At 48.2% G+C, this 576,716-nt stretch overlaps 1 protein-coding gene, 2 long non-coding RNA genes, 1 other non-coding gene and 1 pseudogene across 20 annotated transcripts; 3 read left to right on the top strand and 2 right to left on the bottom strand.

Moving 5' to 3' along the window:
• The first annotated feature begins 64,655 nt into the window (after positions 1 to 64,655).
• LOC144329651 (uncharacterized) lies at positions 64,656 to 66,669 on the top strand. The gene is made up of 2 exons (XR_013395260.1): positions 64,656 to 65,144; positions 65,473 to 66,669. It is a non-coding gene; the product is annotated as an uncharacterized LOC144329651 (long non-coding RNA).
• A 73,479-nt stretch (positions 66,670 to 140,148) lies between these two features.
• Positions 140,149 to 440,197, bottom strand: LOC698792 (small ribosomal subunit protein uS2 pseudogene; annotated as a pseudogene). The gene is made up of 2 exons (XR_013395347.1): positions 440,188 to 440,197; positions 140,149 to 141,178 (listed from the first exon to the last, which is right to left on the bottom strand). The product of XR_013395347.1 is annotated as a small ribosomal subunit protein uS2 pseudogene (transcript).
• On the bottom strand, positions 357,112 to 357,217 carry LOC114679794 (U6 spliceosomal RNA). The gene has a single exon (XR_003731898.2). It is a non-coding gene; the product is annotated as a U6 spliceosomal RNA (small nuclear RNA).
• Positions 416,858 to 420,393, top strand: LOC144329650 (uncharacterized). Its single transcript, XR_013395259.1, has 3 exons — positions 416,858 to 417,248; positions 419,441 to 419,551; positions 419,768 to 420,393. It is a non-coding gene; the product is annotated as an uncharacterized LOC144329650 (long non-coding RNA).
• A 10,674-nt stretch (positions 440,198 to 450,871) lies between the features above and the next one.
• On the top strand, positions 450,872 to 501,482 carry TLE3 (TLE family member 3, transcriptional corepressor). Of its 16 annotated transcripts, none has more exons than XM_015142581.3 (20): positions 450,872 to 452,009; positions 452,525 to 452,625; positions 453,145 to 453,208; positions 454,219 to 454,263; positions 472,611 to 472,673; positions 474,171 to 474,245; positions 483,177 to 483,378; positions 484,883 to 484,899; positions 488,711 to 488,830; positions 489,892 to 489,942; positions 490,542 to 490,694; positions 491,067 to 491,199; positions 491,707 to 491,891; positions 492,999 to 493,075; positions 494,073 to 494,322; positions 494,685 to 494,932; positions 495,954 to 496,101; positions 496,809 to 496,959; positions 497,864 to 497,940; positions 499,105 to 501,482. In XM_015142581.3, exons 1-20 carry the CDS (start codon positions 451,986 to 451,988, stop codon positions 499,210 to 499,212), a joined length of 2,292 nt encoding a protein of 763 aa, XP_014998067.1. In that variant the 5' UTR covers positions 450,872 to 451,985; the 3' UTR covers positions 499,213 to 501,482. The 16 variants fall into 16 exon arrangements, with proteins under 16 accessions (XP_014998067.1, XP_077794862.1, XP_014998059.1 ...); XM_077938736.1 differs by having other exon boundaries at positions 491,067 to 491,208; XM_015142573.3 differs by having other exon boundaries at positions 491,067 to 491,208; positions 491,707 to 491,906.
• The last annotated feature ends 75,234 nt before the right edge of the window (positions 501,483 to 576,716 follow it).

Raw genomic sequence — 576,716 nt, 5'->3', positions numbered from 1 at the left:
TTGGGGAGATACTTTGAGAGTATGCTAATATCCTGTTTATCTTCAAACTTACATCTACTGATTTTAATATCCATCAGTGGATCTTGTCTTTAATAATTATTACTGTGGTGTTTCCCTAATTGTGAGTTAGCATTTCTCTCATTCTTTCTACATTTATTAGTTGGAATTATTCTGTATACCAGTACGGACTCATGGATATTCTCTTTATTCTAAGGGTTATAATCCAATATGGGTATTATCGTTATTTGTCTGTTGCTCATACTGTCCCAGCTCTGGCCACTGGGAACTCTTTTTTGTTGGCGTGTCCTTTCTGACATGCTCCATCCTTTTTCAAGCACTTCTTCCTTCTCTGGCATCATAAGATGTTCCAGGGTTATCTTGCATTTTCCCTGTCACAGTCCTAGAATCAGTCTCTTCTCCAAGGAGCCCTGTTGTTTTGTTTTTGATTAGAGAATGGTATTGAGAATCTGTATTAGTCCATTCCCACATTGCTATAAAGAACTGCCTGAGACTGGGTAATTTATAAAGGGAAGAGGTTTAATTGGCTCACAGCTCTGCATGGCTGGGAAGGCCTCAGGAAACTTACAATCATGGCGGAAGGGGAAGCAAACACTTCCTTCTTTACATGGTGGCAGCAAGAAGTGCTGAGCAAAAGGGGGAAAAGCCCCTTATAAAACCGTTAGGTCTCTGAGAACTCACTCACTATCAAGAGAAAAGCATGAGGGTAACCACCCCCATGATTAAATTACCTCCCATGAGGTCCCTGCCATGACAGGTGGAGATTATGGGAACTACAATTCAAGGTGAGATTTGAGTGGGGACACAAAGCCAAACCATACCAGAATCCAAGATCTGGGTGCTGGCTGTGCTCATTGCTACTGGTGAGGTGGAGGAGGAACTCCCTTTTCTGTACTCTGCTATTATTTGCCTGGTCACTTTTCCAGTATTTTCAAAGTTAGACTATGTAATATTTTGGCAGTCATTCAGATAATCCTTAGGTCCCTTTTCTAGTGTTCTTCTCTACTTCCTATTTATTTTCTCCATGTGCTCTTTCTTCCCACAGAGCCTTACAACTATAAGGGGGTGGAATGGCAGCATGAGAGATCAGATGCTAGAATTGGGAGATTTTTCTGTTTTTACTCATGGTTATCTTGCAGTTTAAACATTCTTTGTCTTCCAGCTATGCTGATGGTGTGGTTTGTGTAATACAATGTAGAGACCCTGACTACTCCAAGCTCATCATTGTGGACCTATCTGTGTATTTTCATTTCAGATGCTATATTTGTCACTTCTAGAAATTTTTCTTTTTGTCTTTTCTTAAGGTTTGGGGAAGATAGTTTGGGAGATACTTAGCTTATCTTTTCCATCTAATGTCATTTTCCTTTTGCCTGAAGAACTTCCTTTAGTACTTCTTGAGCCCAGAGCAGCTGGCAACAAATTCTTTTATTTCTGTCGTTTAACAAAGTAGTAATTTTGCCTTCACTTTTGAAAGATATTTTTGCTGATTATAGAATTCTATGTTGACTGTTTTTTTCCCCCTTTCAGTTATTTAAAGATGTTGCTCCATCGTCTTCTGGCTTGCATGATTTCTGACAAGGATTCTTTTGTCACCTTTTCTTTGCTTCTCTGTATGCAGTGGGCCTTTTTTTGTTACCTGACTGCTTCTAAGATATTTCTGTTTATCACTAGTTTGAAGTAATTTGGCTATGATGTGTCGTGTGGTTTTATTCATGTTTCTTTTTCTTGGAATTCATTACGATTCTTAGATTTGTAATATTATAGTTTTTAAACCAAATTTGGAAAATAGCAGGCCATTATTTCCTGAAATATTTTTGTTTTCGTCTTCTCTCCTTATGAGGCTCTGATTACATATATGTTAGACTGTTTAATATTGTTCCACTAGTCACTGATGCTCTGTTCATCTTTTTCAGTCTCTTTTCTCTGTGTTTCATTTTGTGTAGTTTTTATTATGTCTTCAAGTTCAATTATCTTTTCTTCTACAATGTCAAATCTGCCCTTCCATCTGTGTGTGTGTGTGTGTGTGTGTGTGTGTGTGTGGCAATAGCTGTGAATGGATTTGTTGTTTTAGAAGAGCATTCCTCATTGCCCCCTTACATATCCATCTCAGTCCCATGCCTGTTCTCATACCCCCTCCCACTCCTTCTCATAGGGGTTGCTATTGACTCTTCTGAGAAGCCACCCTGGAGCTGGCTACCCACAGCCCCTGACCAGTTGTGGCTTGTGTATTCCCTATAACCACACCAACGTGACTATCTAAGGGAAGCTCATGGATCACACCTTCTTCCAAGAGGACAGGTGGACAACATGCCCTTAGATTCCCAAAGGGAAAAGTCCCCAGATGGGTTCCTATCACCCTCAGGCCTACCTAGAAAGCAATGTCTACCCAGTGCTAGTGGGGAATGGGCACTGGGCCCAAGCAGAATCTCTGGGTCCACAACCAGATGCTTTTTGGTCATATGTACAGGCACTTTAATGAAGCAATACAATGTAGAGACCCTGGCTACTCCAAGCTCATCAGTGTAGACTGTGTATTTTTATTTCAGATGCTATATTTGTCACTTCTAGAAATTTAATTTGGTTCTCTCATATGTCTTTCACCTTTTTCTGCATGATGTCCATGCTCCTCTGTACCTTCTTGAACATACGGAGTATAATTATAATAAGTATTTTAATGTCTTTGTCTGCTAATTCAATCATCAGTGTCATTTTGGGGTATATTTCTATTGATTGATTTTTCCCCCGGTTGTGGGTCATATTTTTCTGTTTCACTGCATGCCTAGTGATTTTTTGTGCATTATATGAGTTTCAATATAATTTACATGCCATCAAATCTTACATAACATAAAATTCATCATTTAAAAATGTACAATCTAGTGGATTTTAATATGTATATTCACAGAGTTGTGCAATCATTACTACTATTCAACTTAGAGCATTTTCATCACACTAAAAAGAAACTCTGTACTTGATAGCAGTACTCCCAATTTCCCCCTCCTTTTATGCCCTAGCGACCACTAATCTACCTTTTGTCTCTGTAAATTTGTCTAGTTTGGACATTTCATATAAATGGAATTATACAATACATAGTCTTTGGTGTCTGGTTTCTTTAACTTAGCATATTGCTTTCCAGGTTCATCCATGTTGTGGTATGTATTAGTACTTCTTTCCTTATTATCATATTCCATTGTATGGTGAATCATGTTCCATTGTATGGTGATACCACATTTTTAAAAATCCATGCGTCATTTGATTAACATTTGAGCTGTTTCCACTTTTTGGCTATTATAAATAATGCTGATATGAACATTTGTCTATAAATTTTTGTGTGAACATATGTTTTTAGTTCCTTTGGGTATATACCTAGGAGTAGAATTGCTGGAGTCATATGGTAAGTCTATATTTAACATTTTGAGGAAATACTGCTAGACTATTTTCTGAAGAAACTGAACTATTCTAGATTCCCAGCAGCAATGTGTAAGGGTTCCACTTTCTCCGCATCTTCACCAACACTTGTCATTGTTTGTCGTTTTGATGTGGCCATTCTGGTGGATATGAAATGGTATCTCATCGTGGTTTTGATTTGCATTTTCCCTAACAACTAATGAGGTTGAGCATCTTTATGTGTGCTTATTGGCCATTGGTGTATCTTCTTTAGAGAAATGTCTATTCATATCCTTTGACCAATTTTTAATCGAGTTGTCTTTTTTGTTGATTTGTAAAAGTTATTTATATTTTCTGGATACTAGATCCTTATCAGATATATAACATGCAAATAATTTATCCCATTCTATGTGTTGTCTTTTCACTTTTTAACAGTGTCCTTTGACTCAAAAACAATTTTAATTTTGAGAAGCTCAATTTATCTATTCTTTGATTTGTTGATTATACTTTAGGTGTCACATCTAAGCAACTATTGCCTAGTCAAGATCACAAAAATTTACACCTATGTATTTTATAGTTATAGCTCTCACATTTAGGTGTTTGATCCATTTTGGGTTAATTTTTGTGTATGGTGTAAAGTAGAGGTTCAAATTCATTGTTTTGTGTGTGGATATCCATGTGTCCTAGCTTCATGTGTGGAAATGAGCATTCCTTCTTTATTGAATTGTCCTGGAATCCTTGCTGAAATCAGTTGACCATAGATGTATGGATTTATTTCTGGACTCTGAATTTTATTCCACTGATCTATATATGTCCATCCTTATGTCAGCACCACACTGTCCTAATTACTATAACTTTGTAGTAAGTTTTGAAATCAGGAAATCAACTTTGTTTTCCTTTTTAAAGTTTGTTTTGGCTATTCTGGGTCCCTTGCATTTCCATATGAATTTTAGAATCAGCTTGTCCAGTTCTGCAAAAAAAAAAAAAAAAAAGTAGTTGGAATTTTGATAGGGACTGTACTAAATTTGTAATCCATTTGGGTAGTACAGGTTGAGTATCACTTATCTGAAATGCTTGGGACCAGAAGTGTTTCAGATTTCAGATTCTTTGGGATTTTGGAATATTTGCATATACATAATGAGATATCTCAGAGATGGGACCTAAGTCTAAACATGAAATTTATTTATGTTCCATATAAACATTACATACAGCCTGAAGGTATTCTTATACAATATTTTAAAATAAGATTGTACATGAAACAAAGTTTGTGTACATTGAACCATAAGAAAGCAAAGGTGTCACCATCTCAGCCACTCATGTGGACAATCTGTGGTTGTTTGGCATTACCATCATGCTGTGTGCAGAAAAGATCTATCACTGCTGAAGGAAGCTGAGGGATCTTTTTCCCTTGGTGACACTGAATAAACTGTGTATTCTGTGTCTGCATTTTGACTATGACCCATCACATAAGGACAGGTAAGGAATTTTCCACTTGTGACATAATGTCAATGCTCAAAAAGTTTCAGATTTTGGAGCATTTCAGATTTTGGATTTTTGAATTAGAGATATTCAGCCTGTATTGCCATCTTAAACTATTAAGACTCCAGTTCCTGAACACAAGACGTTTTGCCACCTATTTAGATCTTCTTTAATTTTTTTCAACAATGTTTTCTAGTTTTCAGTGTACAAGTCTTGCACTTCTTTGGTTATATTTAAGTATTTTATTCTTTTTGACGCTATTGCAAATGAAATTGCTTTCTTAATTTCATGTTATAGTTGTTTATTACTACATTTTTACATAAATTTTGTATATTGTTGGTGTGTCCTGCAACTTTACTGAGCTTATTTATTACCTCTAACAGTATATTTTTTGTAGATTCCTTAGGGTTTTCTATATATAATAGCACACTATCTGTAAATAGAGATACTTTTACTTCTTCCTTTATGATCTGGATGCCTTTTGTTTCTTTTGCTTGCCTAATATACTTGCCAGAATCTCTAGTACAATGTTAAATAGGAGAGGAAACAGTAGATGTGCCTGGAAATTTTTGACTGTGTACTGAACGTTTTGGATTTTACTGTGTTGGATGTTGGATTTTGCTGCATTCCTTTAAATAGTGTTGGGCTTTTTTGGGGGGGATTCGGTTAGGTTGCTTGAAATCAGTTTGATCCCTTTAAAACTTGTTTTTACACTTTGTTGACATGGGTTGACAGTCTTTGGTCTAGGGCTAATTTCACCCCACTATTAAGGCAATAGTTTTCTGAGGATTTTACTTGATGCCTTGTGTATACGGAGGTCCATTTCACTCTGGAAGCTGGGATTAAAAATTATGGCAGGCTCTGTGTGAGCTCTGGGGATTGTTTGACCTACTCCTTGCCCAGTCATGGGCAGTTTCCTCACATGCATGTTAGGGTAAATGCTCAAAGATTGGAGTTGAAGTCTTCCTAATCTTATTCTAGCCTTAGGAAATAGAGATCTCAGCTATGCTTGTTACTCCTCTCCATTTTCTACAGGTGCTTGAACTAAAGTCAAGCTGATGTGAACATGCTCTCCTGCCCTTCACTTCTTGGGTAGAGGTAATTAGGGTGATTAGGGTAATCACCGGGTAACAGGGGTGTTTGCAAGCTTCTGCCTGCAAAGAAAGCCACGGTAGGGGAGTAGTGGAAATGGTGGATGAGGCTGGTGTGGTCTTCAGACAATCAGGCATGTCCATCAGGCTTGAAGAGCAAGACAACCTTCCTCATTACCCCATACTGGGCAATGCTTCTCCTACTTACCTGCTGAGAACAAGAAAGAACCAGAGCAGGCCAGGACACACAGGAGGTTACAAATTCCTGGAATCCCTGGCTGCTGCCTGTGGCTACAGCAGTGGGCTGCAGCTTCCTCATCTCTAAAATTCATAGAGCCGGACCAGAGGTACTCTAGACCTGGCCTCACTCTGGTAGTCTGGGGTTGTGAGTTTCCGAGCCCCTGGCCTCTATTCTCACTCTGAAACTGTAGGTGCAGGGCAGTGTCATTTGTCCCTAACCCAGTGAACATGCAGCTTAGCCCCAAGGGGCCCTTAAAGCCACATAAGAATGTTAATAAGCAGCGTGGTATTTCTGCTTGTTCTCATCACAGATGGAACATGAAAGAAACTAATGCTGATAGAAATGTCTGATCTTTTTTAGAAAATTAACTGTTCTGGATAAATTATTGACTCTGTTTCAGGAGTGGTGAGGTGACAAGGAGTGGCTCATTTGCATGATCTCTGGCTGCAGTGGCAACCACACTCAAGTGGGAGTCCTGACTCTTCCACTGACTGCCTGTGTTACCTTGGGGAAGGTACTTAGCCTCTCTGAATTGCTGGATTCTCATCTCTAAAACTGGATTTTAAAAAATCTACTATCAACCTCGCCTATGCTGGATAGAAAAAGGCAGTGATTTTCAAACTTAGAAGAAATCTTATGTAGAATTTAAGCACATAGAAACATGCAGACATTTATAGGTTAAAAAAAAAAAAAAGAGGGAAAATACGGTGATAAAGAAATTGGGTTGAAGGATCAGCCCAAAGGTGGTCCTTACAGTGAGAGATGATTATACATGGCCCTGCTGGAATGTGGCAGGAGCTTGGCTGGAATGTGGCCAGGGGAGCCATTTCCACTGCCCCTGAGGGTGGGGCAGGATGAGCGAGAGAGGCTGAGTAAGGGTGGAAGAGAAGAACCCTTGGAGGCTGGGGAGAAACACCCACCGTGTGGCAGGAACTAAGAGGCTTTTTAACCTGCCGGCAATAAGGTGTGGATGTGGTCTCCTTTCAGGACCTCAGAGTTTTCAGTAAGTTCAGTTGTTGGTATGACAGACCAGGCAAGTGTGTGTGATTATTTATTGGCTTATTTCTTTATTTATTACATGGAAAGTGGAAAGGGGGAGTTTCCATCGACTCAATGTGAGGTGGTGACGGCCCCAGGAGCCCACCGCAGGGGAAACTCTGGGAATTCCCAGAACCTGGAAGGAGCTGCTGGCTTCACCAAGCTGTGCAGCTGGGGGCTTGAGACACCTCAGCTGGATGTCTTGGAAAGGGTGTTGCTCCCCCTGGCCATGGGCAGATGGGGTTCGTGAGCTCCCCGGGATGCCGTCTGTCACTTTCTCCAGCAACCTCGGCTTCTTTGGAGCCGACAGCTGGCCTGGCTGCCTCTGTGGCATGGCAAACTCTCCTGTGCCTGAGGCCAAGTCCCTCTCATTGCCATCCCTGCTTGGATAGATTCCTGTGGCTGCAGTGGGAGGGGGTGCAGGATGGCTAACGAGACCATGGAGAACTCCTGTCCTCTGCATGGAGGGACAGGCCTCTCTACACAGACCTCGGGGCCTGGAAGTGAGACCTGGGAGGCCAGAGGTCCCAGCTGGAGTGTGCAGGTGTCGGCATGCGCATGACCTGAATCTCCTGGGGAGTCAGTTGAGAATTACAGGTGTCCCTCTTTCAAGAAGTTCAGTTTCCTCATCCTCTCCTCTGAATCCCTTAGGGACAGAGAAAATACCCGGTCTCCTTTCCTGGTGCTGGAATTCTTTCCCACACAGGGCTTCCTAGATCTGGTCCCCAGATGCCTCTGGGAATATCTTAGTGGGAAAATATATGATAAATGTCCCCAGGCCTGGAAGAACTGTGGAGCCTCAGAGCCACAGGTGAGAGGCAGCCTGATTCTGAGATAGGCCATAGGCTTCAGAAGCATCCCGCCCAGGGGTCAGTCCCAGCTCCAACTCTCACTTGCTCTGTGACCTTGGGCATGTCACTTAATGTCGCTCGGCTCCTGTTTCCTCCTCTGTAAAAACCTGATAGGTTGTGATGACGAAATTAACACATGACAAAATGCCCTGTGAATCGCAGGTCCTGAAATGCTGGTTTTGTATATGTTGCAGGTTAGGTTCTCAGGGAAGTAAATCTGAGATAGAGTTTAACACTCTGGTAGAGTTAATTAGGGAGCACCCTTGGGGTCAACAGCAGTGAGAAGGAGGGAAGGAGGCTGCTGCAGTGGGCAGAAGGGGAGGTTACCTGTGAGGCAGGCCCAATCACAGCCTTGTTTGATCCCCAGGGAGCTCTGGAGCCAAAATGGTCTTTTGCACCCTGTGCTGGAACTCCTCATGACAACTCCTGGGTTCAGTGATTAGCTTAGAGGACTCACAGGACTCAACATACAGTGGCATTCATGGCCATGACTTGTTACAGTCAGAGGATACAAAACAAAGTCAGCAAAGGGAAAAGGCACAAGAGAAGTCCAGAGGAAACCAGGCACTAACTCCCGGGAGTGCTCTCCCAGTGGAGTCACGCAGGAAAGCATCATTCCTCCAGCAACAAACTGTGCCCGCATGTGTTGAATTTGCCGGTTCACTAGGGACTCGGGGCTCAGGGCTTTTGTCAGGACAGTGAAGGAAGGAACACAGGCACCCTCCGCCTGCCACGTACCTAAATTCCAGGCTCCCAGAAGGAAAGCAGGTGCTCAGCATACGTGGTATTGTCTGGACAGTATAGGCACAGTGAGACATTCTCATCAGGGAATGGTGGGAAACCTCCCCAAATCCAGGTTCCCAGATGCCAGCCAAGAGCCAACCTGGCCTGCAGGCCTTTCTAAGGAGAGCAGTCTCATGTGGCTTTGCTAATGCGTTTCTGCACACTCCTCCACCTTAATCATTGGTCACTGGATGTGGTCCTCCTCAGGGAGAGGTGTGACCTTGGGTGTGGCTGCCCTGTACAGCTGAGGTCATCCCTGCAGGGGCTGACCACAAAGCTGCCTGCTCCCAGCTCTCCCAGCAAGATCTTCCTCTAAGGGGGTCTCTGCATTGAAGTCTGCAGCCCAGGCAGAGATGAATATGGCTGTAGAGTGGGAAGGATCCCTGCTGTTGGAAATCTGGCCACTCTAGGCCGTATCACCTCATGTGGACGATGAAAAACTAAGCCACAAGGAAGCCACCTGAGAGGGGAGGGAATCCCTGACATTGTTCATCCATGAATCGTTTATAGAATGTGCATAGGGAAGAGAGCTTGGCGTTCAGAGTGGGCAGTGAGATACTGCTAGGGAGACAGCCTGTCGGTAAACACAGATAATTGTAGTGGAGGATAATAGACTGAGAGGGAAGACATATTTGCTGAATTGAATTGATCCCACTGACCGCCTTCCCCACTCTGAGTGCTGTGGGTTTAGAACCACAAATGGGGCTTGATTTTTTACTCTTGGGTGCTCACTGGGCAGGCGGGGAGGGTGAGCTGTAATCAGAAAGATGTGATGATTGGAAAAAGTCAAGCAGGGAGCAGGAGGTGGGGAGGGCCTGGGAGACCCCATGTCTAGTAGGAATGGACTGAGAGTTAACCAAGTGGACAAGGAGAGAAAGGGGATTTCAGAAATGGCCAACACAGCAGACCTTCGGTAACTTGAAACCCATGGAGCCTGTGATCCCCGGTGTCGCTCTTTTAGGTAGTTTCTTCTAGATTAGGAACATTTCCTGGAGTCATAGAACCTCAAATTAGAAACTTAAAAGACCCCTTAGCCGAGTGTGCAAGTCATTGGAAAGTATCTGCTTTCACCACTCTGATGACAGGGAGCTCACTACCTACTGAGACCATGCATTTGTGTGGGTCACTCAACATGTTAGCAAAGTCTTCTGCAGAGCTGGAATCGATTTCCTCACTTCTCCCACTCGTCAATCTGATTTTATTCTTTGGATTCACCAAGAACAAGGGTAACTTTTTATGGAATCCAGAGGGTCTGTAGGTTTCCTATTGTTGTTCTCTAAGCAGCTAGTCTTTCTGTCCAGCCTCATGAAGCAAGGCAGAGGCTGAGCTGTTCTGCAGGGAGATTCTATGATACAATGAAGAGATGCAGAGTGAGACTCTGGAGCCAGATTGCCCGCAGTGGAGTCTCACCCATGCCCCTTACTGTATGACCTTGGCAGGTAACCTCTCTGTGCCTCAGTTTCTTCATGGGCACAATGAGGGTAAGCATGGTAACCTACCTGATTGGGTGATGGTGAGGATTAATTGACTTAATACTTGTGAAGTGCTCAGAACAGTGCCAGCATATAGCTGGTACTCAGCAATGTAAGAGCTTCAGTTACTGTTAAAAAAACAACTTTAATTGCCTCCAGGCAAGTGCCACAGACCTTCTACCTAAAATGAGATGGAAATGGCCTACATGGATGGATGAGGATGGGGCTTTTGCCTGTGAATCAAAGCTGCCAACCTCATTCACACATACTGTCTCCACTATTATCCCTGCTTTTGTAACCTGCATGTCAGCCACTTGGCTGTCCCCAAGCTCTCCTGTCATGGAGTCACCCTTTCCTATTTAATAAAAGTGCTGCACGTCCCCATTTCATGAATAATGGGAAACCTACAGCCTGATACCCTCTACCCCTGAGTCCCTAAAGCAACCACAGCTTCACGCTGTCGCATGTTCTGCCGATGACAGGTGGATCATGGAGTGTATATTCGTGTTATGTCATGGCACAGGGAACTTCAAATTAAATGTCACTCATTGGTCCCTAAAGATCCTGGCCATGCCTTCCTTGGGAAAATTTCCCCCAGGCCTCTGGATCTCCCAGCTCCTTATTCTCCCTGGACCCCACATTTCTCCCTTTCTTTGTTTTCTCGGCCCTTCTAACGCTCTCCCATGGGCTACCCTCTGGAAGCTCAGGTTTCCTTCGCTTTCTTAAGCAAAGCAGCTTTAACTCTCCACATCTACTACTTGGGCTGGGACCTATTTTTGTACATGAGAATCACAGACTGGACCCAGCAGAGGCCTGACATGCCAATCTTCCCTTTACAATGGTCAGTTTCTCCAGTGCAGCCACCCTCCCCCACCAGACTCTGCCAGTGAAAGGCATCCGGGCCACGATGTAGTCTTTCTCTGACATAAATTATTCCACATCCCTGCCTCCTTCAAAGGCAGATGGAGTTACTGTGTTTTACTTTTTAAAGCAATTTAAAATGTTGCCTGCTAAGCCTGGAAGGTCTTTCCTTCTCCCTGGCTCCTCCAATTCAGCCTGTCTCCCTCTGGGAATGAGCTCAGAATCTTCCTCCTCTAGGCAGCTTCCCTGATGGAGTGTCTTTGAATCTTGTGGCAAGGCCCCCATTTGGCCATGACCTACCTACCACCTGGAGTAAATATCATTGCCAAGCCTTGTTACCCCAATTATTATAGAATGCCCTTTCCTGGAAGTCTCAGGAGACTTAAAGTTCGCTGGAGGGTGGCCTGGGCACAGGAGGAGCAAGGCATCAGAGAAGCCTGCATTTATTCCTGCCTTCCCCGTCTGCTGGCTGTGTGGCCCTCCCCCAGTTATCTAACTTCTCAGAACTCAGTGGTTCCATCTGGCAAAGGGGGACAGAATGCCTGCATCACCCCATTGCTGTGAGAATTAAAAGAGGTCAAGTATGTCAAATGCCCCACAGAGTCTGGTACATGGGAGGGGCTTGATTAATGTTGAATTCTTTCCTTCCTCTAGAAGAACCCACAGGATAAAAGGGCAGGGAGAACAGGCAACTGGTTCAGATGGTGCCCTACGGAGACTAAAAAGTGAAGGGAAGATGTGCTTACTGAAAAAATGGGGTGGTTGGGTAAATGGGTGAGAATGACACACTGATCCAGAAGGCCACCTGACAAAGCCTCTGGGGCCCCTGCAGGGAGCTGAATGCAGCAGAAATGACCACAGCTGTCTTCCTTTCTCCTTTGTGGCCCAAACCAATTGAAGAGGACTCTGGATTCCTCTGATGAGTTCTGCTCCCTAGAGCTGCCGATGCTGCCGATGCTGCAGATGCTGCTCCGAGAGTCCTGGGGCTTGACCCCAGCCAGCGGGAAAGAGAGATCAAGACTGTGCTCAGCTTGGTGGACTTGAGACACCAATGAGCCTTCTGAAAGGATGGCCTGAGGCTTGGAGCGTCAGAGGAAGTCTGGGGCCAACTCTGCCTCTCTGAGCTTCAGTTTCCTGTTCTCTGCAACAAGAGCATTGGGCTGTATAATCCCTAGAAGGGGACCCTTCTGCTCAGTAAGCTCAGTTTAGCTCTGTGTGCGTGCGTGTGTCTGTGTGTGTGCGTGTGTGCGTGTGTGTGTCCTTTGAGGTCTCTGAGCACTCAAATGTAGCTAATTCAGACTCCATTGATTCTGAACGTGTAATTTTTTTGACTTGGACTAGGCTGAAGGCTACTTTTGCATAATTCACACACAAAAAAACTTGATACGCTCATGAATAGTGTTGCTGTGATGATGGAAGAATCATTTCCATGACACCGGGCTGCCTCTCATCAAATGCCTTTCAGATTCAAGCAACAAAGACGGAGCTCCCTCTTCCTGCCAGGCACCCCCTCGGCCCTACAACCCCTAGACTCTCTCGGGCCTTTCCCTTTGTGTCCTAGGAGACTTTCCTGAGCTCCACAGTCCAACTCACTAATTGGATCTTCACTGTGCTCATTCCGTTATTCAGTCTGTCCATTATGATTTTAATTCTAATAAGCATATTTTAAAGTTCGAGAATCATGGCTTTGCATTGGAACTTGTGATTCTTTATTTGTGTATCATCATCGTGAATCTTTCTGAGAATATTCATTATTATTTTAACTTCATTGTCTGTTTCCTCTGTTGATGCTCTTCCCTTGGGTGTTCATCCTTTGTGTGAGCTCAGGGATTACGTTGCTGGTTTTTCTAATGTTTGGTGATTCTTCATCGTCTGTTCACATTTTTCAATTTGTACTTGAGAATCCCTGTTTGTTCCTCCTGCAACTCCTCATATCTTAGGGCTATGATTTTTCTCTGCTTTTGTTCCTCTGTCAGTTCAGTTCCTACTGCTTTCTATCTTCCAGGAATTCCTCAACATTTCTGGTCTGCTTAGCTCCACTTCCTCTCCCTCCCTGCCCCTTGTTCCCTCCCCACCGCCCCTGTCCCTGCTTCCTTCCTCTTTGCAGTGCTGGCAACAGACAGTTTCTTTTCTTTCTTTCTTTTTTTCTTCCTTCCTTCCTTCCCTCCCTCCCTTCCTCCCGCCCTTCCTTCCTTCCTTTTCTTTTTTCCTTCTTTCTTTTTTCTTTATTTCTTTCCCTCTTCCTCCTCCTCCGTTTTCTTTTTCTCCTCCTCCTCCTTCTTCTTCTTTTCTTCTTCTTCTCCTCCTCCTCCTCCTTTTCTTTCCTCTTCTTCTTCCCCGTCCCCCTCCCCTTCACCTTCCTCTTCTTCTCCTCTTCCTCTTCTTTCTCCTCCTCCTTCCCCTCCTCTTCTTCCTCCTGTTGTTTTTCCTCCTCATCCTTCAAAATGCATGATTTCAGCAGTTGCAGGACTTTGGCCGGAGGAGGAAGACATGGCCATGCTCATTCCGAATCTCTCTGGCTAAGCTCTTTTGTGTCTCTTTTCACAGTCCTTAGAATAATCCACAAGAAGGTTATCATTTCCTGCTTTTTATGGATAAAGAAACAGAGAGTTTGGATGACTTCCTTGGAAGGTGACAATGAGTAAGCAACAGCTTGGAATCAGCTCCTCAGGATCTCTGTTGAGTCTTTTTTTCCCCTTCTTCCACCTTTCTGAAATCCCAGACATCTTTTAACCTGCTCCCAATGGTAGGAGAGCCTGGTTGGAATCAGTGGTTGGTCAGTGTGCATTTGGGTGCAAAAGAGCAACAGGACGCCATGTGCTCTCTGTGGAAGCTGCCCAGGAAGATCCTGCTGTGCTGTTTTGGTAGCAGAGAGATGGCTCAGGTTTGCATCTGCTACAAATCTACTTTTACTTAGAACTAGGCCAAGGTTTAGATCATTCAACAACTTGTACAGACTTTATCCCCCAAACAACTTTAACTCCTGATGATTGGACTAAATTGTCTGGCTTATTAAACTAATTATTGATTCTTTCCAGGCAGTAGTTCTTAATAAAGTACATTCCTAATTAAGTAAAAAATCCTGCCTGTAATCCCAGCACTTTGGGAGGCCGAGGCGGGCGGATCACAAGGTCAGGAGATCGAGACCATCCTGGCTAACACGGTGAAACCCCGTCTCTATTAAAAATACAAAAAAAATTAGCCGGGCGCGATGGCGGGAGGCTGAGGCAGGAGAATGGCGGGATCCCGGGAGGCGGAGCTTGCAGTGAGCCGAGATCGCACCATTGCACTCCAGCCTGGGGGACAGAGCGAGATTCCGTCTCAAAAAAAAAAAAAAAAAAAAGGCGTGTAGCCAAGATGTGGGGTACAACCTGGAAACCACTTTTCAGAAATGTTGGGGCACAGGAGCAGCCATTTCTACTCTGGAACTGAGACTTTCAAACAAATGAGGGGAGTTAGAATATGTCCAGGGGCCCAGGAGGCAGTGACTGGGACTCCTGAAGGCTGGGACCTGAGAAGTAGGAGAGAATCAACTCCCTGACGCCCTGGGTTGTGCTCAGTTTAGGTTTCTGACCAGTCAGTGAGTACATTTCTCAAAGGGCACTTTGAGCCTTGTGTGAGGCCCTTGTCCTAAGTTCCTAGGAAAGTGGCCTGGGGAGCAGTACACAGGCCCTGGAAATAAACCGTAGTCACCTGGAAGCAGCTGGTCCAAGGGTGGTGGAAAGAGGCACAGCTGCCTGGGAGGATGATAGCAGAGGGGCTGGGAAGAGCGTGAGCTGGAGAAATAGATTTCTGTCATATTGTGGTGGCAACAGGGCCCTGGCCTCCAGGAAGGGTGGGACCTGGGACCTAGAGCCCAGGAAGGGAGCTGGGTGGGGTACAAATCCAGAAACCTGTGGTTCACAGACAAGTCACTGCTGATGCTGTGGCTGGTAGGGTCTGGGAATCTGGCATCATGAGAGACAGAAGTGTGAAGGAGCAGAAGCCTACTCCATTTGTCCCCTTGGTGTCTCCCCAGCATCTGCCCTGTGGCTCCTGAGCAGAGGGCTGGGTGCCGTCTCCATGGTTGTCTGTGGGGAAACTGATCACGGTCCCTCCTCTCCTGGACTCACCAGCAACCAGGGCTGCTTGTCTGGGATAAGAGGGTTGTTGTGTCGGGCCTGGATATGAAGCCCCAGTGTCCTGCCCTCCAGAGACTGGCTTTTCTGTGGACCCACACACAAAGTCTTCATGGGCTGGACTGAATCAGGTGCCAGGTACAGGCAGAGGCGTATAGGCAACAGATGTGCTCTGAGCTGGGTTACAAAGTTCAAAGAAAATCATCACTATTCTTCGCCATTCAAAAAAGGAATGATGCCAGGGCAAGGTGCTGTAGGGCAGATGTACACATGTGTGGGCACCACCTCCTGGGATCTAACTCCATACTGGAGTGGGGACTCCAGGGATGATATTGTCCCATGAGGTCAAGGGCCAGCCCCTGCCCCACCATAGCAAGGACTCTATCCTCTCTGTCAGTCTGGAGGGTCCCCAAGGGCAGGTGCTGTCTGTCTCCCCTCCCTCCATCCGGCAGACAGGTTAGGCTTTTCCAAGGGCACAATGTCTTCTCCACCAGACTGGGAGCTTCGGAAGGTCATATGTCTTCAACAAATTGGAGAGCTTCCCAAGGGTGGGAAGTGCTCTCTTCCCTGGGAGTTTTCCCTAAATAAGGACAATGTCTTCCCAACAAAGCAGGTGCCACTAAGTCCCGGCGCCATATTTCTCACTGTTTCCTGCTGTCCAGGACTGATCCCTGCACACAGCAGATCCTCAGCGCTTACTGCCGACTGTCTGGGACCCCTACAGGGGGCTTGGTGCTGAACTGGAGATGTTCCTGCCTTTTGGTCACCTGATGCAGGTGCTTTCCTCAGATCTACCTCCCTCAATAACCTTGACCTTCCACCTCCATGGGTTCTTCATACTGCAAATGTTCTCAGGAAAAAGGACAGCGCTCAAAGCTTGTCAAGAGCATCATACATATGGTTTTAACCTAATCTTTGAATGAAAGTGTGTGTTCCAGGACCTTACCTTAGCCCTGGGAATTACTAAGCAGCCATTATATAATTCATTAGTTTGCTAACAACCTCTCAAGAGCTCCCCACCTGTGATGCTGGGACTGATGCTCTGACAAGTCACCCCAGAGCCTATTTAATTTATTCTGAAAGGCTGTGTGCATGTGTGTGTGTGTGTGTGTGTGTGTGTGTGTGTGGTCTTCAAGGTAACGACAGACACAGGCAGTGGAAGGGAGGCAGGAATAACTGAGTGCCAGGAAGCAGGATTCTAGTCCCATTAGTTGTGTGATCTTGGACAAGTCACTTGGTCCATTTGGGCGCCAGTGAGTTTACAGCCTGGAAACAAACCAACCAGCCTTCTGATCAGCCTTTGTTTTAACAGACTTTTCCTCACCTTTACCTTAATCAGAGAAAATGGAAAGCAAAAATAACTGTTGTCCTCCCTCCCTACCTCCCTCCCTCCCTTCCTTCCTTCTTTCCTTCTTCCCTCCCTCCCTCCCTTCCTTTTTTCCTTTCCTTTCCCTTTCCTTCCTTCCTTCCTTCCTTCCTTCCTTCCTTCCTTCCTTCCTTCCTTCCTTCCTTCCTTCCTTCCTCTCTCCCTCCCTCCCGCCCTCCTTCCTTCCTCCCTCCTTTCTTTTTGGAGGAGGGAGAGGAAATTAAGCTCTCCAGGTCTTGGTCCCTAATTTTCCTCTGATAAAAAGCAGAGGGGAAGATGTTTGAGATGAGAAAGCCAAGGCAAGTGTCTGGTGCAGGTCCTCATGGCAACGCTGGCACTCAAGCCTGGATAAAGTTGCTTATTCCATTCGGGCCAGATCACACAAGGTCCAGGGAGTGAGGGCCACCTTCTTCGAGGTCCAGTGTTGACCACACATTGAATCTGAAAGACAGACTCTGAGTCCCGGGACAAGGTGGAAGCACAGCGTTTCCTGTCCTGTTTTGTCTCATCACTGATTGAGCTCCCCAAGGTCCGCCCATCTCTCCCAAGCTCTGCTTCAGTGTCCATGGCTCACCGTGCCGGTCAGTGCCTCACACGGGGAGGTCAGTGCCCACTGGCTGAGGGAATAGGCAGACTTGAGTTTGAATCTCAGCTCTGCATTTAGTGTTTGACCCTTTACTATTTATTCAAGCTTTCTGAGCCACAGTTTCCTCACCTATTTATCACTAGGTGTCCAGTGGGGACTGAATGGAAACTTTAAGCTGGAAGAACTATCATTTTAGAGACACTAAGTCATCTGCCTCCTAGAGTGGGCACTGTGCGGGCTGCTTTAAGCCAGGGACATCGGCACTCACAATCACAGGGTGCTTCCAGCTGGCATTAAGTTTTCTTTTCTGTATCCCCCTTGGCGTGGAGCTGCTGTCCCATGGAGTTAAAGAAAAGCATGCCCCTCTAAATTTGAGGAAGTGTGTTCCCTACCTGGAAGTCAGTATTTATCTTAGGGACGTGTTTGGTGGTGTTTGGGTGTATGTATGGAGCATGTGTGTGTGTGTGTGTGTGTAGGTGACTGTGTGTGTCCGTTCATGTGTGTGTCCGTTCATGTGTGTGTGTCTGTGAGTCTGTGTGTGTCTCTGTGTGTGTGTGTATATGTGACTGTGTGTGTGTCTGAGTGTGTGTGTCTGTGCCTGTGAGTGTATCTGTGTGTGTGTGTCTGTGTGTGTCTATGTGACTGTGTGTCTGTGTGCGTGTCCGTGTGTGTCTGTGTGTGTCATGTATCTGTGTCTGTGTGTTGTGTGTCCGTGTGTCTATGTGTGTGTGTGTGTGGTATGTCTGTGTGAGTGTGTCTGTGTGAGTGTGTCTCTGTGTGTGTCTGAGTGTGACTGTGTGTGTTTGTGTGAGTGTGTATGTGTCTGTGTGAGTGTGTATTTGTGTTTTGCTCCCAGGAAATGGGAGGTGAAGACCTCACTAAAGTAGGAAGGGCGTGTGGGCCGGGCTTTGGCCCTTTGTGCTGAAAGTGGTGGAGAGGGATGGCCTGGCTTGGCACAGTTCCGCCTTGCCTGTGCTGCCAGCCTCTTGTGAGAGATGCCATGGGGAAAGGATTTGGGAAAATGCACAGTGCACTCTTCTGAGTGCTTTGTCTGGGCTAAAACTCTACAGGGTGTAGCTGTGGCTCTGAAACAAATAGAGGCTGGCCCTGTCAATTGTTTTGGGGCAAAGTTAATCCGGGGTAAGAGTCAGAGGCAGCCTAGAAGGCAGGGTGAAAACTAGCCAGATGAAGGCCTTGCCTGGGAGTTGAGTTTATACCTCTGGGCTTAAGGAGTAGCCACTGCTAACAACAGTTGTACTTTTTCCTCTGAGTTGCAATTCCCTTCTCATGCCTCCAAGCCTCTACTCAGGTAACCTGGCGGTGGGGAAATTGAGAGGCACAGTGTCCACGCACTAATGCTGAAGATGAGATGTGGATGCGTGGAGCACATTTTGAAAAGCCCTGGCCTTTTATAAGGATCTGGGCCTTCTAGTATTTTCCTTGCCACCTCTCCACCTGCTAACACATGCTGTGCACATAGTAGGCGCCCAGAAAATGTGTGTTACTTGAATGGAACTGAGAAACCATTCTAGCCCAAACCATGAGGCCCCCTGGCTCGCCCCCTCCTGCCATGCCCATCTAGTTTTCAATGCCAAGCTCTCATGTCAGGGTTTTTCATCTCCATCTTCCTCTGCATTCCTGTTGTTCACTTTAGGGGAAGGGTCCTGCTTGGACTATTGCAGTAGCCTCCAAGTAGCCTGAACTCTGCTCAGACTCTCCCATCCCCCATCTGCTCAGCAGACTGTTGATTCTCTGCAGTTTGCTGCTTTGACGATGTCCCTCTCCAGCTCCAAATCGTTACTGGCTCTCCATTGACTACAGGTAAAATGCAGACTTCTCAGCCTGATCTTCCACAATCTGACGTCAGCCTACCTCCTCATCCTGCCTGGGCCTGGCGGCACGCCAGCCAATTCAGACCACTTGCCATTTTTCTTTTTCTCCCCTGAATCTGGAATTGCTGTCAGTGAAACCTTCTCTTTCCTTCAAGGAGCACCTTGAATGCTGGCTCCTCCACATCACCTTCCTGACCCTCTCAGCTCAGAGAGGTTTCTCTGCATCTGAACTCCATGTGTTCCAGTCTCTGGGTCCTTGCCATGCACTGCTGAGGCATGCTGTGTGCCCGCTGCCGTCCCTCCTCAGGCTCAGAAGCAGAGCCTATGACTTAGTCACTTTGGTTTCCCCAGCGCCCAGAGCAGATATTTGCACAGAAGAGGAGCTCAATAAATGTTTGTTTAATGAACAAATATATAATTATGACCAAATGCCCTGCTTTCTTACAGTGATATTCAAGTCATCCTAGACAAAAAAAAAAAAAAAAAAAAAAAAACCTATTTACCTTCCAAAATTACCTCTCATAATGGTCAAAATTAAAATAAACACTGTGCGGATTAAGACCTGGCCTGTCATATTGTATCTGACATCATTAAGAACCAAGGTTGGGATGCCTCACAGTTGACTTCCACTGATCTAAGATGTCAACAACGTCATCTGCCTGATAGGGTGACATCTGAGCTCCAAGGCATGCACTCCTGTCCTTTGGGTGCTCACCCCTGGTTTCATACACCCTACGACCTGGGTCACTGCCCGCCTCTCTGACTCAAGCCTTCTCCTGGACAACTGCACCTTTGATCTTGGATTATGTTCCTGTTTTGCTTTCACTTTCCAGTTCTTATCTGCTAGGGTGCTTTAGGTGTAAGCAACAGGAAGTCCTGTGGCTAATGTAGGCGTTAAAGAGCTTATTGGAAGCATGTAGCAGAGCCCCTGGAACTGAATGGAGGGCAGAGAACCAACTCAGAGCAATTAGAATTGGGCTCACAAACAGGATGGGGTGTGGGTGTCAGAAACAGGAGCTACTGATAAAAGAACTGGCCTTTTCATTTTTGTTTTTATTTATTTATTTTTTTTGAGACAGTCTTGTTCTGTTGCTCAGGCTGGAGTGCAGTGGCGTGATCTCAGCTCACTGCAACCTCTGCCTTCCAGGTTCAAGCAATTCTCATGCCTCAGCCTCCTGAGTAGCTGGGATTACAGGTGCACGCCACCACACCAGGCTAATTTTTGTATTTTTAGTAGAGATGGGGAGCTTTACCATGTTGGCCAGGCTGGTCTCAATCTCTTGGCCTCACGTGATCCGCTTGCCTCGGCCTCCCAAAGTGCTCGGGAGGCTGAGGCAGGAGAATGGCGTGAACCCGGAAAGTGGAGTTTGCAGTGAGCCGAGATCGCTCCACTGCACTCCAACCTGGGTGAGAGAGCAAGACTCCATCTCAAAAAAACAAAAACAAAAACGCTGGGATTACAGGTGTGAGGCACTGCACCTGGCCTGAAAGGACAACAGGTTCTTAAGGGGTTGCCATTGCTGCTCCTACTGTCAGGGCTAATGAGTGTCGACCATTTTGCCTTTTTGTCACTCTGCTCAGATTCAAACTCCAGGGAGAATCCAAGTGGGCCTAGCATGTGCTTCTGTTCCATGGTCTGCTGCTCTATCTCCGTTTTTGCCCATCTCTCACAGTTCCATCTATCACTGGATACCCACCCAGACATGCATAGAGCACCCCACAAGGCGTTTCCAGGGTCACCTCCAGCAGGGTGCTGGATTTCTGCCTAGCCCAGGTAACACAGCCTTCCGAGCAGTGATACAAGCAGCAGCAAGACAATTAGCCACCGAGGGAATTGTCCTCTGCTTACCCATCATTGTAGAAAGTAAGCGTTTCCCTTGCTTAGCCGAGATTACAGGTCTTTAGTGACCAATACATAAAGCAAATTTGGGTTAGGATTCAATGAGTGACTTTAAATCACAAACGTTGTGTTTTCTTTCCCGTGGCATGAAATGCATAGGTCAATTCTGAAAACTCAGTGACTGGTTCTTATACTAGAAATGCAAACTTGAGGACGATTTACTCATTAGCTAATTACTCGTCCTTCCCGGGCATTAGCAATGGGATCTTCAGGCACAATAGACATATTCACATTGTTGATCCTGGTTGTTCCAAGACCAACATAAGCTTCCTGGGAAACGAATCTGAGCAGAAGTCAAAAACACAGTGTTCTTCATTTCTACCCATTGGACTTTGGATTCACTTAATGCTAGCTTTCTCCCTAATGAAAGGCAAGGGAAATATCAACGAGAAATTTCATAATCAGAGTGTTTGCCTCATTTGCTATTTTTAAGCACCACAGACTTTGAAACTAAGAATGTGCATTAGTCTGGCCAATGCTGCTGGTGGATGTGGACTGAAGCTCGTGTCTGCAAAGGTACAATTGAGAGGACAAAGAGCGGACATAAATAATGGATTAAGAGTGGCTCCGATGAGAGCCTATTCGTCCAGCAGCCTCAAAATGAAAGCACGCAGCCGATGACTCATTGGATAATAGTAAATATGATGGGCTCATAAAACCACTGGTTCCCACGGGGGCTGTTCGGCAGCCTGTGTCTGGTCTTGAGCTTGTTATGTGCGGAAGCTACCAATGTAAGCTGCCCTTCCCCCAGCAAAAACGTGGCTCCTGGGCAGAGAGTTATTTGGGTGATTTGCAAAGTGTGGGTGGCACAGGGAGAGGCGGATTGTCCCCCAAGGGATGTTCCTCTGCTCCCCTGCATGTGCCCTGGCCTGATGCCAGTTCTAGGCAGGTCCCCATCTGGGAGATCCGGATGCTATATGGACTTCATTAAGGGGAAGGCAGAGACCTCGGCTCCAGGGAGCCAGAAATGGAAAGGAGACATGGCCTTATGTAAAGCAAGGGTTCTGACTCCAACCTGGGAGACGAATAAAGAACATAAACATGTCTTTCCTCCATCACGCTAAGCAGTTCAAGCCAGAGTAGGACTGATAATAACAACAGAAAGAACCTACATTCTGTAGGGATATTGTTGCAGTGAAAGTGTTTGTCTTCAAACAGGGGGAGGCCATGTGGGCAGAGGCATTGAACTGGTTCTCCGAGGTCTCTTGGCACCTCGCTAGGACCCACGAGGAGAAGGCAGAAGCAGAATGAGTTGGGAACATTTTCTCAACGTTAATGTTATCCAAAAATATCACAGAGTTTCCTATCACTGGAGATGTGTGGGAATATACTTGTTCATTCACTGTGTAATTTTCCAGCCATCTAACATCCCTTGATGCCCCAGGCATAGATTCGACATCAACCTGTGATAAGAAATAGAGGCACAGGGTGCTGACTTCTCCTTGCAATTGGGTTGGATGCCATAAGAGGTAAGTTCTTAACTCAAATACCTCAAGTGCAGGAATAACTGATAAAGAGGGAATTAGCCTCAGCTCCGCCTGCAGACTGCACAGGCAAAGGGAAGGAGGTGTGAAGATTAGAATGCATTGAGTTTATGAGGTATTGCAGGTATTGGGCTCAACACTTATTATAAGAACTCTGGACTGGGAGTTAGGGATTCAGTGACTGTGTTACCTTGGGTGAGTCACTTACCCTCTCTGGTCTTCAGTTTCCTTAGCAGTCAAAGTGTTACTGGTGAAGGGTGTCCAGGTTCTTGGCATCTTGAACAAAGAATTGGACAAAATACATGAACAAAGTAAGGAAAGAATGAAGTGACGAAAGCAGAGATTTATTGAAAATGAAAGCACACTCCACAGTGTGGGAGTAGGCCTGAGCACAGGGGCTCAAGGGCCCCATGACAGAATTTTTTGGGGTTTTAAATATCCTGTAGAGGTTTCCATTGGTTATTTCACGTACACCCTATGTAAATGGAGAGGATGAAGTAAAGTAACAAAGTCATTTACTGGGTGAATGCCCTATGTAAATGGAGAGGATATTTCCTGTCACAGATGAAGTGTGAATCAGTCTTATGTTCCCTGCCTCCAGACCCTATTTTCCTGCCTCAAAATAGCAATAACCCTTACTCTCTCCAAAGGGCTGCGATGAAATGATGAATCAATGAATTAACTAAGTAAGTAATTCATATATCCATCCAACAAACACTTTTCCATGGCCCCTTGGTGGCAGGCATCATGCTCAGTGCTGATGAAAAGAAGACAACTGGGATCACTTTTGAGTGGCCTGCAGCTTCACGTGGGAGGAATGTGCAAATAGGACAGTGTGGCAGGTGACATCCACTAAAGTGGAATGAGCAAGGACTCAGAGGACTTAAGGCAGGGCGTGCTTCTGATGGAAGATGGGAGAGGGTAGGAGATGCGCTGCAGCTTTCTATGTCTGGGGGAAGTTGAAGAAAACAGTAACTTTTAACATTATTGTCATAAGGACAGACTACAGAATGCAAAAGACCCCTGTAAATAGGAGAGATATGTCCTGAATCTGTGCAAAGCCCCAGAGTCACGAATATCACCACAGCACTGACAAGGGCCCTTTTTCCTGGGTCATTTTCCAAAAGGAAACAAACTCTGGATCGCTTTCCAATTGTCATTGCAACTGATGAGGAGAGAACAAGAAATGGGAACTGAGAGGCACCTGAACCAGGCTCTTGCTCACGCCTGCTCGATGGTCTCTTCCCCCACAGCAGCTTTTCAGGGCCTAGGATTTAAATGCAGAGCTGCAACTGATTACAGACCTTGGGATCTGGGGGTTGCTAGCAAACAGTCAAAACCAAAAATAGTAAATCTGCAAATAACAAGGGTCAATTACCCTCTAGGGATGCATCTGCCTATGCCACACACAATATTTATGTTGTAAATTCCTAGGGGGCTGGGTGGAGAGTTTTTTTTTTCTTTTCCCCCATCTGGCTCCGGCCCATTGAACCTATGCACTGTGGATACTTTGGAAATACAGATGATGTGACAAAGCAATGGTTTTTTTCTTTGTAAACAGACACCTAACTGGATAATTTTGTGGTCAATGACACTGGGGACTCTGGAGGTCAGCAAACCTGGGTAAAAATCCTAGTTCTGCACCTGACTAGCTGTGTGAACTTGGGCAAGAAATATAAGCTCTTCATGTCTCAGTTTGTTCATCTGCAAAATAAGTGTAACAACAACACTAACCTCATAGGTAAGGAATGAATGAGATAGTGCATGCACCCTGAGCCAACAGTGAGAGCTCAATAAACGGTTACCGGTAGCAGCGTCTTATTATTGTCTCCATCTTCGTCTTCACCTTCTTGACTCCTGAAGGCCGGGAGTAGAGGGGAGGATGGCCGAGGTCCCCATAGGGTCTTCTGCATAGCTCCTCAGCTCCTGGACTCTCACCCCAGTACAGACACTGGCCCTAGAACCAGTTTACCTGTTAGTTCAGTGCCTCACAAACTTGAGTGTGCAGCAGAATCAACAGAAGCACTTGTTTAAACACAGGCGCTGCCCCACTTGCTGGGTTTCTGGTTCAGTAGGTCTGGGGTGGCTCTTGTCTGATCATTTGCATTTCAAAAGAGTCCTCAGGTGATGCTGCTGCTGCTCATCCAAGAATTATAGTTTGAGAACCACTGCCCTAGTTTAGTCCCGGGGCCCTGCCCAAGTGTATCCAATCATCAGCTCCTCTGAATGCCATTTGCCCAATAGCTGAACTGGCTCTCAAAAGCTGGCTGTTCTTACCAATAGGGAAAAGCCAATTATCCCATGCATGTGGTCACTTCTGAAAATTTTCCTTTTTACCTAATGTTATTAATCCAAATTCTTGAGCTCCCAAAACACTAAGTGATATGGTTTTGCTGGGTCCCCACCCAAATCTTATCTTGAATTGAAATTCCCATAATCCTCATATATAGAGGGAGGGACCTGGTAGGAGGTGATTGGATCACGGGAGCGGCCTCCTCCATGCTGTTCTCTTGATAGTGAGTGGGTTCTCATGAGGTTTTATAAACAGCAGTTTCCCCTGGGCTTTCCTTTCTCCTTCCTGCCGCCTTGTGAAGAAGGTACTTGCTGCCTCTTCACCTTCTACCATGATTGTAAGTTTCCTGAGGCCTCCCCAGCCATATGGAACTGTGAGTCAATTAAACCTCTTTCTTTTACAAATGACCCAGTCTCTCGGGTAGTATCTTTATAGCAGTGTGAAAATGGACTAACACACTAAATAAGAGGTAGCCCAGTCTTCCTGGGTGATAAGGCCCATGAGGGCAGGGACTGGTGTGCCTGCTTCTTCACTGCCTCTCCAGGACACAGGGCATTTTTATCAAGTGAAATAAATTGTGGCGGCAGGTGCCTCAGCCAGAAGGGTTTGCTCGTGGTTGATGCCCATGTCTCTGATACCAGAGGAGGCCTAAGGTACTTTATGGTGGAGTTGGTACACTTCCCTTTGCTTGGTACCCTAGTGGATAGTCCAGCCCTGAAAGCTCTTCTAATATTTAATGCACTGGAAACTGCATGAGCAACTTTTTATATCTGGAGCCTGTGCATGGTGCTGAGTGTCCCATGGTGAGTCCTACCATGAACATTACCCCATTGTCACCTCCTTCAGGAAGTCTTCCCTGAATGTCCCTCCGCTGTTGGGCATGGTGCTCTTTCTCAGTGCTTCATCAAGAGCCTGTGTGTCCTCCTTCACCATCCCACTTATCCCATTGTGTTACATGTTATCCTGTTTGCTTCACAGTCTCTCTTCTGAGAGTTTTTGAGGACAGGAACTGTGTTTTATTGGCATTCGATGACTGTTTGTTGAATGACTGACTGAATGAATGAACATGGAATCATCTGAAGTTACATGACCAATAAGCACATATTCAACAAATGCTGCTAAAGATCGCAAACATCTCCTTATCCTCTTCCTGCCTGCAGCTCCCTCAGCCCCCCTGGGATCCCCACAGGTGGCTCCTGTATGTAAGAGCTGTGAGCTCAGAGAGTGAAGGAGCCTTAAGAAGGCGGTGTTCTCATGACTCTAAAACCTGCTCCCTTTCCACAAGTGAAGCTTTGCCCCACTCACTCCCTCCAGGCTCCAGCCTCCAGGTCTGGCACGCTACTGGCTGGTAGGTTGGGGTGAGGTCTTGAAGGAGCCCTCCATGGTAACTGGGGGCTGGCCCTGACCTTGTGCCTGGGACGGGGAGTGATGAGAAGCAGTGGTCTGAAATATATCCCCTCCTTCTCACACTAAGGGCTGCTTACCTACCTCTCTGAGTCCTAGCTTCTCCTCTGTAAGATGGGAATAATAAAAGTACCAGCCCTGTAACATTGCTGTGAAGATTAAATGAGATATTTGTATAGTGCTTGAGATGCTGTCTGGCATATAAAAAGTGTTCCACAGGTAACATTAGCTATTCTGTTGATGATGACCACGACGATGAAACGCAGGACACTGTGTTACTCCCTTGTGTCCTGTCAACCTGTTTGGAACCTGAACTCTTCTGAGACCAGGGTTTGCCTGGCTCTGGAGACCTCCCCTGCAGGGATCGCATCCAGGCCCACACCTGCTGTTTCACCTCCACTATGCTGTCTTCTGGGATGTTAGCGTCCTACCTGCTCCCGGTACCCCTGCCTGCTGGGACACTGCCCTAGCACCTACCTCCCTGACTCGACTGTGTATGTGTGACAAGCCGCTGCCACCTGCTGCCACTCCAAATCAGGGTTCCACTTGCCTGGTTCACTGCCCCTTGTTATCAACATCTGATTTCATTCCTTAGCACTTACCCCTGGCTGACCTTGCCTCCACATCCCTTCCCAGACAAGAAACCTAACCAAATGTGGTATGCTGCTGCATTTTACTCCCCCAGACTTTATTTTGTCTTGGGAGGAGCTTCCAGGAGACCCTCCACACCCATACCCATCCTTACCTTCTCCTGGAAAGTGCCACATGGAGTCCCTGACCTCCAGTGATGCTGGATTGTTTGGTTCTTGTTCGTAGCATGTACATTGCTATACCACAGTGAACACTGGAGAAGAGATGTAAATCCATCACTTTCTGGGTCCATCTAGGATCCCGTTCCACCAAATCCAGGGAAGAAGGGAGTCTGCAGAAAGTTTGATCCTAATCAATGGTTTTACAAAGCTCACCTCCAACTCCCACAGTGCTGGTTCAAAGACTATATGCCATGAGGCTGAGTTTGGGGAGCAGAGAAATACATTGTTGCTATTATGGATGAAGCAATTATTGCAAATCTATTTTTAATCTTTTCTTCCTTTTAAAATAATCAAGGCTGTCTTTTCATAAGAGGAAGAATCCAGGCTTTGATATGAGGAAAGGTGCAAAAAGCTCCCCTTCTTTTAACTGAAAATGCTAATAGAGCAGCCACTTATTTTTTTAACCTTCATTAACTGCATTAGCCTGCATTAACACCTTTTAAAACCTCTTTTAAATTGTGTTCAATTCACTTTCTTTAATCTCTGCTTTTCCAAGTGTGTGGAATCATTTTGATCCTCATCTTCATCTTTTCTTTGATGACAACTTTGGGTTTAATTTGTATCTGGGAATTGAAATGCAAATTTGCAATTACCCACCATCCCCTTCTCCTCATGCTCTGCTGCAGTGCTAGGAGGCACATGAATGCAGATGCTGTGTGTCCCTGGCCAGAGCACCCTTTCAGCCCTTCCCAGGTCCCGTGGGTGGTTGGGGGAACAGTTTTCTCTGCTCCTGTAGGTTCTGGGCACTTGACACAAGTTGTATAAAGTGTTCAGTGCTCTGTCTATACATTACAAGCCTTCACCTAGGGGTAGAAACTGTTTGCTTTTCAAAAATTTTTGAGGAGATTCTCTTTTGTCTCCTGGACATTGTATTTCTTTGTCCTTTGCCAGACTGTCTTACAATAGTGGGGGAATGTTGTGTACATTTTCAAAAGAAGAAATATATAAAACTATATTGGTTGCTCATTAAGTTAAACATAGAGCTACCATATGACCCAGGAATCCACTCCCGGTGTATACTCAAAAGAATTGAAAGCAGGTGTTCAAAAATACCCTGTGCATGCTGTGCATAGCAGTGCTATTCCCAACGGCCAAAAGGTGGAAACAGCCCAAATGTCTATCAACTGATGAATGGATAAACAAATGTGGAATCTTCATGCAATAGAATACTATTCAGGCTTCAAAAGAATGAAGTACTGGTACACACTGTAACACGAACAAACCTCGAAAACATTATTCTAAAGAAAGAAGCCAGGCATGAAAGTCCACGTGTTATGTGATTCCATTTGTATGAAATGCCTAGAGTGAGCAAATTCACAGAGACAGAAGGCAGATTAATTGTGTTCTACCTCCAGCTGGTGAGACTTCACTCTGCCCCTGCTATCGCCTGACAACCTTGTGTTTTCCTTTTTAATCTACTAGGGAAGAGAGTCTGAGTGGCCCAGATTTGTGTGTGTGTGTGTGTGTGTGTGTTTGTGTGTGTGTGTGTGATCCTTACCCAGGGCAGGGCTTGGGGCATCTTCACAATTCTTGGCCCCGGCCCAGTATCCATCAAGGACTGTTCCCAGAGAATGGGAGTCCAGGAGTAGTCACTCCACTGGTGCCCACGACACTGTTCCTCAGTGGCTGGTGCCAGACAGGGATGAAATGAACCAGGACATGCAGAGGAGTGAGGGAGCAGCCCTGGAACCAAGCCTGACCATCCCCTGGCCAGCATCACCTTCTCTTCCTCTCCTCTGACTGGAAGCTGCATCTTGAGAGTGCGGCACCTCAGCCCACCTGGTTCTCCTTTCACTTTTCGCCTCAGGCTAAGACTGACAAAACTTCTCACGCCCCGGTGTGTGATGTTCCCCTTACTGAGTCCAAGTGTTCTCATTGTCCAATTCCCACCTATGAGTCAGAACAGGCGGTGTTTGGTTTTCTGTTCTTGTGATAGTTTGCTGAGAATGATGGTTTCCAGCTGCATCCATGTCCCTACAAAGGACACAAATTCATCCTTTTTTATGGCTGCATAGTATTCCATGGTGTATATGTGCCACATTTTCTTAATCCAGTCTGTCACTGATGGACATTTGAGTTGATTCCAAGTCTTTGCTAATGTGAATAGTGCCACAATAAACATACGTGTGCATGTGTCTTTATAACAGCATGATTTATATTCCTTTGGGTATATCCCCAGTAATGGGATGGCTGGGTCATATGGTATTTCTAGTATTATGGGGAGGAGGGAGGGGGGAGGGATGTCATTGGGAGTTATACCTGATGTAAATGACAAGTTTATGGGTGCTGATGAGTTGATGGGTGCAGCACACCAACATGGCACAGGTATACATATGTAACAAACCTGCACGTTGTGCACATGTACCCTAGAACTTAAAGTATAATTAAAAAAAAAAACAAAAACCTTCTCATGCACAGTTCTAATCTCACCTCATCCTTGAAGCCTTCCTTGGTTAGCCCCAACCCGAACTAACTTTTATGTCCCTCCTCTGTATTTCTCTTTCCCTATATCATGCACATGACTCTGAGCACAGATTCCCAATTGATGCCTCTGGAGTGTAACTTCTCACGGTATGTGTGTATGTGTGTTCTCTGCAATCGTGCTGTGTGGGCCACTCATTTGCAGCCTTTCTAGCATCAGCACAGTGCTTAGTGGTGTGGAGGGGTGATTAGGAGTCCATGGTGGCAACTCCCTAAAGGTCACAGGCGAGATCTGGATGGAAAGTGGATGGAAAAAGACTCTGCTGCCCAATGAGTCCCCATCTGACCTGGCCAGGGCCACAGAAAGCGGGTTGCCCTGCAGAGCTGTAGGCCTAGGCCACTGGGGATCTATGCGCGTGAAGACTAGAAGGACCTCATGGGAAGATCTCATTCTAAGAGGAAAAAAGTGAGGGGGTGGGGAGGCGGGGGGGGGGTGGGGAGGCGGCGGGGGGGGTGGGGAGGCGGCAGGGGTGGGGGGGTGGGGAGGCGGCGGGGGTGGGGGCTGTGGGGCATGCACAAGCGTGACCCTTCTCAGAGCACAGGGGCAACTGTAAGTGTACTGCACGCTGTTCACTGCTCAGACTCAAAAAGAAAAGCCGCTCCTTGACTCCACTGAGTTTAGGGTCCTCACTGGAGAGATAAGACTTCCATGAGGCAGCTTAACTGTGTTTGAATCTCAGATGTCCCATTGACTGGCTGAGAGCAAGCCTTTTAACCTAAGTTTTCTATTCAGCAAAATGGGCATGAAAATGCCTATTTTGCAGGGTAGTTGAGATGATGAAAGAGAATGGATTCAAAGCACTTCACCGCACAGCAGATACTGACTGCTCAGTGAGTAGAAGTGACTGATATGACTTAGGGCTAGAGGGCGTGGTCAGGAACTCCTGGAGTTTAGAGGAGTCTGGAGGAGCCCATGAGTAACTGGGAAGGCCTTGGGGCTCCAGGGCCCTGCCTGGCAGCTGGTGTCTGTTGGCTCCTTGAAGTGTGGTGAACATCTCCCACGAAGCAGAGGGAGCCCAAAAACCCTGTTTGCTCTGAGGTGGTGGCACAGAGACGCATTTGCAGAAGGCAGCCTCCCCTGTGTCCTGCCTGGCTGGTCTGACCAGGCTTGAATAGAGGCTGGCAAGCGAGGAAAGGCAAACCTTCTCAGCAAGGGGACCTCTCCTGCTTGTGTTCATCAGTTGTCTGCTCCTATTCCGACCTGAGAAATGACAAAGACTCAGCCAGGCATGGTGGCTCGCACCTATAATCCTGGCACTTTGGGAGGTCAAGGCAGAATGCTCATTTGAGGTCAGGAGTTCGAGACTAGCCTGGCCAACATGGTGAAACCCTGTCTTTACCAAAAACTTAGCTGGACATGGTGGCGGGCACCTGCCATCCCAGCTACTGGAGAGGCTGTGGCAAGAGAATTGCTTGAACCTGGGAGGCAGAGGCTACAGTGAGCCAAGATCATGCCACTGCACTCTAGCCTGGGTGACAGAGCGAGACTCTGTCTAAAAAAAAAATAAAAAAAGAGGGAAAGAAAAATAAATGATAAAGACCCATGGTTGTTAAGATGCTTGTGGCTGGGGGCATGTCATCCTTGGGTGACCCCCCGACCCTCAGTACTCTTGAACCTCAGCAGTGGAGGGACAGGTAGAGTGTTTTCTCCTGGAGACTTTGAGGGGTGCAGAAGGGTTGGAAGTCAAGTGCACTGATTACAACTCTTGCAGACCTTTTAGCAGGAATGAGCGAACTGCAGGGACCTCGTGTAAGGAACTCACATTCAGCGAAAGACACTAGGCTTAGAAAGGACTGGTTTAAGGTGCTAATTGGGGGTCTGGGGGTAGGGGGAGAAAGACAGACTGGAGTAAAAGTCCCTCGGAAGCTGTGAGGGAGGAGAGAAGTCTGTGTTGGAGAAAGGCTTGGGAGGGGTTGCCTGACCAGGAATGGAGGACGCATTCTCATTTTCATGCTTGCTCTGTTTTTGTCTCCTCTTCTCTGCCTCTTTTCATCATCTCCTAGAGAAACTCCTCTATGAACCTGAAGTCATCAGCTCCTCCGTGTGTGCCCCTGCCTGGGGCAGACTCCCTGGGCAGGGCTGGGGGAAAGGGGTTTGCTGGTAAAGCTGGTTCCCAGTTAGGGCAGTGCTGCAGACCAGACTTTCCAGGAAGCCTCTCCCGGCTGGCATGTGTACACAGGCAAAAGTGCATGCTATGTGCCTGTGGGCACGCAGGGTGGGGTGGCAGGAGCGGGCACAGGTAGAAGCGTCTGGGTGGGAATCTGGATATGTTCCTGTGCTCATGCATTTGTGGGTGTGTGTGTACACGCATGACTGTCCCCGAGTGCGTCTTTGTGAGTATGGGCATGTGCACAGGTGCACACCACAGGACAGTTGGAATTCGGTATGTTTTTCACAAATATGGCCAGGGACTTGGCCTTATTGCTCCAAGTCACACAGCCTGAATTGTTTTGCTGCTTCAGTTGTGTATGGCATCTCCTCTTTTTCAACTTATGGATGGAGAAGTTGCTGCCCGAGAGAAGACTAGACATAGCAGGGAGTCCTCAGAGCATTCCACAGATCCTTGGTGCAGGCCACCTGCTGGCAATGGAGCCTCTGCAGCTCTTGGCCTTTGGTGGCTTCCCTTGTCCTCCTCCTGCTCCCACTTCCAGCCTGAGCTCACTGTAGGTGCTCTGAGGGTGGCCAAGAGAGTCTAGCTTTGGAGAAGACTGTGAGGGGCCGGGGGTAAACAGAGTCGGAACCAAGAGAACTGCGTGGAGTTTATCCAGTGCGGAAATTCAAGCTGTTTCAGTTGAACAGAGGGCAGCTGTTAAAGGACACAGCATATTATTTTCCAGGTGAGGCTCACCAAAGCCTCAACAAATGTGCACACTGCATGACCAGCAACCAACACATTGCTTTACTGACCACTTACCACTGAGCTGCAAATATGTGACTGGGGGCTGGATGAGTCCCACATTTTTTGGAGGGGTCAGCACATTTTAAAATTGTTGAATTCATTGCCTACTTTTGAAAATTCCATGTAAAACCCATATTTCTGGCTTCTCTTGAAAATGGAAAGATTTAGCAGCATTGGTCCTGCGCCCTTCTCATAAGGCAATAATTGGTCAAAACTGAGTGGAGAACCCTCTTTATTTATTTATATTTATTTATTTTTGGAGACAGAGTCTCGCTTTGTCACCCAGGCTGGAGTGCAGTGGCATGATCTCAGCTCACTGCAACCTCCACCTCTCAGGCTTAAGTGATCCTCCCACCTCAGTCTCCTAAGTAGCTGAGACTACAGGCTACAGGCACGCACCACCATGCCCAGCATATATATATATATATATATATATATATTTTTTTTTTTTTTGTAGAGATGGGGTTTTGCCATGTTGCCCAAGCTGGTCTTGAACTCCTGGGCTCAAGTGATCCAACTGCCTTGGCCTCCCAAAGTGCTGGGATTATAAGTGTGAGTCACCATGCCTGGCCTGTTTGAGTTCTTTATATGAACTTATATTTTTAAAATAAAATTTATACAATGATTATTTTTTTCTGTTTGTTTGTTGTAAAGTTGAAAACCCTGAAAACAACTATACCAAGGAGTTAACAGTGTTTAATTCTGGGTCTTGGGAATAGGATTCTTTCCTTTTTAAAAAATTTTTATATTGCCGTTAAACACACTAGATATTTTTCAAGGCGGTTTTTCTGCATTTTTCAAATGTTTAGAAATGAAAGCTTATAAATGTAATAAGATGATATAAATAAAGGGGAAGCAGCAGGCATTTTGCAGGAGGAACACTTAGAAGGGAAACAAGCTATCTTAATTCTTGGTGTTGACCGAGTCTTTGGAAGTGCTAGGAACAGAGCCGGACAGCGATGTAGAGTCCACTGGGCGAGACTCGGAATTTAAAGTCTAACCTGCGAGCCGTCACAGACAGAGCCTGAGAATCCTTTGATGCAGAACGGTGACCATTTCAGCAAAGATTAGCATGGGATTATATAGGAATAGTGTATTAGTCTGTCTTCACACTGCTGATAAAGGAGTATCTGAGACTGGGTAATTTATAATGAAAAAGAGGTTTAATGGGCTCACAGTTCCACGTGGGTGGGGAGGCCTCACAATCATGGTGGAAGGCAAAAGGCACATCTTACATGACGGCAGGCAAGACAGAATGAGAATCAAGCGAAAGGAGAACTCCTTTATAAAATCATCAGATCTTGTAAGACTTATTCACTACCACAAGAAACCACAAGATAATGATTCAATTATCTCCCACTGGGTCCTTCCCACACCACGTCAGAATTATGGAAGCTACAGTTCAAGAAGAGATTTGGGTGGGGACATAGCCAAACCATATCAGATAGATATAGATGATAGATAGGTAGATATAGATGATAGATAGACATATATACACAGATAGAGATGATTAGGTAGATATAGATGACAGGTAAGATACATAGATAAAGAGAAGGAAGGCAGATGGATAGACAGAATGCGATCCAGAGGCAGATCCTGGATGAAAAGGAGCCAGATGAAGAACAGGAGCGTGGACTTCAGCCATTCTTCCCCTGGATACATCTGACAAAGGGGTTCTCAATTTTCCATGCATTTAATGGAGTATCTGATAAGACACTGGATTATAAAATCAAGTTGGAGCTGGAAAACTGCCCTGGGGACCTGCAAACATTTGCAGCAATCTTGGATGGGGATTGGAATTCATCATTTTGGCAGTCCCACTTGGTGAGGTCTTTAAGTCGAGGCAGTAGATACCTGCCCATTTTTCTTGAGGAATCTTTGAAACGTCAGTGACGTGCCCTGGAAGCAGAGGCTACAGCCTGCGGTATTCAGTGTCTGTTTAGACTGTACCTAGTGTGTTAGCAGAGACTGATCTTGTGGCATCGGAGTCCTGCTTACTTCCAACATCTAGATTCACAATAGTCCATGTTGGAAAATTACTGTCTGTACGCTAGGCTGTTTTCATCCTCCTTTCCTGAATTTTCTCTGGGAGATCTGAAGCCAAGACTGAACTGGGCCAAAAGAGGTGAGCGAAGCTGCATTCTCTCTTCCTCTCAGATGACTGTGCATGGGACTGGGCTTAGGCGGCCCCTGAACTTCCCTTATTCAATTGGGTGACTCCTAAAAACAGGAGTCATTTTGATCGTCAGGTCTGGGTCCAGGTGGTCAGACTACACCTTGTGGAGGCCTAGGAATTCTCCTGAAGGAAAGGGACGTCCTGGGGCATGGAAGGAGACAGCTTGCAATGGGGAGGGGAGGCTTTTCTTTTCCCTCTGGGGCCAAAAGAGTGGACTGTGGGGGTGCTCCTGGAGACAGAGCTGCTCCCCTCCATATGGAGCCTGCTGGGAGCTGGGCAAACATTCTGAGGTCAGGTTTTTCGATGATGAGCTCTAAGACTAGTAACTTCTAGCAGAAGTTGTAAATTAACCTCCATGTTGTACATAAATCACGCCTAAACCTGCAGTAAAATTGTGTTAACATACTGGCTCTGTCTTAGCTGAGTTTGAGGGTGGAGACACTGGCTCGCATCCAGGACTGAGATGAAACAGTCAGGGAGCGATGCATGCGGTGGCCTGGAGAATCAAGTTATGAGATGGCAGGAGGTGCCCCTCATACAGTGCAGATGCAGCCTGGGACCAAACAGCCAGGGGTGGAGGTAATAGGGAACAATCAGTGTCCTGTTGGTCCTATTGAACGTGTTCGGAGCCCACGAGGAGGCCCAGAAATCCCAGGGAACATTGACCTCCCTGCTGCCATATGAGATGGCTGCTTGGATGGCAGTGATTTGGTTATTAGAGGAAAGGTGACCCTTGAAATCCAATGGGCTGGAGGCATTTGGGTTGCTTGTATGAGCACTTAGGTAGAGAATGTATCTGTCAGTTCTCATTTCACAGGGAGTGCTCAGCCCTTCGTACTTGATCACTTGGGGGGCACTCTAAAACTCTGCATTTAAAGGCACTTTCTGTCATTGCTAGAGGGAGGGCCCTGTGCCAACTGCAGCCAATGACAAGGGCAGCCAAGGTTGCCGAGCAGGGGCTGGGTAGTGAGGATCCCTTAGAGCATAGGGTTGGGTGAAGTGTGCGCCCGCTTGCTCACGCAGGACCCGGCCAGGCTGCTCTCCCACTGCTGTTCGCACTTCTCTGCCCCAATTAGACTTTCCTAGGTCAACCTTATTTTTTGGACAAAGTAGACAGGAATTGTTCTGGAAACTAATTTTCCCATTCTCCACTTTGTGCCCTGGAATGTAGTTTGTGGAAAATCGATTTTTTTCCCTCATTCTTTGCCCCACCTCTCCCCACTCTGTACCTCTGTCGTTTTTGTTTTTCTGTAAAAAAAAAGTGATCGTGTTTCTTTTTCTAGCATAACTAATATATGCCCACTTATCCCTTTTAATTTGGGGGAGTACAAGCTTGCATTAGCCTGCTAGGTATCACAATTGAACTGCTTTGTCTTTGTGTGGCCCAACAAAGGACCTGGGCTGCTGTGTCCAGGAAAATTCTTCACAGTGCTGGAGCCACCATACTGTGTGTGCCATTCACTTGGGGCCAGCAGAGTAGGGGTGTGGCCACTGGGGAGCGCTCAAGTCTCTGGGCTGCACTGACAGTGGTAGTGTCCTGACTTGGCAGGAAGAGGGTGCTGTGGAGCCAAGCATGGAGTACATAATTTTGGATAGGGCCAGCCCTACCTTCAAGGATTCACCTGGGACGACACCCTGGTTTGCTGCCAACTCCCAAGGGCGCCCCACCAGCGAATTCTTTTTTTTAAATTTCAGCTATTATTTTGAATCCAGGGGTTACGTGTGCAGATTTGTTACCCGAGTATATTGCATGTTGCCAAGGTTTGGGATATGAATGACTCTGTCACCCAGGTAATAAGCATAGTATCCAACAGGTAGTTTTTCAGCCCCTGCCCTTCTTTCTCTCTCCCAACTCTGGTGGTCCCCAGTGTCTGTTGTTCTCATCTTTATGTCCATGTGTTTATGGACATGTGTTTATATGTCCATGTTTAGCTCTCATTTATAAATGAGAACATGCAGTGTTTGGTTTTTTATTTCTGCATTAATTTGCTTAAGATGATGGCCTTTGGCTGCATCCATGTTGCTGCAAAGGACATGATTTCATTCTTTTTTATGGCTGCATAGTATTCCATGGTGTATATGTACCACATTTTCTTTATCCAATCCACTGCTGATGGGCACCTGGGTTGATTTCATATCTTAGCTATTGTGAACAGTGCTGTGAGGAATATACAAGTGCATGTGTCTTTTTGGCAGAACAATTTATATTCCTTTGGGTATATACCCACTAATGAGCTTGCTGGGTTGAATGATTGTTCTATTTTCAGTTCTTTGAGAAATCTCCAAACTGCTTTTCACAGTGGCTGAACTAATTTACATTTCTACCAACAGTGTATAAGTGTTCCTTTCTCTCCACAGCTTTGCCAGCATCTGTTACTTTTTGACTTTTAAATAATAGCCATTCTGACTGGTGTGAAATGGTGTCTTATTGTGGTTTTGATTTGCATTTCTTGGATGATTAGTGATATTGAACATTTTTTCATACATTTGTTGGACACTTGTATGTCTTCTTTTGAGAAGTGTCTGTTCATGTCCTTTGCCCACTTTTTAATGAGGTTATTTGTTTTTTTGCTTGTTGAATTGTTAATAGATTCTGGATATTAGACCTTTGTTGGATGCATAGTTTGTGAATATTTTCTCCCATTCTGTAGGTTGTCTGTTTACCCTGTTGATAGTTTCTTTTGCTGTGCAGAAGCTCCTTAATTATGTCCCATTTGTCAATTTTTTGTTGTTGTTGTAATTGCTTTTGAGGACTTAGTCATAAATTCTTTGCCAAGGCTGACGTCCAGAATGGTATTCCCCAGGTTTTCTTCCAAGATTTTTATAGTTTTAGGTCTTACATTTAAGTATTTAATCCATCTTGAGTTAAGTTTTGTATATGGTGAAAGGTAGGGGTCCAGTTTAATTCTTCTGCATATGGCTAACCAGTTATCCCAGCCCCAAATATTTATTGAATAGGGATTTCTTTTTCTATCACTTATTTTTGTTGACTTTGTCAAAGATCAAATGGTTGTAAGTGTTCCATATGAATTTTTTTCTAATTCTGTGGAAAATGATGTTGGTAGTTTGATCAGAATAGTATTAAGTCTGTACATTGCTTTGGGCAGTAATGACCATTATAACAGTATTGATTCTTCCAATCCACAAGCATGGAACATTTTTCCATTTGTTTGTGTTATCTATGATTTATTTCAATAGTGTTTTGTAGTGTCCTGTTTAGAGATCTTTCACTTTCTTGGTTGGATGTATTCCTAGGTATTTTTTTTTTAGTGTGGCTATTGTAAATGGGATTGAGTTCTTCATGTGGCTCTCAGCTTGAATATTATTGGTTTATAAAAATGCTGCTGGTTTTTGTGTATTGACTTTGTATCCTGAAACTTTACTGAAGTTGTTTATCAGTTATAAGAGCCTTTTGGCAGAGTCTTTAGGGCTTTCTAGGTATAGAATCATATCATCAGTGAAGTGAGATAATTTGACTTATTTTCCTATTTGAAAGTTTTTTATTTCTTTGTTTTGCCTAATTGCTCTCACTAGGACTTCCAGTACTATGTTGAATAGGAGTGGTGGGAGTGGGCATCTTTGTCTTATTCCTGTTCTTAAGGGGAATGCTTCCAGCTTTTGCCCATTCTGTATATTAGTTGTGGGTTTGTTGTAGATGGCTCTTATTCTTTTGAAGTATGTTCCTTTGATACCTAGTTTGTTAAGGGTTTTTATCACAAAGGATGTTGGATTTTATTGAAAGCTTTTTCTGCATCTATTGACATGATCATATGATTTTTGCTTTTAAGTTTTTTATGAGGGGTGAATAACATTTGTTGATTTGTGTGTGTTAAACCAACCTTGCATTCCAGGAATAAAGTCTGCTCGATGGTGGCGAATTGACTTTTTGTGTGCTGTTGGATTTGGTTTGCCAGTATTTTGTTGAAGATTTTTGCATCTATGTTCATCAAGGATATTGGCCTATAGTTTTCTTTTTTCACTGTGTCTTTGCCAGATTTTAGTATCAGGATGATGCTGACTTCATAGAATGAGTTATGGAAGAGTCCTCCTTGATTTTTTTCAACCAGCAAATTCTACCATCTCTTGGACTCTCATTATGAGCAGGTCACTGAGCAGGACACTGGGTAGGGTGCCTTAAAAGCAGGATCACATTATATCTTCACATTAACCCTACAAGAGGGATGTTATTATTCCTATTATACAGGTGAGAGCAAACTGAAGCTTAGGAGGGATAAGGAACTTGTTCAAGGTCAAGATTATCTAGCTATTAAGGAGGAGTGGAGTTGAGAATCTCAGCTCACACAACTAATCCCAAGGCCCAAGCCACAGACCGCTCCTCTGTGCTGCTCCCAGAGCTGGGCTGGGGAAGCACCACACTTCCCACGGGGGAGGAGAGGGAAGGTTTAGTCACAGAAGCTGGAAGCTCCCCAGCCCTGTCCACGTGTGGGTTGCTCAGGGACCTGTTATTTCACAGTGTCACTCTGGTTCTGTCTGAGAGGCACGTGACTGGCCAGGATGTGGAGACTTATCTTCAGGTAACACCTTGCTGGGGATGCTGGTGTGCAGAGTATAGTGTGAAGCCTGTGGGGTACGACTGCTCACACTGGACGTTCCTGGGCCTAAGCCAGTGACACTAGGGCTGTGAGTGCTGCTTGCTTACTCAGGGCTGCTCTAGGCATGGGTACTCCTGGCTTGTCTGCCAGGAGCTGTGCTGAGTCTCCACTGTAGAGGAAGGTGCAGCCTCATGTCCAGGAAGGCTCACTCACATGTACTTGGAGGCTCCTCTGTCCAAAGCGCAGCAACAAGAGACTGATTTGAAATGAAGATGTAGGGTTGGGGCTGCCCTATGAGGAAGGGCAGGTCTTGTCAACCTGAGCTTCTTGGGATACCCCCATGGCTAACAGAACAACTTCTTGGAACTAGAAGTACAGACCAAATGAGCCTAAAGAGGAACTTGTAGATCACTTGGTCTGATGTCCTCATTTTACGGATGAGGAAACTGAGGTTTGAGGGAAGCTGTGACTCATCTAAAGTGACAAAACCAATGAGGGGTGGAGGCGAGCAATCTCCTGACTCCTCGCCATACCTGCAGGCCACACAAGGCCTTCCCTGTAGTGATGAAATCTATTTTCATCTTATTATTAGCTAAGTCCATCCTCCTGTTGGGCTTCCTACACCAGCTCCTCCTGGGCCAAACCAGACAGTCCCTTTCACTGCCCAAACAGTTCGTTCCTCTATCTGGGTGTTTGCCCACATTGTCACTCTCCCTGGACCTGCAGTGGCTGCTCATTTGTCACAGTGACTTGTCTGCTGAACTCCTCCTTATCCTTTACAACTGGGATCAAAGATCTCTTCCAGGAAGCAGCCCTCTCTACTGTCCCCACTGGAAATGGTCCCTTCCTCCTCTTTTTTTCCTGAACCCATTGTTTGGGCTTCTCTGTAGGATGAGTTATCTACTTTCTTTTTATCACAACAGTTTGCAACATGTGCACATGTTCCTCAGGACACTGGAAGGAGAGAGGGATGGAGATTGTAACCTCTGGCTTGGATGTGAGAAATCTGAGACTTAAGAATGTTAGATGACTAATGAGTGGCGGAGCAGACTCAGACACCCAGGCCTCCTGACTCCCACGCCATTTGGACAGGAGCCAGGATGCATCTCTAGGAATGGTTCCCCCAAAGTTGTGTAGTGCACAGCCTGTGAGGCTGTATTTGGCCGTCGCACCTCTGTGCCTGGTCCAGTGCCCTAAATGAGGCAGATGCTCAATAAATGTGGGTGGATTCAGTGGAACCACAATGCAGAGGCAGCTCTCTTTTCTCTTCCTTCCCTTCCTGTTTCCTTCTCAAATCTGTTTTTTTCTCCCCTTTTTAACTCCCTGCATTTTCCACTGAATTTTTCATTGGGAAGAAGCACATTTAGAGATGTGAAGCACACACTTTGCTGGGCTTCAGCTTTGATGAATCTTTGATGCTGACACTGGGGAGGCAGATGCTGCAGCAGATTGGGGGCGGGGAGGGAGGGGTTGAGGAGGGGCCTCCAAGGGCATGATTTCCCCCTCCCCTGCCCCTTCCAGAGGGAGCTCAAAGCTGCCACTTGCCTTGCCCGACTGTGCTCTGCAGCATGAATTGTGTGTGAGTGCTGGGGCATGAGGTGGGTGAGAGTGTGCATGCTGGAAGAGGGAGAGGCCAGATGAGGGGGAGGGCAGTTGCAAGTCAGCACTACCCCTGACACCACCCACTCTAGCCTTAGCTCCCTCAACTTCCCCTCACTTCTCCATGAACGTAGAGGTCATATCAATTTCTAGCTGTGTGACTTGGTGAGGCACTTAACATTTTTGAGTCTTAGCTCCCCAATAGTACATTGGAGACGCTAATACCTTCCTCCTAAGGCCACTGTGAGTAAACAAGACACCCTATTTGCTGTGCCTAACTCACACTACATGCTAAATATTTATTTATTCATTCCATTCACCTGTCCCTCTGTTGAAATTCACCTTAAAGAGCCTGGCGAGGCAAGGTTTGTTCACTGTGAATGGTTATCTGATAGGGTCTGGGTGAGCCCTGCCTTGGAGAACTGACACTCATCTTTTTCTTTTCTTTTCTTATTTTATATATATATATATTTTTGAGACAGGGTCTCATCTTGACACCCAGGCTGGAGTGCAGTGGCACAATCACAGCTCACTGCAACCTCAACCTCCCAGGCTCAATAGACCCTACCACCTCAGCCTCCAAAGTTGCTGGGACTACAGGTGTGTGCCACCATACCCTGCTAATTTTTTGTGTGTGCCTGTATTTTTTGTAGAGGTGGGGTTTCTCCTTGTTGCCCAGGCTGGTCTTGAACTCTGGGGCTCAAGTGATTCACCCACCTTGGCCTCCCAAAGTGTTGGGATTGCAGGCGTGAGCCACTGCGCCTGGTCTGATACTCATCTTTGAACGGTCTACACAACAGTAGTGGATAACGGACAGATGGAGACCCATCCTGGCATGGAGGTTCTGAGCTTCAGTTCTCACTTGACCTCAGGGTTGGACATGTGGCTCCAGTAGCACCTTCTGGGGGAGAGACTCTGCTGGAGTCACACTGGGTACCCCTCGGTGCTGAGCACAGATATCTGGCCCAGAGCACTGCTGGGCAACAGACCAAGGAGGATGGTGCTGGAGGACATTTGGGTGTGGTGAGAGGCTATCCCTTCCCCCCGACTTGCCACTCTGCACCGCCTGTCAGGGTTGTAGGACCCTTACCAGGCAGGCAGAGATGGTGGTTGTTTTGTGATCGTTCCCCTGTAGTTTGCTTAATATCATCTTTGCATGATTTGTAACTGCCCAACAGGTTCATCGTGCCTGCTTTCCAGACAGAGCCAATTTATCAAGATAGGGGAATTGCAATAGAGAAAGAGTTCAATTCACATAGAGCCGGCTGTATGGGAGACTGGAATTTTATTATTACTCAAATCAGTCTCCCTGAGAATTTGGGGATCGGGGTTTTCAAGAATAATTTAGTGGGTAGGAGGCCAGTGAGTCGGGAGTGCTGATTGGTTGACTTGGGGATGAAATCATAAGGTGTCAAAGCTGTCCTCTTATGCTGAGTCAGTTCCTGGGTGGGGGCCATAGAAGTGGTTGGCAGGTCCAGGTGGGGCCATCAGGTTGCCAGACATGCAAAAAACTGAAACTTTATCTCAAAAGGCCAATGTTAGGTTCTACAATAGTGATGTTATCTTCAAGAGTAATTGGAGAAGTTGTAAATCTTATGACCTCCAGAACAATAGCTGATTATATTTAGAATTCAAGCCCCTCTCATCCTAACTTGGTGGCCTTTTATTTGTTTTACAAGAACTGGTTAGCTTTTGGGAAGAGCTGTTATTTAAACTCTAAATGTCTCCCAAAGTTAGCTTGGCCCAAGCTCAGGAATGAGCAAAGACAGCCAACCCGTGAGGCTCCAGACAAGATGGAGTCAGCCCTGTCAGGTTTCTCTCACTGTCATAATTTCCTTAGTTATGATTTTTGCAAAGGTGGTTTCAGATTTGCCTTTTACTAAAACATACAGGCTTGTACTTCATCTTGAGTGAGTGTGTGTTCATCTCTGGCTGGTCCTCCAGAGCTGGGTGCAGCAGGCCAATTCCTGTGCCCCTCTGGAATTTCTCCAAGGCCACCCTGGGCATTTCCAGTAGGATATTGTTGCTCCACATCAGGGCTCCTGCCAGCAGCGTAGCTGTGCTCCACATAGAAGTCCCTCAGCTGGTGACCACAGAGTAATGAATGCCAATCTGGATGTTAGTTTGCACACGTTTGCATACCCCAGGCGTCTGCCTGGCCTGTGAGGTCTTTCTGACTCTGAGCAGCTATGACGCTGTTATTAACCTCACAAATGCCTAATGGATCTTGAGGTCCTTTCCTGGCAGGGATGTTGGGGAACTAATGCAACCCCCTGCCTTTTCTCTTTAGCTACCTTCAGGGCTGATATCATGGGTTGGTCAGCTGCCTGAGATTTCTTCCTGTATCTGGGGTTAGCAAGACACCTAAAAAGTAATCCTCGCCACCTCTCCCCACCCCCATAGTGCTATTAGTCAGCTACACCTGAGTGTGAATTACTTTAGTCAGATTTCTTTCCCATTAATATCCCCAAGGGAAGGGGATTTTAACAGAAGTAGAGTGAGTGCCTAAATTACTCATGGAGCCCTGGGCAGCTTCTGCCTTTCAGCATGACTCATCTTTGTGTGGTCTGCACAAACAGCCAAGTATAAAGGATAAGAAGGGAGCTGCCCCTGGCACCAGAAGCCCTTGTCTGGGCAGATGGAAGAGTTATGGGGAAGGAAAGCCTCAGAAGAATGGGGGAGAGGGGTGTCTCTCAGGGGCTTTGCTCTCACATGGGGTATAGTTGGCCATTCAATCGCCTCTGGTCTGCTGCCCACTGCCTGTCTTGCTGTCTGGATGTCTAAGACAGACCTAAGATACCTGGATGTCAGAGCCTGCGGTGCAAACATCTGGCCGCCAGCAAGGGTCACTGTTCTGGTTTTCAAGGCCAAATCAGAGTGGGTTTTTCTGGGTTTGGGGAGCAGCTGGAGCTAGAAGGTGAAGGGCTGACACCTTGTTAGGGGTGGGTGGTATTTACTCCCACCAGGAATTCTTTTGTAGCCAAATAACAGACAAGCTTCAGGCTTGAATTTGGCCCATAAATCTGAGCCCTCATAATGGAAATGTGGGAGTCCCTAAGCCCCCGTGTTGGGGTGCCCGTGGGGGGTGCCCCTCAGACGCCCCCGTGCCACAGGTGGCAGATGGACCCAGTGAGCTGCTCCCCTCTGCAGTCTCAGCTCATCCCCATGGGTACCTGCAGGGCACCACGTGCAGCTGAAGAGTTGGGGCCTGGGACTGCCTCGCCTGGGGGCGCTGGGCAGCTCACGTCCCCTCCTCTGTGCAGTGGGAGGTTCCCTGAGGAACATTCTGGAGCTGGCGTCTTAGCTCCGCCCCTCCTCACCAGGCAGCACCCCGAGGTTCAGGTGCTGGCGCTGGGGTGGGGAGCTCCTGCAGGCCACAGGGGATGCTGGGCTCTGTTGAGCCCAGAGCATCTCAGGAGCTGGCCAAGTGTGCAGCTGGTGGAGGAAGCTCAGTGCTTCCTGTCTACAGGTGCTCCCCTGACGACTGCCAAGAACCTCGAGGTTAGAGGGTGCTGATTTGGCTTTCAGGAGATCCCCCACCCCCACACTGACCCAGCCCTGGGAAGAAGCAGCACCTCAGCTGCCATCAGTGACACTGGGATTACAAAGAAGACAGGCCCCAGGACACAGCGTGGCATTCATGGAAACAAGACGGGGTAGAGAGGGGAGGCCACCTCAAAGACACGTTCCTCCCTGGTCCTGATGTCCTCCCTCTGCAGGCAGAACTTCCCTGATTCCACCTAGAGCTCACAGTCACCTTGGGGAGGTGTATTGCTGGCATAAGGTTCCTCTCCTGTCTTACAGATGGGAACACTGAGGGAGACTTGTCCAAGATCACAGAGCTGAGACTCAGCAGAGCCAGGACTTGTGGCTGTGAGTAAGGCACAGCTGGGCTCAGGGCCCCAAGTAGGCCCCAGGAGAATTTAGGGGAAGTCTCACAAGTTTTGGCCACTTCAGGGTCAGCCCCTAACCCAGCTGTCTTGGAGGCAGTGTTCCCTGCGGGGGTTCAAGGCTTTAGGGGATGGGCTTTTGGTGTTAAGGAAAGAAACCCTGAGAGCTGCAGGCTGGGCCCAGCTGTGAGGTTTCAGAAATAGAAGTGTTTTCAAAGGTTGACAAGGACAACTCCACCCCGTTTACAGCAGAAGCAACTGCGGCCCAGAAGAGCAAAGGCCCCCGAGCAAGGTCCCCAGCAGGCTGGAGGCATGGTGGAAACTAAGCCCGCTCCCCGGTCTTCCACTGCCTGCTCAAGAGCAGAGCAGCTGCGAGGCCCTGGGGCTGGTCTCTAGGGTGAGCTCGGCTGTGGATACCCGCCGTGGCTTGTCTTCCCCACCCGCAGATAAATGCAACCTTTCTCTTCTATGCTCTCCCTGGGTGGCTGCATTTGTACCCCTCTCTCTATTCTCTGCCCTCCCACTTCACTGCCTGCTTCAGCATTCGTTCCTTCATGCATTCATTCATTCAGCTGTTTATGGGTGTCTCCTTGTGCCAGGCTGTGTGCTGGGCAGAGGAGACCAGGTCCCTTTACACTCTAGAAAAGGGACAGAAGCTTCATTTGGTTAACCCCGCCTATGTAGAATGATGGGCAGTGATTTGTGGCGAGAAGGAAAGGGACAGGGTGTGAGGAAAGGGTGTGACCAAGTCCTGGCCCCAGGCCAGGGAGCCAGGGGACCCTTAGAGGAAGCTTCTTACAGGAAGTGACATTATTCTAACCCCCTCCTTCACACCATCAGCTGCCCTGAGACAGGAGCCTCAGCATCCAGCACTCTGCTGTCGGCAGAGAGCACAGGGGGCGCCCAGTGAGCGCTCTGCACAGCTTGGGGGGCGGTTTGGGGAGTGGAAGCAGCTTAGTTTCTGGCCTGTGATGGTCTCGCTGCATGAAACATGGGGTGACTTCAGTTCTTTAACCTCCTTGGGCCTCAGTTTCTCCATTTGAATACTGAGGATGTAAAGGCCCACTCTGAAAGTGGTGACAAATAAAAGGCCCCTTCTCTCCTTCCATGTGACACTGTGAGAATCAGTGTCTCAAGTTTTCTCGCCTATTACTTTTGACTAGTTTCTTTTTCACCTTGTGATGTAAATATGCAAATGAATGTCAAAAAGACTGACATGGGTAGGGCTGATATGCAGTGGCTGTTATTGTTGGCAAGGGCGCTGGCTTTGGAATCAGAAAACCAGGGTTCAAGTGCTGCTTCTACCCAAGTAGCTGTGTGGACCTGGACAAGTTGTTCTCTGGACCTTATTTTCCTCATCTGTTAAATGGGCCTACGTATCTCTCAGATGCTAGAGATGGCAGGTGCCAGTGCCTGTCATTATTGAGCATTGAGACCTCTCTAGAAGGTTCTTCTGCCCAGAACAAAATGCTAAGTAGAAGAGGCAGTAGGTGGAGGGACTGGTGTGGGCACGGGTGGGATGGGGGTCTGACCAGCTTGCTGCGGGAACCTGGCCAGGCACCCCAGCCCTGGCTATTAGCCGTCAGTGAGGCCTGTGTCTCTTACACTGTGGGTTTCGGCTGAAACTAACAAGCATGGTATGGACGGAGGGGGTGGCAGCTGGAAAGGAGGGCCCAGCTGGTGGCCAAATGCAGCATGGCTACTGTAGGAGGGGACCCAGGGGGTCTCATTACCGGCTCTGTCTCCACTGCTCCAGATCTGGGAAGCACCGTCCTTCCTGCGGGGCCATCAGACATTCGGGGCAGAAGATGGTGGAGCTGCCGGGAGAGAGACAGCACCCCCTCTTGGCGTCCAGGTTGGCCAGCCCCTTGTGAGGCTGGTGTGGGCGCTGGTGCATGGGGACCCTGGAAGCCCCCTCCATTTTCCTTTTCTAGACACCCTCTTTCTTGCTTACCAGTTTTTCTTCTTTTTCCTTTTTCCATGCACTTCCATCAGGACTTGCTCTTCCCAATCAGTGGCCCGCTCTTCCCGTCATTCATTCAGCAACTGAACTGACCACCTCCTCCTGACTCGGCCCAGGGTCTAGGCAGATGTCCAGGGCAGTTGGCGGAGTGGTGATTTTGCAAGAGCTGATTTTGTCTCAAGCGAGAACACCCATGGGGCCCCAATATCACATCAAACAGACTAGAGAGAGTTATGCCGTCTCAGCCTTGCCTTCCTGGGCCCGTGGGTGTGGAGGTGTCACCAAGTAGCACAATTTAAAATCTACAGCTCTGGTCCAACCTTCCTGTTTTATTCAAAGAAGAGCTGGACCCAGAGCAGTGAAGTGGCTCAGACTTGGGGCTGGCGTCCACGGGCCCTAACTCCCAGTCTGGGGCCTCCTTTTCCCGGACTACCCAGGTCCTTTCTGGTGTTCATCATGACTTCTCATACAAGGTCATCTTGGTTTCTGCACAGAGATCTGAGCCTTCTCTGCAGCCAGGAGGCTTGTGCTGGAACATTTCATGGGCTTTCCGCAGGTGAATTGAGGCCAAGAGATGACCTAAGATGCAGGTGGCATTGAGGTGAAATGGACATTGAAGACAGGGTAGCCATGAAAGAGGAAGAAGCCCTTGGAGGGTAGCAACTGTGGGCACTGGGAGAGGAAGTAGAGGGGCAGCCCAACCCCTTCCCCTTGATCAGAAGTGTTAACCACAATAATAGATTCCAGATATTGATCTCAAACAATACCTTAGGCACATTCATTATTATTTAATCCATGTTGACAATGCGTCAGGTGGTTTTATTGTCCCTATTTTACTGAAGAGGAAACTAAGGCTCAGAGAGATTAAGTGACCTGCTTGAGGTCACACAGCTCGTGGCAGAGCTGGGATCTGAAACCAGTCTGGCTCCAGAGCCAGGTTTGGGTGACACCATCACCAGGCCTGAGGAGTCTGTGGGAGCATGACCACTCTGACTGGCCAGTCCAGGTGAGGGGGTGGGTTCTAGGCATGGAGAGCAGGTGTGTGGGTGCCTGGGCATCCTCTCAGCAGGAGACGATGGGTGCCTCTATTTGCCTGTTGCCCCCACACACTGCAACCCTCCTACCCACTCCACCACCCCCACAAGGAACTGTTTCTTACAAGTTTCTATAAAGGGCTGTTTGTCTGATTGTGGAAGTCACATCTACATGAGCAGATTCAGGCTTCTTTTTCTTTGTTTTTTTTTTTTTTTTTTTTTTTTTTTTTTTAAATTTCATTAGAGAGGGTGTCTCGCTGTGTTGCCCAGGCTGGTCTCGAACTCCTAGGCTCAAGTGATCCTCCCACCTCAGCCTCCCAAAGTGCTGGGATTACAGGGGCTGAGCCACTGTGCCCAGGCAGATTCAGGCTTTCTGATGCACATTGTCAAGACATTTGGCCTGATGAACGGTCGCAGGGCCAGTCAGAGGAGGCTGCTGGTGCCTCCGACGTCTGGGGACTCTCCAAGTCTTTATACGCATGTCCATGTCCTTTCCCTTGAAATGGGGATGGCGTCTGCCCCTTTCCTGATAGAATTCCTCTGCACATTTGGCTTTTCATATCCTGGATATTCCTAAAGCCTGGAAGTGCATTTCGGTGTGAGCTCTACTGTAGGATAATTCAAGATATGCCCACCTCCCCGCCTGGCGTCAGTGAAGACAGAGGACTCATCTTTTGCTCCGGTGGGCCTGGGGGTGGTGGGACCAGGGGATATCTGCTTTTCCCACCCACACACCAACCAAAGAGTAGCAGCGAATGTTTTCCTCCTGGGCTGGGTTCATTAAGCCCAGGAACTTGGAGGTGAGAGAGGGAATTTCCTCATTTCATAAAAATGTAAAGTAACGTGCAAAGGCAGCTGGGGCCTACCTGGTTATTTCCTGCCTCCTATTCAGAAATATTTAGTTATCTCCTTTCTTGGTGAGGGAGAGGGGTGCCAAAAAAAATCAGAAGCAGCTGATGGAATGATTCGCTGTGTCTGGGGGGTGTTGCCTTACAGGGAAATCACGTGAGGAACTAGCATTAGCCGAGCACAAGCTACATGCCAGATTCTTCGTGTATTCTTTATCTTATTTAGTTTATATGAGTCTAAAATAAAGAATCTTGTCCAAATATCACAGGTGGGAAGCTGACATTCAGAGAGTTGAAGTTGTTTTTCTTCAGTTACAGAGCTGGGGGCTGGTGGAGCTGGGACACAGGCCTGGGTCCCAGTGGCACTAAGGCTTGGTCTGTGAGCACAGTGCTGTGTGGCTCCTGCAGGAGCAGCAGGCGCTGATGGCCTCTGGGTGACAGGGCCAGGTTTGGAACATGCTGGTTCCTGGCCTCCTGGCTTGGGGATTTCAATTTCCTCCCTTGGATAGGGATGGGAACCTATTTGAGGGTGGGTGGAATGGAGCTTGTCTAGGGAGGAGCTGAGAAACAAGATTCCAGCCCATAAGAACCAGCTCCCTGAATTTGCACTTTGGGAGATGAAAGCATTAGGGCTCTGGAATCAGGCCTGGGGGCTTTGGATCGTGAGTGTTCGCTAACTTGTGGTGGGCCCATGTAACTTACATTCTGTACAGCTCGGTGTCCTCATTTGCAAAATGGAGCGAGTGGCAGCTCCTCCCTGTAAGGATCAGCGTGAGGGTCAGCCAGAAAATAATGTCTGCAAACAGCTTGAGCCCAGGGCCTGGCATGCAGGAGGCTCTCATGACACACACATCATTATCCCCTCTCTATGATTCCCATCCAGAGGACTCTCCCCTGAATTCTCAGCCTCTTGATTTGCTGTAATGATCTTCTGTGCCCACCGCAGCTCTGTGGAAGGGAAGGGGCCTGTCTGCCGTTCTTGGGGCAGGGACAGGGTCTTCCTTGGCCACCATGAGGCCTCTGCTGTGCCCGGAAAGAGCCCATACCACTTTATCAGATGTGTGCATGTCAGCAATGGAAGGGGCCTCCACACCCCGGGGCGCTAATGATTCTGGGGACTCCCTGGCTCAAAGTCTCCGGGGGCTTCCGCTTCCCCTACAAATACTAAAACGAAGATATCCTTCTGCTGAGGGCTGTTTGAATAAGAGATGTCACTAAGAATGTGACCAAGTTGCAGAGGTGTCACTGAGCCCAGTGCAGGTGTATGGAGCTCAGGACCTCTTGGGATCATGCCCTGTGCTCTCCTCCCCTTAGGAAAGACGTGTTTCCGCCTTGGAAGAAGTGATGCATTATCTAAGGGGTGTGCAGAGATAACCTCTGCTCTAACCAGAGCTTTGCAACAACAGGTTGCCCACATCATGGAAGACTGGACCAAAAACCAGTGGAAGACCCCACTAGGAGAGGACATTCAGGCAGATGGATAATCAGTGTTGGGAAAGTCCTCAAGCAAGAGGTGGGACACGGTCATAGCAGGGTGGGGAAGAATTCCCAGGCCCTCTAGAATTGCTTTATCATCTATTTTTCACCCCAACTTTGAGCCAAAGATTATTTCCATCTTACAAGTGGGGAAATAGAGGCCTAGAGAAGACACATTATGACCCAAAGTCACACAGCTAGGAGCCAAACTGTGGAGGAGAATCAAGATCTATCTGGTTTTCCTGCATTATTTCCGCTGCTCCACGGAGTCCTGGGCATGTTGCTGTCCTGGTTGTGCTTGCTAATGGAATTGCCAGTTAGTGTCATCTCTCCATAACGAGCATGGAAAAGCCAAGTGACAGTTCAACAAACCGCAGGCAGACAAAGGCAGCTACCACGTGGCGCTCATGGGAAAAAGAACACCATAGGGGCTGACTTCCCTGAGGTCCCTTTTGGCCTTGGCTGTTCAGGGTTCTCTGGGGCAGAATTTGGGGCTGCATTTCAGACCACAGCATGTCGCTGTGCATGTTCACCTGATCTGCCTGGAGCTCTGCCAGGCTTCCCTGTCCACTCCCCCTGGGGAGCTGGTGCCGGCACCACTGAATCCCTCCTCTTCTCTGGTTCCACCCCCACCCTGACTGCCCTCTGGAACCCAGATGGATGGGTGGCTCCTGTGTTTTCAAGCCAGGCTGTATTGGGCAGGTTAGAATGTTTTATGTATTTGGACAAACAAGCATCCTGGGCCAGACACCACGCATTAGTGAATCAGAACTCTGCAGGAGCTCACCGTCCAGCGCAGGCATGAGGCAAACGATCAGGCCATTGCAGTGGGCCTGTGAATGGACAAAGAAAGGTGCATAGAACCTGGCCTGATAAATCAGAGATTGCTTCCTGGGGCAAGGGACGTTTCAAGCGAGCCAGTTGGAGATAGGAGGCCCTAGTTCCCTGTGGGCAGCAAGGGGGCCAGGATGCCCAAAGCCCCCTTCCCCATACAGTCAGACCTTCAGTGAATCACCGAACTGCCATGTTGCTGACGGCTTCGATGCCAGCGTGGGGATTTCTATGGCTCAGCCACCGTTGATGGCTTCACATCAGAAATGGCTTGTTAAAGCCAGACAGGGCAGGGCTTCAGCCTGGCCCTGCAGAATTGGAATCTGGAGGGTTGGTGGCAAGTCAAGGACTCCGTTTTAAACCAGTGGATTGTCCACAGAGTGCACTTGGTGTCAAGCTACTTTAGCGGGGAGGCACGCTCCCCTAGGACTCAGCCCGTGCCTCACACAATGGAAGCACTCAATAAATAAGCAGCAAGAGCAAGGAAGAAAATAAAATAAAGAAAAAGAAAAGGGAAGATGTATATTTTGTCTTCTTCTGCTGTGAGTTTGTAATCTTTCTAGGTAGATAAATTACCCACACAGAAGTTTCCTGCCCTCGCCCATCCTGAGATAATCCACAAACACTCTGCCCCATTAGGCACCTGTAAACTTTCACTACCCAGATTCGACAGGCAGGGCTGAGGGGACTCCTGGGAGGAGGACTGGGTTGGCATGTGAGGCAGGGGACAGGACAAGAAAGCTCTCTGCACTCAGTCAAATCCAGTTCAGCCAGCATTTTTTGAGTGCCCACAGTGTGCAGGGCTCTGGGCTAGCTGCTGAGGCTATGGGATAAAGAAAAGGCCTTTTCCATCTAGGAAACAACTATGTATAAAGGAAGATAGATATGTACATAATAAATTATAGCTTGGGCCAATAGAGTGAGAGAAGACAGCTGCCACATCACAGCACAATGATTAAAATCTGGGTTCTGGAACTAGACAGGCCAGGTTCAGATCTTGGTCCCATCATGGCCCAGCTAGAGGACCTGGAGCACGTTCTCAACACCATTTAGTGTCATATCCTTATCTGTAAAATGGGCATCAATTTAGAAGGTAATGCAGGGTTATAAGGATGATGCGTGTAATGAACTTGGTGCTAGGCCGGGCCTGGGAACCACTCAGCAATGTTGACTCTGTTGATCGTAATGTACAGAAGAGAAAGTGATGAGCTCTGTCAAGGTAGGGGTTGAGGGCAGTGATGCCAAGACAGCGTTTTGAAGGATGAAATGAGTTCACCAGGCAGGTAAGGGTGGAAAGGCTTTGAAGGCAACAGGAACAAAGGCCACTCCAAAACATGTCCATATTGCCTTTAGGGCTATTATCAGAAAACAGTGAACAGCTGGATGTGGCTGGAGCTTAAAGGGCTATAGAGGTGAGAGGGATGGAGAAGAGGGGGAGATGAAGCTGTGGTGCTGTTGGGGAGGGTCTGAAGTGTCATACCATGGAGCTAACGGGGTGGCTAATAAGCTGCAGTCGTGCCACCACTTTGATGCAACCGAGGAAGGAGACATTGCTAATCAATGATAGAATGTGTCCTTGCCGAGCCAGGATGTGACTTTGGCATCATTCTCAGCAGCCACTACCAACTGATTGGCATTGACATGTAAGTTGAAGGCTATTTGCCCCCTCTGGGTGAGAACTAGACATTGGTTCTTCTTGAAACCAGACATACGTCCTTGCACCCAGCTGGGAGTCCTATCAAACCCTTCCTATCTTTGCCACACTGTGGTCTGGCTTCAGTTGGCTGGCAAGGTATAGTTTTTTGTTTTTCTTATGCTGGCCTTCTCTGGATCCATCCTAACCATGGTCTGGGAGGCAATTGGAGCAGCTTGCCATTTGAGGTTTGGCTGAGCCTGGGCTGTTCCACCCTGCCTTCCCCACAGCAAGGGCAGTGGCACACCCGTTCCTGGCCAGCACTGGACTGCTTGGGTGGGCAGATCCCTCTACAGGAGCAGGTTTGGCGTGGCCCATCCTGGCTTACTCTCCACCTGTAGAAGCTGCAGCTGGGTCTACCACATTAGGTCCAGTGACCACTTTCAAAGCTCTCCCCAAGAAGCTTCCAGTTTGGGCAGAGCCTATGGGCAGGGTGGGGACCATTCCAAGAAGGGCCACTACAATAGTCCAGAGAAACACCACGTACGTAGTACAAGCATGCTCCATTTTAAGCAAACCCTGTATTTGGAGAGGCATAAACTTGAAGTGAAGAGCACAGATTTGGTTTCCAGATGGCCTGGGCTCAAATCCTGGCTCTGCCACTTACCTGCTGTACTACTTATCTTTTTCTGTGTGCCAGTTTTCTCCTCTGTAAAGTGGGAATAATAATGGTCATTCCTCTCCGTTTTGTTGCAAGAGTTAACCGAATGATTCCAAGGGAAGCATTGGCACTTAGCAAACACTAGTTAAAGATTGTTACAAGGAAGGGCAGAATGGGCACACAAGGGCTTGTGAGTAGGAAGGAATGGGTCTGAGCATACCTTCGCATGAAGGCAAAGCTATGTAGAGGGGCTGTGATGTAGTACCCTGGGTTGCTGAAAGCTCAGAGCTTCCCTTCCAGCTATCAGGGCAGACAGGAGGGGCCTGGACCCAGCAATCCCTTCAGCCCCGTCATGATCCCCTGGGGATTCTTGCTTCTCCTCCATTGAAACTGGTCTCCCTGCTCTCCAGAGGCAGAGAACTCCAGTGAACTCCCTGCAGGCGACTCCCTCCAACCTGGTGAGATGAGAAATTAATCTCCCTTTAATCCTATACTTATCGTACAGGATTCCATTCCCCAGCGAGACAATGAAATTAATCTGCCACTAATTTTCTGTTTGCCAACCCTGGGTTGCAGCATTTCTAACTCTGCTTTTCCAACTGTCTTGAGTTGGGGGAAACAAAGACCTAATCTCTTCTCTGGACTTGTTTATTCTGTCTTCAAAAAATGAATCACGCTGGCATTTCGCTCCACTGGTTTGGGGAAGGAGGGTGGAATGAGGTTTCCCTATCTCCCCCGGAGGCCATGGATTCCAGGCCTGTCTCTCTAGCCTCTCCCCAGCTTTCTGGGTGTGAGGGGATTAGGGGCCCCTATGATCTGTCTGCTTACTCTGAGTCTGAATGTATCAGTCACAAGGTGACTAACAGGCCGCCTCCTTGGGAACTGGGCGGGAGGGGGAGGCCCCTAAGTTTGAATGCCAAGTTCTTGAGCGAGGCTAGGTCCTGGGTCCCTTCCTCCCAGGCGGTGTTGTGGGGGCAGGTGCGGGAATCATGACCTGGCCCCATCTGCCTGCCTTTCTAACCTCTATTCCCAGCACCTAAGCCTCCAGCCACACCAACCTCCTGCCACTTCCTGAGCATGGTACCTTCCAAGCCATTCCCTCTGCTTGGCCCCCTTTTCCCCTGCACAGGGTAGGGCTTGACCTCTCTGTGCCTCAGTAAAACAGGAATAATAATATCTGCCACAGGGGTGGAAGTGAGGACTAAATGAGAATCTCCCCTGAAGACCTAGACGTGCATGACATTAGCAAGGGCTCGATAAATGAGAACCAGGATTGTCATCACCTGACTTGCATGTCCCCACCTCTGGGACATCTCAATCCACTCGCAGAAAGATCCTTTCCTCTGGAGGCCCCAAGGCTCCCCCTGAGCCTCTGTGGAATCCTCGTTCTGCTGCTTACAGTGGGGCGAGGGAGCGTAACCTCTCTGCGTTTCATTTTCCTCCCACTGTGGAGTAGAAAGAATGATAGTGATGACCTCATCCCGGGTTGTCAGGAGGATTAAATGAGATGATGCTCATTAAGGGCTTAACATAGGGCACGACCTCAAGCAGTAAATCAGTGTTCTGATGTCTGGTTATGATGGTTAATAATGAATGAGCATGCATTGTGAAGTCTGTCTTTCCCCAGCAGAAACTCCCTGAAGGCAGAGGAGGGCCTCAGTCTTCCGGGGCACTCTTGGTGCCCACCTGTTGGGTGGGAACAAGGCCTGGTTCCTGAGCATGGTGGGTGAGGCTGGCTGGCAGAGGGTGCCCACCTGTCCTGAGCGCAGGCCACTCTCACTGTTCAGCATAGTGTCCTTGGAGCTGCCTCCTGGACCCTGCCTGAGCAAGCTTGGGCCCCAGCCCAGGCCACCACTGGCCTTTTTATCTTCACTGTCACCGATGAGCTGCACCGTGCACCTGGTAATGGTCATGACCACATCCCTCTCACTGTTCCCATCACCCTGAGCCGTGTCACTATCCTGTCAGCACCAAGCCTAGAGTGTCACTGCTGAGGGAGACCTTGGAAACCATCTGCTCCCATATCCCAGACTTATGCTTGAAAACTAAAGACAAGTGAGGTGCTCCAACTGGCTTAACAACACACAGCAAGTTGGAGGCAGTGCCAGGATTGAATCCAAAGCCTCTTGACTCCCACTGCAGGGCTCTTCCCAACACTTTGCTGCCTGTCACTGCTTCACCAGAACCCCTGTCATCGTGCTGCAGAGGAAGGACACTCATTTATTGAGCATCAGCTATGTGCCAGATACAGTGTAGGCTTGTGTCTTAGCTAAGTCACTCCTCCCAACACATCTGGAAGGGGTGATGTTATGTTCCCCATTTTACAGGTGAAGAAACTGAAATCACTTGATCAGGATCACAGTAAGGCAATGATACAGCTGGAGTTGAAACCCAGATCTATCTAACTCTATATCCAGTGCTCTTTCCGTTCTCCTTGAAACTTCCTTTGGAAAGACAGACACAGCTGGGCCCCAGCCCTGGGTGGAGGGTGGGAGCTGCCAGCCCAGCATCTTCATTCCTTGCCCTGCTGTGGACAGACATGGAGGACCTGCGGACAACCAAATTATAGACAGCGACAGGACTGATGAACAGCCAGGCCTGGTTTTCCTGCTGGGGGTTTCCGCTGCCTGGGTGACCCAGCCTGTGGCCTGTCCACCTGGACAGAGTCCTGCCCCACCCCTGCCTGTGGGTGGGTGGGGTGCTAGTGGGCTGGGGCCAGTGGAGCAGCAGAGACTAGGGCCGTGCAGCTGCCGCGAGCCTCAGGCTGGTGGTGCCAGGAACGGGGCAGGAAGTGGTTTGTGGGGAGTGGTGGCAGGGCTTGGGCTGTGCGATGTGGCTCTGCCTGAGGTTTCTGCTCTGGAAACCTGACTCATGTGGACAAAGACCAGGCTGCCCCACTTCCCCAGGGGGCAGTTAGAGCAATGGCAGGCTCTGGCACGGTGAGGCCAGGGGGGTGTGCTCTCAGGGGGAGGCTGAATCGGGACCCAGGAACCCAAGACTGCCCTGGGGGTCAGTGATTTCGCCACTGGCCGGGTGGGTGGAGGGTGTGTGGGAGGACGCATCCACGCAGGCAGGCACTGGGCTGAGCAGCAGGGAGGAAGCCAGCGGCCATGTGCTTGGCCTGTGGGGAGGGTCTCCTGGAGTCTGGAGTTTGGGGCCCGAGCCCCAGCTTGGTTCTCACTTGGGGTTCACAAGCCCCAGCTTGGTTCTGACTTGGGCTTCTTGAGCCCCAGCTTGTGAACTTGGGCAAGGACCTTCCTTTCTCTGAGCCTCACTTTCTTTCTTTATCTCTAAAATGAGGTTTCCACCAGCTCTAAGAAGTAGATGACTTTGCCCTGCCCCCACCCAATCAAAGGAGCCTACAAACCACAAGGGAGCAAAATAACAACACGGAAAACCACAGCCAAGAAGTCATAACTGCTGGAGACAGGCTAGGCCCTGCTCTGAGCCTCTGCATGATTTCCATAGCCTTCCAGCAGCCCTGGTATGCCCCTCTCACAGAGTAGGAAACAGACCAGGGTATTCCTGGGGATCCACGATGGGAGCCCCGTCCTACATATTACAGATCGGGGACCTCTTCCAGGTGTGAACCGAGGATGCTGGCAGGTCCCACCTCCTCCCAGGGGTCCCCCAGGGGCCCCCTGCCCTTACCTGGGTGCTCTGGGGACCTTGTCACCTCCTTCCCATCCTGCCTCTGCCATCATTAGAGTCACGCCAAATGAGCATGGAATTTCCTCTCCTGGTTGTTTTGGAAAACAGGAACTCTGTATCCTGCCCTATAGCAGATACTCTTTTTTTTTTTTTCTAAGTTGTCTCTTACCTTACCAGAACCCCTATGTGTTCCCCACTGCCCTCCTCTGAACCCCTGCCTCCGGTCATACACCAGGAGGACATGACGGAATCAAAGGAGACTTTATAGACCAAACTGGGAGGCTCTGGAGAGTTCTAGGGAGCGTCTTCAGAGAGCAAGGGGCTGGGAGGGTCCAAGTGCCCAACTCTGGAATCCTGGCCGCTCCTCTACCATGCCCATGGGGGTCTGTGTGTTCCGCTTGCAGTTCTATGCCAAGAAAGTGTTGCCCCACAAAACACATTTCAATATCCCTGATTGAGTTCAACGTTCCCATTTATGGAATGGTGAAACTGAGGCCCAGGGAAGGAAATGACCTGCTGAAGACCCTGTAGCTGCTCAATGGCACAGCTGGGACTGGAACTCAGGGGTCCTGATGGCCGACTCTGTGCCTTCCTGAGCTCTGCCCAGGCAGATGGTGGGACTTGGAGTCAGACCGGTTGCTGCCTGCCTTGAGCAGGAAGTGCAGCTCCTCTTGGCTGTCAGAATGTCCAAGAGAGACCTTTTGGATTGTGTGAAGCAGGGCATGGCTACTAAGTCGGGTGAAGCCAGCTCGTGTTTTTCTCTTGGTGAAAGTGGAGCAGTTCTGGCCGGAAACAGCAGATCTTCTAGATGAGATAATGCTAGCAAAGCGTTTAGCAAGAGTTTCTGCATGAAGTAGGTACTTACAACTGTGAACTGAGGCAGAGAAACAGCTGTGGTTGTCTACACAGAATCACCTTCTCACTGTGTGACTCATGGAGCAGTATCTGAGAGGGAGGACTTGGCTTGAGGACAGGAGGGAAGGCCAGAATTTCCTTCAGATGCTGGGTCCACGGTGGCCATTCTCCCCTCCCCTCAACCCAGGGCTGAGTGAATACGTGGGAACATTGGTTTATGGGTGCAAAGATTCCTGAATCCAGACCAGTGGTCCTGGGCCCTATCTTAATGTGTCACCAGGTCTTCCCTCTGGGCCTCACTTTCCTCCTCTGTGACATGGATGCTTTGGGTTGGATGGTCATTCTCAACCCTGGCTGCCTGGAGAATCACGGGGGTGACTTTTAAACAATTCTGAGGCCCAAGCCTCACCTTAGGTCAAGGGAACCTCTGTGGGTGCTTCTGAGCCTCTGTGGTTTTGATTCTGATGCCCAGTGAAGGGCAAGAAGCACTGAACTGGATGGCTCTGGGCTCCCTGATGGTTGGCACAGGACAGCAGCATGGGACCTCACTAGATTGCTGTGAGCTGGGCTGTGCTTCTCTCGGCATGTGTGTGGATGAGCGACAGAGCTGATGGAGTGTCCTGCTCAGCCGGAAGCTGTCTCCCAGCACGGTGGACATTTTTCTCCCATCAGGTCATAGGTGAGGGGCAGAGGCAGGTCCCTGGGTGCTGTAGGAAGGAGGGCACACCAGGGATCGGTCTCCAGGGCTGAGACCACAGAAACCTCATTCTTCTCCCTGCTGGGGAGTCTGGCCCCCACTGATAACAGCATGACCCCCAGGGAGCTCCCAGCTCCGAGGCTGACTCCTCCAGCAGAGGTCAGGCCATCCTCAGCCTTGGGACTCCTGAGCCCTTGGTCCATATCCTGGTGGGCAGCTTGGGCTAAGGATGCAGCAGGAGCCCATGTGGGGCCAGCATCCAAAGCCAGACCCCCAGGATCCAGTTCAGGTTCTGCAACCTCTGGGCCTCAGTGATCTCATCTGTAAAATGGGGTGATAATCCATGCCTAATGTGGTGTTAGGGATTCTGATAGAGAGATCTTCAGAGAGAGGGTCAGTGAGCCCAAGCCTCAGGGATGGTGACAGGAGGGGGCATAGAGGCTCAGGGAGGAGGCGTCAGATGACATGGAGCTGGGAAAGCTGAACTCAAGGAGACTTTATGTAGAGAGCAGAGCATCTCTCAATCTATCTGTGGTTTTCACATGTACACGGGTGAATATTTTCACCAGTGGATCCCTTTAAAAAAGATAATTTTACAAGGGGCCCCGGTTTGTTAAGTATGGATAAGTGGAACTTGGATGGTTGGAGTGGGACCTGTCCCTCAGCTCCTCACCCCTACGGTGGCCTAACTGGGGAACAAATCTGAAACCACTGGCCCAGAGCAGGAGGATGCATATTCTGCATCTCCTTCTGAGGTTCAACCCTGAGGAGATGGGTCTAAAGTGCAGCAGAAACGGGTTGGATAGCAGGGAGCACTTCCCAGCAGTGGGGTTGGTAAGTGCTGAGCATCTGGGGGCGCTGGTATCTTAGTCCTCCCTAGGCAGAAGGGGGTGAGCCATAGCCCCTTGAGGGCCTCAGCCTCCTGCTTCCGGGGACAGCAGGCAGGACCCCCTTCCTGCTCTGGCACTGGGTTCTGGGGAGAAGTGGAGAGAGCTTCTCCCAGGAAAGTGGGACTTGGGCCATGTGGCTGGATCCTCTGAGGGGCATGGAGGCCTTGAGCTGGGGAAAGAAAGAACAAAGCGACTTTCTTTCTCCTTCCCTTTGTTAACTCAGTCAGAGTGCAATGGGGTGAGGAGGACACAAGGGAGAAGAAAGAGAGGGGAAGTCAGAACTGGGGCTGGAAACCCAGCGGGTGTTTGAGGGGCAGAACTGGGAAGGACCAAGGCCAGAAATTCAAAGGGAGCTGCAGAGGAAGGCAGCCCTCTGGCCAGCTCCACCTTCGGGATGGATCCGGAATCCATTCCTTCCCTCCACCTTCGCCAGGCAACTACACACAAACCACCATCCCATAGGCACCCAGGCATCCCTCTCTATTCAGCTGAACCCCCCACGTCCCCATTCCCCCACTCAGCTTATTCCTCACACATTTGTCAGAATAATCCTCAAGAAAACACTCATCCCACTCAAGGCCTGCAGTAACTCCCACCTTCCCATGTGGGTCTCCTGCTTCATCTCCCACCTCTCTCCCCACGTGGTAGGCCTTCAGGCTCTTCCTGCACCCCTCTGGCCCGGCTGCCCCTCTTTCACATTCGTTCCCCAGTTGCATCTGGTCCAGGGTTGGCTGATAAAATAGAGGATCCTCAGTTAAACTTGAACTTCAAGGTAAACCTTACATAAGTGTATCCCAAGTGGTGCAGGCATTACTCACCTGCAATTCACATGTGGCTGAACATCCTGGATGGTCATTTGCTAACCTAGCAGCCCTAGTCTAGTCCATCCCCTCTGGACCTAGTATCTCTCAGGTCAAGGATCCTGTGCTTCCAGGCTGTTGATTGGGAGAAGGAGGAAAGCTGTCTTCCATGTATTTTATTTTAAATAAGTTTATTTATTTTAAGTAGATTTATTTTATTTTGTAAAAATCCACTTGTTTTAAGTGGGGTGTCCTGGGAACCATGTTCCCTCATCTCTTTCTTGCCCCTTAGTGACCAGAGGATGAGGATGTTCGGAAAATTGGAAGGGATGGTATTTTGAGTCAGAAAAGTCTAGCTTTGAGCTTGAGTGTAGCATCTGTCACTGATTCTGTGACATCTCAGAGCGTTGCTTTCACTGCTCTTGTTTCTCTCTAGATGGGGGATAGGACTTCATCTGCCTCCCAGGTGGCTGTGGGATTCATGATGCATGAGTTATGCTTGTGATGGACTCATGTGCTAGCCATGTGATGGGCTAGGTTAATAAGGTCCCATTGCCTGTGGTTCCAGAGTCGCCTGGGCTGAAGGGCAGGTAGATGTGGCCTAATCCTTAAGCTCTGTGCTGGTCAGAAGCTTGCTGGGCAAGTGAATGAGTGCCAGATGTCTTTAATTTCTTGGGCCTGCCTGGTTGGCCATGCAGTTCAAGGTTCTGGTCACCAGGGGTCAGGCTTGCACATGGATGGCTGAGTTTTGTTTTTTATGGTGCTCCAGGGAGCCTCCAGTCTGTGAGCCAGAGGGACAGTGAGGATGGGGGGCGGGGGGGTGGCACATTTTTAAAAATGTGGTTCTTGGAGCTGTAGGTCTGTGACCTGCAGATCTGGGAGGTCAAACGTTATCCTCTCTCATATTTACATCTTGCTTGGCACCTTCTGGAGAGATCCTCATCTCTTTGGCCCTTCACCAGGAGACCCCATGGAGGATTGGGTTAGGTGGCCGGGTTTTGGAAAGAACTCTGGGCAGGGGTTTTGAAGAGCATTTGGGTCTTAGCTCCAAGTCTGCCCCTTACTAGTGTCCTTGTTAGGCTCTATTACCTCCCAGGCCTAAGTTTCTTCTTCAGTGGAATAAGGTAAAAATACCTCCCCTGCAGGGATGTGTCAAGATCGGTGAGTAGAGGTGGCGCAGGGATAACTTCTCGAGGCTAACCCAGCCCCTGTCTAGAATGGCTTATGATGAAAATGCAGAAATAAGAGAGAAACACAGGGAAAGAGCAAGTGTTGTCACGGGGCATCATATAATCCCTTGCTAAGCTGCAGAAGTGAGCAGCAGGGTTCGGAGGAGGGAGGGGGCAGTCCAGAGAGGGGAATTTGCTGACTTGAGCTCACATAGCCAGAGGGACAAGCGCAGGGTCCGCTGGACACCCCACATCCAATGCTGAGCTGGGCGTTGGAAATGAACAGTAGATCAGGCACCCAAGGCAGGTGTGCCCAGCTGATCCAGGCCACAGCATGCAGGCTGCTGGGCCACTGGAATTTCAGATTCAGTTCTGTGTGTCTCCTGGGCACCTGCTCAGGTGGTGGGAGCGCATTCTCTCCAGGCAGCTGCGTGTGCTTCCCATGCAGTGCAGTGAGCAGCAAGGCGGCTTCAGTCTTTGGTCCAGGCACAGACCCAGCACCCAGAGAAAGCGATTTTCCTGCTTGCGGTTGCCTGGCCTCCTCCAAGAACCTCACACGTCCATGTTGCTCAGAGAGAAAGATGGATCACTCTGGGGGTTCCTGGAATAGTTGCTGTCTTTGAACAGGCCCTCTCTTGCCAAGACCCCTGCCTTCCTCCTGGCCACCAGCCTACAGCCTCTCCGCAGGAGGACAGTATGTCCTGGGCCTCTGCTCTCTGGCCTCAGTCATAGTGTGGTTGGGTTGCTCTGGGGACCCTGAGGTTCTCGGTCATGGCCTGTCTCAGGGTAGGTCCCCATGGATTGCCCTCCCAGCCCTGGCCGGGTTGCTGTGGTTTCCCCATCAGTAGAAATGACTCCTCACCCACAATTGCATCAGTCCCTCCACAGACGCAGTGAATCATGTTGCAAGATGTGGTTATGGACTGCGCCCTGTGCTCTGGTTAGGAGCTGGTTGGGCCAGGCCATGGGTGAGGGAAGTGTGGGGGGTTGACCACGTTTTGACATGAACTTGGGAGAGGAAAGAAAAACCCAAGAGAGGGCCTCCAGGGGTGGGATGGGGTAGGTGTGAGTTGACACTGAACTCATCACCCATTGGACAGAAGCAAGTATCCAGCGACCTTAACCGAGACCACATTGGGGAACCTTCTGGCTTACTCACCCCCTGGCCCTACCGCTACCACCAAGAGAAAAAGAAGTGAAGAGAATGAGCTGGTTCATCCTCTAGTGCATTGCAGCGGCGTGGGGGAAACCAGGGAGATGGGTCAGTTTGCTTTCTTCCTCTTTCTCTATTTGAACTCCCTGGCTTGCTTCCCGTCAGCTGACACATGGTGGCCATGGGCTGAGAATGTCCAACCTCAAGATGAATTTCTTCCCTCTCTCCACTTCACAGGCCAGGCTTATAGCTGCCCCTGGGTAGGAACTATCTGCAGGGAGGGGTAAAGACTCCAGCTGCTTGGAGTTCTATGACCCTTCCCAAAGGTAGAGCTACCCATTTTTCAATGGAGAAGATGAGGCCAAAGGGAAGTTGCTGGATACCTTGCTTCCACCCCTCTCTCCCATGCCCTCCTGTGTAGCTGAGCTCATGGCATCAGAATCTCAGGACCCTTCAACACTTTCCAGCTGGGCAAGGTGGGAGTAAGTGGGCTGTGTCTTCCTGTTAATTGTCCATGCCTTTATTTATTTATTTATTTTTAATTTTTAGATTGACATATAATTGTACATATTTATGGGGTACAGTGTGATGTTTTTATACATGTATACATTCTGTAATGATCAAATCAGGGTATTTGGTACATCTATAACCTCATACATTTTCATTTCTTTGTGGTGAGAACATTCACAATCCTCTCTTCTAGCTATTTTAAAATATATGATACAATACTGTCAACCATAGTCACCCTAGTGTGTAATAGAACAGCAGAACTTGTTCCTCCTATCTGATTGTAGCTTGGTACCTATTGACCAACTTCTCACCATGCCCCTTCCCCTTCTCCTCTCCAGTCTCTAGTAACCACCATTCTACTCTCTATTTCTATGAGATCAACTTTTTTAGATTCCGCATGAGTGAGATGGTGTGGTATGTATCTTTCATCCACGTTGCTTCAAATGACAGGATTCCATTGTTTTTTTATGGCTAAATGGAATTCCATTGTGTGTGTATGTGTGTGTGTGTGTGTGTGTATATATGTGTGTGTGTGTATATGTATATGTGTGTGTGTGTGTGTGTGTGTGTGTGTATATATAGGTATCGTGGTATCTTTATCTAATTATCCATTGCAGGACACTTGGGTGGATTCCATACCTCTTCTCTGCAGGGGGCAAGGCTGTGCAATGGCTCAGAGATAGCCCAACAAATGCTCTGTAATGAGACTTGGAGTTTCAACCTCACTGTCTGGAGCAGAAGAGAAATGGGAAATATGACATATGGAGGTGCCACTGAAACAAAACACCCCAAAATCTTGAGTCAACACAGTGGGGCTAGCACTCTGGAGTCCCCACTGGAACTGCAGTGGGTTTGTCTGAATGACAAATACACTTGTGTAAGTCACTGACATGTAGAGGGCTGTTTGTTACTGCAGCATAGTCTACTTACGCTGACTTTGCAATGCCAAGCTAAGGAGATTGGTCTTGGTTCTGAAGGTCATGGGAAGAGATTCAAGTCTTGGGAAAGAATGGCAGGGCCTAGATCCAACACTTGGGTTAAGAAGGTGGTTTTTCTTTCTTTGAGATTGTGAGCTTCCTGGGTACAGCAATATATCTGGGGTTGTTTTTCACCATTAAGTATACCTGGGGCCTAGAATGGTACATGATACATGGCAGATGCTTGTTCAGAATTTGTCTTCTCTCCTTCTGCCTTTAGTTTCCTCCTTCTCAAATTTATTCTTTCTCTCTTTATCTTTCATTATTTAATCCTTCCTTCATGCCTTAATTTCCTCCACAAATATTTAAGAAGTGCCTCCCATGCCTTGGGCACTGTGTTTTATATATGTTATCTCCCTTTTATGCCAATCTTGACAGAGAGGTCCTTACCCTCACTTTACAGAGGAGGAGTGTGGGCCTGCAATCTTTGCCCTCTCCCTGGCATTTTCATCTTGTATTTACTCTCTTCATCTTTATCTGGGACCCACTGGGAGCAGTGCTAGGGAGAGGTAGAGGGATGCATCTAAACACAAAAAGGCATGCTTCTGCCCTCAGGGGACCTCAGGCTGGTGGGAGTCACTGTCACTGCAGTGCAAAGCTGCCATCCAGTGTGGCACTCCACCAGAAATACACATAGGGTGCAATGAGCACATGGAGAACCCTTGAGCTGACACTTAAGCAGGGTCTCCAGGAGTCTGAGGTTGGGCTCAGGGTGGGGAGTGGAATGGGATGGAGAGAGCAACATGAGCAAGGGCAAAGAGGGGTAAGAGAACCTGGTTTAATGACACCTTCTGTCCCCTCTAGCTGGTGGGGCCATGTGACTAGTTCTGGCCCATGAGTTGTAAGCAGGGCAGAACTCATGGAAGTCACTTGCAGACACAGCATTTAATTGCAGGTTCAAGACCCTCCAGGCTCTGTTTTCCTGCTGGTGTGGAGACTGGTGAATGACAGCTCATTCAATGTGACTGGAAGATAAAATAAGCGAGGAAGACCTCTGGGAGTTAAGGTGGGGAGAGCAGATGGGACCTAAATTACAACATTTATAGACATTCAGAAGGCTAAAGATGGCAAAAACATTGTATCTTAAAAGTCAACTGTGTTGGATTGGTGGTGAATGCTTGAAGCACTGTGTTGAGAAAGATTCTGAGGCTGCATCTAGGAAAAAGTGCTGTGATCCATGGGTGATATCTTCCACGGGCCTGGGAGTTGGGAGCGACAGCCTGCATGTCATGCATTTTCCACTTTTGCTTTGCTTTGAAAGCTGCAGAGTCATGGGAAGAATTTAAGCAGGAAAATGATGGGGCCTGGACCACTGATTAGAGAGATCATTCATTCCTTGACCAACATAAAGGAACTAAGTGGAAGAGACCTGATTGGAACCCAGGTCAGTCCGATAACAAAGCCTTCATTTTAAAACTCCCCTGCCTTCTAAGAGAAGTTTTTTCCTTGGCCAGGGAAAGTGTATTTCAGTGTGGAAGCTCCCAGTTCGGCTTGTCAATGATCTTTCTTGCTGCTTCTTCCTTTCTCTTCTTATCAGCTGCTCCTCCCTGGTGCGCCTCCTCCTTTTGTTATATCCCTAGGCCATCTGCTCAAGCAGGGATTCCCAGCCAGAGAGCTGTGGCTCACTCGTGTGCCACGGACGCTTCTCAGCTGTGAGAGGTCAAACCTCAATCAATGGGTAAAGCTTATTTACTTGTTTATTTTTTTTGCAGCTAAGAGGGAGATGTCTGCAGGAAGAACACTGAGCTGGATGTGGGCTACTATAGCAGAACATCAAGGCAGTCCCAAAGCATGAGGCAAGCAGGCTCTGCTCATCACAGTCACTGAGGCTCAGGCTGAGAGAACAGTCACCGCCTTGACCCTCACCAGTCTCCACACCAGAAGGAAAACAGAGCCTAGAGGGTCTCACACCTGCAGTTAAATGCTGGGTCTGCAAGTGGGAACTGCTCTGCTCACAACTCATGGGCCAGAACTAGTCACATGGCCCCACCAGCTAGAGGGGACTAGAAGGTGTGAGTTCACCATGTACCTGGAACGTGGGGAGCCAGAGGATCTGGTGAGCAGCTCTGTCGGGCACCACCATATACCTTGTGCCCAGCAGAGTAGGGGAGGAGCAAATTTTTGATGAAGATGGTGTCAGCCTGAGCATCCTTCCACAACAGCTCTTGCTAAGGCCCCAGTGACCTGCATGTTACTCCACCTGGTAGACACTTTTCGGTCCTCATTTTCCTTAACCTTGCTTGTCACACTGCACTGTCCTTCTTAATACGTGTTTCTTGGCTCAAGCACACATCGTTTAACTGACTTCCTTCCTATCTCTTGCGTTACTGCTTCCTTGGCTCCTTTGCAACTTTTCCCTTCTTCTACCGGCCTTGCATTTTGGAGATTCTCAGGGTGTGGACCTCTTTCCTCAGCAGATATCATCCACTGCCTTGCCTTGAACAATCCCCTTCACCTAGATGACTTGACTTGCTTTGGATCTCCATGTTCATGTGCTGTCTACTTGACATCTTCTCAAGAATATGTCAACACTAGCTCCAATTTATTATGCTTAAAACCAAAGTCATGACCTTTTCCCCTCCACCCCTGGTCCCTTCCAGGGTTCTGCATCTCACTGAATAGCAACACCATCCACCTGGTCATAGGATCCAGAAACCCAAGAGTCATGCTTGATCCTTTCTTCTGTCTGCCACACCCTTCCATTTTAAGTCCCTTACCAACCCCTATTAATTTAGTCTCCAATCCATCGCCATCTTCTCCAGCTCCATCACCATCTCTATCACTGGTCCACGTGGCCACTGTGTCCCACCTGATTGCTGTGAGGGACCCCATGCCCTCCCTCCCTGTTCAGTTACACCCTTTGTTCTTTATGCTGCAGCCAAGGAAATAATGCAAACTTGATCATGCAACCTTCCTTCCCATGATGCTTTAAAGGCTGACAGGCCAGGCGTGGTGGCTCACTCCTGTAATCCTAGCACTTTGGGAGGCCAAGGCGGGTGGATCACCTGAGGTCAGGAGTTCAAGACCAACCTGGCCAACATGGCGAAACCCTGTCTCTACTAAAAATACAAAAATTAGCTGGGCATGGTGGTGGGCACCTGTAATCCCAGCTACTTGGGAGGCTGAGAGGGGAGAATCGGTTGAACCTGGGAGGCAGAGATTGCAATGAGCCGAGATTGCGCCATTGCACTTCAGCCTGGGTGACAAGAGCGCAACTCTGTCTCAAAAAAATATAAAAATAAAAATAAAAAATAAAAAATAAAAAAGCCTGGGCGCGGTGGCTCACGCCTGTAATCCCAGCACTTTGGGAGGCTGAGATGGGCAAATCACCTGAGGCCAGGAGTTCCAGACAGGCCTGGCTAACATGGGGAAACCCTATCTCTACTAAAAATACAAAAATTAGCTGGGCATGGTGGCGGGTGCCTGTAATCCCAGCTACTTGGGAGGCTGAGGCAGAAGAATCGCTTGAACCCGGGAGGCAGAGGTTGCAGTGAGTCGAGATTGCACCATTGCACTCCAGCCTGGGCAACAGGAGCAAAACTCTGTCTCAAAAAAAAAAAAAAAAAAGACCCACTGCTCTTAACAAAGAGAGAACTTCTGCAAAATGTACAAGGCACATGTGGTCAGACCTCTGCTTGCTTCTTTGTCTTACATTCATTGCAGTGCCTGGCACATAGTAGGTGCCTGGTAAATGCTTTTTGAATGAATGAACATATGGTATAAGAGAAATGGCCAATTGGTCAGATTATTTTGACTATTAAAAAGTGGTGGAGCTGGGCACAGTGGCTCATGCCTATAATCCCAGCATTTTGGGAGACCAAGGCGGGCAGATAACCTGAGGCCAGAAGTTCGAGACCAGCCTGGCCAACATGGTGAAACCCCATCTCTACTAAAAATACAAAAATTAGCTGGACATGGTGGCATGTGCCTGTAGCCCCAGCTACTTGGGAGGCTGAGGCAGGAGAATCACTTGAACCAGGGAGACTGAGGTTGCAGTGAGTCGAGATTGCACCACTGCACTCCAGCCTGGTGACAGCAAGACTCCACCTAAAAAAAAAGTAGTGGAGACCGTGGGGAGTGGTGGCTCATGCCTATAATCCCAGCACTTTGGGAGGCTGAAGCAGGCAGAGTGCTTGAAGTCAGGAGTTTGAGACCAGCCTGGCCAACATGGTGAAACCCCGTCTCTACTAAGAATACAAAAATGAGCTGGGCATGATGGTGCATGCCTGTAATCCCAGATTCCTTGGAGGCTGAGGCACAAGAATTGCTTGAACCTAGGAGATGGAGGCTGCAGTGAGCTGAGATAGCGCCACTGCACTTCAGCCTAGGGAACACAGCAAGACTCTGTCTCAAAAAAAAAAAAAAAAAAAAAGTAACAGAGCAGCAGGGATGGCTTCCCTGGATACTGAGGCTGGTTCAGGGCCCCTCAGGAGCTGACGTGGGACTGTTGCTGTGTTCTGAGCAGCAATGCAGGCTCATCAAAGCAGGATGACCCTTTGATAAGCCACTCTCTGGGATTGGAACCCAGGCAGGCTGAGCTGAGAGCCAATTTCTTCATCTCTGTGCTGTTCTGCCCACTCACCCACTCACTGCATTTGTGCACAGCATGTGGCACAGAGGTGGCATCTACATAGAGCTTATTTTTATGACTCTTATTTAGCCTGGGGATGGGACCCAGCAGAAACAGGGAGAAAGGCCACTCGCTGGGGCAGGTGGTCACCTTTACCTTTTCATGGTCACCTTCCTTTCATCCTGGGAGCTCCCTGGGCTGGGGGAAGGTGGGGTGCCCAGAGTTGGCTCAGGGTGGCCTCATTTCCGGGGATCGGGGTGAGTCAGTTGTCTCCCTGTGGTCTGAGGGTAACATCAGGAACTGCAATAGTCATCTCTTTCTTTGTGGCTTTGAGGTCTAGGGGTGGGGAGTGAGGGTTCCTGAGACCCTTGGGGCCCATAGGGGAAAGGCTTCAGCCTGCTGGGCCTAGGAGATACAGGAGGACTCTGCAGAACCCATAAGGGTGGCTGGGGAGCCCTGGCCTTTGGGCCTCTCTGCAGCATTGCCCTCTCCCCACTGGCCGCGTGCTGAGCAGAGGAGTGAAGAATCCAAGTGAACACGGGTCTTAGTTCATCTTTTCAACTCGAGAGGAAGCTGCTCTCATGATCTCTGTTTTACAGATGAGGAAATTGAGACTCAGAGAAATTAAGGGATTGGCCCAAGTTCTCATGACTATTAAATGACACAGCCAGGACTCAATGCTAGTCCTGCCTGATCCACACAGCTGGCCCTCTTTCCCACCAAACCTTGCCCTCTCCACCTCCTCTTTTAGGGCCTAGAGGAAGACGAAGTGAGAGGTAGAGAAGCAAGGCCCTGTCAGGGTCCTGGCAGGGAACGGATCCACTCGGATGGCTCAAATGAGGGGAGTGAATGCAGGGACTTCTTAGCGAGGGGTGGGCAGGGTGGAGGGGGTGAAGGAGAAATGCTGCAGCTTCCAGAGCCTGGTGAGGGTGGAAGCTGCTACCAGTCCTGGCCTGTTATGGAAACCTGGTGACAGTGGGACCCCTGGAGGAGGAGGCGTGGGCACAGAGGATGCAAGGATGCCAGAGACACCCCCTAACCTCCCTCCTCCCTCTTCATCTCCTGCTGGCGCCTCCCTATGGTTAACCCCAACTGAAGCCAGCAGGCAAATGAGCTGGGAAGCTGCACTCCAGAGAGCTCAGTCCACAGGGGCTGGAGAATGGGAGGGAGGGGCAGGCAGAGACTGGCTACACGGAGACTCGAGGCAGGTGGGAGGTTATGCCATCCACCACTGTGGCAACGACTGAGGTGTTGGCCAGACCCTTGGGAGAGGAGTGAATCAGTGAGGACCATGTCTCCTTTTGTTCCTGCCTGTCCTAAATAGGATGGGACCATCAGCGGGCCTGCCATTCTTCCCCAAGTCTCCAAGGCTGCCAGGGAAGATGAATCCTTCCTCACCTGGGAGAGCGCCCCAGCCTGAAGCCATCTTCCTGCTGAAGGGCTGGCTTCTTCTTTCCCTCATCTCGCTTGATCCCCCTCTCTCTCTCCTTCTGTTTCTCTTTTCTCTGTTTCTGCCGCTTTTTCTCGTTTCCTTCTGTTTCTATGTGTGTGTCTCTCTGTTTCTCTCTCTGTTTCTTTTTCTGTCTCCCCCCTCTCCAGTGCAGCCAGCTGAGGCAGGCCCTCTGTGCAGGGGTGACAGCTGTGGGTCCCCTCCTGGTTTCTGTCTGACCGTCCTCTGTCCTTCTCCAGGCCCCTCTCCCTGAGCCTGGGTGTCTGTGGAGGACTGGCTGAATGAGCAGGCCTGGAGGCCATCTTGAGTGCCACCTCCTTGCCCCAAGACACCACCCAGGGCTCAGTCATGAGCATCCTTGGGCCAGATAAAATAAAAACCACCAGGAAGCGAAACCACCTGCTCAGCACTTGGGCAGGCGCCTGGCTGAGGAGTGGGTGGGAAGGCCACCAAGGCGAGGCTGGGCGAGTGGGAGGAGGGTGGCCTGGGAATAGCCAGCCTCCTCTTTCCTGGAGGCGATAAGCCCTGGCTGCTCCACTGTGGGAGGCATTAAACATTTATGAATTAGTGGCATTGTGCTGTTTTCTGAGCAATAAGTTTTCATGATGTGTGTTTGGTGAGTGAGGCGGCCGCTTGCTGGTGCATTAATCCGGCTCACCGTCCCTCCCGCCACGCTCCTGTAAATCATCTTGTCCTAGCCATCGGGAGGTGGAGAGGGCAGGGTGGGCACCCGGAGGGAGAGAGGCCTGCCCTGAGCAGGTGGCTGGCAGCGGCTGGGGTGCTGTGGTGGGAGGGACACTAAGGGAGACGTAAGGGGCAGTGAGTGGGAAGGGCCAGGTGCTCCTGTCTGGAGCTCCAGGAAAGATTGGGAAAAGCCTGAGGCAGGGCCAGAGTAATCAAATCCCAGTTGCTGCACCTCATCAAGCTGATGCCCTCAGTGGTGTTTTGGCTGGGGAGCCTGAATAGGGTGCAGCAGCCCTCCTGGGGCTGATGGATGCTCTGTGGGGTCTCAGGGGCTCACCCTGCAGTCTCCAGGCCCTGGCCCCCATGTGGGCTCTTAGGAGTGGGGTGCTGGGCAGGGAGGCTCGTTTCCATGCCCCGGTTCTCTGCAGGGCTCGTGCTCTGAGGGGCACAGCCCTACCCTGGGCACCAGGTGGCTGATAGGGACAGAGCCTTGTGTCCTTCTTCTCTTCTTCCTTCTCCTCCATCTCTTCCTCCTCCTCCATGATCCGGGAAGCAATAGAACAGGCTCAGCTTCACCTGCTCATTCCCACTTAGCAGGAAAAGAGTTCCTTAGCCCATCTGAGCCTCCTGCAAAATGGAGATTAGAAATTGCAGCAAGATTGTGATGCTCTGAGGATGGTGTTAGGTCAAAAGCTCCAAGGACCCTGGATGCTGCCCTTCCCCAGGAGTTTCCTGAGGGCTCCTCATAGCAATGGTACAGAACAGCCAAAGTGACATGTTAGAGAGGTAGAAGCTTGGCACCCAGCAGTGAACGGCTCTGGGAGCCCCTTCTCCCTAACCCACATGGGGCCCAAATCTCAGTCTGGCTCTGGCCTCTAAGGGGATGGGAGCAGCAGAGGGAGGACAAGACAGAGGGCAGGAGAGGGCATTTGCCCCAAGCCTACTGCCTTGGCCAGGCTGAGGCCTCCTAGACCTGGACAGAGGGTCTTGGGCCCAGCTGCTATGGGGAGGGGTGAAGAGAGGACAGGAGAGGGAGGAGAAAAAGAGAGGGGAGGGAATGGGAAGGGAAGGGAGAGCACGCCAATCAGGCACTGACTGATCCAAAGACCGTCTTGCCAGGAAGCAAAAAGAAAAGAGACCCATTTATAGCTCTGTGACCTCTGTTCTCCTTGAAACCTGCACCCTACAAAATGTGAAATTTGGCCCTTGTGATTGACTCATCCTGGGCAAGAGTAAGGGGTGAGGTGGAGTGGGGTTGGGGTGGGAGTTGGGGGAAGGATCCCTGAGCTCTCGCTGGACTCTGGATCTCCACTTCACACTAAGTCACCAGATGGATAAGACAGTAAATGCACTGCTTGGGGAAGAAACTGCAGGTGCAAAGGCAGGAAGGTGTGAAAGGAGTCACTTTTCAAGTCTGAGGAAATCTGGCTAAGCCATTTCAAAAGCCAACTTGAAGGGTCCACAAGGGATTGCCTAGAAGAATGGCTTTCAATACTGTGAAGCCAGGAGGGAGGAGAGGAAGGGGACATGACTTCTGCAGCCACCACAACCCTGGCCTCAGTGGGAGTTGGGCACATGTACTGGAGCCCTTCCTGGCGCAGCAGAGGTGCTGGTGAGGGGCTGGGGCACAGGACTGAGCGCTGTAAAGAATAGGTGTCATTCACTCGCTGTGAGGCCACAGCCTAGTCACTCTGCTCTTTGGGTGTTGTTTCTGCATTTGTTAGATTATTCCCCCATCATGAGATGACCTTGGTTAGCGGGTAGACTCTTGGGAGCACCTTTGAGGGGAGATGAGGTGGATGGGGAGAGAAGGCCTGGCTGTGCCCAGCAGCGTATGTCTTGAATTAGACCCTAGACCATGAGCCACTAGTATCACTAATCTCTCAGTGACCCTCCCCACAGCCACTCCTGTCACTCTAGTCTGTTGTTCATAAAAGCAACCAAGGGGGTCCGTTTACAAACAGATCTGATCATGCCACTGCTTAGAACTCATCAATGGCTGCCGCTCGCTGTTGGGATAAACCCCTGCAGTCATTTCCTTGGCCTTCAGGGCTCAGGCCAGGTTCTCCACCCACATGGCTCCCTCATCCTGGGCACTTCAGGCTCCCTGACCTCCTGTCTGCTCCCCCACAACACCACATCCATCTTCTCACCCAGGGGTCTTTGCACCAGTGGTTCCCACTTCCAGGAATGCTTTATCCACTGAATTCCTATCATCCCTCACATTTCTTAGGCCTGTGAAGCCAGGCCAAGTTCCCTGCCCTGTGCTGTAACCACTCGATCCTTTTCCTTGAGGGCAAGAACCACAATTGCAATGAAAGGATCAATTGTCTACTTCATCGTTGACTCTGCCTTCCCAGCTAAAATGTCAACCTTGGAGGGGCAAGGACCATGTCAGTCTGAATCACCCCTGTAAGCTCCAGGAACTCACTGCACTCAAAACATTGGATATTTATGGAAAGGTGAGCCTTGGAATGAGATGAATATTGGTAGGATAAGCATTGGAATCAGACAGATCTGGGTTCCAACCCCAACTTTGCCACTTACTAAGCGTGTGACCTGACTATGAATCTTAGCTTCAGAAGCCTTTGTTCCCTCATTTATAAAATGACCCTAAAGCTGTTGCCCTCATTAAGCTCTCGATAGGCTAAAGCAAGCCACACCTGGGTTAGTGCCCTGGGCCATGTCATGTGGTCAATTAATATCAGCTCAATGAACCTCACCTCCCTCCACAGAGGCCCTCTGAAAGCCAGGCACATGCTGGACACCTCATTCAAGCCTGGTTGATGGGCATGTGAATTTGCCGAGAGATGGTGTTGCTGGGAGACCCCGTCACCCACCCAACTCCTCTGGCTGCCCATGGGAATGGAACAGCTTGAAGGGGGAGGTGTGCAGTTTCGCTTTCATAGTTTTCAAACAAGAAGACAAAAAGAGGAAAAATGAAACCACCCGGAAAGCAGCAGGGGCCCATTTTGTCGGCAGCCTGACGTGTTTTGCTCAGCGGGCACTGATGGCCTCCCTCATTTATTTATTTTTTAAGTCCCTGACTCATGAGTCAGTCGGTTGGCTTGGTGGTAAAACGCAACCCACTATCAAGGAAATAGCTGATGAACTACATGGAAGCCGTGCCAACACACCACTCACGACTTCTGAAAATCTCTTGTTTTCTGGCCAGCACGAGCCAACTGGAGCTGTGGTTCCTCGAATTGCTCTCCAAGACCAAATGCCAAGCGCATTTGAGATCCTTCAACAATTGCCTCACAATCGCTGTGCACCGCCAATACATGTTTGCTGTAATTATACAGCGTCCAAAGGAGAGGCACAAAAGACTTGTTGATTTTGGACGGGCTCCGGCCCCAGCGAGGCGAGGGCTGACCTGGGCTCCTGGCAGAGCGTGGGCAGGCAGGCCGCCGGCCACCCCGGTGAGGACGTGACCAGCTGGAGCAAGCGTTGAACCGGGGCCATTGCGGCCAGCACCAGCGCGTTCACCTCGCTCTCCTGCCAGCTGACTCAAGAGCCGGCTTTCTTTGGAGAATAACCCGAAGAGAACAAAATGAGGAACTGGAGTTCCTATAAAAAGAAGCTCGCTCCTTCCTCCAGCCAACAAGTCCCTGAATGATAATCATCTCTGAAGTTGGCCACCCCTCCCTCCCTCCCTCCCTCCCTCTCAAGTCACTAAACATGCTCATTCTCTCTCTCTCTCTCTCCCTCTCTTTCTCTCTCTCTCTCTCTCTCTCTCGTCTTTGCAAGGAAACATCTTGGCTTCAGAGAGGACTTTCCACTGTGGCTGGGGAGCCGCGGCCCATCTGAGCCTCACTTCCTGCCTTCCCCAAACAGGCAGAGCCCAAGAGGTCACCCAGAGTGTGCTGGAGAGGGGGAGAGAGCGTTCACTTGCAGTTACGGATCCTGGTTGCAGCTCAGCTGCCACTGCTAGTGTTTCCTGTGAGGTGGGCTTAACAGTTACCATCATGGGGGCTGAGTTTCTCCCTTTGTTGTTCGAGCTAGGAGGGGTATGTTAGAGCTGTGGTTTCCATGCTCATGCCTTTAAAATTCTTTTAATTTGGGGCAACACTTATTTGCAGGGAAGTTTTGCATGGAACCTCAATGCACCAAACAGAACTGCTTGGTGCAAGTGGAAGTTGGGTCCGACAACCCTGTGCACGCAGCATGTCCAGCCCAAACCCCTCCCAGTGATCCCCCGGGCCCCAAGGAGGAAGACTTGGGTGCTGTGGAACACAATTTGAAAACCACGGTCTCCTTTCACAAAAGTCCCTGCCAGCCTTTGGGTTGGGAGAGGAATCTGTGCCTGCTGAGGGAAATCACCGTGGTTGCCTTTGGATGTCTCAAGTGCACCTGATTCTCCACCCCGGGATGAGGGGATAAATTCAGCAAGGAGAAGATGGCCATCCATAGTAACAACAACAACAGAAATGATTTTGCTCCTGCTGAAGTTTCTTGAGCAACTGGCAGGCCGCCATGAACGTACTTAGGCGGAAAATCACCAGAAAAAAATGATATAATCTGACAGATTTTTCACAGGCTTAAATATTCATGAATTAAAGGAATTGGCAGAATTTTCTACATTATTAGCTTTCATCATGGCTGCAGGAGCAGTTGGTATACTGGCTGCTCTTCAAGATCCATTAATCTCGTCCATCATAAGAGCAGCCATTTTAAAATTAGCTATTTTTACTGAGTGATGGTGTACAGGGGAGATGGGGAAATTGAAATGCGATTCCAGCGTAAAGGTCCTCCCCCTTCTCACTTTAAAAGCAGCAGGAAAAGCCAAGCAGCATCTCAATGGGGAGGGTCAGTGTAACTCCAGAAGAGAGGTCTGTGAAATGCAGGCCTGTGGTGTGTTGTAGGGTCCTTCTGGTCCTTCGGATAGGGAGCACACGTTTGCCTGCTGAGCCCTGAACTCTGGACTGGGGACCAGGAAGGGATTAACATTGATTTTGGTGAGGCAGAGACCAAGAGCCTCAAATAGGGGCTTCTGGGTGAGGAAGACATTTAGACCAAATAGCACAGTCTTTCTACCAGATGGCACTTGGGGTGCGGGATTGCAGAATAGCCGAATAATAATGCTCATTATGACTGTCAGGGAGTGTGTACTCTGTGCTGGAAGCCATGCTATGCCTGCATCTTCTGGTTCTAGCATCAGGGAACTCGGAAGGTAGACATATATATGTGTGTGTCTCCCACCCAGGTTAAGTCAGTTGGCCATGGTCTCATGGCCAGTGAATGGCAGGGCCAGGATTCAGATCCAGGTCTTTCTGTCTCCAAAGGGAGTGAGAAGATGCTGTGTTGATTGCTGGCCTGTGGCACTGCGAAGGTACATTCTCCCAAACACAGCCAAAACTTGGTAGGAGAAAGCTGCTGCTTTTAAACCATGGAGCAAAGTTGTAGTCAGATCATTCCTGTAGAAACTTGAAGCCCAGGTTGATTTCATCCTCCCTTGCTTTCTTCCTTTTATCCATCTGTCTAACCCCCTTTCTTCCTTCCTTCTTTTCTTCTATCCACCTTTCCCCTCCCTTCCTCCCTTCCTCCTTCCCTCTCTGTTTTAAGATGTAGGCTTTATTATCATTCAGGTATGTCACGGCCAATAAATCAGGAGCTGATGCCATGGAAAAGTTTGTAACTCACAGTTCCAGGAGAAGGGAACATGTCACGCCATGCGAGGCCATGTGGAGAAGCACCAGGGGCAGTCAGGAGGCAGGGGGAGAGGGGAAAACATGGGCAGGAGCCTTTATGGTGGTTTCTGTGGGAATGGATGGGCAGGGCAGGGAAAGCAGGTTTAGGATCAGTTAGTTTGAATAATGTCAAGGTTCTGGGACACAGTCCCTAGTTGTTTGGTACCTGGCCCTGGGGTGATTGCGGTAGGGGAATAGGGGCCTGGAGTGTGACAGCACAGTAGAGGAGGTTGGGGGCAGGGATAGTCTCAGGACTGTTTGCATATTGCTATGGTTAGAATGTTTGCATCCTCTCCAAAATTATGTTGAAATTTAATCTCCAATGCAAGCATATTGGGGCGGGGGGGCTTTAGGAGGGCTCCACGCCATGGATGGGATTAGTGCCCTACAAAATGGCCAGAGGGACCTAGCTAGGTTCTTTTGTCATTTTTCTCTTCTGCCCTTCTGCTCTTCTGCCTTATGAGGACACAGTATCATCCCCTCTGGAGCACAGTGTTCAAGGTACCATCTTAGAAGCAGAGACTAGGCCCTCACCTGCCAGACATGGAACCTGCTAGCACCTTGATGTTGGACTTCCAGCTTCCAGAACTGTGAGAAATAAATTTCTGTTCTTTCCATATTACCCAGTCTGTGGTATTTTGTTAGAGCAGCATGACTGCACTCAGACACATAAGCAAGGCACACTCGTAGGTGAGTCCTTCATGATCTGTAGGACTGACTGGACTATCTATAGAGACTGGGGCAGTCTCTCCAGGGTCAGCAAGGCCCCAGATGTCAAAGCATAAGGGCTACAGAAAAAAAGGCGTGGTTAATATGCTTCATCCTCCTACCCATCCATCCATTCACCCACTTACCCTTCCACCCATCCATGTACTTATTGAGCTCCTACACAGCTGGGTGCTGAGCTAGGCCCTGTGTACCTCTGCAGGCCTTGCCCTGATTCATTTTTCAGGATGGTGGTAAAATTTGCATGCTCAGCAAAGCTCACTCTTTGCCTATCTGACTTCACCTAAGAAGCAGAGTTCTGGGAGCTTGACCAGGATTTCCCCAGGTCACTTTCTGCACTCAGGTCGGCCTTGCTGCTCATGAGCCAGGACTCAAGGAATCACAAAGACATTTCTTGTTTAGGCGATATCCAAAATATTTAACAACCTAGACACAGAGGAGCCAAGCTGAAAAGACGCAGGCCATAAGCAGACTGAACAGACAGATGGGATGCATTTGGGTGAATGTCACCTGCCGGGGTGAGACCAGCCTGTGCAGTGCTGCATGGGGACTGGAGGGAGGATAGTGCTCCCTGTTAGGGTGCTTGGGACCAGCTCTCTTTCTGGGTCCCAGACTTTTTCTGCATGGTTGAGGAGTGATGTCTGTCTGCAAACAGATTGAGTTAGGGAGCTGGTGTTTGGGTAGCATTTCTCACGTTTATCATCAATAATAATGATGATTAGTCATCATAATAATTAATAATTATTTACACTTGTATGATGCTTGTTTATGGAGTATCTACTCCATTGCCAAGTGCCTTATAACAGCTTATAATTATAGCCGAAGTTTACTGAGCTCCACTGGGGGCCAGTTACTGCTGTGCTTAGGACTGTCTGGACATCACCTTGTTCAGCCTACACAACATCCCTGAAAGGGAACAATGGAATCTCCCTTTTACAGGTGAGGGAGCTGAGGCGAAGAGAGGTTGTGAAACCCACCCAGGGCCACACAGTGAGTAAGTGGAAGACGTGAGTCTCACAATTCAGTTCTGTCTGACTTCCACCTCAGGTCTCTCCCATGCTCTCTGGCCTGATCCTGGATCCTGTAGATCCCAGTCCCGAGGGAATCCAAGAGTAGGGTCAGAGCCTGGGTTGGGAGACACAGACGCTCAGGCAATGGAGAGTTGGTTCCCTGGCCAGCACCTGGGGCCCCAAAGAAGGAGCTGAGGTGATGGCCTTAGCCTGGCACCGGCTGCATCTGTGTCCCAGCCAGAGGGAAGCGTTAGAAGCACAGGATTTCTGACTCAGGCTCCTGTGAAATCTTGCCTGAAGCCCTTGGGACATAGCCTGACTGAGCCTAAGGCCCCAGCACTGGTACCATAGCCCCAACAGACAAAGCCACCACAATAAAAGTCAGTCTCTCCAGGCTTGGCTATTGAGTATTGGGACTTCTATGGGATTCACAGCTGGCATCAAGAATCTCAGCCACTCCCATCTAGCCTGACTCTGCACACTGCTGGTGCTTGTCACCCTGCTAGGAGACACAGGCAGGTATACACAGAGGAAACCCTGGGGTTTGCTATACCAATGCTAGGGAAACCCACTGGGCCAGTTCTTATTGCACATTTTAATACAGCTGAGGAATCAGCTGGTGGACTCAGCGGCTTTTAACATAGGAGATAGGAATGCTGACTGTTTTCCTGTAGCCACAGGCTTGCCTCCTATAGAAAGATCTCCCTAAAGAGTGCCAGATGAAAAGGTTCCCTTTCAACATGATCTCTTGACTACTAAGGGTGGCAGGTGATGTGGGCCAGTGTGCAGGGAGCCGAGGCTGGGTCCCTACGCATCAGTGACCCTCAGCAGGGGGTGAGGATGCAGGAGCTAAGGGAGGATGGGGGATGCAGAAGGCAGTGTGTCATGCAACAGGGGCTCGCTGAGCACCAGGCCCTGGACATAGCCCTGAGCTCATGCTGTGGGAAAGTGTTGGCCACTCTGCTGCCCATGCACCCTCTGCATCTGCCTGTTGCCCCTAGGAATGAGCCTTGACTCCATGGCGGTGGGGAATGGAGAGAAAGGGACCAGATGCTTCATAAGCTGGCCCCAGGCCACCTCTCTGGCCCTGCCTCTAGGACTCCTGCCACCAGAGCCTTCCATTCTACCCTAGTATGCAGCCTGCATTCCAGCCACCCCAGACCACCTGTTCCCTCTCCTTTGTGCCTTTGCACACTCTGAGCCCCCAGCCCTTGCCAGCTTTGCTGGCCCTTGCTGCTTCCTGTCCTCCCCAGCACTCTGTTCTGTACTCTCTCCTTGTGCCAGGTGAGTTATGATACGTGTTTGTCTCTTGTTACTTGGTGAGCTCTGTAAGGGCAGGGCCATCGAGGAGTTTTCTGTGAGTGGATGATGCTGGGACCACATGGGGTTAAAGTTGATGCAGTGAAGCGCTCAGGCCCCTCTCAGCCTACAGAGGAGCAGGGTTTGGAGCACTGGAGGGATTGGTGGGCAGGTATGCTCATGGGTCCCTGACTGTGTAAGTGAGCAGGCGGCAAGGACCAAGTGAACTGCCGGAAAGACCATGGGAGGGAATGGTGAGAGATGGAGACGATGCAAACACCTTAGCTCCTGTGTCTTATTCGGCTTGGATTTTTGGCTGGAGTGGGATAGGGAGGTAGGAGAGACTTCTGCACCCTCACCCTCATCCTAGGCACTCTGTCCCTTGACTCACCTCCAAGAGCCAGCAGGCCCCTCATCCTGCAGGATGGTGAACTCCTCAGCTAGGGCTCCAATCTCTGCAGGACACTAACTTGCTGGGTGACCCTAAACATGTTGCTTCTCCCTCTAAGCTTAAATTTCCAATCTCTAACCTCCTTCCTGTAGGAGGTTGCACAGCACACATAAGCATGCTCAGGAGGCAATGCATGCTGTAGGTGGTACGGTGAGGTTGATCTAGGGCACAGTTACTCTGATGGAGCCTCATCCTGCATGTTCCTGGACTAGAAGCAGCCTTTCTGCTCTGTTCTTTGGAAGGTGGTAGAATTCTAGGATCAGTAGAGGCCAAGAGTCACGTGCCCTGGGCAGACCCAGGCCAGCCCAGCCTTCTAGTAGCAGCATCAGTGGGGAGAGTTTCAGCCCTGGTGTTCTTCTTTCTCTCTCACTATCTCTCTGCCTTGATCTCTGTCTCTTTGTTTCTGTGTCTCCATCTCTGTCTTTCTTTCTTTCATTCTGTCCGTCTCCCTCTCCTACCCTTCTTAGCCTCAGTCCTTCATCTCCTATTCATTATCCCACTTGCTTACCCATTCCAGATTTGCTGCTAAGCCAGTTCTTCCTCCCCACCCTCACCCTACCCCCACTCCCCGGGATTTTCTCCAGCAGTACTTGCACCTTTGAAACCCCCTACTCCAGTTTTATGGGAGCACAGAAGAAACAAAACGAAATCTGCACCAGCTCCTGGGCTTTCAATTTACCAGCAGAGGTGCCTCTACAGCTCTGGGCAGATGAGGCAGTGATCTGCTGCCATTCCCTGTGGTCTAGGGATGCAGCTTGTTGTGGGCCTGGAGCTGTCAAAGGTACAGTCCTGTACTCCTGAAAGTCGTGGTGCTTACTGGTGCTGTCAGAGGCCAGCTATGGAAATATCCCTTCCAGAGCATGGCTCACTCTGGGAAGGAAGCAAAGGAAGGCCCAGGGACCACTTTCTTTTGGGGAATATGCAATGTTTTCTGCTCCCCGATGCCATTGGTCCTCATGACAATTCTGTGACATGAAGAGGAAAGATGTCAGGGCAGCTGGCATTGGGTGGGATTTACAGATCTCAGTATTCATTTTCTTCTTCTGTAAAATGGGGATAATAATACCGACCTGACGGTTTTTTTGGTGAGGTTTCAAGGAATCAATATATTGTCCAGAACACAGCTTGTTCTACATACATATCGACTGTTGTCGGATTGGTATTTCTATTATTGCCATTGTTATTGCTTTGCATTCCATGTATATTACTAAGTCGCTGTGTGATGTTGGGGTTCCTCCTTTTTAAAGTGGGAATCTGCTACTTGCCCCCTAGCGGATTGGCAGGTAGTTTATGTAAAGCAACTCCCGTAGTGCTTACCTCTTACAGGCTGCAAAGTTAACCACCACTCTTTTTTCCCTCCACCCACTTTCTTCCTCTATGTGAATTATCTACGGAGGGAAAGGGAGGTGGCCACTGAGGCTGGCACAGTGTCCCAGTGGCAAATCTAGAAATAAAACCAGAGCTATGTAGACTTATTCTTTCTCTCCTACTGGACTGGGTACCTCAGCAGACAATGCCCAGCTCTGCGGTGCAGTCTGAATTTCAGCCACAGATTCTAAATCTGTTTGTCACCATGAAGTTGTGGCTCTCTTGATCCCTCACTGATCAGTGTTGATTACATCTATTACTTGGAGGAGAAGAGCCCATCCTAGTCTCAATCAGGGCGACATCTCATAGCTTCATAGATTCCTCCAGCTGCATTACGGTCCAGTCAGTAAAGACCTTCGTGAGCTAGAAAAGAAAGGTAGTATAGAAACACACACAAAATATTCCTTCTGAGAGCAATTTAGGCAGGACTACAGCAGGAGACTGACTCATCTCCAATGTAAGATCTCCCTTGGAGCTCATCTTAATGCCTCCCATTGCTTATGTGCACTTGACTTTAGTGCACCCCTATTTTTTCCTGTGGGATCCAGATTGTCATTGCAGAATAGCCTGGAGGCAAATCTATCCAGGAGACTGAAACTCCTGGGCCTCTGCCCTCACTTGACCACCATGGAGGAGCATACACAGCAGGGATCGGGTCCCCAGCCCTCCTGCTCTGACATCCTCTATTAGAGCTCAAGCGTCCTTGCACATGAGGCCTGCAGGTGGCAGCAGCTCCAGAACCCAGGAAGAAGAGCAGAAGCAGAGCAGAAGCAGGGAGAGCAGGTTGTAGAGGAGGAGGCTGAGCCCAGGCGCAGGCCAGGCCTGGAAGTACTTGGAGGTTAAAGATGGGTCCAAGGAATCAGGCATCAGATGAGCATCTAGAGGGTGCTCCAAGACAGTGTGACAGCATTAGGGAGCTCCAGACAAGGAGGAAAGTGTGTGAGCTTGACTCTAAAGCCAATCTAACTATTGTCAGATTCAAGGATTTGAACTGGATTCAAGGATTTGAACCCAGATTGGTAATAATGGTAATAATAATTGGTAATAATACCAATCTGGGTTCAAATCCTTGCTCGGTCACTTCCTAGCTGTGTGACCAAGAACAAATTCCTTCACAGGTTCCCATCTCTAAAATGGGAAACATGATAGTACCCATATCAAAGCAGTGTTTGAAAATTAAATAAGAAATTACTTGTCAAGGTTAAGTCCTCCCTAGAGATGCATTCTAATTCTAAGCTAGAAGTTCTCTTGGCCAAACAATGAATAACTTTGTGCACTTGACCCATCTGTAGAAAACCACCTGTGATTGCATTGTCTTCTCCAAGCCACAGTTGCCATGGTCACCACCTGGCTGGGGAAGTGGCAGATGGAGCACTGGCAGGAACAATAGGTCTAGAACCCAGGGCCACAGACTGGGTAACAGAACAATCTCCAGGCATCAAGGAGGCCTGTGCATTTGAGGGCTATGGCTCCTTCTTGTCCAAACTGGCAGGGGTTAATCCTCAGGCACTGAGGTCTGGGGGTCTGCAGGGCTGAGCAGGAGCTCCTGACTAAGCAAGAAGGGAGGTAACAGGGAGAGAGCAGCCAGCCGAGGACAAGCTGCCTTCTAGGCAGCTAGCTCTTGACAGCACCTTTTCATTAAATCATCTCTTTTCAAAGGCTCCAGTCCCCAGAGTCATTAAGGATTAGGTTCCCTTCACTGCTGTCTGCTTGTCTTCCAAAGAGCGGCTTTGGTACCTTTCTGAGCCTCCAACAGATTTTCAGAGCAACCATCGTGGAATATTCAGATGTTTCTGGAAGTGAGTGTGAGTTCATCTCCCTCCTGGATACCTGGTGTGCCTCAGGCCTTGGGAGAGGGTAGATTTTATCACAGCTCAGCCTTCTGGGGCTGTAGAGGTGGAGTCTCAGGAATTTCAAGAAGTGAGCAAGCCCTTTTCGCAGAAAGATCTGTTGGGTCATGGAGGCACCCTTCTCCCACCCTGTCTCCTCATTCTTCTCTAATTCCTGCATGCCAATATTGTACTGGCTTTGAACTCATGTGCCCATAAATACCTTCAACAGACAGAAAGCCCTCTATCAAGAAGGCTTTGAGCTCTGTCTTCAAAGTAGTCATGAAGTCCAACCACAGGGCATCAGAGGCTCAGGACGACCCTTGTCCTGTGGATTTTGAAGGCTACAGTTTGAGGCTTCTATTCAATGAATGAATCCCTTTTGCAATCTCCTCTCCAAGTGGTGCTGGCCTCTCCCTTTAACCTACTGATGATGGAAAACTGAGTATCTTTGGAGGAAGTCAGGGTTTTTATGTTTATTGGTCCCCAGAACATGGAGACAAAGCTATCAACTACACCTGTCCAGGGATATTCAAGTTGCACTTTTATTCTCCATTAGGTGTGGGGGTCACATTGAGAGAGCTCAGAAGAAACCCATCTTGAAGCCATTTCTCTGAAGGAATGGGAAGCAGGTTTGGGCAGGAGCATTAGGAGCACAGTGTGAGCAGAGGGTCACAAGTATACCTTACTAGCACCCTGCTGTGCATGGAGGAAAGCTGGTGACACTCTGTCCTCACCCTCTACTCTGTCTGTATATACCCAACCTCATTCTTCAGCACTGCCCTGGAAGCTGGGTCTGATCATCTGCATTTTACAGATGGAAAAATGGATACTCAGGGAGCTGGGAAGCTCCCCTTAGGCTCCAGACACCTGGCCCACTTTGTATCTAGATGTGGGCTTGCCAAGGAAGGATGCTCCACCAGAAGTAGCTTCTGCCACTTTGGTCTTGGGTGATACAATGCTCAGCTACCACCATTTATAGGTGGGTGCTGGTCGTGCATCTGCCCTGGTGTTGGGCAATGGGGTTTTATGTTTATCTGTGGTCGGGGTCCTTTCACCGCCCACTGGCCTTGTCCTTCACCACCACTGGCCTTGCCCTTCACCACCCACTGGCCTTGCTGAGCTGTCTCCCTGAGTCTTTTCGGTATAATCATTGGCTGGTCTTCAGGGATGGGCAACCTCTGGAAACGGCTTTTTTCCAGAGGCATTGCCCTGGGGGTACTGAGAAGTCCCAAGGCCCTTCTAGAGAGCCTTACCCCCATGACTTTATCAAGATGACTCTCTCCCTTCTTTGGAGACTGCCATAGTCTCTGGCAGCTGCTTTGCAGTGGCCTTGCTCTGGGGCTCAGGATTCCAGAGCTTCTTTTCTTAACTTGACCCTTAAGGACTAAAATCTTTGAATGAGGAGTAGTGGTATCAGATGGACACGGATATGAATACCAGCGTTGCCATTCTCTTTTGCTGGGCTGGCTTTTGGATAGGATCTCGCTCTGTCACCCAGGTTGGAGTGCAGCGGCAAGATCATGGCTCACTACAGCCTCCACCTCCCAGGTTCAAGGGATCCTCCCACCCCAGCCTCTGGAGTAGCTGTGACCACAGGCGTGCACCACCATGCCTGGCTCACTGTGTTGCTGTTTTCTAGCTGTGACCTTGTGTGATTTCCTCACTGTAAATTCAGACCCTGTCTGATTTCCTCAGCTGTAAAAGAGGGTAATGATTAAAAAAAATCACAATTAATTAATACTACTATTTTTATTCTCAATGTGTCAGGCATTATTCCAAGTACTTTATATAAATGACCTCATTCAATTGTTGTAATTACCATATGAAATACTTATTATTGTTTAGTTCCTATGTGATAGATGTGTAAACTGAGACCACGCGGATAGCAGAGCAGGGATCCAGGAAGGGCTGTCTCTGCAGCTGCCTTTCACGTATATGTTATGCTGTGTCTTAGGGATGCACATGCAGAGTCTAAAAAAATCATGTATGCATCGCTGCATAAGGAAAAAAATGTGATGATGCTTGTGTGTGCCCAACTTTGAGCTTCGCGCATAATAGATGCTCATGAAATATTGTTTGCCTTATTTTCTCTTGGTCTTTTTCCTTCTACTACCCTATGTGAGCACACACTGTTGTCACAGCAGAACAAAGTGGGGCTGTGACAAGGAGCTGGCAACCGAGTTTGAGGAAGGCTGGTGGATAACATGGGCAGGTGTCTCTCATTCTCTCCGCTCCCTCTGCATCCAGAAGAGCTGACACCCCAGCTCACGAGTAGGTGTGGGTCCGGTCTACCCTGGAGCTGTCATGTAACTCTGACTGTTTCCCAAGGCAAGAGAGTAGGAGGGTGTAGCAATTACTCACTAGAGACTGTCAATGAGCCTAGGGGGTCACAGGGTTCCTCCCACCTGCTCTGTGTTCATTTCCTGATAGAAACACTGGGGGCAAAGGCTTATCTGACCTGGCTTCTGGGCCAGTGGGGGGTTGATAAGGAACAGACCCATCCATTGAGATCTGCTGGGTGGATTCCTGTTGTCTTACACACCATACAGATAACCAAGGCCTCAGGTAGAAGTCATACTTTCCTGACCTCCTTCTCATGGTTTTATCAAGTCCTCAACCAGCTCAACCTCAAGGGACAGCCAGTTACAGTTCCCCACAGACAGACTAAACCCTGTTGGACCTCTGGGGAAGTTTCACGAACCAGTTTGACAGCAAAACCAAGACGCAGGTCTGCTGGGGCCTCTCTGGATGAAGTGGTCATGGGTGGCTGTCAGACAAGGATCCGAATTAGTCACGAGAGGAACAGGAGCCAGGCTAGGGGTGGAAACAAGGCCAGCTCCCCTCCGCTCCAGGGCTTAGGATCGGCTGGGGTGGAAGCAGAGGCTGTGTTGCAATCTCACTGCAAATCAACTGGGTCATCTCTTGTGGGTGACACAGTGCAGGCCTTCCAACCCTTGTGTGTGTGGGTTTTTTTTTTTTTTTTTTTTTTGTAGATGGGGAGATGGTATCTCCCAACTGCCTTTAGCATCTGGCTGTGAGATGAGGCTGGGGGAAGATGGAACGATATGCATTCCTGGCAGAGCCAGTGCCTCCGGAGGTATGGGGTGGAGAGGACACGGTGGAGTCCATGTTTGAACAAGTTGAGAGCAATTGCTGGAAGAATCCTGGGCAGAAGTCCCCTCTCTAGATCAGACTTGGCCCCTACCTTTGTTCTCAGGGAAGTGAAACACTTACCGTCTCCCCACTTTGGACTGTTGCAGGCTGTGACACACAGTAGCCAACGCACTGGCTTGGGGCTGTCCCCTCCCACCTGGGATATTCAGTGTCCTGAAAGGCAGTGAGGTGTGGTGGGAAGAACATTGGTTTTAGAATCTGACCAACTTGAAATTAAATCTCAGTTCTGCCCTGAAGTGCTGGGTAACCTTGAGTAAGTCACTTAACCTCTCCGGACCCCATTTTCCTCATCTCTGAAATGGAGATAGTAACAGCTTCTGGGCAGGGTGGTTAGGAGAAGTAACAATGATAATGTGGGTGAAGGAAGAGCATAAGGCAGGAACAATAGAGGTTAGGCACGTTTCTCCCTCCTCTTAGAGCATGCCCTGTCCTTCAGCCACTGCCAGGCTTGTCTTTACCATCTTGGTGGCTCCTGAAAGGCCTCATTGACTGGCTGTGCCCACCTACAGCAGTGGCCAGCTAGCGTTTTCTGTAAAGGGCCAGAGGATAAATATTATAGGCTTTGCAGGCAATGTGGTCTCTGCCACAACTACTCATCTCTGCTCATGTTGCTCAAAAACAGCCATAGATGATATGTAATGAATGAGTGTGGCTCTGTTTGAATAAAACTTTATTTATAAAAATAGGCAGTGGGCCAGATTTGGCCCTCAGGTTATAGTTGCCAATCCCTGGCCTCGAGTTTCAAGTCCAAAGCCTCTGCTTTTCTCTCAAGGGACTTCCCTAGCCTGGTCTTACCTTCTTCATCCAATGTGGTTTATAATACTCCCTTAAGTGTTCCCCAGTATGACCCAACAGGACTCCTTTTGTCCTTGGCTCAGGAAGCGTTAAGCCTCCACACCTTTGTCCATGCTTTCCTCCCTGCTTAGAACACCATCCCATTTCCTCTTCACCCTTCTAAATTCCATCCCCAGGGAAACTCCTGGGCTGCCCTGTAAAATACAAGGCTCAGACCAAGGTCTCTTGATTCAGTGGTGGACAAGCCCATCCTTCAGGGCTGTGCTCTGGCTCAGTCTTCAAGTTTTCTTTTCATTCTTTCTTTTTTTTTTTTCTTTTTTTTTTTGAGATAGAGCCTCTGTCACCCAGGCTGGAGTACAATGGCACAATCTTGGCTCACTGCAGCCTCTACCTCCCAGGTTCAAGCAATCTCCTGCCTTAGCCTCTGGAGCAGCTAGGATTACAGGTGCATGCCACCATGTCCGGTTACTTTTTGTATTTTTAGTAGAGATGGGGTGTCACCATGTTGGCCAGGCTGGTCTTGAATTCCTGACCTCAGGTGATCTGCCTGCCTTGGCATCCCAAAGTGCTGGGATTACAGGCGTAAGCCACCACACCCAGCCAGTCCTCAACTTTTCTATTAATACATGCAACTCACAACAACCTGCACTTTCATCCTGCCTAGAATCTTTCAGTTTTCCTGCATATGTGGATCTGGAAAGTCTCAGGCATTATCTCTCTGAATGTGGCCTCTTTCCCACTGTCTTTTTACTTTTGTGAGGAGCACAGATTAATCGTAGCTTAACCATTTTCATATTTTCCTTGTCTTTTAACCTCTCTATCAAATTTTCCATTCTTTAACTTCCCTGGTGCATTTGTGGTAATTTCTTCAAATCTCTCTTCTAATTCATTAATTCTTTCTTTATCTGTGTCAAGCATATCCATTTACTTTTAAATTTCAAAGATTTTTTTTTTTATTTCCAGAAGTTCTACTTGATCCTTTATAAACATCTGCCTGTACGTTTTGTAATCTCTTATTCCTTGATCTTTTGTTTCCATTCCATCATTTACTTTTTTAATCATTTCATACCTTGTTATTTTATAACCTATCTGATTATTGTATTATTTGAAGTCTTTGACAATCTAAATTAGTGTTTTTCAACTGGGGGCAGTTTTTTCCTCTAGAGGACATTTGGCAATGTCTAGAGACAATTTTGGTTGTAATGACTGGGGGTGGCAGTGGGGACTGCTACTGGCATCTTGTGGGTAGAGACCAGGGTTGCTGCTAAACATTCCCACAGTAAAGGATTTTGGTCCGAAATGTTTATAGCATTTAGGTTAAGACAGCCTGGTTTCAATCTGTTGCTTGTTGGCTCTGCAGACTCTTGCTCATGGTGACTCATTGCTTGGTCTCGAACTCGTGACCTCGTGATCCGCCCGCCTCCGCCTCCCAAAGTGCTGGGATTACAGGCGTGAGCCACCGCACCCGGCCCTCGAGTGTTTTGTTTGTTTGTTCTCGTTGATAAATCAGACAGAACACTTCTCTCCAGAGAAGAGTTGCATTTGCTTTTATCATTCAGCAGGGGGCACCACCAACCCAGGCCGCCACCCACGTGGGTAGCGTCAACTCAAACCCCCCTCTCGTGTGAAATGTTGCAAAATTTTGCAAAATTTTGCGCATTAGACCCTGATGCCCTAGAGCTGACTTGCATATGCTGACTTTGAATTTCCCCACATCAACGCACAAATGAAGATCGGAGACTGCACACAGTCACTGGCCACGGCTGGTCGGCCGGGAGCCAGGGTTTCAGCGGAGCTCCGGGTTAGTCTATCCTGCACCGCGTGTGTCTGCATGTGACCATGTCATAGTGTGCTTCCTGCATCAGTTCCTGGAAGCGAGACAAAAACAGAAAGAGGCCAAATGCTGGTGATCGGAACTTCCCTCAAATCCTCAAACCAGGTCCCCTGTGGAAATAGGCGGATTGCATCCACCTGGCTGGCAGGGAAGTGCAAATGACCTCTGACCTCGTCTTCCTGCCTAGTCTTCTACTTTGGAGTCCAGGAGCATATGTCAAGCACACACCTTTTCCCATGCTTCTTGTATGTGCAAAACAGACCTCAGGTACCAGGCACTCAGGTGTTTTTAATTTAGGGATTCATCAAGCCAGCCCGATGGGGTTCTTTAAATCCAGGTAGAAGCAGCCAGAGCTGGCTGACAGCAGCGAGTGTATCCATCCCTACAAAAGGCATTTACCTGGCTACCAAAAGCCACGTTTTGCACTCGGCATACACCGACCCTGGTGTGATATCCTTTCCCAAGGTCCCATCTTACCCAGCCCATGCTCTCAATTAGCTTTCCTATTGATAATACAGTTGGTCCAAAGATGGAAATCACTCCACGTGACTAAGGCCAGGCCTCTGGGACAGCAACGCTCTGCTCTCTTAACTTGGGTTCATCCACTGTGTGCTCAACTATGACAGGACAGACCGAAATCAAAGAGCGTTATGTAATCAGAAATGGCTTTTAAAAGGAAAGGTCTAGTGAGGGATCTTGCCCTTATCTATAATTCTGAGATCCCAAGAGCTCTCAAAACCAAAAGTTTATTTCGTCAGTTTGGCACAAACTCATGTGGCAGCAGAACTGGAGCTGAACTGACCTGTGACTATTTGTAATGTTTATATTCAGTAGAAATATTCATGCATTTTGCTGTGGAAATGTTGTGTGTTGATTGCAAGCTGCTTCCCCAGAACGTTAGGAATATTGTGTAACATACAGATTTTGCACAGTGGCACCTACTAACATCATATTTCTGATCTTCAGCACATATCAGCTTCTAGGGTTCTGGATAAGGGGTTAACCCACGTTATTTACTAATTTTAGGAAACGATTCCCTATCCCTGCCACACACATAAGAATGCATTTGAATGGGCAGGGCATAGTGGCTCATGCTCAGGCATGGTGGCTCATGCCTTGGCTTTGGGAAACCAAGACAGGGGGATCGCTTGCAACCAGGAGGTCAAGGCTGCAGTGAGCCATGATTGTACCACTGCTCTCTAGCCTAGGTAACAGAGTGAGACCCTATCCTCATGCACTTAAATGTTTGTCAACTGTTTTCAAGTGCATGATGGATGACAGCAGTGACTGTATGTAGAATGATTCATATCTCATGATCATTGTGAGGTAAATGTACAGGGATTTGAACGGGACCCACTTCTTTAGGTTCCTTTACCCCCTCCCATGATGCTGGACATCTATTAAGGGCTAAACATGTGTTAAATGATTCCTTAACAAATCTTTAGCATTAGAGACTGCTGAAAACCTTTTTTTTTTTTTTTTTTAAATTACACCAAGAATACAGGAACACTTATTTTATTTTATTTTTTTTGAGGCTGGATTTTTGAGGCTGGATTCTCCCTCTGTCATCCAGGCAGGGTGCAGTGGTACAGTTTTGGCTTAATGCAGCCTTGACCTCCTGGGCTCAAGCAATCCTCCCACTTCAGCCTCCTGAGTAGTTGAGACTACAGTGGTGACTCGGGACACCATTCCCAGCTAATTTTTCAGTTTTTTGTAGAGATGGGGTCTTGCCAAGTTGCCCAGGCTGGTCTCAAAGTCCTGGGCTCGAGTGACCTGCCTGCTTCAGCCTCCCAAAGTGCTGGGATTACGGTTGTAAACCCCTGTGCTCAGCTGGAACACTCTTACTGTATTAAACTGGTGCAAATGTAATTGCGATTTTTTCCATTAAAAGTAATACTGTGAGCTCAACTTTTGCTATTAAAAGTAATATTGTGTGCTCAACTCTTGCCATGAAAAGTAATGGCAAAAACTGCAATTACATGTGCACCAACTTAAACAAAGCAATACTAAAAATATACAATACAATATGAGAAACCTCTGCTTTACCAAACACCCTCACATCCCCCCGCCCCCAAAATAACCCTATCAATACCTAAGGTACATTTTTCCTGTGCACTCTCTGAATAGTTATGTAGGTATGTATGTAGTTGTATACACTTAGGTTTTATAATAATATACATGGGATTGTGCTATGCTATATATTATTCTGCATTTTACTTTTGTTCACTTAGTTATAGGTCCTTTTATATTGGTGCATATAGATCCACTTCATTCTGTAAGTTTAAATAACCTTTCTTTTGTATAGGTTTCTAGAAGTCAGATTGCAGTATCAAAGGGCATGCAGTTTTAAATTTTGATAGGCACTGCCAAATTGCCTTTCAATAGCCTCCACCAACTGATGGTACATGAAAGTTATTGTTTCTCTGATTTCTTGTCAGCATTTGATGTTATTAATCTTTTTTAACTTTTGCCCACCTGATAGGTAAAAATAAAAGCTTAATGTTTGAGCATGCGTTTCCCCGCTTACTTGTGAAGCTGAACATCTTTCTTCATTTGTTTGTTGGATGTACATGTTTCGTTATTAATGAGTTGTTTGTTCATAGTCTTTGCACATTTTTCTAGGATACTTATTATCCTCTTCTTATTGATATTTTAGGAGCTCTTTGTACATGTTCTTTTAATTTATTGTCCTTTTAATTGAGATGCACTTTTCACATAGCAAAATATGCAGGTCTCAAGTGTGCAGTTTGAAGAATTCTGACAAATGTATAACTTGTGTAATCATTGCCCTCATCAAGACATAAAACATCTCCATTGCTCCTGAAAGTTCCCTTGGCTTCTTTCCAGTCAATACCCAAGGGCAACCATTATTCTGATTTCTATCACCAGTGATTACATTTGTTTCTTCCTGTACTTCATATAATGGAGTCATACAGGTAAATTCTTTCATGTCTGGCTTCTTTGCTCCACATATATTTTCCTGAGATTCGTGTGTCTTCCGTTGGTCCATTTTAATTGCTGAGTAGTATTTCATTGTATAGACAATCCATGCATTGGTTATTCATTCTCTCATTGATGGACATATGAGTCGTTTCCAGTTTGGGGCTATTGTGAATAAAGTTGCTATGAACATTTTTATACAAGTCTTTGTGTAAACATATGTTCTCATTTCTCTTGAGTTAATACCTAGGAGCTGAATAACTGGGTCACAGGTATATGTTTAAGCTTTATTAGAAACTGCCAAGCAGTTTTTCAAAGTGATTGGGCCTGATGTGTTTTAAATATGTTGCCAACATTTTCACCTTGTCTATTTCTTATGTTTTAACATTGACTACAGTGTCCTTTATCATAGAGATGTTTTACATCGTTATGAAGTCACTTTTTTCTTTTCTTTTTTTTTCTTCTGTAAAGTGAAAGCAAGTTTTTTAAGAAAGCAAAGGAATGGCTACTCCATAGTCAGAGTAGCCAAAATTGCTTTCTACTTGTGAATCCTGGGCTCATGTCTTGTACAGGAAGGTTTAAAATTTTGAAAAAATATTAAAAAATATTCTTCTACTTTGTTTTGCGTATTTTGCTCCTTGTTCTAGAATTTACCTTTTGTACAATGCCAGAAAGATCTTAATCACAGACCAAATCATACAAGGTAAGTGTTTTTATCCCGTTTCACACATAGGGAAACTGAGACTCAGAGGCTGTGTGATTACTTCAAGTCACACAATTAGCAGGGAGTGGAGCTAAGATTCAAAAGCACCTTTGTCTCATTTAAAATTATTTTCCTTCCAGGACTGCAGGTTCCCATCTACACCCTTCACATGAATTCCGAAAGAAAGAAGAGGCAACAATGGTATGTATTTATGTATGTACTCACATGAATAACACACATGTAAAGGAATACAGGAAGAATAAACTGGAAACTAATGGAGGAGGACGAGAGGGACTTGGCATGGGAATGAAATGTCTCCAAATAGGATTTTAAATATAGTTTTGTGTTTTGAATCATTTGCACGTAATTTGTACATGATTTACATGTTCAAAAAATTAAATCAAATTAAATTTAAAAAATAGGAAAAACCCTCCCCAAATTGTGCACAAAGAGAAACAAATAAACCTAATTGTGAATTAGAGAGCTTAACCACAGAGCAAAACAAACAAACAAAAACACCAACACACACACACACACACACACACACACGCACGCACATGACCAAAAACCTATTCAAATAATTTTGAAAAAAATACCCTAACTGTAAATCTGTGGTGGGATATATTTTAAGGACAAATAAAACTACAATGATGTCTTAAGCTTTACCTAGTAGGTTTATGGTAAATAGTAATGATAACATGGTAATTTTGAAGGAAGTTTATGTATATTAAAAAATAAAGAAACTAGTAGATAAGAATATATTAGGAAACAAGATTCTCTATGAAACAGAGACTCAAGTATTACAGTTTTAAGAAAATGAATTAAAAAAAAACCCCCCCGGGATGTTAAATTTGAACAGATTATATAATTATGAGCTCATTTTATTTTTCCTAGCTCTGTCCACTGAAAAAGCCTTGGTGCAGTAACAGCCCAGGAGCAGAGAGACCACCTAGTACCCAGATCTTGATTTCTAAATGCTGTTACCCACCAGAAGGAACTAAAATTTTCTGCAGAAATGGCTGACTCCAGATCCATGGAAATGAAGCTCCATGTTAAGCCTGGGAGGTCTTATGGTCCCAAGAAGGAAAGATATGTTTAAAAACTACTGAGGTCACAAGGAAAGGATGCGGAAGCTGACTTGAGGGATCTGCCTGGCTAAGTTCGGGACTACTGAGCATCAGAAAGAATGAGTGTAAGGGGGCCAGGTGTGGTGGCTCATGCCTGTAATCCCAGCACTTTGGGAGGTCAAGGTGGGCGGATCACGAGGTCAAGAGATCAAGACCTTCCTGGCCAACATGGTGAAACCCCGTCTCTACTAAAAATGCAAAACTTAGCCGGATATGGTGATGGGCCCTCTAGTCCTAGCTGCTTGGGGAGGCGGAGGCAGGAGAATCACTTGAACCCGTGAGGGGGAGTTTGCAGTGAGCCGGTATCGCGCCACTGCACTCCAGCCTGGCGACAGAGTGAGACTCCGTCTCAAAACAAAACAAAACAAAAAAAGAATGACTGTAGTTAATTAAAATACATTAAACAAATAGAACATTCATGAGTTCATTTTGTGTGTGTGTGTGTGTGTGTGTGTGTGTGTGTGTGTTGGTGGGGGTTGGGGGAGAGAAGTAGGCAGGAGGAAAGTTCTTTGCAAAAGAACGCCACCTGATACGTGTAGAAGGAATGAGACAGAAAGCCACCATTTTGCAACCTCCAACGTAACTCTTGATTCAGGCAGGATCATCAATAGATGTTAAATACCACTGGGTGAACGATTATTAAGGAACAGGATATTTGTGCAGCTGCAAAAAATCTTCCCCCAGATTACTTACTAAGTACAAAGGGGAAAATGTACCATTATAATAGGGAAAGATGATGGTCATACGTTTAGCCACATGCTCAGACTTAGTATCCTTTGTTAGTTGCTCAAGCTGACATCTCAGGCCTCCTGATATAAGGTGATGAGAAGACAGTATCACCTATGGAGTATTTTTGCCAAACTGTTTAGCCTGATATAATTAAGGCATTAGTCCCGACTTTCAGATCACAGGATTTACAGGGTATGGAGGAACAAGTTTAATGACAACAAGAAAAAATAATCGGGCTGGACCTGTAATCCCAGTACTTTGGGAGGTTGAGGCTGGAGGATGGCTTGAGGCCAGGAGATTGACACTACCATGGGCAACACAGTAGGACAAAATATTTTTATTAAAAAAAAAGAAGAAAAATTGACAAAAAAGATGACATTCACATAACATACAATTCACCATTTTAAAGTGTGCAATTCAGCGGCATTTAGTGCATTCAAAACACGCACCCACCAAACAAATTTTTATTTTAAAAAACTCTACAAAAGTGTACAAAAAATTTTATTTAAACAAATACAAAAATAATTTATTTTAAAAAAAGAAAAAGAAAACAATAAGGCAAATCCACGGTGTGGGCCATTCTATAAGACTGTAAGTTTTGGACTCTTCAAAAAGTCAATAGTCTGGAGATAAAATTTGAGGATATTTTAGCATAAAAGAGGCCCCAAGTCCACAAATGCTGTGGGAAATGACATAAGACCTGGTGAAAATAATAAACAAGGCCAGACGCAGTGGCTCATGAGTCTGTAATGCCAGCACTTTGGGAGGCCGAGGCAGGCAGATCACTTGAGGTCAGGAGGTCAAGAACAGCCTGGCCAACATTGTGACACCCCATCTCTACCAAAAGTACAAAAATTAGCCAGTCATGTTGGCATGTGCCTATAATCCCAGCTACTTGGGAGGCTGAGGTGGGAGGATCCCTTGAACCAGGGAGGTGGAGGTTGCTGTGAGCTGAGATCGCGCCATTGCACTCCAGCCTGGGCAACAAGAGCAAAACTCCGTCTCATAAATAAATAAATAAATAAATAAATAAATAAATAAATAAAACAAAACAGTCAACCAAACAAAAAACTTATGAAAGACTTATTTGGGAGAATCAGGAAATGTGAATATGGACTGGAGGCAGAGACTATACAGAATTATGGTTGATGTGGTCATGCTTGAGAATGGGTCCATGGCTATGTAGGGGAACATTTTTCTGTTCTTCCACAGAAGAGTAAATAATAAATAGGAACACATTAGGAACAAAGTTTTTTATAAAAAAGAGACTCAAGGAACTGAGGATGAAGCCTTGTGTGCTCTGTAACCTATCTTCAAATGGTTCAGCAAAACAAATGTTCATAGAACTAAATAAAGGCAGGATGGCAACATATGAAAATTGTTGAACAGGGCCTGGGGCTATGTTCAGTTGAACAGGGACTGGGGCTATGTTCAGTTGAACAGGGCCTGGGCTATGTTCAGGCCAGCGAGGTGCCTCAGCTATGGCCTTGCAGGGTCCACCCTGCCCCTTGCAGGCCCCAAGAGTGAGTGCCTCCTTCAATGCAGTGCTGGCGGCACTTTACTGGTCTCACCTTAGTCCTGGCCCCGTGGCTGAATCTGGGTAGTGAGAAAATGAGTGTTCATTATATTATTCTTTAAACTCTTCTGTATGTTTAAAAAAGATAAAATGATCCAAATGTCCATCAGTGAATGAATGGATAGACAAATGTGATAGATCCACATGATGGACTGTTACGCACTTACAAAAAGGAATGAAATACCGATGCATGCTACAAGTAGGTGAACATTGAAAACATCACGCTAAGTGAAGGAAGCTGCTCACAAAAGACTGCATATTGTATGATGATTTCTTTTATACACTATAACCAGAATAAAAGAGGAAAGAAAGAAAGGAAGAGGAAAGAAAGAAAGAAGAAAGAAAAGAAAGAACAAAAAGAAAAGAAAGAAAGAGAGAGAGAGAAAGGAAAGGAAAGGAAACGGAGGGGAGAGGAGGAGAGAGAAGGGGAGAGGAGGGGAGAGGAGGGGAGGGGAGGGGAGAGGAGGGGAGGAGAGGGGAGGGGAGGGGAGGGGAGGGGAGGGGAGGGGCAAATCCAGACAGACAGAAAGCAGATTAGAGGTTATTAGGGGTTTGAGGGAGGGAGAGGGAATGGAGAGTGCTTCCTTAATAGGTATGAGGTGTTTTTATGGGGTGATAAAAAAAAGTTTTGAAACTAGAGAGAGCTGATGATTGCACAACATTTGGAATGCACTAAATGCCACTGAATTGTGCACTTCAAAGTGGTTAATTGTATGTTATGTGAATGTCATCTCATTCAAAAAAATCATCTGAGTAAAAAGTTCAGGAAAAAAATGGTCAGACGTAAGGTATATAAATGATGTCTTTTCACTTTGGGAGGCTGAGGCGGGTGGATCACTTGAGGCCAGGAGTTCAAGACCAGCCTGGTCAATATGGTGACCTGTCTGTATTGAAAATACAAAAATTAGCTGGGCCTGGTGGCATGTTCCTGTAGTCCCAGATACTCAGGAGGCTGAGGCAGGAGGATCCCTTGAGCCCAGGAGGTGGAGGTTGCAGTGAGCTGAGATTTCGCCACTACACTCCAGCCTGGGTGACAGAGCAAGACGCCATCTCAAAAACAAAACAAAACAAAAAGATGCCTTTTTAAGCCAGGGATAGTGGCTCATGCCTGTAATCTCAGCACTTTGAGAGGCTGAGGCAAGAGGATCCCTTGAGCCCAGGAGTTCCACTACCAGCCTGGGCAGCATAGGGAGACCCTGTCTCTGTAAAAAAATAACACAGAAAAATTACCCAGGCATGGTGCTGCACACCCATAGTCCCAGCTGAGGCAGGCTGAGGTTGGGAGGATTGCTTGAGCCTGGGAGGAGGTCAAGGCTGCAGTGAGCCATGATTGTACCACTACACTCCAGCCTGGGCAACAGAATGAGCCCTTGCCTCAAAAAAACAAAAAAAACATGTATATGCCTTTTCAAAAGTGATGAAAATGGCACACGCATGCAAAGGAAGATCCCTCAGAATTCTGGCCTGCAGAAAGGTAGCAAAGCAATGACACAGAATCCTGTGATGTGGCCGAGCACTGGCTGCCCCGTGACCCTGGGACAGTCACTTACCTTCTCTTGAGCAGGTTTCTCCACGCTCTAGCCTTACCCCAGCTGTGGCTGCGCCTGCTCCAAGCGTTTGATCTCCCACCCGGGGCCTCAGCCAGAGACGCTGTGCACCCGCAGCTTGCATCCCCTTTCACCTCGCAGAGCACCTGTGCCCAGGGGGCAGAGCTTCAGGGAAATGTTCTCCTGTTCTGGGAACTCACTCGCAGGCACAGTTTCCTGACCTGACCTAAGGAGCCGGTTCCTGGTGGGTGACACAGTGGTGCCAAGTGTCCCACAGGTGATGTTGATTTGGTCAGGAGGTGTGGTTGATGAAACAGTCTCTGAGGGTTCCTGCGCTGGCAGCCCCTCCACCTGGCTCTTTCAGGGGCCTGGAGGCCAAGGAACTTGTGGCTCCAGAACAAAAGAGGAGAGCCTTGTGCTTGTGATTGGTGTGGAATAAAAATAACGAAAGAACCGCTGGGCGCTTACTCCATGCCGGTTGCTGTGTTAAATGCTATGCTGGCCCCTCATGCAGTCCTCCTACTGGCCCTCGGATGTGGGACTGTCACTGGGTCTCATCGCCAAGAGGAGCTGGAGGGCCAGGCAGGCTGAGTTAGTCGCTAAAGGCACACAAAGCTGGTCAGTGGCGGGGCTGGATTCAAACCTGGATGTCTGACCCCAGAGCCTGAGTTGTCCATGAGGGAGACCCTGAATCCGCACACAGACAAAGAGATCTGTGGCCTGTTGAACCCTTTCCTGCAGCATACCCTCTAAGTTCAGGATTAAACTACCTCACTTACTGCTTACCACCGGAGCCATACAGCAGGCATTCTGGTATCATCTCTATTTACAGGATAGGGACCGGGGGCTCAGAGGAGTTCATTTGCCAGATCACCCAGTGGGGACCCAAGCCAGCTCTGCCTGCAGCCCCATGGCTGACCTGTCTTTATAGGGGGCCTCCCCTGTCATTTGCTTCTCTGAAGAGCATTTCTCTCCATTTTCTAGAATGAGAAGAGCAGGAAGGCCTGTTTCTGTTGGCTCGGGTGGGCCGTGGGGCGGAGGCCTGGCTGTGTCTTTGCAGTGTGGCTGTGATGCTCCCTGGAGGAAGCAGTGTGCGTGGTGGAGGAGATGGAAGCTTCCAGAAGGGAGGACACCTGAGGCAGTCTGACTGCCCATAAGCCAGGGACACAAATAGTTCTCTGAGGGAGGCCAAGGAAAGAACACAGATGTGGACAGAATTCTGGGGTGGGGACAGTCACCAGAGCTCCCTGGTGCTCTGAGGTCCCTCGAGGGAGGGGGCTGGGGACAGGAAGTCTTGGCCTTGTTTTTGAGTGTCTCTTGTGTCTGTGTTGGGCTGTGTCCCTTGAGGAGCCATGGAGTGGGGACTGGCTCTGTTTGTATCTTCAGCAATGGATCCAGCAGAGAAGATGCCCAGGCTTCCAGACACCCTTGGCCACTCCAGGTTCCCAGGTATGAATCCCTTCCTTCCTCCAGTGCTCAGAACCAGACAGAACCAAGCTGGCTAGCTCTGGCTTACACCTGTTCCTGTCAGTCTTTTGCACCTCCTGGCCCCTGCCCATCTACTCTGGCTCATGGCTGGCGTTGCTCTGGTCGGCTGATGCCTGCACGTCTGATGTGAATAATCTTCCTGGGGTTGGGCACTGATGTGATCCCAGTCCTGGGCAGGAAGGGCTTTTAGTGGGGAGATGGAGGGCCTGGAGGATTCCCAGGGAGCACTGACTGAGGCCTGCATGGGGAGTTGTTGCTGGAGCTGACCTGGGGGCAGTTGTCCCACCTTCCATCTCCGGATAGAGCAGGCAGGGCTTGCCAAGGGGAACAGTCTGTAACCTTCTGGTGTATTTCTGAGAAGAAAGTTGGGCTCCCATGACCCCCTGTAGGTATGGGGTCCAACCCACTTCACAGGGATCAAGTACTAACCAGAGATCCAAGGAATGAGATTACAAAGGTGGACAAGGAGAGGACCTTGGCCAGGGCCTCTGATGTCAGAGACAAAGCAGAGGCTTTATGACAGATGGGTGGGGGACTCAGGCCTCCAGCATTGGAGATAGTACAGGTCCTCAGACTACGCCTGAGGGGGTGTGGGGGTTTGGTGGGATTACGAAGATGTTTACCTGCTTGTATCCTTCCTTCGTCCCTCCATCCCTCTATTCACCCATCCCTCAATCTCTCCATCCTTCCATCCCTCTATCCCTCCATCCCTATCCATCCACCCATCCCTTCCTCCATCCCTCTGTCCACTTACCCTTCCATCCCTTTATCCACTCATCCCTCTATCTCTCCATCCATTCATCCATCCCTCCCTCCTTTCACTCTTCTTCCATCCACCCATCTCTCCCTCCATCCTTCTATCCACTCATCCTTTCATCCCACTATTCACTCATCCCCCCATTCCTCTGTCTACCCATTCCTCCATCCACCCATCACTCCATCCACCCACCCCTCCCTCCATCCCTCTATCCACTCATCCTTTCATCTCCCCATCCATCCCTTCCTCCATCCATCCCTCCTTTTCTCCATCCCTCTATCCATCCACTCATCCCTCCATCCACCCATCCCTCTATCCCTCTGCCTATGCCTCTCTCCATCCCTTCATCCCTCCATCCCTCCATCCCTCCACCCAAACATCCCTCTATCCCTCCATCCACCCATCCTTCCCTCCATCCCTCTATCCACCCATCCCTCCATCCCTTTATTCACCCATCCTTCCATCTCCCTATCCATCCATCCATCCATCCATCCATTCATCCATTCTTCCATCCCTCCACCCAAACATCCCTCTATCCCTCCATCCACCCATCTCTCCCTCCATCCCTCTAACCACCCATCCTTCCATCTCCCTATCCATCCACCCATTCATCCAATCCTCCATCCACCTCTCCCTCTCTCCATCCCTCTATCCATCCATCCCTTCCTCCTTCCTTCCCTCCATCCACCCATCCTTCTGTCCCTCTGTCCACCCATCCCTCCATCTCTCTATCCATCCATCCCTACATCCTTCCATCTATTCATCCATCCCTCCCTCCTTCCACCCCTCTATCCATTCACACATCCCTCCATCCATCCCTCCCTCTTTCCATCCCTCTATACATCCCTCCCTCTCTCATCCCTCTATACATCCACTCACCCCTCCATCCATCCCCCATCCCTCCATTCATTCATCCATCCTTCCCTCCCTCCTTCCTTCTATCCATCCACGCAGCCCTCCATCCATCTCTCCATTCCTTCCTCCCTCCATTCCTCCCTCCATTCCTCCATCTCTCCCTCCCTCCATCCCTCCACCCCTCCATCCCTCCCTTCATCCATTCACCCTCCATCCCTCCATCCATTCATCCCTCAATTCCTCCCTCCCTCCTTCTCTCCCTCCCTCCCTCTCTCCCTCTCTCCCTCCCTCCCTGCCTCATCATTTCATCATTGAGTGCCTGCTACATTCCAGACTCTGAGCTAGACTTTGGGAACAAGAGGTAAACAAAGACATAACCCTTTTTCTCAGCACCTAGAAGGGAGTCAGACAGGAAAACAAATGGTTTTGCTGGAGGGGTGTGTAAAGTAGATGGCTGCTGGGGGCGTGTTCTGCAGTTGTTATAAAGCAGTTCAAGCAGTTGTTATAAAGCAGTCCCCATGACAGTCACCAAGAATCAGGAGATCAGAGGAGGAGGAGAAGAAAAATCTGAACTAATTATCTCGTTTCCCTCTCACATAAATTCTTCTCTGTGTGTGTCACACTGGGTTTCTGTCTCTCTCTGGCACACACATTTGCCAGGGGTCAAGGGAAACTTTACAGAAGAGAAACATTTGAGCAGGGTCCGGAAGGACAGGCAGGCAGGAAGGAAAGGGACGAGCGTTACGGCAGAGGAAGCAGTGGTGCAAAGACACTGTGGCATCAGAGCCAGCGTGGGGAGAGGGTGTTGAGAGGGCAGGCTGGCACCAGGGTGGGCAGGACTTGGGTGCATACTAAGGAGTGAAGGCGTCATCCCCTAGCCCTGGGTTATCGGCGGCTCCCAGCCTCCCTGAGTGTGCCTGAAACCACCCACCTGGGCCCCTGTCAGGCTCTCCCTCCCGGGCATCATCCTTGTGCTGTCCGCCCTGGCCTGCTACCCTGGAGGCCGGGGTCACGTCCATCCTGAGATAGCGAGGAGGAGGTGAGGGGACAGCTGCTGGGACGGTCTGGAGCTGACTGTCACTGCAGGCAGCAGGCACATGTGGAATCCCAGGGAGGGCCTGGCCGGGGCTCATCTCTATTCCTGTCACACTCTCACCCCAGCCACGCACAAGTGAGTTCTTCCAAGTGGGTTCATTGTCTCTGCTCGAAAGCTGGGGAGGCATCCTCTGTGTGTGCTCCCTTGCTAGAGGGGGAGCGGCTGGCTCCCCACCTCTGCCAAGCCCTTCTTGTCACTACTGCTGACTTCTTGGCACGGCGGCTCGGCCTTGTTATCATGGGCTTTGTGCTGTCACCTTTTATTATAGAGCCTTCAGAAATTCTCCGAATCGCCTTGTGGCTCACCGGTTATCGCGCTCACCACAGCACGCTCGCTCGCGTGAACCTCTGGGCCTAAACCGCAAGGCAACTCGGGCGCATCAGCGACTTCTGCTCCATCCTGGGGCCCCTTCCCCTCTCCTCCCACAGCCCAGCTGGGCCCACCAAGCTTCTCTTTCCGTCTTTGCTTCTAAATCTTAGAAATGGAAGTGAAGCAGAGCCAGGCGTGGGCGGGCAGGGAGGGCCTGAGGGTCAGAGGAGGCCTGGGGAGCTCTGTCTGGAAGAAAGCTGGGTGTGGGGAGGGGACTGGGGTTGTGACAGGGTTGGGGTGCCTTCCTGAGGCACAGTGGACCTGTTCTTCCAACTGGGTTTCCACTCGCTCCAGCCTGTCCAGAAAGCAGGCCTCGGCCTCAGCCAGAGGGCCTCTCAAGAGAGCAAATGTGTGTGGCAGGGAGAGACAGAAACCCAGTATGACACAGACAGAGAAGAATTTATGTGAGAGGGAAATGAGACAATTAGTTCAGATTTTTCTTATCCTCCTCCTCTGATCTCCCGATTCTTGGTGACTGTCATGGGGACTGCTTTGTAACAACTACTTAGAAAGTATTTATTGAACAAATAAAGAACTCAGCATTTGACATCCTACTACCTGGAGATCTAGTAGGTTCAGCATGGGTGCCAGGGATTCAAGGCCCTGCACTGCTTCCTCCCTGTAGGGTCTGACACGTGAAGCTTCCACACACAGTGAGCACAGTTCAGAGGAGGCAAAGCCTGTATGTTAAAGGCTGGTGGGCACCCGACATCCTTGGAAAAAGAGCACGGCCTCCACGCGAGTGCAGGAAGTGAAAGACGTGTCTCCCCACCCTGAACTGGGCCAGGTCTGGTGGGCTCACAGCTCAGATTAGCAGCTTATCCAGGCGCTCAGTCCCAGCTCATTTCTAAAGCGGGCAGGGGACACCCATACTCTATGAGCAGGGATGCAGCCTGGGGAGAGGAGGAGGAGGCTCCCTCGTCCATGACTGCATCTTTAGAAACACAAGTGCTTCTCCAGTCGAGAGACTTTGGGTATTTTAAGAGAGATGAATACAGTTAGCCAGGTGTGTGCTTATCACTTAATAATAATAATTATGATGATCATGATAAAAGTATGACTGTTTGCAGTTTACAAATCACTTTCACACCCACCACCATGTCTGAGCCTCCCATCAACCCCGTGGAGTAGGTGTGCCCATCCTCGTTTTACAAATGAGGAAACGGAGGGGACTTGCTTAAGGTCACAGAGTATGGTGAGACTGGGATCGGGTCTTGCTAGGCTCAAACTCCACCTATGAGATGAGCTGGACTAATGAGCCCCTGAACTGAGAGAAGGAAAAGGGGCAAGAAGGTTTCGAGCTGGGATCGTGATGTAGGAGTGTGGGCTGAGGGGAGTCACAGCCTGCGTGAGTGGGGGGTCTGGTTCTCACTGTTTTCTGTGTCCCCAGAAAAAAGTATGCGTGGGTTTACAGGCAATTTCAGAGGCTCGAAAGTGCTCACCCATTGGGAGGGAGAGAGCCTCAGAAAGTGAAGGAGGACAGTACCAAAGCTGATGGGTGGCTCAGCACTTCCTGACTTCCAGGTGAATTTTTATTTTTCACTTTTTTGAGACAAGGCCTGGCTCTGTTGCCCAGGCTGGAGTGCGGTGACGTGATCATGGCTCACTGCATCCTCCACCTCCAAGGGGCTTGAACCATCCTCCCACTTCAGTCTCCTGAGTAGCCGGGACTACAGGTATCCGCCATCATGCCTGGCTAATTTTTGTGGTTTTTGTAGAGATGGGGTTTTGCCATGTTTCCCAGGCTGGTCTTGAACTCCTGAGCTACAGTGACCTGCCGGCCTCGACCTCCCAAAGTGCTGGGATTACAGGCGTGAGCCACCACACCCGGCCCCAGGTGAAATTTTTGACCCCACTTATAGTTAAAGCAAGTTCTGAGAAAATGTGATTTTCCCCCTCAAGCTCAACACAAAACATGTGTAATTCAGAAATACCTTGATTCCCTTAACAGTTTGTTCTTAGAAAGTAAGTGGAAGACACTTCTCCAAAAGAGCCATGCAGTGACTGGGGATGATGTTGCCAACAAACGTCCCAATGGTAACTAAATCAAAGCAGTGACCGATAGTTGTGTCATAATGGAGATGGCAGTTGTAGACGTCTATCGTCATGTAAAATATAAAACTGTGCTTCAACTCCTATAGAATGGACGTAAATGTTTACTTCACACTATGATTACAAGAGGGTCCCCGATGCGCAATAAAATCTAAAGATAGACAATAAAATGGACCTCTGCTGTATCATAATTTCAATGTGAACTAATGTACTATCTTTCATAAGGATTAATTAAAATTTTATTTAAGGAGCTTTTTTTTTTTTTTAAACAATTCTGGAAGCATTCTTGAAGGCATGATTGCCAATATTTGAGAAACAAAAACCATGAAAAAATAGTTGCAGCAGGTGCCTCCTTTTTATTTTAGACGTGTTCCCACAGCGAACGTGCCCTTTCTGTTGTACTTTGCTGCCTTTGGGGCTGGGTCCCAGGGGCAAGCGGGGGAAAGAGTGATACCAATGGCAGTGATGGCACGGGGCAGACCTGCTCCAGGAGGTGGCTGACCTTTAAGTCCTGCCTGCCCCGCCTGACCACCTTGGTAGGGACCGTTACCATCTTTGTTTTTCAGGCAGGAACCCAGGGTGCCCAGAGGCACCTGCCCAAGTCCTCCAGGTTTCAAATGCAGGCCTGTGTCACTCCACAGCCAACACTTTCTACTAAGCCAAGGCCTTTCAGATACTGGCAGAAATCATGGATGGAACAGCAAAAGGCAGAGAGAAATGGGATATTGGCATGAATTAATTGCAGTGAAAATGGAAGTTGTTGGAAAAAGGAGCAACTGTGTTTTTGACCCTTTGAAAGGCAGAAAGGTCAAGGTAGGACAGAGGCAGATGCTCAGGTCCTGGAGTGGGCTCCAGCTTGAGAGGCAGCCATGGGGTGGTGCCGATGCCAGCCATCTTGGAGCTGGGCACCTATTCCCCAGGGACTCCTGCTCAGCTGCTCATCTCTGTCCTTCTGTCCCAGCTTGGCTCTGGGAAGGCCCGGGGCCTAGGAAAGGGAACACTTTTTTTGAGAGCCCAATTGAGTACAAGGTGCCCTGTGGCCCTCTTTGATCCTCACACAGTTCTGCAAGTTCAGTGTTACCAGGTCTGTGTGACAGGTGGGGAATTTGCTAAGTGAGAGGCAACAGGGGCTGTCATTCAGGGCATGGCCTCTGGCCGGAGCAGCTAAAATCCCGAATTTTCTGCTCACTACACCGGAGGCAAGGGGACTTCACCTCTCTGCACTGCGGTTCTTTCTCCAACGTCTAATGAAGTCTTTTTCAAGCATCTGGATCTCGGAGCTCCACCCAGTCCCAGGGGTCCTGTATCTTCTCTCTTTCTCCTTTCACCCCTCAAATCAAGTCCCCTACCCCACATTTCCTTTCCTTTCTCCCTTAAGAAACAACAAACATCTAGGCACATCAAGGGATATCAAAGGGCCTGGTAAATGTAGGTGGGGCCATGCTCTGTCCTAACAGCATCTGGCCTCCGTCTCAGCAATGTTTAGATGCCATGTTACACCCCTACAAAAATGCTGTGAGACAGACGTTATAACACACTTTACAGAGCAAGAGACTGAGGCTCTGAGGGGACAAGCTTGGGCCAAAGTCACTCAACCAGTTAGTGGCCAAGTTGGGATTCAGACCCAGGGCTCTTTGGTACCACCCTTTTTCCAGAAGCCAGGCAAGTGTCAGGCAGGGCTGCTGGCAGGGGTCAGCAGGCTCTGGGTCCCTTCCCCAAAACCACGCAGGCATTATTTGATGCTCTCAGACCTACTTTCCAAGTGCATCTGATGGGCATCTCAACCTCAGGTTTAATTATGCCTGCCCCTTGAGGAAGTCAGGCAACAACCCCCTTTACAGAAATGTGAGCTCTGCCAGTCTTCAGGTTCACTTCAAACTGCGCGAGCCCTGAGGTAACTTCGTGTTCTTGTTTCTCAGTAATTAAAGTTGCCTGAGTCTGCGTCTGAAGAAGAACTTTCTCCCACCCTTTCTTTCTACTCGTTCCTCTTTCTTATGTTTTTGAGATTTTAAATGCAAAATGCCCAAGATAGCATACATTCTGTCTCCCTTTTCTTCCCTGCCCTTTGTATCTCCGAATCCTTAAATCATATGCTACACCAGCCCGTTTAGCATAAAAAATTAAATTAATTTTCATGCTCCAACTCCAGATGTAAATGCCTTTATTAATAATTTAAAGCACATTTATTTATGCAGTTTGATATTTTTTCAGGTTCAGGGAAGCAATTAAGTTTTGCTCAAGTTGCTGATCAGCACACAGTGTCACCGATGACTCTTTTTCCCTGTCTGCCCCTCTGAGGTGCTGGGGAAGGGGAAGAGTGCAGGCAGAGACTGACAGGGACGCCTCTCCTCACCCTCCAGGCTGCCTCCACCCCGCTTCTGGGAGACAGGTGCTTGCAAAATTGAAAGAGAGCAAATGTATTTGCTCCAGTCCATCTCAAGAAAGGCCAATTTCTTTCTCCAAATTGCCTTGGAAGATTAAACTGGACCTTCAGAGGTCCTGGCCACTTAAAGTTCTTCCTTAGCTAGATCCTTGGGAGACTGTTGTCATCAGTAAGTCACTTTTAACTTTTAACTCGGCAAGCGATTTCTCATCTATTAAGGGCTTGGCTACCTGTGGGTGAGAGGAGCTGGCTCGACTGCTTAGGAGCTGGTGAGCTGGAGAAATTTGCTGCAGTGCTGTTCATCTCCGTTTCCTTATCTGAGAAATGAAAGAGTGATTTTACCTGAACAGGGCTGTTGTGAAGATCGAACCGCAGGATAATATACACAAAAATCCCTTGTGATCTACCTGCCACCTCCCTGCAGTGGCCTCACGCTTTCCCTATCTCATGCCTTTGCTTGGACTGCACCTGCCCCTGTCATGCTGATCCTTCTCAGCTTCCTAGGCAGCTCCTCCCTGTGCTGTGCAATGAAAATGTTTTACATTCCCCCATGGTTTGGTACTACTTGGAGGGCTTTTGCATAACCTGATACGATTTTCTTCTCAGAAACAATATTTTAAAGAGAGGATTCCCAAGAGGTGTGACTCCCTGGGGACAGATTAGAACTCAGACATGTTCTCTGGATCCCTGGTCAACTATACTAACCCAACACATGCACCACTGGGCCCCTGTGCACCAGGACTGTGTGTGATGCCATGGGGCAACAGGAGTGGGGGCCCACCTGGATGACCAGGGCCATCTGTCTGCCAGGGCCTCTTGGTCTAGGGGGACAAAGAGATAGTGGTTCCCTGCTCTTCTCCGCATGGGCTGTGTGTTGAGAAAGACGCTGAGAAACAGAGCTGGAGTCCAGAATGCAGGATCAAGCCTGGCAGTGAGACCTCAAGCAAGTCTCATCCATGCGGGCTGCAGTTCCCACCTATGTTCGCTGACAGACTAGAACTCGGACTACGCTTAGTCTCCCTCTTCCTCTTCCCCACCTCTCAATTTCACCTCCTGGATTTCACGTCTCTGGAACCAATCGCTTGTCCGTCTCTGACTGTTATCTCCTTGCTCTAAGGCACCATTGTCTCTCCTGGTAACCACTCATAGACCCTGACAGATGTCCTGGGAGATATGCACCCACGTGGCTGCCGGGTCATCTTCTAAAAGCTCAAGCACGTCGAAGAGCTCCAAGGTCTCCTTGTAGCCTCAGGATCGAGGCCCAATGCTTTCCCATGTCTTACAGCCCACCGCCTATGTAGTGGGGCCCTTGCTGACAGCCCCAGTTCCAAGTTCTTCCATCACTCCTCACTGCATCTGCTTCTAAACCCACCCAGCCTTTCCCCAGTTTCTAGAACACACCATGTACCTTCCTACAGGCTGTTCCTTCTGTTGTGTCTCCTCCTCCTTCTAACCCTCCCCTTGCCTGTTCAATGCCAGATCATTGTTCCTTCCTCAGGGACCCTCTGGAATCCAACAGTTCTCCTTTCAAATGCTCTTGTGCCACCCTGTCTTGTCTTCCACAGCCCACAGTGTATGCCCAGTCTGGGATTCCATACTGACTTCTGTGATGGTGGGCCGGATGGCTGTGTTCTCACTGGAGTGTCAGACTGCTTCTTCTTGTTTTTGAGACAGAGTCTTACTCTGTCATCCACACTGGAGTGCAGTGGCATGATTATAGCTCATGGCAACCTCCACCTCCCCAGGCTCAGGTGATCCTCCCACCTCGGCCTCCTGAGTAGCTGGGACTACAGGCATGTACCACCATGCCCAGCTAATATGTTTGTATTTTCTCTAGAGAAGGGGTTTCATCATGTTGTCCAGGCTGGTCTCAAATTCCTGGGTTCAAGTGGTCCTCCTGCCTCGGCCTCCCAAAGTGCTGGGATTACAAGCATGAGCTGTTGTACCCAGTTATGGAATGCCAGGCTTCTGCCTGCCTCATCATATGCCCAGCACCTCACCGAACGAGTGGCACATAGCAGGTGCCGAATGTGTATACACAGCTGGATGGAGAGCACTGCCCACGAAGAAATGACAACTCTGAACGCCTTCCTGTGAGATGGCTCTGTTGGCTGGACTCTCTGGCGCACCTCGGTGAGTGCTTTCGGTCATGGCTGCACATCATGGCCATTTATAGCAGGGGTAGGAGCAGGGAGGCTGTTGCAGGTTAGGGGCTATGCGGGCTGGGAGCAGAAGAAATGGCTATAGCCTCATCTTGAGCATGGGAGGCAGCTTGTGCTTTGGAAACAGCATTGGACCGGATGGGAGTCGGGAGAGCTGGAGTTTGCTTTGGCTTCTACGCCTTTGAGCGGCCTCTCTTACTCTCAGTTTTGTCTTGTCGCACTGGGGAGAATCTCTACTTTCCACAGTCAATATGGAAGTTCCATATAACATCACACTCCAAAGGGCTTGTCCTGGCGTTTTTTTCCTTCCCTGTCTTCCCGGCCCCCTCCTCTTCCCCTCCCATGATTGCTATCCAGGTGAAGTGAGGGGACCTGTGAGGCCCTATGCAGGGCAACAGCCGGAGACAGGCTGGAAAGCTCATTTTGCTTTTGTCACCTTCTTGACACTCAATGCTATGAGAGATTATCTTACTGATTTATTCATTTACTTGCCTCCCCCAAGTAGTGTATCAACTCTGAGAGCAGGGAGCTTGCTCGGCTTAGTCACCTCTATCTCTGGCACTAGCGGAGTCTCTAGCTTGCCCTCAATACTTGCTTTGAAGATGGAAGTGAGAGAGAGGCAACAAGGAGCCCTGGACACAGGAAGGGTGAGGGATAAAGAAAGAAGAGTATGGGAGTTGGAGCTGCCCCAGGCTGAGAAGGGTCCCAGGGCCATGCCCAAGGCAGGCTTGATATTTACTGTGGAGAAGATGGGGGTCCCCAGAGGCCGGGAGAAGAGATAACTCACAGAGCTGCTCCATGCAACTGGAGTCTAGACAATGGCGGCAGAGCATGCAGGGTCTGGTGAAAGTAGGGACTTCGGAGCAGACAGGCCCGGCTGACCTGGATTCCAGCTCTTGCTGTCGCCCTCTGGGTGCCTTTAGGTGAGCCAGCCAGCCTCTTTGAGCTTGAGTTTCCTCCTAGGAGGCATAAGAGAACTAAAGTTGGGTTGGTTTGTCTGTGATCCCTGTCCCCCTCCCTTCTAGAAAAGCCCTCTGAGGGAAGAGCCATGTGGAGGGTTGGGTGGCCTGGTTTCTAAGGCAGGCAAACCTGTTTTTACTGAGCCAATTTTGGGGTGGTCGCCTAATGGGTCTTAAAGCAATTTCCGATGGACCTTTAAAGCTTCCTGGGAGGAAACGAGACGGAGGGCTTTTTCCTGTGGGAGAGATGAGATGGGCGACAGTGGGGGCATGGAGAGGCTTGGTGGGAGGAGCGTGGAGAAGGCATGCGAGGTACGGGGCAGGGGGAGCCACAGCCTCCTAACCTGTCCCTCGAGCTGGGTCCCCAGTGGGGCTGTGTCCCTGGGGAAGGCTGGCCCAAAATCTGAGTCCCAGGTTGGCTCCCCACCAGGGGTTGGTCACATCAGCCTGCCTGCCCCCAACCACCCTGAACCTCATATGAATGGGAACTCCACACAGGCTTCCCAAACTAAACTCTGCTGTCCCAAGTGGACATCCCCACAAGATACTCTAGACACTGGGGAGCCTGGGGAACACCGGGGCCCAGGGCACCTCCAGCTGGGCTAGGAGTGGATGGACCCCGCCATTAACAGGTGAAATGTGGGGTGTTGAGCAAGTGGATGGATGACACCTGCTTTCTAGGTGTCTCAGTCAGTTCAGGCTGCTGTAAAGGAATAACACAAACCAGAAATAAGGTGCTTAGATGACACCTTATTTCTCGCAGCTCTGGAGGCTGGAGATGAGGGTGCCAGCATGGCTGGGCTCTGGTGAGGCCCTCTTCCTGCCCGTGTCCTCACGTGGCTTTCCCTGGTCTGTGCAGGCAGAGAGTGCACCCTTATCTCTTTTTCTTCTTCTAAGGACACTGATCCTATCATGTGGGCTCTACCCTCACGACCTCATCTGAACCCAGCTACTTCCTGGAGTCCTCGCCACCTAACACCATCCCTTTGGGGGTTAGGGTTTCAACATAAGAATCTGGGGAAGACACGAACACGCAGTCCAGAACACTGTGTTTATTGAGAGTGTGGTGTTCAGTAGCTTGCAGTTGTCATCCAGAAAGTTCTGTGCCCTTGAGGACTGAGTGACCTTGGGCAGGACATAGCACCTCACTGAGCTTCTTCTGAAAAATGGGGGCAATGGTATAGTATCTACCTTGTACAGTTATCATAAGAATGAAATGAGACCAAATTGTAAAGTATTTAATAGGCAGAAAACACAGGAAGAAATAGTTCTCTGCTCCCCCACTTTCTCCCCAGCCCCCTAAAGGCTGCGGGGTGAGGGGCAGGGCAGCTTGAGCCCCTTCTGTGTCTTGGCTCCTTTCCCCTGAGGGCTGGCTCTGCAGACTCCACAGGCCCTCTGCCTGCCTCGCCCGCCTGGAATAGCAGCCGCCAAAGTGTTGACGTGCCTCTGACATCCCTCCACTCAAGGAACCGCCAACTGATGGTGGCTGGGGACATGTGCTGAGCTTCCCTCTCATCGCATGACTGTCACACAGTGGCAGGCAATCAGAGAGCTCCCAGCCAGCTGGGTGGGCTCCAGGGAGCAGTCCCTCCCTCTGACAGGGCGAGAGACTGGTTTGCACAGGGCCTGAGCCAGGGAGGCTGGGGCTCCCCAAGCTTTGGCCTGTGCAGACCAGCTGGGTGAGTTAAACCCCTGCAAGCGCCCAGTCTTGCCCTACATTCTTATGTGGGGCACACAGCTAGAAATACCTAGGAACATAAGGTGACAGGGCTGAAGTGGGGAGAGGGTATCACTAAGCCCATAAAGTTTAATAAGTGCCTCATTGTCCATATGGAGAAACCGAGGCCCACAGAGAAAGGCTTTGTCCAAGGTTGCACAGTGCAAAGGCCAGGCCAGAACTCAGATTTATTTCTTCAACAAATGTGATTCAGAATGACCTGCAGACTGGGCATTTTCTGGGACTAGGGATGTCAGAACCCCGATTTCTGGGGTCTGTCTCTGAAGGATGCTGTTCCGCATCTTTCATACAGCTTTAGGGTCACATGTAGATATGGGTTCTGAGGGCCACACGATTTTGTGATGTGAGTGACTTGGATGCATGGTTGTCTGTATCAGTTCTCTGAAGGGCTCCTAGCCCCCTAATTCCACCCTGGCCACGCACAGTCCGGGCCTGCTCCAGGTCGCAGCTGTAAATCTGCGGACTCAGGGACCCAGTCTGAGCTTTGCCAGGGCCTGCCTCTTGTGCTCCTCTGTCACTTGCAATCTCTCTTGAAAAGCACAGACAGTGCTTGAGGGAACTGGATGGGCCCCTCTGACACCACCAGTAAGCTGATGATCAATGCTGCTTGGGATGGTTTAGCAAACCTCTTCGCATTTTCCAAGACCTGAACTCCTTGGCTCATTTACTGAGTCACTTAAGCCTCTCTATTGTGTAAGATTTAGGGATTTGGGATGGCCTGGGGCCATTTTACATCTCCATCATTCCTGTTAAGCCCTGCTTGTTCCCTTTCCAAAAGGTGGGGCCCGACAGCCCGATGTCTCCAGGAAGCCTGCAGGAAACCTGCACCATGGCAGCTCTTATAGCTCCAGCCCAGGGCCACGGGCTGGCTGGCTCCTACAGTGGGGCAAAGACAGTGGGGTCCTGGATTGCCCTTTTGCTTGCAGAAGCTAATTGTCTAGAACTGAGCACAGCACTGTGCTAGGAGCGTGGGGGATGGAGTTTGGAGCTAAATAAGACTGGCCTCCCTGAATTAATTCTGAGTTAATTTTTGAGATGGACCCCTCCCCAAACTGGAGGTGTACTGGCAAATGTTTAACAACTAACTTTCCCTAAGGAAAAAAAAATGTAGTATTTGTCAATTCCCATAGTATAAATATTCTCACCGTGGCTGATTCCAAGACACCAATATGACATCTTGGGAAGGGATGCATAGACTCAGGTCTCAAGAGTGGATGAAAGCCACTGGCTCCAGCATACCACTGACCCAAACTCACCACACTGCAAAATGCACAAAAATCTGGCCTCTAGATAGGAGAGCAATATCTCCTGACTGAGCTTCCTGGAGAGGCTGCAAGGAGCAAGGTGTTTTTGGTTTGGTCCTTGAGGAAGGCACAGTGTTTCCACTGATGGAGCAGTGGAGGGAGGTTCTTCAGCAGGAAAGAGCGCCAGAACCAAGGCAGGAAGCACAGAAACATCTGCATGTCTGAGGACCAGAGTCCTCTGGCAAGAACAGAGAGGCCACATGACAGAAGGGCCTTATAAACTGCCATGGATTTTGTCCTTCATCCGGTCTGTGGTGGGGAAGCCAATGATGCATCTTACGCAGGTGAATGACACTGTGAGATTAGTTTCATTTCTTTAATGCTGACTTTATCATTTTTTAAAGATTTTTTTTCTAAAAAGTTCTGTATGTTCATTACAAAAACAAATCAAGCTATGCATCAAAGTACACAAAGATGCCTTTTCAACAGGTAAACATCTTCCCAGCCTTCCTCTATATATACACACAGACAAAAAGTTAGATGGATATAGTAGAAATAAAATAAATAAAGATTTTAAAAGAGGAAAAAAGACAGAGAAACAAGAATTAACTAGTCTATTGTCTTTCACTGGGTATGGTCAAGGCTGTGTGCAATGCTTGGAGCTCTGGGAGCTGTCTTGTAACCACAAGGAAAGGCAGCCGACAGACTGAGGGTAGCAGAGCAGAAAGATGGAGATAATCTGAGTTTTGGTGATGTAAGGTAGCTGCTGGCCTTCACATACAGACCACCGTGTGATAACTTTGGTTGTCACATGTATGCTTTTCCTACCTACCTAGACTCTAAATTCTCAAGACTCAAAACTGAGTAATAATGAAACCAGTCAGTGGGATATAAGGGCAAGGGCTTGGGCTTTGGAGTTGAACAAAGCTGCCTTTGCATTACAGCTCTGTGAGGGGGAGTTACTTAATCCTTTGATGCCTCATTTTTTAAAATCTCTGAAATGGCAACAATAAACCTGCTTCCAGAGATGTGGTGAGCATTGCATTAGATTGCATATGTAAGGTTTCTACCACAATGCCTAGGACAGGAGGGACTCAGAAAATGACATATACATGATTACATATGGATGGATCTGAGAAAATACGAAGTATGCCACTGAGTGAAAACATGACATGGTACTTTTATTTCTTCAGTCTTTTTAGCACAAACTAGACAGACTATGAGAATTAGAGTTCTAGCTCTGAAACTTATGGGCAGATTAATTTGGGGCAAGTTCTTTTACTTCTCTAAGTTTCAGTTTCTTCAGCTGTTACACTGAGACAAGAATATTTGAAGATTAAATAAGGCCATGCCCAAAGCACTTGCAACACGGTAGGCTCTCAATAGACACTAGTTTCCTTCTTCATGCTCTGCTCCTTCACAACACACAAGACATAAACACATGTTCCATGAACACACGCTCTCTCTCTCTCACACATACACATACCTAGAACACACCCACACAAATCGACATGCACAGACACATGGACCCACACATGTGCAGACACACAGATACACAACTTTCCAGCCCCAGAACCTGCCAGGAGGTTTTAGAAGTAGCTGTTGTTGTGTCTGTCGGCAAGACCTGTTTACAGGGCCATCTTGAACTCTTTTCCCCAAATGCAGGATCTTCAAACAATGAGCACTGTTGCTTAAAGGAAAACTACTCCTGGGGGAAAATACTTTAAATGTAATTATGTCTTAAACGCACATCTAGTAAATAACTAGACATGCACTGCTTTGAATATAAAATGTCACATTTTTGCAGATGGGACAGACAAATTTTGGCAGTCAGAGGAAGTCAGGAGAGAGAAACGAAAGAAGAAACCACACACTTCCTTTTTATTTACCTGGTGTAATTGGGCCTGGCCCCGGGGCATGCGGTTGGGAGGGCCCTGAGGGCTGGCTTTGGCTGAGACACAGGTGCAGGGAAGGTGAGAAGCAGGCTGAGGGGCACAGAGAGGGAGTCTGTGTCTCGATTTCCTTTCATGTTTATGTCTTTTGTGTCCTTTCCCACCGTCGTCATCCTGGCCTCAGTCTTTGTTGAGTCTTCCTTGGGCCGCATCCTCACTAGTTTCCCCCAATTGCATTCTTTCCTCCTCTGACCTGTTCTGTGTAATGTCACTAATCATTTGTTCCCTGAAATGTCACTTTCTCTTGCCACTCTTGCTCAAAAACCTCCCTATTTCTCCCATTTGTGTCTTTGCTTCCTTGGCTTCTCAGTGGAACGAAACAGTCTTTTCACCAGAACTCCCCAGCACGCAATTGGGCAGTGCAGTTTCCATGGTCTCCAGAGAAGCCTGGTCCTAGAAACCATGAAGTCCAGCCTTAAGCCACAAAGCTACAGTCATGTCTCTTTCAAAGCCCGGAAGACCTTGTTCATTGCACGATCTGGACCACTCTCCTGACCTGCCTTGCACTCTTCTTCCCAACCTGTCTCTTCTCTACTGATTTTTCTTTCTGTTTCACCTACCTTGGCTACTGGGACTGGTTCCTCTCCTCTATTTACCCAGCTTTGACCTTTGGTTTTCCTCCTAGCAGGAGGTTTGGATTTTCCCTCTGGCCAGGCTTTCATTCCTTTATCTACTAAGTACTTATACAGGACTTACTGGTGCCAGCCTATATTCATGGAGGCACGAAGAGTGTCTCCTATCTGGAAGAAGAAGTCATTAGACAATTCACTGAGAACTCACTCTGTGTGTGTGTGTGTGTGTGTGTGTCTGTGTGTGTTGAAGGGAAGTGTGTTGGGTTGGTTGGGGGTAGTAAGCTGCACAGAGGAATAAATTGTTGTCCTTGAACTCTGGCAATTAACCAGAGGTCAGCCAATAGTACTTTATACTTAATTGATTTATCAGATTAAGCTTTAATGGAGCAGGGAGGAAGTAGGAGCAAGCCAGGAAGCCATTACAATGGAAGAGATTGTACTCAAGAATTCCATTTGATCTTCAAACAACCCCAAGAAGGAGGGGTTTTCCCCGTTTTCCACCCAGGGAAGCAGGCTCAGAGAGGCCAGCTGACTTTCCTAAGGTCACTCAGTTGGCAGTAGAGGGTCCTGGCAGCCTGATGGCATTGTTGGGTGCACTCCTGAGGCCACACTGATCCCAGGGCAGGGAAGAATGCCAGGCACCCCTGGTCAATGTCGCTTCCTGATCAGCCTTCTAAAGATCATCCAGAGCTGCAAGTCCCTTCCACAGGTTGATTAAAGCTGACTCTTTGCTCTGGAAACCATCCACATTCTCTCACTGGCACATCTTCCTGGCTTCTCTTCACCTTGGCCCTGGGGGCGGAAGGGGAGCAGCTGAGTTGTCATCTGAGCTTGCATCTTCCAGGGCAGCAGAGGAAAAGGACATTGATTTATCTTCAAAAAGGCGAAGGAGGATGCCGTGGGGAGGAAGCTGGTCGGCAGGGGTGGGTGGGCGATAAGAGAGAACTAGAAAGAATAAAAAGAATCCCTAAGCCTTAAAAACAGAGCCTGCCCTCTGATTCCTGGGTAGGCGTGGGCTGAAAATCTTTCATGTAAAACTGAAGTGGAATCACGAATGAGGAGAAATCATCTTGGGGCTTGGGTGTGCCTTACAGGACTGAATTAAATTTAAAATGTATTGATTTCCCCCGCTGATTAACAGGCCTGGCACGCGAGAAGGGCGGCAGCCCAGTAAGCAGCTGGCACCGCTGCCCCAGCCCACCAGCGTCCCCTGCTGCATCCCACGTCACCTCGAGTGCTGGCAATTTTCTAATTAGCCCGATGGGTTATGATTCGAAGCCGGAAGAGCCAATTAGCAGGAGTCTCCTTTGACCTCCAGTTTGGGGTGATATGAGACGAGGTAATGACTTCAGACAGAGGGAGGGAAAAAACAAAACTAAAAATAAAAATAGAAAATATCAAGAGCAAAGACCTAAATCTTTTTGGTTCCCTGATTAATAACCCTGTCATGCCGATCACAAGCTCTAAACAGCAATGCTGGTTGCAGCTGAATTTTTTATACTTTCTATTAATCTTTAATGATAGCTTGGTCACCTAGTCTCTTTTATCTTGTCAGATAAATGTATGGTTAACAGGATAATGAGATTTCTAAAGCCCCATTCCAGCTCCCAGCTATCGAGTGCAGGCGGTGACCTCTGACCCCTGGCAGACAGCAGCACCAGGGCGCTCGTAATTGGTAGGTGTGCTGGGAATGCATTGGAAGCTGACTGATGGTTTAAACTTTGATTTGAGGTCAGCAGGGTCACCGAGCTCTGGAAGACCAGCCTGGTTTTATTACCAGCTGCCTCTGATGGGGATATAATTAGATTTAGCTATCGCTTTATTAATAAGTAATCGCTTCCCCCACCGCTGTGGGTGGGCAAATGTATTCCTTGGATAATTTGAGGACACTAGTCTGGCTTTATTAATAAGAATATATCATGCGTATTTGGCCAGGGGCAGACACCCATCTGGATTTCTGGACTTTGCAGGAACTTTATTATTTTTACTCATTTGCAGTATTGAATACATCAATACATCGGAAGGCTGTGCCTTCCGAAATCTATCCTTGCCTCAGGGACCTCTAACTTTCTGATGTCATAGGGGACCTTTGTTTTGGTCTGTTTCCAATGACTTAAGAGTAAAAAGTATAAAAATAATTTCATCCAGCCATCTACTCATCCATTCACTCATCCGTCTATCCACTCGTCTGTCATCCCTTTATCTACTCAATCATGAGAGCACAGACAGTCCCCAACTAACAATGGTTCGACTTACGATTTTTCAACTTGAGGATGGTGCAAAAGTGATATGTATTCAGTAGAAACTGTACTTTGAGTACCCATACAACCATTCTATTTTTCACTTTTAGTACAAAATTCAGGAAATTACATAAGATATTCAACACTTTATTTTGAAATCTGCTTTCTATTAGGTCATTTTGCCCAACTGTAGGCTAATGTAGGTGTTCTGAGCATGTTTTGGATAGGGTAGGCTAAGTTCTGATGTTTGGTAGGTCAGGTGTGTTAAATGCATTTTCAACTTATGACATTTTCAGCGTACATTGGGTTTATCAGGACATAACCCCATTGTAAGTTGAGGAGCATCTGTACTTGCTAAATGCTAGTTACAACCTTAGATGAAGGGGTTTAACATTCTTAAACCCCTTAGGAGACCCAAAGACCTAACTCCTGCCTTAAGAGATTTACAAGCAGAGAAGTAGCTAAAATTCAAGGCAGGGTGAGTTAAGAGCCATAAAAAGAGGATTCACAAAATTCTAGACTATGAATGGGAAGTGTTGAGCATTGGACCTGATGTTGCCAGTGACTGCTGCTATCACACAGGGTGCAGCAAGGAGGCACGGCTGGGGCTGCACACTCCATGGAGCTGGTGGGAGTCCCGCCCTTTCTGAGTTGCAGTGGGAGCTCCCTGGGTGTAGCTGTGGCCACCCTCCCAGGCGTGGGACCCAGCATCCCTGCAGCCTACACCCTCAGGGACCCAGGAAGGCCCTTCCCTGTCCCTGCAGGCTCAGGGGTATCTGCTTCCACTGCTTGGACTCTCTCCTCTCCTGCTGCCTGCTCTGATCTCGGAGTGGGGCCAAGCCCTGGTACCATGAACGGCCATGGGAAGCAGACAGATTCCTGGGTGGAAGGAGGCAGGTCCCCAGTCAGGCCCTTCCTTCAGGCCAGGGAGGGCCTGAAGGCTGGGGGCTAGGCTGTCAGTCACATTGGAGAGGGGACCTGTGACGCCTCCTGCAGGCCCATCCATGGCTGCCCATGGACCAATTGGCATGCACTTCCTCCCCTCTGAGGTTCGTAAAAGCCCCGGGCTCAGCCAGAGCAGGGCAGAGGATGGAGAGATGGGATGACCAGCTGCAGATAGGAGCTACCCTCTCTGCTGAGAGCTTCAGAGACCTGCAGAGATGTCTGAATGACCTGTCTGCAGAGAGGAGCCAACCCCTCCAGGGCCTCCTCTCTGCTGAAAACTGAACACACCATGAAATGACCTACCTACGGAGAGGAGCTACCCACTGCGGGTCTCCTCTGAGCTGTTCTAACACTAAATAAAGCTCCTCTTCATCTTCACCCTTCACTTGTCTGTGTACCTCATTCTTCCTGGACACAGGATGAGAACTTGGACAAAGGCACCACTGGCCACAGAGGTTTCCAGGAAGAAAATTGACAACTCAAAGAGCCTGTAACTCTGACACATTGAAAATGTTCATATTTTGGCAATAGTTACGAGCTTCAGTAAAGGGCTGGGAAACAGGAAAGTGTACCTGAAGGCTGAGAAGGTTCCTGAAATATTTAAAAATTTGACAGTTTTCCCCAAGCATCCCATGATAGAAAATTAAGAAAGTGCAGTGGGGAAGGAAGAGAAACAAAATTTAAGAGGAAGAGAATTAAAGAAAGATTAGTCATTAGACCTAGACTCTAAAAATAATTAAACAACTATTTATTGAATGTCTACTACATGAAAGGCATGTCCTACCCATTTTCCCATTTACCTAAAGATAGTCCCAATATAAAAACTGCAGTTCCAATGTTCACTACTCCAATATCACATGTATGCTGTGAAATACTGCAATCTTATTTTTTTTTATTAAATACCACCATCTATGTATTTTTCATAAATTTGAAAATTGCTATGCCTGGCCACTCTTCTCCAAGTGGTGACTCAGGGATTTAGCTCCTGCTATTGTAATATGTGCCTAGAGACTTAAACGCCCCATTACAATTTCTAGTTGAATACAGCAATGCTCTTTTTAAAAATGATTCTGGTTGGGCGCAGTGGTTCACGCCTGTAATCCCAGCACTTTAGGAGGCCAAGGTGGGTGGATCACCTGAGGTCAGGAGTTTGCGACCAGCCTGGCCAACATGGTGAAACCCCGTCTCTACTAAAAATACAAAAATTAGCTAGGCATGGTGGTGCGCACCTGTAGTCCCAGCTACTTGGGAAGCTGAGGCAGAAGAATCACTCCACCTGGGAGGTAGAGGCTGCAGTGAGCTGAGATCGTACCATTGCAGTCCAGCCTGGGCAACAAGAGTGAAACTCTGCCTCAAAAAAAAAAAAAAAAAAAAAAAGATTCCAACCACATTTCTACCACATTTTTGTCTAATCTAAGACACTATTATTGTATGTTCCACGAAAAATAAAAAGCACTGCTAATGACACTGTGACATGCTATTGGCTGTAATATACATTCTGATTTCACAATGTCAGATTGTGAAATGTGTCTTACAGTTGATAAGATACAGGAGGTTAAACCTTCCCTGGATATGTTGTTGTAATTCCCATTTCTCAGGATTCCTTGGGAGATGATTAATAAGAACATGTTTTTTTATATCTATTGGCCATTTGTCCTCCAGAGTCTGCTAAGCTTAGATCCACTTCCCAAAGTCTCTGATGGCATCTCCTTCAAAATGAGGATAGAGAGGGTGGTGATGCAGAGATGCGGGACAGAGGAAAGGAAGGTCCCAGGACTGATCCCCTACTCTTGCCTACATGGACCCTGCCCCCCTCTCTTGCTCCCCTCCCCTTTCTTCCTCCAGGGCCACACCCATTCTCCTAGGGCCTGACCCTCTCTCCAGGAATAACTTGTCTTTATGACCTCTCTCAGATGGGATGATGTGTAAGGGGAAACAGTAGAAGAAGGTTTGGTTAAGTTAACAAGCCGTTTTTTTTTGGTTGTTGTAACCACTCTTGGCTATTAATTCTCAGTCCTTTGGTGAATGTCCAGGTGAAGCTGGAAAGGTGTGTATAGACATATACCACAGATCCTATCTGATATTCACCCACAGAAGTGGTTCCATTTTAAGGGCCCTTCTAGTAATTCCATTTATGGAGTACCTGAGAGGCATTGAGTACCATCTTGCCATCTTTGTCAGTCAAGATAGGCTGAGTTGTGCTGCAGTAACAAGCCCCAAATTCCCAGTGACTTAACCTAATGATAGTTCATTTATCACTACTGCAAGGTCCAATGTGGGTACTGCTGTCGGATAGCTCTCCTGGGCACCTTTCCTCCAAGTGGTGACTCAGGGATCTAGTTTCTTTTTACATAGCTTAGGCTCTGCTAACCCTTAGCAGGGCCTCAGTATTTCTAGGGCCTCAGTATTTCCAAATCCTCCTCGAGGTCTTCAGCTGCCCAGTCAATGGGCAAGGTGCATCTAAAAAGGGGAGTTTATTGAGGTTTTAGGGGCAAGGCCTGGAAGTAGCAAATCTCCCTTCCACCACACCACATTTTTTGACCAGAGCTAGTCAAATAATCCCACGTAGAGGCACATGAAATGTTTGGGTGAACATTTAGTGTTATCTCATTCTCATCAAAAAAGCCCTAAACCGGGAAGTGGAATAATGTTGCTAACTCAGAATAATGTTCTTTTACTTATACCATAGGCCTATAATCTGCTGTGGGGACAAAAACAAACAAACAAACAAACAAACAAAATAATGCTGAGAGAAACACACACATACACACACACTCACACAAATAAATAGCTCTGAGATCCCACAATTATTTTTTCTTTGTAACTTTTTAGAGTTATTGATTGCCTTAAAATGTAGATAAAAGATTCATATGGAAGCAAGAGGCACTGGGTTTGAGTCCCATCTTCATCACTGCTAACTTAGGATGGATTTTAGGCAGTCACTTCCCCTCTCTGAACTTCAGGATTCTCCTCAGTGGAACACTATGTAAATAGAGATAGGATTTCCTGACTCTATACTGGGACAGCGACAAATTCAGGTGTATCTATTGAGTCCACGGGACACTTGTTTTGGCATCAGGACTACACTGGAAGATTGGGCTGAATAGCACTGTATGAGTTTCCTATTGCTGCTATAACAAATTACCACCAGTTTCGTGGCTTAAAGCAACACACATTTATTCTCTTAAGTGCTGGAGGTCAGATGTTCAAAATGAGTCTCACAGGGCTAATATCAAGGTGTCAACAGAGGTGCTTCTCTCTGAGGGCTCCAGAGGAGAACCTGTTCCTTGGCTCTTCTACCATCTAAGGTGGCTGGCAGCATTCCTTGGCTCCTGGCCACATCTCTCCAGTGTCTTCTTTTGATGTCACATTGCCATCCTCTGTTCTGCAGTCAAGTCTCTCTCTTTGAAGGATATCTGTGATTACAGGTAGAGTCTTCCTGGATAATTCAGGACAATCACCTGTTCTTGAAATTCTTAATTTGATCACATCTGCAAAGTCCCTTTTGCCATATAAGGCGACACTCGTGAATTCTGGAGATTAGGATGTGGATATCCTTGGGGGCCATTATTCAGCCTACCTCAGGGACAGACTGAGACAGTGAGAGGAAATTTAGACACTTTTTTTGGAGTAGAGGATAAAGGGCAGGAAACCCAGCACAATCTGTCTAATCTGGCCTCACTCTTGAAGCCTTTGAGAGGAGACACAGTAGCGAAAGCCCAAGGGCCTGGGAGAGGATAGGCCTGGATTTGCATTTCTTCTCTGTTAGCTACCAGCTGTGTGGCCTTAGGCAAGTTAGTTTACCTTCCTGAGTCTGTTTTTTAAATCAAGGAAAGTCATACCTAACTTTCATGGCTGCCGTAAAGATGAACAATAACCCATGAAAACTGTTTGGCACAGTGCCTGGCACCTAGCAACACCCGGTGGCTACAAGTATTACCATAAACTCCCTATCCGGTACCTTTGTGAGTGAACGAGAGCATCGATGGGGGAGGTGCTGGCAGAGTGGAGATGCCAGCAGGGACCCTCATCAGCAAGGCGTGGAGGCAGGTCACATCCAGCAATGAGGATGGCTCCATCATTTCTGAGCAGGGAATCCTGTGAAGGGCCTGACTGTAACTGTCCAGAGCTACCGAGGCAGAACCTGTGAACGGGAGGCATTGTCTGCAAAAAACAGGGACAGGAGGAGCTTGAAAGAGGGAGTCTTCTGGAGCAAAGTCCCAGCACCCACTCCCCCACTGGCTCCATTTTTAGGAAACTGCGATCAGGACTGCAGAGCAATGCTGGGGCAAAGACCTAGTGCTGGGCTCAACGTTCATAAACTGTAAAAGTCTCTCATCCACCTCCTGCTGGTGTATTCCTGCCATGCTCTAGACTTCTCTTAGGCTGAGAACAAATCTCCAGCAAAATATTTAAGAGAGTGGGCTCTGGAGCCTGTCTGCTTCCTTTTTTTTTTTGGCTGTTTGTTTTTTTGAGATAGATCTCACTCTGTCACCCAGGCTGGAGTGCAGCGGTGCAATCTCGGCTCAGTGCAACTTCCACCTCCTGGGTTCAAGCAGTTCTGCCTCAGCCTTCCAAGTAGCTGGGATTACAGGCACCCGCCACTATGCCTAGCTAATTTTTGTATTTTTAGTAGAGATGGGGTTTCACCATGTTGGCAGGGCTGGTCTCGAACTCCTGACCTCAAGTGATCCTCCCACTTTGGCCTCCCAAAGTGCTGAGATTACAGGCATGAGTCACCGTGCTCAGCCTATCTGATTACATTTAATTCACAGCTCTGCCATTTACTAGACCTATGACTTGAGAAAGCTACTTAGCCTCTCCATGCCTCAGTTCCCCACCTGTGAATTGTAATGACAGCCATCTCCTAGGATCATTGTGAAGACTCTGAGTATGAACACAGAAAATAGGAGGGGTGTTTCAGGGCCCTGTGACCCCCTAGCTCACAGGCTCCGTACACTCCCCACCCACACCAACGCCCGAGGAGATGAGTGAGTCACATCCAAGTCATCACCTAAATGAACCAACTTCCAGATCATTTTATTATCAAAACACAGTATAAGTGTTGTTTTTATGCTCAATAAACAGTTCCTCAGCTCTGCAAAATGAAATATTCCTTTCATTATGAAACGGAGAAGCCATTTATCCCGTGTCTTAAGTGGTATAGATAGACTGCACAGCAGCCAGCGGAGGGATAATGACACTGTTTATTTTCACTAGCTCAGGAAGGGCTGACACAGTATGTACGCCAGGGAAGCGAGCGCGGCTCCTGGAAGGGGACTCGAAAATCCGTCATTCTCGCCAAGAACAAGGTGCTAGGCATCTGTTTTTGGGCTCCACTTGCCAGGCCTGGGGAAGGCGGAAGAAATGTCGGGATTCCACCTGGCACCTCGAGGAGCCAACGCTGAGCCGAAGCTGGAGACGGAGCCACCTCCGGGGAGTGTGTCGATGGACCCCCGAGGCGGCATGACACTGGCCATGGTGCTGCCGGAGATGGCCAACACGCCACTTGGGCACAAACCTTCACACAACTTTAGAGCTTAAAAGCTGCTCCTCCCCATGTCAGTGTGAGAGGACTCGGTGGAGAGCCTGAGAATCTGGTCCAAGGTCAGGCTCCAGTCCTCTGGAGCTGTGAGATGCTGGGCAAGTCCTCAATACCCTGGTCCTTGGTTGGCTCCTTTTTGTAATGGGGAGAATGGGGCCTGCCTTGCCCACTATGTGATTGAGTGAGAAAGCGTGTGCATAAATATTTTAAGGTATTCAGTTCTGCACAGATATATTTTGTAGAGCTCTGATTTTTTTGGAGAGGAAACAGAATTCCAGAAAGAGTCAATGGCTCATGTGAGATCCCAGGTCAGGCCTGGGTCTATTAAGTCCCTGTCATGAGCTCTTTCTAGCAATGTATTCCTTTGGATTCAACATTGTGTCTGGAAAGGCAGGGCACCGTCTAAATGTGCATTGTACAACTCTAGGTGGATGAGGAGGGCTATTCACGTGGCCCATGCCATGGATGAGACCCACTGGGGTGGTGCAGTGCACAGCCTGCACAGCTGGAGAGAGAGGCCCTGCTGAAGGCCTCAGCTAAGAAACAAATGTGTTTCTAAGGAAGAGAGGACACACTGACCCATGATACTTCAGTATGAATTAGTTTTTCACTTCCTTGGTGGAAAATAGCAATTGACAGAGATAGAATCCAGGACATTGTGTTGTGTTGGGATTCAAGATTGGAAAACTCCAAAATTTGGGACTCAGCCTGAGTTGAGGGCTGTGTGTTGCTGAGGGGCATGTCAACCCTAAGAACACCGGAAATAGGGCAGAGAAGTTGTCAAGAACTGACAGGAGGAAGCGGTGAGTGCTGATGGCAGATGGGAGCTTTTCCCAGAAGACAGCCATGAGCAAATCACTTTGGGGCTCATTTGATGTGGTTAGGACCTGTGTCCCCTCCAAATCTCATGGTAAAATGTGGTCCCCAAGGTTGGAGGTGGGGCCTGGTGGGAGGTGATTCGGTCATGGGGGCGGGTCCCTCATCAATGTCTTGGTGCCATCCTTGTGGTAATGAGTGAGTTCTCATGGTGAGTCCACATGAAATATGGTTGTTTAAAAGAGCCTGGCACCTCCTCCCTCTCTCTCCTGCTCCCTGTCTCACCCTGTGACACACTGGCTTCCCCTTTGCCTTCTGCCATGATTGGGAGAAGCTTCCTGAAACTTCACCACAAACAGATGCCAGCACTATGCTTCCTGGACAGCCTGCAGGACCATGAGCTAAATAAACCTCTTTTCTTCATGAATTATCCAGTCTCAGGTATTCCTGTATAGCAATGCAAATGGACTAACACAGCATTGTTTTTATCTGAACAATGGGCTTAATAATATCTTGCCATTCTGATGAGCAAAAGCTGGACTAGAAGAACTCTGCAGGGCTGATCCAGTCCCAGAGTAACCTCTGAGTTGTGCTGGGCACCCTTCCTCATAGCACAGCCGTTCTCTTTACTGCTTTGTCAAAGGGGTTGGCAGGAAGCTGTATGCATTCTAGGATTCTGTCCTACCAGAGTGGCTGGGAGCACCTGACAGGGGTGGGGAATGAGTGAGCTGAGGATTGCCGGGGCCAAGGCTGGGGCTGGTGGGAGAAAGTGCAGTCACGTGTCACTTAACAACAAGGATATATTCTGAGAAATGCATCAATTTCATCATTGTGTGACCATCATAGAGTGTACTTACTCTAACCTAAGTGGTGTAGCCTACTACACACCTAGGCTGATGGTATAGCTTATTACTCCTAGTCTACAAACCTGTACAGCATGTTGTTCTACCAAATACCACAGAAAACTGGAACACATTGTGCGTTTGTGTATCTAAACATAGCTAAACATGAAAAAGGTACAGTAACAATTTGGCATTATAGTCTTACGGTACCACTATTGTATATGTGGTCCATGGTTGACTGAGATGTTGTTGTGTGGTACCTGACTAATTAGAACAGAAAGGCTGGGTCCTCTTGTGGAGAGGAGGGCCAAGGTCTTGAGTCATTGATCCCAGAAATAAGGTAAACTGAGGCTTGAGTTTGGGTCTGCTCTGAGTGTCGGTCGTGTGGGGGTGCCTAGGTGGCTCTGGCACTTTGGAGGGCCTGAGCTACGGTTCAGTGGAGGATGCACAGGGTAAGTGAGAAATCCTCCAGACATGGGCATCCGTTGTCCATGGCATCTATCTATGCCCAGACAGGAAGACAAGAGCTGCTCTAGATGTTTCAAGCAGATTTAATGAGGAGAATTGGTTACAAGGGGGCTAAAAGAGTCAGAGGGGCAAAAGGAAGAAGAGGGTTCTTACCCCTAGACCAGGAGGAAGCTGCTCCTGTTCTGGGCAATGGGGCCTACAAGCCCCAGCTGCTGGGAGCTCCCTCCTCCTCCCCACTGGGGAGCCTGCAATGGTGACAAAGGGTCTCTGCCGGGAGCAGACAAATGCCTTCTCTCTCCTTCCTGCCTTCTAATCTCCCACCAGTGTCTCCTGTTGGCTGAACCTAACAGGAAGCCAGCAGGCAAGGGATCCTGGGAAATGTAGTTCCCAGGGATAGCCTGGGGGTAGAGAGTGACGACCAGACAGTGCGGATGCTGACGCTAACACGCATTATTGGGCACAGGTACCCCCTACTTTCCAGAATGATCGGCGATGATACATTTTCTTGTTAGAAGGTTAATTTTGAATCTCTCCGACTACCTTGTGAGTGGGGTAGTATCATGATGGTTTTACATATGAGGCTCAGAGAGGTTAACTAAAGTGCCCAGGATCACACAGCTAGCAAGTAACAGAGCTGGAATTTGAGCACTGACCATTTGCTCCTTCACTCTCAGGGGCACTGCTGATCACAAGGTTCGGCTTGGCCAGGTGTTTTGACCAGGGATATGGGCAGAAGCCAGGAAAGCAGATGAGCCCCACTAAGTGGTAGTTAGGGTAGGGAGTGTAGCCCCCAGGAGTTGAGTTCAGCAGGCTACTGGGCAGAGGAGCAGCAGATGTGCCCACTCCCCTCCTGGGGATGGGAAAGCAGGGCTATGCCCTCTTGGTCTGATGTCTCATGCCCAGAGCTGGATTTGGGGAGACGGGGACAGATCGCCTCCCACTTTGGGAGGAAAGCTGTGTGGCCATGGGAGCATGCAGTGATGCAGTCATTCCTCAGTGAAGTGGGGTGTCCCTTCACTGAGGACTGGCTGTCTGCCCCTTTGATGTGGAGGAGCTATGGAGATCCAGGGCCCAATCCCAACTGGATGGAGGGGTGACCTGGTACATCACAGACATCCTGGAGCTCTGGGGCCACAGGGGTCCTATACCAACCATCACTCTGGCTCCTGGGGGCAAGACAATTAGAATGGTAGGGAATGCAGTAGAGCAAAATCCAGAGATACAATGAAGGTGAGCTTTGTCATCTCTTCGCTGAGTGGCCTTAGGCAGAACAAAGTCACTTTTTGTTTTGGGTCTCTGTGATTCTGCTAGGAAAAGATAAGGGGAGGTGACAAATATCACCTTTAAGGAGCACAAAAGACCCCCAGAGGAAGGCAGTGCTGGAGGCTGCATTGAGCCCTCTTTCTTCCTTCTGTCTCCAGCAAATGTTCCTTTGACTGCTCAGGGATCACTGTTGGATTTCCAGCGCTGCATTGCCATGTCTCATCTCTCTGAGTCCCAGCTTGGTCTTCTTTGCTTCCATGTCAGTTGACTTGGTCTTACTGCGTAACCTCCGAAGTCCACACCATGGTTGGCCATGAGGACTGGAGAGGGGCTGGAACTTGCTTCAGGTCCCACCATAGCTGTGGACTGTTGAGTTTTGGAGCCTGAGACTCCTGAATCCCTCTTACAGGGCTTTTTTAACTGGAAGAATTTTGACTCTCAGGAAGACACTCTCATTTTGGAATCAGTGCATTAAACAAACATCAGTGGGGTTACTTGGGAGAAACAATCTTGACATCAGCCTCCTAAGGATTTTCCTCTCCACTCACAACCCCAGACACTTCCAATGTGTCCTCACCTGTAGCCTTACCAGTTATCTATTGCTGGGTGAGAACCCATACCCAAACTCAGTGACTTAAACAGCAGTAGATTCAGCTCACAAGTCTGATGGTTAGTTCTGCTCATTTGCACCTTTTGGCAGGTTGGCTGGGGGCTGGCTGGTCCTAGATAGCCTTGCTCACATACCTGGTGGTTGTCTAGCTATCAACTGGAGTGCCTTGATCTTTCTTCCTGTGCTTCCTCACCCTCCAGCCGGCTTGCTCAGGCCTGTGTATATGGCAACAGTGTTCAACAAGCAGCAAGAGTGGAAGCTGCAAGGCCCCTTGAGGCCTAGCCTCTCTATCACTTTTGCTACATGCTATTAGTCAAAGCAAGTCACAGGCCAGCCCAGATAAAGGGGTGGGGAAATATACTCTACTTTTGGGAGAGGAACAACAATGCACTGTGGCCTTCTTTTTTTTCTTCTTTTCTTTTCTTTTCTTTTTTTTTTTTTTTTACTATACTTTAAGTTCTAGGGTATGTGTGCAGGTTTGTTACATATGTATACATGTGCCATGTTGGTGTGCTGCACCCATTAACTTATCATTTACATTAGGTATATATCCTAATGCTATCCCTCCCCCCTCCTGCAACCCCACAACAGGCCCCGGTGTGTGATGTTCCCCACCCTGTGTCCAAGTGTTATCATTGTTCAATTCCCACCTATGAGTGAGAACATGCGGTGTTTGGTGTTCTGTCCTTGTGATAGTTTGCTCAGAATGATGGTTTCCAGCTTCATCCATGTCCCTACAAAGGACATGAACTCATCCTTTTTTATGGCTGCATAGTATTCCATGTTGTATATGTGCCACATTTTCTTAATCCAGTCTATCATTGATGGACATTTGGGTTGGTTCCAAGTCTTTGATATTGTGAATAGTGGCATTGTGGCCTTCTTTGCAATCTGCCACACCTCCACAAATGGAATTAGTTCCCTGTCCTAGGGTAGATACTACAGTGGCTTACCCCAGTATCCACTCTGCCCTGCTTCCTTAATAATAAAGCCTTGACATTTATCTGGGCTCAGAATCATGACTATATTTCCCAGCCTCCTCTCAAACTAGAAGAGACTATATAATAGGTTCTGTCCAATGAAATGTTAAAAAAACTTAGCATAAGTTCTTTGTTACCTTCTTTCTTCTTGGTGTGTGGATTCTGAAGGTAGTGGCTGGAGCATAAGCAACCATATTAAACCATGAGGCAATGCACTAAAGATGGTGGAGAAGCAAGACAGAAATAACCTAGGTCCCTAGCAACTTAATTTCTTTTATATGAGAGTAAAACAAACTTGTGTCTTCTTTAAGCCATTGTTATTTTGGCACTTCTGTTACTCACAGATGAACTCAATTGTAGTTAATAGACTTTCTTCTGTACGCTGATTGCTTTTCACTCTTTTATTTAGTACAATTGTCCCCATCCTTCAAAGCTTTCCCTGATGACTTTCCCCTCCCTTTTTCTGGAGTCTCAGGACATTTCATGTTTGTATAAGTCCTTGATATCCACCCACCAATCTGGCCTTGGTTTCTAAGTTCTGTTTGTTTTGTTCATCTTGGTATCTTATATGCATTATTGCTTTTATTTTATTATAGAGCTGAGATCTGTAGTCTCCTTTATTGTAGAGCTGGGAGCTATAGTCTCCTTTGTATTTCTCTCAAATTCATTCATTTATTCACTCATTCAGAAATGTTTATGGAGCACTTTCCATGTGTCAGGTACTATGGTAGACTCAGGGGACCTTAAAGTTAACAAAACAGAATTGCAATCTTTGCCCTCATAGTACAGAGGATTTAGTGGAAGTAAACAGGCTTTGAACAAATAAGCCACTTACCAAGTGAGATAAGTGCCAAGATGAAAAGTGCCAGGGACGTCTAGTTTAGATCAGGTGCTCAGGGAAAGCCTCTTTAAAGAGACAGCACTTAAGGTGAAATTGAAAGAGGAGGAGAAAGCAGGCATGTTGTAGAGGAAAGAGTGCTCCTACCGGAAAGATAGCTTGTGCAAAGACCCTGGGGAAAAAAGGAGCTATTTAAGGAGTATTTAAGGAGCTATTTAAGGAGATGAAAGAAGGTCCATGTGAGTGGATAGCAAGTGGGGGAATGGAAGGAGAAGAATCAGAAAAGAAGCCAGGAACCAAATCACACAGGACTATATGAGCCGCAGCAAAGAATTTGGATTTTATTCTGCATGGCATGGGAAGGTTTTATGCACCAAATTGGTTAACTGTTAGGATTAAGTTCTCCTGCCTATAACCAACAATATAAGTAACAGTGGCTTAAGCAAGCCTGGAGGAAGGCAGTCCAGGACTCATGTGGAGGCTCCAGGATGCCATTGGGGTCCAGGCTCTGTTAGTTTTCTGTCCCACATTATCGCATGGCCCTATTCTCAAGTCTTTTCATGACCTGAGATGGCTATTGGAGCTCCAATCACACTCATATACCAGGCATAAAAAGGAGGAGGCAGAGAGGCCTCCCAGCCCACTCAATCCCCTGCAGAGTTTTCCAGGAGCCCTGCTGAGAGGGTTCCATGGACATCTCATTGGCTACCCTTGGCAGCAGGGAAGCTTGGGAAATGTAGTCCTTTAGCTGCACATTTTACTACCTCCTATAAATTGGGATTCTGTTAGCAGGAAGGAAGGGTAAACTGGGTGTTGCTAGAATTGGGTTCACAGGAGGCATTTATTAAAAGCCCATTTGTTCCAAAAGCCACACACAACATGGATGAGTCTCACAGAAAAGGTTGAGCAAAAGAAGCCTTATGGGAAAGATTACTGTGATTCCAGTCAAAACTAATCTATGGTGCCAACAGTCAAAGGAGTTACTTGTGGTGGAGTGGTGTCAGTGACTAGAAGGAGGAGCTTTCTGGAGTGACTAGGGAGCTAGAAAAAGAAATTGTCCTGGACAGATCAAATCCCAAGAGGCTTCCTGGAGGAGCTGGCACTCTGAACCGGGTGTTGAAAGTGAATGGGAATTTGCTACTGGCTGAACATGGTTGGAGAAAGAAGAGGCAGTGGAGAGAAGGGTGGTGTGTGCATGCGCGTCTGAGGGCCGAGTGACTTTGCCTAGGACCGGGGCACAGGCAGTAGCAAGCCCAAGCCATAACATATCTTCCCTCAACATTGGTGTCTGTGTGCCAGGGAGAGAGGGACTGCGCGGGGCTGGGCAGGCTGGCCCACCGGGAAGCCTGCTTCCTCCCCTCCCTCTCCCCTCCTCTCTGCTTCTCACAAAGTGGTCCTGAAATGACACCGAGAGCAGCTGCTTAAGCAATTTTGCCAATTAATGGGTCTCTGAAATTAAACCGCCTACACAGTCTGGATGAGCCTTCTCCAGGAGGGATTGCAGCAATTGTCTTCATGATAATCAGGCTTGACTTGCCTTCACACACATTAATAAAAAAGCAAAGGCGTCGAGAGAGATGCCCTTTCGCGGGGAATATCGACAATATCGTAATGAGGCTCAGGGAGAAGGATGCTGGGGCATGGCGCTGCATGCTCAAAACCATTTCCCTCTGGTGGCAAGAGCCAGCTCTGGCTGGAAGCAGCTGGGCTTACAGTGAAGGAATATCAATGCCCAGTAGCCAGGCGGCTGGACCAGCCTGGAGAAAGCAAAGCACAGGCCAGGACATGCTTAGGAAGAGCAATCAGGAGGGCCTCCTGGAGGAATGATCAGGGTGGGAGGGACAAGCCAGTGAGTGCTGAGCACAGGGAACCTCAGCACAGGAGGGCAAGAACCAAAGCAACCAGGCTGCGGCACTTCAGCCTTCTGCCCCCACACCCTACAAGAGCCAAGGACTTCCCTGCCCTGTTCACACATACCACCTGTTGATCACACATGCCTTCTCCCCAAGCTGGATGTGACCGTGGAATCTTCCTCAACACAATATCCTCAATACAACACCTCCAGTAGCCTCCACCAATTGATTGACATGAGAAGTCAGGGTGAATCTACTTGCCATCCAGGCTGAAAGTAGTTATGAGTTTGCTTTTGATGTCCCCCAGTCTTCCTTACTCTGCACTCTTCACCATGCACAGCCTGCCAGGTTTTCTCCTAACGGACATTGTATTTTCACAGGGATCAAAGACCAAAGATATGAAGTTCCAATGGTGGAGAATCGAGTGGAGCACAGAAGTGGGGCTGCAGAGCTGCCCAGATCCCAGGAAAAACTACACGTGAGAAAAGGGGACTGACAGTTATTTAATATCTGCAAAATCACTACATGGTGCTTCCATCTGTAGTCCCTTCGTTCTCCTGATAGGTATTTCCCCCACTTTGCTCACGGTGAGCCTGAGGCTTAGAGAGGTTACATAACTCGTCCAAAGCTATGATGAGTAAGTGGTAGAGTTGAGATTGGAATCCAGGTCCATGCGAATCCTAAAATTGTATGCTTCCCACCCTATTAGGAGGAGACACATCCCATTCTGGCTCCCACTGGGTTGGTGCCTTCAGGTTAGTGCAGGAGAATTCAGTAGAGCAAAGGATGTTCTCCATATGTGGGGTGTCTTAACTGCCTGGATGCTGGGAGCGGGATGAAAAGGTGAAGGAGGAGGGAGAGAAGAGGGAAGGATGAGGGAGGGAGGGAGAGAACTGGCCTGCAGCATCACTGATCCAATTCAACCATACATTAAGCCTTTACTGTGTGCCCAGCAGTCTCTAGAATATGTAGGCAATTCTCAAGAGCTTAACAGAACATTCCATTCCCTTCGCATCAAGTGGGAACTTCCTGCAGCTTGTGGAAGGTCGACCAGGTGTCAGGCCCTTGAATGTACTCTTTACACAGATTGACTCTGATTCTCACAACTGTTGAGGTCATGCAGTTCTCAAATGACCCAGAGAGGATCAGAAAGCCAGCTCGCACGACACTGAGCCAGGCTCATTTCATGGTGCCATCACCTCCTCATCCCAAGCCCATCATCAAGGAAAGGGGCCATCCAGGAAGGTGACTTTGTCACCTGGTAAAAGAATCAGTGCTTTGCTGGATCATGGCAGAATCCCTTGCTCTCCCCTGGAGCTGTCCCAGCTGTGGTGCCAGCATTGATTCCAGGGACAGGGCTTTTATTTAAATGGCCCGCATAGGTTGCCGTCTCCATCCACGCTGTCGGCTCTTTGGGAGCTGGACAACACATCTCTTATTTTTGTCTCTCTCAAAACTCTTAGCAGGGTAATTATTTTTGGAATTGAAATACTTGCTTAAACCCTCAAATAATGTAAGGCAGTATATGATTGTGCCAAACCTACACTAAATATAGTACATAAGCATCTATGGCTAAAACTGCATCATTTTTTTCTGGAAAAAAAAGTCTATTTATTTGTTTCTCTCTTCTCTCTGTGTGATTGTGTGTACATATTCACTGTCTGAGGGAAGGTGTTTGGTATCAGTTTGTTTTTGCTTGTGTGATTTGAAACCAAGCACACATACACACACAGGTCTACCTTACTGGGCTATGGCCGGGCTCAGATATGAGAACCACAGGCTGGGATTTAAAGATGTCTGCTAGGACAGAGGTCAGACTGCCTCCCTTCCACGTTCACGTTAACTGCCTCTTCCCTGGCTTCACTGGCTCTAAGGCAGACTCCCCTGCCCCAGCCCTCCCCACCTTCCTTAATTAACTTTCACTGTGCAGGTACCACGTGTGGGGGGTGCTAACACGCACCATCCGATTTAAACTGTTTATCAGCCTGAGGGAGTAGGTACTCTTAGTCACTCCATTTTCCAGTTGGAGAAACTGAGGCAGCAAAGGGCATCTTTGTGGAGTCACCATGGTTCTTCCCTGGCAGGTGACAATGGTGCCCTCTCATGGGGCAGATGCCAGGACATGTGGAGGTGGTGGCTACAGCCCACAGCAAAGAGGACCAGCTGTCCACCAGAAATTTACACCTCCCTCAGCCCATATGTGAGGCTACTGCTCAATCATGGGCTACATCTCCCAGGCTCCCCTTCGACATCACAGGTCGTGTCTCCAATTCCCACCAATGGGGTGAGCCAGTCAGGATTCTCAGAAGCCTCTGTACCTTTGGTTGGTCTTCCTCCCTTATCTGCCAGTGGATACAGAGGACTGGGAAGCCTTAGAGGAGGGCAGATCCACAAGACCAGTGGAGCCTGGATCCCAGAATCACTCTGTGGAGGAGAGCGGCCCATCAACCAGAAACATCCTCAGGGAGCAAGACATAAACTTACTTTATGTTAAGCTCTTGATGATTTCAAGTTTATCTGATACAGCATCTAGCATTGGCCTGACAACAACACAACCTATGGCCAATAAAGAGCCCAAAATTCCTGAAGAATTTGTCCTCACCTGCATTTGCCCAAGGTACACCTGGCCGAGGGGAACCTGTCCTCAGCATCTTAGAATCCACTCATGGACTCATAAAACTTCAATGCCTCAAGGGCCTATGTAATCTCCACCTGGTCCCTCATTTTATAGATGCTGAGCTTGAGGCCCAGAGAGAGCAGCACCTCGTCTGTCATCAAGATTCTCTGTCAGGTGCTTGCAAGATAAAAATAGGACCCTCACCCACACGAGCAAGAACAGAAGGGAGAAGATGGCACTTCTATGTATGCATCTGGAGGTCTGTGTCTATTTCCCCCATACAAAAAAAGTCTCCCTTCAAGGATCCCCTGCTGTGCCATTCTCTCCTGACACCTTTGAAGGGAGCCAGAAGGGCCTGAGCCAGGGCTGATGGGAGAAGGGGTCGCCAGGGAATCCAGTTACCAGACCCTGCCCTACACACCTAGGGCCAACCCGGCTCCAGCAGACAAGGTGCTGGGAGAAACCGGGGCTTCAAGACATAAAAGCAGAAAACACAATGTTTTATTAGTGCTTGAGACATTTATTTCCCCAGTTAACAACAATAATAAACTCGTTTACGGCTGTGCGTTTCATTGCCTTCCCCGGTGGGGCTCCCACCTGCTGCCGCCGTTCAGAGCTGTGCGGCTCTGGAGCACGGAGAGGCCAGCCTGGCAGCTGGCGCGGGCGGGTACCGCCTCCTGGCAGCTGGGCGGGCCGGGCGGGAGTCCCCCGGGCACTGTACCAGCAGCATGAATCCTGCCTTGGTGAGGGGAGGGAGACTCGCTCCCCACGGCGGGACCACTGGCAAGGAGGTGTTAGCAGAGGTTTCTGGGCTGTCACCTGGTTATTGTGCAGGTGTCTCCTTCAAATCATGGAAGGAAACAATGGCTCTGACTCAGGTAACTTCTTCGGGGGAAACAAAAATTTTAATGTAAAGTTAGGGCTGACCTTCATGTAGGTTGGGGGCTAGGGTGCAAACTTTTAGAAAGTGTTCACTTGCAGGGCCAGGCAAGGGTCTCCTTAAATGTGCTCCAGGCACTTGCCTGTCACCCTCTAGTCCTGGCCAGGGGAGTCACATACTCCCTCCATTGACAAGCATGTCAGGCCTCGCAGGTGTTTTCTCCCAACCGACCTTGGAAAAGAGGTTCATCTTTCCTTTCCTGGGTCTCACTGTGGCAGCTTGGACCCCATCCCCGCTTCCTCGTGATACCAGGTTGCATGGGCTGGAGAAATGCAGTGGACGCAGCTCACAGTCTTCACATCATCCAGTGGCCCTTCCTGGGACTGGGAACCAAGGCGGGTGGGAGGGAAATTTTATGAATTTATAAAGATATGACTCACCTTATGTTGTTGTTGTTTTTAAAAAATGCACTCAAAATAACTGTCCTCCTGTTGCTGCCAGCTTCCTCCCTGATTCTAATTGCTGCCTTGTGCCTGACCCGCTCAGCTCTCATAGACTTGCTTTGCCTGATATTTCTTTGCACGATATTTCCTCATCATGAGGAAGGGGTGACGGGGTCCAAGCTGCGATGGTGAGGCCCAGAAAAGGAAAGATTAACCACTTTTTCAAGGTAGACTGGAAGAAAACACCTGCAAGGCTTTAAAAAATTCTGAATTTTTCTTTCTTTCTTTCTTTTTTTTTTTTTTTTTTTTGAGATGGAGTCTTGCTCTGTCACCCAGGCTGGAGTGCAGTGGCACCATCTCCGCTCACCACAAGCTCCGCCTCTCGGATTCCCACCATTCTCCTGCCTCAGCCTCCCAAGTAGCTGGGACTACAGGTGCCCACCACCACACCTGCCTAATTTTTGTATTTTTAGTAGAGATGGGGTTTCATCATGTTAGCCAGGATGGTCTCGATCTCCTGACCTTGTGATCTGCCCAACTCGGCCTCCCAAAGTGCTGGGATTACAGGCGTGAGCCACCACAGGCGGCCAAAGTTCTGAAATTTTATCTGGGGGTGGGAGTAGGGGTGGTTGGGAGGTGTGTGAGTATCCTGTTGAACCTCCCTATACCAGGGATCCTCACGCTTGAACAGCATCAATCCCCTGGAGGCATGTGGGTTGCTGGACCCACCCCAATGTGCCTAATTCAGGAGGTCTGGGGAGGGGCTCAAGAACTTGCATTTCCAGTGATGCTGATACTGCTGGTTGAGGGACCACATCTTGAGACCCGCTGCCCTGAGGTGTTCCAGTAGAAGAGCTCTGGGATTAGTCAGAGCTGACTGAGTTCAAATCTAACTTTGCTGTTACCAGCTATGTGACTTAGGGCAAGTCATTCAAAACCCCCCAAATACACAATAATAATAACTCATAAGAATAATAATACTGCCAATGTTTTGATCAAACAGTGTTCAAAACACTGACCTCACTGTGTCATTGTGAGGACTAACAGAGATGCTGCCAATTAAAGAACCAGGCACAAGTCCCAGACACAGCTCTGTTTGAGCAGGGGATCAGGGTCTGTTTCTGACATATGGAGAAGGGAACCGCCCATCACCATGGCTGGACCCGGATTTCCTCCTCATCCATCCAGAGCCCTCAGCAAGGCCAGGGTGTTCTCCCGGTCAGAAGTGTCACCACAGTGTCCCAATGTTTCCAGGTGCCCTTTAGGACTCCCATGAGAGAAACAAGGCCTTTCGCTCCCCTGCTGTGTCCCTGGCAGTTGGCTGGGCCCAACCAGGAAACCTTTTCTAAAGCTTTTCCCATATAGTCAACCCAGCCATTGGAACCAGCCCCCAGGCAAAGACAGAGTCTCATGATTTTTGCATATTGTTTGCTCACTCCACTTTACAAAAATACAATTACCATCATGTTTGCCCTGCAAAGGAAGCATGCTTATGTATACAGTAAGGTGTCCCAGAGTACAACCTCTAAGCAGAGACATAGCGGAGCACACCCAACCCTGGAGCTTGAATGATCTCTCAGAGTGCCTATTTAGGCCATGCTCACCACACTGGATGTGCCCTTGAAAGACTCCCGCCTTTGTGATGCTTTACCTCCTTATGGGAAAGGGGCCAGGGAACATCTAGTCAATAAGCCCTGACTACGGAGCCTACAGAGGTGGCATAGTCATTGTAGATCACTAGTACTTCGCCAATACCTGGATGACAAAGGCTGGAGTGGGGTCTCACAAGGTGAGGTCCTCCTACCCCTAGCATTGGCATTCTTGGAGAGGCTTGTTAAATGCAGATTCCTGGGCCCCACCTGGGGGCTTCCTGGTGATGAAGAGGTCTTATTGCAAAGTGGTTGGCTCCAATGTGCAGAGCCTGGAGTCTGCCTGTTGATCCTGGAGCCAAATCTACCTGCTGGGTGCCATCTCGGGCATGAGCCTCCAGGACCATCCAGCTTTGCTCTTCTACACCACCAGCATTATCACTAAGATGCCACCACCCCCTTCCCAATAATGCTCCCCTTTTAAACCCGTAAGCCTTCTTCACTAACCACCTTGTAAAAGAAGGCCTAAGGGCTGAGTGCACATTCTGCACAAATGGAAGCTATTCAAATACAAGTTCCTGGGTGGCAGGCTGTGTCTTCCATCTCTTCCTCCTGCCCCAGAGGACCCTCGTACAGTGGACATCCAGCTAACACACGGAAGGAGGCAGGCTCACAATCCCTGTAACATGGGGCATGCGTACCTATGTCCCCAGGTCGAGTGACCTGACAGCCATCTGTGATTGGTTTGCTGCTTTTCACGCCATTGCTTTTTACCTCCTAATGGTCTCCATAGCATATATGCCAGCAGGCATTTTTAATCAGAAGAAATTAAAATGAGTTGCTTTGAAAATGTCACTGCCTCTTTGGACACAATGAAGGTCAGGCGGGATGTCACTAACCAGTGGAGAGAATCCTGGCTTCGGTGAAAGAAAGAAAACGCGGCACTGAAGAATGCAAAGTAGAAAGAGGGTTTCTCTAGAAGCACACAGAACCCCGCCTCTCACTGTCTGTGTGACCCTGGGCAAGTCATTTACACCTCTGTCTCCTTGGTTCTGTAAAACAGGGATGAGAATCCAGGACCTCCACCAGTAATTACACAAAGTGATGTGTGGCAGAGCACACGACCTGGAGTAGACGCTCTCAGTGGAGAGAACAGGTCCGTGTAATAATTATCCCTCATATTTGAATAGGACTTTCTAAGCACTTTCTACAAAGCACTTTCTAATATGTTACAGGGCTAACTGAGTGTCAATGATTAACAGATACCTAAGCAGAAAGAGAGACAGTCTTTGGTCCACTTAACAGTGGGGAATGGTTCTGTGGTTCCCCGGGGAACAGGCAGAGCTGTGAGTGTTTGATCTTGGCACAAAATGATTCTGACTGCTACTATTCTTTCTATCAGGAATGGAGATTTAATTAAATACCGATTTGTCTTTAACAACTTTGAAACACCCTTTTCACCATGAGAGCTCCAAGTGATTTGCAAGGGAATAGGAGGTAGCTTACTGGGGCCCAGAGAAAACATTCCAAAGCACAAGTCTGGGTTTCTGTATTTATTTACTCTTTGTGTCTCTGCTTCTCTAGCTCTGTGTCATACACACACACATCCCTATGGATGGCAAGTGAGGAAGACACACTGTTAAAAACACTCAGACATGGTCAAGTCAGAGAAAATGCCACAGCCCTCTAGAACCATATTCTGTATACCAACAATGCCTGAGATGATTTTTTTTCCTGACCTCCAGATGCCCGTTTTACCAGGTTATCAGCAGGTTATCCTAAGGCCCACCCTCTATTAAGGAAGTCAGAGTAGGGGTCCAGGAGTCTGCATTTAACAAGCCTTTCTGGTAATGCGAATGCTAGGAGTAGGAGGACCCCACCTTGCGAGATCCCACTCCAGCATTTGCCATCCACGTGTTGGAGAATATATGGACCAAGCCAGCCTAGTAAATCGTTTCCCCCTCTTCCCCATTTGAATCCCTCAGGATTTACACCTTGGGGGAAGCCGAGCATTTCTCTGACAACAGATGACTAATATAGAAGTCCCTGTGAACAGGCGGAAGACAGGGGTGGACAAGAGAAACAATGTGGACAGGTCTCAAGTTGAAACAACAGGCTCTTGACAGTCTCAGGCACACACACTGACAGGGAGGGGCCCTGGGGCTCAGGCAGGGGAGACACTGCCTAAGGAAGCCCTGTGTTCTGTCGGGAGGGAGGGAGGCCTTAGTGAACTCTTAAGGGCAGGTCAGGTCAAGTCTCACTTTATTTTTGGAGTTTATTTTTGGAATGAAATTTATAGAGAGAGTGTGATCAGAAGGACAATTGGGTACCTGGGGCTAGAAGCTAGCTAGATGTGGGGCCCCCAGAAGGAGGACTTGGCAGGCAGGTAAGTCTAGGGAGAGCTCACCCCTAGCAGGAGCTGGCCCCAGGTTCATGACCTCGTTTCTCAGAAAGTTCTCTGTGGCCACGTGGGTTTGGTCCCTCATGTTCTCTCTCACCACTCCTGTCTAGGGCCTCTGTTCCCACCAGCCTCCAGTCTCTGCCCACGTCTCATGATCCCCTGCCTTCCCTGCAAGTCAGTCGGTCTGTCCAAATTCTGCCCATCTTCCTAAGGCCCAGCTCAGGCCTGACTCTGTGGGGCCTTCCCTGACCATACCAGCAGAATACACTCTCCCTCTCACAGTTCCCATCACCTTATATCTATCATCAGCTGAGCTTTATGCACACACAGGGCAAAGGCTAGAACCTTCTGATGGCCTTTCCTTCAAATGAGGAACAGGAACCTCATGGTGGGACCTAAGTCATGAACTGGATGTTGGATGTTGCTTCGTCAGTTGAGCTTACAGTAGGCACAAAGACCCTCAACCTTGGCTGCGCATCAGAGCCACCTAGAAAGTTTTAAAAAACACTGATGAGGCTGGGCGCAGTGGCTCACGCCTGTAATCCCAGCACTTTGGGTGGCCAAGGTGGGCAGATTACCTGAGGTCAGGAGTTCGAGACCAGGAGTTCGAGGTCAACATGGTGAGACCCTGTCCCTACTAAAAATACAAAAATTAACCGGGCATGGTGGCAGGTGCCTGTAATTCCACTACTTGGGAAGCTGAGGCAGGAGAATCGCTTGAACCTGGGAGGCAGAGGTTGCAGTGAGCCAAGATTGCGCCATTACATTCCAGCCTGGGTGACAAGAGCGAAACTCTGTCTAAAACAAACAAACAAACAAACAGAAAACCAAAACGCATGCCAAAATAATACCGATGCCTATCCTTGCCACAGATCAACTGAAACCAGTTATCTGTGGGTTAACCAAGTCAAAAGCTCCCTGGGCTATTCTTTTTTTTTTTTTTTTTAGAAACTGATGTTTATTTTCTATCAACCATTTTTCCATGTTGCTTAAGAGCCCGTGCAAGAACAGCTTAAGACCATTCAGTGGTTGCTCCTACCCATTCAGTGGCCTGAGCAGTGGGAGCTGCAGACCAGTCTTCCGTGGCAGGCTGAGCACTCCAGTCTTCAGTAGGGAACTGCTGAATAGGCACAGAGGGCACCTGCACACCTTCAGACCAGTCTGCAACCTCAGGCTGAGTAGCAGTGAACTCAGGAGCTGGAGAAGTCAATTCACCCTGAAATTCCTCCTTGGTCACTGCCTTTTCAGCAGCAGCCTGCTCTTCTTTTTCAATCTCTTCAGGATCTCTGTAGAAGTACGGATCAGGCATGACCTCCCATGGGTGTTCACGGGAAATGGTGCCACGCATGCGCAGAACTTCCCGAGCTGGCATCCACCACATCAAACCCACTGAGTGAGCTCCCTTGTTGTTGCATGGGATGGCAATGTCCACATAGCGCAGAGGAGAATCTGTGTTACACAGAGCAATGGTAGGTAGGTTAACATAAGATGCCTCCGTGAGAGGCTGGTGGTCAGCCCTGGGGTCAGTAACCACAAGAAGCCGTGGCTCCCGGAAGGCTGCCTGGATCTGGTTAGTGAAGGTTCCAGGAGTGAAGCGGCCAGCAATTGGAGTGGCTTCAGTGGCAGCAGCAAACTTCAGCACGGCCCTCTGGCCAGTATTCCTGGAGGATATAACACTGACATCAGCAGGGTTTTCAATGGCAACAATGGCACGAGCCGCCAGCAGAAGCTTCTCCCAGGTCCTCTTCAGATTTATGATGTAGATGCCATCACTTTTCCTTTTATAGATGTACTGCTCCATCTGGAAGTCAAGATTGGTGCCATCTAAGTGGGTTCCTGCTGCAAGGAACTTAAGGACATCCTCCTCCTTCATTTGCAGGACATCAAGGGCTCCGGACATTGTGAAAGTTTCCCTTTAAGTTACGACGGGAATCCAGAACAACGCCGTATGGACCCCTCTGTAGGTAGCGCGGAAAGCTGGGCTATTCTGATGCACTGTGGAAGCTGAGAGCCAATACAATAGGCTGATGCTCATTCTTAGCCATGAAAGGGCAATTTGAGAACAAAGCTACTTTCCCTTCATTCTAACACCATGAGAGTTCAACATATGGGGTAGCTACTGTTGTTCTTTTGTTCTTTTTCTGATCTCCACTCCTTTAGAAATGGGGGGAAAAAAACACCAAGACTCGATGTAGGCTTAAAGTAACCAGAGACCAAGGAATGATTGCCAAGGATGGCAAATAGCTATGTAGCCACTCCATTCCATGCCCTTGACAGGCACTGCTAAACAATAGTGGTGCATGTTCTCTCTGAACCAGAAGTGTCCTCACGGTGTTCACTACTCTGTGCTCCAGGTAGATCCAATCAATTAGAGTTGACATCTTAGTTGAATGTATTTGTTACTCCTGCTAGATGAAGCAGAAATAGAAATGCCCTGATTGCTTAGGATTCGATCAAGAAAGTCAGTGGTAATGGTAGTTTTTTCCTAACTATCCTTGGATGTCCTCAGGGCCTAGCTTTAGATGGGAAAGGCGATTCTGAGTTTCTTCAGAGTGAGCCAATGTATTCATCTTTCTAAAGAAATTTAGCATGGTCTCCCATTGGCTCTCTTGGCTGACCCAGGGCAAGGAAGGCTACACAGAGAGGAGTAGGCCATCTGAGAAAGATGGCCAAGTGTGTTTTCAAACCAAGTTGACAACGTTGTCAATTTCCCCACCACTTGAGCATGGTCTAGAAGTAATCAAACCATTCCTTTGTCTCCATGTGTATGGGATTCCTCATGTTCTTTCTTCTCTAAAGGCCTGACTGTGTGCTTGTTAATGGGGTGACCTTAGCTCTACTTTTCCGAACTATATTTCAAGTGTCCTGGATTGTTTTTCTAATCAGGACAGCACACCACCTGACCCCAGCCTACTCTTCCAGCCTGATCTCCCTTTTCACCCTCAGAAGTCCAGGTTCTGGCCACAGCATTGCTGCTTTCTCCTGACTGTGTGTCTCTCCTTCATGCTATTGTCAGCACCTAAAATGTCCTTGCTTCCATTTCTGTCTGCTTTGGTCTTACTCCCACATCAAGATCTACTCAAATTACACTTCTTGCCTAAGGTTCCCCAGCCTCACCCATTATCCTAGATCTCTCCTTCCTCTGGTCTCCCATTGTGCCCATTGTGCCCTTCTATTTTGGCCAAGGGAAGCACACAACTATTTACTAAGCATCTACCAAGTGCCAGTCACTGTCCTAGGTAGTAGTATTAAGAATCTGGTTTTATTTAATCTTATCATCACTTCTATTTCTTAGATCTCGCCATCTGCATCTTATTAATGAGAAAATTGAAAACCTTCACAGTTCAGTGATTTGTCTAAGGTGGCAGAGCCCACATCTCCTGTGCTTTTCCAGGCTCTGTTCTTTCTTCTGTTCTCCTCTGTCTCCAAGGTGGAATTTCCCCTTGTCTGCCTTGTACATAGAAACTGGAGTCAGATAATCTAGGATCAGGGCCCAATCACCTATTTAGTTACTCTGTTGTTTTGGCAGTTTACTTAACTGTTTGGCCTTGTTTCTTCATTTGTCAAAGAGGATTAAAATAATACCCACCCACCTTATCTCATGGAGGAGAGCTCCTCTATTCACAGATTGTGAGCCTCTTGGGATGAGTCCTCATTGCACTCATCTTTGTGTCTTAGTACTGATTGGCGCTGGGCCTAACACAGTAAATGCTCAATAAATCCTTGTAATTAAATTACATGAAATTAAATTGAATGAGTAAACAGGTTAGGGAAAAAACTCGAACACCTCACCTCATTTTTTTGGGTCCAGAATTGATTGTTCCCAACAGCGTCACCTGGAATGGATTTTGGTCACATTCACTTGTAACTGGTTTGCTATTTGCTTTGTTTAGCAAATTCCTTCACAGAAAGACAGAGAGGGAGCCTGGGAAGGCAGGGTAAGGGTGTGGGAAGATGCTGGAATCTGAGAAGGAGCTCAGATTGTTGGTTGAACATATTGCTGTCTGTGTGGAAAATGTTCACAGCAGTTACAACTTTGGATGAATATGCATTAGCGGCGGTGCTGCAATTTGCTCGCGTGTGCCACGCTACACTTGGAGACTTGGCAAGATGGGTAATTATCTCCACATTATGTGCCTTGTCTCTTTCTCTTCTTAATTAAGTAACTAATCTGGTGGAGGAGAGCTCTGTTTGTGTTTGTTTGGCAGGTGCAGCCTCGTGACAGTTGTCTGGAGAAGTTTCTTGGAAATTTATGAGACTTTCAAAAAACAAACTGCTCGGAGCTGAGCCGACCTGCTGGAGCCTGGGAGAATCAGAGTCAGCCCTCTGCTGGAGCACAAGACAGTGTGGCAGTTGCTGCTTCTCCCAGACTGAGTGGCTCCTGCTAGGGGGGCCTGCTGGGGGTGCCGACCTTCCAGAACTGTCCCAGGGCATTGGGAAGCAGGCCTCTCCCAAGGGCAAGCTCTCCTTGTAGGGAGGAGGGAAGTCAGGGGCTGGAATTAGAGTAACAATGGGTTCTTCCTTTTGTTTCCCTCTGGATTTCTGTATTTGGGTAGTTTTTTTCTGTCAGTCCCATGGGACTCTGTAAAGGAATTGATTAAACAAGTTAAGTGCTGAACACTTATTGAATACTGATCACGTGGCTCATGGCTGACATAAGGGTGCTTGGCTGGGCTGGATTGGTTGAATCCAGATGACCCAGGCCAGTGACCCGGGAGATGTTGGGTTCCATGCTGCTGCAGTGTGGTCACTCAGCAGAGGGCATGGGTCATCATCACTCTGATGGGTCTTCCAGGCTGCACAGTGACCAGCACAGGCTGGCCCAGGAGAGTGGAGGATGGTGCAGATTCTTTCAGGGCCATGAGTTAGTTGCAGGAGAGGGGTGGGGAAGAGCCGGGCCAGCTAATGGTAGGATGTCACAAATCCAGGAACGCAAATGAAGGAGTTACTAAGGAAGTGCACGTGACCATGCTGAATCTTGCCGGCACACTTATGTGGGTCACAGATAGTACTGTCAATCATGAGGAGAATCCCCTAAACAAACATAGATGCCCAATGCAGACAGATACAGTTGTGGGCTGCTTAGCTCAGATAGCTGCCCTGGGCCAGGGGGCCCTTGCTTTGAGCCTTGAGTTCTGGTTCTTTATTTGAGGTGATGGTCTTGTCTTCTGCGTGGTTATATATCACCCAATGCACATCCCACTTCAATGACATAAGCTGTCTGACTCCCCAATTAGTGGCCCATGCTGGGGGATGGCAGTATGATGCTGTGGGAGGCAGAACTCTGAGATGATCCCCAAGATTACCCTGGTTCACACACACTTTCCCCTCTTTGTCAAACCCCAATCTTGGTACTGCTGTGAAGGGATTTTGCAGATATAATTAAGGTCCCTAAACAGTTGGCTTAAAAACAAGGAAATTATTGGGTGAGACTGACCTAATCTCATGGGTCCTTTAAAAGCACAGAGTTTTCTCCAGCTGGTTGCAGAAGAGAAAGTTAGAAACTTGAAGTATGGGAATGATTCCATACACCATTTCTAGCTTGAAAATGGAGGAGTCCACGTGGCAAGAAGTTTGGGTGGCCTCTAAAAGCTGAGAATAGTCCTTGAGAAAACAGACCTCAGTCCAACAACCACAAGGAAATGAATTTTACCAACAACAAGAATGAGCTTGAAAGTGGATTTCTCCCTAGTGCCTTCAGTTGAGAACTCAGCCTGGCCACACCTTGATCTCAGTTGTGTCATTATCTGATCAGGGAACAGCAATGCTGTGCTGACTTCTGACCTATAGAGCCATGAGCTGGTAGATGGGTGCTATTTGAAGCCACTGAGTTTGTGCTGATTTGTTCTGCATCAATAGAAAATAAATACAGGTGTTTGGCCTCCCACTTACCTAGGAGAAAAGTTGCTAAAAGATTCTGACATTTCTTTTACAGTCTAGGCACATGTGGACCTGGATTCTAGTCTACGCTTTGCCATTGGCTTGCTTAGTGATCTCAGACAAGTCATGTCCCTTCTCTGGCCCTCAGTTTTCTCTTTAGTAAAAGTAGGAGTTGGACCCAGTGATTTTTAAGGTCCTTCGCAGGATGCTCATTCTAATTGTGGGTATAGACACCAATGTAAAGAAATGCAGGGAGAATGACCACCTGGAAGCTGTAGTTTAATTTGCATAAGATCTCTGGCTTCAAGGTCAGAGTAATCCTCGCATGAGACTATTTCTATATTGCCATATTCTGCTCAAACACCTTTTATGAATCTCCACTGCCTTTAGGAAAATGGAGGGCCTTCCTCTCTCTGCTATTCAGAATCTCTGTAATTTGGGCCTAGTCTCACTCTGGGCCTTGTGCTCCACTTCTTCTCTCTACACTCCTATGCTTCAACCAGATAGATCTCACATACCACCTTCCATGTCCGCGTTCACTCTCCTCCATTTTCTGTGTTGTCCATCCCTGTCACCAGACTAAAAATTGAACACACAAGTTTCCGTCCTAATCACTTTGGGCCTCTGTAATGGAATACCATAGGCTGGGTGGCTTAAACAGCAACAACTTAGTTTCTCACAGCTCTGGAGGTTGAAAGTCTGAGGTCAGGGAGCCAGCATGGTTGGGTTCTTGGTGAGAGTCCTCTTCTTGGTTTACATAAGGCCACTTTCTTGCTGTATCTTCATGTGGTGGAGGGAGATCATGTTTCTTGTGTCTTTTTTAATAGATAGGGTCTCACTCTGTCAGCCAGACTGGAGTGCAGTGGTATGATTATAGCTCACTGTCGCCTCAAACTCCTGGGCTCACATGATCCTACTGCTTCAGCATCCCAAGTAGCTAGGACTACAGGTGCACATTAGCCACCATATCTGGCTAATTTTTAATTATTTTTGTAGAGAAGGGTCTCGCTACATTGCCCAGGCTGATCTTGAATTCCTGGACTCAAGAGATCCTTCTGCCCTGGCCTCCCAAAGTGCTGGGAGTACAGGCATGAGCCATCTGAGCTCAGCCATAATTGTGTTTATAAGGACTCCACTCTCATAACCTAATCACCTCCCAAAGCCCCACTTTCTAATTCTGTTACAGGGGCAGTTAGAATGCCAACATATGAATTCCAAGGGGATGCAAACATTCAGCCCACTGCACTTCTCATCTTCCAAGGTTTAGCTTGAGACACATCTGCTCCAGAAGCTTTCCTGATAGCTCTATATGAGTAAGGCTGTCTTTGGTGGTAACAATAAAAACCTCAACTCAAACTAGGTTGAGAAGAAAAATATGGAAACTAGTGATTCATGTAACTGAGGAGTCTAAGGTTAACCTGAGGCACAGATGGATCCAGGGAACAAATTATGCCATTGGGACTTTGTCTGTCTCTAGCCATCTCTTTTCTTGGCTTCCCTTTGTGAGTCAGTGTCCTTCTCCATGTGAGGTAAGGAGTATGGGCCCTGGTAGCCTGAAGACTGATTCCTTATGGCTTGAAAGTCAAAAGGAAGAAGTTTCCTGTCTCTCCCAGCATCTCTTTTTCCCCCAGCATGTTGGTTTTTAGAGGAAACCTGAGCAGTCCTACTTGGCTCACACAGCCGCCCAGAACCAATCACTACATTCACATAGCCGCCACCTCTCTGATGGCCGGTGGAGGCTATCATCCGCCTGAGCCTTGGTGGGAAGGGGACTGTGACTGATAACCTCACCCTGACCACCTGGCCTGTGGGAGGTGTGTTCTCCAAGGAAGAGCAGATGACTGGAACTGAGAAAGTAGAGCTGGTCAGACAGGAATGAGAAATGCCCACTCTCCCCTCGCCTGGTCTTGCTCTGGGCTTCTGCTGGCCTCCCATCCTTCCATTCATTTGGCCATCATGACACGCTACCTTGCGCAGGAGATATATGTATTCATATATGCAGAGAAAATATAACTGGTTGGTACTTTTCCATAACTAACCAGATCTTCCTCTCAATACTGGTGAGCACGGAAAAAAATCAATTTGAATTTTTTAGTATGACTGAATGTAGTTGGCTCTAATAATTTTGAACAGCCCCACTAGGAAAATTTTTGCTCATTGGAGTAAAAATACTCAACTGTTGCACTTGCTAAGGTGGGGTCCACATACATGGGAAGAGGGACTTATACATCCATATGGTGACAGTGTGGGGGATGAGTCTAAGCCCGTGGATGGTGTGTCCTGTCTTCCCTTGCCCTGTCCACCTGGGTGTTGTTTGCTCTGGGGTCATTTGCTGCTAGAGCCTGAGGCAGGGGAAGACTGTGATGGGTCTCCCTTGGCTTGGCCGTAGTTCAGTGGCACCTTTTGGTTGACTCTGCCTCTTCTCAATGCCCGTAGATGCAGACCTGCTGAGGTCAGCCAGTCCTGTGTCTAGCCCTCTGGCCTGCAGTCCACCCTGGTGGTGGGCTCATCACCCCCTGCTGCAGCCATTTCTATGTTGGGGGAGAGTGAGGGGCTCACACCCATCGTATCCTCCCTCTTTCCACCTCCAACTCTTGGCTGGGCCTTAATGTGTCATTGCTTGACTGGATTGCTTGAGCCTTAATGGCAAACAGGGCCCATGTTTTGCCCACTGAGTAGGAAGAGTGTGAACTATCCCCTGGTCTTGGCAGTTAGCATGCTAGTGGAGAAGATAAAGGAATTTTAAATATCCTTTCTGAGACAATACCTGGGTGCGCCACTAGACTAGTGCTCCCATGCGTAATCCTATTTTGTGTGTCAATAACTGAATATTGCCTCAATCTTTCTTTCTGCATCCCTTTGGAAACAAAGTCTAGTCTCTCCCCAGGCAGATGGTTCCCTGGGATGGACCAAGGTCACCCTCCAAGAAAGCAAGAGAGAAAACACATTAAAGATTAAAAATATCATCATACCTCGTGTGTGCTACTTGCTTCCTCTGCTAAATTGCCTGCCCCTTGAAGGCAGGAGCCATGGAACACCCTATGGAAAGCTACTTACCAAGCAGTTACTCAGTGGGTGTACCCTCGCTGGGTAGAACTATGAGCAAGACTGCATCGCTTTTATTTTGTAAAGGGATTAATTAATTCCTTCAGCAGACAATTACTGGGTACCCAATGTGTGCCAGCTACTGTGCTGGGCACTGCAGGAATACAAGGATGGATTGAAGCTGAAAAGCATGATATTTGCTTAAACACCCACAATTCAGACAACCACCTTAAAGTACAGGAACTATTAGATGATTAAATGGATATTGAAAAGCACCCGGGAATTCCTACGTACCTCCCACACTGCCCTCCACGTCCTCAAGGCTGCTTGAAACATTCTGCAGGTCTCCAGCGCTCCATTTCTTTCATTCCTTCCCTGTTGGTGTCGAGCATGCAAAGACCTGTTTCTTAGAACGTGCTTAATGTGTCGTTGCTTGACCTGATCTATAAATATTGGTGCCCGCAGTGCCAACTCCCTGATACATGATGGGGAGCCACCCTGGAAGTGTGGTTCAGTTGAGCACCTGATTTATTTCTTGGGTTACAGACGAGTGAGAATTCTTAATGGAAGTAGCTTCTTTAGTGACCCAGGGAATGTGGAAAGGGCAGAAGCTCGCTAAATCCTTTCCTCCTTGATATTTTTTTTGGCCATAACTGGCCTGCGTTTCATGATCTCCACTCAAAGACAGGCTTGCATGGGGATTGGGGATTGATTCTGGCTTTTGGGCAACTCACACAAGCTGAGTGTAAATTGCAACCCATTGTAGCTAAAATAAGCACATGAGGCTGCAGTAATTTTAGGACAGCAAATGGATGCTTGCAAAGTGGTGTGGAAAGATGTTGTTTTTGAGGACAAAGGAAGGGCGAAAGTTTGCCAAAGGACTTTGCCAGAGATGACTCAACGGATAAGCCATTTGGGATGGGGAAGCGTTCTCCAGCATAGTGGGATGGAAGGAACATCACACTTGGAGAATGGAATTTAACTCTAGGCCTTGATCTGCCACTGATTAGCTGTGGGACCTTGGGAAAGTCACTTTTCATCTATGGGTTTTGTTTCTTCATTGGCAAAATAAGGCTTCATTCTTAATTTTGGAATTCTCCAAAATTCTTTCCAGGTCTAAGAGGACGTGGTGTCATGGTTCTGCTGAAATGTCCTTGTCTTGGCACATTTGTAGATCTTCATGGTCTTCAAATTGGCTCTTTGTCATGGAAATCACTCAAAACACCATCACTGCCAACCTTCGCACACAAGGGAAATGGCTCAGAAGTAGCTCAGGAGTGAGTGGGGAAGCGAGAGAAGGCTGGCCTTGATACTTGAAAGAGCCTCTTTGTAAAGGCAATCTCTAAAGATGTGATTGGGTTAAAGCATCCTGTCATCGGGGGAGGCGGGGTGGGGGCGGGTGTATGTGGAGAGCTGACCAATCCAGAGGAAAGAGTTGAGGGATTTTGTAACTGAGTCCCTTGTTCTTGCCCTGATGTTCACAAGCTATGTGATCTTGGACAACCTTTTCTGGACTCAGTGTCCCCATCCAGACAATGGGGAGACTCTCTCTAGTATCCTTTCCAGTTCTCGCATGTTAGGGCTCCCTGATGGTATGAGGCAGCACCTCCCTCATCAACACAAACGTAAATCCTTAAACTCTCCAGGGCTAGAAAGGAACAAAGCGTTCTGAAAGAGACTTGAGGATCTCTCTGGGCGGCAGAAATCAAAGTTAATCCTGCAGAGAGGCAGAGCTGAGGGAGAACAGCCGGGAACTCGTCAGCACAGCGGCCTCTTCTCATCAGGAAGCTTCCCTGGTGGGTTCTGGGTTTGGCTTTAATGAGGCCTGCGGTTCCTTACAGAAATGCCTTGGTCAGTCACAGTGTGAGGTATGGGACCAGAGAATGTCAGAAAGATGACTTCATCATGGACTGTGAATCACTTCAGCTTCCTTGAGTTTTCTTGAGCAACTGCTAAGCATCAGCCTCTCTATTGGGCACATTTCACATGTGGTATGTATTAAATAGTAATATTTTTCATTCTTTGGACTGCCAAACCCTAAGTCCTCTCCTAGTGATGAATCTTGGTGGGAGGTAAAGCCCTGCCTTCCACCTTGGAAAGGAAACGGGGCAAGATGCTTCCTCCTTAGTCCCAGGAGTATTTCTGGTGAGGACACCTGGCCTACTTCCTGTAGTTCAGACACTCCCACCTGGACTCTGAATCATGAGCAAATCGTCAAAGGTAAAGAGACCATTAGAGTGGACTCATGACAGAGCCCCGCAGCAGTGGACCTGCTCATTGTGCCACCTACCGCTTGGCTGTCACCAGTTACGTTTGTTTTCTCCATTTTGCAAGCCTTGCTCTTCAGTTCCTTGTTGATTCTGAGGGTCCTTTCTGCTTGTGATAACCACAGCTAGTTTCTGTTGCTTGCAGCCCCGATTCTGGGCTGTTACTCTGCTCTTATCCCATAAAAACCATACAGGGAACTCTATCAGATACTTTATGAAAATCTTGGTCCCTCCTCTTGCTCCAGCCACTCTAATAAGCAGTTCCAAGAAGGTTTTACCCACTATTCTGGGGGCTTTCACTTCCTATCCCGGGGCTTCTCGGATGCCAAAGCATCAAGTGGCTCAGGGACCCCATGGGCAGGAGAGGGAGCCGTGCAGTTGCCCTTAACCAGTGAGGAACAGAAGCCAGCAAGGAATGTTTTCTCCACTCCTCCCTGCTTGGACGTTTCTGTGATGTATTCTCTAGGGTGGCTCAGAAGGTGGCTGTAGCAGTAGCTTACTCAATAATGGATCCTTGTATGAGCTTCCCACCTCCCATGTTCCCCTGGCTGGTCCTTCCTTCTGGATCCTTTCCAAGGTAAATGACCTACAGGTAAGCCTGTTTCTTGGACTCTGCTCTTGAGGGGACTGACGTCCAGATAGGAACTGAGACATTGAGACATTTAGGAACTTGTTCTTAGATCACACAAAGAGCAGAACCAAAGCCTGGACACAGGCCCCTTTGACTCCAAGGTCTCTGGTCTTTTCCCTTGCCACAGGACCTGAGTTAATAGTGAGTAGGGAGTGTGACCGAGTCTGCACTCTGGGGTGGGCTGGGAGGGGACTCTAGTTGGCCCAGGAGAGGGGTAGTCCTGGTGTCCTTAACCTGGTGCCAGCAGCTGTGCACATTAAAGCCTTTCTGACTTCTGAATATTTTTGTTCCGATCTGAAGAACTTTATATCTTTTTCTCGGTTGGCTTCCCCTTCCCCCATCTTTGAGCCTTGCCCTGCTTTGGGAACATACTAGAATGTGAGTTGAGAGACCCAGACTTCAGTCTCAAGCCCACCACCAACTTGCTGTTTGACCATAGAACAAGGGACCTTTCCGGGCCCCCTGGGTCCCTGTCTGGTCAGTGCAGTGGTTCCTAGGTGCCCATATGGCTAGGCCAAGTCAGTCACTTGGGGGAAGGGTGGCGGGGGAGTGGTGCCAAGGGAAGCTTAGTAATTACATCCCCAAATTCCACCTCCAGAGATTCTGATTCAGGACCATCAGGTGGGGTCCAGGCTTCTGTATTTTTAACAGGCTCTTTGAGTTTTAATCAATTTCTCTGCTCTTTCTTGATCTCTCCCTCTCTCAATCCCCTGATTTGGGAGTGATTAGGGAATTCCAAAAAAGCAATTCCACTCCTAAATATCTCCTCTCTCAAATATCTCACCAGATAACTTCATTTCCACCTTCCAGAGCAGGTGCTGCTTTCTGGAGGCCCCTGTGAGATTCCCACAAGCTACCCCGGAGGAATGGTGCAGCCACGCACTGCCGTCCACGGCACCACACAGACTGCTTTACGCTATTAGGTGCAGCCTCCTTCAGAGATCAGGGTCTGAGATGTTGGCATTTTGGCCATTGTCAGCACATTTCAAGACACTAAGGAACCCCAACAGGTATTGTATTTTCTGAACAGTGAGGGGAAAGCCTGTGAGCACTGAAGACCAGAGTCTGGTGCTGAAAGGGAGGTGATAGCATGGAGAGAGGGCAAGGGGAGTGACAATGAGGCTCGCTTAGCTCATACAGGACCCCAGGAAGACTACTGAGGAGGGCTCAGAGGAGGCTGAGGCCCACAGTGTTTTCTCTGCCACTACTGTCTGACCCTGGGTGAGCTGCTGTGCTTCCGTCTGTCTGAGAACACACACATACACTCTCTCTCACACACACACACACCTGCCATGCACAGGGCTACCTTCCCCATAGGCATGGCTGTTCGACATGGTCTCACCCACATAGTTGATTGGACTGGGTAGTCACTACTTAAACAAAGCCACCTGCGGTCTCTCATCTTGAATTTGGAACTTGGCCGAGAGACAAAGTCTGTAGGTAGCTGGAAGTAATATGTCTGCGATGGGTATAGTCGGGCAGATAGCTGTGACAAAAACTAGAGGCAGAGTGAGCTGGTTTTCAGAGAGACACATTAAACAGAGACTCAGAGAGAGGCAGAGGAAAGAATGAGAGAGAAAGAGAGAGAGAGAGAGAAGGGGAGAGAGTCATGGGGCTGTCTGGGCGATAGCATCAGTACTTTCCTGAAGCAGCATCTTGCCTATAGGTTCCAGGAGCCTCCTTGCATCTTTATGGAAAAGAAACAAGCAAATGACTTATGCTTTTTCTTAGTCTAGTCTGATTTCTGCTGCTTGCAATCCAACAGTGTCAACCAAGATACCTCCCCTCACAGCCTGCATCCACTGTCCCAGCAGGCAGCAATGTGGCCAGGCCCCCAGGAGCAGGACAGACACAGCGTGAGGCTGCTCTGCTTACCCCTTGAGAGGCCCTGTGGTCCCAGCCAAAACATTGCAGCAGACCTCCAGCTAGCCACTCTTCACTAAGTAATGTTTTCAAAGCATTTATTACAGAGTCTTACCTTGAAGAAAGATAATGGCCCTTCTCTCTTCACCTCTTTGCTGACGTGCTGAGAGAATTTTCCACCACCCAAACTACACAGTTCAGTGCCTCTCAAACTCTACCTGAGAAAAATGATAAAACACAGATCCAAATTCAGCAGATTGGGACAGGGCCTGAGAACCTGCATTTCTAATGGGCTTCCATGTGAGGCTGCTAGTTCAAGGGCCACACCTGGAGTAGCAAGGGTTTAGACTTGCTCTGTCAGGAATCCCAAACAAATTGCAATTAAAACCCCAGTACCCGTCAGCAGGTTGAAACAAAGTAACTATCGTAAGTAGGACAAAAAAAAAATTCACTAGTTTTAATTAATGAAAAAAAAATCTGAATAGAGCATTCTCGCTAAGAAATCTCATTTTATTCCTTCCAAGAGCACATAGGGAATAGTCGCTTCTCAAGGAAAGAAGAAAATGATAAGCATGTGTTGTAATTAGCATATCAATGACCAATAATTAAAAAGGGGTTTCTAAAGTTCTGGGGGTGGAGGGGTAAACGGTTTTTCTCTCCCTCTCAAATTCTCAAGTACTTCAGATATCACCGTCTTCTTTTGGCTTGCTTATATTTATAATTTGGGCAGAGCCTATTTTCAAAAATAGACAGAGAGATATTAAATTTCAGGGTATCCCTTAACGTAACATTTCCAGATTCCTCAGTAATGCAGCCCCATTGGCGGTGCCAATCTCCTCACCAAAGACATTGCTTTTGTTTTATTTTTCTCTTTCAAAAAACTGACATCTTAGCGCCTCATATCCATCTTAGTTTAAACAAATGTTTTGATTACATCCAAGTGAGAGCCCAACAAAAGCTGTTGGAGCTGAACTGACGCATTCGCTATTAGTTTTAGACAATTTGTTCTAATATTGTCTGGAATCATTCGTTTATACACCCATACAGATTTGATTACTTTACTTGTTTCATTAATCTTTATTTGTTTAATCATCTGTTTAATCTGTTTAATCATTGGTTTAAGTGGAAAGATTACATGAAGATGTTTAGCATTGGCGCGCACAGGCATTCTGACATGGAGCCCGGCGTTCCTTTTTGTCTATTTATTATATTCTTTTATAGGGTTTCATGAGCCACTTTAAAGCTCATAGGATGCTTCAGGGAATTCAATAATTTAGTAGTTCTTCATCACTGAACATGATGTATTTTTTAAATGTTATTTAAATAAGCAATATTTGTGGAATAATTTGACTTCCATTCTGGGCTCGCGGTTCCTCCTCTCCCAACCAAATGCAATATTTAAGTTGGCACTGAGACCATTCTTTAAGAAATTGAGAAGGAGACTGGGAGTGTTCTTTAGGATGAGAGAGCAGTTTCTTCCTTCTAGGTCTGTGTACTCGGAGAGCCCAAGTTTGATGTGGTTTGAAAGTGCGAGGCAGCACCCAAGGTCTGACATCATATTGTAACTGTCAGGAAGGTTATTAACCCCCATCTACCTGCATGCTAGGGGTGTCTATTGCACCCCAGCCTCTACTCAGATGTGGGGGGCTTCAAGAGAGACTTCTGGGTGAACATGAATAACTTCCTCTGCATCCAATACATTTAGTAAAATGGTCACCGTGCATCTATGGTGAGAGCTATAATTATGCTATGCTCTCCAATTTTGCTTGAGGACGGGAGGTGTAATGGAAAAGCGTTGTGCATCATGGTAGGTTCAACAGGTATTACGTCAACAAGAGACAGACTAAACATCTTGGGTGGAGAGGGTAAATTCTTGGGAGAAACAGCAACATTGGAGATGCACTGTGGCAGAGTGCGTCTCCCTCTGCTAATAGAGACCCTCGCTCACAGTGGAGAGGCCCACCCACCTCCAGATCTTGCTTTTATCAGCCCTACCCCCATCCTCCCCATCTTCCAAGGCCCAGCTTAAATTTCACCTTCTCTTACCCCTAAAACAAGTTGGAGCAGAATTAGGACTAGAACTCACTGTTTCTGAAATCCTGTTGAAAAAGAATTCCCTACCTCAACCCGTAACTTTCTGAACTTTTGCTCCTGTCATGAGAAGCTGATCTGAGAGTAAAGATGATGCTGTTCTGCGCTGCTGTTTCCATCCTAATGAAGCGCCGTCGTTACACGCATTCTAAGTACATGGATGTTGTGTCCCTCAAACCTCGCTGGAGGGTAGCTGGATTGTTAACCTGCTCATTTGTCCCCGTGGAGGGAAGGAGTCATGTGGGCTTTACAGCTCCTCCCCCGGGGCCCTTGCAGACAGGGTTCCGGGAGGAGCATGCACCTGACATGCCTGAACACATCTGGGTTCACTCCTTCGCTCCCTGGACACATGACCTTAGACAAATTGTTTAACACTATGAGCCCTGTGTCACATCCAGCAAATGGGGACGATAATGGTCCTCACCCTGCATGTCATCAGGAGCACGAAATGACAAAGCAAGTGTCTGTGCCTGCTCAGCCTGCTGCCCGGTGAGAGTGGGCACCGGGTCCGGCTGGCGTATGGGATCCCAACGCTGCAGGCAGGGCGTGCTTCTGTGGGCACGGGTGCACGTGTCTTCCGGGAGGAGAGTGGGCTTCCAGAGAGAACCACTTTCAAGCAGATACACTTTTGTATCCCCCTGTGTCCTTCTGTCTGTTCCCACCTCATCTGGAGGGTTCGGGTTGTGCTGTTCGTTTCCTGCAGCTGAGTCAGTGCCAGCCCTGCTGCCAGTACCTCCTTCCTTCTCCCAGGAATTCCACCTCCCCCCGAATCCTTCCATTGTGCCTCCAGCCTTAGGCTTCTCTTCAATGGGCCCCAAGCAACCTGGACCCCAGGAGACCCCTGCCTGCACTTCTGAAGGAATCACTTCTTTAAATGAAACCTGGGTGGCATTTGAGAGACATGTGTTCCTTAAAAGCCTTCCTCCTGGGCTTCCGGATTTCAGTGCTCATAAGCCACCAGTTTCTGAAACTGCTTATTCACTCCTGCCTCTGTCTGGAGACTTACTTCATGTTCCCTTTAGCCCTGCTTCTTTGTATTCCCAGGAGAGCATCCCAAACATGCTTGAGAGGGTCTGGGAGAAGTTGGTGGCCCACAGCTCAGGATACCATTCTCAGCTGGGGACTTTCAACTGATGGCTGAGCTGAGAGCAGCACTGCATTGGCATATTTAGTAGATCTGTCCAGTTATGCACAGCGTTTTGTTTTGTTTTGCTTTGTTTTTGAGAGAGCATCTCACTCTGTTGCCTAGGCTGGAGTACAGTGGTGCAATCACAGCTCACTGCAGCCTCAAGGTCTTGGGCTCAAGCAATCCTCCTGCTTCAGTCTCCGAAGTGGCTGGGACAACATGTGAGTACCACTATGCTTGGCTAATTTTTAATTTTTTTTTGTAGAGACAGGGTCTTGCTATGTTGCCCAGCCTGGTCTCAAACTTTCTGGGCTCAAGCAATTCTCCTGTCTCAGCCTCCCAAAGTGCTTTCAGCCTTTTGACTGAGGATGGGTTCTCTGCCCTCTGGAGGGTTTGTCCTCTTCCATTCATCAACCTTTGGGCTCAATGCTCAGGGAGTGATGTGGGAGGCGGGGGCAACTGTCCAGCCAACTAGTTTAGTTGACTAAATCCTGATGCTGAGCAGCATGAGCTGCTGTGCTCAGATAAACCTTGTGTCCATGGAAAATACAGGAGAAAGAAGATTCTTTTTATGCAAAGGTACCATCTCCCACCACCACCATCAGGGGAAACTCATTCTATTAGTCAAAGATGTGCCTGGGTTAAGAACCTCTCTCCTGGAACCCAGATTTGGTAGCAGGCTTTGGAATAGAGAAAAATAAAGTTTTGAAGGTTCCTTGTATTTAAGGAGAACAGGGTGATGCTTCAGTCAAACATCCAGAAGCCCTCTGATGGCTATGAGGGCTGGGAAAATGTCTTCAGAGATGAGAGAAACTCAAGGAAGTTCTGCTTATTTGCTCCAGGTCATCTTGGGTGCTACCTTTGGTGACCTGACCATACTTGGCAGATGGTCAAGGTAGTGTGATCCAATTGTGAGACTACCTATAGCTGAGATTTTTGTTGTCCACAGCCACAAGAGCAAGGACCATGTCTTTAAAACATTTTTATTTATGTATTTATTTATTTTGGCGGAAGTGTCTGGCTTTGTTGCCCAGGCTGGAGTGCAGTGGTGCAATCTTGGCTCACTTCAACCTCCACCTCCCGGGCTTATGCCATCCTTCCACTCCAGCTTGCCCAGTAGCTGGGACTACAGGCATGTGCCACCACACCCAGCTAATTAAAAACAATTTTTTTTGGTAAAGACAGAGTTTTACCATGTTGCCCAGGCTGGTCTCCAACTCCTGGACTCAAGGGATCCACCTGCCTTGGCTTTCCAAAATGTTGGGATTACAGGCATGAGCCACTGCACCTGGCTTGGACCATGTCTTATTTATCTTTGTGTCCCATTCTTTCTCCTTGCTTCTTCATTGAGATAGCACTGTGCACAGAGTAGATACATCACAAAGGGGAGAAGCACTGGGAATTGAGAAATTCCCAGTAGAAGTAGAAGAAAGTGATGGAGGGTATTCAGGTCACTTTCTATTAATATTTATTGGAGCACCCACCATGTGCCAGACATGGTGCTGGGTCCTCAGAGTCCAGTCATGTATTATGCAGACCCAGTGTCGTAGGGCTGCTGTGGAGATTAACTGAGAGAATATGTGTATCAGTAAACACTGCTGAGGCTGTTAAATTGGATCTGAGGCTCGGTGCGGTGGCTAACTCCTGTAATTCCAGCACTTTGGGAGGCTGAGGCAGGTGGATCCTTTGAGGTCAGGGGTTTGAGACCAGCTTGGCCAACATGGTGATACCCCATCTCTACTAAAAATACAAAAATTAGCTGGGCATGGTGGCGGGCACCTGTAATCATCCCACCTACTTGGGAGGCTGAGGCAGGAGAATCGCTTGGACCTTGGAGATGGAGGTTGGAGTGACCCGAGATCACACCACTGCACTCCAGCCTGGGAGACAGAGTGAGACTCTGTCTCAAAAATAGTAATAATGATAATAAATTGGATCTGATCACAGAGGGTTTGACTGCCAAGCTAAGGCCTATGTACTTTCACAAACATTGATGAGTCATGAAGTGGTTTGGGAAAAAAGAGTGGGATGAACTGATTTTGTTTTGAAATTTTTAATTGTAAAAATAAATCACACTTGTAAAAAAATATAGAATTGCTTGAAGAAGAGAGAATAAAGCCCTCACCATGTCCTCATCTCTGCAATCCTAATCCCACCCCCAAGAAAGCCCCTGAACAGTTTGGTGGGTATGCATTTATACTCTTATTTTGCATTTATAAACTTATATATTCACAAAAATAAAATTATATTAAATATGTATTAGCTTACTGTTCTACTTAGTAAATGGGTATTTTTCATATGGATGCATATAAGTTTGTCTTCTTTTTTGTTGTGTATAAGTATAATGTATGGATATAACAGAATTTACTTATTTCCATACTGATGGACATTATTTTGTTTCCTTTCTTTTAAATCTGGCAAGCAAAGCGCCAACATTTTCTTTTAAACCTTTGAGCATACATTCAGTATAGCTGTATGGTAAATTTTCAGCAATGAATTTTTCAGTTGAAAGGGTTTACACACTTTCAGATTTTGCCAGATTGCCCCACAGAAGGCGGTACTAATGTGTACCTCCACCAACAGTGTGGAAGAGTTCCTGCTTCCACAAGTCCTGGAAAACACTGTGCATTCCAAATCATGTTAATATTTGAAAATCTAATGGACAAAAAATGATGTCTGAGTGTTATTTTATGCTTTTAATATAAGCAAATGACCATCTTTTCAAATATTCATTTGTATTCCATTGACTTGTTTTCATTTACTTGTTCACATCCATCACCCATTTATCTATTAAGTTGATGTTTTTAAAAATCCTTAAGATACCTTTATTTTAAGTGAGTTCTTATTATCCACCATATGTACTATTATTGTTATTTGGACTTTAATAAAATTAGAATATGCCTTTATTAAAGTATACTTTTTTAAAAAATTTGATTATTATTTTTTGAGACAGGGTCTCACTCTGCTGCCCAGGTTGGAGTGCATTGGCACAGTCTCAGCTCACTGCAACCTCTCCCTCCCTGGTTCAAGTGATTCTCCTACCACAGCCTCCTGAGTAGCTGGCACACAGGTGTGCACCACCACACCTGGCTAATTTTTGTATTTTTAGTAGAGATGGGTTTTCGCCATGTTGGCCAGGCTGGTCTCAATCTCCTGACCTCAGGTGGTCCACCTGCCTCAGTCTCCCAAAGTTCTGGGATTACAGGCATGAGCCACCACACCTGGCCAAAGTATACTTTCTATACATAAAATTCACAATTCTAAATAGTTGTTGACTTTTGACAAATACATATTCTGTATATATCCATATAACTTTTATGACCACAACCAAGATATAAAACATTTCCATTAACCCCAAAGCTTCCCCGTGCCCCTTTACTATCAATCTCCCTGCACTCCCTACCCCAGGCAAATACTAATGTGGTTTCCATCACTGTAATTAGTTTAATCTGTTCTAAAACTCAATATTTAAAGAGTAATAAAGTATGTATTCTTCTGTAAATGACTTATTTTGCTCAGCATAATGTCTTCTGAGAGTCATCCGTGTTGTTACATTTATCAGGATTTCATTCCTTTTTATTGCTGTTTCATAGATTATATAACTGCCCATATGTTAATGGACAGTTGGGTTCTTTCTAGCTTGGGGTTATTGCAAACAAAGTTGCTATGAAGTTGCTTGTACAAAATCTTTATGTAGACCTATGTTTTCATTTCTCTTGGGTGAATACCAAGTGGTAGAATGGAGTATATGACTGCTGTATATTTAGCTTTATAAGAAACTGCCAGGATGTTTTCCAAAGTGATTGTACCATTTTATCTGCCCACCTACAGTGTATAGAGTTCCACTTGATCCATATCCTTGTCAACACTTGGAATTATCAGTCTTTTAAATTTTAGCCATTCTAGGGGTTGTGGTTTTAATTTGCATTTGCCTATGACTAACAAGTATGAGCATTTCTTCATGCGCTCATTGCGCTTTCATATACCTTTTATGGTAAAGGGTCTGTTCAAATATTTTGCTTATTTTAAATCCAGTTGTCATAAGTGTCCTTTTTATACTCTGGAGACAAACCCTTTGTCAGATATTCATACTGTGAATATTTTCTCCCATTCTGGATCTGCCCTTTTCATTTTTTAAAGGCTGACTTTTGAAGAGCAGAAGCTCTTAATTTTTATAAACTTCATCAATTTTTTCCTTTATGATTTCTGCTTTTGCATCTTAGCTAATAAATTTTTGTTCACTCCTATGTAAGAAAACTTTGCAACGATATTGCAAAGATTTTCTGGTGTGTATATGTGTGTGTGTGTGTCTGTGTGTGTGTATATATATATATTTTTTAACTTTTATAGTTTTAGTTCTTATCTTTAGGTCTATAATCCATTGTTTGTTAACTCTGGTTTGGATGTATCTTTCTTTATTTTAGTTTTATTTTCATAGAGATAAGGTCTCACCATGTTGCCCAGGCTGGTCTTGCGCTCCTGAGCTCAAGCAATCCTCCTGCCTCAGCTTTCCAAAGTGCTGGGATTGTAGGCATGAGCCACCATGCCTGGCCTTTCTTTTCATTATATGTGAATGAAAATTTTGCTGAGTATAAAATTTGGGAGTTACTTCCCCATTCCCAAACTTTAGATATTTTTGCAATTTTTTTGGCATGGAATGTTTCTGTGGAGAATTTTGAGGCCATCCTGATTTTGCGTCTTAAATGTAATTTATATATTTAGCCTGAATAACTGAAAGACCTTTTTTTAATAATTCTTGAAGGTTCAGTTACTTAATCAAGGTATATCAAGATTATTTTATTTGCATTTTTATTAATATAGATTTATTATTTTTAATCTCAGGAAAGTTTTCTTTTAACATTTGTAAAGTATTTTTCTGATTGTTTTTGCTCTTTTTAGTCATCTTTGTTTTTTAATTAATATAGTTTTGGAAGAGATTTTCTGATTGTCCTATCTTCTGTGCCATATTTCCTAAGAGTTTAGGAAAATAATTTAGGGAAATAATAGATTTTTCCCTGGAAGAAAGAAGTTCCTAGAAAAACACAAGTTGGGAATAAAAGTAGGCATATGCACTGTACTTACACAAGCACACACACATGCCTGGAATACATATACTGAGGTGCTAAGTGGCTATGTCACCTCTGCATCCTGCCTATATGCATTTGTGTTTTCTTTCTGGTTTGTGTCCATATGTTTATCTTGCCTGCAATAAGCATGGATTGCTTCAGTGATAACTCCCAACACTCAAGCAGATTTTGGGAGCGGAAAGAATGAGCCTCATTCAATAGCTCATTTACCAAACATTTCCTTAGCATCCACTTCCCTTCAATCAGGAATTTAACACTTTTCCTCCTATTCAGGCTGGAATAGTTATTCCAAAGTGAAAATTAAAAGATGGAGATTGACTGCTGGTGTAAACAATCTCTCCAAAATGGAAGTGTTTCTCACGTATCTCTCGTAGAGTCACTTGACTTGAAGCAGGTCCTGGGCCTCCTCTCTGTGGCTTAAGCAAGGGGGTTGCCAGTGGGCAGATGTGGCCTGCAGGTGCATTTTGACAACACGGTGATTACCATTTTTGTTTGTTTGTTTGTTATTACAACTTTTGAACCTTTAACTGGGGCATGTGCTCTCCAGTTCTCCACAGTCTTCATAGCCCTGCAATGGGGTACCCCTGACCTATCCCACACATTTATGGTACCTGCCTGATCCCTACAGGACTTCTGGTGCAGGAGATGATAGATGGGTGTTCAAGAGGCACCAAAATGAGCTCCTATTTACTTTATTTTTCTTTATTCATATTTATGTACTTATACCCTAGGGCAGAAGAGGGACATGAAGGTGAATATAAACAGTGTAAGTCATAACCCTGTTTGAGGGAAGTGGCTAATTTGGCTCTGAGCTTCCCAGTGGCTAAATCAAAGAAGGCAATCCAATCAGTTTTACAATTTGCATTGTCAATAAGTCTAAAATTGAACAATTTTCTCAAGAGAAACAAGCTTTACTTTGAAAACAAGCTCCTAAGATGAAAACCGCCTTTGCATACTTTCTCTAGACTTGGGAGCTCAGGATTCTAAAATGATCCCAGTAGAAGCTATACAAATACATTAAATGCAAAATGCGTATAGCACAAGCTTGATATCTATATGAGCTAATTGAGAGGAGAAAAGATTTTGAGTTTAGCACATAAGCACTTAGTATATCTTTCTTCCCACATTATAGATAGCACTGCTGTTTTCTAAGTAGAAACTGAAATATTTCATCTATGCATGCAAATTAGTCTGGACTCTGTGCCCAAGGCATAAAACAAATGGAATCATGAATATTTTTAAAGGAATGTATTCTACCTTGTTTTTGTTCCTGTCTAGTTACTGGTGCTGTGTAAATGGAGGGGTCTAGGGAGTGGGATCATATTTAGTTGATGGGAACTGACGGTGGAATTGGGGAGACTCTGCTCTAATGTTGTCACATCTGAGTGTTTCTCAACTTGGCTGGGTGCTCACTGTAAACACCTGGAAATCTTTGAACAATACCGTGCCTGGGTTTTACCCCAGACCAATTGCATCTGAATCTCTGAGGTGGGGCCTAGGAAATTATTACTCTTCAAAAGGTCTTCCAGTGATTCTAGGGTACAGTCAAGGCCTTGAGCTCTGATGTCTCTGGGCCAGTGGTTCTCCATCTGTAGAGCATGAGACTCACCTGCAAGCTGGTTGAAATGCAGATTCCTGGGCCTCATCCCCTTCCTCAATATTCCCATTTATTAAGTCTCTGCGGGTGAGGTCAGTGTTGACAGCAACTGACTTAGTCTTTCTTTCCACCTAGTGTCACAAAGTAGGTGCTATGTCTTCAAATGTAGAAGCAAAAGTAGAATAGAATAATCAGTAAAAAAAGGAAAAGGGCATCAGAAACCAGAAGGAAAAAGACAATCACGCTAGAAACCTACAAGCACAGTCATTATAACTGAACACAACATTTTACTCTGCTTTTCCTGCAACCAGGACCTCCATCTCTGCTGGCCCTGAGGCCTTGTTCTTACTATTTAACATTGCCAGACACAAGTTTCCTCACCTGTAAAATGGGAGTTCTGACACATGATGCACAGAAATGGAGTTTCTCCATAGCCACTGATCGAGTTTCTGGGAAGGGACAGAGGATGAGGACATTTTGAAAAAAGCCCGGGATGAGTGTGGGAGCACCCTGGCTCTTGTGGGTGCTGGTTTCTAAGCCATTGCACCTGCCAAGCCAGGAGCCGAGTTTCTTTTTTTTTTTTTTTGTTTTTGAGACGGAGTCTTGCTCTGTAGCCCGGGCTGGAGTGCAGTGGCCGGATCTCAGCTCACTGCAAGCTCCGCCTCCCGGGTTTACGCCATTCTCCTGCCTCAGCCTCCGGAGTAGCTGGGACTACAGGCGCCCGCCACCTCGCCCGGCTAGTTTTTTGTATTTTTAGTAGAGACGGGGTTTCACGGTGTTAGCCAGGATGGTCTCGATCTCCTGACCTCGTGATCCGCCCGTCTCGGCCTCCCAAAGTGCTGGGATTACAGGCTTGAGCCACCGCGCCCGGCCAGGAGCCGAGTTTCTAGTGGAAACCTCTGACCTGCTTCTTGTTAATGCCTGACAGTCCGTTTCCCATGGGAGGTTAAAGGACATCTCTGTCTCAAGCAGGCATTTCCCGTAATCCAAGAGATAGGGATGAGAAATGTCTGCTGGTGCCACTGGGTATCTTAACAGGCGAGATCTCTGGGATGGCAGGAGCCGCAGTAGACACAATGGTCCCTCCGCATGCCCCTCAGCGCGGCCTGGATGCTCAAGGCCTAGTTGAAGGATGAATTTTCATGCGACGTCTGTGTTTTCACTTGAAGAGACCCGACAGGAGCTGCTGCAATATTTCACCAGCTCTTCTGTTTGTCGGCTCCACTAATCATCAGCCTCAATCACTGGTGCGATATTTTATGAATTAATAAAAATGATCACGGGCAGTCCAGGGGGACCCAGGGAAGAAGTGCGTGCGGTAGAATTTTAATGAGCACCGTGGGGAATTTCAACATTTTCTCGCTTTTTATTTATTTATTTTTTAAAAACATCTTCCCTTCTTCCTTCCACGCCCCCTCTCTGAAATCTTTTTCTTGCCTGAGCCTCTCCCCTTTAGCAAAATCATAGCTAGAGCTGTTCTAAATCACTGTCACACAAATTAGGTGTTTTCTCTCAGCCTGTTGTTTGGCCCACAACAGTGTCGTCCTGTGCTGCAAACGCACCCCGTGCACCTGCTCTCTGTCCTAATTGAGCAGATGATCTGCCGATTTGTCATGCTTAGCCCAGATCCCCTTCCTGGCACCCCCTCCCCAATACTGAAAGCCTTGGCCTGCCTGGAACATTGGGCAGATGTAGAGCTTCCTGTGTGTGTGCTTGTGTGTGTGTGTGTGTGTGTGTGTTATGACAGATCTTGTACTCATTATTGAATAATTCATTGTTGCGTTAATGTCTTCAGATACCATCTCTCACTTCCTCACTGTTTCTCTCTCTCATCTGGCTCGCTTGGGAAAACTTGATTATGCCTGCCGCTCTGACGACAGAGTATACAGATAAAAGATAATTGCTTGGCTTGACTCCTCCATTGATATGAAAATAAGATTTAAATTATTCACTCTGGTTTAAAGGTTAGTTGAAGGTTATTACAGGGGATGAAGGAAAAAAAATTACTCTTCATAACGTTCGGGGTTGAGATAAGACAGATTTGAAAGGGCCTAATTTGCACTGTAGGCAGAAGCACCTTGTTGTGAATAAACTGAGAATCCCTCTAGAGATTTTAATCTAGGAGAAGTCAATTATTTATAAGCAAATTATGGTCGGTTTTTCATATATATAAAACACTCTGTGTCATAAATAAGGACATGGTGGTGTCTGTTCCTTTCTCAGCACCCAGTTTTTCTTGATCTCGAAGCTCTGGCCTTGTCACAACAGGAATTTAATGAGGCGCCTCTGTTAGGAGGGTCAGCTGACTTGGTGGGGGCTCCTTTTAATCGATAATAATAGTAATGATAATAATAATTTGGCTTTGGGGATGGGTCTTTGCCTTTAGGCCTGACTCCTTGCCCGAAGGGAATGACCAGGGAAGCCGGGGGTGGGGGGGCCCATGGGGGAGCTGGCCGCCTGTGATTGGCCCCCTCTTACCCACCCAGTATTGGTGTTCCCAGTGGGTTCTTGCAGATTTACATAGGAAATCATCGCAGAGCTGCTTCTGCCCAGGGAGGCACATCTCCTGACTGAGGATCAATAATTAATGGCCTTCCATGTTTCTGGAAGGTGGGCGCTGCTTCAGAAAGCATCCAGCGGCCTCCTCCTCTATAGTACTCCATGCATTAATCATGGCCAGCCATTTTTATCAAAATGCAGAGCTGCGGAAACTGAGTGTTCTTTTCTCTGGTGGGCCCGCTTTGCAGCCCGTCCCAAGAATGCTCTCGAGGAGCCCCTGGGTGAGTGACGTGGGGCTGAGCCTCATGTTCCCTAGAACTTCCTTTCACTGTACATTCATGGGAACCTTTGCTCCTCCTATTACCTGCAAATAGGGCATCATGCATGCAACCCTGCAATCCCCTGGGATTGATTCAGGAAATAGGTGGTGTCAGAGAGCCAGGCTGGTGGGTCTCCAAGAAGGATCTTGGCCTGGAACCTGATGCTGCCTCTAAGGGGGGAGTCTGGCCAGGCGAGGTTGCCCTCTGTCTGGCTGTGGAAAACTTTCAATCATCTGCTGCCTCTCCAGATAATTACAAAGCCTCCAGGCTGTCAGCCCCAGTTAGTTCTCCACAGGGATCCTGTCTGGAAAGGAGTCTGGCCCCTGGCAGGTTTCAGGGAAGATCTGGAACAGCCTGGGTTTGCCGAGGTGCCTGGCCTGGTGTGGGCGGGCTGACCTGGCCAGCTGGGGGGCATGGTGGTAAGGAAGAGGAGGGGGAAAGGGCAGCTGGCAGTGATGGTGTGTGGGAACAAGAGGCTGCAGATTGGTCAGTGCCGCTTCTGAGCAGCTTGGATTTAGGGGGCTTGCTGGTTATCAGCAAGGTGACATTCCTCCACCCCTCTTGCTTCAGCCTAGAGCCAATGACTCTACAAAAGCTCTGCAAGCTCTCTCTCTCTATATATACATATATATATGTAAAAGCTACACACACACACACACACACAGACTATAAAGCAAAATCCACACTTGAGACCCAGAGAGGTTAAGTGACTTGCCCAAAGTCACACAGCAAATAAAAGGCACACCTTAGATCCAAAACCAGCTCTCCTGATACCTAGATAATAATATTTTAGGTTTTTTCTTTTCCTATCTAGTGTTTGAGATAATTAAATGCTGCTTTTTACTGTACAATCTGGCCCCCCATGGAGGTGTGGGGCTGGGCAGGGCTTAGTTCTTCATCTGTAGGGGATTGAACAGGGGTCTCCTGGGCTCCTTTGAACTCTAAATTCTATGAATACAAATGTAGCAGAATATTCCTCAAGGAATATTTTCAAGGGCAGAGACCCTATCTTAAGTCATTAGATGAAAAGAAACATTTGCTGTACATTTACACTGAACAAGCCCCGCTCCAGGCCCTGCAAGGGGATGTGGATGACAGGATTCTCAAAGGTCTTGTCAGTCTGCAGAAAGCCTAAAGTAGGTAGGTGAGGGGACCTCCAGCTGGTGGGAATCGGTGTGAAGCTGCAGGGTCAGTGCTGCAGGAGTTCCCAGTTGGGGAGAGACCCACAGGAGCCAGAGCTGACAGGGCCAGCTTTTGGGAGGAAGAGAGGCTGAGCAAGATGCTGAGATGGCAGGGTCTGCCAGACAGAGGGAGAGGGAAGGCATGGTGAGTGGGATACTGAGCGCATGCACCAGTCATTCTTGCAGGAGGGGCTGCAGGGTTAGAGCAATTTGCTAAGGCAAGGTCTGAAAGATGAACCAGCTTTCACTTAAGGGAAGCTGGTTGCACCGCACCAAGGAGAATTTTAATTATTTCAAATCTCTGGGTTCTAAGGCCCCATAAGAGGTCTAGGATAGAGACCACTCCGCCAATGGTACACTGAGCATGTGCTGGGTGAGCGGTGGGTTGGGCCAGACTGGGGGATTTACAGAGAGTTGCGATGCTCAATGGAGCCACCGCCTGTCTTGGAGCAGATGGATGATGTGTTGAAAGCAGTGTCCAAGAAAAGACTTACTGGAATGAAGAGGCCAGGGGAAGGAAAGCTACAGAGGAAGCCTTCGGCTGATGTGTTTAGGTGTGGCCTAGGGGTAGGGCTGGGTTAAGTATTTGCAGAGATGAGATGATAGAATCTGCTGGAAGGAAGTACCAAAGTGAGTGCAGAAAGGAAAACGGTGGCTGGGGAGAAGATGGGGAGTTTTGGTTGAGGAAACATGAGGAACTGACTCTGGGGAGTCACGGGGAGAGGGTCTATGAGTCAGTCAGTGACAGAGCTCATGAAGAGAACTAGACCAGGTGGGTCACACGTCTGGGAGGGGACATGACTTGATAACACGATCACTGGCAGTAGAGCAGCCCCGGGGCCCTGGCGCTCCCACCGTGGGCTCAGTACTTCTACCACTAGGCCGCACTGCCTCTTAACAGCACCTGTACTGAGGGCAGAAAAAAGGAAGTGGGAGGTGAGCCCAGCAGTTTGCCTCCTCTACTCACTCTCCCAGGCGGGGCTGTGAGCTTAGGGCTATTCGTTAAGGCAAGGTCTGAAGGAGAATCCGAGTTGCACTTAAGGGGAGCTGGTTGCATCATGCCAGGGAGGATTTTAATTATTTCAAATCTCTGGGTTCTGGAAGGCCCTATAAGAGATCTGGGACGGAGGCCACTCCACAAGTACAAATGATTGATTGCCCACGCAGGACCACTAGGTTAATGAGTCCGAGGTCGCTGCAGGAGATGGGTATCCGTCCAATCGCTGGATATTAAAACCCTCCTAATCATTTTTGCAAGCTGACTCCCTAATGTGATCCGGTGATGTGCCTGGATTTAAGTTCTCATTACCCATTTCCACCCACAGGTAGAAGGTCTCGCTCATTCACCACGGGCAATTTCCTGCCCCATTGCGTGTGAAAATCAGAGAGTGGCTGGGCCTGTTAGGAGAGCTAAGGAGTCCTTTTCCTCCTCTTTTTCAAGTCACAGTAAAGGAGCCCTTTCTGTAAGACTCACGGTTGTGACTCTGAGTGCCAGGCCAGCATGGAGCCCACCAGTGCCTGACATTAGACGGTGCTCTTCAGATGTGGGTGACTGTGCTTATTCACCCTCCCCTCAGTGGCCAGGCTCAGGGGTCAAACCGTCAGGCTTGGAACATTTCCCAGACATTTCCCTTCTTTTAATAACAACCCTTCACATCTGAGCAGAAAGTATGGTCTGCTTTTCAGGGCAACTTCTCCCCCATGGCCTCCCTGACCTCCTCGGAAAGGAATGATAGCAGAGATCATCTGTGCCCTGGCCTTGGAAAAGCTTGTGGTGCTGAAGGTTGGCTCTGACCACACACACCTTATGTTACCATCTCTCCATGTGCTTTTCTGTCCTCTAAATCCAGGTTAAAGAGGGCAGAGACCACATCAGTATTTGTTATCTATTGCTGCGTAACAAATTATCCCTGAATGTCATAGTTTAAACAACAATAAACATTTATATCTCACACAGTTTCTGTGGGTCAGGAGTCCGGACACTCTGTGTTTAATGGAGGTTGGTGCATGAATGAGTGCCTCAGTGTGGAGACATCTGTGTGAAACGCTGTGTTTAACAGTGCGGCGTGTATAGCATTTTCTTCAACGGTAAATGTTGAAACTGTCTAATAGAGCTAGGCATATGAGTTACTGATGATGAGTTACCATCAATAGAGCAGCATTTAGGAATGATTTAGCTGGGGGTTCTGGTTCCAGCCCCTTAAGAAGTGGCAGTCATGATGTCAGCCAGGACTGCAGTCATTGGAAACTTGACTGAGCTGGAAGATTTGTTTCCAAGATGGCTCTCTTACACAGTTGGGAAGGTGATGCTGGCTGTTGGCAGGAGGCCTCAGTTCCTTCTCAAGTGGAACCACACTCAGTAGGGCCGCTTGAGTGTCCTCACAATATGGTGGCTACCTTCCCCCACAGTGAGGGATCCAAGGGAGCAGGAGAAAGTGGCAATGTCTTGTCCCACCTAGGCTCGGAGGCCACATTCCATCTTCTCTGCAAATTCTCTCTCTTAACAAAGGTCAGCCTATTCAGGGTGGAGGAGGCTGCTTAAGGGCATCAGGTCCAGCAGGCACTAGGGACCATCTCGGAGGCTGGCTACATCTGATACCATTCATGGTAGATGCTCTGTAAAGGGAGGGATGATCATTAAACACCTCCTTGGCTTATTTAACCTTTACGACAGCCTTAGGGCAGTTTTTTTCCTTCCCAGATGAAAAAGCAGGCTCGGAAAAGGACTTACTCAAGATGCAGCAGTGCAGAAGCTGCTGAACCAGAATCCGAAACCCAGGCAGTCTCTTTTCTCTCTTTAGAACATGCTCTCTCTACTTCATCAAGCCGCCTACCTTGAGCTAAGGGTTGATTCTTCCCTGATGAGAATTCTGTGTTATAGGCAGGGTGTGTGATATTATGCTTGAGTTAGAGATAAGGAAACTGAGTCCCCAAGCATTCGGTGACTTCACAGCACCTTGTGGCAGAGCTAGAACTGGAACTCAGCACTCCTGTCTTTCAGTCTAAAGCTCCGCTCACCAAAAATGCTGCCTGTCAGTGAAGCGATTTGAGGCTGTTGTCTTCTAAGTCTCTTATTTTATGGAAGAGGAGACTGAAGCCTGGACATCACACATCTTGGGGAATGCAGGGACCCTAACCAAGGACACCTTGAGTCTAGGACTCATTGAGACAGAAAAGAGTTAGGCAGCTGGAGACCAAAATATTTCCACAGCTCTTCTGGAGGTGAATATGAGCCGCTCTTCATCAGAGGAATTTCATTTTGCCTGGGGACCAGGAGGGAAACCTAACTTGTGGTTCTCATCTAAGGCACCACCCAGCTTCCTTGCCTTCCTTCCTCTGGATGCAGTTGAAGCTGGGTGGTAACTGCCATTCACTGAATACTTCCCAGTCCTCAAGGCATTCTCCACATTCACAATCTTGAGGAGGAACTGCAGGGTGGTCACTCTCAGGGCCCTGGAGATAGGCGGCCTGGGTTCCCACTTCCTGGGTGGCCTGGGAAAGGTCTCGCCCTCTCAGGGGTCTAGAGATAAGGAAAGAGGGGCTCCAAGAGTTCAGTGACTTCATGGCACCTGCAGAACTGTGAGTGTGCCTACACCACGGTGGGACTGTTTTTAGGGTTAAATGAAGTACAAAGGAAAGGTATTCAGGTGACACCTAGTAAATGCTTGAGTTAGCTAATGGTTGCATCTTATTTATTCTTCGCCACTTTCTGAGACAAGAAGATGTGTGTACACATGAGGAGGGGAACCTTGGGCTCCCAGTATCTGCCAGCATGTGTGGGATGAGGTGCCTGACACACATCATATGTTCCACCCGCACAGGGACTCCTGTCTAGTCGTTGAGAAAGAAGAAACTCTGAGGAGGAGCTGGCTCCCCAGGAGTCACAAGGTGGGAGATCCCAGCAAGCTCCAGGACCCAAGTCCCTCCTGCTCTGTCTGCTAGAGGGGAGTTGTGGGGAGTCGGTGTCAGATGGGGTGCCTGGGGCTGAGAGGGCTCTGAGCCCAGAAGCCATGTGCTTCCTGAGGCTTGGAGGAGAGTGGAGGGACAGGGCCCAACAAGGAGGCTTCATGATGGCCTGGCTCAGTAGTAACAGGGCCTGGGTCAGTGTGGGGAGGTCGCTGCCCTGAGCCGTGGTCCTGACCCAGACTAACAATTGTTAACATGACCTTTGCCCATTTCATGCCAGTGCCCCCCAAGTCCTCTTTTACCCCCTAGACTTTAAACCCCATAAAGCCCCTTAGACCATAATCATTCCCTAGAAGGAACCTGGGAGGTAGATAAGGTGGGTGGTTTTGTGCCCACATTATAGATGAGGAAATTGAGGCCCAGAAACAGATCTCTTTTCTTGCAGCCTTGTTCACTGAACTGCACCCATGCCTCCCCTGTGCCCCCTCCTGCACTCCCCCTTTCTCTGTTTGATTTTTTATCTGTGACACTCATCACCCCTGATATTCTTTCTATTTTTTTAATTTAATTTGTCCCTATGTCTGATTTCCAACGTCAGTTCCAAGAGGGCAGAGATGTTTGTTTTGTTGGTTCACTGCTGTGTCTGTGCCATGTAGACCGGTACTTAAAAGGCCCTTGATGCAACAACCTCTCTGAATCTTCCTAACCACCCTGGGGTAAGTGTGGCCCTTAATGCCCTCTAAGATGGGCAGATGGGCAGAGGGGCAGAAGGACCACACAACACCTGCGGCTGCGCAGTCAGTGAGGGAAGGGGCTGGAGGATACGTCTTGCCTCCCCGCCAAGCTGCCTCTCTACAGTTGCCTATGTGTGATTCAGAAAGTAGGAGGAAGACTTTCTCTCCACACTACAACAGGAGCGGGGGGCAGGAGCACAGCTGCACCATCCCAGAATCTCGCCACTCCCATCCACCTCTCCATCCACGGCTGCTAGCAAGATTATAGCTCATGCAACCACGTCCCAGGGACCCAGGGACCCTACAGCCCAGTCCCAGAGCATCAAACCTGGGAGGGAGCGTAGGCTTAGAGAGTCCATTCTTCCATTTTATGAATGGGTAAAATGAGGCTAGGGAGGAAAAGAGGGCACTCAGCTTGCTTCTAAACATGGAACATTTCAGAGGACTGGACACTCATTTCTGTACCCATTCCTCTGCTTCCCACAATACCCAGTTATTAATTTGCCCTTCCTTATAGCCACAGGTCCATTTTCCCTCCCAGCATGCTTTGTGGTCCAGCCTCCCCTACCCCCAACCCTGCCACTGTCATGGGAACAAAATCCCACCTCCACACCCACATCTCTGGGTCTGATGCGGGGACTAGCTCTAACTCACTGGCTGATCTTGGGAACTTGTTTCCTCATCTGTTAAGGATTTAAGGTTTGCAAGGCCTGTGGCTCTTTTGCTGTGTGTCTGAGATGCTGGACTCCTGGGTTCACCTATGTAAGCTGGGCCCTCACCCTCTCTGCCCCCAGCCCATGGGCTTGTAGCTAGTTGAAAACAGCTCTGCCTGACTATGGAGGCCAAGAATTACCTTGCCAGGGAGACACCCAGCTAGCCAGGGGGCGAGGGGCCTGCCCAGAGGAGATGGGTGGAGACTAAAGCTGCAAACACTGCTAGTGGGATGTGCTCACCCTCTGGGATATGGCAACTCTTCTCTGAGGTGCTAGGAGGGAAATGGAGTGGCTCCCTCAGCCTCCCCTGGAGCAGGGAGGGGCTGGAGATCTGGGTCCTTGTCTGGGCAGCCAAGGAGATGGCAGGAGCACAGCAGTGAATCACAATAGCTGAGCTGAGTGCATGCTTCCTCTGGCAGGCTCTGCTAAGTGCTTTCTGTGTACCAACCCTTAGCCTAGCCTTCTCGGGGTCATGCTGACATCTCTGTTTTACAGATGAGGCATCTGCGGCCCAGGGAAATTAAACAACTTGCCCTTCTACATGGCAGGACAGGGCCCAGATCCAAGGGTGATCTAGCTCCAAAACCAAGCTGGTGCTTTTCGATGATGCCATGCTCAGGTGGCTGCCAGCTGCAGTTCGCTGTCTCTCTTCTCCATCATCTTGGGGAAAAGGCTCTTAGCTTTTTACCTTTGGTTTCTGCAGCCCAGAATTGTGATTGAACAGCATGATAGGGGAGGCCAGTGAATCTTGCAGGATGGCTGCATTCTAGAGTAATGGGAACACATGCACATACCTGCATGCAAATATATACTCATATGCACACATGTATGCAGTACTCCAGCAGCTACACACACACACACATGTGCACACACACACACACACAGAGCCCTCCATGCTGGCCCCACCGACTGTACATGCATATATGTAAACATATACATGTAGGTGCGGGCACCTGTCCTTGTTTACACTCATGTGTATGAATATGCCCACACACGTGCACACATACACATGCCTTGAGAACGCACATGTGCTCAGGTCCACAGAGGGTTTAATCCCACACGTCTTTCAATGTTCCTTTTGAAAGCCCATTCTGCAGTTGCTAGGAAATACGGAGGCAGAAAGAGTCCCATCCCTTTCCTTTTCCTCTTGGATAGGAATTCCCACAACTCCCAGGCTCTGGCAAGCCCAGTCTTCCAGGCTTTCTCCGCACTCCCCTGCCCCCAGTGACACTCCCTCTCACCGTCTCGGCCCCCACGTCTCGGCCCCCACCGTGCCTGGGGTTCTATTCCTCTGAGTCACCATTAGGCTTCTTCTGTTGGCTTTGAAGGGCAGCAGCAGGGAGGGGAGGTTGGAGGAGGAAGGTGGAGGGAGGGAGCTGGTATTTGGGGCCCACTCAGCTTCTGTGTCCCCGACACTGGCTCTGGCTCAGGCTCTGCCCAGCAGTGTTCTCGTTGGAAACGGCGTTGTTTGACTGTTGCTATTGATTATGGCAAGATTGTGTGTGGCTAAGAGCTCCTCGGAGCCAACTGGTATATTAAGCAATCATTTCTATAGCAGATGACATAACTCCCCCGGCATCAGTTTGTCCTAATGGGCTTGGTATTACTCATGTGCTAATTGATTGGGCACGGAGGGAAGAAAAACTAAATTCACTTGTGAGGCGATTTTACGGCAGAGCTCATAACAGAGGTAATTTGCTGAAAATGTTCAGTCCCGCTTCGGTTATGTAAGATCATCTGTGTTCCTGTGTTTTATCTCCTCCATGCCGGGCAGGAAGCTGGCCTGGCTGGCTGAGCGCGGGCGAGGCAGACTCCCCCAGGAATCGGGCGCTGACAGCTCAGCCCTTTCCTCCTGCCTTGGAACAGGCGGGCTGTCCTTGGGGAGCGTTGACAGTTAGTGCCTTCTGCACAACTTTCTCGCCTCAGGGGTGGCTTTCAAAATATCTCAGCTTCTCCTGTTAAAAAACACCTCTGTCTAAGGGCTAAATAGTTATTTTCGGATCAACCATCTAGTGTTACAAAGCTCTTGTTCAGAAAGGAAAAGGATGAAGTGGGGGAGTTTTTTTTTTTTTTTTTTTTAAGAGAAAGTCTATTTTGCCTTGAAGAGGGAGGGATGGAGAGGCTTGAAGAGGCTTGAAGAGCCTCCTTCCTTCCCTCCCTCTCCTCCCTCCTACCTCCTCCTCTCTGTCTTCCTTCCTCCCACCTTCTCTCTCTTCCTCCTCCCCTCCCTCTCTGATTCTCTTCCCTCCTCCATCCTTCCCTCCTTTTTCCCTCCCTCCTCTTTCCTCTCTTCTTCCCTCCCTTCTCCTCCCTCCCTTCCTGAAGCAGCCTGGCTTACCATTGGCATTGGGAGGAGTCTTGAGCCTGTGCTTGGCATTTTACTCTAGACTGGCAGCACCATCCTGGAGGGGCAGGACAAGTCCTGCTATTTCTCTTTGCCATGGTTGACTCTCCAGATGTGTGTGGCAGGGGTAAGCTCCGCAGGCTAGGGATGCCTACCAAGCCAAACCAGGTTTCTGTGCTTGAGTGTTCTCTTAAGACTCCCAGGGCAGGGAGGCTTCTATGAGCCCTGAATCCTGTTTTCAGAAAGGAGGCTGGGCCGCCCTGGGCCATCCTCAGGGCTTCCCCAGTCCTGGAGTGTGCTGTGATATGAGGATGCTGGGGAGATACTCTTTGTGCCGGCCTTGGTGGAGGGAGAGTTATTGACTGTCACTTCAGCCTGAGTCCATAGTAGTGCTTCTTCCTTTCGATTATGACCTGAGTGTTCCCTAGTGATTTCTGAGTTCCAGTTGGAGCACCCAGGCTGCTGCTATCCCTGTAGTGATGCAAGGAGGAAACCAAGATGCCATGTGATCTTATTTTTCAGATAGGGAAACCGAGGTGACATAGCTAGAAAGGAGCAATGTTGGGATGAAACCCAGGCAGTCTGGCTGCAGGCTGGTGCTCCCAAACCAAGTGATGGCCCGCCTCTCCGCATGGGAGCAAGCACTAAGCAAGCTCTTAGAGGCTTAAGTTCTTGGTAAAGTGTTATAGGGGGTGGTCTCTGTGACATGTTAGATTCAGAGATTCTTATCCCATTGGGGCTTGGGACTCTGTGACGATCTGATGTAAGCTGTGGAGTCTTCCCAGCTAAATGTACAGAAGTGCACAGAGAAACTTTTGCTGACAATTTCAGGGGGTCCTGAAATTAAGTGGTCCATTTTTAGGTGCAGGGATGCCTGGTTAGGAAGTCTTACCTTATCCAATGTTTTCTACAGTCTGAGTTGGAAGGGGGCAAGGTGAGAGGCAGTTTAAGCTCTAGGGGTGAGGGGCGAAGACTTGGCCCATTAGGGTGTCTCAGATCTCCAGAGAGGGCGAAAGGAGGTTTTCCACTGGAGTTGCAGCATGACAATGGCAGCTGGGCAGGCCAGAGCATGACTCAGCCTACTTTTGGGCATTTTGGCACTGGCAGGGGTGCGTCTAGTAGGAGCCGCAACATGGAGATGACAGGGGAACACAGCGTATCCCAGGATTTCAGGGAGAGCGGGAGGGGAATGTGCGGGGAGGTGGAGGAGGGCACTGATTGTATCTGTGTCTGGATTTCCCCATCCCTAATTATCCTGATAATTAATAGGTCTACAACACTGGTCTCGGAGCCAAGCTAGGTGAGCAGTGAATAAGGGAACAGAGGGTTTGATTGCTTCACTGGGGCAGGCAGACGGGGCAGCTTTATGAGACAGCAGAGGAGGCAGCCTCCTGGAGGGGGTGTTGCGGGACCCCTGGGCTGCCCCGTTCCCAAATCAAAGTCATCTGCTCCACTCCCTGTCTGTTTGAAATTCTGCCATCGCAGATGTATTGTCTGGGCCTAGAAAAATATAGTATATGACATGCGAATGGCCATAGGAAGGGCACACCTTCAGCTGTTATCAATGACAAATTCAGTGGGTTTCACTGGACACCACTTGAGGACAAAAGCAGTTCTCATGTAGGGAACGCTCATTCTATTTTATAGGATAAAGAGTTGCCCGATAAAAATAAAAGTTAAACAAAAATTAAACTGAAAAGTAGTTTTCATGGGGGAAAGTCTAGGGACAGAGTATGGGGGAGGCAGCAGAGACAGAGGCCAACAGCAGGCATGTGGGGTGTCTAAGCCTGGCCTTGCTTTTCTCCTATTCTGGGACCTTGGGAAGTTCCCTCGTGCTCTGCGTCCTCTACGGGGAATTAAGTTACAATAACTATACCTGCTGCATTTGGTTGTTGGAGCATTAAAATAGGTAATGCTTCTAGGAGCTGAGCCCAGAGCCTGGCCCATAGGAAGCACTTACCAAATGGTGGCTGCTTTAATTTGGGAACCAAGCGATTTTACGGGATGTTCCTAGAGGCACAAGAAACCCATTTGGCTGACTCCATAGGTGGCCAGCCCTTGCCCCATGACGGTCCTTAGGGACGACTTGGCTAGCAGTGGATGGAGCTCCTCCTGGCTGTCCCCAGGCAGGTGTGGGTGCCAAGGCCAGCTCAGCTCCTGCCGACCAGGGTTCCCCTGTGCACAGCTTCCACTGCTAAGAGAGAGAAAGGTCTGGGGAGAGACCTCAAGGTGGTGGAAGGGATGGAGAGGTGGAGGGCAGGGAATTTAGAGAGGGGACAGAAAGGTTAAAAGCAAAGAGAATCTGGCAGGAGACAGGAGAGAGGGCTGGGGTGGGAACTGCCGGCCACTGCCTTCAAGGCTCCAGAGGTTCTGAAGATGGGTTCTGAACAGAAAGAAGAGGACATAAGAAATCAGTGGCCTGTGGGACTGATTCTAACTGGTAGACAGCATATGACTAGATAGGGTCTCCTTCTTTTTCTTTTTTTTTATATTATACTTTAAGTTCTAGGGTACATGTGCACAACTTGCAGGTTTGTTCCATAGGTATACATGTGCCTTGTTGGTTTGCTGTACCCATAAACTCGACATTTATATTAGGTATTTCTCCTAATACTATCCCTCTCCAAACTCTCCCTCCAACCGACAGGCCCCAGTGTGTGATGTTCCCCGCCCTGTGTCCATGCATTCTCATTGCTCAACTTCCACCTATGAGTGAGAACATGTGGTGTTTGGTTTTCTGTCCTTGTGATAGGTTGCTGAGAATGATAGTTTCCAGCTTCATCCATGTCCATGCAAAGGACATGAACTCATCCTTTTTTATGGCTGCATAGTATTCCATGTGTATATGTGCCACATTTTCTTAATCCAGTCTATCACTGATGGACATTTGGGTTGGTTCCAAGTGTCTGCTATTGTGAATAGTGCTGCAATAAACATACATGTGTATGTGTCTTTATAGTAGCATGATTTATAATCCTTTGGGTATATACCCAGTAATGGGATCACTGGGTCAAATGGTATTTCTAGTTCTAGATCCTTGAGGAATTGCCACACTGTCTTCCACAATGGTTGAACTAATTTACACTCCCATCAACAGTGTAAAAGTGTTCCTATTTCTCCACATCTTCTCCAGCATCTGTTGTTTCCTGACTTTTTAATGATTGCCATTCTAACTGGCATGAGATGGTATCTCATTGTGCTTTTGATTTGCATTTCTCTGATGACCACTGATGATGGGCATTTTTTCAACTGTCTGTTGGCTGCATAAATGTCTTGTTTTGAGAAGTGTCTGTTCATATTCTTTGCCCACTTTTTGATGGGATTGTTTGTTTTTTTCTTGTAAATTTGTTTAAGTTATTTGTAGATTCTGGATATGAGCCCTTTGTCAGATGGGTAGATTGCAAGTATTTTCTCCCATTTCATAGGTTGCCTATTCACTCTTTAGTTTCTTTTGCTGTGAAGAAGTTCTTTAGTTTAATTACATCACATTTGTCCATTTTGACTTTTGTTGCCATTGCTTTTGGTGTTTTAGTCATGATGTCTTTGTCCATGCTTATGTCCTGAATGGTATTGCCTAGGTTTTCTTCTAGGGTTTTTATGGTTTTAGGTCTTATATTTAAGTCTTTAATCCATCTTGATTTAATTTTTGTATAAGGTGTAAGGAAGGGATCCAGTTTCAACTTTTTACAAATGGCTAGCCAGTTTTCCCAGGATCATTTATAAAATAGGGAATCCTTTCCCCATTGCCTGTTTTTGTCAGGTTCGTCAAAGATCTGATGGTTGTAGATGTGTGGTGTTACTTCTGAGGCCTCTGTTCTGTTCCATTGTTCTATGTATCTGTTTTGGTATGAGTACCATGTTGTTTTGATTACTGTAGCCTTATAGCATAGTTTGAAGTCAGGTAGCATGATGCCTCCAGCTTTATTCTTTTAGCTTAGGATTGCCTTGGCCATGCAGGCTCTTTTGTGGTTCCATATGAACTGTAAAGTAGTTTTTTCCAATTCTGTGAAGGAAGTCAGTGGTAGCTTGATGGGGATAGCATTGAATCTATAAATTACCTTGGGCGGTATGGCCATTTTCACAATATTGATTCCTCCTATCCATGAACATGGAATATTATTATTTGTAGTTCTCCTTGAAGAGATCCTTCACATCTCTTGTAAGTTGTACTCCTAGGTATTTTATTCTCTTTGTAGCAATTGTGAATGGGAGTTGACTCATGATTTAGCTCTCTGTTTCTCTGTTATTGATGTAGAGAAATGCTTATGATTTTTGCACGTTGATTTTGTATCCTGAGATTTTGCTGAAGTTGCTTATTAGCTTAAGGAGATTTTGGTCTGAGATGATAGGGTTTTCTAAATATACTATCATGTCATCTGTAAACAGGGACAATTTGACTTCCTCTTTTCCTAATTGAATACATTTTATTCCTTTCTCTTGCCTGATTTCCCTGGCCAGAACTTCCAACACTATGTTGAATAGGAGTGGTGAGAGAGGGCATCCTTGTCTTGTGCTGGTTTTCAAAGGGAATGCTTCCAGTTTTTGCCCATTCAGTATGATTATGGCTGTGGGTTTGTCATAAATAGCTCTTATTATTTTGAGATACATTCCATCAATACCTAGTTTTTTGAGAGTTTTTAGCATGAAAGGTTGTTGAATTTTGTCAAAAACCTTTTGTGCATCTATTGAGATAATCATGTGGTTTCTGTCATTGGTTCTGTTTATGTGATGGATTACGTTTATTGATTTGCATATGTTGAACCAGCCTTGCATCCCAGGGATGAAGCCGACTTGATTGTGGTGGATAAGCTTTTTGATGTGCTGCTGGATTCGGTTTGCCAGTATTTCATTGCGAATTTTTGCATCAATGTTCATCAGGGATATTGGTCTAAAATTCTCTTTTTTTTGCTATGTCTCTGCCAGGCTTTGGTATCAGGATCATCCTGGCCTCATAAAATGAGTTAGGGAGGATTCCCTCTTTTTCTATTGATTGGAATAGGTTCAAAAGGAAAGGTACCAGCTCCTCTTTGTACCTCTGGTAGAATTCAGCTGTGAATCCATCTGGTCCTGGACTTTTTTTGGTTTGTTGGCTATTAATTATTGCCTCAATTTGAGAACCTACTATTGGTCTATTCAGCTTTTCAACTTCTTCCTGATTTAGTCTTGGGAGGGTGTATGTGTCCAGTAATTTATTCATTTATTCTAGATTTTTTAGTTTATTTGTGTAGAGGTGTTTATAGTATTCTTTGACGGTAGTTTGTATTTCTGTGGGATCCGTGGTGATACCCCTTTTGTCATTTTTTATTGTGTCTATTTGATTATTCTCTCTTTTCTTCTTTATTAGTCTTGCTAGCAGTCTATCTATTTTGTTGATCTTTAAAAAAAAATGAGCTCCTGGATTCACTGATTTTTTGAAGGGTTTTTTGTGTCTCTATCTCCTTCATTTCTGCTCTGATCTTAGTTATTTCTTGCCTTCTGTTAGCTTTTGAATTTGTTTGCTCTTGCTTCTCTAGTTCTTTTAATTGTGATGTTAGGGTGTCAATGTTAGATCTTTCCTGATTTCTCTTGTGGGCATTTAGTGCTATAAATTTTCCTCTACACACTGCTTTAAATGTGTCCCAGAGATTCTGGTATGTTGTGTCTTTGTTCTCATTGGTTTCAAAGAACATCTTTATTCTGCCTTCATTTTGTTATTTACCAAGTAGTCATTCAGGAGCAGGTTGTTCAGTTTTCTTGTAGTTGTGTGGTTTTGAGTGAGTTTCTTAATTGTGAGTTCTAATTTGATTGCACTGTGGTCTGAGAGACAGTTTGTTGTGATTTCTGTTCTTTTACATTTGCTGAGGAGTGTTGTACTTCCAATTATGTGGTCAATTTTAGAGTAAGTGTGATGTGATGCAGACAAGAATATATATTCTGTTGATTTGGGGTGGAGAGTTCTGTAGATGTTTATTAGGTCTGCTTGGTGCAAAGCTGAATTCAAGTCCTGGATATCCTTGTTAACCTTCTGTCTCATTGATCTGTCTAATATTGAAAGTGGGGTGTTAAAATCTCCCATTATTATTGTGTGAGAGTCTAAGTCTCTTTGTAGGTCTCTAAGGACTTGCTTCATGAACCCAGGTGCTCCTGTATTGGGTGCATATGTATTTAGTATAGTTAGCTCTTCTTGTTGAATTGATCCCTGTACCATTACGTAATGGCCTTCTTTGTCTCTTTTGATCTTTGTTCGTTTAAAGTCTGTTTCATCAGAGACTAGGATTGCAACTCCTGGTTTTTTTTGTTTTTTTTTTTTTTTTTTTTTTTGGCTTCCATTTGCTTGGTAGATCTTCCTCTGTCCCTTTACTTTGAGCCTGTGTGTGTCTCTGCACATGAGATGGGTCTCCTGAATACAGCACACTAATGGGTCTTGACTCTTTATCCAATTTGCCAGTCTGTGTCTTTTAATTGGGGCATTTAGCCCATTTACATTTAAGGTTAATATTGTTATGAGTGAATTTGACCCTGTCATTATGATGTTTGCTGGTTATTTTGCCCATTAATTGTTGCAGTTTCTTCACAGCATCGATGGTCTTTACAATTTGACATGTTTTTGCAGTGGCTGGTACTGGTTGTTCTTTTCCATGTTTAGTGCTTCCTTCAGGAGCTCTTGTAGGGCAGGCCTGGTGGTGACAAAATCTCCCAGCATTTGCTTGTCTGTAAAGGGTTTTATTTCTCCTTCACTTATGAAACTTAGTTTGACTGGATATGAAATTCTGGGCTGAAAATTCTTTTCTTTAAGAATGTTGAATATTGTCCCCCACTCTCTTCTGGCTTGTAGGGTTTCTCCCAGGGGATCCACTGTTAGTTCTGATGGGCTTCCCTTTGTGGGTAACCCAACCTTCTCTCTGACTGCCCTTAACATTTTTTCCTTCATTTCAACCTTCGTGAATCTGACAGTTATGTGTCTTGGGATTACTCTTCTCGAGGAGTATCTTTGTGGTGTTCTCTGTATTTCCTGAATTTGAATGTTGGCCTGCCTTGCTAGGTTGGGGAAGTTCTCCTGGATACTGTCCTGAAGAATATTTTCTAACTTGGTTCCATTTCCTGGTCACTTTCAGGTACACCAATCAAACGTAGATTTGGTCTTTTCACATAGTCCCATATTTCTTGGAGGCTTTGTTTGTTTCTTTTCACTCTTTTTTCTCTAATCTTGTCTTCTTGCTTTATTTCATTAATTTGATCTTCAATCACTGATACCCTTTCTTCCACTTGATAGAATCAGCTATTGAAGCTTGTGTATGCTTTACAAAGTTCTCGTACTGTGGTTTTCAGCTCCATCAGGTCATTTAAGATCTTCTCTACGCTGTTTGTTCTAGTTAGCCATTCATCTAACCTTTTTCCAAGGTTTCTAGCTTCCTTGAAATGGGTTAGAACATGCTCCTTTAGCTCAGAGAAGTTTGTTATTACCAACCTTCTGAAGCCTACTTCTGTCAACTCGTCAAACTAATTCTCCGTCCAGTTTTGATTTGTTGCTGGTGAGGAGCTGTGATTCTTTGGAGAAGAATAAGTGCTCTGGTTTTTGGAATTTTCAGTTTTTCTGCTCTGGTTTCTCCCCATCTTTGTGGTTTTATCTACCTTTGGTCTTTGAGGTTGGTGACCTACAGATGGGGTTTTGGTGTGGATATCCTTTTTGTTGATGTTGATGCTATTCATTTTTGTTTGTTAGTGTTCCTTCTAACAGTCAGGTCCCTCAGCTGCAGGTCTGCTGCAGTTTGCTGGAGGTCCTCTCCAGACCTTGTTTGCCTGGGTATCACCCGCAGAGGCTGCATAACAGCAAATATTGCAGAACAGCAAATATTGCGGAACAGCAAATATTGCTGCCTGATCCTTCCTCTGGAAGCTTTGTCCCAGAGGGGCACCCACCTGTATGAGGTGTCTGTCGGCCCCTACTGGAAGGTGTCTCCCAGCCAGGCTACACAGGGGTCAGGGACCCACTTGAGGAGGCAGTCTGTTCATTCTCAGAGCTTGAACACTGTGCTGGGAGAACCACTGCTCTCTTCAGAGCTGTCAGACAGGGATGTTTAAGTCTGCAGAAGTTGTCTGCTGCCTTTTGTTCAGCTATGCCCTGCCCACAGAGGTGGAGTCTAGAGAGGCGGTAGGGCCTTGCTGAGCTGTGGTGGGCTCCACCCAGTTCGAGCTTCCCTACCTACTTTGTTTACCTCCTCAAGTCTCAGCAGTGGTGGATGTCCCTCCCCTCACCAGGCTCCTGTGTCACAGGTCAATCTCAGACTTCTGCGCTAGCAGTGAGCAAGGCTCCGTGGGTATGGGACTCCCAAATCAGGCATGGGAGGGAATCTCCTGGCCTGCTGGTTGCTAATACTGTGGGAAAAGCACAGTATTTGGATGGGAGTGTACCATTCCTCCAGGTACAGTCTGTCACAGCTTCCCTTGGCTAGAAAAGGGAAACCCTGACCCCTTGCACTTTCTGGGTAGGTGACGCCCCGCCCTGCTGCAGCTTGCCCTCCATGGGCTGCAGTAGGGTCTCCTTTCTAATTGGCACTCCTTCTGCCAAGAATGTGAGTTCTGTGAGGGCAGAGATGGTGTTTTTCATTGCTGTATTCTGAAAACTTGGAACAAGCTCTGGTGCAAAGTAAGTACTTAAATATTTCTTTTATTATGTTTAATTTTTATTTATAATTGACAAATAATAATCATAAATATTTAAGGAGGACAATGTGGTGTTTCAATGCATGCCTACATATGAAAAAGTTATGGTAATTATCATATCCATCAATTAAAACATCTATCATTTCTTTATGGTGATAACATTCAAAATCTTCTAGCTATCTTGAAATCTACACTACATTGTTATTTGCTGTAATCACTCTTTGGTCCAATAGAACACCAGAACGTATTTGTCCTGTCTAACTGTAACTGTGAACCTGTTGACCAACCTCTCCCAGTCTCGCCACTGGGAGAGGTTTCATAATTTTGAATCTTACATTTAAGTCTTTAATGCATTTAGAGTTGATTTTTGTATATGGTGAGAGATAGGCCTCTAGTTTCATTTTTCTGCTTGTGGATATTTAGTTTTCCCAGCATCATTTATTGAAGAGACCATTTATTGAAGAGACTCTTCAGCCTCTGGTGACCACCATTCTACTCTGCATTTCTATGAAATCAACTTCTTTAGATTCCACATATGATTGAGATTGTGCAGGGTTTGTCTTTCTGTGCTTGACTTTTTTCACTTAACATAATGTCCTCCAGGTTCATCTGTGTTGTCACAAATGATAGGATTTTATTTTGTTTTATGACTGAATAGTATTCTATTAGGTATACATATCACATTTTCTCCATCCATTCATCATTAGATGAACACTTAGGTTGATTCCATATTTTGGCTATTGTGAATAATGCCTCAGTAAACATGAGAGTGCAGGTATCTCTTAGACATATTGATTTTATTTCCTTTGGATATACACCCAGGAATGGGATTACTGGATTCTATTATAGTTTTATTTTTAATTTTTTGAAGAGCCTCCATACTGTTTTTTATAATGATTATACTAATTTACATTCCCACAAACAGAATATAAGAATTCTCTTTTCTTTGCACCCTTGCCAGCATTTTTTATTTTATTTATTTTTGTCTTTTTGATTATAGCCATTCTAGCTGGGGTGAGATAATATTGTACTGCGGTTTCCGTTTACATTTCTCTGATAATTAGTGATGTTGAATATTTTTTTCATGTATTTATTGGCCATTTGTATGTCTTCTTTTGAGAAGGCCATTGCCCATTTTTAATTGGATTATTTGTTTTTCTGCTATTGAGTTGTTTGAGTTATTTATATATGCCAAATATTAACCCATTGTCAGCTGCATAGTTTTCAATAATCTCTCCATTTCTGTGGATTATCTCCTTAGTTTATTGATTGCTTCCTTTGTTGTGCAGAAGCTTTTTAGCTTCATGTAATCTCATTTGTCTATTTTTCCTTTTATGCCTTTTAGGTCTTATTCCAAAAAATCCTTGACCAACCCAGTCTTATGAGGCATTTCTCCCATATTTTCTTCTAGAAGTTTCATAGTTTTGAATCTTACATTTAAGTCTTTAATCAACTTAGAGTTGATTTTAGTATATGGTGAGAGATAGGGCTCTAGTTTCATTCTTCTGCCTGTGGATATCTAGTTTTCCAAGCATCATTTATTGAAGAGACCATCCTTTCCCCAATGTGTATTCTTAGTGTCTTTGTCTAAAATCAGTTGGTTGAAAATGGAGGGATTTATTTCTGAGTTCTTTATTCTGTTCTACTGGTCTATGCATCTGTTTTGATGCCAGTATCATGCTGTTTTGGTTACTATAGCTTTGTAGTATATTTTGAAGTTAGGTAGTGTGATGCCTCCAGTTTTGTCCTTTTTGCTGAAGATTGCTTTGGCAATTTGGGGTCTTTGCCTTTCCATATGAATTTTAAGATTGTTTTTTCGGCTGGGCATGGTGGCTCACACCTGTAATCCCAGCACTTTGGGAGACTGAGGTGGGCAGATCACGAGGTCAAGAGATTGAGACCATCCTGGCCAACATGGTAAAACTCCATCTCTACTAAAAATACAAAAATTAGCTGGGCGTGGTGGCACGCAGCTGTAGTCCCAGCTACTCAGGAGGCTGAGGGAAGAGAATTGCTTGAACCTGGGAGGCGGAGGTTGCAGTGAGCCGAGATCACGCCATTGAACTCCAGCCTGGTGACAGAGTGAGACTCCGTCTAGAAAAAAATAAAAAAGAAAAGATTTTTTTTTTTCTACTTTGGTGAAGAACGTCATTGATATTTTGATAAGAATTGCATTGAATCCATAGATTAGTTTTAGTAATATAGACACTTTAACAATATTAGTTATTCTAATTCATGAATATCTTTCCATTTACTTGTCACTTCAATTTCTTTCATCAATGTTTTAGAGTTTTCATTGTAGAGATCTTTCACCTCCTTGGTTAAGTTGATTCCTAGGTATTTTTTTGTAACTATTGTAAATATATTTCCTTTCCTGATTTCTTTTTCAGATAGCTTGCTATTAGTGTATAGAAATGCTACTGATTTTTGTATGTTAATATTTTTATCCTTAAATTTACTAAGTTAATTTATTAGTTCTAACGTTTTTTTATGGAATCTTTAGGGTTTTCTATATATAATATCATGCCATCTATGAACAGGGACAATTTGACTTCCTCCTTTCCAGTTCGGATGCTTTTTATTTCTTTCTCTTGTCTAATTGCTCTGGCTAGAACTTTCACTACTATGTTGAATAAAAGTGGTGAAAGTAGGCATCCCTTTTTATTCCAGATTTCAGGGGGAAAACTTTCAACTTTTCCCCATTCAGTATAATGTTAACTGTGGATTTGCCATATATGGCCTTCATTGTGGTGAGGTATTATACATTCCTCTATTCCTAGTTTGTTGAGAGTTTCTATCATGAAGGATTTTGAATTTTAATTAATGCTTTTTCAGCATCTATTGAAATAATTATATGGTTTTTGTCCTTGATTCTGTTAATGTGATGTATCAAGTTTATTGATTTGTGTATGTTGAACCATTTTTTGTGTCACTGGAGTGAATCCTACTTGATCATGGTGGATGATCTTTTCAATGTGTTATTAAATTCGATTTACTAGTATTTTGTTGAGGATTTTTGCATAAGTGTTCATGAGGAATATTATCCTGTAGTTTCCTTTTGTTGTTGTTGTATCTTTGTGTGGTTTTGGTATCAGAGTAATGCTGGCCTTGTAGAATAAATGTGAAAGCACTCCCTCCTCTTCATTTTTTCTTTTTCTTTCTTTCTTTCTTTTTTTTTTTGTATAGTGATATGGTTTGGCTGTGTCCCCACCCAAATCTCATCTTGAATTGTAGCTCCCATAATTCCCACGTGTTGTGGGAGGGACCCAGTGGGAGATACTGAATTATGGGTGTGGTTTCCCCCTACTGTTCTCGTGATAGTGAATAAGTCTCACAAGATCTGATGATTTTATAAGGGGTTTCCCCTTTCACTTGGCTCTTATTCTTTCTCACCTGCTGCCATGTAAGATGCGCCTCTCTCCTTCTACCATGATTGTGAGGCCTCCCCAGCCACATGGAACTGTGAGTCCATTAAACCTCTTTTTCTTTATAAATCACCTAGTCTCGGGTATGTTTTTATTTGTGGTGTGAGAATAGACTAATACATACAGTTTGAGTAGAAAAAATGGTATTAACTCTTCTTCATATGTTTAGTAGAATTTAGCAGTGAAGCCATCAGGTCCTTGGCTTTTCTTCGATGGAAGCTTTTTATTACTGCTTCAGTCTCATTACTCATCATTTATTGGTCTGTTCAGGTTTTCTGTTTCTTCATGAATCAATCATGGTAGGTTGTATGTGTGTAGGAATTTATCCATTTTCTTTAGGTTTTTCAATTTGTTGGTGCGTAGTTGTTCATGGTAGTCTGTTGCAACTACTGTGGTAGTCATATTTCGTATTTCTGTGGTATTAGTTGTAATGTCTCCTTTCTCATTTCTGGTTTATTTTGAGTTTTTTTTTTTTTTTTTTTTTTTTAGTCTAGCTAAAGGTTTGTTGACTGTCTTTTTTAAAAATCAGCTTTTTGTTTTGTTGACCTTTTGTATTGTTTTCCTAATCTCTATTTTATTTATTTCTGCCTTGATCTTTATTATTTCTTTCCTTCTATTTATTTTTGGCGTAGGTTGTCTTTGTTTTTCTAGTTTTTTGAGGAATAAGGTAAGGTTGTTATTTGAGATCTTTCTATTTTTTTGACATAGGCATTCATTGCTATAAGCTTCCGTCTTAGGACTGCTTTTGCTGTTGCTCATAGGTTTTGGTAAGTTGTGTTCTCATTTTCATTTGTCTCTAGAAAGCTTTCAATTGATAAATATTTCTTGGATGAATGTGTTTGTGTGAGCATGTGTGGATGCACACACGTGTTCCTATGATGGAGTGAGTCCCACCCCAAGGCAGGGGATGTCCCTAATGTGCATCCAGGCCCCAGCCACTCTATGGTTCCTGCTGAGGCCTGTACACAGGTGTCCTACACCGGTAAGAGGCTGGCTCCCGACGTGGTAGGCCAGGCCTGCTTTTGCCCAGTTGGTGGGCCAGCAGGTGCAGCAGCCCAGTGTGGCCACATGGTGGGGGAAGATTCCCTTCCTCTCCTCCCTCTTCAGGCTGGGAACGCTACGCCCTGGGTCTCCCTGCTGTGCCCACTCTCTCCATCTTGGGCCATCTATGGTCCTTCACTTAAAGACCATAGACCCTGCAGGTGGACCCGCCTCCTTTCCACACCTGCCTTTGAATCTGGACCTGCCTCCTGGGCCTGGTTGGAGCGGAGAGGACCATCCTCAAGCAGAGGATGTCTGGGGCTAATCTTGGGCCCTTTGCCCTTCCTGGGAGGAGGAGCCTCTCACTCCCACCTCTCTCCCCAGCATGCCCGTGTGATTTGAGACGTACCCCACACAGCCACACTGCACCTTCACTGCAGCCTTCCAGCCAAGCCTGGAGGGTCAAAGACCTCAATCCAGGGGGACTGCAGGCAGCCTGATGTGATTGTTTTGGCAGTGTCTACAGCGATAATGCTGTGTAAACAGGCATTTGTTTAATCACTGTATGGACATCATGTTCCCAGAGGCTTCAGGATCTCCTGGCTTCAGGGAGGGCGTATTTACCTGGTGTGCCCTCTGGATGATAGATGGAGAATGCATCTGGGGTCAGGCTCTCCTGGATCAATGTGGCTGCTCCCTGCTGTGGGCATCTCAGAAGGGCAGAGACTCTGGAACTGGAATCTCACCTGGAGCCTGGGATATCAAATCAGCTTGGGGGAAAGCTGGCCAAGTGACTTAGGTGGCCAATACTTGACCCTAAAAGAGACTGACCTGCTTGAGCCCAGTGGCATCCACACCCTTATTCATCTGCACAACTTTGGGACATTTATGGGGAACCCATAGGCTCCCCAGAGGCTACCTCCACCCTGCCTGGAGCGTTCTGCACCTGTCAGGCCCAAGCTTCAGATGGTTCCCCACCCACCTTCCACCACCCAAATCTAGCTGGCATTTGCCCATCTCCCAGAGGCATGAGTTAATGGTGGGAAAGTGCTCTGTAACAGCCAGGCTGCACAGGTGTGTGTATGTGGGGAGTTATTACACCGCAGAAGGCCTAGCAACAAGCACCTGCAGGGGAACTCCCCGCCCCACCCCAACCTTCCTGCTTTAATTCCAGCAGGGGTTGTCATGGCGTCTCAGTAAAAAGTTGCCTCTCATGGTGCCGATGGGTGGGTGAGCCTGCATTTTAGGGGCCTTGCCCAGCAGTGATGGTAGAGGGGAGCCCTGGATGGAAAGACCAGGAATGGAGGGCCAGCCCTGGTTCATCCCCTGACCAACCACGTGGCACTGGAAAGGTCTCTTTCTCTTTCTGGCCTGTGGTTCATGGCAGTGACTGCCACCGCAAGGCTACTCATTCAATAGATAAGAGTCACAAATGGCCTGGTGCGGTGGCTCACACCTGTAATCCCAGCACTCTGGGAGGCCCAGGCAGGTGGATCATGAGGTCAGGAGACCATACTTGCTAACAGGGTGAAATCCTATCTCTGCTACAAATACAAAAAATTACCCAGGTGTGGTGGTGGGTGCCTGTAGTTCCAGCTACTCAGGAGGCTGAGGCAGGAGAATGGCATGAACCTGGGAGGCGAAGCTTGCAGTGAGCCAAGATCAAGCCACTGCACTCCAGCCTGGGCGACAGAGCGAGACTCTCAAAAAAAGAATCACAAACGCCAGCCTTCTGCCCCAGAAGGCTGGGACTCTGGACAAGTCCCTAAACATGCTTTTCCTAAAAGAGGGCCATCCTGAGGAGTGTGGCTGCCTTTGGGGTGAGCAATAGGCTTTGAAGAAGAGAGGCTGCTGGCCCTGAATATCAGGGGGCAGAGGCTTGGGGACAACCACCCTCCAACCCTGGTGTGGGCAAAAGCAGGGGCGCTGAGAAGGTGGATCATTGGAGGATGGGTGCTAACTAGGCATCAGGTTTGTGGGCATGAGTGGAAGGCAGGTGGAAGGGCTGCCATCAGGAGGAGCAAGGTTTCAGAGGCCTTGGCAGCCAAGCAATGGGCGTAATCTTGATTTGCTTTTAGCAGAGTGAGATATAATTTACATGTCATACAACTGACCCACTTGAAGAGTACAATCTGTGTATTCAGAATTGTGGAACCATCACCACAATCAATTTTGGGACCTTTTTATCACGCCCAAAAGAAACCCCACACCCATTAGCACTCACTCTTCATTTCCTTCTAATACTTCTTCCCTGTACACCTCAACCCTAGGCAGCCATAAATCTACTTTCTATCTGTATGGCTTTGCTTATTTTGGACATTACATAGAAGTGGGATCACCCAATATGTGGTCTATTAGTGACTGGCTTCTTTCACTTAGCATAATGTTTTCAACATTTATCCGTGTTGTGGCATGAATCAGCACGTCATTCCTTTTCACTGAGTGGTATTTCATTGTATGGCTATCCCACATTTTGTTAATCCCCTCATTTGTTGATGGACATTTGAGTTGTTCCCACTTTTTGGTTATCATGAATAATGGTGCTCTGCACATTTCTCCTCCAAGCCTTTGTGTGGGCCCATGTTTTCCATTCTCTTGGGTATCTATGCCCAGGGGAGGAATTGCTGCATCCTGTGGTAACTCTGTGTTTAACATCTGTGGCATGGCCAGGCTGTTTTCCAAAAGAGCCCCATCATTTTGATGAAACTGCTGACAGCTCTCCAAACAGGAAGGATGGGTATTAAGGGGCCGGGGTAAGACCTGAGTTTCTTTGTGCATGAGGCCAGGATTTTCCAAGATAAATCCTGCAAGTAAAATGCCTTGACAGGTAAGATCATAGGTAATGAAATGGCCTCTTTTTAATTAAAGGAGGCAACAGGAGGGTCAAATACCAGGAAGGAAGCTTTAAGAGTTTCTCTGTCCAAAGTCTTCCTATCTATGCCTCCAACACCAGAACCCCTGAACTTTGTGTGTCACTGAAGGCACAGGCTCAGGACTGGCCCTGAACAGAAGTGGGAAGACAATGCTCTATAGGGTGTGATTTTAGGGGGAACATGGGGGAGACATCTCCAGACCTTAAAATACTTTGCCAACTCCTGAAATCTCATCTCCAGAGTCACAGCCTTTCAATCCATAATTAGAAATCGTTTAAAATGCAGACTTTTGGGCAGAGAGAATCCATCTGCACTGGTACATGAGCACTAGGAGCTTCCTGGGGTGGGGGGGGCGGGGGTCGCGTGGGGGTGGGAGGGAAAGCGATTAAAAACAGAGGTGGGGTGGGGAGGCAGACCAGGAAGGGAACTTTGCTGGTGTTATCCTTAAGTGGATGGGGTTTTGAAGAAAGCCCTGCAGATAAATTAGGCCTGGCCCTGTACAGCCTGCACCCAGCCAGGCCCACACCACTTCCATGACCCAGAAATTAGCTGTTTTCTTGATTTCTCCCCAATTCCCTTACCTTCTCCCTTTTGGAAAGTAGTGCTGGTGCTTTGGCCAAGCACATTTTTTCTCTAAATACACAAACAAACAGACAAGAAACCTTCATAAACAAACAATCCCCATTCTGCCCCTACTCTGAACACCCCCAACCCCAGTCCACATCTACCAATAAATTATTGAATGAGGCCCTTCCAGAACACAGCTTGGCATCTGACAGGTTAGATGAGAAAGCCAAGCTCTGCCCCTTACAAGCCGTGCACATTCGGAGCCGTGAATTCCCCTCCTGAGCCTCAGGCCCTCACCTCAGCAGTGAGGATGCTCCAGTGGGCCACTGCGGGGGTCGATGAGAAGATTGGTGGCCCAGCCCAGGGCCTGGTACACAGCAACGCTTGGCCATTGTTGTTTTCCTCTACTGTGTGCTCTCCCTCTACTCTGGCTCAGGTTCCACCTTCCCACCCCCCACCCCTACTGCCCTTTTCTCTCTGCATCTGCCCCACCATCTTGGATGGTGATAATTGCTGGATAATTGGCACACAGCTCTTAACACCTGGGGAATCGTGGGCTTCTCTCCTAACTCACACGTATTCATTTCTTCCTCCTTGGAAAAGCTGGTGCTCTCTGCCTGCCTGGCTTTCAGATAGGGCCAGCATCACTCACCTCCAGTGGGGACCAGCATCCCTTCCCTACCTTCCATGATGCCCACTGGCAGGCACAGGGCTGCTCCTCCCGCTCCTGCGTGCTTCACTAATGAATAATGAAGAAGCCCTCAGACCCCGGCCCTCTCCCTCCCGGCTCCCAGCCTCTGATATATTTGATCCTTGGCGGCATAATTTTTCACCTAAATGTGAATGTATTTGTGAATTTATAGAAAATAGTTCTCGCTCTGGTGATATAATATAGGGCTGCCCCATCCTGGCTGCTATTTTGATTGTGACTTAAATGGATGAGGCCATCAATAATTATTTTATTGAACAGGCACATAAAAAATGATGCTAGGCAAAAGCAATTTCCCTGACAAAGCCAGCGAAGGCATTGTGGGCAGCTTACCTTTGCGGCGCTGGTCTTGCTGAGAGGGGCTGTAGGGGCTGTTTCCTCATCCATTTGTCCCCTTCCTGGGGTTTTCCCTCCACCGAATCCCAGGAGCCCCGGGTTGCGGAGTAGAGTGGGCAAGGGTGACCCGCAGGCAGCAGCGGGGAGTGGAGAAATCGGAACCCTCGCCATGCACCCTGGACTTCCCAAAGCATTTCATGCATCATCTCATTCCCCACTCAGCACAAAATGAGCCATGCGATCGTGCTGGCTGGAGGAGGGGAGGTGAAGGGGCTGCATGGAGGCCTCCCAGCCGCTGACTGGACCTCCTGGCTTCTAAGGAGTGAGCTGACCAGAGTGAGCGTGTTTCCCAAGCCTCTTTTTATTTGCAGCTCTGTTGTCTCCAGTTCTGTTTTGAGGGGGAGCAAGATTGTGGTGCCTCCCTAGGAATTCAGCTTTCTGAAATGCACCCCTTGAAAGGGCAGATCGAAGGCTGCCGGAGAAAAGATGTGGACAAAAGCCACATCAACTGCCCCTCACCCCTGGCAGTTGCTCTGCCCCAGAGCAAGTTTGGGGCTCGGGGTGTCCTCTGTGTTTGTGAAAGTCAGTCTCCTTCAGTGTCTCCTAGGCTGAGCCTGTGTTAGGGGCTGGGCAGGGCAGGAGAAGATGGAACAAGGCACAGTGCAGTTGGGGAGACTTACCCTTGTCTGGGACAACAAAGATCTCACCAAACTTCAGCCTTTTGCGTTCCAGCACATTTTTTGAACTTTGTCTATCTACCACCTGTACTATTATTTACTTAATGTATTTCCTTAAATCAACTAACGTTTGACTTAGCTCCATCCTAGGCCATAAATCCATTTAACCACTGTTTGATGTATTCATTTTATTTTTCTCATGCACACTAAAAATAAAAGTATAACTAAAATAAAAACAAATGCATCCAGGTAACAGTGAGAAGCATCTGCAAACACCAGGCATCTTTATGCCTGGGTAAGGCTTTATGTCCCCCACCAGGCAAAGCAGGCGAGCTGGGAGAGGACAAGGCATGGTATCACCACCATCACCTGTCTGCACATTAGCCTGGCCTGGATCAACAGAGCGGGGGCCCTTCGAATGCTCGCCTGCCCAGTGGTGTCTGAGGGTGGTGTGAGCACAGGCCTGGGGTGGGACAGTCTGCGTCCCCAACGTCTGCAGGGGCCCACTCAGCCCAGGGTTGGGTGGCATGAGGACTGCACACATCCCCCCGTGCCTCTCCTCAGTCCCTGATGGCCCCCACACTGACCCCTGCTTTCTTTCTGGGGTTGTAACGAGCTTTCGCACTGAACTAAAGCCATCCCCTCCCCTACAACACAGAATGCAGTCCAGATCTGGGAAGGCAAACACACAAGCCTTTGTGTTTTGAGGCCTTGGATTGCTAATATCTACAGGGAAATGGCCAGAGGGGAACAGGGAGAACAAACTGGGGAGCAGGGTCTCCGAGGGTCACAGATTCCAGAGATCTCAATGTCTTGGCCTCCAGACAGCGCCATCACCTCTTGAGCCAGTCCTGCCTCCCTGGCTTCTGCTGCATCCACCCCACTTTCCCACCCCCTCCTCTGTTCCCCGCAGACCCCACTTTCCCAGAGGCCTCTTCTGAGGGAGCAGGGGGGTGCTCAAACCAGGAGCACAAAGCTGAGCTGGACATCCGCTTGTGTCCCTCATGACTTTTCCAAAGACCAGTGGGCCTATCCGAGGCCATCCGGTTGCTCTAGGAGATGAGTCACAGGCCAGGGTCTGCAGGGTCGGGCGGCTGGGACAGGAGGGAGAGGAGGGGCTGCGACCTACCGGAAGGTGCATCCCGTTCTCAAGGCACTTCAGCTGAATGAAAGAAATGGAACCTGAATAGGAAAAACAAACAAACAAACAACAACAGGAAAAAAACACAAACCACTCTGCAGGCTAGATTCAGCCAGGGAGTGGACTAGAATACATAGGTGTTTTGTAAAGTGCTGCGTGGTGGTGTCCAGGAGGTGCAGGCTGGGCTTTCTCCAGGAGATTAAGCACAGCACCCATGGGAATCCAGGGTTCTGTCAGATCATCAGGCACCTTTGCACAGTTAGAAAACAGGTCCCTCTCCCGGGTGGATGCAGCCTACTCCAGGATGCCTGTTTGGTGAGCAGCCCCCTGAGCCCCTTGGCAGGGGCTCTTGTATATAAACAACTGGGCGGCTGTGCTCCTTGTGCCCTTCTGATGGGCACCCCTGATTCTTGCCATACCTGGGCATTTTCCCCATGACCTGCTGTTGTTCAAATGACACAATCTCTCACTCCACAAACCGCAGGAGGCAAAAGCTACAGGAGAGCTGACATGTGGCAGTCACAGGCAGGAGAGTCTCAGAGCCACTGGCAGCAATGTCAGGACCCACAGGGCAGGTCCTCTACTGAACCCAGAGGTGTGGCCCCGAGTGCAGCAGGGCGGATGGCCAGGTGGGGCAGGAGGGGAAACTTGGTGCACCGGAGCCCGTGGCTGATGCGGAAAGAGAGACAGCTGCCAGCTTCCTTCACCCTGCATGAGACCTGCTCCTGGCACAGCTCCTCATAGGAGACCCCTCAGCCTCCAGTTCTGAACATGTGGGCAGTGGCTGACGAGCCACACTCCAGCTTCCTGGTCAGGGTGAGGCTGGCGTGGTCACCTTCAGGTTCCCAGATCAGGGTAAAGGTATTCACTGGCCTCTCTCAAAGGTCAGGTGCTCTGAGAGGCTGGTCTTCTACTCACATACACAGCCTGGCTAATTCATGGGCTGCAGAGCATGGACTGATGCAGAGGAGCAGAGCCCCACCTTCTTGTCCCTTCCTTCTCTCTCTCTCTCTCGTCCATCTCCACATCCTCCCCATCTCTGCATGCCTTTGTTCCTCCAGTCCTCCCCTCTTTTTTCTTCCTATATCTTTCTCTTTGTCTCCATCTGTTTTTCTCTCTTCCTTCTTTATGTCCTTTCTTGCTTTTCCACTACCCTTGTTCTCTCCTCTCTTATCTCCTCTGGGGAATTATATGTGGCAGCAGGGCTGCTTGTCGGGGCCACTATTGGGTGACCACAGCCACAGGACCAGCAATGCAGGGATCTGCTATCCCAACCAGGGTGAGAGTGATGATGATGGAGCCACAGCCCCATCCTCAAGCCTGTGCAGTGGAGTTTCTGTCTCCCCACAGACAGGAGCACCCCCACACTGGCCAGCAATAGCACACATCCTCACATACATCTACTGGCCATGGACAGAGGTGCAGGTGCCTGGACCCAAGGGGAGCTGCTGGGAGCTCGAGAGCACACCTGGCGGTCCCCAGAAGAGGAGCAGATGCCTGTCCCAAGAACTTTCCACTCACGGACAACAATCCTATGAGATGGGTCCTATTACTGTCCCCAGTTTTCAGAAGAGGGAACTAAAAAGTACAGGGGGTGACATGACTTGCCTAAGGTCACACAGCGGGCACAGGTCTGAGTGGAGACCTGAGCCCAGGCCTTCCAGCTCCAGATATACACCCTGAACCCTTTCCACTTCTCGTGTCCCAGTACCCTGAAAAAGCAGAAAGAGCTGGAGCAGACAGTGCTCCTTCAGCCCACTCTAGCCCCCAAAAGACCCTCCTTCTCGTCGGCTGCCGCCAGATCTCTAGTGTTGAGTGGAGGGTTGCTATTCCATCCTCTGTTCCAAAACTTTCAGCCTTAGTGTTAACTGGATTTGTCAAGTTTTTTTTTTTTTGACACGGAGGAAACAAAAAGGTTTGAGAACTCAAGGTGTGTGATGACTTGGAGTGTGGAGGAGACTTTGTAGAGCAGGATTCTCGGACTGGAGCCTGCATCAGAATTCCTGGAGGGCCTGACAAGACACAGATAGCTGGGCCTCACCCGCAGAGTTCAGGCTCAGCAAGGAGTGGGGTCCAGGAATACGCATTTCTAACCTGTTCCCAGTAGCCATACTGCTGGCGGTTCTGGAACCACACTTTGAGAACCGCTGCCTTAATAAAAAGGGGAAGCTGGAATTCCAGAGGCAGACGTTTTCATCTTCACTGGAGGCTGAGAGCAGACAGGGGAAGCTGGGGTCCCTGAGGTGCTGGGCAGTGGTTACTCAACCCCTCCTCTGTGCGAGGCGCTCCAGGCATCCGTGCCCAGCCTTGATGAATAGCGCTCATTTAGATGGTATGGGAAGTGCTTCTGCACAGACCTATCGGGTTTTTATTAACTGTTTTACTGTCGTACTTTCGAAATCAATCAAACAGTGCTGCCCTCCGGAGACACACCGGGGTTGGAGGGCTGAAGCTCCCAGTCTAAATGCAGCAGAGGCCGGGCCCAGGCCCACAGTGGGGCCTTGGGGGCAGGGGAGCTGGTGCTTCCTCCTGCCTGGTGAACGGCCGGCTTTGTCCTCTCTCTCTGAACTAAAGCCTCAGACTTGTCTGAACCGCGCACCCCAGACCAGAACTAACTGCACACATTTGTTGATCCTTGAACCAAACCCAAACCTGAATTTCTCTTGTGAACCACTTACCAAACCGATGTTCAAAACAAAACAGGGAGGGGGAAAAGACCCTTGGCAGACCAGTTTGAATTGGAAGGGCATCTAAATTTCCAAGCCCATTAAATACAAACAAAGCTGGGTCATCAAAAGCCTTCAAACCTGACTTCAGTCAATATTTCGATTGGCTGGGCTCCCTGGCATGACACAGCTAAGCCCCAGGTGTGCAGAACAGGCTTTCCAAGCTCCAGGAAAAACAAGGGTCTCTGTACTGAATTAAACCATCCCAGGGAAGCCCCGTCCTGCAGTTCCACCCCCATGCCCTTGTGAAGGAACAAACGAAGAACATGGGAGTCCCGTCTGCCCTGGCCTGTGCCCTGAATGTCTCCTCGACACAGAGCACAAAGCCAAAGCTCTGGCCCACAGCTAAGTAGTGGGGGTCCGGGCCTCTGTGATCTGGCAAAGGCGCCAGGACAGTGCAGTCGGCCCCTGCAGCGACCCTGATCCTCACCAAGGTTCCCCAGCAGTGGGAGAGAGGAAAGACCTCTCCAAAGACTGGGGTGTCCGTTGTCTTTGCAGGGTGGCAGGGGTGCCAGCCTTGCCAAAGGACCAGTGTGCAAGAAGAGAAAGTTGTGAGAACAGCGAGTGGGCGAGATGCACAGGGCAGAAGCTGTGACTTCCGAGGCTTCGTGCCCAGCCTGGGGCTGCCTAGCTCAAGTGTTTACCGTTAACTGATCTTTGAGTGTCACCAAAATGCAGCCTCATGGCTTGGAAGCTGCATCCTCTTGAGCACTATGGCTTGCATTCGTCCTTGTTATAGGGTGGCGTCCCTCCCTCTCTCTTTCCCTCCCTCCTTCTTCCCTCTGTCTTTCCTACTCCCTGTCTTCATTCCTTACTCCCTCTTTGAATTCCTTCCACAAGCCCCTGCCCAGCTCCAGGAAAAGCCCTGCCCAAATGTGGAATGGACAATGTCTTTTCTTATGAATTAAGAAGCGCTGCTGGGCAATATTATTCAGCCCTGAAAAGAAATGAAGCAGTGACACCTACTACAATGTGGATGAACCTTGAAAATATTACCTGGAATGAAAGAAGCCAGACACAAAGATCATATCGTACGATTCCATCTAAATGAGATGTCCGCAATAGGCAAATCCGTGGAGACAGAAAGCAGACTGGTGGTTGCAGGGGGCTCAGGGAGGGGGAATGGGGAAAGACCGTGTAATGAGTATGGAACTTCCTTTGGGGGCAATGAAAATGTTCCGGAACTAGATAGAAGTGATGGTTGCATAACCCTGTGAAGGTGCTCAATGCCACTGGACTGTACACTTTAAAATGGTTGGTTTTATGTCCCATGAATTTTACTTCAAGTACAGAAATGAACACAAAGAAGTACTGTGGGCTCCCTTCCTCCCCTCTTGCATGTAATCAAGGCACCTCCAATGCCATGTTCCAGGAGCTCTTGAGCTTAGCAGAAAGTGAGCAGGGTCTCTGGAAGGCTCAGTAGAGTACATAAAAGTATTCGGGGAGTGTGTTCCCTGCCCTCATGGACAATGCACCAACTTGGAAGCCTCAGCCAGCCTGACCCTGAAGGAAAGCGTGAAGGACAAAGGTATTGGAGAAGAAGGGGAAGGAGAAAAGGGGAAAGGGGAACCAAAGAGGGGAGGAAGGTGTGTGTGACAAGTATCTCTGCCCTGCAGGCCCTGGGCTGGGCATTTCACGTCCAGCAGCTCATTCGCTGCAGCCTTGCAGATGAGGAGGCCAGCTGAGCACTGGTGGTCCAAGGTTACTGACCAGGAATAGGTGGGCTGGCTCTGGAGTCTGTGCTTTCCGCCTTGGCTCTACACACTAGGATCCTGGTGGATGGGCCTTTGGAAATGATGCTGTCTTGGGCCTGGTTAGCCCTTGAGGGCTGCTCCCTCCCCTGTTCCTGGCCCCTGACTCCAGTCTGTTCCCTATCTGCCCTCTAGGCCCTGATGATGGGGTCCCCGGGCTGGTCTAGCCCACTGCACACTAGAAAACCAGCTTTCCCCTGTCTGTTCTCCAGGATTCAACATGTGGAGGAGGGGTCCAGGGTGGGGATGTTCAAGACAACTGCCTCCTGCCTATGCTGACTCGTTCCCCAGCAGGTGATCCTGGTGCCTGAGCCCTGGCCTGGATGTCGGGAGAGCGAGACAATCGCATCTAGTCATTCTTTTAACAAAGATGGATTGGGTAACTGCAATGTGCCAGGCACTGTGCTAGGTGTTAGGGATGCAGCAGGGAACTCACGGCCTCCCACCTTCCAGTGGGGAAGGCAAATAATGGAGGCCCAAATAGATCATGCAAACCCCTGTCAGGTCAGGATAAGCACTGGGAAGAGAAATAAAGCAAGGGAAGGGAAAGAGAATGACAGTCAAGGGAGGGAGAGGAGAACTTTCAATGGTTCAAGGAAAGCCTTTCTGAGGTGACATTTGTGCAGATACCAGAATTAAACCCAGGGGAAGAGCGTTCCAGGCAGAAGAAACAGTAGATGTGTGGTATCTGAGTAGCCAATGAACTCAGTAGGTTCAAGGAAAAGCCAGGAGGCCTGTGTGGCTGGAGGGCAGTGAGCAGGAGCTCAGAGAGACAGGCCAGAGTCATGTGTGGACCGAGGAGGACCAAGCAGGTGTGTGGTTTGATTCCCGCCAAGTGAGGGGTCCTGGAGGGGGCTGAGCAGAGGAACAGTCTTGGCGCACTAATGGTTGACGAGGACAAGACCTGCAGCTGTGTGGAGAGTCCCTCTCAGTGGCAAGAGGAGAAGCAGGGAGGCAGCGTCCTTTCCCAGATATCGCTTCAGCCCTTTGGGTTCGCAGCCTCTGAGGCTGGCCTGCTGGAATGGAAGCCCTGCCCTGCCACTTACTTGCTGTGTGACCTTGAGCAAATTGCTTAACCTCTCTGTGCCTCTGTTTCCCCATCTAGAAACTTGAAAAAGTAATAATACCTCTCTCGAAAGGTTGTTGTGAGGATGGTTCCATTTCCACCTCAGAAAGGCTTTCCTTGAGGATAGGGTGGGAGAACAGTGGTACGACATAGTGAGTGCTCGATGCGTGTTAGCCATTATCACTACCTTATACTATCATTAGCAACTTACCACGGTCTCCCGGTGGGAGGACAAAGAGCTAGCAACTGGCTGCCTCTCCTTCTGCTCCTCTCTGGGCCTCAGTGTCCTTATCTGCTAAAAAAGGATTCATGGCCGGACACAGTGGCTCAGGCCTGTAATCCTAGCACTTTGGGAGGCTGAGGTGGGTGGATCATTTAAGATCAGGAGTTTGAGACCAGCCTTACCAATATAGTGAGACCTCGTCTCTACTAAAAATACAAAAGAAAGTAGCTGGGCGTGGTGGTCCATGTCTGTAGTCCCAGCTACTGAGGAGGCTGAGGCAGGAGAATCACTTGAACCTGGGAGGTGGAGATTTCAGTGAGCTGAAATCACACCACCGCACTCCAGCCTGGGCGACAGAGTGAGACTCTGTCTAAAAAAAAGAGGATTCATTAGCAGATCTTTAAAGACCTCTCCAACTCTCTAACATCTGAATAATCAGAACCAATACCCCGGTACACAAAAACAAAAGCAAAACGTTAAGCACCCGCAATGTGCCAGTGTGCCGGGAGAGGCCGCATGGACTTGCATTCAATCTTTCCAATAACTCAATGAGGGAATCTTGTCCATTTCATAAAGACCAGTGTGTCCATCTTTCCCTTTCTTTAGTCTGTATTATTTTTTCACCTGCTAGATAAATACCTTGGTGGAAGAATTTCCATTTTATTTTTATTTGATACATTTTTAAATTGAAGTGTAAAATTTAATTTTCCCGGTTGTGTGTTCCATGTGCCTTTGGAAGCAAAGTTTCCTGAGGTGCTCACCATAATCCTTCCAGTGGGGTTAGGATTTAGAAACACTGAGAATGGAAATGAAACCTAGTTCCAACTCCGAGACTAAGGCAAAACAAGTGTAAAGTCTTCTCTCCTTGGTCCAAGATCAATAGGAACGCATATGGAGTTTTTCAGGGCTCAGTCTTCTGGGGACCTCCTGGTGACCACTCAGCCAGACTCTAGTGGTCGGCTGGACAAACACGGTTGTCACAAAGCCCATGTCCATTTAGCAAAGCCATGGAGTCACATGACGAGTCGGGTATAAAGGAAGGCAGGAGATACAGAGCAGGAACATCGTTAGAGCAGAACTGAGAAGGAAGCAAAAAGAAGGTGCACATACCTTGCTTAGACTTCTGGACAGACACTGTGTTATGTGTTGTTTTGTTTGTTTGTTTTTGTTTGTTTGTTTGTTGAGACAGAGTCTCACTCTGTTGCCCAGGCTGGAGTGCAGTGGCGCAATCTCGGCTCACTGCAACCTCTACCTCCTGGGTTCAAGCCATGCTCCTCTCTCAGTCTCCCCAGTAGCCGGGACTACAGGCGCCCGCCACCACGCCTAGCTAATGTGTAGTAGAGATCGGGTTTCACTCTGTTAGCCAGGATGGTCTCAATCTCCTGACTTCATGATCCGCCTGCCTCGGCCTCCCGAAGTGCTGGATTACAGGCTTGAGCCACTGCGCCCGGCCAGGTGTTTTCACACGTACAAGCCAATGGATGAGAAAAGGCAGGATAGTAAACAGAAGACAGACCCAAATGTGGGCTGCTCATAAATCAGCTAGTGGTTTCATAGCTCACTGAACAAACCTAACCAAAACAGGGTGATGGATGGTTCCATTTCCACCTAGAGGGGGTCACTGGTAGCCTGCCTTCAAGGTCCGTGCTTGGCCCTGATCTCATCAGTACACTTGGATCAGCAGCCTGGTAGATGCAGACACAGAGGGCAGGTTGATCACAAAGCTAGGAGAGAGAGTGATCATTCAAGTGTTTCAGAGTGTCAGGCTGGGCAAGACCTTACAGATCACCCCTTCCCACTCTACAAAGACACAGAACTCGTTCAAAGTCACACAGTCAGTTTGTGGCAAAGCAGCCTAAGGGCAAATTTCTCCACCTCCCTGTGCTGTGCTGGCCAATTTAGGATTCACATGATCCTGGCAGGCCTGGGCCAGCGGCTGATTCTAGCAGGATACAGCCTACCAGGGATGAGTGAGTGTGCGCTTTGCATTTCAGGTTCAGAAAAATCGATTGCCTAAGTACAGGATGTGGGAGGCTGGCTCGCAGCCGGTCTCGTGCAAAAGACCAGAGGGAGTCTGTTGGCCACGAGATCAATAGAAGCCAGAGTGTGATGGAGCCGCTAAACAGGGAGGTCTCTCCTCTTCCACAGACTGGGCAGAGCCAATGTGTCCAGAACCGGAAGAGTGACAGCCTCATTTTTGTCTGTGCTCATCGGCCACTTTCCAAGATTTTTGTTTATTTCTAGGTGTCATAGATTAAAAAGCACATCAAGGTTTGAAGACTGTAGAGAGGAGAAGGGCTGAACTGTCAAGGGGTCTGGGGGAGCCTGTCAGAGACCTTATTAAGGTAGCAGAAGACCTTAACTGGAAAAGAGGAGAAGGATAAGGGCCTTCAGTTTATGAGGTGGTTGTCATGGAATAAAGGCAGAGGCTTGTCTAGGGGGCCCCAGAGGACAGAATTGGGATGCAAAGCAGTGTGGGGTGGATTACCAGCTGTTTCCCATGGAATGCCAAGACAGCGGGTACCCAAAAAAGAGGGACTGCAGTCAACGAAGAGTAGGAAATGTATATGTGTTATTCTCTATCCATTTTTGCAGATTCAAAGTGTATATTAGCGCGTACATATATGTTAATGTACAATATGCATATTATGTATATACATATTAGTAGGTACATTACAAGGGATGAAATCTAAAGGTACGAAAGAGCTTGTCTTTGCCCAAGCCCCCTAAAAAACAGAGCTTAGATACTATGACTTGATTAGAAGTGCAGTCCTAGGGAGAGGGTTAGGGAGTGGGCCACTGAGCAAGAAGAGCCGACATGAGAATTTGACACTGAGCTGGCTGCCGCTAAGTGCAACTGATTGCTGGATCCCAAGGGACTGTTCCCTGAGAAGCCGTGTTAAACTGTGTTTCAGGATTGCTATTGCAAGGGACAAGCGGGAAGAAATTTCCATCAGGTCCTGTCTCTGATTGGCTCCATGGAAGATAATTTTCCCTTGCGTCTGAGTTGGGCAAGCTTGGGCACTGGGGGTGGTCCTGAGGTGGTAAGGTCCACAGAGATGCCCTGAGGGTGAAGCAAGAGGAAGTGCAAGAGCAGGATGGCACCTCCGTGAAATGGGCTGATGCCCACACAGTGCTGTCACTGCTTGAGGCTGGAAGAAGAGACAGGTAAGGCGGAAAGGACGGGCTGGATCTGCTATGAGTTGTGATTTACATACAGCAAAATGTAAGTCTCCTTCCCTCTCCTGTCCCACCACCCAGGTCCCCGCATCAGAGGAACACATTGTTTTCTTGGGAAGCCTTCAAGAGACAGTCATGCATGGATGAGCCTATATGCATATAAATATATGACATAGGTAATATATATATGCACATATTTTCATGGAATGGGAGCATACTATAGTGCAAAGCATTTTTTTTTACATAACAATGTATCTTGGCACTCTTTCCTTATCAGTACACATAGAGCAGTCTCCTGCATTTGAATGGCCATATAGCACTTCATCCTGCTGATGTACCATAATTTATTTAAATGTCCTATAATGCACATTTAGGATGCTTCCAATCTCTTGCTATTGCAATCATCATGGCAGTAAATACTCTTGTACACAAGTCATTTTGCAATCCTAGGAGTTTATCTGTAAGGCAGAAAACCTAGAAATGGAATGTTGGGTCAAAAGGAATATGCATTCTCAGTTTTGATCAATGTTGCCAAATTGCCTTCCAGGGTGGTTGTGCCAGATTCCCTCCCACCAGCAATTTAGGCGCGTGCCTGTTTCCCTCTGTCCTTACCAGCACAATGCATTATCACACTTTTGTTCTTTGCTAATGTAAAAGGTAGAAAATTATATTTCACTGTGATTTTAATTTTCATAGTGAGAATGAGCCTTTTTTCATCCAGTATTTACATTTTTTTACATTTGTATATAAATGCTATTTACATTTTATTTTCTGTGAACTGTCTGTAACTTTTGCTCATTTTTCTTTATTTAAAAATATTTAATATAAAATGTTTCAAATATACAAAAAGATATATGTGTATACATATATATATTTAGTATGTATGTTTCTATGTGTGTGTATATATATATATATTTAGAAAAGGTATAAAAATAGAAAGACACCTGTGTACCCACTATCCAGCTAAATAAATAGACCATTATAATTCCTTTGAAGGAATTTGAATTTGAATTTGAATTTGAAGTTCCTTGTGTCCCAGGAATAACCAAAATTCTTACTTTTTGCTTGTTCATTTGTTTTACATTTTAGTTTTATCTATCTATCTATCTATCTATCTATCTATCTATCTATCTATCTTTCTTCTATCTTCCTATCAAGAGATTATACATTTCCTTAAACAATACCTTATTGTACATGTTTAAGGCTTTATATAAATGATATAGAACTATACATATACTTCTATAACTGATATTATTTTATTCAACATTTTTCAAAGTCCTCAACATTGTTTTTGAAATTTGTCCACGTTACAATAGCTACAGTTTGTTAATTTTCAATGCTGTGACATATTTTATTGTATGAATTTGCCACAATTTACCCTTTCTCCTGTTGATGACTTTGTGGGTCACCCTCACATTTTTGTTATTACAGTGTGGCTAGGAACATTCTAGTACATATCTCCTAGTGCACATGGGCAAAACTTCTGACGCAGAGTATATATAACCAGGGCTGGAATTGTTGGGCCATAGGATATATGCATCTTCAGGGAACAAGATAATACACTTTTGCCCATTTAAAAAATATAGGCTGGGCACAGTGGCTCACACCTGTAGTTGCAGCACTTTGGGAAGCCGAGGTGGGCGGATCACTTGAGGTCAGGAGTTTGAGACCAGCCTGGCCAACATGGTGAAACCCCATCTCTACTCGAAATATAAAAATCAGCTGGGTGTGATGGCAGGCACCTGTAATCCCAGCTACTCTGGAGGCTGAGCACAAGAATCGCTTGAACCTGGGAGGTGGAGGGTGCAGTGAGCCAAGATAATGCCACTGCACTCCAGTCTGGGTGACAGAGCAAGACTTAAGTCTCAAAAAAAAAAAAAAAAAAAAAAAAAAAGATTGCTGGTCTTATTATTGATTATAGCGTCTCTTCATGTACGGAAGCATTTGCACTTTGTGATATGGGCATATTAGTGTTTAGATGCTCAGAAAAGCCTACAGTAAAGAAACCTTTTTTTTTTTTTTTTTTTTTTGAGACGGAGTCTCACTCTGTTGCCCGGGCTGGAGTGCAATGGCGAGATCTCCACTCGCCGCAACTTCCGCCTCCTGGTTTCAAGCAATTCCCTGCCTCAGCTTCCTAAGTAGCTGGGATTACAGGCACCTGCCACCATGCCTGGCTAATTTTTCTATTTTTAATAGAGACAGGGTTTCACCATGTTGGCCAGGCTGGTCTTGAACTCCTGACCCTGTGGTCCACCCGCCTTGGCCTCCCAAAGTGCTGGGATTACAGGTGTGAGCCCCCACACCTGGCAAAGAAACCTTTCTAACCGGGAGTTTCCCTAACTCAATTGACCCTGAACCCCTTTCCTCGTTGAGTGTCTGATGGGACTAACTTGGGGGATTGCTTTTGTAAGGGAACACGCATCAGGACCTGGTCAAGCAAGTTGCTGGCATCTGGGCAGCCTTCAACAGTAGTACACAGGCCCCTCTCCCCTGCTCAGAGGACCTTAAAGCTCTCAGAGGCTGACCCTGGCTGGAAGCCTTTCTGGTCTGCCCTCCATCCTACAATTTAGGACCCATCCTCATGGTGCATCCACTGTGTGTCAGGCTTTGTGCAGAATGCTTCCTGTCACTTACCTCTGCTTCCATAACCAAGTGAGAAACAAGGCTCAGAGCAGTGAGCTTCCTTAAGGGAAGACAAACCATCATCTGATCCAAAGCCATCCTCCCTCCATTACACTACAGGACTTGCTTAGAACCAAAACAGTGCCCAAGACCCAGCCCTTGAGGAAGCCAGATACTGGCTTCATCCCTTCCCCACCTTGCCACAACACCTCAGGCCCTGGGCTGTCCCTCTCCTCTGGCTCATGGCCTGGCTGCCTGGCAGGGCTGGCTATTTTGACACACAGGTCCTGGCTCTCCCATCTCATGATGGCAAGGCTGTGCCTTTTCCTCTTTGGGTTCCTGGCACTTGGCACAGATCTTGGCATATGATCAATGTCTTTTGGAATGACCAGATGACCAGATCAATGATGATAATGCCAGTGAGCATGTATCCCGTGCTCACCACAGGCAGGCTCTGTGCTAAGGGCTTTCTGAGAATTATCCCTTATATCTGTTCACAGCGACCCTCTGCAGGTTCTGGTACCATCATCTGCATTTCACAAATGAAGAAACAGGCTGAGGGGAATTTGGTCACTAGTCCAAGGTCACACAGACATTGAGTGATGGAGGCAGGATTTGAACTTGAGTTACACGGCCTGTACCTGCCTCATGTCACACACATGACCCAGATTGGTGAGCTAGGTGACCCCTGTCTAGCAATGCCACATGCACAGTAGTACCCAGGAATTCCCCCATGTGACAATGACACAAACCCAAGAGTCTATTCAGCACTGCTGCGAGGCCTCTGGGAGCAGGCCGCCATGGGTGGGGAGAACCCCAGGCCTGGTCCTCTGCCCCTTCCTTGCTCCCTTCCTGCCAGCTGGGGTCACAGGTCCAGCCCAAGGTCACTTGAGGTTCAGGTGACAAACATCCCAGTTTGCAGGAGTTGGCAGTTGCTCTGGGCAAGCTGCAAGCAAACAGCTGTGACTCTAGTTCCCAAAGCTCCCCCTCCTTACCTGTGTCAACACTTTTATTTTTAAAGTGGCAGAGCCAAGGTGGGGGCTGGGGATGGGCAATGGGGAAGGAGGGAGCCCGTCCCTTATCAGCGCTGGGGTCCTTGCATATGTAACGCTGTCATATAATTAACAGTGAAGATCATTTACATTGTCGCTTAGCTAATTTTCATAATGTTTTCTTTATTATCAGAGGAAGAAATTAACCCAAGAATTTATTTACATAGCAGCCTCAAACAGTAACAGCTTGCTAATTGCCTGTTAGGTGATTAATAAGCTTACAGCAGATGCTAATGCGTCGTGGGCTCCCTGTTTCAAAGGTGCTCTTGCCTCACGCTTGTGTTTTTGGCAGCTTAATTAGTGCAATAATTATGTACTTGTTGCTCCTTCTTTCGAGCAAATACTGTCAAATGCTTAAAAGATTAAAGTGAATTATATCCTGAGAACGCACAGAGCTTGAGGATGCCCGTTCTTGCTAACTTCTCAGCTAGTTCAAACATCGAAAAGAATAAATAAGACAAGGGTCTGCCACGATGGCGGCAGCAGAAATGAACTAGAGCTGGCTGGGGCCTAGTCGTGGAAGAGACCACGAACACTGCCTCCTTTCCCATCTAGAAAAGGAGGTTCCACTGGTTGGCATGGGAAAGCGGGGAGGGGAACCTTGAGAATCAGAGAGACTTGAGTGTCAGAGCAACCGATGCAATGGGTAGATCTAATTTGCGTCCTGATTGGACGTAATTGTAAAAAGCCAGCTTGGAGATGATCAGAGAGACTTACCCCTGGGTGGCGTAGTCGATGACATCCAGAAGTCACTGCTGATTTTGTTAGGTGTGATAACAGCATCGTGGTTATGTGAAAGAAAAATATGCTTATCTATTCCATATGCAGACTGAAGTGCTTCAGGTTGAAAGGATACGATATCTGTGATTTGCTTTAAAATACCCTAACCCTCTCCTAAAAATAGTGAGGTCTGTAGATAAATAAGATTGCAAAATGTGGATCGATGCTGAAGCCGGATGACAGATACACTGGGGGTCCATATAACCATTTTCTCCTCTTTCGTGTATGTTTGAAAATGTACATAATAAAAAGGCTGGACCACAGCAAGGAGATGAGAATCCCATCAAGACATGGGCCCTAGAATCCAGCTCCCTGTGTTCAAGTTCAACTCTATTCCTTGCTAACTGTGTGGTCTTGACCAAGGATCTGACCTTTCTGTGCCTCAGTTTCCTCATCTGTGATATGGTGATGTACTTGTTGCTGGGATTTACCAAGACAGTGCACACAGGTTTTAGCACAGTGCTGGGTGCATGGTAAACCTTGTCTTGCCCTTGCTATTATTATTGATATTGTTATTGGCTGAGGCCCTCCAGCTCTGCCGCTGTGGGCCACCAGCAGATCGGCCACAGGTTTGCTGCATCCCAGCTCTAGTGCTGGGCCCTTTCCTAGGCTCAGCCCTGCATTCGCAGTGGCCTCTGGCAAAAGGGGCTGCAGAGGGGCTGGCTCCTCACCCTGCAGGCCTGTCTTTGTCACATAGGACCAAGCACATCAGTTTCTCCGGGGCTACAACCCCCATTCCTCCAGCACTTGATCACAGTACCTGGTCTCTTTACCCCCATCCTGCTTGGGGCCAGACTCCCAGAAACCTCTTCCCTATGGTGGCTGCTTATTGAACTTGCCCTGGGGCCAGCTGTCTGAATTTGTCTGTTGCTAATTGTTCCACTCTTAGGAATCTGTGTCTGGACACTTCAACCCCTCCCAGGCCCTGAGGCTGCATCTGTGCTTACTCTCCCTCTCCTGCCAGGTGAGGCTTGGGTCCATACAGGCTCCAGCCTCTTGGAGTCATTCCTTTTTTGCTGGCGGGAACATGCCTGGGCCTGGCCTATCTTGGCCAGGTCACTGACCTCTTGTGTGGCTTGGGTTTGAGACTCAGTTTTCCCACCTGTAAAATGGGGAGTTTAGACAAACTCTGCAAATGCTCAGCATTAACTGACATCCAGAACTTTGGAGCCTCTGCAGTCCCAGTGCCAGAATAGGCCTTAACTCAGAGCAGACAGTCAGTCAATGTTTGGCTGTTGATTGAACAAATGAGAACATCGATGAGAGATGCCCTCCACTGTCTCCCTCCTTACACTGGCCCAGAACTCCTCATCTTCCGCCTCCTCTCAACAGTCCAGATCCACGTTCCAAACCCCTCTTATATCCTGTGTTACGGGGCTGCTGCCTGGATCAGGCCATGGGGAGGCTGGTTCAGTCTTGTAGGTGAATCTAATCACAGCATCGCATTCACTCCGCCGCCACCCAATCTCCGAGCCTACCTAGAAGTCATTCTGAGCACACACACTCTGAAAAAACAGGTCCACAGCTGTCTGGGGCAGAAGAGGCAAGATTTTACAAGGTGCGGAGAGGAAGACACAGCTGTGTCATATGAAGCAAGGGAGAGCCAGGGAGTCTTGTCCCCACTTCCAAACGCACGACAAAAACCCGCCTCCACGCCCTTGCTCAGCAGTTTCTCCGCCTCCTTCAAGGGTGTTTTTACTCTTTAATCGAACTCCCTTTTCAAGGCTCACCCCCTCCAGGAAGCCCACAGTGGTATCCTGCTGTTGCAGGGCCTCGTGTGTTTGTGTCCTGCTCCTGAACCTGGAAATTGGACCAGCTGGCTTGGATTTTAGTCACCTGAGTGTTACTGTTCTGAACTATAAAGTCAGCAAAGGCAGGAGCCACCCTTCCTTCTTTCCATGCACCCACCTCAGCCTCTTGCCCAGGGTCCAGCAGAGAGCTCCGCAGACCCAAGTGTCATACGATGTGGATCCAGAATCCTTACTCCTGAGCCTCTCATTCGGAGATGAGGAAAGTGAGGCGCAGGAGAGTTTAATGTGTCCTGCAGGGCCCAGGCCAGGTCTGGGAGCCTTGTTCTGACCTTGCTAATCCACAGCTCTTGCTATCACCCCATCCTGCCCTCGTGAATATCAACTGGGCTAAGTCAGGATGGCACTGACCACTGTTGCAGGGGCATGGAGACCTGGGACACATGGCCACCAACCTGAGGGACTCCAGGGGCTCAGGTAGAATCAGATTGGGCTGGAAACTTCCTAACACATTCCCAGGTAATGCTGTTGCTGCCTGTTGGGAACCACTTTTTCAGAACCACAGCCCCATAGGAACTAAAAATCTCCCTGAGAGACAGGATTATCACAAAGTTAATATTTAAATGTACGACAGGCGGAGTGTGTTGGCTTACGTCTGTAATCCCAGCACTCTGGGAGGCCGAGGTGGGTGGATCACTTGGGGCCAAGAGTTCGAGACCAGCCTGGGCAACATGGTGAAAACCTGTCTCTACTAAAAGTACAAAAATTAGCTGGGCGTGGTGGTGCATGTCTAATCTCAGCTACTTGGGAGGCTGAGGCAGGAGAATCACTTGAACCGGGGAGGCAGAGGTTGCAGTGAGCCAAGATTGTATCATTGCACTCTAGCCTGGGTGACAGAGCTAGACTCTGTCTCAAAAAAACAAAAAAATGAAATAAATAGTAGTAATAAAAATAAATAAATGAATGCATGACAGAGGCCAGAAGTATATTAGTTAGATTTTTGGTTCTTGGCATCTCTCTCCCCTTCTTTTGAGAACAGCACCCTGATTTCCTTCTGAGGGTCTATCCCTCCTTTATCCTCAGGCCATACCCTCCTAATAAGCCTTCTACCTGTTGTAGAGTAGAGCATATATGTAACCAAAGAACATCCAATCAGGATGTGGAGTTTACCCATCACATGATTTACACTGGTCCAATCAGATCAAATAAGAGAACTTTGGCAGGAATCATCAGGAAACAAGGCTTTTTTTTCCAGCTGAACCAGAACTCCTGTGGCCATTTTGCCACAGTGTGGAAAGAGCTCTGAAAATGGGGCTTATAAGGGACAAGCAGAGGAGAGGGCATTGTTTAATGCTCCTGGATCCAGCTACTCCTGAGGTCAACACCCTCTGAGCCTATTAGTTACGTGAGTAGATGAGGATATAAATCCCCCTTTCTGCACAAGTCAGTTTGGGGTGGGATTTTCTGACGCATAATAGAAAATTTCCTATCTGACACCAAATTCTCCAGGAAGATTGAAGTAATTCACCCCTTCTGCATTAGGGAAGCTTCATGGATAGTCAGAGATGTGGAAGGAGAGGGAAAGTGGAGGTATTAGCAAGGGCGGGCTGATGGAAAACAGCCAGGTACAAACAGAGGCCACAGCACAGACCGGCTTGGCTCACCCCTGGCACCCAGGAGAAGCCTCTGGGAGAATTGAGCCCTATAGGAAGAGGGAAATCTTGCGGTTCAATGGGAGAGCACTTTGCCTTTTGTGGTCTCCTTTCCCAGAAGAGGTCACCCCCGATGCCAGAGGTTCCCAGAGCCTGCTGGCCCCTTGAATCCAGACTTCCTGCCCAGACGGGCAGCTGGGATGAGGTCATGGCTGGGGAGAGTCTTTTATCCTCTTGCTAAGCTTCTTCTTTCAGTAGCAATTGCTGTCTTGCTTAATCTCAGAATTATCTGATTGTCACAGTCGAGTTTTCCACATTAGGCAATGAGCCAACAAGTTACTTAACCTATAATTGCCCTTTAATGAAGCCCATCTTCAAAACTGAATTGTCAAAGGGAAACTTGTAAACATACAGCGAGGTCCAAGACCAAGCTGGCCCCAGACGTCGCAGCCAGGCCCTTGACTCCTCTCTGGCGTCAACCACATTTGTCTGAGTTATTGGGGCTTTATCACCAGCTGCCACCCAGGGTAGAGAGGAGGCTGGTGCTCGCAGCAGCCAGAAGCAGGTTGAGCCTTTGAAAAGCAAGCTTGCAAGTGCTCAGTTTAGGTGCACACATTCTCCCTTGCCTAGAGTCTCCCTTCTTCCCAAAGCACTGTGAAGTGTGAAAGGAATGGCCAACGTCACGACTTGAACTTTGCAAAACCTAAGCAGCATCTCTCTGCAGTGAACCCACGTGATGGTGGTTCAGGCCCAGACCAGACAGCTATTACAGTAAGACTTCTTTAATGTCAGCCTATCTCACCTATTATGGTGTGGACTACTCCTTACGCAGACCACTGGTCCACACTATGTAAAGAGTAGGTGAGAGAGGCTGACATTAAAGAAGTCTTACTGTAATAACTGTCTGGGCTGGGCCTATACCGTGGTCAGGAGTCTGCCCTCTGGGAATGTCCAGTCACATCTTAGCATGTCTGAAGTGAAATATCGTAGTCAAACATACTCAGCTGCTTCACGGTATTCTCACAGTGACCCAGGCACAGCAAGACAAGGGAGGGAATATTTATGGAGCACTGACTCAGGGCCAGGTGCCGTGCTGGGCACTTTATATACTTTACATCATTTAATTATCAGAACAACTCTAGAAACTAATAGTATCCCTATTTTGCAGATGAGGAATGCAGGGCCCAGAGTAAGTAAGTTGTTTGCACAGTCAGCAGCTTTGCAGGTGGGGGAAACAGGATTTGAACTCGGATTTGTCTGACGCCAAGGCTGGTCAGTGCTCCGTGGACACTTTGGTGGCTCCCTTACTGACATAAAGCTGGCCTAAAGCCATTGAGCAGTACAGATGAGAAGGGGTGTGGACTCATGGAGACAATACCATGATGTCTGAGATTTGCTTCAAAATAGCACAAGAGTGTGGGGAAGCAGATAGGATTAGAGATAAAAGGCTGGCTGTGAGATAATCGATCCTAAAGCTGGGTGGTGGGCATTGAGGGGTTCTTCAAACAGTTCAAAATAAGTATTTGAAAGTTTTCATTGCAAAAATATTTAAAAATATATAGCACTTTCTCCAGAAGCCCGTGACCCTTCCCAGTACCCCATAGTACTCATACACATCTGTCACTGCCCTAAATCCAGTATGCCACCTTAGACTAAATTAATTTTTTTTTTTTTTTAGATGGAGTCTCCCTCTGTTGCCGAGGCTGGAGTGCAGTAGTGCGATTTTGGCTCACTGCAACCTCCGCCTCCCGGGTTCAAGTGATTCTCCTGTCTTAGCCTCCCGAGTAGCTGAGACTGCAGGTGCCCATCACCATGCCTGGTTAATTTCTGTATTTTTAGTAGAGACAGGTTTTCACCATGTTGGCCAGACTGGTCTCGAACTCCTGACCTCAAGTGATCTGCCCACCTCAGCCTCCCAAAGTGCTGGGATTACAGGCGTGAGCCACTGCACCTGGCCAAGAGTCGCCTTTTAAATTGTGTCCCTCTAAGGCTCCGAGCTCTGTGAGGATAAAAGTGGTGTTTGTCTTGTTCATTTAATAAATTTTTATAGAATGAATAAATGACAAGAGTCTGGTGCACAGTGAACATTCAATACGCTTATTGAATGCATAAAAAATCCAAATAATTGGGTCCTGAAGGCTGGTTGTGCTTTGACAAGCACATAGCTATGGAGAGGGTGTGCTGGGCAGGGGGACTGACTTGAGCAAAGGCACAAGCAGCAAACAGGCCAAGTTTGGAGGTGAGTGTCAGGGGATGGCCAGCCACGGCCAAGACAATGGTCATCAGTGATAATGCACTGCCTGAGCTAGCTGGTGTGGCCAGTTTTTAATAACTTATATTTCACAGACACAGCACTGACATTTTGTTTAATCACCAAGGCAAGGTCAATCTCCTGCCGTGGATGTGGAAAGTGAGGCTCTCAATTTCATTCTCAGCTAGTTAATTGAAGAAAGTTGGCCAGTGTGCGCCTGGTGGATGGCAGCTCCAAATGGATGTCGACACATTTTTGAGGACTTGAGGGAAACAAAAGAATCAATTAAGGGGACAGCCTGGAGCTTCAGTTGGGAATCTAAATCCTGATGCATTTCCTAATATTGCTTTGCAAGAGAGAGAAAGAGAACACCTCCTTCTCCACTCTATGCCAAGACTTAGTACCACGTGGAAACTGCGGACTGCAAAGGCCAGAACAGGACCCCGGGATGGTTTGGGGTCAAGTAGCTCTGGCAGGGCCAGCCTGTATCCTGAGGTTCCGCAGGCTATGTGGTGTCTGGTCTCCCGCCAGCCTTCCTGATAAAAACCATACTCCACCACTGGCTTACGTTGAGGGCAGCGGGAGGCCTGCAAGGCTTAGAATACCTTCAAAGGCCTGCTGTGCACATATGGACTTATTCCACCAAAGCACAAGTCACGCAGATAGTGATGACAACAATGTAAATGTATGAAGCCTTTTATAGTTTGCAAAGAGCTTCCACATCCCTGATCTCTTCTTGCTCTCCCAACAACTATGGGACAGTGGGAAGGAGGGAGGAGGGTCAGAAACTGAGGCTCAGAGCAGTGACGTGATGTGCCCAACATGGTGCAGCAGGGAGGTGGTAGAACAAGATGCTCCCCTCTCATCGGGGTGTGTGGTCCTTTCCAGGGATGCTGACCTTAAACCGGGCAAGAGCACAGGTCTCCACTCTCCCAGATCTCATAGCCTGTCTTGGCATTTGTTATCAAGGACACTCAAACCAAGTAGGAGGATTTCTGTATGGTCTTCTTGTCTCCTAGAATTATTGATGGCTCCCATTGTCTCCTGGAAATATTGAAGACTTCCGCCTTCCAGACCTGTCTCTCTCTGAATTGTTCAAGTTATTTTGTGTCTTTGGAATATTAATCAGTCTGGGAGGGGCGATGCAACAGATTTCTCTTAGGAGAAGGCAAAATGAACACAAAGGTGTCTGGTATCATAATTCCTCTTGTCATCGCATCTTGAATTTCTCAAAGGGCCTTTGCGTTTGCTGTCTTACTTGAAGCAAGCAGTAGCCTCGCGAGCTGCCTGGGAAGATTACGATCACCTTTTTCCTTAAGGAGGAGGAAATGAAGGTGCTGAGCAGCTCTATGTCTTGTTCAACAACTTGCTTTCTGCCTTTTTCACTTTCTGAAGTTTTAAAAACAGGAAGTCAATCTTAACCTCACTTTTAGAATGAGACAGTTGGAGAGGATGGTCAGGAAGAATTTTTACCCTTATTTTTAGGAAACTGATTTTAGGTGGTAATTAATACAAATATTTAAATACCTGATTGCTTCTTTTGTTCTTTATTCTCTTTTTTATTTCTCTGAAATGTAAGCTTATCTTCTCTCCCCACACCGCCTTGAAGCCAAAATGTTTAATTTTGGGTGCCCTAACTTAGCATAGGTGGAGCGTTGGGTCAAGGTGGGGTAGAGCCCAGGAGTAATTGAGAAAACTCCTCTCCCTTTGATGTTTGCTCAGAATTCGTCTGTAGGCAGAGATGAGGGTTCCCTATGCAGGGGCTTTGATGCCCTCTAAGTTCATAGTTTCTATTAGGGCTTATCACTGTGTATTATAGCCAGATGTTAATCTGCCTGGTTTTCCCAGTAGACTGTGAGAGGTCAGGGAGCAACAGATCTGCATCTGGCAATAGGGGAATTTTGGACAGGGGTGTGTGTAGGAGTTAACCAGATGTGGGACATATCATGATAAACCAGGGAGTAGGAAAGAAACCCTGAACAAAAGCAGGGCCCGGAGAGATGAAAAGGAAGAGATGGAGCTTTTTAGGATGTGGAATCTGTGTCGATCTCTACAACGAACCAGGGAGGAGTCAAAAACTAGCTCTCAGGTTCTAGTTTGGACAACCAGGTAGATTCGTGGTAAGATCTTGATCAGAGCTGGGGAGCACAGGAGAAGATGCATCACGGATGGGGAAAACCGGGATGGTTTAGTTCTGAACGGACTGAGTCTAAGGTATCTGTGGGTCTGGAGTACAGATATAAAACTGGGCAGATGCCAGCCTCTTGGTGGTACTTAAAGCCATGGCACTGTGGAATTTCTGGTCCCTTTTACAGGCTGAGCCTCTGTCTCTACAACCTACTACTTGGCTCCCTGATGGCTCCGAATGATCTAAAATTATTAGACATCAAAATTTCTCTTGTTCCTTTTTGGCTTCCACCACATACTTATGATGAGAATCCATGAGGCTATGTGAATCTTATTCAGTAGCCCTTTGTAAAGCATTAAAGGTCACCTAGCAGCAAGATACAACAAAGGTAGCAAAGAAACCTGGTTTCAAGACTTGGTTCAGCCAATAACTACTGTGTGATATTGGGCAGGTCACTGTTTCCCTCTGGGCATCACTTTTCCCAAACTTTGAGAGTGAAGTGGCTAAGTTCCTATGCTGGTAGTGTCAGAATAGCTTCTATTAGACTATCCCATAAAATACAGTTTTAATGTATGAAAAAAGTATTAAAAACAAGTATTCAAAAGCATTGGAGAGCTCCCAAAATGAGGCAGAAACTAGAGTGAGCTTAAGAAAATAACTTTACTGGGTGAAATTCATGTTTAATTGGCTTTTCCCCTGAGTGCACAGTGCCCCTATTTTCATGGCAGGGGGTAACTAGAACTCAAGTAGAAAACCGTAGTCTTTCTGACTTTGGGTATCAGAGGCTGGAGCTCAAGGGTGCCAGAAGAACCGGGGATAAAAGGGAGACATCCTGAAAAAGAACCTCTGAGGAGGGAGCCTCAAAATCTGCATATAAATGACCCACAAATTATTGACTAACCCCTGAACTGTGCATGCATGGGAATGACATCAAGAAGCCCAGGAGAAACATCAGCTAGAAGTCCATAAAAGCTGAGCAGAGAGTTCAGCTGTGACTCAACTGCAGATGGAGAGATAAAAATCCAGTTTTATTTCTACCAAGTTAGCAGAACAAAATTTATATTCCAGAACCAAGGAATTCACCCTAAAACTAAGGTAAACCAAATATTACATGCTGTATAATCAAGTGCAAAGTTCAGCCTCCATGAGTTCAAAGTGACCATCCAGCAACTTAACTTAACTGCCTTCCAGAACAAAAATTCAAAAGAAGATGACAGAATATAAAGTATTTACAATGTATTACCCACAATGTCCAGTATACATTTAAAAAAATTACTAGACATTAGAAGAAAAAGAAAATGTGGTTTAAGACAAAAAGGAAAAACAGTCCATAGAAAAAGATACCAAGATGTCTCAGATATTAGAACTAAAAGATGATAATTTTAAAGCATCTGCTTTAAGTTTGTTCAAGAAAATTAGGGAAAATATGGTCACAGTGAGTGGATAGGGAATCTCAGAAGAGAAATAAAAAATAACAAAAGGAATCTATTAAAACTGAAAAGAATAATTGAAATAAAAAATTCACTGGATAGATTTATTAGAAGATTGGAAATTACAGAAGAAAGATTTATTGACTTGATGACTTATTGATAGAAATTCAATATGAAAAACACAGGGAGAAAGGGGATAGAAAAAATTATGAAAAAATAGTGGCTGAAAATCTTTTGACTTGGTGAAAAACATCAATCTACAGATGCAAGAAGCTCAGTGAATCCCAAGTAAAATAAATATGAAGAAATAACTATACCTAGGCTCATCACAGTGAATCTGCTGAAAACCAAAAATCAAGAGATACATTGAAAACAGTCATAAGGAAGAAGACATATCACATACTCAAGAGACACTATAATAGTAATGCCCTTTAAATACAACAGAATGACAATGTGAAGCACTAAAAATAAAATGGCATCTTTAAAATACTGAAAGAAAATACTGATCTACTCAGTACTCTGTATCAAGTGAAAATAGTATTCAAAAGTGAGGACAAAATTAAGACAGTTTCAAATAAGTAAAGGCCGAGAGAATTTGTTACCAGCAGGAGTTCTTCAGGATGAAAGAAAAGAAAAGGCAAATCTACAAAAAGAAATGGAGATCATTAGAAGTAGAAAATATGTGGACAAACTTTAAATATAAAGACACAGATCAATAAAAGTAGAAGTATTAAAAAAGATACACACATTAGCAGAAGACCGCTTGACTGGCATTAAGACAAGAAGAATTATCATTTCACAATGATATAGAGGGTAACTCATTAGAAAGACACAGAAATTGTAATTGTAATGTGTATACATATAATAATAGAGTTTAAAAATAGGTGAAGAAAAACATATAGAACTAAAGGCAGAGCTAGAAAAGTGAACAACCATAGTTGGAGACATTAATATTCTTCTCTCATAATGTGTTAAAACAACCAGCACCTCCCCACAAAAAATAATCAGTAAGCATAAAAAGATTTAAACAACAGTATGAACAACCTTGAACTCACTGATAATTATGAATCCCTACACCCAACACCTGCAGAGTACATATTCTTTTCAGGTACAAAGAAGTAATCAATAAAACAGACCAAATGCTGGCCCAAAAGATGCATATCAATACATTTGAAAGGACTGACATATATAGTATGTCCTCTGACTAGAATGGAATGAAATAAGAAATCAATCACAATAAGATATTTATATATTTAGAAAACCCCCAAATATTTGGAGATTAACAACACATTTTTGCATAAAAAAGCAATTGTATGAAAAATTAGAAAATATTTTGAACAGAATAAAAGTGAATATGCAGTATATCAAGACTTGTGGCATATAGCTAAAGTAGTGCTTTAACTATGTATTTAAATACTTATAATAGAAAAAAGATCTAAACATCCACTTTAAGAAGCTACAAAAAGGAAAAAAATTAAACCCAGAATTAGAAAGAAATAATAAAGATTAGAGATGATAATAATGAATAGAAAATTGAAGAACAATTGATAAACTAGCAAAGAAAATGCTGGTTCTTTTAAAAGGTGAACAAAATTGATAAAGCTTTAGTAAGACTTATTGAGAAAAAAGAAATATAAATTGCAAATATATATATGTATATGTATGTGTATATATACATATACACATGTAGATGTAGAGAGAGAGAAAGAGACAGAGAGAGGAAGAGAGAAAGAGAAAAGTGACATCACTACAGATCTTACAAACACTTGAAGGATAACAAGAGGATGTTATGAACAACAATACTATCAAATTTTATAACGTAGGTAGAATGGACAAATTATCTGAGAAGCACAACTTACCAAAACTGACATAAAAAGAGGCAAAAAAATTGAACAGCTCTGTGTCTATTAAAAAGATTGACTTTATTATTTTTTTTTATTTATTTATTTTTTTTGAGACGGAGTCTCGCTCTGTCGCCCAGGCTGGAGTGCAGTGGCCGGATCTCAGCTCACTGCAAGCTCCGCCTCCCGGGTTCACACCATTCTCCTGCCTCAGCCTCCCGAGTAGCTGGGACTACAGGCGCCCACCACCTCGCCCGGCTAGTTTTTTGTATTTTTTTAGTAGAGACGGGGTTTCACCGTGTTAGCCAGGATGGTCTCGATCTCCCGACCTCGTGATCCGCCCATCTCGGCCTCCCAAAGTGCTGGGATTACAGGCTTGAGCCACCGCGCCCGGCCCGACTTTAATGTAAAAACCTTCTAACCATGAAAACTCCAGTGTCTGATGATCTCACTCATTAATTTCATCAAATACTTTAGGAAAGAATAATATTAATCTTATAAAAAATGCTTTCAGAAGAAAAAAAAATGAGAGAGCACTTCCCAGCTCACTTTATGAGGCCAGCATAATCCTGATACCAGAATTGACAAAGACAAAAAAAAAGTACATACTAATATCTTTGATAGACACAGATATAAAATGTCTTAATAAAAAATTCACCAAGTGAATTTAGTAACATAAAAAGATAATACATCATGGCCAAGTGGGGTTCGTCCTGGGAATGTAAAGTTAATTTAACATTTGAAAAGCCAAATAATGTAATTCACAATATTGATTAAATAAAGGAGAAAAACATGTGAAAGGAAAAAAAATATGTGATCATCTCCATAGATCCCTAAAAATAATTTGGCAAATTCAACATCCAATCATAATAAAAATCTTATCAAACTAGGAAGAGAAGATAATTTCCTCAGTTTAATAAAGGATATGTCAAAAACTCACACTTAACATAAATATAACTTAATATAAAATATTAAATGCTTCCCCCCAAGATGGAAATAAGGCAAGAATATCTATTCTTACCACTTTTATTCATCACTGTGCTGGAAATACTAGACAGTGCAATAGTAGAACAAAAAAGGAATAAAAGGCATTAAAATTTGAACAAAAGAGGTAAAACTGTCTTTATAGACAGTATCATTTTTTATGCACAAAAGCTTAAGAACTCAACAAAGCAACTAATAACTGAATTTTTAAAGGTCACAAGATACAAGATCATACAAAAGTCTACTGTCTTTCTATGTACTAGCAGCAAAAAACTGAAAAATTAAAAGTTTAAGTCATTTTACATTAATATCTCAAAACATAAAATACTTAGGAATAAATGTAATAAAATATGAACAATATTTGTCATAAAATGACAAAATATTGCTAAAAGACATTTAGATAGACTTTATAAGTGAGGAGCTATTTCATATTCATAAATTGAAAACCTCAATATTGTTAAGATGTCAAGTCTTCCCAAATATATCTGCGGATTAAAGCAATCCCAAAGAGAATCTCAAAATGTTTTTGTAGAAAATGACAAGAAACATGTCATTACAAATTTATATGGAAAAACAAAGCTAAAGAATAGTCAAACAATATTGAAAAAGAAAGACAAATTTAGAGGCCTTATACCATCTGACTTCAGGACTTACTGTCAAGCTACATAATCAAGACAGTGTGGTATTGGTATAAGGAAAGACATATAATGGAACAGAATAGAAAGACCAGAAATAGACTCACATATATACCATGAATGGATTTTCAATTAAAGTGCTAAACCAACTTAACAGGGAAGTGAAAGTCTTTGCAACAAATATCAAACAACTGGATTAATCTATGGTAAAAATAAACTTAGGGCCCTATGTATCACCACACACAAACATTAATTCTAGACATATCATAGACCTAATGATAAGAGCTAAAACTATAAATTTTTTTGACGAAAACTTATTTGTGACCTGGGGGCATAAAAATAGCCAATAAACACATGAAGCAGTGTTCAACATCATTAATCATCAAGGGAATGCAAATTAAGACTACAATGAGCTACCATTACGCACACATCAGGATAAAGACAGACAACATGAAATGTTAGTGAGGATGTGGAGCAACTGGAACCCTCATCCACTGCCGGTGAGTGTAAAATAGTAAAACCACTTCAATTATACATTTCTTATTAATTGAATCGTTTGCTTACTTGTGACCTAGCAATTCCATCAATAGGTATTTATCCAGGAGAAATAAATGTATCTACACAACTTGTATATGAATGATCATTATTACAGCTTTATTCACAATAGCCAAAAATTGAAAACAACCAAAATGTCCACAAACAGAGCCACTGGATAAACAATTTGTGGTATCTCCATATACTGGAACAGTACCCCGCAGAGATTGGAATAAATCACCAATACACACAACAACATGAATGAATCTCACAGATATCATGAAAGTAACAGTAGAGAAAAGAACAAATATAGTATGCTTTCTATTTATGTGAAGGTCTAGGGTAGGCAAAACTCAGCCCTGGTGACAGAAATCAGAATGGTTGCCTTTGGGGTGGATATGATTGGAAGGGACACAAAAGAACTTTCTGGGGCAATGGAAGTGTTCTATACCTTGGTTGACACGGTATACATGTTTATCTGAAGATAACGTATGTGCATTTCACTGTGTGTCAATTTTGAGCCAATTTTAAAAGGAAAAACAAAGGAAGTTAAAAAACAGAAACACAGGACTCTGATTCCAGGAGTCTTGAGTGCCCACACCTAGGGCTTAATCACAGCGGGGCTGTGGTCAGTGCTTTTCTTTCTCTGCATTAGCTGGAGCTACGGAAAGAAAGGCTCAGCAGATTGGGTGCCTGGGAAGCCTGTGGGCCTGTCCTGTCCTCAGCTGCCTGAACGAGTCACTTCAATTTAAGAAGTGTCTACAAATTAATCCTGAAGTCTGTGTGAGCCCATCAGTGTTACATGCTGGTCTTCTCTGAGTCTGTGTGTGTTTTATTTTAAGTTTCCTGCCTCTCCTTCACTGTCATGGCCTTCAGAAAAAATAACCATTTCCTTGGAATGATGTGTGACCCCGCCAATCAGAGGATAAGTTGTCTGGCCAACTTGGGCAGCCAACAGAGGAAAATTTCCTGGAGGGTTACACCACTGGTTGGATCTAAAAGGACTAAAGCTTTCTTACAGCCCTCATATCCAAGGGGAGGGAGGAGGGCCAGATGACCTGGAAAAGATACACAAATAGAGTTTCTGAGTTATGACACCTACACAAGTCCAGTTCAGTCCTTTCGGGAACCCCCACCTCCCCAGCGCCAGCATTGCCTCCACACCGCCTCTCTTTGAGCTTCCCATTGCTGGGAAACCAGATAGATGACTTGCCCACAGGACAAGGGGAAGGAAGAGAAGAACCAAGGAGATGGATAAGATAGGAGAAAGGGGAAGGGATGCTTAAAAAAAAAAAAGAAAAGGATCTTTTGGAGTCAGAGGGGAAAGTTTTTGTTGCTGGTCTCTCAAGGCATGGGATTGACTAGCAACAATTTCATCCTTTTGTAGAGGGTTTAGTGCTTTTCAAAATGCCCACATCTTACACCATGAGGTGACCTGGCCAGGTATCAAGACTCCCCACTTTTAACAGATGAGGAAACAGAGGCTAGAAAGCTCAGGGCACTTGTTCAAGTTGGCATAGAAAGGGAAAGCACCAAGTGGGAATTTGGCCAGATTTCCTGATGGCCACCCCTTTTCCTGGGGTGGGGGACATCCCCTGGGCACTTTTCCCCCTTTGCTCTCTCACCAACACTCATCAGATCAGCCGTGAGGATGGGGGGAATTCTGTCTGCAGGGTAGAATCATGTGCAAGGTGAAGGAGCTCAGCTTCCAGCCCAGGGCCTTTTTAGGAAATGTAGCTCTGCATGAAACACTTGGCTTTGATGGGAAGGAAAGAAGTAGGTCTACTAATTAAAGGTCATTTAGGATTTTTTTTTAGCTTTAAAAACAGAGGAGATATGTTTAATTCAGGCTCACCACCGTCACGGAGCATTTCCGTGAAGCTCGGGGCTCTCTGTGCACAGTTTCTCTGACTCCAAAAGATCATTGGATTTTCTTTTCCTCTCTTTCTGGTTTTGTTTTGATTTTGTTGTTGTTGTTTTCATTTTAAAAATACACACCCTCTGGAGTTGAATACTTTGACTTCTTTGATGCAAGGGAAGCCAACCATGGATTTCTAAAGTTAGACAGAAAGAAGTTGACATTGGCAGGAACTAAACCACAAGCCTCAGAAGCATCTGCACTGCTGGGCCCTGGTCCACAGCCGGTGCGGTCAGCATCATGTCATTATGCTCTCTTGAGAAAACTAGAGACCCAGAGACCTGCCGGTTACACTGCCATTGGCTCCCTGCCCCTGGACAGGCAGGGACTAAGTGTCAACTAGGAATTGTAATCATCCCTGCCTCATGGGGGCGGGAGATGAGGGGGTCTGGGAGAAGGAGGGGGAAGAGGGCCCACCTGGTATGAAAATCCAGAGGGACTCCAGTGTGCATCCGAGTTTCCTAAAAGAGGAAATGCCTCCTCTCCAGAAACAATGATGTAAATATCTCTGTAGTTTTACTCCATTGAGCTGCGCTTACTTGTTGCCTCTTAGAGTAGAACCTTTCCTTCTTATAGAGAATTCTTTCCACCAGGACTGGATGGGGCTGATCCTGCCTGCTCCCTGGCCACACGACCCGAGCCAGGCCAGTCAGAAGCCTTCCTTCCTTCTGCTCTGGGCTTGCTAAAGTGGCAGGGCTTCCAATACTCACCTTGCCTGTGACATGGAGAGAGCAAGTAGGAGGTGGGAGAGAGAGAGAGATGGCAATCTTCAATGCTATCATTTGAGTTTCTGGATACAGCTATGCCTGAAGGTAGGTAGATTACTTCTATGAGCTAATAGATTCTTTCCCTCTCTTTCTTTTCTTTCTTTCTTTCTTTCTTTCTTTCTTTCTTTCTTTCTTTCTTTCTTTCTTTCTTTCTTTCTCTCTCTTTCTCTCTCCTTCCTTCCTTCGTTCCTTTGTTCCTTGCTTCCTCCCTCCATCCCTCCTTCCCTCTCTCTCTTTCCTTCTTCCTTCCTTCCTTCCTTTCTTTCCCTCTTTCTTTCTTTCTTTCTCTTTCTTTCTTTCTTTCTTTCTTTCTTTCTTTCTTTCTTTCTTTCTTTCTTTCTTTCTTTCTTTCTTTCTTTCCTTCCTTCCTTCCTTCCTTCCTTCCTTCCTTCTTTCCTTTCTTTCTTTCTTCTCTCTTTCTCTCTCTTTTTCTTTCTTTCTTCCTTTCTTTTCATATATTTACTTTAGATTTTATTCCTGCCACTTGCAACTGAGTCAAGTAATATGTGTCTCACTCAACTTTGCATCTCTACCACACCCGGCACACAGGAGCATGCTTGTTAAATGAAAGTTTGAGTGTCTTTAGAAAGAAATAAAGTTGCCAGGCGCGGTGGCTCATGCCTGTAATCCCAGCACTTTGGGAGGCCAAGGCAGGCGGATCACCTGAGGTCAGGAGTTCGAGACCAGCCTGACCAACATGGAGAAAGCCTGTCTCTACTAAAAATACAAAATTAGCCAGATATGGTGGTACATGCCTGTAATCCCAGCTACTCGGGAGGCTGAGGCAGGAGAATCGCTTGAACCTGGGAGATGGAGGCTGCAGTGAGCTGAGATTGTGCCATTTCACTCCAGTATGGGCAACAAGAGTGAAACTCCATCTCAAAAAAAGAAAAGAAAAGAAAAAAATAAATAAAGTTGGGGTGAAGGAAGAAAGTGCATTGTTGGGCATTTACCAGCTCTGTCTGTTGGGCACTTTATATAAATTATTTCAGTCATTACAGTGTTGCAGTATTACGACTATGATCTCCACTTGAAGGTTACGTAAAATAAGGAAGAAAGAGCTCCCAGTGAAAGTCCAGACCTTCAGATGTGGGATGGAGCCTTCGAGCCAGGCTCTCTCTGACACCTCAGAAGTTGGTCCATCGAATGTCTGCTCCTCACAGTGGCCTGTGTGTGCTGGCCCTTGGCCTTCTGGGAGAGCCTAGACCAGAGTTGTGGGGCTCTCTGTACCACTTCCATGCTTCCCCTTGGATATCAGGAGGAGGTCTCTTTCCAGGGGCTGAACACTGCAAACATACAAGTGAGTTCTCAGGTCCCTGACTTCCCCAACCATCCACTTCTCTCCATGATCCTATATCCTTTCTCATCGCTTGACCTAGTCCACACCAGCTCCACCAAATTCACATCCCAAATTTGTGTTGCTCAGTGGATCCAAGATCAGGCCAAAGTGAAATTTGTTGGGTGCAGCTGTGGGTCCCTGGAGTCCGGAAGTTTCATGGTACCGTCTGTGTGAGAGGGCAGCCCACTGTTGGTAGAACAGGATGAGGGTCTTGAAGTTGTATCTGAGCTCTGTATTTGCATTTTCACCACGACTTAAATGACCTCAAATGACAGTATAGGAAAGACCTCAAAAATCATCTAAAGAAGCACAACCTAGAGTGCTTCCTGACATTCCCTGATCCTGGCTCCCAAACTCGAGAGAGACAGTGCTGCACTCCCAAACTCGAGAGAGACAGTGAGACACTCACAGCACTTCTTCCTGCTGAGCTCAGATACACTTTCAGATCTTTCCCACGCAGTGCTGTGAACTGCCCCATCAGTCACTGGGAGGTGGCTCACAAAAAAGAGTACTTCCCCTCAGACCTAGTTCAAGACCCTCATTTTTTGCCATTGTGAAAATAGAGATCCAAAAGGCTGAAAGGACTTGTCCAAGGTCATGTAGCCCAGCTGGAACTTGAAAACATACCTTTTGATTCTCTTAAGTCTACTGTTCTTTCTTCTGAATGTGCTGACTTAGTACCATTAGTCGATGGTAAGATGCCAACCCAATTCAAACTCTACATATGCTTCACTGGAAAATCAATCAAGCAAATTGATAGAGCTCCGTGTCGTGGAAAGAACGCTGAGCTGGGATTTTATCTCTGGTCTGGCAATAAACCAGCTGCGTGGCCTTGGACCAGTCAATTCACTTCTCTGAGTCTCAGTTTCCTCATCTGTCTAATTGTGGGGGCAGGGTGATTTTTATGATCTGTAAGGTACCTTTAAATACGAATAATCTGTGATTTCATTTGACCAGAATTATGCTAGACATTTTTCTATCTATAAATAGACAGAAGAGAAGACACAACTATACAAGAAGCAACAAAGCATTAATATAACTAATATAACTTTTAATTTGTATAATTAAGGGCCAGGAGGTGTGGAACCTACTGAACCTACTGAGGCCCTCTGGGAGTTAAGAGGAGAGAGTTCTGAGTTGAAGGGAGTTGTCTTTGTGGAGAGGAGGATTCAGCCTGGCCCTGGAGGATGGGTGGTAGATGGGAGACAATGGCACTGCAGGCAACAGGAGGAAAATAAAGTGGCAGCAAGGTGAGATAGGCAGTGCATGTTTAGCAACAGAATAGCCTGACTGGAGAGGAGGCAGAGGAAGTCTGAGGAGTGCTTTAGGGAGTCTGAGGTGAGCATGGAGCCAGTGTCACATGAAATGTGGAGGAGAGGTCCTGTTCTCTACAGAGACCTACAGGGGAATCTTTCGTTTTGTTGAATAAAGGGTGAAAATGACAGAAATTCAACTCAAACTGGCTTAACCGAAACAGTGGATTTATTAACTCAGACAATCAAAAACCCCAGGTTAGACTTCAGCCGTAAGTGGACCCACGGGCTCAAAAAATCTCACTGGGAATGTGCCCTTCTCCATTTGTACTTTGTTCTGTGTTGACCTTATGCCCAACAGCCATTTCCAGCTGGTGGCAAGATGGCGCCCAGCAGCTCCCAACTTACATTTTGCCACTTAAGACCAGTGGAAAGAGAACTCCTTATTCTGCCAGTTTTGTGAAAGTCCTGGGGTGGATGCTCATTGACCCAGATGTGATCTCGTTCCCATCTCTGAACCAATCACCAAGGCCACGGGCGGGATGCAAGGCCCTGATGGACCAAGCCTGGGGCACATGCTCATCCCTGGAGCCGGAGAGTGGGATGTGCCCCAGAGGAACTGGGGAAACTGAAAATGGGATGGGATGATGATTCCTAGAGAAAAATCATAGGGCCACTATCAAAAGTAGGAGTGGGGGCATCCCGGATAAGCAAACCCAGCAGATGTCCAGCACCAAGAGTATTTCATCAGGCTTCATGTGGAAGAAACTAGGACGTGTCTTTAAGACAGAGCCAGACTAAGCAGTGATTCCGCCTAGGGGAACTCAGTTACTCAACTCTGAAACCTGCTGGGCAAGGGTTCTGAGAGGCCGCCACTAGGTGGATGGGACGAGAGCCTCGGGGCAGGTCTCATCTTTCTTACATTAATACTTCTTGGAGAGACTCAGCAGCAGGGCAGGAATTTGTTAAATTACATAAACATTATTGTGACCCGTAAAATTCAATGAATCTCGGCCTGTTTACCCTCCGCTGGCTTTAATGTTTGCACAGTGTAATTTAATGTGTCAATTTGCTCTCAAATAAAAAACATCTGGCCCTCTGACATGCCAAAGAAACCAGAGAGCTGATGTTCAAAATCAGCGAAAAGTCCCAATCAGGGATGATGTTTTGAGGAAGGAAAAAGAAGGCAAGAGGCTCAGAAAAGGAAGCCAAGAGCGTTAGGATCCATTCCTGGCGGAGTGACAAGCCTCTGTTTGTGAATCTGTAAGATCAGTAAATTTTATCCTAATTAGAATTAAGAAAAGCCGAGAAGAGCACATACCATCTTTAACTGGCACCCATTGTGCAATTAAATTTCCTGCGGCTGTCCCTGCCAATATTGACATTCATGCTACTGGATTTTTAACAATCTTATTATTTTGTAATTGAGAGGAGCAAGAAGAAAATTACGCTTTTCTATATAGATGATCTTCCCAGCTGAAGTACCTCTTCCTATGGCAGTTGGCCTGCCTAAGCTCTTTCCCTCCCTGGGGGTTGGTGGGGCTTGGGGAAGAGGAGAGGAGTGGGGACTGGCTGAGTGTGTGGTTTTCCAGTAAGATCATCTATGCGGCCCGTCTTGCTTTGGTCTCCAGTAAATAATGGTACTGCTCACTCCTGCAGACAGAGGCAGGGCTTGGCAGGCCGGTCTGAGTTGGAGGCGCTGACCTAAATAGAGCAGGACAGGGGAAGCAGGTGTGGCATTCAAGGCTTTTCAGGGGCCACCTACCTGCTACTGGTGGCTGCTCACTGATTCTGACTGCTGGGCCCTCCCCAGGAGCTGGGCAGGCTGAGGTGGCCCGACGGACACTTGATCTATCTCCCTCTCCAGCAGCTCTCTTTCTTAGCACCCAAGGCCAGGCCAGGCTGAAGGAACCAGGGAGGGATGGTTTCCACTCCCCAGTTTCTCACCCCAGTAAATGCTTGAGACGTCCTGATGAAAAAGAGCTGGGCCTGGAGCCCGGGCAGCCACCCTGCTGGAAGGAGCGGAGCCTGCTTTCCTGGCCGTGGAATGACGGGGTCAAAGCGAGTTCAGGCTTTGCTTTAATTGAGTAGAAGATAGTTCTTCCTTAAGGGAGCCCTGAAATAGTGCTTCGGCTGAGCAGAATGACTTCCCATATTGTCAGAAGGGATTAGCCTGGCTGGTTTGTAAATAAAGAGTGATCCTTCTTTCCCCTCTAGGACAAACAGATCATATTTTCTTCAGATCACCAGGGACGGGGCTCCCTCTAATCAAGTCCTTGACATTTCAGTAAGACTCAAGGAGTTACATGTTTTCCATGATTGAGCCTTTGTTCATTACCCATTTTCCTAAACTATTGCTATTTTCCAAATCCAAAACGTTTTGGGGAAGTGGGTAAATGAAATGTCTCTCCAATGATGTGAAGATGAAGGGGAGGGACAGAAGTGGAGGTGCAGAAAGGAGCAGGTCTCTTGAGGCTGAGACAACATCATCCTAATAAGCACAAGGGAACAGCTCCCCCGACCACTGCGGTGCTTTCTAATCTCTTCATTTTTCCATTCATTTGGGCAACAATAGTTTCTGTAGCCCTTGCCAGGCGCCAGACATCGTGCTGGCCACCCAGGACAGAGTGAGACCTGTCTCTGCACACTCCAAGGAGCTTCAGTCTAATGGGAAAGACCAGCCTGTAGGCTAATTACAACCACAAAATGTCCTGAAAAATAAACGTCATGGAATCCCCAAGTAAACAGCAAAACAAAACAACAAGAGAAAAACGAAACCAAAAACCAAAGCTTTGTCTGAGGAGAACAAGGAAGACTTCACAGAGGAGGTGATGCAGTGTCTCCCAGGATGAGTAGGAGTTGGCCACCCTAGCAAAATGGTAACAGATATGGCTAACCCAAAATGTCTGGTGCTATTCTAAGGGCCCTACACATATGTACTCATAGAATCCTTACAATCTTTTACTGCAGATGCTCTTTTTTTTTTTTTTTTTTTTTTTTTTTGAGACAAAATCTGGCTCTGTCATCCAGGCTGGAGTGCAGTGGTGGTCATAGCCCACTGCAGTCTCAATCTCCTGGGCTCAAGCTATCCTCTTGCTTTGGCCTCCCAAAATGCTGAGACTACAGGCATGAGCCACTGCACCCAGCCCAGATGCTATTTTTACCCCCATTTTCAGATGAGGAAGCTGCAGTGCAGAGAGAAAAGAAACTTTCTGGGCCAGGAAATGGCATGTGGGAAAGGACACACTCTTGGGAAGGTAGGGAGTGTTGATGGACAGTGGGGAGGGGCTCCTTTGAAAGCTGTGGGGAAGTAACCTGCTCAGATTGTTTTTAGGAGGAGGACAGCACAGCAGTGGAGGAGCCAAACTGAGAAGGAACAAAAGGCCACCAACAAAAATAAGGGCCCCTTCCAACTTCCAACCACCACGTGCTCCTGTCATCTCCCCACCCTACCCTGCACCAGCTCCCAGGGAAGCTGAAACTCAGGCCTGCTTCTGTGGGCACCAAAACCTGACTTACTACGTGATCCTCCCCTCCATTCTCATCCCCATAGATGGGCATGGATAATTAGTCCACGGATCAAAGCCAAAGGGTGTTGTCTCACAGCAGTGAGGTGGGGGTAACACTTATGACTCCCATAGGAAGCTCTATGAAAGGGGACAAAAGCCCCCAAGGCTGAACCTACACCAGAGGAGCCAGGGCTCTGCTGTGACATACTGTGGCCACACAGAGGAAGCGTCCTTGCCTTTCTGGGTTGGCTTCTGCTTTCTTGAATGATCTGCATTTGCATCCTTTTCTCTTGAATAATCCTTCCTTCACCAAATCTATCTATCTACCTCCTGCAGCTTGTGTCCACTCCAAACACAGATGACAAGAAGTCTTGGCAACGCAGCCTAAAGAAACACTAAGCAAATTGTTCCTTGTCGTCCTGACCTATGTAAGCCAAGAGCTCCACTTTATAACTTGGGAATGCACAAATATTTACAGTTGTAGGGAAGGGAGCCAATGTCTGCTGGAGGGTCCTAGAATAGGAAAGGAGCTAAGAGTTTGTCTAGCCCAGCCTCATATTCACTATAGGAATGGCCTCCACAGAGCCCTTGGCAGTGGTCACTCAGCCTCCCCTTGCTGATCCCTGTGATGGGAAGAAAGGTCATCCTCCTCTGAGAAAGTGCTTTCTGTTCATCTTATCATTGGAAAGTTCTTCTGACATTGAGCCAGACCTGCCTCCCAGTAACTTTGCCCTTGGTTTTGGATGGGTCTCTAGGGCCTCACAGCCTGGGTATCTTCTTTCCCACGACAGCACGTTAAAGGCTAGAACTCAGCCTCCCTGTCTGCCTTCCTTTGTCTCTTCTTCCTCAGTTCCTTTGTTCTTTTCTTGGGGGCCTTCATTCATTGGCCCCTCATCACTCGGGTCACCTTTCCTTGCCATGTCCAACACATCCTAGTTGGTCAATATCTGTCTTAACATATGATACCCCCAAATTCATCACAGAGCTATAGTTGAATTGCTTTCTAAGATCTGAGCCCTGTGCCATTAATTCCTCATCTCTAAAACTCACTTTAGCTATCCAGGCCATGTAAGCAAGAGAAGAGGGAAGGAATGAAGTCTTCTTGAACCCCTGTAATGCTAGCCAATGTTCTCGTTCTTTCTAAACACTCAGGGCTCAGAACTGCCGCAGGAAGTAGATACTCTCCTCTTTGTTTCACACATGCAGGAACTTGGTTTTCTAACATAGAACTGAAAATAAGGAAGTAAGCAAAACAAGTCTTTAAGGAGGCTGAGCAGAGGCCAGAAAGTCACCAGAGTCTATTATTTACTCTTCCTTTACATTCATTTCTGCCAAGATTTATTTGGTATCAGTAGAACTGATTTTAAATCCTGGCTCAGCCATTTTCTAGCCGTGTGACCTCAGGAAAGTTATCGTCTAAGGTGACTAACCCATCACAAATTGCCCTGGTCTGTCCTGGTTTCAAAACTGCAAATCCCATGTCCTGGGAGATCACTCCTTTCTGGGCAAATTAGCACAGTTGGTCACCCTATTCAGTCAATGTTCTCTTTGTGATATCAGGATAACAGTAACCCACCTCACGAGGTTGCTATAATTTTAACTGAGATAATATATTTGGAAGACCTGGCAATGTGCCTGGCACATAGCAGATACACAATTAATGTTCTGTTTAATTTGAAAGTCTAGTTAATTATGGCAAATTAGAAAGAAGTCAAAGACTGAGAGGTGGCCATGAGCAGTTTAACCGGAAAACCATTTTTTAAAACACCTAGAAACATAAACCGAGACACTCGGTAGAGGGTCATCTGTACTGTGAGGATCTCAAGGTCCTCTGTACTGTGAATATCTCACTGGAGTTCAATGAGCCATGGTAATTGTCGTCCTTGAGTGGGACTCTGTAGACAGAGGAATGGCTAAATCTTCTGCATTATACTATGTGTTATAAGGCAGGATAAGGTGGGATACATTGTTGAGTAAGTGCCACATGAAATTTAATGAAGGCTTTAGATCTTTAAGCATAAGTATTCAACCGTCTGCCATGCCAACCAGCATGGCAGAGGGAAGGAGGACTGACGAGGGTCCCAGGAGAGTCCGAGTCTGCAGTCAGCTCACTGCCTAACTATAGACAGATTGTCCTCACAGTTCCGGTCCTGTCTCCTCATCTGTGAAATGGGGAAGAGAAAGTAGACAAGGTGTTGTCTAACAGAAAGGCAGCAGAGTGGGGTGGTCAAGAGCACGGATCCACCATCCACTAGCTGTGTGAGCTAGGACAAGCAAGCAGATCCACCCCCTGCACCCTGCTCTCCTGGCCTGTAACCTCGTAGGGATGTTGTGAAGATTTTATGAACTGATGTACTCCTGGTGCATGTTGAGTTCTCAGTAAGGATCAGCTCTTATAGTTACTATCCCTTCTGGGTCTCGCACGCCATGACAAAGAGTGTCATCTCTCTCTCTCTCTCTCTCCTCATCACCAAGGGTTAATGCAACATAAGCTTTCACTTGAGTGTTTTGTAAGTTTCTTTTCCCTCCCCAGCCCGCCGCATCACTCAGCTGGCTCATGTTGAACTTGAGGCAGACTAAAACCTCCTGATCTTTTTTTATGTGAATTGCAGTCCAGCCAGGTCTCTCTCATCCTGTTCTTGTGCAACTGATTTTTGGAAACTGCATTCAAGACATTAGATTTATTGATGCTACATTTCATCTGGTTGCTTTTGACCCAGCATTCTTGACTGTCGAGATCATCTTGAACCTTAATTCTCTCATCCCCTCCAGCTTTGAGTCATCTGCAAATTTAATGCATATGCTTTCCATGTCTTCATCCAGATCACGGGCTTAAAAAAGCTATTTTACAGATAAAAATAGAGATAGAGATATAGGCCACTAGGTAGATCAAGAGGGACTTTGTATGCCAGGCTAAGCAGTGGGGATTTTATCTTGTGGGAAGCAGAGGCTCTTGGTCCTCAATCAGCTTTTAAGCCTTTTCTGAACATACCCACTTACAGACACTCATATGTTGCCCCTGGATCTCAGAGTGTTTTCACTGATGACAACGAGAGTTCACCCCTCAGCCACCCTAACTGTGGCCTCTTCTAAACTACTGAACTCACCGCGATGGTCTGAATCCCTTCCTGTCTGCACCACATGCAGCCCCAAGGCCCAGGCCTATTCTCTCTCTTGTTGCTTCTCAAACTGAGGCCACCCCTACATTGGGGCCAGCCAAATACCTGTTATCAATCCAAGAAATAAATTCTCTCTCGTTGGTTCAGGAAGGCATGGACCATGATGACTTCATGTCCTTCCTACTCACATGTTTCCATTTTAACAGGGGCCTTCGATGTCTGAACTGGAAGGCCAGAGCTGTGGTGGTTCTGCTGGTAGCCACCTGTAGCTGTCTGGATCTCCACGCTGCCCAGGGCACCATGGGCATCCTGTATCACAGCACAGTGCAACCAGCTGGTTTGTGGGCATGACTACAAGTCGTTATGAAAAGGCTGAGGGCAAGACGATAGGGAAATGTGAACAGGAAAATTCTAGAAGTAATTTTCATATAAATTAATTTAAATAACAAAAAACCCAACCATTTAAGTTTCTCTGGGTAATCTGGCAACTCTCTGGTACTGTGCTAACCAGGCAACCATTGGTTACAGAGTTTCCAAAACTCTGTGTCCACTCCAGGCCCTGCTCCAGGCACCTGGCCAAGCACACTCAGCCCCAGGACACAATAAGCATAGCCAGTCCTTCTTTGATGTCCTTGGTATCAGAACCTTCCCATTTTACCCTACAGGACTCCCAGGATTCCTTTGTAGGGAAGAGTTTGATGATGATGATGGTGAAGATGGTAAAGAAGAGCAGTTACCCCTGATTGAGCGCCTTCTGTGTGCCAGGCATTGTGCCAGAGCCTCTAAACAAACCATCTCTAATCTTTTCAACCTTAGGAAGCATATTTTTAAGATTCCCATTTTATAGAGGAGTAAACTGAGGCTCACAGAGATTACAGTAACTTGCCTGCATCCACAGGAAATAGTAGAGCTGGAATTTGAACTCTGGGTTTTTCTGATTCCAAAGTCCACTGTATCCACCACCCTGTTTCTGTAGCTTTCCAAGAACTCCCACTGTTATTCTCTCTTTTGACCAGAGCAGTCTTACGGGGGTGATAGGAAGCTGAGATGAGTAGAACGCTCCCCGTCACCGAGGCAAAGTGCAGTCCATAGGCTTGCAGGCTCACTGAGGTGGAGCTGGATCTGGCACCAGCCTTCTTACTTGTAATGCAATGCTATTTATCCCTGTGATGAGATCCTGATAGTCGGGAGGGAGCCTAAGGATGGCTTAGTGGGGAAGCTTTTGCTTTTGGGAAGGTAGCAGTAGCAGGTGGTCTTGAAGGGAAACTGTAGTAATTGTATGATAGCTAAGCATGGAGGTTCTGGAATTAGAAAGTGCCAGGTTCCAAGGGGCTCCAGCCTTTACTACCTATGTGAAGTTGGGTAGATGATATTACCATCCTGAGCCACCATTTACAAATGGGGTAATAAGAGCACTTCAGTGAAATACTATGAGTTGAGTGAGATAATTTACACAAAGCCATCAGCATGGTTTGGGCACATTTCCAGTGCCTAACACCTAACACACATTGGCTCTGATGACGATTTTTTTTTTTTTTTTGAGACAGAGTCCTTCTCTGTCACCCAGACTGGAGTACAGTGGCACGATCTCAGCTCACTGTAACCTCCACCTCCCAGGTTCAAGCGATTCTCCTGCCTCAGCCTCCTGAGTAGATGGGATTACAGGTGCCCACCACCACGTCAAGCTAATTTTTGTATTTTTAGTAAAGACAGGGTTTCACCAGGTTGTCCAGGCGGGTCTCAAACTCCTGATCTCAAGTGATTCACCCTTCTTGGCCCCCCAAATTGCTGGGATTCCGGGCATAAGCCACCATGCACAGCCTACCGTTATTTTTCTTACTTCCGTCGTTACAGCGATCTACATTGGTAAATGTTTTCATAAGTGCCCTTGACTTGCTCATCCTACAGGGAGGCGTTATGTCCCCCATTCTACAGACTGGACAACTGGGCACTGATCCAGAAGGTGATCTGCCCAAGGCGATCCAGGAAGGACTGAGCAGAGCTAAGCCTTGAGCCCCTGACCCCACGGTGAGCTCCCGTCCCCAGCATGCTGCAGCTGTTCATCATTCCTGAGTCCAGTTTCACATTTCCAGCACTTCTCAAATGTTAATATGTGTCTCCATTACTGGAGACCTTGTTCACATGCAGGTTCTCGTTGAGGAGGGCCAGGCGGGCCTGAGGCTCTGCATTTCTGGCAGTCCTCCAAGGGAGGTCAAAGGTGCTGGTCCTGGGGCCTCACTTTGGTTGAGGGTCTCCTTCAGCTGGTAGGGGTCCCTCGAGCAGGCTCAGAGAAACAAAAGGCCAGCCCTGGGGCCCCTGGGACTGGGATCTGCAGGAGTCCTTAAAGTTACCTTCTACGTGTGGCCCCCATAGGGGGATTCTAAGTAGAGATGGGATTTGGGAGCCACCTCCTAGCAGGGTTGCCACAGCCAGCCTTGCCCTCTTGCTCACCATCTCTTTCTGCTTCCTTCTGACTGCTTCCATGGGAGCCTGACAGCTACAGCAAAGTATTCTTGCTCTCCCACGCCGAGCAGGAGCTACATGACTGGGTGAGTGTGGGCAGCCTGCAGAGAAGGAGCTGACATTTGTCTTAATTAGAGTTACCGTGTAAACCCCAACCATCTCCTCCTCGTGTCCATGGCCTTTGATGGGCGGGGAAGGGGGCTGTGAACAGAGAGAGGTTCATAATGTCCCTGGGGATACATGACGTTATTAATGTAGGCTCTGGAAGGAGATGTTCCCACTCGTCAGCAGGGAAAGTGAGCTGGAGGTGAGTTTAAAAAAAAAAGAAAAGAAAAGACAAAAAGAGAGCGAGAAAGAAAGAAAAAGAACACAGGTATCTAGGCAAGAAGAGTGGCAGAATTCCCCCCAGGGCAGATACCCTCCTGCCCCTCCCATGGGTCACCCCTGTTTCTCAAAACCAGCCTCTAACCCAGAGGTTTTCAAACTCAGCTACCAATTGTAACCTGGGAGCTCTAACAATTGCTGATGTCTCTGCCCCAGCCATCTTTATTTCATTGGCCTGGGGTGTGGCCTATGGACATTGGGGTTTTAAAGACCCCAGGTGATTCTATGTGTGGTGGGGCTGCAAAACTGTAGGTTGAATCTTAGCTTCTCCAGGAAGCCACCTCTGATTAGCTGGTGCTCATCTGTGAGCCCAGTGGAGCTGACACCTTTTCCAATTCAGCCAGCCCTGATGTATCCATACAAATGGAGGGGGATGGGGTGAAATATCCCCCACTAGTGTGAATTGGTTGAAGAGGACACAGAAAGATGTAGTATACACCTTCTCATTTCTCTGAACTTAACTTCCAAATGAACAAGAATTTGCAGCTGTTGGACAGCCACAAAATCAATTCACTCAGTCATTTAACCAACATTCATTGAGCACCTATTATGGAAAAAGAGCAATGAGAGATTCACAGCATATTTGATATAGTCTCTGTAAACCAAAAATAAAATTCTAAGTCCCCTAACTGAATGGAGCCCCAGTCTTCACCAAGGAGACCCCAAAGAAACTTGAAAAACTAATTCTGGGAATGACAGGAAGCAGGGATTGGACATACCTCATTGTAGCCTCCTCCCGTTGGAGTTTAGACTCAACTGACCAGCATTAACATGAAAACAGAAATCTGAAGCCTGACAAAACAGACTCTTTGTAGCAATGAGATACTAAATTCCAACTTTGGTCCCATGACAAATAGCAGGCCTTGAAGGAAATAAAAGCATTTTACCCCAAAATATATTTCTTTGGCATATTTTGAAATGGCCCTGCAAAGCTGTCTCTTGGGGAAATTTGCATTCTGTAGAAAATCTGCTTCCCTTACTAGCTCTTTCAGGAGAGACTGACACCTGATAACAGACATTTACCATCTTTTCCCTCTGAATCCTGGAGACTTCCTCTACATGACAAGAACCTTGGCTTCACAATCCTGCCTTATCTAAACTCAAGGTTTCTTTATGCTGAATTCAACTCTTCAGGCAAGGCCTAACTCTCTCAACCAATTGCCAATCAAGAAATCTTTGAAACCGCCTATGACCTGGAAGCCTACACTCAGTCTGCTTCAAGATATCCCACCTTTCTGGGCCAATCAATGTATACCTTACATGTATTGGTTTATGTCTTTGCCTGTAACTTCTTCCATCTCCCTAAAATGTATAGAACCAAGACATGTTCTCAGGACCTCCTGAAAATATATCATGAGCCATGGTCCTTAACCTTGGCAAAAGAAACCTCTCAATTGATTGAGACCTGTCTCAGATACTTTTTGGTTTACAATTCTGCACTTATCTAACTAAAGCCTAATAAGGATAGATTAGACAAGACCATAAATAACAACAATTACAAAACCTGTAGGTGATAGGCTGTGAGTTAGGGAAATAAAGAGATAATGAAAATGTATCTCACACTTAGGATGTGCAAGGCAATTTCCGAGTCAACCTATATATGCTACGTCATTTCATGTTAGTGACAGAGTCGCATTTTACAGATAAAGAAGTTAAGACTCAGAGGAGCCAGTGGCTTGCTCCTGGTCACACAGCTGGTGTATGTTGAAGCCTGACTCCAAAGGAGGTGTGAGAGCATGCTGCCATGGCAAGGTGAGGAAGGGATGAGTTCAGTTATAGGAATCTGGAGAAACTTCAGGAGGACTCAGGGCTCACTACACAAACACGCCATCACCAAGGGGCCTCCGTAGGAGGGCCCTGTGAGAGGACATAGGCTCAGGGGAGAAGCATGTTCCCAGTAAGGCTTATGGTGGAAGGAGAGTTCAGAAGAGTAGGGAGGGGAGTTGCTGATTCTGAAGCAGGAAGTCTGGAAGACCAGGGAAGGGTTGGCAGGGAAGTAGTAGGAGGTGGGCTTTTAGAGGGCATAGAAGTTCAGAGCAGGCAGGGGAGGGATAGCAGAAGGGGGCATGTGCCCCTTAGTACTGACCAATTCACACAGGGATGAGAAGCATGACAACCTGGCCACTATGAGAAGGGCGGGCTCTGGCTCAGCATATTTGACTAAAGTGAAGATGGCAGACTGCAGTCTGCAGACACAGGCCCTGGGTGACAGTCAGTGCACAAACCACTCAAGAGAAACTGGGCAGGTTGGATGAGCTAGGCAGCAGGGCAGGGACTCTGTTTTTGACACAGATATCTATCACCAGTTGGATGTAATATTCATAGTTTCTGAATACCTAGCATGGGGCAGGCATGGGCCCAGGTGGTTTCTCTCTGACCTGGAAAAGAGACAAATTTCTGTGAAGTTAAGGGAATGTAAATAATCTCTATTAGGATGGTGGTGGTGGTGGCAGCAGTGGTGCTGGAGGTGGTTGGAATAGTAGTGGTGGGGTGGGGATGATGGTGGTGATGGTAGTAACGGCAGATGGTGGTGGAGGTAATGGTGCTGGTGGTGGTAGTGGTCATGATGAGAGTGGTGGGGTGGTGATGACGATGGTGATGATGATGGTGATGGTAGTGATCGTGATAGTAGAGGTGATAGTGGTAGTTATGCTTGAATGACTGACACCAAAATGGCTGCTACCTCTAGACTCTCCCGTGATTCACACTTTCACCTCCCCTGTTGTCATCTCCTCTTGTATCATGCAGGCCTGTCACTCTTCTACATGCCGACACTCAAGCCCTTGACCTCCTCTCTTTTCACTTTGCCTTCCTTTACCTTCATCTGTATTCCCTGGCTTGGGAGACAGCCCCTCTAGTCAGCGAGCCAGCCAGCCAGCCAGCCAACCATCAGAGCTGATGCCCAAGAGTCAAGCTACATCATCCAACTGTTCTTATCCCCAACAGCCAGTTAATTACCAAGTCCTGATGCTTTGACCTCTTAATCACGTCTTGAAACCCAGTCTTCTGTCTCTCCTGTTCTTGCTTTACTTGGGACCACATTACTTTCCCCCTGACTATGGGAATACCATCTTGACAGAACTGTGAGCTTCGACTGGCCTTTCTCCAGGCCACCCTTCATCTCACTATCAGAGGCAACCTACCCACGGGCAGATCTGGTCGTGCCTTACTGACGTCAAACCCCATCTCTGGCTTGCAGGTACAAGGTGGTCCCTAGGCTGCCAAGCTCCAGTCCCATGAAGCTGCGGCTCTGCTCCTGCATGACAGATGCACATCTCTTTTCTTTTGCTCATACTAGTCTCTCTGTCTTGAAAACTTTTCTCCTCCTCTGATTGATGCACTCCTACCCAATTCTTATGAAGCTCTTTTGCTCCCCTACCCCAGCTTGCAGCAGTGATGTCTCTCTCTTCCGTGCACTCTATGCAATATATGGTCTTGCTTATTTCACTGTACTGTAGCCCTCTGTTTATTCATCTGCCTCCTTTGCTATGCCATGAACTTCCCCAGGTAAAGGGAAAAGGAAGGTCTTGCCCATCTCTGAATCTTGAAGACTTAGCACAGGTGCATACTTGGCACTTCCTGGATTCAAGACCAGTAATGTTAATCCAGATGACTATGTGCTACCTGAAATTATGCAGAGAGCTGTATCTCCACATCACCTCATTTGATTCTCATTAGCTTCATGGAAAGTTGCAGGGGGCATTTGCTTTGTTTTACTGATGGGAACACTGACATCCAGCAACAAAGGTGAAATGACTTGCTCAAGGTTGCCCAGGGAGGCTGTGGCTGAGTCAGTCTTCGTCTCAGATGTCTTGACTCTGTTGTTGGAAACGTGTTGATTTCATACCAGAAGCTCATTTTCTTTCTTTCTGAGATGCTCTGTGGCAGAAAAGTGACCCATGCACGTAGGGCTTGCCCACTCTCAGCGTCAAATACCTGTGATTGGGGAGGGAGCAGGGGCTTTGAATTCCTAGGTAAGGACAGATAATGAAGACAAGCATCTAGAAGGCACAAAGCCATAAGGATGGAGAGAACTAGAGAAGAGATAAGAGTCTTATCACAAAATTTTGGAACCTGGAAAGCAGGTAGACAAGTGGTAACCAACTTAACAGGAGAAATAAGGATTCTTAAGCTGGCATTGGGAAAAGCTGAGAACCAACTTGATTTATACAGCAGAACCCTCAGAAGCCTCAGGGACTGGCAGTGGCAGGTACTTCTGGAACCTGCCTCCACTGCATACTGCTAGGAAACCACCCGGTCCTTACCATGGCCAAAGCCTGGAGATAAAGTGAAGTCTCTGCTCGGAATGAGGGGCATGAGTCTCAGCTGAAAACAGGAGGAGTAACAGAATGTTTCCATAGTTAATGCTGAGGTCCCCTAGCCATCTTCTCCCATGATCTCCCAGTAAGCTGCATCTGGTTTTATACCCTCTAGGAAGCACACTAGAAACCTCTTCTCTGGGGAGAATGAGCCCAGGAAGGAAGAACTACAAGGGTTCAAAATTACACTCCTGCACATTTTTGCCAGGAAAACTCCTGAAGGATGTAGACACCAAACAAAATGAGGGGAATGAACAAAGAAAATAAATGATATAAAACAGAAAGATCCCAAAGGAGTTCCCAAAATGAAGACTGTGGAAAAGCCCAGGATGAGAGCCATGACCCAGGCAGAGATGGTGGCTAGTCCCGGTTAGAGAAGAGCAGAAAGCTCCGTGACACATTTGTTCATGGAAATGAAACTGATAGAATACTGTGTATTAATGTCTCTAACTCTGGTTAGACAGCTGGTGGCCGTTTTGAATGATGAATTAACAAGTTAGTAGAAAACTATGCAAACACCAGGAAAAACAAAAATAGTTATCAACTCTGAAGAAAATAAAAGGTATGCGGGAAAGGGAAAGGAATCCTAATTTACTATGTCAATTAGCTCTGAGGAATAGTAATTACTTAGTCATAATAATGTCACCACTGACTGATTTTTTTTCTTTTTTTCTTTTTGATAACTTTTTTACTTAAAAACAAATAGAGACAGGGTCTCGTTATGTTGTCCAGGCTGGTCTCGAACTCCTTGACTCAAGTGATCCACTCACTTTGGGTGTAATCCCAAAGTGTTGGGATTACAGGCATGAGCTACCATGCCTGGTCACCAGTGACTACAGATTAAGAAAATTATTAGATGACTGTATTGGAAGGATGGAGATTAGGATATGTGCATGTGTGTATTGAGTGAGTGAGAGAGAAAGAGAGAGAAAGCGCTAAAACTCATTCTTCCATAATAGAAAGTCAATAAACAATGCTTCAAATAGAAATATCCATAAATAGCAATACAGACATATAAGGACATGGAGGTAAGCATTAAATGAATTCATTAAAAAACTTACAAGTGATCCTCTATGAGGGAGTCTGATAAATGTTGTTTTCCTTTACATAAACTTTGTAGAACTGGTTGACTTGTTAAACTACATATTTGTGTCACTTTAGCTTTTATTTTTTAAAGGTAAAATAAAGACTTAACAAACCAATGACAACAAGAGCATAGGCATTGGAATCAGACACCACCACCTCTTACTGTGTGGGCACAAACAAGTTGAGTAATGTCTCTGAGTCTCAGTTTCCTCATCTGTAAAATGAGGATAAAAGCATTTACTGCACATGATGTTTGTGAAGATAAAATGTGATAAGTATCTAAAATGCTAAGAACTAGTGTGCTCTCAATAAATGTTTGCTGACTGTCAGTCAAATTGTTTGCTTTCTCTTTTTTGCCCAACAAATGTCCTCTCTCCACTTACACCTGTGAGAGGAAGTTTTTGTTTATTTATTTTTTGTTTATCTTGCTGTTGTCATTAGTGATTCTTGCACCCCATCCCACCCAGATTAAGGCAGGAAGTGCAAATTCACATGTTCTCAATGAGGACTGGGGAGAAGGGTAACTCAATCTTTCCTCTCCAAATCTCATCAACACAACAAGGTCACTTTTTGTTTTAGCCTCTAATCCTGTGCATCCCCCTCCCCACTCCCCCATGGCCACTTTCACTTCGGGCCTTTCAGTTCTCCCTTGGCCAACTCCTTTCCCTTCACTGAACCAAGCAGGGTCGTTCCTCCCTCCTTCCCTCCCTTCTTCCTTCCTTCCTTCCTTCCTTCTTTCCTTCCTTCCTTCCTTCCTTCTTTCCTTCCTTCCTTCCTTCCTTCCTTCCTTCCTTCCTTCCTTCCTTCCTTCCTTCCTTCCTTCCTTCCTTCGTTCCCTCTCTCCCTCCCTCCCTCCTTCCTTCCTTCCTTCCGTCCTTCCTTCCTTCCTTCCTTCCTTCCTTCCTTCCTTGAAAATAAAATAAATCTTGGGGCCCCAAAATCACTAAGCTGGGAAAAGTCCAGCTGGGAACTGCTTAGGGCAAACCTGCCTCCCATTCTATTCAAAGTCATCCCTATGCGTGCATATCTGATTGCCTCCTTTGGAAAGGCTAATTAGAAACTCAATGCAACAATTTATCTCTTATCTACCTATGACCTGGAGCCCCCTCCCCACTTGAGTTGCCCTACCTTCCCAGACCAAACCAATGTTTCATCTTACATATATTGATTGATGTCTCATGTCTCCCTAAAATGTATAAAACCAAGCTGTGCTTGGACCACCTTGGGCGCCTGTCGTGAGGACCTCCTGAGGCTGTGTTATGGGTGTGTGTCCTTAACTTTGGCAAAATAAACTTCCTAAATTGACTGAGACCTGTCTCAGATATTAAGGGTTCACACTTCCTTCCTGCCTTCCTTCCTTCCTTCTTCTCTCCTTTGTTTCCTGCCCTTGTAGATCATTGCATTGGCAGCCCACAAGCCTAGATGAGGAGGCCTGAGCCTTCAAGTACAATGTGGCTGAGGGGCTCATGGGAGAGGGACTGTGTTTTCCAGCCAGGACTTTAGGTGTGCTCTGAAGCAGCTGGAACATCAGCAAAATCACATCTCCTGCCCTTATCCCTCTCCCAAACTCCAGCCACATGTGGACAGCTGCTCCCTAACATCCCTGCCTCAGTTTCTCCTGGGGCCTAAGTGGACTTTGACCTTGTCACTTACTTCTCCAACTACTCCTTTCCCTGTGTCTTCCCATTGTGCTCTCAGCAGCTGGAAGAGTGAGGAGCTGCTCTGTGAAAGATGAGATATGAGAGAGAAGTGTCTGGTCTCCGGAGGGGGTGAGCTCGATTTTACTCATGTTGAGTTTGAGATGTAGGTTCATATTCAGTAGACATTTGGATCCAATGGTCTGCAGTTCAGGAATGAAGCCAGTGGTGGCTTGGATAGAGACCTGAGAGTGTTCCAACCTAAGAAACTAGCAGAAGGTACGGATGGGAGTCAGGTAATACCCCAGGACGAGGACATGAGCATGCTGAGTGAGAAGAACAGGAAACAGAAGAATAAATCCTGGAGAGCCTGTCATGTTGAGGTGGGTGCAGGAAGAGGAGCCTGCCAAAGCACTCACAAGAGGCCCCCCATAGGGACAGCAGGAAAAGACCTTCTAAGGCACCCCCTTGAGAGCCAAGCCAGGAGAATGTCTCAAGAAGGAGGAAGTGTCACCTTCTCAAATGCTGCAGAGAGATCAGTGAGATAATGACTCATGTCAGTGTCACAAAGGCCACGGGTGACCTTGACCAGAGAAGTTCTGGAGTTGTGGTTGGGGCCGGGAGGAGACCATACTGAGTTAAAGAGTGAGTTGGGAAGGAAGTGAAGACCGTGAAAATAAACAACTCTTCCAAGAAATGTGGCTGAGAAAGAAGGCGAGTGGTAGGCTGGTGGCCAAAGGACATTTAGACCTTGCTGGGAAGGAAGCAAAAGAAATGTGTTTTAATTGATGAAGAACATCCCTGGTCCCAGCGAGGTGGAAGGGTATGGTGGAGAGTACAGGGAAATAGGTTTGACTAGATAGGAGGAGGTTCATTCCCTCCCAAGAGTAGGAGGAACCATTGAAGGGATGGGCCTGAGAGAGACCCTTGAAAAGAAGCATAGCTTTGATGGGTGTTCCCTCCTACAAACCAATCTTCTTTTTTTTTTTTTTTGAGATGGAGTCTCACTCTGTTGTCCAGACTGGAGTGCAGGGGCGTAATCTCCTCTCACTGCAACCTCCACCTCCTGGGTTCAAGCGATTCTCCTGCCTCATCCTCCTGAGTGACTGGGACTACAGACATGCACCACTGTGCCTGGCCAGTTTTTGTATTTTTTTTTAAATAGAGGTGGAATTTCACCATGTTGGCCAGGCTGGTCTCAAACTCTTGGCCTCGGTCTCCCAAAGGGCTGGGATTACAGGTGTGAGCCACTGTGCCCAGTCCAAGCCAATCTTTAAATGTGCTGTTTTTCCATCCTGATTTTCCAAGGTGTTTGTCAAGCACCTAATGTCATCCCCAGCACTGTTCTAGATGCTGTATGTACATTATTTCTAATCTTCCTGTAGTCTCTGGGAAGTAGGTATTACTGAGTTCATTTTGCCCATGAGAAACTGAGCCTGAGAAAGGTTAAATATTTAGTCCATGTAACCATTTATACATTTGTACAACCAGTGAGGGCCTTCCAAGATTCCAACCCAACTTGGAGGAATCCCCCCAAAGCATCTGCCCCACAGGGTCCTCTGGCCTCCAAATCTTTGCTGCCATGAACTTTGAATGGCACATTTGCATGGGCTCTTGCTTCTGTTTGGAATGCCCTCATTCCCTTGTGTGTCTCACACGTGCAGACTCGTCCTTCAGACTTTGGCCAATTTTCTTCACTCCTGTGTTCTCACACAGCCCATCTCTGCCTCTTTTTTGCTATTGACTGCATGGTGTTGAAACCATCTGTTTCTTTTTCTGTTCCACACTCTGACCCCAGAGTGGGAGCCTCCATGGGCCAGGGCCCTGCCCTATCTGTCTTATCTATTTCCAGCTCCTAGACAAGTTCTCAGCATCCAGTGGGGTCTAGGAAACTATTTGTCAGATGAATAAATGAAAACTTTCTTTTAAGGGCCAACAGCAAAAATGTGAGCATTAGAATAAATGAGGGAAAAGTATTTGCAAACCACCCATCTGACCCTCAAAACTCAACAGTAAGAAGGCAATCAATCCAATTAGAAAGTGGGCAAAAGGCATGAAGAGACATTTTACCAAAGAGGGTATATAGTTGGCAAATAAGCACATGAAGAGATGTTCTGCACCATTAGCCGTTAAGGAAATGCAAGCTGAGCATGGTGGCTCACGCCTGTAATCCCAGTGGTTTGGGAGCCCAAGGCAGGAGAATTGCTTCAGGCAGGAAGTTCAAGATCTGCCTGTGCAACATAGTGAGACCCCATCTCTATGGGCATGGTGGTGTGTACCTGTAGTCCTAGCTACTTGGGAGGCTGAGATGGGAGGATTGACTGAGCCCAGGAGTTCAAGGCTGCAGTGAACTATAATCATGCCACTGCACTCCAGCCTGGACAACAGAGCAAAACCCTGTCTCTAAAAAGAAAAACATAAATTTAAAAAAGGAAATGCAAATTAAAACCACCATGAAATATCACTACACACCTATCAGAATGGCTAAAATAAAAAATAGTGAAAATATAAATATTGGCTAGGATGCAGAGAAACTGGATTAATCTATGCTGCTGATGGGAATGTAAAATGGTGCAGCTACTTTGGAAAGCAGTTTGGTGGTTTCTTAAAAGTCTAAACATACACTTACCATATGACCCAGCAATCATACTCCTGGGCACTTAGCCCAGAAAAATGCAAATATGTCCACACAAAAACCTGTACATGACCGTTCAAATAGCAGCTTTATTTGTAATAGTCCCAAACTGGAAACATTCAAAATGTCTTACAACAGGAGACTGGTTAAGCAAACTTTGTATATCTATACCACGGAATACCACTCAGCTTTATTGCAGAGTATTTTTATTAATGAATGAAATACTAAGACACACAAGAATTCAGATGACTCTCACGGACTGAACAAAAAAAAATCCAATCTCAAAAGGTCACATACTTTACAATTCCATTTATAAAACATTATCGGAATGACAAAAATATAGAGATGCTGAACAAATTAGTGATTGCCAGGGATTTGGGATGGTGGGAATAGCATGAGGGAGATCTTTGCGGTAACAGAATAGTTCTGTGTCTTTATGGCAGTGGTTACTTGAATTTACACAGGTGATAAATATGACAGAACTATGCATGTACGTTGTCCCAATGTTATTTTCCTGGTTTTGATATTGCACTATAGTTATGTAAGATACAACCATTGGATGAAACTGGGTGAAGGGCACACAGGACTTCTCTGCACTAATGTTGCAACTCCTTGACAATCTATAATTATTTCAAAAGAAAACATTAAAATTAATTAATAACAACAGTATTGGATTATTACCCACAGTCGAAAGAAGAATCCTTGAGTCTATACTGATATAAATAAATGCATACATAAATAAATAAAAGGAAGGATAGGCTCTTAACTATGGAAGGATTCCAACTAATAAATATAGAAGGAATGTTGTAATTGGAAGAATCACCACCTGACAACCACCGTAGCAATAACTGTTTCAGGCAAGTATCAATGGATGCTAAAATTGGTGGCCAAACGTATGATGAGAAACAGAATATTTATATAATCTCAAAGTATATTCTCACAAGGCACTCATTATTGACAAAAGGAAAGAGAGCAATTGCAGTGGAGAAACCTAGCAATACCCTTAACTGGGTGATCCAAGTTAACATCCCTAGCAAGGGGACAGAGCAACATGGTGCCCTTCCTGATACGATGCACTGAGAAGGACACAGCATCATTTCTGTGGTAGCCTGCCAAATTTGCATAACCTGCAATTCTGAATATCATTTAGAGGAAACATCATCACATGGATCCATATTGAGAGACTTTTTACAAAATGTGCTCTTCAAACATGTTAATGCCATGAAAAACAAAGAAAGACGGAGAAACTGTTGACAATTAAAGAGGACTAAAGAGACACAGAAACCAAAAGCAAGTGTGATCCTAGGTTGGATCCTGGATTAGAAAAAGGTTATTAGTGGGACGTTTGGTAAAATCTGAGTAAAGTCGGTAGTTAATATTGCAGCAATGTTAATTTCTTGACTTTGACAATTGTGCTGTGATTATGTAAGAGAATGTCCTTTTTCAAATAAAAACATGTTGAAGTATTTAGAGGCAAAAGACTTCTACAACTTACTTTTAAATGCTTCAGGAAAATAATACACACATATATACATGCATATATGTATATATACATATTTGCATAGGTAGACATATACACACATATACATATATATGTAGAAAGAATTAGAAAGGCAATTATTAAGAAAGTGTGGTAAAATGCTAACATTTGAGGATTTCTTTGTATATTTTTGCAATATAGTTAAATCTAAAAGTATTTCTTATAAAGTTTAAAATATTAAAAATTAATAGGAAAAAAAGTTAATAGGCTGTACTTGTCTAATGGATAATTAAAAATGGCTTTGTATTGGCTTTCTCATTAGAGCTGCCCTCCTGCAGGATCACAGTGAGGCCTGGACATGGCCATCAAGGTTAAGGGTTAGAGGAAAAAGGTGCAGTGGTGCCCCCGCCTGCCTCCTCAGTGCAGCTGTGGACTTACAGGGCCAGCTTTGGTCCAGTGGGGACGGGAGGAGGGGCCTAATCTCTCCTAATTTTTCTCTCAATACACTTCCTTCCTGGAGGAACCAAAGAGCCTAGTCAGACAGGGCCTGTGTGGAAAGGCAGGGCTGACCTCTCTCTCACAAGTCATGATGCACATGCAGTCAACTGGGTGCCAAAGGGGGGCCTGGGCCACAGTGGGAACAGGTGTGTGGGGTCAACTTGGTCAGATCCAGTCCTCAGAGAGAGGCAATGGAGGCCTGCAATGGAGTGGAGGTGAGAAGCCAGCAGTCTGATTTCCACTCTGCTTTGCACTAGCTGGGTGTCCATGAACAGAAAGAAGCCTTAACAGCTCTAGATCTCAGCTTCCTCAGTCATCAAGTGGGACCAATACTTTGTGCTTTGCCTTCTCTTAGAGGTGGCTCAGTAGGGCCTGAGGAATGGGGGGTTCTCTGGAAACATCATATAGTAAAGTCATACTCTGGGCCTTTAAAAGAGCAGGGAAAACAGAAGCTCAACAGGGGTAAAAGGTCACTTTGGTTGTCCTCTTACTCATTCACCAATCCACCCATCCACTTACCTACCTATCCATCTCATATTCACCCCTCCACTCATCTACCCATTTATCTCATATTCACCCTCCACTCATCTGCCCGTTCATCTCATATTCACTCCTCCACTCATCTATTCATTCATCTCATATTCACCCTCCACTCATCTACCCATTCATCTTATATCCATCCATCCATTCATCCACTCATCTACCCATCCACTTCATGTCTACCCATTCACTCATTTATCCATCCATCTCATATCCACCCATCCACTCATCTACCCATCCATCTCATATTCACTCATCCACTCATCTACCCATCCACTTCATATCCACCCATTCACTCGTTTGTCCATCTCATAGCCACCCATTAATTCATCTGCCCACCCATCTCATATTCACCCCTCCACTCATACACCCATTCATCTTATATCATCCATTTATTCATCTACTTATCTACCCATCCACTTCATATCCACCCATCCACTCATTTATCCATCCATCTCATATTCACCCATCCACTCATCTGCCTATCCATCTCATGTTTACCCCCCACTCATCTACCCATTCATCTTATATCCATCCATTCATTCATTCACTCATCTACCCATCCACTTCATATCCATCCATCCACTCATCTACCCATCCATCTCATATTCACTCATCCACTCATCTACCCATCCATCTCATAGTCACACATCCACTCATCTATCCACCCATCTCATATTCATTCATTCTCTCATCTACCAAACCATCTCATATCTATCCATCCACTCATCTACCCATTCATCTCATATCCACCCATCTACTCATTTACACATTCATCTTTATTTCCATACATCCATCTATCCATCCATCTATCCATCCATCCATCCATCCATCCATCCATCCATCCTTTCATCCAACATCTATCTACCTATCTATCTATTCAGCATCATTCTGTTATCCTTGCATCCAGCCATCCAACAATCATCCATCAATTCATTTATTCAACATCCATCTATCCCTCTGCCCATCCTTTTTCTTATTCACAAAACAGTATGTTGAGCACTAGTTGGTACCAGAAACACCTGGCTAGATTCTGGCATTCAGTGATAAATAGAACCAAATGAGACTAGTAGCTCACAGTCTAAAAGAACAGAAAGTGTAAACTAAAACAATACACCAGAAACTGCTATGAAGAATAGACAAGGTGCTATTGGAATTAGAGGTGGGAGTTGGCATGGGGGCAGCATGACTAAATGTAGTGACCTGAAAAGGAAAGCTGGAGGGTTAGTGAAAGAATAGCCTGCAGACCAAGGGAGCCATGGCTGCATGTTTAAAGCCACAGCATGGCCTGGGGAATAGGATAGGTCCCACTGGAGAGGACACAGTGAGGGGGTGGTGGGGCTGGTGAGGCAGCCAGGTGAAAAGTAGGTGAGGCCTGAGGTTACCACAGGCAAGGCTTGTCTGACTGGCCTCGGCAATGCCCTCCCAGGTTGGCCCTCTGTCCTTGGAGGAGCACAGCTTGGCTGCAACTCCCCCATGCCCTGGCAAGCCAGAGTAAAACTGCTCAGTCCTCACGTGTCTGGAGTGATTGGAGGCCCAGCCTGCTCAGCTCTGAATTGGAAAGCAGGGTTGGCCAGGAGGCTGCCTAGGCCACCAGGTCAGGGCCAGGGTGGGGCTGCCCAGGGAAGGCAGGACTCAGGGATTTGTGTGGCCTGCTTGGAATTCTTGGTGGTTCCCTGTCTTAGGAAGCTGCCCCTGCTCATTTGCTGACTGTGGCAGGGCGGGGTCCACGCCCCAGGAAATTGGGTGTGTGCTCAGTTACCCAGTGGTTTCCTAGCTGTGTGAGGGAGAGCAGGTCATTTCGCTTCCCTGAGCTTTGCTTTCCTCATCTGTGAAAATGACAAGAGTGAGGCGAAACGGCTCTGGGCTCTTCCCAGCTCTGGTAGTTCCTAGGAGACTGACACTTGTGTGCAAGTGTGTTTTGTGCTCAAGTCTTTCCTTGCACAGAGGCTCAGGTGTCAGGCATCCCCCCACAGGGTGAAAATGATGCCCTTCTTCTGGCAGGCTTCTCTCCTGTGCCCCCAGATCTTCTTGGGAATGGTGAAGCCATGAACCAAGAGCAGTCAATTCTGTCTATTGCCCCCTTAGCTCTGCACAGCTCTGCCGTGAGAGGCTGAGCAGATGAAAGGAAGGCTAGCAGCTGGGAGCAGGCCCCAGAGGGACTGGGGTTTACTGGGACAGAGACTTGAGGGGGGAATCTAAGGAAGAGCCAGAGGTCTCAGAGCTGGAGGAGAGGGCTCCCAGGGAGGGGAGGGGGGGCATTTAAGGTGACATCCATTGGAACTGCCTGAGATAAACTCTGCAGATTGTATGGTTGTGCCAGAGGCCTGCCTGGGGCCTAGGGATGCTGGTTTGGGGATTTGAGTTTGATCTCCTGAAATTTATTTTAAACCTAGCTACTGGCTGAGGCAGCAAATGAAAGCAACATAAATCCTCAGTCAGCAGCTAATGAAACATCCACCACAGCCACCCGCCGCCAGCGAGGCCTCCTGTCTGACACCTGTAACCACTTCATCTTCCGGCCATGAGTCTCTCACCACTGAGCCAGACAGTCCTGCCCTGCAAGGAGCCCTGAGGGGTGTCACCCAGTCATGGCTGGTTTCCATCTGAATGTTCTCTGCTGGGTCCCAGAGCCATGGGCTCCTTTCCATCTCTTCTCTCTCAGCTTCCTCTGGGCAAGGCCTCAGGCAGCCATCTCCACAGCCAGTCAGTGACGTGCTGGGGCTCCAACCAGACCTTCCTATTCAGGGTCCCTGGCCCTTCCTTGTGCCGTGGCTGCCTGGGAAGCAAACTTTAGTTCTAGCGAGAACAGAGGTTTGTAGCTTAATGAGCACTTGCTTGGGCCAGGTGCTATCTGAGTGGTTTCTAAGTACTGCTCTGTTCTATCTTTGCAAGAAGCCCATAAAGGGTCTGCTTTCACTATCCCTACCTGTGAGGCTAGTGTTATGTGTTGAGGTGGCCAGTCTAGAGTCTCCAGTTACTCAATCACACACTAATCTAGGTGTTTCTATGAAGGATTTTGTAGATGTGGTTAACACCTACAATTACTTGACTTTAAGTAAAAGAATGTATCGTCTATAATCTAGGTGGGCCTGATCCAATCAGTTGAAAGGCCTTAAGAGCAAAATTGAGATTTTCCTGAGGAGGAAGAAACTCCACCTGTGACCTATAGCATTAGCTTCTGCTCAAGAGTTTCCAGCCTGATGGCTTGCCCTACAGACCAGATTTGCTAGAACCCATGATTATGTAAGCCAATTCCTTGATATATATCACCTACTACTGGTTCTCTTTCTCAGATAGAACATTGACTAATATATCATCTAACAGCAACGGGGCCAGGGTCACACAATTAGTAAGCAGGGAGCCAGGGTTTAAATGGAGGCAGCCCAATCTCTGAGCATGGATTCTTAACCTCTCCACCATATTATTTTTTAATCAATATTAGCACATCGCATCCACAGTTTCATTTTATTGATGAGACTTAGAAAGTTACAATAACTGGCCCAAGGTCACACAGCTAATAAATGAATGCACTGGAACTCCACAGGACCTGGGCACTCTCCACTATTCTCCATGGTGTGCTGGTAAGTGTTATCAATTGGCTCTCCAGAAACAGATACGTGTATACATATATACACACATAAGTTAATACAAAGTTTATTGCCATCAAGGATTGTAGCACAATTTACAACTAATAATAAAATATACAGTATTTTTTATTATCAATTTTATCTAGTAAATTGATTCTCATAGAATGCTTTTGTTGATACTTCCTAAACTTTTGTATCTATAGTTAAATTATTATTACAGTTACCAAATAAGTATCGTTCCTGTGTGAATGTTCTTTGCTATTTTCTTTTACATTAATAAGTTTGATGGAAATGGAACAACAGAGGCATGAATTTCATTCATTTGGCAGTGACACGAGTGACTTCTTTGCTGAATTAAACAATAGTTTTTGAATACTGGAAGAATATGTCCTCAATTCTTTTTCATGCTATTTACAATGTAAAGGCTACCAGCACAACATACTTTTAAGTATAGTCTACATTAACATTTTCTCCATTATTTTCTTAACTCTAGACTATCAACAAAACAATAGCCAGGCCCTGATTTGTAGCATTTGTCAATTTCTGTGATGTAAATATTCCCACTATCACTGATTTCAAGCCACCAACATGAGTTACGGCAGGAGGAGTTGAACAGAGATGCTCAGTAGCACACCTTGATATGGTATTTCTGCCATACATGTACAATAGGTGTAAACAACCTCAACAGCATAGGTAATCGTAAGATGTGATAAATAGGAAGTGATGAATTTTTGGCATTTATTAGCTTTGTTTTTGTTATAATGTATTTAATTGTAAATTTGCCTAAGTTAATTTTTAAATAACTGTTTGACAACAAGCTCACAAAATTCCTGAAATTTTACCAGTCTGCTCATGAACCTGTATGAGCTTCTCCTGCACACTACCTTAAGAAGAGTTCAAGGGCTTTCTCCTTCTTGAGCTCCAACAGGCTGTTGGTTATTTTCCCTCTGGAAGGACCTCTTGTGCACCTGTCATATTGTCATTATTTCTTTCCGTGTTTGTCTCTGCATCAGAGTAGTTTGTTGAGGGCTGAGATTATAGACTATAACTCATTCATCTTGGTAATGGCCCAATAAACTTATCAAGTTTTTTGATCAAATGCATAGGTCAGAGATTTTCAGATCTTATTTCCAAAAGCCCAAGAATTCTGCAAAAACGTCTCTGGGGTCCCCACAAGCTGATAGGAAGGCTGGAGTGGCAATGCTCCAGGAGTCCAAAGAAAGTGTCATAGAAAAGAAGCAATCAGCAAATGAGAAAGACTCCTGGAAATGATTGTTGCTAAAAATTATTTTAAAGAATCAATTGAAAGCTTGAAATGCAAAGTCAGGAAAATCTCCCAGAACATGGAACCAATGGCATAAAGTATGGGAGGAAAAAAATATTCAAACAGGATCAATTCAGGGGGTCCAATATCCACCTAACAGTTGGAGTTCCAGAACAAGAAAAGAAAGAAGATGGAGGAGAGGGAATTATTGCAGAAATAATTACATTTGAAAAGTCCCCAGAGCCAAAAAGGGACACCGAGTCTTTAAATTGAAAGAGCTAAGAGAATACCAAGCAGACATAGAACTGAGCAATTTAAGAATATTAAAGATTAAAGCAGATCCTGGATATTTCTATGGAAACTAGAACAGCAGCTCACAAATACCAGAACATTGACTCTGACAAATAAACTGAAATAAGAATGACATCATAGTCCTCTATATCAACAATGGAGGCCCAGAGAATAATAGCCAACACTTAACATGACGCCCACACCCACGCCGTGCAGGCACTGTTCTAAGTATTTTACATATGTAAACTGGTTAATCCTCATCACAGCTCCATGAGGTAGGCACTATTTTTATCTTGGCTTATTTGTGAGAAAACTGAGGCACAGAGAGATTAAGTGACTTGCTGGGTTCTAGAAAATGTAAAGTTAAGATGTAAACCCTGGCAGCCTCATGCCAGAGATCGAATTTTAATCTCATCACTATATTCCATCTCTAAGAGCTAAGTCTAAATGGCTTTGAACCTGGAATTCTACAGACAGCCAAACTATCAGTCAAGGGAGAAGGCAAAAGAACAACAACAACAACAAAGTTATATTCAGATATTCCAGGACTCAGAAATTTACTCCCCATGCTTCCTTTCTGAGAAGTTATTGAATGTGTATTTCAGCTTAGAATCCATGAAGAAGAATGTTATGGGATAAAAACTGGTAGAATTAACTCAAGGATCTAATGTAAAGAAATTCCAGAATGATCTGTGTGCAGCAGGTCCAGGAAACCCTTTGAACAAACAAGAATCGAAAATCAGGGACCTAGTAGAATGACATGAAAGAAGAGAGGAATAGATTCCAAGAAATATACAAAAGGAGGCTGGAAGATATTAGAAATATGGTGAAGAGGCCTGTGCTTCTTTCCAAAGCAAATTAAACAATCAGAAACACCAAGAGAAGGAGGAAGAAAAAAAAACCTTTGATAAGAAGTTAATGCAGACTGGGCAACATGGTGAAACCCCATTTCTAAAAAAAATACAACAATTAGCTGGTAGTGGTGACACACGCCTGTAGTCTCAGCTACAGAGACTGGGGTGGGAGGATTGCTTGAGCTGGCGAGGTCAAGGCTTCAGTGAGCTGTGATTGTGCCACTGCACTCCAACCTGGGCAACAGAATGAGAACCTCTCTCTCTCTCAGAAAAAAGAAGTTAATGGTTCAAATATAAAGCAAATTAAAATTTGACGTGATTTGGAAGACTTGGTAGAGAGTAAGAAAGGAAAATTCTTTTACTGTTGATGCTGGAAGCATTTGCTTGTGAGAGGCACAGGAGTAATGATACTGTAACCATAGGGAAGGAACCATGATCACTCATAATGCACTCCTTGGGGAACAAAGTCACATCATCAACATAACATAAACACTGAGCCTCGTTTTCACAGACAAAATAAGAAAGGCTAAATAATAAGGACAAAATAGAAGACAAAGATGAAAGAAATAAGAAATTAGGAGATAGAAGTGGACAAAGATGGGGGGGAATAGGAATACTAACGTTCTTATCTTACCAAATGGCTCCAGAAACAGAGGCCTAGAAATATTATTTACATTTGCAAAGTTAAGCAACAGAGACATTAAAATGGGGTCAAAAGTAGCACAAATTGGGCAGAGGAAGGGGGCTAGAGATGGGGCATATGAATTAAATCCTTCTCCACCATGGCTGGCCATAAATGGATAATGTGAGGTTGACCACACACTCTGAGTTGCCCAGGACAGGCTTATTTTATACTGTTGTCCTGTGATTATTAGTTCTGTCCCTTTTCACTTTCAATAGTTTCCTGGTTGAAGGATTAATTATCTGCTACTCGATCTAAAGTTGATAAATGAAAAACATCCGTATTAACACATGACATGGAAAAAACACAGAGGAGAAAAAACCACCAAGGAAGAAAAACAAAAACTGTGAAAAGTGATGTCTCACTGAGGGTAGGAGCACAGCAGTAGACATTTGTCAAAACTCACCCAACTCTATAGTTTAAATGTGTGCATTTCATGGTATGTAAATTATTCCTCAATGAAGTTGATTAATCCAAATATGGTGGCCTTTGGAGATGGCAGGGGTGAGTGAGAAGCCACTTTTTATTGTTTGATTTTGTTTAAATGCGGATTTTTACTTTAACAATGCTTTTTAAATTTATGTTTAAAACTATTTTAAAAAACAGAGTTTAGGCCAGGCATGGTGGCTCACGCCTGCAATCCCAACATTTCATGAGGCTGAGGCGGGAAGATCACTTGAGGCCAGGAGTCAGAGACCAGCCTGGGTAACATAGAGAGACCCTATCTCTACAAAATAATTAAATAAATAAATAAATAAATAAATAAATAAATAAATAAACTATCTGGGCATAGTGGCATGAACCTAGCTACTAGGGAGGCTGAGGTGGGAGGATCGCCTGAGCCCAGGAGTTCAAGGCTGCAGTGAGCTATGATTGTGCCATTGCATTCCAGCCTGGGTGACAGAGTGAGACCCCATCTGTGAAGAAACAGTGTTGTGTGGGGGTGTGGTGCTGGATGGAGCCTAAGGCTCTACTGGCTTGGGTGCTTCCTGAGATTTCAGGTCAGAATTGAGGAGCAGGATGTTTCCTCTGAGGCCTCTTTTTACTCTTATGGACAAAAGGGATATTTGGGGAATTAAAGTGCTGGCTCTTATTAGATTTGCCTGGGTAGCTAAAAAAGTTACCAACACTGTGATCCACCCCCAAGAGATCCTGATTTAATTGGCATTTGAAGAAGCCCTCTTGGTGGCTCTAATGGGCAGCCAGGCTGAGGACTACTGAATTTGGTGAGGGAGCCCTGGGTGGCAAGGCGTGAGAATTCAAGATGGCAGGTAGTGGATGGGTAAGGGGTAGGAGTGACCTAATCACACTCTCCTTTGACAGTGGGGAAACTGGCCCAGTGAGGGAAAGGGTCTTGCCCAAGGTGGGGTGGCAAGTCAGTGGCCCCTGGCTGAGGCTAGAACATGGGCTGCCTGATTCCTGGCCTTGTGCTCATTTCTTCACACCTCAAGGGTTCCATAGGCTTGACTTGGGAAGGTCAGTAATACACGTGCAGGGGTTTGCTGAGCACCTGCTTCCTACTGAACCCTATGCTAGGTGCTGTGTGTGACCTCTCTCCTTTAATCTTCCTGCCACCCTATAACTCCTATCTCCTATGTTACACTGTAGCTAAGAGCTGCTTAGAGAAGTTAGATGACTCACCTTATTTTGTGCCATTCTCATTAGGCTTTAACCCAATATTTCTCAACATGTGGCTCTAAGCAATATTTTTCTCTAAATTTCCTGGGATGCTTATTAAAAATGAAGATCCTTGGGCTGCACCCTAGACCTTGGAATCAGAATTTCTGGAGGTAGGATTCAAGAAAGTACATTTTAACCAATATTCTTAAACCCACAAACAATTGAGAGCCACCAATCCCAGGAGCCTTCTTTGCATTTCTTGAGCAGGCCAACCCTTCCCACCCCAGGACTTTGCCTCTACCGTTTCCTCTGCCTGCTGAACAACCTCATCTGCAGCTCGCTCTTAAGTCTAAGCTTTCCCTGGGACGTCTTTCGACTCTTTAGACAAGGAAAGGTCTTCCCACTACACGCTCCTTTGCACAGTAGACTTTTCCTCTGTGGCACTTACTACGATGGTAACTTACAAAACAGCGTGTGTGGTGTTTTGTTTCATGTCTTTTCCCTGCTACACTGTGAGCCTCATGTCTGTTGTGTCCACTGGGTTGCTCACAGCTCCTGGTCCCATGCACCCAACAGGGGTTAAACAAGCGGTCCCCAGACCCCTGGCACCCAACAGGGGTTAAACAAGCGGCCCAGTTACACAGCCAGAGAGGAGCAGAGCCAGGATTCAACCCCAGACCTGTCTGATACCGGGTCTGCTTCTAAACCTCAATGTTGAACTGCCCCAGAAAAGCAATGACCCAGATCAGACATGAGGGTCCTAACCAGTTGCTCATTCTCCAGCCCCCTAAGCCACTCTGCTTACACACAACTAGTAGTTCTTTTTGATAAATACTGATAACCAATAATTAAGGAGCTGTTGAGAGCTTGGATCTTCCCCTACAGGCACACCACCGGCACTGTGATATCAAAGCAAAGACAAAATCAAGTTTCATGTCCTGGCAATTACTGCAAGCAGTCCCAAACAGCCAGACAAACTGCATAAGCTCAATGAAGACCTGAGTCTCTGTCCTTTCAGATGTTCTGATAGCATCTTGAATGAGAGTTCCACCTGGGCCCAGCTTGCAATAGTAATAGTAGTAATAGAGATAGGCAAATAAGAATTTACCAGGTCAGTAGGCCTGTCCTGCCCCTGCCCCACACCCACCCCCAGGCTCATTCTCAAGCACAGCATGACAGACACTGAGATTTACTCCAAAGTTTGCTCTAGTCCTGGTCTGGAGAAGCTCTCTGTGTTCAGGCATGCCAGAGACCAGAAGTGACCTAAGAGGTGCTTAACAAGTTGTAATGAGTATCAAGAAAAATTGTAAAAGACTGAAATAGTGAGATAAAAGAGAGAGAGAGAGAGACCACTGGATGTCCCAGTGTACCCTTCTGAGTTTTGTTTTTTCTCAGTCTTCATTATCAGAGCTATTTTACAATTCTGCAAATTGTAAAAAACTGATGTTAATGCAAATGATTCTTGTCCATATAAATATAAATTATGTCCAATGAAATGCAATTGATTATTGCCCTATAGATCTTTTTTTTGCCAGTTTTGCATCTGTTTGTAAATTCACTTCAGATTCCTGGTGACCTATATCATGTGTCTACTTTTGCATTCTCCTTTGAATTGATTGTAACATCTTAGTGGTTTCCTCATTAATGAATGAGTGAAATAAAACTTTTGACCCAGGCTCATTCTATATCTGTATGAGAGTCATGATTATACCTCTTTTTGACTTTTTTCCATGTACATATAAATTACCTGAACATCTTGCTAAAGCACAAATTCTGATTCAAGGTTCAGAGTAGGACTTGAGAATCTTTCTGCAAGTTCCCAGGTGATGTCCATGCTGCTGGTCCACAGATGCCACTTAGGTGTTATACTGTTCTTGTGATAATTCAACTTAAAATAATGATACAATGTTTCTGAATAAATAAATTATTATGTATACATTAGGTTTGCTTCGTTAGCATAAGGAATGTTATAGGTTTTTTTTTTTTTTTTTTTTTTGGTGGAATTATGTTGTAACAGGACATGCTGTCCTTGGATAAATAAGTTATCAGAAACTGGTCAGGGGATCCCTGGCCATGGATCCCAGAACTTCCCCAGGGTCCCATCACCTAATCGTCAGTGTGAATCCCACAGGTCTGCAGAGCCCTCTGTACATTTTCATGCCCCGTGGGCTCACATGCTTCAAACTCTGGACTAACCCCGGAAAGTGGGCTGGAGGGCTGAGGGTGGCTATTAACTATGCAGGGTTCCCCTTCAGCTTGGGCTTGGTCACCTCCAGGGTGGGGGAACTCACCACTCCCAAATATTCCTGTACCTCTCAGACTACAGAGACTGGGTGCTGGGGGATCCCCTGGGATCCTGGCCAGTCCGTCCTCAGGCCAGGAGCCCTCCAGTAGATGGGGCTGTGCATGGTGGAAGGTTTCCCGGTTTATGCTGCTCAGGCAGAAAGACACCTGCCCTTATCCTGACTTGCTTCCTGCCACACAGGTTCACAGGGAAATCCTGGAGAAGCACCTTCTAGGGCAACATTTGAACTGCTGCACATCAGTGGCCTCTGCTCCAGGGGTGGCAATTTTGGGCACTGCCCATGCAGTTTGCCAGGGTCTGGGTCTTGTGGGCCATTCCTGCGGAGGATCTGGAAAAAGTCACACCAACTTTTCCCCTTCACTGGGCCTGGGAAGAAGTGATGTGTGAATTACCTGATCTTTTGGTCTGGATCCAATGCACAAAGATCAGAACACAGAAAGGACTGCAGTCCTTAGAGTGCTGGCTCCAATCCTCCCACTGCCCTGGGCCTTGGGCAAGGCACTTTCCCTCTCCAAGCCTCAGTCTCCTTGCCTGTACCATGGGGAAAACAATATTTGGAGCCTAGGCTTCGGGTGAGGCCAAGAGACCAGGGCGCAGGTGAGTATTCTGGCAGAGTTCCTGCCGCCCAAAATGCTCTTCCCACTTTGAATGGCAGGCTAGATCTCCTCTCTCAGGTCCCCCCGCCAGCCCCTAGGGCATGCCCCTCCCTCACAGCTTACCTGGCTCCACTTTCTCATAGCAGTCATCGCTGAGATTCTTCCTTATTGTTTGCTTTCACTTCATCTTATCTTTCCTCCTCCCTGGGAGTGGGGATCTTGTCTGCTCCAACTTTGGACTAACCCAGATTTGGAGCAGACAGTCTGGCTGTGTCCCTGCCCCCAGATCAGTACTGGGCGTGCAGAAGGTGCTTGGGGAGCCCCTGCTGCATCGATGAAGGTGTCTTGCACCATGCCTTAGTAGGGCCACAAAAAACATAAGTTCTTTTCCCAGAACACTTGGCACACACTGCAGTCTCCTCCCTGTCTTCTCCCCACCTTAAATCCAGCCTCCAGGCGGGTTTTCTTCTCTCTGCCAAAGCAAACAAAGAAAAACAATTTTCCTGCCGTTCATAATTGTTCCATATTTTTCTAATAGGCCTGAGCCTGGCCTCGAGGTTTCCAATCACAGGTCATTCTCTCTCTTGTTGCTCACAGAGCCACAGAGGAGAAGGCTGTGTGCAATTAGAGTGAAAGCTGCCTGCTGCCTGCAGCCCTGTCAGCCTGGTGGGAAAAGGGTATGTCTGATCCCACCAGCACCTGCCAGGTGGCGTCTGGGCCTGGACCCCACGTGCTCCAGTTCAGGTCATTCTCACAATCCTGTGAGGACAATGCTATTCCCCCATATTTCTGATGAGGAAACTGAGGTTCCTGTGGTTAAGGGTCTTGCCCAGTCACCTACTGATGTGACAGACCCAATGTCTGAGACCAGGTCTATCTCATGTCACAGTTAGGTCCTAGAAATAGAAAGGGCAGAAGGGAAGGGGTTGGGGGGTCACTGTTGACCGTAATGGAGAGGACTCCCTCTGACTGATTTGACAGATAAAACTGCAATCAGGCGTCTCCCAGAGCCTGGAACAAATCACGCCCTTGGGCGATGATAGCCTCTATTAGAAGCAAGGACCGCTCAACAGCTTTCCGCTGCTTATGGGATCAAGTCCAAGGTCCTTAGCTGGGCAGTGAAGATACTCGGTAATCAAGCCATAGCCTGCCTTTCTAGAATTCTCTTCTCTGACCACAGGCTGTGCCCCAGACATGCCTTGTATTCCCCAGCCCCTGCCCTCAACCTTTACTCCCTGCCTGAAACACCCATCAAAATCTGGTCCATCCTATCCAGTTCAACTCAAATCCTTACCTTAGAGCCCCTTCCCTGAATCCTCAGCAGCCCTATGAAGCAGGTACTATAGCTGTGCACATTTTGCAGATGAAGGAACTGAGGATGGAGGTTAAGTGTCTTGCCTGGATCCACACAGGAAGTCAAGGAATCTGGAGGCAGCTGAGTCTCTCCACCTCACTCCTCTTCTACTCCCGAAGACTCTTTCTCCCTGAGGACAAAAGGGAATGTGTCAGGGTCTGCTGTCAGAATGGACCCTAAGGAAGGTAGCTCCTCCTGGACTGGAGGTTGCCGATGAGACCCGCAGGTCCTCAGCCCTGGGGTGATCTCCTGGGGCCTGTAAGCCTGTCCCTGCCTGCGATGAGACAGCAGATGATACGTTCTGATCCAGGGGTCCGACATATCCTTTTTCTATCCCAGTGGGAGTAGAATCCTCCTAACAAGGAGACATTTGACATTCCTTTGTTTGTATGGGGGTTGGATGGAAGAGAGCAGGAGAAGGGATTGGGAAGAGCAATTTGGGGTGGTTTCAGCCACCTCTGTTCCTGCAGGAGGTCATTTGCTCAGCTAGCAAACAACAGAGCGGACTCTGCCGGCTCCCACCATGGGACTGTTTGTCAATACTGGCCCGGGTGCCCACCCTGCTTCTTGGCTCTTCTCCTCCTTTACTTCCCTTCCTGTCTCACCCCTGCCCTTGAGGAGGTTGGGAACTTCCTCTTCAAACACCTCACTGTCTCTCTCTCCCTCTCCCCCTCCTCCACCCACTCTGTCTTCAGCTCACAGAATCTGCCTCCCCCATTCCGAAGCTTATCCTTAAAGATCTGCTCCAGCCTAGTTTGGACTCACTCTCCTGCCCCTCCCACTAGATCTTTCAACTTTATAGTGCAATGCTTAACATGGAGGAATGTGTTGATAATGGTGGAATTTCGGGCATCTGGGAGCCAGACTAGTAAGCACCATTTAGCTTCCCAGACTCTAGCAGACGAGGAATTTGGCAGTTTAGGAGACTGCAGATTTATTCTCCGTACCTAGAGGCTAAAGGAAGGTATGTCTTCTTGGCAGTATGCAGGTTTGGTGACTTCTTAGCTCATGGAAAACTACTGGGGCTGAGACTAATGGGGCTTTGGCCAGGACCTCAGTGCAGTGCGAAGACTTGGGTGGAGCAGAGTGGCTCCTGGCATTCAAAGAGTCACACCTCCTCTCTCCCCTGCTGGCTGCCTCTTCAAGGCAGGGAGTTGACAGAAGAGCAGGCACCTTGGTAACTAATATTGTATAGCAAGGGTGGCAAACTCACATGCCTTCAGGAGTGAAAGTGTGGAGCAGGCTGGAGTAAGCAATAGGAAGTGGTGGGGACTGGGGCAGCTGGAGAGTCCTGATGTGTCTGATGTAATTCAAATGAAAATCAATGTTCTGGCCCTCGGGCTGACCGTTTGCCAACCTCTGTCAATGCATTACCGGTTCCAAAGCTCTTTTCCTCACGGTTTCATTGAATTGTCATTTCCTTTCCTCCTTACTGTCACTATCCTCACTTGGCAGATGAGGACACTGGGTCTTAGCAAGGCGAAGACATTCCCCTGACTCATTCCAGGCAGGGATCTATGAGGCGTAGCTTGAAGACATTCAAAGAAAGGTCTGTGCCCCCAATTCTTTCCCTATGGTCAGATTTGGAGGTTGACATATAACTGTCCAACTCACCCATTGGGACTGTGCTGTGTTCTGACTCGGGCTTCTCATTTAAATGATCCTCTCCACCCCTCCACCCCACCCAGTGTAGTCACTGATGGGAGAGAGAAGTCTGAAAAGGGGTTCTGAAGTCTAGAGGATCAGGGGACTTTGACAACCTTGCCAGCCCTCAACTACAATGCCTACCTTAGTCTGGTGAAAACTCACAGGAAAGAAAAGTTAGTCATGGAGACACCACCTTGGGGGTCTGGATTCAGACTCACTGGAATATATTTTCTTTCTTTATCACAGTACAGTGATTTGTAAATAATAATAACTGCTACATGCTTTACCTATAGTAACTCATTTAATCCTCACTACATAATTCTGTGAGGTGGGTGCTGTTATTATTCCCATTTTACAGGTGAGAAAACTGAGGCACAGCTCGTGCTTATACAGAATTTGGAAACTCAACAGGATGTATAAAAGGCAAAAACTGTTCCTCAGCTCCCATCCTGGTAAAAACCACCCATTCGTTCATTCATTAATTCCATAATCCCTACTTTCGGGCACTATGCTGGGTGCTGACATTACAGTAAGGCGCATAGGCCTAGAAACCAATTATTGTGAAGTGTATGACAAATGACATATGAGAAATGGTATATGAAAAATATGGGCTTCATGTTCAACTAATCTCTAGTTTCTTGTAAGTCCTTCCATAGCTTTTTCATTTTACTCTTTCATATTCTAAGCTCTTTCTCTCTCTCTCTTTACATTTTTTAACCCCAAGGATAGCCCATTCTTTATGCATCTCTGCACATTGCTTTTTTTTTTTTTTCACTTTAAGAACATATGCTGGTGATTATTTCTATTTTTGAACGGCAGTGTCATGCTGCATGGTTAAGAGTGGTACTTTATCTAACCTGCCCCTATTGATGGACATTTTGCTTTCTTGCTATTTTTTTGCTCTTACAATAAGTGTTACAATAAATAATCTTGTACCTATGTAGTATCCTCATTGTGCAAATATACCCACAGAAAAAGAAATTCTAGACCTGGAGCCATGAGGGTCAAGGATATATGCAATTTTATTTGCATTTTTAAAAATTTGATTTGAAATTTAACTTGCAAAAAGAAGAGTGTACAGCTGAATAAATTTGATAAATGTGATACACAGGCTGTGTATACACCTGTGCAATCATCACCCACATGGAGGTGTAGGTTACTATAGAATGTTTCCAGCCCCATCTCATGGCTTGTCCTGGTGGATATCCAGGACAATTTATTTGTACCAAGGCAATTTATTAATCTGACCTCTACCACCAGGATTGGTTTTGCCTGTTTCAGAATTTTGTATAAATGGAATCATAAAGAATTGATGTACTCCTTGTATCTGATTTCTCTTGTTCAAGATGACATCTGTGGGCTGGGCACAGTGGCTCATGTCTGTAATCTCAGCACTTTGGGAGGCCAAGGCAGGCAGATCACTTGAGGTCAGGAGTTCGAGACCAGCCTGGGCAACATGGTGAAACCCTGTCTCTACCAAAAAATACAAATATTAATGGGGCATGGTGGTGGACACCTGTAATCCCAGCTACTCGGGAAGCTGAGGCAGGAGAATCTCCTGAACCTGGGAGGTGGAGGTTGCAGTGAGCTGAGTTTGCGCCATTGCACTCCACCAGCCTGGGCGACAGACAGAGTGTGACCTTGTCTCCAAAACAAACAAACAAAAAGATGCAATTAGTGAAACTCACCCCATGTCCCCATGTTGTGTTTAGCAGTAGCTCTTCCCCCGCCCCCGCCACCATTGCTGGCTGGTGTTCCATTGTATAACTATATTACAACTTACTTATTCATTCAACCCTTGATAGACATTTGGGTTGCCCCCAGTTTTAGGCTATTGTAAATGATGCTGCCATATACATTCTTTGGGGGAACATTAATTAAAACTCATTTCCATTAGTTATATCTGGAAGTAGCATTGGTGTGTACATATTACGTTTTTGATGAATGTTACGAAGTGCCCTCTGTAGAGGCTGGTGCAATGTGAAGAAGTGCCCGTTCCCTTGTTCTGCATGTGAAGTGCTCAGCTTAGCGCAGTGCCTGGGACAGTGTTGACACTTCAGAAAACCATGCGACCCTCAGCTCCAGAAGTGATAAGAATGCCTTATGAGCCCCAAAGCCCCACTCGGAGCAGGAGATTGTGATTCTGCCAACGTGTCCCACTAGAAGGATCAGGTGAGAGTGAGGAGGAGTCAATGAACTCATTTCCACCCCCAGAGAAGTATCCTTAATGAATAATAATAACCCCTTCGTTTATGTAGCTCTCTGGCCTTTCTAAAGCACTTTGACATGCACCAGTAGTGCTCAGCCAGGGCTCACATTAGGATCCTCTGGGGAGCTTTCCAGAAAAACCAATGCCAGGGCCCCACCCCCATAATTCTTATTTAATTAGGCTGGGGTGGGGCCCAAGCACCAGTATTTTCTAAGCCTCCCAGATAATTCCGGTGTGAAGCCAGAGCCAGGAGCCACTGACTGCCTCATCTTCTGTCATCCTCATGGCAACTGCTTGCAATGGGAGAAGTGATGTGAGGCTGGTGTACAGGACAGAGAGAAAGGATTCTAAAATAGTGTTTATAGTCTAACAATAATGTTCTGCTCTGTGCCAGGAATAGTGCTGAAGCTTTCTAGTCCTCATTTCCATTGATACCATATGAAAAAGGCATTGTGATGATCATTCCCACATTACAAATAAGGAACCAGGCTGAGGGGGTGGGGTCCCCAGCCAAGGCCACCCAGCTGGTCAGTGGCAGCCCTGGGTCCAGAACACTGGCTGCCTCCGAAGAATCAGCACCCATGCTTGAGACTGCCTCCAGGTCCTAATCCCCCATTTTGCCTAGAAAAAAGACTAGAAGGAAATACAACAAAATGGTATCAGTGGATCTCTTTGGTTGATGTAATTATGGGTGTTGTTTACTTCTATATGCTTTTCTGCATTTTTCAGATTTTTACCAGTGATCATGTATTTGCTTATAATCACAAGCAAATGAAAGTCCTTTCAAGTTGTTGAAATAAATAACGGAATCATTTTCTGAGGGAGCCAGTTAAGTCCCAGAGTGTCCAAAGCAGGTGATGACAGAATTTGGGCCACACCTATCTCCTGAGTCCCAATGCAACACTTGAGACCTCTCAGGAGGTGAGACAGGTGTGACCTTTACTCATAGGAAGGGGCTTCAGAAGGGCATGAGAAAATGTCCGAAGCAAAAAATTGCTGTAGTGCTGTAGTGTCTTCATTTGACTGTATATGTTCTTGTAGAATAGCCAGGATATAAAGAAAATAAAAATAAAACAAAATAACCTAACATCTCACCACCCAGATGTAAACAGTGGGAAAATCGGGAGGACTACTCTTTCAGATAAGTCCTCGTCCATCAATATTCATATAGAACTGGATAAGCATAGTTTCCCATCCATGGATCATGCTGCAAGCATGCAGTTTGCAACCTTCTTTTTAAACTCACTAATGTGTAATGTGCATGTCCATGAATAGAGATACATGTCAGTCCTGGAATGACCGCATGCTATTGTACAGATATGCCATAAAATATTTAGCCACTCTCCCTCTGATGGACATGTAGGTTACTTCTAACCACATCTTGTTGTGAATGTGTTGGAAAAGGAAGATTCCAATATAGTCCTAGGAAAAACTCCAGAGTTAAGGTTTTTTTTCTTTTTTGTTTTTCCTGTTAGAGTTAAGGGTTTTTTTGTTTGCTTTAGGGTTTTTTTTTTTTTTTTTTGGTAGAGTGAACAATGGCTGAATATGGGTGTGTGCGTGTGTGAGTGTGTGTATAAATATGGGTTTTCATGGGTTGAATTTGATTTAAATAATTTAATTTAAAGATGGTTAACCCCACAGCCCACAGAGATCTTATCAAGCTTCTCTCTCTCTCTCTCTCTCACACACACACACACACACATACACACACACTCTATTTGCAAGTGAGATGTGGTTGCAAAACCCTCTTGAGCAGAACCAGGCAGAGCTACCTGATGAGGTCATGCAGCCAACAGCCAAGGTCAGGTGCTGCCTGCCAGCTTGGGCTCTAGGCCCACAGTTTGCTCTTAACAAATGCCTGTGGGCAATGACAACACACACAGACACACACACGCACACACATGCACCAGACAATCTCATTCTCCCTGCACGCAAGGTGCTTGGGGGGTAATGGAATCTGCATGTCCAGAGGCAGGCATAATTGAATGGCTGAGGGCATTAAGTCCTTGATTAAACTGGTTGTTCATTTGAAGGGACAATTAACCCAGCTAATATTCCAGGCCAGCCCAGCAGGTCCGTCCCCATCAGAGGACATATTGAGCTAATAATGAATTGACTGCATTACCTTTATGGAGGAGAGTAGGGCTCCGAGGTCCTTACCTAAGGCCCACAGCCCAGGTCAAACTGGGGCCACGGACGCTTCAAAGCAGGGAGACTCCTGGAGTCCAGCCATCCTGGCGTGGGGTTGTGAGACCTTGAGTTTGTGAATAAAAGAGGGGGTTTCCTCTGGGGAAGGTTTTTCTCATGGATGAGTGGCCTACCCCTGTGCTTGCCTTTTTCACATCTACATGTGATGCACAGAGCCTGGATGATGTTTCAGCAGCCATCTTGCGACCCAAGTGTGGATCTCGCTGGCTCTGTCCTACCTCTGGGCCTTTTGTTCTCTCACAGCTTTCTTATTGCTGTATTTTTAATTTATTATTTTTTGAGACAGAGTCTAACTTTGTCATCCAGGCTGGAGTGCAGTGGTGCGATCTCAGCCTACTGCAACCTCCGCCTCCCAGGTTCAAGTGATTCTCCTGCCTCAGCTTCCCAAGTAGATGGGAATACAGGTGCCCACCACCATGCCTGGCTAATTTTTTTTTTTGTATTTTTAGTAGAGATGGGGTTTCAACATGTTGGTCAGGCTAGTCTCGAACTCCTGACCTCGAGTGATCTGCCTGCCTTGGCCTCCCAAAGTGCTGGGATTACAGGCATGAGCCACTACGCCCGGCCAAGCTTTCTTATTACTTAAACCAGTTGGGCAGGGTTTCCCTGTTTCAAGCAGGAGAAAGCATCTTGATTAATAAGATGGGTCCTTTTCATTGCCCAGCACCTTTCCTGGAGAGTTGGAGGTGAGAAAGAGAGGAGATGGGGAAGGATCTTCCTCTCTCTCCTAATACCTGATGTCAGCCCCAGGGATGGTCTCTCCTAGAGCATACATATCCCCGTTGCCTGAATTCTAGAAGGTTGAATCCAGTAGCTGTACTTGCTCTGGCCCTGGGTATCTGACAACAGAGGGGACTGTGCTGGGTGCAGAGCAGAGAAACACAGCCAGGGCTTGGCACCCATGAGCTACCTAGGTCAGACAGGGCCACAGTAATGACTGACCATCTGCCAGGCATGGCCAGGGATCCCAACAGGCTGGAGAGACAACGAGTGGGCAGGAATGGGCAGGAATGGAAGTAGATGGTGCCATGGTGGACAAACCCAGGCCCTGCAGGAGCAGAAAGAAATAAGTCGAATGATGGAAGCATAGCTTCATCTAGGTACTGTGCTCTGGGCTTTGCATGGGTTGCTAATATCATCTTTACCACATGTATGAGGAAGATACCACTACCCATTTACAGATAAGAGAACTGAGACTCACAGGGGTTAAGTAGTTCAAAGACACAAATTTAGGAACATGGAGGCAAAATTAAAGTTTAAGATTGTACAGCTCTAAAGTCTGTAACCATTCTTTGTCAATTTATGCATGCATGCATCCATCCATCCATCCATCCATCCATCCATCCATCCACCCACCCACCCACCCATTCATCCATTTATCCATCTATCTATTCATCCATCCATCCATCCATCCATCCATCCATCCCTCCCTCCCTCCCTCCATTCATCCAATCAGCCATGGTCTATTCTCCCATTTATTCTACAGATGTGATCTATCATCTGTTCTGTGGCAGGCACCAGATGCCAGGTGCCAGGAATAGAGCAATGACAGCCATGGTCACTGCCTTCTCAGTGTGCTGAGTGGACATTGCGGGCCCCCTTGGATAAAGGCAGGTAATTGCATTCTGGCTGAGGGTCAGGCTTCTTGCACCACCCCAAAAGGGTTTGTGAGGACATCCCCTGAATTCTGAAGCCCTTTGGAAGGTTCTGAGCCTGTGCTGGGTTGGAGCCTCGGTTCTGTACATTTATCGTATGTATGACCTTGAGAAAAACACACACTCTCTCTCTGGGGCCTCAATTTTCTCATCTGCAGAATTGGAATAAAAATGTCTTGTCTAATCTTCATGGGGGTGTTGGGAGCATAAAGAAAAATACTTTTCTTAAAGAACTTTGTAAACTCCAATGTTCTGGGCAATATCAAGCAGTGAGTCCATTTGTCACATCTTTGAGGAAGTGATCTTCTCCTTTTGATGTGATCCGTGAGCCTCAGATAAGAATAACTTCTACAAGCTTCATTGTCATGGGTGATAGGTTTGCTCTGGAACCCTGGAGATTAATGTGTGCCTGTGTAATAAGCCTCACCATCATAACAGAAGTGAGGCTGAGACTCAGAAAGGTTAAGTAGCAGCTGAGGTTGCAAGTGGCTTAGAAGCCAATGCTTAGGCCTCTGGTCCAGGGCCAGTCCCTGACACTATTGACTGCCAGCTGTGCCAGGAGAGAGGCTGAAGTTAGGTCAGACATTCTGACCTTCTCTGGGGTTATGCTGCTGCTGTGTTCACCAGAAGGGTGTCAGAGATGAATACAGTTTCTTCTAGATGTGAAGGAGAGCCAGAGTAACTCTTGGACGGAGCAGCTTGTCAGGGCCAGAGCAAAGATGTTTCTGCTGCTCAACTCATGGCAAAAGGGGCACCCTGTCCTGGGGGTCTGAAGGAGCAAAGCCTGTGCCCTTCACCTCCTGTGAGATTCCTTTTCTGTTAACTTTTCCTCCCATGAGACGTCACGTGAGTGGTTACTTTCCAGGAGGCTGTCTTGGGAGGCCTCTGCACCTTCCTGCTACAGAATTGCTCTTGGCCTTGGAGGAGATATTAACAGTGGGGCTGTGCAGAAAGCAACAACACCTTTTAACCCGCCACCTGCTTTGACTTCTACCTGACTGTGGGTTCAGGCAGCCCCTTTGGCTTGAAGATCCTTGGTTGCTCCTCTCTGAACAGCAAGTGATGGAGGAAGCCCCTGATCCTGCCCTGTGTCACCTGCTGATGTCACCCCAGGTCCTCAGCATCTCACCTGTTGATTTTCTAGAAAATGAAGCATGGCGGTCAGGGTGGGAGGGGGGAAGACAGTGAGAATTAAGAATAGATTGTTTTCTGAGAATGATGGTTTCCACATGTACCCTAGAACGTAAAGTATAATAAAAAAAATAAAAAAAAGAAGAATAGATTGTTTTATATCTTAGGCCTTAGAGTTTAAAATATAGAGCCCCAAATTATTGTTCACCATCTTCCTATAAAATAAAGTCTCTATTATTCTCTCTCTCTCTCTCTCACACACACACACACACACACAAACACACGCACACACCCATCTATATTTGTAGGCAATAAGGAGCCTTGGAGTATGTGTATAGGATGCCTACATGTGTGTGATGGAAGCATACGTGTGTGTCTCGGCACACATGTATCTGCATGGGTGCATGGGTATACATTTCTCTGTGTAAGCTGGTGTGGATAAATGTGTGTTCATGCAGATGAATGTCTGTCAGTATATGTGAGAGTATCCCTGTGGGGGAAGGGGCTATCTTTAGCCCATGTTGCCATGTTGCCATGTCGGGGGTGCATGTCAGCAGATCCCCTAATGGGCAGGAGGCGGGCCTCCTTGGGCTCGAGAACCTTAGCCAGGCGCACAGAGGAGCCTGGCCATCTCAGTCGATGAGAAGGTTGAAGCAGTTTCAAATTCCTGGAAGAGAAGCTTCCTGTTTTTACAGAACCTATAGACTCCTGGGCTAACAAACTCTATATTTAATGGTTGAAAATAATATAATAGGGTAAAGGCAGGTTTTCATTTATCTCTATTAAAGGCATTTACAAATGATTTATTGATTAAGAGAAATAGAAAAGACAATCACCCTCCAAAACCTCACATCACGATGATTCATTTGATATTAAGATTTAGGGTATCCTCAGCAAGAACTGTGGTTTAAAAATGCAGAAATAAATTTTTCAATACCAAAGAATCAATAAACTACACTCGGGCTGAGACACAAAGCTGTGGGGGGAAAGAACTCTGGAGATCATAGTTGTCTAAGCTGTGTGAGTGTGTGTATGGTGTATGTGTGCATTTGTGTGTGTTCACATATATGCATGTCTGTGTGTATATGTGTGCGTTTGTGCCTGTGGCTGTGTGTATGTCTGTCTGTATGGATCTGTATGTGAATGTGTGCATGCTGTATGTGTCTGTGTGCTTGTGTGTCCGATGTGTGTATACGTGTGCATTTGTGTGTGTTCATTTAGTTGTATGTGTGTATGTGAGTGTGCCTGTGTGTATGAGTGACTGTGTGTATCTGTATGTGAGTGTGTGCATGTATATGTGTCTGTGTGCTTGTGTGTATGTGACTGTGTGTATCTGTATGTGTGCACATGTATATGTGTCTGTGTACCTGTGTGTATGTGAGTGTGACTGTGTGTGTATCTGTATGTGAGTGCATGTATATGTGTCTGTGTGCCTGTGTGTATGTGCATACATGTTGTGTGTGCATCTGTGCATGTCTGAGTGTGGATGTGACCCTGGACATGTCCCACTGCTCCTGGACCTCAGTTCCCACATTTGTACAATGAGGGTGATATGGTTTGGATGTGTGTCCCCTCCAAATCTCATGTTGAAATGTGGCCTCCAATGTTGGAGGTGGGGCCCAGTGGGAGGTGTTTGGGTTATAGGAGTGGATCCCTCATGAATGGCTTGGTGCATCCTCATGGTAATGAGTGAGGTCTCACTCTATGAGTTCATGTGAGAGCTGGTTGTTTAAAGGAGCTTGGCATCCCTCTTGCTCCCTCTTTTACCATGTGACACACCTGACCCTCCTCCACCTTGTGCCCTGAATGAAAGCTCCCTGAGGTCTCCCCAGAAGTTGAGCAGATGCTGGTGCCATGCTTCTTGTCCAGCCTGCAGAATCATGAGCCAATCAAACCTCTTTTCATTGTAAATTACCCACTCTCCAGTGTTCCTTTACAGCAATGTGAAATGGGTTAACACAGGGGCTGAGCACTAAGTGGACCCCCATTTCTGGAGGGCACTGGATGCTCAGCTATGCTGTTGGGGCTGTGATGGGTTCCATCCTCCCCCTTCTCTGCTGCAAGTTCACCCCCTGACTCCTCACCCTCTCTGCCCCTAAACCCTTGGGCAGCGTTCAGTCCTTCCTGCTGCCCAGGCACCTGGGAAAGGCTGAGAACCTTCACCTGCATCATGGGCTCAGCTGTCTCTCACCCTTACACCCATGTGACCACGGGCAAGTCCCTTCTCATCCCTGGGCTTCAGGCAGGAAAATGAGGTGGTGAGAGACTCCTCTGGCTTGGTCATTCTCAACATGCGCATTTCCTGACCCTGGTGAGCTGGGAAGTGGTCTAGAAACCATCACATACACACGCCAAGCTTCCCTCGGGACTGGACACTCCAGCAATAAGTATATCAGTGTTCCAGTGCCCAGCACAGGGCCTGGCATGGAGCAGGTGCTGTGGAAGCATGTGCAGAAGGAGGGGTGTGTGGAAAAGGTGAGGCTGAAGTGGCTGAAGCAGTGCTCTTGCTGCCTCCTGCCTCCCCCGCTCCACCATCCCTGCCCCATCGTGCCCTGATTTAAGACCCAGAGCTCCCCACATCTCTCTGTCTTCCTCCCTCACTCTCCTGCCTTACTGGCATCACAGAATCAGCTGGGGAGAAATAATGGTGACCAGACCGCCGCAAGACCAAGTAAATCAGAATCTCTGAGCATGAAGCTCTGCCATCTGAAGTTCTAATGAACAGTGTAGGTTGAGAACCTCCCCCCTAGAGGCCAGAGAATCTCAGGTTCTCTCGACAGACTAAATCTCATAGAGACCAAATGAAAGGTCTTCAACTTTCAATCTACTTCCAAGTTTTCTGCTGAGCTCCTAAAATACAGATCTGGGGATGTCCCCAGAGCTTCTGATTCTGAAGACGTGTCCTGGACCTGGAAGTGTACGTTTAAAATCAGCTCCCAGATTCCTGGTTCCGAGGCAGGTGGTCCTCGGCCCTTCTTTAACCAGCTCCGGGAGGCTTTGTAGCCAGGCTACGTAGAAATGAGGGGATCCCTCAGTCTCACACATGTCAAAGGCTGCTTTAGGATAAACATCATCCATGGTAGGGAACCCTGGCACCCTCCTCCTCAACCCTCAGCCATACTTTAAAAACCAATCTAATTTTGTTCCTTTCTTCATTCAATCACTTCTCATTGTCTTGATGACAAAGACGTTAATCCTTAATGTGGCATAGGAGGACCTGTAGGTCTGGTCTGGCCTGGGGCCTCCCCTTGAGCCCTCTCCCTGGCTGTAGGGCCTCTGCAGGTGTAGCTCTCTCTGCTCGGCTCCCCACTTGACGGAGCTAAACTCCTGCTCACTGCTTAGAGCTCTCCTGACCCTTCAAAGGCCCCGTTCACCTGTCGCCGCCTCTCACAGATCCCAGAGCTCCAGGCGCGAATCTGGATCCCCTACCAAACCACACTCTCCAGGAGGGCAGCAGCTGGGTCAGTTTCGCTCCCCATTCAACCCCGTAACCCACGTGTCTGCCTGGGGCCTGCCGTGTAATAGGTGCTCAATAAATATTTGCAGAATGAATAAATGACACAAAACACATACTTTTTCAGTTTCAGTGATGCTTACCCTGAATAGATTTTATGGCCTCACTGAGCAGGCAAGGGGATGTGTAACTGAAGATGCTCAGATAGTGCAGCATGACAGGCAGACCTGGCATGTGTGTGTGCACGTGTGCCCGCATGCATGTGTGTGTGCACGTGTGCCCGCATGCATGTGTGTGCGCACGTGTGCCTGTATGCATGTGTGTGGTGTATGGGAGTTAGAGGTCACATTTAGGTTGAACTTAGCGGCATCTTGGCCCATAGCCTTTTTCCAACAATCACAAAGTAACTCTGTGAATTGGGTTTTCTCTTTGCATTAGGGCCCCTGCTCCAGGTGCCTGCAGGGGACAGCAGTGCTCACAGCCTGAGTGTCCAGGGGAAGTGGGGGAGCCTTAGTTGTATGGGGTTCTACTAGGAGAGGGTTCAGGGGTTACAGAAAGAGCATGGCTCCTGAATCTGACCAGGGTGGGTTCAAATCCAGGCTCCATCCTTCCCTCACCAGTGTTGTGACCTCAGCTCAATTCCTCATCGTCCTCAGTCCAATGGGAATAATCCTGATGAACCTACTGGGGAGAGGGTTGTCCAAATTGGTGATGCAGTGTGCTTTGCTCTCGCCTTCTCAGAGGGAACCTTCCTTGAAGCACCCATCCCCTCTTCCTTAATCCCCAGCACACTGTCTAGCACAGGAGGTGCTCAATAAAATCTTGTTGATTTGCTTGATGTATCACCTAGTCAAGAGACTGCATCATAGTAGGTTTGGTAGCTCCCTTTCCCTCCTCGAGACTGCTAGCCTGAGACCAGGGTGAGCGGGCTCACGCTCCAGCTCCGTGTGTGTGTATCCTGGTCCCTGTGATCTTGAGCAAGCACATATGCTTTTTCTGGACCTCAGCTTCTTCCTGGGTCAAAGGAGGGGCCTGGAGTCTATGTGTTTTACCCATTCCCATGTGCAGTTTTGCCTCATCTGAGAGGACTGTGCCCAAGGGTGGTGAGGTCCTGGCTGGGGCACCCCAGGGGCTGGTGCAGATTGAGGGGCAGCAGAGCTGAGAACCCCAACCTGACTGGGTTCCTGGCCTGTGATAGGGGAGCTGCATGTTCCTTCCTTACCTGCTTGTAATAGAAAACTGCTCCTTCAATTGAGCTGTTTCCTTCTTTTGCCCTAAGCTATGAGGAGTAGATTGGATGAAAAAATTATCAAGCCTCCTCGTCTAGAATAAATATTCTTGAAATGGAGCAAGTTATAAATAAGCAAGCAGCAATATCCTGCGTTATGAATATATAATTTCCATCTTTAATAGCTGACTAGGCCCCAGGGACTGTCTGAAAATGGCCTGTCTAGCCCTGATATTTTACATATTTCTTAAAATGTGCGCAAACTTTTGTTCCTTAGCCCTTGGACAGTTAAGTCTTAGGGGGAAATAATGAGAGTTGAAAGTCTCAGGGAGCCAATGCACCAAGCGCAGGTGCTTGATTTACAAAAAAAAAATCCAGAAGATGCAAAGGCGCGTGTTGAATAGGAGAGTTAGGCCTGGAGGGGCTGCTGAGCTTGTCTCATCCCACCTTCTCATTTTACAGAATAGGAAGTGGTGGCCCAGAAAGGAGAAGTGACTGACCCAAAGTCACACAGCAATGGACTATGTTCTAGGAGTCTAGAACAGAGGCCTTCCAGATTCACCAGGCTGGCTGTCTTCTCCGAGTGGCTGCCTGCAAAAGTCTAGGGAGAGCCTGGAGACTCCAGGTTCCACAGCCAACAGAAACTTGCCAGGGGGACTGATGAGGAGGTTTGCCTCCAGTGGAGGACCAATCCTCAGATAAAGGGAGTCGCTATGTCTCAGAGGCAAGACTGTGAGGTCTGGTGAGCCATGGAGGCCAACTTTTCCCTCTCAGACCTCCTGGGCCAAGTCTGCATGGCAGCCTGTCATCCGGAGCCTCTGAAACCTGCCCTTTCTGTCTCTGCAACCCTGACAGCCAAGGGACAGTACAGATACTTATTGCTCCTCCTGCCTGGCAGGAAGCCTGATACCATGAAAAGACAATGGGCTGATGGCCTCACAGACCCCAACTGACCAAGGGCTCCTTCACTTACCAGCTCTGTGGTACTGAACAAGCTGATTGGCTTCTCTTAGCCTCGTTGCTTTTTGTCTGTTAAATGGGATGCTTGTGAGGATTAAATGTGATAGTGTGTAAAGCACCCGGGATGAAGCCAGGCTTGTACCAGGTGCTATGAATGTCACCCATCCCTCCAGGACTGCAAACCTTTCTTCCCCAGTCCGCAGCATTGTAACTGTGACTACCTCTCACTGCAGGCCAGCCTCTGAGCCCATGGCTGAGATGAGCCTAGTGATTCTACGTTCATTCATCTCATCTTCCAGAAAGAATGAATCTTCTCGAAGGCCCCACATTCCCCTGCCTGGTCCCCAGCAGTGTCCCGCAATAGGACTGCCCACTGTAGGTGCTCAATTAAGGACACATTGGATAAGTACCTACTGTATGCCAAGTACCAGGTCTAATAATGGCTAGTCATTATCAAGAATTGACTATGAGTTGCATTTACAAATGCACTGACCCATTCAATCCTTGGCACAGCACCACAAGATGGGCATTCTTATCCCCATTTCAAAGATGAGCAAAATGAGGTTTGCCAAGGTGATTAGGTCACTTGTTCAAAGTTATACAGCTAGGCATGGCAGGGCTAAAGCCGACTTCGTGCAGAGCCTCTTTTCATCCCTCCCTGTTGACTTCTTGCAGGATGACCTGCTTTTTCTAGGATCAGAGTAAAGCTGGAAAATAAATGGATTCATCAGCAGGTCCTATAATGATGGGAGGAGGGGTGGGTGGGGGAAATATTAATGCCTGTGCAATGTGCATGTTAAAATGTAAATGTCCTCTCCTGCGAGTCGTGAGGCACACTCATCATTATGAGCCAGCATCTGAGGTTCTGATTTTGATGGCATTAGCTTTAATGGCTTTATTTTTTTAAAAACCATTTAATTACTAATCAGTGCTGCCTTGCAAACTAATGTGAGATGCACACTTTGCATCTGGGGAAAGGACCTTCCTCAGTGGGCAGCTGAGAAGTCTGCCAGAGGCCAGAGGCTGGGCCAGCTGGTCTCCCCCTCCTTGTGGGGCTCCCCCACCCCTGGTCCCCAGACCTCTCTGCTATTCAACACTTGTCTTTGAAATCGCAGAATCTCATTACATCTGAGATGAACCTTACTTAGCAATTGGCTGGCCTATTCCCTCCCACCTCACCTCACAAAAGGGTAAACTGAGGCTCCAAAAGGCCCCACAGGTTCCAAAGGCTAGAATTTGTGGAGCTTCTTTCTTACTTGCTAACAGATTTCTAGCACATAGACTCATTTGCATTCCCAATTTCAATAGTCAAAAACTTTCCAATGCTAAAACCTCATTTTCTGAAGCTAATTTAGGTCTCATTTTCATTAATAGCTTGGCAACAATCATGCAGTGGAAATTTCTCCCGGGTCGAAGAAAGAGCCCCAGTTGGGGAATCAGGATGTGTGTAAGCTCCTGCTGTGTGTCTCTGGATAAGTTGAGTCACCTCTCTGGTCTGTGGTTTTTCTCCACAGTCAAGTGAGGGGACCATGATAGCTTCGTGTTTTTCCAAACACACTTCTATAACCCCTCTGTAGAATATAGTACGCAAAAAGATTAAAATACTTGTTATTCAGAAAATAATGCTTTTGGCTGGGTGGGGTGGCTCCTACCTGTAATCTCAGCACTTTAGGAGGCAGATGAGAGCAGATTCCTTGAGGTCAGGAGTTCGAGATCAGCCTGGCCAACATGGCAAAACCCCCTCTCTACTAAAAATACAAAAGTTAGCTGTGCATGGAGGCACATGGCTGTAATCTCAGCTAGTCGGGAGGCTGAGGCAGGACAACCACTTGAACGCAGGAGGCGGATTGGAGTTGCAATTTTTTGAAAGTGTACAGAGTCTAATAAGTTTGCTGGATTCAAGTTAACCAGGGTTTTGTTACTGTTATTTATTTATTGTCTGACATGTGTGCTTCGGGCCTTTCCTATAATGCAGTACCTTGGGACCCTCTAAGAGGAGGCTTTTTTTTCGTGGCAATTTGTGAAGTCCTTTGGAGCACAAGAGTTCCCGGGAGCACAGAATGGGAAATTCTGGCAGGCATGGGCCTAGGTCTCCTCTGTGTCACACTCTGGGACTTCTGTGACTCCAAGAGATAGGAAATAAAGGAGGCTGTTCTAGAGACATCCTCTTAGCCTTAAGCTTGTATCACTCACTTCCTCTAAATGTCACCATGCTCTTGTTCAGAGGCACTCAAAGTCCACCTTGGGGACTTGACCTTACCACTACTCGTCCAGGAAACCTGTGCTGGCCACAACGATGTTCACCAGGCCCTGTGTCATTGCCCCAACCAATCTTTGCCCCCTTCCCCTCTTCCTGGGTAAGCCCCTAAGCCCCTCCCCTCATCCTTTGCAGCGCCCCTCACATGCCTCCGAGCCTCACACGCCACCCTGAGCCTCACATGTCGCCTTGTTCGGAGGTAGCAGTCTCCCACTCCGGAACAAGCCCCAGGCTTGGAATCAGAGCCGAACACAAGCTCTGTCTTTGTGCCTTGGTTATCTGGTTCTGGATCAAGGACTGAACTTTTTTCCGCTTTACTTTCCTAAGACAAAAACGAGAGAGGATCACGGTACTGACGGTCTTGCTTTGGGGCAAAGATTAAAGGGGCTTGAACATCTTGTCTTAGCCAAAGTTTTCTACAAAGCAAGGCCTGAGGTAAAAGCCTGTGTGCTACTGCTCTTTTAAGCAGTGTGATGCGAGGGCCGCAGGAGTGAGGGAAATGATAGGCAAGACTAGAGACAGGAAAAGCCAACGCAAGGATGCAGGAGAATTCAGCCACCCAATGGCATCAAGAGCAACTGAGCGCTTGATCTCACGAAAAGGTCTCTCAAAAGGCTATGTAGGCCTGGTGCAGTGGCACATGCCTGTAATCCCAGCACTTTGGGAGGCCGAGACAAGCAGATCACTTGAGGTCAGGAGTTCAAGACCAACCTGGCCAACATGGCAAAGCTCCGTCTTTACTAAAAATACAAAAATTAGCCAGGCATAGTGGCCGGAGCCTGTAATCCCACCTACTCGGGAGGCTGAGGTGTGAGAAACACTTGAACCCAGGAGGCAGAGGTTGCAGTGAACCAAGATCGCGCCATTGCACTCCAGCCCAGGTGACAAAGCGAGACTCTGTCTGGGGGAAAAAAAAAAAAAAAAAAAAGCTATGTAGCAACTACTTTTTAAGACAGTTCATCCAGAAAGAGGCAAGAAGAGGAATTTACCCATGGGCTCCAGTATCTAATGACTCAAAGGATTGCCCCTGGTGTGTTCACTCCCCCAGGTCTCCTGATTGCACATGTGTGCCTGCTGAGTGGGTCTTGCTGCATTTCAGGTGTCACCAGCAAGAGGAAAGCTCCACAGCAGAAGTGATGTGTGCACATACAGGAGATGCACTGCTTTGGGGTTGTACCTACATTCAGTTGCTCAGAGTCACAAGAAGTTGGTCATTGCAGGGGAATGTGAGGGGCAAAGGTCAAAGATCCCAGAGACATGGGTGGTCAAGAGGCTCTGAGGATGGTGTAAGAAGTGTCTCTGTGTCCTCCTGTACCACCCGCAGAGGCATCTACCCTTCTGTCACATCCAGCTCCCATACAATCTGGGGCCTCTGTATTTGGTGTAAACTGAATGTCCCTGCTTTCTCTAAGAAGTGGGTACAAGTCCAATGACTACAGAGTTTCCTTGGGATCTCTGAGATGACCTAAGGCAAAAGGTGAATAAAACAAGACACAGTCCCTGCACCTGTCCTGAGGCCCTCATGGGTACCCATCAGATCTCCCCTGCATTCCCCCGTCTCCACGTCCCTCATCCTCAACCGGCAATTTGTCTGCTCTGTGCTACTTACTGAGCAGGATGACCCGGACCACCATTCTGAAGGAGTCTGAGCCCTTGGCTTGTCCTGTTCTTATTGAGCTGTTGTTGCTGCAGTTGCTGACTCACAAGTCCCTTTCATCAGGCAAAAGAGCACCAAGAGAAGTGCAGAGAATCCCTGCTGCAGAGAGCAGCAGGACTTGGCCCTCACAATAGTCTGGGTGAATTACCCTGCCAGCATGGTAACTCCTTTCATCACTGCTAGTCCACGAGGAACCTAAAGTGACAGGTAGCTGTCACAGCTTCAAATCCAGTGGGACCTTTACAGTGTCACCTGCAGGAAATATTAGCCCCACGACAGAAACATTGGCTGTCTGGGGACCACGACCCCTAACCTCACAGAGCCTAAGGTTTGTGGCAAGTGTAAATCCTGCTAGAGGGCCACTAGGAGTGATGGCAACAGGGAATGGACATTCAGCCCTGGCTTCCCAGACCCATGGGTTCCAGCAGTAGGCAGACCAGCACCATTTACTGTCCATTGGTCAGGTGCATAGACCACATGCTAAAGACAGTCCTCCAGTCCCACAGGGGGACGTCCCCAAGCTGGCACCTGAGCTCAGCCTTTCACAGGCCATTTCACCATTGTCATGGGCCACTGCTTCTCTGTAATGGGTACACAAGAAGATTAGGGGAGTCCATGGCCAAGTGTCCCTTGTCATACCTCTTTTGCAGTAGGGCCCGCCCTTGATATGAGTCACTGATGTGAGCACTGCCATGTAGGTGGAGAAGGCATTCTGTGAGCCATCATATGTGTTGGTGGAGGCACTGAGGGTAGGAGGACCCAGGAGGACAAATCCGTGTTCTCTTCAGGGTGGAATTTTAATTCTAATTTCCCTAACTTGAGTTCATAAGCAAAGCCAGAGCTGCGACTGAGACTGCTATAAAAAGAAACCCCCTTGACTTTATGCCCAAGGGAGCTGTGTTCCTTAACATTTGCGAAAAGGAAGGCTTCCTGATACATGAAGAAATTACATCTGTTTTTTGGGTTAAACACACACACACACACACACACACACACACACACACACACACACGCACAATGTAGACTGGCTTCCTGTGCAGACAATGTGGGCTCAGTTTTCCGGAAAATAGTTACCCAGTTAGGAAATTCTCCAGTCAAGAAAGCCCAACCAGGCCATTTAGCTCTGGGGAGGGCACTCTGGGACAGCGTTTGCTGGACAGCTCTGGGGAGGGCACTCTGGACAGTGTGCATTCAGTCTGTGGATTACCAGTGGGTGTCAACATCTCCAGCAAGTGTCTACCTGAAGAGCTGGAAGCCACCAAGAAGCTCCAACACCATGGTGTATCCTCCTAAGTCCAGCACATGCTCCTGCCTTGCACAGTGCTTTGCAAGCGGTAAAGAGCTCTCCAAATGCACAGCCGTTAGCCTGCAGACTAGCCTCCAAAGCAATGGGCTTGGGAAGGGAAGGGACCATGACATCCTGAGGAAACCAGAGGTCCTTGGCATCCTGCCACGGCTGAGGAAGTGAGCCATGCACAACCCCCTAGCTGTGTGCCGCACCTTATAGTCTGCACAGAGATCTGTCTCTGTGGCATTCATTTGAGCTTTTCTCCATCAAAAAAAGGCCTCATTACTTCTGTTTGCTAATGTGAACCTAAAGCGCAGAAGAGCTGACTCACTTCAGGTCCTGCACGCAGTTAGTGGCAGAACCTTGGTTTGGGTCCATGTCTGTCTCCCCTAACCACTCTGCTCTCCAGCCTGTCATTCATTCATTCTCATCCCCCACTCATCCAAGACAAATCAAGACAGTTACTGAGCAGACAGTGCACGCACTGGAGATGGGGGCACAGGGAAGACATGAGCCTGTTTTCAAAGGGCTGTGTGGTCCTTCACCCTAAGGACTATCTAGCCATTAAGCAGGAGAATCAGGGGCTGAGACCTGGCCCCCTTTATTTCTTGTCCAGTGACCTTTGTACTGGGCTCATGGTCATTGCTCCTGACATTTGCAAAGTACTTTACGGCAGGCAAATGCTCCCACATGTAACACGTCAGTGGAGCTGGCGGGACCCGCATCATGTCTCTGCTGTGTAGACAAAGAAGCTGCCATTACCGTGAATTGCCCACCATCCTTCGGCAGAGCCAGTAGCAAAGCCAGGCTCTGAGCTGGGCCTCCTGGCTCCAAAGCCAGTGCTCCTTCCACTCCACCGCCTCTGAACACAGAGCAACACGGGAGAAACCTTTCACTCATCTCTCTCCTTTCCCCCTTAGCTCCTGAAACACAAGTGAGCCTGGGAAGGAGGGGTGACTGCCAGCAGCCTTTTAGGAGAGATGTTCCTGTACTCAACAGTTACTAAGTGTCCATAGCATGTGAAGCGCTGCCTAGCCCATCGTGACAGCTTCAGACTGACATGATATTAGAAGGCAGCCATGACTTGGGTACCAAAGGACTGGGAACACCAGCGTCAAGTCTCCTGCTGTGGCCACGGTGCTTTCCCAGCCTCTGGGAACACCCCCACGAACACCCCCACATGGGAGGGCTATGAGCCTCTCTCCCAGGTGCGGCCCACAAGGGCGACGTGGCGGGGACGGCCTCAGGAGAGCAGAAGCCCTCGGGGCTACAGTGTGATTAAATTCTCTGTTGTGAGAAAGTGACACTGTGATCTGATTCATACCAGTAAATATGTGATTTACATTTAATTCTGAGTAACCTTTCTGGGCTCGGCGAGGTGTGAAGGAATCTGATGGGGCCGGCTCCGTGGAGGAGGAGGCGATTCATATTCATTAAGACTTCCACATTAGCCAGCTGAAGGGTGGCAGAGCCCCAGCTCGCCCTCCTCCTCACGCCTGCCGGGGTCACGGCTGCAGGGAGGCCGACAGTCACACTGGCTGCCACCTGGGGATGGGGGTGCAGGTTACGGTGAGATCTGGAGGCACCAAGAGAAAGTGGGAGGAAAATAAACAGCAGGCCCATGAGTGACACTGTCCAGGCGGTATCGGCCCTCCAGGTTTTGCTGAATGAGTCTTATGGAGCCCTTGAGGGTGGAAGAAGAGGTATTGATCGAGGAGGCGGTAGCTCTGAGAGGCCCCTGCTGCTCCCTTCGTAGGACTTACAAGGCACCATAAAGCCATCTCTGCCTCATACAGGCTTAGGGCAGAGAGAGAAATGCCAAGGAAGGAGAGTTGCGGTCTCAGGGCAAGGAAAGTGGTGGTGTTGGCCCCAGAGAGCACTTGTTCAGGTTTTGATGAACTGAGCTGGGGTCACCCCAGGTGCACATGCCCCAATGAGCTTGGGAAGTGAAAGAAGTGAGCTGAGATAAAGAAACATGTATCTCCCATGGATGAGCTCCCCAGATGTCCTTGGACCCTCCACTTGCCTGTCTTCTTAATGGGAATATCTACAATGATCAATGACAACCCCAAGAGCCTGTGTTTGCGGAATGCTTGCCAGGTGCCCACTCTATGCAAAGCTGTCTTACGTGCATGCTTCTACAGAGTTCTTGCAGCAGCTTGATGGAGGAGCGACTGCTTGTACTTCCAGAGCATTGACAAGGATACTGAAGCCCATCGTGGGCAAATGACTCACCCTGGGTCACGTACACGGTTCGCGGCAGAGCTTCTGTTTGGACTCCTGTCTGTCAGACTCTAGAGCCTGCTCTTCAAACCACTCTGCTCTCTGGCCCTTCATTCATTCTCGTCATCCACTCACCCAAGACAAACCAAGACAGGTACTGAGCGACAGCCCATGCCCTGGAGATGGGGGCACAAAGAAGACCTGGGCCTGTTTTCAAAGAGCTCTCCATGCGGGACAGCAGGGAGACAGATCATTATGATTCAAGGTGGCAAACATCGCCAGCTCTTAGTTGGGCATGGACTTCTTAGGGTGTGCTGGGGAGAGAGACCACCGCATACTGGAGGAATCAAGGAAGGCTATCTGGAAGAGACATTTTAGAGAAAGCCTTGAGGGACAGTTAGAAGTTTGTCAGGAGATAAAAGAGGGAGCCAAAAGGTACTGGGTGTGTTTAAGAAACAGCACACATTCTGGGGCACAAAGAGGATGCTCAAAGAGCAGCCGTGGGAGATGAGGCTGGAGAGTGGGCCAGGTTGTCAGGAGAGCCCAGGCAGAGGGGACAGGCAGTGGGGAGCCATGGAGGGGTATATACAGGGAGAGGCATGTGGGTATGCTTCAGAATTATAGCTATGGCAGAAGCAGATCAGAGTGAGGTGCCTGGGGAACCATGGCTTGTCCAAGGGGACCCTTACCCTAGCCTCTGGTAAGTCTCTGACATTGCAGTTGGTTTTTATTTGGATTGCACCTGTTTTTTCAACAGAGCAGGGGCCTGAGACTTTGCCTAGCACTTTTCTGGGCCCTTTGAGGATACAGAAGGAAAGAGAATATGACTTTTGACCTCAGGGACCTTTCACCCCAGTTGGGCTCCGGGCTGACCCAGAAGCCATTTGGGAAGAGTGAGCCGAAGGGCCCTGGCTGTGCCTGCCTTTGTCCCACCACAAAGGAATAGGTCCAGGCTGCTGCTGATGATGTGAGGGTCATCAACTTAGAGAAGGCACGTGAAGATGTGAAAACAAAAGGGAGGGTGTGGAGTGAGAGAGGAGGGAGCCCAGAACAGCCCTCTAAGCAACACCCACGTCTAGGAGGAAGCTGAGCTGCCCGCAGTCAGGGAGAAGAGCTGGGATGCCTGGGTGTCCAGTGGCTGAGGCCAGAAAGTATGTCAAGAAGGAGGAAGTGTCAGCAGTGCCAGGCCGGGTCCACAGCCCACGTGCGATCAGGGAGGAAGGGCATCTGCTAGATTTGGCAACAAGGAGGTCAGAGGCCAGCCTCAGCGGCTTGGAGGGGCCACAGCCAGACTGAAGGAGGTGGGAGGTGAGGAAGTGGGAAACACTTGTGTAGACACCCCCAGGTGAGAGGTTTGGCTGTGAAAGAAAAGCGGGGGTGGGACCACAGCGGGAAGGGGTCAGGAGGCCAAGAAAGGGATGCTTTCCAGAAGAGGCTGAACTTGTGGCAACACTGTTGGCCAGGAGCCAGGAGAGAGGGAGGGAGCTCGGGGTTGCAGCAGATAAGGGCTGATGGAAGGAGCGGCCTCTGAGGGTCAGGGAAACCGCTGCCGTGGAGAGAGGGAGGAGGGCGGAAGGTGGGCATGGGCGCAGCCGTCAGTTTGCAGGTTGGGTGGCAGGACCCGAGGGGCTCTGGAGTCCTGCTGTGGAAGGTGCTGAGTCTGGGCGGCTGGGCCTGTGTGGGAGGTCACGGTGGGCTTCCAGCTATACCACTGTTTCCTTCTCCCTTTCTCAGTACACCCCTCACTCTCCTCTGCCTCTCCTGCCTCCAACTCACATCCTGGAGAGGACAGGAAGATGTAAGGGCCTTCACCTGGTGCCCCTCGGCCTCACGGTGCTGGTGACGCTGACAGAGATGGAGAGGGGAAGCAAGGAAGCCCTGAGAAGGCGGCTGCCTGGGAGGAAGAGGCCAGAGCTGCGGTGTCAACCTTGCCAGGGAGCAGGGAGCATTGCGGGGGGTGAGAGCCTGTGGGGTAGTCAGGAAGCTGACGGTGTGGGGAGCAAGGAGAGTGACTGGGTTCACTGCGCATAGGCTTGGGCAGGCTGGAAGAAGGAGCTTTTGCTGTGGAGAAAAGGCACAGAAAATAATTTCTCCATAAGTCTGTGGGCCCCATGGGTCCAAGGTGGAGCCGGTTTCCTCTGCAGGGAGTCTTCAGTGAGTGAGAAGTGAGGAGGATGATAGAAGGCAGACTGGCCTTTCATCTGGGCTTGATATCTGCCATGCAAATTGTCACAGAACGATGATGTGGTGGAACCGGTGGCCAGGTGGGCATCGTCCTCAGTGGCCGGTCACGGAGCACCCAGGGAATTGCCAGAGGGTGTCACTGCATCCCCCAGCAGTTGCAGCACCCCTCCTCCGGCCCCTCTTCCTTCTCCATTCTCCAGAATGAGGCTTCTCTCTTCCAACAGGTGCCAGTCACCAAAGCATGAGCCCTAGTGAGACAAAACCATCTCCATGTGCAAGGGGCAGGGCTGGGCCTCAGGGTCAGCCAACTGGAGTCTGGCTTGGCGCTGCCCTCTGGCTTTAGTTGTTTCTGTATCCACCTTCCATGGTGAACTCCTTAGCCCCCTAGGTGCTGGGTGCCCAAGTCCCCTGCTCCTTCCAGGAAAGGGCTGCTGTGGTCTCCATGGGCAACCCAGTTCCTGTCTGTCTTCTTCGTTTCATAATATACACTGGGGAGAGGGGGCTGAGGTCGGGGATGAGGACAAAGGTGGGGAGACTCATTTAGTTTTCATGAAAGTTCTACTGTCTTGGAGCACTTTTAGGGGCTTGGCTGGCCTCCAGGAAGACAGAGGCAGGTAGGCCTGTTGGAGAAGGTTGTGCAGTGTGTTCACTGCTCAAAGGCACCTGGTGGGGGCTGGGTCAAGTGGGACCTGAAACCCACCCTAGGCCCACTGGTCAAGCCCTGGTATGGGCTGTGTCTGCCCAGAGGAGGAGCCTTTTCTAATTCACACAAAGGCGTTGTATAGGCTGGCTGACTCCTCCAAAGGTAGGAGTGTGTGCCTGGGAAGCTCCACCCATCCTCAGCCAGGTGGGTCCGGGGGACCTCCATGTCAGAGGCATGCAACAAGAACCTTCTGGCAACCTGCATATGCAGCTCAAGTGGCCAGAGGAGGGCTGGGAATAGGAGGATTTCCAATCTATAGGTCCCTTGGAGAGGCCAGGGTGGAGGGTGGGGTGGAGTGAGGGTGGAGCAGGAGCCTGCTTTAGGGAGGACCCAGGAGAGCAGGTTCGAGGCCAGGATAGGAGGAGTGAGCAGAGCAGAAATGGCAGCACTGGCTGGGGAGTGCTGGGCCTGGCTCCTGCACGCCTGGGACACTCCTGGGAGACTCTTGTCAAGTAACTTTTCCTCCCTGTGCCTCAGTTTCCTCATCTGACAAATCTAGAGGGAGGGAATAGACCAGGGCAATGACATGCATTTGGACACAGGAGACAGAGTTGGGTCTGCATCTTTGACATGTCCTGGGGTCTGGGCTTAGGTTTCAGTCGCCCTCCCTCCCGCCTACCCACCATCTCTCTCTTCCCTGAAAGGAAGGGAAATAAACCAGAAAGGGATCTGCCTCCTTTGTGAGGAGGGGGTTCCGTTTCCCTCAGCCCCTGGGGGAGCAAGAGGAACAGGAAAATTACAGTATCAGCATGGAAATTACAATTGGAGGCGCCTGATTCACCAGGGAGGGTGACTCGTTCCTCTTTTTATTTTTAGTCACTATTATGTTGGCAAGGAGGCCTGTGCTCATTAACCTGTATTGCCAGAGCAGAGACTGCGAAACCACTGGTGAATAAACCTGCCCCAGCTGCCCCCTCTGCTCCCATCAGTTATTTATAGCCTGCCTTCCCTCTGGTGAATTAATTAACTCGCACTTGAGGCCTCGGACAGTATTGTGTTTAGTTGGGTGTCTGTGTGGAGGCCAGTGCTGGAAGCGGGTAGCAGGAGTGGAGTAGGCTGGAAGGCGGGGCTGCTGGCTGCCCCCAGCCCTGCGGTCAGTCTCCCTCGCTCCAGCTCTGAGCTCCCCGGCAAGCCACTCGCACGCCTGGCGGAGGAGGATTGAGGGGTCCCTTGTACCCCAGCTTCACTGCTTAAAGCCTTGGAGCTTTGGGATTTTAAAAGCCAATTTGACAACGTACTAGGACAAAAAAAAAAAAAAAAGTACATCCTTTCCTCTCAGCAGGAAAGCAAGGGTCCAAGATGTAAAGCTCCAAAATTCTCTGGGACAGAGCAACGCAGGCTGAAAGCTGCATCCCACAGGCAGGGGTTCCCTGGAGGACTGGGAGGAGAGACGAGGCTGGAAGACGTTCCCAGAAAAGGCGGGGAGAAGAGGGGGGGAGCAGCATGGACTTCGAGTCGGCAAGGGATGTCCAGGACCTCAAGTCCAGCCTCCTCACGTGAGAGGCAGCATCTTGTTCATCCATTAATTAATTAATTGGTTCATTTCTTCATTCAATAGCAATTGTAAACTCCCCAGTGTGTAGATGAATGCTGACCTAGATTGTCCCTGCACTTGTCACAAACCTTCTTTGTTTGCTCGTACACACCCCTGTACACTCCCTGTCTAGTAGGGAGCCAGTGTCTAGCCAGTGAGGATAATGTCCACTGATTGGTCACCTCTGTATTGCCAGAAGCACCTAGCCCAATGCTGGGCACATGGTAGGATTCAGTTATCATTTGGAGACTTCCTTCTCTCAGGCTTCCTAAGGAGACAAGGACCATAAGCAATGCCAGCCACCACCTCCCCCAACTCCCCATCAGCATCCCCAGGGCTGCCCTAAACATGCACAGTCCATACAGAAACGGTGTCCTGGCCTTGCCTATGCAACATTGATGCCAGTCCCCTAGGAGCCCCCATCTCCTACTCCCAGATGGCCTCTGCTGTATCCCAGAGCCCCCTCCCCTATCCAAGCTAGATCCCAGGTTCTGACCCCAGTACAGGCTTCTGGACAAGGGCACACCCTTGTCCAGATGGATGACGAGGGAAGACGAGGGGTCATCCCTTGTCACTGCTCACAAGCCCCTGCCAAGCCCAAGGCTCCAAACACCCACTGTCCAGACTCACAACCACCTGCTCCCAAAACAGGCAGCTGGCCAGTCACTGGTCACATGGAGGGGCTACTCTTGGAGTCACATGTCTCCTGACAGAAGTGGACTTCCTGCTTCCTTTCTCCCCCAGCAGTGCTGACTCCTAGAGGAAGGGGATTGAAAGGGGCTAAGCCTTGGACTTCACCCATGAGATTCAGTGCATTTACTCTTCAGGGCTCTTTGCACTGTTCACCAGGTGCTCACAGCCAGCAAGTGCCAGGCAGCCTGATTGTTGCCCTGGGGCTCGGTCCTGCACCCCAGAAGTGGCCTCCCAGGGTGGGCTTGTGACCCAGCCCTCCGCACCAGCCTGGAAAGTTTGGAGGTCGGGCTCCCACCCTCTCTCAGCACCTTGAATGACCTTGCTGAGTATCAATAATGAGTTCTCATCAGCACTAGTGATAATATGAAAATCACTGTAATTAGAGCTGGCAGGTTGGTCTTGCTCTGCATTAGAGATGATGTGAGTTGCTTACAGGGGAATTCCCCACCCCCAAGTCCTACCCCACCTGGGAGAAGAGCTTCACACCCCAGACCTGACTCTCTCCAGCTCTCTAGTCTCCCCTGGGCCCCCGGGGCCAAGGCCAAAGTTCTCTGGGCACAGTTTTGTGCCCCAAAATTACCCCTTATGCCTGCAATTTTCCATTTGCACCTTCAAAATAGAGTGCAACTGGCTAATTGCCATGGCAATTAGGTAATTGCAGGTGCAATTAACATCTCTCCAGCAAAGCAAGGGGAGAGGGAGAGGAGACAGAGGGGAAGAGAGAAACAGTGAGAGGAAATGCAGGAGCCTTCAAGACAGACCAAGAGGTTGCAAGAGAAAAACCGAGGGGATGGGGAGAGAAAACAAAAGTGCATGGGAAAGGAGAGAGACAGGATGGCTAGAAAGATGAAAGGGGTGTGTGCAAAGAAAAATATATCAATAAGACCCAGCCCCTGTCTTGGAGGAGCTGATGGCCTAGAGGTGAGAAGGAGGCCCAGAGCAGAGCAGGAAGGCAGATGCGGAGCATTGCAGCCTGGTGGCACCTGGGGGCTTTCCCAGGGAAGTTGGTGCCTGAGCTGAGCCTGGAGAAGGGCTTCCATAGGTGGGCAAAGGGAAGTGGGAGTCCTGGTGGTTATACCAGCATGAGCCAAGGTCCAGAGGTGTGCAAGCCCAAGTATGCCCCATAGGACTTCCTGCCATGATGGGAATGTTCCAGACCCGCACTGCCCAGGCCGGTAGCCACCAGCCATGTGTGGCTATCGAGGACTCAAAATGTGGCTAGTGCTATTGAGGAACTGGTTTTTTAATTTTATTGAATCCTAAGTTGAAATTTAAACAGTCACATATGCTCCTGTATTGATCCACCCAGACCACAGAGGAATGGGAATGGGGCCTGAATGCCAGGGAAAGGCCCCATAGCAGCTCTCCCCTCCTAATCCAGGGGACTGGGGAGGTGGCATCAGGTACCGGCATGGGGGGTTGAGAAGAATGGGTTGAGAACATAAGAGGGGTTGAGAAGAATGGGTTGAGAACATAAGAGGGGTTGAGAAGAATGGGTTGAGGCGCCGCATGTTTGGATGAAGACTTGTTCACCATGAGGAGACGGTTAGGGGATCATGGCAAGTTTGGGATTGAAGCCCCTGTCCTTGCCCTCCCTTCCCTCAGCACCCTTGTCTCTGTAGAAGTGTCTCCTTCCTGGTGTCTCATTTGGGGAAAGCTCCACACTCTTTCTCTCTACGGTTTGGGAGAAGAAGAGGACTGTGCCTCTCCCTGTCCCTCCAGCCACACTGTCCCTAGGCCCAGCCCCAACCCAGCAGCCCAACTGCCTTTACAGCAAAACAAGCTTCAGTGAGTTCACGTGGACTCAGGGCAGCCACACACACTCATACGTATCCAGACTCAAACATACAAATACACATGGTCACACCATCACCCCTGGACACACACTCATACAAGCACACACACTCACCTTCAAATCTGAGTGCACACAGCCTCACAGACAACACACACACACACGCATGCACACACACACGCACACAAGTGCTTGGGGCAGTGTTTACAAAGCTCCAGAGGGACTGGGAGGCTCCCGCCCTGTGCAGGCTGTTGGAGGTGTGGATCACCATCAGCACCAGAGACATTCAAGGACAGAGCCCAGAGACCCACTGCACGGGTGCCTTCATTGGATCCCCTTTCCCTTTCTCACCTTTCAGCTGGAAAGGCTCTGGCCAGGCCCAGGCTTTGAACACCAAGCTACATTTGGGGAGGGGTGTGTCCCCAGGGCTACACTATGGTGCACCCCGCCTCATCTTTGCCATCTCATCACCCTCTTTCCCTGCCTCCTGCCCCACTGCTCCTTTGCACACTCCGCCTGCCTGACGTCTCTGTCTGTCTCTTCTCTCTCTCTTCCTCACTCCCATTCTCTCCTCCCTCCCCTTGCTTGGGTCCTTCCTAGTCTCCTTCCCTCACAGTGTCTGCTTTCCTCTCCTATGCTAGAACCAGACCTTCCAACCCATGAAACTCCAACCCTGGGACTGCCACTCGGGACTTCTGGGATGTTCTCCTTTGCTGATGTTGTGGCCTGGCTGTGAAAGCCCCTAGGACCTGAGAACAGGAGTCTCTGGACTGCAGTAGCAGAATGAGTGTGGTCAGTGCCTAGGCCAGCAAAGGGGACAGCAGGCCTTGTGGAAGACAGAGAGTGAAGACACAGTCCATTGTCTGAGTGTGCACATATGTGCCTGTGTGTGTCTGCATGCTTACACACCTATGCACATACACTCTCCACCCTGGAGACTAGAGGGAGCTGTGTGGGTAACTCACTGGGAGACCCTGAGCAAGTCACCACCCACCTCCAGGTTGCAGTTTCCTTTCTGTGAAATAAAGATCATTGTCTGGTCCTGGTGTGCAGAGTGCCTGGGAAGGGCCTGGGAGATGCCCCCCAGAGCAGCTTGGCTTTGGTTGGGCTGAATAGATTTTACTGGAAAGCAAAGCACTGTGGCGAAAACACAATTCATGGTCACAGAGGTACCCTCCCTCCCTGGAATCCTATAATGCAATAAGTCCCTACTGGTCTTTTTTCCCGGCCTTCCCTCAACCCTACCCAGTGCTTGATACAGGCCCGGGCATAAAGGAGTGGGTCATCCAGAGGAGGCCTGGAGGTAGCCTGTGGGTGGTCTGTCTGTCTGCCCTCTCGTAGTTGGTGCTACTCAGGTCCCAATAGATGGTGGGAGTTACAAGCCCAAGGCCCTGCACCAGGATGGAGAAATGGGGAGGCAGCAGTTGGGACAGGAAGAACGTGGCTTCACACACTCAGCCCCAAACCCACCTACCTTACAATCAGGCAGTGAGACTGTGCCCACCTCTCTCACACTCCATTCTCAAGCTGCACATCCTCATTTTGTGGCTACACCCGTGCACATGCGGGCGCACACACACCTCCAGACCAAGGCAGCCCTCCATGTTGATTTCAACTTGATTTCATCTGTATAAATACCAGGCACAAAAAGCACAGCATGGAGCTGTCCTTCAGAAGCCCGTTTGAATTCCCCTAAGGATAATCCATTAGATGGGGAGTAGGGGAGGCACACAGGACAGAAGAAACAACAGAAATCCAGTCTGTTTAAGGAAAAATGAATTTATTAAAGGGTTTTTCAGTTGAGCCCTTGGTCAGTCTCTGCGAGGACTAGAGACCCAAACATGAAGGCCACACCACCAAGACCCAATCCTAAAGCCACCCTGCGGGACTGGCCATAGGGTCACCACGGTCCTCTCAGCCAGCACACTTTCTACCATGGACACTGGGCACTGGGTGTCACCCCTGAACCCCGCCCACAGCTGCCCCTAGGAGAGGGGGCCCTGCTGCTGGTACTTCTGCTGGACAGGGGTCTCACAGCATCTGCTTCTTCAGACGCCTAACTGCAGGCTGAGGTCCCACGTGAGCATATCTGCTAGGCAGAGCTGGGGTCACGTGACTGTGCTCTGGCTGCAGAGGAGCAGGAAAACCAGTAAGTGACTGCTGCCTTAGAAGGAAGGAACTCACACGTGAGGAATTCCCAGACAGAGGGAAGAACAGGTAGCCAGTAAGATGGACAAATGGCCCAGCACCCCGGATGACCTGGGCCCTCTGCACAGCCTGACCTGCTCTAACCACTCACCTCTCCAGCCCCTCACTGAGGACCCAATCCGGTTGTCACCCTCGTCCCTTCCCCCTGGTTTCTAGAGCCTCCAACCTCGTGAGCTGGCCCAGCCAGGCCCTCTACCTTTGGGGCCCCAAGGGCACAGCAGGCTTCCAGGGCTGGTGAGGCGGGGGCGTCAGCAAACCACAGGCCATGCCTTTCCGGTGACATTTGGCTCAGGCTGGGGTTGAGGTCGGCTTCAGACTCGGTGAGAGAAACACACACCACCCTGCAAGCTTCCTCTAAGAAGGGCTCCAAGAGGAGAAGACTGCATCTTGTGCAGGCAGAATTGTCAGGGGCGGAGCAAGGGATGCCCAGCCTCTGACTACCATGCTGCCTACCTGTCAAGACAGCGGTGGCAGCTGGCAACCACTGAATACTCGCCACGTGCCTGGCACTGTGCCAGCAACGTCCTGGCAACAGCTGAGTTAGGAGCCATTGTCTCCATGTTACAGATGAGGAAACCGAGGCAAAGAGAGGTTAAATAACTCACCTGGGGCCACTGGCTACTGAGTGGCAGAACCAGGATTTGAACCCAGTCTGGTCCAGAGCCCTTCACCACTGTGTTATATGGCCCCTCAGTTTGTTTATCCTCTCTGTGCCTCTGTTTTTCCCTCTAAAAGAAGAGCCCCAGGTGGCCAAGGGACATGGCATGGTGGAGGAGCACCCAGCTCACGGTTTTTCCCTCTAAAAGATGAGCCGAAGGTGGCCAAGAGCCGTGGAGTGGTGGAGGAGCACCCAGCTCATAGCTGGTGACTTAGGGTTTCCACCCTGCTGTGCTTTCCCTTGGCTGTGGACCCTGGGCAGTTAGTTAACTTCTCTGAGACTTAGTTTTTCTCACCTGCAATGTAGAGCGATGAGGTCTACCTGCAGGAAGTTTGTGGGAGCAATGAAGCTGTGGGTGCCTGGCACCTGGCAGGTGCTCAGGAAATGCAGGACCAAAAGCACTCAAGCCTGAGCCCCTCAGGTGGCCCCTGGGTAAGAAAGCTTTGCAGCTCCCCCCACCACCCAGCAATACCTGAGACTCAGATGCCCAGTGAGATGGGAGACCACAAGCCCAGCCTCCTCCTCACCATGGAGCCATCCTTGCTAGGCCATATGAACAGCTCCCTGCGCTGGGTCTCACTGAAGTCGCTTCGTGCCCCTGCCCCCATGTGTCCTGTATCACTACCCAGTTCTTCCTGTCATGAGGAATCAGCCACATGCCCTCCTGACCCTGGGCCTTGGGGCCCTCTGGACCAGCTCTTCCTTTGAAAAGAGGAAGATGGAAGAAGGCAATTCTTAGCCTCACCAGGAAAATGCAGCCTGCCTCTCTCCTGTTGGAATTATGGATGTCTAGATTGGGTGGGTGTGGGTGGGATCGTTGGGGGTGGGGAAACTTTGAATCGGGAGTCCCTCAGGTCAAAAAAAACAATTTTGGCTGGGCGTGGTGGCTCATGCACATAATCCCAACACTTTGGGCAGTGAGGCAGGAGGATCGCTTGAGCCCAGGAGCTCGATGTCAGCCTGGGTAACATAGCAAGACCTCTTCTCTTTAAAAAAAAAAAAAATCTCAGAGAATCTTACACCTAGGAGGGCAAGGGATCTTTTCTCTTGCACTCCTCCCTCCTGAGCTGTGGTGGCTGCTTCCCTAGAACACTGCTGAGTATGTCCTGACTTAGGGAGAAAGAGCACTGTGATTGATTAATGATGTCTGCCTTGGGCAGGGGATGAGACACACATAGTATGTGTTTGCCATCCTGGATATAAATATCTGCCTGTGAGGCCTGAAACTCATTCTCTTCCAGTCCTCCCTCATTTGCTTTCAAGTTCCCTAGAACAAACCATCTCTCATCTAAGACATTGCCCAAACAGAACTCTTCCATAGCCTCCACCCATTGCATGGCTGTTTTGTTTCTCATGCATTTCTCCCAGATGATGAAAGCCTAAACCAGTGGTTCTCAACTGGAAGTAATTTTGCCCCTCGGGTGAGATTTGGCGATGTCTAAAGACATTTCTGGTTGTCAAAACTGGAAGGGTGGGGGTGGGGTGCTTCTATAGGTATCTAGTGGATGGAGGCTAAAGATGCTGTTAAGCGTCCCACAATGGACAGGGAAACCTCCTACAACAGTTGAATTTGGTTCAAACTGTCAGGAGTGCTGAGGTTGAGAAACCCAGGCCTAGAGAATATACTGCTTTCTTGTCCCCACTAGAATGATCTGTTGGGCTCCTAGCCCAGTACCACTAACCCTTCAAGCTGGATCAACCTCCCTCTCCCATTTACAACTTCATCCGTCACTGAGACCCCTGGGTTCCTCGGCATGGTTCACAAATCCTTTCAGGATCTCCCTTCACCACAGATCTCATCTCTCACCCAAGTGTTCTTCCACCTACTTGCTCTTCCCTGCACTGCCCCTTTCCATCTGTTTAGCAAACTTCTACTCATCCTTTAAAACTCAAATTAGACATCACCTTCTCCAGGAAGCCCTCCACGAGGACCAACGTAACCAGTCATGCCCTCTGTGATACTTCTGTATCGTGCAAAACCCTCAGCTGTTATACCGTCACCCTGCATCGTATTTTATGTTATTTATTTAAATGACCACTTTCTTCATATGATCATCAGCTTTGTGAAAGCAGGGACTGGGTTTTATTCAATTCCTATTCCAGCCTGGCACCTTGTGAGGCTCAGTCAGTGGCTCAGCCTGTCCTGCTCCTTGGCTGCTGGTCCAGCCTTGCCTCAGCCTCATCTAGGACTCACCCTGTTGGATTCCCACAGCAGAGTGGTTAAGGGGTAGCGGGGAAGGTGTTCAAATCCAGCTCCTGCAACTTACTAGCTGAGTGACCTAGGGTAAGACGCTTCACCTCTCTGTTTCATCTGTGAAGTGGGGGCAATAATGAAACCTGCCACATAGTCGTGATGATTAAATGGCCTAATAGATGGAAACAGCTTAGAACAGTGCCTGATACACAGTAGGGGTTCAAACAGAGTTACTGTCGATCATCAGATAGGATTCTCTACCCATGCCATAATCCTGCCTTGGGTGCCCACCATGGACCCATCATCTCAGAACCATGACTGCCTTCCACTATTCCCCGCCACCTGTTTTCCGTCCCTGATATCCTCCTGCACGTTCATCTCCTGGGGCCTGGGGCCAAATGCTCTGGGCTTCCTAGACTGTGCTGATCCCCTTCTCAGCCAGCTGCTGTCCTCCCTGGGCTCCTGCAGGCCCAGACTCCTTTGTCCTCCATCTGACCAGAGACCTTTTAGAAGCTGATATGGTTTGGATGTGTGTCCCCTCCAAATCTCACGTTGAAATGTGATCCCCAGTGTTAGAGGTGGGGGTCTGGTGGGAGGTGTTTGGGTCATAGGGGGCGGATTCCTTATAAATGGCTTGGTGCTCTCCTCATGGCAATGAGTGAGTTTTAGGTCTGAGTCCATGTGAGATCTGGTTGTGGCCCACGCCTGTAATCCCAGCACTTTGGGAGGTTGAGGTGGGTGGATCATGAGGTCAGGAGATCGAGACCATCCTGGCCAACATGGCATAACCCATCTCTACTAAAAATACAAAAATTAGCTAGGCATGGTGGTGGGCGCTTGTAATCCCAGCTACTTGGGAGGCTGAGGGAGGAGACTCTCTTGAACCTGGGAGGCGGAGGTTGCAGTGAGCCAAGATCATGCCACTGCATTACAGCCTGGTGACAGAGTAAGACTCCATCTCAAAAAAAAAAAAAAAAAGAAAGAAAGAAAGAAAGAAAAGAAAAGAGTGTGGGACCTCCCCCCAGCCCCTGACCCCTACCTCTCTTTCTCATCACATGATGCGCTGGCTCCACTTCATCTTCGGTCATGACTGGAAGCTTCCTGCAGCCTCACCAGGAACAGATGTTGGCACCACGCTTCCCATACAGCCTGCAGAACCTTGAGCCAATTAAAGCTCTCTTCTTTATAAATTACCTTTATAGCAACTCAAAAAATGGACCGAAGCAGAAGCCCTGCAGTGCCTAGAAAAGAGTCAAGCCTGTTAGACTGACTCGGGAAGTCCTAGCTGGGTGAACGACTGACTGATGGGATTTGTCAAGTGGGAGCCAAGGGCTGCAGGGGAGGGGAGAATAGGCTGTGGCCGGGGGAGGCGGGGAGGCAGGAGGCAGGAGGCAGGAGGCAGGAGGCAGGAGGCAGGAGGCAGGAGGCAGGCCTCTTTAGAAAGCAGGCGCTGTTTCCAGGCTGGCTGATTGGTCTTGACAAGCAGGGTTGAGGCAGAGCAGCTCCATTGTCCTCTGTACTTTAAAAGGCCAGCGCCCCTCCCAGAATCTTTCCTTGGAGACCTGCTAAAATAATACATTTAGACCTGCCAAACCCAATCGCTTCCGTCTGTCAGGCTCCCTGTAAATAGCACTTCTTAGCAGAGCTCAGCGAAAATACGATTCCAAACAGCATGGGGGCAATCATACATCAATCGAAGAAAAACATTTTTCCCCTTCCCTTCCACCAACCCCCATAATTGCATTTTAAAACCGTTCCTGTGTTTCTGGGAGAGACACCACGGTACCTGTTGCTTTTTAACTCAGAGCCGAGCGGCGCAGCAAAATGAGGCTAAACACAGCAAAGTTATTTTGATTTATTTCCTAACGTCGGAATTTGGAGCTTGCTGCGGGGATTCAGCCACAAGAAGACAAACTGATGAAAATGTATTTTTCCCTGTCGTTACTCTTTTAAATAGATGGGTGTTTTATTCTTCCTTTTTGCCACTTTGCTGTGCTAGACTGAGCTTTATGGCACCCTGGCATGCCGTCGCTTTGCTTCTCCCCTCAGAAGAGGCCGCCCCGCCCTGGGATTCTCTCCTCCCTGATGCAGAGAGCTGCAAGACCCCTGGGAGAGTTTTGCCTTTGGGTCTGGCATTGCCCTCTTCAGGAGCCAGTTTTAAGGTCTAATAGCCCCTTTGAGAGTGGAGGGGATGCACCAAACCTCAGGGGGCATGAGACTGTAGCATCCTTTCCTCTCTGAATGACAGGGTGGAACGAGGGGAGGGAGTTATTAAGGAGCCAGAAGGACAGAAAAGAGAGAGAAGGTGGGTTTGAAGACAACCATTTGCCATCAGCCAAACCGAACTTACCAAATGCTGGATTTGACACCTGGAGTCCCTTCTGGTTACCAGCTGGGAGGTGGCCTCCGTAGATCCCTACCTGCAGAGTGGCATTCAGTGCAACCTGCATCCCTCCCCTGTCTTAGCCTGTCCTCCAAATTCTGGCTAACTCCTGAGTGCTTGGTGGGGCCCAGTCCTCCAGGCCCCTCTGCCTCTAGGCTCCCATGGCGAGGGCAACCCTTCTTTGGGCTGCACGGGAGGCATGATGCGGATGACTGGGTGTCTGGGAGTCACCCTGGGGTACCATGCCCTCCCTCCAGCTGCTTCTCCGCCCTCCCTCAACTGGTTGCTGGGACAGCTCCGCATTCTCTTCCCTCATCTCTGCAGAGCAGCCTCCCTCCTGTGAAAAGTTCCCTCCTACTCCAAACACACCCATGGAGTTTTCTTAACAGAAATTGTTCTCTCTCTTAGAGGAATCCCAGTGCCAGCTGCTAGGGTGTTTCCACTTTGTGTGGGTACAAAAGGAGTTCCTGCACAGACCTAGCCCAGAGTCCTGGCCTCGCGAGCCCACATGAGACCTGCAGAACCTCTGCTCTGCCCCCATGCGCTCGCTTTGGGGAGGCAGCCCCCAGGGGTGCTTGGAAGGAAGGAGGGCTGGGAAGGAACATAGGGACTTGGGGAGGCGCTTTCCCCCAGGAAATGCTTCAGCTCTTCACAGCCACCCATCCCCCTGAGTGGTCTCCTGCCACAACTGGTCCGGGGTCAGCACTGATGCCTTGTGTGGCTTTCTTTCTTCTTGTAGACCCAGCCTGTGCTGAAGCCAGCTGGGGGCACCTCTGGCCCCACGTGCGCTGGTGAGCTTGAGGCCTTCTTTAAGGCTGAACAGAGGACCAGTCCTTCGTCCGGGGAGAGTGGGCGGGGAGGTGCTGTTCTGGAAGTTATCTAGCGATGCCACCTCCTATGTGAGTGACTTTGGAGTAGCCAAGAAGCACCCCTGTGCGGCAGCTTCCTCATCTGACCAATGTCTGCGTTGACTGATCCTAGTGCCCAGCTCAGCTCAGACGTCCCTTGGCGTCTCACACAAGGGGGTGCTGGGCCCTGCTGCCCATCCCCAAGTGCCCCAACCCTGCGTCATCAGTGGAGAGGGCGTTGTGATGTCCCTGTGCAGATGGGAACAGTTGAAGCCTGAGAGGCTAAGCGGCACGGCTCTCACAGAATCTGGGCGGAAGATCCCGGCCTTCCAAATCCCAGGCTGTCTCTGCACACCTGCGTGGAGAAGGACACGCCACACAGCCTGGCGGGGGCGGCTTGCCAGCTGGGCTCCAGGGAGGCCCAGCAGGGTTGCCACAGAGACGCTATTATCAACAGCTAAGGCAGGTCTGTGCAGGCAGCACCAACCACAGCGCCCCAGAGCTCCCCTGCCGTGGTCCAGGGGCCGCATGGTTCCAGTGCGGGAGGGCCCCAAGTCACAGGGCAGTGGGTTAGGCTGCTTGTGTTCATGCTCCTCCCTCTGCCCTTTGAAAATCTGTGAGCCCCGGCGAGCTGCTCCACCGGCCCTGGACCTCAGCTCCCGGGGTGATACAGTGTGCCATGCCGCCTCACAGGGTGTGGTGAGGGTTAACTAAGCACTTAGAACCATGCCCACACATAAGAAGAACACAGGAAACAAGCTAGGATTTCCAGGCCTATTCCCTCTGCAGCCCAGAGAGGATGGACCCAAGGCAGAACCGTGCGTCCTGGCTGTCGCCGAAGCCCCCTTTCCTCTGTATCGTGTGTTTAAAATAAATCATTGCTTGTGCTGTTCCCAATCCTCTGAAACAGCCTTCTCCCTTCAGTCCCTATAAAACTGTTCTGACCCCAAAAGCCAGACTGGCAGCATCCAGGAAGCCATTGCAAGCCACAGGCTCACGCTGGCGCTGCCTCTCTCTCCCCTTGGCTGGCATTCCATCCGAGCCCCGCAGTTTCTGTCTTCCTGGTTAGTTCCCCATTTCTTGGTCTCAGCCTCTCCTCTCCTCTGAGGCTGTGAGCTCCCATTGAGAGCTGGGCAGAGTGTACCTGCAAGCTCCTGGCTCCACCCTCTTCCAGGTGAGCTCCTGTAAGACCTGCATGTGGAGGCCCTCTGTAAACAAGCTGAGGGAGGAAGCTTATCAGGTCATAGCTCCTGCCCCCAAGCGCCCCAGTTGTGAAATGAGGGTGAAATAATAGCTGCTAGTTAAGCGACCTCATCGTATGCAAAGCCCTGGGCTTTTCTGACCCATTCTATCCTTACAACCTTATTTTTTCAGGCAAGGAAACACAGGCTCAAGGCAGCTGCATAACTTGCCCAAGGTCACACAGAAAGTTGCCGAGCAGAGCCTTCTAGATCTCCGGCCTTGCCTGACCCACAGTCGGACTCTGAGCCACCATTGCTCACTCAGTCAGCTGGTACCAGAACCATCCAATGGTGCCACACTCCCTGAGGGCCGGTGCCAGGCCTAGCTCCCCCAACCCTCTTCTCCATCTATGCTCAATGAGTGAACGATTGAGCCAGTGACAAATACATTGTCGACTTCACGAATGTGCTTCTAAAAGGATCAGACACTTCTCAAACACCAGGTACATGGTATACTGACAGAGGGAAGCTGAGAAGCTGAGGGAGTCGAGGCCAGGGGGGGTGCAACTTTGCCACCGTCACCAGAAGTAGGCCCAGAGGCCTCTCTGCAGCCTATGCAGGACTCCCAGGACTTGATTAGGGTGATTTATTTTCCTAGCAGGGCAGGAGGCTGGGGGCCAGCCTGAGGGAGGTCTGGGCGGCAGTATCCCGTTATCTCTCCTGGGGCAAGTTGGAGAGGAGCAGGCGGTTTACAGCCCCTGCTTCCAAAGGCTTCTGGAAAATAAGATGACGGTCTGGCCACGGCTGTGCCTGATTCACTCTCTTCTACTAGAAACAGTTCAGGCAGAGGGCAGCCCTTGAACTTGGGGTGGAGAGGGTGTTTCTGTGCCTGTGCTGACGCAGCTCTCCATTCCTCTCCCTTGCCCGGTTCCTTGAGAAGAGGCAGGGGATGCTGGCGGGGGGTCCTCAGGGGGCTTCTCTGATTAGAGGCTCGTTCTGGCCACCTGGGTCCTGCTGAGAGGAAAGTGGCTTCCCCTGGGGCCGCAAGCAAGTTGGCTTCAGTGCAGTCCCCTCTCAGGGGGAGGCCTGCAGGCTGTGGAAATGATGAAGCTGCTCCCTTGTGACAACACGGCTGCCTCCCACACTGGGCACCATGGAGGAGCAGAGCCGGGTGAGACCTAGGAGGCCTTCTAGAACAGGGACCCAAGGCCCTGAGAGAAGAAACGCTGTGCTTTGGAAGACAGAGAGTTAGCAGCCACCCTGGAGTGCGCGTGAGACCTGGACAGACGGCAACTCCCACGTCGGTGCCTTTGAGCGGGAAGATGCCACCCAGGGAAACACGAGGTCTTAAACAAGCATGCACGGTGCCAGTGTCGACTGGGCCCAGCCAGCCCAGGCAGGGGGACGACGGTCCATTTGGCCTGGTTTTTGAGAGGTTTGGGGGAATTTTGTTTCAGGTTTTGGAAAGGCCTCAAATGAAGGCATGAATGAGGAACCAGAAAAGTATGGCAGGAAAATCCACCACGAGCTGGAGGCTGTCAGCTCTGGGTCCAGTCCTGGTTGACACTCCCTTGCTGAGTGACTTGATCCTATTCCCAAGCCTCTCTGTCTTCTTATCTGTGAAACGCAGAAAATAATCCCGCTGCACCAACTTCCCAAGGGGGCCATGGAAGATCCAGCACAGGAAAACAATCAATTACAGGCCCACACAGAGAAGGGGCTATTATTGTGCACGCATACCCACGGCAGGATGCATTTGGCCTCCGAGAAGGGGCCAGGACTTGTCGCAGCAAAGAAGGGTGCTTTCACAGAGGGTGTATGAACAGGCAGTATTGATGGAGCACTGCCAGGTGCCAGAGTATGCAGAGGGAGTCTCCTCGTCAGTGTAATCTTTACAACAACCCTTTAGCATGAGTTCCACTACATCCATTTCCGGGTCAACCATCAGAAACCCAGAGAGGTGAAAGGGCCTGCTGACAGTCACGCCGATGGTCTGAGTGGAGGAGCAGGAAGTTCCACGGAGGCCAGTCTGCTTCCAGGCCACCACCCTCCATGATGTTCAGGCTCTGAAGAGGAGGAGGCGTATAACAGGCAGAGTCTGGGAGGGGCAGGCAAGGACCCAGACTGGAAACCAGATGCTGTAGTCAACTGGGGGCCCTAGGGAGCCGCCCACCAGATGAGACTGAGTTTCCCATTCCTAAGAGGGAAGAATGGGCACCACATCTGTTAGGCCTCATGAGCTGTTGGGAGGTTTAACTTTTTTTTTTTTTTTTTTTTTTGAGACTGAGTCTCGCTCTGTTGCCCAGGCTGGAGTGCAGTGGTGCGATCTCGGCTCACTGCAGCCTCTGTCTCTTAGGTTCAAGCGATTCTCCTGCCTCAGCCTCCTGAGTAGCTGGGACTACAGGTGCGTGCCACCATGCCCAGCTAATTTTTGTATTTTCAGTAGAGATGGGGTTTCACTGTGTTAGCCAGGGTGGTCTCAATCTACTGACCTTGTGATCTGCCTGCCTCAGCCTCCCAAAATGCTGGGATTCCAGGCATGAACCACCGCACCCAGCTAACTTGTATCTTAAAACTGAGTCTAAAACTATAAATTGTAATCGTCCTTATTTCAATAGCAAACCAATCACTGAAATAGTTTAAAGGCCATTGAAACGACTTCTCTGCCCCAGGCAGGGCTGTACCTTGGCCAGCCCAGGGCACAGGGACCACTTTAGGATCTAAGAAAAGCACCTGCCCGGAGATGGGTCTTGCAATCTTATCCGTCAGGAGCCCACCTCCCTCCCTCTCACTGTGACTGTAATGTGCCTCCATCCTCTCTGGGACTGTGTGATTAGGGTTTTCAGCCTGAACCTGCTCTGTCCTGGGTGACCTCCCCCTCAGACCCTCCTGAAGCCTTTCCAAACCAGCTTCCAGCAGCTCTGCCCCCAAGCAGGCAGAGACCTTGCGTGTGGGCAGAGTCTGGGGAAGGGCTTGGTGGATGAAGAGGGTCGGGGCTGTCACTGAAGCGAGGCCTCAGGGAAGGTGGAGCTTTGTTTGATTGAAAGGAAACCAGGAAGTGTTTTCTTGAGCAGAGGAAGGGAGGAAGGGACAGGAATTCCAGGAAGCACCAACGGTTGGAACAAAGATAGAAATACGGGAATGACACAGGAAGGATGGAGAAACCAGCTTGGCCTAAAAGATCAAAGGGTGATACAGGTCATGAAAAGTCTAGAAACCACAGCTGAACTTAGACTGGCCGTGGAGGCAGTGAGGAGGCGGACAGACGCTCTTAGGCAGGTGACTGGTAGACAATGGAACTCCTTCTTGCCTCAGTGACTGCTCTGTTATTTTGTAGAAAGTGGGACTGAAGAGAGGCAGAGGTTCCCTTCAAAGCTCCCCAGCTCCCCTGCCAGATGCTGCAGGCTGCACACAGAGGCCAAGGCCGCCATGTGACACTGCCAGCCCCTCCTTGGGACCCCCGGGTGTGGCTTTTGTGGTCTGCCTTTCAGCAGCAACACAGCCAGCTACATGCAACCCACCAGAGGCCAACCTGCAGTGACCCTGTGTGAAGTGGCCTTGGTACAGAGAGGGCCCATGCAAATGAGCACGGGAAAAGTGACGTGGGTACCTGTGGAAAGGTTTCCTTTCCCAGGCCCCCAGTGTTGGGGGTGGGCAGTGGGAGGTGGGCTGAGGCTCAAGGTTATGTCGAGCATGGCTGGGTTCAGACCCTCTCACCTCTCATAGAGAGAGAAGCAAGGATTTGTCTTCAGGGCCCAAATCCCAGATCTGGGCTTTCCTCCCTCAAACTAGGTGCTCTGGGCAAGTGACTTCTCTGTGAGCCCCAGTTTCCTCATCTGTAAACAGAGGAGGGTGAAAGGCCTGGCTCTCAGCAGGTCCTCCGTGTGCATTTCACTGACTTCTTCGCTATAACCCAGGAGACCTGACATTTACACAGAGGGGGCAAGAACGTGAATACCGGCAGGCCGAGGGGCGTGACATGGGACAAAGCACAGGCCTGACCACAGGACAGTGGGCATGAGGCCACCTGGTATGGAGACTAAACCAACCTAGCCTGGTTCCTCTGACTTCTAAAACCCTGTGTGTCCAACAGGCATGCTTTCTTCCTTGTGAGGTTCGGGGGAACATCTGACAGGCTTCAAAAAGGAGAAAGCCCTGAACAGGCAAGACAGCGTCCTCTCCTCTACTCACCGCCCCCCATCTGGCCGGCATAGAGGGAGGAAATGAGTTGGTTGGGGACCCCAAGTACGGGTGCTAGCAATGGCACTCGCCTGGGGCTTCCTCACCTCCCTGCCCGGGGCCTTCGCCTGCTCTTCTTGGGGTCTCCACCTCCTGGCTGACTTCACCTCTGTCTCCTCTCCACTCTGAGCCAGGCTGCCTGATTTTAAATGCCAGCTCCTTCTTTTCTAGCTGCGTGACCTCAAGCTGTAAACCTCCCTGTGCCTCAGCTTCCTGATCTATGAAATGGGGCATTTCTCCCCATCATTTGGCTGAGAAGAGAAAAATCAGCTAACCTCTGTAAAGCACCCAGAAGGTACTAGAATGAGACCTGATGGTGAGGCAAGTTGGTTATTTTTATTCAGATGGGCTCCTCAGAGGGAAGCCTAGGTCCTTAGCACCCTTCTCCCTCCCAGAGACTTCTGCAGATGAAGGCTGGTCTCAGTGAACAGCAAGCAAGGATTGGCTCTGAGTCAAAATAAATTAAAGAGGAAGGACGTGGGTGAGGACGTGAATTTTATGATCCCTGAGCAATGTCACCCTGGTGCCTAGGAACTAATACCCTCAACTGCTTCCCCAGTAGGTCTGACTGCTCCAGGCCCCTGCTGCAACTACTTGGGCAAAAGCTTGGCCTTCTGGAAGATCGCATTCCCTCGGAAGCGGGAACATCAGAGGTTCAGGAGGAGGCAGCTCAGAGCACTCATCCATATGAAGTTACCTTTCATCCAGGGCCTTTGTGGTCAGCAAGTCAAAAACAAAATATTATTGTTCCCACTTTGCAGATGCGAAAACTGAGGCCCAGAGTAGTGATGTGACTCACCTAAGGTCATGCAGCTGAGGAGCTAGCTCAGGAGTACAGATCTGCCCAGGCACCTGCACCACACCTAACAGGCAGAACGCCTCTGGGTTCAGTTGCCTCATCTGCAAAATAGACTCTCAGCATCCATCCTGCACCTGGCAAAGGAGGCGGAGAAGGGCAAGGATTCCACCCCCAAGCCGGCCACACCGCCCACTGTCCTGCTCCAACACCCACAGAAAGACAGGAAATGGCTCGCCCAGGATTCTCACTTGGCCTTCCCTTCTAGCATCCACTTTAAGACTGGCAGGGGCTGCTTTGAGCAAAGGCACTGCAGCAGACCCCTTGAGGTCAGTGTTTGTGGTAGGGGCTGCAGGGCTGTGATGGGCCAGACATTGAGGATAACACTTGAGTGGGCTAGGGACCCTCTGCTTTGGCATTCTAAGGGTCTGAGTCCCTCCTGCGACAAGCCAGAGACAGGATCTAAAGATACCCAGAGACAGGGATGCAGCAGGCCCAGTGGGCTGCTGGGATCTCAGCAGCCAGGAGAGCGGTGTGCCCCAGCAGAGGAGGCTACTGGAACAGAGCAACAACCACAGGAACAGAAACTCCCTGGGTGCCCATGAGTCACCTCCCTGTGAGGGCTGGGCCCTGGGGCTCGGTGGGAACTTTCCCAGGCCTTGACCCTCAGCTCAAGGGCACGTCCCTTGACCCTATGACAACACAAAGAGAGGCTGCAGCCTGCGGTTCACACCCTGGTATGTCTCTGTCTTACTCTCACTATCTCTGCCAAGAGATCATTTGATTTATTAATTAGTGTAAGTATGTATATCTTTAGAATAGAAAATACAGGCATATTGCAAAAAAAAAAAAAAAAAAAAAGAGAGAGTGAAAACCAAGCCTCCTTCCCTCCCCTGCTCTTCACTATCAAGTTCCTCTGCATCCAAGTCTCCTCCTTGGAGGCCTCCACTCCTACCAGCTTCTTTAAAGCCATATATATTTGTACATACATTTAGAAACCCAAATGCAAACGTGTGTGTTCATCCTTTTCCTCTTTTTACACAAATGGTAGCATGTCAATATACCTTGGAGCCCTCTCCTTATCGAAGCATACAGAGTCTATTCTCCCTGTCTTCAGTGGTTTAAATCAATACTAATATGGATTTCATATAATTCTGTGGGTTGAGGAAGCACAGTTGGGAGGTCCTCCATTCCATGTGATGTAGCTAAGGTCATCTATATGTTGGTTCTGCTTAACAGTTGTGTAGAGTTCCATTGTATGGACACCATTGTTTATTTAATCAGTCCCCTATTGATTAGCATTTGGAGACTGACAATCTTTTGCTTTGATAAATAATGCCACAGTGAATGAGGAGCACACATGTCCCCTGCGTATCCACATGATGAAATCCTAGGGTCAGAGGGAAGAGCAGGTGGGGTTTGGCAGGGGCTCCCAGTGGCTCTCCCAGACACACTGATTCCTATTCCTGCCAGCCCCACACTCTGGCACCTGTCCTTGCACCCTCAGCAGCAGAGTGTGCCGTACTTTTGATCTTTTTGATCTGATGGTTGTCTTTTCTTTTCTTTCTTTCTTTTTGAGACAGGGTTTCTCTCCCATTGCCCAGGCTGGAGTGCAATGGCATGACCTCAGCTCACTGCAACCTTTGCCTCCCAGGCTCACACGATTCTCCTGCCTCAGCGTCCAGAGTAGCTGGAACTACAGGCACATGCCACTGCACCCAGCTAATTTTTATATTTTTTGTAGAGATCTGCCTGCCTGGGCATCCCAAAGTGCTGGGATTGTAGACGTGAGCCACCACACTTGGCCTAAAAGAGGGTCTTTTATTAAGAGTTTTGATTTGCATTTCTTTCATGAGTAAGGCTGATTAACTTTTCATCTATTTAAGAACCACTTATATATTCTTTTGAAACTGTCTTCCTATATTTTGTCCATTTTTTAAATTGAGGTATTGGTTTGTTCTTGTTGCTGGGTAGGAGTTCTTTATACAATGAAGAAATTAATCCTTTCTTTGCAATATGAATTGCGATTTTATTTCTCAGCTAATTTCTCTCATTCCCTGCAGGAGTGGCCCAGAGTGACCAATCCAAAGGGGGTGGAATCTCTAGGCTGTAACAATGGAGGACTGAGTCTACTCTGAGCTGGAGAGTATGGCTGGGATGGTTTAGAAGAGTAATGGCTTCCAACAGCTCCTGCCCTGGCAGGTGTCTTGGGGGAGCCCACTCTGGCCTGGCCTGATCTCCAGGGCCCTAGGCCCAGGCATCATCCTGTGAAAGGGAGGCCAGCACCTCGAAGGTCCAAGCAGTCTGAGGAGTTCAGGGGCCCAAGGTCACCAGAAAGAAAGAGACAGTGGCAACACATGAACCCAGGGTTCCTGGGTCCCAGTGCGCTGTTCTGCACTTGGGCCAAGGCCCCGGAAAGCTCCAGAAGGCAGCATGCCTGTTAATAACATCTCACATTTGCAGAGCCCTCCCATATGTCCAGCCCTGCACAGGCACTTGACTGTTACCACCCCATACACAAACCCATTTCATTCTCCCCAGCAACTCCATAGGAGTGAGCGCCAACGTTAATGCTCTATGACAGAGGAGGAAACGGAGGTCTATCTACATGGCACTCCCTGGAGAAGTGGGGCTGGCCCACCAGAAAGCAGCAGCTCTTACTCAGTGGAGAAGTCCAGCCAAAGTCCTGGGGTAGGGGCCCCATTAGGGTGCTGCTTGGGGAGCAGGCCCTCTTGTAGACTGAGCAGAGAATTTCTACCTCCCCTCTCCTCTACTCCCCTCCCTGGGGGCCAGAGGGGCCTGAGCCTTCCTTACCAGGCTGGTCACTGATGTGTCCTTGAATAAACTGTCTAAAAGAGCACCCAGTCAAGGGCCTGGCCCCGCCACTGCCCTCTTACCTTTGTCAAATAAACATGAGGAATGTTTTCTGACCCAGGAATCCTGGAGAGGGAGGCACAGCCCTGCAGGAAGGGACAGAGCTGCTCTGGCTCAGAGCCAGAAGTGCCGCTGTCAACTTGCAGAGGCTCCTTGGACAACTGTCCCCTTGCTGGCCTCAACTGCAAGGAAGAAGCTGGGTCAAATAGTGTCTGTGTCCTTTGTCACTCAGAGCAGTACCACTCTGGGATGCAATGTCCCTTCCCAGGCCTCCCTTCCAGAGAATCTGACGCTCCTTCATCCTGCTTCTCATTCACCAGCACCTACCAGTTGCGGTTACTCCTGTGAGATCCAAGAGAGCAGCTGCCACGTGGTTCCTGTCTAGCTGTTGCCCAGTCACCCAGCAGACATGCAGAAGTGTTTGTTGAATGAATGAATGAATGAATGAGCAAAACTTCATTGCTTTGCCACAGGACACCCTAAAAAGCCAATAATGAGTGTGACCAGGTTTCTCGAAGCCCTTCTCTGGAGCAAAACCCATGCTCCTCCAGAGACATTGGTGGATTCCTCCCTGATCAGGAGCCCCAGACAGAAGGCCAGGCCCCAGGAGCTCTGGGCTGGCAAGGGCAGGATGGGGTGAGGGACAGTCTTCTAAGCTGAATCACCCCCTAGCCTTGGGGACCCGGGGATGAATGGTGGCAGAGCAGGTAGGAGTGGAAAGGGCCTTGGTGCATTCCAGCTTTCTGAAGAAGCACAGGTGGGATGTGAGCAGTGGGCTGCTTTGTTGAGAACTAGGCAAGCAGCAGGCTAGGCCAAGTCATCTCTTGCCTGTCTGTGCCACATGACCCACCTTCCCACTTCCTTGCTTCACAGCACAGCAAAGACATGGTTCTGCAGAATGCCGGCCCTAACCCATTTCCTTCCTGGATGCAGGGAAGCCCCTTTTCCCCTGGACCTGGACTGTCACAAAGGCCCTGCCATCAGCAGCCCAGCTGGCTCCCCCAAGATACTGAATCATTTTACTCCCTGAAGCCTTGAGGCCTCCCTCTCTCCCACTCTGCGCAACACAAAGACTCTCATAAGTTTCTTGGATTAATTTGAATTGACTGAGTCGAATTGAATTGACTTGAATCTTATTGAAGTGAGTTGAATTAAATGCCAGATTACAGGCTTCATCAGAGCCCACAGAAATCTGGTTTTTCTAAATGCTGGTCCATAGATCAGAAAGACAAATTTTCATCCCTTGTTTCCAAATCCTCCTCGGGAGGCAGGGAAACAGGGGTACAGGAGAAGGGACAAGGGAAATGGGATTTAGTGATGGCTTCCTCTGAAAAACACCACTCTCCAGCACTCCCCACCTTTCCAAATCAAGCTTTAAAATGCCAAAAAACCTCATTCCCAGAAGCAAAACAGAAGCCAGTTGAAAGTTCTCTGTTCGGATTGCAGGTGGCGTACATGGGTACTGGTAATGTCAGGATGGCAGAGCTCTAAATCAGGTACGAACTGGGAGCTGGAGGAGAACATCTGGATGACACTGGCAAGAAGAGGCTTATTAGCATCCTGGGAGTGGATGACAGGGTAGTGATCCAGGCAGAAAGGCCACCATGACACAAAGCCAGATATTTTCAGTGTCTACTTCCTTGAACCTGGCAGGACCTAGCACTGGTAAACCCTCCCTCCCAGCAACCTGCTCATCCTTGGGGTTTTCATTTCCTTCTCGGTCTCCTTTGCAGGCCAGGCCTCCCCTGGATGGCAAATGCTGTCCTCCCTCCAGGGCTGGGTGCCTCTTCCCTCAACTCTACTTTCTCTGGTTAATCCCATCCACTTCCTCCTTAGTGGGGGTAGGGGAGGCCCTGAACTCCACCACAATGGCTTAGTCACCACCCAGACAAGATCGCTTAGAGGTGGCTCTCTCAGGTGGATCCTGAGACTCAGATCCAAAGAGCCACTTGCTTCCTTAACTTCCCCACCTGTGTGCCTACAGGGACCCTCAACATAAGTTTCCAAAAGTAAGTCTGCTGGCTAACCCCCGGTCGGGCCTTCCCTGTCTCAGCCAATGACCACAGCATTCATCCAGATGTCCAAGCCGGACACAGGACCTGGCCTTCAACTTATCCTTCTTCACCCTCCATAGCCAGCCCACCCCGAATCACAGCAGTGCCGCCTCCTCAAGATCTCTCACTTCCCTCCAATCCTCTCCATCTCTGCCCCTGAGTCTGTCCCTGGGCTGGACAAATGCAGTAGCCTCCCAGCTGCTCTTCCCAAACTCCCCATGGCTCCTTCCAATCTGTTCTCCACAATGCTGCCCGAGCAATCGTGCCAAAATGCAAGTCAGCTCAAATCCATAGCCCATGGCCTTCATAACCAACAGTAGTTTCCCATTATTTTGGGGTTAAAGGTGCAGCTCATTAATATGGAGGAAAAATTGCACTTCCCCCTCGACACCTGCCCCTCTGAGCCTTTTGTGCCTGAAATGCTCCCTTCTGTCCTGCCCAGGACCTCTGCACATGCTCTCCCCTTGACCGAGAACATTCTCCCCTCTCCCCTTCCTGTAGTTAGCTCCTGTTCATCCTTCAGGTCATAGTTTGAATATTAAGGAAGCCTACCTTGACCTCATTTACCAGGCCAGCCCCCCATAGTCAAGGCCTTGACACACTGTATGCCGCTCACACACGCCACTAGTCCTGGCTGGAACTGTCCATTTGGTGGAAAGGCCATCTGATTCTCATCTGTCTCCCGCTCTAGACTGTAAGGCAGGGAAGTGTCTGCTTTGGTTTGCCATTTTATTTCCAAGAGCCAGCCCTGTGCCTTCCACAGCAGGAGCTCCATGCAGAATGAATGAATGATACATGAATGAATGAATGTTAGGAAGAAAAGAGGGCCTAGGTCTGAACACTTTCATCCCTGTTCCACCAGTTGAGGGCTGTAGGGGAGCCAGGCAGGCCTCCTTACTACCCCCAAGACAGCTTCCTCAGCTCCACCTCCCGGCCTGTGCTCACTCCTGCCCCACCTCCATCCTATACACCACTCCCCTCTTCCCTGCATCTGGCTAAATTTCATCCCTTTCAAGGTTCAGCTCATGTTAGATTCTAAGAAATAACCATGAAACAGTCACCAGGAGGATGGCTGGGAGAAGACACTATGTATTGAAGCTTTTTTCTACCCCATATTGAAAATCTTCTCAATTCCCCGTGGCCGGGTGGTCTCTGGTACACAGAACCTGAGCAATAAAAGCACATGTTTTGATTGTATTTCCAGAGACAGAAACTTCCCTGCTCACAGTGCAGCTGAGGTCGGAGGAATCTCCAGGTAGTGTCAGCCCTGCTGAGAACCACATCTCACTTCAGCAAAACACTCCCAAGAAATCAAGAGGAAAACCCATCGAGTGAACAGTGGGGTTAGTCCCCACCAAAGGCGGGGTGGCTACAGTGTGATCTGACCTAAGCAAAGCCTTTCGTTTCTCCAGGAGGAACAGGGAGAAGTGGGGACGTCCCACAATCTAAATATTACCATGCTTCATTTACAAAAGGGACTTTCAAGGGGCTGAGTTCATAAGGAGAAGTCAGGCTGGCACTGGCTTACAAGTCAGGCGCCTCTGAGACCTCTGAAGGCTTGGATCCAGGTGTGACACCAAAGATGAGTTGGGACAGTCCCTGCAATGAGGACAGAAACAATGTCAAGTCCCACATCCTAGCCATCAGTTTATGAGCCCCCAGAGTCCCTGAGATGATGCTAAGGAACACACGTCGTAGAATGGCAGGGGCAGAAGCTGGGTACGGTGGCTCAGGCCTGTAATCCCAGCACTTTGGGAGGTCTAAGCAGGTGGATCCCCTGAGGTCAGGAGTTCGAGACCAGCCTGACCAATATGGTGAAACCCCGTCTCTACTAAAAATACAAAAATCAGCTTGGCGTGGTGGTGGGCACCTGTAGTCCCAGCTATTCCCAAGGCTGAGACAGGAGAATTGCTTGAACCTAGGAGGCGAAGGTTGAAGTGAGCCAAGATCGTGCCACTGCACTCCAGCCTGTGTGACAGAGCAAGACTCTGTCTCAAAAAATAAAAAAAAAAAAAAAGAAAAACAAGAATGACAGGGGCAGAAAAGGGCCTGAGAGCTCATCCAGTCCATGCCCCCTTTGACAAATGGGGAAACTGAGTCCAGAGAGGGCAATAGACTTGCTCAAGGCAACTGAATAGCTTAGTAGGGTAATTGGAGCTAGAAACCATCTCTCCTGGATCTTTCTGCTGCCAGTGTGGATTGCTTGTGGAACCCATCACCCTGCCTACCTGTCCTCTCTGTACATTGACTAATGAGGCTACACAGTCCCTTAGGAAGGCTGAGGGGAATCTGGTGGATAGATGGGACCGGTCTCACTGAGCTGGAAACTGGTCGAATAAATGCAGGAAGGAGACAACCCCAAAACTGGCATGTATTGAATATATATCATGTGCCAGATACCGTGCTTTCTATGCAGCATCTCATTGCGGTAGTTTAAAGATGGCTGCAACGTCTGCCACTCCTTCCATCAAAAGGTGAAGTGTCATTCGTAAATCAGGGCTGGCCTTAATGACTTGCTTAACCAGATAATGGACCACTAGAATGCAGTGGAAGTGGCGTTCTGGGATTTCTGAGGCTATGTCACAAGAAGCCTTGCAGCTTCTGTCTGGGGTTCTTGGAACACTTGGTCTCAGTGTACTCCCTTTAGGATTTCAGGCTGGGGAAACCTCCAGCCACATAGGGAGGCCATGTGTAGCCACTCAGGTCACCAGCTCCAGAAGCCTGCACTGCTATCTGACTGCAATCACATGGGAGACATACAAGCAAGAACTGCCAGTCTAAGCTCGGTCAATCTACAGAACCATGAAAGATAATAATACATTTTTGTTTGAAGCCACTAAGTGTTATAGTGTGTTGTTACACAGCAATAGATAACTTCTCTACTCATTTCATCCTCTCAGTAATCCCTAGACATAGTTATTATTGTCAATTTACATGTAAAATAAATTTACCATTTATTATTGTCCACTTTACATGAGGAAATTTAGATACAAAGAAGTTAAGTAAATTGCTCAAGTTCACACAGCTAGGTAAATGGCAGATCTAGGATTTGGCTAATCCACTAAACTCTTTACTGCTCCCTTTCATTGAATTGGTTGAGCTCTTGGTTGCAAACAATAAAATCCACACTGGCTGGTTTAAGTAGAAATGAATATAAGTTGGATCACAGAATTTCTGGAAGGGCCAGAAAGCCAGAAAGGTCCACCTACAATTTTGGAGCCTCCACATAAGAATACGCCTAAGCAAAGCTCCAGAACACTTGGGATGAATGCCTGGGACTCTGCCACTGGCATCTCCATCCCTGACAGCCAAAGAACTGGGCCCCTCTGCCATGTGGTGCGAGAATATCAATTCCCCTGCTCTCTGACACATCTCTGTGGCTCACACTTCCTAACCCAAGTCTTCTAGGGACAGGGGAGTAAGATGAATGATATTGGGGTTGCATGCCTGCACCCGAACTGGGGAGGTGAGTTCTCTGGTTCTGGAAACAGGACTTACCGAGGGAGAAAGGTATCAGAAAGATTATCATACATTCCTTTATTCACTCATACACGTATCCTCAGTCTATTATGTGCAAGACCTCAAGGATCTCACAATCTACGTGGGAGACATACAGGTAAATCTACAATCACAAGACACCGTGCCAGGAGCTTTACTAAAGGTATGTGCAGGACATGGGACACTTTTAGAGAGGGAGAAGAGACCCTCACTTAGCCAGCTCATTGAGGGTGGTGAGAGAAACCTCCTGAGGTGAAGACATTGCAGCTGAACTCTGAAGGCTGAGGGAGAGGTCCCCAGGTAAAGAAGGAGGGAACACACTACGGAAAGAAACAGAGATGAGAACGGGGTGTAAAGATTTTGGGGACATGGTGGTGGATCCTGAAGCCAGGATGTGGGCTCCATGAGGAACTAGAACCCAGAGTATAAGCCTTGATTGCTGAGTTAAAACAATAGACTTTAGCCCCAAGGTACTAAGGAACCATAAGAGGTTTTAAACAGAGTGACATGATTGGTTTTGCACTTTGGCCATATGGGCAGGAGCATACTTGCAGTGCAGACTCATAACAAACAACTCAAGTATGAAACTATCACAACAGATGATGGATTTCCAACCTGAGGCAGCAGGACTGGGGATCCTGTGTTCATAATTTTCGCCTCTACTCATACACATGTACACATACATACACACACACTCACGTACACACACTGACCTCTTCTTTGGTTATGATGCATAAGGTATAACCCATCCCCAACCACTGCCGCCAGCACCGCCACCCTAAAAGGAAACGGTAAAGTTGCATAAGTAAAGTTCTTCAAGCTATGGAATCTGAATCTTAGTCTCATCCCAAGACCTGTTCCTTCTTCCTCAGGGGTTCCTTCCAGAAGGGAGAGCCAGGAAATCAAATCCTTGGCTCTCCTTTACCTTCTGAGATTATAAAATGAATAAGGAGGAACGCAAATGTGAACACCCCAAATCACTATCTACTAGATTTCCCCCAGAGTAAATTCAATGGTAGAAATGGCATTGAGGCTGTTTTTAACGTATGGTACTTGACATTAAAAGACCTGCTTTCTTATGGCAACTCTACCGTCCACCACCGTGTGGCCTTGAGCAAGCTATTTTTCCTATCTTGAAAGTCATACTCAGCATTGTCTTTGCAAAAATGACCACAATCCTTTAGTCCTCCCTACAAACATGTCCTTTGTAATGAGACATTGCATCACCTTCCATCAAGAAAGTAGAGTCCATTCTCTTCGACCTCACCTTGAATCTGGCTTGGCTTTGTGACTTGCTTTGGCCAACAGGATGTGGCAGAATTGGCAGTGTGCTGCTTCCAAGTTCAACACTTAAAAAGCCTGTGTGCATTCGTGTTCTCTTGCAGAACCCTGCAACTGCTGAGTGAACAAGTCTGAGTTAGCCTGCTGGAGGGTGAGACAGCTGAGGCTTCCCACCCCAAGCCACTTTATAATCAGCAGGCCCTACACATGTGAAGAGACCCATCCTAGATCAATGAATCACAGGATGAGATGAGCCCCCAGGAAACACCATGGAGTCTTGAGCAGTAATGTTGTCATTTTAAGCTGCCAAGTTTTAAGGTGTTTTGTTATGTAGCAATGGTTAACTGCTAGAGGTGTCAAAAGGACTTTGGCAAGTCACAACTATCATTAACTTAGAACTTCATAAAAACCCTATGGATGCAGATTTGGCCTCCACACTTCATGTGTGAGAAAATTGAGGACTGAGGAAGAGATGAGATTTCTTTTATGCACATAATTGATAGGCAATAAGTCTGGAATTTGGAGGCAGGCCATCTGACTACACATCCTGTATTCTTAAGTGATTCAAGGACTCTTCTTGCCTTTGTCTGGCCTCACACACTCTCCTAACCCAGGTATCAAGTCAGCATGTAGAATGGGGGAGATGTGGTCACTCTCAGTGGCCAAGCCTCCTGAGCCACAGACGTTGGGGTGAACCTGGCCTGCAACACCCAGTTCTTCCCTTTTGCACTCTGACGTGATGCCAGGGGGTTTGGGGGACACACCCGGGGAAGTGTGATTTCAGGAAGCTATGTGGCCCTCAGAGCAGTGAAGAAAGTATCCAATTCTAATTACAAATCTGACAAACTGCAGTGACCCTGAGTAGCTCAGATGATGGTCCAAAGCTGGCGGAATCTTCCCTCCCAAGACCTGGGCCCTGTGGAGGCCTCTGGACTGGGATTCTTGAGACCTGGTCTTGGGGCGGCCCTGTCACCTGCTGACTGTCTTTGAGCATGGCCAGCTCCTTCTCCAAGCCTCCATTTCTTTATCTGCAAAGATGCCCTCATCACCTTTAAGATTCTAAATAGCCTGACCCTGGAGCTCAAGATCCTTAGTTCCTCAGGAGTTATGTGAGATCTGGGCCATTGTCAGATTTTGAGGCTCCCAGTATACGATGAAATATTTTTTTAAAAAGGCAAAATAGGGTGTCAACATGATGGTAACTGTTAAAGTTTATGTGGAACACATTAACCCCTGAAACCCCTTATCCCTGCCCAACACACTATGTTTTTCCTGATTGTAGAGACAGCAGCAAAGTTTACAGTTGATGTGTTTGCAAGTATATCCTGTGCTTGAGTGGTGATCATCACCGTTCTATCAGTGGTGTAGTGATGAATAGGAGCAGAAACAGGGAGGCTTGACACTCACACCTGCTGTGATGTGAACCTCTATTTGGCCACCTTTTAGGATGGAGGCTCAGCCAGGCCCAAAGCCAATGCTTTTATGGTCGTGGGTCCCGAGATGGAGCAGTGGCCAGCTCCTGTAGCCAGAGTGAACTGCCTGGTTTGCATCTGAACTGGAGTGACTAATGCTGCATAGTGGATACAATAAAACAGATCATGGAAAATTTAATGGCCTGTGGTTGGCAATCACTGAATTATTTATGCCATCTTTGCCTCTTCCGAATTCTCAATTGCTCTTCCTCCAGCACTGCAGCCCTGGCTGTCTGCAGGCTGAGGAGTAACAGGCCCTGGAAAGAGATCAGGATGTAGGCACCAAGAGGCTGGAGGTTTCTGAGAAACTTTAGGCAAAAATTGCTTCCAATCATTTGCCTTCATTTTCTCATCTGTCACTTAGGGGGTTCTCCTCCACAGTCTAATAGCAACTTAAATTTATGCCACACTATGTTCACAGATGATTCCCAAATTCTTCCATCCTTCCCTAAACACTACACGGTAGGCAGATCTGGTCTTACTATCTTCCCATTTTCCAGATGGTAAGACAAGAAACAAGATGATGAAAAGACTTAGTCAGAGTCAAAGGGAAAAAAAGCAGTGCAGGGAATTTCCAATTAGAGATGCAGATTGAGTACATGAAATTTAGCTTCTCTCTATACCAAAATCGTATTGGAAAAAGTGTCAGAAAAGACATAAGAGAATAAATAAATCCATATTAGGAAATTAAAAAAGGATGTCATCCGTGCGCCAGAAACGTTGAGGAATTTCTGAAAGGTAGTAGGCAAATGAGATCCAGCTGATTGAGAAGCCAGAGCAAGGAAGTGACAAGTCAGCGTAGACCTGCACGAGGCATGTGGCTGAAGCCACAGTCCTTTATCTCAGCAGACTCCGGGAAACTCCAGTAAAAGCAGACAGGCCATGGGGCAACCCAAACTGCTTGAAGAATAGCTTGCCTGGTTGTCCCTGACCTTTCTTGAATAGACGGAACAGCTGGCTTTGGCATTCACCCTCAGGAAAGAGTCACGAGAAAAACTCTCAAAATAAAATGAGGGTTCTGCAGGCATTTCTGTTGACTAACCCTTCCTGACCTCCTTAGCAGACTCAGAGAAAAAAGATGAAGGAAAGAAACTCCATAGAGGAATAAGCTTGGTCTGTGTTTCTATGATCTGCATTACTCATACACAATTGATGCATAGTAGCACGATGTCAGTAACAGCAGCTGAATGCAAAGAAAGCGGAACCCAGAGATGTGGTGCCAGAAGCAACCCGCACGCACCTATACTCCTCCTCATGGTCACTGGTGTTGTCTTGGAAGGGCCTGTTAAATAGTTCTTCCCATTCTTGATGCATTCTGTCCTCATTTTCATAACTTGGGAGCCTAAACCCTACCTCATACCTCCTTCTATTAAGCTACTTTCACTTTTTTTTTTTTTTTTTAAAGTAAAGCCTGCCCGGGTGAGGTGGCTCACACCTGTAATCCTAGCACTTTGAGAGGCTGAAGTGGATGGATCACCTGAGTCAAGAGTTCGAGACCAGCCTGGCCAACATGGTGAAACCCCTTCTCTACTAAAAATACAAAAATTAGCCAGGCATGGTGGTCCATGCCTGTAGTCCTAGCTACTCAGGAGGCTGAGGCAGGAAAATCCTTGAACCTGGGAGGCTGAGGTTGCAGTGAGCTGAGATTGTGCCATTGCACTGCAACCTGGGTGGCAGAGTAAGACTCTGTCTCAAAAAAAAAAAAAAAAAAAAAGTAAAGCCTTATGTGTACTGTACTGTAGTATTTTTTACTTATTAGAAAGTTAAAAATGTGTTCTTAAAATAAAGCCTTTTGTTTTGTTAGGATTATTATTTTTGTTAATGGTCTGATTATAATGTTGCATGAAATTTGGGTAGTTTATTTCTAATCCTATTTTTCTCATTAGTCCTATTATTTTTAATATGCAGTTTTGAAGATTTTCAGGATTTGGGGTATATCGTATGTCAAAACTCATGTACACTAATGCTCTCCACACTTAGAAAGGAATGTCTTCCTTACTTCAGCAATGGTGGTGGCTCATGAGCTTGCATTTCTGTTCCCTATCAGCAATCCTCACTCAGACACCTCCAGGGCCCCTGTCTTGTTCAGGAGAGAGGCATATTTTCCAAGCAGACCTGTGCAACCGGCAAAGGGAACAATTCATCCCAGACAGGTTACTTAACAACCTCACTATTTATTCAAATGTTCTAATGGCTTTCTGAGGATTTCCAAGTTGTTAGGAAAACAAACCACATAAAAGAGAAGGACTAAGGTGAACAAAGCAACCCAGAGGAAAAACAGAGATGATGCAGCAAACAGAAGAGAATGGATGTTACTTTATTGGGAGGATATTTGCATCCATAAAACAAAAGCAGCACACTGTGGAAAAAAGAAAACAAGCAAAGCATGTAAACATTCTTAGACATTAAAAGTATGTTGACTGAAATTAAAAAAGAAAGGGCTGGAATGGAAGGGAATAATAGAAAACCAAATCAGAGAAATTATATAAAGACCATAAAGTTTAGGAAGTATCTCAGAATGTAGATTAAAATATCAATATGACTTTTTAAATGAGGAAAAATTTAAAAGAAAAAAACATGGAGGCTACAACCAGAAGGTCAGTACTCAACTAACAGGAATTTTAGTAAGAGAGAACTGAAGTAATAAAGGAGAAGGAATTGTCAAATAACAAAAGAAAATTTTCTTAAGCTGATAAAAGATGTGAATTTGGAGGTTAAAAGGGATCACTATATTATCAAGATTTTTTTGGTTACATTTTATGGAAACCCAATTCAAAGAGCTGAAAGAAAAAAAGTGAATATATTGGCTAATCTGGCTTCAGCCTTGCCTGCCTCTAGAATTTTGAACGTTGAAAATTATTTATTCATTCTCTCTCTCCCTTTCTCTCTCACTCTCCACCCCTCCCCTCTGCTTTCCTCTGTGTTGGGTTCATTCCCAGGCAAGTTCTCTATGTATAGTGACCAAGAAGGCCTCTATAAATTCCAGTCTTATTTTATCCTTGTACCAAACCCAGAGAAAAGAGCATAATCCCCTCTCTTCCAGCATCCAGATCAGTCTGTAAAACATACTCTGATTGGCCTGGCTTGGTTACATATCCAGCCCTGAATTGATCTCTTGGCTGGAAAGATGGAATGTTCTGATGGCCACTCTGGGGCAGGGAAAGAAGGACCCTTCATTAACAGCACCTCCAAAATCATGTGAAGTGGGCGAGTTATTGGCAGTTTTCAAGGAAAAGGGAAGCAGGCCGGACCAAAAAAACAAAGCCGTAGCCATCTGCTATTTTCACCAAATATAGAGCAGATGTAATGAAAAAGACACACACTTCTCAAAAAATTGGGAAAGTTTCAGAACTCTAACAATCGGATGGAAGTCTTAAAACTTCTCAAGGAAAATATTTAGGATACCTAAAAAGGAACAACAATCAAAGTAGCATTTGAATTTTCATATACAATGGGCTTGCTAGAAGGTAACAGAGCAATGTCTACAAATTCTGAAGGGAAATCATTTGGAATCTCTTATTCAAGTGCAAAGGCATAGTAAAGACACTTTTAGATGTTCAAGGATTCAGATTTACTTGGTGCACCACCACCCCTGTTATGCACATTTTCTGAAAAATTCCTTGAAGATATACTCTGGCAAAATGAAAACTGAGTTCAAGAAAGAGGGAGACAATAGATTCAAATATTATAGAATTAACCCAGAATAACAATGGAAAGGAATACTAGTAGGACAATTGTGCAGCTGACCTAATAAGCAATTAGTCCCTACTAGAACAAGAAATCAGAGGACTCATAAAAAATAACCTAAAGTAGAAAAAAGCATTAACCATATCCTATGAGTAAGAAGCTGACATGCTGGTATAAGACACTTCTAAGAAACAAGAAAAGTAAGGTATGAGACAATTCTCAGAAACAAGAAAAACAAAGGCAATTGCAAACTCTGGGAAAAACAAAGAACTATACATGAAAGTCATACTACAGATAATATAATGTCATACTACAGATATAACTTGTGGCTCTTGCCACAAGTTAGCCCTCAATTAAGTGTAGGAAGTCATGCTTTTTGAACCCACAGAAGCAACCTGCCATTGGGCAGGTAATGTAAGAAGGAGATAATCCATGAATACTTTAAATTCACTTATCATCTGTTTGGATTTGTATTAGGAACAAGTGATACTTATTTCCCCATGATATGTTTGTTCTTTTTGAAAGTGATTGAATACTTCAGTAATTTCTCTTGACAAATTATCCTAACAATGGGCTTATCTCTTTATATTTTTTTAAATTAAATTGTATATGTAGGTAAATTAGTCTATTTGTTTAGGGGTAAGTTGTGTCTTTTGATTTTTGAAAGAGAAATGACTAATTAAAAACCACTTAGAAGTATGTAGTTAAAATAAAACACCACAACTTCAACTTTCAATTCTTTTCAAATTAAGGAAAGAAAAATTCTATAAAAACCGATATCTCCTGGAGATATGTTGAAGAAAAATTTGCCTGAAGTTCTCTAATTCTTTGTCTCTAACTTTAGATTTTTTCTTCTATTATTATACAGTAAAAGTAAATTTTATATATTTTTTCTGAATATTAATCATCACCTCTGGATAATGAGATTTCAGGCTACTGGCAGATTATGATTTTTTTTGTATTTTTCTGAATTTCCACATTTTCTGTCATAAACTTGCATGATTCTTATAATAAAAATGAGAGAGAAATGGAAGTATAACTATATATATTTTGGTGCTGAAATATATCTAGAATATTTTTAAAACAAAAAAGTCCATTTTTGAGCAGTATGTAGTGTGTGTGTGTGTGTGTGTGTGTGTGTGTAATCTGGAATTACAATAATTATTGTCACTAGGGAATAGGGTAGAGAGGGGCTGATATTGGCAGGATGAGAGTGAACAGTCTATCATATTTATCGTGTGTTTGTTCTGGGTTGCATATCTCTTTTATAATGCACACATAGTAATTTAATAATTAAAAGCAGTGGCAGGAGACTCAACCCTTGAGGTTCTGATTTCAGATGTGTGCTCATTCTCTCCTTTCTCTGGTGAGCAGCCATGCTGGGAAGGACAATTTTCCTTCCTCCAAGTGAAAGAACCCTCTAGAAGGAGAGTCTATCCCATGGTAGCTGCACAGAGAAACACATCCAGGCTTGATTCACACAACTGAGGCCCAGTGGGTTCTGGAGAGAAGGAGGAAGCAGTGGGAGGAAGACTCAGACTTCCTAGGCCTTCTCACCTACTCCAAAAAGTCTGTGGCCATTCCTTGTCCAGTGAGCATTACACTTTTGTTCTCAGTCTTTGTCTCTTTCTGGGGCTTCAGATTCAGATATTCAATTATCTTCTGAACAACCCCATTGGAAAGCTCCACAGGCATCACCACCCCAACCTAACAAAAACTGCATAGAGTGTCTCTCTCCACTCCAGGCTCTATCCCTCCTGCCCGCCTGCTGTCCCTCATTGTCTTGGTCAGTGCCACCTCCATCTGCCCTACTGCACAGGCCAGAAACTGGTACTCATCCTTGACTCCTCCTTCTACCTGCCTTCCACAATCAATCACAAAGTCCCATTAATTTCTAAATATTTCTTTCCTGTAGCAGGAACCCACTCTCTCCTTTTCCTTGAAACCACAGCAACCCTTGTCTCCATCAGTGTCACTTGGGCAACTGAAATTCCCTCAAATGGTTCCTCCACCTTCCCAATCCCAGTCCTACTGTTAGTCTCCTTTCTTTTAATCTCTTCTTCCCAGAGTGACCCTCTGAAAGATGCAAATCTGATCACGACATTCTCCTTAGAGGTTCCCCCACTGCTCTCAGATCCTGATCCTTCTCCTTTACATGTATTGAGGGACAAAGCCCTGTATGATCTGACTCCAACCAGTCCTTCCAGCCTCAATTCTCACCTCCCCTGACAAAAAGAGATCCTACCAGGTTGAGTTTTGTTTCTTCCTTTGAACTTTCCATGCACTCATTCATCTCTGGTGTCATATCTGCTGCTCTCTCTGCCAGGAACAGTCTACCCCATTCCTGTCCTGTCTTCACTCACCTGGCAGATCATAGCTCAGGGGCCTTGTGATCACTGAGGTTAAGGAAGGTGTCCCTCCTATGTTTCCATAGTACCCTATACATTTCCCCCTCTAGGCACAGGTCACACTGTTTGATGATTGACTCCTTATTATATCCATATCCCCCACTAGACTGTCACTGAGGGCAGGGCCTGGTGCACAGCCAGCTTCAGGAGAGCTTGGATGAATGGATGGATGGATGGATGGATGGTTGGATGGATGGATGGATGGGTGAGTTTAGATGAATGGATGGGATTAGATGGGTAGATGACTACAGTTTAGATGAATGGATGGGATTAGATGGGTAGATGACTACAGAGTGAATGAAAGACTTAATGAATGAATGTATATAGAGGAACTGGTCAGACTCCTGCAGAGTTTGGTGAGCCTAAAGTAAAAGACAGGTAACTAGAGAGGCCCAGAAAAAAAAAAAAATATGGATCTAATTATTAACCTGCCCAGACAATGCCACATTCCAGAGTGTAAGGTGGTGACTGCTGAACTCCAACCTATCCTGGTTTCATATAGATCCCAGGGCCTAGGAAGGGCATGGGGCTGGGTGCTATATTCACAGGTGAAGGCCAAATGGCTCTACCATTAATACATGAATGTATTTATTCCATATGTATTTCCCAAGAGCCTACTGAGCACTGGCCCCTGTGTTGGAGTGGGAATTTATAGATGCACAATTCAGAATCATTGCCCTGTAAGAACTCAGTGTAATGAACAGACACTTTTCAAAAGAAGACACACATGTGGCCAACAAGCATATGGGAAAAAAGCTCATCCTCACTGATCAGTAGAGAAATGCAAATCAAAACTGTAATGAGATACCATCTCACACCAGTCAGAATGACTATTATTAAAAAGTCAGCTGGAAAAAAAAGAAAAAAGAAAAAAAAAGTCAGCTGGGAGCGGTGGCTCATGCCTGTAATCCCAGCACTTTGGAAGGCCGAGGTGGGCAGATCATGAAGTCTGGAGTTCGAGACCATCCTGGCCAACATGGTGAAACCCCATCTCTACTAAAAATACAAAAAATGAGCTGGGCGTGGTGGCATGCACCTGTAGTCCCAACTACTCAGAAGGCTGAGACAGGAGAATCACTTGAACCAGGGAGGCAGAGGTTGTTGCAGTGAGCCGAGATCATGCCACTGCACTCCAGCCCAGCGATAAAGTGAGACTCTGTCAAAAAATAAAAATAAAAATAATAATAATAATAGATGCTGGTGAAATTGCAGAGAAAAGGGAACACTTATATACTGAGGGTGGGAGTGTACATTAGTTCAACTGCTGTGGAAAGAAGTGTGGTGATTCCTTAAAGAGCTTAATAATAGAACTATTATTCAACCCAGGAATCCCATTACTGGGTATACTTCCAAAGGAATATAAATCATTCTACCATAAAGACACATGCACATGTGTGTTCACTGCAGCACAATTCACAATAGTAAAGACAGAATCAGTCTAAATGCCCATCAATGGCAGATTGGATAGAGAAAATATGGTACATATACACCATGGAATACTATGCAGCCATAAAAAAGGATGAGATCATGTCTTTGCAGGAACATGGATGAAACTGGAGGCCATTATCCTTAGCAAACTAGCACAGGAACAGAAAACCAAATACCGCATGTTCTCACTTACAAGTCAGAGCTAAATGATGAGAATACATGGACACAAAGAGGAGAACAACAGACAATGGAGCCTACCTGAGGGTGGAGGGTGGGAGGAGGGAGAGGAGCAGAAAATATAAATATTGAGTACTAGGCTTAGCACCTGGGTAATGAAATAATCTGTACAACAAACCCCCATGACACAAGTTTACCTATATAACAAATGTGCACATGTACCCCTGAAACTAAAATAAAATTTGAAAAAAAAAAAAAACAAACCTCAGTCTAGTGGGGTTGGGGAAGAACACTCACATTTCTAGACATCATAGAGCCAGATTGTGCAGGAAATATGACAGACATCTGTATACTACACAACGGTACTGGTGAAGGGTTTGGGAACATCCTGGAAAAACATCTCTGGGAAGCAGAGGCTTGCAAATGGTGGGAAAAGGAAGGAGCAGGCCAGGACTATCTTGCTGATGCTGCTAACAAAAGGTGTCACCGTGTAGGGATTCACAGAAGAGGCCTTGGGATCAGATGACTTGGAGTCTAATCCCAGTCCCCAGTTTCTTAGCTAAGGACCCTGAGTGAGCTACTATCTCCTCTAAACTTCCATTTCCTCTGGGGTAAAATGGTGGTCAGGTGCCCCAGGGACTGACTCTGAGACAAAGATTGATATGCAGATGATTTATGAAGAAAGACTCCCAGGGAAGAGTAGAGGGAGCAGGGCAGGGCTGGGGAGGAAGCCAGGCAAAGAGTGACTTCAGGCAAAGCCTCCTACTGCCCTTAGCAGGATCCCTGGGGAACTCGGAAGTGTAAGTTCCTCTCCAATACTCTGACCCCTGGCAGGGGGCAGGCCTTCCTACTCCCACCCTGCTGCCCACAGGCCTAGGACTCCCGCCTAGGGCACAGACTTCCAGGTAAGAGGGACTCTCTCACCCACACGGCGTGACTCTAGCAGCTCATGGATCATCCTCCAAAGATAGTCACAGGTGCTAGGGCTCAAAAATAAACAAGAGAAGTCAAAAGGGACCTGAAGAACATCAACAACATCCATTATACTCCCTCACATTGCTCCCAAAGGAAAGACTGAGATCAAATTTGTAAAGGCTTTATCACTGCGCCTGGCACACAGCAAGCAATAAAAGATAGCTATGATTGTCCAAAAAGGCTGAATGCACGAAGTGTTTAGGAAGTGCTAGGCACTTGATGAGCACTAGACCTGGGTGGATGGAGCTGAGGAAGAGTGACGGGCGCCTAGAGACGCCTTCAGAGCAGCACGGCCGGGAGTGGCCACCTCTCTTTTTATCCGGTACAGCAAAAGACCCAGAATTCTCAGAACCACCGCCAACCGAAAATGAAAACACAAACAAAAAAAATGGTATCAGCAATTAATTAAGCCCTTGCTTCAGTGCTCTGCTCTCTCTGTTTGCCTTCACCAGCTTAGCATCCAATTTTTTAGCTGAGAAGGAGGGGCAGCAGGTTTCTGAGATATTTTTTGCTAATGGGCTGAAATATTACACCCATAATTATAGCCTGGCTGCATATTTTTTCTTCTTCTGCTCATTTTGTTCAGTGCAGCAAACATTGTATCTGATTACAGCCATTCATGTCTTCTTTATGAAATAGGGTTTATCACACTCGGCAGAAGGGATCAGTGGCGCTGGAGAAATTATCCAGGCTAAGAAACCCTCTATGAGCCTCTGCAGGGGAGATGGATGCTGCCTGATCTTGTCTCCTTGGATGGGGCAAGGTGGGAGCGAGAGGGACTGGGACAGGAAGGATGGAGACGACCTGTCTCTGCCACTCTCCTGTTCCATTTTCTCCACCATCCCAACCTCCCCCTACCCATGCCCACTCCTGCTTCTGGGGCTTTGCTCATCCTGCCACCTCCCTTGGCTGTTTTAAGAATGCCCTCCTCCTTCTTGTCTACCTAGACCAGTACAATGCCAAGTGTGGCCCACAGACCAGCTTCAGTACTTCCTAGGAGCTTGTTGGAAATGCAGGTTCTCTAACTCCCACTCTTTGCCCTCCCAACTACCAAATAGGATCTCTGCGTGCTGGGGCCCTGCAATTTGGGTTTTAACCAGCCCTCCAGGGGATTCAGAAACTCTCTCCAAAGCTTGAGACCCACTGAGCCAGATCAATCCTAAATCTAGGGCGTAGAGTCAAACAGGTCTGGGTTCCTGGTTCTGCCTCTTACTCTGTGCCATTGGGCAAGTTGTTTAATCTCTCTGGGTTTCAGTTTCTTATCTACAAAATAAATTATACCTGATTCGTGGGAGGAATTAAATAATATTCTTAGATTGAGCCATATGAAATTTCAGGTTTTCTAGGCCAAGAACGCTTGAATAGCAGCAATTTCATGTGGTTCAACCCGATAGCTCCCTTCGTTTCAGCCTGCAGATCTCAGCTCAGACCACACCTCTGCCTGAACCATCCATGATTACCCAGGCACAAAGTGTACACATTCCTCAGAAAAAGCCCAGAGCTTCCTTTCTGAGCTTGTCAATTCCTGGGCTATCTCTGGTGCTTCTCTAGCGTGCCAAGGTCGTATGCTTCCCTCCCAGGCAAAGTCTCCTGGCCCCATATCCCTCACAGCAGAGGTTACTATCCATCTTTGACTTTTAAAAGAATTACTGACTGAGGCAGAAGGCAGGAATTATTTTTTTAAAAGGAAGAGGGGTGGACAGGAGACACCAGGGGTAAAAATGAGATGTTTAAGACCCAAAGAGGGACCATAGCAGGTGTCCGGGGAAGACAAGTTCAAAGTTGAGTTTAACAGGAGGCGAGGAACAGGCAGGAACCAGAGAGCTGCATTTCATGCCTGAAAAGGAGGCTTCATACCATTGCAGACCCTCAGGTGTGAGAGGGGCTGCAGGGCACTTGACTGTGGAATGGTTCAAATTGTGGTCCCTCGAACAGCAGCACCAGGTGTCACCTGGGCCTTGCACTCCCTCCAGCTGCTGAATCAGAATTCCAAGAGTGGCGCCTGGCAATCTGTTTAATCAGCTCTCTGGGTGACCCTGCTGCTCACTAACATTTTGAATCACTGGCTTTGTGTCACCACCACTGCAGGTTCCTGTCCTCTTGATAGGATCCTGCAAAGTGGCCATGGAACCCACCCTTGAACACCTTCAGTGTTGGGAAGCTCTCGCCTTTCCCTTTCCAAAGCATCCTTTCTTCCTGCTCAGTGATGTCTCAGAAGAAAGAGCTGAAACTGCGGGACGGGTGGCGGGGAGATGTCAGGGTGGGAAGCAGTTTAGCAGGATGGAAAGGACTTTCCTCGACAAGATTCTTTGTTGCCAGATTTGCTTGAATAAAGGAAGACTAATATTCCAGTAAGAGAATCACTTATTTGAAATTAACTCGAGTATAAACTAAAATTACAGAACGTCTTAATTAGCCTTGAAATAAGTCAGTACTGGGGATATCTCACTATTGGTGGTGGGTAGAATGGGGAGGTAAGGGGTATCTCTAAACATCAGAGTAGGACTAAACACTGCCTGTTTCGGCTCTCATTTATTTTTATATTCCCAGCTCTTGAAAATAACCTATACGTTTATTGAATATCCGTGGTAGACCAGACACTGTTCTATATATTAACTATACAAGGTTTTGAACAGGACAGAAACAGTTTCTGCCCTCATAGAGCATACTTTCTGGGAGAGAAGACAGACAATAAACCCAGAAACAAAGCTGTGACATCATTTCATGTTGTTATATATGCAATGGTTTAAAAAAGTAAATATTAAAGCGCTTTGCCAACAAGGTTTACCCTAACCACCCTATTTAAAATCACAACTCCGTCCAGCACCCGTGATCACCCCTCAGCTGCTGTACTTTTTCCCATAGCGCATGTCGCTTTCTAGAATAGCATAATTTAGGTATTTATTATATTTATTGTCTGTCTACCCCTAGAATGTACTCCAAGAAGGCCAGGGAAAGAAAGTGTGGGGTGCTGATAGTGCGGTCTGTCTTACTCACGGAAGCATCCCAGGTTTTTAAAGAGTGCTGAATCCATATCATTTGGTGGCTTCCAACCAGGGGCAATTTTGCCCCCCAGGGGACATTTTGCAATGTCTGGAGTCATTTTTAGGAAGTAAGAAGGGGATGCTCCTAGCATCTAGTGAGTAGAGGCCAGGGATGCTGCTGAACATGCTACAATGCACAGGAGAGTCTCCCCATCCCCCCCGACACAGAATGATCCGTCCAAAATGTCACGTGTTGAAGTTGAGAAAGCCTGTAGTAGAAAGTCAATAAATATGTGTTGGGCGGGTGGATTTAATGAGAAGAGAACGCCTATGGAAGGGTCCTGTTTCACAGAGGGTAGTCACAGATGCCTCTCTGAGAAAAGGGCATTGCTTGGAGAACTGAACAATATCATGGAGCAAGCCACGTGGAGGACCAAAGAAAGAACTTTCTAAGCAGAGAGACCAGCAAAGGTGAAGGCCTAGCATCAGAAGCAAGCTCCAGAGCTTCAACATGCTGCCAGACGGATGGTGCTGGGATCAAGGGGAGAGGTGCTGAGGCCTGCGGGGAGGGAGGAGGGGCAGGGGTCAGACTTCACAAACTCTGCAGACCAAGGGACACAGCCTGGGTGTTATTTTAAGTGAGGTTCAAAGTCATGTAGGGGAGTAATGTGAACTGATTTATCTTCCGGTCTCTGCTTGGGGGACAGAGTTTAGCAGGGAGCAAAGCGAAAGCAGCAAAACCAATTGAGATGGAACTGCAGTGGTTCTAGCAAGAAACGTGGGGCCTGCATTAGGGTGGAAGCAGAAGAGGAGGGGTGAGAAATGGGCAGCTTGGAGGGTGTATTTGGAAGGTAGAGTCACAGAACTTGGTGATGGGTCAAGTGTGGAAAAGGGATGACTCTTAGGTTTGGAGAGAAGGAAAGAAAGAAAGAAGGAAGGGAGGAAAGGAGGGAAGGAGGGGGCAGGGTAGAGGAGGGGAAATGAATGATCCCAGGTTGTACAGTTAGGGACAACACAGACTAAATTCTAGATATCGTGGTTCAGTCTGATGCCATTTATACTCTGGCACATGATTCTTATGGACTAGCTAATATTCCATTTCCTTCTATCTCCCAAACATCAATATTGAGAACATTCTGTGTAGAGCCTCTAAAGGATACAGAGAAAACCTAGCCCATCTCTAGGAACTTACATCCCAGAGAAGGAGACAGACACATAAACAGCTTGGACGAGAGACGACCAGTGAATGTTAGAACAGAGATTCAAACAATGTGTGACAGAAGCACAAGGAAGCAGGAGCTGGAATCCCACTGGGAAACTCTTCAGTAGTTGGACTTTGAAGAATGGGTGGTATTTAAGAATATTAAATTCCTGAACCAGGAATCTTCTAATTCTGGAAGTAGAGAAATTTCAAATTCCTGATGACCCTGGCAACTCTGAATGGGCTGTGTGGCAATGAATCAAATATCTATACATTCCATATTTCTCACAGGATATCTGTATAGTACTAGGGGAGAAAAAAACCTACCACAGAGTAGGGACCCAGTAGATTATGGCTATGGCAATGATAAATATATTGATGTTTATGTTATCCATTTAATTGAAATGTCTATTATTTACTCTGATTGTCTGGATGGGGATGTCGATGATGGTGAACTGAGGGTGATAATGTTTGTGAGGATGCAGTTGAAGATATTAATCATACTGTAGACACAATATTGGTGATTCCCCATGGATGGTGAGATTAGTGATGGCCCTAATAATTCTGCTTTTTATAACATTGATTATGATGTTGGTGTGGACAGTTTGGTGACAGTGACCATAATATTGCCAGTGACAATGGTGATATGAATAGTGATGTTGGTATTAGCCATGACTCTAAAGACAATGCTTTTGACGATATTGATGACATTGGTATGGGATATATTGATGACAGTAGCAATTACAATATTGCTAATGATTAATGATGGTATTTATATTGAAATAATATTAGTAATAATGATACTGGTGATAAGGATTCTGATACTGGCAATGTCAACATTACCAATGACATTGATTCTGGTGATTACATTGGGAGTGGTTTAAAAGCTGCTGCTGTGTGATTTGGCAACGCCAGTGGAGATGATAATGGTTATGCTGACACTGATGATAGCATTTGTGATAATGATACATAGCATGATGATTGAGAGCTCGTTTTGGCACCAAAGAGACTTGAGTTCAAATCCAAAGTCTGACATTTACTATTGTGTGACCTCAAAAATGCCACCACTTTGTACCTCAGTTACTTCATCTATTAAATGAGGATAATTATAATGGTGCCTATTTTCTAGGACTGATGTGAGGATTAAATCACATCCTGCATATAAAACCTGGAATACATAAAACAGTGAAATTAACATGATGATGATGGTGATGATGGTGAGATGCTCCTGGAGATAATGGCACTGATGACTCTTTTGATGATGCAATTAAGATCATTTATTGGTGATATTATGTCAGTGATTGTGATAAAGCTATTGATAGTGAAGAGACTGATAACTTTGATTACAATTATGATCGATGGAAATGGCATGATAGAGTGTTAAAAGCACTCATCTTGGCATCAAACAGCAAGGGTTCAGTTTCCAACCAAGCCTCTTACATTCTGTGGAACCTTGGCCACATCACAGCTTGTGAAGGCTAGAAGGCCACTTGGAGCTCATCTCATCCACCTTCTTGTTTGACAAATGAGGCAATTCAGGTCCAGAGAGATGAGGTGACTTGCCCTGGTCCCTTCAGCTGATTAGCATGGCAGGGCTGGAACGGGGCTCAGTCCCTTTCCCTCTTCAGCACATTTAGTCTCTCTGATTAGACTCCTTTGCTCTGTGTGTGTGTGTGTGTGTGTTCATGCACACATGTGCATGTGTGTGTTCTTCTGAGCATCTGCAAGCAGAGCAACCAGCCCAATTTTCAAAGAGCCATTTTGTGAGAAGTCAGGTCCTGGGTGTCCTCTTTTTTCCTCCCCCTAGATAAGCAGAGACCAAGGATTGCTACGGATTGGCTGTGGCTGACAAGGAGTTGAAATGGGTAATATTTGCCTAGTTTTTAATGTCTGGTGTCTATAGCTTGCACTTCCATCATTCTATTATATTGATGACAGGCAGGCCCAAGCCACAGAGAAGAAACAAATTACCTAATAAATCAAGGCCCCGGCATCTAAAGTGGACAGTGTTATTAGACTAGGGGAGAGAGGGATGCTAAGTGGTAGGTAGGGCTGCCTGGGAAAACGGTCCAAGCAGGGACTCATCTGTCTATTTCTCCATAAATAATTACACACAACTGATATGCATCTGAGACAGAACATGATATGTTATTATTAACTAAACAGTGGGAGGGGGACCATGGCAGGAGGGGAGAGGGAGAGAGCACTGGGGAAATACACAGCAGCATTCATGATATCCCAGGCTATAGAATAGGCATGACCATAATCTCACCTACCTCATCGTGTTGTTGTGAGGATTAAATGAGTTAATGCACTTAGAAGAGTGCCAGCTACGGAGCAAACACTATCCTGAGTGTGTGTTAAATAGATGATCGTCTCCACTTTACGAATGGAGAGGCTGAGGCGCAGAGGGAAAGCAATGTGTGCAAGGCAATAAGGAGCAAAAGTGAAACTGATGTTTGAATCCATATCCAGTCAACTCTGAAATTCGAATTCTTTCCCCTTCCTAGGGGTGGATAAACTTTGTCTTTAAAGGGCCAGACAGTAAGTATTTTAGGTTTTGGGCTTTGCAGGCCACAGAACCTCTTGCAACTACAGTTGACCCTTGAAAAACATGGGTTTGAATTGTGCAGGTCCAAGCGTGGGCCAAATATACAGTATTTGCAGGATGCAAAACCCTAGTGTAAGGAGGGCTGACTTCTCGTATATGCAGGTTCTGCAGGGCCAACTGCAGAGCTTGAGTATTTGCAGATTTTTGCCTCCACTGGGATCCTGGAAACAATCCTCTGTGGACATGGAGGATGACTGCACACAGCCCTGGTGTTGTAGCTTGAAAGCCACCATAGATCACCTGTAAAGGAATAGGCACAGCGGTACCCAACAACATTTTATTTATAAAAATCAGCAGCGGGCAGATGTGGCTGTAGTTTGCTGACTAACCCCTGCCCTTCACTACTTGAACAACTCACCTAAATGACCCCTCTTCAACAAGACCTTTTAAAATATCTGCACTCTGTACCATGGGGTGGGCATTTTTCTCTCCCTGCTCATTCCACACCCCTTGCAGACACCCTTCACAAAGGGCTTTGCCTTTGTTGGTCCCTGTGAGCGTCCTGTGGGTTGGGAGGGCAGGGGTGCCCCAGCCCGCAAGGCGGAGCCTGGAGGAGGTGGCGCTCCTGGAGAGCAGTGCTCAAAGCCGGGAAGCAGCCGCTGCACTGCCAAACCTCTGTGGGCTTTTTCTAGAAGCCCCATGATAATCCTTTGTGGGCTGTCAATAAGCAAGTTGAACCCCGTAATCACCCACCGCTTAGCTTCCTGGCTTTAATTTCCGTGGAGGCTGGAGAAAACAGTGGCTAAGGATTTTGCTTCCAGACAAAAGCAGCAAACATTTCCCCCAAAGACATCTCAAAGCGGAGCTGGCACTACCTCATCTAGTTAAGCCTTTCAGCTCTCGCACACACAGGCCGAGGGGCCAAGCTGAGCAAGAGTTGCACACACTGCCCCAGAAAGCTGCCTGCACGCTCCAAGACCAGGAACAAAAGCAGCCCTTGAGTGCTTCCAGAGCCTTCTCAGGAAGCCTCCTCAGTAAAAGACTGGAGGCTCCCCCAGCTTCCTCCCACCCATAACCCCCTCCTGACCTTTCTGACCCTCCATTCAGGGACAACACATAGGCCCCCTTGTGACTTCATCCTTTCTCCGGCACTGTGGCCCTCCTCCAGGACAATAATGAGGACCTATTAGGTTTCATTATTTGAGCTGATAATTGCCAGGCAGATAATTTAGTAGATACTTCAGCATAGCAAAATTGCCTTTGGTTTAGTCTCAGTGGCCCAGTGGGTTCCTGTTCTGTTAGGAAATCCCACTCTGATCTTTTTGCAGTAGGGAACTACTCTTGGGGGAGACCTACAAATTCTTTTCAATGCTTTAATAAAACAAAACAAAACAAAACACCAGCCAGCAATGAGGTATTGAACAACTGGTTTGGAATCAGAAAGCATAGGTATGAATTTGAGCCTCACAACTTGCTAGCTGTGAGCCTTGGGCAAATAACTGGTTCTGTCTGAGTCTCTGTCCTTCCTCTATAGGATGGTTAGAGTCCCAGCTCTGTCACAAGCTATGTGGCCTTCAAGTCACTCTGCTTTTCTGGTCTTCTCATCCTTAAAGTGGGCTGACAATCCCTGCCTACCTATCTGCCTACCATGATCCTGTAAGGATTGAAGCAAGAGATGGAGTGAGATGGCACTTGGAAACTTACAGGACAATGTGGCAGAATGGTGACTTATAGGGTGTGCAGATTTGGGGATCGGTTAGGAGTAGGTTCAAATATGGCTGTCTCACAAGTTCTATTGCAGTGGACACAATGGCCAAGTGTAGGCTTCCAAGATGGTAGGGTTGAGGTTGGAGAAAGATGTCTTGTCCCTTCTGTGGTGACTCAGAACTAGATGCAGCTGAGCCTACAAATGGGCCTTCAATCATGGTATAGAAGTCAGGGAAGTAAATGGTTTGCCAGGTCCCAGAGCCAGGAGTATTGGACAGGGAGTGAGGAAACTGGCATTCCCAAGCTATCTCTTTTGTGTCTTTAATACTCATTTATTCCTTCATCTCACAACATATCCTGAGCATCCACAATTGGGGAAGGTCCTTGACCGAGTGCTTGAGAGACAGAGAAACAGCCCTGCTCTCTGCCCTCAGGTAGGCAAGCAGCCAGTTATAACAAGTGTTGCTTGTACCATGCAAAAGTGTGCTCCAGGGGCAGTGGGGTCCAGGAGAGAGAGGAATTGTGTGGTGGGGGTGGAGAGACACCACAGGATCAATGGCACTCGGTCTCAGTGGCTGTGGGCACATCACTCCTGCTCCCCAGGCACCTGCCTCAGCATGCGTCAGAAAGCAGGATTGCCCGTGTCAGCCCAGCCCACTTCCCTAGGGACCTATGAGCAGCCATTGAAATAAAGTGGAGGTGGCCCAGGAAGTTAACATGATAGACAGATGTAAGAAGTGGCATTATAAGCATGACAACTACTAGACAAATTAGACAATCAGACCTATGTGTGGCCTCCAGATCACCTGTCACCTGGGCACCATCCAGACCCTCATGCCAACCTGGGTCACTGAATACTCCAACGCTCTGCCAGGCAGGGCCCATGCTCTGGGCATCTCCTCCTACCACGGTGTTCAGATTCTACAAATCTGGAACTTCAGCATTCAAACTAATTCTAGAATGGGATCAGAAACATTTAGGTCCCCTTGTTTTGTGGTTGGGGTAAGTGGCATCCCAAGAGGATAAAGGACTTGTCCAGGCTCATTCAACCAATCAGTGTCAGGGTGGACGGTCGAATCTAGATTTCCTTTCTCCTCCACTCCCTGCTCGCAGGGTCCCCTTCATCCTGAGCCATGCCTCCTGCCTCCTACCTCCTGCCTCCTGCCTGTGATGAATTGAATTGTGTGTAATTGATAAATTATGCAAAAGGGCGCCTGGCAGTTTTCTGAAATGTTGGGTAGCTTCGAGGCAGCCCCTGGGGAGACAGCCTAATTTTATGGAAACCTCACACTCTGTCTGGCCTGTTTTGTGTAAGTCAGATTGATATAACAAGACTCTGGGGAGTTGACTTGATTTCTAATTTTATTCTCTAGGTGAGCTGAATGAGATATAACTGTAATGAGTGTGTTGTCTGGGGCGGACAGTATAACAGCAGTGGAGAAAAATGTCTTTTCATCTGCCTAATGGATCGTTTCTCCAGCTGGACTTCCCTGCTTTAGGATCCGGCCTTCTCCCTTTTTGGGGGAGGGGCCATGTAGCAAGTAAAGGGAAGCACAGGGAGTGGAAGGGAAAAATCCAAGCCTTGAAGGAAGGAGGGACAGCAGGACCAAGCGACTCCGTCCTTTCTGCTAAGGCCACCCAGCCCCGCCCTGGCATAGTCCTTGGCAACTTGTTTTTCCCGAACTCAAAGAGCACCACACTTTCTCCTTCAATTCTCTTTGACTAAGCTAAGTATTAGACCAAAACATTCATGAGTATTAATACTTAAAGCTTTCCTGAGTATGAAGGCCCCACTGAAGATCATGCCTCCATCGTAATCAGCCCGCCTGGCACGCCATGGCATGAAGGGCAGGTTCCATTACCTTACAGAACCGGGGGGCCTCTTCCAGCTCATGAGAGGACACGTGAGCCATGTGCAAAAGGGACCCATTCTGTTGGACTCTGACTATGTGCCAGATGTTGTAACCCTCACAACAACCCTAGGAGGTAGATACGAGTGTCCCCACTTCACAAGCAAGGAAACTAAGGCCCAGAAGGGTGGGATGACACAGGCTCACTTGCCTAAGCTTACAGAGCTCCTCGGTGACCCAGGCTAAGACTCGAACTTGAGTCTCTGTGACACCAAAGCATACTCTGTCTTCTGTTCCATACTGGCTCCCTTAGGAAGAGGGGCAGAAGGGCTGCTCACTGCAAAATGTCCATACCCAGCCTCTTCCTCAATCCGGCCCTCTCGGCTTTCAGCTTAGCCATGGCCCCTCATCTTAGCCACGCCCCTCACATGTTCATTCTTACAGATTTACTGAAACATCTTAATTCAATATAACCATAGATTCCTAAAACAGCATCTCCCTTATTCTTCCCTCTCTCTCCATCCCCACGCCCTCTCCTTCTCTCCTATTCCTGACACTCCTCACCACACACTCACACCCTGACCCCCCGCCCTGACATCCTCCAGCCAGAGACAGCCCAGACAGGCCGTGACAGCCCTGGAACCAGGAGCCCCAGACTGTGACCTGGGAGCTGCCACTGATTTTCACCGGCCCTCTCTGGGCCTGTTTCTTCAACTGGCAAACATGGACAAAGAAATGCCCTCCCACCTACTCCCTGGGGTTGTCTGAAGGCCGTGAGGTGATAGGTATGAAAACGCTGTAAAAGCTGGTAGTCTAATTACAATAGCAAGAACAATAATAATGGCTCGTGTGTATTAGATGCTAACTGTGGGCCTGGTCTGGGCTGCACTGGACACTCCTGGGCATGGAATCTTGCCTCTCAGTGGGACTGTATCACCACTGCCCAAGTCCATTGTCACTCACTCAACTTTTTGAGGCCTGAGTGCTTTGTTCCACACCCCCTACCACTCTGTGCCTTTGAGGGGTCAAGGAGGCCAACGAATAACACCCCTCTCTCCTTCCAAGTCTAGAACCTAGTAAGAGAGAGTCCAGAAGGCAGACGATAGAGATGAAAATGTCAGCCTTATGTCCAAAACTGGATCCGAGGTCCTGGCTTAGAGCAAGGGGATCAGTGGGTTTCCTGATTCTTCCTCCTAAATAAGCCTTAAGAAATTTCAGCCCCTTTCCCCACTGCCCAACAGTCTTGGACCAGTTAATGAGATCCAGTCACAAGGCCCACAAGAGGCCAGAAGGCCCCTCCTTACAGACAGGCAGGCAGGGCTGGAGGTCAGAGCCAGAAGGGGCAGGCTAGGCATGCGCATTTTCCCCCAAACTCTCCAGCTCCCCTAACCAGTCAGTGATTCGTCTCCAAGGAAACAATGGCCAGGCAATGGTGGCCTTAGGGTGACCAATCATCCCAGCTTGTTTGGAACTGTCTTCATTTTAGCAAGAAAAGTCCCACATTCCAGGAGACTCCTCAGTCCTGACCAAAGTGGGAGAGCTGGTCACCCTAGGAGGTCCCTTAACATTCTGCGGATCCCTGTCCCCCTGCCCTGCCCTGGTGCCTGCCCTGCCCTTGCCCTGAACTGGATCTCATCAGGTTTTCTTGCCCAGAGGTTCCTGGCCTCTCCGAGTGGTCTAGGTAGGCTGCTGGGACAGGCCACCCCTGGGCTTGGGTCTAGCTCTCCAGTGCTGCCTGCAGTGGCATCAGACAGGTCCCCGGAAACCTGGGCAATGCAGGCCCTGCTCAGGTCACCAGGCCCTAGTCCTTCCCTGGATACTACCCAGAAAACCCCTGACCTGCAGGCTGGCCTGCTCACTGTGCCCCTGGAGCTCACAACATTCCTGCCCAGGAGCCCGTCTTCCTGCAGTGGCGGGGGCAATAATTCTAACCTTCTTTGCCTGCACAGCAACCCTGGGGTGACATACTTCATCTCTTATGCGCCTCCTGACCACCCTGTGGCAGGACCAGTTTGGGAGGGGATTGTCCTTCTCTCTTATCAGAGAGCAAATGTGGCCTGGCCATCATCCTCGGGGTCACAGCTAGTCAGGGCCTCAACGAATCCTGTCCTCATGACCTAAGGACAAAGAATGAGAGGCGAGAAAGGCAGCCTGGGAGACTGACATTTAGCGGGAGAAGCAACCCTGACTTCTTATCTAAGCAAAGACGTGAGAGCCCTGTGCTACCTAAAAAGGCCTCCAGGTGTGCTGAAAGTCTTTGCCCAGGACCTCAGCTTCCCTTAGCAATGACCCTGAGTCCCTACTGGCTGCCCCTTGGGCTCTCCCAGTTCATGTGGCCCGACTTGGACCCCACATATGGGCCCCACCATTCCAGATCCTGGCTCAGCTCTTGGCTGGGAGCCAAGTTCCCAGTGTGTGAGATCTCTGCTGTGTGAACTTTATAAGTCATGTACTGTATTGAGACATCTGAGGGCTCTAGAAGAATAAACCCACAACTTACCTGGAAAAGGGATGATAAACCTAGAGGGTATTAGTAACCTAGGAACTGCAGAGACAGGATTGGGGGAGCAACTGACATTTAGGAGCTGCTACCTGTTGGCACTGAAATCAGTTCCCGCTGCAGCCAGCCAGGGGCCAAGCTCTGGAGAAAGGGAGTCGGGAGGGGCCTAGAGTGGTGCATTCAGCCAAAGTCATCCAACCACACCCATGACACACAGACTGTGTGCTAGGCCTCCATGGAGCAGGGAGGTTAACACAAGACACAAGGGACCTGGCCTGTATCTTCAGGGGATGGCTGGGGAGGATGGAAGGACTCTGGGGCTGGAGCTTGCCATGGAAGCCCAAGTCCACAGCCTCTAAAGGGAGACTGAAGAGGCAATCTCAGCTGACCCAGGGCTGTCAGAGCTGAGGGGCGGTTCGTACCCGCTTCAGCCCACCCAGTAGCCACATCAAAGCAGGGAGGTGGGGACCTGGATGTGCAGTGGGGGATGCACAGGGACCTTCAACCCCACCCGGAAAGGGGAGGAAGAAAGCCAAGAGAGGCTGGAGCAGATAAGGCTGAATGTGAACGCTCAGGGAATCTGGGTGGTACGGCGAGGCTGCCAGTGGCGTTCCTGGTTGTATTATATTAACTTTCTCTGGATTTTACCATTTAAAACAAAACTTAGTTCAATGAGCAACAGGGGAACCATGATGGGACGCAGCTGGGGGCTTCGGTCACACAGGGGCAAGCTGGTGCTTCATTCCAGACCTCTCTGACCCCGAGCCACCCACACCCCAGCACTTCAGCCTCTTCTTCTCTACAGCAGGGACCATCACCCACCCTACAGACTCCAAGTCATTATGATGTTTGTTAAGGTGATGCCCACAGAATCACACCTTATGGGCCATCTCCTACCCTCTGTGTCAGCAGAAAGCTTACTTGAGCAAATATAAGATAGTGGGGCTTACGAAAACAGCAAGAATGTGCCGCGGATGCCTCACAGCTAGGAACCGCCAGCGGGCCAGGGAGCCTGGTCTCCAGTGAGGGTCCTGCTCACGTGTCAGCGCCTCCTGCACCTTGCCTGCCGACCGACCAAGTGGAAGATGGATGCCTTTAGAAATCCTTTCTCCCGGGCCCCTCCCACCTCTCGTTTTACATTTATTTGCATATTTGGCTCTTTCCACCTAGAATTCTCGGTTATCTCCAAAGCCAGAGAGCATCCATTGTCCTTACCAAGGGAAAACCCCGGATCCACCTCCTCTCCCTCCCTTGGCTCCACCCCTGTGATCTTCAGAATCCAAACCGTCTTTGCATATGTTGTGTCTTCCACTCCAAATCTGACTGCTCCTGCCATCTAAATCTAGCTCCCACCCCTGCAGTGCCATCTCTGAGCTCTCTGACATGCGGGTCTCCTGCCCATCCTCAACCTTAGTGGCGGTGGCTGAATCCTCCTGTAATTCCCGTAATCTGACCTTTATGGTGCAGGCTTATCAGAGGAAACACAGGCCTGAGCCCTTGCTAGAGGACATGCGGCCTGTCACACCAAGCTGGCATGACTAGGCCGCTTCCTCAGATCCCTGGAGGACTCTGGAGGTGCGCACGCTAATGGCTGCGCTTGCTGCCTCGTCCTCCTGCCCCTCGGGGGTCAAGGTCAGGCCCAGCCGCCCTCAGAGCCCCTCTTGGCTTCCGCATCTGTGAAGAGCGAGGAGTGTTCTGGCACAGGGGGCCGGCTTGCACAGGCCTGGATGGAAAGGGAGCCCCCATGAGTCAAGGGGAAGTCCAGAGACCCACTTGAGGCAGGCGTCTGCTTGAAGAGTGCCCTAAGTGAGTGTCAAGTGGGGGAGCGTGTCCTCTGAACATCCGGACTGTTCTGTTCTGTTCAGAGAGTGGGAAGGCTCTCAGCTGAGCTGGAAATGGATCATTAGGAGTCTGAGGGGAAGAAGTGGAAAGGCAGCATTTTTGGTGCTTTTCCCAGGAGCGTGGAGTGTCTGGCTTGGGCAGAGCTCAGGAAGATGTCAGGACCCACCCAGCCCATGTGCTGAATGTGGCGACTGGTCCCACTTCTCCATTAATGATGTGATAATCCAAGAGAGACACAAAGAAGCCTTCTCATAAAGCAACCCCTGAACACTTGGTGAGATCCAAGGTCATTTGGCACTTGATCAAAGGATATTTAAGCTTCAGCCTCCTTCTTCCCTTGCATGGCCACACAGGGTGCATGGGACCGTGAGTCACCCGCCTGCAGCAGGGAGCATAGGACTGGGGCCAGGGCTGGAGGGTGGCTCTGACCCAGGATTCCAGCAACCTCACCAGGTGAGATTGGCAACCCTCCCTCCTTATCCCAGCCTCAGCATCTCTTGTATCAGTAAAACACAAGGATTGGGCTAGGAGGCTTCTAAAGACTCTCACAGTTCAGGAAGTGCAGAATTGGGCCCTATACTTGCACAGGTTTGAAAATAAGTGCCTCACATCTCTCACCTTAATCCTGGCCAGGAGTCCCATCTTTATTTGAAATTTTGATATTTTATTCAGCGTGGATTTCTTTTTCCTTTAATTTTGATGTTTTAAAATTAATAGACAATTCTTTTAGAGCAGTTTTAAATTTACAGAAAAATTAAATGGGAACTACAAAGTTCCCATGCGTCCAATCAAATGCATTCAATTCATGAATGTATTGTAATGTATGTATTGGCACATTAGAATTGATATTGATTAGTATCAATAGCATTGACTAGTATTGATACGTGAGTAGTAACTAAAGTTCACGGTTTACATTAGGGTTCATTCTTGGGGTTGTATATTCTGTGGGTTTGGTAAATTTATAATGACCTGCCTCTACCATTATAGCACCATGCAGAATAGTTCCTCTGCCCTAAAAGTCCCCTGATCTCACTTATTCATCCCTTTCTCCTCTCCCCCGTTCCCAACCCCTGGCAACCACTGATCTTTTCACTGTCTCCATAGTTTTGCCTTTTCCAGAATGTCTTATCGTTGGAATCATACAGTCCGTAGCCTTTTCGGATTGGCTTCTCTCACTTAGCAATGTGTATTTCAGGTTCCTCCATGTCTTTTTGTGGCTTGGTAGCTCATTTTTTTATGGCTGAATTACATTCCATTGTCTGGATGTACCACAGTTTATTCATCCATCCACCTACTGAAGGACATCTCGGTTGCTTCTGATTCCTGTCTTTATTTGAAATTTTGATATTTTGTTTGCATTAATTGTGATGTTTATAAAATTTTTCACTTACATTTTATTTTTATTGATCACTAAATTTTTTCTGGTTCCTTTTAAGTTTTGTGCATGAGGCACGCTCTAGTCCTGGCCCTGGTCTTATACTTCTGTTTGCTCAATATTCAGAAGCGAGGGAAAGGCAGGTGATACCAAGGGTAGAGCAGAATCCAAAAGACACAGCCCAGAACAGGTCTGGGCACCAGGGTGCTCTGAAGCACCTTTAGGGGAGTCCCTGGAAATACTGATGGGCCCCTTCTTCTCCATTACCTCTGTTGTCCCCTACATCCCTCACTGTTTCTAAGCTCCTGCCCTGTCCTCTCGGCTGGATATCCAATCTTGTATAGCAATGCCAAGCCCTGTCTTCTCAAGCAGCTGCTTCTCTCACATCTCCCTCCTTAAAAATCCACAAAGCTCCTCAGTGCCTTCTGCATCTGGTCCAAACTCCTTGGCATTGGAGGCCCGTGCTCAACCTGCCATCCCCGTAATTGGGTTTTCCACAGGCTTCGGCCACACTGGGGAGCTTTACTCGATCTCCCCTGCCTCTCCTTCAGGATTTTGTTTGTGCCGTGTCACCTCACCTTGGGACACCCTCTTCAAGAGATGACAAGGCATCATAGAGGGCTCAATCCTTTCTGAACCAGAGACCTTTCTTCAAATAAAACAGTTCTTGAAAACCTTACATATAAAACAAGTCCAAACAGATCTGTTCTGCCTGGAGCAGGTGGACTCCCTCTTCTTCCCTGAAGCACCACCCCCAGAGCATGGGTGAGTCTGAGAAACGTTGATAGAAAAGACCCAGTCTTCAGTGTCAAAGTGCCTGAGCTGGAGTCCTGGGCTTCCCCCACATGCCCTTTGTGGCACTCCAGCCACAAGATCAGGAGTCCTGCTGCCCTGAAAGCCTTGGGTCTTGTGCATCTGTCCTCCCACCAGACCCAGAAACTTTGTCTCATTGTCCCTCCTTCATCAGTCTATTTATTTACGCAGCCACCATTTACTGAGCACCTAATTCTACTACCATTTATGGAGTGCCAACTATGAGCCAGGTACTATTCCAGGCACTGGGGATGCAGGAGTGAATGAAATAGACAAATCTTTGCCCTCCTGGAGCCAACAATGGAGTGAGGGGAGACAGGTAAGAAACGAAACAAATAAATACAGTACCTGGAATAATTAGAAGATGATGAGTGCTGTGGAGAAAAATAAAGCAGGGATGAGGCATCCCAATTTCAATGCAGAGGTCAGGGAAGTCTCCCGAGGAAGATGACTTCGGAACCAGGAGTTGAAAGCCGTAAGCACAAGCTGGGAAAGAGAACTCCAGGCTGCAGTAGAGCAAGGATCCAGGAGCATGTCTGGCTCACTGGGGAAAATCGAGGAGGCCCGCATGGTGGGGGCCGTATGAGCAAGAGGGATTCAGGGAGGAGGGGAAAGGAGGACACCGCTCTGCTGTGTAGGGCCTGGTAGGCATAGTAACGTCCTTGGCTTTTTCCAAGTAATAATTAGAAGGTTTTAAGAAGAGAAGTAGCAAAATACAACTTGGATTTTTAAAAGAAGGTCTCGATCACAAATTCCCCACTGCTCATCAGATCCCCTCTACCCTGCTCAGAGTCCCAGGAGACCGATGGGTCTGGGACAATTGCATCCCAGAGCAGATCCAGATTTGGGGAGGCTTAAAGTTTAAACAATTTAGGTGGCCTTGTTTTAAAAAAGAAAAAAAGAGGCTGGGTGTGGTGGCTCAGGCTTGTAATCCCAGCACTTTTGGAGGCTGAGGCAGGTGGATCGCTTGAGGCCAGGAGTTCAAGATCAGCCTGGGCAACATGGTGGAACCCTGTGTCTACCAGACAAACAAACAAATTAGCTGGGCATGTGGCACATGCCTCTAGTCCCTGCTACCTGTGTGGCTAAGGTGGGAGGATCGCTTGAGCCCAGGAAGCAGAGGTTGCAGTAAGCCAAGATCGCGCCTCTGCACCCTAGCCTGGGCAATAGAGTGACAATCCATCTCCAAAAAAAAAAAAGAAAAAAAAAGAGAGAGGCCGAGGCGGGTGGATCACCTGAGGTTGGGAGGTGGAGGTTGCAGTGAGCCGAGATTGTGCCATTGCACTCCAGCCTGGGCAACAAGAGTGAAACTCTAGCTCAAAAAATAAAAATAGGCCGGGCGCGGTGGCTCAAACCTGTAATCCCAGCACTTTGGGAGGCCGAGGTGGGTGGATCACGAGGTCAGGAGATCGAGACCATCCTGGCTAACATGGTGAAACCCCGTCTCTACTAAAAATACAAAAAAAAACTAGCCGGGCGAGGTGGCGGGCGCCTGTAGTCCCAGCTACTCGGAGGCTGAGGCGGGAGAATGGCGTGAACCCGGGAGGTGGAGCTTGCAGTGAGCCGAGATCGCACCACTGCACTCCAGCCTGGGCGACACAGCGAGACTCCGTCTCAAAAAAAAAAAAAAAATTAAAAATAAAATAAAATAAAATAAAATAAAAACTAAACAAACAAACAAACGAAAACCTGCAAGTGAGAGGCCTACGGCTTAAGCTTCCTTAACATCTTACTAAGTTTGCTTTGACAATACTATTCAAGCTCCTTTGCCCTCTGGCTTCCAGCTGGGTTCAGCCAGGGGCAGCTGTGGCAGGAGATTGGAGCGCATGGGGAGAGAACAGTTGGAGTGCTCATTGTCTTGGTGGTGGCAGTATCCTTCAACTGGAGGCACAGCTGCTGTGGGTGGCCCCTCTGACAGCTCCAGCTCTTGCTGGGTCCCAGTTGCCTCAGGAGTTTCTGGGCAGGTTTCTTGGCTAATGGAGACTTCATGAAACACTCCCCTTTGGAGTGTTCCAGGGCCCAGCTGGTACACTCACTCTGGCTGCTCTGTTAAGAGTGGGCAGTTGGGGTAGATCCTAGAGGCCACTGCAAGAACCCAGGGCAGAGAGCTGATGGTGCTGGCTTGCTTAAAGGTGGTAGCAACAGGAAAACGATGACTCTAAGACTTCTGATCTGGACACCTTCTCCTGCACCCTATACACCAGCCTGGAGTATCATGGAAACCCCATAAACTGATTGACCAGGACCCCACTGTTTCCTAACTCTCTGATTCAACCTTTCTAAGCCTCAGCTTCTCCATGGGTGAAATGGAGATTGCACGACACTTCCCTTGAAGAGCTCCTGGAAGCAGCCAACCTGTCACAGGTGCTTAGTGGATGTTTCCCTTCAAGATCCTCCCAGGCAGTCTCTGCTTTCTCCAGAAGCTTCCCCTGATCGATCCAGCCACACAGAATGAGCAACTGCTTCCAAAGCTTCTGTTGCATCCACAATCAGAATCAAAACACTTCTAACTTGATGCTTTCTACCATTTTCTGTGATGTCAGTGTTTGGTCTCTCCAGCTTGATTTTAGACGTTGGCAGGCTGCAAACTCTGTCCTCTCCTGAACTCCCCACGGAGCCCAAGTACAATGACATCAACCACAGCAGCAGCATTTACTGAGCACATCACAGGCCAGGAACTGTCCACCTTTATTACGTTATCTTTTTTTAATGTTTTATCTTATTTTTAATTGACAAATAGTAATTGTATATACTTGTAAGGTACAATGTGATATTTGGATACATGTATATATTATGAAAGGATCAAATCAGGCTAATTAGCATATCCATCACCTGAAATTTTTATCATTACTTTGTGATGAGAACAATTAAAATTCTCTCCTGTAGCTATTTTGAAATGCAAGCCCATTATCTTGTCTAATCCTGATAATAATCTCAGAAAGTAGGCAGTAATAGCATCCTCACATTATAAACAGGAAAACTGAGGTGCACAGTGGTTGAGCAACCTGCCTAGGGTTACACCTCCCCAGTGTGGATCAAGGATTCAAACCCAGATCCATCTGACTTCATAGCCAGCCCTCTTAATTACTGCACAATGCTTCCTTTTTATCCACATAAGCACTCAAGAAATATTTACTTATTGATTAATTGGTAGACTCTGCACATTAATACTTCCAAGACTGTCTCTTTGCATGTCAGTCTGTTTTCCCCAAATGCCAACTCTACTGAAAAAATGTATTGATCATTCCCTATAATAATTTGTCATCTGGTGATTGGGGTTTACAAACTGCCAATTGCCCAGAACGAGAATGGGAATTTGGGCTGTTCAAATAGCCTTTTTTTTAGGAGTGGGAGTTTGTCAACGCACCCTTGTAGCATGTGTCTGTTCCCCTGCTACAGGGCATGCCGGGGGAAGGGACTTCCTGCCTGATGATGGGGAGTGATCTGGGGGCCCTGGGACCCTCAGCCTGGCTGCTGGACTCTTCCCCTTGCCTCCCCAGCCCCAGAGCCAGCTGGCTGAGACAGGCATTGAGTGATGTCTCAGGATAGATGCCTGTCAAGTGCTTCTCATGTTGTGACAGTAGGCAATTATGATTTATTTCACAAGAAATCAACAATAAACTTCAGCAAAGGAAAAAAAAAGATCAGAGAATTTAGGGTGACAAAAGCACTTGAAGGAATTTTGTTGATGGATTTTTAACTAAAAGGTAGAGAAGAAAATATTTTAAAGGAAGAAATATACACATACATGGAGAATCCCTAAATCTGCACTATCCACCTCTCCCCATCTCTGATAGCCGAGGAATTTCTCTTCTTCTAAGATCCAGATAAAAAAATCTCACTTCATCCAGGAAGTCCTCCAGATTTCTCAGCTGGATATGACGACTTGGTCCTCTGAGTCTTCTCTCTCCCTTTATCTACCCCTCTCTAAAGGCACATCCATTTCTACCTTAACTTGGAGCTTTTTGTGAGCTCATCCAGCCCATCTGCTCTTTCAGAGATGAGGCAATGAAATGGCCTATGTGTGCTGTGCACATGTCTATGTGCTTTTTTGTACATGGTACAGTCCAATAAATAAAATCTGCATTCACGCACACGTGTGTCAGTATTGGTGTCCAGCTTCCTCAGGGTAAAGCAGAGGTCAATCACCCACCTTACAGTAGGAATGAACTTGTCAACATGATTCCAGTGGGAGAAGAAGAACCAAATAAACTCCCAGAGGCCTCTCTCTGTTCAGTTCTGCATCACTGGTTAAGAAACCTCACCCAGCAGGCAAGTCCCTCGCCATCTACACCCCAACCTTCCCCATCCTTCCTCTCTGAAAATAATTACAAACAATTTCAAATTCTGCATAAAAAGTGTTTGTTTCTACCTAGATGTTTGACCTGACTATAAATAGAGTATAATTTTGTTTTAGACATTGAAATTAGAGAACCAAAAGCATTCTATTATGTTAGTAACCATAAGCAAGAAAGCCAGAGGGGGGAAAGAGCTGTTGATAAGCATGGGTTTGAGTCAAAGAGGCCGGGTTTCAAATTCCAGCCTTGCTATCTCTGAGCTGTATGAATGCAGGCAAGCCACTATGTTTCCTGTTCTATAAAATGGGGATAGTGATACCTGCCTCTGAGAACTGTTAGAGATTAAATAGATGTTGCTTATAAAGCCCTAGGCACAGTGTCTGCTTCATGGTAAGCCCTCAGCACAGAGAATCACACTCGTTAGGGCAGAAAGCTGGGGTCTCCACCTGATGTCGCATTCCATGTCCGACTTTGGGCCAGTCACTCCCTTCCTCTGGTCCTTGGTTTCTCTACTGACCAAACAGTTGGGAGGGATGGCTCTGTGTCCCTTCTGTGTCTAAACATCTATGAGGACATGTTTCTCGTACTTATTTAGCCCTGGGAAATATGCAGCAGAGAGAGCAAGTGCATTGTGCAGAGGCAGGCAGCCCATGTTCAAGTCCTGTCTTCATCACTTCTAGCAGCGTGGCCTTGAGGAAATCACTTAACTTTTCTTAGCATTTGTTGCCTCATCTATAAATAAAGACAATCATAACTATGTAACCTTTATAAATCCAGGGCCCCATGTGGTCTAGTCCAATTCTGCAGCCAAAAATAATTGAGAAGGAATTCCATTTTTACTAGAAACTCTCAAATTATACACAATAACTTTCCCCTGCAATATTGCTTTCTTCACTCCCAATCCTCTTGCCATCTCCCCAGTTGCTCTGAAGCATCTCACACTGTGTGATCATGAAGTACTCCCTGCAGTGCCGTGTACACAGGACTCTTCTCCTCCCCTTGCCTACCCCTCCCTCCACTTTAGGAGAAGGTTGGAGGAGGTAAGTTCAGAGGGTATATTCAGAATTCTCTTTATTGGAAGAAGATAGGGTAGCTTATATGTGAATATTCCCAAGTAAATAAGGAAATCAGTTTCATCCTGTCACTCCTAAACATCTGCAGGGAGGGTAAAATTAGATTACTTATATTAAGCAGTCAGCCCAGTGTCTGACATATAGGAAGTGCTTGAGATACGAGAGTCATCATTAATAGCTGTTCTGAACCTGCTAGTTCACTCAGACCCATTCCACACTGCCACCCTTCCCACCATCACCCCCTCCATCTGTCTATCTCTCGCTGTGCTAGTCAGGTTCTCCAGAGAAACAGAACCAGCAGGACGTATAGAGATATATAAAATGAGATTTTTGATGAGGGATCTGCTCATGGGACTACGGAGGCTGAGTCCCTCGGTCTGCCGTCAGCAAGCCGGAGGCCAAGAAAAGTCAGTGAAGTAATTCAATCTGAGTCCAGAGGCCTGAGAAGGGAACCAGTGGGATAAGTCCCAGTTTGAGTCCTAAGCCTGAGAATTGTGGGGCCGATGCTGTTGGTCCTAGGCTGAGTCTGAAGGCCTGAGGACCCGGAGCACGGTTGTATGAGGGCAGGAGGAAATGAATGTCCCAGCTGAAGCGGAGAGCACATTCACCCCTCCTCCGGTTCTTGTTGTAACCAGGTTCTCAGAGGCCCTCACGATGCCCATCTGCATTGGTGTTGGTGAGGGCAATCATCTTTACTCAGTCTATGGATTCCAATGCTAATCTCTTCCAGACACCCTCACAGACACACCCAGCAGTCATGTTTTACCAGCTATGTGGGCATCTCTTGGTCTAGTCAAGTTGATACATAAAATTGACTGTGGCAATCTCCTTCCTGTCTCTGAGCTCCATCCTGCTCACAAGTCATATCCCGTGCTGTGCCTGGAATGTCTTCCAGCAGTTCCAACTCCCCCACCAACCCTTCCTGTATCCCAGGAAGGGAAGTGTTTCTGGTCCCAGCATACACACCCTTGGATGTCTGAACACGTCCTTCTAGTCACGCCCAGTTGCCTCTCCCCTTCACAAAAGGCCCTCCCACCACTGTGGGCACATAAACAAACACGTTGATTGGCTCATCAGTGTCACAGGGGGCCCTGAGGCAGCTGCTGGTGATTCGGCGTGCATCTCGGAGTGCAGCCCATAGGAAGACCAGGGCTGAGTCTCCATGGAGCATCTGGTCCTAGTCAAGGAATGTGTGAAAAAGGAGCACCAGGCCCAAGTGAGGCTCAGAGAGGAACGCAAGAGAAGCCAAGGACCTTAGCGTGCTATGAGGAAGGCAGAGCCTCCGGGAAGCAGTGGCATTGTACAACGAGCACTTAAAATCACAAGATTCACTGAGTGTTGAGGGAACCATTCTCAATCTCATTTAAGGCAAAAGAATGAAGTTGAACTTTGTGCTCTCCATTTTGTCTATTTTCCCACCCCAGCTCAAGACCAGGCCTTTCTAGCAGCTCTCTTTTACCTTCTATCAAACTTTGACCTTAAAAACCTTCATCTCCCCACAAGTGGCATAAATGACCAAGAATAGAGCAAGGTGTAAACCCACCTCCCATTCAAGGGGACATGAGTATCCTAACCAGGCCCAAAGCCTTACAAAATCAATGATGTGCTCATGGGGAAACGCCAAGCTTCACCTGCAGACAAGAGAAGTATTGGGGGTTGGGGCATGGAGAGGCCTTCTCAGACCCAGACATTCCTCCTTGTAGGGAAGCCAACCACTTCATGCTGCATAAGGCCAGGTCTTGTTGAAGATGTTAACATTGGTGGCGAGTGGTTGGAAATAATGTTTAACAGGAGGAAATACTTTTAATCCCTTCTGGCAGGAAAACAAAACCCCCAAAAAGCACTTTTTCAACTGAGTCCATGGTCACTGTCAATGTCCACATGGGAAATTAGCGGTATGTGTGAAAATAACTAGCAGGCTTGGGGGACCTGACAACCCACATGTCACCAGTGAGATGAGGACATCCAGACCCCAAATAAGGCCATAGAAACAACATCCATGGTGAGAGAGCAGAATGCCCACTAAACTCTGGGGTGCTCGGGGCCTCACAGTGAAATGCCATCGTGAGGAAGAACAAGGAGCCTGACCAAGAAGTTCCAAATTCCTGTTGCAGACAGATTCATGGAAGGGCTCCAAGGAATCTGTCCAGGAGAAGAAAAGACTAGTGGCCTTTGTTGAGCGATGAAGCTTGAGGAGGGAGGATAGAGAGTTCTGTTAAGGAGTTGACAGAGGTATGAGGTTTGAATATTTGCAAAGCCCTCAAGCAGACTGTCAGCTGGAAGTCACAGGGACATGCGTTTCAGTGAGGACACAGGTTTCCATAGGAAGAACTCTCTAACACCCGGAGCTGACCAGAACAGGAAGACTTACTGGATGTCTACATGGAGAGGGCAGACTAGCAGGAAGGGGAGCTCTGGGCATTGGACAGTTGGGTGAATGGATAGATGGGTAGGTAGGTGAATGGATGGACAGCTGAACAGATGTATGAATGGATAGACAAGCAGATGTATGTATGTATGTATATATGGACAGTTGTACAAATGTGTGAACACATGGATGAACAGGTATCAATGAATGGTGGATGGAGGGACACACAGGCAGATGTATGTAAGGATGGATGGATGATGATGAGTGGATGCCCTCAGAGCTGTCTTCCAATTCTGAGAATCTACAAGTATCTCAAAACTGGGGCAAGGAATACCCATGCCGTAGGATTTCACAGATCAGTAAAATATAAGGGACTGACATAAAGTTACCATCTTTTAATTCTGTCAAGTTAAGAACATCAGTGTGACAACCAGAATCTATTGAAAAAGATGAAATAGACTAGAACGGAATAAAGAACAGTCTTTCCCAAGCAAGAATCATTGAAACCTCCCTTCTCTCTCTCTCTCTCTCTCTCCACACACACACACACACACACACACACACACACACACGTATATATACACACACACACGCGTATGTATCTGTGACATTAATTTTACATTAATATTATTATATATTATATTGTCTTCACTTTTCTTATTTAATAAATCCAGCTTTGAGTGCATAATAATGTATGCATTAGTGATTTATGCATCCATTATTTGTGATTTTCAATTACATTTCCTGAGCCACAGACCATCATGTGTAAAAAAGGATGAATTTATACCAGTGGTCAAAAATGTCATGGCCTTGGAGACCAGGCAGACAACATAATTAAAGCAGGTGGAGCACAGGGATTGCGGGGCAGTGAGGAGCAGTGGAAGCCACACTCACCTGACATCTTCAGTTCCAGCTCACTGTCACCATGCAGGACAGCAAACTGCATGTTGCTGGCTAGATTTTCAGATCTATCAGGAGAAGCTGGAAATATACATTTTATGGGGAATGTCTTGATTTCAAAATATCTGCATTAATTTTTTTTAATTGCCCTGTGTTCAGGCCAACATTGTTTAGCGGAGCAAAACACACACACACACCTGTGGGTCGGGTTTGGGCCGTGTGCCATGGGTTTGCATAGAGGTTGCAAATCCTTAGCACATGGGCCAAACCTGACCTACAGGTAGGGGTGTGTGTGTGTGTGTGTGTGTGTATTTGGAGTTGGGATGGGAAGGAGGATGGAGTTGGGATGGAAAGCGGTGGGAAAAGGTACTAAAAAGAACAAGCAAAGAGCTTTTCTGATTACTACTGGGGTGAGGGGGCACCAAAGAGGGCCACCAGATTCCTCCTGCTACTGAATGTTTTCTCTGCAGTCTATTTCCGGAAGAGCTGTAATCGGACTCCCAACAACCTGTGATTTACATCCCGGCCGGTGTAAAAGATATTGTGCGGAGTCTTCCGAGTGTGCTCTGTGTGTTTGTATAAATCTCCCTACTCAAAATATCTCCCACAGTTGACTGACAGCCCATGTAATTTAGCAGAAGGCTAAAAATTAAAATCTTCGAGCCTGCTGAGGGAGTGAAAGAATACAGTAACACTACGGTGCCGCCCCCTCGCCCAGGCCCAGGCTCGGCAGATGCCAGGGCTGTTCATTTTGGAGACGGAACAAAATATTTGTATTTAGATTTATTAAGTCATTATTCCACCATTTGTTCCAATGTGCTTTATTAAAACCAGATCTCATCTCTGTTTTGAAAGTATTACCTGATTTACATAAGCCGATCCCAGCCCTAATTATGGCTTCCTTTGGTGTCTTTTCATTCCGGGGGAGGCTTGCTCTCCCCCTCCTGTTTTTTGTCGCCTGCCTTTATGGCCCATATGTCTGCCTTGAGATAGCAAGCATCTTCAGCCTATAAATAGACAGTTCAGAACAGCCCTGCTGCCAGTTATCTGTCCACACATCAACATTACCATAATTGCAACAGTGAATGTGTAATCTCTCTAATCACACGTTCCAGTCGGAAAACTGGATTGGGTTTCATAAATTGTATAATTTGAGGCTTTCCTGAGCTAACCACTGGGCGGGCAGCCTGCTGTGGGCTTGTCTGTGCCCCTCAGCCTGGCCAGGCCTGCCCAGGGCGGCATGGTGACACACAGCTGAGTCGGGCGCTTGGCTGTGGATAACGGCAGTGCCACCCTCTCTCCTAGGCGAGGCTGCCTGGGGAGTACGAGAAGAACAACTTTTTAAGGACTATTATGAGCCAGGCAGTTTGTACATGCTCTCCTCTTTTAATTTTCATTCTGTTAGCCTTTTGGGGAAAATGCCATAAATATTCCCATCACACAGATGAAGACATGAAGGCTCAGAGAGGGTAAGTGAGGTTCCCAGGGTCACACAGCAAGTAGCTGAGACCCAAACTCAGGTCTGAGATGCCACATGCCATGCCCTTAACCACCGCTTTCATCTACAACATGGCACCATTGAAGGCTTCAGTAGATTTAATTGTTTTGTTTCTCCAAAATAATTGCATTTCTGTCATTTTAGCCAATTCTCAAAACCAACCAGGAGGATGTCTTTGTAGATAACAAAATTGAGACTCAGAGAGGTCAAGTATGCTGTGCAGGTTCACACAGCTCGTGAAGGTAGGACTTAGATTCAATCCAGGGCTGACTGCCTTGCCTGTGTCTGCCCTTCCTGATGCCTCCACAGCCCAGGGGCTCTCTGGGGGTCCTTCTCTTCTGTTTCAGAGCCTTCGTTTTCCTTGTCAGCCTCTCAGAAGGATGCTGTAATTGCACTAGTGTCAGCAGGCAGAGTCCTGGGGGAAAGTGGGGAGAGGGGCCGGCCTCTGCCAGCTTCGGCAGAACCCCTGAGACAGCTCTCCCTTAGCCCGGCAGGGACTCAAGAAAACTGCCTCAGAGGACCCTCGGGGAGCTGCTGGGGAAAGAGCTGCTGTTGTTTTGCATTACAAGCTTCCTCGGGGCAATGTTATTCATGCTGAAGGTCCCCTGAGTGGCTGATGACACCCTCATATATGGGCTGGTCCCCACAGATGAAGCTTCTGCTCCAGCTCTGCCCAGTAATTGCCAAGGCTTGCAAAATGTTAGATGTCTATTAGCTGTTTTAAATTGAGTGCTAATCAGATGATGACGTTGTTACCAGGGCAGTCTCTCAGATCTGTCTTTCTCAGAAGGAACCATCTAATCCAACTCCCTTATTTTTTCCAGAGGAGGAAAATGACCCTGAGATAAAGGAAGAGACTTGCCCAGGGTCGTAACTAACCTGAGTTCTTTTTTGCAGTGGGTATTGGGCTGCACGTGTGCACGTACATACACACCTCTTCTCACACTCCCATCTCTACATGAATTGACTGGGCCTCCTGGCTCCTTCCTCCCGGTTCTGAAGCACTCCCTGCCAGTGTTCTGCATGGAAGACTGGGGACCAGAGCTCCTCTCCTCTGCCCCATTCCCAGAGTGCGAGAAAACTTCATTCTCACATGGTTGTCACTGCTCCTGATCCACGAAGTGACCTGGGGCTTTACTGAGTGTCACAGCCTGGTCTGGGTCATGGAGATGGGGACACTCAGGGTACCCTTTCATTTCTCCCAAACCCAGTCCCAGAAACAACTGGGTTAAGTGGAATGAGACCTCCCAACAGGAACTGCCCAGGGCATGCCATGGCAGCAAACTAGACCAGTGCTACTCAAAGTGTGGTCCACAGACCAAACAGCTGCATCAGCATCACTTGGGAACTAGTTTGAAATGCAAACTCACAGGCCCTACACCCAGCCTACTGAATCATGATCCCTGGGGGAATATAGGGGAGACTCTGTTTCAACAGACCCCTTGGGGTTTTGGATGCACGCCTGGGTTTGAGAATGACAGTCTGCATCCAGACACCCCTGAATATCCTTCCCAGATGTAGAAGTCTTGAGGCTATGGATCCCAAAGGTGCGAAGGCTTGGCCTACAACAGAGGATGCCGGGAAAATACAAAGCTCTGGTACCCTCCCTCTCAGCTGCACAGCCTCACCTCCTACACTCCTCACCACAGTTTCCAGCTCCATGAACACGAGACCCCTCCCTGTTCCACCTTGCTCGGAGCCTAACCTGTTCCCACTGCCAGAAATGCCTGCCCCGCCCCACCTCCTCCCCACCCTGGTGGTTCAGCCCCAACTCATGTCTCATTTGCATCTAACCAGAGTTGCTCCTGGCCTTTTCCAACCAGAATTCCTTTCTCCCTCCTGAGAGCTTCAGTAGCACTTTAAAAATAATACTCCTCGAGCAAAACTCTATTGCCTGTGTTCTCTGAGCAATGCACGGGTCTTCCCTACACTCTGAGTTCCTAGAGGCTCCACCACTTCTGGCAATGTCTGGCCATAGTAAGTATGCAATGCATGCATGTGTGTGTGTGTGCATGTGTGTGTGTGTGTTGAACTCCAGTTGCACTGACCACGGGGTCCCCAAGGATCAGGGTCTGTGGCAAACTGTGTGTTTGCTCCAGACCCACAGCAGATGCCATCACTTCACAACCAGCAAGGGTGCCAGGCTCCCTTCACCTTTCTTCCCTGGGGCCCCTATGGGTTGACCTCAGGGTTATCTCTCAGGTCACTTCAGGGAGCCCTGGCTCACCTTTTCTCTGCTGGTTTCCCCTAACACCCACCCATGCCAGCCTCTGGCTAACCCCACCCTGTTGAGACACATCAGGCTGGGCCCAATGCCTGAGGCACACATGGGGGTAGCTGTGCTCAGTCCAGGAAGATGCCTGTGGTGTGACCTCCTGCATCACTCCTGACCCAAATCCATAGAGCTTGTCCAGGGTGCTCACACAGCTCTCCTCTGGGCCCCACACAAAGTCTGCCCCTTCCAGGAAGCCTTCCTTGGTGCTCTGACCTCAGAAGCAGGAGATGTGGGTTCTCTCACACACACGCCGCCATCCCACATCCCAGCAGGCTCATGCCCAGATCCTTGGTGTCTCAGGACTGCAGAGACTTCCTTAGTCACAAGCAGAGAGACTTACCTGCCTGAAGGCAGCAGGTTGGCCCCATGGGCTGCTAGCTCCGCATCCAGAAACAAACTTTATGAAGTCGGATCTTATTCCGACTCCCACCCACCCGCACTGTCCCCTCCTTTTCTGAGTCGTGCTCGCTGGCGGGGGTGGGGTGCTCACCTCACTTGCTCCCTGCTGCCTCAGGGAGCTTGCACGTGCTCTTCCCTCTGCCAGCGATACCCTTTCCCTAAGCATTTCAAATACAGCACTGGAAACTAGTGGCGAGGGCAGCAGATGCAGGGACTTGGCTGGGAGTGGGATGGAGAAGGAGGACAATTGTGCAATGAAATGGCAGGACATGGGAAAGTAAATAATAAACAGCAAAAGTGCTGTCACTAATCTGCTGGGTGACTTTGAGTAAGTCCTTTTCCCATTCTGGGCCTGAGAGATAAAAGGCTTGAGTTCCATATTGCCACAGCATCCTGCTCCAATCATGAGAAATAATACAGTGACGTGTGCATGGAGTGGGAGGGCCCGTGCGTATGTGATAGAGAGAAAGAGATGGGGGGGGGTTTCTCCAAGCACACATGGGACCCATTTAACCAGATTCTGCTTCACCTTCTTTTCTTTAATCCCCAGAGATGTGACTTGCTCAGTGAACTGCCACTGAGTGCTCCCTGGGTGCCTACTGGTGTCAGGTCCTCTGCTGGGGCCCTGCTTCTTACAGACGAGTCCCTCCCTTGAAGGTCGTCATGCCTGATGACCATTAGCAAAGCCTTCCTGTGTCTAAAGGATCACTCACTCCCTGTTTGCTCAGAGCTTAGGACGCACAACCTCACTAGAAGGTTTGGAAAGCGCCCTGCGGTGGAAGGTACGTCACTGGCATGCAAATTGGGAGGCTTAGATGGCAGATAAAAGATTGGTTTGTGTCACAGGCAACCCCAGCCAGAGTGGTGTCTTGTTACGGTGTCTCTGGGCTGGACTCGGTGCCCCTGGAATGTGAACTAGATGCGCAGTGAGGTTTCCTGTTGATACTTGTCCTGGCAGAGTGGTCCACTGGCTTAGCTGCTTCTCAAGTTGCACAACACCTGGGCCTCCCAGCGGGCGCTGCTGGTGCTGGAGGGCAGAGAAGCCTCTGCCTGCAGGGCCGGTGCCCTCCTCTGCCCACTGCCCGTGGTGAAAGGTGGATTCCCGGCCAGACCCAGGTCAGGAGGTGACTGGGAATCCAGGAACTCCTCCCCAGGAACTCCCCCTGGCCCTCCAGGGAGGGGCCTGGTTGCTCAGAAGGGCACATGGCAGGGATGACACTGGCAAAGCGGGGAACGGTGGGAGGCCGGGGAGGAGGGAGCCACACTGCCGTCCCTTCCTCAGGGGAAGGTGTGGAGCAGAGCCACTAGCCTGCCTGAATCCTATTATATGCAGGGCAACCTTTCCCTGCATATAATATGTGAAGACCTTTCCCATATTCTCTGTCGGCCTTACCATGTAACTGAGAGGAAAGGTGAGGATGTGGGAGATGAAGTGACTTGCCCTGGGATTGTTTTTTTCCAAAGTTCAGGGATCTGACCTCTAATACAATGTCCTGTCTGAAGGGCTGTTGGCCTGGTTGGAGCTCCCCAGAAGCCGGCAACAGGCAAATATGCCTCAGTTCAGGAGCGCCAGGGGCAGCCCGGGCTATCATGGCCCATTTAGAGGGCTCAGCTAACTTCAGGGTGTCCTGAGGCCACCAGCCTGGCTGGGAATACTCTCCTGCCTTCTTTCCAGCCTTCTGTGGGAGCTGCGTCCAGCTGGGCAGTGACTCAGCAGCCCTCATTCCCACGTGTGTGTGGGAGGGCAGGCCTCTCTCCCCGCTGTTGGCTTGGCTCGTTGGCCCGTCTGGGGGTGCCCCGGCGGCCAGCCTGCCATCAGCAAGGCCCTGGGATTTTGGCCAGCCTTCCCACAGCTCAGTCACAGAGTTTGCTCTCTTTCTAGCCCTCCAGCCTTTCCCCCAAGACTGGAGGGCTACTTCTAAGTTCTTCTGGCCACCTCAATCGTCGCTTAGCCAGGGAGCCAGGTTGTGGGTGATTTCCTTAGCACCGTCCCGGAAACCCTGTGCTGTCCTCAGAAGCAGCCCACCTCCTAGAGCAAATAGCTTGTTTGCCAGGCTCACGGGCCTCCCCGCCTGCTCAGAGTGCGTCCTGTGGTGCATGAAGAGAAGGAATTGAGCAAAACGCAGGCAAGAAAACCAGGGAGGGAAGTGGATCTTGGCTGGACCTTTAACGGGATGTATGGGAGGGTGAGCTACGGTGAGATCCGGCAGGTAGGGCACTAGCCCATCTGCTCACGACCGAGAGAAACATCACCCCACATGCCCTGACTCCAACCCCAGGGATGGCGCGCTGGCGGCATTGGCATAGCTGTGGAAGCTTGAGCAAGGCTGGTAAATTCTCAGACTCCGTTTCCACATCTGTAAAATGGGCATGCTAATGCCTGTCAACCAGGTTTGTTCGACACAACACATACAACCCTTTTACTAAGGCGCTTGGTGGAAGGCCTGCTCCAACATGCTTCAGACGTGGAGATTGCTTTCCATCCTAGATGTGGGTCCAACAAGATTTCTGCAGTCTTTTATTGGTCTCATTTCATGCTCATCATCCTGGGACTCTGTGGGAAAGGACCCATGAGGGGCCCTGCAAATGCTGCAAGTGCCGGCCGCTGCTGCTGATCTTCCCAGAAACTCTCAGGGAAGCAGGGTAAGTGGGGAGCCTGGGTTGGAAACAGGAAATACTTTGCTAGCAGTCATTCCATAAGTTAGGAAGACTACAGGAATTCTTATGGAGCACCAACTATGTGTCAGCCACTAAGAGAGACACTTAGGGACACTGAAGTGCCTAAGACATGGCCCCCTGCCAAAAATAGGCCCATGTGGCAGAGGAAGGAAGGAAAGAGAAGGGAATATGCAAATGACCTCCATCCCAGATAGGTGAAAAGTAGGCTGCGCATGAGGTACAGACACCTCATCTGGGAAATCCCAATGCAGTGAGAAATCAGGGCTGCTCCAGGGAACAGAAAAGGCTGCACGGAGAAGGAGCAGGAGTTTGCAGGGTGGAGAAGGGAGAGACATGGTTTGAAGGTCCCAGGGGCTCCAGTAGGGAGCACGTGCCTGGGCTGACCAGGGGGCGGGGTCTCTCCTAGAAGACCCAGATGTACTGAGGCGTCTCCATGCCAGCACATGTGGCTCCACAGGTATTGCAAGACCCCCATGGGGTGTCGAGACACATCCTATGACCTAGATCTCTGCCTTCCAGGAACTGGTTGGGTGAGATGAGACTCATCCTGGGCATATGTAGAGAGCAATTTTTACCAGCATGTCTCCAACTGCAGGTGTGGCCTATGAGATCTGATGTCACTTCCCTCCTCAGGTGACCCTGCCAGCCCCTCTGCAAAAGGGGACATAGGCACACAATTTTGCACATTGTTTCCAGGGGCTCAAGGACATCCCCTCACCAGCCCATCTCCTTTGAGGAACCCTCAATGTGGTTCAACTCCTGGGTTTTGCAGATGAGGAAACTGAGGCAGAGAAAGAATGTGCCTTGCCGAAGGTATGTGGTGACTCAGGATGGAACAGGCCTAGACTTTTGGCTTCTACCCCAGAGTTCTCCCATGGGTGCCTGCCGTGGCCACCTCCTCAATCTGTGCCTCTGCTCAGCTGCAGTTTTCAGCATCCTGCCTCAGGACAGAGGGGACGGCACGCACTTTCTATCCCTCTCAGCCATCACCTCTTCCAGCCCCAATCCTCCCCTCTTGGTGAAACTGCCTTTGCGCTTTCTTCCCAGGAGCACGGTCCCACCGGTTCTCCGCATCCCGGTGCCCCATCTCTGGGAAAGGCTCCACCATGCCTGCACTCACCCGAGTTGCACAGGGACGTCTTTCTCCCCTTCTCCCCCTGCTCCCCCTCCGCAACCAACTCCTAACTGGACTGGCCTCTCGCTCAAACCCAGTCCTTACTGTTTATCAACAGGAATCCAGGCCCTCCTCACCTCTTGCTGCAGCCATTATCACAGCCAGAAAAACATTTCTAAAGCACACAAACATGTCACAGTTCAGCTTAAAATCTTGCAGAGGTGACCTATGGCCTTGAAAATTAAGTTCAAGTCCTCGGTGTGGTCTACAAAGCCCCCCATGGCCGGCACAGCCCCTCCTTACCATGTGCCTACATCCATTCTTGGCACCAGCTTGGCAAATCCTCCATGCCCCCAACCCACTGAAGCCCATTTGCTCCTGCTGCTCTTCCTATCCAGAGCAAGAATATGTGCGTAGACCAGCTTCATACCCTTTAACCTTGAGGTCTGCTTGCATGCTTGTTTTTAAAATTCAGTTCCCTCTCGACAGCGATACTCTTAAAGGGGGCCATCCACTTTCCCACTTATGGGCTTTTAAAAATCTATATGAAACACTTCATGAATTTTGTCATCCTTGCACAAGGGCCATGCTAATCTCTGTATTGTTCCCATTTTTTAGTCTGTGTGCTGCTGAAACGAGCACATTTATGGTTTTAGAAGATAATCTTAGAACCTTACACACAAGATAATCATTTGTAAACACCCTTCCACAGTAGTTTTCTTACATGAGCAGACACAATTTTTTACATATACGTACTCCTAGGGCCTGAAATTAGAGTCAGGACAAAGTGTAAATACAAGTGTCTATGACTAGCAACATGCACTGGCTCATTTGCTGATGAATAAGTAGCTGAACCCAGAAGCTCAACCTAAAAATTTAACAGGAACAAGGGCTGATATTCAAAGTCCCAAACAGTTCAAAGTTGGGAGGGTAATTAAGAACCACTGAGATATGCTGTCAAACAGGCAGATGAGAGCCTGGGATGCCCCCTCCTCCCCTGCCTGGGCTTGACTTGACAGCAGAGGTCACAAATGCAGCCCCAAACGAACCGCATTCCCTGGCTCTTAGAATTGGATCTTCAGCTTTCTAGAACAGCCCTTCCTGTGTTATGTCTGCAATGTGTAGAATCTGATAAGAAACTTGTTCCAAAGTTCAAAAACAACAGGACTTTGTAAATAGTTCCAAATAGAAGCCCTATTCATGCTGGGGAGGCAGTATGTGTGGGAGATGAGAAGGTCCTTCACTCAGACAACCAGAGCGGGAATCCCAGCACCACATCGGTGGACCATGGACCACTTCACTTCTCTGCCCCTGGTCTCCTTACCCGCACAATGGGGATTATAACAGTACTTACCTCCTTGGGCAGAAGAATGACAATTCGAGTAAAACACGGAGCATACAGTATGTGCTCAGTAAATATTAGTTGTGGAAGTTGCCAATAAAACCAACAGTGTGAGCAGAGCAGCCATATATTTAATCAATATACATTAAAAATAATCTTTGGCAGAGTGAGACTATCTGAGCTGTGCAAGCAAATGGTATGGGCCAGCATCTAGAACTGCAGCTCAGGAAGAAGAACTCAAGCAGAGCTGAAAAGCCTGTGAGGGAGACAGATGGCAAGAGGAGTCGGCTGAATACAGCTCCAGGTCCTAATCCTGGAGCTGTAAATGTGACCTCATTGGGAGGAAAAATAAAAAAAATCTTTGCAGATCTGATTAAGTTAGAGAATTTGAGATGGGGAGATTATCCTAGATGATCAGGGTGTATCCTAAGTGCAATCGCAAGCGTCCTTACAAGAGACGAGCAGAGGGAAATTTGACACACAGAGGAGAGACAGTGAGGGGAATTGAGAACAGAGAAAGATCTGAAGATGCTGGTATTGAAGATCCAAGTGATGAGGCCACAAGCCAAAGGATGCTAGCAGCTCCCAGAATCTGGAAGAAGTGAGGATAAATTTTCCCCTAAAGCCAGAGGAAGCACAGCCCTGCCGACTCCTTGATTTTAGCCCAGTGATGCTGATTTTTGACTTCTGTCCTCCAGAACTGTGAAATAATAAACCCCTGTTGTTTTAAGTCACCATGTGTGGGGTGATTTGTTACAGCAGCCACAGGAAAACCAGCCAGGATAATGGCTCATGAGGCCCATTTTACTTATGAGGAAATACAGACTCAGAGACTCAGAGAGCAGCAGTGATTTGCACAGAGCCACACAACACAGTAGCCCCTTTGGCCAAGGCCAGACCAGGTTAACAGACCCCGAACCACTGCGCTCCTGCTTCCATCTGCCCTGCTTCCTCCTGGCCATGCTGGGACCCCTGGGAGGTCTTAGACCTGAGATGCCTCTAGTTTCCACAGTGATGTGTGTTTGCCCCCAGGCGAATCTTGTTGGTGCCAAGCCCCAACCTGTGGCCACCATTGCCCTCAACCGTGATGTGCTCCCATTGCCCGTGTCACAGGCTGGTTCTGTGGGAGTGAACTCTGGGAGGGAGTTTGGGGTACCAGGGGTTTATTAAAGATCTGCACCAGTGAAAGAAAAGGAGAGAAGTTGGATTCAGCCAAAGGAGATTGAAGGCAAACTGCAATGCAAGTTTGACCAAGCCTCAGTCACCTGGCAGGGAGTCATCCTCTGTCTAGCTGAAGTAGCCAGGACTTTCCACTCCCATCATGCTCAGTCACCAGATGCAGGCTACCCCCGGGAGGGCATGAACTCAGAAGAGGTGGGTGTCTGCAGCTGAGGTAGACACCATGAAGGAGCTGACAGCTGGGGCTGCCTGCCTGCCACGCTCCCTGCAGATGGGCAGCGGGGTCTTCTTGGGAGGGAGCTCCGAGTGTGTGGACCTACAGCTACCACTGTGTTCTGCAAACAAGGCAGGCGTCTTCCATCAGCAGTTCCTAAATGGCTGGCCTCCCAGTGCAGGCTCCATGCTGCAGAGCGACCTCACACTCTCCATAACTGAAGTGCGTTCTGTGCTCACCTGGGAACTTGTTAGAAATGCAGAATGGATATTGGGCCTCATGTTCCATTTTGAGAAGGAAGTAATAGACCCAGACATCAAGGCCAGCAGTGGTCTGTTTTGGTTGGACCCTAGAACTAAGAATGATTTTTGTGCCTTTTACAAAGAAGAATATGTGACAGAAAGTGTACGGCCACAAGGCCTAAAATATTTACCAGGTGACCCTTTACAGATAAACTTTGTTAGCCCTACCCTAGAAACTGAGAGTTATCTATGCATCTCAGCCTCAGTTTCTTGCTGTCTCCCTCCTGGCCATTCCAAATGCAAATAAAAAAAGCATCCCAAGGCAATGGTAGGCAGCCCAGGCTGCTGTTTGGAGCCATCGAGGGCATTGCAGGGACCTTCAGACCTTCTGCCCTCGTCCCACCATCTCCACACTTGTGCCTGGTAGCACACCTGCACCGCCGCTCCTCTTCGGCTCTGTCTGGGCTTCTCGTCCCCAGCGTTCCCTTCTCCAACAGGCCTTTCATCTTTGCAGCTTTGTTTTTTCCCCAACATCCCTGACTCTCTTGTGAAATGCAAATTAGTTAGCATCTAATTACTCACTCGGTGCTGCTTCTAGAGCCTTCTCTTGTTAGGGTCCTGTCCAACGTCTTTCTCATCAGCTGAGAACTCAGCCCATTAGGAAGAATTCCAGTTTGGGGGAGGCAGGCAGTTCCTTGCCCCTCCCTCTCTCCCTCCCGGACTTGTCAGTAACCACCTCATCCGTGGATTCCAGAAACACACCTGCCGGGGTGGGGTAGTTCCACCCAACACTCACTCTAATTACCAGAATCGCTTCTGGGAAGCAGTTGTGCCAGGGCTCTGCTGGGCATGGGAATGAGACCCAGCCCCTGCCCTCCAGGAGGCTGCGTGTGTAACCAGGCATGAGCCAGCAGGACAGTGGCTGATTAAATGAGGAACATGGCCTAGGGCATGGTGCAACCTTTCAACTGCGATGGGCTGATTTTCAACCTAGGAGGTAGATGGCGGAGAGCTGGAGTCCATGATAAGCCTTAGCATGCAACCTTTAAGTCATGGAGATGCAGCGTGGTACAGGAGGAAGAGTACAGGGCTCCAACCTACCACCTCTTTACAAGACTCTGGGCCTTGACCCCCCTGAGCCTCAGTTTCCTTATCTGGGATTTGAAGATAATAGAGCCAGCATGGGGAAAATGAGCCTCTGAAGGTGAAGTGTCAGGCATGGGCTTGGAACCATGTAGGTGCTGAGCATGTGTTAATCCCATTTCCGTGGCCTTTGTGTGGCCAGGGGTGGTCCAAGACAGATGGAACTACAGTTGAATTTCTGTCCAGGGAGTAGCCCCCACCTTGGCTCCTGCCCCACCCTCCCATCTCCTCATAGCCCACAGCTGTTCTCATCAACTCCATCCTATGCCAGCCAATCCTGGCAAAAGTCGAAAGGCCATTTGTCTACCTGCTACCTGGAAGAAGATTATGCTCCACATGCCTTAGCTCAGGAGGCTTAGTCATGAGAGCTGGACTCCTGCAATCTAGCATTCCAGGGCTCTCCCCACAGAGGCATGCCTCGAGCCCTACCTTCACTGTGCCCTGGAGACCCTCTGGCCTCAGCAGTCGGCCCAGGTCTAACCCATCGCAGTCCCAATCAGCCCTGCTACTCTCAACTCAGCTGGCCACAGGCAGCCTAGCTTCTCCACTGCTCTGGTTACTCCCATCCAGACTGAACTCTGTTATCCGAAACCCCTATCTCTCTAGTGCTTATGGTTCGTATGGGACCACCACGCTCTGAATTATCCTTGGGTCAGTTCTTGGAGAAATGTCATTTATCCATTTCTTGGGACAATAACATTGAAATTGGCTTTCCCAGGCCTGCAACAAAGCCAGGAAATGGAGAAATGTCATTTATCCATTTCTTAGTCTGTGTGAGTGTGAATGTGGTCTTGTCTCTCCAGCAGACTCTAAGTGCCTTGAAGGAAAAGACCACACCAGACACCCTAAGATACCAAGCACAGCACAGTGTTGAGACTGACAGGCTGGGCGCACACCTTGGCGGGTGGAATGGAAGACCTGACATTCACCCTCGTGTGGCTCACTGGTGCCAGATCAGCAAATGTATTTGGTGGAAACTGGAGAGGGTAGGAGGAGAGAAAGAATGAGGGTTTATTGAGCACCTATGATGTGCTAAGCTCAGATGCTACTCAACCATTTCAAGCATGGGCTAACATTTAATGCTCACAACAGCCTTGTGAGATAGAAATTGTTCTCCCCCATATTATGGTGGGAACCTGGACCCAGAGGTATTTAAATGACCAACCCAAAGTCCTGTCACTACCGAGTGGTGGAGCCCAGCTCGAACCCAGACCTCCAGTGTCATGCTCGTTCTGATTGGCCAGGTTGCCCAGCGCTCTCTTCCCTCTCACCCCAGCCTGGGTCGGCAAACCCAGGCCATTGGTTCCACCTGTTGCTCTGCTCTTGACCTCCAGTAACGTTTGCTCCCTCTTTCCTGGCCAGTATCTTGCACCTGGCACTGAAAATCTGCACCCCTGGGGAGGCCCAGCCTTCCTGCATCTGGATCACTGGTCAGATAACCCTGCCTGAGGTAACCAGTGCAGGGCCCTTGGGCTCTCATCAACCAGCTGCTGCCGTGGTAGGCTTCTGTGTTCAATGATGTCAGAGCTAGAAGGCCCTTTGAGGCCCCGCCAGCCCAACCTCACCATTCTACTGATGGGGAAACTGAGGGTCAGAGAGGAAAGTGGCTTGCTCAGGCCTTCCATCAAGCCAGGTCCAGGAGCTAGGTGTCCTGACTCCCGGTCTAGCCCTCATCCTACCACCCCAGCTCAGTTTCACAAATGTGCAGAGAAGACAGAAGAGTCAGGGGTTCCTGGGCCCACGCAGAGAGAAGGCTTGCTCTCTGTTTCCTTCTGCTTGGTCTCCCCGAGATAGCCACGCAGCTAGAGTAGGCCCGTATACTGGCACTGACGGGGTAGGAGTGTGGCAGGAGGAGGTTGGCAAGTCTCATAAATCTTCCTGGAAGAAAGGCCTTGAAGTTGGGTGAGACCTGGCTCAGTGCATGAAGGAAGAGGCTTTCTGGGCTGAGGCAAGAGACAGGCTGAGGGGCAGGAGGCAAAGGACTTGATGGACAGACAGAGGACCCCATGGATGGTATGAACATCCTGGCACAGAGTGGGGACCATGGCTTAGCTGCCCCTTGTCCCTTTGCTCTGGGGAATGCCCCTGGTACCCCCCGGGGCTGTGAAGAACTAAGCCAGTGTTTCCCAAGATGGCTGTTGAGACACAACCCCACACTGGCAGGACGGCTCTGGGAGAGGGCAATATTCCCATATCTGGCTCAGCTCCCGCCTCAAGGGAGCTGCCCACACACGTGTCCTCCTCCACCATGTGAGTGGGACCCTGCTGGGAGGCGGTGTGCTGCTTGCCTATGGCCCCTGGCTCTCCTCCTCCTCCTCCTCTGACCGGGCCTTCTCTGTCTTCTGATGGAAAGACCTCCCTGCCAAGCAGTGTCTGGACCCCTGGAAGCGTTCAACAAGCCTTAGCTCCGATGCTCAGGCTCTGCCCTAAAGGTTCCCCAGTGTTTAGTCCCTGGTCACTCTTCCTGCCCACTCCCGCAGAAAGCCCAGCCCCAGCTGCAGCTCTCATTCACTCACTCATTCAGTAAGGTGGGGTCCCTCCTGCACCACATCTGAGTGCCGGCTGTGGAATCTGGGCAGGAACACTGGTGGTGAATAGGATGGCCCTGCCCGTGAGGAGCTTGCAGTTGATGGAACAGAAGAAACATGGATGAAATTTGCTGCAATATAGGCTAGAAAGTGAGGGCTATTGAAAGTGCTTAAAGGATGGGGGAGATCTTTTTATTTGTGGAACCCAGGGGGCTTCCTAAAAGAGGTGGCATCTGAGGACTAGTTAAGCTCTGCTTAACACCACGCTGCTCAGAGCTGCAAAAAAAGCATGATGCATTCCGACGACTTAGTTTGCTAGACTGCTGAGATGCTTGAGAGGCTGGAGATGAGATATGCGGGAACCTGTGGTGAAGGACCTTGGGAGGCAGAAGGGAGTCAGAGAAGGGTTTGAAGCAGGAAACGGTATGACCAGATTTTGAAAATAATCCTCTATGGCTACAGTGTCAAGAACTGGGGAGAGGAGGGTGCAAGGGCAGCTGCTAAAAGACCAGTGAGAAGGTGACCACATGGCCCAGCAGCGAGCAGATGGCCCAGGACATGGAAGGTTGGATGCAGCTGAGGATGAAGATTCCAGGGATATTTAGCAGGAGGAATCCACAGAATCAACATTTGCATGATGGGGTGGAGGGCAGAGGGGCATCTGTGACGGAAGTTCTGGGTTGAGGCCTGCACTCTGGATGGCTGAAAGTGCCATGACCCTTCAGGGAGGTAATGGGCACAGCTTCAGGAGTTCAGGACAGAGTCAGGGCTGAAGACAGCGATTGAGTCATGAGGTGGGAGGAGAAGCAGACAGAGAAGAGGAGTGGCCAGAGAGCCCCTGGGGAGAGACAGCCGCAGGGGTGGAGCCAGGCTCCCCACCCAGCCTGCTCTCCCCTTCTTCCCGCAGCCCAGGCCGCTGCCTCAGCCCTGGTTCCCTAGGCAACACCCTGTGCCCTCAGCCCCATTGGGGGTGGCATCCACTCCCCAGGGGAGCTTACAGACCAATGCCACACCACTGCAGCTATGACAGCCAGAGGCCTGGAGACCCTCATCCCCCACCTCGCCCCATTGCACTGGCCTCATCTGCCAGCATGCCCTCCCTGGGCACCAAACAGTCCATTCTCTCAGTCCACCCCTACTCCATAGCCACACTTAGCCATCCGTCTGCACTCAACCCACCAAGAATTTTCAAGAACAAGAAGTGCACGTCCGTTATTGTATGAAGCTGCTGAGCTGCCAGGGCTTATTCATGACTGTGCCATAGCCTGGCCTCTCCTGCCTAATGCAATCCCTGTGCAGAGGTGGCACCTCACACCTTGGCCCATACAAAGCTCGTCCCTTGTTCTCTATCTCTACTTCCTCCTAACCTTCCAGGCCACTGCCATCCCTCCCCAGCCCATCCCTTCCAGCCACTCTCAAATTCCTGAACCCATCTCCACTCACTCATACAATCACTTAAAATCAAGCCTAAAACCCCTTTGTGTCTCTTAAAGCACCAAACACCCTGCTGGATGCACAGGGACCGAACCAAGAGGCACTCCGAATGACTAAGCCCCATGAAACCCCCACTCTGCTTGCTGGGCCTTCCTCCCTGCTTCCTTCCTTCAGTCCATCTGGCCTCCAGGATCTAATCTGGGGGAGTAGGAGAAAGCTGTGAGGGAGAGACAGAAACTATTCCTGGTATTGTTCTAAGGCCACAGCCTGTGGTTGTGGAGGGAAGCGAGGGGGCTGGGAGATGGGGAGGAGAGGTTAACAAGATTTAAAAAGCCATAATGAGACCGCAGCACAAACCCTGCAATTATGCTCCCAAATTTAATCAAAACAGCTTCCCGCACTGGGTCTGTAACATCTCTAACAGGCCCCGTCAAGTTCTGCCTCCCAGCCCATCCCTTGAGAGAGTGCAAGGCCCTGAGGTCTTTCTGCAGCACAGGGCCAGGGCCAGCCCCTAGCACAATCCACCCAGCCACCCCAACTGAGAGCAGGTTTATGGGGCTTAACTTGGCTTAGGTGCACCAGTTCTCCATGAAGCTCTTCCTCCTCCCTCCACCTCTCCTCCCCACCGCCTTCCCCTCTGCTTCTCATCTCTGCAGCCCACTCCCCTTCATCCAGCCCTGCTCCACTGCCACCTGTCCAACTGAGATCCCTCCACAGCTCTGGCCATCATCTGTGTGCAGGCCTCAGACTCCTTTAGGGCATCCCCAGGGAGGGGACCTTTCTTAGTTAGACACCAAAAACATACCTGGACTTGCCCAGATGCAGTGACCTTCTTGACAGCAGAGGGTATTTTTTTCTCCACATGGTTTGGTTTTGGTCTCCCCTGGCATACGGTAGGTTGATACCTGTAGCAAGGACTGTTCGTGCTCACTGCGTGGCCACATGCTACCTTTCCCAGCCTCTTGTGTGAAAGCGTTGGGACCATGTTGCTAGTTCTGGCGGATGGTCTGTAGCTTCCAGATTGAAGCTAAGATCCAGCATGTCTTCTTCCTCTCTCTCGCTCTCTGTCCTGGTCATGTATTTCAATGAATGTATCTACAGATGAAGAAAGCTACTGTGATGGTTAATTTTACGTGTCAGCCTGAATGGATCACAGATATCTGGTGAAACATGATTTCTGGGTGTGTCTGTGAGGGTGTTTCTGGAAGAGATTCGCATATGAATTTGTTGACTGAGTGAAGCGCATTTGCCCTGCCTGATGTAGATGGGTATCATCCAACCCACTGAAGGCCTGAATAGAACGAAGAGGTAGAGGAAAGGAGGACTCACATCCCTCTGCCTGACTGCTGAGCTGGGGCACTGATCTCCTGCCCTTGACACTCCTGGTTCTCAGGCTTTCAAATGCAGACTGAAATCTACACCATCAGATCTCTGGCTCTCAGGCCACTGAACTACACCACAGCTTTCCTGGGTCTCCAGCTTGTAGACAACAGATAAAGGGACTGCTCAACCTCCATAATCATGTGAGCCAGTTTCTGATAAGAAATCTCTTTATAGATCCTATTTTTATGTGTGTGTGTGTGTGCGTGCATGTGTACTATATATGATAGACAGATCCTATTGATTCTGTTTACCTGGTGTTCCCTAATACAGCTACCCAACCTGCATTGGACCGTCCATGAATGAGAAATCACCATTATAGGTGAGGCATGGTGGCTCACCCCTGTAATTCCAGCACTTTGGGAAGCCAAATCAGGTGGATGACTTGAGGTCAGGAGTTCGAGACCAGCCTGGCCAACATGGTGAAACCAAGTCTCTACTAAAATACAAAAATTAGCCGGGTGTGGTGGTGGGCACCTGTAATTCCAGCTCCTTGAGAGGCTGAGGCAGGAGAATCGCTTGAACCCGGGAGGCAGAGGCTTCAGTGAGCCAAGATTATGCCACTGCATTGCAGCCTGGAGACAGAGAGAGACAAGAAAGAAAGAAAGAAAGAAAGAGAGAAAGAGAGAAAGAGAGAAAGAAAGAAAGAGAGAAAGAAAGAAAGAAAGAAAGAAAGAAAGAAAGAAAGAAAGAAAGAAAGAAGAAAGAAAAGAAGGAAAGAAAAGGAAAGAAAGAAAGAAACAAAGAAAGAGAAAGAAAGAAAGAAAGAAAGAAAGAAAGAAAGAAAGAAAGAAAGAAAGAAAGAAAGAAAGAGGGAAGGAAGGAAGGAAGGAAGGAAAGAAAGAAAGAAAGAAGAAAGAAAAGAAAGAAAGAAAGAAAGAAAGAAAGAAAGAAAGAAAGAAAGAAAGAAAGAAAGAAATCATCATTATAGTGCTAAGCCACTGAGATGCCAGGGCTTATGATCACTGCACCATAGTCCAACCTATCCTGACTAACACAACCCTGTTATTGAGAGACTAATGAAAATATTTTCAAGTCACTCCCCAGTCAAATGAAAGAGAGTAGAACGGCACATCTGGCCCTGAGTCAGGAAATTTGAGCTCTAGTTCTATTAATATCTCTGTCAACCGATTGCTGTGTAAATTGGGCAAGTCTCTTGGCCTCTCTGGACCTCAGTTTCCTCATCATCTGTCATGTGGTTGAGTCACATGAAATGATATTATTCATTAAGACAAGAAATACAGGAAGAGGTTCAGGTTTGTGGGGAAAGACCTGAGTTTCATTTGGTACCTGTTGAGTGTTTCATAGGCATACGGTAGGTTTGGGGGCAAGGAATAAAAACGGGGCTGGAGATATGGATTGGAGGTCATAGAGAAAGATGGTGGCTAAAGATGTTATGAATGAGGTAGCTGGCAGGGAACACAATCAGGAAAATAAGGAAAGAGGGCCCTTTGAAAAGAAAACACGAAGAAGCTAAAGTCCAGAGACATGAAGTAACAGGCCTGAGATTACACGGTAGGCTAGTATCAAAGGTGGAACTAGATCTGGAACTCTAGCCCCAGACCCCAGGGCTCCATCCCTTGTCAGCACAGAGAAGCTGGGAGCCTGCGGATGGTGAGGCATATCCCAGTGAATGCTGGGATGCTGATCACCTGTGCGTCTTGGGTCACTTCTACAGGAATCAGCTTCCCTGTCTGTATAATAAAAATATGGTTTTGATATAGTAAGGGGCTTTGTGATTTGTAAACTACCTTCATAACCATTATCTTATCTGGCTCTTAAAATTGCCCTTTGAGGAAAGCAGGGTACACAGGTAAATCAAGGCTCAGAGAGATAAAGTGTGCCCGGATCTCTTGACTATAGTTCGGGTCCCCTCACATTGAACTCCCTTTTCAAGGACCACGAGCAGGGTTCCCCTCTGCCCAGACATTGCAGCCAAAGGCCAATTCCTGCAAGAAGCACCATCCACCCACCCACCCCTTTCTCTCCCTTGTTTCGATTCACTCACCCCAAGACCCTTTATTTCCTACCATAAGAAATAAGTCACAAGCCATGGGTATCCCTTGCTCTCTGGAAGTAACCACATTTCCTGGGGTTTTGCTGGTGGGTCTGGGACGATGGGAAGAGGATCAGGGACCACTTGGAAGGATAAGATAGCCATGGAGTTTCTCAGCCTTGCTGGCAGGTGAAGGGCATGACTCAAAGATGTTAACTCATGATGAAGTATAGCTTGAGAAAGGGTGGTCTGACCCCAAACAGGGATTTTAGAGTCTTTGCAATTTCTGGGTTCTAGAGGGGAAGATGGATAACTGTTCTCTGAGACAACATGAAGGACTTAAGGCATTTTGTCAACCAAAGGCCAAGCTTTTCTACAAGAGCCTATCCTGAGAACAACTCAAAGAAGATTCCAGTCCATTCCAACCCATCCCATCCACTCATCCAACAAATATTGATTGAAGGTACTCCCGCCTCTGCCCTCAAGGGCTGCCAGTAGAGAAGCGAGGAGACAAGAGGGAAAGCAGAATGCAGAATTTCCACCTAGAAGACCCAAAGTCAAAGCCTGATCAACCTGTTCCAGCTGTGTGGCCTTGGGCTAGTTACTTGGCTTTTCTCAACCTCATCTGCAAAATAGAGTTAATAATACCACCCAACTCCCTATGTCCCAGGGTGGCTTTGAAAATCAAGAGATCTTCTTTGACAAAGTGATGTGTAGGGTGTTATGAAGAGGATAAATCAAGCACTTATTTCCTAGGGATACAAGGTAGACAGCCACAAGTGCTGCTGGAGAGGCCCAGATAAGGGGCTATGAAGGCCCAGAGCAAGTGGAGGAAGAGAAGGAGTTGGGACAAGGGAAGGACTGAAGAAAAGAGGTAAGCTGTTGAAATTAAAGGATGGGCACAATCTCAAAAGGCAGAAATGGCAGAGAAAGGATATTTCAGCAGAGAACAGAGCAAGCCAAGATACAGAGGCCAGAAAGAAGAGAGTAGGTTCCAGAGACAGCACAAAAAAGCCATCAATATCTGCAGGGGGCCTGTGGGAGATAACGTTGCAACTGTATTTAGAGGAGATGACAGAGTGGCTTGAACACTAGGCGGAGACATTTGGACTTTATTTGGCAGGGGTGTGTGTGTGTGTGTGTGTGTGTGTGTGCAGCACGGTGGTTTTCACTGTGGACCCTGGACAACCAGCAGCATACCACTTAGGCACTTGTTAAAAATGCAGACTCCAGGCCCTGCCCCAGCCCTCCTGAAGCAGACATTCCGAGTGTGCGTCCCAGGAATCTGTGCTTATCAGGCCGTCCAGGAGATGCAAATGCCCTCCATGTGTGAGGCCCACCTGTGTACAGAGTCTGTCAGTGCCCTGCCCTGACCCTTTGTCTTGCCAGCTTCCGTCTGCCACTGTCAGAATCCCTTCAGCTGGAACCTAACTGTGGCCACTGGAGTCTGCACTCCCCCAGGCATGAAAAGACTGGTAGTGCCAGGAATTAACAGTCCTGGGGAGCAGCCCTCACCCAGTGATTTGCAAGAGCTTGTGAGTCATAGCCCAGCTCCCTGGCCCTCAGATGGTGCGGCTCCGAGATCAAAGTTTTAGACTCTCTCCTGGGATTCCTCAGGAGGGTTGAGCCCTGGCACCCACAGTAGCCACTGGCTTGAGAATACCCCTGTCTGTACTGGGCACCTTCCCTCTCTCTCTCACTTCTCTTCTTCCCGCTGGTGTTTTCTGGAACATCTCTCAAATGGACCACTTGTCCTTGAGTCCTTGACTCTGCTTTTGGAAGAACCCAAACAAGATCATTTGCATGTGGATGCAGGTGTGTGCACGTGGAGAGGGTCCGTGTCAGGAAGGGGTAGGGATGGGGAGTTGCTGACTTCCGGGCTGGGGAATGGCACTGGTAGACGAAGACCCTGGTAGCGGAGGCAGAGTGGTTTGGAAGTCAAAGACAGGAGGAAACAGCACTGTTGAGACGTTGGCAAGAACGATGCAGGTACCTGAGGACTTGGTGAGGGAGGGCAGTGAGGAGAGGACCTCCTCCTAAAGCTGAACTGCCAAGCCTAGGCTGTGACCAATTGTAGGGTGTGAAAAAGCCAGAGGGGCCAAACCTCACACCAACTCCCTATTATTATTCCATTTCTTGGACAAAGAAACTGAGGCTTGAGGATGAGGTGACTTGCCCTGGGCCAGGCCTTGGAGCTAGTCCAAGATCTGAGGTCAGAACCGAAGCCTGCCTGGCCAGAGCCTGGTGTTTTCTTGCTGCCTTTGGTAATCCAGCCTCCAGGCCAGTCAGTTCCCTGGAGCCACACTGCTCCTTACTGCTGCTTTGATTTTTGTACCTCTGAAGATTCGGGTGTTAACTCTGGACAGAGAGGGGCCACTCGTCATCCAGCAAGGGTCTCTCACACATTCACAAGCATTTCCTCAGAACTCTAGCGCATCCCTTAAGAGAAAAACAAAGCAGCGTCTGCAGCCAGGTGGCCCAAGTTTGCAACCTAGCTCTTCTGTGCCACAGCTGTAAACCCGGGCAATTTGCTTAGCATCTTGGTGCCTTGATTTCCTCATCTGTAAAGCAGGAATAAGGATGCATCACCTGAAACTCTTAGGAGAGTCCGATTATTGGTGTTGCTGTTGTTGATCTTGCTCGGTTGTTCATTATGTTGCTAAGTTTGGAAAATGAAGGGTCAAACAAAACTTCTGATTCTGTCACTTGTTTTTTATCACTCAACTCATAAAGTGGCAGAGCTGGGATTTCATCCCAGGATTGGCTGACACCACAGCCCCAGTGCTGAAATCAGCCCCCAAATGCTATGAGAGGGTAACATAATCAAATGCCAAAGACAATGGAAGAGGGTGGTTTGACTCATTGCTTTTCTTTCCACATCTACCTGCTGGCATAGTCCCAGAGGGTGCAAGTTGAGGAATGCATTTCTATAAGTGCAGCCATTTTAGGGCCAGAGAAACAATGTCTTTGAGTAGAAATTAGGTCAAGGAATTTAGGTTCTGGTGCTCGTGCTTCTGCTTACTCACCTCTGTGACCTTAGGCAGATCTTTTTCTCCTTAAGGCCTCAGTTTCATCTTCTGTAAAATGGGTACACAAATCCCTTCCTTTTTCACAAGGTTGTGGGGAGACGTGATCAAGAAGCATTTCTTATTTGGCTTGTGCCAGATACTAGTGGGGAGAAAGATGTGTGGGAAATGCCCCCTGGCCTGGAAGCTTGTGGTTCTCCCATGGGGAAAGAGGTATCAGAGGAAAGGAAAAAAAAAAGGAAAAAAAAAAGAAAAAAGAAACAATGTTTATTGAGCACTTACTATGTGTTGGGTGCCAAGCTAAGGGCTTTACCCACATGTGATTTCCACAACTGCCTTGTAAGGTTGAGATCTTATTCCTGTTTTACAGAAGAGGAAAATGAGGCTAGGAAGGAGAAAGATAAGTTGTTGGTACTGGTGAAGTTGAGAGTTAGATTCCAGTGGGTCTCCAAACATGGGCCCTTTCTCCCATGCCACACTGCTTCTCACTTGGGGCCTACGACTCAATTCAACAGATGGGGGTGAACCCTCCTCGGAGGCCTAGGACCCTGGAGGAGGATGAAACCACTGCAAAATGGTGTGACAGTTACAAAAATATAAGCATTAGATGTCGTGGTAACTTAAAGGATCTTTCCAATGAGGCACAAAGTCTGCACAGGGGAAGATATTTGACCTGGATTTTGAAGGATAAGTAGAAGTTTTTCAGACAAAGTAAATATGGTCCTTCAGAACAAAGGAAATTGTATGTCTAAGGCAAGCAGATGTTGAACTGTTTGCTCCTTGAAGAACCGTGAATGGCTCTCAATTACTGAGAGACGGCAAAGAGAAGTGGAGAAGACACATCTCACCAGCAATTCACCAGCGGTGCGACTTTGAGCAAGTCACTTAGCCTTTCTGAGCCTTGGTTTTCTATTTTATCAAATGAAGCTGGCAATGCCTAATTCGTAGGGTCATTAGGTTTAGATGAGATAAATGTAGAAATACTTTACACATATTCCTCTTATTGAATTCTTATAACCCTGGGAGCTGAGCTGGATGCCAGTGCTATCCCATTTTTGTGGAGGAGAAGGAAGGAACGTGCCCAAGGGCACATAGCCAGAGGTGACAAGTCCAGGATTCAAACCCAGGCAGACTCGTTCCAGATCTTGCCTTCTTAACAATCTGTTATATTGACACAAAAATCCAAAGTAAAATACTAGCAAAGCAAAAGCAGCTTTAAATGAAAACATGAATGGGCCATGATCAAGTAATTTTTATTCCTGGAATGTGGACATGATTTAATATTAGGAAACATGTTAATATAAGACATCATATCAATAAGTTAAATGAGAAACACCATACAATTATTTTTAAAAGAATAGAAAAGAGGCCGGGCACGGTAGCTCACGCCTTTGTAATGCCAGGACTTTCAGAGGCCAAGGCGGGCATATCACTTGAGGCCAGGAGTTTGAAGCCAGCCTGGGCAACCTGGCGAAACCCCATCTCTACTAAAAAATACAAAAGTTAGCCAGGTGTGGTGGTGCACCCCTGCAGTCCCAGTTACTCAGGAGGCTGAGGCATGAGAATCGTTTGAACTAGGGAGGCAGAGGTTGCAGTGAGACAAGATCACGCCGCTGCACTCTAGCCTGAGTGACAGAGCAAGACTCTGTTTCAAAAAAAAAAAAAAAAGGAAAGAAGATTCAATAAAATGTTACATAAAGAACTCATAAAAAAAAAACCTATATGTAAACTAAAATAACATACTTTCCTACCTTGATTGAAATAAAAACAGAAGCCTTTCTCAAATCAGCCAACATAATACCTAGTAAGAAACCAGAAGTATTCATCAAAATGTAGAAAAAGCCAGTAATATCTATTAATTTAATAGAGATTACTACTCCCATTACTTAAATACTCCCATTATGTAACACTATTCTGTGGGTCCCAGCAAATATAATACAATTAGACCTGAGAAGACATGAGGGATAGCTAACAGAAGGGAGGAGATACAATTGTCAGATAGTATACTTTTGCCTACCAAAAAAATTTCTGAAAACACCCCCAGAAACCCAAAAAACCTATTAGAATAATAGTACTCAAGTTATACTAATACTAAATGCAAAATAAATATATATGTACAATATACTTTTTAAAATTACTTCTTCCATGTACCAATAAGAACAAGTAAGAGTATAACATTTGGAAAAGAAGATACCATTGATGGTAGCCACAAATATTGTAAATGTGAATTACCGTAACAGTAAATGAGCAGGACAACATGGACAAATAATAAAACATTTCTGAGATATAAAGACTTAAATAAATGAGTGATACAACATATTCTTAGAGAAGTCCTATTATAAGTCTTCTTTTTTTTTTTTTTGAGACACAGTCTCACTCTGTCAGCCAGGCTGAAGTGCAATGGTGTGATCTTGGCTCACTGCAACCTCTGCCTCCCAGGTTTAAGCAATTCTCCTGCCTCAGCCTCCCAAGTAGCTGGGATTACAGATGTGTGCCACCACACCTGGCTAATTTTTGTATTTTTAGTGGAGACAGGGTTTCACCCTTTTGGCCAAGCTGGTCTTGAACTCCTGACCTCAAGTGATCTGCCTGCCTCAGCCTCCCAAACTGTGGGGATTACAGACATGAGCCACCATGCCCGGCCCATAAGTCTTCTTATAATAATTATTATAAGACTTCTTCTAACTATTATAAGACATATTATAATATTATAATGATGTTCATTCTTCCCCAAATTAATGTAAAAATGTAATGCAATTTTTTTTAAACTATGGAATATAGGCCTTGATCAAGTTATTCTAAATTTCTAAATTATTCTAATTTTCATCTGGAAAAATGAAGAGGTAAAGCTAGCCAAGAAGATTTTGAGAATTAAGTGAAATGAGAGGACACAGTCCCTGCAAGAAAATATTATAATACGAGCTTATAATCCTTATAGAAAACAGTATGGTTGCAGCACAAAAATTATTAGATAAGTCAATGAGAGAGGAAAAAGAAAACTAGCCTAAAAGCAGAACTTAGGACATAAACATGCTAGGTACATATGTAGAGTCAGCAGATAATAAAATGGCAGTTCCTAGCAGCAAGGAAAGAAAAAAATTTTGGATTAACTAGTGGTAAGGCAATTGGTTAACTATTTAGAAAATGAAATAAGTTTAGATCTTCACATCATACTTGATTCCAAAAGAAATTACAGAGGATTAAAGAGCTAAACATAAAAAGCAAAGCCATAAAAAATCTAGAAGAAAGCAAAGATAAATATTGGCTCTTAAAATGGGGGGGGGAAACAAGTTCTAGAAGGATAAAAGACATGAAAGTAAAAAAGATAAAGAAAAATTAATACATTTGACCAAAGAAAAATTGAAATATTTCAAATTCTCACAAACATAATAAAGAAAAATAAAAAGGCTCATTACAAACTTGAAAACCTTTGTAATAGAAAGAAAGATTGATCTGAATATATAGAGTCAATCAAATTGATAAGAAAACAACTAGAGTACCAATGGAAAAATCAACAAAATATACATGGAAAATTAACAAGATAAATGCAAATTAATGACCACAAAAACACAAATAAATAAAAATGTGCCATAAATAATTTTAAGTCATTTTTAAACTATTAAGTTAGCAAAAACTTAAAAAAATATTATTACTCTATGTGGACACAGGTATAAACTAACAGCACCTTCATTCATTAGAAAGCAATTTGGTGCTATATTTTAAGAACCCCACCCCCAAAAAAATCCTTTGACGCAGCAAGTCTCCTTCTAGGAATCTAATCCAAGGAAATTGTCAGAATTGGGGGCAAAGATATATATATATATGTCAAAAAAATGCTTGTCACAGATTTATAATAGCAAAACTTCAAACACCACATAAATGTCCATTAACGTGACACTTCAGGAGAATGGTTTAATGAATTATAATATAGTCACACATGGAATATTATATAGTCTTTTACAATGTTGCTTGTGAAGAATACTTAAAGACATATAAAGAGGAAAGGTTGGCTGGGCATGGTGGTTCATGCTTGTAATCCCAGCACTTTAGGAGGCCGAGGCAGGTGGACCACTTGAGGTCAGGAGTTCAAGACCAGCCTAGCCAATACGAAATAAGTTTAGATCTCTACTAACCCCATCTCTACTAGAAATTCAAAATTAGCAGGGTGTGGTGGCACACCCCTGTAATTCCAGCTACTCAGGAGGCTGAGGCAGGAGAATCTCTTGAACCCGGGAGGCAGAGGCTGCAGTGAGCAGAGATCTCGACACTGTACTCCAGCCTGGGTGACAGAGTGAGACACTGTCTCAAAAAAAAAAAAAAAAAAGGAAAGGAAACAATAAAGTATTTGGTGAAAAAATAAATTGTGTAACAATAGGAATAAAATTTTCTAATATTTTGACAAAACGAATACTTTAAGGGTCACAAAATTTTAAAATTATTGTTCTTATGCCTGTTTGTATTGTTTTAGATTTTAAACAATAAACACAGTCTTTATTTATTTATTTATTTATTTTTAAGCATTTAAGATTACAGCCAGGCATTGTGGCTTACGCCTGTAACCCCAGCACTTTGGGAGGCCAAGGTGGAAAGATCACCTTAGGTCAGGAGTTTGAGACCAGCCTGGCCTACATGGCAAAATCCCACCTCTACTAAAAATACCAAAATTAGCCAGGCATAGTGGCAGGTGCTACTCGGGAGGCTGAGGCAGGAGAATCACTTGAACCAGGGAGGTGGAGGTTGCAGTGAGCCAAGATTGCACCACTGCACTCTAGCCTGAGCGAGACTCTGTTTAAAAAAAAAAAAAAGATTACAACTGGCCTGAAATGAAATCATGTGATAAGGGATAAGAAGGCACTTTGACAAGTCCAGAGTTCTCTATGGCTTGTGTTATTTTTTCTAGAAACCTCCTGGTGACTTAACAAGTGTCTAGGAGAGACCCTCCTGAGTTGTCACTCACACACAGGCAATTCTGGCTTCAGGAGCACGCCGCAGCACATGGATCGGAAACCACCTTGGCTGCTGAGAGGACAGCTGGCTTGACTTGGCTGTTCCTCAATGTCTTCCCTCTGCTTCCGCTCCAGGCTTGTTTGCTCTCTCTGTAGAGGCAACATCACTGCTGGTATCATTATCTTTTCAGGATGAAACACAGAGATCTCACACATACGCACACATACCCTTCAGTGACTAGGCAGCTTCAGCCAGACTCCTGTATCTTTCATAAGACAGATAAACCTGGAGGTTCAAAGTCTTTCATTCGTTCCACCTTTCTGCCATCTAGTCAAGCTTTTGTTCTGCTGTGAATCTATGTGTCTCTAGCTGGCTACACCCCTTGTCACCTGGTTGCTGCCTCTAATGTTCTAAGCTTGGGGGAGGAGGGAAGAGGAGGAGGGAGACCAAGGTTGTAGTCAGGGTCTGCTACCAATTGGATGTATGGGTGACTGCGGGCAAGTTATCTCCCCTCTTGGATCCTCAGAGTCCTCATCTGGAAAATTGACCAGTTGGACGAAACCATCTCTGAGAACCTCTCCAACATCCATGTGCTCACAGGTAAATTTCTCAGGGGAGGTAGAGATTTGGCTTTCCCTTGTAGGGAACAAGGGATCCATGAAGGTTCATGGCCCAGGATGTGGATTGCAGTGATGTTTGTGATATGGGGATGTGTAGGTGGCCTAGATGTCCCTCACACAGAAAAGTTAATGACAGCATGGTAAGTGCATATTCCAGAAGACTGTAGCAATTGGGAGCCACCACTGGACGTACATTGAAAAGATGGATAGCTCTCCAGGACACAGCATTTCATGGAAAAGTAAGAAGCAATAAGATCAGTAGCCCCTATGCCAATGCGTCTGACTGTGCTGGAGTGGAGAAAGAAAGCAGGGGCTTTGCCAATACACTTGGCATGGAAAGGGAGAGCCCCTAGACTCACTGTGAACTCCTCTCTTACAAAATCACTCCTTTGGCGCTCAGAAACATGTTTGCTTATTTGTTTGCAAGCTCTTCTCCCAAAGACACAAATCTGATCAGAAGCTGTGCTCCGTTCAACAGGAGAATCTGGGGTGACAATACAATACTGGCTAGAAATATTTTGAGTTGTTCTGTGAATCTCACATCGGGTACTTATGTCACTGGACTTCTCTGTTTCAGTTTGTCTTTGCTCCTAAAGGAGCTACTTGGAAAGGTAATTCTTGTCCTTCCAGCTATACCTGCCTCCTACACCCACCCTGATACTTACCCAGCATGCTCTCCCTTTCTCTCCCCAGAAATCCATCCTATGAGACCAATTCCCTAAGGAGAGAAAACATCTTGGGCCCTCCTGGGTGGAGGCCTTCAAGATTCTCACCTGTTCAGAGATGGACAAGATTTCAGAAGGGGAAAGGAAGAGAGGACTTAGAAGGAGATGGCGGGAGAGCACCAAAGGCAAACATGGCTGACTCCCCCGTAAGCCCAAGGGCAGCCCCAGGAACAGAAGGAAAAGCCACCCCTGCTGTCACGCTTGGCTTCCAAGACTCGGGGCTGCCATCTCATGTGTGTCTAATGTTAATGGGCTTAATAGTGCCAGCCTTGCTCATGAGTTAATGTTCCTTTAAAAGCAGTTTGGACCAGGACAACAAAAGCACTTCAAGAAGTCTCTGAGCAAGAAATCTCTGGGAGAGAAGAAAGAGGAAAATGTTATTCAAATAATAGGTGGAGCTGGAGGGAGAAAAATGGTGACTTAAGAAAGGAGAGAACATTTGCATATTCCCAGAAGTAGAATTACTAGGTCAAAGGGGAGGAGCATCTGTAGAGTGCATCCTATATATGGTGCAACTGCTTTCTTAAAAGATGTAATAATTCCAAATGCTACCAGCAGGAGTTGGGAATACCAGTTTCACCACTACTATCTTGTCGGCTTTTGGTGGTGGTGTTCTCAATTTGTTTTTGCTCCTTTGGTAGACAGGAAGTCAGTCCTTCTTCCTCCATTTTTTCCATTCAGCAAGCTTTTACTGAGCACCTACTAGGTCTTGAGTACTTGATTTGTTATGGGAAGTACTGAGATGGCAAGACAGGGCTCCCATTCTGAGCTAGTGCACACTCCCGCTGAGGAGGCCGAGGGAATGAATGTGCCCCAGTAGGGGAGCAATGCACAGTCAGGACCAGAACAGGGAAGGGTGGAGCCCAGGCCCAGAGATGGCCCAGGCCAGACTCTGCTCCCAGGCTCACCTCCCTGGCTCAGGGGCTTCAGGGCTTGAGAGAGCTTGCAGGAGCACCTGCCACATCAGCAGTCTTGAGTTTCTTCAGGCTCCAGCTCACCCAGAGGCGGCCTGACAGTACCTTCTGCGAGAAAACCGGGCCTCCCAAGTTCTGGAGACTCATTCCCAGCTGAGAGAGAGGGTGCAGAGAGCCGTGGGCTGGGAGCCGTGAAACTGAATTCTCCTCTTAGCTCTGCCACTAACAGTTGCTAGGTGGCCTTGGGCAAGCCTTCCTTCCCGTCTCTGAGCTTCAGTCTCTGACAGAGGGGGAAGGTGGAATGGGTAGAGTGGGTTATGCCTGCCTGCACATGTCTGGTTGCTTGTGCCCTCCGCTTTGGGGAAGAAAGCCTTCTCACACACGTCAGCCAGTAAACTACAATCCAGCCAGTCCCAGATTCAAATGTATAGACTATCCACCTCTTCATTGTAAACCAAGGGAGATTGTTTCCAAGAGGAAAGCTGTTCGAGGGGGCGTTTCTAAGAAGCATTGCCTGAGAAGAGCAAGCTGAAGACAGACGGACCTGATGTTTGTTGATCACTTACTACGTGCTAGTTGCTAGTTCCCTGCAGGGGACTCTTGCACGTGTTATCTTTAATCCCACCACAACCCTTGGAGATAGCCATTCTTATCCACATCTTGCAGATAAGAAAACAGAGGCTCCGAGATTAAATAACTTGTCTGGGGCCCTGCAGGCAGAAAGTGGCAGATAAGATACACACACAGTTCATCTGAACCCAAAGCCGTGCTCTTTTCTAAGCCAAGAGACCAGGTCAGACGCTGAGCAGGCAGAATCCGGCCCACAAATGTGTGTTGTTTGGTCCAAGTGAGGCTTTAAAAATTGGAAATTTTTACAGGAATTCAGCTTCTGGATTAGAACATTGGAAAATCTGGCAGCACGGAGCTCTTGTTCCACACGGCAACAATGAGCTGGAGCTTCCGGAGGCTGAGACCTTCGGACGAGACTCCAGTCAGTCTCAGTGCGCTCCAATTTTGCAAGTGGCCCGCCTCGCTCTTTCCTTTTCTTTTTTTGGAGGGTGGGGGACAGGGTCTCGCTCTGTCACCCAGGCTGGAGTGCAGTGGCACAATCACAGCTCACTGCAGCCTCTGCCTCCTGGGCCCAAGTGATCCTCCTGCCTTAGCCTCCTGAGTAGCTGGGACCACAAGTGTAGGTCACCATGCTAAGGTCTCACTGTGGCTGGTCTCGAACTCCTGGGCTCAGACTCCGGGGCTCAAGTGATTCTCCAGCCTCAGACTCCCCAAGGGCTGGAATTACAGGTGGGAGCCGCCACACAGACCTTCCCTCCCTCTTGTATATTACTACTTGCTGGACCCTCCAGGCACTGCACCTGGAACCCCAGGCCTGAGGGAATAGTCTTGATCTTGCATCCAACCAAGTGGGTGGTGGTCAGCTGGAAAACGAAGCCTCTGAGGCCTCTGGCTCCAGTTCCCTGCACTTTCCTCTCCTTCTCCTCCCCTCTCTCCCACTCCTCCCTCTTTTCTTCCTTCTCCTGCCCTCCCTTTTCTTCCTGTTTGCTCCCTTTCTCTCCATGCCTTTCCTCCTCCTCCTTAGCCTTCTCCCTCCTAGCTCACAGACCTTACGTGCACTTTCTGTGCAGGTGCACATGCACGCACACACACACTCATGCACATGCACCTCCTTCACTCCTTTTGCAGTGCATGTCTGGTCTCTCCAGGGAGGCTGCAAACCCTCTGGCGACAGGAGTGTCTCTCACCTCTTGACACACACAGCCCCACCGGAACAGGAGCACACTGTCTCCCAGACGGTATGGAAAGCACTCATTGCCCTGGCCTCCAAACAGAAGCCTAGCTGGCTGGGGAGGGGACACAGGTGTTGGGAAGAGCTCGATTCTACCTGGCTGCCCCGAATCAACCCCCTCACCATGACAGAGCTCCTGGGGCACCCGCTTTGATGTATGAGGCGTGCAAAGGCCAGGCAGCACCCACCAAATGCCCCGGCTAGTCATCTCTTCCTGTTTACACCAAGAAGGCCTGGGATTTATGAACTGGGAAATCTCTGGGGAAACGATGAGCCAGGACCCTGTGTAAAAGTGCTGGGGCCCCCCAGCTGTGTATGTGTGAGCTGCAGCAGACGCCAGGCACACTCGAACCTTCAATCCTTGGCAGACGATGATCTGAGACCGTCAGGTCTAATATCAGGAAGGCCTGGGTTAGCAAAGCCACCTTCCTCACACACGCAGGTCAGAGAGCACAGACCCCAGAATGGACCCACCTATGATTCGGCCCAGAGTGCTGCCATTTTTTCTGGGTGGCCTTGAGCCAGCCTCCAGTCTGTAAAATACTTTCTCCATTTGTGAAATGGGGTTTAGGAAGCTGATGGGTGTGATTGTAAAGCACTATTTGGTGTAAAACCCCTAGAACATTTTCAGATCTTGGGGCCAGTGTGAGGGAATCTTGGGTTCTTCAAAGGGAAAAGGAAGGGGTTGACCGGACATGATGCCTCATGCCTGTAATCCCAGCAACTTGGGAGGCTGAGTGGGGAGGATCACTTGAGCCCAGGAGTTCAAGACCAGCCTGGGTAACACAGGGAGATCCCATCTCTAATTAAAAAGAAAAAAAAAAAAGAGTCAAGGGAGTTCTCAGGCCCGGGCATGCATTAGAATCACTTGTGGAGCTTTGCAGATGCATACATTTCCAGACCGTATCCTTGGAGAGTCTGCCCATGAGGCCGCCTTAAAACAGGCCATGCGGGAGGAAGGAATCATCATTTTTCCCTGTGAAAATGTGTGGAATGAATTTTTCACTTAATAGATTTTCATTTAGCAGCAGTTTTCAGGAACAAACTCCAGTCATTAAGTGAAGAACTGGGTATAGACTTGCTGTGTGAGTCTGATCTCGGGACAGAGGAGTAAACAAACCAGTGTACGGAATGATAATGGTCAAACCTGAGTGGCCAGGAGCCTTATGCAGATTTTGCCATTTCAACCTAAGAGGCACCAAAGAAACTCAATGACTCATCCAAGGTGACTGGGTGGGCCAGTGGCAGAGCTAGGATTTGAACAGGACTCACTCTGGCTCCCAAACCACACACCTTTCCTCATCCCCTCTGCCACTGCCTCCCTGCTGAAGGGGCTCTTCCAGCACTCGCATCTTGCCTGCCAGGGCCTGGCCTCTAAAAAGTATAGCCCGTGGGCTGCATTTTCAAGACTTGTTCCTCTGGATTTGTTGGAAGAAGCCCTTGGAATTAATGACAACTGGGGACAAAGTGAAAAGAAGTACAACTGTGTTATTTTCAACCAAAGAGTTGGCACATTCAAAGAGCACAGAGCCAAGGCGCAGATGAGCTAGTGAAGACAGCTCTGCTGGGTGAAGCCATTGGACTCTCTGGGTCTCCGTTTCTTTGGCTGTGCAATGGGGATGGTAACGTCCATCATCACACTCCAATAGAGTATGGACTATGAGATAAGGTATGAGTAAGTTCTGTATAAGCTGGAGAACAAACCATTGTGCAGAAAATCATTTTCCAGAAGATTCCAAAATGCCCAAAGATGACTTATCAAGTTACAAGTTTGTTTTCATATTTCAAATCTATGCCTTGATTGGCATTCAATTTGTGATTTGGTAGTAATGAAGTATATTGTCAATGACATAAACCTGCTTGGTTCGGCAAGTAAACTGGAATGATCGTCCTGAGTGGTGCTGGCTTTTGCTTGTTGGTGATGCCGATTTAGGGGCTTGCCTTTAGTCATCAGAATCTTAAAGAGTGACTTCCAGGAAGAGGTGTAGCATCTACTCGGGTATATGGTTCTGATTTTTTTTTTTAAGACAAAGTTTTGCTCTTGTTGCCCAGACGGGAGTGCAATGGCGTGGTCTCGGCTCACTGTAACCTCCGCCTCCCAGGTTCAAGAGATTCTCCTGCCTCAGCCTCCCAAGTAGCTGGAATTACAAGCACCCACCACCATGCCTAGCTAATTTTTGTATTTTTAGGAGAGATGGAGTTTCACTATGTTGGCCAGGCTGGTCTCGACCTCCTGACCTCAGGTGATCTGCCCGCCTTGGCCTCCCAAAGTGTTGGGATTACAGGCATAAGCCACCGTGCCTGGCCTGGTTCTGATTTTAAATGTTAACTCGGTGTAGTGATATTAACTTTCCATGTGTTTCCTTTTCTCAAACATGTTTCCATAGTGTTCAAGGTGAAGGAGCACTAGCACGTATGAGAAGCAATAAAATATATTGCACATAAGACATCCTGATAGCAATCCATTGTATCAACCTACTTTACCTAAATAATAAAAGTATTCTGAAAAAATTGATTAACAGTAAACAGTTACATGATGTTATGTAACAAGTGTATTTTACATGAAGCATTTAACATTATGAGGTGTATCAGATTTTAAGTAAGTTTGCCTAAGTGGTATTCCTTAGGACCTGTTACAAGGAATGCTTTTCTTTCTTTCTTTTTTTTTTTTAAATAGAGGAAATAAAAACCAGTTCATCAGTCAACATAAAACAAACAATATTCTATAAGGACCTACACTGTGGATCAACGGTACAAACATAGGTTCAGGAGTGCTTGTATCTCATTCATTCTCCTAAATAGGTTAAATATTCCCCGTGCTGTAGGCAGTCACTTAGTGAACCCTTCTCTGCCTGGCTGCCATGTGCAAATAGCCATTTTCCAAATGAGCCTCATAGATTAGTACTATCTCATGGCCCCACTTCAAACCTTCAAAAACAAAAAGCATTAATTACACACAGCCTCTCCTATAGAAATCCTCTTCTGATGATCAACTAAAATATGTACTCCAGGGAAGAAAGTGCCTTGGAATAAAATGCCAAATACAGCGGTCGTACATTGTCCATTTTCTAGCCTGTGCTTTGGGTGTTGGGTTTGTTCTTTGAAATCTCACTACTTTGGAAAAGTGCTTTTCCAGAGTCAGACCACTAGATTCAGATGCTAATTCTGTCTCTCACTAGCTGTGTGACCTTGGACAAGTTGCTTAACTTCTCTGCGCCTCATTTCCTTCATTTGTAAAATACGAAAAACGGGCTGAGTTGATCAGAACTCCGATTTCATGGGCACTGGTGGGTCTAGGGCAGGGGTCAATAAACTTTTTCTGGAAAAGGCCAGATTATAAATTTTTCCAACACCGATGGCCAGAGTTTGCCTTGAAGAGCACTGAAAGATGAGCCCGGGGGCAGGAGGGCTGTGCACAGTCTGCGCTGTGCCCCTTTTGCTGGCTCCTGTTAGGCTTTGTAGCCTTCTCCCCAGAGCAGAGTCACACAGCCCAGCTCCCCACTTGTGTGCTCCGGCCACGACCTCTTCCCCTCCGGTGAATTATATTCTAGAGCTGGAAGAGCCCCTGAGATCAACTAGCTCATGCCCTTGCTTTTTAAATGAGGAAACTATTGTCCAGAGAAGAGCAGAGATTTCCCCAAGGCCTCCCAGCCACTGTGTCCCTGCCTGTGGCTCTGAGGAAGCCCCACCCTGGCCCTCTGTGGAATGCAAACTACAGAAACTCTGTGGGCCCAGGCAGGACCACGGCTGGCCCAAACAAGGCCATTGTGAGAATTATAAAAAAGACCCCTTCCTCCGGCGATGTAAACTCCACATGAGTGCCACGGCACGCCAGCAGATTGCAGGAATTCAGCCCTCTTTGGGCTCCACAGTGTGCAACCTGCACAGCAGTACATGGAGGCCCTGGGCCCATGCGCGTAGCAGGGATCGCTGCTAACCTTGGCAAACCTGAGACCGCAGACCCATCTGGAGATGTCAGGAAATACTCAGCTTCAGGCCCTCATTGCCAGATAGGAGTACACTCTCCGTGTACCAGAAATCTGGATTTTCAAGTGAAATTTGCAGTTTGTAAATGTTGGCAAGGGACTCCATTTTCTATTTTTTTTAAAAAACAAACAAACAAACAAACAAAAAACACCATACTGGTGGATCCTGTGGAGAGCACAGCGGGGCAGTCTGTGGGCTGACAGACTTGCCATGTGACTTACTCCAAACCTCTCGCAATACAGATGTGAGATGACAGGGAAGTGACTTGTCCAAGGTGACACCTGGAACAAGTGACAGCCTGTCCTCCAGCCTTCCCTAGTGCCTGTGACCCACACAGCGTCTCCATTTCACAAGTCAGCATGAATTGCACACACACCTCCCAGCCTGGCCTGGTCCCCAGCTGATATTTTTACCAAATGTCACAGCAGTTTGCAGGAAGGCCCAGGGTCTGGCTTGAGCCAGTAAATTATGATCGCTTGCCAGAGAGCTGTAAACAGGATTCTGATTAATGAATTCCTTAATGGCTGGGCCCTGAGTGCAGACCTTGTCTGAGTGTCACCCCAGGCAGATACACGAGGAGGAATTGGCTGGGCAGTGGGAAGATTTGTGTCATGTCTTTGCCTCGGAAAGGGAGTTCCAAACCTGCTGGCCCTGAGCGCCTGAGTAACCACGCCTCCCTCGCTCCTAATTGTGGGCCTGCCCCATCTGAGTTCACGCCAGCCCGTGTGTGCAGAAGACCAGGGAAAGAGATGATTGAGCCTCGGGTGGAAATAGAATTGGCTGACCTCCACTGTGATCTCAAGAAACTTGAAAATGCCCTATCTGAATCCAAACAAAGAGCCGAGAAGCCTATTTCCCCATGCTGGTGCTTTGAGAACCCCCTGCCTGAGGCCTGAGCCAGAGCAGAAAGCCCTGGAGTCTCTACCTTTCTTAACTGGGGATTGGAAACTCAGGCCACAGGAGCCAGACACATACTTGTCCAGACTCCCCAGGGATCTGGGAAGAATGGAAACATGGGAAAGTCACTGACCAGGAAACGTCCTGCTGTGTGACCGTGAGGCCAATCTCCTGACCACTCCGGACCTTGCGTCCTCTTCTGTGACATGAAAGGCCTGGAGCACATTGTTCACCCAGCACTCAGTACAGCCAGAGGGGTGAGGTCAGAGCTAAGACCAGAGCAGGAGTGGCAAGCAAACTGAGTGTGTGCCCCCGCCCCCCGACTGCACCCAGGGCAAGCATCTCTGATTGATCCTGGCCCTCCTTCCCACTGAGCTGGGGCCAGACCTCACAGCTTTTCTCACTGTAGAACTCAGGGCAGCACCACCAATCAATCATAGCCAGCAAGGGTGAGAAAATTGATCTGCCATCCCCAGACTGGAAGATTTGTCTTTTGTGCTTAGTCTAAGAGTGGCAGCTTGTGTGGCAGAAAGAACGGGGACGTTGGGAGACCTAGCTAACTGTCAGGCTCTGCTGTCAGCTGGCCAGGGCACCAGGCCTCTCTGAGTTCCTCAAAGTCTTTTTTGGCTCTGAGGTCATGGACGAGTAAGAGCAGAGTCTATTAATATAATCGCAATGGGCGCTTATGTCTCAGACACAGGGCAAAGCACTTCATGCCTTTTTCTCACTTAGTCATCATACAACTTGGCAAGGGAGATTAGGATTATCCCCATTTTGCAGAGAAAGAGATTGAGGTTCAGATAGGTTCAGTGAAAAGCCCAAGTTTACAATAGAAAGTGTCCAAACTGACAGTTAAACCCAGGCATCTTGTGGCAAATTAAATACGTCCACAATGTCTTTGAGGCTCCTTCCATCAAGAGGTGGGATCTGTTTCCCTCACCCAATCACTAACAGGATGTGACGGAAAGGTACCAGCAAGTTCAGCAGCCTGGGGCCAAAAGGCCTGATAGCTCCTGCTCTTGCCCTTGGATTGCTGCCCCAAGGCTGCTTGTCTATCTTACTGGAGGGTGAGAGGACACTTGGAGGAGAACCAAGGCACTCGAGCATCAGACATGTGCATCAGGCCACGGTGGGTTCCCCAGTCCAGCAGCCCTTTCAGCCCACCCTCCTTCTGAATGCAGCTGAGTGAATGAACCCAGCAGAAAGCAGCAGAGGCACTGCTCAGCCAACCTATAGAATTGTGAAAAATAAACCACTTAGTTTTTAGACTCACTTGTTATACAGCAATAGCTAACTGATACACAATCTCACTCCAGAGCCACATTCTGAATATTACGTGTGTGCTTCACAAGAGGCAAGACCATGTAGTGGGCAAGAGTGTGTGGTCTTTGGAGCCAGGCAGCCTGGGTTAAAAGTGACTAAAATAGTGGCTGGCACTATGCTCACTAATGTTGTCCCTAAAGAATGGAACTTTCCAGGCTTACTGGGAGTCAGTGTTATTTACCCAGTGAGGACTCCTGGGATGACAGCAAAGGTCCTGGCCATCTGCTGCCTCTTATATCCTCACTTCAGAGAGAGAGAGAGAGAGAGAGAGAGAGACCGAGCACAAGAGTGCGCTGGAAGCCCCCAGGAGTCCCAAAAGGAACATCTGGGTGACCAACTTCTCTGGAGTTAGATCATGTGCAGACTTGCATGGTAGTCCAAGCAGATAAATACTATTGGTTCCATGTTTCCCAGATGGGGAATCCAAGACCCAGAAAAATAACTACCCCTGAGCCAGTCTCCTAATTCTTGGTCCAGAGCTTGTCCCTTTGTGTTAGTGCTGATGCAGTGACATGGATCCCAGCTGGCTGAGCCCATTCCTCAGCCTCAAGAGTATGGCAGAAGCAGACTCTGGGATTTCAGTTATCCACAACCAGCCTTCTTTGGCGTGTGAGTGGGGAAGACTGGGGCATGACCAGCCCCTCTAAGGCCTCCTGCAACCAGAAACCCACATGAAGGAGGGAGGGCCAGACCCCAGTAGGATAGTAGAGCCCCTAGCTCATCATCAGAAGGGGCCCCTTTGCCATCTCTTGGGTGTGCATCTTTCTCTCTCCTGGGTCCTTAGCTCCTGGTCGCCCAGCACCCACTCTCCTTCAATCTCCATGAGGATAAGCCTCTCTTTTTCCTTTTTCAGGGAGGCTGAGAACCAGGCAGGGGAAGCAAAACCTAAGACTTGCTGAACACTCAGTGTGTGCCTGGTACAATGTAAACATGCTCTGCTTTAATTGACACAACAATGCTGCCAGGGATGCCTTGTCACAAATAAGAAAACCAGGGTTCCAAGAGGCTAGGCTCCAAGAGGCTAAATGTGCCCAAGAAGACACATTTAGTAGGTGTCAGGGCTGCAATTTGAATCCAGAGCCACAACCATTTCTACCACACCGCCCGTTATCTCCCAGAGGAAGTAGAGAACCTGGCATGAATACTCCAGTGTGGAAACAACCAGTGGAAACCGCATTAATGAAAGGAGAGATTGAGCCAGGCCTGGCCTCTGGGGCTGATTCCTCATCAACCTGAGCCCCGAGAGGAGCTGAGGAGAGATTTTCCCAGCATCCTTAGCAGCTAATTACCAGCTTCACTTTTTCCTTTTCCTCCTTAGATGTTTCCAGTGCTCCCATCAAGTGCTCCGAATCCAGCCTGTAGAACAGTGCTGCACCTCAGAGCTGGCAGGACGGGGGTGATGGGGGTGCTGAGAAAGCACCTGCACAGCACTCACAGCCCACTGTCCTCCAGACAGCTGCCTGGAAGCCCACTCCAGGAAGAGAGGGACCCTTGTCAGCTCCAGATGTGGCTGAGTCTACGGTCCTCAGTAGAGATGGGTTGAATTAATACATTGAGCACTACCGGGTGCTAGGCGCCGTGCTCTGATGTTCACATTGGTGTCTCATATTATCCCTGCAACAATCGCATGATACCAATCGCCGATAATCCTTATGACATGTCTCCACTGTGCTAAATGCTGTCCATGTGCAGCCTCACTTCCCATGGTTCACATTGACCCCCTGAGAGAGCTCTCAGGAGTCCCCCACCCTCTTAGTGTTGACCAAACCTCAAAAGGTGCAATGACGCCCCGAGGGGCTAAGTGATTTTCCCCCAGTTAGTAGGTGGCTGCACAAGGTTTTAAATCCAGATGCATCTGATCCCCAAGCCAGTGCTCTTAAGCACCATGCTCTGTGGGGTGTAGAGAAAACTAAAGCTTGGGAGGCAGGTGTGAGATTCCGCTCTCCAGAGATAAGGCGTGACCCATCCAGAGCTGCATTGCTTCTGGTTGTGGCTTTCAGCCCAACCCAACCCCAGCAGGGCTGGTCCATCTCTCAACCCACCCTCCCCAGAGGCACCTGAGACCAATCGGGGCCTGGGTCATTCTTCCAGCCTACTTGCTCTTTCATCCTCCCTCTTCTCTTATTCACACCCTGCCTCCCACCACCACCACCACCACCACCACACACACACACACACACTCTCTCTCTCTCTCTCTCTCTCTCTCACACACACACACACACTCTCTCACACACACACTCTCTCTCACGCACACACACACATGTGCACACACACACACTCTCTCTCTCTCTCTTTCTCAACGTTCCTCTTTCTCACCCAGAAATAAAACAGGTATAGCATTGGAGTCAGGAGACTCAGGGCTCAATATTTTATCTCCCTACTACTGTCTGTGTGACCTTGAGCAAGTGGCTTGGTGCCCAGAGCTTTGGTTCCTAAACCTCAAAATGAAGCTAATGAGCCCTGTAGCCAGGCGGGGTGGGCCGGGGGAGGAGCTAGCTAGCCTTTGGGACGAGCCCACATGGAGCCTGGTGCTCCACAGGGATTACTCTGCCTATCTTTCCGCCTTGCAGCCTCCCACATGGGCCTTAATGGAGGCAGAGGTGGAGAGGGGTTCATTCAGAAGTGGAGACCCGGACTATGCCCGTCTTTTAAATGAAGAAGATGAGACTCGGAGAAGAGAAGTCACTTTCCTAAAAGCCCCAAGGCCAGTAAGAATTTGGGCACACATTAGAACCAGCTCTGTGCAGGCACGAAGCCTGTGCTCATCCATTCATTCGGCGTGTGTGTTCCCTAAGCACCTACTGTGGGCCAGACACCTTGCCCAGCAGAGGATCAGCAAGATGTTTCAAGGCACAGTCGTCATCTCCCAGGTGACTGGGGAGGTGTCAAGGCCAGTTAAGATCATGGATAGGAAAGCACTTGCGAATGCCCAAGGACAGCGCATGGCCACCTCTCCGCCCCCAACCTGCCTCGCCGCCTCGCTCAAGAGGGCCTTTCCTTAACCGGATGGCCATGCCAGGAAGGAGGAGCCTGTAGGCTCAGAGGTTGCTGGCAGGCCCTATTGGACCACCCGGCCACCAAGGAGCCTCTTCCTTCAAGCCCCCGTGCTACCAGGTGTGAGATTCAGATTGTATCAGCAGAGGACCTTTGGGCTTGGTCCAGTTCATCTTCAGCCTATACCCTTGGGACCCCTAGGGCCCCGTGCTCTGGGAAGCACCGCCACCTTTTCCCAGGTCTCTGGTTCTGCTGGAGCTGCTCTGCAGAAACCCCACGCAGAGCCACAAACAGAACCGGGCCAGGGCAGGGGCAGCGCCAAGAGGAAGCCCTGAACAAGCGCCAGTGCTGACAGCAAGAGGGGAGGTTATTTTTAGAGGCAGCCTGATGGGGTAGCCGTCTGTGCCACTGCATGGTGACACAGAGATGCCCTCAGGAGAAGGAGCTTTGCAGTCCAACACTCCGCCTCCCCTGGCCTCCTCAGAGCCAAGGCAGAATCTCCTCCAGGGAGTCTTCCCAGTTCCCACAATGTGCCAACGGCCCCTTATTCTCAGTTTTGTGTGCAGAGAAGCAGGGAAGGGCAAGGAAGTTACTAATGCATGTTGAATGACTTTTCTGTGCCAGGTGCCTTACCCACACACACCCTCATATAATCTTCCCAGGAACCCTAAGAGGTGGGCATTATCCACCCTCATTTTACAGAGGGCAAAACTGACACTCAGAGAGGCTAAGTAACTTGCCTGAGGTCACACAGCTTGTGAATGGCAAAGCTACAACTTGAACCCAGGTCAGTCTGAGGACAAACCTTGCCCTCTTTCGACTTCATGGTGGCTCTTGGGAACACACCCTCTTCCCAGTATCTGGATGAGGAACTCACGGGGCTCTGGTCTGGCCTCATCTCCCCCTTCATTCACCCTGAGACCTTCAGGCCTGATCTTCCACTGAGTCTTGCAGACTTCTGAGTGAGTCAGCCCTGGCACATGGCTCTCACGTGGATAAGGAGCATTTATTAAGTATCTACAGTATACCAGGCACTAGGTTCTGTTAATCTTCCACAGACGAGTCATGAGGTGGTATGAATGGGACAGCCCCCTTACCCTGGCGGCACTTAACATACTTCAGCCTCTGGGCTCTGAGCTTTCTTTCCCTCTGTTCTTCTAGTTAATCCTCAAGACAGCCCTGGGTGGTAAATGTTTATTATCTCTATTTTGCATATAAGGAAAACAAGGGTTGGAGAGATTAACTCTCCTTTGCCCAGAGCTTTGAGATTATTTGGTTTAGGGCCCCTATTATATTTGTTTTAGCTATTTACACTTTTTCTTCATTCATTCACTAGTTTGTTCTTATCAAATGCCTACTACTTGCAGCAATGCCGAGGGCCTCAAGGGATCTTAGAGATGGCTCAATACCTTTAGCCTTTATCTTACAGATTGTGGCAGACCCTGAGTAGGTAATTCATTTAACTCTGTCCGTTTTGCAGATGAGAAAGTCAAAGTCCAGAGAGGCAATGGAACTTCCTGTGTGTTGCACAGTGACAAAGACAGAATGAAGAGACTGCATCCTCCCTGCTCCCCATCAGCTCCCAGTTTTACATAGAAGCCCTTGGCCCTGAGCCAGAGCAGTCCAGGACACAGTCACAGGGTGCAGGGTGTCCCCTGAACACCTGCGTACTTGACCTCACAGGAAGCCAGAGACTCTGGGCCAGCTTGGAGCCCAGGGAGAGGTTAAGAAACTCAAGCATAGGAAAGAGAAATGCCTTTTGGAATGCACAGAAATCAAGCATTTCATGAGGAACCATGGTCAGTGGGAGGCCCTGCAAGGGCCGGGGTAGGACGTGCGGTGTAGCAGGAGGAAGTGGGACTGGGTGCCATAAGCACAGAGTCCTGTCCCTCCGACTCTGTGGGGCCTTGGCTGACGCGGCTGGGGCCCTTGATCTCTCTGGGCCCCATTTCCATCTGAGGCATGAGAGAGGGGTGGTCAGGTGGTCCCTCAAGCTTCCACTTAGCTCTGTAAGGTGGTAGATAAGGGACACCAATGACAAAGCAGCCTGCATTGGAACCACAGGAAAAATGGTCAGAGGCCTGCAGCATCTGGAGGTGGGGGAATCAGGGGTAGTGGAGAGGCTGCTTCAGCAAGGGGGGCGCTGCCTGGAGGAAGGCACTCTCGCCCAAGCTCCCCTAGAAGGCTGCTAGGGGTGGGGAACAGGAGCCCTGACCCTGAGAGGCTGACAGCCCTTCAGCTCAACCGGCGAAGATGGCGGCCGTGGAGAGGGTGCAGAGGGAAGCCGTTGCTGGAGGCAGATGTATCAGTTTCCTGTAGCCACTTTAACAGGTTCCACAAACTGGGTGGCTTAAAACACCAGAAATTTGTAGTTCATAAGTCTGGAGGCCAGAAGTTCAAAATCAAGGTGCTGACAGGACAATATTCCCTCCAGGGACTCTAGGTGAGAATCCATTTCCATGACTTTTCCAACTTCTAGAGGCTCTGGGCATCCCTTGACTTGTGGCCGCATCACTCAATCTGCCTCCACAGTCCCGATGCCTCGTCTACCATCTCTCTCAAATCTCCTTCTGTGTGTCTCATATAAGGATACTTGTCACTGGATTTGGGGCCCACCTGGATAATCCAGGATGATCTCTTCAAGATCCTTAACTTAATCACATCTGCAAAGACTATTTTTCCAAGTAAGAGAATATTCCCAGGTGCTGGGAATTAGGACATGGGCATATATTTTTGGGGCCTGCCATTCAACACCCTTGAGCAGGATCTTGGGGAGCCCAGGGCTGGGACTCCACACTCAGTGGCTCTTGGAGTCAGAGCCTTCTGGCAGCTCAGCTCAGCTGGGTGGGAAGTTCCAAGTGAGGGTCAGCCTGCTTCTCACTTGCTCAGCCCAGTCTGAGAGCAGAGACACTCTGGAAGGGAGTGGGGAGGGAGGGAAGGGAGCCTTTCTGCAGAGGCGCCTCCAGCTCTGGGGAGGCACCAGCAGCCATCATCCATTTCAGAGACAAGTTAGCCAGCTAATTCAACTCCATAGACTGGAATGGCCAAGCCCGGAGACAATCAAACCACTCCCTCTCACACCAAAGGACACGGAGGGGTCCCCGCAGTGAACAGGGTGGGGGCCTAAGAGTTGGATTCCAGGCACAGGCACAGTAGAAGGACATATGGTGGAACTTCCTAGTGCAACTCAAACACACTCCAGTGGGTACCACCTTTTCTTCCCAGCCCAAGCACAGGCATCCAGAGCCCAGGTTCAACACATCTGTCCCAGTTTGGAGCAGTTTATATCATTATCAGAGCCCTTGACAAGCATGCCTTCAGATCTGGGGTCTTGAAAACATGCCAGTGAACACATAGGGCCCTCCTGCTCCAGATCATTGGAGGATGAGCTCTGGGCTGATCAGCTAATTTACTGTGCACCATGGCCTGGCTCTGAAAGAGACAGCGCGGAGAGAAGAAAGGCAGGGGTCATTATCTCCACAGTCAGGGAGCAGCTGACTAGACAGAAACGTGCACACAAAGAGATGTAACAGAGCACAGCCTGGAGGGCAGGGGGCACAGGACAGTGGTGTGGTAAGGAAGCATTCTGGATATTTGGGGGACACCTGGAAGGAGGTTTGTGTAGAGAAATTAGCTCTGGATTGAGGCTGGAAGCTGGTGTTGTAGGGGTCCAGAAACCACCCAGGCTTACAGCTTGTGAGTGACAATACTGGGCTGGATTTCAGGAAGATCAATACAGGGGCCACATGTCAGATAGAATGGGGAGCAGGAGAGAACAGCGCAGAGAGGCTAGTTGGGAGGCTGTTGACCAGATCTCGAGAAACATAATGGGAGCTTGAACAAGGGTGGTGGCTCTGGGGCTGGAGAGAAAAGGATGTAAGAGGAAGAGAAGGAAAAAGGACTTAGTGAACATCCACTCTGTGCCAGACACTTGGCATGATACCTCTCATCCAATCTTCTCAACCACCACTAAAATGGGACAACTGGCTTCCTAAGAAACATCATGTTTAAAAAAAAAAAATCACAGAAAAAAATGTTTGCAATAGAAAAAGGAGAGATTCTAGAATGAAAAAAAAAATGGACTGACAGTAAATTTATTTTCTCTATAGTAATCCAACAATTAAAATGTCTTATAGCCAAACTTGCATTTTGTGATTGCAAGCTAAAAATAATCGAACAGCATGTTCCCCACATACAGGGTGCATGTGTCATCACCCACTGTGACTGTCATCACCAACAGCAGTCCAGTCATATGTCTCATGTTCCCTAATTAATCAGCCCTATCATTTCCAATTCAAGGTATGGAAGCACCCGTGTTTATGATCCCCACTTTACAGCTGGGTAAACAGACTCATGGATAGGAACTCTCCCAGGGTCACCAAGCTCAGGAGAGGCTGGGCAGAGATTTGAAAGCAGCCTTTTGGATGGGGGCTCTTTCCACTCCACGTCCCAGGAAGAGGAATGGCTGAGACTTGGTGACTGATGCCCACAGACGGCCCGGGAGGAAGGGCCAGCACAGGCAGGGCTCCGGGCCAGGGACTGAGGCCAGCCCAAGCCTCCCGCACAGGCAGCCAAGGCAGGCAATCCCTCTCCGGCTTGGCTCGGCTGTCCTTCTCGCCACTGGGAGCCCTGATTGAGTGCGGCACTTTCAGAGCAGTGAAGGATGAAAATGGAAAAGGAGGAGAATGAGCAGACAGGGGAGGAGGGGGCATCTCGCCCAGAGGGAAGACAGCACCCTATTTAGGCCAGACCGAGGGCAGCTCTGCCCAGCTATCTCTGCACTACCTTTTAGCACTTTAATCAAATGCCTTATGAATGGGTTTGCCCAGATGTCAAAAATCCAATCGGATACATTTATTGGCCTGACAACCAATTTTCTGCTATGTATCATCAGGGACTGATGGTCCATTCTCAGCAGCAGGGGAGTTGGCGATAATGGAGCTGGGAGAGCCATTGTGTGCCCTCAATATTGTTCCAGGCTGTCAGCAGGGAAGGAAAGGAACCTGGGCCCACAGGGCAGACAGACAGAGACAGAGGGTGCCTTGAGCCTTGGATCCCTGCACAGTGGGACTAGTGCTAGACGGAGGGGAGAGATCAGAGAAACCGGCAGGCCATCCACAGTCCACACGACTTGGGGCACTGCCCTTTCCTAACCTGGGCTTCCTTGGGGTCCTCACCAGCCATGTTGGAAGAATGGGGGAGCAAGAACCCATCAGGACTGATGTGAGGACCACATGGATTCAGGCAGCGTCTACTCAGCCTCCTCAGCCTGCAGGGCACTGAGCTAGACAGTCGATGAGGAGATGACTCCAGGCCTTGGGGAGCTTCCAGGAGAGCAAGAGAGATCAAATTAGAAGACTGGAGGAAACTGCAGCCCCTGTCCCCTCGCCTGCCTTTCCACCTGGCCCTGAGGAGCCCTAGGACTCTCCAGGAGCACTGGCCCCCTCAGAGATGCCCAAAAGCCAAAGACCCCATCCCCAGCCTCCACTTCAACCAACGCAGCATCCTTTACATCTTGTATGCCTTTTCTATGTTGGGCTTCTGGGTAAGATCACCTTTGACAAAGGATTGTCCTCTAAAAAGAAAAGTATAAAAAGCACTGAGAGAGTTCAATCCTCTCATTTTACCAACAGGGACACTGAGCCCCAGGGCAGTCTGGGAGGGGACACACACAGTGAGCCTTGAAGGACAAGCAATATCTCCCCCACTTCAAGAGACAATGAGAGGAGGATGGAAACACGACATTGCCCACACCTGTCCCACCTGGGGCCTTTGCTCAGGGTCCTGTCACCTGGAGGGTCCCGGCCACCTGTTCCCTGGGCCTCATTTGCTCAATTTCTCCTTCTTTGACAGACTCATGCCTCCTCCTCCACAAACCACCCCATCCAGAATGAATGGTCTGCCCTCCTTGCTCTTGAAACAGATTATTTGTGGGACGATTTAGCTCTTCTATCATTCTGCCCAGCCCTGTGGCTAAATTGGTGGTGCCAGTGCCTTCCAACCTAAGCTGCCAGAAACACACCTATATTTGAACAAAGGTGGGCATATTACCCATTGCAACAGAGAGAACACGCGCCACAGGGAATGGCGAGGCAGCTCAGTGAGAGGGTGCTGGAAATGAGTTACAGGATCTGGGCTAGTGCGAGGTGCTCTAGGGAGCAGAGCTTGGTTCTAGAGGGAATGCTGTCAGGAAGAAAGTGATGGGGAGTAATTCTGTGTCTGGGAATCTTATCTAGAAAGAGGGAAGCAGAGAGCACAGCTGAAGCTTTAATTGGTAAAGAAGCAGTAGTCCCTGATGTTCACCAGGACAGGGGGGTGTTTGGTGATCTCTGTGGTTTGGACCGTGTTCTTGTTTTTGTCTGTGTTCAGACACAATTACGGAGTGGTCTTGTTTTCGTCTTGCTTGTGGCCTTGTCTGATGTTTATATTCTGGGAAATTGTTTATGTTCAATAAGAGATTACCACAGCCAGGCTGGGAATGCCAGGGCAGCTCTGGCTCTCATGGGCCGTCTGTCCTCCAGGGCACGGGCCGAGCCCAGAGCCCGGCACAGAGCAGGCGCTTTAGCAATTGTGTTCCACATTGTCTAAGAGGCTGGGGTGTGCAGGGCAGGTTTGAGGAATCAGTATGGCTGAACCAAGGGCATGGCAGTGGGGCGTGCAGCTGGAGGTCAGGAGCAGGCCTTGAATGCCAACTAACACACACGATAACCGAGGTGACTGCACTCTGGAAGGTATAAAGTATGGGTGGATGGTGAGGATTAGTCTTATCTCCAGCTCCTTCCTCCCTGGACATTGGCCGGGAGGCTCACAAGCTGTTCAGCAATCTTGCCAGCCTCAAGAGACAGGAAGAGAGAGAAAGCAGAGCTCAGCAGAAGCCGGAGAAGCCCAGCTCGGGTGGGCGGGCCAGCGAGGAATGCTATTTATCCCGAGGATGCCCCTGACCTTTCCCCGCACAACAGGGACAGACGCTCGGAGCCTGGCTGCATCCTTCTCCTTTAAAACAAGAAATGGAAGCATTACTCACCAAGCCCGGACATTTATCATGGTCTGGGGACATTAATTTGACAGTGTGTCATTTTCCATTTGGTTTGGGCCCGGTGGAGGCTGCCCTCGAAACACCTTCAATTAAATGCAGCTAATAACACAGAGCTATTTTGAGCAAGGAGGGCCCTCTGCCTCCCCCCAGAGCTCTGATGTGCGTGTGTTGTTGGGGGAGGGGGCTGCTGCAGGGAGGTTGCCGTTCATCATGATCCCAGTGCCGGGATCCTTTCCCACAAATCTAGGCCTTGCCCCAGTCATAGGCAGGTGAATCACATACAGGACAGAGAGGATGGGGAGAGTGGCCACCGCATCCCCTGGGATGAGAAGATTCCAGCCAGCGGCCTGGCTGTGTTGCAGCCCTTTCCCTAAGAGGAAGGAAGCCATGGTTCTCGCCTAGCAGAGAGAAAGCATAGATTTTGGAGTCCAGCAGACTTGGAGGTGGATCTCAGCTATTCTGCTTCCTGCTGTGTGGCTTCAGGCAAGTCCCATAGCCTTCCTGAGCTTCAGTTTCCTCGCCTGTAAAGTGGAAACAAGAGTTCCTCTTTCATGGAGTGGTATGATGAGTCACAACATTTTATGAGCTCAATTAAAATAATACATGCATGAAGCTTGTTAATTCATTCATGATCATTCAAAAATCGTCTTTTATATTTTCCAAATTCAAAATTTGGGAAAAGACTATTAAGTGCCCAAAACTGGAACTCAGAAAGTAACAGAGTGCTTTAGGAAAGCACATGGCCTCCAGAGTTAGAAACATCTGGATTTCAATCACAGCCCAACTGTCAACTAGCCGTGTGATTTGGGGCAATTTATTTAACCTCCATGTGCCTCGGTTTCCTCATCTGTAACATGGTGTTAACCATGCCAACCCTCCCTGGAATTGTTGAGAAGATGAAACAATATTGCATGTACAGTACTAGCAAAGAGTAGATGCTCAGTTCCTGTTAGCTCACTTGTTCTTTCTTGCCCAAGTCCCGAGTCTAGAAAATAAGCACTTGATGTTGGTGGTTCCTACATTTTACATGGGTGCTAAGCATTGGGTATGAATGTTCTTATTTTAATCATAAAAATGCTATAAGTTAGGTACTAGTAGTCGATTGAGCCATATGAACTATGTTGTTGTTGTAGATCAAAAATGGTTGGCCAGTAGCAATTTCATACATTAAACCTAACTTCTTCCATTTTACTGATGAGGCACCTGGGGCTGGGGATGTCAATGTGCTCAGATCAGACACTTGGACCAGTGGTGGAGCTGAGATGGCTCCTGACAGTAGACACTGAAGCCTCTTGGCTTCAGGCTTGATGTGGAAGAACAGCAGGCCCATAAGAAGCTCCCAGACTCTAGGGAATAAAGAATGACCACCGTGAGTCCTGCTTTCACAGGTTGGTCCCCTGTTCCCCTGAACAGATTCAAACCTGTTGGCACCAGAAACACTTGGTCAGACTCAGTTAAAAGTCTGGAAGGACTAAATGTAAGGGTCAAAATGAAGTTGTTTTGTTTTGGGGGTTTATTTATTTATTTATTTATTTTGAGACTGGATCTCACTCTGTTGCCCAGGCTGGAGTGCAGTGGCTATATTATAGCTCACTGTAGCCTCGTCTTCCTCCTGCCTCAGCCTCCCAAGTAGCTGGGACTATAGGCACATGCAACCACACCTGGCTAATTTTTTAAATTTTTTTGCAGAGATGAGAGACTCTTTGTGTTGCCCAGGGTCATCTCTATCTCCTGGGCCCAAGTGATCCTCCCGCCTCAGCCTCCCAAAATGCTGGGATTATAGGAGTGAGCCACTGCACCTGACCCAAAGTGAGATTTTGTATGTGGAGGAGCCCAGTGGACAGTTAGGGCTGTGCACAGCAACCTCTGAGGGCTACTAGTCTCTTTGGGGGCTCTGGGACCTACCCTTTGAGCTCTAAAGCCTAGCCGGCCTCACAGGAAGGCTACCCTCCCCACAGGAAAGGCTCTGACAGCCACAAACGCCAAGAACCACAATTCACTGCATGTCCAGCTGCCAACAGGCTCCCTGCAAAGTGTGATATTGATTCAGCTGCTACTGCTGCAGTTCCTTCAGAGCACTGTGCTGGGGAAAGACCCACAGCCCACCTTGTGCCATCACTGAGATCGTGTTTATCATGAACAAGATGCTAAGAAATGCCAGGTATGATTCAGGCAGGCCTGATTCAGAGGAAAGCATCAGTCTGTGTAGCACCAAGAGCTTTGGGCTCTCTTTAAGGCCTTGCCACTGGCTTGCTCTGTGGCTGTGGGCTGTGTCTTTCTAGGCTCTGTCTCCTCACCTGTAAAATGGGGCCCTAAGTGAATGACCTCACCAGGTTTTCCAGCACTGAAAGTCTACGAATCTTACAAGCCGATTTCAGAAGGTGACTATCTCAGTCCGTTCTGTGCCACTATAACAGAGTACTCAGTAATTTACAATCAACAGAAATGTATTTGGCTCACAGTGCTGGAGGCTAGAAGTCCAAGATTAAGGGGCTGCATCTGGTGAGGGCCTTCTTGCTGCATCTCATGATGGAGAGCATCACATGGTGAGAGAGTGTGCACTAGAGAAGGCCAGACTTAATTTTATAACAAGCTCCCACAATAATGACACTGTATACTCCCACAATAATGACACTATCTATTCATGAGGACATAGTCCTTATGAACTAATCACCTCTTAAAGGTCTTAGCTCTCAGCATGTTGCATTGGGAATTAGGTTTCCAACACACAAACTTTGGGGGACACATTCAAATCGTAACCTTATGGTGACCTTATGGGTATACTCAGACACCTTTGTTCCTGAAGTAATGAGGTGAAGTAGTAAAATTCTCCTTATTTACAGTTACTGACCTTCCAGACTGGTTTCACCTCATGCTTTTTTTCAAATAACTTTAAAAAGATTATTTCTCTTTTCCCTGCACTTCCCCTACCACCCACAGAAGTAAGACTAAGAAAGAGAAAAAAGGAATTCACATTTTCTTTCTTCCCTCATCTGCATTTTTTTTAAAACTGGTCAAGACAAGAATGTAGACATTTCTCAGCAAGAATGGATGCCATTGTCAGCTTACACAGATTCACCAGAACTTGGTGCTGGGGCAAACTGCAGGAGACCTGAAGTGAAACAAGGTGTAAACAGCCATAGAAGACCAAGCCAGGCAGTTACAACAGTCTACTCCTTTTTCTTGCTCACAGGTAAAATGGTCACAAACATTCTAGAAAGCACTTGGGCGAAATTTATCAGGAATTTTTTAAAAGGTTCACATCCTTTGGATATTGGAATATATCCCAAGAAAGCAATACCAAATACAGAAGGAAAGAGCCACATGCATAAAAGTGTTCATTATGTGAAAAATTAAAGCAGATTAAATGTCTATCAATAAGGGATTGGGTAAGTAAACCATCCCACATCTTCTTAATGGATTATAAAATACTATATAGCAATTAAAAAATAAGTCCATAAAACTTCCATAATTTGGATATGGACATATATGTGAACTTTCAACCTCCAGTACTGTGAGCCAAATAAATTTCCGTTGATTACAAATTATCAAGTCTCAGGTATTCTATTGTAGCAGCACAAAATAGACTGCGAAATCACCTTCTGAAATCTGCTTGTAAGATTCATATATATAAAAATATATGTAATTATATTATATAATTATATTATTTATATTATATTATAATATATAAAATACAACATATTCATATATTATATAAATATTGTATATTTATATATGAGGAAAGAACTAGAATTCCAATCCAGTTAAATATGATGGATTAAATATACCTTGACCTTATCTCACTGGCAACATTTTATTAAATTGACAGTAAATGAGGAGACATACATGAAATCCCAAGTCCAAAGTGGTTTGTGACATCAGGAGATAAGAGATTTCAACAAAGACCTGGACTCTGGGAAGCAGAGAGATGAGTGGTAATGACTCAGCACAGTGGAGAAAGCTACAAACTTCAGCACTTGCAGAAGGCAGACCAATGAGAAGCACATTGATTTATCTTAAAGGATTCCTGAGAGATGCAGCGCTTGAATGCTCCAAGTCTGCAAAAATCCATGGCGATGTGCAGAGTGGAAGGCACTGCAGTTAGTTTAAAGTCTACATCTGGAGGAGTTACCGACCCAGGGTCACCTCCCCGCGTCCGCCACATCCACATTGTGTCAGACTTCAACTAGAACTTGAGAAATAGAAGACAATGGAAACATGAATGCAGAGAGGAACCCTATTTTGAACACAGAGCTCTATACAGAGCTTGATCATAAATCAAGTGTGATGGTGGAATAAGTACATTTCAAACACATACAAGAAATTGACCTCCCTTGCACCTTTCCTTAGGAAATTACCATAGGGTGTGCTTCAGCCAAACAAGAAAAGAAACCAATAAATAGGAATACATGGGATACAGGAAACTGGGGATCTCACCCAAGAAACTGGCTGGATTTTAGAGATCCAGAGAGCAGCCAGTACAAATAAGGGAAGGCATGGAGGTGAAATTTGTGTATTATCCACTATGTTGTTTCAAACTTTTAGAAAACAATATTGATGGGCATTTGATAGTTCTTTTGGAGGACAGAGAATTGAGCAAACAAAAAAGCAAAATGATGTGCAAATACTGGAAGGTACCTGACTTGGGTCATGGGGGAATAACATTTTCACAGCCATAATAATGCAAACACAGCCCCAAACTATGATAGAACATAGTAAGATAATCAAAGGAGAAATGGAGGAGAGAGCTTGTAAAGTAGCTAAACCTTCAATTACAGAACATGAAGTCAATAGATAATGGGGGGAAAAGCAGCATAGCAAATTATTTAGAAGTATATGAAGATAAATAATAGAAGCAATGCCTAAGGGAGTTGAAACTGTTTCCTCTCAGGAGTGATGAGAGGATGAGAGGCTCTGGGGTAGGAGACAGTTACTTTGCACAGGAAGCCTCTTTTGTGTGTGTGTGTGTGTGTGTGTGTTGTTTTTTTTTTTTTTATTTCTTAGAACTATGTCCATATATCACTTTGGTAAAAGTAAAAATTAATTTTTCAAAATTGTTTCCCCAATTTAATCACAACTGTCAGCTCCACGCCTGGGTCTTAAAGCCAGATTAACCCAGTCCCATATCATGTTCCAGTGCAGCTGCTAAAAGCAAGCAGCAAGACTTCCTACCTCGGTAATTTCAAGCAGTTTCTGAAGCTATGGCTCCCTATTGCTCCCAATCTGATTCTCTCGCTTTTCTATCCATTGTTCTGACCCCTAACTCCATATAGCATGCTGAGTTTCTGCCTCTCACTTTCTGTGGTTTCAAAAATGCTCTTGGTTTGCTGGACTCGGCACTTCAATTAAAGTTTTCCCTCCATTTTCTCCCTTGGTTCCCATTGCCCTGGAGGAGGTGTTCCTACCCCAGCCCCAGACTCCCGGCAGCCGTATTTCCACCAGGTGACCCCACCCACTGGCCACAGCTGATTGGAGCAAGGATGAAAACCTGACCAGGCAGAGCCAATCAAGTTCTCCCTCTGGGAGATTTCTAATTGAGGCTAAGAGACAGCCAGACAGCTGGACTGCTTTTCTGGATAGGGAAAAATGTAAATGAAGGAGCTGTGGGCTGGAAGATTTCCAATTTTATGGGCATGAAGGGCAGACAGTCAGTCTGGAGAGAGAGAAGGGCTCAGACAAATGCCGGGGGAGGGGGAAGGGGCAGACTTAGAGACCATGTAGTTTTAAGTAGAGAAGCCAGAGAGAAGCTTGGTTCTCAAATGGCCCTTCCTAAGTCCTGAGGATTTTTTTTGTTTTGTTTTTATTTATTTTATTTATTTTATTTTTTTTGAGATGGAGTCTGGCTCCATCGCCCAGGTTGGAGTCCAGTGGCACGATCTCGGCTCACTGCAACCTCCTCCTCCTGGGTTCAAGTGATTCTCCTGCCTCAGCCTCCTGAGTAGCTGGGATCATAGGCGACTGCCACCACACCCAGCTAATTTTTGTATTTTAGTAGAGACGGGTCTTACCATGTTGGCCAGGCTTGTCTCGAACTCCTGACCTCAGGTGATCTGCCCGCCCTGGCCTCTCAAAGTGCTGGGATTACAGGCCTGAGCCACTGCACCCAGCCAAAGCCTGAGTTCTTCAAGCTCCTCTGATTCCTTAAGAGAAAGCCCCCTTTTCTGATTATGCTTGCTTGAGTTGGTTTCTGTCACTTGCAACCAAAAGAATCTGAAGTAAAAGTCAACCCAGCCCATCTCCTTAGACTCTGAATGGGGAGGGTGTGAGAAGTAGAGATTTGGCTTTTTTGAGACCACGGAGACTTTTCCCCTCCCCCAGCAGCCCCCAGTTTCCTTTGTGTAAAGTGCTCCCCTCACAGCATGCAGTCTCAATTTATAGAAAGCACAGGAGGTCTGTATTTCACTGGCAAGGATGGGGGGGCCCCAAAGGCTCCTTTTGCTGGAACCTTCCACCCACTGCCCTTCTTCAGCCAGGGGGTACACACATAACCAATGACACATTCTCTTGGGACCCTGAATCTTGAGCAGAGGCAAGGGAGAAGGTAGGGTTGGAGTTTGTTCAGTTCCCCAGGAATGACCAGCTGGGGAGATGGACAGAGTTTCTGCTCCTGAGAGACTCTGGAGCCACCGCTTCCTGTCAGTTCACAGTTCAGTTTTTATCCTTCTCTCCATCTTGTGACCTACCTCAAATTCTCCCACCAAGTTCCTTTTTATGCTGTTGGTTGCACTTGCCCATTTTGTTTTCTGTTGCTTGCAGTCCCCAAACCCTGACCAGCCCGGGGAGGAGGGACCGAGAGGAGATCAGGCAGCCATGTGTGGAGCTCCTACAGCTCCAGTGGTTTCCAAGACCTCAGAGGCCACGCCTCATGTTTGGGAACAACTGGAGATGGTGCTCTTATGTTCAGCAGTGGCAGTGCAAGGGAGCCTTGTTTGGTTTGGCAGGCAATGGAGGCTTTGGAAGTAGAGAAACAAAATGACTAGCAGTGCCTGACCACTGGATGAGCAGACCCCCAGAGTAGTGGACTGAATTTTAAAAACAGGGCTGGAGACAGGGACAGTGGCTCAATCCTGTAATCCCAGCACTTTGGGAGGCCAAGGTGAGCAGATTGCTTGAGCCCAGGAGTTCAAGACCAGCCTGGGCAACATGGCAAAACCTCATCTCTACAAAACATACGAAAGAATTAGCCAGGTGTGGCGGTGTGCATCTGTAATCCCAGCTACTTGGGAGGCTGAGGTAGGAGAATTACTTGATCCCTGGTGGTTGAGGTTGCAGTGAACCGATATCACACCACTGCACTCTAGCCTGAGCATTAGAGCGAGAACCTGTCAAAAAAAAAGCAGGGCTGGAGATCTGGTAGGGCCTGGAGTTAGATGTAGATGTTTACTGTACTGTGTGATTGTGACCCTGTTTTTACCACCAAACTGCTCTGCATGTGAAGCACCGATTATATAGCTAGGGAGTTGGCTAGAGGAAGATTATATAGTGAAAAAAGACTGGAAATAAGTAGTCTTTGTTTTCTTCCTTTTTGTTCTGAGAATTCCCTCTCCTCTTTTCCTGTCCCATGCTGTTAAGTGACACCCCACCCCATACCTTCTATCCCTGCTCAGGTAACACATGTTAACAGTTTATTATGTGTCTTTCCATGTTTATATGCAGATTTGTATAATCCTATACAGACCTGTGTCAACATACATGTATATGCATACAAACACAAAGGCAGGTCATTTTTGTTATTGTTTTATAAAAAATGAATCATGTTACACACCCTTTTCTGCATCTATCTTTTCCGTTTCAACACACCTCTTCACATGGTTTGGAAGTGTGTCCCATCCAAATCTCATGTTGAAATGTGGCCCCCAGTGTTGTAAGAGGGCCTAGTGGGAGGTATCTGGGGCATGGAGGCAGATCCCTCATGAATGGCTTGGTGCTGTCCTCATGGTGATGAGTGAGTTCTCACTCTACGAGTTCACATGAGATCTGGTTGCTTAAAGGAGCCTGGCACCTCCTCCTCTCTCTTGCTCCCTCTTTTACCATGTGATGTCCTTTCACCTTCCACCATGAGTATAAGCTTCCTTCTGTGAAGGTCCTTGCATGAATCAGATGCCAGCTCTATGCTTCCTGAACAATCTGCAGAACTGTGAGCCAAGGTAAACCTGTTTTCTTTGTAAATTAACCAGTCTCGCGTACTCCTTCATAGCAACACAAAAGAGACTAATGTACCTCCCTACCCTCAGTCAACTAGTACAGTGCTAATTCATTATTTTTAATGGCTATATAATAGTCCGTGGTTTATGTACCCTCATTTATTCAGCCTTTCTCTGGGGTGGGCATTCATTGTGTTCCCTGTGTGTGCATGCACATGCATGAACACCACTCAAATAATGCTGCGATAAACATCTTTGTACTTACATTTTTACCTAATGGAGCTTTTATTTCTGTGGGCTAGATTCCCAGGAGTGGGATTGCTGGGTGAAGAGTATATACTTTTTTTATTTTAATAGATGTTGCCAGATTGCTTCCCATAAAGGTTATATACCACTTCGCATTTCCCCCAAAATATAAGAAGGCACACTTTCCCCACATCCCCCAGGACTGGCAGGGAATATTTCAACATATTAACAGCGGTAGTGTTTGGATACCGGGACAATGGATGCTTTTCTCCCCTTCATTTTATTCTAATTTCATTTCCCAATGTTTTCCCCTTTAAAAGGAGGAAAGGTGCAATCGTTTGTTTTAACCAGCCCCACCCCTACCCATGCTGATCCTCAGACAAAGGATTCTCTAAGCTTGCAGGCCCTGGGGCTCACTGTGCAACCCCTCCCTGGGCGCCAGCTGCCCCTGGCCCCCTTGTGGACCTGTTATCTCATCCCAGCAAGGAGGGGACCCCAGAGGCCTTCACACAATGTCTGCGTATCATTTGTTTTCTAAAGCTGATTTACCGAGGTTACTTGCATGGAAGTGCTGCTCTGGTAGAAAAAATTCTAGACCCAGAAACAGACTAATCTGAGGTTGAAGCTTTGACTTTGCCAAGTCACTTAATCTCTGAACCTCAGCTTCTTTATCTGTAAAATGGGGATAACAAAGCAACTACATCAAAAGATTAAGAGCAAAGTGGTTAATAGTTACAAACATTTAGGGAAGAGGGAAGTATCTGGTAGGTAGTATAGGATCTATGCTGTTTTCTTGTTATATAAATAATGTCTGCCTCATTACGTCACTGCGAGATTACGTGCACTGAGGTGCTTTCCTCAGCACACAACCTGCTGAGAAGCTGCAAATGCGTAGTATTGCCACCGAGGCAAGTGCTTGTTGGGCTTAGGGCTCTCCTCTGAGCTCCCTTAGCCCTGTGCCTACAGCTATCCCCGTTCTCAGAGGACACTGCGGTTGAGTCTGGTTTTGTGTTTTTCTCTCTGCTCTTCTGATGACTGGACTGGCTTCTGGAGCTGCTCTCAGAAAGGCCCTGCACTTGGTTTCCTGCTCTGCTGTCACCATCTTGAAATTCTTGAACATAGGCCACAAATATGATATCATATAGCTATTCCCACCTCGTACAATGCCCGACATGAAGTGAGCCCTCAGTAAATGTGTTAAAATGAAGCCATGCAAATAGTAAAGAAAACTTTGCTTCTGCCTTCTCAGTGCTCACAGTACAGTTGAGAAGATAGCTATTGAAACTCTGAAGTACACAAAAACCTCCACACAGTACATGGTGCAGCATTACAAGCCCTGGCTTGGAGTCAGACAAAGCTGGACATAGAGTCCAGCATGTAATGCTGAACAAATTACTTGACCTCTAGGTACCTCAGTTTCCTCAGCTGCAATCTAGAGCTAAGACTACCAACTTGGTCAATCTGGAAGGTCAGTTCTGAGGTTTCCACTGCAGGCTTTGGGGTGGAGTATGGTGAGGCCTCATCCTGCTGAGTTGGGTTTGGAGCTGGGTTTGGGCAATGGCAGTTCCTGCCTCTCAGGTTCATAAAAGGCCCCATTTTCCAGATCTCTTGGATCTTCCAATCTGTTCCTCATTTCGCCTTACTAGGGGTGCTCACCTGCGGACTCTGATGTGGGTTCTCGCCCACTGAAATGGGTTTTCCTTGGCTACAAAGGTATAGCCTTTTCTGTACATGAGAGTCTAATATAGGGAGATCACTTGATATCACAAACAGGACCTCAGAGTGAAGAGAGGGCAGCATTAGCAAATCCACAGCTCCAGGAAGTCCCCTGATATGACACCTCACCTACTCTTCCCCCTACCCTCTTTATGTTCTGGGACCACACCCCTCCCCAGCTTCCCAGACCAGGCCTTTCCCACTACTTCACTCTCCTTCCTGCATCCTGGAGCTGCCCTCTTTCCATCATGGCTTCCGAGGCATAGGCACCGGCAGGAGGGGTGGAGGTGACAGCACAGGATCAACAGCTGCCAGCCTGAGTTGAGCCCAGCAGAAAGCAGAGGGGTCCCCAGGTGATTTCCAACACGTCAGACATCCTACTGAGAACCCCCCATAGATTAGACTTAGTTCTCACAGCAGGCTTATGGAACTCCAAAGTCTGAGCTCTGGGCAAAACCTAATTCATTTGGCAGACTCAGTCTTTCACATAGTGGGTTTATGGTGGTTAAAAATAATGAAGGGACTCTTGGCAATGAATAGTTTGGAGTACGGTGGCCTGAACAACCTTGCTAAGAAATAAGGATTCAATGGTGACTTCTGTCTTAGGTCCCTCCAATCTCCATTCCCACCCCCACAATTATCACCTTCCTGTCTCCCTCTGGTGACCTCTTCCCCCTTGAATCATGCCCTAGGCAGGCACTCATCTATTCTCAGGGCCATCTTCATAGGCTCTTCCCTGCAGGAGAGAGAGGATTTTGTGCAAGCTCCACCTAAAAGTTACGTAGGCTTTCCAGCCTGTTCCTCCCACCTCCTTCCCGCACATGAATCTTCCTGCAGGGTCGCCCCGAGGACAAGCAGTTTACTAACTCAAGGGAGAGCAGGGAACTCGCATTCCGGGTATCAATGAAATTTATGAGTCATGGATATCATAGGACCCTGTTTTCGTTGACTTCATTCGCCATTTCCTTTCTTCGTATTAATTTCTCCCAACAGCCCACTTATCTTCCCTCTTGGAGCCCTGCCCACCATCGCTTTCCCTGATATGTGGTATCTCTAACAGGCTAAAGCACTCAGCGATGCGATTGCTTGGGAGTCGGCTCGCTCAAGCACTCACAAGTTACACTCTGTGGCTAATCAAATGTCAAAACAATCTCTCCCACGATTTGGAGGAGCTTGGTGACAGGAAGACATTGGCCACCGAGCCATCAGAACAGGCCACGTTTGCTTGGTGGCAGGCAGTGAGATTGGTTTCTGCCGCGTTACATTCCTGGTGGCAGCTTTCCCTAAGAAGCAGCTGCTGTATGGTTAGTGGGGTTTGGGGTTTGGAATTCTTTTCTTCTTTTCTTTTGAAGGCAGAGAGATACTCCATGCCAAGGGTCAGCAGGGCAGAGGGGTGGTTAAATTTTTTTCTGTGACAAAATATTGTCAGGTCTCTGAATCATAGCAGCCACAGCGGTGGTTAAAGAGAAGAGATCGCATCTAGGAGCTGGTCTCAGTTCTGCCACAGAGGACGCGCTGGACGAGTCACAGCCACTCTGAACTTCTGTCTCCTCTTCTGGAATATGAGGAAATTGGGTTAAATGGTCCCTGTGGTTCATGAACCAGAAGATGATTCAACTTGACACCATAGCTTACAATTGAAACATTTCTGTGCTTGTTATTTCATTTGATGTTCACAGTAAGCCCATAAGTGAAGAGGAGAGGGATTATAATCTCTATTTTATAGCAGTGAAATGACTTGTGTTGGTTATACATCCTGCCCATGACAGAGCTTAGCCTGGATCATGGGCTGGTGTCCTTCTCCTAGCCCAGGCTGGTCTCAACTCCTCATGCTCCACAGGGCAAATTCCTTGAGCTGAACCACTTCCACCTTCAGTGCCACATGGGAGCTTTTGTTCAAGCCAGAATTCAGGGATCGTCCTGTCCACTTCATTTTCTGCTGAAAAAACTGAGCCCCATAGAGGGAAGCAAAAGGGCCTCCCTCGGCTCACACCGCAAAGCGTCCCATTCTCCTGATGTGGAACCACTCCACTCTCCTCATGGGTCCCATGGGGGTGAAAGCGCCTGCATCTTGGGCCTGTGCTAAGGATGGATCTGTCAAAAATGGTGACACAAATAAGTTTTGGGTGCATTTGAGACACCACCACTGTGTCATCATTACCCACACTGCTGTCATGAGGTCTTCAGAAATTGTCACTGGGGTCCTCTTGGCGTCTGATGTGCCAAGAGAGGTCAGAACAGGGTAATCTGTGTCTGCTCCATGCCCCCTCCGCATCTCCCTGAGCCTTTGAGAGTGCCTAGCTCATTCTCCATGCTCCTTAAAATCCTCCAGGTTCCACAGCCCCGCCTAGACCGCAGAGTGAGTGGTTCACTTTGCAGCACTCAGGCCCACTCAGTGATCACAATAAACACAGCTTGCAGGGTCTGGCTGGCCACACGTGCTGTCCCTTCTGCCCACCTGGAAAATGCCAGCTCTTCTCTCCAAATTGAGCTTGCTGGCCCCCTCTTCCATAGGGCCCCTGAAGAGGCGAGTTCTTCCTTTCCCCACTCCCACGATGTGCAGAAAGCCTCTGACAAAGCACTTTCACTTTCACATGGTGGCCACCAGTCTCCGAGGCTGTTCTCCTTTTAACTGACAGCTCAGTGAAGACAGCGGCTGTACTTTGTTTCTCTCAGTGTCTTCAGCACCTGGATCCTGTTGGGGCTCAGTGACCTTGCAGGGAGAGGGGACAAACTTTACATGCCAATCAGGAGCACAGGCTTTGACGCCAGGCTGGCCTGCGCTGAAATCCAGTTCTGCCATTCACCTACATGTCATCCAAACCTCTCTGAGCCTCAGTTTTCAAATCTACAAAATGGGAAGATTGGTACTGCAGATCTCATCAGGATGAATGGGAAAAACCATGGAAAGAGCTTAGCACATCACAGGGAGTAACCAGGAACTATTGTTACTATCATTGGGGAATTCCCCAAAAGGTTCCTCTGTGAGCTCACAAGAAAGCCCCTGGGTCTCCACACCGTCTGCAGGAAGCGCCCCGGGGATTGGCAGCCCTGCCCTGCCCTGCCTTCTTCTCCAGCTGCAGTCGGAAAACCCCTTTCTCAGGATGCCCCAGACAGGGCCAAGCTGCTTTCCTTCCCCTTGTTGACACAGGGAAGACCTGGCTGCCTGGAACCTCGACTGGGCCTCCCACTCTTTAAAGTGCAAACACTGGGCTGTGTATTTTGGGCCCCTCTGAAGGGCCATTTCTGGTGAAATACCAAGTTTTGAAATACTTCACTCCTTGTTTGCATTCGGAAGCCCTTACATGCTCAGGTCTCTCAAGGCCTGTGTTCAGAGAGGCTGGAGGTAATGTGGGCAACAGAATCAGACTCCAGTGGGGGAACACAACGGCCCTCTGCTCTTGGGCTGGGCCTACAGGAGCCACTGGAGGTGGAAGAGGGAGCTCGCTCTCACGGAGTCTGCCTCTGGCTGGGAAGAGCAGACGAAGGCATACAGAGGTATGTCCAGGTGAGCCCAGGGCACAGACAGCTTGGACCAGAGGCTGGTGTGAAGAAGTCATCTCCTGAAGACCTAACTACAGAAATGCTGGAACTCAGTGCTTCTTCCAGTCCCTCCTCTGCTCCGGCACCCACCCCCACCTCTCCACCCAGGGAGTATGTAAACTTCTCGTCCTGCCAAGAGCTGGGCAGGGAGGAATGACATTTATTTGAGCCTCATTACTCTCATAGGAGCTGTCTTAGCCTAACAGCAGAGGTAGAGGAGGCCAGAAGGGGAGGCAGGGTTGACTTGATAGAGATCTCCATGGGTTTCAAGGAGGGTTTGGTTTGGTCCTCTAGGAGATCGAGCCTCCACATCCTGGGTGCTCACTTGGGCCAGGTATTTTATACATCCTGTTTACTTTAAGCCTCATAAGATGGGTGGTCCCATCCCCACAGATGAAGAAACTGATGCTATAATACTATAATAGAACAGACTGGGCTCCTTACCCAAACACCAGGACCCTAGTAGAAGCTCTTTGAGGATAGGGTTCTGGTAAGGCTTGTCTTTCCCTCTCAGAGCTTGGTCCAGTGACCTTCCTTGTCTACAAAAGCTGTTAAGAAGTGTTTGCTGAAAGGAAGCAGGGCAGGGCTTACAGAGGAGGGAGCGTGGGGGAAGCTGGCACAAAAGCATCAAGAAGAGGATGTTCTGGACAAGTTCAGAGGCTTGGGAGAAGCCGCATTTGGCCAGAGAGGGAAGAGATGGGAGAGGTAAGGACAGAGCAGCAGCAGGAGCTGACTTTAGAGGGGACTGCATCCTCCTTATACATCATGAGGTGACCAACCAGGGGCGATCTCCAAGATAGACAGCCAGCAAATAATGATGGAGCTCTGTCAGCGTGCCCAGTGCCTCAGGATCCCCCAAGGAGCATACAAAAGGAAGAGAAGTGAGCTGCTTTATTTACACAGCAATCTCATGGGTCCTATGCAGTAAAGACAAATTGCTGAAAATGATGCACTAGGCTCACATGCATTTCCCACAGAAAGGGCCATCTTTCAGGGCTCCGCTTGGAGCCTGTTTACTCTTAGTTTGTGCATAGTCCCAGCAAGCTGAGTGACCCAGATTCCCAGTGCCAAGCAGATTCAAACCAGATGTAGAAGGGGCAGCAGGGGGAGGTGGGGTTGACTTAGAGAGTTCCTCATGGGTTTGGAGGAGGATTTGATCTGGGAGGACAAGCCACCACCTCCACTTGGACTAGTTGTTTTACATGCCCTGTTTAAGCCTTGTGCAGTTGGTGGTGCCATCCCCATTTCACAGATGAAGAAATTGACGCTGGAACAGACTGGGCCGATGCCAGAATGGCAGGATTAGAGAAAGGTATGTAGACAATAAGGGGAAGGTGTTGCTGGAAGTCAGCAGTGAAGAAGGGGACAGAAAAACCAAAGCAAGATGGGGAAGAATGCTCCAAACAGAGAGCCAGCTAGGGCTGTCCTACCTAGGAGGACATTGGGATGAAAGAGGCTGGACACCCTGACTCTGCTGCTGTCTAGCTAAGTGAAGTGGGCAAGTTCCTGCCACTCTGAAGCTCAGCTTTCCCATCTGAAAAGCAGGGCTAAAACTACCAGATAGTGGCAGGAATCAAAGACAAGGCAGGTGGGCCACCGGCCGAGGATCTGACTCAGGAGCAGTCACTTGCATGATGGTTGCTGAGACGATGTTACTTTTTATTACTGGAGGAAACTCAACACACCCTAGAGCAGTAGTTCTCAGATATGTCTACACATTGGAATCATCTTGGAAGCTTTCATAAACACCTCTACCTGGTTCTGCCTTCTGGAGATTCTAAACGAAATGACCTAAGATTGGCAGGGGTATCCGGACTTTTTTTTTTTTTAAGTTGTTGAAAAGATTTGAACACGCAGCTAAGGTGGGCTGAGAACCACCACCCTGGAAGCAACTGTGACTCATTCAACCCAGACGCAGATGTTGAGGGTCCCATCATAGTTGCTGGGAAGGGGTCAAACCTCTTCTGGGTACCCAGGGTCTGAAAGAAGAAGAACATACTTTAGAAGGCCTTCTGTCAAACTGGTTAATTTCTTTTAAGCTTTGGCTCTTAAGGGACTGAAGTTCAATTATCTGGAAAACTCACTTATGTGGAACTCCTCACTCCCTAATGGCACTGGCTAAATGAGGTGTTACGATTCTATAGATTCTCAAATTACAGTCTTTGTGATTCTTCACCCAGAAAAGAAATTATCCAGAGGCTCACACCCCTCCTTCCCTGCCTCCTTAGGCAGTTGGGCCATGGTTAAAGCTTGTCTTGGGGAAGGGCTCCCTGGCACTGAAGGAAGATTTTGGCTTCACACTTCAGTCAGCCAAAGTGACATGCCCACTCCCAAGTTGGCTGAGCTCTGCAGGCCTGTTAGTCCATTTCCACATGAAACAGCGAGCCCATAACCACATGCTGACACTGGGACAGTCACCCTCATCACCCATCCTGCAGAGCATGGCCCCACGTGAATAGTTTGAATTTTTTTTTTTAATAAAGAATAAAAAGAGGATGGGTGTGGTGGCTTACACCTGTAAGCCCAACACTTTGGGAGGCTGAGGCGAGCAGATCACTTGAGGTCAGGAGTTTGAGACCAGCCTGGCCAACATGGTGAAACTCCATCTCTACTAAACATACAAAAAATTAGCCGAGCATGGTGGCTGGCATCTGTAAGCCCAACTACTGGGGAGGTCGAGGTAGGAGAATCACTTCAACTCAGGAGGTAGAGGTTGCAGTGAGCCAAGATCACACCACTGTACTCTAGCCTGGGTGACAGAGCAAGACCCTGTCTGAAAAAGAAAAAAAAATGTTTTGTTTGTTTTGTTAGCCTTTTTTTTTTTTAACCAGGGGAGTGGGAAGAAGAAAACAAAAGGCACTTTGATTACTAAAAATGTCTGTTTGGTCTGGGCACGGTGGCTCAGGCCTATAATCCCAGCACTTTGGGAGGCTGAAGCAGGAGGATCACTTGAAGCCAGGAGTTTGAGATCAGCTTAGGCAACATACTAAGACCCCATCTCTACAAAAAATACAAAAATTAAAATTAGCCAAGCATAGTGGCATGTGTCTGTAGTCCCAGCTACTCTGGAGGCTAAGGTAGGAGCATTGCTTAAGCCTGGGAGATAGAGGCTGCAGTGAGTCATGATCGTGCCACTGCACTCCAGCCTGTGTGACAGAGCAAAACCCTGCTTCAAAAAAAAAAAAAAAAAAAAGGTATCTCATTTTGTTCTTAAGGACCCCACACAAGCAAAACTCAGAGATGGAACATTTATCATTGAATTTTCATGACCTAAATAAGAGAAAGAGAAGAGAAAGAAGGGGCCATGTTTCAGGACCCCTTGCAACTGTCATCATTAGCTCTGTCCTCGTTTGTGTTTTTATTGCCTGTCTTCCCCCTGGAAACGCAGTCATAGGACAGAAGGGGCCTTGTCCCTTTTGTTTACTGCTCTGCCTCCCAGGCCCACAACGTTGCCTTGCCAATAGTAAGTATGCGATAAACATTTGTAGAATAAAAATGATTTTGAACTCAGTTTGGAATCAAAGTTCTAGGACATACTAGTTACCTGCTGTCTGAATCTGTTAGGGTTGCCATAACAAAGTACCGCAAACTGAGTTGCTTCAATAACAGAAATGTATTCTCTCACAGTTCTGGAGGTCAGAAGTCTTCACATGGTGGCCACTGGTCTCAGAGGCTGTCTTCCTTTTAACTGGCAACTCAGTGAAGACAGGGGCTGTATTTTGCTTCTCTCAGTATCTTTAGTGCCTGGACCCTGATGGGGCTCAGTGACCTTGGAGGGAGACGGGACAAGCTTTACATGCTGATCAGAAGCACAGGCCTTGGCACCAGGCTGGCCCGCGCTGAAATCCAGCTCTACCATTTACTAACGTCATCCAAACCTCTCTGAGCCTCAGTTTTCACATCTACAAAATGGGGACATTGGTACTACAGACCCCACCAGAAATCTGAGATCAAAATGTCAGCAGGGTTGGTTCCTTCTGAGGGGGAGAAGGAGAACCTGTTTCTTGCCTCTGCCCTTACTTCTGGGGGTTTGTGGGCAATCTTTGGCATTTGTTGGCTTGTAGAAGCATCATCTCAATCTCTGCCATTGTCTTCACATGAGGTTCTCCCTCTGTGTCTAAGTCCACCTTTCTCCTTTTTTATAAGGGCACCAGCACATACGTTTAGGATTCACTCTAAGGACCTCATTTTAACTTGATTACCTCTGAAAAGACACTATATCTGAAAAAGGTCACATGCCGAGATACTGGGGATTAGGGCTCCAATGTTTGAACGTTTAGAGGACAAAGTTCAACCCATCATACCTGCTGATTAGTTTATTCATTAGGCTGGGCATGGTGGCTCACACCTATAATCCCAGCACTTTGGAAGGCCAAGGTGGGAGGATCACTTGAGCCTGAGTGGTCGAGGCTGCAGTGAGCTATGATCACACCACTGCACTCCAGCCTGGGTGACAGAGTAAGACCCTGTCTCAAAAAAGAAAAAGAAAACATAAACAATTATTAATTGATTAAATTAATGAATTAAATCCACTCTTATCACAACATGTAGCAGGCATCCCCTATCTGCTAACTGGGAGATTAATTAGACACTGGGAGATTATGAAGATGATCAAAAAAGGTCCCTATCTCCACAGAGCATAGAGAAGAGAGGCAGAAACAGAAATAGAGAGCTAACTGAGATCATCCAAGGAGGATTGGACCCATAGTAGACTGTGCACAACAGGAGCAAGGCTCCAGGATGGGCATAATTAATTCTGTGGATGTGGTCAAGGAGTCTTCACGGAAGAGAAGTGATATGGTTTGGCTATGTCTGCACCTAAATCTCATCTTGAATTGTAGCTCCCATAATTCCCATGTGTTGCAGGAGGACCTGGTGGAAGACAATTAAATCATGGGGCAGTTTCCCCCATACTGTTCTCATGGTAGTGAATAAGTCCACAAGCGTTCTTACGGTTTTATAACGGGAAACCCCTTTCATTTGACTCTTATTCTGTCTCTTGCCTGCTGCCATGTAAGATGTGCCTGTCACCTTCCACCATGATTGTGAAGCCTCCCCAGCCACGTGGAACTGTGAGTCCATAAAACCTCTTTTTCTTTATAAATCACCTAATCTCGGTATGTCTTTATCAGCAGCGTGAAAACAGACTAATACAAGCTGCCACTTGAGCTGGGCATTTGCAGGATAAAAAGGGTGTCCATGGGTGGAGAAGGGAGAAAGGCCAGTGGACAATGGGAACAAAGGGAATAGGCAGGATGGTGCTGGGCCTTGTAAGGGAGCACTGAGCAGTTCAGTGAGGCTGGGATGTGATCAACATGTAGCCAGGAGGCAAGAGAGACACTGTGGGGTCCCACGTGTGTATTCCCTGCAGGCCAAGGGAAGCTAAGGCATATGGTTGTGCGGAGGAGTGATTTAGCAAGGTCACTAGTAGTGCAGGGAGCTGGAGTCCAGAAGATGACTTCCAAAAAGCCCAGGCTAGAGCTGTTGGGGTAGCTGGAGCAGGAATGGAAAGAGCCATGAACTCCAGACTTCTCCAGGGCAAGCCAGGACAAGTGGTGAGAAAGGAAGAGACACATGGAGTGGAGGGTGCCCTACCTTGAGACAAGGATGTACATGGAGAAGACAGGGAATGGACAAGAGACTGAGAGGTGGTGAATGTGTTGAGTTGAGGCATCTGGAGTGTCCCAGGTGGACATGGCAAGGCAGGAAGAATTCAGGAGAAAGATCAGGGCTGGACATGGAGACTTGAAAAGACAAATCTCTAGGACATTACACATTATGGGAGATGAGGACATTATGGGAGACATTATAGGAGGACATTAAGGGAGATGAGGCCACCTGGGGAGAATGGTGAGCGCTTAGGAAAGGGCAGGGCCCGGGGCCTCAGAGATAGTGAGCCTCTATGGTGGCTACACATGGCTTCATCTGGAGAGCTCTGAAGTCATACAGTGAACCAAGGACCATTCCAGGGGAATCTGATTTGACTGGCATGGGAAGAAAGAACCAGCTTTGGTATTTATAAAATCAGCAGTTCTCATAGTTAGCTGCATATTGGAATCACCTGGAATGCCTCAAAAACTGCTGCTGCCTGATGCCAGATCCTGAGATCCTGATCTAACTGCTCTGAGGTAAGACCTGGGAGTCAGGAGTTTTATTTATTTATTTAGAAGCAGAGTCTCACTCCGTCGCCCAGGCTGGAGTGCAGTGGCTCTATCTTAGTTCACTGCAGCCTCAAACTCCCAGGCTCTAGCCATCTTCCATCTCAGCCTCCCAAGTGGCTGGGACTACAGGCACACATCACCACACCCAGCTTTTAAAAATTTTTCATAAAGACAGGGTTTTGGTACTCCAGTTTGTCTCCGGGCTTAAGCGATCCTCCCACCTTAGCCTCCCAAAGTACTGGAATTCCAGGCGTGAGCCACCGCATTTAGCCGATATGGGCAGTTTTAAAAGCTCCCTATGGGAGCCAAACACGTAGTCAGGACTGAGAATGCTGCTCTGCGGGGCAGGTGATGGAGTGATTCATGGAGAAGCAAAGGGCAGATGGCGAGAAGGAGAACCAGGAGACCCTCGCAGCTTCAGAAGGCCAGTAAAAGGGATAAGTACTATGAGGACATCAGAAGGGGGTGGCACTAGGAGGTCGCTAGGCAGTGATGTGCTAGAGCCAGCTCCCACCTGTCCAAGAAAGCTGCTCCTCTGCATCTCTTCCCAACTCTGTGTTCAGAGGCTTCACTTGGGTAGCTTAGGATCAGCCATGATGAGATGATGAGTATCACGAAAAATTGACAAATGCTACCGATCAGGAAACAAATCAGTCTTTTCTCCCAGAGAGCCTGTTGTTAAACATTTACCAGCACACCACTGTCTTTGTGCTTGAATGCCAGCTGGGCAGAGTTTGCAGGGCTGGGACAAACTGTGTGGAAGCAAGCCAGGTTGTAGAGGCTTCCATTAGGCACTGAAAAGAGAGTCACAGGCTGGGGACGAGAAATTTCCATCTGAGGTCAGACTTTTAATCCATATGTCTTCTATTCCAGGATGGGTTCCATCCCGAGGGTTCCAGATTTCCTGGCTGGAAATGTGTGTTCCATGCCCCCGAGCCTTTTCCCTCCCTCCATGTGAGCAGCTTTACAGCCTCCAGCCCCTGCTGCCCACAGCAAACCAGAGCTGCAAACACTGATTGGCCCTCACTCTGCACAGGCCCTGGAGGGACCCCAGAAGCTGTGAAACCTGGTCCCAGCCCTCAAGGCCTCCACTCACTGAACGCTGAAGGCGAAAAGTTAAATGACCGTGGAAGAGGTAAGTGAGAGATTAAGTCAGAAATGAGAGACTGTCGCAGTCCAGAATTGTCAAATGGATGTGCCAACAACTCATGCTGCAAAACATCGGCAGCCCTGAAGAAGAGGTGCTCTTCGCTGAGGGGCAGTTAGCATTGGCAGGTGGGTAGGAAGGAAGTGTCAGCTGCTGAGTTATGTATGGCCATCTCATAAGGGGAGGACTGGGCTCTGCATTATTTTATTTCCACAAAGACAAGAACATTTCTTTTTATGTTGAGACAGAGCCTTACTCTGCTGCCCTGGCTGGAGTGCAGTGACACAATCACAGCTCACTGCAACTTCAACCTCCTGGACTCAAGTAATCCTCTTGCCTCAGCCTCCCAAGCAGCTGGGACTACAGGCATGTGCCACCACACCTGATTGATTGATTGACTGATTGATTGAGATGGTATCTCACTTTGTGGCCCAGGCTGGTCTCAAACTCCTGGCTTTAAGCAATCCTCCAGCCTTGGCCTTCCCAGAGTATTGGGATTACAGAGCTATTGCACCCAGCACTCCCCGAGCCATTTCTATGTTGGTTTATACTTATTGTCCAGGCCTTTTTTTGCATTTCCCAAGAGCCCCTGCTCTAAGCTCCTGCCGGATCCTCTAGGATGCACTGGATGCTCTTGTTGTAGCAGAAAGCCAGCCTCCTTGGAGTCCTTGATGAACCCAGCCCAGTCCTTCCCAAGCCTCTACTCCCTACCTCCCACACACGTTCCGCTTTAATCAGCAATCCTCTCTCCTTGCAGACTCCTGGCTGGGCAATGGTCGATGAGCTCATCCAGTCAGTTCCAGCTGGCTTCCACACCAATCCATTTGAAGCGCTAGTACAGGCAAAATGAAGATTGGTGCTATGTTTGGGGGGGGGGGCATTAATAAGCCAGAATGGGTCCAGGAGCCAGTGATCAAGCGGTACCCCAAAAGCCAAGTCACAGGGGGAGGCCCAGGGACCAGGCATCATTTGGTCTGGTGAGAGTCTGACCCGAAGAGCTTACTTTGGAAGCTGGCAGAGCCACCACGTGGATGTGGAATTCATCTTTTGTATGGCCATGGAGGGCTGAATTTCACCAAAGAGAGGAGTATCCATAAAGCAGAAACAGCCCAGTTCCAGAGCTGTCTATCCAGCCTGCTGCCTGCAGAGGCCTCTAAAGTTGGCAAACAACAAAGGCCAGCCTGATCCCCATTGGCCGGACACTAGTCAGAGAGGGCCACCTTTAAAATTACCACGCTAACACACAGGGCAGTGGCCCCAAGACCCCAGGCCACTCCACCCTCAGCAACTAATAGGGGCTAAAGTTCCCAGGAGGGGGTGTCAAAGGTAGCACTCTCTCTGTGTTTACATCCGCTGAGGCTGGAACCTGGTGCACTTCTTCCCCTCTCCTGGCCCTGAGACGCGAGACGTCTCTGAAGCATGGTCCCAGAAAAGGCCATGCCAAAATGTGAATGATCGATAACAGGGAGATCAGCATCGAGGCTGGGAAGAAATATGACTCTGGACCAATGCCTTTAGCTACAGAGAAAAACTTCCTAGGTATAATACCAGGCAAGGCCAAGCTGCTCATGGGGACCAGCCATTACGGAGCTCGATGCCAAGTCCTGTACTGAGGACCGGACCTCTTCTGTCTCACTGGATATTCCTTCTCAGAGGGCCACTACGTATTCCTCACAAACCCACCTGGAAGCCGGGGTCAGGCTGGCCATGGAGGTGGGAAAGCAAATCTTGTAAAAGATACCTTTCTGTACTCTCTCCTCCGTGAAATAGCATTTTACAGTATTAAATAGAATAGCACACTGGAGCAGATCTTGCAGAAAGATAAAACATAGAGTGGACTCAGCCCTACCACAGAAGGATCAAGGATTACAGAAGGATCAGGGGCCCCTGGAGGTTCCATCTTCTCCAGTGTTTGTTTTCAGATGGTTAAATACTTAACAGAGAGACAAAAAGCCAGTGTTCCAAGCCATTGCTGATGAAGTATCAATCAGAAATTAAGACAGAACAAGTCTGAAATTGTAATGATCTTTTTTAAGGACATATTCATGTACACTTTAAATATATATATATATATTTGTAAATCTGCCTGGCAGGAAGCTAAGCAACTAAAGCATGTGCTTAAATACAGGTCACCTGGAGACCCTGGCACTCAGATGGGTATCACACTTCTTGTCTTACAGGTGAGAAACTGGTGCTCTCAGAGAAGTGTATAAGTGGCCCAAAGTCACACTGCCTCTGGGTGTGTGCATGTGGAACCAGGATTTGATCCTGGGCAGAACAAACCCCAAGTGGTAAGTGCCACTCCTTCCCTCCTACTATCACACCTCCCCAGTGCAGGCAGAGGAGTTACATGCAAATGCCTTCCCTTCTCCTAGTTGGCAGGGGCCTGGGCTTTCCTTGTCAGTGCCGTGGTGGGTTCTGGGTGAGACACTGTAACTCACACTTGCTGAGCATTTCCTGTGTTCAAAGTTCTACCTTCCATGTGTCACGTTATTTAATCATCACAGCCACCAGGTGCAGTTGATCACATGATGAACCCCTCTTTACTGGTGAGAAAACAGACCTAGAGAGGCTGAGTAACCTTTCCAAGACACCTGGATAATAAGCCGGACCCAGCTGACAAGCCCAGCCAGTTTGATGCCAGAATTCTCTTACCTGACCTCTGTGCCTGCCATCCCTGCTGCTGGAGGGGAGAGCTAGCCTCCTTTCCTCGCTGCAGGATGGGCCCCAGGTCTCTCTTTGGGTTGCCAGATCCTGCTCTGAAGATGAGGAGATGACATTTAGCACCAGCCCTCTCTAATTGGCTCTAAGAGGAATCGGTGTTCCCTGGTGGTTCAGAAGTCAAAAGGGTTAACTGTAGCTTTATTCCCCTTTCAAAGGAAATAAAGCAGAGGCCCTATTTGGGGATAGGCCCTATGCCTGAGTCACTTTGGCACTTAATTGCTTATTATTTAATTGCTGTATTGGGGACCACAAAGTGATCTACTGCAAAGTTGTTAGCAAATTCTAGTTTTAAGGAAATAATTACTGAATTCTCCCTCCCTGGGTTGAGTAATTCCTTCCAAGATGCTCAGCGACATTAAGCATTTTCACTAGGACCGCTAGCAGCTCTGTAATATGCAAATAAAGTAACTCTGTAATTACCAATAAAATGCTTACTGAAGTGACAAATTTTTACTCAGCAGCGAGTTGGGGGAAAAATGGCATCATTTGTTTTTTAAGGATCCTTTAACCTTGTTAGTTGGCATTCATTTCCGTGCTGTTTTATGGTCATTTAAAAAGACAACGGAGCCAGTACGCCTGCCTTGATGGGGAGAAGCCCTCCTGGGAGCTCCCTCTTCCAACCAGCCTTGCCCATTGTGTGGAGGCACGGATAGGCCGCTCTAGGTGCTGGGGAATTGTAAGCACATGGCAGACCTGCCCTGAGGGTCTCTGTGTATGCTGGGAGTTTGGCTTTCAACTGGGTTCAGGGCTGATCTTTACAGATGGACGAATAGAGAGTGACCTCTCAGCCAGAAGCAGCTGCCAGAGCGATCCTTCTGAAAGCCCAAGGATGGCTGTGTTGCTCCTTGTTTTAAATTCTCCCTTGTGCTTTAGGGGTAACAGCATCAAGTTCTGTCATTTCAGGCTCTCAAGGCCTTTCACAGTCAGCCAGCCAGTCAGGGCGCTGGGCACAATAAGGGCTCAAGCTTCCTCTTCGCCAAGGTCATCCATGCCTCCCCATGCAAGCTTGATTTCTCTATCTGTAAAATTGGGTATCAGTCAGCATAGACTGGATTATGCAACAGTAACAAGCAAGTCCAAAAATCTTAGTGGCATAAAACAATCAAAATGTATTTCTTGCTCATGCTACATGTTCATCATGGATTAGTAGGAGTTTCTGCTTATTCTACTCACTTAGCAAAAAGCAGGCTGATGTAGCCATTATTGCAAACGTTGCTGGCCTGTCACTATTCTGGAAGGAACATGAAATGTTATCCAATCTGGAGCAATGTGTTACTTCATTTCACAAGGCATTGGCCAGAACTATTCACATGGCTCCACCTGACCAACCACAAAGGGGTCAGGAAGTGAAATTCTACTTTGTACTAAGAAGAAAGAGACCCAGAAGTATAGGATGACAGCACTAATGACCACCATAAATGGGGATTTTTTTTTTTTTTTTGAGACAGGATTTCACTCTGTCACCCAGGGTAAAGTCCATGATCACAGCTCACTGCAGCCTCTGTCTCTTGGACTCAAGCGATCCTCCTGCCTCAGCCTGCAGAGCAGCTGGGACTGTAGGCACACACCACCATGCCCAGCTAATTTTTTTTTTAATTTTTTAGTAGAGATGGAGTCTCTTTATGTTGCCCAGGCTGTTCTCAAACTCCTGGGTTCAAGTGATCCTCCCACTTGTGTCTCTCAAAGTGCTGGAATTACAGGTGTGAACTACCACACCCAGCCCACAAATGGGATTTTTTAAATTGTATAAGAATGATCTTCTGAGGATTGTTTTGAGAGCTGAGTGTGATCATACTTGTAGAGAGCTTAGCACAATGCCTGGCACACTGTAAGGCTGAGCCAATACTACCTAGTAATAGGTGCTCCATGTCTTCTACATGCTTATTGGCTCTCTCTCTCTCTTTGGATCACTATAAATTGTGGTGATCAGAGAAAACTTTCAAAGAAAAGTTAACATTGAACGAAGTCTGGATGACGCTGCAATATCAGGAGATGACTCTCTGAAACGAGGAAGGGCGTGAGCAAAGGCAGGGAGGTCAGACAGTAGGATGCACAGGGATAGCTCTGGGAGATGAGCTTCACTGGCGTAGAGGTTTTCAGAATAGTCCTATATTCAATAGATAAATATCAAAGAATGAGAAAAGGGATCTTTATTCTGAAGCTTGAGTTGGCAGAAACAATTCACAAATCAGGAAAATTCCTTTGATGTGCCCTGCATTTAATTCTTGGCTTAGAAAAATGCCTCTGGAAAATAAGGTTGGCATTAGATCATCTTAACCCTTGATCTAAAACCCAGATCCCAGCTGAGAACCTAGGCCTCCTGACTCCAAGTCCAGAGGCCACTCCACAGCCCTCAGAAAATCCCCGTGCAGTGGCTGACCTGGTTTTTTCTCCTTGTTGCCAAAGGCTCCATTTCTGGGTGACCACAGTTGCCCCCGGGGATAAGTCTTCTCTCCTATTTGCATTGGTAACTGCTCAAAGTCCCACCAAGACCTTGGAAGCGTGCCACCCACATCGTCTCACACTGGCCCAATTGTTTGTGGCAAATGCCTCCCTTTTGAACTCTGGGCCTTCTGGAGGAAACGGTTTCAATAGGAATAACTCCCAGCTCTCCCCGGCCTTGCCATCTGGACGTCTGGAATGGAGCTTCCAGGATACATGGCTCTTTTGAAGGAAACGAATTCAATTGGTGATTGTGTTCCCATTTAATATGCCTAAGGAGTGGTCCTGTACTCTTACTAGTACATTTTTTTTCATTCAACAAACACTTATTGATCTCCTACTGCAAATCAGACACTGGGCTGGGTGTGGGGATGGGGAGGTGGAGAGAGTGGACACTTTTTAAAAAATGCCTTTGACCCAATAGAATAAGAAACACAATAGAGATAGGCACCAAAATCTATGGAAGCCCAGTGAAAGGGATAGCAAGTGAGCCTTCTGAAGGCTCAGAAAGAGGACTGGGTCACCAGGCACCAAAGAGAATGACCCTGCAGAAATTTAGGGGGGTTCTACACTTATTCCAAAGAGGAGGCTCACAATATTCCTGGACAAGTTTAGGATGCACACAATTAAACATGATTCCACTGAAGAGACATGTTAATATGGGACCTGCTGCTTCTCAGGCACAGATGATGGCTGGATGACTGAGGTCTCCAAAAAGGAATGAGGCATAGCCCCTGCCCTCAAATTGCTTTCTGTTTGGTTATGCAGGTTAAGGTTTGAGCACTGATTAGTCCACCACACAGCCCAACCGGAGCATTCACATTGCCTTAGAAACCCTACTAAAGTTCTTCCAAGTGGAAATAGCAAAATATTCTCAGCAGCCAGGGGGAACCAGGGCAGGCTTGCTGGAGGGGGTGGCAGAACTGGGCTCTGGAGAGATGCAGTGGTGGGGAGCAGGGAGGCGGGGGCAGTGGCACACACAGGCAGGGTGACCACAGAGCTAAGTCACAGGCACAGCCACACCCACACGTGTCCCAGCTGGAAGGAAGGTCTGTCTGAAATAACGGGGGCAAAGCTGGGGTGGTAGGGTGAGGAGATAGGGTGTGGACCTGAGGTCACCAATGTCGTCACATCTTTTGTTTGGTTCTGTCTCAGGATCCCACCTTTTAGCAGGCTTTTTCTTCTGAATAGACCACTTCTATTAAGCAATGATTTGTGTATTTTCCCACAGAAAAACCAGTGTTAGCTCAGCTATTATTATTCTAGCCAAAAGGAAAAAGAAAATTTTCTGAACATTTCACGCTGGTGCTCCAGACTCTTCCATGGCTCCCCATTACCCTCAGAATAAAGCCCAGCATGCAAGGCCGTTAACCACCTAGTCCCTCAGCTCTCTGCTAGGCCTTGCTGAAGTACTTGTGGCTCTCCAGACCTTCATATGTGCCCCTCTCCACACGAAAGCTTCTATTCCCAACCTCCTCCATATCTTCTCTTCCAACCCCCTCGTATCTTCTCTTCTCTCTGGGCTTAAACCTTAATGCTTCCTCCAGGCAGTGTTGCTGACCCACAGATACAGGCTCATTGCTGAGCTCTGATGACTCTGTGTGGTCATGGTTCATTTGCTTATCTGTCTCCCTCAAGGGGAGACATGTGGGGACTCACATCCAACCTCCAGTGGCCAGCACTGTGGAATATAGAAAAACTCAATATAGTTTGAGTAGTGAGCAAGTGAGCGCATGAGTGAATGTGATGTGTCATTTCTGGTTGACCATAGAGTCATGTCACAGAAGAAGGTACCAGGCATTCACCAAGTTTTGGAAAGGCGTGGAAAGAACCTATAGATTACACGTGAAACCATCCTCACAGCTGACAGACCACAGACGCCTGGCACAGGCACTGGGGAGCCAGTGGGGATTTTGCACATGGGAGGGACAAGCCTTTTCCAGCCATATCTGGTTAGATAATTTGCCCAAATCACACTTCTTGTGAGAAGCAGGGTTGAGATGCCCCAAGTCTCTTGGGCTTGCGGGCTCCTGCTCTGCAGGGTCCCAAGAGATGCTGGCTGCTGAGGGAAGGAGGAATCCCCCCAGGCAGAGATTACCTTGTGCCGCTCTGGGGTTGCCCACCCTGGGGCTCTACCCTAGAATACTCCCCTAGCACCCCCTTCCCCACGCCATCCCTTAACCAGCTAGCTCCTCCCACCCTTCAGCAAATACACCCTGCCTCAGGGATCTGGTCATATCTGGTTAGCCCTTCTGCACCCCCTGTCCCAGTCAAGAGGTCTGGGCAGATGGTGGAAGCACCAGCCAGGTGGTACTCACTTCTCTTGTGGATGTTTTTCCCATCCTCTCTCTCTCAATATTTCTACCTTTTGGGCACAGACAGGAGGCAGGATCGGTATTTCTGATTCCTCATGAGATGATGTCCTTCTGATTCCTCCCACGTTCCAAACCCCATCCCTTACATTGTCACCACCAACAGCAAGTATTAATTGTGCACCTGTGGTGTGCCAGCCACTGGGGACCCAGTCACACCCTAAACTCAGTTCCTGCTTTTGACAGGTTTGAAGAGAGGACATGAAGGATGAAACTGTCATTAAATAACCTGCATAGGAGTCCCAAGTAGGACGGGGGCAAAGGGGTCCCTGCTACTGAAATTTAGAGGTACCAAAATGTTAAGGAATGACATTTATTTATTTATTTATACTTTATTGATTTTGAGATGGAGCTTCACTCTGTCGCCCAGACTGGAGTGCAGTGCTGCAATCTCAGCTCACTGCAACCTCTGCCTCCTGAGTTCAAGAGATTCTCATGCCTCAGCCTCTCAAGGAGCTGGTAGCTGGGATTACAGGTACGTGCCATGACACCCAGCTAATTTTTGTGGGTTGTTTTTTTTTTTTTTTTTTTTTGTAGAGACAGGGTTTTACTATGTTGACCAGGCTAGGCTTGAACTCCAGGCTAGTCTCGAATTCCTGACTTCAAGTGATCCTCCCATCTTGGCCTCCCAAATTGCTGGGACTATAGGCGTGAGCCACTGCGCCTGGCCAGGAATGACTTTGAAACATTGAACACATTTCTCAGCCCTCCTTTTTAACTCCCGTGCCAGTCTATGAAGAGGACGGGGTAGGTGACCAGTTGACAGGAGGCAACCTCCCTCCCCATTTCATGTGGCCATGGACCCAAGGGTGCAACTCGTGCTTGGTGTCCCAGGCTCCTACATTGTTGGCTTTGGCTACCACTGAGCTCAATAGTGAGCTGCTCGGTACACATTACAGCTCATCACAGAACCAAACTCAATCATCCTGAGAGGCAGGGAGGATCTCCCTGCTTTAGCTTGAGTGTTTGTCCAAGTGAGTGGAGCAGCAGAGATTTGTTTCCAGGTCTGAGAGACCCTGAAGCCGGGGCTGTGGCATCGCTGTCTAGTCTTGACTCTCACAGCGGTCCAGCTGGGGAGGCTGAGCAGGTGGACATATTTTCACCTGGCAACTCATCGACGGGGTTCTCCACTGTTAAAAATAGACCATATCACCATTTTCAGGGGATTTCAAGGGCTTGCAAAGGCAGACATCAATCCCTCGTTGACCAGCCATGCAACACCGTTGATAGGGGTTGCTTTGTGGGCAAAACCCCTGGCCTTCGGGCTAAGGATAAGGAGGGGCAAAGGAAGAAGGAGAGTCCCTATTTTCCTCTCAGTCCCCACCTTGCCTCTCTCTACTTCTAATCCTCCCCACTCCAGCCCACCACTAGCCACACTCATTCATTCATCCATTCATTCACTGCTAGTGAGCACCACTCTGTGCCAGATACTTACCTAGCTCAATCCTCAACATCAAGGAGCGCTTTGTTATTACCTCCATTCCATGGAAAAGAAAACAGAGGCTTAGAGGTTAATTATCATCCAAGGCCGTGCAATCAGCAGGGGATGGAATTGCAACTTAGGGTCTGGTTATGAAGTTCTTTGAGCCACATTCCCACAAGAGGGAATGCCCCTGCCCTCGGTTATTCAGCTGTCCTAACAGGAAAGGAGTCTGGGAGCTAGGTGAGCTAGGTATCTGTTAGGAGAAGTTTCCAGAATCCAGGGCTCCTCTTTTTCCTCCTCAGGCCTTTGCCAGCCCCACATACCTGAGGGAAGTCCCTCCGCCTCCCTTGGGTTCCCCCTTCCTAGCCCAAGAACACTTACTGGAGCAGGCCAGAGAGGACTAATTAAAAGTCTGCAGAGGGCTTTGAAGATGAAAAGCAGCCTTCAAGTGGCAGCCTATTATCCCTAAGCTTCACATGCGAAATAATGAAATTCCAGGTTCCAAATGGAGAGGAAAAAGCCTTTAACAAGGTGATAAAGGAAGGCAGCTAAGGGCCAGGTAGAGGGGAGGGTGGTGGGTTCATTCTCACCTTTCCCATGCAGGCCCCAATAGGCCCTGGGCTAACAGTGTGGGATCTGGGTCAGCCGCTGCTCCAGGCTGCAACCTGCATCCTGGAGGAAGGAGAGCCGGCTTCCCACAGGATCCAGAGGCAGGTGGTAGAGTTGGAAGGGGCAGTCCTAGGAGGGAGGAGCCCTGGGTTCTAGTCCTGGCTCTGTCACTGACCTGATTCCTGACCCTGGAGGGCTCCTACTCTCTCTGGACTCAGTTGACCTAAGAATTGACCTACGGAGTCCCAGTCCCATCCCCACATATGGATGTCCCTCGAGGATGGGGGCTTGGCTTTGCTCCCACTGTGTTCCTGGCATGAAGCACCAAACCCAGTACCAAGCAAGGGATCAGTAACTTTGCTGATGAGTAGCTGACTCTGGTGCTGATTTTCTGGAGTTCTAGGACTGTAAGAGTTCATTCTGTCCTAGAGTAACACAGCAGAGAAGGAACAGTCCTCCTTGTGTCCTCAGGGAGTTTCCTGGCTGACTGGGCAGCTGAGAATAACACACACACACACACACACACACACTTGCACCCCATTAATGGGTTCCCTGGGGGCAGGGATCAGTCCCACTCACTGCTGGACCTCCAGGGCCTGCCAAAGGGGTAAAGTCACACTCAGAGATGAACTCTTGGTTTTAGCAATCCATAAACAGTCATGAAACGAAACGGGGAAAGTTAGCAGATTGAAGGGATTTGAGGGAAAGTCCCATCAAAAGGTAAAACTTGATCCCACCTCCACTTCTGGGATGAGTTACTCAATCTCTCTGGCCTCAGTTTTCTCACCTATAAAATAGAAACCATGAGAGGACCTACCTCACCAGGCTGTTCTAAAGTTAAATGAGTTAATTCCTGTGCAGAGCTGAGAATAGCACCTGATAAAGTCAGTTATTATTACTTTTATTATTATTATTATTTACTTGGTTATCATCATTTTCATTCATCAATTATTATTCTCTTCACCTCTTTGCTGCCACCTGGAGTTCCTGGAACCCCTTCACGGCACACAGCAGGGAGACAAGGAGGGCAGATGCCATTTGCACAGCCACTGGGACTAATAAGCCCTAGCCCCCAACACACATGGCTGGGGTCCACATCTCCCACCTGGCATCACATTTGATCCTTACAACAGGCTTGAAATCCAGAGAGGCGGGTACCGTTATACCCATCTGCTGATGAGAATGCTGAGACCACAGAGCAAGGGAGCTGTCTCCAGTGACACAACTGGGCAGGGCAGAGCACAGATTTGCACATGGATGAGCAATCATTTGTGCAGCCAAGAAACGCCCCTTCAACATCAATTGGCCAGGCCCCAAGGGTGTAAGAGTGGGGAAGACAAACATGTTCCCTGGCCTTCTAAAGCCAACATTCCAGTAAATAGATAAGCTAGAGGAAGATAGATGAATACATATCACAACCTGTGGTCAGGGCTGTGAAAGAAATTAACAAGGTCTATGATCCCAACTAAAGATTAAATTGTTCCAAGAAGACTTATTTAAGGAGGTTTGAGCTGAGCCCTGAAAGATGAGAAGTGAAAGGAAGCCATTGCTTCTGGCTGCCTCACCACTAATTCTCACTAAGCTGTAAATGACCAACTGCAGGTCTGCGCCTGGAAGCAAGGTTTGTAAATGGGAGAGAAGAGGAATCTGAGGGCAGTGTGAAGGCCCACAGGGAGGAAGGGAAAGATGGTGCTAGAGAAGGAGAGGGCTTGGAAAGGCAGGGGAGCCTTGCAGAGGTTGCAACTTCCAAGGCCTTTGCTGAAAACAGAAAGCCAGGCTTAGAGGTCCAGAGAGATCCTCCCCCTGCTAAAGAGGAAGGATAAGTGCCTGAGTCCTCCCAGAGACAGGCAGCGATTTGAAGCTATCAAGGCAGAAAATGAAAATCATCTGTTCCAGGGAGGAGGGATGCAGGAAGAAGACATCATTCTTAACTGGAGCAGACGGAGAGAGAGCTACACTGCAGGTCCCCGGAGAAGGGTGTCTGCCGCTCCTTCCCTTCTCGCAACTGTCATGCCTTAGCCTGTCCCATGCACCTCCCCACAGCCTTACAGAGTCCCTGCTACGTGCCCCACACGCTACTCAGCTCTGAGGAGAGAGGAGAGACCTAGTTCTGTAACAGCACGTGTGAGCAGGCCTGGGGGAGCAGAGAGGGCCTCTCTAAGGAAGCCCCACCTGAACTGAGGTATAAAAAGGGAGGGAAGTGGCCGGGTGTGGTGGCTCACCTCTGTAATCCCAGTACTCTGGGAGGCTGAGGCAGGAGGATTGCTTGAGGTCAGGAGTTTGAGATCAGGCTGGGTGACATAGCAAGACCCCACCTCTAGAAAAAAATTTTAAAAATGAGCTGGGTGTGGTGGCACGCATCAGTGGTCCTAGCTATTCAGGAGGCTGAGGCAGGATTGCTTGAGCCCAGGTGACTGAGGGTTCAGTGAGCCATGATTGCACCACTGTATCCCAGCCTGGGCGGCAAAGGAAGACCCTGTCTCTGAAAAAACAATTAATAATATTTTTAAGAGGGAAGGAAGTGTGTGTCTGGCAAAGACCAGCATGCACAGTGACCTGCTAGTAAATTTCTAGTAATTGGCTCTAGGGTGGGCAGAGGAGGGGTCAGCAGGTTGGTAGCATTTGGCGTTGTATGGTGTAAACACTCTCATGGTGGCACGATGTCACTGAACACAGACAATCGAAGGTCAGTGGGAGCCAGCTCAAGCCCGTTGCTGGGTGCCAGTGGGGCAGTAGACTTGGGAAGGAGCGGTGCAGCTCTGAGACTGGAGCCCAGCGCGGGGCACCAGCGGAGGCTGCTGAGGTCACCCGGGGCCCTGTGGGCCTTGGAGGGAGTGTGGGCTTTAGCCAGCAAGGGACATGTGTCGATTGTGACCACAGGTCTCTGTTTCATCACCCTGTTTCCCTCAGAGCTCTGCAAGGCTACACCCTGGGCCCAGAGTTCCTGCTGTTAATAACAAGGAGAGACTTAATCAATGAGGTCCTCTCAGGAGCAGTTGCTGGCTTTTCATCTGATGACTGGGCAGCAGGCGCTGTGTAACCATGGATGGAGCCCCGAGGAGTGCCTCCACCTCCCTCTTAGTGACAGGCCACATGCAAGCTGTTTGTCCACCATCCCTTCCTGCCTGAGGGGGGCAACTAGGCAGCTGAGCTGAGAGCAGAGGAGTGGGGCTTGGAATGGAAAAGTCCAGACCCAGCTTTCTCCTGCTCCAAGGCCTGGCCCTCAGCCTCTTAGACCATGAGGCCTCTCCCCATTCTCTCCTTAGAGAAACATGGAGCAAGGCCAAGGGCACCAGGCGATGAGAGGTCAGGACCCAGGAGGATCAGCCTGGAAGGGGGAGGGTTAGAGAGTGCAGGATGATTGTTGGGCTTGGGCCTGGAGTTCAGGGGACTTTTATTATCCCCCACTACCCTTCTATCTGGGCCTGGCACCGCACACCTTGGCCATCCTGGTTCTCCCAGGTCCAGCCCTCACAGGCCACCTTGGGGGATGGCGAAGCCGTTTCCAACAAGGGAGGAGGTCACAGGAGAGACCTCTGCCCTGAGAGTTCAGAGACTCAAGCCAGTTGTACCGCTCACAGCTGGGAGACTGGGGCACTGTCCCCTACACCCTAATTCTCATCAGAACTGCAAAGGGACTAGGCAGCGATCTTTAAGGTCTTTACTTCTGACCCACTGAGATTCCAAGAAAGTCATGCCCCCACTGAAAAAGCCCTCCAACTGGGACGGTTTCCATGAGGGAATCTTCGTAAAAGTGAGGGTCACAGATTGGAGACTGAGAAAACAGGATCTCTAAGACCTTCCCCTCTCCAAGATTCTGAATCCATGAGCTTCATCTGTGCTTGGTCTCCTGGATATGTTTCTTTCTGTGTGTCAAATCTGAGCTAATTAAAAAAAAGTGTTTTAATAGGCTTTATTTTTTAGAGCAGTTTTGGGTTCACAGCAAAATTGAATGGACAATACACAGATTTCACATACACCCCTTGCCCCCACATTTATACAACCTCCTCATTAACAACATCCCTCACCAGAGAGCTCATTTGTTACAATCAATGAGCCTACATTGATGTGTCGTTGTCACCCAAAGTCCATGGTTTACATTAAGGCTCACTGTTGTTGTTGTACATTCTATGGGTTTTGGTAAATGTATAATGACATACATCCACTGTCTCAGCAACAGAGTAGTTTCGCTGCCTTAAAAATCCTCTGTGCTCAGCCTGGGCAGCATAGCAAGACCTCATCTGTACAAAAAGTTTTTAAAAATAGCCAGGTGCGGTGGTGCACACCTGTCGTCCCAGCTATTTCAGAGGCTGAGGCAGGAAGATCACTTGAGCCCAGGAATTTGAGGCTGCAGTAAGCTATGATTTCATCATTGCACTCCAGCCTGGACAACAGAGCGAGACCTTTCTCTGAAATTAAATAAATCCTCTGTGATCCACCTATTCACCCATCTTTCTCCCCTAATTTCTGAGAACCACTGATCTTTTTACCCTCTCTATAGTTTTGCCTTTTCCAAAATATCACATCACTGGAATCCTAGTCTATAGCCTTTTCAGGTTGGCTTCTTTCACTTAACAAAATGCATTAAGATTCTTCCATGCCTATTCATGGCTTGATGTCTCATTTCTTTTTTTTTTTATTTGTTTTTCTTTTTAAACTTTTTTTTGTAGAGACAGGGTCTCACTATGTTTCCCAGGCTGGTCTTGAACTCCTGGCCTCAAACAATCTTCCTGCCTCGACCTCTCAGAGTGCTAGGATTATAGGTGTGAGCCACTGCACCTGGCTTCTCATTTCTTTTTATCACTGAATGATGTTCCATTCCCTGGATATAAGTTTATTCATTCACCTACTGAACGATATCTTGGTTGCTTCCAAGTTTTGGCAATTATGATAAAAACACTGCTATAAACATCCATGTGCAGATTTTTGTGTGGACTTATGTTTTCAACTCCTTTCAGTAAATACCAAGGAGTGAGATTGCTGGGTCATATGATAAAAGTACTTCTGGTTTTGTCTGAAACTGTCTTCCAAAGTGGCCGTCCCATTTTGCATTCCCACCATCAGTGCATGAGAGTGCACACATACTCTGCATCCTCACCAGGATTTGGTGGTATCAGGGTTTTGGATTTTGGCCCTTCTAATAAGAGTGGACCGGTACCTCATCACTGTTTTAATTTGGAATCTTCTAATGACATATGATGTTGAGCATCATTTCATGTGCTTATTTGCCATCTATATACCTTCTTTGGTGACGTCTCTGTTCAGATCTTTGGCTCATTTTGAAATCAGGTCATTTGTTTTCCAATTGTTAAGTTTTAAGAGTTCTTTGTATATTTTGGTTAACAGTCCTTTATCAGATAATGTGTTTTGCAAATATTTTCTCTCAGTCTGTGGCTTGTCTTCTTATTCTTTTGATAAATTAAGTTTTTTTATTTTCAAGACACTCACGATACATACATCATGTTGATAACACAGATCACAATAAAAGAAAAAATATTCTTGATTATATTCCTCCAAGGATGATAATAATAATGATGATAGTAATGACTGTTCTCATCTTTGAAACCCTCACTATGTTCTGGGCCCTTGGCAATTGTCTCATGTGACCCCACCACAGAACCTTGTGTGGTAGGTATTAGTATCCTTATTTTGCAGATGCTACAAAGGAGGCTCAGATAAATTAAGTGGTAAGACCAAGATTTCACGCTAGTAAGCAGCGGGGCAGTATTCAAACCCAGCACCGTCAGCCCCACAGGCCTTGCTCTGAATGCTGCAGTTTTAGACTGTGCCGTTTTCATCTTCCACCTCCCATAGTCGGAGACTTCAGTATACAGTTCCTGTCTCTCCCGCCCCCAGAACTTCTTTCATTCTTACTATCTTATTTCAACTTCAGGATCTTTCTAGAAGACAGACATTCTTAAAGAAGAACTAATTGAGACTCTAAGAGGTTAAATGACTTACCTACAGTCACACAGCTAGCCAGCGGGTGACTTCAGCTAAGCTGCTTTCCCAAGCCACAACCCGAGCTCCCAGACCCCACAGTCCAACTTTTCCCACTACTCTGGCTCCAGAAAAATTGTCCCTGGATTGCTGCTGTCATTCCTTTCCTGCTTCCCCCCTCCCCCATACTCTCATTTTTTTCTGTGCCTGCTGGAGGGAACGTTCTAAACTGCCAAGCCAATCATGGCTATACCCAGTGCCAGTCATCCTGCCTTCCATTAATCCTCAAGAGGAAACACCAACTCCCTAGCATGGCACACAAGGCCACAGCACCCTACCTATCTCTTTTGCCTCTGCAGCCACAGCCTCCACCCTCCACATGCCCTTCTTGGCTGAGCCAAACCCCCTGCATCTGCTCTTCCTTGAACCTCCAGGGCTCCGCCCACATTGCTTCTCAGGCTAGCATGCTTTCTCCTCCTGCACGCCACCTGAGCCAGCCTCCTCACCCACCGTGGCATAAAGAGAAACTGTCTTTCACCAAGCACTGACTCTCATCACTGGCAGTGCCAAGTACTTTATTTGCATTTTATTTAAACCTCGTAATAATTTGGTGGCAGGCCTCATCAGCCCCATTTTACAGAGGAGTAAGCTGAGGTTTAAGAGGTGTTAAGTAACTTGGCTAAGGCTACATGGTGGATAAGTGGCAGAGGTGGAATTTGCAACTTTGTAGGGTCTTGACTTCGTTACTGACTCCCATACTCCCAAGCCCTCCCCAATCCCTACCCCAGATTGCTCCCATAATACCTATGCATTTCTCCATGATTACACTTCATGATGCTCTTTTTTTTTTTAAATAGACTTTTAAAAAATCAGTTTTAGGTTTACAGAAAAATCAAGCAGAAAGTAGAATTCCCCAACACCCTTTCACTTCACCCCCAGTTTCCCCTGTTACTAACATCTTGCATTAGCATAGTACATTTGCTATAATTGATGAGTCAATAGTGATACATAATTAGGTGAAGTCCACAGTTTACATTAGGGTTCACTCTTGATGTTGTACATTCTTTAGATTTTGACAAATGTGGAAAGTGTCACACAAAGTGGTTGCACTGTCCTGAAACTCTCCAGTAGTCCACCTATTCGTCCCTCCCTTCCCTTTAACCCTTGACAGCCTCTGATCCTTTTCCTGTCGCCATAGTTTTGCCTTTCCCAGAATGTCATCTAGTTGGAATCATACAGCCTTTTCCTTTTCAGGCTGGCTTCTTTCACTTAGTAATATGCATTTAAAGTCTCTCCATGTAATTTTGTGGCTTAATAGCTCATATCTTTGTTTTATCCCTGAATAATATTCCATTGTCTGGATGTACTATAGTTAGTTTATTCATTTACCCATTGAAGGGCATCTTGGTTGTTTTCAAGTTTGGGCAATTACAAAGCTGCTATAAACGTCCCTGTGCACGTTTTTGCGTGGATATAAGTGTTTAACTCATTTGGATAAATACCAAAGAGACAACTGCTACAGCAGCAACATCCTCTCTTACACAACACCTCCCATCCTCTCCGGACCCCAGCCAAAGAACTCTTGGAAGCAGAGACTGTGTTTTGTCCTTGTCCATCTCCAAGACTTATGTGTAATGGGTCCTCAATAAATATCTGTTGAAACGAAAAATGCAAACAGCCAATCATATACCTCAGATTTTCCAGGACATTTTAAATTTCATATTATTTTATTCTTTGCAACAAAAATGATTTAATATAAGCATAACCAAATAAAAACGAAAAATGCCTATGTAAGGCTTTCTATCTTAAAACATTTCACAAACAGTTTTTTTCTTTTTTTCTTTTTCTTTTTCTTTTTTTTTTTTTTTTAATGCGTCCTTTGCTAGATACTGACTCTTGCTTTGGGATTCCAAATATGCACTTGCCAGAGGGATGGTGAGAGGGACCTAGACTGGGCATCAGACCTCAGTCACGTCCCTTTCCCACATGGGGCCATCATGTCCTCCTATGACACAAACACAGGCTGTTCTAGGAATCCCTGTCAGATGAGCCTCCCCATCCCACTACACTCTCCAGGAAAGGCAGGGGATTAGAAGGGGAGAAGGCCAGGTCTCTGTTAGCTGAGGTCCCACTCACAGAATGGGGACCCAGGCCCCAGCAACAGGAAGGAAGAGGGTGGGAGCACCCTTAACCCCTTTCACTGGGGATAAGAGTCATGTTCATTTTAACACATTGATCATGAGAACTTTCATGTTCTTGATTGATTGATTTAATTATTATACAGCTCAATGATTTAGGGACTGTTATCTACATCACCGATCTCCACGACTTTTAGCACCAGGGACCAGTTTCATGGACAACAATTTCTCCACGGACAGGATGGGGATGGTTTTGGAATGAAACTGTTCCACCTCAGATCATCAGGCATTAGATTCTCATAAGCAGCACACAACCTAGATCCCTCGAATATGCAGTTCACAATAGGGTTCACACTTCTATGAGAATCTAATGCTGCCACTGATCTGACAGAAGGTGGAGCTGAAGCAATAATGCTTGCTCATCTCCTGCTGTGCCTCCCTGTTCCTAACAGGCCATGGCCAGATACTGGTCCACAGCCCAGGGTCCACAGCCCAGGGGTTGGGGACCCCAATCCACATTCATAGATTCAGTTCCACCCACAAATATGTATTGAGTGCATACCACAGGCAAAGGCACTCTTTTAGGGCTATAGTAGTGAACAAGACAGAGTCCCTGGCTGCCTCATGGAGATGGCATTCCAGGGCAGGAGACAGACAGTAAGCAATCAACATAAGCAAGCTTCATGGCTTGTTAAAAGGCGCAACGGCTACCAAAGAAACAACAGGTAGAGCAGAGAGTAGGGTCAGGAGTGGTGGGGGTGGAACTGGACTGACTCCAGTATGGTAGGCCATGTTAAAAAGGTGAGGTTCTTAGCAGGATGTGAAGGAAGAGGGAGAGAAAGTTAGCCAAGAAAACCTTGCAGGCAGAAGGATCAACTAGTGTGAAGGCCAGAGGCAGGGCTGAATCTGGCACAGAGGAGGGGGTGAGTGGAGTGAGCAAGGCAGAGGGGCAGAGGACAATGGGGACAGATCCTCTCCATGATCTGTCCATGGCCCACCAGGCCACTGAAGGACTTGGGCTTTTCTTGGCTAGAAATGGGAAGCCAGGGCAGGGTTTGGAGCAGAGGACTGACATCATCATACTGACTCCTCTGTTGAGCGCCGACTACACGGAGGGGTGGAAGGGTGGAAACACAGAGGCTTGTTAGGGGCTGCAAGAGTCTGCCAGCAGAGGCAATATGGTGGCTGGGACCTGCTGGTAGCAGCAGAGTGGGTGACAAGAGGTGGGATTTGGGATCTGGTTGGACAGTAGAGCCATCACGATGCCCTGATGAGATTGGTGTCTACTTTAAAGGTCTAGGGTGGAAGCCCTTACTGAAGCCCTGTACTTGGGGCAGCCCTGCCAGTGGCCCATGGGAAATGGGAGATTCCAGGCTTGCTTCTTTGCCAGGTAGGCTGCTGATGCTGGGGCCACGCAGAGGCGGAAAGCACCTGGTACAACTCCCTTTCTCCGGAGTGCATGGGCCCCAATCCCAGTTCCTCTTGGCCTTACCGTCAATGGCACAATGATGGTAGCTTCCTATTGCACTCCCCAGAAGCTGACCTCCCAGTCACCCGGCCCCAGCATTCCAGTTAAAGAGGAAGCAGGCAGAGCCGGAAGTCGAACTCGTGCCCCAGCATCCTCATACCCAGCCAGGAGCTGGGGCCTCAGGAGGGTTGGTGGGGAGAGCAGGGGAAGGGGTTCTTCTCAGCACGATTGAAATATTGTGTGTCTAGCCATTGAGCTAGGTGGTGTTTGCATGTAAGGTCAGAATGCCAGCCTTTCCTGGAAACAGCACTGGCCTTTGACTCGAAGATCTACGCAATCAAGTCCTGTTCTGCAGTTATTAGCTACCTGATGATGAGTACATCAGGAAACCATTCAGGTCTCTATTGCATCATCTTTAAAATGGGGACAATGGTGTCTATCCAAGAGAGCTATAAGGGAGCAGAGATGTGAAACCACCTCACGAACTGGAAAATGCTGCACGAAGGTCAGATGAATGCTCACAGCCTCGGGGAGAGACCACACGTACCCAGCTAAACATGGAGCAGGACAGCCTGGGATGAGGGCATCAGACACAAGTAAAGATACCATGCTAGCCCAGAGAGGGAGGTGACTCATTCTGACTAAGGGGGTACAGCAAAGGTTTCACAGAAGAAAAAAGGATCTTGAAGAATGGATGGGTTCAAATAGAGAAGAAAGGACATTGCAGGTAGAGGGAGCAGCACGGGCAAAGACCTGAAGTGTGGAAGGGCACAGTCTATGTCTGCAGGGTGCTATAGAATGATTCTGAGCAGAGGAGTGGCAGAACCCAATTTGCTTAGAGGTCACCCTGGTTCCCAGGGAGGGATGGAGTGGAATTGCTAGGGCTGGCTGAGCAATACTGAGGCTTTAGCCAGCTGCACTCTCCAGAGGAGAGGGGAGCCCGCCCAGGTTCCCCCCGCAGTCTGGATCTGCGTGGGGGAAAGGCAGATGGAAGTGGAAAGCCAGTGAGGGTGGGAGCCTGGGCCAGGCTGAGCCAGCTGGCTGCCCCCTCCCCCTCCCCCCAAGCCTCCCTCTGCCCCAGCCCACCCCCAGCCCCTGGGAGCCTGAAGACCTGTTTGTTTTCCTTGTAAAGAGGGGAGCCCTGCCCTTTGTGAGATTTCTGCTTGGGAAGGAGTGAAATGTCTACTTGTGCTGCTGCCTGGATTTCCAGCTATTGACAGAGACTCTGACAATGAAAGCAAAGGCCAAGAGAGGCAGAGACAAGGCGGCTGATTAAAATGTTCTTCCAGGGGGTTGTTCAGCCCTGCCCAGGGAAGGCTGGCTGGAAAACCCGTACTGGAGTCCTTTCCTCCAGAGCTGTAGGCCCAGTTCGTGGTGGGGCTGTGAAAATAGTTGAGGAGTTTCTGCACCCCCCACCCCGATCCAGCTCCCAAATCCACTGCTGTTGTTCCACTCCTGCCTTAATAACCAGGGTCACTCATAGGACCAGAATTCGAGGCTCAGTGTTCTGTTTCTAAAATGAGGGCAATGATAGTGCCCACTTGGTGGGGTTTGTTACAGGTCAGGTTCCCCAAAGCACAGACTGAGATGGAGCAGAGTTGCCAATGAAAATATAGGACACCCAGTACAATTTGAATTTCAGATAAACAACGGGTGATTTTTTTTTTTAGTATAAGTATGTCCCATGCAATATTTGGGACATAGTTATACTAAAAAAAAATTCATTGTTTAAAGGAAATTCAAATGTAACTGGGTGTCCTGTATTTTTATTTGCTAAATCTGGCGATCATAAAGTAGAGAATATTCCCATGCTCACTGAGGAGTGCTTCATTGCCAGCGCCTCACCTGGAGGCAGGATGGGGCATAGGGAAAAGTACATAGGGCTTGATGAAGTCACAAAAAGGTCCCCGCGACCCCATGGGGAGCTCTGGAGCTGGGTTGGTCCTACAGAGCTGCCTCAAAGGGGCTGGGGCACGAGGCCTCCCGGGACCCTCACATCCTAGCATCATTTGAGGCTGGCTTGCCTGGGGAGGCAGCTGGCTGTCTTCTGCAGAAGGGGTCTCAGCTCAGCGTTTTCCTCTCCCAATACTCTCTGCAGCTGGGGCATGGGGCTTCAGTGCTGAGGGGGTTCTGGGTGCAGCAATCATGGCCCTGTTGTTACACAGTTTGATGAAACAATTGTGTCAATGGCTTAGCACAAGGCTGACACCTACAAGTCAGTCATTTTAGTATCCCCTGAATGAAGGCCAGGTCACTTAGCCTGGCCCTCAACCCATCAGCCATCCACGGCCAAGTTATCTGCTCTTCTGATCTCCCTCAGCCCCTTTTGGGGAGCCCTTTCCAAAATCATGTATGTTGGAGTATCATCTGGGAAGGGGTCCATGTTCACAGTTCCCCCATGGGTTGATTACCCCATGTGTAGGTTCTCTCTATACCTCAATTCTGCGACCCCAACCAACAGTATGACGGAGATCTTCTAAAGATTCGTTCTGAAGCCCAGCCCTATAGACACAGTCGTGGGGGCTTTGTTCTTGCTCAGTCTGTGTCTGGCCTCATTCCTGTCTGAGTTAGAAGTTACAAGTCTGCAGTTAATTAGGCTGGAGAGGACCTTCTCATCATTGGCTAAAAGAGGAACCCTGTGTGCCAACTGTGGAGGACAGCCTGGTTCTGGCTCTCATTCTCTCTGGGTTTGGCCTCCAAAAAGAGGGAGGCTGCAGGCAGGTGGGCTGGGGCTGCCTCCATGTTTCGCCCTTGCTGGCTTTGGAGGAGCGTCTCCTTACCTCTTACCCCCTACACATACATTCAGGTCTACTGAAAACCCACCCACCTCTGCATTCTCCTTTTTCGAGGACTCCAGGGGCCCTTTGATGAACATTGACTTCTAACATTGAGGCCTCTGGCTCCCCAGCTTCCCATCTCTCTGTGTCTCCCATTAATGTGAGACATATTTAAATTCTGGGAGCAGAGAATCTGGCTCTAGGTAGAAAAGCATCCAAGCTTGGATTTAGATAAAGAGGCTGAGGAGTCTGAACACATTGAGACCAAGCGGTTGATGTGTCCTCATTCATTCAAAATCACTCACAGTCATTGAAGGCTTGCTGCCAGCCGCGTTATCCTGCTTAATTCTCACAACAACACGGTGAGCAAGGCACTAGCATTATCCCAGTTTTACAGATGAGGAAACTGAGGCTTAGCAAAAACAAGTGTCTTGCCTAAGGTCCTAAAGCAAAAAAGCTGGGGTGTCAGGATTCCAACTTGTGTATCTGCAAGTAGCACTTAAGCTCTGAGTAGCATGCTGTGCCTCGGTTGCACGGAGTCACCTGTTTGTGTGTATGCTTAACGGCCTTGTATCATCATTACATTCAATATCACTATTCTAATAAAACAGATAAACATCAAGGAAACATAAATGACCCCAAAAAGCACCAGTCAGGCAGAGATTGACAAGTAGGGAGGTTTGCTGGAAGAAGCAGGAGTATATCAGTCAGAGGCCAGGTGCTGGGAACAAGGATCACCCCAGCTATTTGAAACAGACATTTAATAGAAGGAATTAATATCTTAAGCTAGAGGAGAGTCCTGGAGGCTTGGCCTGCAGGAACTATGACTAGAACTCTACAGAACTCACCTGCCAGAGGCGCTGCCACCTTTTATCTATTTTTTAATCCTAGTAAAAAACACATACTATAAAATGTATCATCTTAACCACTTTTAAGTATAGAATTCAATAGTAACTATATTCCTGTTGTTGTGCAACAGATTTTTGGACTTTTCATCTTGCAAAACTTAAACTCTGTACTAATTGAACAATAACTCCCCATACCTCTCTCCCATCAGCCCCTGGCAACCATCATTCTACTTTCTGTTTCTATGAGTGTGATTACTTTAGATTCCTCAAATAAGTGAAATTATACAGTGTTTGGCTTTTTGTAACAATTATTTCACTTAGCATCACGTTCTCAAGGTTCATACATGTTGTAGCATGTGACAGAATGTTCTTCCTTTTTAGAGCTGAATAATATTTCATTGTGTGTCTATACACAGACATACACACATTCACATCACATCACATTTTCTTTATTCACTTATCTGTCAATGGACATTTAGGTTGCTTCCACCTCTTGGCTATTGTGAATAATGCTGCCATGAACATGGGTATGCAAATATCTCTTGGAGATTCTATTTTCAATTCTTTTGTGTATATACTCAGAAGTGGCATTGCTGGGTCATATGGTAATTTTATTTGTAATTTTTTGAGGAATCTGCATACTGTTTGGCATAGTGGCTGTACCATTTTATATTCCCCCCAACAATGCACCAAGGGTCTAATCTCTCCTCACCCTTATCAACAATTCTTTTTTTAAATAACAGCCATCCCAATGGGGTGAGGTGATATTGCATTGTGGTTTTGATTTGCATTCCTCTAACAATTAGTAACGTTGAGCATCTTTTCATATGTTTGCTGGCCATTTGTGTATCTTCTTTGGAAAAATGTCTTTCAAGTCCTTTGCCCATTTTTAAATTAAGTTATTTGGTTTTTTATTATTGAGTTGTAGGAGTTCTTTATATATTCTAGATATTAACTCCTTATAGATATGTGATTTGCAAATATTTCTCCCATTCTGTAGGTTGCCTTTACCCTCCCTTTTTTTTTTTTTTTTTTTTTTTTGAGATAGGGTCTTACTCCAGTTGCCTAGGGTGAAGTTCAACAGCGAGATCATGGCTCACTGCAACCTCAACCTCTGGGATCAGCTGATTCTCTCACCTCAGCCTCCTGAGTAGCTGGGACTACAGGTGTGCACCACCATGCCCAGCTAATTTTTTGCGTGTGTGTGTGTGTATGTGTGTGTGTGTGTGTTTGTAGAGATGGGGTTTCTCCATGTTGCCCAGGCTGATCTTGAACTCCTGGGGCTCAAGCAATCCTCCCACCTCAGCCTCCCAAACTGCTGGGATTACAGGTGTGAACCTCCACACCCAGCCCCCTTTCCCCCTCTTTTAATCTATTCCTTTCATGCATGGAAGTTTTTAAGTTCTAGTCCCATTTGCCTATTTCTGCTTTTGTTGCCTGTGATTTTGGCATCACTGCCAACACATCATTGCCAAATCCAATGTCACAAAGCTTTAGCATGTGTTTTCTTCTAGGAGTTTTATAGGGTCAGAGGGCTGCCTCTTCCGGTATAGTCAGGAGGATGGGGAAATAGATGGTCACCTCAAGAACTTCTGACTTCAGGGAGGTCTGTCATCAAAATTCAGAGCTCAGAGAGTTGCACCCTCCACCCACACAACTTACACTGGACGTTTATGAAGGTAGTGGCTACTGCAACATAGGTGCAGAAAAACTCACCATCTCCGCAAACATATCACCAACCAGAAAGAACAGGTAGCCAGAGATGGTCTCTGTCTTACTGCTGTTTTCCCATCTTGCTTGGGTGGATCTAATGGGGAAGCCATGTTTTCTTCAGAACCCTTGCAGTGAGTAAGTCTAGAAGCATAATGTTCAGCTGTCAGCCTCTGCAGTGCATAACATTTCCAGTGAGGAGGTTCAAATGGAAGACAAGTACCAGGAGGCCACGGTAATAAATTAGGTGATGTATTAGGAAGTGCCAGGCCCCTACTTAGCAGAGAACAGAGCATTATTTCACTGGGACCTGGCATGAAGGAATGGTGGGTTAGTGAGGCAGGATAGTATTGGGTAGGGTAGTGCAGTGGTGATGGGCACAGCCTCTGCAGCTCAACAGGGCTTACATAGAATCCCAGGCCCACCATGCATGAGCCATATGACTTGGCTAGGTTACTCCACCTCTCCGGGTCTTCCTTTCCTTCCCTGTAAAAGGGTGGGAGGCTGCCCCCAGAATAATCTGTAGCCTGTCCCTTCTGAGCTGCTCAGCCCTTCCACACAACAAGGCCTGAATTTGAGTCTACTTTCCCTACCAATGAGGCTCTAGGGGTATGAATGGGACTTCCCAGAGTCTCCCTTTTCTAGTAGGCCATTTCACAGGAGCAAATGAGATGCAAAATTAGAGCTAAAAGACTCCCAAAGCACAAGGAAACACAAGGTCCTCTGAATGAGGCATCACCAGGACACCTAAACTATAAAACAGGTAAAAATTGGGGCTGTTCTGATTGAGGTGGGGGAAGTGATCCCTGTGACCACTCTCTTTAATTCCTTATCTTCTTGGCACCCCCATCAACTTCTGAGGATCCCAGGACCTCCTTAGAGCACAATTTGAAAGCTTGACTGGTTTATAGAAAGAATCAATTCTAGTGCCAGAAAGCCTAAGTTTGGTCAGAACTCACCATCGTCAACTGTGTGGTGGTGGACAAACTACCTAACCTTCCCTGGCCCTCAGCTTCTTCATCTGCCATGGGCATCATTTTCCTCACTCTCCATGTTGTGTCTTAACTAGGAACCCACAGACAAGACAATGCTTTAAGCAGAAAACACAAGACAAAAGTAAGATGGCGTTGGTTTTGTTTGTACCTTGTCTCATAGATTTTTTATGGTAGGTTAGTGGTCAAATAATAAGTTGGAACTCCAAGCCCTCAAATTGAGTCTTTTTATTGGTTTCAATTCCACTCCAACATCAAAATCTATAGTCTTCTATGTGCCTTTCTTGCAAGTGAGGCCCCTTTACCCCCTTTCTTGCCCCTATCTCTCTCTATTTCCAGAACTCCAAGGTCCACCTGCAGCTTGGACTTTCAGAGTCCCCATCAGTCTCCTGTGTTTGCCCCCCAACCTTGTTTCAACCCACCTCTCTGTGGTTGCCCCTATCTCCCTCCTGCAGAATCTCAACTTCAGGAAGGGCACTCCCCAAAAAGGCAAAGAATACCCCATCACTAGGCCACACCTCCCTGCCAAACTCCGTACAACCTAATTCCATTTAGCCTTCCAGCCTGACATCTTTCAGGGATGTGCCAACGGCAACTTTTGTGACTATTTTCCAATGTTACACAGGCACCTAATAACCTAGGACTGTTGTCCCCACTTGGAGGAGCTGCCAGAGGATCCCAGGACCTCTCTAGCATTAGCTCTTCATAAAGTGACTTTATCTGAATGACTAGATAATTGCTAACTTGTAGGGCAATCTTTAAAATGGCTCAAATGCGGCACAAGGTAGGAACCTAGAACTGGGGGGATTTGAATTACTTTCTAGTAGAGAGGGCACTGAGAGGAGAGGACAGAGGGTAGGCTTTGGAGACAGAGGGGACTGGGCTCACCAATCAGCTTCTTCCCTTCCTGCACATGTGACACTTTGCTTCCTGTATCTCAGTTTACTCACCTGCAAAATAGGGACATAGAGAACGGCCCTATTTGTTAAGATTACATGAGATAATATATGTCAGGGTCTCTCAATTTCAGGACTATTGGCATTTGGGGCTGGATTATTCTTTGTTGAGGAGGGTGTTCTGTGCATTGCAGGATGTTTAGAGGCATCTCTGTTCTGTACCCAAAGGCACTGCTACCCTGAGCTGTGAAAACCAAAAATGTCTCCAAATACTGCCCAAATTCCCCTTGGAAGCAAAATCACCCTCAGTTAAGAGCCACTGGTGTATGAGAACACACTTGATCAGACTCTCACTATTGCTGGATGTATGTGACAAACTCACATTTATAAATTCATTTATTAAAAAGATACAAAGCTGATAACAGATCTGGGAGTGAAAATCAAATCTGTCAGGCAAATACTCTCTCATCTCTCGTTCCCTCCTCCTTCCCCGCCCCAACTCAGAACCTCCATCAAAGACCAGGTGTGCCTGGCGCAAGTTCCGCCTAAATGATCCAGACTGACCCCAGAACTCCCTTCCACTGGCCTGGATAATTCTTACAGCGTGGGCCTCCACCCTTGTGAAGTTGAATGCATTAATACCAGCAAAATATTTCTTAATCTCCTAAGCCTCAGCTTTGAATCCTTAAAAAGGAAAGAAAGAAATGGCACAAATCTCTTAATTAGAACGCCCAATCACTTCGATAAATATTTACCCGGTTCCGGCATGAGGCATGGAAACCCTGCGCCATTAGTCAATAGAGGTCAGCAAAGTGCACCTTGGGAACAGCGGGATGCAATTCAGCTCGGCTTTGGAGCGGGTGTGGGGGAGAATGTTTCCAGTCTTATTCTTCTGCTAAAGACAGGTGAACAAACACATTCCATGCCTACCCTGCACACCTGCCCCTCACAAAGTCTCAGGTGGGCATGAGGGCCTCATCGTAAATCATCGCCTGGTAGTCTGGCTTCCAAAGCTTTCTGGAGAGAGGCAGTGGCCTCTTCCGCTAATTGGGCCATGGAGCAAACCAAACCATTCCCCAGTGAGTGTTCTCTGGAGTGTCCTGGCTGGGCACCTTTGCTCCTATCTGGAACTCTCTTCCTTCCTTCCCACTGAGCCACAGCAAGGTCCACCCTCTACAGGCAGCTTCCCTAATGGTCCTGGTCCCCTCACCGCCACCCCCACCCTTCTACCCAACACTATTTCCCTTCACAGGTTCTATTTAGCTCTGAGGGCCTAGATACAGCCTGGAATACAACCTGGAATTGGGGACAGTCTCGCCTTGTGTATGTTTTCGAAGGCAAGGGCTTTCCTTAGATTTTGGAGGTAAGCTTTCCGTAAATTCTTGCCAGGTAAGAAATTAGGTGCCATTATTCTTATTTTTCAGAGGTAAAAATGGAGACCCCAGGAGTTTGGGGGTCTTGCCCAAGGTCTTGCAGATCTTCAGGCCTCCTGAAGCCCAGGTTGGTGCTGCCACACAGTCCAGATGAGCGGACCCCTCTCTCCTGGCTGTAGTAACCTTCAGAGGCATCCTCATTGGAGCCTAAAATGGGAGTGGGGATGGGAGCAGGGTCTTAGAGAAGCAAGCTCTTAGCTCTGTTCCCCAGGGAGCAAAAACAGCTTGTCAGGTGGCAAAACTAAGACAAGACCCAAGGAAGCAGAAACGACCTAGGTGCTGGGGAAGGGGGAAGGGAAGGGTTTTGTTAGAAATATTTATTCATCCTGCCCCCTCTGCCCACCGCAACTTCTGTCCATCCTTTTGAGCTGAGCTCAAGCGCCACCCTTCCAGGAAGTCCTTCCAGAACCATCCTTCTCACAACTGTTCTTCCCTACTTCATACTTTATAGGCTTATTTCTTGTGGCTTGTCTTCTCAGAAATGCTATGAATTCCACTGTGGTGGCCGACAGATCTCTCTCTGCCTCTATCCTCTCCCACCTCACCCCAGGGTTAGCTCTGAATTGCCCCTCCCCATTCCTTCCTTCCCGCCTCCTGCACGCTCCAAGGGTCCTTGGGCTGCAGGGATGCCCAAGGTCATCTGAGGATCCTGATAAAGCATGGGATTCCCAGAGAGGGAGAGGAAGGCCCAGTTACCTCAGGAGGGCCTTCTTGAGAGCCCAGAGGAGAGGAGCTGGGTATTCCCACCTGGGCGTGGCTGTGCCTATGCAGAATAAGGTTAGGGCTGCTGCCTGGCTTGCTCCCACCAGGGCTTCCTAGCCTCTCCAGGCACACAGAAAATATTGGAGGAGTTGAATCACCCAGATAGTTGTGTGTTATCATCATGGCCACCACAGCTAACTGTTATCGATCACTTAATGTGCCAGGTTCTGTACTAAGTACACCACATGCATTATCTCCATTGATTCTCAGGACAATTCTCTCAGGTACTGGATTGTTATCTCCACTTTACAGATGAGGAAATGGAGGCTTAGCAAGATTAAATAAGTACCCCAAGGTCATATAACTTGAATCAGTCAGAGAATGGTAAGATGGAGTTGGGAGACCCTGGAAAGTTCTCTCCCTCTACTAGCCTCTGTTGCCTTCCCTGAGATGAGGTGGCTGCAGGATGAGCTCCCTCTGGGACCCTCTGGGGCCCTCCAGGTTCCTGTGGTCCCTCTTGCAGCCCTGGCCTGCATTCTCAGGAAAGCCAAGCTTGTAGATACAGCAGGGCATAGTAGTTAAGGGCAGGGACACTGATGCCCAAATGCCTGGGTCCATCGGTCACTGACGTGATCCTGGGCACATCATTGTACCTCTGTGTATCCATTTCGCCATCTGTAAAATGGGGGTGATACTCATGGCACCCACTTCATTTCTTGTGTGAGTATTAAATGTGTTCATATTTGTCAAGTGCTTAGAATAGCACTGCACACAGCTTGAGCACTATGTAAGAGTTTGTTAAATAAATAAAAATTTCCCTTCCTTTTGCTCTGTGTTGAGGTCCTTGCTTGTGGAGGAAGGTCTGGAATGCCTGGTGAGTGGAGGGGTGGGGTAGGGGGGACAGAATTACTCTAGTGATGAAGACAAAGCCCAAGAATCAGAGGAGCCTTATAGAATCAACCGAGGGAGCGGGGCATGGTGAGGGAGATTTCTGTCCTCTCTGAGCAGTTCCAACAAGAGGCTTCCAAAAATCAAAGCCAGTGGAAGGGATGACATGGAAAGGTTTGCAACCCCACACATGGCACTGTGATCAGTTCCTCAAATAGGTGACCACAGCATGGTGGCTGGCCTGAGCCATACCCTTTAATTCCTAAGAAAGGGGGTAAAACATATATTAACTCAGCTAAAGTGTTTGACGAATATTTTAAAAGAATCAGAGAAGTGGCTCCTCGGACTGGCAGACAGTCGCTCACCAGCCACCTTGCACCCCAAATGAGGGGCTGGGGGCTGGGGAGCCGCTGCTCTGTAAATCCAGGCCGGGCTTTCTGTCTCACCCGGGTGACTTTTTTTTTTTTTTTTTTTTAAATGTGCCAGGAATTCCTCTCCCACGTGGGGTGGACTCCGAGGTACTCAATTAAGCAGCCAATGAGAAGTCAGCTCTCCGGTAGCAAATGACCCTGACACTTCTTGTAACATAAACAGTTGAAACGTTTCCAATTAGAACTGGAGACAGAGACGTTTGAACTCTTTCTGTCGACTCCCCTCCTTCTTTAAAATAATTGTCAAGCCTTTGGACGGGGTGTTGTATACATGTTTTTTATTTTCTTTTCTCTTTCTCCAGCATAAAAGACATGCATTTTTCTCCTTGTTTTTCCTAATTTGTGGGGTGGCATGTGGGGGGTGGGGGGGAAGGGGAGATATTGGTGGTAAGCTTAAAGGGATGTTGGCCTGGTTCCTTACCTCCCTGCCCCCTTCCTGCTCAGGGTTCAGGCAGCCGGTGAGAGCGGGGAGCGATGCTGGGTGAGGAGTGAGTGGGAGCTACAGGCAGGAGAGGCCTGTACTCCTAAAACCAGGCTCTCAGTAAGGGCTGGGAATGAATGAATGTCTTTTCTTCAGCAAAAACTCTCACGTATCCAGCTTGCGCAAGCAAAGGGGTCGCTGAGGTTGACCATTAAACTGGATTCGAATCCTGACCCTCTGCCCAGCTCGGGGCAAATGACTGAGCTTTCTCAGCCTCTCTTTTTTGCTCTATAAAATGGGGTCCCCAGCCAAACCGCTTCCCTCGGGAGTGAGGTAAGGGAGAGGAGAGCGCTGCCTGGGTAGCAGTGCCCTGCCTTGTACCCAGTGAGCACTCAAGCGCTGTTCTTCCTGACTGCGTAGAGTGGTTCTACCGCCCGGCTCTGCGGAGGAGGCGGCGCTCTGCAAAACCGCGTCGGGGACACTCAGCCGCGAACTCCTCCAGCGTGCCGGGCTCGGCGCTGGCGCTGGGGCTCACAGGTGAACTCGACGTGGGTCTGCCGTGCGGGAGCGCTCTGGCTTGTGTGGTCACCGGGGACGTGGACATCGGGGCAGGAGGGACACCCGGGCCAGAGACAGAGCTGCTGTGGTTTTCTGTGTGTACACAGTCCTCTAAGACCCGACCTGGGGGCCCCGGGGCTTCTCAGCCCCCTGCGGGCGGGCGCCGTCGGAGCCAGTTCAGAGGGAGACTGAGAGGGAGGCCCGGCGAGGCGCCGCGTCCCTGGCATCTTAAAGGCATTGTGTTTAATAAATTCAAGCGAGACGCACACCCGCTCTCAGCCCCCTCTCCTCTCGGCTCCCAAATCGAGACCTGCTCTAGGACTCCCAGTTTACGGGGTCTTAAAACCCCCTCTACTTTGAGTGGCAGCTTCAAAGAGCTCTCTTTAAAGTTCGCCCCATCCCCCGCCCCCACGTCCCCTTTTACAGGCCACCCCTCCTCCACCACTCCTTCTAGACTTCTGGAGGACGACGACAACAAAACACTAAATGCAAGTTTAAAGGGGGGAGCGGGGAGTCTTCAGGCTTCCTCCAGAACGTGGGCTGTAGAAGTGACCTGTTTCAGGCGTGCGCAGGAGTCGCAACAACGTAGAGTTTGGGTTTTCTTTTTCTTTCTTTTTTTTCCCTCTTTTCTTTTCCTTTTTTTTTTTTTTTTTTTTGTTTGTGTGTGTGTTTTTACCTTTTATTATTTAAATTGATACGTTTCATTACTAGGGAGAAAAATAAAATATTCCTTTGATACACAAAATCAAATTGATATTTAGCCTCTGCTTACTTTTTTATGCATGGCTCCTTTATACCACATGGTAGTGACAGATTGTTTGAGCTGGAAGGAAAAGCCATTCAAAGCTAATTAAGCAGCCATTCCAAGCACTATTTGCAAGCGGGAGGCTCAGAAGCCTCGGCATTTGTCAGCGCTCCCCCACCCCGCGTGGTTTTGACTGACAGCTCTGGCCGCGGACTGACAAGGCCCAGCAACTCCGCCAATCAGCAACGAAGAGCCCCTTCGGCGGTCCGTGATTGGTGACGCGCACCTTGCTCGGAGGCGTGGTCGGCGTCCCCCACGTGGGGCTGGAGCGAGAAAGGGGCGGGGCGGGTAAGAAGCGGGTGCGCCCACCCGTGACGTAAGGGGGAGGGCAGAGAAGGGGGAGGGGGAAAGGAAGCTCCAAAGAGGAGCCATTTTGTGTCTAATGAATGCTGCGGCCAGATGCTCGCATCTGTCGAGCCGTGCTTCTCCCTCCTCCGTCTTCGGTGCGCGCCGAAACACGATTTATGTTTTTATTTAGGAGAATAAATAAATGAAGAAGGGAGCGCAGTTCGGGGCTGGCGGCCGGAGTGGGCGCGGGGAGGTTCAGTTCTGAGGCTGGTGCTCACGTGTAACTCCCCGCGCTCCGGCCTCCGGGCGCCCGCTAGCTCTCAGCTCCTCATTAAGATGCAAAAGCTAACCTCCGGCTCCTAATGAGGGGAGAATATAGATCCAGGGGCGCGCGGTCGGCTCGCGCGCGCCCGCCGCGGGCCCCGGGGTGCGTGCGGGCTCGCGGACTTGCCGGGGAGGGCCCCGGGGGTCCCGCCTTGGCAGCCCACCGGGCCGTGCGCGCTTCGAGGGCCACTCCCTGCTTGCTCGTCTGCCCCGCCGTAACCCCGAGCGCGGGAGGGCGAGGCCATCGGTTTGCGGGCAAGCTGGCCCGGGAGTCGAGTGGCCTGTGCGACCAAGCGGGGAGTCCGGGGGGCGCGGGGCAGGGGTGGGCGAGGCGCGAGTGGGGGAGCGTCCGCGCCCCCCGGGGTGCCCAGGCTGGCGACCTAGACACCTACAGGCTTCCGCCAACGCCGTGACGCTGCCGGGAGCAGGCTGAGCAAACCAGGTGGGAACTCGGAGTTCCCGGGCCTCGGCCGAGCAGGGTCCCGACCCCTTCTCCAACCCCCTCAGCCTGGGGATGCAGTGAGGAGCCCGAGCGGCGAGGCTACGGCGAGGGTGAAGTTGTCCCCACCGGGAAGGCGCCCCGAATGGGGCCAGCCGTGGCTGAGCCTGTTGTCCAGGGGCAGCCAGGCCCTTCCATCTGCGCTGCCCGCCAAGCCAGAGTCCCTCAGACTTCTCCTCGCAGGCAGCCGCCGCACATCAAAGGAGATGTTTATTTGGCTTTCTGAAAAGAAGGGCGAGTGAACAAAGGAGAGCTGGGGGCTATGGGGGGGAGGCGGGCAGAAGAAGGGGTGAAGAAAAGGGGACATCCTCAGTTACAAGCAAATTTTTAAAGGTCGGAGGCAACTTTAGGAGCCACCATTTTATCAGTCCTAAATCTTTTGAAGTGAAAACATTAAAGTGACAAAGTGATTGTTTGTTTTATAGTATCTAATTGGGCTGCTTTGCAGACCTAATGAGATTAGAGGGAGGAATCGTTCGCCGCCGCTGCAGAATAAACTGATACATTACTACCAGCCACAGGTTTTGAAGATTGTACAGCCTGTCTTATTTTCTTTTGTTGTTATTCCTCTGTCTTCCCTCTTTCCTCCTCCCGCCAAATAATTATTTGCTAGTAGATCGTGGGAAAAAAAAAGAGGAGGAAAAAAACTCTAGCAGCCCAGGACTATAATATATATCTATTTATTATATGTCTTTCGGTTAATTCCTGATCTGAGGAGCGCTGTTTTTCACTCCCATGCGAAAGTCACCAGCGGGTAGGGCCTGATTGCTACTTTTCATGCATAGTTTTAGACACAAGAGGGCATTGTGACGTCGCGCCCAGCGGCACCCAGTCGTAGGCCGAGTCCCGCAGCCCCACGTGGGGGCCCCGCGCTCCCATTGGCCAGCGCCGGACGAAGCTGCCACATTATTTTGTTACTTTTCAGTCCCTATTTGGAACTGCTCTCGCGGCAGTTCAGACCTCGTGCTCGTCCCCCTCGCCTGTCTGTGTGTGGTATCCGTAGGTCCGGGGCACTTTTTTTTGGTGTGTGTGTGTGTGCGCGCGTGTGTGTGTTGGGTGTGTGTGTTTTGGGGGTTTGTCGGGGCGCGGAGAGGAGAGCCGGGCCGAGGGAAAGGAAGGAAGCCGCAGAGCTCCCCGGTCTCGGGCTGCGTCTCCCTTCCAGCGCTCTCCTGCTTGTGCGCTCCAAGGCGGCAGCGGCGGTGGCGCCGAGCGCTCCTCGCTGGGGACGCGGCGCTCAAGCTGGGAGCAGCGAGAACCCTTTGCGGAGGCTTCCCGTACCCGCTGGAGTTAGGATGCCAGGGCGTTTGATTTGCACCTACTGAGCCCGGAGTTCCTCCCCGGCCCTGGGAAGGGCTTGCAGCAGCAGCGGCGGCGGCGGCGGCAGCGTCAGTAGCAGACGGAACAGCAGGCTCTCCTCTCCGAGGGGGGGCGTCGAAGCGCCCGCGCCGGGCTCCCGCCCTCACCCTCCGGCGCTCCTGCGGCCCCAAGCCACCACCTCGTAGCCCGCCTCCTTCCTCTTCTCGCAGCGAGCCCCAGGCCCGGCCGCCTCTAGGATCGGACCCGCGCGTCTCGGATGCTTGGGGCTGCCCCGGCGCGCCCCCCTACAGGCGCGACGCGCTGACTGACCCAGAGGGGGCCCGAGCTCGCCCCAGGAGGGGCCCCCGGCCTCGGGACCCCGCGCCGGACCTGCCGGGGTGCCGACGATGTCCGCGCAGTCCCGGGCACTGACGCGCTCGACTCAGCCCAGGGAGGGCGGCCGGCCGCTGCCCGCCGAGCCCTAGGCGCACAAAGCCCGCGCCCGCCGCCCGGCCCCGGCGCCCGCCGACGACTTTGCCGCCTGCTCCGCGGCTCTTTGTCTCCACTTGGGGCGGGCGCCCGACTCTGGGATTTCGCTGCGAGAACGAGCTGGGGGGGCCGGGGGCGAGCTCTCGGTTTCCCGGCCGCCCCCCGCTCGGGCTCGGCTCCCCCCTCCCCCGCACCTCCCCGGCCCGGGCTCTCGGCGCTTCCACGCTCTCGGAATCACGACCCCTCCCTGCCATGTATCCGCAGGGCAGACATCCGGTGAGTAATTGCAACTCGGTTTATTTAAGCATCTATCATGGCAGGGTAAACGAGGCAGTTTATCCGGCACCTCCATTTTGCTTGTTGCTACCTTTATGGTGTGTGTTTGTGCGTGTGCTCTCACACAAAGGGGATGCGGCCGGGGGGCGCCGTTGAGAGAGGAGGTTAATTCCGCGCGAGTGGCGCGGGGGGCTGCCTGTGTTCCAGGGGGAGCTGTTCACGCGGTCCCCGGCCCAGCTCTTAAGTCTCCCAACTCACCCGGCTTGTCTCCCGCCCCCGCCTTACTGGGGAGAGGGAGGCCCTTGGTGAAAGGCATGGGAGCCCCGCTGCCGACTGGGAGAGATGGGGCGCCCCCCCTCCTCCCTGTCGGAGAGCTGAGAAACTTGCTGGGAAGGTTCTGGGCTGAGGGTGGCCTCTCTGGTTGGGCGCCGTCGGGGAGGGGCCGGGGCCGCGGCCGCTCTGAGAGCCGTCTCATGCCCCTGCCCCCTCCCCTGTCTTGTCTTCGCGGGCTCCAGGCTCCCCATCAACCCGGGCAGCCGGGATTTAAATTCACGGTGGCTGAGTCTTGTGACAGGATCAAAGACGAATTCCAGTTCCTGCAAGCTCAGTATCACAGGTAAGGCCGGTGGGGGCCGCCCCGGGGCTGGCGGGGAGGGGCGGCCCCTGCGCGGCTCCTGCCATCCCCCGCGGGGACGGAGGGGGCTCCTGACCCAGGGGCGGCGGGGCAGCCCGGGCCTCCGCCTTTTGTTTCCCCTTTCCGAGCGCGCCGCCTTAACCCTTTATTGCCCGCAGCCGCCCGGCTCCCAGCGCCGCCTGTGGGATCCCCGAATGAGGGTCTAGGTCGCGGCGAGCAGATTCACTCCGGGTTCTGGGTGTGGGGAGCCAGCGTCAGGGTCCTGCTCCCCTGCGGCCGTGATAAGTCCTCTGACTGGGCCGCGGGAAGTTTCGAATTGTTTCACATCCCCCTCCCCACGGCGGGGACCCAAATCCCCCCGCGTCCCCTGGCTGTGGGATAAGAGGGCGCCCCCGGAGGGTGTCAGGGAAGTGGAAAAGTGGCTCCCGAGGCCCTTGGGTCGGGGCCTCAGAGGAGGCTGCCCAGGCGCCAGGCCTGAGCCGGCTTTTTCTGCCCTCGCAGCCTCAAAGTGGAGTACGACAAGCTGGCAAACGAGAAGACGGAGATGCAGCGCCATTATGTGATGGTGAGATGAGGCAGTGGGCCTGGGGGGCAGTGGGGGCGCCGACCCCGGCCGGGGGCGCGGCGTGTATCTGGGGAGATGAGCGCCAGGTCCCCACCACCGCCCAGCCGCAGGGCGGCCTTAGTAGGGGGCATAATCTGGTCTTGCCCTCCCCTTCCCCAGCTTCCATTGCCGGGGCCACTTGGAGGAGGGTGAGTGAGGGGAGGGACAGAAAGAGAAACCCCGATTCCAGGCCGGCGACTTCTGTACTATCTTTGTGTGCCTTTAATTTGTGTTTTGAAAGTTGCCCAGGGGCCGATTGCCATTGCCCTATCTTGGCTAGTAAGATAGGATTGGACCAGCCCATGTGAAATTAGGATTGCTAAAAATCTCTCTTAGTGACCTCCTGGGAGTGTTTAGAAACTTTTCTGCTTTGCAGCTGGGATCTAGCCAGAGGGGGACAGAAGCCCTCCTTCCCCAGGATGTTGTGAGGAGTGGAGAGGCCTTATAAAGCCCTCTGCTTTCACTCCCCTCCTCAGGGATCCCCCAGCTGGGTATCTTGTCCACGCTGGGGCAGTAGGCAGACTGTCTTCCTTTTGCCCAGTGTCCGTTTCAGCAAGTTTTAATCTTCATTTGTGAGAGGGCATGGCTGCCTGCACTGCTTTCCACATAAGAGGCCTTCGACACAGTGCTAAATAACTCTCAGAGGACAAGAGGGTCCCAGTGTACACACGATTCCCTGTTGAACCTGAACCTTGTATAAACAGGATATAGGGCACATGTGGTGCTTGTGGGAGGGAGGACCCAGCTCCCCTTACTACCACATATATAACGTTCTGTTGAGATGAGAGGAACACTCACCCTTGTCAGCTCTTAAACCGCTCTGTAAGCTGGCTTTGGAGTTTGATTTAAACTTCTTTAGCAAATGTATTGTAAAAGTATGACTTGGGCAAAACCTTTCCAAGAAAAAACTGATTTTCAAAAATGATCAGATTTCTGTGTTGTCTGTTAATAGCCATTCTTTTTACTTTTAGTACTATGAGATGTCCTATGGCTTGAACATTGAAATGCACAAGCAGGTAAGTGCTTTTCTCTTTTGAAAAATATATTTCATTTTTTAAAAACTTACATATGTGGACGTCTTATGTTCTCTCTTGTTTGAAAATGAGCCTGGTTCTTCTATTCCTCCCCCTTCTCCTTGAAGAGTGAATGGATCAAGTCCTTGAAATGCAGGGTCTGAGGCTTTGCTGATTTTTTTTTTAGACACGTTGAGCTTTTAGCATTCGAGCTTGTGAAATTAGTCCTGGTCTTGGATCCTGGTGGAGGATAAAGGACCAAAGGGAAAGTTGTACCTCCAGGATCTGCTTTACAAACTCCTGAAAGCCCAGAGGTGGCTGGCTGCTTTTATCTGTTTTAATGTAAAATTCTCAAGAGGAAATACAGGAGGATTTTTTTTTTCTTTCTCTCTCTCTTTTTTTTCTTTTTGCAAAAATGTGATGTTCTGCGTTGATAAGATTAAACTTCAAGAGCCTTAAAAGCCAGGCTGAGCTGTCGAAATTTAAGGGAATGAAGCTGCTAACTGCTTAAAAATATAAAGCCAGAATGAAATACAACTTTAATGCCTTGCATTGACAAGGTGGTTTTTTCATCTCTGTCTTGATTTAAAGGCAGCCGAATTCCCATTTTACAGAGAAGGAAGCTGAAGCTCCTGGGTGAAGTAACTTGCCCAGGGGCAGCCTAGCCAGGACTTTTGAGATGGCTGGGGGTTGAGCTCAGCTTTGAAATCCTGAAGTCAAACCAGTTTAGCTAGTGTGGTGTCGTTTGATGGATATGTAAACTACCTGGTATTGTCACTCTTCTAATAACAGTATACCTCAAACCGAGCAAATACAAACACCCTTTATCTCAGTGCATATCAGTAACTAGTCCCGGTGCTAGGCTGGGCTGTGGGAGAGGCCTGTTTGTGTATTTGTGTTCTGAGGAAAGGCTGCCTATAATTTGGCTTGGCCAACGATTAGAGTTGACTTGGCACGTATAAATGGAGCAGGCAGGCCGGTTGTTCTTTTTAACAATTGGTGTTCATGAAATCTCAGAAGACTGTTGACTCATTCTAGCCTTTGGTGACCGTGACTTGAATGGATTTTCTGCTGTAAATTAACAGTCGTTTACAAGGTTTCAATTTTGCTCTTTAAGGAGGCAGGACCCAGGGCAGGTGAGAAGGGCAGGTGACCCTGGAAAGTGGGCAGATTCCTACCCACTTGAGTGGCTTCCTGTAGAGCCTTTGGGATCTGTAGTTTCCTTTCCCCTCCTGGAGGGAGCCCCAGTGTTGGGTGAAGGGAAGCCAGAAAGGGGCCTGAGTTTATTGAGCAATGTGTGGGAAGCCAACTTGTGGCTTCCTGAGGGATTAGTTAGTCCCTTAGGAAGGCATATGAAGGCTACCATGTTTTTACTTCTTGACACACAGAAATAATAAACAGACAGGGCTTTATACGTAAAGATATTTCTCCTCGGGAAAATAGAATCGAGACAGGTTCTGCGACTGGAACGGGCCAGGTCCCGGAAGAATGCTTGAAATGGAACTGGGGTCCCAGGTGTTTCAAGGACCTTGGGGTGTATGCAGGGTGCCACTTCCTCCCTTTGTCTACCCCCCTCTTTTTTTTTCTCAACGCTTAGTATCTTGGGTGTGTTTAAAGAAGGTAATTGCACCCAGGTTTAAAATTTATAGCAGCAGTTATTGTAAGAGCTTGGTAATTAAGGTGTAATGTCTCGTTGCATGTTGAGGTCTGCATGGGTGGTGTTCCGCATGTCTGTGAATGGATGGTGCTTTGGCACTAAGAAATCCACCTTGGCTCGCAGCAGATCTGTTCTGTGAGTCCTGGGGATGCTGTGAACGCAGGAAGAGTTAAATATCTTAACGCATTTGATGGTGGGGTTTATATAAAGAGCAGCTGTGTACATCTGGGATTTCTGGCCATTCCCCAAACAAGGTTCTTAAGGGGAGAATGCCTAGGGTTTGGCTACGTTGTCTCATTTAATCCTCTCAACTGCCGGTGGTGGAAAGAGGGATTCTTTGCCCCCTTTTTATAGGTGAGGAAACTGAGGCTTCAGGGAGGCCAGGAAGTCAGAGCTGGGACTCAAATCCAGCCCTCTGGCTTTCCCACTGGGCACTTTACCTTGCTTGCCACTCACCTTTGCCCTCTAGCCTGAGTTCCCAGCCTGAACATGTGTGCTCTGAATGCAGTGGCTTCTCAAGCTTATGGCAGTCTCTGAGTTGGGTGAAATCACCCTGTGGCTGTGGAGGAACAAAGAGGCAAGGAGGTGAAGAAACCTGTGCCATGAAATGCAACCCTAACCTAATGGAGTTGGCCACTCCCTAGGTTTGCAAGGGTTCTGGAGAAGAAAGCCCTGCCACTAATTGTAGTGTGGGTCTTGGGTGCATTTGGCGAATGGTGGTTAGGCCTGAGCAAACAAGTTTATCAGCTGACCTGTTTAGCGGTTGACTGGTGTTTTATCTGCACACACAATCAAGTGACTGGAGTGCTTGAATTATTCATGCAGTGTCCTGCCCTCTAGACTTGACTGTTCGTGTGATTACATCTGCCTGGAACAAACAGGCTGGATTCTTCATCTTTAAGCTGGGGTGGGGGTGCGGACTGTCTGTACTTTTATATAATAGATGATCTACAGAGCTAGCACCTTGGGAAGTGTGGCAGTCCTCAGCCTGCGTGCGCATACGCTCACACGCACTCCACCATCACCACCACATATTTTTTTAAAAACTCTCCTTTGCTGGCTCTATGGGAAATGCCAATTAGCTGGGAACCTCGAGTCCTGCCAGATGGGCCCGGGTATTGACAGAGGGCAGCTGATGAGGTGCGTCCAGCCCATTTTTATTTTACTGAGAGGTTAAACTCACTGTGGCTGGCTCCTTCTCTGGCTGTTTCTCTGTCTCTCTCTTTTTCCAAGCTGTCAAAATCCCAGAGAAGTAATAAATGGTTTCTCCTCCTACTCTTCTGCCTCCCTCCCTAATTACGGTAAAGCAAAGATTACAGGATCACAGGCCTGGCCCGGGACTTCAAGAGGTCACCCACCTCCACCAAGCCCCCTGCTTTCCGTCCAAATGTCGAGGGTGGTTCAGAGAGGCTGGGGAGGCAGTGATGACTGACTGGCTCATCAGTTGCCATCTTGTTTGTGCAGAGGCTTTCCGGTGTCAGCCACAAATAACAAAGCCAGCTTAGAACCAGGGGCCCCAGAGCGACTGCCATGCGTTGGATCTGAGGCACTGACGCTCTGAGAAGCTGGGTCAGGCAGCCTTTTCACCCACTGTTGGTGAGCACTGATGTTTTGAAAGTGGACTTGAGCCATTTTGATTTTGGGGCAGTGTTGTGCCAACACGATACAGTCACCTTTTTTTCTGTAAACTGAACAACCTTTCCTGTAAGTTTCTTTTTGAATCTTGGAACTGGAAGAGCCCTTTGGGTTCTCATGCAAACTTTTCAATTTAGAGATGAGGAAACGGAGGCCCAGAGAAGGGAAGCTGATGTATCCAGTCATACAGTCCCACGTTAGTGGTAAAGCTGCTACCGCTGCTTCCCTTCCAGCCCGGGACTCTTTTCTGTCAGACTCAAGAAATGAAGAGTGCTCCTTTTCTAATGTACTCTGTGTCTTTAATTACTATTGCTTCTTTCTGCGTTATTATCCAGACAGGCTAAGACTACAAACCTGGCCCCACCAGAGTCCAAAGTGCCCCATTTCGGGTTGTATAATCATATCGCCGAACCCTTATTGTCCACAGTCCTGTTTTGAATTGCCAGCTATTTGCACAACTAATGATTTGATGTGTGTAATAATAATACATAATGCATAACTAGCAATCCCAGAGGAAAGATTCATTGACAGAGAAGGGAGGTACAACCTGTGAACTTTTTACCCTAGCCATGGGGTGCCATAAACACAGAGCTGAGGTGGGAAATGGAAAATCCCCATTTGTCACTCCCCTCCCCTCCCTGCTCTGGATCTTCTCATCTAAAGGATAAGGGGCTCGGCTGGAAGATCTTGAGGCACACAGAAGTTCTGTGACCACGGTGAAGGTGCAAGGTACAGGTGGCCAGAGGGAGCTACCAGGTGTTGAGGTTACAAAAGACTCTGCCAAGGAGTTGAGCCTGTCTTGGTAGGGGAATGTGGGACCACTTGCAAAGTAGAAGGGGTCAAAGGTCCTTAGACTAGGGAAGTGCCTATTTGTGTGGCATCTGAGTTGAACTGTGAAAATTTTTTTTCTTTTTTGCCAGAGTTCTATGCCCTGGTATCCATCTGACTTTTCCTGCCATATTGATCTTCCCTGGAACAGACTGTAATCACGAGTCCTCTCACTGAGGGGGTGCCTGCCTCGCTCAGCTTTGGGGTCTGGGGGCTCCAAGCTCCCTGCATGCTGTCTAGCTAGAGGGAGGCTGCCCAACCCCTCAAGACTGCCTTTGGACCCCTTTTCTCTAGTTGCCAGTGGGAGTGGTAGAGTGGCGGTTTCAGTGCTTTTGGGGTCTTTTCCTTCTTGTGCATTTGTCATTGAAATGACCCTGGGAGATGAGCAAATGACCCCTTGTCCTTACTTTACAAATCAAGGGGTGGGAACCTGGCTCCTAATTCAGGACTCATTCTCTGAACTCTTTTGGACCAGGAGCCCACAGCAGACGGCAGCGTTCTTCCTTTGCTTGAACTCCTCCTTCCCACCTTGCAGAGGAAGGCTCTAGGCTGTTTGTTTCTATTTTGTTGAAGGAGGAGTCCCTCAAGGAATAAATCTCCCTTTGCTTTCTCCGTGGGAGAAAGTCCTTCTATCTCATTGTACAAAATACTGGGACACCAGGGGCAAAAAGGTGACAAAGACCTAACCTCGGCAGTGTTTTCCCCTGTCATCTGGCACTCATTCCTCATCTCATTTTTGTAGGTACGAAAGAAGCCCCTCTGCTGAGGGCTCTATAGCACTTAGTATATAATAGGTGCTCACTAGACATCTTGGTTTTTCTTCAAAATTTCCTCAGGTTATCTGAGAATAGAGTTGCGATTCCCTGAACTCTGAGTAGGAAGTGGGGATTTTAGCTGTGGGCTGGCCGCCTGCTCTGCAGGCTTCCTCCTATGGCCCGGCATCCAGTTTCTTCATCAGTGAAATGAGGGGGTTGGATTCATTCCCAAAGCGGTTATTAGGGGCCTGGGATGTGCTGGGTGTGGGCAGGGGTTGGTTACACAGCCGAATAAGACACCATTCCCTCTGCGGGGGAGTCGGATGTCTAAATAAGTAATTGCAATGCAGTGAGGTAAGTGCTAGTGTGGCCCGAGTGTCACAGGAGGAGCACCCAGCACAGAACAGCTTATTCTTCCTGGGAGGGGAGAGTGGGGTGAGAGCGGACTTCACTGAGGGCTTTACTTGAGGCAAGTCTTAAAGGGAGGGTTTATGAGGCAGAAGTCGGCAGCGGAGGCCCCTCCAGGGTGGCAACAGCTCGTGGCAAGGCAGTGAGATATGTTCTGGAAGCCACACGTCTTTGGAATGATGTGGGGCGGGGACTGCACTTGGGAAGTGAGGCGAGGTGGTGACATTTTGCAGCAGAGTGATCTCCAAGGCCCCTCTGCCCTTGCAGTCGCAGCTCCCAACTCCGTGGCTCCCTCCATCCCTGCATGGCTGGCTCTCCAGGGCTGGCCTGAGTCCATCTGCCTCGGGGTGGGGGCGGGGGCCCGCTCTGGGCCGTCTGTGGCCTGCCCTGCCTGCTTTCCTACCGTAATGCGCTGCTTTGAACTTTATTCCCCAAAGTGGCATTGTCTCCTTTCTCATATTGGTAATTCTGTAATGACTGGTTATGACCCGCCCCCTCCCCCATATTTAATTCTCATCAGCCCAGCTCTCCACTTTGCTATTAATGATAGCAGCCAGCAAAATAGCTTTCAACATGCCATTGACAGTCTGGTTTAAGAGAGCACTTGAAGTAGTGCTAGACAGCTGAAAGCACCCATAATTGTGTACCAGAGTGAGAACTGCGTGCTCAAGGGCCTTGTTTTTATATGCTTAAAGGGACAATATCTTGTTTTCAACAAATGCTCTCTGAGACGCACAGCCAAGATACTTTCTTCCTTTTTTTCCTTTCTTCTTTTGACTTTCTCTTCTCTTTCAAAATACATAGTTTAAAAAAATTCTTTATAAAATAATTGTTCCCTTCAAGTTGGGGTTAAGGAGAAACTTAAGGAAGGGGGAAATGTCCTGCCGCCATGTAAGCGGGGAATATTTGGTGGGTTTGTTGTTTTGAAGCATCGTCCTTTGCAGGCAGCAAACTGTGGGTCAGCCTTGCCCTACTGAGAGTCCTTAGGACCTTGTGTTTCTCGAGGTAATGGGGGAGTCTGAATTCACATCAGCATTGATTTTGAATTCTTTTGTTTGCTAAGGATGTTGCACAATCAGTGGGCTGCGGAGCTGTCACTGTGAATGTTTAGGCAGAGGCCACCTTCTGGGGGAGGGCTGGAGGAGAGGGGTCACCTTGTTGGAGAGTCAGGGCAGGACTGCTAAGGAATTAGATTCTAGGAGGCTGTTCACTGCAGAGTTGATGGCCCAAGAGGCCCATCTGGAAATCAACAGGGTGGGTAGGACAGGGACTTCTATTCTTAAGTAGAGGTTCATACCAGGCTTGGAGGGTTAACCAAGGGGCCCGTCTAGTCCACCCCGAAGATTTTATCTGAGAACAAATACCTTTCTCCCCTTCACACCAGCCGACTTCATTATTGCTTTGAAGATGCAGACCTTTGGAAGAGGTTTCCTTTGCCTCTCTGTCACCAAAGCCTCCCATTGCCAATGTGTCCTGTGAAGGGAGAAGAGAGAAGCAAGTTCCCATCTGTGGGGCCTGAGAGGCCAGAGAAACCCTGTTAGGGCCTGGAGTCCATGTTGTCCTGTTCTCTCTCAGGCTGGCTGCTGTTGGTAAAGGGTAGGAGTATGGATGGGCTTGGCTGGTGTCTTAGGTGGTTCCTTCCATCACCGTGTGAATGATAGGATCCAGTGTTCTGGCTGCTGCCACCACCAAACAATCCCAGGGGAAGTACTTTCCTGAGGACAAACTGTTTGAAAAATTTGATCTTCCAGGTATTATAGATTATAATGAAACCCCTTAGAATTTCTGTAGCACTTGATTGCAAAGCAGATTTGACATTTTCATCTTAGCAGCTAAAATAATGGGTATTTGGGTCCAGGACAGACAGACATAGGATAAAAGCATCAGAGCATACCCTGAAAGCTTGGAATGTGAAGATGGCCTGGGTACTAGAGGGCTATGTTCTCAAATTGGGGTGGGGGAGGTGAGGCCTGTGCTGTGACAGGACTGTGAGTTTCATGAGGGACAGGACCATTTTGTATTTTTCACTAAGGGCCCTGAACCCTGAGCAGTGCTTGGCCCATACTGGATATACAGTGTGCATTTTGTGGGGACTTGAGGAGGGAAGGTAATATTCCAGCTCAGGGTTCTCTCTTACCCTGAAGAGTGTTATGGACTCTTTGGGAAGGATAGAAGCTTTATTAGTTTTCTGACAGAGGCCTGTAGGCTGCAAACGTTGTGATTATAGAAAGAGTTGTAAAGGTGTCATGAATCTTTATTTAAAAGTGTCTTTAATGTATCTTAGGCATCTTTTTCTTTTCATCTCACACTATGGACAGTTTAAGTGCAAAAGGGGAAGAAGGCAGGGTGGGGTGGGAAGAGATAACTGGGAGGGAGAGATGACAAAGCGGAGATGGGGAAGAGACAAGTGCTGAGTGGGTGAATTGGTAAACTCAGCTTGCCAGGCCTTGTCTGTTTGGGCATGGAGTTCCAAGTGTTGTGTGTGGCCTGATCTCATGAGGCTTTTAACTCTGACTATTGTTCACAGCTCTTCTACTGCTATTTTTGTTTGTTAATTTTGAATGAAAACTACCGCAGGCCAATAGAAGTTGCTTTTTTGTTCGCACTGAAGGCTGATCCTTTCTTCAAATGGAGACTCAAATGCAGAAGAGCTCTTCCCACTAGTGTTTTAGCACTGAGTACCATATGCAATTTGGGTATAGGAGAGGGCTCTCCCTTCCTGGTCAGCCATGAAGACTTGAGGTTTGGACTCCTACATCACCCAGCCAGCTATATGACCAAAAGTTTGGAGGAGGCGACTCTTCACCCACTCCCCAAATCTTTCCCTTGGGCTAGCCCTCAACAGGTCTTTGCTGAGTTTGGATCTGAAACTGATTAATTCTGATAATACTGGCAGGGGCATCCTTTGGAACCAGTGATGCTTTGCGATTTCTGCTGGGGAAAATTAGAAGAGGAAGGCAGTTCAGTGTGGACTAGTGGACAAGGGATGGGAGTCTGTTCTAGCTCTCTGGTGGGGGTGGGGTACAAGAACTTCTATTAACCTTCCTGGCCTCTGTCCAGGGAAAAGTAGGACACTCAGAGGGCTCAGAAGCAGCAGGTGATGCCAGATGGTCTGGAATGAGGGTCTAACTGGTTGGGTGGGATAGAGGAAGGAGGAGCAGGGGAGATAGAGGAAGTGAGCCTGTTGGTACTGATTGGTCAAAATAGGTCTTTAGCTCATCCTTAAACCCTTACTTGCCTATTTTCCTAGAAGGAGGCCCCTTCCTCTGATCTCCATCTCCAGTGAAGAAAGCTAAAGTCCAGTTCTTATTTTGCTTTGCCTAACAGCAGAAGCCCTGGGGAAAGACGGGAAGAATTTCCCGTCTCCCATCCCTCAATTCCTGGGATCTCATACTTTATCCCAGAGAAACGGGGGATCTCCATGAAGCCAGACTTGAAATGGGGGAGAAGCAGCCTGGTTTAGAGCTCGAAAGACCTGCCGCTCCCCCACAGGGTCTTTCTGCTGTTGGCCTGGTTTCAGCCTCCATGTCACCTAGTCCTTGTGTGTGGCACCCACAGGCCCGGCCTGCAGGAACTTGAGAAGTGTCTAGATACCCCTTTCTCTTTGCGTCTTGGGTTTTCTCACTGTTCTGTTACCTAGTTTTTTACCTTACTTCTCAAGAGACCCCTACCCAGCTCTTCCTCACTATCCATTTGCCCAGGGATATTGGGCAAACTCCCTTCTTAAACTCCCGGGACGCTGAATGCCCATTGGGCATTTTCCAGGCCTACTGGGTGATGGGTGGGGTTTTTCTTGCCCAGTGAATTCCGTTTCTCCCTCAGAAGATCACAGGTTCTTGCCAGGTGATCCTGGAGAGTTACGTGTAGAGCACCAGGAGCTGGGAGATTTGTCTCTATGGCTAAGAGGTTGACTTGGGAGTCAGACAAATGTGGGTTTGAGTCCCAGATCAATTCCTGTTGGTGTGTGACTTTGAGCAGACTGACCTCTGTGATCTTCAGTTTGCAGTGGAGATAATAATAACACCTGCCTGTTGGGGCAGTGCTGCCCAGTAGAACTTTCTTCAGTGATGGAAATGCTGTGTGTCTGCACTCTTCAGTAAGGCAGCCACCAGCCACATGTGGCTCGTAAGCACTTGAAATATGGCTACTGTGACTGAGGAACTGAGTTTGACATTTAATTTTAATTAAATTTAGCTAGCCACAGGTGGCTGGTGGCTTCATAAATTGTATAGTTACAGTTATAGGGAGTGCCACGAAGGATGCATATAGCCTGCTTAGCACAATACCTGGCACATGGAAAGGCCAAAGCAAGGTATTCTCACAAAGGAACAGAGTCTCCAAATTGTGAAGACCTCAGACATAGAGGACAAGATCCTTGGTGTTGCATGTGTTGTAAGATTTCTCAGAGCCCTTTCCCATATGTGACTTGTTGGCTCTACAATCCTGCAGCATAGGCACCGTGGGCGCCACGCATCAGATAGCAGCACTGACGGTTAAAGAGGTTGAGTAACTTGCTCATTGTTGCACAGCGGACCAGCGGCCAGTTCAGAACTGGAAACCAGGCCTGCTTCCCTCGTGGACCTCAGTGATCTTTATCCACAGACCATATCAAGATGAGGTCTCCTGTGATCTTCCCCCGTGTCCACCCCCAGACCACCGTACTATAGGCATTGATTCCAGTGCTAGGAAGAAACCAGATGAACCCTTGAAGAATTCAATAAAACCTGAGTGTCAGCCACATGTGGATCAGGGATTCCCAACCTGGGTGCTGTTTACATTTGGGGCTGGATACTTTTTTGTGGTGAGGTTGTCCTCTGTGTTTAGGATGTTTAACAGCATTTCTAATCTCTTCCCACTAGTTATCTTTATCAGTGCCCCAGTTTGTGACATCCAGAAATGTCTCTGGGCATTGCCAGAATCCCTTGGGGAAACAATTACTATTGGTTGAGAGGCCTTGATATAGAGGAAAGAAGTCTGGCTCTAACCTGGGAGATCTGCTTACCACCTGGTCTTCCTGTGTGGTCTTCCTGTGTGACAGCTTCTTGCCCACTCTGGGCCTCATTTGCCTCATCTGTAAAATGAGAGGTCAAATGGTGTGACTTGGGAGGAGGTCAGTTTGAGAAGGAGCTTATCATATAAAATAAGTTTCTAAATGACTGATCTTGATTTTCATAGCCTAAGAAATGCCATCACTCCTGCCTTCCTTATTTGGAGAAAGAAGACCCTCTAACCCTTTTTCTTTTAATTTATGGAAGAGGTATGCTCTTTGGTTGTGAATAAGATGGTGGGTAGATAGAATGGGGCTCTGTCTCTGCCCACAGTCAGTCTTTCCTCTTCCCCTCACCTTAGTCTTCCCTCATGCCACTTTGGTTTCCCAAAGAATCCATGCCCTTAAAAAATCCTAGCCAGCATTTCATTTGTAGTGCTGACCTGATGTGGGGAGACCCCCAAAATTTAATGAGCTGTCTCTGCAAGGGTAATGTGACTTTTACAGCCTGTTGAGGGGCAAGGGGAGATTTGCATAATGTTCCAAGGGGGATTAGGTGGCTGGGGGTTGCCATGGCAACCCCACAGGGATGAATTGAGAATTTTTCCTCCTGGCAGGAGTTGGCCAATGGAGTCTGGGAAGGTGGGGGAGGGGGCAGGGGGTTATCTGAGGGGAGGGAGGAGGAGAAGGAGAGAGGGAAGGGTGGGGGTGGTGTGCCTGGGATGAATGGGCAGTGTTGGGGGAAGGTGTAATCTGAAAAAGCACTCCCTGTTCTGTCTGTACAAGCAAGCTCTTTGAGAGCCATCTCCCCTCACAAGTAGGGGTGGGAAGCAAGCAGAGTTTAGTGTTTGGGAACCAAGAAATTAAAGTGAACAAATATTTAAAGATTATTGGATCTTGTTAACAGGAAGCCCGGTAGATGGAAACTGAGAGTCTGAGGAATGAAACTCTTAGAGTCCCAAAGCCGAGAGGGACTTGAGCTGTCATATGGGCCCTGTGGTGCCTGCCTCCAAGTCTCTGTTGGGTCTCCATGGAATGCTCCCAAGGGCAGGGCACTCACACAGCACCTAATTCATTTTTGAGAGCTCTGATTATTACACTGGACTCAGATCGGCCTTCTTTATTCAGTGGAAACTGAGGCCCAAGTGCAGGGTGGATCTGGGCTAGGAATACAGGACTCTAGACTGTATGTTGCCACCTCTTTCTGGGATTGGGTTGCCTGGATGCATGCTCACTCAGCCTCACTATCCCCAGTTCCCTTACACCGTAGACCCCTGGAAGAAAAGGGGAGGTGAGATTCCTTTCAGGGAAGTGTGCAGAAGGGTCGTCCCAACCTCAGCAACCCCAGAGTCCCTTGCCGTTGGTTGGTCCTAGCTGGGGAAGAGTGAGTGCGTTTCCTTCTCCCTGCCCTGGATCCTCACTGTCATCCTTACCCGCCTGTGGAGGGCACAGGGGCTGGTGCCCAGAGTGTCCTCACAGGCTGGCCCAGGCCAGCATCCCTGTCCCTCCCCGAGGAGACAGATCCTCAGGGTCACGCTGAGGGGGCTGGGCCTTTCTTGTACCAAGTCCTCCCTGCATAAAGAATTCAGCAGGCTTCCTCGGAGGGCATAAATATTTAATGGCGTTGTAGTTATATATAATCTGATCAATATGTCAGTGCTAAAAGGGCCTTTAAGAAGGCTCACCTATCATTGAGTGATCTGTGATGTGAACCTTCACCAGCCCCTCCAGTAGCGGGAGGGGCTACATTTCCCAAGGCTACTGCATGGATCATTTGTTGACCCTCCTCCCCTTCTTATATTGTAGCACTGCTTCCTCTCAGAGCCCATGGCGTGCATGGAACAGGGCCTGGGAACCCCATCCCAGCTTTTGTTGGCTGTACCCCGGCCCCCCATGGATTTCTTCCTCTGTTGATAAAACACCCGCTTGCTTTATTTCAGTGTTCTCTGAGCTCGGCCTAAGGAGAAACTACCTGGCAAGGAATATCCTCTTTTAGTCAAATCATTCAGGGGCTATCCATTTAGTATTGCCTAGGAAATGCAATGGGATATTTTAAGTTAAATGCCCAGACGTGGTGTTCTGAATCTGGGTGATTGGCGCCTGGCTGCTGGGAGGCTGCTGGGAAGGTTGGGGCCAGGGCCACCTCTTTCTGCACAGCCTCCCACCCCAGCCTCTCCCTGCAGCTCTGAGATTTAATTCGAGATGAAGCAGACTGTTTTCAAATCCCAAGGACTCAGTCAGAGAACCAGGTAAAACCTGATTAAAATTTAAGAACCTCAGAGCTGACTGAGACGACACCCCTAAACACACGCATTTTCTAGAGGAGTAACCTGAGGCCCAGAGGCCTGCTGGGATGAAAATCATCACTTCCCCATGGCTTTGCAATGTAATTCACCTTTCAAATGGGCAGGTCCCTTCCTCATCTCATCTTTCACGCACATCCACAAACAGTCTCTAGACTCACAGTACCATGCTCTTTGCATGACACTGCCCTGATTTTCCGAAGAAGAAATCCTCATTTCACAAATGTAACTAAACACCTAGTAGCATGGGATGGCCGCTAGCCTGTCTAACAGACATGGAATTCCTTCCCACTGAATGCAACAACTTGGAGAACCCTGGCCTGGTTGTCTTAGCCTCACCAACCAGTCTTCCCTTGTGAATCACAGAAACTGCACAGTAGGGGCTTGACACTTAGAAATATGATATCATTGTTCTTGCCTAGAGGCTCTTCCGCAGCGAAGTGCAGTTTTGCTGATGGACAAATTTGAATGGCTCGTGCTCTGAAGGCTGGTCCTTGGGACCCAGCCCAGGTCAGCCAGCTGCCCAGCCAGCAGCCAGCATCCATCCACATCTCAAGGTGGCTTGGCTCTTCTCCACTGGTCCTTTGTAAATTCACGTGATGCTCTGTTTTATGGATCTTTATGGAGGAAATTATAAGCTGCACAGCAATTTGGGAATATTTAGGGTTCTAAAACTCTATAAGTTAGCGCTCCTGGATCTTAATACATTATCTAGTTAATCCCTTCATTTTGCAGATGGCAAAATTAATGCCCAGAGAAGGGAAGTGATTTGCCCCAAGCCACACAACTAAATGGGGGCAGAATTGGAGGTAGAGGCCAGCTCATTTCTGTGTGGCACTGGAGCATACCACATTCTTTAAAGGGGCAGCTTTCTCTTCTCCTTGCCCTTATTTGGCTGAGTTTAAAAGGAATTGTGCATTCAGAGTCCACAGGTGCACAGGACAGGGCAGTTTAAAACTAACTAGCAGACAGACCCTCTGGTGGAAGTCACTCTCGACTGTGTGTTGAACACAGTCACCTACATTAAAAATAAGGGCAAGGACTGGCTGGTTGCCGCAAGCCCAGGAGCAGGAGGTTGCTGGGGGGTACAGCTCAAGATCAGGCTCCATCTCCCTTAATTTAGTGTCTTGGGTCAAGGGCCAAGGATAGTCCGAAGTAGCAGCAAACGTGAATACTAGACTGTGGTTAGAGAAATAGACTTTTAGAATGCTCAAGTACCCTCGGTTTACAGCAAGATGTTCAGAGGTCCTGCTTTAATGAGGAGATGATCATGCAAATGGGAGCTACTAAGACGCATGGAACAGATTGCTCTTTGGGAAATTACCCTTGCCCCCCACTATCTTGTTTTCTGTCATTTATTTGCCTAACAATCTCGACAGAGATGCAGGGCAGATGTTACTCGCAGCGCCCAGTTGGTAGTGCAGATTCTGAATGTAGCAGGACCTCTGTCCCCATTTCTCTGAACTGCTTCTCTGTCTGTATCTAGTAGATTAGTCCCTTCTGAGGAACAATGTTTTTCCACCAACAAAGCCGCCTGCTTTGAACCATACTTGAAAAGAAACTTTCAAAGGCGGCACCAGCCTCCTTGAACACCTTTTCCAAAGTGCTTTCCAAAGGGAGCCGTCTTCCCACCTCCCACCACCTCTCAGGTTCGCTTCTGAAGACCCGGCTCAAAAGCAGTGGCTTTGTGGGACCGGGATGGAGGGAAGGATGGAGGTCGGCCTCTGGAAACTACAGCCGCCTTATTGATAACAACGGATTGTGCCGAGTTGCCAAAAGGAATTTTCCAACGTATGATCGAGTTCCAGTTTGTGATTTGTGACCTGTCCCAATTGTTGAAGTCACACTTCAACAATTTTTTTTTCCCTTTTTTGGAACTGATGTTTAGAGCTTGTTTGAGTTGGATCCAATGCTGTTTTAACAGCTGTTCTAATCAGAAGTGCTGTCAATTATTAACCTTAATGGTGGTTTTTCTTTCAAAAATATTTCTCTAAGCTCTCTTGAAATGTCAAAATTCGGCTTCTTGGTAAGAAGTCATTTAGTGAAGTCACTTAATGGCTGGGCATCAGTTTCCCCATCTGAAAAGTGGAGATGTTGACAAGCGCCTTCTCTGTGGGGTTATTGTGGATGCACACATGGCAAGTTGGGTGGGCGATGTCAGCGGCCATTACTGTTGTTAGGAGGGCTTCTGTTAAGCCAGCTTTTCCTTTCCAGGAACTTCCCCTCCCCCAAGCGCCACCCTCCAAAAAATAAACATGTCTTAAAAATGTTGAGCAAACAGCTTTCCTGTTCATGCTTTGACTCTGCAGAGTACACACAGCCCATTCTCAGGGTAGGGCAGCCTTTGTAGAGATGGGGGAGGACCAATCCCTGCTTCTACTTTGTGGGGAGACCCCAAGAGGGTACTAGGAGATGATGGCACAGTGACAGCTGGGAGGGATGGGATGTGCTTGCTTCACACCCCTTTCCCAAGGGAGGGGCTGGGTTTATGTTAGGACAACTTTTACCATGAACCAGGAGGTTCTCCCAACGTAAACCCAGCCCCTCCCCTCTGTCTGCCTCAACCCTACAGAGTCTTGTCTTGTGACGTGCCAAAGGCCTTCCTGCCATGCAGAGAGGCCTCTCTTCATGGAACGTGGGCCTCAGGAAACACAGCCTGAACGCCACTACCCCAGGCTCGTGGAAGGTTCTGAATCTGTGTGGCGTTGTTGTGATAGCCCTCAGTTGATGCTTGTTTGTGGTGCTGGGAGGCAGGAACTACTTTAGAAGGGTGGAGGGGTGAGAATGAGAGAGAACTTGGCCTGAGCCACCCAGCTGTGGTCACCTGGTGGCCCAGATGGCTACATAAATCCTGGGAGACCCCTTGTCCTCATAACCAGAGTGAGCTGGGCTCCAGACCAGCCCTATGGGAAGATCCTGCCTGTGGGAAGCCTTTGGCCATGTGTTTGCTGAAGGGTGTGGGGAAGGGCAAGGTCAGTTACTTTTCTTTTTTGCCAACTCCCAAGACCCTGACCCTTGGCCTGTTTGCCAGTGGAAGGAGGCCACAGTCAGAACCTTTTTATAATCACCCTGCCCTCCCAGAGACTGTGAAAGTTAATAGTTGCTGAGGAGGCCAGAGTGACTGGGGATGTTCTGAACTTGCCCCCTGCCTTCCTGGCCATGGGGAGGGGCAGTGGCCAGAGACCCATCTAGGTGGCTTGCGATTGGCCTGGCTTGGAGGTGCCGCCCCACACCATTGGTGAAGGGCTTGGGCCACTGGCTACCCACCAGCCAGTTGTATGTCAACACTCCATCCACCACGGCCCCTCCCACGGATGCTGCCCACGCTGGGGCAGGCCCAGATCCACAGCCAGGGGTCACTGCAATATGAAGTCTCAATAAATGCGTAGATGCCAGTGATACCATTCGTTGGGCCAAACATTTATGGAGCACTTACTGTGTGCCAGGCACTGCTCTATCATTGTTTGAGATAACGGGCCTTGGACCTGTGAGCTTCCTGAACAGTCAGGTTGGTTTCTTTTGTTTACTTTTGTTTGCTTTTTATTTTTACATATCTTTCTATTCTTATTTGGCATGTGAACTCAAAGGTGAGCGAACTTGTTACTCTGTGCAGGTTTGGAGTGAGGTGCAGCCTATGCTTGTTTCTAGAACTCCTGCCCTATCCAACCCGGACTTTTTTGCTTCATTGAACCCCATTCCTACTATCAGTTGATTTAGGCGGGGAAAAAATAAGCAGAGTGAGGAAGGACTCTGTTTGGGAGAGTTCTTCCCACTTAACTAGATTAATAATTTATATTATGATTATTTAGTAATCCTCCTGGGTTCCTTAGAGTATGAATGACGGGTGTCTAGGAGGCGGAGAAGCCAGGGATGCTGTTAAAAGCCCTACAGTGCACAGAGCAGCTCTACACAGCAGTGAATTATCTAACCTCAGATGTCAATAGCATGGTGTTTGAGGAAGCCTGATGTATGGTGTCCTGGCTAGAGTGCCCCACACATGTGTCAATGTGAAGTCCCAGTGGGTCTGAGCTGGGCAGTTCGGAAGTGGGGGCCGTTGTTGACACAGTTGGCCTGGGATGTGAGTGACAGTCCTTCATCACAGGAATTGTCTCTCCCCAAATGCCAACAGTGGTGCCGGCTGGGAAACACTGACTCTGTTCCTGAGGAGCTGGAGTGTTCCAGGCAGAAAGCTGACAGCAGTGATTCCTGATCCTCTCCCCACCAGGATCCCCCACTGTAGCGGACAGGCTCTGTAGGTTGGCGAGCCCTGCCACCATGGCTGGCAGCCCAGCACGCAGGCCTGCAAAAGCCCATAAGGCTCTTTAGTTGATGGCTTGCCTTTCCACAAACCAGAGATGTCCTCTTCAGTGGCCAAGGGTGGAGGGGGTGGAGGGTGTTAGCCCCAGGAATTCTCCTGAAGTCCAGGGTCTATTTGTGCGCCTTCAGATTGTTTTTATTTTAAGTGCACAAGGATTTCTCATCCAGAATCATTTGACATGCAGATACTCACAGATTTTTAAAGGCTGTTGTCATGGTTTTGTCTCTGAAAGATTGCTATGTGCTGATGAGAGCTTTGAAGCCAGCTTTGGGACCTTAGTCCTGGCCGGCTCAGGATTCAGAATGAGATAAGAAAAGCAATTCTGAGAGTCATCTGTCAGTGGTTCTAGGCCTTTCTATCTGGACTCAGTTAACCCTTATAGCACCACTCTTGATCTGAGATCTAAAGTTTACATAGGATGCTGGTGGAAACTGTTGACTTTCTAAATGCAGTCTTTTCTGGAGTGTTGGGAGATGAGGCAGAGAATTGATCTGCGTTTCTAAGATTGACTTCTGTGAGGGATTAGGGATCTAATGAATTATGTCTCTGAGCAGCTTCTTAGACAAGGCAATGCTGTATCCTAAAAAATGAAGTGTTGGCCGGGTGCGGTGGCTCATGCCTGTAGTCCCAGCACTTTGGGAGGCCAAGGTGGGCAGATCACTTGAGCCCAGGAGTTTGAAACCAGCCTGGACAACATGGCAAAACCCAGTCTCTACAAAAATACAAAAATTAGCTGGGCATGGCGGTGCACCTGTAGTCCCAGATACTTGGGAGGCTGAGGTGAGAGAATCACTTGAGCCCAGGAAGTCGAGGCTGCAGTGAGCCAAAAGCGTACCACTGCACACCAGCCTGGGTGACAGTGAGACCGTGTCTCACTGGAAAAAAAAAAAAAAAAAAAAGAAGGTTTAATGGTAGGATTTTAGGCTGGTAGCATATATATGGGGTATGGATTGATCTTGGTGAGGGAGAGGCTAGTCCCAGGGAACCCTTTGCCACATAGGACCACTTATCAGCTCTGTCCCATTTGTCTCAGAGCTCGTGTCCTATTGGCACTGGGCACCAGCGGGCAGAGCAGTTCCTCTCTCACTAAACTGTGTTTCACTCTTATAATGGATTTTGCTGGGTTGTTGGGGGTGATTTTTATTTCATTTTGCTTTAATTAGGGATTCCATCCAGAGGATGCAAACTATATTCTGATCCAGACATATATACCACCTCTGATGGAAATTGGAGCTCCCCAAAATGTAGGCAGCCTGGCTGTGAGGGAGTTGAAAGAGATTTCTTCATGCTGTGGATTTAGCTAGAGCCTCCTGGCAGGAGGCAGACTGAGGGCAGAAAGGATGGAGCCCCGTGGAGAGGGGCTGTGGTTTGGGGGGGAGTTTGCATTTCCACTTGTCTGTGACATTTCAGTGACTTAATTTATTTGCCTGAGCTTCATGTGGTCTCCTTGCCTTTGCAGACGGAGATTGCGAAGAGACTGAATACAATTTTAGCACAGATCATGCCTTTCCTGTCACAAGAGGTAAGACCTTCTTTTATTATTTCTTCCTTTTCTTTCCAAATCAGCCCAGTGGCTGGTGGGGTCTCACTGGAGCCTGAGCCCCAGCCCTAGCCCCAGCCTCAGCCCCTGTCCATTCATACTGACTGAGCTGACAACCTGGAGATTTCCAGAGCCTTCTCCGGCCAGTCTGAAGGCAGGGGGCCGTATCAGAGGGACCATTTGCTCCTTCTTCTGATAGAATTGTTTCTCTACCATTGCCTGAGTCCAGAGATGGGGGTTCTGGCGTGCGACCTAACCATCAGTGGGCAGTGGGTGCCTCTTTCCCATCCAAACTAGCATCCCCAGCCCAAAGGGGACCTTAGTTCCTGGTACAGAGTGTCCTTGCTGGGAGCATGACCAGGTGGTCATGCCACCTTCTAAGCCTGCCTTCCAAGGGACCTCCATTTGGGACAGCGGCTGGACCAGTGCCTGATTTGAGATAAATGCCTCCAAAGAAGTCCCCTGGTGCCGACCAGACAGATGGGCCGACTTTAGCAGGCTCTGTTTCTGTCCCGATTTCACTCCAGCCAGGGCAGGCCCTGCCCTCTACTCCCACTCAGTGGCTGGGACCATGTCAGCTCCATCACGGACTCCTGGGTCTTGGACACAGAGTGGTGACCAATAAATGATTGAATTAATATGTAAGAATCAGATACGACAATGCCCTCAGAGCTTGCAGCCCAGTAGGGGAGAAAGCTGTGTATGTGGCTGGTACTACCTCAAGGCCAAAGGGAATTAATGCAACCACTTTTTAAAATAGACTTTATTTTTTTAAGAGCAGTTTTAGCTTCACAGAGATTTCCCATATCCTCCCCAACTATCAACATCCTCACCAGAGTAGTACATTTGTTGAAACTGATGAATCTACATTGACACATCATCACTCAAAGTCCGTGGTTTAAGTTAGGGTTTATTTTACCACTTTTTCTTTATCTGTTTATCTGGAAACATACTTTGTTTTCTCTCTATTTAAACAGATACGGGTAAGGTATATGTAGATACACTTTTTCCCCAAATCCTTTGAGTGTAAATTGCAGATATTCTGACAATTCACCACTAAAACTATAACTGCATCTCCTAAAAACAGGGATACCGTCCTTCATGATTACAGTATTGTTACCGTGTTTAGAAAACTAATAATCATCCTGTAATACCATCTGATACCCAGCTCATACGCAAATTGCATGAAAAAATTTGTGTGTGTATGATTGACTAATAGCCATCTTTTGGCATGCGTCTTTATTTTAGAACTTAAAAAGAAGTTTCAATTACAAAACTAATACATGCTCATTGACAAAGGTCTAAAAGAGAAAGGAAAATCGCCTGTCACCCTCCCCGCTGCTTGTGTCCTATGCCTGTTCAGTGGGGCTCCTCTGTCTGCTCTGGGCCTCTCCGAGAGTCCCTGCCAGTGCTGCACAGTCCGTCACCTCCTCTGTCCAGGAGAGTGGCTGCATCTAACGCACACCCTCTTCCCTCCAGCACCAGCAGCAGGTGGCGCAGGCAGTGGAACGCGCCAAGCAGGTCACCATGACGGAGCTGAACGCCATCATCGGGGTACGTGGACTCCCCAATCTGCCTCTTACCGTGTGTATAGCCCTTTTATTCCTCTCATTTATCATAACCAGAGATTGACCCTGACCTTAGCTGGCCTCAAAGAATGGCAGCCCCAGGGCTCCGGCTTCTACAAACACCCCAAGGGCTTGGACCCCTGTGGGACTGTTTCCCTATTGACTCCCAGTTGCCTCCTAGGCCTCAAACTAAAGGGGAGCCAGGCATGCCTCAAATCCACCTCTTCAGCCATCTGCCTCATCTTCCACTGGCTTTTGGTGTCCTTGCCATTGAGGAGGGTGGGGGCCTAGGGTCACCTTCAAGGCCAGGCCAACTGGCCAGTACCTGGCCACCTCCTCACACTTACCCCGGCGCCTGTCTGCCTCCTCCCTGGCAGAAGTCTGCCCTTCTTTGGCCGCTGGGATCAGAACAGTCTCTGCTGTACTGTTGATGTGCATCGTGCTGTGGAATTTGGGTTTACGTCTTGCTGTCCCATGTGCGAAGCTGCCTGGCTGAGCATTCATCACGTACGCTTGTGAACTCCAGCTGGGGAGCCTAGACCAGTTTTCCTGACTTTCTAGAAGTCCCATCTCCCCTTTACACAGGAAGACATACCCAAGAGTGCTCTGTGAGGCCCACTTCCGGATTGGCCCCTTAGTGGAAAGGGGAAGCTAGGTCTACCTGGCTTGTATCTTTAATGCATTTCTTAGGTTCAAGTGGCATCTTTCTCCTACTTGCTGCTTTGGTGTGAGGCTAGTGACATTTAAGATAAGCACCTGAGGAAGAAGAGTCTTTTAAGTGTGACTTTGGGCAAGGCTCTTACCCTTGGGGTGTACCTGTCCACCTTTCATCTCTAAAATGAAGCGGGTGGACGGGATCACTGCTTCCCAGTCCACGGAGGAGCTTCTGGACAGTACAGATTCAGGGGCACTTGCACCAGAGGTCTTTTCCATAGGTCTGGTGATCGGACTGGAAATCTGTGTTCCTAATGATTTTTAAATCATTCTAAAGTGTAGTTAGGCTTGGGAAGCAGTAGACTGATTCAACTCTAACATTCTGGGAACCTGGTTGGTCTTCTTTCCTCTTTCTGTTCTTATGGGAAGTCACTATTTCAAGGTGGAACTAAGGCCCCAGAATTTTCCTCTGCTTGATGGGATACATGATAACTCTTGACTTTTCTGCCTGGGGCAGAAACCTGGAGGTCTGTGTTTTAGTCATAGTTGTTCCCCCATGTGACCTTTGGCAAGTCCCTTCTCTTCCTTGGGCCTCAGTTCCTGTATCTGTAAAGGGAGAATGTACACCGGCTCATCTCTTTGGGCACTCCTGACTCCTACCAGGAATGCTGGGAGGCTGGAATCACAGAATGACACTTACGGGCACCGACCCCTCCATCACGCTGTCAGGACCCGTGATGGTTGTAGAGTCCTTTGGTGAAGGCAGCCCAGTGGGTTTGCCCTTCTGGGCTGAGCCCATAGGGACACTTCTCATTGCTGCTTGGGCGGGTGGGGGTTGCAAGCACTGGCCTGGTTTGAATCCTGGCCTACTGTGTGGAATGGGCAGAGAGGAATCTTAAAACTAGAACGTGAAGAAGTGTTCAGTGCTGGAAGGCAGCACCCCAAGAGGAGAAATCATGATATTTTAATGTTTGAAGTATCATCAGAGATCATCTAGCCCAGGAATCGTCAACCTTGACACTGTTGAAATTTGGGGCCAGATCATTCTTTGCCATCCTGTGCATTGTAGGATGGTCAGCAGCATCCTTGGCCTGTAGCCACTAGATATCAATAACACCCCCGACACTTGTGACACCCCAGAACATCTCTAGATGTTGCCAAATATTTGTAGGAGGCAAAATGGCCCTTGGTTAAGAACCTCTGATCTAGCTCAATGCCCTGGTTTTACCGAGAGGGGTGGTGATTATGATGTTTAGGAGCAAAGCCAGGCCAGAGGCCCAGGTGGCTGACTCACAGCCCAGGACTCTTCCCCTGACTCTGGTGCAGCCCTGGAGGGTGGCCTGTGTCATCTGTCTCAGTGACCAGCTCTCAGCTTGGTGGTTCTTCTGCTAGTGGTAGCAGGGGACTGCAGGAGTAGGACATACCTTGTGAATTCTGTTTTCTGACACTTCTCTTCCAGCTCCTCACCCCTATCCTGTTTCCAACTATCTCCTTGAGGTTTCCAGGCCAACTCCTCCTACCCTGCAGTGGCCACAGCAGGGTCCCCTCTCCCCCTCTGCCTCCCTCCCTCTTTGGGATTAAAATCCTTTTTTTTTTTTTTTTTTTTTTTTTTTTTTTTTGAGACGGAGTCTTGCTCTGTCGCCCAGGCTGGAGTTCAGTGGCCGGATCTCAGCTCACTGCAAGCTCCGCCTCCCGGGTTTACGCCATTCTCCTGCCTCAGCCTCCCAAGTAGCTGGGACTACAGGCGCTCGCCACCTCGCCCAGCTAGGTTTTTGTATTTCTTAGTAGAGACGGGGTTTCACCGTGTTAACCAGGATGGTCTCGATCTCCTGACCTCATGATCTGCCTGTCTCGGCCTCCCAAAGTGCTGGGATTAAAATCCTGTTATGAAAATAATTTTTTTTTAAGTTTTAAGAAAGGAGTAAAATTGGGAGAGAAGCACTGCTTGGATTAGCTGTACTTCCTTTAAGTAGTATTTAGGAAGCTACAAGTTAGGTCGAGGCAGCTCGAGGCAGACATTGGAATTCAATTAAAGCCAACGAGTGGGGCCTGTGACCCCCATTTTCAAGGTAATTGCTTCTCCAGCTCTGAGTGAATGCAGCCATCACCCTGTCATTAAGCAGGCAGCCGTCTAATCGCTGCGCCTGACAGAGCCTCACAAGGCAGGAATTACGGACAACCGAGGCGTGCTCGCGCTGGGGAGCCGTGCTTGACTGCACTCCAGCGAAGGAGGCCGCTAATCTAGTCAGGGCGTTCTTTATCTCCTCCTCGAGGAGAGCAGAGAGCGAGCCTGCAGCTGAGCTGCCTCTGGGAAGCGAGGTGAAGAAGGATAACAGGGGATGCAGAGCCACCGGCTGAGCAAAAGGGCAGGCGTCCTGGCCCCAGCAGGAAAGGGCAGGAGAAAGAGGGTCCCAGGAGGCTCTTGGCAGCTTCCAGTGGCTACCCCCACTGCACTGTTGGATTTGCTGCTCCGGAAGGAGACCCTGGTCTTGGACTTAGAGGAGGGCTTTGGGCAAGTCGCTTTGTTCCTCCAAGCCTCAGTTTTTCCATCTGCCCTACTTGTTTAGTGGCTTTCTTGCTCGTGGAGTTGAAAGATTCTGAGGTCGTGGCTCAGCTCAACTCAAAGAGAGTATCAGATGCCTCTGGCATGGGCTGGGAGGTATCCAGTGGCATATTTATCATGAGGATTAGAGTATTCCTGGGGTCTTCCTTCCTGGTGAGAAAGGGCAGGATCCAAGGTCAGGATGGTGTGTGTGAAAAGGGGAAGGAAAAACAGATACAGGGAACTGGGTTCTCGAGCCAAGCCTACCCACTCCCTGCTGGACCACAGGGAACTCAGGTGTCCACTGAGGGAAGAGAGGAAGAAGACTGTCTGTCTTCTAGCTGGGGCCAGGCGAGACTTGGTTACAGTAGCCCTGTTTCTTTTACATGCTTCTTGGATAAAATTAACAGGAGGGGCTTTAGAAGGACAAGATTCCTGAGCACGAGGAGGGAAATTTGACCCTTGGTCAGCAACTTGCAGAAGGCAACATCTGTCTTTCCCAGGCAGATTTAAGACCCTGTGAGCTGATGTATCACCCATTTCTGGAACCTTCTTTTTAAAACTGCTGTATCATGGCTCAAGGTCTTGGGACTGGAAAGTGGAGGAGGTCTCATCTGCTTACGCACTGACAATTTGGTCTTCATTCCCTTGGAAATTAATAGTAGGGGAGATGTCACAGAGCATTGACTTGATTTTTTTTTTTTTAGGTGGGAGGGAGGGGAGGAAGAGAGAGGTTGTAGCTTGTCACAGAATACACAGGATATTTTGAAGCCATACCTAAGGTTCTTGCATTCACTCCAAGATGTGGATGAGCTGCATTCAATTGACTGAATTTTGTATGAGAGAAAGGATGGCCAAGAGAATGTGCCTTAGGATCCGTCTTTCAGCCAGGCAGCTGTGGTGGAGGGGGGGTAACGCCGAATTTGAGTCTGGGCTCTGGTTGCTGCTGGCTTCATGAAGCTGTTCAGCCTCTCGAGCCTGTTCGCCATCTCTGAAGTGGGGATCACAAGGGTTGTTGTGAGCACTAAAAGCTGTTACCAACCCCAGAAGCTCAATGCGCACGGAGCTCTGGTGCCCACTGAGTGATGTGAAAGAGAAGGAGCAGTTGGGGGCCTGGAGCTGTTCTCGCTGTCCTTGGAGAGCAGAAGGGTTCATTTTATGCAGTCAGGACTCCGTCTTTGCCTCCTCTGGTGGGAGCCCTTGGTGTGTCTTGGCTCTGGAAATGCTTAGACAGCCTCACTAACTAAGTTCAACCCAAATTGTGAACCTGAGAAACGCAGCATTAAGTTACCTAGCGAAGGCCTAAGGCGTGATGTGCATAATCCAGTTACACATACTCTGCAAGCAAGATCTTCCCTTCAGCCTCTCCTGGAAGTGACCGCACCTTCTGAGCCAGGCCACAGGCGCTTATCACTTTTGTGGAGTACATGTTCGTTGTCCTGTTTACGCTCTGGCAGGAAATGTTCAAGGAGGGAAAAGTGAATGCCCATGCATGGGCTTGGTTCCAGGCTCCTAGCCCCTCTTTGGGGTTAGGGGTGCAAGAGGGAATTATTGACTTCCTTTCATATTGTGGATGGAGAAGTTCCCATATTGGAAGGAATGGTATAAGCTGGAGACAGGCATTCTCTGATGGTGGAATTGATTCCATTTCTCTGCCATGGGGAAAGCTACCCAGTTGCAAACAGTATCAGCCTCCCACTCAGACATCACTGTGTTTGAGCACATTGTGCTCTGAAGCCAACAGACGTGTTGCAGGGGATAGGAATACAGCCTGAGGACAGCTGTGCCCGCCTGCCTGCGGAGGTGCTGAGCTGTGATAGGGACAGGGGTCAGGTGGGGCGTTGCCCGCTGGCCCCCAGACCTGTCAGGGAAAAATCTTCGTTTCACTTTCTGTTGTACCCAAGATTGTTGTTAGCAGACCCTCCATCTGACAAGCCCTGGCATCTGCTCTCGCACTGAGGAAGGAGCCTTGGAGTTTGGCTCTCCTGCCCCTGCTTCCCAGAGTCTGCTGGGCCGGTCCTCGCTGTGCCTTCAAACCACCCCAAGGAGACCTCGAGGGAGTTTCTGGCTCTTTGCAGCAGGTTGCTCTTGCACTCGGAAATGAGGAACGCTTCAGTTTGCATGGAAGATTCCTTTTCTCTTTTGCAAAGAGGACGCTCTTACCTGACAACACTAAGGCAGAAAACCAGCCTCTCAGCCTCGGAAGCTTAACAGCTTTGAAAGCCACTGCCTGCCAAACAGCCGCTGCTGCCTCTGTTCCAAGTTTCTGACGTTGGTTCTCTGGTTCATGTTTTGGGCAAGCAGGACACCTCATGACCCCATTGATGCTTCCTGTCCCAACTAACTGTTCTGGCTGCATCTAACTGGCCTTGGAGGGAAGGCGTGGAGCTGAGAGGCGGTTGGCACCTGTGGACACCATTTCTCAGCCTCTTCATACACCTTTTCCAAAATTTTCACTAATTTACTTAGAAGGCATGTACTAAGCAAATATGCTAGGCACTGTTAGAGGTGCTAGGATGGAGAAGACACAGTTTCTGTTTCTGGAACTCACAGGTTGCCAAGCAGTGCACAAAGGCAAAAGAAACAGTTTTCACCTGGGGTCTGTCCATTTGCTAAGACTGAGCACCTACTCCGTTTTTACCTGTAGTTACACATGTGATCCTTGCACAACACAGAGAGGTCGGCTGACTTGTCCAAGGACTCATAGCTGATAAAGGATAGAGCTGGAAGTCCGCCTTATTCTGCCTCGCTCCATTGTCTGAGCCGTTAGAGCTTGTAGAACAGAGAAATCCATTCTAACCTGAGGTGGGAGGGCATCCAGAGGAGACAGCCTTTGAACTGGGCAAAGCTGAGCCTAGAGGGTTGGGTAGGAGAAGAGACCTTTCCTGGTAAGATAAGAGTCAGGGTGCGTGGAGCTATTCAACTCCATCTTTCCTTGGGTACAAATGTTCAATGCACATTTTCTCTAGAAACAGACTTGTTCGTGAAAGGAGTTAGCTGTGTCTACAGGCAGCAAAGCTACTTCTTTGAAGCCTTCCTTCCCCTCCTCTTCCTTGTCTCTTCCTCGAGGGATCTTATTGGCTCTGCACTATAAAATGCGGCTTAAATACCTCAGCCCTTGCTTTCTGGGATTTTACTAAATAGTTACCACCAGCAGAATTAACAGGCCTACTAACAATTGGTCTAAACAAAGGGGCCGGCCGGGCACGGTGGCTCAAGCCTGTAATCCCAGCACTTTGGGAGGCCGAGGCGGGCGGATCACAAGGTCAGGAGATCGAGACCACAGTGAAACCCCGTCTCTACTAAAAATACAAAAAATTAGCCGGGCGCGGTGGCGGGCGCCTGTAGTCCCAGCTACTCAGGAGGCTGAGGCAGGAGAATGGCGGGAACCCGGGAGGCGGAGCTTGCAGTGAGCCGAGATCGCGCCACTGCACTCCAGCCTGGGCAACAGCGTGAGACTCCGTCTCCAAAAAAAAAAAAAAAAAAACAAAGGGGCCCTACTGGAGACTCACTTTAAAACCAGGTATCCAGATAAAGTTGTATTGTCCAACCACACCAGGGAATAATAGGTAGCCATTAAAAAGGTCAAGAAAATTTCTTCAAAACATTCCTCAATTAAAATCAAGCTGTATAGCGGTATGGTTCACAAGAGTTCATTTCTGTAAAAATACATTTGAAATGTGTAGATTTTCATAAATAAAAACCTAGGCAGATTTAATAGTAGAATCTTCCAAGGGTAGGACTGAAGGGTAATTAAAAAAACTTTTTAATGTCTACTTGTTTTTAGTATTTTCTTAAAATGAGCATGTATTAGTTTTGTAATGAGATATAAAAAATTACATTTTCTTAAAAAAGAAAAAGTGGAGGAGCTCAGAGCAAGCTCCCATCCTAGAGGAGCTGGAGTTTCTTAGCTGGGGGGGGGTTGGATCTCCGCATTGGACTCTGTGATGCTGGCTCCAGCGGCCCCATAGCTTTGTGTCAGCCATAGTGTCTCAGTGCAGATGTGGGGTCGGACCACCCTGGGACAGTGCACGTGAACTGCCTAGCAGCAGACGTCACAGAAGTGCTCTGACAGCTTTGAGCGACGGCTGCAGTGCCCGCCTTTCACCCAGAACTGACAAAGGGAGCCCTCTGGGGCCAGGAGAGCCATGGCTACTGTGGCTGCCATTAACTTTGGGATGAGGCCAGGTGGCAGTTTGCAGCTTAGCTGGGGGAGAGTGGGGCCCTTTATCCATCACCTGAAATACTTACTGCCTCCTCCTGCCGGAGCCATGGGCCTTCGCTGTGTTCTGTTATCTGTTCACAGTTGCCAGAAAACCATCTCATATGGACAGGCGAGCTCCCTTAGTAAGGCGTGAGATCTGGAAGCTTCTCAGATCTATTCTGTATGGCACTCTCCGCCAACCCCTCTTGCTTTGGGGATCTTGTTAGGAACGAACATTCTTAGGGTGAGGGGTGGTGGTTGACAGATTTACTAGTGGTGGGATTTGGCCAATTACTAGCTACCTACTCTAGCCCCCTAAGCATCTATTAAATGGGCACAACCCCTCCCTTGCCAGGTGGTTGGAAGGTGCCCAGGCATTCATTCAGGCATCCAGTAAGTGTTAGTTTTCTTCTCTTGCACAAGTTGAGAAGAAAGATGTGTGCATAGGTGAATACCAGCATACCTAACTTCCCTTGCAGTAGTGGAGAAGAAGTTGGGTGTGGCAAAGGGAGAGGAAAGAGAAGCCCCTGAGGCTAGTGTTGAGTAGGGAAGCTGGGCCTCTGGAGCCAGGGCAGCCGAGTCCTTGACTGGGGAGGAGACAGAGAGAATTGCATTGTTGTTGTTGGTAATACTGACTTGCTACATGGCAAGTTTTTAGAAGGGTTCAGGAATCCATTTTAAACTCATTGTAAATATTAGCTGCTGCCATGAGGCTTAGTAGCTGTGTGCCGTGAGCTGCTGCAAACATTATCTTACAATAATCCTCTGGGGTCTGCTGCTTTCCCCTTTTACAGATGAGGAAATTTGAGGTCCAAGACTTGAGGTAACCTGCCCCAGGCCACACAGCTAGGAAGTGCCAGACCTGGGATTCCAATCCTGGTCTGTCTAGTTCCAAAGCCTCCACTCTTCCAGTTACCCCGTTCTCCACTGATGTCCGATGACGTTAGCTCTCATTCCACTGGCCTCCAGCTCATCTGGCCCTGGGGCCTTTGCTGTGATGACCTGTCCTGCCCCTGCTCTGTAAGGCAGGCTTGGAGTTCCTAAGAAATAAGGAGACTTCCCCAGAGTCCAGCCTCAGGGTGGGAGCTGCCGGCAGCTAATGCTGAAGGCATGTATGCATGAGCAAACACTGCCAGGGCTGCGAGCTTAAAAATGGATCCCTCTCTACTCAGAGGGAACCCCGTGACTCTGTGGTTTTTTGATGCATGCATTATTTATCTCAGGCTTGGAAACAAACATTGAGAAATTCTTCCTGAAACTGGGGTACAACGGGTTGGGGGGTGCTTGAAGACCTAAATCTTTACATTGCAGTCTATTAACAGACTCCCTTCAGCGAGACATTCATGTGGACTGAGCTGGGGGCAAAGGTTTTGGGGGTGCTTCCCCCTACCACCCACCCAATGAAGGAGCAAGAGGAATGGGAAGAGCCACTCCCTCCCTCCCTCCCTCCTGAGGTGGCCACGCCTCCCCTGCCCTCCCCAGCTCAGCTGTACTCACCACCGACTTCATTGCAGCAGCAGCAGCTCCAGGCGCAGCACCTCTCCCATGCCACACATGGCCCCCCGGTCCAGTTGCCACCCCACCCGTCAGGTCTCCAGCCTCCAGGAATACCCCCAGTGACAGGGAGCAGCTCCGGGCTGCTGGCATTGGGCGCCCTGGGCAGCCAGGCCCATCTGACGGTGAAGGATGAGAAGAACCACCATGAACTCGATCACAGAGGTGCGGCTGGGCTGGGGCAGAGGGTGGGGTGGGGCAAGGCTGGGCATGGGCACTCATAGGCCTCACAGTGAGTGGACCCAGCAAGTGCTGTCACCCTAGGACCAAGAGTTACCAAGGATTTGGAGCCATCTGTTGAATACTTGGTGCATGGAAGCCAGCGCCATCCGCATCCCATGCACCTTTTCCTAATCCTTGGTGTAGGAACTCCCTGTCCTGAAAACCCTGTCTGTTCATCTGGAGCTCCCTCCCATCTTCCTACAACACCTATGCCTGGCCTTCAGGGCCCAGCCCCAGTCCACCCCTTCAGGATGCCTTCCTGGTCAGACTAGGGGCCTTTTTCAAGTTCTCATAAGAGTTTAAGAGTTGGGAAGCCAAGGCTAAGTCCTTGTTACTGTCCTCTTACATTCTACCCCTGGAAAATGTCTTGTGCTTACCATGATCATTAGTTCCCTAGCACAGGGCCAAGTTCTTGGGTGTTTTCCTTACATCTACATCTCACCAATGCAGAAACCTGGGAAAGGTGCACAGTCAGTGCTCAGGTAAAGGTTTGTTAGCTGGCTGCCTGTACGTGGGGGTAGTGCACACCCCAGCAAGAGATCACATTGACTTGGAGTCAGAACTTGTTCCCTGACCCTCTGTGAGCCCTTACCATGAGGACCCAGGAAGCTGCACCGAGCGTGGTCTCAAGAGTGGTTCATTGGATCAGAAAAGAGAAACGCCTGGCTCCCTGGGAGGCTCTTTTCAAAAACTGGTGCCAAATGCACTCTGCCCTTAGATACGGTGTTTACCAGGGCACGTAGCCAACACCTTCTGAGCACTAGGGACCTGGAATGTCACCATCCTGCCTTGGCCCAGGCCACAGGGTGGTAGCCGGTCCCGAGAACTGAGGCTACATTTTTTTGTCTTACAGTGGGATGGTCCTTTTGGCAGAGGAAGAGGGGCCTCTCCACAGCAGACAGGAGAACTGGGGAGCTAGTGCTTAGCTGGGAAAATTATCAGAGGCTTCAGCTTTTAGGGGCATCCTGACAAAGAATAAGAGAATGGTGTTAATTTCAAAAACAAAATTAAAGAAACCACTCCTAAATTCCTTTTTATTTTTACAATAAAGTTCTTAACTCCCAGGTCCTGCTGGTATTTTGTATGGCATGATCCTTCCCAAGCTTGTGGTCTTAAGACCCCTAGTCTGCTAAAGAGTAAACTTGGTGCCCTTTGGCATGACAGGGAGAACTGGGTCAAAGGCCTCCCTTCCCCACCCTGGGGACTGGAGGGGTGGGGGCAGCACTGGAATTTGGGTGGCGAATTTCCAAACCGAGAAACGCCACCTAATGGCCCTGCCTTGGCTGATCCACGGAGACAGCGATCCAGGCCTTCTGCCCATTTTAAAACCAGTGCACTAGCAAATCACAAAGCCAGCTGGACTTAGACTGACCTTTTTCCTTTCTTTTTTGTGTTTTTGTCTCGGGGTGCCTGACCTTCGTCCTGTCCTGGCCTGCCTTCCCCAAAGAGAGAGAATCCAGTGCGGTAAGTGTTGGCACTCTGGAAGCCGGAGGGGTGTTTGGGTGCTGGGAGGAGGTGGGACTTGGGGCTCCCAGAATCGTGGGCCTGAGACCAGTCAGTTGGTGTCCAAAGCTGGCTTCCGGGTTCCCGGTTCTGCTCTGTGGGTTGAAACGGGGGGTTTTGTTGTTTGTTTACTCTTGCCGAGCTAGGAGACCTGGCTTCAGTGCTGGTGTCTTAGTCCAGAGCCAGTGGTGGTAGTGGCAGGGTGAGGGGTAGTTACTGTAATAAAATGGGAGCTGCTGTCGTCACCTGTTGAGAGTGACCTTCAGTTGTGGAAGCCCTTCATCTCCCCAGGCTTTAGGTCTGCCATTTGTCAAATGAAGAGCTTGGGCTAAATGAGCTCTAACTCCCTTTCATATGAGAGGTGATACTCTGAGAGGTCAGCTGACTAGCCCTGGGTCTTCCATTGCAAGGGGCTTTGTAGAGTCTCTGGGCTAAACCCAGGTCTAAGGACCGAGGTGTCCCATGTTGAGGGCCAAGGTTCTTACCCACCCCCCAGCTAGGATGCCTCTGTATCATCTTGCATCCACCTCATTCCCTTCAAACGCCTGCAGTTTCTCCCTGCTCTGGGCTTTCACTCGATTTAAGAAAGTGCTAGCAGGCGAGCATTAAGGCCAGGCCGCCTGCGTGTCTGCCAGCTCTGAGATTTGTTGTAAATCTTTCTGATCACACTGAGGCTCCGAGGTTCTGTTTCAAGTGAATAAGCCTTCTGAATAAGCGCAGTGGAGTCTGGATAAAAAAAATCCTCCAGCGATTAGCAAAGCTATTTTATTCCTCATCGCCGTCCTTGTATCTGGGGCCATCTAATCTGTTAGGATGGCTTTGGTTATTACCTCGTGTTAAGTAGGACTTGGAAGGTCAGGCAGTTAACTAACCATCTAGACAGCAGCTTCCTTGGGCAACTCTCTCCAGTCCAACCCTCCTTCCCTTCCTGGCCCTCCCCCAACCCAGGCTGACTTTTTAAACCTCCCATTGGCAGTGAGGCTGGCGTTGCCTCTTGCCCTGCCTACATGCTCAGGAATCCAGGACCACATTTGGGCTGAGGAATGGCTAGGTACCTAAAAGAGGAGTCACTGAAGCTGAAAATCCATGTTCACTGCCTCCGTACTGATCCTCTAACAGTGGCATTTTTGGAGAGGCAGTTTGCCTAGATAGAAGGAGGACTGGATTGGACATTTTAAGACTGAGGTCTGGTCCCAGCTTTATGAGACCCTGCGTAGTTCCCTTGGCCTCTCAGAGCCTCAGTTTCCTTATCTATACCATGGGAATAATTCCTGCTTGGCCAACCTCTCAGCTTTGTTTAGGAAGACCCATGGTAACTTGACTGAGGATCCAGATTACCTGGCTATCAGGGACCCACTGCAGTGGAACTGGTGGGGGAGTGGGAAGGCCAGCACTCTCTAAAGAGCGTGAGTCTTTACCTCATCCTCATCCCTATTGGCTTCTGGCTTTGTGCCCCATCTGTGAAAGTTTTCTGCTAAAAGACTCTCTCTGGGAACCCCCAAGAGCTGGGCTCTTTACCGTGCTCACTGAGGTTCAGGCATGGCACACATGGGCCACAGGAAACTCCAATGGGAATGAATCAAGATGCTGGGCAGAGGCAGCAGTGGGTAGCTCAGGGCTGAGGCTGTGCGCATGGCATGTGGTGTGGTGACGGTGTCAGGGGCGGTGTAGACTGAAATAATCAGGCTTTGGAAACCAGGTTGTCAACAGATGAGGCCTACGGCAGGAAGGACAAGGCTGTGTCAGAGTGGGAGGGGGGATGGGGGACGGGCTGGAAGCTGTCCCAGAGGGGTTAGTCTGGAGTCCAATTAGAGGTAGCTTCATTCATATTTCCTTGCCTAGCCGAAGCAATAAAAAATACTTAGTTTTTTGGCCGCCTGCCAGCCAGAGGCGGGCTGGATCGATGCCGCTAAATGCCTGACATGACTCTCCGGTAGCGGCGAGGGTTTTCAGCCTGACTGCATGAGAAGAAAGAGCTCGCTGTTCTCCTGAGCCGAGCACCGGGTTGCAAGGAGAAACACGAGCAGCCGCACGCCCCCTCCCCTGCCCGCCCGCCTGCAAGGGGCAGCCAGTGCGAGGGGCTGGAAGCATTTCTGCTTAGCACAGGGTGGCCGCCACCGTCAGAGGAAATGAAATGAAATGACGGTGATTTTTCTGCCGGCGATTGCAGCAGCTAATTGAATTGCGGCTGTGCGCGCATCGCCGCCGCTCCTGCACGGCTGTGGGGAAGGTTGAGCTGCAGTTCCATTATAACCTCCATTTTTTCTTCAAGGCTTGATAACTCTGCCATTTTAATTTGCTTCAGGCAGAAACTTGGCAGGGAAGGGCTGCCCAGAAACCGGCTTAGGAAAGGAAATTAAGTTCTGAGGCTGGTTGCCGCACTATTCCCACCGAATACTGCCCAGCTCTGTTCCCTCCAAGTGGCCCTTACCCCTGAGCCACCCTTGGCCTCTGAGAAAGTGGAGAAGTAAAGCCTCATTCCACTTGCCCTCTGATGCTCTTCTCTTCTGAACAGATGTCCCTCTGTGTCTCCATGTGACCTCCTGTGTTGCATGGGGACTGGGACTGGGGATGGCCTGTCCTTTTCTTCCAGCTCCATCATAGCTGGACCATAGCTGCTTTGGAGGGCCAGGATTGTGTCTCGTTCATTCTGCCACTCCTGGCCTGCAGCACCAGACCTGACCCAGGGCAGCTGCTTGAAAATTGGTGGGTGGGTGAAGGTAAAGTTTGGGCTCTTAGGAAGGAGTAAACTTCACCAATATTGTAGAGGGGCGTTGGTCCTGATGTTATTCTCTGGACACAGAGGTTTGCTGGCAGGTGCCCTTGCCAGTAGCACTTCCCTCCCTGCTCCCCAGCTCGGTGGTAACAGCCACATGGTGATTTCTGACCACTATCAACCCCCAGGACTGCTCCATCATCTTCCCTCTTCCCAGGCCTCCCATCCCAAAGGCTTCTCATCCTCATTTGCTTTATAGTTGAGGGAGAACTCACGAAAATTTGGGGTTCCCTTTGTGCCACCTTCTGCTAGGGGAGCTTGGGCACATTCGCCAACCTCTCAGGGTCTCCACTTGGTAATGGCTACAGAGGCGGTGACTGTCCCTGCCCTTGTGCCTTTTCCTGTCTCTGTCAGAGGGGAAGGCTTCATGACGTGGCATTTTTGTTTTTTCACAACCCTGGTGTTTCTCCAGAGTGCTGACAGCCTTGCCATGGAGGCGGGGGTGTTCACACCGAATGCTCGGCTGCTCATCTCCACTGGGAAGTTGGTGGCTGCCTGACACCCTCCTTCCCTGTCAATCTCCCCATTCCTATTGGGCTCAGCAAATGAAGTATTGCTCATGGCCCCCGCCTGTCAGCTCAGATCCATCTTACAAGACTCAGTGCAAATTCCACTTACCCATCCTTTGAGCAAATGAGTGCGGCAGGCTCGAGATGGGTGGTGAACGAGACCCAGGTGACCCTCGCCCTCACGGAGTGTAGTCTCACAGGCCAGAAGGCAGACGGCTCACTGCGGGGTTAATTATTTAATAGCAGTGCGGAGCTGCAAAAGAGAATTGGGGGTGCTCCCAGGGCATCTCCCCGGGAACGCAGTCTGGGGAGTGGGGAAGGCTTCCCTGGCAAGGCTCTGATGGAGCCACGATCTGCAGGGCAGAGAGGAGCTCAGCTTCTCTTCCCTCCTCTGACCTCCCTGTCACCTGCACTTAGCAGTGTGTGGATGTGCGAGTTGTTACACACAGCAGAAAGTTTTAACCCCAAACCCTCTTCTTCCTTCCAGAATAACTCTGTGTCACCCTCGGAAAGCCTCCGGGCCAGTGAAAAGCACCGGGGCTCTGCGGACTACAGCATGGAAGCCAAGAAGCGGAAGGCGGAGGAGAAGGACAGCTTGAGCCGATACGTACGTCCGAGGGGCCGTGGCGCCACTGGGCTTTCTGTTGGGGAGGGCAGGGGGTGTCTGCAGGGCCCAAGCTATGGCCAGGGTCCTCTTATGGCTGGCAGGGAGTCAGAGCAGCACAGGTGGCAATAGGCGGCCCCATTGAGGAGGGCAGGGTGGGGACAGGGCTGGGGTGAAGTTCACACACTGTGAGTATGTGAGCCACTCCAGGGCAAAGGTGGACGGGGAGGTCGTCCTGGCCTTCATGGGGTCTCTTCCCACAGATGGGCCAACAAACCCATGCTGCTGTCACGGTGCTGCCAGAATCCCACTTGGCTCTAAGGAGCTGCTCCCGATGCCCCACAAAATGTGGACCCTACAGTCCTCTCAGTCAGCCCCAGGCACGCACTCACTTGGCCACCCAGTCATGTCTTTCATTAGCCTTTTAATGGGAGGCCCCCGGCACATGAGACCCTAGTGGAAGCATGGCTGTTGTGTTTCCCCTGTGCCAGGCTGTGCAGGGCTGAGAGCTGGGACAGAGGGAAGGGGAGGATATGATCAGGGCCTCTGCAGTCTTGCACCCAGCCCTCTTCAGCTACATGGCTGCTGTGTGGCTTCGGGCACATTGCACACCCAAAGGGCACTCAGCTGTGTTTCTGGGAGAGAAGGCAAGTCACTATCCCACACGGAGCGGGGGGAATGACCAGGTGAGAGCAGCACACTGACTGTGAAGGATGGTGAATGTAAAACCAGCTGGGAAGAAGGTTCTGGCTTCAGAGAGAAGCAGAAGGGCAGGCTGTGGGGGCAGGGGCTTAGAACTGTTATGATGGGGTGGGTGTCAGTGTGGCTGCCCAGTGGGCACAGGAGTGGAGTAACCTAGGGGCTGGGGTAGGGGACAGCCTCACAGGGGGACCATGTTGAGCTGGAGTGGAGCCTGTGGAAGGGCAGGGCTGGAGTAGAAAGCATGGACTTTGGAGTTTGGCCTGGCGTCAGGTCCTGGCCAGTAGAAGGATAGGGTGGTTTGGGCCCGGTCAGGGGTGGGGAAAGTGTGGCCTCTTACCATTTGGCTTCTCTCTTGGTTGCAGGACAGTGATGGGGACAAGAGTGATGATCTGGTGGTGGATGTTTCCAATGAGGTATGGGCAGGCCCGGTTGAAGGGGGCTGTTAGTTGGGGATGGTTTGGGATTGTTCCTCCCCAGGGTGGGATCTGTTCTGTCTGTTCTAATATTGCTGGCAGCCTGAGCAGGGAGACAAGGCCTCCAGTCTTGAGGTCTCAGGGGGCCAAGAGGAGCAGGGCAGGGCTTTGCTGCATGGTGTCCAGGCATTTATGGGCCCGGAGGGCCTCCTGCAATGCGTCTCCAGAGAGAGACCCCCAAAGATCCCAGATAGGGGCCATCTTCTATTCCCGTGAGTGATCCTCCATCCCCCCCAGGGGCTCAGCCTCAGGGGCCTGAGGAGGAGGAGCTGGAGAGCATCCACACTCGGCCAAACCCAGGCAGGCTGATTGAAGTCCTGAACTTGTGTTTGACATTGGGCAGATCACCCTTCCACCCTCCCCAGGCCTCAGTCGGACCAGATGGTTAAGAGTTAGTTTCCCCTCACTGTGGGACCCCCAGTCTTTGAGCCAAGCTCTTCTTCCCACACCCATGCCCTTTCCCTTCTCACTCCCAGAGCAGGGAAGCCTCAAGGCTGGCTGTTGCTTTCAGTGCATCTCTGCATCGCTTGTGTTTTCAGGACCCCGCAACGCCCCGGGTCAGCCCGGCACACTCCCCTCCTGAAAATGGGCTGGATAAGGCCCGTAGCCTGAAAAAGGATGCCCCCACCAGCCCCGCCTCGGTGGCCTCTTCCAGTAGCACACCTTCCTCCAAGACCAAAGACCTTGGTCATGTATGTGGGGTCTGGGTGGAAGGGAGTGGAAAGGGAGCAGCAGGGACCAGAGCTGGGATGGTGCCAATTGGCGGGCAGAGGGGTGGAGTGGAAGAAGCTGGATGGGTGATTGGCCCAGGTTTACCTCCTGTGCCTGCTGGGCCTGTGCTAATGAGTTAACATTTTCTGAGCCTTGGTTGCTACATCTGTAAAATGGGAGTGATCACCCCAGTCCCTGCCAAACAAGGTTGGGTAAGGATTGAGAGGCTGTTCGGCAGAAGCTTCCTACGGGGCTGGCTCTGGGCTTCATGTTGGGACTGGCACCAGTTGTGCCCGGCTCCTAGGAGAATGGAAGCCTCATGGCCTCCCTTGTTGTGCATCTCCCCTCTTCAGAACGACAAATCCTCTACCCCTGGGCTCAAGTCCAACACACCAACCCCAAGGAACGACGCCCCGACTCCAGGCACCAGCACGACCCCAGGGCTCAGGTCGATGCCGGGTAAACCTCTGGGCATGGACCCGATAGGTATAATGGGTAGGCACCATGGGCTGGGTTGATCTGATTGGGGGGAGGGGGTCTGCCCCTGGCCAGGGCAGGGGTCACACACACCCATGGGATAGAGCACAGGCAGTGTCTCCCAGGGCCTGCCCTTGGGGACTTCATGGTCAGATTTGAGGAGGAGGTAACACCAAGGCTTCTGGGGCCCCTGCTGGGCCAGACATATGAAAACAGCATCAGACAGGTCAGGGCTCCCAAGATCTGTTCCCACCCCTGTCATTAGTCCAGTGAGGCTCTATTTGGGCCTCTTTGGGGCCTCCATATCCTGCTCTGTAAAAACAGGTGGGTGCATCTGCCAAGCTCTAAGTTTCTTTGGCTCTGAAGGCAGGGATCCCAGTTGGGTGGGTTCAGTCTGAGGGGACTGCCTGGAGCAGGCAGCTTGAGAATGCAGGGAGGGTTATTGCTGGGTGAGGCGGCCGTGGCCATGTCCCAATCCCCCTAAGGCCCACCTCCCTGATGCTCACCCCCTCGCAGCCTCGGCTCTGCGCACGCCCATCTCCATCACCAGCTCCTATGCAGCGCCCTTCGCCATGATGAGCCACCACGAGATGAACGGCTCCCTCACCAGTCCTGGCGCCTACGCCAGCCTGCACAACATCCCACCCCAGATGAGTGCCGCCGCCGCCGCTGCAGCCGCTGCCTACGGCCGATCGCCAATGGTGAGCTTTGGAGCTGTACGTAGACCTTTTGGCTCCTTTCTTGGGGACTGGGCGCAGTGTGGGGAGCTGGTGGGGGTTGGAGGGGTGCTCTCCACATGCCAAAGGGGGCCTGGGGGCCCCTCAGGGTCTCGAGGCCAGGCAGCTGACCCTGTGGGGAGAACGTGTATCGGAAACAATTGAGACTTAGCTGGAAGGGCACACGCTTTGGGGCCAGCAGACCTGGGTTCCATCCCCCACTGGCCTACGAACTGCCCTGTGACCTCACGCAAGGCAGCCTCCCTTTCAGTCTGCGAAACGGGGCTGCCCTGCCTTTCCCAGCTCTGGGGGGTGGGAATCCCAGGCGCGTCAGGTGATGTTCATGGTGCGGGGGTCTCGTAGATGGGACTGGTCGTTACAAGACTTTCTATTGTGGTGAATGAATAATAAGAGTTAGGGGCCTGGCATGGTGGCTCAGTAATCCCAGTACTTTGGGAGGCCAAGGCGGGTGGATCACCTGAGTCAGGAGATCGAGACCAGCCTGGCCAGCCAACATGGTGAAAGCCTGTCTCTACTAAAAATACAAAAATTAGCTGGGTGTGGTGGCAGGCGCTATTCGGGAGGTAGAGGCAGAAGAATCCCTTGAACCCGGGAGGCGGAGGTTGCAGTGAGCCAAGATTGCGCCACTGTACTCCAGCTTGGGCAACAGAGCAAGACTCCATCTCAAAAAATAAAAAGAAAAAGAAGAGTTAGGGTTGGCGGAGAGAGGGGCCCTTTTTCAGGAGATAGTTTTCCTTTTTACCTCCTGGACCTTGGGTGGCCTTCTCTCCACTGGCAGGCCCACTAGGACCACAGGAGAGGAAAGAAGTAGGGCAGGGCCAGCTCTGCCTTGCAGAACAGGGAGGATGCTGGTTCAGAGTGGGGTCTACACACTGTCACCCCCTCCCTGCCACGGGCCTTCCTGGGCCTGTGTCTCCTTTGAATCAATGGGCTCTGCTCTGCTCAGCTTGTCTCTTGGGTTATAAAGTGGCAGAGCCATGCAGGTAGGACCCCGGGTGGGTGGTGGAGGAGGCAGGGGTGGGGGTGTGTGGCAACACGGCTGATGGAGGGCTGTCTTGCCTTGCTTTACAGGTTGGTTTTGACCCTCACCCCCCCATGCGGGCCACAGGCCTCCCCTCAAGCCTGGCCTCCATTCCTGGAGGAAAACCGTAAGCTTTGGCTATACTTACTGCATGCTTTGTAGGGTGGGGAGGAGAGAGCACTCTACCCCTCCTTCCAACAACACACGTCATCCCCTGACGAAGAATTTGCCCTGGTGCATGTCCCTTTGGAAAGGTATCTGTCCCTCTGGAGGCACCGAGGCCTAGTTGCAACCCCAGAAAACTATAGCCAAGCCATGCTTCTCAGCACCCACAGAAGCTCCCTCCAACAGAGGAGCCATGGGGTTAGCTAAGTACATGGCCACCGGGCTGGGAGACAAGGAACACTCCTCACCGAGTCACCTGGAGCTGTGGTGGGCCTTGCCGACTCCTTTGGGCTCTACCTGCTGGGAAGGCCCCAGTGCCGCTGGTCGCAGGCCCTTCCCTGTCAGCAGTGCTTTCCTCCCCTGGAGGGCACACTCTCCCCGGCCCTTCACTTCCTCGGGTTGCTAGGAAACTAAAAGATTGAGCCTATAGATAATGCGGAGACACTGCCTGACACAGTCCTCTAATTGTCCACGAGAATCTAGATGCTGATTGAGAGGGCGCCCACCAGAGCCGGAAACAGCAGGCAGGCCAGGCTGGCTCCCACCGACTCTGACACGGACTTTCCCATTTGCTATTGAGGGGCAAGCAGATCCCTTCCCTAATACCGCCGGCTCCTAAAGCAAGAGGTGGCATTTCAGCCATGCCCTTTCCAGGGCTGGCTTGTTGGGGGAATGAATGGATTGTGGGAAAGGGCATTCCAGGACATCTGTGGGTTTCTGGTCTGATTTGGAGCAAGGATATATAACCGAGTGTAAAAATCAAAGCTGGTCTGTTAAGCACTCTCCACCCTGGTGGAGCCCTCCCAGTACATGGGGTTACTGGGTTCGAAAGGTTTCAGAGCAGAGGGGCCTGGAGGCAGGGCAGCCAGTCGGGGGCGGTGCAGGTGACCTGGGCCAGGCCTGTGGGAACTCTGAGGGGCCGGGGTGGATGGCAGCAGTGACGGTTCTCACCTTTTCAGAGCGTACTCATTCCATGTGAGCGCTGATGGGCAGATGCAGCCCGTGCCCTTCCCCCACGACGCCCTGGCAGGCCCCGGCATCCCGAGGCACGCCCGGCAGATTAACACACTCAGCCACGGGGAGGTGGTGTGTGCCGTGACCATCAGCAACCCCACGAGGCACGTCTACACAGGTGGCAAGGGCTGCGTGAAGATCTGGGACATCAGCCAGCCAGGCAGCAAGAGCCCCATCTCCCAGCTGGACTGCCTGGTGAGAATCCCAGGGCCACCGCGCCTCCTCCAGCTGGTGTAGGAGGATGGGGTAGCCTGGGCCACGGGGGAGAGCCCCAGGGCCCGGCTTAGCATCGTATTGGCTGAGCAACTTTAGGCAAGCTGACTAACCTCTCTGAGCCCCAGTTGTGCCTTCTGTGTGTGGGGCTGATACTGACCTCCTGGTATTCATGAAAGATCAAAGGCTTGTGAATTTGAGGAATGGGGACAGCCAGGCAGCTGCTGGGTATAGGGGAGGCTGTAAGCAGGGCTGGTGAGGGTGCTCAGTATTGCTGGACAAGACTCTCCTGGTGCCCACGAGGGGAAGTAGGCAGCACTCAGCCCTGCCCCTTCTCCCTCCAGAACAGGGACAATTACATCCGCTCCTGCAAGCTGCTTCCTGACGGGCGCACGCTCATCGTGGGCGGCGAGGCCAGCACGCTCACCATCTGGGACCTGGCCTCGCCCACGCCCCGCATCAAGGCCGAGCTGACGTCCTCGGCTCCCGCCTGTTATGCCCTGGCCATCAGCCCTGATGCCAAAGTCTGCTTCTCCTGCTGCAGCGACGGGAACATAGCTGTCTGGGACCTGCACAACCAGACCCTGGTCAGGTGAGCCGTCAGGAGGGAGCATTAGTGCCTCGTCCTGGGGACGTTTTTACCCACCCTGCCTGGTCTTGTTTGCTGTGACCTTGGCCTTGTCTGAGGTGCCGTGGGGTGGCCATAATCGTTGGGATGAGGGATGCACAGGTGAAAAGACAGCTCTGCCTGCCTTATTCGAGGGACAGAGGAGGGAGGGCCATTGGGCCCAGGAGCTTGGAGAGGGCTCTGGGAAGAAAGTGGAGCTAGAGCATGTCTGGGAAAGTGGAGGTCAGATTAGTGGAGCAAGCAGAGAGGCTGGGAGAGAGGCCCAGAGACCAGACTGGGGAGACCTGACTGGGAAGCCACATCATGTGGTGTCTAGACAAGCCTTAGGACAAAACTGCTGGGTTTGAATCCTGCCTCCACTATGACCTAGTGCAAGTTGCTGAACCCCTGCGGCTCAGTTTCTTCCTGTGTAAAACAGTGACAATGGAGCATCTGCCTCTGACAGTGCTACAGTGCAAAAGCAGACGGGGTGCCTGGCCCAGCTGACTCTTATACATGGGCTGTGTGTGTTATTCAACGTGTTCATGGATGGCCTCAGCCCCATAGTTCATGCAGGGTGAAGAGATAGATTAAGAGGGTAAATTGAGGGCGCATGGAGTGCGGGCTAAGGAGCTGTGTCTTAAAGGCAGTGAGGCCCTGCATTCTCTTTATCAGTCATCTCACACATGGCTTCCCTAGGGCCTTCCTGAGCCTCCAGCTCCACCTTCTCCAGAGGCCCACCCTGGAGGGATTCAGTCTCAGAAGCCTGGTGTGAGGTCCCCTTTTCACCCCCCATTTCCCACGGGACTTGTCCCGGGGCAAACCCTTCTGTGGAACTGGAAAGAGGCCAGAGCTAGCTTTGCTGCAAGCTCACTAAGGGACCATGTGCATAGTGCGCTCTTCTGGGCCTCAGTTTCCTCTTCTGCTCAGACTGCCCCTGGGATGGCTGCCACTTGGCAGTCTGTGGTTCCCGGGGCTCATCCTCCTCCCTGCTTGACTTTCATAGGCAGTTCCAGGGCCACACGGACGGGGCCAGCTGCATAGACATCTCCCACGATGGCACCAAACTGTGGACAGGGGGCCTGGACAACACGGTGCGCTCCTGGGACCTGCGGGAGGGCCGGCAGCTACAGCAGCATGACTTCACTTCCCAGGTGTGCGGCCCAAGACTCCTCCCTTCCCAAAGAGCAGTGTGTTCCCTCCCTCCAGGGCCCCAGTGGCTGGGTCAGGGACAAAGGGATCCTCACAGAGTGACCATTGCCAAGAGACTCGGGACCAACCTGAGCCATCTGGGAAGGCTTCTGGGAGGAAGCAGCAATGAAACAGACAGAGATGACCTTGGGGTTGGATACTTTTGGCCCAACTGTAGAAATTTGATTTCTTTCTCTGCTGCTATTGAGCACTTTGTCCTTGGCGTCCTCATTCACAAGATGGAAATAATAGTAGCACCCTCCTAGGTCTGATGTGGGCACTGAAATGATCCCTCTAAAAACCGTAGCCATAAACCCGATTCACAGAAAGCATTCGGGAAATGCCAGGGATTATTAATTCTTATTTGCATTCCCCACTTTAATATTTTAATCTTAAATGTTTAATATTTTAGTAGGCCTTTTTTTTTAAACTCAGTTTTTTCTTAAGGAAAGACGAAAGTCACAGAGACAGAGTAACTTTGAATGCAAAATGTCTGTGCTTTCTCACCTATAAAATGGGATGGAAAATGACCTCCCATACTCCTGGGTTATTGGGTGGGTAGGGAGGGACCCTGAGCCTCAGAGGACCTGAGCAGCACCTTTGGGAGCCGCCCTCCTCTTGAGGGCAAAGAATGCTGAGCTCAGTCCGTCTCCCCTCCCACTGCCTGCAGATCTTCTCGCTGGGCTACTGCCCCACTGGGGAGTGGCTGGCCGTGGGCATGGAGAGCAGCAACGTGGAGGTGCTGCACCACACCAAGCCTGACAAGTACCAGCTGCACCTGCACGAGAGCTGCGTGCTCTCCCTCAAGTTCGCCTACTGCGGTGAGCCTGGGATGGGCCCAGGCCTGATGGAGTAGGGTGGGGAGCCCAGGGCAGCCTGACCCAACAGGACAGAAGAGGGGCCTAAAGCTTATAGAATGAGCCAGGCCCCGGAACCAGGCCTCCTAACCCCTGGGCTGGTGCCCCTTCAGCACCCTTTAGTGATCTTGTTCCCCATCCTTGTTTCTCGGATGCAGATGTCACCGTGAGTTATTGAACTCTCAGGACACTAGGCCAGAGCCAGTTCTTGCAGGCTTGGGGCAAAGGAACAGGACAGTAGCAGTGCAGGTAGTTCCTCTTGGTGGTTACAACCAGTGGCTTTGACATCTGATAGCCTTGGATGGGAATGTCTGCTCCTCCACTGACAAGCTGTGCAGTCTTGGACATCTCACCCTCTCTGAACTCTAGTGGATTTTCCTCTGTGGTCCGGAATAGCATGGTGTTCATGGCTTTCAGGGAGCAACAGAGCTTTAACACATGTAGAGCCCTGGCCGAGTGCCTGCTTGGAGGAAGGGCGCCCACTGACTGCTGTCTTCAGCCAGGTCTCCAGTCTCCCAGGGCTTGGATATTTTCGGTATTTCCCGCCACCTTCCAGTAGTAGAATTTAGAAAGGCCAGTCAACCTTAGTGGCTTTAACAAGAGTCTTTCGGGGCAGTGTTATCACTGCAATTAACTTCAAATCCTACCTTTTCCCACCCTAGCCCCGCCCAGCCCTCCCCCTGGATTTCAAAGAAAGGCCTTCTCCAGGTATCCACGTGTCATTTGCAAAATGCCTCTCGAAATTGAAGAGTCATACTAGTTAGCAGTTCTCACTGCTTTTCTATGGCAGCTGGTCATGTCTGGGGCTGGTCTTGCTTTAGAGGGCAGCGAGCTACAACCTGATCATGCCTTTGCATCCCACCTGCAGGCAAGTGGTTCGTGAGCACTGGGAAAGATAACCTTCTCAACGCCTGGAGGACGCCTTATGGAGCCAGCATATTCCAGGTACTGCCCACCATCTGAGCCCTCCTCTGGGTTCCTCCCAGAGTTGAAACTTGGCGGTGGTGATGGGAGTGAGGATAGCAGGAGGAAGAACAGGAGGAGCCTGGAGCCAGGATCAGACCTGCCCTGGTCCCCTCCCCACCCCTACCTGATGGGGGAGCAAGATGGGTTCTCCCAAGGACCTGGGGACTCCAGCAAGACATAAGATCTGCTACTAATGGCTTCTGACCCCCGAGGGCAAGGGCGTTTAAGCAGGGGCGCTTGTCGGATTTGGAGAGCGAGGAGTAGCATAAATGTTTCTGCTCTGGGCTGGATGCTGAGCACCTGCAGGAGGTGCGCTGGGCAGCTTCCCTCCTGGAGTGAGTGTGTGTTTCCACCTCCATTCAGCACCAGCAGGGACATGGACAGGAAAGAGAGGAGGAAAGGAAGAGGCTTTTTATAATCTACCAGGATCTGGGGCCTGCCATACTGCACTTTGGCACACACACGTATGCACACACACACGTGCACTCTTTCCCACACATGATCAAACTCACACTCATTTACTCATGCACACTCAGTCTCCCACACACACTTTCTTCCTCTCTCTCTCTCTCTCTCTCTCTCGTGCGCGCGCACACACACACATTTGTGTTCTCTCTCACTCCCTCAGCCAACATACCACTTTCTGGACCCAGACTGAAATGTCTGGTGTCTAGCATGTCAAACCTCATTGTTAGGGTCTTTAGTTACAGCACATGCTTCAAACATCAGGTGCCAATCCTTTTCCTAACTCATCAGGCTGTGGGCCTGAGCTGCTGACGCCAGCTCCTAGCTCGGAAATGCTTCTTCCTATTTGTAAACTCAGAGAAGCTCGTGCTAAAGCGTCCTGTTGTGATCATTATGACTTACTGTAAAGATCACATGGGAGACTGTTGCTGAGCTTTTCATTGTGGAAAAGCAGGTGGGAGGGGAGCTCTACCTGAAAATGCTTCATGGGTGGTTTAAAGCCTCCCCACCTCCTCTTCACTGCACTGTGCTCCAGGTTGGAGCATCAGAGAGGGGCAGAGGAGGGCGATTGTTTCCAAGAGAACCGAGATGGTGTTGAGCACTGGAAAATGAATTCCTGTCTTTTTTCTCCCCGCACCCCACGCCTTCCTGCTGCTTCTCCTCGTCTTCCTCCTCCAGTCTAAAGAATCCTCGTCTGTCTTGAGTTGTGACATTTCGGCGGATGACAAATACATTGTAACAGGCTCTGGTGACAAGAAGGCCACAGTTTATGAGGTCATCTACTAAACAAGAACTCCAGCAGGGCTGTCAAACTCTGGGAGAAACCGACTCGGCTCTGACAGGGAGACCCCCAGGCGAGGGGCCCTGAGGATGGCGGAGGATGGGCCACAGGCAGCTGCGCGTTCGGGGCTGCGCTCCGGCCGGCTGAGAGGGCGCGTGCCCCATCACGATCTGGACTTCTGGGCCTAGATTGATGTGTCTCACAGACTCGGATGGGTTCTGCTCCTCCTCCTCCCCCTGAACAATGCTGGCAGTTGCTACAAATAGATTTATTGGAGGCTTATGGCTCCGGTTCCCCACAGACCCGCTCATGAGTCTCTTTGTTCTTCCCCTTTCTTTTGCCCTGTGCCCCACCTTGGGTCGGGGATGCTGGAGTGGACCACATTGTTGTGCTGGGGGAGGGGGTCTCTTTTTGCCGATTGTGCAGTGCACAAGTTTTGTGAAAAATGTAAATAACAGACTCTCCTATTGCGGACTGACCAGTGGGAGAGGCCCCCTTCCCACCGGAAACTCTGACCGTGTGTTTCGCCTGCTGTATTTGTAATCCACTCGTGGTGGTGGCTTTTTTTTTTTTTTTTTTTTAAATAAACGGATGTTCTCACCTGGGAAGAGGAGACAGGGAGAGGAACCAATTGAAGAATAAGGAGAAAAGTCTTAGATTGTGGAAAAGGCAACCAGGTTGGCCGCAAGGTACCTGCTGGAATGCCTGTCCGTCCACACGGGTCTGGGCATCTGGACTGAGCACCAGCCGGCCAGACTGAGGGATGGAAGGCACTGAGATGGGGGCCTGTTCGGGCAGACGCCTGCAGAAACAGAGCTTTCTGTGGTCTCTTGCACTCTGGCTGCCTCTTGCCCTCTCTGTGTCTCTCTTTCTTGGTCTTTCCCTCTCTCCTCCTCAGCCTGGTCTTTCTCTTTGGTGCACACTTAGTTATTGTTATGAGCAATGGAAGTTCAAAGGAACTCCCTCTCCAGCTCTTCTGAATCTTGGGACACAGCCTAAAAAGGACAAAAAGTTAGAAGACAGCATAGCAACTCAGCTCAGGGAGCTACCAGAGAAAAATAGCAACTGATGTGGGTGCTTTTTTTTTTTTTTTTTAATTTGAATAAAAAGAATTAGAAGTGATGTCCTTTTATAAAATGCCTTCTCCCCCTTCCTGCCTACAGCCTCTTCCTCTCCCCTTAGAGGGGGGAAAGTGTTTAAACCTACAGGGTTGTGAGTCTGAAAGGAGGATCTCCCTCACCTCCGCCCTGGGCAGGGCAGTGGGGGTTGGGGGCTGGGAGAGGGGGACACAGATCTGGCACACTGTGGATATTTCTTGCAGATTGCAGTCTCTCGTGGCCCAAACAGGTTAGGTAGACTATCGCCTCTGGCAGGTGCCACCTTTCGGTACCATGTTCTGAGGTGTTAGGATTTGGGTTGTTTTTTTGTTTCTTTTCCTTTTGGTCTTTTTTTCTTATTCTTCTTTTAAAGAAAAGCTAAAGGCCGCTGTGAGTCCTGGTGGCGGGCTCTCCATGGATGTAGCATATCGAAGATAATTTTTATACCGCATTTTTATGGATTATTTTGTAATGCGTGATTCCGTCTGCTGAGGAGGAGGGAGGGGCTCCAGGGAACGCCACCCACCTTCAGTGAGGTTGCTCCCCAGCTGAGCGCACCGGGCATGGGATGTGGAGGCTGGCGCCACACCCTGTGCCTCTCCAAGGCTGGGCGCGTGGGGCATCCGGAGTCTCTCTGGGCCTCAGATGTCCGTCTGCCACCTCTTGCTAAGGCTCTAGCCAGAAGGGAGGGTGAGGGTAGAAGAAAGTTATTCCTGAAGAAAAAAAGAATGAAAAGTCATTGTACTGAACTGTTTTTATATTTTTAAAAGTTACTATTTAAAGGTTGGTTTGATTGTTGCGTCTTAATTGTCTCAACCCCCAGTTTGTCAGTCCCCCCCGCAGGAAAACAGCCAGGCCAGTGTCGCTCTCACATTCTGGAGCCTGGGCCATTTCCCGTCCATGTGAGCTCTTCTTATCTCACAGCATTCCCACGCGCTGCTCCCCCCGCCCCCCAGTACCCAACAGCGCAGCGGGGGTTTCACAATCCCACACTGCGTCACCTCCCATCCAAGCGCCAGGGAGGGTGTGGGGTAGGAGCTAAGACTTCCTCTGGACAGATGGACAGGGCAGAGTTCACTGAGGGGAAGGAAGACCACAGGTTAACACCAAAGTATTGTACAGCTGTCAATGCAAAACTTTTTTGGAAAAAAATTAAATGTAATGAACTTGAAGCGAAACTGCAAAGTGTCTTTGAGCATCTGGACCCTGGAAACCTGCACCATTTTATTTTAAACTTAACATGTTTAGGTGGGACAAGGAGATCTTCCATCTCTAGTTCACAAAGGCGTGTTTTTGGATGATTCAGAAGGAAGCATTTGCAGAAGGGGCAGACCCAGAAATGCAGGTCATTGTCCCCAGGGAGGGAGTTGGGGGCTGGGAGGGAAGAGGAGAATGCTGGTGCCCATTCCCGGGGCGGTACCCAGGCGCTTGGATTTCGTGCACCCATTAGCGAAAGCGCTCAGGGCACTGGAGATGAACATGATTTCCAACTCCTTATTTTGTCGAAGTCATTCTCAATCAGCACAATTGCCTGCTGTCATTTCATACAAGAAAGGGAATCTAACATTAAAAAAAAAGAGGAATGACAATCTCAGCATACAGCCCCGTCTTTATGACTAGAAAGGACAGCTGGCCTCTCTCCACACAGAGGGGTCATTTAGCTGGAGAGGGAGGTCCTCTCAGGCTTATGGAGGAGACAAAGCCAGCAGGTAGAAGGGACCGGACTGAGGCTGCAGTGGGTTACAGCTCTGCCTCAACTGGTTGCAGGGGCGTGAGGAAAACGGTGCACCTTGGACTGTACCTTTCTCGTGTGTCCATCTCTAGGCAATGCAAGAGGGCTGGGAGGCTGGGAGCAGGCTCTGGCCAGAATAAGACTGTGTGTTTGTCAAGAGCATGAGGTTACCCATGGGTGCCAAGATCAGGGTGGAATTGGGGCTTGCAGGCCCAGGTTTGGGAGAAGAGGAAAGTGTCCTTCAGGGAATACTCGCCCTCCAGGCTTGTCCTACTAGAAAGCAAGACCAGTGTTACTCTTTGAGGAGAGACTGAACCTCTGCAAGGCTGTTCACTGAGATTTCCTGGGCACAGTCAAGGATGGAGAGATGACCAAGATTCAGTCCCTGCCATAGAAGCTCACTGTTCGAGATGGGGGAGACAGTACAGCCCCTTCCTTCATTTGACCTGTGTTCCCACTGCTGCTGTCCTTAATGCCAGCACACTGCGCCTCCCCTGCACTGAACCTCTCACTGCACATGCTTCCTCCTGCTGCCTCTCCCCACCCACCACCCCTCCATTGCTTTCCACCCAACCCTGGCTGGCGGCACAAACCACATCTGGGAGCTGGTTAGAAATCTAGAATGAGCTCCCTCAGTCCTACCGAAGCAGAATCAACATTTTAACACGCTGCCGCGATTCCTGTGCACATCAGTATTTGGGAAGCATTCCAGTCTAAGAGAAGGGGCCCACTCCATGGTAAAGCTATTTCCATACTTAATCCCCCCACGTTACCCCTTTTTACTTAACAGGGTGACAGGAGGCCTTGATGCCATTTTTCTAGCCTTTCTTTGTCACCCTCTAAGGGTTCCTTTCCTCTTATGCAGAAATCCAGGCTTGTAGCAACCATAGCATTGACAACATGGTCCCTGCACCTATTTGCTTGTCTCTTCCCACCTAGACTAACTTCCCTGGAGGGCAGTGCACAGGACCTCATCAGCCCAGGGCAGTGCTAGTGAATGATGAGCTTTCACCAGTTTGGGATTATCCTAATTCGCAGTGTCTGGTGTGATACCCAGGGCATCGGATGCTCGGTAACTGGAGCCCAGAGAAGGGAAATGATGTCTGGAGTGTTTTCAATTCTATTGTGCTGTTTTTGCTCAAAGCAATATATGTTTTTTTAAAAATGGAGGACCATAGTTGTCAGAGGCCAGGTTTAAGGGTTTTAGTTCCCATCAAATTATAAACAAATGGGCTGGGCGAGGTGGCTTGTTCCTGTAATCCCAGCACTTTGGGAGGCCGAGGCGGGCAGATCACCTGAGGTCAGGAGTTTGAGACCAGCCTGGCCAACATGGTGAAACCCCATCTCTACTAAAAATATGAAAATTAGCTGGGCCTGGTGGCAGGCGCCTGTAATCCCAGCTACTCAGGAGGCTGACGCAGGAGAATCACTTGAACTCGGGAGAGAGAGGTTGCAGTGAACCCAGATCATGCCATTGTACTCCAGTCTAGGCGACAGAGCGCGACTGTCTCAAAAAAAATGTTTGGGTCATCTCTGGCAAGAGCTGAAAAAGCCACCCTTTCTAGCTTCCCTCTGAGTCACAGCACTGTTCCCTGCCCCCAGGTGGCCCCAACCCCAGCGTGGGCAGTAATTATGTAACTTGTAGGGTCTCTGAGAAGGTATGGAGACACAGAGATCTGGATGCTGGAGTGAGAAGAGTCCTTAGCAAACCTGCTGAATGTTAGATACTGGCCGTCAAATAGCCCATGATGATACAAGTGTAATTTTTTCCCCCGATAACTTATTCAGTGTTTACAAATGAGCATCATTTTTAATATAAAGCAAACAAATCTGAACTTTTAAAAAAATTGTATGATTAATGGAGCATTTTAAAACATTATACCAAAATTGGACCTTTCATATTTGAAGAGACATCTATACTAAGCCCAATTTTATAGATGGGGCAATTAAGTCCCAGAGAGGGCAAGTGACTTACCATGAGCAAGTGACTTACCATGACTCACAGAGTCCAAGCCAACATTATGATGAAACACATCCCCCTCCCCTAAACCCTTAGCACACTCATTTGGAGGACAGAAAGCTGGGAGGGAGCTGCCCAGCTTATAGGACTCGATGTTGCTTGGAGGATAAATATCCAGGGAATGAGTCTTCCTGCTGCTCTACCAACAGGACTGGTAAGGAAATGACTCATGGAAAGGAGATGGCCCAGAACAGTCATGGAAACCAGCCTCCTGCCTCAAGAACTTCCTAGAACTCACCCACCCACCCATCTTGCCCAGCCTTCTATCCATCTATTTATCCACCCATCTATTACCTACCTGCACATTTATCCATACACCCCTTCATTCACTCTTCCATCCATCTGCCATCCTATTCACCCATCCATCCTACCAATGTTTATATCGTGAGAATCTAATATGTGCCTGGCATGGTTCTCGATGCTAAGATGCAAAAATAGTGCCTGCCCTCAGAGCTCTCAGCCAACTGGGAGAAAACATAGAAACTGACAATTCCCACTCCATGAGATACGTGAAGGTGCAAACCAGATGCCACCACACATAGCTGAAGCATTGACTTGAGTATGGAAGGGCAGAGCAAGAGGGTCCTGGAAGGACCAAGAGTTAAACAGAAGTGAAGAATACCATGGGCATGGCAATGAAAAGTTCAAAGAAAAGTGTTCCAGGTGGAAGGAACAGCATGTGCTAAGGCCTGGGGTAAAAGAGAGCACAGTCCCAACAATGCATCCCTACCTAACCCATCTAGTTCTTGCTCCTCCCTCCAGCTCCATCCAGCCTTCTTACGTCCCAGTTATTGCTGCAATTTCCCCACCCCTCACCCCCACCAGTATCCTCCAGGCCAGAAGCTGGGCTAGGATTCTTGCTGAGCAGGCAGGTGAAACCAGAGGAGGGAGCTGGGCAGAGACCACAGTTCCAGCCTGAACCAGAAGAGGCAGCGGAATGGGGAGAAGATGGAGGGAGGCTGAAATTCCATGTCTGAGAATGCCCATGATAATGCCCCAGGGCTCTGAGTCCCTAACACAATTGGCATTAGAAGACCCAGGGATCTGTGACTGGATCATGGTGTATGATCAGTTCCTTACTTGGGTAATATACCTATTCTAAGCTCTCACCACACTCACACAGTTACCTTTTTAACTGCACATCTGGCCCCATCATTGCCCGGCTCGGAGCCCCTCACTGGCCCTCTGCACAGCACATCTCACCCTTAACTCATCCAGGTGTGGGCCCTGTATCTTTAAAGTCATCCCTCCCCACTTATCTTGTTTCCCTTCACACACCAGCAGCACAGTACTTCCAATGCCCTGAAAAGCAATGCTCTCCCATTTTAGGTTTTGCGTGTGCTTCTCTTTCAGCTTGGAATGCGGTGCATCCTTCTTTGAATTTCTGCTCGTTCTTCAGGAGTAGGCCTTAATGTCACTTCTTCCAGGAAGCCTTCCCTGACTGCCCACTTCCCTACTCCTTGGTGCTCTCAGAGTGTTCTCTCCCAACTTTAGGTAGCACATACCAAGCACAATGTTAGTATGACTACAGATGGTTCTACTTAGGACTTTTGATTTTATGATGGGTTTATTGGGTATTAAATGCTTTTTTTTTTTTTTTTTTTTTTTTGAGATGGAGTCTTGCTCTGTCGCCCAGGCTAGAGTGCAGTGGCACAATCTTGGCTCACTGCAAATTTCACCTCCCGAGTTCAAGAGATTCTCCTGCCTTAGTCTCCCAAGTAGCTGGGATTATAGTGCCCGCCACCGTACACGGCTAATTTTTGTATTTTTTAGTAGAGATGGGGTTTCACCATCTTAGCCAAGCTTGTCTCGAACTCCTGACCTCATGATCCACCTGCCTCAGCCTCCCAAATTACAGACGTTAAATGCATTTTTGACTTAGAATTTTTTCAACTTACAATGGGTTTATTGGGACATAACCCCACTGTAAGTCAAAGACCATCTGTATTACTTTAATGATATGTTGTCTCCTGATGCCCAACTGACCCTCCCACCACACAGTGGACTCTCAGAACAGCGACTTTGTCTTGTATTTCCAGTGCTTAGTGCATTGTAGGTACTCAGGAAAATGTTAGTTGGGTGAATCAGTGAGTGTGTGATGAAGATAATACACTAATATTTCTAGAGTGCTAGTGCATGTCAATCAGTGCTTCATAAATATTGTTTAATTTAATTCTCATAACTGACTTATGAGGTCATTGCTATTATTATACTCATTTTATGGATGAGAGAACCGAAGTTCAAGTTCCCCAAGGTCACATGACTTGTAAGGTTTCTATGACACTGCTGCTGGATGGATGGATGGATGGATGGATGGATGGATGGATGGATGGGTGGATTGATGGATGGGTAGGTGGATGGATGGATGGATGAGTGGATGGATGGATGGATGGATGGATGGATGGATGGATGGATAAATGAGTGGATGGATGAATGGGTAGATGGATGGATGGATGGATGGATAAATGAGTGGATGGATGGATGGGTAGATGGATGGATGGATAGATGAATGGTGGGATGGATGGACAGATGAATGGGTGGTGGAAATGATCAATGAATGGATAGGTGGATGGATGAGTGGATGAGAGGATTGGTGGGTGAGTGGAGGATGACTGGTGGACTGCCTGCCTCATGAGGACTGGAGCAGAAGCTTGGACAGAACTGATCCCATGGGCAGAGGAGATCAGTGATCTTAAGTGGAAGAGTATGGGAAGAAAAGCCAAGAGACAGACGCTCCCCTGCCTAGATCAGACCTTCCTTACATCCATTTGAGTACCTCTGTGAATGCCCAGAAAACCCTACGTGTGCTCAACCTGACCCGGACTCAGTGCCCCTCTCAGACAGGTCAGAAGTGGGCCCTTGGGAGCTGCTGACTGCTGAGGCAAGAGAGGGAGTGAGGATGGGGCTGTGGCCTTGTCTCTCCAGGGTATCACAGATGGAAGCTGCCCTGTGCAAGTGTTTGGTGGCAACAGGTTGGAAGATGAAAAGATTGGGCCTAGAATTTCCAGTTCTGAAAAATGAAACAGCAAGCTGACAAGGATTCCCTTTGACCATGTGAACACAGACATATTGTATAAAATTAAAATAAAACAATTTTGCTAGCCTACATGAAAGAAAAGGGAATCATTTAATGTGATAAATAAAAGACTTTAAAGGCAGAGTGGGGATCCCTAGCTCAGAACAATACCGAAAAACTACATAAAGCAAAAATGGACAGAATTACAAGGAGGAATGGGAAGTTTTATCATACCACTAAGAGGAACCGGTAGATCAAGCTGAGAGAAATTTATAAGGTTATAAAAGATATGAACAACATAATTAACAAGCTTGAGACATAGAACCCTACAAGCAACTATTGGAGGCCACAAATTATTTTCTAGAACACCTGGAAGTCTTGGGAAGTTTTACCAGTAAAAAGAAGCAGATAGAGCATTTTACAAAATTTAACACCCATTCATGACTCCCTTAAAGTTACAAACCAGGAATCAAAGAAAACTTTAGTCTGACAATGGAGAGCTATATCAGACCTGCAGCCAAATAATAGATAACAGTGAAGTTTCAGAAGCATCATATTAAGGTCATAAAAACAGTAAGCCAGGACAGCAGTGTGTACCTGTTGTTCTAGCTACTTGGGAGTCTGAGGCAGGAGGATCACCTGAGCCCAGGAGTTTGAGACTAGCCTGGGCAATGTAGCAAGATTCCATCTCTAAACAAAAATTTTTTAAACACAAGATTATTCATTATTACTGTTTCTGTTCAAAATTGTGCTGGAGGATCTAGCCAATGCAATAGGATAACATTAAAAAAAAGAATAAATAAAAGTATCATGATTGAAGCAAAAGAAAAAAAGTTGTAATTAATTGCAGATAATGTGACTAGATATAAACAGAATATAAAACTGTTTAATAAGAGAGTTTAGTCAAGTTGCTGGCTCCCAGATCAAATTTCATTAATCAATAGCATTCCTATTCATAAGCAGCAACCAATTAGAAAATGTGAAGAAAAATGCATTTATAATAGCAATAAATGCTACCTATGAGTCAATCCAAGTAAAGCTATGTAAGATCTTTAAGGATAAAAATACAAAATTATATTAAAGATTTAAATGTAAAAAGACCTCTGTAGATCACAAATTATGCCATAGTCATTTATAAGAAAGTCATTTATGAGTTTTTTCATTTAAGAAGCTGTCTTTTACAGCTATTTATAAATACAATGTTAAACAAATCCAAATGGAATGTTTTCTGTGTAATTTGATAATCTGATACCAAAATGTATATGAAGAGTAAGGGACCAAGAATAGCAAATATAATTTTGAAAAGAAATAAGGGAGGAGGACTTAGCCTGCCAGATGTCAAGACTTACTGTAAAGCTACAGTAAGCAGGAAAGTGTGCTCTTGCTGCGTGTGTAGACAAATAGACCAATGGAGCTGAATAGAGAGTCCATAAGTAGACTGCTGTATAGGTGAGAATGTGACTATCACATAGATGGTATTATGCATCAGTGGAGAAAAGCACTATTCAGCAAAAAGTTCTGGAGCAACAGGCCATCTTCATGGTGGGAAAATGGATCCCTACCTCACACGGTACACAAAAATAAATTCTCGAAGGATTAAGGTTTTTAAGCTTATAGTACAGAATATTGGAGAACAACCTGAGGACTCAGAGGATGGGAAAAATTATTGAACAAGACAGTAAGCAAAAGCTATAATAAAATAAAGAGAGATCAATTTGATGATATTAAATTTTAAAATACCTGTACAACAAGAGATACTATAAAGTAACAAAACATGAAAAAACATAAACACAATACCTATAACTGACCGAAGAAAGTGGTGTCTGGAATAGATAATGAATTATTCCAAATCAGTACACTGAAAGCCAACAACTCAAGAGGAAAATGGGTAGGGGACAGAAACAGGTGATTCACAGGAGAGGAAGCAGAAATGCTCAATAAACACGTGAAAATGTCTCATCTCACCAGCTAGCAGGGAAATGCAAATTTACAAAACAAAATGAAATGGAACGACCTGTTCCCCTTAGACTGGCGAGTTTTCGAGTTTGATCATATGAAGCTTCCACGAGGGTGGTGAATGACTAGTATTGTCAAACACTTTGGGAGCATAAATTGGTTCAACCACTTTGTGGTTGCCAAACAACTATTACTATTACTAATATGTTACCCTTGCCAAGCAATTTGGCAATCATGAAGGAGGAACAGCACAACCCTGTGACCCACCAAATCTACTTCCAGGTATGCACCCTGGAGAAACTCGTCAACAACTCCATGAAGAGATATGTACAGAATCTTCATTGCCTCCTTGTTTGAGCAAAAATAATTAGAAACAACCTGTCCATTAATGGATAAATGGATTTTAAAAGATCTATGCATTTTCCTATAATAAAATTGTACATAGGCATTAAAATGCATAAGCTAGATCTTTCTGTATCAGTTTGGATAAATCTCAAAAACACAATGTTGTGTGAAAAGAGCAAGTTGTGGAAGGAAATACATGATGTGATACTATTTATATAAAATAGAAATCCACAAAACAATTCTATATTTGAGCATATATATATATATATATATATGAGTAATATGTGTATGTATATATATATGAGTAGAAAGAGCACCCCACACCACCAGGATAATGGTTATCTGTGGGGAGAGAAGAAAGGGAAGGGTCAGTGGGAGTCCAGCTGTACCTATCACATTTTATTACTTTTTAGAAACTCTAGAGAATGTTAAAATGTTCACATTTTAAAAATCTGCGTGGTGGCTTTAGAAGTGTCGTGTTATTTTCTGTACTTTGCGATGCTTGAAATATTTCATAATTAAAGATTTTTTAAAAAAGCCAAAAAGAACTCGCCCCCGTTATAGTTTCTGGTGACTCAAAGGGGGCCTTGGGTGGGGGTGCCCAAGCCCAGTGGCAGAGAGCAAAGCCCCGGGCTCACCACATCACCTTAGTCACAACACAGGATCTCTCCGGTCCTCGATCTTCTCATCCTTTATGTGTTGCTTGAAGGCAGGTGAATAATCAATCCCTGGGTCCTCTCCAGCGTGGCTGTTTTGTGGTTCTAATGATTTTGTGAGTGTGCAGGGGCAGTGCTCTCATGCAGAGACAGCATGGATTAGACTTGTTTAGCTTTTCATTATGAAAAATGCCAAACAGATAGAGAAGTAGAGAGAACAGAATAATGAATCTCCATGTGCCCATCAACCAGCTTCAACAGTTATCAACTCAGGGCTAATCTTCTTTTATCTATACCCCACCCATCTCCACCAGTCACCACCGCTGGAGTGTTATGCATCTAATTCCAGACATTTCATCATTAAATTAGCACATATTTTACTATTTCCAAAAGGTAAGACCTGTTTTGAAAATGTAACCAAATACCACTAAACCTAAAAAATAACTTCTCATATCATCAAATATCCAATCTGTATTCAGAGATCCCCAATTGTCTCATAAGTCTTTTTACAAAGTATATTTATTTGCATTAGAATCCAAATAAGATCCACACAGAGCAAGCACAATTGATATGTCTTTTAGATTCCTCCTTCATACCACATTCTCTCTCTCATACCACAACCATACACACATTTATTTACTGGGAAAAAAAAATTGTCCTTAGAGCTTCACATAATCTGAATTTTGCTGATTGCTAAATTGTAGTTAGATCTTGGAGCTTGATTAGATCCAGGCTTGATTTTGGAGGGAGGCAGAATTCTTCATAGATTCATTAGGAAACACATAGTAGCTAGATATTTCTCCTTTTGTATGTTAGCAGTCACTGATGACCATTGTGTAGATTCATTAACTCATTAGGGGCTGCATAAGGATGATTCCAATTGCAGTATTTGCTTGAATATTGCTATAAAGAGAAACTGCCCCTCACCAACCATTTGTTTACCTTGAAGTACAGTTCGTACAGGAAAGGCAAGATGAATGCTTGATTCATTTGTTTTATTTGCCAATTTTCAAAATAATAAGTTAATTCTTTAGTATCCTCAACAATTGACCAATGAGGTATTCTTTTTTAAAACATTATGAATGTGTGAATTTAAACATATTTGATATGTTTGAGGCAAGTGGAGTTATCTTTATTGCTTCTGAAATCATCCTATTTGGGGATCCTCTTGAAGATGTCTCCTGAGTCTTTATAATATGACCATACTAGTCTTTGAGAGCTTCCATGCTTTCTGGTAAAAGACAATGTCCCTGGCTTATCTTGTATATTTTCCATCCTGGATGTGGAATTGGCCATTTTTCCAATGAACCTTGGTTCTTTTTAGTGGAAAATGGTATTCAGAGACCATAATCTGGGGGCTTGATGCTAATGAAATGATCATCGTTTCTAGGCCTTTTCAGTAGCAAAGCTGAGAAATGCATATGTGCGTATTTATATATTTGTTAACACCATGAGGTCTACTGAGGCTTCTAATTCAAATTCAGGGTTACAGGGTTTTTTACTTAACCTCATTGATCTGCTATCTGTATCTCCTTGCTAAGTAGATTAAATTCTGAGTGGTTTACATCTAAGTGAAGATGAATTTCAAATCCTTCCCTTGTTGCTATTCATTTGCTGCTTGCCTCATTTTTCCAACCAACCGTGAATTTCTTGAGGGCAGAGATCAAGTTTGGTTCACTTCTCTATTCCCAATTCCTAATGGAGTACCTGTCATGTGATAGGTGTTTGGTAAATAGTTACTAAATGCCCAAAAGAATGCTTTCAATGAAAAGTTTCCTTTCCTTAAAAGGAGAAGTAGAGTGAATAGAATCTGAAAATTAGTTCAGGATTGTAAGCCAAGCATATCGGCCCATACACCCATGCGTTAATTCAATAAATATAGACAGAGCAGACCTGGTGTTGGAGGCTAGGGGCATGAAATATACAGCATATTGTGGGGGTCCTCATCAGGGGGAAAGAGGCAACTCTCAGAAGGGTAAAAAAGGGCAAGTATTCATGAAGGCTTTCCAGAGGAGGTCACATTTGACTCGGTGTTTAAGGGTGCATCGGAGTTGTAGGTTTAGAGAGGGAAAGGCATTTTAAACATGCCAGTCCCTGAACTGCTTACCTCTCTGCAGTTCTGAGCTAGTTTGTCCTTGGATGAGCCTGAAGAGTTTGTAGATTCCTTGTGCTAGAGCTGGAGCTACTACTTAGAGAACCTCTAGTGCCTCCCAGGAGGGTCAGCAGGTGGAGGGAGGGAGGAAGAGAGGAGGAAGGAAGCCCACAGTACTGAATCACTTTGCTGAACACCGCAGAGAGGCCATCCCTCTGTGCAGGGCACTATTTGGAAACTGCTGCCAACTGCTGTGCATGCACTATGTAGATCAGCTTGTTTGTCGACGAAAGTAATTTGCATTCAAGCTTGTTTGGGGACACACTCCCTAGTCTCCAGGAAGCCCTAAGGACAGATGTTACCCAAGACTGCTACTTGACTCACCATCACCTTTCTATCAGTGTGAGGCACCCTCCTCTGGCCCTGCTGGCTCAGTTCCAGGAGGCGCAGGTGTTCAGGACACTAAGTCCTGCCCACCAGCATGGGCAGAGCTACCTAGATCTACTCAATCAAAGAATCGCAGTCATCTAATGATATTTGCCTATGATTTACCTGATAGGTTTTTAAAAATAAATTTACTTTTTAAAGCCTAAATGTAAGTATTTTAAAAGGAAATTTTATATATTATCATAAATAAAATACCAATATTCCTTATCTTAAATTTAAAAGTCTGCATACTTGTAAATGCAATGAAAAGAATTCTAAATAGCGGTGCCTCAAGTTCTTCTCACTCCTTCCTTTTTGAAAAAGGGAGATGACCCAGTGTTTGAGAGCTGCGCTGGACCCATTCGCACCCAAGTGAAACTTGCTCCTTGTCCAAATCAGAAACGATTGAATGAGAATTGGGAAGAGAATAATTTCCTGCTCTGCAGCCCATGGTTTTCAATGCCTTGTCATCTTTCTTACAAAACTCTCCTCCGTGCCACAGCTTGGGAAAGCCAGATCTAGTCCAATATCTTTGTTACAGATGGGGACACTGCGGTCCAGAGAGCACAGAGACTTGGAGTAGAAAGTTTCATGGAAGCAGGACCTCTGTCAGGCTCAGTCCCTCTGGTATCCCCAGTGCACATGCCTTGCACCATCTGCAGAACGAAGGAATGGGTAACTTCACACAACCTCCAGTCAAGACTGAAACGAAAACCCAGGCTTCTTGACTCTTCAGTGTTTCTGTGTTGCAGAGCTTCTCACCCCATCCCCAGCCTCCACCACCCCTCCTCAGCTTCCTCTTTCAGTTCTTCTTGGGGAATTCAGGGGATTGTGCATCTTGAGCAGGGCTGTGTGGCCCTGCCTGGATCTCATTCTTTCTATGCTGTCCCCAGCTGGTTATGTCCTGGTCTCTAGGTGGCCAGACCTGTGATGTGCAGCGGGAGAGAGAGGGCGACTGCCTCCCTCTTCCCTCTTTCTTCCGGCCTCCACAGTCAGCAGCTCTGAGGGTCCATTCTGAGCCAACAGCCCTGCCCTGCCACCTAGGGTGGGAGAGCTGGTGAGCACAGAGTGGGGTTGTATGGGCAGGAACTGAGGGGCTTCAAATAGATGTGAGGAGAGGCCCGAGCCGGCAGGAGGGTGGCTCCTGTCCCTTGAGCTTCCTGCCCTTGCTTTTCACTCTGAGGACACTGATCTCTGCTCCCATCTGTGGGCTCTGTTCTGCACTGTCCTGAGCCAGGCCTCGTGAGACAGTCCGTGTGTCAGGTCCTGTCTAGCCACCCTGGAACATACTCATTCAGACTCTATCCAGTCAACAGACATTTCTGGAGACCCACTCGGCTTGGGCCCCAGACTTCAGAGATGAACAAGACACAGCCCCTGCCCGCAAGCTGCTGCCAGGATTGGGGGTGGGGAACGGCTCCATCCCCAGATGACCCCAATGTTCCATGATCAACGCTCCCCGGGCACGAACTGGCACAGGGGCATGGAAGTCCAAAGGATAGGCACCCACGGGCCCCCAGGGCCAGGATGGCTTCCTGGAAGAGGTAAGGTCTGAGCTGGGCTCTGAAGGATGAGGGGGATGAGGAAGGCCATGGAGGAGGGGCAGTGTGGCATGTGCAGAGGCTCCTGAGGGACGGTGAGGGTGACAGGAGAATGCTGAGGACTGAGATGGACTCTGGGAGAACCAAGGAGCCTCCGACAGTATAACAAGGAGACTCTGGGTGGAATTCTGCCATTGGGAAACAAGGTCTACTTGTGGAGTCAGACAGGGTGAGGCAGAGAGGAGAGCGCCAGGCAGCTGGTGGCATGAACACTAGCATGATGATGGTAGCCTCAGAGCATGCCACAGCCAGAAAAATATACCCAGTGCATAACCAGGGGAAGGCGGCCTGAACCCATCCTTCACCTCCCATGTCCCACTGCTGCTCAACAGGGCTCAGAAGGGAGACTCTCCCAGATGGGAGACCAACTACATCTGCTGGTGCATTGAACAGGTGCCCTGTTTCCTGCGGCTGACAAAGCTGGAAGCCTAGTGTTCTGGGATGGCCTGCGTCATTGCTACCCCTTGAAAGGCAGCTTACCCTCCTCAACCTTCTACCTTGTGGTAGCACAGATGTCAGCTGTGGGCCTCTGCCTCCAGCCCTGCCCCCTGAGTTTCTCTTGGTCACTGTGGCCAGAGCCCACCTGACACAGGCCAACCGTCTCTCCCCAACCCACGACATTCCCCCAGCAGCCCTGCCCTGTGCCTAGTGCTCCTTGCGTTGCCCCGTGGGCCCTCCTGCCACCACCCTTGATGCCTTCTAGGCCCCCAGGGTCTCAGGCCTCACCCTGGCCAACTTCCCTTCCCCTGTAGTCCAGAGTGTCCTCAGCTCCCTGCCTCCCTCTCTGCGCCATTCCCAGAGCAGGCCTGAATTTTGGCTGTGCCCCAGGATTACAGGGTGTGAGTCTTTGCGCATCTGTGCCTCAGTTTCCTCATCTGAAACAGGGGGATGGAAATCAGACGTCAGAATCCCAGCCTCTGCCATGGTGGGCCCAACCCAGCACAGTAGCACCTTGGCCTTCCCACACCCCCATTCCAGATGCCGAGTTTCCGGGGGCGGCCAAGTCTGCAGGGAGGGGTCGCGGCTGGCTTCCCTAGCCAGCGCTGCTGCTATCCCAGTCCCAGCCCGAGGCAGCCCATCTCCGCGGCTCTCTGCTCCACGGTCCACCATTAGCGCGCAGCGGCTCTCGCCCCTCGGGCGGCCCCCGCACTGAGCAGATGGCAGGGGAGGCGATCGGCCGCGTCAGCTGCTGTTATCTCTCGCTGATGACACGGAGTGTAAATTTTGTTGGCAACACTCCCTCCTGCCTCTGCATGCCACCAGCTTTAATCACTGTAATTGAGTTATAATGAATGATTGTGTGTTCGCATTGTCTGAGCCAGGCGCAGCCGGAGCGAGCGAGCAGCGCTGGGCCCGCCCGCCCGCTGGGGTAGGGGGTCCTCCCTGCCCCGGGGAGGGGGCGTCGCCTTCCCCCGCGCCTGGGGCGCTGGTCCTGGGCTTTGCCACTGCCCTGGGCTCCCTTCCCCCAGCATGGAGGCGGCCACACATCACAGCAGGGCTTAGTGCTTGTTTTTCCCTTATTATCATTTTCAAATGACACAATGCATTCAGGAACATTGTGGAATATTTGGGAAATTCAGATAAACCAAAAGAAAAGGAAAAGAAGAAAAAGAATGAGCATCACCGAAATCCTGCCGCTCGGCGATAACCTCCCTGCCCCCCTACTTTACATTTTGGTGAATATTCTTTCAGACGTTTCACCATGCCAATGGAATGACAGCCGCTGCTTCCCGCACCTGTCCCTGTGCGTCTGTGCCCAGTGCCTTGCTACAAGTCTAGCCTCAGTTGACTTCCAGAGGCTAATCTGGGAAGTGACTCCCAATTACTCCCATTTTACAGAGGAGGCACCTGAGGCCCAGGGAGCTCAATGGACCTCCCAAACACAAGCAGCCAGCAAGTGGGCTGCCCTGCTTCAAACCCGGTTGGGGGACTGAGTCTGGTGGCCCCCTGCGAAGTATGCAAATAAAATAAATTTTGAACACCCTTCTCTATGCTTTCCCCAGTCCCCTGGTGCCCAGGATAAAAGCAAAATTGTCTTTCAAACTGTAGTGTTCTTCTTCATTACAACATGATAGTGTCCATCCAGGGAGAGGGAGTGGTGGGACTAGGTTTGCCTATTTCAGGAGAGTAGCCACCAAGTCCCCTGTGGCATCTCTGGATAGGACTGTCCCTGGTTCCCATGGCCCTTTGAGCTGCTGCCCCTTATGATTTGGGGGGCCCTAGGCAAGACACTGCCCATCTGTAAGTGAAGGGTAAGGGGAGCCCTCTGGGGTGGTCTGCCAGCTCTGGTGGTGTTGGGGTCCCAGGAGGGTGGGCCAGCAGCTGGTGTGGCTGCAGGGCTGAGCTGACACAGATTAACCTCCAGAGAGGCTCCCCGAGCAAGGGCAGAGGGAGGTGCTAGTGAGACCAACAGCAGTCGCCCTGGCCCAGAGACACCATCGGGTCGGGGTTGGGGGTGCTGATCCCTTTGCAGGCTGTGGTCCTGGGGCAGGGCTGGAGTATGGTGGACAGCAGACAGGGCTTCTCCCAGCTCCAGCCTGACTGTCTGCACTACCTTGGCCGGTCTCATCCTGCCAAATTTCTCCTCTGAGCACTGATTCTCTGTTCTAAAATAATAAATTTCAAGGTCGCCTGATTGTTTCTCCCACTCTTCCAGATAGCAGCGTTTATTTTTTATTGAGTGACAATAGTATTGTTATTATCAATATACATATTATGTATACTTATATACAAATACTTATGTCTATAAATAATAGTAATATTTTATAATGCACATAATTGTGATTACACGTAGCATTTATTGAGCACTTAGTATGTGTTAGGCTTAATGCTTCTGTGCTAAGTTTATTTTCTTTTGTGACAGAGTACAGTCCTTTTCAACACCAACAAGGTGAAAGCCCTTTATAAATAGATGTTTCAGTGCCTTCAATCCTGCGTTTTTAAAGCCAAGCTCTCCAGCAGAACTCAACTCAGCCCTCTGCCTCAGACCCACCTTCACCTCTCCGCATCTAGATGGAAGGTGATTTGTGAGTCTTCTTGTTTGAGGCAGCTCTCCAAGGAAGTTGCAATGATTGTTCTTCTTGGAGTATTTCTTGGTAAGGTATTTCAAGGGCCCTTTAGAGAACTGCTTCTCAGAGAAAACAATGATGACTTTTGTGAAGTGTTCTCAGTAAACAGCATTCTCCAGGTTTCAGGTTTCCAGTGCCTTTGGCCTTCTCTTTTGACGATGGTTCTGGTTTCTAGGATCAAAAGTCCCTTCTCTCCCAGTGGGACCCCAGGTGTCAGGCTCCATGTTTCCTGATGCTCTGTGGGCACAAGGGACATTGGTAAGGAAAGCATACTGGGCCCTCTCACTGTCTCATCAAATCCTCCCCACAACCCCAGCACCAGCTGCGTTTTACAGAAGAGGAATCTGAAGCAAGAGAGGGTAAGTAACTTGCCCAGGGTCACACAGCTAGGCGATGGTGCAGCCTAATGCTTCCCATGCACTGTGGTTGGCACTGGGGGATGAACGAGACACACACAGCCCCATTCTTGACACACTTAGGGGTTTTCCTGGACAGTTGACCTATCCCCGTGCATCACCCCTGCAGACACACCCCACACATGTGTGGCCATAGCCACGACATCACTAATCCCTGCAGCATAGTGGTTGCCCTCTCCACTGTGCACTGCCCGGTACTGGACTTGTCCATCTGGACTTCACTGGCAAGGCAAGGCCTTTAACCTGAAGGGGAGGGATTCTTCTCTCCTGCCTTAGGGAGATCACATGGATCCCAAAGCTGTGCAACTCCTAGAGACTAAGACCCTCCTCTTACAGATGGATGCCACAGACAGACCCACAATGCAGGGAGCTCATATAAGCCACTGCTGGCCCAGAAGATGTCAGGTCATAGTGCTTGGCCAGTCACCTCCTTCCATCCCCAGCGTCAGGCCTGCCCTCTGGAGCTGCTGCTGCTTTCTACAGGGCTGGGGAGCAGGTCTTACCTTTCCTTCAGTCCCCATACTCTAGACACAGCACGCTGGCCCCCAGCCTCTGGGGCTTCTGCTGTAGGGTGTCAGGAATACATAGGGTGTGGGGTGTAGGTTCTGCTGTAGGGTGTTCAGCATAGGCCAGCAATACAGAAAGGAGGGAGGAAGAAGGAGGTGGCCATTCCCATGAGCCAAGGAGGACCCCTGATTGGGGTGAGGCTGGCAGTCTCCTATGTCCCTATATCCTTTCTAGTGACTTGGTTGACTTCATTATGGGCTCTTCCTCTAGCCCTGCTGCCAGTGTTATCCTGACAGCCTGGCGTAATCCACTGTCTTAGAAGGTGTTCATTCGTTACTCTTCTCTTGGAAACTATCTGAGGTCTCCTAAGGGGAAAGACAGAGGGAAAAGGAGGTGGCTGGAGCTTGACCACTCACTGCAGTTTTTATTTCTCTCATTGGCACCCAGAATTTTGGATGTAGGCCTCTAACTGGACCTGAAGAATCCTAACTAGTTGTGCTGTAGACACATGATTGCTGGCCTACTACCTTTGGACTCATACAAGTTTTCCCCATAGGGGATGCAATGGCACTGGGATTGGGCAGCTGGACACGGCTTCTTCTTGGTAGGTCCAGGCAGTGAGCAGTGTAGGGGGCAGAGTATTGGGCTTGGAGTCAGAGCTGTGTCCAAGACCCGGATCTGCCCCTAATACACTGTTGACAACAGGGGAGTCAGTTTGTCTGGTTCTGAGTGTCCTCATCTGTGAAGTGGGCCTAAATAAAGCTATCTCCTAGGGTTACAAGGTTTGAGGAGTGCATAGGTCAAAAGAGGCTTTGTGAACAGTCAAGTACTGCCCGAAGGAAGGACGAGGAACTTAGGTGTGTGGCCACCCCAAGCTGGCCCTCAGCCGCCATGGGAGTTGGTGAGGTTTGTCTTCCAAGTTGAGCTCAGCCCCGCTTTGTGCTTTATCCTGACTTTCAGTCCTGTGCCTCCCTCCCACATAGGTGCCCCCATTGCTGTGTTGCTGCCTCTCCTAAGACAGGACACATTTCTTTTCAAACAAGATGCCTAGACAGGACAATGCTTAACTCCAGGGCAGGCTCTGCAGTGGCACCCCCGACTCCTGCACAGAGGTATTTTTGGAAGAAGCTAGAACTTCCTCTTGAAGAGTGTCGCAAATGGCAATGGTAAGTGACCTCTTGTCTTTTGGTTTTTCAGGAAATGTGATGCCTACATTATGCAGCCTGACCACAGACTCCCTCCCTGGTTTTCACAGAATGCTTAGCTGGTGGATCTGAAAGAGACCTCCAAGAGTCCTTTCACCTTCTGCCAAGCAGTCAGGACTTAATCTTCACAGCTGCCCTGGAGGTGTTTATCATGTCCCCCATTTTTCAGAAGACGAAACTGGAACATAGATTAGGTCATGCCCAAGATCATGGAGCAGGATCTGAGGCCTGGAGAGTGCCATCTGTCTGGCCCCTCCTTTGTGCTGCCTCTAGAGGATGCTGGGGAGGCCTCCTCTTGTCTGACTCTGCCAGGATACCCTTGGCCGTCAAGTGCTCAGCTAAGCCACAGCACCACTCTGGGTCAGGCTGACCTGGGCCCAGCTGCGCAGGATGAGGCACAGGAGGCAGCTGCCACAGCTGCTTCCATTCGACGTGGCCTCTTTCCCAGTGGGCTTGATGCCATCCACAGCTTCACTCAGGAGGGTGAGGAGTGACCAGGGCACCATGGTTCAGCCTGATTATGTGACCTTAGGAGAAACTGGTGGGTGAAGTAAAGCAGGGGTAGGGCAAGGGAAAAAGTGGCCCAGAAGCTTCAGAAGAGAGGGAAAGCCAGACCCTTGTCAGTAGAAAAGGCCTCCTGATTTTAGGAGCTGGACCAAGAAAAAAGAGCTCGGATTCTGTCTATGGGCACAAACCTGGGAAAGGGTCCAGAACTCCCCAAATGAACTATGGATGGCTCCACAGTCAGAGATTCACAACCCAGGGGTCTAGCAGGAGCTCATATCTGACCAGAAGGCTGGGAGGACAGGTAAGCTTCAGGACAGCGCGGGCCCAGGTAAGCAAGGCAGGTGGGAGAAACCCTGAAAGGCTTCTAGCCTGTTTGGAGGAAGAGAAGCCCAGGAAGAATGGACTCGCTGCCTTGGCAGGTAGAGAACTAGAGGCTTGGGGTTCTGCTTGGAATCCCTAACCTGGAAAAGTGTCACAGACAGGGCAGAGCAGGTATCACGGCATAATGGCTAAGCTCAGGCACAGGTAGTCTACAGACCTGGCTTTGAGCTGTGGCTCTTCTCTTCATTAACTTTCTACATTTATAGGCAGTGGAGTGGAGTGGCTGTGAACACAGATTCTAGAGCCAGACTGCCTGGGTTCAAATGGTAGCTTTGCCAGTGATCACCTGGGGAATCACCCAGGTGCTGTGATGGTTGATTTTATGTGTCAGCTTGACTGGGCTAAGGAATGCCCAGAGAGCTGGTAAAACTATGTCCGCGTGTATCTGTGAGGGTGTTTCCAGAAGAGACCAGCATTTGAATCAATCAAGTGAGTGAGAAGACCACCCTCAACAGTGCAGGTGGGCACCATCCAGTCCACTGAGGGCCTGAATAGAATGAAAAGGCAAGAGAGAGGGAGAATTTATTTTCTGTTTGAGCTGGGACATTCATCTTCTCCTGCCTGTGGACATTGGCACTCCTGGTTCTCAGGCCTTGGGCCTCGGACGAGAACTTAGGCCCCCATCCCCACCCCACCCACCCGCTCTTAGGCCTTTGAACTTGGACTCAGACTGAATTATGCCACCAGTCTTCCTGGTTCTCTAGCTTGCGGATGACAGATAATGGGACTTCTTAGCTTCCGTAATTGCGTGAGTCAGTTCCTATAATCAATCTATCTATTGATTTATCAAACAATCAATCTATCCTATTGGTTCTGTGTTTCTCTGGAAAACTCTTGACTGATAAAGATGCCTAACCCCTCTGTGCCTCAGTTTCTTCCTTTGTAAAATAGAGGTAATAATAGTGTCCACCCCATGGAGTTGGTGTGAGGATCAAGTTAGTTAAAGTATATAAAGTATTTTGAGCAGTTCTTGGCACCTACAAATGAATCAATGAATATTAAGGATTATTATACTAGCAGCTTAACTTCTCAAGTATAAAATAGAGCAAAAGGCATGTTAGGAAGATTCCCAACACTGACACTTTGTGGTCACCTGTGCTATTCATGTCATCGCTGTTAGAGAAGCCATTACCACAGTCAGTGAAAGTGCAGCCCTGGACCTGGCTGCTGTGTCTAGTATAGTTCCAGCATCTAATAGCTGTGTGACCTTGAGCCAGTTACTTCACCTCTCTGTGCTCCATCTTCCTCACCTGTCCAATAGAGATGGATACACAATAACACCTCTCCCATGGAATTATTGAGGGAATTAGATGAATTCATATGTGTAAAGCACTTGGCACACTGTCTGGCACATAACTGCATAGTAAATAATTAAGAGGAGAAAACATGGAGGCAGGTGCTTTGTCTGAGGCTCATCCACAGGGCCCCGAAGGACCTCCTGGTTATGAGAAAAGAACCTCAAATCGTTCAGGGATTGGGAAGGCCAGCCTCCCTCTGTCATCCCTCCCTCCCCGACGATGCAGTCCTCTTCTCTCTCCAGCCACTGGGGTCCAGACACTTGGTTTTCAGAGAGGGACACTGACCTTCTTGAAGGCAGAGATGGGGTCTTGTTCATCTTGTACCTCCAGTGCCCAGTGCAGGGTCTGGGGACACCAGCTGGGCAGGGAAGGGAAGGTGAGGACTGCTGATCTCTTGCTGGGGATTTGGCTTCTCAGTGTATTGTCTTTGCTCAGCAGGGGCTTATGCCACGTCGGGCATGGGGCCCAGGCAGATTCACGGTTTTGTGTTGCCTTGACTTCCCTGAACCTTGCTGCTCCTCTGAGCGGCCAGCGCTTCCAGGAAAGGCTGGTGGAGTTGTGGTGAGTGGAGAAGCACCAGCCGGAGCTCAGGTGGTTCAGAATGAAGGCAGGAGACTGAAAGGTATCAGGTTGGGCACCCAGAGCCTGGTGGGCCCCTGTCCCACTCCCCAGCACTCTTTAAAAGCAGATTCTTGCTCATGTGCCCAGCCACAAGTCCCCAGGTGTGACTGTCCCTACACTCTCGCTCGCTCTCCAGCCAAGTCTTGTCTCTTTGAGGGGTAATGAATTTTAGGTCTGCAGAATTCCTTGATTATCTGTATTAGTTATTCCCTCAGCATCCCCTCATGTTTTCTTGTATTTTACCCACTTACCCATTGATACACATCCTTAGGATCTAAAAATGAGGTGATTTAGCAGCATCAATTTTAAGAATCATCGACTTTTTAAAAAAGTAATTAAGGAATGCAGAGAGGAAGCCTGCCCTAAAGCTGCAATCAGGCTATTGGCTACTGGGGGACATGGGAAGAACCCTGGTGGCCTCATCCTCCCGTTTCTGAATCCTGGACATAGGCTGGACCTGGGCTCCTCAAGGCTCTTCCAGCTGCCAGTCAGAGAGCACAGCTGGTTTGCTCTTTGGGCTGTGGCTCTGGGTCTGGAAGGAACAAGAAACCCATGCCTGGGCAGAAATCTCGGGTGAGAAACTGGATACCAGAAGGGCTGTGCAGGATCTCTAAGTTGGCCTCAGCCTTTAGTTGAAACCACTTAGTTGTAGAGCAGGGAGAATGGGGGCTGGGGCAGGGGAGGGAGGCACAGGTCCCTCATCAGAGAAGCCTTCTGCTTCCCCTACACAGCAGCCAGCATCCCGTCCTGAGCCTGCAGGGGAGAAACAATTTTAAAGTAAAAACTTTCAGATGTGAGGGATTCTCACATTTTATAATGACTTCTGCTGCTCATTTGACCCTTGTGGCTCTGTAGTGAAGTATCTCTATTTGACAACGATGGAACCTGAGACTCAGAGAGGGCGAGTGAGTTACTCAAGGCCACACAGTTGGGCAAGGGAAGCCATACACAGGACGCCATCCACAGCTTGCTCTTGCCCCTCTACTCAGCTGGGTTCCGAGGCCAGGTCCTTGCCACAGTCCTCAACCCTGGCTGGCACACAGCAGGGAAGGAAGAGTTTTCCAGCAGCTTCTGCATGTCCCTTCCCTAACGGGGACTAAGAAGGAGGGCTTAGTCTCTAAGCCAGGGAACTGAAAGTTCTGGCCACAGAAACCTCTAGATTGAAGAGCACCAGCAGCTGAAGGGTGGGTCAGAGTTTTGCAAGCTGCTGCCAGGCTGCCTGGTTTCTGGTGCTTAGAGATGAAGGCTGACCTCGAAAGCCCTCACCGTGTCCACGAAACCTTACAAGACCTGGCTTCCAGCTACTTCTCCAGGCTCATTGCCCCTACTCCGCTCTCCTCTCCGCTCTCTCAGCACTGCCACATCGACTTCCTAAAGCCTACCCAGCCTGCCCAGCCTTGGAGCTTCATCAACTCTGATTGGCTGGCTTGGAATTGCCCTTCCCAGACACCCGCTCGGTTCCCACTCACATTCTTCCTTTCTCCAATCCCTTTGGTGCCTCCAGACCTCCTGCATGATGGGCCTGTTCCTTCACCACTTGCCGTCACCCGTGGGGTGGGTGGTGTGTTTCTTCTTCATCACCTTGGTCGGTGCTGCATGTTGCTCCGTAGCCCTTGGTTGCTTCTCTCCCCTACCAGTGCCCACAGGGCATGGCTTTTGTACTCTGTTACATCTCCAGTTCCTGGCCCAGGGTAGGCACCTGATAAAAATTTAAGGAATGCTTACATGGTCTAGAGACCAATTTCCCCTTTAGATGTTTAGATGTTGACTGTCCCTTTTCTCCAAGTAAGGAGAGTTGTGATGGGGTGTGGAGAGGCACAGGGGAGAGAAGGAGCGGTGTTACCAGCGAGTCTGTCTGGCAATGATATCTCCCCCAACCCCTTTTTGTCCCAGAGGTGTAGACGCAGGTCAGACAACTTTCCAACTCTATGTGGCTTTTGCCTGTCCCTCCATCCCTGCTGTGGTGAGCCTCTCATCTGAGCCTCCCCAACAGTTTGTGCAATGACTGCATTTAACGTTGGTCTGCCGACTGTCATGGACATCTGTGAGTTTCCTGCGCCTTCTTGTTTAACAACGATCTCAGCTTGTGGCAAGGGAGTGGTGGCGGCATGTGGTAGAGCTGTCAGCGGGGTCCGCTTGGCCTGGGTTCGGGCTCAGGAGTGCCAGCTTCCCCGAGGAGTGGGAGGTCGGTCATGCAAGGGAGCATTGAGCCCAGGCCCCAGGATAACTGAGACTGTTTGGAGGTGGCGCCCCAACCCTTGCTTACGTGGGTGGGTCTCAGAGGGGTGAGGCTGGGCTTGCCTGCTGAGCCCTGCAAATGCAGGTGAGGTGGCTCAAGCGTTTCTACCTGGACTGGCGTGGAGCTCAGGCCTCTGCGTCTCTCTCTTCCCGTGTGTGCAGAGTCAGCTGCCCTGCCCTGGCGGGTCTATGGGTTTGTGAACGTGTGTGTATTCGTGCCATGAGTGTGACACCTGTGGGTGTGTGCTTGTGTGAGCTGTGTCTGTGTACACCCTCACATGTGTCTTTCTCTTTGTGGGGATTTCCTTCAGGCCTGTGATTCTAAAATCAACACAACCAAATCTACACTCGTCACCGGCTTTCCCTGCCCTGCTGTGGAGCACATGAACCCGGGGACGCATTCGGCTTTCCTCTGGAAAGCGAAGGCAGGTCTTTCCTCTTTAAAGGTAAATTCCAGGGGGATGAACACTACAGAGGACTTGTCCCGGAGATAGCTGGCTGGTGGCCAATTCCTCTTGTAAAAAAGATCCCCGGTGTCTGTGGAGCCAAGATGAAACAATTCTTTGGAATTAACCAAGCTAATTTTGACGAGCAAACATTTTGCTACAATGAAAGTTTTTATTGTAACACATAAAAGTCAAAACAACACCCAGTCCCCTTGGGGGAGACAGGCGGGTGGTAAGAAGAAAAACAGCGCACACACAAGCTCTAACTAATCATTGTGAAATCAAAAGTGCTCCTAGCTGCCAAATTAAATGCGACTAAAAATAACCGTGGATAGGAGCTGCTGAGGGGCAGCCCCCGGAAGCTGTTGATTCTTTGGCTTACTTGAGGAATCACAAACCCTGAGCCCTTCAAGAACAAGCCATTGTGTTCTAGGGAAGGGTAAGGCCCAGACAAAGGGCATTGCCAGCTTCTGGAACATTCCGCAGGCCTGGGCCAAGGCAGCAGTGCCTGGTGGAAGCAAGGAAGGAAGCTGTGAAGCTGCCATTTCTATGGTGCCCGGTGCTCTCTGAAGCTAGCCCCAGGTGTCCCGTAGGTCTGCACATTTGGTTCCTACTGGGCTCCTCTCAGGGAATCGCCACCCCCCACCAACACCCCCCACCCCACCGCTCACTGCTCCCTCCGCCTCTCACTCTTGCCTGGACCTCAGCCAAGACCAAGCTTCTCGGCTGTCTTTTGTGATGACTGTTTGATGTCTTGGGTTCCCCGAGGTTTACGTGACCACTGTGCTTCTCGGCGTGTCCCGTAACAAACACCCCACATTTTGATGGAAGAAGCTCCCTTTGGTGGACAAGGATTTGTATTGAGCCCTGGGGTTGTGTGTGTGTCACAATAGGGGATGAACCCAACCTGAGGGAGCTGCCCTTACAGGGTGTGTGGTTAGCACTGAATGTTGTCATGTTAAACCAGAAAGCATTTCCTGCACTGCTGAGGTAGGAGGTGGGACTTGTCTCCAGAGGCAGGGCTCAGACACTGGACCAAATTGAGGACTAGCTAAGAGAGAGACCAGGCGGAAGCAACTTTCATAAGACATGCCCATCAGTGTGTCATGTCAGTTTACCATTGCCATGGCAACACCCAGGAGTTACCACCCCTTCCCATAGCAATGACCTGATGACTCAGAAATACCCTTTGAAATTTCTGCATTGACCACCCTTTAATCTGCATGCAATTAAAAGTAGGTATATATATGACTGCAGAACTGCCCTGAGCTGTTACTCTCTGCCTATGCCAGCATAACACTGCTGCTTCAAGAAAGCTGTTTTCTTCTATCCCACCACCCACTTGCCCTTGAATTCTTTCCTGGGTGAAGACAAGAACTCTCATGGGCTAAGCCCCAGTGATGCCCTGCATCAGTCCTACTTGATACTCAGAACTGTGCTGGCCCTAAGACACAGTCTGACCTTCCAGGAGCTCACACTCAGTTATAAGAAGGGGTACATAGGCACATAAATAACTTTAAAAATCTGCCCATTATAAGAAGTGTGCAAACATATGCCCTGGGAGCCCAGTTCTGTTTGGCACAGTCAGGGCAGACTTCTTGGAAGAAAGGTCCCTTGAACTAGCCTTGAAGGATCCAGACAGGAGGGAGTGGAAAATGTGTTCTCCCTGGTGTTTTTCACTGCTTCTTCCCAGGTGAGTGTCCTGGGATCCTAAAGCTAGCACAAGGCTTTGATGGGCAGGACTCATTTCATCCTACACAGACCCCATCCATTCATCTCTATTTTTTCTCAACTCCGAAACACATCATCTGTCTGACAGGACATTTTCCAACAGGGATGTTCACTGAGTACTTGGACATAGGGTAATTTAGAGACAGATCTAGGAGAGGAGGAGAAATCAGCTTTTTATCTGATATCCTTACAGCAGGAGCCAGCCCTCTCTGTGTGGTGGTTTGGCACACAGACCTGGGAGTCAGATGGAACGAGGTCTAAATCCCTTTGTCTCTACTAGCTAGGGAGGGGTGGATAAAGTAGGAAAGTTGAGTTGAGGCAGAGCAGGTGAGCCCCCAAATTGGGGCTTAGCCCAGGAGGGTTCTTGGCTTTGCCCAGCAAAGAATTCAAAGGCAAGCTGGGGTGTTAGACAGCATTTTTAAATCCATGTAGCAGTGGACAGCAGCAGCAGAGGTGCTGCTTCTCGCAGAGCAGGGCTACCCCATAGGCAGTGTGCCCAGAGTATCTCTGCTCTGCGAGGCTCACCTGCCCTGCATCACAGTGACCTCTCCAAAACTTAGCTTTTTTTTAAAATGTAAAACAGATATCAGAGTGTTGACTTCTTAAAGTAGATCCCTTTATTACTATTATTATTATTATTATTATTATTATTATTATTATTACTGAGACAGAGTCTCGCTCTGTCACCCAGACTGGAGTGTAGTGGTGCAATTTTGGCTCACTGTAACCTCCACCTCCTGGATTTAAGTGATTCTCCTGCCTCAGCCTCCCAAGTAGCTGAGATTATAGGTGCCCACCACCACACCCAGCTAATTTTTGTATTTTTAGTAGAGATAGGTTTCGGTATGTTTTCTAGGCTGGTCTTGAACTCCTGACTTCAGATGATACACCCCCCCATTGGCCACCTAAAGTGCTGGGATTACAGGTATGAGCCACCACGCCCAGTTCCTTTATTATCCCTTTTATTGGTTAGGACATGCTGACTGCAAGTAACAATACCAAACAGATAATGGCATAACCTGTACATATATATGTGATCTTAGTTGACAAGACAGGTGGTTCCAAGGCTGGTGCAGCAACTCAACAATGTCAGCGAGGGCCCAGGCTCTCTCTATCCTCCTGCTGTGACATCCTCAGCAGGTGTTGCCCCATGGTCACAAGGCAGTCACCCTGGTTCCAGGCATTATATCTTTCCCAAAAGCATCACCAGTAGGAAGGAAGGCGGAGTGGGAGAGAGAGGACCCAGGGTTCTTTTCTCATATGTGTCTTCATTCAGGAGGAAAATCTTTCCTGGAGGTTCCCATTTACTTCCTTCCCATCTTGTTAATTGGAACTGTGTCATTCAGCAACTCACAAGCCCATCACTGGCAAAGAGGAAACGGATTACCATGATGGATTTAGACCCATCACATTTCATCACTTGAGGCTGGGCATGCTGATATCACATTGATGCAAAAATCGGAATGAATATTGAGTAGACAACCAGCAGTGTGAGCCACTCCATGGGCCACCCAGGCTGTAGCTGACACTGGGATGGGCACAGCAGGAATGCAGCCGTACTGGATACAAAGCTCCACATCGGGCTGGATCTCAGGGAGAAGAGGAGAAATTATTGCCCACGTCTCATCAGAATCTAGATCACAAGGCATCAAGGGTCATACCTAGATGCTTTTAAGGACTCAGAGGTCTCAGAAACACTACCCTCTCTCCAGCATCAAATGCCCCCAGCCCCACCAAGTACATGTAATACAAGGCTTTGCAGCAAAAAAGCCTGCAGGAGGAGGCTGGACTCCCAGCTCAGCCTCAGACTTGCTGTGTGGTCCTGGGCAGATTACTTGACTTCTTTGGGTGTCAATGCCCTCCTCTGAATGGAACCATACTCGCTCTATGGATACCATGTGGCTGGTGAAGGCCTTCAGATGCAGAGAATCATCTGGGAAGTTACGATGCAGGTCAGGGTGAAAAGGAGATTTGATTTGTGATGCAATTTGGGAGCAGGGCTCTCAGGCTCCTCAGCAGTCAGCAGCAGGTTGGACCTGGTGTGCTTTTAAGGTATCTTCCAACTTGGATGTGCTGGGATCCTGTGCCTAGTAAAGTAGTGAAGTAGTCACCATTTGGATTCAGACTCATGCTCTGCCACATACAAGCTGTGTGACCTTTGGCCACATTGCTTAACCTCTCTGAGCCTTAGTTTTCTCATCTATAGAAGTAGGGACATCTACAGAAGTAGGGATAATTAAAAGGTTGTAGTGGTTGAAATTATGCATGTGAAGCCCTTAACGGTGCCTGGCACACTGGTAAGTGTGGGGCAAACGTGGGCTATTATTGTTGATAGGTTATTTTATATAATTCTCACAGCAACCTCATGGTGTAGTGATTATCATCCCATCTATTGTCCTTATATGTGAGACTCTGAGCGACAATGAGGACTTGTCTACAGTTCTTCATCCAGTACAAAGGCAGAATTTGAATCCAGGTCTTCTGACTCCTGACTCTTCTCCTTTCTACTGCACTCCATTCAGTCTGGAGAGAGATAATACAGCAAAGATGGGGTGAACACTCAGATAGGGGGCAGAACACACACACACACACACACACACACACACACACACACACACACACTCTGCCTGTGCTAAAGTCTCAGCGAAACTGTAAGTAATAATAACAGCTAGTCTGCTTTTATGTATATAAAAGGCTCTCAAAAGGAATTGTTCTTATCTCCATTTTATAAATGACAAAATGATATTTAGAGAGGTTCAGAAATACGCCACACAGTTGTGCAGAGCTCGACCTGCCAGGTTCCAGGCCCCAAGTCCTTGACACTGGGCCAGGCTGCGGTAAGTCAAGCTGGTATGGCCTTCCTGGGTCCCCTCTGGCTTCCCAAGCCTCTTTTCCCCACCAGTCACTCCCAGGTCCCTAGGGCACTTAAGCCAGCAGCTCACCCTCTCTGCCCAGGAAGCCTCAGAGCAGCCAGCGGCCCTCTCCCTTGGCCTTTCCTGGAAAGGCCCTCTGGTTCCATCCCTGCAGGAGCCTTCTCCCTCCTAGCTTGTGCCACCTCCTGATGCTGACCTGCTTACAAGTCACACTAGCATCATGAATGGTGCGAAGTGTACCATCACCCCTGCCTCTGCTTCTGTCAGAATCCTTGGTTGTAAATCAGCAGAATCTTCTGAATATCCTTAACCCAGAGGCTAGATCTAAGGATAAAAATGGCAGGGATCAGCAGGCAGTTGAGGGGACATCTGGGCTGGAGAGTGGCTGGGGCAGTCCTCAGGTCATGCCTGGAAATAACCTCTTGCACAAGTGGATCCTGCCTAATTTGCTGAGTGCCTTCACCTACATTCCCCTGCTTGTGCCTCCAGCTCCCCTGTTCAGGAGGCTGGGCAGGTGTTGCATGCCCATCTGCCAGATGTAGAAACCAGGGCTTGCCAGTACCTAAGATCACAGAGCTGGTAAGAGGAAGGTTCTTCAGCCCCAGTCCTGAGCACTTTCAGTTCCCCAGGGGCTTTCTCTAGGTAGCATTGGGGCAAGCACTCTGTCCAAAAGCCTTCAGCCCCAAGATGTTGGAGTGTCACTTGGAATGTTTGCTCCCTGGTGAGGGGCCTGGACTTGGCTCTTTCTCACACTGGCATAGCCTGTATGCATGAAATATTTGTGGGGGAGAAAGCAGGGTTTACTGGTTGGGGAGCAGCTTCAGGGAGCTGGTGGTTCTCAGAGAGGTTGGCCCAGCCCTCTCATGGCAGCACATCTGGCTGAACTGGCCTGAGCCCAGCATTTTGCAGCAGGTAAAGAAGCAAAGCAAAAGTTCATGTCAGCCAAACACGGTGGCTCATGCCTATAATCCCAACACTTTGGGAGGTCAAGGCAGGTGGATCACTGCAGGTCAGGAGTTTGAGACCAGCCTGGCCAACTGTCTCTGGTGAAACCCCGTCTCTACTAAAAATACAAAAATTAGCAGGGCATGGTAGCATCTACTCAGGAGGCTGAGGCAGGAGAATTGCTTGAACGTGGGAGGCGGAGGTTGCAGTGAGCCAAGATCACACCACTGCCCTCCAGCCTGGGCAACAGAGTGAGACTCTATCTCAGAAACAAACAAACAAAACATTCATGTCAGCCAGCAAAACCCGGAGCCATACACCAGCTCTGATTTTCCTTTCTGCCTCTTATCTTAGACCTTGGGTTGTGGATATGGTGCTGCGGAGGCCTAGGGTCCAGGCTTGGTCATTTACCCTCTCTGAGCTCTATCTGTAAAAAGAGGGTGCTCGTGTCCCCAGAGAGCCCTTCTTCACCTCTACAGCCCCTCCTATCCCCTCTGCCCTGCCCTCTAGGTCTCTCCGTCACACACACAGACTCACACGCACAGGTGCATTCACAGAAACATACACAGACAACACATGCAGACACACACAAACATACACACAGGCACATTCACAGACACAAGCAGGGACACACTTATACACATACCCACAGACACACAGACATATGAAGACAACATTTCTTGTGCCACATCTGCTCTCAGTCATAGGCTGGAATTTTGTAGAACTGACCTCAGTGTCCTGGTTCAGTGATCCTCAAACATGACTCCACTTAGAATCCTCTGGGAGCTTCTGAAAATCCCACATGCTCAGACCACACCCCAGACTCATTGCATCACAGTCTCTACAGGCTGCTTCCAGACACCAACATTTTTTAAAGCCCCTAGGTGACTTCGATGTGCAGCCGAGGTTGAGAACCAGTGACCCCCAATTTATTTCCTCACCCAGGAAGGAGCCCCATAGAGTGAATTACAGAGAGGCACTCCAGTACCAGATACAGAACTCACATTTCCAGGCCCAGCCAGTCTCCCTTCAGCTTGTCTAATCAACCCTTGACCCTAATTGCCCACAGCAAGGGGCAGAGTTGCATCACCACCAGCCAAACCTCTGCTGCCGCCTGAGGGAGAGAACTGAGCAAGAATCATTTTCTTTCCTCCACGTGTTGGGGTGGGATGTTTCTCAGATTGGAGGAGACCACCTACGTGAGAATTCTTGAGAGTTTACTAAAATGCAGATTCACAGGCCCCAGCACAAACCAGCTGAGTTGCAGTCTCTAAAGGCTATCTTGAAGCCTCCTGGTGACACACGTTGGGCTAGTCTGAGAGTCAGAAGACCAGGGCTTGAGTCCTAGCTCTGTCCCTGACTTGCTAGGTCACTGTTGGGGGGTCTGGCCTCTTATCTGTAACCTCTTGAGGAGTCTCCTGAAAAGCAACAAAGTCTGTCTGGAAGAAGACTTCGCAGACACAAAGGCGCTGTGTAAGTTGGTTACTTTATTGTTATTGTTGGTTTTGTGCTTGTCATTTACACTCTGTGGGTCCTGCTATGACCTGATGCCTCAGTGAATGAATGCGAGTAGAGAGCTGGAGGGCTGATAAGCCCTGGAGATGCTGTAAAAATAGCCACATGCTGGTCATGCACAAGATGTGGGGTGAGAGTGGTGTATCTATCAATGTCTTTGTGCCCTACTAAGCAGGGATGATGAGCAAGGCCCTGTAATTATTATAGGGATGTTCTGTTGCTCCAGTGAAGCCTGGACTTGAATTAAGTCTTAGAGAGAGGAACGAGAAAGGTAGAGGAAATGGAACATTTTGGAGCACTGACTACATACTAAGTAATCCATGGGGCACTTTCACGTATCAGTGCATCAAGTTCTCATGCTCAGTTTTACCCCCATGAAATGAGAAAATGGAAATCCCAGAAGAGAAAACAGAAACTCAGACTTACGACCTGTCCCGAGTCACTCAGGCAGCAATGGCAGGGCTGGGGTTAGAACCCAGGAAGGTCTGTCTCCTGACGCCCCGGGTGTTCCCATGTACCACATGGCTCTCCACTGTACGAGAGCTTGCAGGCTTCATGAACAGCCTCTCGCTTAGCCTGCTGGAGGTGTCCAGCCTGAAGCCCGGAGCCCTTGAAGGATCTTTGCCCATGCGATGTTGGGGGATCACCCAGCCAGACCCCTGCACTGTGTTCCCTCAGGTTTCTGGGGAGGATGAGAACATCTGAAGTCAATCGCATTCTAACAACACAGGGTTTCAAAGATAAAGATCAAAGGCAGAGGAGGTCAAAGAAACCAACATCAGATTCCCCCCCAGATTAAAGCAAAAGGAGCCGCACTCCCTGCAAGCTAAAGTCTCCAGGAGGCCTACATGGAACCCGAAAAACTTCTCCAGCCTGGAATCTCAGCGTCTGTCAGCTAGTGCTGTAGTACAGAGGGCGGTCACAGATGGGCAGAGTCACACAGAGCAGGTTGGGAGGTCCTGAGAGAGAGGGAGAGAGAGAGGGACAGAGATGGAAAAAGACACACAGGCAAGACACAGCGAACCAGACATAGGTGTTCAGAGCGAGGCAGAGAAGAGAGATGAGAGAGAGAGAGAGAGAGAGAGAGGGAGGGAGGGGGAGAAAGAGAGAGAGAGAGACAGAGAGAGGGAGAGGGAGGGAGGAGGAGAGAGAGACAGGGAGAGAAGGGGGGGGAGAGAGAGAGAGAGAGAGAGCGCAAAACAGAGAGCCACAGATGCAAAGTGAGGTATCGAGGCATAAAAATAGAGTGTCAGAGTGAAGCAGAGGCCGAGCCAGGCTGGGAGAAAGCCTGAGCACAGCAGGACACGGCTGGCCCCAGAGGTATCAGTGTGCTGTTGTGCAGGCGGAACTTTCCACTGACGCTGCCCCCCGCCCGTCAGCCCATCCTTGATCTACCATCCTTTGCCTCCACGTGGAGGCTGGCCTGATGTCTAGATGGAAGGCCAAGGCTCCCGGGCAGAGACTGGCAAACAACCCACCAAACAGGCTGGAGGGGCTCCCTGGGGGTCAGGAGGGCTGCGGAGACCTGGGTCCTCAGGCCCCTTAGAGACTGGAAGCCCCCCAACCCCTCCTCTGCTCATGGCCTGGCCAGGCCTGCAGGGCCCCCATGGTCCCAAGCCCTCCCGCTGCGGCCTGTGCCTTCCTTCCTCTCCTCTACCTGTGTGCACCAAACCTGTGGAGCCCAAACCAGCCTTCCCCTCCTCCAAGAAGCCCACCGGGACCGTGGCTCCCAGGGATTTCTCCAGGCTTCTTTTGTCTGCATTGCAGCCTCATGGCTCGGTTATGCAGTGTTTGTGTTCTAAATGCCATGCACAAAAGTTCTCTGTTCCCTCTTTCATCTAGATGTCAAATTCTCTTCCCTTTCCTCTTCCCTCCCCTCCCCACCCAGGCCTCACGGCATGTGCACTAAAAAGCTTCCATGAGGTTCTGAAATGTGCTATTTTCGTTCAGAGAGTGCTCATTCCTTGACCGCCTTCAGCTGATCCTCATTTTGGAGGGTAGGAAGTGGAGGACAGCATTGTGCCTACCCAACGGGAGAAGGAGGCCCAGGCAGGCAGCTTGCGGAGGTAGCAGCAGAGTGGGTCTGAGGCAGGCTCAGCTCTCAGCCTTTTGTCACAGGCTGCCTCCTGCCTCCAGCCTCTCTTCTTGAACCTCACTCAGGACAAGAGCTGAGCACCTGCGTTAGCGGGAGGCGGGGTTATTCCACCTTGCGGGCCTGGCTCAGACCTGAGAGCCTCATCCCCACTGGCCCGAACCTGCTCTCTCACTTCCCTTTCTCAGTGGTCAGCACCTGCTGAGCTCCCCACACCCTTGTTCCCACCCCTGCCAGGCACACCCTCTTCCTTTCCCCAGAGGCCTCCTTCTGGGCTGGTCCTGCTTGGCCAAAGCCAGATGCAGGGCCACTCAAAGTCCAGTGGGGGGAGAAATGTGAACCCACTACCCAGCCAGAAGGAGTGAGAGCCAGGCCATCAGGGACTCCCACATTCCCAGCAGTAGTTTCCCCACCAGAACGGAGTGTCTCTAAGGCTGCGGCCATGCCTGCTGGTCTCTGTATCTCCCAAGCCTAGCCTGGGACTTGGCACTTAGTGAATGCTTGGACCATTGCTGAGCAGGTGAAGAGGGTCCAGGTGAAAGACTGAAGCCCTGACAGCTTCGAGCTGCACTGCCTTCCTTCCTGCCATCATGATGCCAATGACAAGGTGATGTAAAATAAAAATATCGCGGAGCAAAGCACCAACAGTATCACAGCTGACACCCACAACAACTCTGGTGCCCGAGGCACAGGAGGCTTGGTGACTTTCTCAAGGTCCCCCAAGCTAGTGAGTGGGGAGGGCACGGTTGGACTCTGAGTGTAAGCTCTGGGCACACTGCTGGATCCCAGGAGAGGCGGGTTCTGGCAGCTCCCCTGTGACCTGGGGTGAGTTCCATTTCCCCTCTGAGCTTCAGGCTCCTCGCGTGTGAAATGAGGACTGAACTCCTTGGGTTCTTCATTCCCTTTTCTCGGTTAACATTTCCTAATTTAAAGGAATGAGATCACTTCACCTTCCTTGATTAAGATTCATGCAATAGTTTGAGGCGGGACTCCTGCCTTCAAAGATCTTACAGTATAGTAGGAGTGAGACATAGTCTATTTAATATTCAGACAATGGGGCTGCAGAAGCCTTGGGGACGGGAGCTGGAGGCCTTCCTGGAGGAGGACAGGGGATGGCGTGGGCCTGCATGGAGGAAGCATTTTCCCTGTGGATTAGTCAGGAGGGGAGGGTGGATGTGAATGGGAGTGTAGTTGAGATGAAGAGTACAGGAGGAGGACAACGGCCAACTGGAATGGAGAAAGCCATGACTTTCTAGCAATTTCCTTTTCCAAGCCCCTCTTGCAAGTGAGCATCTTTAATTTATTAAGGGACTGATTTTAAATCATCCTCCCTCTCTCCCTGCCCACCCTCCATCCTCCACTGCCTATATTTCCCCTGACCATAAATTTCTTTTTAATGACAGTTTAGAAAATGAACAAATCTTTAGTGACACTTTTATCACCCCCAGAATACTTTTAATAAGAGGTTTCGGTAGATTGCATTCTGGGAGTGGGGAGAGGGGGAAGGCAAGATGGTAGCTTCACCAACCTGCGTGCACAAAGCTGTTCTCCCTGGTCCCAGCCCTGCAGCCCCCAAACCAACCCTCTCCACCCCACCCCTACCTGGAGGCAGGGGGTATCCCCTGACCTAGGACCCCAAATACCTGGGTTCTAGCCCCCATGCTGACAATCCACTCATCTCTTAGCCTTGGGCACATCCCTTTCCTCCTCCTCTCCCTCCCTCTCTCATCTGTAAAATCTTGCCTATGTGCAAGAGATAATTAGTGCAGACCTATTAATAATGGTTAAAAGTAATTAGCTGCCGACACTTGGTGTCACACCTAGTTACTCAGACTGGCAAATCAGGCCCCAGAATATTTCTCAAACTAAAAACAGGGCCAGCTCAACTGGATTTGAAAGCATGGCTCTAACCCCTCCATTGGTCACCGGGAAGTGTGTGTTGCAGGCCTCTTTTTGTGCTCACCCTATGTTAGATGTGAACGTACTGGAAAATCCATGGAGTACCTACAATGTGATGTCTCCTTCAAGAGTTTTCAACTGAGCTGGACAAGCAAGAAAAGCTGCCCAGAATAAGGTTGTGTGGGAAAGACAGCCTGACAGGGCCAGGAACAGGGTGGGGCAGCAGAGGGGTCGCCCATGAGGGATCCCTAGAAAGGGGAGATTTATGACATGGGGTTGGCTGGGAAGGGGAGGATCTAGAGGGAACTGTCATAGTTCAGGAGTAACAAAAATGCTGAACAGGAACCATGAGCAAGGCCTGGGAAAGAGAGCCATTTAAGGAAAATCAACAGGATTTGGGGGCTGGCTGGATATGGGGCATGTGAGCATTGAGGTTTGGAATAATGGCAAGGGGAGGTACCACAAAGAAAGGCAACCTGGGAAGATGGCAGTCCATCATTGAGTGACCTGTAAAATGATTCTGTCCATTTTAATACACACAGGAAAACAATTTGTTTTCTTTAAGAAGCACACTGTTGAGGGCAATTTGAATTACAGTTAGTCTGGGAAAGGTTACTCTAGCCTATAATCACAGTGTTTTGGGAGGTTGAGGTAGGAAAGGGTCCTTGAGCATAGGAATTCGAGATTAGCCTGGGCAACATATTAGATATGTATTAGAGACCCTGTCTATATATAAGCATATATATATATATATATATATATATATATATATATATATATATGCTTAAAAGACAAAGAGGGGTTAAAAGTTAAGTGAGTAAAAAAAGTAATTTGGGTGATTTGGGTGCTTAAGGATCTTGACATTTACTGAGCACCTACTATGTGCCGATCACTGTGCTTTGCACTTTTAGGAGCTGGTGCATTGAAAGAGTTTATTGCTGTGTACAGCTTTCTACATGAGAGCTATCCTGCTTCTTATCTTTATTATTGAGCAGAAATCATTACGGCCATGGATGGGAAATGAACATTTAGGGCATAGAAAATAACAGTAGTAGCTAATAGCTCTTGAGTAGTTACTAAGTGCTATACAGTGCTCCAAGTGTTTTGCATGTGTTAATTTGTTTAATCTCACAAAAATCCTAGAAGGTAGGTGATATTATTATCAACCTCATTTTATAAATGAGAGGCTGAGTGCCTCTCCCAAGGCCACACAGTAACTGCCAAGTCAGGGTTTGAACCTGGTAGCCTGACTCCAGTGCTCACTAATTCAACGACACTCCAGACTGCAGCATCTTATCTGTTTCTAACCCTGAAGAGGATTCAGTAGCAGTGGGGGTGACTTTAGAGAAGGCTCCAAAGGGTTGCCTGAGAGCAGACTGGCTCTGAGGACAGGGAAGTCTTGAGGGGAACAGATGTGAAGCCTGAGTTATCAGTTTCTCACCATGCAAAGATGCAGGAGAAAAACCTGGGGGGCTTTAATTGCCTTTCTCAAAGGGCTGCAGACAGGTGCCTGAGGGTATGCCTGGCTCATAAGGTGTTCCTGGCCTGGAAGCAGAGCTGGCACCAGGCAACAGAAGTCTGGGGAGGGAAGATTAAATTCCATTTAACCTCGAATCGGAGACAGATATACTGAAAGAGAGGTGGCTCTTGTTCCGATTTTTTCTTTACATTTGCTCTAAGTGTGTTTGAAAAGGCCTGAACGCAGGAGAGAGGATGACACAGGAGTGAGAAGCTGTAGCTTTGCCACCCAGTATCTGTGGGGTGCTGGGCACACCACTGGCCTTGCTGGACCCCGGTCTCCTGGCCTGCGAAATGCAGCAAAGCATCTTTATCTCAGAAAGCGGGGAGCTTGCAACGTGTTTTAGCTCCTGGCCCAGATTTGGCCTTCCGTATTCTGTAATTGGTAGCTGTTATTATTATTATGGCTGTAACTATAGATCATTAATTTACAGTTTAAAAATGCTTCACCTATTTCACTTTGCACTATTATTTTACAGAAGAATTAAATTTTTATGGGAAATTCTCCTAATTGACTGGATTCAATGTCATCCTGCTTCTTGCAGCACGGATAGGCATTACCAGGCATGACTTCTCTCTGCCGGTGCCCACCGGGCCCCTCTTCTTCATCTCCTACCATCTATGGAGGGTCAATTCTGTGCCAGCACCATCCTGGGTGCTTTGCAGACATGCTTTTCAATTCTGAAGACAGCTCTGTGGACAGGACTTTTTCCCTACCTTGCAGATAAGGCAGTGGAGCCTCTGAGAGTTTGGATGGCTTGCCTGAGGTCACATAATTAGGAAACACTGAGCTGGAATTCAGGACCAAGTATGTCTGTCACTAAAGCCCAGGCCTCCCAGATGGCAGATCCAGGGCTTAGGGGATTCTCTGGAATGGCGCTGACCTTGCACAATGGAGACAGTGACCCGCTAACGGTCCTCTCGAGGACAATAGAAGCTCTCCAGAGATGGTTCCCTTTGGGCTGAGCAGCTCCAAGAAACCCCAAAGAAGCATCAACCAGGGGGATGCCACCTCTACTCACCAAGTGTCCCCCAAATGGTAAGGGGAGCCAGTTCCTCCTCTGGAATCCCCATGTCCTTGTCTCCCTGGCTCCCATCCTAGGCTCAGTTGCCCATGTTCAAGGGACCAGATGTGATGCAGGGAACGGAGCTATAATAATCCCTTATACTTGCCTGGCCCTTGTAATTTGCAAGCAGCCATTTCACATACCCCATGGCCTCTGAGCTAACAGGGAGGCAGAGACCCTGTGAATAAGAACACGGGTCCTTGGGGCACACTAACTCAGGTTCACGTCTCTCTTCCATGCCTTCCTTGCTGTGGAGCCACGGGCGAATCACTTCACCTTCCTAAGCCTTGCTCTCCTTACCTGAGGAATGGGGAAAATACCTGCTACATAGAATCTTTATGAGGGTCCATTGAGGCTATGCATCTATACATATGCATTATGTTTATTTACATAAAATCTCTCTATTTACATGTCTCTTAATAGCCCACAAATAAATAATAAATACTGATACATAGTAATGCTTTAACACATTCATGTTAATTAAGCATAGCCACACTCAACGGAGGATGATAAGAACTATTGTTTAAGCCAAGATCTTATATTTTGTTTTATTTTCCACATTGATCATCAACTCACCTACCAGACTGTAAGGCCTGTGAGGCCAGGGCCATGTCTGTCTGCTCCGGACTCCCCTGAAAGCACTTAGCTGAGCCATGGGCTCAGCTAATCCTTGTGTGAATTAGCTACCTGGTTTAATCCTCACAACAGCCCTTTGAAGTAACAGATATTATCATCTTCATTTTACAGATGAAGAAATGAAGATTCAGAGAGATAAACAGGGTCGCAAAGCTAGAAATGGTGGGATTAAAGGTCAGATTCAGGTTCCTGACTCATGAATCTGTGCCATGAGTCACATCATCCTGCCAGGGATTGATCTTTCTCTTGACAGATAGAAGACTAGAACCCCACTTCCCCGGGCTTCATGCCCTGAGTGTCCCCCACCCCATGAGAGAATGTGGGTGGAGTGGCCCCAAGGCCCAGCCGCTCAGCTTTTGGGGGAGCACCAGTTGGTCAGTTGCCTGAGAGGTCCTGCAAAAAAGGCTTGTGGATGAGGAAAATGACAGTGCCCATCACATCCATGTCTCCACGTGGCAAGACTTAAAGCAGTCTGGGGACACCACACACTTCTGTTTCCCCAGGAAGCCCTTCCTCGTGGAGCTATTTCTTCCATAGAAGGGAGCCCTGCCATGCCGGGGGTGCTCATCTTTTCAGCAGGGAGGGCAGTGGGCTGCCGTGAACTAGGGAAGCCATGGGAGCTGTGGCCCTGGTCTAGGCCCGCCAGCCTCACTCTACCTGGAGTCTGGAGGGAAGCTGCCCTTGGGTACCCATCAGGTCTCGTGTTAACTACCAAGTACCTGTTACTTTGCTGGCCTCAGGGAGCTGGAATCACTTGTTGAAGACCATTTGCCCCATGAGAAAAGAAGGAGAAATTGAAATCCAGACCTATCTGACTCCAAGTCTAGTGTTCTGGGGCCTTCCCTAGCCTCAATCTGTGTATTCATGATTAAGTGCAACCCAAGAGGGCTCTACTGCCCAGGGACATTCCCATGAAGCTACTGCCCCCTCGCTCAGAAGGAGGGTGCTGAGGGCCTCAGGAGAGGAGGGGGTGTCACTCAGGGGGAAGAAGAGGCAGAAGGAGGCTGAGTGCTGTGAATGTCAAGCTCTCCTTCCCAGCACCTCAGTCTGGCCAAGCATGTTTTTCTGGCTTCTGGTAGTGCTGGGGATGTGGAGGCTGGGAGGTTGTGTGTGTGTGCGTGTGTGCGTGTGTGTGTGTGTGATAGCACACTAGATTCGGAGCCTAGGAACATGGCTGTATTCCCAGGCTCTGGTGCAAAGAAGGCAGGGGACTTGGAGAGTCACACTTCCTCGTTGCACTCTGTTGCATCAGGAAGGCTAGCTAGGTGCTCTCTGAGGTCCTACCAGCAGCCCCACCATCATCTTGAATTTCTAACCTGAACAAAGACACAGATGCTGAAGCCTGACTGCCTGGGTCCAATCTCAGCTCTGCTACTGAGCAACTATATGATTACAGGCAAGTGAATTAACCTCTCTAGGCCCTCAGCCTCTGCTACAAAACAGGGATAATGACAGTCTCTGCTCTCATGGAGTTGCTGTGAGGATTCAATGAGCAAATGCATGTAAATCAGTAAATGCTCAGCAAATAGTCACTACTATTATCATTACTATCCAGAGCCTTTATCCACAATCCTGAGATCCCAAACACTCTGAACACAGAGAGCTTTTTGAAAATTCATTTGGCAACTATTTTAAGTCTTTATTTATCCCATGGACTGTGAATATTCATTAGTTTCCCTGCAGAAGTGTTAGTGAGTTTGATTACAGGGCACTGTCCCAGATCATGCTGGGGTGACAAAATTGTGGCATATCCGCCATATTTCATTTCTGAAATCCAAAAAGTATTCTAAATCCTGAAACACTTCTGGTCTCAAGGAATTTCAATAAGTTATTATTGTCCTAAGCTCTCTCTTTCAGTTCTTCCAATAATCCTGAAAAGTAAATGCCCTTTATTCCCATTGTATAGATAGAGGAACTTAGGCTTGGAGGAGTTAAAGAACATGTCCCGGATGCCATGGCAGGTACACAGCACGGCCCAGACTCAAGCCCTGACCTCTGACTGCAGACCTGACAGTGGCCTCCTCTGCAGGCCTCCTAGGTGGTCAGATCCCCAAGGCTCCCGAGAGCCTGTGTCTGGTTCAGTGTTGTCCCTCAGAGACCTGAACACACCCTTCTTGCCCAGTGAAGGTCCACTGAATGAACGACGGCAGCCATGAGCAAAAGACATGGAATCCTCTTGGACGGGCAAGCAGCTCCACAAGGAGACTTGGAGAAAAAACGGTGAACTCGATGAGAACTGTCCCCCTAGGAGCCTCCCAAGGTGCCCTGCCATCTGCGCCCAAGATGGAGTCAAGCTGAGTTGGGCCCGTTTCTGACTCTGTCCAAGCCCACTTACAAGCGGACCCTAAGCCAGTCCCTGACCTGCTTGAGCCTGAGTTTCATCATCCCTGTGAATGAGGGTAATAACAATTCTGCCTCATATAGCCACTGTACTTGGCAGGGTCTTGGGGGCAAATTTGGTGAGGGGACCCAGGGCCTGTAGCACTCAAGGACAGCTGGAGCTGAACTAACCAACTTCTTTTTCCCAGGGACTTCCTGCCACCTTCTCCCGAGTGTGGGAAAATGGGCTCCTCCAGTCACCCATGAGGAATTCCCCCGTGCCCAGAACAGGATCTTGCAAGCTACTGCTGAGCCTCCTCTCTGCAAAGCCTTGGAGTCATAGCTTCCTCCTAGGCTCCAGGGAGAGCGAGACTAGAGAGACCATGGCCACAGCACCCGTGCCCCTTGTCCACCCAGCTCACTGCAGCCCACAGCTGCCTTCCTTCTGCTATACACCTCCAGCAGGTGCTCCCTTCTGCAGAGTAAAGAGCCCCATATTCCCTGGGGACACAGAAAGTGTGTGCTGGCCCCAATCTGCTTTAGGTCTTGCCTTCTGGGGACATGGTCTCAGTGGGCACAAGGTAATTTTGGACAGGTTTCCAGTTTAATCTGTGGTCGGTTAAGCCTGCAATTCCTGCTTCAAACAACTCCCTAAACCTGTTTTTCCTACATGTTGGGGTCCCCCAGTGGCCGTCCCCACTTGCCCACATGCCAGAACCTGGCTCCTCCTGACCAGGCTTACCCAGCATTCGCTGCGAGACCCTGCCTGCCTCCCCTCCCAGTTCCACTGTTGAAATAAAACATCCATCATGTTTCATTTGCCTAATAAGCCTCAGTCTCCATTCTGCTGGGTGATTAACCAGTCAGAATACCATGAGATCCCATCCGGCGCTTGGCAGTCGCCACGGGAGGGGCAACCTTCCTCCTTTTGCTACCACCACCCTTCCCCCCATCTTTCTTTTCAAATGACTGTGTGATTCCATTAAGTTCCCTGTGCAATAGCAATCATTCTGGAAAAATTGATTGTGACTCTCTTAATGACTGCTTGGTCGGATGTTAATGTAACGGGGGACAATTTACACTGTCCTGCTTGCTACAGCCAGAGCTGAAACGGATTCCAGGCCAGTGCAGGTGGGGCATGGATGCAGGGAGGGTGGGGCATAAATGCAAGGAAGGTGGTGAATAAATGCAAGGAGGGTGGAGCATGGACCTAAGGTTAATTGGCAGAATTTTATTAACAAGGTAATGTCTGTGTTTCTTAGAAAGGATTTCTCCACCTGTCAGGAGTGTCTGGGAGGAGCATGGTTATTCCCCACCTTGCTTTGGGGACCCTACCCCTGGGTGGCAGGGCTGGGGTCTTGCTTCCTGCCCTGGCTGTGTGCCCTAGGACATATTACCAGAAGGACATATTAGGATAGAGCAGGAGATACAGTCAGAGGTCAAGAGCTGACCCTGCTCTGCTGTATCTGTGTGACCTTGGGCCAGACACCCACCCTCTTGGCAACTTCCCACCGAAAATTAGTACAAGCCTGTGCCCTGCCTCCCCAAGGCACTATGAGGCCAGAGGCAGACATTGCCTATCCAAGTACCCATCCCCTCTGCTCCTTCTTTGCTAGCAGAACCCAGGCTGGGGTGTCAGGTCCTGCAGGACAGTGCACGGCCCCTCTCCAGCCTAGAGAGTAAAAGGTGCTCAGTGCAAGCTGGCCAGTGGTGGGTCAGGAGAGGCCACATGATGCCATTGTGGCCAGAAGGCAGAGAGCCTACTGGGGCTTCTGGAAAATTCCTCTTGCTCCTAAAAAGTTACACCAAAAAGGGACATCTTGCTTCCTACTTCTGGACACTGCTATGTGAGAGTGTGATGCTGGGAGCTGCAGCAGCATCTCACAAGCTTCTCACAAGCACGAAGGGATGTACCTGAAGACCAATGCCAACCTGCAGGGGATGGCAGGGAGAAAGAACCGAGAGTGACTGGGTCCTCGATGGCATTGTGGAGATGCTGAATAAATCATAGCTGGAGCTGCTCACCTCATCCCCAACCTCTTCTGAAGGTGAACAATACATTTGCATTACTGTTCAGCCAATCTGAGTCAGGTTTTCTATTATATGCGGCCAACAGCATCTCTGTAGAACCTGTGCAGGTAGGAGTCTTCTTTAAATGGTAAAGTTCTGAGCAAATGTAAGTGCTGGTGTTATTCTTTTAAGGACCCTAATTAGAACCTAAATTGTGTCAACTATGAGGGTCAGGATGTGGCAATGATGAGCAGGCGAAGCAGACATGAAATACATGTGCAGGGCGGGCAGAAGTGCCTCCTGGGAGATCCTTACGCTAGGGTCCTCACCCAGTAAATGCCCAAGTCTTAGCTTTTGGGAGGAAATGGGCATTCCTAATGTTCTAGAACCTGTCACTTGGTTTCTCTCTTAGCCCAGTTCCCAGGGACTCATGGCTGACCCCGTTGGGGTGAATGGCAAGGCCCACCATAAGTCAATCCAGATCAACCCTGGTGCCTAGCGGTTCTGCTTCAGAGCTTGCTGGAAGTGCAGCCCTCATTTCCCTCCACACGAATAGCCCAACAGAGCTGCTCCAGGGCCCAGGGCCAGGACAGGGAGAAAGAAGAGTCCTTACCAAAACCTGGACCAGGGGGTTTGCTGTGGGTCCCAACAGGGCTTGTTCATGAGCACCTGTGAGATTCCTTCTGGAGATGCTCAGAAACACTTGGGGACCTCTTCGAGGGCTGGGGTCGTGCCTTAGCGGGTGGGAGTGAGAATGGTGAGTTGTGCTGATACTGTATTATCATTCATGGGACCAGAGGAGGTGGGCCTAGAGGCTGGCCCAGAAGGGAGCTTGCACCCTCTCAGGCCCCAGCTCCTTTCTCCTAGCCTTGGTGGTCTCTGAGTACAATGGCTATAGGGGGAGACAGGGCAGTTCTGAAGCCCAGGGAGGGACCTGACCACTCAGGAGCTTTCAATTGGAGTGATTTTTATGGCAGGGATTAGAAACTGTTGTAATATTTTTCTTAATTGATTTTTCTAATTGCAAATCAATAGAACCAGTTTGCACCCTGGTTGGTTTTGTTTTGTTGTGAGGTGATGGGGGTCCCAAATGACTCACTGTGTGAAGGGAAATTTAGGTGAGGTGAAATCAAACATACTTCAAACCATCACTCATGGATGGCCGGAGGAGCAGGGACCGGGCACAGAGGGGCAACTGGTTGCTCTCCTTTTCTATACCCCCGAGCTCACCCGAGCCAGGCTACTACTGGGTGTGTAGGGGGAAAAAAAAAACCAAAACATAAAATAGCAGGTGGGAAGGGCTGGCTGCCAAGCTGCCCCCTCCGGTCCAGAGGGTTGTCTCCTGACCCAGAGTAGAAGTAACCTTTTTCTCCAGATTTCTCTCTGCAGCAATAAAGTAGTCTGGGAATTCATTCACCTAGGTAATATGTCTCAAATGTTTCTTGGGCATTTACTATGTGCCAGGATCCAGATAGTGACTGGGGTTTCAATGGTGGACAAGAGAGCTGTGGCCTCTGCCCTCATGGAGACACTGGCATTAAATGACTGAGTCAGGCAGGATGCAGCTACCAAGAACTGAATCCACTTTGGTTATTTATGCAGAAAGGGGTTCATCATAGAGTATTCAATGGCCTTCAGAATCCCAGGGAAGTCTGGAGAGAATGTTCCTGTCTTAGTCTGTTTTTGTTTGTTTGTTTGTTTGTTTGTTTGTTTTTGAGACAGTCTTACTCTGTCGCCCAGGCTGGAGTGCAGAGGCACAATCTTTTCTCACTTCAACCTCCACCTCATGGGTTCAAGTGATTCTCCTGCCTCAGCCTCCCGAGTAGCTGGGATTACCGGCACCTGCCAGCACGCCCAGCTAATTTTTGTACTTTTAGCAGAGACATGGTTTGGCTATCTTGGCCAGGCTGGTCTCGAACTCCCGACCTCAAGTGATCTGCCTGCCTCGGCCTCCCAAAGTGTCTTAGTTTGTTTTGTGCTGCTATTACAGAATACTTGAGACTGTGTGATTTATGAAGAACAGAAATTTGTTTCTTACAGTTCTGGAGGCTGGGAGGTCCAAGGTCGAGTGGCCTGCATTTGGCAGGGGCCTTCTTGCATCGTCCTATTCCAGAAGGCAGAAGGGCAAGAGAGCACGAGAGGGAGCAATAGGGAGCCCAATTTGCTTTTATAACAAGACCATTCTGGTGATGACTAGCTCACTCCCACCGTAACAACATCAATCCACTCATATGAAAGTTGCATTCAGACCTAATCACCTCTTTTTAGGCCCCAATGCTGTTACTTCCACAGCTGCATGTTCTAGAATCTTATTCCTCTGCATCAAGGTGGAAGCTTCATGCTGCCTCTCTTCCCTCTTGGCTCAGTTCTGAATTTCAGTTTCATGTGAGTCCATCCATTAGCAGAACCCAAATCAATGTGGAACCCTAGCTGGAAGGGAGTCAGTGTGCACAGGTTGTAGCTCTCCAGGAAGAGCCACTCAGAGGAAGAGGTGGGAATACGTCGTGGGTGAGCAAATTGACACTTTCCCGCACAACAATTGATTATTTAATTCAATTGAATGCCCTTGTGATGGAGCCTCCCAGAGAAATTGATAAAAGGAATTGTCAAAAGGAACTTTACTAAACCCTTGCAAGAACCAAGAGGGAACTGAGACTAAAAGTGGATGGCGGGGCCACCCCGTGTGGACCCTCTAAAAACAACAGCCTTAGGCCCAAAGGCATGACCACCATGTCTGCTGAAATTTGGCTCTGCTCCTTCCACTTCCCAGTCCTGAGGCCCATATCCCTGTGCTCCTGATGCATCTGTGTGACATCTCGATGGTCTCAGTCTCTCCTGACACCACAAGCCCCTATCTCCTGTTCAAATGATGTCCTGGGGCCTGCCCTTTGCCCTGAGCTCCCTGGATAGGCAGTGGTCTGGGCACAGTGAATGACCCACACTGTCCGTCCAGACCACCAGCCCTGCCTGCTCCACACTGACCCTTTCTGTGTGAATTCACCTCTCATCATCAGAGGAGTGACCTGACCCATTGTAGAGGACATATTATCCTCATACCTTATCCCAGTGGTTCTTGAAGTTTGATCCATGGGCCAACCAACATTAGATTTTTAATTGATAAAAATTAAGTTTCCCAGGCCCTCCCTCAGACACACTGAATTGGGATCTCCAGGGGCAGGAAGCAGGGAATATGCATTTCTGCAGACTCCCCAGGTGGCTATGATGTACCTACCACCAAGGGCCACTTCTCTGAGTGCACAGGTTACAGGGAGGCAGTGTGGGACATGGGAGGCAGTGGGACGTTGCATCATAGCCCAGGTTTACCTCTTATTCTTGTTTAACCGTCTGATTCTAGTTGTCCTGCTCTGAAGCTCAGTTTCCTGACCTGAAAAATGGGAGTAAAGATGCCCTCTGCTTCACTGTTTGCTGTGGCTGTGAAGTGATTATGCGAAGTCTTTGGTCAATAGGAAGGCGCTGTTTAAATACCCAGATAGCTGTTAATGAGCCTCAGTGAGCGTGACATGTAGGAGGCAGAGTTACACAATCCCAAGTAATTTTTTTAAATGTATTTTTTACTTAAATTTTTCAAAGGATGTTAAAAGGGATTCAAATACACAGTCCACAACTACATGTATTAACCCCCTTCCCTCAAATCCCCTAAACCTCCCTCTTCCCCCAGGCCAGGGGGCCTTCCTTCCTCCTCTTCCTCTTCCCTCTCTCTCAGCCTTATATTATGTATAGAGTTAGTTCTCTCCCTCCCCCAACAATGCCAGGAGGGGGAAAAAAGGGGTAACTGAATGGAGAATGAGGAAATTTTCCCTGGGGGATTGGGTGGGGCTGAGGGAGGTTGGTGAGCATGACCACCTTCATATATTTTTGGTCTGTTGAATTAATTTGTATGAACATGGCAGTACCAGCAGAAGTAATCATTTTCAGTGTTTATATGTGATCAGTGTTGAGGGTGGGAAGTATCCATTCTCTTGTGGGAAAATGGTAGCCATCTTCCCTGTCTTTCTCCCTCCCTTCTTCCCTCACTCCCTTCTTGCCTTCCTCCTTTCCTCTTCCTCCCTCCCCCTGTCTCTTTCCTCCCTCCCTTCCTTCTTTCCTCTCTCTCTTGCTCTCTTCCTATCTGTCTGTCTCCCTTTCTTCTGTTTAAAAAACTGGGTTATTCTTTTTTTTTCTTTCTTGAGACAGGGTCTCACTCTGTCACCCAGGCTGGAGGGCAGTGGTGTGATCTCGGTTCACTGCAACCTCTGCCTCCTGGGCTCAAGCCATCCTCCCACCTCAGCCTCCTGAATAGCTTGGACTACAGACACCTGCTGTGATGCCTGGCTAATTTTTTGTGTTTTTTGTAGAGACAGGGTTTTGCTATGTTGCCCAGGCTGGTCCCAAACTCCTGACCTCAAACGATCAGCCCACCTCAGCCTCCCAAAGTGCTGGGATTTCAGGTGTGAGCCACTGTGCCTGGCCAAAAAACTGGGTTATTCTTTTATCCAACAATCATTTATTTAATATTTAACTAGTTTTCTTTCTGATTTCAAAAGTAAATCAATGCTTGTGTGGCAATGTTCAGATAGGGCAAATGAGAACATGGTCCAGAAGCCAGAGTCCTTCTGAGTGTCAGTTGTTCTGCCCATCAAGTGGGGGAGACTCACACCCAGGAAGGGCTGAGACTGTGAGGCTCCCGTTGTCTTGCCTGGGCCTGGGCGACTGGCACCCTGAGCACTTCTCATGCTACTAAAAGAGTGGGAGCCCCTGGAGAGGGAGGCCAGAGCCAGTGCTGGCTGGGGTGTGTTATGGGCATGTTTGCACCTGTGAAAATGTGTCTGGAGATGCTAGGGTGCAAGCCCTTGCCTTGGCCTTGTGGTGATGTGTCCTCTGTTCCCAGCCTTTGATCTGCAGCATTGCCCCCACCCCCTAGCCTGGCTCTTCTTGCTTCTTCTCTCTTCCCAGTACCAGGTGGCTCAGAGCACCCAGATGGAGCCCCACTGAGGCCTGCTGTCTCAGGGCAGGCAGAGCTGAACAGGCATCAGGGCTCTCAGCAGGAGGGAGAGGGGAGGATGGAAGGGGAGGGGAAATGAGAGGTGGAAACTGATTCTGGGAGGCCTGGCTGGGGCTGGGGCAAAATACTTCAGGCTGGAAGGGATCCTCCAAGCCACCTGAACACCATGCACAGTGAGGCTTGAAGAACTCAAACTAGTTCCACCTCCTACAGGTGTCCCTGTCCTGCATAGGATTTATTTATTCATTCAATCAATCATTTGTATTCAATACATTTTTATTGATCCCCTTCCATTTAACTAGCACTGTTCTAGGTACTGGGACACAGTAGTGGATGGAAGAAAGAAAATCCCTGTCCATGTGGAGTTCCATTCTAGTGCAGGAGACAGATCATAGGTAAGAGAAAGTAGAATGGATTATATGCTACAGTGGATGAGTGCTATGGAGAGAATAAAGCAGATAAAAGAAATATGAGTGTCCAGGGTTGACATTTTCAAAAGAGTTGCCAGGGCAGGTGAAATGAGGATGGATGGATGCATCACCTAAAATTCACATGTTGAAGCCCTAACCCCCAGCGTGATCATATCTGGAGGTGGGAACTTTGGGACGCAGGTAATCAGATTTAGATGAGGCCATGTGTGTGCCCCCGCCCCCAACCATGATGGGATTAGTGTCCCTGTAAGGAGACGATGAGACACCAGAGCTCTCTCTCTCTTCACCATGTGAGGACACAGTAAGAAGGTGGCCATCTGCAAGCCAGGTGCCTTGACCTTGGCCTTCTCAGCTTCTAGAACTGGGGAAAATACATGTCTGTGGTTTAAGCCACCCAGTCTGTGGTGTGTCATTACAGCAGCCTCAGCTAAGACAGAGCCTCTTTGAAATGACGACTTTGAGGAGAGACCTGGAGAAAGTGAAGAGGGGAGCATGTGAACATGGGGAGGAAGAACATTCTAGACAAAGGGGCAAAGACCAAGGCCCTGAGGTGGGTGGATGTGTGGCGTGTTGGAGGAGGGAGGGGCAGTGTGGCCGGGTCAGAGTGAGGGAGGCGGAAGCCATAGGAGGTGGGGTGAGCAGCAATAGGCCTGGTCAGGCAGAGCCTCATCAGTTGTACACAGTGGAGATTTGGGCTTTACCTCTGAGAAAATGGCAACCATTCTCAGAGTTGCAGAGATGTAGCACAATCACACTGAAGCTTTAGCAGAGTCCGGTAGCCACTGGGTGGAGCCTAGGCTGTAGGGTCAAGTATAGAATGGGGAGGCGAGGTGGGAGACTGCTGGGAGCATGTAGGTGAGAGGTGCTGGTGGCTGGTGCCAGGCTGGGAGAAGTGAGAGGTGGTCAGATTCTGGATCTGGATGGAAAGTGGATCTGGCTGTGTTTGCCAACAGACGGGCCGAGGGTTCTCAGGCAGTGATGCTGCCCATGGCCAGGTGGCCTGCAGGCCTGTGGTTCCAGTGGTCAGTCCACTCAGGAGCCCCCGACTGCCTAGGGAGAGAGCTGGCAGGAGCTGGCAAGTGTGAGGCCCAGGCTGTCAGAGCTGGACTCACTCCTGGCCTTGCTGTGTGAGCTGGTGAGGCAGCCCCGTGGAAAGGTGGCTGAAGTTTGGGGAGCACACAGTGGGGGTGGGGACTGGCAGGAAGTCAGGGATGATGAGAACAGAGTCCAGAGTTGGACCCGCCTCAGCAGGGCCCCTTCCCCCGTGGGCTGGTGGGACTGAGACACACTCCCCTGGCCCTGGCCTGCCCGTGAGTGCTGTGCTGAGTAGGGCTGGCAAAACACAGGGGCTGTGTTTCTAAACTGTACCTCCTGCCTCTCACTCTCAAAGCCCCCTCTCCCTGGGCTGGTCTGCACTGAGGAGAGCCCATCACGGGGCCCAAGGCAGCCACTGCAAGAGGCTTGGGAAGCAACTTCTCTGGGGCCCTTGCTTTAGAGCAGCGGTCAGCAAACAGATACAATGTTCCCATTCCATGGAGGCATTAGGTGATGTCTGGAGACATTTTTGTGTGCCTCAATTGGGGCAGTGCTACTGACAGCTAGTAGAGGCCAGGGGTGCTGCTAAACCTGCATTACACAGAGCAGCTCCCAAACCAGGAATCACCTGAATAATCCGTCCCAACACGTCGGCAGTGCCAAGACTGAGAAAACCTGGTTTAGAGACACCTTAATTCACCAATCTTCCCAAGTGTGGCAGACTGCAAAAAAAGGGGCACAAATTCCCCCCAACCCCAGTATGCACACCCTTTACCCCAGTTAAGAGGTGAAGTGGATTTCTCTGCCTCTTGGGACTTGCACTGACCAATTGAATGCGGAGGAAGTGATGTCATGGAGCTTCTGAGCCCAGGCCTCAAGAGGTCCTGCAGCTTCCACCGTTGTTCCCTTGGAACCCCTGGCAGCAATGAGGAGCAGTCATGGGCGAGCTGCCAGATGAGTGCAGCTGCATGAGTGACTCCAGACAAGACCAGCAGAAGATCCGCCCAGAAGAGCCCAGCCCAAGCTGCTGCTGACCCACAGAAGAATGAGGAAATAGAATGGTGGTTGTTTGAAGCTACTAAATGTTGGGGCTGTTTGTTTTGCACTGACTACACTGAGAGCAGGTGCATTTTAAAGGAGATGTCTGAGGACCTGTGGAGGCTGAAGTGACTCTATCTTGGATGCGAATGTGTCACGCTGACTTCTGATTAACCCCAGTTCAGGAAAGCCTCTAAGATCTCTAAACTTACATGTACTTGCTGTAAATCCTGCCCTTAGATCAAAACAACCTTGATGTTACCATAAACACATGCTTACTATAAATCCTGCCCTTAGGCAAATTCCCTACGGTATATGAGCCCTGGGTCTGCGGCTAGCAGTGTGGGTGTCCACCATTGCGCCTTGCAGCCGCCCAAGACATAGGTTGTTCGTGAGTCCCTATTAAATGTTTCTTTCTGAGAACCTGGGTTTCTTGGCCTCTTTCTTTGGCCTCTCAGCTTCCTCAGGCTTTGGGGCTAGGTTTGCATAGACCTACTCACTATAGAACAGGACCATATGTTTTAACCCAAAGGATTAGTGGGCTCGCCTCAGTCAAAGGAAGGCCGTTGAAGTGGATTTTGCAGCAGCAGCAGAATCCTTCCTGTTGATCAAATCATTCTAGGTGAATAACTGCCAGTGCAGTCTGGATCCAGTGTGCAGACAGAACAGGCAATGATCCAGGCCTATTGGCCACAGGTCGGGTGAGAGGAGCAGCTGGGATAAGAGAGAGCAGATTGGTGGCCAGCCGCTGGGCAGAGGGCGGGGCTCCAATGTGAGATAGCGTGGGCAGGGCTGCCAGCTCCACTGCCCGCAGCCACCTAACCTTGAGCAGGTTACTCTTCCTCTCTGGACTTCTGCTTCTCCTCTGGAAAGGGATGATAATACCTCTCTCAGGTTTATTGGGAGGATTAGATCAGATTAGATGAGACTATGTATATGAAGGACTTAGCACTGGTCCTGGCACTGAGAAGGTACAATAATGGCTTGTTGACTGATTAAACAGACACACTGTTTGGACTAGGGTTTGGCTGACGGTAAAGGGTATAAAAGGATCTTTCAGGCTGTGTGTCCTCTTAAATGCAGAGGGTCTTTCAAAAGAGAAAAAAAAAAGAAGAGAAAAGAAAAAAAAATGATTGGGAGCTGTAGGAACTAGGTTATTGCTAGATACTTCCAGAATGAATGTCCCTAGATGGAAAGGAAATGTGGATTTAAATCAGTTTGGCATTGATAGCAGGAGACAGGAAAACAGTTGGTCTTAATATTATTCCTGTGTGAGCCAGCATGTGGTGTGGGTTTTAATTTAAAGCAGGCATTTAGTGAGTTGATAAACAAGAGTGTTCACCTCCTGCCCTCCCACGCCCTGAGCCCCAGAAGAACAATTATCCTGGAGAGAAGATGAAAGGAACATATGGAAATGAATTCTAATAATATGGAGCAGGCAGGCAGCACCTGCTTTCTCACGCGGGCTTTGAGGGGGCTTGAGTTGATATTGTGTACACACCAGCAGGTAGCAGAGGTCAGCCGAGGCCTCCCTGGCTGGCTCACTCTGCTGGTGCAGTTCTGTGCCGTGGGATGGAGACTGGGCTGAGAACTTTTGGGTCCTCTGTTAATGGCATGGTCTGAGGCATGCCTCCACTGGCACCATCTCTACGGTGTTGCACGTGTTCAGATAAGCCAGGCTGATTGTTTTGTTTCATTGTTTGTTTGTTTGTTTTTGTCTTCCCTCAATGCTGACACAGAATGGGCACATAGGAGGCCAGCCTCTGTCTAAGGTCGCCAGACTCAATTTGGAGATAGTAGTTTGGATTCTCAGTTACAGTTCTGGCATCCACTTCAAACCAATCAGGCAAAAGGGGAGATTCACTGAGCTGTGGGATTCACCTACAGAAGGAGCAGGGGCAATGGGCTCCGTCAGCTGCCATCACCAGCGTGGCTCTCAGGGTCTTTCACCCATGTCAGCATCCCTCTCTGAGACTGAGCACCGGACTGCTTATAATCCCCAACCATAGATTTCTGGTTTTGCCAACAAGGGGAAAAGACCTTCTTTCCTTAGTTCCCAATTGAAAAATCCCTGGGGAGGGCTCTGCAGGCCCAGCTTGAGTCATATCTCCCACCCCAGTGCCGTGGCCGGCCATGGGTGCACAGGTTCACTGTCTCCTCTGTAACCTCACTGGTGGGTGGATGAAGGGAAGGGACAGCTCCCAAAAGAAGTGAGAGTGCTGTTGCCACAAAGGTGAAAAGCAGTGGGCAGACAACACTGCTGTTACCCTGTGGGGCCATGGAAGTCATAATGGGGATTTCTTGAGTTATTTCTATTCTTCCTTAAAGCCCAACATGAATTCAAACTCCATCCATGAGTCGGTTATCCATGCCAACGGAAATGTAGCTCACTATGCTGGCCCAGTCATATCCTCACCTCCTGCTGCCCTGAAGTCCATCTCAGTAGTTTTACGTCTTTAATGATTCAACTTGGGGAAAAAATTAATTTTTACAGAATGAATGAGGTTGATTTTTTATTTCAGAGTTGTTAAAGACAAATATTCTGTTTCTGAGGACAAACTTGGGGCAGACTATTCTCCTCTAAGGGCCTCTTTACATAGAGAACACATACTTACCTGACATGAGGAACAAAGAACAAGCTGTATTATTGTATCACTTAGCACCAGGTTCAGCTGCATATAACATTGAATAATAATGTCTTAAACGCACTGGGGTTGTGTCTTACTCAGAAGTTTGGAAGCATATGCTGGGGGACGATGCTCCATAAGTCTCCCTCATTTTCACTTGTCTTATAAGCAGAGCCATGGGTGGCTTTTGTTCCAGGTCATCTTTGCAAAGATATTTTATAGGCTCAGAACATACAGATAGTGTCATTCTCTGTGTCAAAGGGTGGATTTGCTTGCTGTCCAGTATGATAAAGATAATGTCTTGCTCAGGGCACGGGTGGGGAAGGTTCATTACCAGCCCTGTTATAAAGGATTGGGACTTCCCAAGCTTGGGTTCCTCAGCTGTGACCTAAACCTCCTGCATTTGCAGCATCTACCTGGACTGCTTTGCATTGCCCCAAGGGACCTGGGGACAAGAGGAACTAATGCAAACTGACATGAACATGAACTTCATGCCGCTTGCTGTATCGTGAGTGATAAAGTCCATGGTATCTGACCAGCAGTCTCATGTCTTCTGCTAGTATGCATGACACTCTGGCAGGTTAACTTGTTAACTTGCAAGTAGGGTAAAATTTCAGACCTTTCACAGTTCTTGACACTATACAGTAAAGGGCTGACATGCTGACTCCACAAAGTTATCTAGGCCAGGTTTCTTTTGCTTTACCACTCTCAAGATTAGTTCATGGTCCAAGATGGCTGCTGGAGCTCCAGTCAGCACACCTGTATTCCCAGCAGCAGAAAAGAGGAAAGAGGAAGGACAAAGGCAACATCTCCCAGGCCTCCTGGATTTCCACACAATACTCCATATGCATCTCACTGGCCATCACTTTATTATTTGGCCTTGCCTAGCTTGGAAATGTAGTCTTTTTATTTTTATTTTTATTTTTTGAAGTCTCACTCTGTCGCCCAGGCTGGAGTGCAGTGGAGTTATCTTGGCTCACTGCAACCTCCATTTCCCAGGTTCAAGCTATTCTCCTGCCTCAGTCTCTGGAATAGCTGGGATTACAGGTATGTGCCCCCACACCCAGCTCATTTTTTTGTATTTTTGGTAGAGACAGGGTTTCACCATGTCGCCCAGGCTGGTCACGAAGACTTGACCTGAAGTAATCCACCCACCTTGGTCTCCCAAACTGCTAGGATTACAGATGTGAGCCACCACGCCCAGCCAGGACAATGTAGTCTTCAGGCACAGTGCAATGCTGTCCCAGGCAGGGCTTTGTTACTACTGAAGAAGGGAGAAGGAACCTGATGGGTGGCAACTAGCAATCTCTGTCCCAGTCCCCACCTCCTGCTGTTGTTCCTAGTCTGGTGGTAGAGACAGGAAGGAGTTCCTCATCTGAGCACAGCGCCTGCTGAGGATGAAGAAGGGGAGAGGAGGCCCCATGGTAAACAAGTTTAGGGGAGGGTGCACTAGTTGCCTTACCCACTCTCAGCCAAATAAAACACCCTCTGTTCCACCCCGGGGGCTCAAAAGCTACATGGATGGATGGGCATGTGGGTCATGAATCACAAAGCATGGGGAAAAGTAGTGATCAGAGCTAGGTTGAGGTCAGCCAGCCTAGGAAGTTGGAGGAGCACTGACAAGGGATGGCTACATTAACTGGGGATTAGGGAAGGCTTCCTGGAGGAGACGATGCTTGACTTGAGTCTGGAAGGATGAGTACAACTTCACCGACTCATGGGTTTGGAGTAGGGCTGCCAGATAAAATACAGAATGCTCAGTTAAATTTCTTTTTCTTTTCTTTTCTTTTTGTTTTTTGAGATGTAACCTCACTCTGTTGCCCAGGCTGGAGTGCAGTGGTGCGATCTTAGCTCACTGCAGCCTCTGCCTCCTGGGTTTAAGCAATGCTCCTGGCCCAGTCTCCTGAATAGCTGGTACTACAGGCGCATGCCACCATGCCTGGCTAATATTTGTATTTTTGGTAGAGACGGGGTTTCACCATGTTGCCCAGGCTAGTCTTGAACTCCTGACCTCAAGTGATCCATCTACCTTGGCCTCCCAAAGTGTTGGGATTATGGGCGTGAGCCACCACACCCGGTCTAAATTTCAATTTTAGGTAAACTAGGTATAATTTTAGTGTAAGTATAGTTCATGTAGTATTTGGAGCATACTTACACTAAGAAACTATTTGTGGTTTATCTGAAATTCAAATTCACCTAGCCTCCTGTATTTTTATTTGCTAAATCTGGTAACTTTATGTGGGGGTGAGGGCATTCCAGGCACGAGGAACTCACTAGAGAAGTCCAGGGGAGGGGGAGCTGAATGTAGGTTGGCAAGCTGGAGTGAGTGAGGAGGGGTGTTCGGAAGGGGTGTGGGGGTGAGGCTGGGAAAGGAGGAAGGGCAAGGCATTGTTTGCTTAATACTGATTAGGAGTATCTATTATCCAATAGTTATTGGAGCAATTACCATGTGCTGGGAACTCTGTCAAGCACTTCGGTATTGACTCACTTAATTCTCACGCCATCACTAGGAGGGAGGTGCTTGTATTATTTCCATTTCACTGATGAGGAACTCTAAAAGTTAAGAAACAGCCAGGCAGTGGTGGAGTCGGATGCAAACCCTGGTGTAGGCCAGGCTGTACCTCATTGGAATTTTTCATGGGCCTTCCTGGGCCTTATCTCATTCTCTCCATCTTCCTATGATGATGGTGACAATGGGCAGGGCCAACAATCACGGAGTTACCCTAAACAGAGGGGAGAGTGGGCAGAGGCCCAGGCAATTCCTTAAAAGCAGGGACCCCCCACTCTCAGAGGACAGCTAGTCCAGAGGTGTCCACACCCTACACCCAGGTGTCCTTATGGGAGCTGAGGTGTCCCTCTTTGAGGGAGCCTTGCAAGCGGAGACTGAAAATGCACAGGACTCTAGCTGGAGTACCTCTGCTTTTATGCACGGTTTGTACTGGGCATATGTGAGATGCTGCACCTGAATAAACCGCTCGGTACGTTTCAAAATAAGCATCTTGGGGGTGACCCAACTCCCTCCTTTTCCAGAAGAGAAAGCTGAGCTCTAGGAGGGGTTGAGTAGGGGTGACATGCTTGCTAGGGCAGTGGGGTCTCCAACTCTCAGTTTTGTGAAGCCTGAGGACCACTTCCCACTCCCACATTCTCTGCTCCCCAGGACTCCATGGCACCTGCGTCTAAGGAAGCAGTGGGCTGGCCTGGCATCTCCATCAGGCAAAGGCACTTGGCTCAACTGCTGAGAAGCATCAAGGGCTCCCCAAGGGCCTGCCCAGCACACCCGGCAGGGAGAGCCTCAGCCTGCCTGCAAGGCAGGTGCTCAGAGCTTCACACTGGGAACCTGTTCTGCTGGGCTGCCTGGACCCTCCCGGGGAATGATGTTCGGGGTCTGGATTTTGGGCTGAGCTATGACTGGCGGGTCCCAAGGGTTTGCAGAGCAGTTTACAGCGCGTGGCTGGGGTGGTCATGCCAGGGGCCTGGGGGCCAAGAGAGCCCCCATGGATACCTGCCCCATGCCATACCCCCAATCCACACCTTCCCCCCTACCCCCCACCCGCTGCTGCCTGGGGTGGTGGCTTGGCTGGGCAGCCTATTGTTGCCCACGAAATGTTTAGGAATCAGCCATTTAATGAGAACAAAAGGAATTAATTGGTGGTTTAGGCCTAATGAGACCGCTGTGCAAATTAACAGTCCTCATCAGCAGAAACAAACAGAGCCCTTAAATGAATTGCCCAACAGCATTAAACTGAATAAGCTTTTGCCGGGATGATAAATAGCAGGTCAGGGGAGACCATCTGGCCCCTTCCCCGCAGCTTCCTTCCAGAGAGGAGGGAGAAAGGGAGGGAGAGAGGCAGGGAGAGAGGAAGGGAGAGAGGGAGGGAGGGGCCCAGCTGGGGCCAGTGGAGCGCACACTCACACTCACTCTGTCACACTCACACTCGCACACTCACACACATTCACACGGTCCGTCTGCACATGCACAGCCCATGTATCCATTCACACACTCGCCGACACATTCACACATATTTATTCACACATAGCCACCCACAAACACACATTCCCATTCACACGTTTATACTTGCACGAATATTCACACACATGCACAAACACCCACACGCACACACACACTAGCTGATAGCCCATGTAGGCAGAAGGCGCAGTAGCCAAGTGCTGCATTGGTTTCTAAGGCCCAGGTGTTGTGCCAGGGGTTTTCTACCTGATCCCCTCCTCCCCACAGCCCCCTACCCTGGCCTCCTGTGCTCCCACCACCCCTGCCCTGTGTGAGCAGGGTGCAGTAGCAAATCAGAGGAGGTCACAAGGCCGTCCAGGTGACTCTCAACATAACTGACATCCCCTCCTGCAGGAGCAGCTCCTTGAATAAGGCACGTTGGGTGGCCGCAGTCTCCTGCACTGGCCATCCCAGCTCCTCATGCACAGGCAGTAGGAAGCACCTGGCTAACACACGGTGTGGATTCGGGGACAGAAACCTCCAACGGCCCCTCAGTGCCTATGCAGTACAGAGTGAGCACGTGATATCTTTTAAATAAGATCATTAATTTATTCATCCACTCATGTATTCATTTAACAAGTATTTTGGAGTGTCTGGCCCTGTGCTAGGTGTTATGTAACACAGTAATGATTTAAATTGGCCAAGGTTCTCAAGGGATTTATGTGGGTTGAGAGATGAGACAAGAAAACTTATGTTAAGTGCCATGAAGAAATTGGTCAGTTTCAGTGATAAAGAGACAGTGGAAGGACCTACTGTAAAAAGGTCGTCAGGGAAGGCCTCCCTGTGCAGGTGATGTCTAAATGACTCCTGAAGGATGAGGAATCTGCCATGCAAACACAGGGTGGAGGGACATTCCTGGAGCAGAGGACAGCATGTGCCAGGGCCCAGAGGTTCATGTGTGGTCTTAGCAAGGAGAAGGAGGGAGAGTGGGGCAAGGTGAGCTTGGCAAGTTTAGCAGGACCCCAGCATGCAGCCATGGGGAGTTTAAATGAACGAATGAACATCAGTTGTTAGAGTTTAAAGCACAGGCAAACACAGAAAACCACAAGGAATCTCAACTCCAAATTTAGGGATTTTCAACCAACTAATGGTCACTGAGTAGCTCCTGGGTGTAGCTCTGAGCCAAATGCTATGGGAAACAGAATGATGTGCGTGTGGCCCCTGGCCTCACACTGGTGACAGCCTGCTTTGGCATGGATGGCCTCTCCACACCCAGCACCTTGTGGGTGTGACCTGGATCTAGCCTAGCAGGGAACTGCAGAGATAAGCTGAGGCTCCTGGGGTCTCCTTACCACTGACAATCTCAGACATTCAGAAGGAGGTAACAGGAGGCTTGGCATGGTCAGGAAACTTCCCAGGGAGGAGGGAACATTGACTGAACTGGACAAATGGGTAATAATTTTGGGTACTACTGCTTTTCTGCCAGGCACTGTGCATACTTACAGCCTTCTCTACCTGCCTGTAAGTGTCAGAGCACTAGCCCATTTCATAGCAGAGGAAACTGAGGTGCAGACAGGGAATTAGAACCAGTGCATAATGGAAGCAGGATTTGGCCCTAGCTCTGCCTGGCTTTTTCTCTCCTCACTGAGAGACCTTGATACTGAGTGCCTGGGTCATGGGCTCTGGGCCTTTTGCTTTCACGGGCCCCTTCCTCCATATATGTATATCTGCACTGGTATAAAGATAAACCTAATCCAAGCTAGATTATATTCATTATCTTCTGATTTTAGAGCAATGAAAACATTTTCACAGACCCCTGAATGCGTGGTGGCGCTGGGCACTGTGCTGACTGTGCCTAAAGAATAAATCAGCCCTCCTGGGGAGCATTCCCTGCTGCCCCTCCAGAAGTACCTTGTCACTCCTCCAGATCCTGCAATGACCTCCCAAAATTCCAGGAGCTCATCCTCCCTCACCAAACTCCCAGACTGAGCCCGGCACCGGGAGACATGCCACTGGGGAGGCTTTAGCTCACCCAGCTCTAAAGTCGAGCCGCTGAGGGCAGCTGGACAAATAAATTGGCTGCCTGGGAATGTGTGTCGGTGCTGACGCAGGGACAAGAGATTGCTTGTCTTTTTTCCTGGAACCAGAGCTTAAATTCATCGGCGTGATAAATGGTTTGGCCTTCACTATTAAGGCTACCTCCATAACTCAGAGCACCAAAGAGGCCCCAGAAACATCAGTCTCGTTTTCGTTGTTTGTCTTGAGGCAGGCGAGGGCCACACTTAAAGGATGGAGAAAAAACTGGTCCAGCCCTCCTGCTGGGCCCTGGGGGGTGGTGAGGCTTGGAATGCTAGAATTCCATATTAATGTGCCCCAGTGGCCAACCCCCGACCATTATCAGCATAAGGCCCCGCTTCCCACTGCTTCCAAAGAGCTCTGGAGACCACAGCTCTGTTGGGGTGCCTCCCTATCTCAAAGACCTTTGGTGCCACCCCTTTGCCTGCAGAAGGAAAGCCACATGCCCCAGCTTCATTATCCAGGACTTTCCAGGATCAGGGCTCAGTTTACTTTTTTATGACATTTTCCCATGAACCTTTTTTCCCACCCTTAAAAACCTGTTCAGTATCTCCAGGTCCTTGTTGGTCCTGACTGTCTTCCCCTCCTGGAATGTACTTTCTCCTCTAGGGAGCCCTCTAAGAAGTTCCATTTGTTAGAATTAGTTTTCCCTTCTTTTTATCGTCACAGACTGTGTTTGGATTGCTCATCGTTGCCTATGTGTGCCTCTGTCTCCTCCTACTGTGAGAACCCTTCAAAGATGGGGACCTGATTTCATTCATCCTTGTTGCTCATACAGGCTTAACATGGTGCTCTGCATACATAGGAATGCCTCCTAAGTGTGAATGAAGTAATTTGAATTTTCAATGGGGAATTACCTTGGTCCAGTTAGATAGTCTGGGGGGTACACAGCTCTATTTTAATCAGAGACCTTTGCTTAGAGGCAGACCTGGTTTCCCCATTTTTTAACTAGAAGAAGCCTTGACCTTGACTCATATGACCCTTTGGCCTGGAAGAAACTCAGGACACCAGGTTTGGCAAATGCATTGGTCCAGGAATCCATAAATATTGATTCATTGTTTGCAGAGTAATTTAAATGTCAGTTATAAGCCCAGGGCAGTTAAAGATCTGTATCAACAATAAAACTGGATACAAGCCACCAAGCCCTGGGGAAACAGCTTTGGGTTAAGATGGAAATGGAATATGCAGGCCTTGGGGAGAGAGGGCATTAGAGGGGGAGACAGATCAATGGCTCTGGGAGACTTGGCTGCCAGAGGTACTTGGGCTGGGAGATGCTTGCTCATTACCATGTCTGTCGTTTGTGGATGGAGGCTGTCCCCCATTCATCCATCATCCATCCATCCATCCTTCCACCCACTGTGGAATTTCGTTCCTCAGCTATTGAGAGAGCAACAGACAGATACACTTTCACACTCGGAGACATGCACACCAGAGTAAAGATAAGCACTCCCATAGCCACAGAGAAACAGCGATAAAGAGACATAGGGAGAGACAGAGATGGAGATGCTGACACCCTCAGAGAAGGAAATACATAGAGAAAGAGAGGCAGGTGAAGGGAAAACAGATAAACCCCACAGCAGGAGGGCACCAGCAGGGCTTGGGCACAATTGTGCATCGAAAAGCAGTGGGCCAGGCTCTGGTCTGGAACAGGGACCCTACCTAGTTTTATCTGCAAGGGGTAGTGTTGCTCAGTGGTTAAGATTCAAAGCTTAGAAATTAGATGGGAGTTCAAGTCGCAGCCTCCCACATTTTAAAGGTTTGTGGTATTGGACTACTAACTCAGTTTCTTCATCTTTAAAATGCATATCTCGTGTAATAGATGAGGATCCTTACCTCATAGTTTTGGAAAGGTTATGTGAGGTGATGAATATTAAATGCTTAGCGCACTATCAGCCCTCTATAAATGCAAGGTCTTGTCACTGTAGGTTGCAGACTTTCCCTAAACCACTGTGTGAACTTGAGGAGATGGACTGCTCTCTCTGTGCCTTGGTTTCCCCATCTGTGAAATGAGGAGGGATAGCTTTGAGAATTCCCGAGTCCCAATCTCCCTTCACTGCCCTCCCACCTCCATGCCACCTTTTGTCTGTGGTTCTTTGTGGCTGCCCTGAGTAAAAGGCTTCCTCTCTGGCAGAAGGTGCCCTCTCTGTCTTTGATTTCATTTAGCCGCAGTCAGACCCAACAAATGAATTGCTTCCCTCCTCTCAGCTGACACCAGGAAACAGCCAGCCTGACAGCTCTCCAGGAGGGATCGATTGGAGGATGTCTGATTTCGAAATGAACCAGAGGACAGCTTTGGGATGTTGAACCAGACCTGCCATTGTTCCGGATCAGGGCTGCTGGGCAGGAGCTGCTGTCTCACCCTGTGATCCTGCTGGGGCTGTCCGGGATGGCAGAACGCAGGCTGATCTGTGTGCTGCGTGGGCTCCCCGCCGTCCACGGGAGGCCCCTGGGGTCCATGAGTTCAGTCTCTCCTCAAGGAAGTACCCACCACCCTCCTTTTCCTAGGCTTCGTGATAAATATCTGCTGACCTCAGAGGCTCAGCCTGAACACCCCAGTGCCTGGGAGCTCACTAGCTCTCCACTTTTGAATGCCTCTTAGTGTTAGAGAGCTGTTTAGCCTGTTGACGTGGAGACACTGTGACAATGATGAGAATGAGAATCATCCCTTACTTCTGTACAAGATGTGTTAAGAAGGCGATGCTGCTGGAAAGAAGATCTTAAGTTCTCTGTTGTTAAGAGGCAGGTAAGTAGAAGAAAAAAACAAACAAACCCAGGAGTACCATCACTGTCTCTGTGGAGCTTTCTCTGCTCAGTGCCATTGCCACACACCGTCCCTGCCCTGACAGAGCACTCATGTGTGCTACAGGGACATGGTCACTTAGTAGGCCCGTTTTCCTAACCAGGCGGTGAGCTGTGGAGGTGGGAAAGGTGTCCCGCTCCACTGTTTCTGCAGGTGGCTAATAATATTCGCCTAATGAATATATACTACGTTCCGTAATTTTAGCACATGTGAACCTCCATTGATTTTTACAATTTAAGATTTTATCACAGTTATATATACATACATAAAATAAAATATACTGTGTGTTTATCTGTATATGTGCATATTGTCTACAAAGCTCACTGATATTACAATAATTCCAGGGGAAGAAAGCAGTTCCCTGCCATCCTCTTCCCCAGCCTCCAGTCCTGCTTCCTTTAGGCAATCATTTTCACTACTTTTTTTCTCTAATTTTCAGTTCTCTATATATATATTTTTAATTTTACTTTAAGTTCTGGGATACATGGGTGGAACATGCACGTCCATATTTTGATTAATACAATTTTGCCTCTGTTTTCTGACTTTTTTTCAATTTTATATATCATCTATTGGCTTCACATATTAGAATTTAGCTTACACACACACACACACACACACACACACACACACACACACACACTCTTCTCCCCTACCCTCCCAATATAGTTCTACCACAAGCTTTGGTAACATCAATATTTGGTGTTTATGCCATTATGACAATTTGAATATGGTTTGCAGCTGAGTCACGCAATGTATTATAATTATATTTCCTTTCTTTTACAATTTCAATTTTTCCTGCAACTAATAATTGCCTTTTATCAGGAATTTCTCTCTACATTCTTCAGAGGAATTGTCAAACTCTTCTAAATATGACTAAAGGCCGGGCGCGGTGGCTCACTCCTGTAATCCCAGCTCTTTGGGAGGCCGAGGCGGGCGGATCACAAGGTCGGGAGATTGAGACCATCTTGCCTAACAAGGTGAAAACCCGCCTCTACTAAAAATACAAAAAATTGGTGAGCTGAGAATGCGCCACTGCACTCCAGCCTGGGCGACAGAGTGGGACTATTTTTTATATATATATATATATATATATATATATATATATATATAAAATAAATATTTCATCTATTCAGAGACATTACATACATATATAATGTCTTTATATATATATAAAGACATTAGATAGTGGGTCAGTCTTGTTTTTTCTATGAATACATCCCTTCTAGAGCTCTTGATCTTCTGCCCCAATCTGGACTGGTGCTCTTCGAGTCCACTGTATGCATGGCTATCATCGTAGGTCTCCCTCCAGCATCGTCCTGGCGGTTTTTGTTTGTTTATTTTGAGGGCCTCTCTCCTGCGTTTGAGTTCCCATTTCTTGGACACCATCTTTCCTCTCTCTTGGTTTACTCTATTACTGTGGTTGAACACAACTTCCCACCAAATCTACATTTTCAGCTTCTCCCAGCACTGTTGCCTTCAGGAGTGCCTGGTGTTTCCAACTCCGGAGACTTTCTAGAATTTTGATGCCTAAATTGGCTTGCTTCTTCTAGTTTAGCTCTTACCGGTACTTGTAGAGAGACAAAGCTGAAATGGAAGTCATTCATCAGTTGTCCCTCTGTTTCTTATTTTCCAAACTTTTCTTAAAACCTCATTTGCCATCTTCTTTTTTATTCTCCCAATCTCTTTTTTGGAGTTTATCTTTCTTTAAACTTCCTGACTATAATTTAAGTAAAGGTTTTGAGAGAGCAAAGATGAGCTGGAAGTCCAATTGATTTATTTTAAGAATGTTTAATGAGTGTAATAATAGATTCTTTAGGTCATATATTTTCTCTGAATGGGGAAAATGTATCTTAGCCTTAATTTAAAATTCAGAAGCCAACAAATAGCTTTTTCTCTCCAAGTACTTTTTGGCTACATTTTCTTAGAAATCTGTACTTGGGATGGAAGAGAGTCAGGGACACAACTACTCATGGTCAACTATCAGAGGAAAATAAGTGGACTAACCGTATGTTACCTATTGCCACCATAATGCTGCATTCCAAACAACCACGTGACCTCAAAGGCACATAATAACTGTCTATGGCTTGCATGAGCAGGCTCAGCTGCAGGTAGGCCAGCAGCTTTGCTCCTCTAGGCTGGGTTCTTGAACACACCTGGGGTTGACTGGCTGTCAGCTGAGCTAACGTGGCCCCACCTGGGCAGTGGGGCAAGTGGATTCTGCTCCTCATCCTCAGCAGCCTACCTTGGGCAGCTTCTCATGCCGGTTACAGAGGCACATGTCCCTGAAGCTTGGACTGGAAAATGACTCACTGTCATGTCACTTCTGTAACATTCTATTGGCCTAATCCAGACTTAAGGGTGGGAAAGTAGTCTCCCCCCTTTTAGTGAGAGGAACTGCAAAGTCCTGGGGCAATGGCTGCGGATATGGGGTGGATGTGTGCAAACTGTCAGGGCCATTCAAGCAGTCAATCTACTATACTAAGATCAAGACTTCTTCAAATGCAGCCTGCCATAGCAGAGGAAAATGTTGCCCTTAAAATCTGGCTTCTTTATTAACTTTTGCCTGTATTGTGGTACTGCTGAAATAGTACAATACACGGTAAAAGCCTGTGGGGACCGTGTAAACTGACAGCTCTAACCTTCACCCTGTCTGCTGATCCTAAGCTCATAAAGGGCATTCCTTGGTATGTTAAAAAAGCCAGATGGTTGACTGGCTTACAAGAAAACCCACCCAGGTCCTCCCTATTGGGAATCCTCTCTAGGTTTTTCTTGAAGTCTCTACTCTGTTGAGCCAGACCCTGCCTTTTGTTCCCGGACCTAAACTGGGGGTCCCAGAGCTCTGCTGGGGAAGGGCAGGCAGCTTATCTGGTCATCACTTTCCTGGTAAGCAACTAGAAGAGCTTGCTTTCCCTCTCCCATTTACCTCCTTGAATTATCCTTGCATCACTTTAACCCAAAGGAGTGACTCTAGGGGTAAGCATTTCAGGCTGGACTTGTGCAGACATTCCTGGTCCCCAAACCCCATCTCCTGTCCCACTCTCAACCAAACACTGGGCAGCTTTTCGTTTTTTCAGACTTAGTATTTGTCTTTCCCAAGTGGAGCTGAGTGGTATTTGAAATGTAACCAATGTCTTGCCTTGACTGCAACAGTGGAGTGGGGATGATATGAGAGTCCCTCCTAGGGGTGCTCCCGGGGTTAGAGGAGCTGGTGCTCACTGGGAGCTCTTGAAAAATCCGACCATCTATTGTATTCCTATAGCTGTCAACTGACCTGTCCCCCTGCTTCCTCGCTTTCAGAGGAGGCTGGCTCACATCAGCTCCTCTTTTGTCCCTGGTGTCTGGCTCAGGGTGTTCCACCCTGCCTCTGCTCCTCAGGGTTGACTCCAGCCTGACACACCTGTCCAGTGTCTTAGCTGCCTCCAACCCTCTCCCTCCCATCTGTGAGGTCACCCCAACACCTAGGAGGGGAAGTGCCCTGCTCATTCCCAGAGGAGCTCCTGTGAGCATAGTCCTGAGCAGGCTTTGACCCCTCCATGGAAAGGAAGGGGCTGACTGCCTGCTGGGAATTCTATTTCAGGGTCGCCCCTGGGGCTGGTCCTTGGAAAGTTTGCTCTCCCTGAGTCTCCTCCCAATTCAGGGAAGGAAGACTTGGAAGTTATGCTTCTCTCAGACAAGTACATTTGTTAAGAAAGATATGGATGAGGAAAGGGTCATTGTTGTTTGAAAACAGAGAAATAAGTGAGGCAGCCTCTCAGCAGCTACATCTGTGCCCGACCTAGAAGGGGAAATGCCACTCTGGAAAATGCAGAACTCTGCTGGTCTGTGTTGTGGCTCTGCGGTAGCAAGGACTCCTCCCTAGGGAGCACCTCCTCCCTAGGGAGCACCTCCTCCCTGGCAAGCACCCCCTCCCTGGTGAGCATCCCCTCCCTGGGGACCACCTCCTCCCTGGCAAGTACCCCCTCCCTGGTGAGCACCCCCTCCCTGGGGACCACCTCCTCCCTGGTGAGCACCTCCTCCCGGGGGAGCACCTCCTCGCTGGTGAGCACCTCCTCCCGGGGGAGCACCTCCTCCCTGGGGAGCACCTCCTCCCTGGTAAGCATCTCCTCCCTGGTGAGCACCTCCTCCCTGGGGAGCACCCCCTCCCTGGGGAGCACCTCCTCCCTGGAGAACACCCCCTCCCTGGGGAGCACCCCCTCCATTGCAAACACCTCCTTCCCTCCAGGTCAGGTTCCTTCCCCATAAAATGAGAGCTAACACCAGATCATTGCTTCTTAACCCAAAGAAGACTGCAGACCCCTAACATGCCTGTGATCTCTCCTGGGGACACAGGGTAAAGGAAAAGGAGAGGGTTTCTGGCAGGCCTGGTTGCAGGGAGCAGCCAGGAGGAACCACTTTGGGGCCAGAATGTGAGGGAGGCACAGCAGGGCAAAGGGGCCTGTGGGCAGGTGGGCAGAATGGACCAGTGGCCCAGACACCTGCAGAGGCCATCCAGTTCTAGATTTTATGGCTTTATCTTTCAATCCACTTAATGTTTGCTTTTATTATTATCCATAACACTAATAAGAGCTATGATATATTAAACACTTAATAGGTGCCAGGCAGAATGTTAAGCATATAGTACATGCTACCTCATTTTACTATCATGCCTTCCCTATGAAGGCATGATTCATATTTCTATTTTATAGCTGAGTAAATAGGTTAGGTAATTTACCCAGCATCAACCCTGACTAGTAGTTCCAACAGAGCTGGGAATCAAACTCAGGACTTACCTAGGGCCAAAGTATTTTACCTGGTGGGATTTCTATGAGTCAGGTCCTGGGCTGGGCAGCCTGGAACACAGAGATAAGGGAACACTCTCCCACAGCCGTGGAGGCTGAAACTCAAGGTCTGTTCTAAATGTCACAACAAGGTAGCAATAGAGGGCTATGGCAGTTTCAAGGGCTTGGGGACAATTCAGAGGCTTCATGGAGGAGAGGGCATTTAAGAAGGGCTCTAAGGGAGAAGAATTGCAAAGGTGGAGGGGAATTCTAGGCAAAGGCACAGCTTTTGTGGAAAGCTAGGTGTGAAGGTTGCAGAGCATGGGCGTGGTTTGACCACATGTGGTTTACTCTTTTTTTATTTTTATTTTTTAATAGAGACTGAGTCTCGCCCTGTTGCCCAGGCTGGTCTTGAACTTAACATGTGGTTCATGGGATATTTTGGTTGGAACATGGTGTGCAGAGGGTACCAATGGGAAACAGCCTGGAAAGTTAGACTGAGGCCATAACCATGGCAGCCTCAAATGCCAGGATAAGTAGCTACGCACAAGACAATGGGAAGGGGACAGGAGACTAGAGAATTTACCACTTGATTCTGTGCTGTAGAAGAAGTGAAAAAACAGACACTGACAGCCCTAAACCACAGGGAGTACAAACACAGCTGAGAAAACTTTAGGGAAAACCTAAACGTATCGTGAAGTTGGGTGTGTGTGTGTGTGTGTGTGTGAGAGAGAGAGAGAGAATGACTCCATCTGAGAGATTTGAGCAAAGTCCATGAGATGGCTGGGAAGATAAATGACCAATTCCTTTCTAACTTCAGATTTCCTATTTGCAAAACCTCACCAACGCCTAGAAAACCTAGAAAACATTAGGCTTCTCAGCCTGCACAGAGCAGCTTACAATGTTTGTTCATGAAGGAAGAGTTGGATGCCCCGTGGTTCCTGGGTGGAGGGGAGACAGTTCATCTCCAAATGGCTCAGCCTTGGGCTCCACTGACCACACATTCCCTTTGTTTGTAGTAACAGCCATGCACACTGTGGATGTGCATGGTGTCACCTGCAGATGTTCCAGTTCCCGACGTCACCATGGCTGCAGATCCAACCTCAGGCCGAGCGGTGCAACCAGGGCAGAGGGAGGAAAGGGCGCTGTGGACCTGGATGGGGCTGAGTTCCAGTCTGTTTCTGTCACCACAATCCCACTGTTGGCCTTGGACAAGCCCCCATCTCTCTGCAGCAGCCCCTTCATTCCTACCTCCTTGAGGGGCCTAAACTGGATCATCACTTCTGGAAATAGTCATTCTTGTCTCACCTTTGAAGGTGTCATTTCTCAGAACTCCAGACTATTAGTGAGTGAATATTTTCTTTAAATTGATTCACTTTTAAAACATACCATTTATGTCAACTTACCATTTCTGTACACGATGCACTATTTACTATAAATGGGCATTAAATTTAAAACCCATGAAAATAGTAAATGTTCACTCTTGTACCACCTAAAGTCAGGGTACATGCCCGCTGTTGCATGAGTGCACACCCCCAGGGGAAACCTGCGTCCTGGAGCCAGGCCGCTTCTCAAGCATGACTGTGTACCGGAAACACCTGGAGACCTTGCAAAAATGCAAATCGAATTCAGTAGGTCCGGGTGGGGCCTGAGATTCGCTGTTTCTGACAAGGTCCCAGGAGATGCCTATTCCGCTGGTCCACAGACCCCAGTTGGTGTAACAAGGGCACATGGGGTGTCCAGCTCCCTATTGTCGGGGTAGGGCAAGAATGTCTACAGAAACACAGCAGCAAGTCCTCCTGAGAACATGCGACACAAACACAAAGACCATGTCTAAAAATTCAAGCAAAGGCTTCACATCAGAGGAGAACTCAGATAGCTATTTCACCTTTTCTCCCAAATATACATTTCCTTTATGTTTACTTTATACACTTAGAACTTTTGGCATCTCCATTTACTGCTTCACATACCTCCCCACCTCTTCCTTAATGCAAATACCTGAACCTGGAAAGCCACTGCTGTTGGGAGCTTCGTCAGAAATCATGCTGGTCATGCTTGCAGGTTGGGTCTGGCTCTTGCTGGGAGGTAGAGGCCAGGGCTCTGCATTCTGGCATCTTTGGGGCTTTCCCTTCTCTGACCTCCTGCCATGCTCAGACAGAACGACACGCCATCTGCTGACTCACCATGGCTTCATGCGTTCATGTCCTGTTTTCCCAGGTGGTCACAGCTCTAGGAGGAGACAGTGCGGGGTGACTGGAAGGGGAGTGGAGTGAGATTGCCCCTCAGGGACCCACACACACTGAGGACATGATGGGCTTTTGACAAAATGTCACGTGAGCCCAGGACAGTTAGAAAGGTTGGCTTTGTAAGTGGTACGTTATTTTTGGTGGCTTGAATGGGTCACCCTTATGCCCATTTTCTGGAGGGAAAAACTGGCTGCAGGTAATGCAAAGTCATGCCCCTGTGGCGTCAGTTGCAGAGCCCAGAAGTCCTCTATTCCAATCCAGCTGCTGGCAGGTCATGAGGACAGGCCCCTTAGCCATTCCTGGCCTCCCTGGTAGAATTCAAGGCTGCCTGTATTGTGCATCTGCTGTGTCCCAGGCACTCAAGGAGGAGAGTAAAGGCAGGGGCTGAGGGGAATGAGGGGGACTTGCTGGGGAGCATGGTGGTCATGTGCTGAGCAGAGGCCTGACCTGAGACCTCAGGGTGGCATTCCTTTGGGTATTACAAGGGCTGGGAAAGGCCTTACCCCTGCTTCAAGCCCAGGCCAGCAGGAAAGTGGCCGAGCCAGGCCCACATGCTGGTCTCTGCTCTCTGATGGGGGCAGTTTCCTTTGTGTAATTCCTCAACCTTCTGTGGCTTCTGTGATTTCCAAAGAGCTTGCCCTGATGCTGAAGGCGGCCTGGACTGGGCATCAAGAGGGTTTCAGCCTGAGAGCCAATGACTGGCTGCATGACAGAGAGAAATTGGCTTCTCTCTCTGGGCCGTGGTGATCTTCAAAGTTTCTTCCAGCACTAGAATTCTCTCTTTCTTGGCATTGCAAATGGAATACATACTTGTGAACATTTTCAACAATACAGAAAGTAAATATAAACAATCAAAAAATGAAGTCATCATCTTCTTATTGCTGATAGAGGAAGCCATTGTGAATAGTTTGGTGTGTTTCCTTAGAAATGATTTTTTTCTCTATATATAAACACAAATAAGCATATGTACGTTTATTGATCATCTTAAAATTTATTTTTTTCACTTAAAATATGTTCCTGTGATCTTCCTGTGCCATCATATAGAAATCTGCTTTATTATTTTAAAGTAATATGTCTTGGACATCTTTGCATCAGTAGATCCTTTTCAATGATAAATAGCATTTTGTATCATGGATATACATAATTTGTTTGGGCCTTTATATGATTTCCATTTTTTTTGCTATTATAAACAATGCCAAAATAAACATCTTTTTATGTGCATTCTTACTCACATGTGAATATGTTGCTTCAACATGAATTCCTAGAAGTAGAACCGCCAGATGAAAGAACACACACATTAAAATTTTGAAAGATGCTGTCAAAATCACCCTCCCAAAATACCAGTTGTCTGTCCTCTCTACAGCTCAGGGATAAGCATGTTTGCACTCACCTTGATTGAGCCTGGATTAGGTGCAGGTGATGTTCCTATTGCATATGAGACAACAGAAGCTTAGAGAGAACAAGTGAGTGTCTCAAGGTGCTACAGAAATGGGGGCAGAGCTAGGATCAAAACCCTGTGCCCCACACCCAAGTCTAAATGCTCTGCAGCTCTGACATGATGAGGTGTAGTGGAAAGAGCTCTGACTTTGAGGTCCAAATGCTTGAGTTTGAATTCTTGCCGTGCAACTTGCCACCTCTGTGACTTTGACCAAGATACTTAATCTCCCCAGCCTCAGCTTCTTTCTCCATAAAACAGAGACAACACCACTCTCAAGGAGTGTTGTGAGTATTAAGGGAAAATTTACGTAAGGGTCTGGACCCTAGGAGATGCTCTCTAAAATCTTCTCCCTTCAGAGAAGTGGGGGACTCAGGAATTCTACTGTACTCTGGAGCTCTTCTGCCTTCACCCAGGAAGGTAACTAGAGGTTTATTGCCCAGTCATGCACAACTCAAAAAATTATTGCTGAAGATTGTCAAAAAGGCTTACAATTCAGGAGGGTTTTTGTTCATTTAGAAGCAAAACAATTATTTTGTGGTTCAGCAAGATCTCGAAGTGTGCCTCTGAATGTTGTGAAGGAGGGTTCGAAGAGACTTTCAACTGCTCCTGATACAATTATGAAAGTGATTTTGGCAGAGGCCAAGTGGACTCTGAGTTTAAAACAGCCCTATGGGTAAAGTCATTTCTCTACAGGTTCACCAGAGGGTCATCTGATTATTTGCAGCGTTATAGTGCTTTGGGGATGCAGGAGATTTGGAGAAGTGGTAAACTGTTATAAAAAATGGCTACAATCATTCTCCTACCTGTACCCAGTGCCTCCAACACTGACTCTAGGCTTATCCATGCAATTTGCTTTGGACAACAGAATGGTAGAAAACGTGATGTAGACTTATCAAAGGAACTTGAGTATTGGAGCTTGCCTTCTATTGCAAGCTCCAATGGTGGACCCTGTGTCCACCATTCAAATTAGCTTGAGCTAATGTGATGGAAAGACTGTATGAAGGATAACTGAGGTGCCCCAGCCAACAGATTATCAATTACCAGACATATGTGTGAGGCCATCCTAGATCACCCAGCCCCAGCCAAACCACCAGCTGACTACAGATCAGCAGGATTTGTCCAGACCAAATAATTATATGGTGACCCATATAATTATAAGAACTGATAATTAAAAAAAAAACTTTAAGCCACTATGTTTTGGGGTGGTTTGTTATATAGGCAAAGCTAAACTATAAAGATATTTATTGAATGAATACCTTGATGAACCAACGAGTATCTCACATTAGGAGAATTAGCCTTACCCCAGTGCATAAAGAACGGTTCAGAACCATGGACAGAGGCACAGGCTGCGGCAGTATTTGAGTCAAGCTATGGATATGACAGGCCCTGGGGTAACAATGAGAACAGTAGCTTAGGGGTACAGCACAAGACAGATGTGTAGAGGAAGATGCCCCTGACATGGTGCTAGTGACTCTCGCCAGGCACCTATTAACTCAGGAAGCCCTCAGTCCCAGACAAACAGGACAGCTAGCCACCCTATGAGGGAGACGAAATGCTACACTCCCTCCTGTTCCAGAGCCTGATCCCCAGCCATTTCTCCCACATACTATGTGATGACAGGCATTGTGAAGGAGCATGCAGAGGGGTGGTTCCATGCCCACCGGACAAACCAGGACGGTTGGCTGGTCACCTGATTCCCCAAGTTTATGCAACTAGAGGGCAGTAGGTAGGGGGCATGGGGAGGCAGGGGGCTCAGTTGTTGGCTGCCTGGCCAAGATTCACTAGGAAATGCTTTTGGCTTAGTTTTCTAACTACCTGTCCTCCAATTCCTGCACACACACTGGCTTTCCATTATTTCACTGGAGAAAGTCAGGCTTTGTGTCAAGGGAGTCTGGAGCTCATAATTTCATAATAACAATAATGTCTTGATTTTAGACAGTATTTAGACTTTGACAGGTCCTTTTATGCCTACATAGTATATAACCGGGCTTGATCTTCATATCCCTTTTTGAGAAAAGCAGAGGATCCAGGTGCATTCCCATTGTCCAGGGCACCCACTAGCATCTTCTTCCTTTTTGTCTTCTAAGATAGGGAAAGGCAGCCCAAACAGCACCCAGACCAAGAGCCTAGACCAGGGATTCTGCTGCCTGAGACTTTCTAACTAGGTAAGTTCTCTTATGGTTCAACATTCAGGAACATGAAACGGACTCTCTCACCCTTATGTTCAAATGAGACGGGGTTTCACCATATTGCACAGGCTGGTCTCGAACTCCTGACCCCAAGTGATCCACCCGCCTGGACTCCAGTCGTTAAACCCCTATAAGCTCTGAATTTCCAGGAGTCTCGGAAAGCTGGGGAGACCTGGGTCTTTGTTTGTCATATGGAGCCTATTTAAGGGGTCTCCTGGACCACTGCCTGCTTTCCTGGCATTTGTGCTGGTGGGGCTCCTCAAAGTGAGTGGCAGGGGTGATCATTCCTGTTTGCTACACATTAAGAACAGCCTGGGTACTCAGGAAGGCACTCAGAAGGGGCTGCCCAGATGATTCACAGGCTCATGTTACCCACCCATGGACAGGGCAGGGGCATCAGGGCCCCAGGGCTGATTGCATCCTAGGCCTTGGATGCCTCCAGGACTCTCTCCCCACCTCTCTTCTGCTTTTCTCTGCACACCAGCTTTGATATCTCAGGCCACCTTTCTCCATGAGGCTGGAGTCACAGCTACTCAGCTTCACCCTTAGAAAGGAAGGGGCTCTCTATTTCATTTTGAGAGAAATCTCAGGGAAGGCCTCTGACTGGCCCGGCTGGGGCCACATGCCTGCTCCTGTAGCCAGGCAGGTAGGGATGCTGTGATGGGAAGCTTCATTCAGAGCCACCTGGTTGGAGTTGGAGGAGGAACAGTTCCCAGAAGGTGGGGAGTCATTATCAGAAGGTGAGATGGAGAGCAGATAAAGCAAGTGACACTCACTGCAAAATTATCATTCCCACCTTTCAGGGTGAGGAGCAAACTCAGGGACCTCAGGCCTTCACCACATGGTCTGAGGTTTGATGACCAAGAAGATGGGATTTGAACCTGGACAATTCAACTGTGAAGCCTATGGTCTTTCCACTACCACTTCCTGACAACGTTCCATTCCCATACAGCAGTAAGAGAGTGAACAAGCAATTTCTCTGGGACCAGACATAGCCCTGGGCGGCTGTGGGATACATGTCTGGGTCTCAGGGCTATTTTTGTAAGGCAGTAGTATTCTCATGGGAGAGTCCTGGGCTGGGGATCAGGAGACCTGGTGCATTTATCTTAATTCTCCACTGCCTTCCTGTGTGACCTTGAGAAAGTCACTTTCCTTCTCTGGGTTTTAACATTTATCTGCCAAATGGCGATGATCATCCTGAGTCCCTCCCATAGGCATTGAGTGGAACTAATGAGATAATTCTGTGAATGAGCTTTTGAAAGCTGAAAAGCCCACACAGATGTGAGGATTATTCTTATGATCCTGGGCCCCATAGGATTAGCTTAAATTTATGGCAACAGGAGGGATGGGGGCTAACAGAAACGTCCAGATGTCTAGCAGCCTTGCTCAAATAATGCAATACAACCTGCTTTGCAGGGTGGCCTCCTGATTTATTTATTTATGTCAGGCGGCTCATGCTGGGCTTCCTGAATCTTCTTTAGACAGCCTTTCACCTCTGTCCCTGCTGCCCTGGGTCGGGGGGTCACGGGTTCCTTTTCTGACTGTGTGTAAAGCTGGCCACATGGTTCTGGTTTTCTCTTCTCTTCTTCTCCTGCAGGCCAAGAAATGAGGACACTGAACTACTTCTTCTTGGGATGACGGAATCTTACAAGTTTATTTATTGTTTCCTGGGGGAGGAGACACAGTCCGTTGGAATTGGAAGTGATGAGAGATTGCCATCCAGTTCCCTAGGAGGCCAATGAGAGGTTACAGGAAGGGAGGACTCTACTGGTAGACACTCTTAGAAACCCCAGGCTAACGTGAAACTCAGTAATTTTGTTTTTAAACTGCAGGGCCTCTCAGAGCCTTCAATATGTTGCTTGTTATCAGTAAGGGGATATAGCAGCCACATTTCCCCAATTTTTTGGGCCATTTTTTCCTCTGACAGTGTTTTTGGGACCAGTGTCCCCGTGAACACACGGAGGGACACAGCAATTGAATGTCATGCCCTGATTTCACAGATGGGGGCAGGGAGGCCCAGCAAGGAAAGTCAAGTGGAGCAGAGACCCATTCCTTGCCCCTGCCCTGGGTCTCTTTCCGAAGCACCGACCTGCTCACATCTGCCGCAAGACACTCTGCTTCCATGAAAGTGCGGGTTGTTTTACAATTTGGAGGTGCCATTGGGCCCCTTGGAAATAAGAGAATGTGCACTTTCTTGGTAAAATATCCAAAGTAAGGGAGAGTATGAATGCGATCAAGAATGCTGAGTGAGGAAAGACATTTGGTTTTTGTTTACATCTAGGACCAGACCAGAGGGAGTGAAGTCTATCTATCCCACGATAGAAACTGAGATGCAGCTTATGAAGCAGAGGCTGCCAATGGCTCACTCACCTCCTTTGTGAGAGCCTGCTGTGTGCTCCAGGAGCACGGTCCATACACATGTCAGGTTGAAGGACAACCCAGGAGCTGTCCAAGGTATGTGTTCTGAGGCCCAGATGAGTCATACCCGGTGGTGAGGGTGCTGTGGTTTGCAGGAAGAAGGGTGAATATAATTCGACCTACCATTATGAAATACCTGCTGGTCTTCAGGGACTGTTCTAGCAGCTTTGCACATATTCACTCATCTAGTTCTCACATCAGCTCTGTCATATAGATGCTGTCACTGTCACTGCAATATTACAGAGGAGGACAACAAAGCAAAGAAAGGTTAAAGGGCTTGTCCAAGGCCGTGGGACCCATAAGCAGTAGAGCCAGGATGGATCTCACTCCAGCAGGCTGACTGTGGAACCTGCACTTTTAAGCCACAATGCTGTACCACTGCTAGGTAGTATTAGAGAGATGTGGAAAATGCTGCTTTGATTGGCTCTGACATCCATAGAGATGGTCATAAAAGCAGAATATTAGAGCTGGAAAAAGCTTCCTCAGTCATTCAGTCTACTCCATTATAACTGATGTAGGAGAGGCCAGGTAGGGCAACAGACTGGCCAAGGTCAACAACGTTCAGCCATACTAGACTCAATGAAATTGAACTTCCTGACAATGATGGGAATAGCAAATGTCTCCCTGCCCTGAGTCAAACTCCAGCCTTGTTGTCTCTCCCCCTCCTTCACCTCCAGACTCAACTTGGCCCCACTTGGCCCACCTGGCAGCCTGGACCGAGCATTGTTCATTGAGTCTCACACCCACATGGCTCCAGAGTCAAACTGCCTTTCATGCTGAAGAATCGAACTGACACTCCCAGCCACATCTCCCCCACCCATGCTTATCTGTTAATCCAACTTAAAAAAAAAAAGAAAAAAAAGACAAAACGGAAATACTTTAAAACATTGTGTGTGTTTTGTGTGTGTGTGTGTGTGTGTGTGACCAAATCTCTTTCCCTGAAATATCACAAAGCATTGCCATCCCTACTCCAATACCCTCTATCCATTAATGGTCTTTCTGATTCAGTAAACAGGATTTCAGGCTCTGCCCCCTCCCTCTTTCCTGCCCCTACTCCAGGAGAACACGGGCTGCTTCCAGCGTAGCTCATATTAAGCTGTGCAGTTGATGGATCTTTAATCTTGCTGAACACATGTTGAGGAGAATAAAACCAATTTTGTTTAGGAAACCAAGTGCCACACTCAGCTGGAAATTAGCTCTTTGGGTAATCTTACCCCTTATTTTGACCAAGCAGACCAGGCAGGATTCCTTGGGTAGCCCTGGAAAGTCTCAG

Source organism: Macaca mulatta, chromosome 7 (genome assembly GCF_049350105.2).
Source record: "Macaca mulatta isolate MMU2019108-1 chromosome 7, T2T-MMU8v2.0, whole genome shotgun sequence".
NCBI lineage: Eukaryota > Metazoa > Chordata > Mammalia > Primates > Cercopithecidae > Macaca > Macaca mulatta.
Note: the sequence above shows the minus strand (reverse complement) of the source record. Positions and strands in the feature narration are given on the sequence as shown.

Excerpts from the sequence above, each read along its gene's own strand:
- TLE3 (XM_015142568.3), top strand. The coding sequence starts at position 451,986 with ATGTATCCGCAGGGCAGACATCCG. Across the intron at positions 454,264-472,610 it reads ACATTGAAATGCACAAGCAG|ACGGAGATTGCGAAGAGACT; the intron begins GTAAGTGCTTTT and ends TTGCCTTTGCAG. Across the intron at positions 488,831-489,891 it reads AGGACAGCTTGAGCCGATAC|GACAGTGATGGGGACAAGAG; the intron begins GTACGTCCGAGG and ends TCTTGGTTGCAG.